This window comes from Phallusia mammillata, chromosome 8 (assembly GCF_965637545.1).
Source record: "Phallusia mammillata chromosome 8, kaPhaMamm4.hap1.1, whole genome shotgun sequence".
NCBI classification, from domain to species: Eukaryota; Metazoa; Chordata; class Ascidiacea; order Phlebobranchia; family Ascidiidae; genus Phallusia; species Phallusia mammillata.
The window spans coordinates 6,758,612-7,326,328 of NC_137259.1; the positions used below are offsets into that span (position 1 = coordinate 6,758,612).

General features: G+C 39.5%; 43 protein-coding genes, 4 long non-coding RNA genes and 1 pseudogene across 56 annotated transcripts in view; 27 read left to right on the forward strand and 21 right to left on the reverse strand.

The window, feature by feature from the left end:
* Positions 1 to 984, forward strand: part of LOC145205490 (uncharacterized) — a 3,380-nt gene extending 2,396 nt beyond the window's left edge. The window contains exon 2 of the long non-coding RNA XR_013853673.1: positions 28 to 984. This is a non-coding gene — a long non-coding RNA (uncharacterized LOC145205490). The remainder of the gene's footprint in view (positions 1 to 27) is intronic.
* A 9,001-nt stretch (positions 985 to 9,985) lies between these two features.
* On the reverse strand, positions 9,986 to 16,668 carry LOC145204685 (CCN family member 1-like). Its single transcript, XM_080077278.1, has 7 exons — positions 16,621 to 16,668; positions 15,992 to 16,211; positions 14,316 to 14,804; positions 12,527 to 12,723; positions 11,749 to 12,168; positions 11,277 to 11,398; positions 9,986 to 10,648 (listed from the first exon to the last, which is right to left on the reverse strand). Exons 1-7 carry the CDS (start codon positions 16,666 to 16,668, stop codon positions 10,468 to 10,470), a joined length of 1,677 nt encoding a protein of 558 aa, XP_079933404.1. The 3' UTR covers positions 9,986 to 10,467.
* A 5,404-nt stretch (positions 16,669 to 22,072) lies between these two features.
* LOC145204606 (uncharacterized) lies at positions 22,073 to 28,303 on the forward strand. The gene is made up of 6 exons (XM_080077196.1): positions 22,073 to 22,332; positions 23,212 to 23,408; positions 23,952 to 24,045; positions 25,199 to 25,386; positions 25,921 to 26,120; positions 26,895 to 28,303. The coding sequence occupies exons 1-6, from the start codon at positions 22,208 to 22,210 to the stop codon at positions 27,066 to 27,068; spliced, it is 978 nt and encodes a 325-aa protein (XP_079933322.1). The 5' UTR covers positions 22,073 to 22,207; the 3' UTR covers positions 27,069 to 28,303.
* Positions 28,304 to 31,456: 3,153 nt separating this feature from the next.
* LOC145204934 (uncharacterized) lies at positions 31,457 to 35,559 on the forward strand. The gene is made up of 8 exons (XM_080077549.1): positions 31,457 to 31,585; positions 31,817 to 31,900; positions 32,307 to 32,468; positions 33,006 to 33,260; positions 33,948 to 34,106; positions 34,511 to 34,600; positions 34,862 to 34,957; positions 35,182 to 35,559. Exons 1-8 carry the CDS (start codon positions 31,519 to 31,521, stop codon positions 35,220 to 35,222), a joined length of 954 nt encoding a protein of 317 aa, XP_079933675.1. The 5' UTR covers positions 31,457 to 31,518; the 3' UTR covers positions 35,223 to 35,559.
* Positions 35,560 to 35,948: 389 nt separating this feature from the next.
* Positions 35,949 to 39,564, forward strand: LOC145203798 (uncharacterized). Its single transcript, XM_080076108.1, has 6 exons — positions 35,949 to 36,235; positions 36,537 to 36,711; positions 37,009 to 37,082; positions 37,179 to 37,281; positions 37,441 to 37,629; positions 38,922 to 39,564. The coding sequence occupies exons 1-6, from the start codon at positions 36,123 to 36,125 to the stop codon at positions 39,024 to 39,026; spliced, it is 759 nt and encodes a 252-aa protein (XP_079932234.1). The 5' UTR covers positions 35,949 to 36,122; the 3' UTR covers positions 39,027 to 39,564.
* An 11-nt stretch (positions 39,565 to 39,575) lies between these two features.
* On the reverse strand, positions 39,576 to 42,968 carry LOC145203795 (hydroxysteroid 11-beta-dehydrogenase 1-like protein A). Its single transcript, XM_080076106.1, has 8 exons — positions 42,538 to 42,968; positions 42,411 to 42,468; positions 41,781 to 42,346; positions 41,566 to 41,696; positions 41,177 to 41,288; positions 40,559 to 40,744; positions 40,267 to 40,407; positions 39,576 to 39,880 (listed from the first exon to the last, which is right to left on the reverse strand). The coding sequence occupies exons 3-8, from the start codon at positions 41,884 to 41,886 to the stop codon at positions 39,669 to 39,671; spliced, it is 888 nt and encodes a 295-aa protein (XP_079932232.1). The 5' UTR covers positions 41,887 to 42,346; positions 42,411 to 42,468; positions 42,538 to 42,968; the 3' UTR covers positions 39,576 to 39,668.
* A 964-nt stretch (positions 42,969 to 43,932) lies between these two features.
* On the forward strand, positions 43,933 to 44,997 carry LOC145203800 (uncharacterized). Its single transcript, XR_013853397.1, has 3 exons — positions 43,933 to 44,360; positions 44,569 to 44,616; positions 44,692 to 44,997. It is a non-coding gene; the product is annotated as an uncharacterized LOC145203800 (long non-coding RNA).
* A 1,136-nt stretch (positions 44,998 to 46,133) lies between these two features.
* Positions 46,134 to 48,988, reverse strand: LOC145205068 (uncharacterized). Its single transcript, XM_080077711.1, has one exon. It carries the CDS (start codon positions 48,982 to 48,984, stop codon positions 47,167 to 47,169), a length of 1,818 nt encoding a protein of 605 aa, XP_079933837.1. The 5' UTR covers positions 48,985 to 48,988; the 3' UTR covers positions 46,134 to 47,166.
* Positions 48,989 to 49,938: 950 nt separating this feature from the next.
* On the reverse strand, positions 49,939 to 51,470 carry LOC145205069 (uncharacterized). The gene has a single exon (XM_080077712.1). It carries the CDS (start codon positions 50,982 to 50,984, stop codon positions 49,941 to 49,943), a length of 1,044 nt encoding a protein of 347 aa, XP_079933838.1. The 5' UTR covers positions 50,985 to 51,470; the 3' UTR covers positions 49,939 to 49,940.
* A 663-nt stretch (positions 51,471 to 52,133) lies between these two features.
* LOC145203794 (11-beta-hydroxysteroid dehydrogenase 1-like) lies at positions 52,134 to 55,156 on the reverse strand. The gene is made up of 6 exons (XM_080076105.1): positions 54,842 to 55,156; positions 54,638 to 54,768; positions 54,354 to 54,465; positions 53,367 to 53,555; positions 53,042 to 53,182; positions 52,134 to 52,679 (listed from the first exon to the last, which is right to left on the reverse strand). The coding sequence occupies exons 1-6, from the start codon at positions 54,933 to 54,935 to the stop codon at positions 52,456 to 52,458; spliced, it is 891 nt and encodes a 296-aa protein (XP_079932231.1). The 5' UTR covers positions 54,936 to 55,156; the 3' UTR covers positions 52,134 to 52,455.
* Positions 55,157 to 56,167: 1,011 nt separating this feature from the next.
* On the reverse strand, positions 56,168 to 58,615 carry LOC145203796 (11-beta-hydroxysteroid dehydrogenase 1-like). The gene is made up of 6 exons (XM_080076107.1): positions 58,446 to 58,615; positions 58,249 to 58,379; positions 57,859 to 57,970; positions 57,287 to 57,475; positions 56,976 to 57,116; positions 56,168 to 56,779 (listed from the first exon to the last, which is right to left on the reverse strand). Exons 1-6 carry the CDS (start codon positions 58,537 to 58,539, stop codon positions 56,565 to 56,567), a joined length of 882 nt encoding a protein of 293 aa, XP_079932233.1. The 5' UTR covers positions 58,540 to 58,615; the 3' UTR covers positions 56,168 to 56,564.
* Positions 58,616 to 60,204: 1,589 nt separating this feature from the next.
* Positions 60,205 to 69,770, reverse strand: LOC145203793 (armadillo repeat-containing protein 8-like). The gene is made up of 14 exons (XM_080076104.1): positions 69,519 to 69,770; positions 69,228 to 69,376; positions 68,887 to 69,051; positions 68,633 to 68,801; positions 68,186 to 68,342; positions 67,734 to 67,888; positions 66,923 to 67,129; positions 63,977 to 64,132; positions 63,652 to 63,753; positions 63,126 to 63,365; positions 62,149 to 62,283; positions 61,330 to 61,593; positions 60,480 to 60,628; positions 60,205 to 60,397 (listed from the first exon to the last, which is right to left on the reverse strand). The coding sequence occupies exons 1-14, from the start codon at positions 69,576 to 69,578 to the stop codon at positions 60,352 to 60,354; spliced, it is 2,154 nt and encodes a 717-aa protein (XP_079932230.1). The 5' UTR covers positions 69,579 to 69,770; the 3' UTR covers positions 60,205 to 60,351.
* A 915-nt stretch (positions 69,771 to 70,685) lies between these two features.
* Positions 70,686 to 71,943, forward strand: LOC145203799 (ORM1-like protein 2). The gene has a single exon (XM_080076109.1). It carries the CDS (start codon positions 70,733 to 70,735, stop codon positions 71,192 to 71,194), a length of 462 nt encoding a protein of 153 aa, XP_079932235.1. The 5' UTR covers positions 70,686 to 70,732; the 3' UTR covers positions 71,195 to 71,943.
* A 3,508-nt stretch (positions 71,944 to 75,451) lies between these two features.
* LOC145204389 (adipocyte plasma membrane-associated protein-like) lies at positions 75,452 to 87,846 on the reverse strand. The gene is made up of 6 exons (XM_080076905.1): positions 87,470 to 87,846; positions 86,897 to 87,096; positions 86,203 to 86,430; positions 85,599 to 85,796; positions 84,618 to 84,765; positions 75,452 to 76,079 (listed from the first exon to the last, which is right to left on the reverse strand). Exons 1-6 carry the CDS (start codon positions 87,736 to 87,738, stop codon positions 75,896 to 75,898), a joined length of 1,227 nt encoding a protein of 408 aa, XP_079933031.1. The 5' UTR covers positions 87,739 to 87,846; the 3' UTR covers positions 75,452 to 75,895.
* LOC145204533 (uncharacterized) lies at positions 77,128 to 83,698 on the reverse strand. The gene has a single exon (XM_080077122.1). It carries the CDS (start codon positions 82,867 to 82,869, stop codon positions 77,128 to 77,130), a length of 5,742 nt encoding a protein of 1,913 aa, XP_079933248.1. The 5' UTR covers positions 82,870 to 83,698.
* Positions 87,847 to 89,654: 1,808 nt separating the features above from the next.
* LOC145204686 (organic solute transporter subunit alpha-like) lies at positions 89,655 to 93,159 on the forward strand. The gene is made up of 8 exons (XM_080077279.1): positions 89,655 to 89,712; positions 89,802 to 89,968; positions 90,862 to 91,091; positions 91,676 to 91,787; positions 92,251 to 92,353; positions 92,447 to 92,599; positions 92,669 to 92,735; positions 92,898 to 93,159. The coding sequence occupies exons 1-8, from the start codon at positions 89,655 to 89,657 to the stop codon at positions 93,157 to 93,159; spliced, it is 1,152 nt and encodes a 383-aa protein (XP_079933405.1).
* Positions 93,160 to 93,485: 326 nt separating this feature from the next.
* LOC145204687 (uncharacterized) lies at positions 93,486 to 97,348 on the forward strand. Its single transcript, XM_080077280.1, has 8 exons — positions 93,486 to 93,618; positions 93,884 to 94,006; positions 94,820 to 94,992; positions 95,061 to 95,193; positions 95,973 to 96,110; positions 96,406 to 96,489; positions 96,566 to 96,731; positions 97,161 to 97,348. The coding sequence occupies exons 1-8, from the start codon at positions 93,562 to 93,564 to the stop codon at positions 97,346 to 97,348; spliced, it is 1,062 nt and encodes a 353-aa protein (XP_079933406.1). The 5' UTR covers positions 93,486 to 93,561.
* Positions 97,349 to 100,776: 3,428 nt separating this feature from the next.
* On the reverse strand, positions 100,777 to 103,975 carry LOC145204477 (uncharacterized). The gene is made up of 2 exons (XM_080077045.1): positions 102,513 to 103,975; positions 100,777 to 101,938 (listed from the first exon to the last, which is right to left on the reverse strand). Exons 1-2 carry the CDS (start codon positions 102,628 to 102,630, stop codon positions 101,475 to 101,477), a joined length of 582 nt encoding a protein of 193 aa, XP_079933171.1. The 5' UTR covers positions 102,631 to 103,975; the 3' UTR covers positions 100,777 to 101,474.
* Positions 103,976 to 104,109: 134 nt separating this feature from the next.
* LOC145204476 (plakophilin-4-like) lies at positions 104,110 to 116,244 on the reverse strand. Its single transcript, XM_080077044.1, has 18 exons — positions 116,162 to 116,244; positions 115,956 to 116,100; positions 115,504 to 115,616; positions 114,970 to 115,085; positions 113,988 to 114,647; positions 113,280 to 113,384; positions 112,471 to 112,615; positions 111,932 to 111,998; positions 111,640 to 111,765; positions 111,180 to 111,333; positions 110,459 to 110,693; positions 109,851 to 109,968; positions 108,771 to 108,950; positions 107,847 to 108,037; positions 107,396 to 107,529; positions 107,038 to 107,275; positions 106,247 to 106,451; positions 104,110 to 105,627 (listed from the first exon to the last, which is right to left on the reverse strand). The coding sequence occupies exons 2-18, from the start codon at positions 116,034 to 116,036 to the stop codon at positions 105,418 to 105,420; spliced, it is 3,078 nt and encodes a 1,025-aa protein (XP_079933170.1). The 5' UTR covers positions 116,037 to 116,100; positions 116,162 to 116,244; the 3' UTR covers positions 104,110 to 105,417.
* Positions 116,245 to 117,593: 1,349 nt separating this feature from the next.
* LOC145204085 (kelch-like protein 24) lies at positions 117,594 to 139,797 on the reverse strand. The gene is made up of 11 exons (XM_080076510.1): positions 139,100 to 139,797; positions 138,304 to 138,485; positions 137,027 to 137,185; positions 136,603 to 136,733; positions 134,973 to 135,124; positions 133,609 to 133,868; positions 131,238 to 131,380; positions 131,039 to 131,165; positions 129,485 to 129,593; positions 118,662 to 118,787; positions 117,594 to 118,278 (listed from the first exon to the last, which is right to left on the reverse strand). Exons 1-11 carry the CDS (start codon positions 139,356 to 139,358, stop codon positions 118,064 to 118,066), a joined length of 1,863 nt encoding a protein of 620 aa, XP_079932636.1. The 5' UTR covers positions 139,359 to 139,797; the 3' UTR covers positions 117,594 to 118,063.
* On the reverse strand, positions 123,611 to 128,061 carry LOC145204086 (uncharacterized). The gene is made up of 3 exons (XR_013853449.1): positions 127,497 to 128,061; positions 127,368 to 127,425; positions 123,611 to 127,297 (listed from the first exon to the last, which is right to left on the reverse strand). It is a non-coding gene; the product is annotated as an uncharacterized LOC145204086 (long non-coding RNA).
* LOC145204087 (uncharacterized) lies at positions 131,377 to 134,371 on the forward strand. The gene is made up of 2 exons (XR_013853450.1): positions 131,377 to 132,023; positions 132,303 to 134,371. It is a non-coding gene; the product is annotated as an uncharacterized LOC145204087 (long non-coding RNA).
* Positions 139,798 to 143,251: 3,454 nt separating the features above from the next.
* Positions 143,252 to 158,294, reverse strand: LOC145204335 (protocadherin beta-16-like). Of its 3 annotated transcripts, none has more exons than XM_080076841.1 (19): positions 158,083 to 158,294; positions 151,812 to 151,944; positions 151,417 to 151,643; positions 151,052 to 151,229; positions 150,637 to 150,750; positions 150,122 to 150,255; positions 149,347 to 149,558; positions 148,835 to 148,980; positions 148,287 to 148,590; positions 147,598 to 147,772; positions 147,128 to 147,268; positions 146,703 to 146,873; positions 146,291 to 146,461; positions 145,673 to 145,894; positions 145,210 to 145,379; positions 144,970 to 145,075; positions 144,758 to 144,860; positions 144,450 to 144,620; positions 143,252 to 144,201 (listed from the first exon to the last, which is right to left on the reverse strand). In XM_080076841.1, the coding sequence occupies exons 2-19, from the start codon at positions 151,927 to 151,929 to the stop codon at positions 143,531 to 143,533; spliced, it is 3,534 nt and encodes a 1,177-aa protein (XP_079932967.1). In that variant the 5' UTR covers positions 151,930 to 151,944; positions 158,083 to 158,294; the 3' UTR covers positions 143,252 to 143,530. The 3 variants fall into 3 exon arrangements, with proteins under 3 accessions (XP_079932967.1, XP_079932966.1, XP_079932968.1); XM_080076840.1 differs by lacking the exon at positions 158,083 to 158,294 and adding an exon at positions 155,949 to 156,094; XM_080076842.1 differs by lacking the exon at positions 158,083 to 158,294 and adding an exon at positions 154,073 to 154,743.
* A 9,666-nt stretch (positions 158,295 to 167,960) lies between these two features.
* Positions 167,961 to 171,087, reverse strand: LOC145205301 (adipocyte plasma membrane-associated protein-like). The gene is made up of 5 exons (XM_080077988.1): positions 170,674 to 171,087; positions 170,380 to 170,552; positions 169,741 to 169,965; positions 169,116 to 169,461; positions 167,961 to 168,675 (listed from the first exon to the last, which is right to left on the reverse strand). The coding sequence occupies exons 1-5, from the start codon at positions 170,937 to 170,939 to the stop codon at positions 168,393 to 168,395; spliced, it is 1,293 nt and encodes a 430-aa protein (XP_079934114.1). The 5' UTR covers positions 170,940 to 171,087; the 3' UTR covers positions 167,961 to 168,392.
* A 517-nt stretch (positions 171,088 to 171,604) lies between these two features.
* On the reverse strand, positions 171,605 to 173,216 carry LOC145205302 (NTF2-related export protein-like). The gene is made up of 3 exons (XM_080077989.1): positions 172,911 to 173,216; positions 172,136 to 172,225; positions 171,605 to 172,052 (listed from the first exon to the last, which is right to left on the reverse strand). Exons 1-3 carry the CDS (start codon positions 173,001 to 173,003, stop codon positions 171,837 to 171,839), a joined length of 399 nt encoding a protein of 132 aa, XP_079934115.1. The 5' UTR covers positions 173,004 to 173,216; the 3' UTR covers positions 171,605 to 171,836.
* Positions 173,217 to 173,969: 753 nt separating this feature from the next.
* On the reverse strand, positions 173,970 to 180,464 carry LOC145205364 (uncharacterized). Its single transcript, XM_080078063.1, has 7 exons — positions 180,329 to 180,464; positions 180,135 to 180,245; positions 179,129 to 179,275; positions 178,726 to 178,863; positions 177,931 to 178,185; positions 175,693 to 175,871; positions 173,970 to 174,427 (listed from the first exon to the last, which is right to left on the reverse strand). The coding sequence occupies exons 1-7, from the start codon at positions 180,407 to 180,409 to the stop codon at positions 174,319 to 174,321; spliced, it is 1,020 nt and encodes a 339-aa protein (XP_079934189.1). The 5' UTR covers positions 180,410 to 180,464; the 3' UTR covers positions 173,970 to 174,318.
* Positions 180,465 to 181,975: 1,511 nt separating this feature from the next.
* On the reverse strand, positions 181,976 to 257,403 carry LOC145205196 (low-density lipoprotein receptor-related protein 1-like). 2 transcript variants are annotated; one of them, XM_080077857.1, is made up of 86 exons: positions 256,776 to 257,403; positions 256,221 to 256,355; positions 256,033 to 256,152; positions 254,921 to 255,058; positions 254,481 to 254,624; positions 254,000 to 254,184; positions 253,126 to 253,327; positions 252,657 to 252,828; positions 251,595 to 251,755; positions 251,068 to 251,160; positions 250,653 to 250,799; positions 250,271 to 250,408; positions 249,519 to 249,669; positions 249,043 to 249,145; positions 248,363 to 248,577; positions 247,261 to 247,367; positions 245,743 to 245,861; positions 242,689 to 242,916; positions 242,041 to 242,203; positions 241,348 to 241,488; positions 240,476 to 240,604; positions 240,038 to 240,154; positions 239,762 to 239,854; positions 239,305 to 239,463; positions 237,567 to 237,715; positions 235,945 to 236,038; positions 235,613 to 235,741; positions 234,794 to 234,980; positions 233,743 to 233,915; positions 232,362 to 232,578; positions 231,643 to 231,810; positions 230,733 to 231,001; positions 230,010 to 230,197; positions 229,300 to 229,489; positions 227,857 to 227,989; positions 227,291 to 227,447; positions 226,710 to 226,899; positions 226,068 to 226,203; positions 225,617 to 225,744; positions 225,205 to 225,333; positions 224,504 to 224,624; positions 224,102 to 224,189; positions 223,492 to 223,701; positions 222,819 to 222,967; positions 221,976 to 222,124; positions 221,468 to 221,563; positions 221,233 to 221,330; positions 220,659 to 220,809; positions 219,970 to 220,156; positions 208,804 to 209,014; positions 208,225 to 208,411; positions 207,094 to 207,204; positions 206,450 to 206,615; positions 205,577 to 205,698; positions 204,267 to 204,374; positions 203,894 to 204,010; positions 203,300 to 203,416; positions 202,218 to 202,340; positions 201,579 to 201,737; positions 201,035 to 201,173; positions 200,597 to 200,702; positions 200,129 to 200,256; positions 199,476 to 199,762; positions 199,036 to 199,141; positions 195,932 to 196,029; positions 195,579 to 195,698; positions 194,845 to 195,063; positions 194,414 to 194,568; positions 193,807 to 193,906; positions 193,482 to 193,613; positions 192,868 to 192,993; positions 191,668 to 191,822; positions 191,154 to 191,262; positions 190,683 to 190,793; positions 190,339 to 190,489; positions 190,179 to 190,273; positions 189,495 to 189,651; positions 188,891 to 189,009; positions 188,296 to 188,490; positions 187,458 to 187,699; positions 187,194 to 187,357; positions 186,382 to 186,472; positions 185,679 to 185,895; positions 184,551 to 185,415; positions 184,138 to 184,345; positions 181,976 to 183,258 (listed from the first exon to the last, which is right to left on the reverse strand). In XM_080077857.1, exons 1-86 carry the CDS (start codon positions 256,951 to 256,953, stop codon positions 183,067 to 183,069), a joined length of 13,632 nt encoding a protein of 4,543 aa, XP_079933983.1. In that variant the 5' UTR covers positions 256,954 to 257,403; the 3' UTR covers positions 181,976 to 183,066. The 2 variants fall into 2 exon arrangements, with proteins under 2 accessions (XP_079933983.1, XP_079933982.1); XM_080077856.1 differs by having other exon boundaries at positions 227,857 to 227,995.
* LOC145205198 (uncharacterized) lies at positions 211,300 to 219,642 on the forward strand. Its single transcript, XM_080077858.1, has 11 exons — positions 211,300 to 211,437; positions 211,959 to 212,042; positions 212,934 to 213,421; positions 215,408 to 215,656; positions 216,022 to 216,153; positions 216,494 to 216,618; positions 217,083 to 217,292; positions 217,370 to 217,885; positions 217,969 to 218,186; positions 218,737 to 218,923; positions 219,205 to 219,642. Exons 1-11 carry the CDS (start codon positions 211,348 to 211,350, stop codon positions 219,291 to 219,293), a joined length of 2,388 nt encoding a protein of 795 aa, XP_079933984.1. The 5' UTR covers positions 211,300 to 211,347; the 3' UTR covers positions 219,294 to 219,642.
* A 76-nt stretch (positions 257,404 to 257,479) lies between the features above and the next one.
* On the forward strand, positions 257,480 to 262,523 carry LOC145205199 (microfibril-associated glycoprotein 4-like). Its single transcript, XM_080077859.1, has 7 exons — positions 257,480 to 260,028; positions 260,114 to 260,197; positions 260,294 to 260,430; positions 260,854 to 260,950; positions 261,353 to 261,449; positions 261,515 to 261,582; positions 261,790 to 262,523. Exons 1-7 carry the CDS (start codon positions 259,917 to 259,919, stop codon positions 262,038 to 262,040), a joined length of 846 nt encoding a protein of 281 aa, XP_079933985.1. The 5' UTR covers positions 257,480 to 259,916; the 3' UTR covers positions 262,041 to 262,523.
* Positions 262,524 to 263,671: 1,148 nt separating this feature from the next.
* On the reverse strand, positions 263,672 to 265,682 carry LOC145204689 (1-phosphatidylinositol 4,5-bisphosphate phosphodiesterase delta-4-like). The gene is made up of 4 exons (XM_080077281.1): positions 265,480 to 265,682; positions 265,077 to 265,169; positions 264,312 to 264,467; positions 263,672 to 263,886 (listed from the first exon to the last, which is right to left on the reverse strand). Exons 1-4 carry the CDS (start codon positions 265,631 to 265,633, stop codon positions 263,672 to 263,674), a joined length of 618 nt encoding a protein of 205 aa, XP_079933407.1. The 5' UTR covers positions 265,634 to 265,682.
* Positions 265,683 to 266,816: 1,134 nt separating this feature from the next.
* Positions 266,817 to 269,321, forward strand: LOC145204690 (microfibril-associated glycoprotein 4-like). The gene is made up of 8 exons (XM_080077282.1): positions 266,817 to 266,905; positions 266,981 to 266,991; positions 267,297 to 267,380; positions 267,481 to 267,617; positions 267,728 to 267,824; positions 268,212 to 268,308; positions 268,374 to 268,441; positions 268,666 to 269,321. Exons 1-8 carry the CDS (start codon positions 266,817 to 266,819, stop codon positions 268,914 to 268,916), a joined length of 834 nt encoding a protein of 277 aa, XP_079933408.1. The 3' UTR covers positions 268,917 to 269,321.
* A 1,631-nt stretch (positions 269,322 to 270,952) lies between these two features.
* LOC145204691 (microfibril-associated glycoprotein 4-like) lies at positions 270,953 to 272,662 on the forward strand. The gene is made up of 6 exons (XM_080077283.1): positions 270,953 to 271,034; positions 271,092 to 271,175; positions 271,373 to 271,483; positions 271,750 to 271,846; positions 271,911 to 271,978; positions 272,409 to 272,662. Exons 1-6 carry the CDS (start codon positions 270,953 to 270,955, stop codon positions 272,660 to 272,662), a joined length of 696 nt encoding a protein of 231 aa, XP_079933409.1.
* Positions 272,663 to 273,328: 666 nt separating this feature from the next.
* On the reverse strand, positions 273,329 to 275,910 carry LOC145204692 (1-phosphatidylinositol 4,5-bisphosphate phosphodiesterase delta-4-like). Its single transcript, XM_080077285.1, has 6 exons — positions 275,703 to 275,910; positions 275,300 to 275,392; positions 274,548 to 274,703; positions 273,942 to 274,122; positions 273,855 to 273,897; positions 273,329 to 273,391 (listed from the first exon to the last, which is right to left on the reverse strand). Exons 1-6 carry the CDS (start codon positions 275,854 to 275,856, stop codon positions 273,329 to 273,331), a joined length of 690 nt encoding a protein of 229 aa, XP_079933411.1. The 5' UTR covers positions 275,857 to 275,910.
* Positions 275,911 to 277,039: 1,129 nt separating this feature from the next.
* LOC145204693 (microfibril-associated glycoprotein 4-like) lies at positions 277,040 to 279,142 on the forward strand. The gene is made up of 8 exons (XM_080077286.1): positions 277,040 to 277,128; positions 277,204 to 277,214; positions 277,520 to 277,603; positions 277,705 to 277,841; positions 277,954 to 278,050; positions 278,438 to 278,534; positions 278,600 to 278,667; positions 278,892 to 279,142. The coding sequence occupies exons 1-8, from the start codon at positions 277,040 to 277,042 to the stop codon at positions 279,140 to 279,142; spliced, it is 834 nt and encodes a 277-aa protein (XP_079933412.1).
* Positions 279,143 to 281,177: 2,035 nt separating this feature from the next.
* LOC145204694 (microfibril-associated glycoprotein 4-like) lies at positions 281,178 to 283,063 on the forward strand. Its single transcript, XM_080077287.1, has 7 exons — positions 281,178 to 281,259; positions 281,317 to 281,400; positions 281,501 to 281,631; positions 281,791 to 281,887; positions 282,154 to 282,250; positions 282,315 to 282,382; positions 282,813 to 283,063. The coding sequence occupies exons 1-7, from the start codon at positions 281,178 to 281,180 to the stop codon at positions 283,061 to 283,063; spliced, it is 810 nt and encodes a 269-aa protein (XP_079933413.1).
* A 1,344-nt stretch (positions 283,064 to 284,407) lies between these two features.
* Positions 284,408 to 317,419, reverse strand: LOC145204919 (1-phosphatidylinositol 4,5-bisphosphate phosphodiesterase delta-4-like). 2 transcript variants are annotated; one of them, XM_080077531.1, is made up of 17 exons: positions 316,915 to 317,419; positions 315,697 to 315,876; positions 314,481 to 314,709; positions 313,941 to 314,073; positions 313,614 to 313,766; positions 312,757 to 312,921; positions 312,112 to 312,224; positions 310,474 to 310,699; positions 308,171 to 308,273; positions 307,735 to 307,823; positions 306,473 to 306,661; positions 305,837 to 305,979; positions 298,042 to 298,175; positions 296,666 to 296,851; positions 296,252 to 296,344; positions 295,574 to 295,729; positions 284,408 to 284,541 (listed from the first exon to the last, which is right to left on the reverse strand). In XM_080077531.1, the coding sequence occupies exons 1-17, from the start codon at positions 317,165 to 317,167 to the stop codon at positions 284,423 to 284,425; spliced, it is 2,664 nt and encodes an 887-aa protein (XP_079933657.1). In that variant the 5' UTR covers positions 317,168 to 317,419; the 3' UTR covers positions 284,408 to 284,422. The 2 variants fall into 2 exon arrangements, with proteins under 2 accessions (XP_079933657.1, XP_079933656.1); XM_080077530.1 differs by lacking the exon at positions 284,408 to 284,541 and adding an exon at positions 293,659 to 295,127 and having other exon boundaries at positions 316,915 to 317,417.
* Positions 289,767 to 292,918, forward strand: LOC145204534 (microfibril-associated glycoprotein 4-like). The gene is made up of 8 exons (XM_080077123.1): positions 289,767 to 289,844; positions 289,910 to 289,970; positions 290,209 to 290,292; positions 290,392 to 290,528; positions 290,773 to 290,869; positions 292,115 to 292,211; positions 292,277 to 292,344; positions 292,668 to 292,918. The coding sequence occupies exons 1-8, from the start codon at positions 289,767 to 289,769 to the stop codon at positions 292,916 to 292,918; spliced, it is 873 nt and encodes a 290-aa protein (XP_079933249.1).
* On the forward strand, positions 299,577 to 301,367 carry LOC145204923 (microfibril-associated glycoprotein 4-like). Its single transcript, XM_080077537.1, has 5 exons — positions 299,577 to 299,632; positions 300,137 to 300,233; positions 300,291 to 300,387; positions 300,452 to 300,519; positions 300,877 to 301,367. Exons 2-5 carry the CDS (start codon positions 300,152 to 300,154, stop codon positions 301,128 to 301,130), a joined length of 501 nt encoding a protein of 166 aa, XP_079933663.1. The 5' UTR covers positions 299,577 to 299,632; positions 300,137 to 300,151; the 3' UTR covers positions 301,131 to 301,367.
* LOC145204922 (microfibril-associated glycoprotein 4-like) lies at positions 301,430 to 305,564 on the forward strand. The gene is made up of 7 exons (XM_080077536.1): positions 301,430 to 301,728; positions 302,373 to 302,498; positions 303,841 to 303,986; positions 304,374 to 304,470; positions 304,532 to 304,628; positions 304,695 to 304,762; positions 305,126 to 305,564. Exons 1-7 carry the CDS (start codon positions 301,539 to 301,541, stop codon positions 305,368 to 305,370), a joined length of 969 nt encoding a protein of 322 aa, XP_079933662.1. The 5' UTR covers positions 301,430 to 301,538; the 3' UTR covers positions 305,371 to 305,564.
* A 3,411-nt stretch (positions 317,420 to 320,830) lies between the features above and the next one.
* On the forward strand, positions 320,831 to 333,149 carry LOC145205041 (cyclin-dependent kinase-like 1). Of its 2 annotated transcripts, none has more exons than XM_080077678.1 (9): positions 320,831 to 321,073; positions 321,197 to 321,318; positions 321,478 to 321,550; positions 321,624 to 321,714; positions 321,931 to 322,131; positions 322,416 to 322,498; positions 324,375 to 324,431; positions 325,183 to 325,386; positions 331,124 to 333,149. In XM_080077678.1, exons 1-9 carry the CDS (start codon positions 320,906 to 320,908, stop codon positions 331,256 to 331,258), a joined length of 1,134 nt encoding a protein of 377 aa, XP_079933804.1. In that variant the 5' UTR covers positions 320,831 to 320,905; the 3' UTR covers positions 331,259 to 333,149. The 2 variants fall into 2 exon arrangements, with proteins under 2 accessions (XP_079933804.1, XP_079933805.1); XM_080077679.1 differs by having other exon boundaries at positions 325,183 to 325,347.
* A 3,261-nt stretch (positions 333,150 to 336,410) lies between these two features.
* LOC145204921 (uncharacterized) lies at positions 336,411 to 338,436 on the forward strand. The gene is made up of 6 exons (XM_080077535.1): positions 336,411 to 337,018; positions 337,117 to 337,181; positions 337,247 to 337,350; positions 337,428 to 337,625; positions 337,712 to 337,781; positions 337,856 to 338,436. Exons 1-6 carry the CDS (start codon positions 336,472 to 336,474, stop codon positions 338,006 to 338,008), a joined length of 1,137 nt encoding a protein of 378 aa, XP_079933661.1. The 5' UTR covers positions 336,411 to 336,471; the 3' UTR covers positions 338,009 to 338,436.
* A 79-nt stretch (positions 338,437 to 338,515) lies between these two features.
* Positions 338,516 to 348,674, forward strand: LOC145204917 (GPI ethanolamine phosphate transferase 2, catalytic subunit-like). Of its 2 annotated transcripts, none has more exons than XM_080077528.1 (14): positions 338,516 to 338,866; positions 339,270 to 339,402; positions 339,954 to 340,150; positions 340,336 to 340,548; positions 341,430 to 341,621; positions 342,248 to 342,372; positions 342,680 to 342,791; positions 342,856 to 342,986; positions 343,360 to 343,531; positions 344,755 to 345,343; positions 345,630 to 345,846; positions 346,164 to 346,602; positions 347,062 to 347,239; positions 347,696 to 348,674. In XM_080077528.1, the coding sequence occupies exons 1-14, from the start codon at positions 338,768 to 338,770 to the stop codon at positions 347,926 to 347,928; spliced, it is 3,030 nt and encodes a 1,009-aa protein (XP_079933654.1). In that variant the 5' UTR covers positions 338,516 to 338,767; the 3' UTR covers positions 347,929 to 348,674. The 2 variants fall into 2 exon arrangements, with proteins under 2 accessions (XP_079933654.1, XP_079933655.1); XM_080077529.1 differs by lacking the exon at positions 338,516 to 338,866 and adding an exon at positions 338,923 to 338,984.
* Positions 348,675 to 350,412: 1,738 nt separating this feature from the next.
* LOC145204920 (adhesion G-protein coupled receptor G6-like) lies at positions 350,413 to 358,811 on the forward strand. 2 transcript variants are annotated; one of them, XM_080077534.1, is made up of 16 exons: positions 350,413 to 350,491; positions 350,612 to 350,724; positions 350,908 to 351,009; positions 351,874 to 352,093; positions 352,481 to 352,653; positions 352,956 to 353,045; positions 353,571 to 353,708; positions 353,897 to 354,045; positions 354,564 to 354,772; positions 355,130 to 355,268; positions 355,643 to 355,752; positions 355,950 to 356,101; positions 356,578 to 356,748; positions 357,179 to 357,421; positions 357,665 to 357,701; positions 357,778 to 358,811. In XM_080077534.1, the coding sequence occupies exons 2-15, from the start codon at positions 350,668 to 350,670 to the stop codon at positions 357,686 to 357,688; spliced, it is 1,977 nt and encodes a 658-aa protein (XP_079933660.1). In that variant the 5' UTR covers positions 350,413 to 350,491; positions 350,612 to 350,667; the 3' UTR covers positions 357,689 to 357,701; positions 357,778 to 358,811. The 2 variants fall into 2 exon arrangements, with proteins under 2 accessions (XP_079933660.1, XP_079933658.1); XM_080077532.1 differs by having other exon boundaries at positions 357,179 to 357,416.
* A 2,160-nt stretch (positions 358,812 to 360,971) lies between these two features.
* LOC145204695 (uncharacterized) lies at positions 360,972 to 398,439 on the forward strand. Its single transcript, XM_080077288.1, has 53 exons — positions 360,972 to 361,165; positions 362,574 to 362,633; positions 363,118 to 363,232; positions 364,031 to 364,112; positions 364,415 to 364,528; positions 365,043 to 365,237; positions 367,697 to 367,896; positions 368,281 to 368,370; positions 368,791 to 369,066; positions 369,715 to 369,845; positions 370,133 to 370,251; positions 370,590 to 370,760; positions 371,059 to 371,181; positions 371,296 to 371,391; positions 371,749 to 371,874; positions 372,068 to 372,178; positions 372,540 to 372,634; positions 373,007 to 373,151; positions 373,226 to 373,336; positions 373,731 to 373,861; positions 374,315 to 374,447; positions 374,515 to 374,604; positions 374,997 to 375,124; positions 375,690 to 375,861; positions 378,650 to 378,772; positions 379,276 to 379,530; positions 379,947 to 380,150; positions 380,657 to 380,806; positions 381,477 to 381,596; positions 381,848 to 382,033; positions 382,512 to 382,669; positions 383,106 to 383,262; positions 383,364 to 383,486; positions 384,039 to 384,230; positions 384,680 to 384,863; positions 385,095 to 385,264; positions 385,906 to 386,064; positions 386,350 to 386,562; positions 387,360 to 387,578; positions 387,896 to 388,045; positions 388,830 to 388,958; positions 389,297 to 389,488; positions 389,549 to 389,616; positions 390,094 to 390,321; positions 390,642 to 390,889; positions 393,025 to 393,192; positions 393,521 to 393,822; positions 395,281 to 395,366; positions 395,436 to 395,854; positions 396,153 to 396,716; positions 396,871 to 396,956; positions 397,453 to 397,650; positions 398,320 to 398,439. The coding sequence occupies exons 1-53, from the start codon at positions 361,039 to 361,041 to the stop codon at positions 398,437 to 398,439; spliced, it is 8,712 nt and encodes a 2,903-aa protein (XP_079933414.1). The 5' UTR covers positions 360,972 to 361,038.
* A 1,534-nt stretch (positions 398,440 to 399,973) lies between these two features.
* Positions 399,974 to 540,042, forward strand: LOC145204195 (titin-like). Of its 2 annotated transcripts, XM_080076657.1 has the most exons (195): positions 399,974 to 400,330; positions 400,820 to 401,020; positions 401,424 to 401,548; positions 401,909 to 402,071; positions 402,202 to 402,356; positions 402,740 to 402,883; positions 402,951 to 403,091; positions 403,473 to 403,967; positions 404,856 to 404,933; positions 405,133 to 405,262; positions 405,347 to 405,501; positions 405,699 to 405,799; positions 405,873 to 406,264; positions 406,576 to 406,689; positions 406,951 to 407,080; positions 407,442 to 407,624; positions 408,042 to 408,154; positions 412,330 to 412,494; positions 412,917 to 413,085; positions 413,341 to 413,578; positions 414,017 to 414,166; positions 414,647 to 414,758; positions 415,148 to 415,302; positions 415,623 to 415,813; positions 416,220 to 416,485; positions 416,815 to 416,978; positions 417,967 to 418,270; positions 418,535 to 418,843; positions 419,085 to 419,215; positions 419,336 to 419,471; positions 419,620 to 419,761; positions 419,973 to 420,097; positions 420,392 to 420,783; positions 420,913 to 421,048; positions 421,259 to 421,525; positions 421,729 to 421,995; positions 422,534 to 422,676; positions 423,107 to 423,358; positions 423,751 to 423,886; positions 424,332 to 424,607; positions 424,978 to 425,125; positions 426,159 to 426,283; positions 426,364 to 426,504; positions 427,059 to 427,202; positions 427,553 to 427,678; positions 428,005 to 428,193; positions 429,066 to 429,214; positions 429,333 to 429,468; positions 446,600 to 446,656; positions 446,943 to 446,966; positions 447,127 to 447,292; positions 447,363 to 447,528; positions 447,650 to 448,703; positions 454,968 to 455,035; positions 455,159 to 455,307; positions 455,537 to 455,613; positions 456,136 to 456,254; positions 456,855 to 457,020; positions 457,397 to 457,516; positions 457,636 to 457,816; positions 457,951 to 458,052; positions 458,123 to 458,285; positions 458,369 to 458,550; positions 458,618 to 458,787; positions 459,525 to 459,815; positions 460,954 to 461,084; positions 461,153 to 461,285; positions 461,355 to 461,500; positions 461,617 to 461,833; positions 461,930 to 461,947; positions 462,119 to 462,256; positions 462,326 to 462,552; positions 462,632 to 462,754; positions 462,814 to 462,977; positions 463,048 to 463,205; positions 463,271 to 463,512; positions 463,589 to 463,712; positions 463,786 to 463,953; positions 464,017 to 464,283; positions 464,344 to 464,491; positions 464,561 to 464,756; positions 464,844 to 465,033; positions 465,109 to 465,381; positions 465,443 to 465,556; positions 465,626 to 465,778; positions 465,854 to 466,123; positions 466,183 to 466,382; positions 466,466 to 466,623; positions 466,705 to 466,886; positions 466,966 to 467,229; positions 467,297 to 467,504; positions 467,594 to 467,750; positions 467,822 to 467,996; positions 468,066 to 468,454; positions 468,526 to 468,657; positions 468,722 to 468,976; positions 469,413 to 469,637; positions 469,857 to 470,081; positions 470,145 to 470,313; positions 470,396 to 470,580; positions 470,649 to 470,763; positions 470,851 to 471,159; positions 471,260 to 471,571; positions 471,652 to 471,945; positions 472,117 to 472,268; positions 472,342 to 472,594; positions 472,660 to 472,863; positions 472,953 to 473,152; positions 473,219 to 473,333; positions 473,413 to 473,615; positions 473,686 to 473,990; positions 474,066 to 474,180; positions 474,247 to 474,452; positions 474,561 to 474,798; positions 474,868 to 475,191; positions 475,266 to 475,380; positions 475,502 to 475,804; positions 475,872 to 476,014; positions 476,087 to 476,216; positions 476,287 to 476,407; positions 476,483 to 480,258; positions 480,327 to 480,433; positions 480,508 to 481,114; positions 481,176 to 481,317; positions 481,380 to 481,531; positions 481,602 to 481,740; positions 481,805 to 481,941; positions 482,009 to 482,237; positions 482,313 to 493,314; positions 493,390 to 493,494; positions 493,559 to 493,781; positions 493,849 to 494,010; positions 494,080 to 494,286; positions 494,362 to 494,658; positions 494,729 to 494,907; positions 494,981 to 495,098; positions 495,171 to 495,278; positions 495,354 to 495,533; positions 495,606 to 495,760; positions 495,861 to 496,005; positions 496,088 to 496,238; positions 496,352 to 496,503; positions 497,424 to 497,646; positions 497,798 to 498,055; positions 498,123 to 498,393; positions 498,482 to 498,783; positions 498,911 to 499,122; positions 499,200 to 499,585; positions 499,664 to 499,865; positions 499,986 to 500,083; positions 500,164 to 500,374; positions 500,443 to 500,563; positions 500,642 to 500,811; positions 500,892 to 501,253; positions 501,331 to 501,593; positions 501,703 to 501,884; positions 501,952 to 502,189; positions 502,258 to 502,381; positions 502,457 to 502,611; positions 502,696 to 502,960; positions 503,032 to 503,430; positions 503,497 to 503,698; positions 503,780 to 504,012; positions 504,082 to 504,387; positions 504,452 to 504,634; positions 504,711 to 504,921; positions 505,001 to 505,276; positions 505,358 to 505,649; positions 505,720 to 506,020; positions 506,093 to 506,266; positions 506,375 to 523,702; positions 523,791 to 524,055; positions 524,135 to 524,422; positions 524,526 to 524,713; positions 524,799 to 524,910; positions 524,980 to 525,174; positions 525,263 to 532,759; positions 532,880 to 533,123; positions 533,239 to 533,616; positions 533,734 to 533,922; positions 534,011 to 534,390; positions 534,499 to 534,631; positions 534,698 to 534,898; positions 534,978 to 535,451; positions 535,563 to 535,764; positions 535,845 to 536,119; positions 536,227 to 536,562; positions 536,664 to 536,825; positions 536,938 to 537,215; positions 537,324 to 537,528; positions 537,600 to 537,838; positions 537,954 to 538,341; positions 538,419 to 538,744; positions 538,826 to 538,958; positions 539,042 to 540,042. In XM_080076657.1, the coding sequence occupies exons 1-195, from the start codon at positions 400,174 to 400,176 to the stop codon at positions 539,199 to 539,201; spliced, it is 78,366 nt and encodes a 26,121-aa protein (XP_079932783.1). In that variant the 5' UTR covers positions 399,974 to 400,173; the 3' UTR covers positions 539,202 to 540,042. The 2 variants fall into 2 exon arrangements, with proteins under 2 accessions (XP_079932783.1, XP_079932784.1); XM_080076658.1 differs by lacking the exons at positions 429,066 to 429,214; positions 429,333 to 429,468; positions 446,943 to 446,966; ... (1 more) ...; positions 447,363 to 447,528; positions 447,650 to 448,703.
* LOC145204197 (uncharacterized) lies at positions 452,757 to 454,966 on the forward strand. The gene has a single exon (XM_080076661.1). It carries the CDS (start codon positions 453,023 to 453,025, stop codon positions 454,658 to 454,660), a length of 1,638 nt encoding a protein of 545 aa, XP_079932787.1. The 5' UTR covers positions 452,757 to 453,022; the 3' UTR covers positions 454,661 to 454,966.
* A 5,051-nt stretch (positions 540,043 to 545,093) lies between the features above and the next one.
* Positions 545,094 to 546,899, forward strand: LOC145204696 (aromatic amino acid aminotransferase DDB_G0287711-like; annotated as a pseudogene). Its single transcript, XR_013853520.1, has 4 exons — positions 545,094 to 545,232; positions 545,391 to 545,591; positions 545,877 to 545,956; positions 546,775 to 546,899. The product of XR_013853520.1 is annotated as an aromatic amino acid aminotransferase DDB_G0287711-like (transcript).
* LOC145204196 (titin-like) overlaps positions 546,899 to 567,717 on the forward strand; it is a 34,270-nt gene continuing 13,451 nt past the window's right edge. The window contains exons 1-12 of the mRNA XM_080076659.1: positions 546,899 to 546,997; positions 547,065 to 547,335; positions 547,449 to 547,750; positions 547,880 to 548,166; positions 550,043 to 550,163; positions 550,248 to 565,434; positions 565,523 to 565,787; positions 565,867 to 566,154; positions 566,258 to 566,445; positions 566,531 to 566,642; positions 566,712 to 566,906; positions 566,995 to 567,717. The exon at positions 566,995 to 567,717 is cut by the window's right edge and continues 6,774 nt beyond it. Coding sequence (XP_079932785.1) covers positions 547,117 to 547,335; positions 547,449 to 547,750; positions 547,880 to 548,166; positions 550,043 to 550,163; positions 550,248 to 565,434; positions 565,523 to 565,787; positions 565,867 to 566,154; positions 566,258 to 566,445; positions 566,531 to 566,642; positions 566,712 to 566,906; positions 566,995 to 567,717 — 17,887 coding nt within the window. The 5' untranslated portion in view covers positions 546,899 to 546,997; positions 547,065 to 547,116. The remainder of the gene's footprint in view (positions 546,998 to 547,064; positions 547,336 to 547,448; positions 547,751 to 547,879; positions 548,167 to 550,042; positions 550,164 to 550,247; positions 565,435 to 565,522; positions 565,788 to 565,866; positions 566,155 to 566,257; positions 566,446 to 566,530; positions 566,643 to 566,711; positions 566,907 to 566,994) is intronic.

Consider the following 567,717-nt stretch of genomic DNA (forward strand, 5'->3'; position numbering starts at 1 on the left):
AAAACTTAACTCAACTTGTGTTTGCAGAGGAATGACAACCAAGACCTGTGAACAGGTCGAAACAATGACAAAATACGTCGACACCAATCTAGCGCATGACAAGAGCAAATACTTCAGAATTCGACATGAGGATTTTGCACTGGACACAGTTGCTTGGACTCAAAAAATCTACGATTTTGTTGGACTACAGATGACAACACAAATACAAAACTGGACTATTTCGGCAACTTCAGCAAAGAACCTAAAAAACCTGTCCAATAAAAACAAATTTGGTACCAAAAGGAACTCAGCAGAGGTTGTAGTAAGTTGGCGGAAGCAACTATTGTTCGAACAAATCGAAGTTGTACAGGATAATTGTCAATATTACATGATGAGCTCTAACTACAGAGCATTCGACGACGAAGCCACTGTCCGAAACCTTGACGAGCCGAGTTTTTAATGTGAGAAGCTTACAGCATGTGTATTATATTAACTGGTTCAAAGCCAGTGATTGGCAACTTTATTCTCCATGTTCCTTAAAGTAAAATAAACAAATTAATTGATGACCATGAAGGCTTTCATGTTTGTTCGCCTTAAATACTGTAAGAAATGTTCGTAAAATTTACTGACAAAAGCCGTTTGTTTTTCTGTCAATACCGTAGACAATATTTACCAATTTTGCTGTAAATTTGCCTTTTTTCACGGGGTTCGAACCCAGAACATTCCCGGGGACGAATCCCGATCAGGGTTTTTATCTCTATATATTGCGCTGATCAATAGCATTGCAGTACGCCAACACGTGATGTTAATGTGGTGCATGCTACTGCCTGCTGTTGCCAAAAGACAAGAGACTGTTGTTTGTTGTCCAGCACAGCTAGTCATGCGATTAATTTTAGGTTTTGCTTTCTGTGCGATAAAACCTAAAATCGAAACAAGATCATCGTGTTTAGAAACCAGTGCGATTATTGGCGCCAAATAAAACATATTTGCAGACAGCTGTTAAAATGTTTTGTATTGCACTTTTCCAAGTCTTAGTATTGTAAGTTAAATGGAAACGAAATTTATTTGCGTTGAGCACATGTGAAAGGGAATTTAATGCTATCAATGAAATCAAGCATGAAAAAGAACATATGCAAAAGAGGCAGTGATGGCACCGGTTCAGCCGCACCGGTTCTATAGAACCGTCTTACGAAATTTTATGAGATCAGCGAACCGGTTAGCATTACTGGTTACTATCAATGAACGTTTTGTAACAGAACCGGCTGAAAAATATGACTGTTGTAAAAGGACAGACTGACAAAAAATTTGAATTCAACCACTGAAAGGGTTATGAAGTTAAGTGTCCGGATGTCCAATGTGAGTTTTCATACACTGTTGTGTCATATTTTTTTATCTCATTCAAGTCGCTGTCACACTTCTAGTCTCAGTTCCAGTTTGAATAATTTAACTCACAGGTTTGAAGAATGTGCAAAGACAACGTTTTAAGTGTTCCACGGCAAGTTGCTGAGGTAAACGCACAAATATCTATGCCATTTCCTTTTGAAACTGCTCTGAGACAACAAGCTCTTTTATTGAGAACTGTATAAACGAAGTTTATTCTAGTCCTGCTGTCAGGAGGGAAGTTGTCAAATTAACTGTTAAATAATTATTTTTTTTTAAATTTTGAACATACGAAACGACCTGGAAGAAAAAACCTCGAAGTTGTTGCTTTTATCAAAAGGTATTCAAAATCATTTGAGGATAGCATTGACGGGGATAGAATTGGAAATGGAATCGATGATGTGCCAGTGCCACCAATCAGTTGGTATATAAAGTAGAAAACGAAACAAGGAAGGATAGGAAGTGGATGAAAGAATTTAAACTTGCAAAAGTAAAGCCTTAAGATGTATCCCACAAAAAAGGATCTAAAATTAGTTTTTTACCAGCACTTGCATGCAGAATAAAAGTAAAGTCAAGGAGTATATGAATAATGAGCGCCAAGAGGATATTTCAAAGAAAACTTTGGTGTCAATCAAAATGACCATTTTTGTTTGAGGAAGATGTCATATACTCAGACTACAGTCTAAAGATTGTCAACCTATCAGATTGTAAAAACAAATTAATTGAAGTCCTAAATGAGAGATCTACAAGAATATACAAGTAAACACACAACCCAAATGTATTGTATTGCTTTAAAACCCATTGAAATAACTCGTGTTATGTTCTACTTTTTTCAGAATTTTGAAACATCAGGCTACTGTACATTTTATTAAGTTGTGTCTTTGTAGGGCAGGGCCGAATCCGGCCCGCGAGGTCACTCCATCTGATTTTCATCTAAGATTCACAAGTATGGAAATTGTTAAAGATATACAGATAAACAGCAGCTCCCTACGACATTAAGACACTAGTAGTAAGCATGGTACTCACACTTCAACAACTTGGTTGTTAAATCGCTGTAAGATGAATTGCGACACTAATGTTACTGGAGTAAAGTCTGGTCCTAACCAAGCCCGTTTTAATAAACCTTTAGAGTACAGTGGTTCCCAACCTTTTTTGGTGTCAGGGCCGAATTTCAAATTTCAGAGTACGTTTGGAGCCGCACGAATATACTCATTAAGTATAACAAAAATTATAAAGCATGAAAGCACGTACCAACGAATAGCAACACTAACAAGAAAAAACACACAAATCAATTTAATGTCCAACTTGGCATTGGCTTTGAGCTTTAAGAAGTGTGTCAAAGCGAGGCGTAATTGCAGAGGATGCAGTACGCAGTAGCTGCTTGAGGTGGTCATCGGTCAATCGATTGCGATATTGATTTTTGATTATGACCATTTTGCTGAAAAGTGCTTCACACACATAAGTTGATCCAAATAGAGAGGTGTTTTTCTGGGCATTGGTTATCAAGTTGGGATACTTTCCCTCTGGAACTTGACTCCAAAATTCAAGTAAGTCTTCACTTTTAAATAATTGCTTGAGCTCGATATCTGACTGCATGTCTAGCAACTCCAATTGAAAATTGTCAGGGGCAGTGGCCACATTAATTGCAATAGGATTTGAATTAAGAGATTCCAACTTCCTTTTCCTTGATTCTCCTTGGTAGCAATCATATTCTGAAGAATGAGTTTTGTAGTGCCTCTCAATGTTAAAAGATTTTACGCTACTTATCACCACAGGACAAAGAAGGCAATGGGCTTTGTTGTCTACCTCAATTTGAAAATACTTTGCTTCCCAATCACTTTGAAAAACACGATTTTCCTGCTGAAGTGTACGTGCTTTCTTTGAAGGCTGTTCTGACATAATTTAAAGCTTGAATATACCTAAAACTTAAGTAAATGACTGATTATCCTACTGCAGTTTTATAGCGGTTGTAACTACTTTAGATCAAGTTCAATAAAAAGTTCACAAAAATAGAGTAAAATCGAGAAGAACTGGACAGCTGCTGCTGGGTTTTGCCTTAACTATAGCTGCTGCTCGTTCAAATGGAAAGTTATGACACATTGCTTTGAAACAACAGTGACGTAACAATAGCAGTCTATTCACAACTTTCCTCTCATCTTAATTATAAACTCCAGACTCCAAGCCAAGCAAGGGTAATTTTTGAATATGATTTTTATTTTTTTGTTATAAATAGATTTTTTTAAATATTTTTGTGGGATTTTCAAACGTCAATGAGAGCCGCAAGAAGGCTAGCTGGGAGCCGCATGCGGCTCTAGGAGCCGCGGTTGGGAATCACTGCTTTAGACCAAACCCGGCCCGAAAAGCGCTACTCGATATCGAGTTGAAAAATTTACAACTCAGTGTTGAAAAATTAATGAAAAAAAAATCGAAACAAAATTTGAAACAAAAACTTCGTTTTCATTTTTTTCGTTTTGGATCGTGCTATAGGACATTTCATGTTGAAGAAATGCTAATGAAACGTTATAATGCAAAAAGCGGGCAGCTTGAAAACATGTGTCTACATATTTCCACGTTCAATGCGAGCAATTCGGCAACTTTATTCGCTATGTTCTTAAAAGTAAAATACAAAAATTAATCGACAGTCATGAAGGCTTTCGTTGGCCACCTTTAAATAATTCTATGACAGGTGTAATTGTGTATGAAACCAATGTTTTGCGTTGTTTTGATTTTTCAATGTAATTAAATTACCACGTTTAACGTCAAAGCGAAATGAACTGTACTTTTGTGGCAACAATGTCGCAAAACCATCCGAAAATTGTTGATCAGACATTATTGGAAGCAAAAACAGAATACTGCCACCTTTAAAGGTTTGATTAAAAAGTGAGCAGAAAACCATAAATAGACGAAAGGCATAGGTCTATACTCTATAGCAGGGCTACTCAAATGGCGGACCGCGGTGCATATCCGGACCTTTGAGGCGTTGAATGTGGACCTCGACAGTTTTTTGATGACGGCAACATATTATAGAATATAGACCATCATTTGTGCGTTAATTACCTAAACATTGCTATGTAGAGACAGTTTTTAACTGGGGTCCGCATATAGCGATTGATCTGCGAGGAGTCTTGCCAAAATCTTATGTGATTTCAGATTGTCCAACCGTTACGAAAAAATGGTCGATTATTCAACTTTACAATTAAAAGTGTCCGGACCTATGGTAATTTTTACCTTTTCTATCTGGACCTTTGACAAAACTAATTGAGTAGCACTTTGCTCTAGCGATACATTTAATACGACAAAAAGGTTACAAAACGTCGAAAGCGAAGATCAAAAAGCCTATTGCGTCACCAAGCGGCAAAAACCAAACACTAATCCAACCGGACGAAGCCGCCAATCACCAGACTAATAGTGTAACAATATTTCTCAAAACATTAGCCAAAGTACCTGTTTTTATACAATACTGTACGGTGCCTGCTACATATATATCAGGCGTCGGAAACCCACAACTAAATGTGCTCCTTAAAATTTAAAAACAATAAATTAAGAGTCTAAAGAATTTGATTGTTATTTTGTTCACGAGCAGTGGTTTACTGACGAAATTATGAATATATATTTATTACCTAATTTGTTAAAAAAATGCAAACCAAGATTTGTGTGATAGCCAGATGCAGTAAACAAAACAACCACTTTAGGCTCGCGGGCCATAGGTTCCCGAACCACGATATAGGCTATACATAGGCTACATGAAACTGACCGGGTCTCGTACAGATTAATGCCTCAACTTCGAACCGTTTGAAACAAAAAATATATCGACAGTAGGCTATGACATGAATAGCAATTGCAACAAAATACCAAACCGTATAGTTTTAAACTTGGTCGCTATATACGATATATTACACGTTGCTGCCAAAGAATTGCAAGTCGGGTCACGTTTGGGGTATTTTTTTTATGAAAACAGACCTGACTTTAAACTCGACCTGACTTCACTTTGTGCGGCAATTTCTTTAACTTTTAGGTTTCGTTTTGGGAGAGATTGGGTTTGGGCTCCACTTTATGGTATCGCAAAATCATTAAATATGTTAAGCTAGTCATTGTTTGCCAACATTGCCAAAAATGTCAAAGTGCAGATTCAAATGCAGAAATGTTATCAAGAGAAACAAAATTCAGCTATGCCTAACCTGAAAGGCGCATCTCAAAAGTGAAAAAATGGCGTACTGTCTGCGAGATTGAAGTTTAACTGAAAAAGTGACAATTTTATACCTCGTGCGAAACATGTTCGTTGGAGCGAACACTTTGTGCAATATTTGTAAGTTTGACGCAGTAAATCGACGTGAGGGCGCAAAAAATCCAGTATTAAAACCTCGTAAACATTACATTGCACAGATTTACAATGTTTTGGTAACAACCTAAATTACTGACCATCATCAACAGCCCCTTCTCTTCTCAAGCAGTGGATATCCACCACGGCCAAAAAATGAATTGATAGGCTAAGACCTTAACAAAAGGTTTGACTTTGTTGTCCACGCTGTTTAATAAGTGTCATCTAACGTGTTTTAATAAAGTGGACTCCACTTCAAGATAGGGAGGCTGTTGATGGGTTATGTTTGCTGTAATGAAGTAGTGTCAGTTTTATCGTAAAAAGTCGTGAAGAACCATTCCAAAAGAATCCAAACTTTCTTTCAATAACTTTTAAAGATTTGGCTGGACTCGGAACCCATAATGACTTGAGACTCAAACCCCTTTTGACTTGTTACCCAACCCAGCTGATCATAAAAATCCTTGTCAATATCTGTCTATAGTGGGGTGAAAGGGGCTTTTGCACGCTTTGAGACAGTATTACCGCGTGGATTCAGTCCTTCAAAAACAGAGTTTTGCGGAAGTACTTTTCAAACCAAATAATTTTTTTATTAGATGCTGAATTGAAACCCAGTTTCTATAGTTTGTCATGAACTTGCTCAACCACGTGCAAACAATGCCTGCAATATGTGCTCCAGAATAATACACTCGTCCACAAAGGACATTTTGATCAAAGGCCGAAATGATTACACGAACATGTTAACACACTTTTCACGTATCTGACGTTCGTCATCGAGGGACAAATCAAGAGTTATCAGATAAAAAATATCATTGTACCTGTCAAAAGAACAAAATGGAAAAATCGTTGTTTGCATTGTTTGATTCTACAATAAAGTTTTGTTCAACGTTTCTTTTTTGTGTTGCCGAAAACACTAATGACCCCGGCAAGATAATAGATAACATCGCATTGTGACGCACGAATGGATCGTTTGTTTGTTGGTGGATAGGACTTTGCATTTGTTGCCTAACACGTTGCTCACGTGGTAATTGCCACAAGAATTTCTTCCTGCCTAACGTAATAAATGTAACTCCTCTGTTAGATTTGGAACACAAAATGACAACTTATTCAAAGAACTGCCACCAAACCAGTTTGAGATAACTTTGTGATTGCATTGTGTGGAAAACTTGCAGAATTGGATGGTATAGGTTGTTTTCAGTTGGTATCCTTCAGAGAGGGAAAACTTACTATTTCCAATTGACAGAGGTAATTACAGTATTACAAAGTGCAGCAACATTTACATTTATGTTAACCTAATAGTTTATGTATTTATATATTGTGTACCACTGTTACCTTGGCGTGGTGAACATATTTACCATGCCATGTAATTAACACATCCATAATATTGTGGTTTTCAGTTCTCAAAATGACCAAACTTTCCAAAATACATTCCATGTGCGTAAAAGCAGATGACTGTTTTCTCTAGGTGTAAGTTCACAGAAGCATTGCATAACAATGAGGGATTGCAAACATAACACTGAATATCCACCATTTTAACTTTCAAGCATCAGTACAAAGAAAATTGTGTATATGCCATCTTGTGCTCAATTCAATGAGGTCCTGAAAACAAAGTTTAATGGTAAAAAATGTTCAATTACTGCAACACAAATAACTCACCTTTTGTGCGGCATTGTTATTGTGTACAATGACTATGTAAAAAATGCTACATTTTTATTAAAATTTGGAAACTACACTTAAGTATATATTTTGGCAATCTTATTCATTGATGTACCTACTTCACTTCTGTATTTTTATATATGCAGTAGTTGATACAGTTGAAGTGTGAAAAACTTTTGTTTAACATTTTCAATTGGTTTTATTTTAAAAACAAACAAATTTGCTGACCAAAATTCTGAAATAAATTTATAGCTAACAGCTCAAATTTAACGTGTGAAACTGATGACTAAGCAGCGAAATCTGATAGTTCCTATCACTTTTTACTCGGATTCCCGAAGAGTTGAAATACAGTCCACCTGGGCAAAATCTCATTTTTATTCAAAAAAATCCCTCCAGTCGTGTCGTAAACTTTTACCACACACACAGAAGTCATTTTGAGTTTTTAGATATCACGTAAAAGTAATAACATGTTTAATACCTTGTGCCAGCTCAGTTTCAACTACTTGGAACCGAAACCTTATTCTTTTTGAATTACACAAACTACATTTTCCATAACTTTAAACGTAGAGATTTGCAAGCTTAGGCAAAGTTATTTTGAGATCTCGATTGTTTACAATTTTATACCGTTTTGGGGGTTGTAGGAAAATGTTATCTTGCTGGACACTAAAATTGCACCCTTTTCAGGAGTCTTCAATTTAAACCTCTTTACCTTGACAAGACCATTAATTACGATACCAGCCGTCGAAAACAGGTAATACCATGCAATTGTGAGCGATCGCCTGGCGATAAACCGTCGAGGATTAACATCCCGAGTAAGTAATAATCCCTCTGACGCGTGAAAACAATATCTTTCCGCGAACTCCCAATGACATCATGAAGAATAGGAGTCTAGAAATGATGTAAGTAAATCACTAATGGAACCGAATTTCAGGCTTTTAGCTATTATGACTTTAATATTTATTTAAAAGAGTCAACGGAAAGAATGTGTGACTGTTTAAACAACCTGTCTAGACTGTGTTAGTTCTGTCATAAACAAACCTTTTAGACTTTTTACTCATATGTCTGAAATGTATTACAGATCAAGTTTAAGGGTTTTGACGAGTGTAACTTGGTCTATTGTGTAGGTAACCTTTTCACTATTATCATCATTTAACATCAACGTAAACCGGCGAATAGCTTCCGTTGATATTATCGCTTTGTTTATGTTATGATGTTTAAAGGGTGTCGACATTGACTTATGCCTCGTCTTCGAAAGGCGCCGGACACTTGGTTTACACCAAGATACAGCGAATCACAGTAAACACAAGGGCTCATCTAATTCAACCTGCTGTCGGCCGTGCAATTACATCATTGTTTTTGCGAAGACAGACCACAAACACATGATGGATTGAGTGAATTGCGTATGTCTCCAGGGCCGTATGACTCGCGGCTCTGTTTCATTTCGGACTGCATTGTCTCAACGGTGTGCGATAATCACGGTTTGATGCAATACAACCGGCACATTGTTCGCCTCCATCTGATCAGGTCACGCCAATTAAAGTAGTTGTCTATCATCGCCCGGCGAAAATAGCAGTGACGACCGAACACTGTTGCTCCTAGGTTACATAGGAACCTTATCGTCAACCCGGAAAGCCGGTGCGGGTGGTAATTGCGCTAATTGACTTTGTGTAATTTTCGCTATCGTTACTTGAACTTTGTTATGCACGGAACTATAGCGTGCCGTCCTGACTTGATTAGATCAAACCAGCAGGCCATCTTTGACGCTTTTGACAAGGCGTAATCATCACGTTTGATCAGGTGATGTGGCTCACGTCAGAGCTTTTGTGGCAGCGTGCTGCATGACAATCAATGTGAAGAGGCCGCGGTTAACGGATTGGCATTTGTTCTGTTGTAAGGATATCAAAAGCGGTTGCAACGGAGAAATTGAAAGGTTTGCTTCACTTTCCAAAGAGTATCGAAATGGTTAGCGGAATTGCTAAGTGGCTAATTGTTTTCTACCACAAATATCGATTGGTCCTTAATTCGGAACCAACTCCAATACTCCCACTTAGGCCTACTTAACGCATACCAAAGTTTAATGACACAGGAAAACATATTTTATATTGATTGTGAACAAACCTATGGACTATTGCAGTAAATGAGCTGCTGCTGTGAGTAATACCGCATGAACAATGATTGTTCTTCCAACAGGCTATTGTAAATGCTTCGTAATGTCACCCCTATAACTTCTCTTGTGCGTTTGTACATTTTTAAAGATTTGAGTCAGTTTTTGCCAGAAGTGTTTGTTTTTGGAATGCTGTTGAGATTCGTTAAATGGCCAGTAGGAATTTGAGGCTAGATCATGCGGTTTCGAGCTAATGGAAGAAATGTAACCACCATGACGTTTTCAATTGCTGTTACACAACTTTCGGCTAAAAATGCAGGCACATGGACATGTTGTTATATGTCATCAAATACCACACTACAAAACGTTACATCGCCGAACATTACAACCTATTGTGACTAAATTAAGTGGTCAAGCAATTAGACCGCATTGGCCCGCGCCCACGAAACGGGATGGCCCGCGACGGCAATAACGGCGCCACTTCAGGAATGACCACAATTTCTGAGGGCGCGTTGTTGACAACTGTTACGTAACCACCACGCGTACAGGTATACAAAATGCGTTCATATATTGGCGCGCGAAACTGTACACAGTAAACAAATCGTAGGGGGAATAATAAATAAGAAAGGCACACGCGGTAGAAAATAACAAAAACAAACTGAAAAACAGATGCGGTTGGGCAGATACAGCTGCAACTGCAAAAAGCGTATTAAAAAAACACGTTGGCCGCAAATACTTGAAGCATCATTTGAAGAGTTTTCTTCCTTCGCAGGCCAAACGAACGAACGCGAACGAACGAACAAACGAACGAGGTATTGCGTTGTAGCACCGATGGTTTGGGCTGCGAAGGATATTTTTCAACCTCCATACAACTACTCTGTGTCCGCTTGGGAAACGAAGCGAAACCAGCGCAGTGAACTTATTAGGGCATTTGTCGCAACGATAAAAAATAAACAAAACAAAACACTTGTAGAAAAGTCAACCTTCCTCGAGGAATGTATGGCACAGTGAAGCTTGGGAGCTTTAAACTTGCTCAACTATCAACTGGCATATTCCGGTAGCTTAAGCGGTTCTTGGCTGGAAGCTGATTGGCCGAGAGACAGTTTCTGTGGCAACGACAGTTGGATATCATCATGAGATTCTTGTTAAACCGGGCGCCACTCGGACAAACAAATCTGACGTTGGCTGTGCGTGTATGTCTCGGCGTGCAGCACCTGGTAATGGAAAATGCAAGTGATTGAATGTCAATGCCACAAGATGTGGTGTGAACGCGTGCCAGTGCCTGTCAGGTTGATGTCTATGCGAAGAACCATAGGAATGTGAAATTGCTGCACGACTTGTCGGAAAGTATGTCTAGCGACATGTTCTAGATTGGCAGAAATGCATTGAATTCTCATAGACAAACAAATTGCAAGTGACATAAACGAGTGTTTTGTACGCGTCGATTGTATATTAGGCCGAGTCTTTCGGTTCATTTAGGATTTGGTAATAGTTCAGCCCTTGGTTGTATTTGTGTTTTAATAGAACAAACTTAAAATGGGCCTGACTTTACAATAAATCACACTTGTGTTACAACTTAACTTCCGTGTTCACAACTATAGGTCTAATTTGGCCTCATTATTTTACACAACATGGACGAAGCAGCCAAAATAATTTACTTTTAACGTTTCAGCACAACTGAACGTTATTGTTATCTTTTACATTTTTGCGGAGTGTTAATTGATGGTTACATCATCGTAAGTTAAAAGGTTCGTAGTATAATGTTTTCAAGTTCGCTTCTGGAGTAATGTACAAGGTTTAGCTCCAATATCTTCAATGCTGATAATGATTTCAAATGCTTACCTATCCTGGTCCAAACACAGCCCGCAGTATTTTAACCGAAGCCGTCGAACGCTTTGGCATCCGGCATAGTCCACATGCACTCGCTTAGGAGACCGGCGAAATTTGCTGCACCTGCGGCCGTGCTGTGAAAAGAACACCGGGCGATGAAATATTAGACACTAGAGGGGTTATAATTACAGTTTTTTTTTACTTTTGTAAATTGCGTATGAATGTGTACATGATTGATTTAACTTTAAGACTGTTTATCTTATACAGAGAGCATATACGAAGATTTGACTACATATTTATCACATCAAAACACAATTGTGTTGACAAGCCGGCCATGAAAATCGAAATTATTTAAGTAGGCTAATTGTATTTTTACGAATAATTAGCAGAATATATTAGCGTTTGCGACCACCATATATAACCAACAACGAAAACGATGAGTCACATAGTTTGGGATATTAACACAAATTGATCAAATTTTTACCTTTGGTTTAAAAAGTTGATTCTGGTCGCATGGACGAACAATGCAAAGTCGAATCTCTCGTTTCAAGCGGCATTCTGCGTTCAAATTTGCCACGCGAGTCGAAATTCCGAGTCCGCAAGTCTTTGAGCAGGCGCTCCACAGGGACATACGTGTTGTGCAGTGGGGTCGGCTTCTATGTTGGTGTACGGAAGTTGCTACATCGACTTTGGTCACTGTCGAAGCCAGGCAAGCAATGTTGAGTAAACAAGCCAAGGGAAAAACTCCACTTAAGGTTAGATAGACTTTCATCTTGTTTGAATTAACAGTACAGCTTTTATGCTTAGTCCTACACGTGGGACGCTTGTTCAACAAAGTTTTTCTGAAGGCGCAAAAAAACACGTATAAGTTGAAGAACAATAATACAGCTGATACACTGAATCTCTAAATTTATTGTTTGTCTGCAATAATGCCTCTAACCCTGAGGTCTGACCTTTTTGTCCGATTTAAGAATCCTTGCTTGAAAATAATACTGCCCAATGCCGACTTATGAACTTAAACAATGATTTTTTTGATTTACGTAAAGTTCGGTGTCACGAGTCTTCACCTGAACGTCATAACATTTTCCTATTTCGGGTCGTTCTTGGCCAATTAATACCAGCATCAGCCAAATTCATCGCTACCCAATGCGCTCAATTAACTGGCACCGCAAACCATCCGCGAAATGCTATATTTAGGTCAGTAAATAATATTTTCCTGCAATACGCCGCGTGCGGATGTATTTCGTCGCCAAAGGAGCTACCTCTGAACGCCGCAACCTGACAATCGACCTGCTGCTTGGATGAGTCGCAAGTGCCTCTCTATTACTCTGCTGCATACACAGGTCAAATCGCGAAGTGTCAGCAAATTGAATACGCGCTGACCGCAGATCTTGCATTCCGGATACTGGCAATTGGCTCCAGCATACACCATACATGCTCAGTACTTGTCTTGGCGGCGCTGACAAGCGTTGAAGGATCACCCATCGTGTCACATGCATTTATAAGGCGCTGACCAACGCACGCGCTAAGCCCACAAAGCCTGAGGTGGCCCACTTCAGCGAACATCGGCGTATGACGTCAGGCGATAGTGGCGATGGCATATGGCAACCTTGCGCTTTAAAAGAGTTCCTAAATACTCCCGGACGCATCCTGAGTCATGAACTAAGGGCATCGGGAATGACAATACGCCACTTATGGCGGCCCTGAATCACTAGCCCCTTTGCTCTTCTGGCGCTGACGTTATTTCCGTTAATTTCTGTTCAACACTCGGCGTTTATCGTGATCGAAATCTTCGCCATTACGACATTAATCTCCTCTCGTAATCACAAGCGCATGTTCGCGCGACGTCAAGTGCCGAAACGCGGTCACACAACCACTGCAACGCTCCGAAAATCTCTTCTGCTTTATCAAGAGTACCGAAAGCATATTGTCCACGCGCAAGACCGCCTCAAGACTTTTTGCACAAAGAAATCGCGTCGTAAAATTCGCAACGTCGCCCGTTAGCTAGGCAATTTGAAGACAGGTTTATGTGTTGCCGCGGCGCGCACCGTTTTAAGACGTATCAGCTGTATTAACGGCATGCCAAGAGCGGTTATAAATACGCCCGGCAAAAGGGTTTTCGCGACCCCGCCATGATTCGGACCTTCGAGCGCCACTCACAGGAATGACGTATCTGAGATGTTTCACGGCGCAACGTTTATACAACTGCGGCAATTGAATGGTATGAAATTGACTAGTGCCCAATTTTCCAATTCAATCGGTTTTACAGCGTTTCGAGTGCTCTGGAATGCGCGCTGAGTCGCGTGGGCGCTATGCTACCTTGATTGTTATTTTTACCCGAAATTCCAACGAATTCGCGGTTGGTCTTGTAGAAATATTTTTATGGGCCGGGGTGCTTTCGAGCACTTGGAAAACAACAGTGTATATACGGTATACGGAAGTTTATCTAGACCATTTTTTTTTCATATCAATAACTATTTTACGGGTACCCTTGAAATTGACATTAAAATGAAGAAGCTGCCAGAGCTTGTAAAACTATTGCTAAACACCCCAATGTGTTACTATTATATGAACACAAATCTGTACAGTAGGTTTACCCTTTCGTTGTAACAACGGTCGCAACACAAACCACGCAATTTTTAAGATTCTAAAATATTTACATTTTCAGAGTTCTATAGCGACTGAAATTGAAACAGTACAAAGCGAAGAATTACGCAATACGCTTCGATTTCGACACTGGCTAAAAATAGCGCCAACACATACCTCACCTTTGAATCTTTTAACGTTACAGACAAACTCGTTTCCCTAAGAAAACATATTTTAAGCGATTCTATCTGTTAGATGAATCAACGCCGGTAGATAATGTCAACATACATGAAGAGATAAGAATGACAAAGTGTAAACTAATGGAATTGTTCTCCTTAGCTGTTTTAGAAGGAAATGTCATTGCTGGCAATATACTCTTAAAATATCACTTTGGCACGGTCTATGACTGTACTGGTGACTGTATGTATAAACTACGATATATTTAACCTGTTAAAGCTTACATACCTGGAATTAGATTGGTTTGGGACCAAGCATCATCAGGGAGATCCGGCTCATTGATATACGCCAACTGATAATCAATCAGTTCATCACCATCCCAATCCTCATCGCCGTCATAAAAGTCCACATCTCTAGCGACGTTAGTGGCCAATGGATCCGCATCAGGAAGAAACCCAAGGCCCTCGGTAAGATCACTCACATTGACCGCAACATGATCATTATCAACAAAATCGGTCCAGAAAGTCTGATCGGCGGGAAGTACTCGGTCACCTGATTCAGTGCTGCACACCCATTGGTCGCAGCACTCACCCGGAACGGACTGAAGACGAGCATTGGTACAAACCTCAGCTCTTGGAGCCTGAACTTCGTGTGGACATTGCGGAACACAGCCAATGTCGCCGTCCAGACACCAACATCTCATTCGACAAGAAGGTTCGAACATTGCGCCACTTGGTCTTCGCTCTCCGTCGTGCCAGCAAGGTTCTCCGCTTTGTGCTGCATCAAATGAAGAAAAGAATGTTAACTGGTTATGGGCATGATAAAACTGGAAATCATTTGAAGTGTTTAAAAGTTGTCAACACCTTCACACCAAATTCCGAATTTAATGTCCGCAAATCAAAAATTATGTTTTTTTTTAATTCTAAATCAAAGCAATACTTTTCCCCTAGAAAGCACGTTTACTGTGACCATACAGCGTTGACGCTGGTATATAATAAAAGTACCCACTTACATATTTTACAAACATATGTTATAGTGTGGTCTTTAGTGGTAAACCGATTTTCCAACAATACGCATTATATTTTTAGCTTTTGATCAATATAGCAATAAAACTGAGCAATACAGAAATATATAGTGTTGTCGCTGTGTGTTTATTTTTTTGTTGATCTGCAACTTTTTTGGCACAAGGATTTAGATAAGCTGTTGTTATCTTTCAATATCCCGCAAAATATAACGTTTTAGTATCAATCAAACTTTATGGTTTGCCCATACAGCTGGCATCAATATTATGAGCTTTACAATTTTATGCATCTGCGAAACGCCATCCGATAAACGTTGTCAACTAAGGATATTGAAAGGAAGTATGGTATTGAATCGCGAGACAATATCCGAATTTATTTTACGAGTTGGTGGAAATGAAATTACCTACCATATCTTCGCACGCGAATATGCTTTAATGTAAAAGAAGTGCTCCTAAGTTTGTTTGTTTTATTACAGAAACGTTTTTAGACAGTTTTTTGATGAAACGAAATAAATATTTGGGTGTTAACTGTGCGTATCTGGCGATTACTTAAATGTAATATTAATTTTCTCAGTTTTGGGCGGCTTACTATTTTTAACAAGGAAAGTTTAAAACACGTTGCGCAAAATGTTTCTTCAAATCTACAAATAGGAACAAAAAAGAGATCAATTTTTAACCACAAGTTACATTTTTAATTAGTTTAGCAATGTAATGCTCTAAAATGAAGTGACAACAGCACAATTTACAATTATTTTAGTAACCTCCATTTAATCTGCTTTTAAAAAGGCAGGGAAATGTATTTTTTAAACTATTTTTTTAACTTCATATTTACAACTTTCTTGCAATGATTTATCTTAAGATTTTGTGACGCCGCAGACACATGATATAGACCCCAGCATGAGCCATCGACTTTAAGGGAAATATAGCCAGAAACTATACTTACCAGTGCATATGCCACCACCGTGGTTCGCGCCACCGTTCGAATAATCGCAGAAGAGGCCACGATGTGGATCACAAACTTCCTGAAAGTAGTTGCAAGTCTCGCCTGCCTGACGAGCACAGACACGGCAGCAATTGCAACCGTCCACCACACGACTGACTCCTATAGGACAAGTGGAAGGCTCCCCGCTACAATCACATTCAGCAGGGCATCCTGCAATTGTCTGCTTAAACAATAATACGATTTTTAATTTTTGTAATATCGCGAGGTGTTGGGTTTTGGTTAAACTGTTTATTGTAATACATACGTTGCATGTAATTTTTAATCAGATAAAGTTTGCCACGTTGTGTTGCAAAGTCTTTTTTGGAAGAAATTTTCGATTCATAGCGTCGATTCATTAAACATATCGAACATTTTAAGATTTCAAATGTTTGACACTTTAAATTTATCATTTACTTTTTAACTTTGTTGTCGTTTTAGGTGCCCAAAAATATATTAAGCGAAAAAACAAATGATTTGATTTTTTGCCGTTGTTTATTTTAGTACAATGCCAAAACGGTTGATTCTATTCAATCAAAACGACTGAAAATACATACAAAGTAACGCATAACATTTTATCAATAAATTCTTACCTCACGAAACATGAGAACAAGAAACAAAACAGTCAAGAAACTTCTCATATTTTTGTTTTATGTTAGCTCAAAAATTAAGATCAAAATCTAATCATTAAAAAAAATAATTAGCAAAAAAATCCTTTCCATAATATTTGATACCGAATTTTTTTTTTACCTCGCCTTAACAGTCCACCTTAACTTTTCATACTCTGATCCCAATGGGTCCAAATTTGGGGCTTTTATAGCTATCGGGCTTGGACAAGCAACAATAGGGGTCTGTTCTATATGGAAAATAATTGCAGTGTCATTTTTTTGGGAGCGAGGTCCCAGGACCCGTTGACGGCACCCAATGTGACTTTAACCCCATTACTAGGGGTACTGACGTCATTGGCCCGATGTTTTGAGTTAGTTTGGGTTAAAGAAAATGTGTTTTTGTACACGTAGAAAGTTAAAATGTTAATTACGTACCAGGCATCGTATTCAAGTGAAACGCTTGTTTGTTGTGTAATCCTTAAATTTATTTTAAAAGGGAGCATTTAATTGATGTTAAAAACAACCAGAAACGTTATTTGAAAAATAATATGTTGTTTTGCAACTATTTGGAATTCAAAACACAAAGTAACAGAAAGGGCAAGAAAAAACGCCCAATAAACGAATTCCCAATGAGCATGTTATGTTTTGTGTGAAAATTCTAGTGTCTTGTAAAAACAAAAACACATAAAATTGAGTTTAGTCGTAAGGCAATATCGTTGTGAAAGTGATGCTGCGTCCAAAAATAGAACCTGTTTATTTTTGGCGCAATTCGACGTAAACCGCTTACGGCAAATTGTTATTCGCTACCTCCCAAACCGGAGGTGGTGTTTACTCGCCTTTCATCAGCCGAAAATTGCTTCTAATTGCCCCACCTCAAGCAATTGTCTTGCACAGACCAAGACCGACCTCACGCATGCACAAAGCGGCGAATTAAACACGTCTTTTTGACCACTGAAGACAACTCAAGGGCTCCCGCGTGAAAGTGGCAACAATGAAACGCTTAGTATTGGGCCTAGGCGTAATGGCGTCTAAGCAAAAGGGATCACTTGACACTAAATCCACAGTGCAACGGCTTTGGACTGGGTCACTCCGTTTCGTTATGGCGGTTACTACAGAGCGAGTGAGGACGATGGCTGTTGACAGCATGGGAACCGGTTCGGATTACGGCTCGCGCGGTCAGTTACGTCATTTGTTTGTAATAAGCAGATTGATGACGTAATGGAGGTGCAAACGACCAGTTTTTCAAGACTTGTGATGAAAACAAGGATTTGGAGTTAATTTATCGCGTTTGATAATAATCGCTGATATGAAAAAGATTATATATTAACGTAAGCCCATTTAGGTACGGAGCTTTGTGGGATTAAATTGCTTCGTCACGCTATAAGGCCAGTGCGATCGTAAGGATGATTGATGAACGTTGTAATAAATCGAGAAACAAATGAAAATTAATCGTTATTAGAATGTGAAATAATAAGCGATGATGTATTGATGTGTATTGCGGACGTCTGTGTATGTAATCCTGAAACTAAAGACCATTACTTATCCAGTAGATATGTAACAAACACAAAGAAACGGCTGATACCAATTGTATTAGCCACAGTGCTGACTTTGTACTAAAGAGCTTCAATTTATCCTTAGGTGTGGCCGCTTGCTACAAATGAGAGGATTATTGTCAAGCATTGTCCACGCTCCTTAAACAGAAAACAAAACCAGCAATCAGGGGAACAACGTCAACAGCCCAAAATAACGCACTACTTAGCACGGCGACGCCGAAATCGTGTAACAAGCGCTGTGACGACATTAAACTATTCAAAACATTCGTGGCCTGATCCTAAGTTTCGCGTCTGGCCGTCTCCTATGAGACAAAACGAGCCTTCATGCAGACCTGTACGCCAATTGAACTTTTGACATTAGCCACTTGCGAACAAGGATTAACAATCATAACAAAGGTCTTGCGAGTCGGTAGCACTCTCTAGTATGAGTGATAGTCTGGCTATGATTGATGGCAAATGCTGGAAATAAACTGCGTGTTATTTTGGGTCCCAAGAACTGGCCGAATTCTGACGGCTTGTTTACCGGAACCAAGATGTGTTTCGTTATGGGAATTTACGTTAATTGGACAATTAGCTGTGAGAAGTCGTAGTTTGGGAACAACTCTGCGCCAAATATACGCTTTAATTTGTGTTGGAGAAAGTTAATGTAAACTGTTGCTCAATTATAATTCGATAAATTAGTCACTAACGCAAAAAAGTCACAAGACAGCAGAACAGATGAGTAACCAAAAAGAAGAGCATACCACTGTATATGTAATATGACCCTTTACACATGAAAACTTTTGTAATTTGTTGATAGCATATATCAAGCCACAATAAATTGGACAAACAACTCTGTTTTGAAAATATTTACATTTTTATAAAGTAACGCAATGACCATTACAAACAACGCAAGATGTGTCGAAGGCCCTGAAAGTAGTAAATTAATTTTGTGTCTCTAGAAAAAGGATTCAATCCAAAGTAGAATGCCAAAGTACAAATTCAACAAGTTTAACAAACATTGTGGCATTAACTAAGCAATATTTTTAGTCGAAAAAAAACGTGTATATGATTTGAGTTGCACAGTTTCAATTCGATAGTTGGTAGTATTGCGTTTTCAGTTTAATAAATGCAAAAAAAACAAAAATATGGTAAACCAACAAATGTGTTTTAAACAATAAATTTTATTAAAGTACCAAATTCCAACATTCAAATTTGGGATATGAAAAGCAATAAACAAATTAATCCATAGCATAAGTTACAAACCACCTTTTGCCCAAAAATGTAGCAGAGAGACAACTAAAGATGCTTATTTTCAAACTGCAGTTGTCAACGATCTAGCATTATTAGCAATATTCGACACTTTATAAAGTTTGTTTGGGACACAAGCCACGCAAGTCAGAACGAATCCTTCTAATTGTCCTGCGCACGGCGCACATGCTTTATGTGGTGGTTTGTGGTTATTTTCAGCAACAAACGTGTTCCATGGAATCAGGCGAAATCGCATTTCACCTTTGTGTTTTGCGTGCAACATTTACGATAGCTGGAAAAGATTAAATGCGCCTGAAAGTGCAATGGGCAAGTGTACCGCAAGGCAGGTGCAAATGGTCGTCTTGGCCTTGCACCTTAGCCCTTATAATTACATGCGGACCTGTGATCCTGTAAAGGAAATCCCTAATCACTGAGGCAAATGAATAGGTCTATTGTTCGGTGGTGTTAGAAAATGTTGCTAACGTCCTCAAAACTTTTGCCGGCTGTCAAAGCCGACAGTTTTAAGATAAAAGGGGCGATAAGGCATAAAGTGTTAAAGAAGCGAAGTCCTAACTGCATTAGGTGGTCGTTTAACCCCTGATTTAACCTCGTGTGATTAAAGAAGCCAAGCAAGACTGTTATGTGCATATTAAATTATTAGGTTGCAAATTTATTATTTTGCAACTTTTGACACTACATAAGTAGGTGTATCAGTAACTTGTTTTATGCTAAACAAAACGACAAGTTCAACATAAGTTTTGCAATATTCGAAATGTTTTTGTTACATGAATCGCTAAAACGCAATTTAAAATTTTAATTTTTAGGCAATAAACTATTACCAAAGAGTTAAAATAAAATGATTATCGGATTTGTAATTCATTCAAGGCAACGGCAGAAACATCGGCACAACGGCAACGTAATATATTTGGCCGAAATGTTTCGATCAACCGAAACTTCGGTGCATCACTAGTAGTTATTTGCCGTCTTTGAAAAAAAACTTATTTGCCCGTCTTGAAATAAATGGTTTGTGACCTTAAAACAGGATCTGTCAAAAATGTTTCAAAACGATCAGAACTTGCCAAAACGCTGCCCAATTGGCCTTACTTAATGATGTCGTTGAAATTAGATTCGTCAATATTGTCAAGAAAAACCCTAAAAAACCCTATTTAACCCTAAATATCAATGTAATGACGAGGCTTATTTTAATAAAATATTGTGAAAGTTGTTTCTTTACAGGGTTCGAACCCAGGACACCGCCGGGGACGAATCCCGATCAGGGTTTTTCAAGTCTGTAAATGCGGGTCAGGCGCGTCGGACCATTCGGCCAAGTTCCTGCCAAAAAATATTGCGAAAGTCAAAAACGAGCAACTTTGAAATACCCACAGCGCCACTTCGTGGTGATTATTGTCATCACTTTACGAACACTATAAATGTGGCGCAGTTGAAAACGGGCAGCGTACAACAATGAACGTTTTCCCTGTTTTTTAAGTATTTTTTTTCACAACGAGTTTTCGATTTGTTATTTACAATGTCATTCCAAGTTATTCTTCCAAAGTATGTTTGTAGGAATAGCATCAGCATTTGGACAAACATTGGTTTCCTTTTTTGTTAAATTTGTCCGTGTGAAACAAACCTCATCATATTTCACATCAGTTTTTGGAAATCAAAATAATGGAAAACACTTTATGTATAAACCAAGAAGATGCTTTGAAAATAACGTTAGGATTTTTTGGGGAATCAACCTACGTTTTCTTTATTATTCATAGCATGTAAATTCGTTGAAATTCGTCGATGACCCTACTTCATGACATCACTCCCAACGAGCTAATTTTAGATTGGTGACGCTATAATTTACGAGCAAGAAACTCCAGTTCGCACAAAGGCAAAGTTTTTCATTCAAATATTTGGCAAATCAACTAAACAATTCGGACTCAAATAATTTACATTTGATATTTCGTACGTATAGAACTCAAAGTAAAAGTTTTGCATTTGCAAATAGCTCCTAATACCAATGCAAAGGTCCATAAGCATTTACGTCTAAACATTTTTGTCTGTGTCCTGTGTCAATAATACACTTTTATTTCGAAATGCATTTGAGTGGTGAAAAAAGTTACGGCTGTATGTTAAAGTTGCCAAGAATGCCAGCAGAGCTCATCTCGAACACTTCTAAACTATTGGTATGGTGTGTGGTCAAATTTTCAATCGAGATGGTGTGTAGCCAATTTTTGTTCCGATGTCTAATCGCACTAGTATTGACAGCAAATAAAACACCAAATATAATGTTTAAAACACATAACGTCATTTGTAGGCAATGTTGACCTAACATTTTATCTTTAAATTTTCAAATATTTTTTTCGAATTTATCACCTTTGACAAATAATTTCTGTCATTTTAATACTTACGGTAAAACCAATTCTATTTTCGTTTGCTGAAAAGGCCCATAATAAGATCGCAACATTTTTTTGTTTGGCATCGATCGGTTTACATAAAGGCTTATTTGATTGTGAGCCTGTCAAAAGGCCCCTATATTAAATCATTAATTGAGCGACGTGATGTTTCCTGAAGTGCCAAACTGTTGACTCGCGAAGGGAATGGAAGAACGCACGCAGGCCGTGCCGAGTGCCTGTATCTAATTACTTCGTGATGACACACAACTTACTAAAACTGCAAAAAAACGTTTTTCCAGCTGTGTGTAATACGTGCAGTTAATCATAAGTGCTTACAAGGAAGGATAAGACGCTAAATTGTGTAAAGTTATTATTTAGCGTAATTTGTAGTGTGTGAAAGATATGGATTCTAAACATGTGAATGAAATGGACTTGCCAAGGCATCAAGCGTTTATTGCATTTGAGTTTATATTCACTGTGGCTGGGATGTATATGTTGATCGCCGTCTTAGTTGTTAATTGCAGAAAGTAAGTTGTATTCTGTGCAAAAACAAACGTCTTTGTACCTCTACCAGCCATCTATGCTACAAAATGCGCCAACTGGACATATTATACGTTTATCTGATTTATAGTTTCTATAAATTTGGAACATTTGCGAAGTGATTTTATGAATAGTAAACATATATGCCAAAAAATCGTTTATATATCCGTGTTTTGTATTCTTTACACAATTTTCGAATGTGGTAAAATACAAACTTAAAGTTAGAGGATACAGTACGGTTATGCTAGTGGCAAATCGCAGGAAGGAAGTTGTACAAATACTTGTGTAAAATTTACAGGGTGACCAGAACGTGTCGGGCGTTATATTAAATGTAAGGTATTATGAAAACGCCAAGACACATTTACTGTTTCTTAGTGTGTAAAACAATCGCTTTGTAAAAGTTTGTAAAAAAAAAAGTTTTAGACAAGTTGTACTATTTGTTTGCTTATGATTACTAAACATTTCCGTGTGCTGTAATACCCTTCCACATAGAGTAAAACTGTCCGTACTTAAGAGTGTATAATCTAGTTGATCTGTGATATTAATTTGTTCTTCGCTTGAACCAGCGTTTCACATAGCCCTAAGTGTACTAAAGGTTACGCATTAATGAAGGTTCACAATTTTGCCTGAATTTCATTTCGCACCTTTGTAGACCCAAATCTTATATTTTGATTCACAACGTTTCGTGATATGCTGACACAGTTTATTGTACAACGTACTTTTTTGTTTTGTTTAGTGTACTTGGTCCTCATTTGCACCTCAACAACCTACTTTGAAACTCAATATTCATGCTAAATATCATTGCTTATTTACAAATCAATTACAATTTTGCATTGCTTGATAAAGGCCTTCATTAATTGTTTCAGATACGCTTGTTCTCGTGCTTATGTTTCCAAGAGATTGTGGAAGACCCGATTTCTTCTCGACGGCTTTTTCGTGTTCTACATCGTGACAGCAAATAGCAAGTTCCTTCTCAACCTTATTACATTGCTCTCTCCACCCCCGACATCTGTAAGCAGTTGCGCAAAGGTCGGAAAAGCGTTCCAGTTTCTTCACGCCGTGGGTAAGTTTAATCGAAATTTGTTGATTGATGTTTATGAGTGTTAGGCAATGTTAAACTGCTGTTGAGAAGTTTGTATTGAGTTAAACTGTTATCAACGACTACGTAAGGTTCTCTAAGAAGGGATTTGACATATAGCCAAAGACGGCGCCGGCAGAAAATTTGGCAAAAGGGGTACATTTTTACACATACATAATTACATGGATAGATTACAATATCATGTAATTATGTTCACAAAGGCATGTTTTATAAAATAAAACACCCATAAAACTCCACAAAGTAACTTTTTTATTCATTAGGTTTTTCGACAAAATATGTTAACTTAAAGGTACATTACAAGTCCAAGAGGGGGGCAAGGCCCTTTCTTGCCCCTACGTGCTGGCGCCCATGGGTTAGTGGTTGCCTTATCTTTACCACTACGAAACGAAATATCCGTAGGTCAGATATCCGTATTAATTAGTAACCCTAATGGATTGAACAATACAGTGTTTTTGCCAATTGATGTAGCCCATGTGTGTGTTTCAACCTGTCTTACAAACTTCACAGGCGCTGGATCTCTTTATATATTCCTGTGGTTGCGACAAAACACACTGTACCGGAATCCATTTCTCAAGCGGCTGGCGACGCCATGTTTGATTGGGTAATCTTTATTTATATGTTTAGATTCCAGCTGTTCAAACAAAAACACAACTAAAATATAGTTGAAAGACCCTAAGTGTATCTAAATAACATTCAGTTTGCAAAATTGGCAAGCTTGACCGAATATTGGTTGCGTGTGTGTAAGGTTGGTCTGGAGGTGATAGGACGAGCGGTTACTTCGGTTTACACATGACGCTTAGCACGCATCTGAAAAGCCACGTACGTAATAAGTTTCTTGTGCCGAACGTGCGTAAGACAAGGTTTGCACAACACCAAAGGCGTAGGTGTTAACCTCCTGTAGACAAATCACAATTCAAAGCCTTTAAAAGTTACCAGACCTAAAAGTGTTGATTTTGAACTTAGGTTAATGGAAAGACAACGCTTGAAGTGCGTTACAAATTTTACAGTACAACTTCATTTCCGTTTTGTTATCAATGGTTGTAACAACTAAAAAACGTGCAATATTTAACAAAACTAAAATTCGTGGCAAATAATAATTGTTGTCCCACTACCGTGATATGTAACAATATTCATAATTGCCTAGTGTACACTCCAATAAGCGTTATTGGTGCAAGCAGTCATGTGAAATATAGTTTGTTCATTGTCCCATAGCAATAATTTTTTTCACATCAGCAGTAGTAAAAAGGTTAAGACGGGCACGACGCGTTGCTCATAAAACCAGGAAGCACCTTAACTTCCGTTCAAAGTCTACGTTCTAGACTCTATAGAGTAGTCGAATTGACAAACATTCATTAGGGGGAAATCCGGATAAGGCCGAGACTTAAGTAAAACGCAAGCGAAAGTACAGATTTGCTTATGCGGCGAAAGCACACTTTTGCCAAGTATTGAATTAGCAGTATTATTAATTGCAGGTGCCGATGGCAACTGAAAACGAAACAGTAACTTGTAAACGAAAGTAACGGACAAGTTTCTAACGTAAAGATCCGATTTTACAAAGCTGAATCGTCCCGAAATGTATGATACAGTGATGCACAGCTGTCATTTTACCTACAATGTGTTAATTTACAAATACTATGTTAACACTGATGTAAACTTACATACTTGTGATGACACTTACTATCATGCAGTAAAAAAACATGTCAAGTTTGATACTTATTACCAGTGTAATAGCGTCAATATATTTGCCTTCACAGGGTGAGTTGGGTGCTTCTTGCCGTGATTTTGCTTATTGTCGGCGTCGGCACAGTTGCGCTGATGGTGACGTCAAACGGTATGACGTACGTAATTGGCAACGTCAGCGGTCAATGTGAAAACGCGATGGAAGACACCAAGAACACCACTGTGGTCTACGCAGGCTACTCGGCCGTTATGCTGACGCAAGGTGACTCAGCGCTTTAATAGGTTAATTTTAAAACGGATATCCTTGAAGCAACTGACGGGGAAAACGTGAAGTTGTTATAGTGGCAATAATTTTATCCCGAAACATATTAGTGCCGTCGTGTCGTTTGGGATGTAACTTAACTACATATGACGGAAGTATATTATTAAGTTCTGCACGTTTGAACTTTTAAGTCTTGTGACATAGCTTGCTTCGGCGAATTTTGGACGTTTAACAAGAAGTAGCCTTATTTGACTTCTGCCCAACGTAGTAAACAAAACAGCTTGTCACTTATGACTAAAATTTTAACAAATACATTACCAATTTTTAGCTATAGACCAATTTTATGTCATATAGATTGCCAGTATAAACAAGCTTATTTGAAGGTCACATACAACCTTTTAACACAAACATTTGGCAGTAACGGACACCAATATTATCTCCAATACCCCATAAGATCAAATTGCCCAGCGTGTCATATCTCAAGAAAATGAACCAAAGGTCAATATAATAAACACTTGCACTTCGCATTTTCAGTGTGGCTGCTTTTTATGTTCGTGTACATTCTAAAACGACACGAGAATCTCAATCAGCGAAGTTTTACCAATATTTCAAAGAAACGATGTCTCAGTGTCGTGATACGAAATTGCTGTATTGCTGCTGCTATAACGACTGTTACAGACCTTGCTGTTATTCTATGTAATGTGCTTGGACTCCGCTACAAGCTAACTCAACAGGTAAATGGTTCGTGTTTTTAATGGATAAAATAGCTATACTATAAACTTTCCTTTGCGAGGCGTAGAAACGTCGGATAATTTGTTTGTGTTTGCCGGTTAAACAAAAACGAAGGTTTATGAAATATGCCTGGCAAAAACACTATTGTTATACTTATACCAGTCTTGCTTTATCAGTCAAAAGTAGCAACATGTAATTTTGCAGACGATTTTTTATTGTTTTGAACTTTCGTTCTTCTGGGTGGCAAGTAAAAACACCTTTACCTGCACTTTACGTGCACTTCTCTTGTGCCCTTAGTTTAAACAAAAAACTGTGCCTAACCTAATGTGCTAAACTTATCAACTTAAAAAATTAACTTACAAAGGTAATGCAAAGCGGCAAATATGCAACTGCAAACCGCAATGCAGTGCATGGGATTCTTAACAAGTCCAATATCCAAATTTTGAATGTGCTCTATAGTTTATGATTTGTAAGATTCGGTAAAGCATGCAAGCAAATGCAAAGAACTAAAACGCAACAAGGTTTTCAAATTGTCACCGTGTTTTATCATTTTGGTACCTTTTTTAATTTGCACGCGTATATATTGAAAAAAAACATCGATTTTTTACGTTTATTTGCTGCATTTATTGCGATCGTGTTATTGATTTCAAAAGCGGTCAAAGTCGTTGCGACATGAATTATGAATTAAAAAAATCTTTATCTTCCGCGTTAGTTTGGATAACACCTCGTGAGCAATTCATCATGTGAATCTAAAAGAGCGCTTTATTCTATTTCAGGAAATATACGTGCTCTGGGACTTCGACTATGCAATCAACTTGGCTTGCACGCTGTTCTGTTTCCGAAACTGGAAAACACTCCTTTTTCCGTGGTTTACAAAACGATGCGATGGGGTTAGAAGGCGCGAAGTAGGGACGATTTCAAATGGGCCTTCGGCTACTGCTACAGGTTGACAATATCAAAAATGACACACAAGAAAAACATTTCGCCCTGCTGTGGTTATCCTGAGCATCATGCTAAAGGATGAAGGTGTATTTCTAAGGACTTGAAATCCATTCCAGAGGCAGGACTTTTACAAACAAAGTTTACAAACAAAGTTGTACAAAAAAAAAACTGTAACTGTGAACCCACGCACTGACAGGCATTCTTTTTGATTTTTGCTATTCTTCATCACTTTAGTTTTTTATGTCAGTCAAAATTATAACATGTACAACTGCAATTGGATACAGCACTTTCTGGCGTAATGAGTAGACGACTTGCGTCAGTGTGTAGTGTTAAAGTCTGATTAAATATTTTGTTAAGGCTCAAATCAGAATCGTATAGTTTAAAACATTAAAAGGGGTATTTTTTGTATTTGCACGTAATTTCAGGAACGCTAGCAGTTAGTACTTTGGACATTGATGTCCAGTTTGAATAATGACGCTTTTCTGCCATAAAACAAGAAAAAAACCTCATTTTTTATCACAAAAGCGTGATATTTGTTCAGGCCCATACCAGAACTGTATAGTTTCAAATGTTTTGTTTTGTGTTTTCACGAAGTTTCAGGGAAGCTTTGATTATACAACATTTAACGCTGTATTGGATGTCACTATATTCGCCAACCATGCATTTGAACTACCGTTTTCTGAAACGTGACTGTTTCTTGCTTAGGTCACCTATTTTTCTCAATGATCTGCAGCTCATAATAGCTTCAAATTTTTACTGTTCAATTTCTTCGTATTGCACTTGTAACAGCAGCAAAAAATACAATGAAATGTGTCTTCAGTGACACAGAGCTTGAAAATCGGTGGGAAGTGCAAACAAATTTTTCTAGAGATTGCAACTTAACCGCTACGATAAGTCCAACGTCAAGTGTTTCCAGCAGTAATGTGTCATCACGTGCTTCGGTCTTCTGTGACCCCTGTCAATTAAGGTGTAAAACGCTTGTAATGTCGTTCATCCATTTATTAGGAAATTTCTGATGTGTTTTGTAAAGTTGTTTGTATTTTTCGCAATACTGAACTGTCTTTTTTCTCAACTGTGTTTTAAACTAAAGAGGACGTTATTAGGAAATACACGAAAGGCAACTGCTTTAAAGGTATCGAAGCGTTACAATCAAGGAAGCATCAAATGGGAAATTCCTCGTTTCGGTCTGCTGCATCTTAATCACGTGACGTGTTTCCGCAACCTGCCCAGTAAACAGCTTAATTACCAGGTGCTAAATAAACTTCAATGAAATCATGACATCAATACTTGGTGATAGTGTCAGTGTGATTTTGTGGCTATTATTTCTATCAACCTGCAAAAAGTCACATAACTAGCTGTTTCAAGCAAGTGTGTTTGATTGCCAGCATCGTTATTGCCAAAGGGTTCACTGTAATACAGTGGTTTTCAACTGGTAGTACATGGTCCACTAGTGGTCCATAATGGCTTTTGGGTGGTCTACAAGTCAAGTCAAGTCAAGTCAAAATTTTATTTGCATTGTCACTAAATCAATTGTCATTGATGAACATTTTAGTAAACACAGCAAGGACACCGAAAAAAACCGTTGGTTATCGAGTCAAGTGTCCCGTTATTTGAATGATGCTTGAAGTATTGTGGGTTTTGTTCTGCCGTAGGATCGCAACCGACCGCACGAACCTGGCGGGGTACGTCCGGTTGCATAAGACGGTGGTTGAACCCGCGGGTTCTGCTGGCCAAATGAAACCCGCCTAAACGGAAACACCAGCTCGGTTCCTCGGAACGTTTCCTGTGATCCCGTAGGCAGACCCGGGTGTCCCGAGGACAGTTCGTTGCGATGGAAGTTGGTTCTGAAGTGTCCGTCGCTTATCTCCTCTGCTTCCTAGGTTTCGTAGGATCGATGGCGGGGATCTCCGATGTTGAACGGTGTGGAAGTGATGACTGTTCTCGTCCCAGGTGGCAGATCTGAAAAAGTCAAATCCTACGGCAGTACTTTGCCCTTTTATGTGTGACTACGTAATGTTGTTTATGCACAAAATAAACAAATATTAAAAAGCGATAACAAAAAAATAACACTGGAATAAAACTGTGGGAAAGGAAATAAAAACAAAAAATCAGAGTATGTGGAGAAGGAAAAGGAAACAAGGCTATAAATTAATTGTTTAGGGGGGGCTGGGGGCCTGGACTTCGAGATGTATTAGTTCGAGATTGATGGTATTGCATCAGTAGATGCGAACGGTATTTTTTCCTAAAGGAGGAGCGTGCGAGCGACTTTGTGACGTGTGGTATTTCTTCCCATACTTTTGGACCTCGATAGCAAATTGACCTTGAGCCAACGGCGGTGTTTGCGCGGGGATAAAAATAATTCTGACTGTCGGCCCTTCTGGTGTTGTGAGCATGGACTGACGAAATAGGTGTAAACAGGGTGTTGTATGTGGAAGGTAGTGCACCAGAATGAAACGCGTGAACCAGTTTGGCTAATTCTAGTTTGTAGATGTCTCTAATTTTCAGAAGGCGCATATGGTAGTATATGGGGGTGGCGCGACATCGGTAGGTACTCCGAGTAATAGCTCGCAAGATTTTATTGTGTTTAATGTTGAGGTTATGCAGTGATGCGGTGCAGCCACTGCCCCAAGCGGCGACGGCATATTGCAGATGGGAGTATGCAAATGAGTAATAAATAATTCGGAGAAACTTTTCTCCAAGGTAATCGCGAAGCTTATACACTATACCGCAAGCTTGAGCCAATTTTCTTTCGACATACGTTATATGGTGTTTCCAATTTAACTGATCGTCGATGTATACTCCCAGGTATTTTGTTTTCGTCGATCGCTGTACTTGTTGCGATCCCATGAATATGGAAAACTTGTCGGAAAAAGAACGCTTGCTAGGACGAAACAGTAGGTACGTTGTTTTACTGGTGTTTAGTGATAATTTGTTGTGTCGCATCCAATTGTCCACGTGTGTGAGTTCCTTGTTTACGTTTTCCTGCAGATCAGTTAAAGACTCTGATGACATGCAAAGGCACGTGTCATCCGCAAATAATTTGGTTGTGAATTGGGATGCAGTGGGGAGGTCATTAATATAAAGGGAAAACAGAAGAGGAGCCAAGGAGGAACCTTGAGGACAACCGCACGTAACGTATTGAAATTGTGATGTTACATGTGATATGCGTGTGCATTGCCTGCGGTTACGTAAGTAGCTACATAGTAATTGTAAGGGGCCTCCCCGTATTCCATACAGGTGCTCCAACTTCCACAACAAAACCTTGTGATCGACGGTGTCAAACGCTTTTGATAAGTCCAGGAAATAGCTATTGATTAATACAAGACGTTGATTAATTATGTTTGGTGATAACCTGGAATTAGTTGCGTATAGTTTTTGAAAATGTATCACGAAAAAGCTTATCTATGTTATTGGCCAATACTTGTGGGTTATTTCATACCACTTCTCCAAATTTTGTACTAAAGAAATATATTTCAAGCCAATATGCTTGTTGTGGATGCTTTCTTTATCCTCATTGGACTGGTCCACGAGACTTATTTAAACCATTGCTGTAATAGGAAGCCAACGCATGTCTTTTTGTTCAGCTTTTTCCTTTCAATGTTGATGAAAACATGAATTTAAGCGGGGTATAGAAAACAAGAAAGTATACAGAAAAGGAAAAAAAACTCTTAAACCGGTTGCGTTTTGTTGCAACGGTGATAAAACCAGTAATGAGGCAAATGCAGAGCATATCAAAACTGACAAACCTTGCATTATAACGCTGCCCGATACATCAGTGTAATGCTGCAGGGCCCAATTTCCGTTTCGTACCAATCGGCTGTTGATCACAACAAAGCTGTTGTTCCTAGAAACCATGAATTATTACTGCAAAACAACCGTACACAATAGCGTGAAAACAATTAGATCCAACTAACAATAGACCATAACAATCCTTCGTGTTCGCGAAACGGATGACAGCATTACACCTTATGTATTGAAAATGCACAAATGCTGAACACGTGTACATTGGATACCGCCTCCTACAACGATTGAATATTCTATTCTCAAGGGTACTATAGTCAGTCGCAAAGAGATATCCAAGTGTGCTTGTTTGTGCCGGGTGTTATGAGTATTCATGACGAACATTGTTAGGAGCTGTGCTATCACATTGAAGTTGCAAAAAAGTTTTTTTAACTATTGTTTGCGAGTTTATCGTGAAAAATTTATTAGTGTGGTCTGATCTTACGTTTAGAAACACTGTTCCAAGGCAAAGTTTAAAAGCGACTAAAAAGCTGCAATAGTGACACCTAGTGGTATGCTTACCGACTATCTGACTTAATTAGCGCTTGTTTTGTATTGATATGGGAAACATAACTGGTTAAATATTACATAACACGTATTGTCAACTTCAAGATTAAATACGAACCATATGAGGTTTATCTTCAAACATTTGCAATAGGTTGTATAAGAAGTTCAAAAATGTTCACAAACTTCGCACTGGGTTTTCTTTTCTTTGCTGGGATCCTACAGTACAAGCAAGCAAATGGTGAGTGCTCGAAATATTCAAATGGCTGTTTTGAACACTTGCACGTTTTAATTTCGCAATCAAATACGATGTAAAGTTTAAACCTCGCAGCACGTTTGTGACACGCAGTTTGGTTATCATTTTTAAGCCCTGTGTCTCGACCAGAAAGAGAATGTTTATTTAACATCAAATAGATTGTTGTTGAAACTAAATGCTCTGATGGTAAGTTTTTAACTATTAATTTTGTTGCAGGATGCAGTAATTGGTGTTTTGCAACTGGAAAATGTTATCCTCCACAGCCTGGTGATTGCACAGATTGTCTTAAGAATTACTGTGGTATGTGTTAATGAGATTTTATAACTTATGAAATTAATAACTTATCTTTCAAGTTAATTTTCATTTAGTCGCCAGTTTTAAACAAGGCAAAAAGACAAAAATATTATTCTCACAAATTTTGTAAGTAGTAAGACAAAAACATTATAAAATCAAACAATACACGACAAATTACAATCTATTGCTACAAAAAAACTTTATAATGAAGCCCAGCACTCTTCAAAGGGTACATAAAATATTTAAGGGAACTGCAACGGAGAAGCTACATCAAAACATTCATATTAAAACACAGATATTAGATATAACTTAACAAACTTGAATCGAGCTAAAATGTTACTTGACAAAAAGTACTATTTCTTGTCATGTATCCTTGGGGGCTATCTTTAACGAATATTTTTGTCCTAAACAGGCATGGATTTCTACACGCCATTTCAAAGCAACTTCGCAAGTCAGTGCATATTTAGAGCAATGAAACGGCCATCACAATGTAAGGCAGTGTGTGGTGGTGTAGCCACCAACAAGCTGAAAAAAAGGCGAAATAAATGCAACAACTGTATCCGTCCTTGCATTGGTAAGTCTTGTCCCTTTAAAAACTTTTTACAGCAGAATTTTTTTACTTTATGGTGACGAAACTAAGTTTTTTTGCAAACCACAGTTGATGTAAGTTTAATATAAGTTTGCACAATTAAATGTCAGGATGCGTTTACGCGTTTATCACTACACATATCGCCGCTTGTTGTTTGATGTTGCACAAATGTTTTGAGCAAAGAGCGTTGGGTTGGCTTGTTAAGTTTTTTTTCGCACTTTAATATAACGTCTAAAGCTAACGCAGCCTCTTTCTACAAATGCATAATAAAGGCTTTAAATCGAATCAAGACCGTCTTCCGCCAGTATTAGCATTATCGTTCAGCAGAACAACGGTTTAAAAATCTCGCCTGGTGGGACTGTTCCCTGGCAAATGGGCCTGCCGCTCTACCAACTGAGCTATGTCGTCTAAGTTCGAAGCCTGTTAAAAGCCAGCCTCTTATACAGAGTCGCAAATTCGAAAAATAATTAAATAAACGCCCTTCGTAGCTTTAAAGAAAAAAAAATGACTTTTTTATTGCAGAAGAGGCTCTTGAAAATCCGGACAACTACTGTCCTTCACTATATCCACCGGTTCCACCTGTACAACAAACTCAGATTCCGGGTTCACTGCCAAACCTCATTAGCCAGATGATGGAGGGTCAAGATTCACACACCAATGATACAACAGCACCAGTTCCATGCGAAGTTTGCTATGGGAACGACAGCTGCCCAACCATCCAAGAGTTGTTATCTTACCCTCAGTTTTGTCTGGAGTACGTTGCTCTGAAATGCAAAGGTAACCTGTCGTACTTTTTAATTGTATACATCAGTGGTTCTCGACTCGTTTCAGGCCATGTACCGCCATTCCTATTAAATAAATATCGTGGACCAGTCCATTGTTAAATATGGATAACAAAAGCATCCATGGATACAGCTACCATGTCGCCTTGAAATATATTCTTTAAAGAATGAACTCAATACAGAATTTAATCTAATAAAGAAATAACAAATTACAACAAATGGACAATAACTCGCATTAGCTTTTATTGTACTTACTATTCAATAAATTATATGCAACTAGGCTATTTTCAATTTAACACTAAGTATAGTTAACGGCCTATGGACCACCCAAAAAGTCGTCAAGGACCACCAATGATCCATGGACTACCAAAAAAGAGAACCACAAGTCCAAATATTCTGTTTTTGTTGTTATTTGATGACACTTTGACAATAATTTTGACTGAAATGTATTTATAAAGTCCTGATGCTTTAAACTTACAAACTTGTATTGTGGTCGGAAATTGTTAGGTTTGGGTTTGACTTGTGAACGCTAAATGGACATGTTTAAAGTTATCTATTACATTGCAAAATCTTCCAAACACAAGATTTTTGATCTCGTTTTCAAGGCTTTACCATGGTATAAGACTTTATTATCTTTTTAGTCGCAATAATAGTTCGCTTTACCAGTAAATATTTTTGACAGCTTTCAAACAGCACATCACTGGAGGAACCCATGCTAACATTAGCACCGCTCAGACTTGGGAATGCATCATAAACGCTTGGAACGATTCCTGCTCGGAATGTCCATACATCAATCCAGATCGCTTTATAAACTGTCAAGCTTGTCTTGAAACGTGCACAGGTACTTTCATTGTATTAGTAAACTTTACAAAACGGTAATATCTAGTAACACCAGACTGACATTTAGCTACTTTTGGATAAGAGGCGCAAAGAGCACCTTTACCCATTTAAACCGATATATCTCTAAAAATGCTGACGGTTAGGGCTATTTGGTTTGTGTCAAGATATTATCATTAAAAATTCTGTTAAACTAACTTAAAAACTTCCTAACCTCACCCCTCTCTGACGGATACAAAATCTGTCAAAATTTAGCTAACTGTGGGTCGGCCGTGTGTTATGGTGTTAGTAGGTCTCCCTTCTAACTGACAATATAAAGATATCTTAGTTGGTTACGTAAGACACGCAGTTAACAATATCAGTTTTGTTTTTGGCAATGCTATCTGTACAACATTTTTTATTATGCAGCTGCTTTGGATTGTGCTGTTGGGTGTGTTCTCAATCGTGGCATGTACCCGATGGTAATACCATGCGACAAATGTGCAGCGTTATGCAGAGGTTTGTTGTGCGTTATATGTTAAATCTCAATGACCAAGTGTATAAACTGTGTAACAAATATTTTAGTGAAAATATGTTGACACCAATGATGTACAGTAAAAACGAGGCCAGATTTGATAAAATTCGCATTCATCAAATTTGCAGCAATTTATTGAGGATTTTGTTACATTTTACTTTTAATCGGTTTGCCTCAAATTTTACTTGATTCTTGATTCAAATACTGTTTTGAAGTAAATCGTCTCACGTGATTTTTATATTTAGAATTAGGTACAACACCCCAGGAAGAAGTGGACTGCATGAATCAAAATTGCCCGGATTGCATTGAATGTGACGAATGCTATCTGGCTTGTGAAGCCGGTAAGTTTTCGCTTATGTGTGATAAATAAATCAGACAAACAATAGGATGCTTACGTTTAAACCGGCCCTTTTACAGTCTCTATGCTAAATTTCCGCCCAATACGTGTTCATTTATCCCGTGTTGACGACCTTTTGTCTGGGGTCTAGAATTTTACATTTCATCTGTAAAATGCGTTTGGTAACATGTCTGGCCTAACGCTGACAGCGTTAATTTTGTGTTTCAGATGGCTATGCAGAAAATCTCTGCAAATGTATATGGTATTGAGGACAAGTGAGATCAGCGCTCTTTCAGGGAACTTTACAATTACAATCTCAAAAATTCGATAATTCTCATCAGTCTGTTGAATATAATATAATTGTGTTTGGATTTTTTCATTAGATTTGTATCTTTTGTCTTGGGAGTTGACAACTGGTTCAAATGTGATTTGTCTGTTATCAGCTTTGGTGTTTGTTAAATGTTAGCTACGTCCATTGAAAGAAAACTGTTTCAAGTTATATTTTGTGCTTATCGACAAATTTGTGCACTTGCCTTGTGTTGTGTCATTTTGAAACCTGTTCTATGTAAATACTTGCTATTTGTATGCAGAACATAAAAACTCTAAAATGAAAACACAGCAATGAGTCCATTTTAGCGCAGAATAGTCCCGTGTCTTTTATTCAGTCGTCGAAGATAAATGTTTATGATATTTTGGCAAGATTTTTAACGTTTATCGTTTTAACAGGCTAACGTGTAAAGACTAACATCTAAACATTGAACACATTTTAAACGTTTTAAGAACAGCTTATAGCTTTTCAAGCTGTTTTAAATTGCATTTTGTTTAATATTTAGAATGCGTTTACGAAATTAGTTTGCGTCACACAGCTTGTTACGGCAAACATTGCAATTTTGTGAGGATGACGCAACAAAATCAATTCCCCGCGCCAAAGAAAACCTTTCCGCTTTGCTGGGTCTGTAACAATGCAAATTGCTAGTTATGAAAATCGCACCCACGACAGTATCATAACTGCGGGCCAATTTTATTTGGGTCTGCACGCAAGAAGAGGGTCAAAAGGTTCAAGCAAAATGTAAAGGAGCTGGACAACTTATCAGCTATAGTTCGCATTGTCATTAGCTGACTTATAGAACAGTAAGACTTGCTTTGAACATGTAGTAATATTTGGAGATATGCAAGATAGCACGCAGTGGTATTGGATAGGATTTGGTGTACTTCTAGTAGGTGGTTTCGTGGTTGCTGCTTTCTTTTTTGTACGAGCAATGTGCCTTTGTCGAGGAAACGAGTAAGTACAATCTGCCTCAAAAAGATTAAGTGCTAAACTACACCAAACAATTACTTTTCTTTTAAATTCCATGAATAAAGACTAGGTATAATTGCATACGTTTCAAAACCTTGATATTAATGGTGAAATTTAAACAAGATTTTAAAATTTGTGTGATAACTTCTTGTACTTTCTAAACAGTATAGTCTTCATGTGACAAAAAATTAATACATTCAAAATTCAAAGGTACTTTACTAGTAATGTCATTGTTTAATATGACGGTAATTTTTTAGTTTTAAACTATAAGACCTTTGTTGTTAAGGATTCTAAGAAATAGAAGAATTAAAGACGTGACCATTTCGCTAACAGTGAGATCCAAGGAAGATCTGGAGTCACAAATATCTACTGTGCTTACCACTCCATCGTTTAAACCAGAATTTATGTCCACACCAAATATACAAACGTCAACCACACATACAGACTTTTTTGCAACTAGGGTTAGTTTTTTTTTGCTTTTCATGTATGTTTGTTGTACAATTGGAGGAATAACAAACGTCAGCCTTCAACAACATGCGTGAATAACCAATAACAAAGTTATATGTACTGAACTCAATAAAGATAGGCTAATCTCAAAAACATAACTTATTCATTAAGTGTAGGCCCTGAGGTATTTTTTTAAAATCTACAAAGCATGCAATAATCCGTGTAACCAATTGTTTGACTGATTTCCTTCTACAGTAGCTTTATTCAACCTAAAAACGTGCCCAATTTAAAGGAGGGTTTGTAAATTACAGGAGACCGCTGATTATTTCAATTTTTCGAGCAAAGTTCACCACGGGAGAATCTCACGCACTCACAGTTTAAGCAGGTAAAAAAGGACAGAAACATTATGGCTCATGTCCTTTTATCACAAACAAAATGGAAAAAATAAAATTTTCTAAAATTGTTCTTCACATTGGTTTAGGCTGGACGATTCGCATTTGAGAAGCGTGTCTAGAATGTTATGGCAGAAGCTCACCGTTTCAACAAAGGAAGAAACAATTACAAAAACTACTTATAGAAGATCGGTGAGTAAAACCGCAACGTTTAAAATAATCAAAGTAGCAGAGTGAGTGGGTCAATTTAGGAATAATTTGAGTCGATCAGTAAAAATGGGTCCACATGAAATATTTGCAACCACTGACGCCGTTAATACATTTACATTTTTGAACTAAACACGTTGACAGAAAAGCACATTAACACGCCGTGACCACCGAGTTTACACCAGCAACCCTGGCAAGTTTTTCCCCAATCACGTTCACAGGCGGGCAAATGTCAATAGACTTGCGTGGAACAACAACTCGATGAAAGTTCAACTTTTTGCCAAGCTGGTATCGGGATATTTCACCGTTGACAGCATGGGCAGATTATGCAAGGTAAGAGAATACCATTGTGCTGATCTGACCTGCAGTCTGTTGATTTTTAACGCTTGACGAATGCCGTATAGAAACAGTTTACAATTAAAGGCTTCTAGTATTATTCCGATTTTACTAGCATAGCCGGAATACATTGCTTTGGTTTTCATTTGCGTTCGTTTCTTCTTGTTATGGTTATCTATTTAAGTCAAAGATTTGTTTTAACCAGGGAGTCGAACCGGAACTGAACCCGCGAACGCGAACCGGTTTGAGCGGTTAATTTCATTAAACCCGAACCGAACCCGAACCGCTAATTACGATTTTCTAAAAACCCGAACCGGAGTTGAACCCTATATTTTGTTTGGCGTTGGACCCGAACCGGAACTGAACCAGTAAAAAATGCAGTCTGTTTTATATTTTGCGATTTTTTTTTCAAAATAGCGCACTTAAGAATACGCGAGATAACACTTATAGGGCGTGTCAAAAATAACAGTGCACGGTCAAAAATCTTGTGGGGTTTGATAAGGCCAGGAAGATGATAGATAGAATTAAATTAAAACGAATGAAAATTTGAACCGGTTTAAAAACCGCAAACCGGTTCGGACCGGATAATTTGCCCAAACCGGAACAAAACCCGAACCCGAAAATACACATTTTTAAAAGCCTGAACCGAACCCGAACCTTTAAAAACAAAACGAAGTGAACCCGAACCGAACCTGAACCCGTATGACAAGCGGTTCGACTCCCTGGTTTTAACTAGAGATGTACCGAATATTCGGTTTGCCGAATTTATTCGGCCGAATCGGCCACTTTTGCAAAGATTCGGTTTCGGCCGAATAATTTGTTGCGATTCGGCCGAAACCGAATCTTTTACGACCGCATATTTAAAGCGTTAAACGTGTCTTTTCTGCTTAGTACCAACGAAAATCGCGCCAATCATTATCTTTTTTTACACATTATCGTTTTTACCACTGCAGACAAGTAATCAGTAATTCATTGTCGGGTTGGCAATCATGCTTGAGGCAATTTTAAACCCCACAGAACTAAAATAGGGACTAAACACAACCATTCTGCACTAATTGCCTGGTAGATAAACATATATTTTCATGTCAAACGCATAGCGTACGACTTCGCGTGACGTCATAAATGATTCGTTTGATTCGGCCGAATTTATTCGGCCAAACCACCGAATATTCGGTTTCGGCCGAATCGAAATTTTGCCGATTCGGTACATCACTAGTTTTAACTAATAGAAAAACTGAATTGACCAAAACAAAAAATCATTTTTTTGTACTTGGTACTTATTTTTACAGGTTAACGACTGGAAACACGTGAGCGACAAAGATCTGCGTTATAGAGAAAAGGCGATATTCGCACTTGCCTGTAACAACGAGATCGAGGTTAGCGACGATTCATAAAAATCAAAAGTATCAACAACGGGAATCACCTGGGTGCCCGCAACGCCTGACGTTTTTCACAAGGTTACGTTTAGGCGTTGACGAGTGTAACTAGTTGTTTGTTTTGTTGTCACCCGCAATCAAATCAGTGATAGATTATAATTTCTTGTTTGTGTTGACTCTTAATGACAAGTTGTTTTTGAACATCAATTTTGTATTTTTACAGCATGTTGCAACACTTAACATTTATGAATACAAACTTACTCTTGCATGTAGTATACTATAGACCACAGCGATAAAGGATAACCTTTAGTTCTTTTTATGAAACCGTTTTCCACTCCATACATTTTTGTCCCTGTTTTCATCGTTTTGTATCAGCACTTTTTTCACCTTTGTTTCGTGATATTTTCATGACATTACATTACTTTATTGTTTCGTATCTAGACTATCATAGTACTGGCGAAATATGCCCAATGCATACTTTGAACGTTCATATAGGTTATGATGATTTGAATTTGACGAACAATGCGGCAACTTTGTACTACGGACTAATTTTGTTTTAAAACAAAAAAAGATGTAAAATTAGTTTATTTCGACTACTAGGTATTAGAAATCACGTGCACGTGTGCTGTGACATGATTAGAAAGGGCCTAGTTTTATAACTTAATCGTCAGGCATGTTAGAGTGCTCTCGTATAACCCGATCAAAAAATTCCGGAATAATCTCCTTCATAACAGCAATGAGTGAAACTTTGCTGGGAAAGTAAATGTCTCGTTCGCGCATCATTGCACCCCTCACCAACTCTTCAGCACACTCGACTTGAGATGACGGCTTTTCTTTTACATATTTTTGCAGTTTCATTGCCGATTCCGTATCTGTGAAAGATGCGATAGGGCTAGTGGAATAAGTTTTACAATAAGTTTTGTTTTACAATAAGTTTTCGATTTCGTGGCACCATTCAAGTAATTTGAAATGTTTGCTAAGCTTTAACTTGTCTTTTTTCAGTTATGTACAACAATTTGGCTTAGAGCCTTAGACTGACTTAAATTAATGTTAATTTTTAATCCATATGATAACATCTGAGAGTCCAAATTTGAGAGTCCATGGTCTTTTCAAAACAAGATATTTGACTCGATAACCCATGGTTTTTAAGGTGTCCTTGTTGTTTCACGAAATCGTTCAAGGATAATTATGTGATGAAATGACAATGAAAACAAATTTGACTTGACAAAAATAATGAAAAAATTGATCAAATAATTACCAATAAATCCAAGATGGCAGATTGATACGGACACTTCATTAGTTTCGTTAAAAGCCAACTCTTGGCGCAAACTTTTGAAAAATCCGTTCAAAGCGAACTTGCTGGTGCAGTACGGTATGATCAGAGGGCTACCAATTTGTCCTAGAACAATCAACACGTAAGTGTATCACTGCACACAATTGTATCCCTATTTCTCGTTTCAGAACGCTTAAAATTTATCTATTTAATATTAGTTTATTGGTTTTAAATTTAAGTCTTGTTGAATACAATTATGTGTATAAAAAATGTCAACCTGCTAAAGATGACACAACTACGATTCTTCCCTTGTTTTTAATTATCGTGTCCATGGCAACCGTTGCCAGGTGAGCGTGGGTCAAGGTGTTGATCATTAAAACTCGTTCAACTTCGGCCACGTTGTAACGGTATCCTCCGTAATGTGCGGCGTTAATATGATTCAGTACTAAAATGTCGATTCCACCTCAAAATCAAAAAATAATTTCGATAACCGCAAACAAAAAAGTCAATTTAAAAATATAACAAAAAACAATCAAGAGCCTCATTTAGACGATAAAACTGAAACCAAATAACCTATTAATGTCCAGAAATCCGCCCCAAATTATCTCAGTACTTACGTTGATTTACATATTTTTTAAAGACACCTTCTTTGAAAAGCTTATGAGAGCTGTATTTACCATTGTTCTAGTAATAACCCATTTTAAAAATTTTAAACTGCTTATGTTTGGACAAGGCCAATTTTCCTGAAACGAGGTTTAGCTCACGCTAGGTCAACCATTAACGTGACTGGTACCCGGAAACGATCACACCACATGATATTGTGAATACTTGGCGGGGTGTGATGATTGCAGCTGCACATGGCACAAGTCTAATGTACGTTGTATACATTTCTAACCAAATTTTTGCATTGCAGTATCGATCACTTTGGATGCATTCTTGTAACCGCCCATAGACACAGCAACATAATATGATTCCGGCGACCCAAGTTCTTTGCATTTCTTTACAACCTAAAAAAAGCTTGGTTGGAGAAATTAAATCGCTTAGCCTGAAATAGGCGCCAAAATTCTCGTGTGATTACACCCGTAAAGGTCCAACTAGAAAATACCGAACAGGCGTTTCGTCCACCAGGTTGCATATTTAACAAATTTGTCGTTCAACTGGTCCAACTAGTCAAAAAGCAATATAACAGGCTCATGTTTATACCTAACCAGTCACGGCGTTGGCAACGTCATCAAAACAGCATGACGGGTAATTTTTACGAAAGGACGATTTTCTTTAACTTACTTTCTGCAACTTGCTTTCCGTTCGTGCTGTAACCAAAACCTTGGCTCCCATGCTGGCAAATTTGTAAGCAATCTGTTCACCAATACCAGTACTGCTTCCAGTAACAACCACTCTTAGGCCAGCAACTTCAGCTACGAAGAAATTGATATGTCTGATGTTAATTAAAACCACTCAAATTATAATTTAATTAGTTGTGTAACAAGATATGCAATTACCTGGGTCGTATTGAGGCTTCGTTCTCAAGAAAACGAAATACACAACCATTGCTACTGTTGCCACAAACGCAGCCTTAGTTTTAAATCCAGCCATGTTTGTTATCATCAAATCCTGTTCATAACAGAAACGCTTTCTAACAGCTAGAAGCTAAAGGCATTTGAGGTTTAAACTGTATGAGCATCTGGCAACATGCGTCTGGCCTGCACACAGACAGTCACAACCTGTAACTTGGCCCTCAGTTCAGTAAACTGCTTTGGAAAATCAGCACATGCAATTCGACTGGACTGTCAGAACTCAGAACAAGACAAACAGTGACTCAATTGTCTCAGCGTTGTTTGTTCACACGAAAACCCGCTATTAGCTCAATATGAGCATCTCTCATCGAACAGAACAGTATAAGCCTAAATTGTAAAGATTGTGAAAAAATGTAAGGCACGTTAGTGTAACGCTTTCCTTTGCGTGTTCCCCTTTTTCTCACGCAAGCGTCACACAATGTGGCTTAAGTAAAACGCGGACATCAAGTGAACGACAATTCGTTTTAATTGTTTGGTCAAATCCGGTTTTTCTGCGAATGAAAACGAAAACGTATCAAGCAAAAATCGCACTCGAAACACAACAAGTAAACATACCGACTGTTTGGCCACAGGGGTTTTGGTATTAAATGTTGTTTTAAAGGCCGAACGAATCCTGCACAAACAACCAAACGTTTACAGGTTTAGAACAAAATTTCACATTACAGTACAAAGCCAAACTTACCAGCAAAATGATTCACAAACGCAGCTTTATCAAACTCAGCAATTTATTTATACTTTCTAGCTGCTAAATAAAGGTATCAGAGTTTAGATTGATGGCTTCAATTCAAATTATGCCTGTCAGCAGTTCACAAACGTACACCACGAGGCAAGTTACAAATGATTGTAACATACACAGTACACAGGCAATTGACGTCACGCATTGGAACATTAATTGTCACGCATTGGAACACTAACTGTTGCGTCACAGGACAATTGTTATACGTTTGCTGGACAAAGTTTTATTCACAGCAGTTGACAAAAACGACGTAGTCACGTAACACGTTAGCGATGAGACAGAAAAAAGTGCGCGCGTTTTTCTAATGGGGCAGTTAATTAAAAAAAGTATTAAATGGCCACACGATGTCGCCACGCAACAGTTATAGTTAGGGCTACTGTTGTCTGATAAAATCGAACGTTTGAAAGAAAAATTTAAGAAATTAATCATATTGCTGATACAATGTCACAATACTATTGTGTGCCAATTTGCCTGGAAAGTAAAGGTGGCCATAAATTTCCACTTAACAGTCAACTGCATGAGAAAATGAAGGTGACTATCAAGCGTTGTGACCCTTAAACTGAAAAGTTGTGGAAACCGATAATTTATTTATTCTATCAGATGAAAGAAATACATGGCCAGCACGAGAAGTTGTTGATCAATCAATGATCGCCAAATTTAAACAGCAGTTTCCTGCTACCAGAGTTATTTTAGATGCCACAAAAATTAAAAAAACCAACCAATGTTAAAGCTCAAAATTCCACATTTTCAACATGTAAAAATACCATAAGGATTCTGGTTGGAATTTTACCAAAAGGGCTAGTGACTTTTCTAAGTAATTTTCATGGAGGATGTACAAGTGAGATGCTAGTGATAGAAGATTCTGTACTATACTAAAATGTCTCAGAGTTTTCTTAACCCGTATACAGCATTATGGCAGATAGAGGAATCAGAGTGCAATATTTGTTTACATCCTTAGATATATTTGTTAACATCCCTAACAATGCTAAAAGGAAAAAGCCATGAAAATATTTCAGTAGTAACTAAAGGATAGGCATACTGCATCAGAAAGGATCAATGTTAAGAGAGTCATAGGACTCTTAATATAAAATAATATATAGCTAAAATATACAATATATTAAAGCAATCCATGCCTCATTATGCTGCATCTGTCAAATAAACTTATTTTTGTTTGTTTTATGGGGACAAATGTTAGGTTTATGGGGACAAATGTTAGGCAATGTATTGTTAGAGATAAGTGTTACATTTTTTGTGTATGTCAGTTAGGGTATGGCAGTTCTGTCCAGCACAATGTGTGTGTGTTTTCCAAAAAGTACATGATAATGTATTCTTGTGTTATCAACTAAACATTTAGTATATAATTACTTAAACCTAATTTTTCTGCACAAATACATCTTTAAATGTATACACCATAAAGTAGCAGTACTGCTTATTAGCAATGCCCAAATGTCCTTGAATCTGAAAACTTAAAAATCTTCGAATTCATACACCACAAAGTAGCAGTACTGCTTATTAGCAATGCCCATTTGTCCCTGAATCTGAAAGTAGTATTTATGATTTTTTTAATTGAAGGCTGTCACTCACAAATTCAGATATGGGAAGTTAGCACCTTCGGTTATAATTGCAATCTTTCCCTAGATGGACATTTAATCTTAACCAAACCAGTTTTCTCTTGCTTTGCATCTGGTGTTGCAGCAAAGTATGGCTGTTGGTTGTCAATAAACAGACCTGCCGCACTCATGTGGATATTTTTTGTTTTGCTGAACAAAGTAAGTGCCCTTTTTTCATACATTTTGCCATGACATATTGCTCCTGTGGACAGTACAAACTTAGAGTTACATAGTTTTGCATATTTCTTCTTTCAGTTGCCAAAATAATATCCCTAAATTTTGGTGCTGTTATGCGAAACTTTCATTGGTTAACATTCCTTGCACTTACTTTGTTCAGTTGTGTTTCATTCAATTTTTTAATTTGTAGAAAACAAGGTTTACAAGTCACCACTATACAGTACATGTAATAAATAAAGTGAGTGATTACTTTTCAATTGTGTTGCAGGGTGGTGAAACGTTTAAAACTGATCTGTATAACTTTTCTTAACAGATAGCTCTTCTGTGATGTGAAATTTGGAAACCATAAGAGCTGTGGCTGCTAGATGTTTGCATGTAGCAACAGGTCCTCTTCCTGCTGCACACTCACATTCTGAATTTACAATTTCTCCACTGTTTTCAAGTTTTATTTTGACATTATATGAAACATTTTTTTCAGTGAAGCATGTACAATGCCACTTAAATAAAACTCAAACAAACATTTCAGACTAGGCGTCCTTTCACAATAGCCTTCACATCACTGTTGGAAATTTTGTCACATGTGGACTTGAAATGAAAATAAACTTTCACTTGTTCCTCAGTTGTGTGTGGTATTTGATCCTAGCTGATTATTTGAGTAAACTCTACTTTGTGCTACTGTAACTCAGAGCTGCTACCTACATTCTCCATCAAGCTCGCAGCACAAGTGAAGTTGTCATTCCTATCATGAGCCTGAAGTCTGTGTACAAGTAGTTATGCAGAGAAAAAACAAGAAGCTATTGCAAAAAAACATAGAAATACAACGCATCTTAAAATTAAATCCTCCTTCTTGCCAGTTGTTTTGGGACATCTTTTATTTAACTCAGATTTCCATTTAGAATAATCCATTTTTAGTTGATTTAAGTTGGCAAATAACAATGTTTAGTGGTAAAAATATGACGGAGTAGAGTTGTGTTGACGGAGTAATGCGAAATTTAGGCCTTTCAATTTGTGCCGTTATGACAACTATAACTGTTGCGTGGCGACACCATGCGGAATTTTCGACCCCTTAACTGCCCCATTGGAAGTCAACCTTTGGTCCAGCTAGTGTCACGCTTGACTGAAGTTTAGATTTGCTTTTTCCTTCACCACCTGTTCCGAGAATTGTTAAAAACTATACTAAGTAGGTTTAATGCTTTTTGCTATGTTTAATGCTTTTTGCTTTGTTATTGAACATGTAATATTACAAATAGCTGTTACAGAGTATAGCCTATTACAGAGTTAAGTCTCTTGTATGGAATGAAGGTGTTCAGTTCGCATTTGCCAATCTTGCATGGTATGAGAAAAGCTAGATTAGGCCTAAACCCTGTACGTGAAAGTAATAAAACCTCGAAAAAGGGATAATGAATACAACAAAACATCGGTTTTTAGCATGTATGCACTCCAGTTGTATCTGTTTTTACAAAATATTCCTATGATTTGGAGTATTTTATCTGCTAATGCAGGGGTGTGCAACCTTTGTTACTGTGGGGCCAAATACAATTGCTAAAATTAGATCGCGGGCCGTACCTGTGAATAACACAAGGTGATTTGACTTTTTTGCATACCAAATATGCTTAACTGTGTAGGGGCTTTATGGTCCTGATGACGTCGTACTTATTACTACGGAAGTATCTTTCGCTGTAGATGTTTATACTTTAAGTCCCTGGCTATCTGAGCTACTGCTTGTCTGGGCTTAGTCCAACAAGGAAGACGGCGTTTTAACCTTGATGTTAGTTTATTGCGTTAAGAGAGTTATACGTTCTGACCATGAGAGTTACAACACATGTGAATATATAGTGACAAAGGTGACGATGACGCAACTGTACAATTGTGCTTAAGGTGCTAAACAGCGACAACTGGCATTTAAGATCGAGTACTGAAAAGGTGACGATGACGAAATACAACGTTCATGCAATCACAGTAACTCGTATGATAATATACGCGCTTATGTATAACTTCAATACACGATACTCCACACAGGCCACCCCGCCGAAAAGTGTTTTTCCGATTTATGTCGATTTTGACATGTGTGATTCTTTGCCTTCTGCTTCTTGGTTCGTTCCAGTCGCGAGTGTCTTTTCGTTTTGATTGTTTGTTGTTCATTCTTGATGACCAGTTGTTGAACGTTGTTGATTTTGATTCGATCGTGATTCGGTGTTGTGGAGATGACATCAAATCTTTGATTTGTCCAAATGTCGTTCGATTGAGATAGGTCGACGTTCTTATGATAAAGATGACGATAAACAGTAATGTGACGTGACGTAGAATTACGTTGAGCTGCGTGGCGAGTTTGACGATGTGGTAGCCAATGACATTGATGTTGTTAGATATCCTGCATAGTCAATCTCCGATCGACTTTGCATGACATCTGTCAACATCGTCGTAGTTTTGATGATGATCGTCACAGTGTTAGTCGGCCTCGTGAACAACCTGGTAAGAATGTTTTGATTCATCGTGATGAAGAACACGGATGTTGGCGATGGAGTCTCGTTAGTTTGTTGAACTTCTTCTAGCAGATGGTTCGTTTGTGTGATCATGGGGAAGACTGAGTTGGAGAGTCGAGTATTGATTCAAAGCAATTTATCATGCATCAACTTTCAACGTTCATTTCACATGCGGCAAAATAACTTAATTTTAATTTGATCGTATGTTAATAATGAAACATTGTTTTACAAACATGCAACAAGTTAGTATATGTCAACACTGCAAACATCACAAGTAAATAGTGGAAACTCGGTGACGAATTTGGTTACTCGACGTTCCGTTGGAGATCATGGAGTTCGAAATTGTTTCCAACGTTTTCACCGACGTCCCCTATTACATTGTCATGTTTGTGTAACAGTTTGGTTTGAACTAAACCAAACACCCAAAATCCATAATGTTTCAGAGCTATGCCAGTTAACACTATTCCCCAAAAGCATGCTAAGAACAGTGCTATGGTTACCAGAAAGTTTATAAATGGCGATGTTATAGAGCTAATAACATGCAAAAACACGTTCTTTGTTGCTGCGTCAATCTTGTCCGTGATGTATCCTACGTCCGCTTCTTCTGATGGGTCAAGGTTAGATTGCATGTATTGTGACAGCTGTTCGTTGTGTAATCGAACTTCTGTCAGTGTCATTAGCATGCTGTTCATATCCTCGATTCCGCTGCTCGATTTCGGGAATTCATCCATGAAGGATTGATAGTCCGTTGTCCGATGGCTGAAGTGGATTGGCGATAGAGTTGGGACGATTTCGTGGACGTTCGAGTCCACGTGCGTCAATGTGTAGTTGTCGAATACAACGAATTCTTCTTCAATTCGGAATGACAGTACTCGTCCCGGTTGATAAGTTTCAAGAAATTTGACGTTTTGATAAACAAAACCATCGCGGTATAGTTGACCGACTATTCTTGTTCCGGTTGAGTCGATGTATTCGATTAGTGGCCTTGTAGCGAAAAGGTCACCATGGCGAAGGCTATGAAGAATTGTTCCATTGATTTCTTCGCAGGTGATTTCGGTCATTAGGTCGGATGTTGTGATTGCTGCTCGATGTCCTCCAAGTACTTGGCTAATGATTTCACCAGGATATTGACGGGACAGCAGTGAGTAGACCGTTGATAGTAGAGACTGAATTTGGCACTCTACATAGTGTATGTCGTTCGTCATGTTTGTGATGCTGGTTATCAAAGCATCGGTAGCTTCGTTCAGGATTAGACCTTGAACTCCGTCTTTCTGCGAACGTTGCATAATGTCCAGCCGATTCCTCTTTGTGTTGATAGTACAGTTTTTAGGTACAACGATAATTCCTCCGGCACAAAAAGCGTGCGGGGAGTAGCAAGATGCAACCTCCTTGGGACATTCAAAAGTGTGGTGAATGCTGAGGCCAAGATCGGGTATTTCGAGGCGTCGAGGTTGATTCACGGAATCGCCGTGATGCTGGATCATCTCGTGGGTGCCTATGGGATATGTAATGGCACAGTCGACGTTTTTAGGAACTGACCAAACGAAAGTACGAGTTCCTACACTGCAAAAACCTTGATGGACGTTGCAGCTTGACATAATCCCCAAAGCGCTACGAAGCTTTTTGTTGATGGGATCATAATAAATAGTCGACTTGGTCAGTATAGCGTTGTTGACTGACCCCACGTTGCTAGTTGGCCATTTGTATTCTATTTTTATTTGATTGTTAGTAGAATACAATGTATCGCTTTTTTGCAACAATCTGCCGATAATTGGTGTAGATAAAGTACGTTTCCATTCTTCACAAGTGCCAGGAGTAGGAGCGGGAGCGGAAATTGTATTTTTTGTGTGGAACTTTCCACCGAAGAAATAGTAATGCGACTCGTAGCTAGTGGTGTATATTTGACACATGGCAACATTTATTTTAATTTCCCCTTTGGACGGGTTGAACACGTCTACAGTACATTTGTCTTCTAAAGGGTGTTTGTAGTTCTTCTTACAAGGCATGGGTTTGGGAATGAAATATTCCCCTTTGGAAAGTGTGTCGTGGCATAGCTTGAACTTGTGTGTTGAGCTGTGCGTAGTTGTGATGGAAAGAAATAGGATTAAACTGAAATAAATCATGATGTTTAATCTCTAAATCTGAGTGGTCGTCTGACAACTCGACCGGTTCGGGTTTTGATGATTGGTGCAGGAGGAGTAGGTGCAGCGGTTGATGATTCTGGTGTTCGATCAACCTCGATATCGTGTGCTGCGGCTGTTTCGCTTCCTTCAGATTTGCCTTCAAAAATATCTGGACAAATTAAAGGATTATTTCGAGATAGGACAAAGTTCGTTTTTGAAATGAATTTTGAACTTGTACCTTTTCGATTACCATACACAACCTTTGACTTGTATGTAATGGGATCTCTAAAGACAGTTTTTAGTTGCGTTGTTGGATAACGACTTTTAGTTGTTAAACATACCTCAGGATCTAAACCATTCGGTTTATAAATTGGTCTTTTACGCTTGGGTAAAGATGGTGATTTAACAGTTTTCTTGCTAGATTGTGAAATGAGTTTCCTCCTGCGGATGTCAATTAAAAGATTGTAATGACGTAGAAAATCAGCACCAAGGATTGGTTGGCGTACAGCACAAACTAAAAATCTCCATCTGAAAGATCTGGAAAGATTAAAATTGACTGACAATCGTTTTTCACCGAACGATGTGAAGCCCTTTCCTGCGGCACCGTACAAGTAAACAGATTTTTTGTTGTAAAAACCTTTTGCAAACCATGCAGGTACGATGCTGACGTCACTTCCGCTGTCCACCAAAAAACTTAAATTGTTGTTTTTATCTTTTATGGTAAAGGTTTTTCTCTTACTTGCTGGACGACGCCCACGGTAAGTTATTGATTGGGCCCGAAGCTGTTGGTGTTCGTTCGACCACAAAATACAGTTCGGTCTGCACTTACTTGCGTTCATTCCATAGATAGAATGATAGTAGCACAACCGATGCGACGCAGGTTGATCTCTCAGTGGAGGAAATTTACTTCTAGATACTGGAACATATTTAGCTTTTCCAGCATAGTTACGATTCGGTCAAGATTCAAATGATCTATATTCCGACCGTAAGGGTGTAGAAGTAGTCTGCGGACTTACTTGAGGCTGGCCCGCATTATTTAATAATGACATGGTTTGCATCGTCTTTATGGCATCCATGTCATTGGATAGCTTTGCGAAGCGCCTTTCGAAATCATCATAACCATCGTCTGATTTGTTAATCTGGTGATGGGATGATTGCGGTTGCTCTGTAGTTCCTCGAGAAGTGGAAACAGGAGTTTGCGACTGTACAAATAAATGTGGAGAATTTAGCATCATTACAGAATCGGCAATTTCTGCTAGACTGTCTAAATCCTGATGAATACTTGCCGATAGAACAAGTCTGACCTCCTTTGGCAGTCGATCTAAAAACAGTTTTTTTAATAAGGCCACAGCCGATGGACCTAAATCGCCATAACCAGCCAATAACAACTTCATTTCGTAAAGTAGTTCGCTGGGTCTCTTATTGCAAGGTTCGCCAGCACTTAACAATTGGTTTAGGCGCATCATTTCCCTCGTCTCATAAAACTTAAGCAAATCCTGCTTTAAGTGTGAATAGGGATGATCGGAAGTTCGGTTCAGAATAAGATGACCAATCTTCGCAATCTGATCCTCTCCCAATCTTGGTATGATTGCAGCGAATTTTTCCTGCTCGCTGTAAATCTGGTTAGCTTCGAATATGGTTTCAACGGTTGCAAACCATACAGCACACCGTTCGGCCCAGAACTTAGGGATGTTCAATTTTGCAAGCAGCATACCTCTGTTAGGTGGTGGCACGGCAGTTTCGCACCCGGTTTGTTGATTTGTAGATAAATCCGGGTAAACCACCTTGATATCGGACGGTTGACTGATGGGTGAACTAGACCCACTGTCACAATCGTCTTGACGATTGTTTGTTTGAAACGGCCCAGGATGACGAGAATCCTTGGGTAATTGTCCAGTACCACTGTAAGAGGGCAGCTCAGTGCTTCTTATGATGGGAGTAGAAGTCAGTTTTGTCTTTTTGGATTTACCAAAAGGCAGAAGATTATGCATGTAGGACATACTTAAGTATAAATAATTGTAAATAGTCAACAACAAAATAATACCTCACCGTAATTGAGTATGGTCCGTCAAGATCACGTCGGGTTCGCCAATTTATGTAGGGGCTTTATGGTCCTGATGACGTCGTACTTATTACTACGGAAGTATCTTTCGCTGTAGATGTTTATACTTTAAGTCCCTGGCTATCTGAGCTACTGCTTGTCTGGGCTTAGTCCAACAAGGAAGACGGCGTTTTAACCTTGATGTTAGTTTATTGCGTTAAGAGAGTTATACGTTCTGACCATGAGAGTTACAACACATGTGAATATATAGTGACAAAGGTGACGATGACGCAACTGTACAATTGTGCTTAAGGTGCTAAACAGCGACAACTGGCATTTAAGATCGAGTACTGAAAAGGTGACGATGACGAAATACAACGTTCATGCAATCACAGTAACTCGTATGATAATATACGCGCTTATGTATAACTTCAATACACGATACTCCACAACTGCAAGCAAAATTCGCATTGATTCCAACCACATGTTGCCAGGTCGCATAAAATAGCACCGGGCGCATTAATCCATGCTCAAAAATATATAAGTTGGACTCGTTTGCAAGTACATTCGGCGTCTCTGCGGGCCGCACAATATCTTTTTTCAAGGGCCGCATTTGGCCCACCGGCCCCAGGTTGCACACCCCTGTGCTCATGCCATGGTTATGTTTCAAATGAAATGACAAAGATGTGTTCTGCGTGCAACATACCACACCGTCATAGTATACTCGGCTGCTTTGACATTGCTTTCAGCTTGATTTACTCGCATGCTACAACATACATCAATTTTAATTCAACTCAAATCTTTATTTGCAAAAAACAGGTTGGGTTTTTGGATCCAGCCTAATTTGGACTTACCGGATAATCTGGCAACATTTGCGACAAAGTTACCATTTGGTAACTTGGCTGCTTGATTTAGATTTTTTAGACAAAAAATAGGGTATGTGAAGGATTTTTGGCTACTACTTCTAGTTCAGGCCCCAAAGCTGACCCAGCTTCGACACAAACAGAAAATGTGAAGTATTTTTCCCGGCTGCAGACATTGTAGGCTACACTGTTTTGACCTATCATTTTATGCAGCTGAAAACATGCCAGTGGCCGTGCGATCTGGGCCGTGTGTACTTTTGGTCTTGTTGCAGTCCACAAATGCAATTTTTGCAGACCACAAATTGTAGGTGTACAAAAAACTAAAATCTGACTCACAAACTTACAAGACTCAGCTTCGACACAAACAAAACATGTGAAGATTTTTGTGCCGGCTGCAGACAGAGCACACTGCGTTAGTGCAGCTGGTGACAAGACATTGGCGGTACGATCTGGACCGTATGTACTTTTGGTAGGTACCTCATCTTTGCATGGGTATTGTTTTTGTTTTTATTTGGCAATTATTGCATAGTTATTAAACACAACCACAGCATGTCCATCGATGTAGTTTCACAATGAGTCAAAATTATCTGGCAAATGATACTGTTCACGAATTAGCTTTTCCACGTAATCCGGTATAATATCCTTCATGATGGATAATGGTATAATGTGATTAGGAAAGAAAATGTCACGGTCACGCATCATTGTTCCTCGTACAATTTCAGCAGCGCATTCGATTTTCGAATGTAGATCGCTGTGTATATATTTCTGCAAGTTTGTTGCCATGTCTGTGTCTGAAAAAGTTTTACAGATTTTTTGGGTTTTTCTGTTTACTTGCTTGCATTTTTCTGCCTGGATACTTTTTTTTATATTTGACTAATCATAAACACAACAAAACTGACTAAAACAAGCGTTTTGCCAGAAGATGCCACCAACTAATTTCCGCAGACAGCAAATGTCGTCAGTTTTAAGCACTTTTTAAACCTTCAATAACCTAAATTGATATGGCAAATAGCATTTTTGTGCCAGTGTTGTAATATGTGTTTATTTCTTCAGTTTCCTTTATTGCACTCAGTTAAAGTTATCTTTATTTGACAAAATTATACATCAATTTGCAATCAAGTTTCCCAGTGAATCAACACAAGTATCGTTTTACCTATAAATCCAAGATTGCAAAGAGAAATTAAGACCTCTGTTGTTTTGTTGAACATCAGCTCCTGTCGTAAACTCGTGAAAAAGCCGTTTAGTGCGAACTTGCTTGTGCTGTACTGGACTTGCAGTGGAACACCAACCATACCTGAATTAAGTAATATAAATCTAAGTTCTTAATATGTTGTTTCAGGTGTTTGAACATTGGTCACTTCATTTAGAATGACAGAGTAATCAGATTTGCTTCCAAATTTTTTAACGACTCTTATATCATGTGTCTCCTGTGCGACAAACTACGTTTGTCAATCGGTTTTATCTTAATGTCACATAACCTGCTGCCGAAGAAACTGCCACGATTCTTCCCTTGTTTTTAATCAAAGTTTTCAGGGCAACGGTTGCCATGTGAGCGTGGGTCCAGGTGTTAGTCATCAACGCTCGTTCGATTTTGGCAACGTTGTGTTGGTAACCTCCGTAAATTGATCCAGAATCAACGTGATTCAAGATAAGGACGTCGATTCCACCTTAAAACCAACCAGTACAACGTTAGATTGAAGAGTATGGTCATTTGAGCGCTAGATAAGTCATTGTAGAACTGATTATTATAACATTGGAATAAGATTTTTTGGTCAGTTTAAGCTTAACCCTATTGTTTAAATCCGTCATTACATCAAAAACATACCAATTGAAAAAAGCTTGCAGTGGCCATTAGGTACTAATACTATTCTAGTGCCGGGTACTAAAACAAAACTACATAATTATAACCGCTCAAAACCGGCATACAGGGATGTGCAATCTGCCGCCCATTGATTAAATAAAGGTCGTGCGGCTCGCAGAGGCGCTTGAATTTAAAATATACTGGCAAACGAGTCAAATTGTTACATATTTTTGAGCAGATGAATGCGCCCAGTGCTATTTTTCTGCGACCTGACAATATGCGGCTAGAATCAAAATACTTGTAGTTAGGCATACTTGGTACGGAACAAAGTATCACCTTGTGTTATACAAAGGTGCGGCCCGCCATCCTATCATAGCAACAGCATTTTGCACCACAGTAGCAAAGGTTGTACACCCCTGGTTCAAACAATCGCAAATAAAATGTAATTTAAAGTATGGAGAGGAGAATTTTCAATGCAAAATGGAGCATAGTTTTGAGAGTGGGCAACTTTTAAGTCCAAACCAAAAGGTGCAATCCCTGTTCGACTTAAAATCGAGTCCATCGTTCAACATTAGCTGGGAAACATTTGTTAATCATTAATATCAGCAGCACCAGAAACTGGTGTATAGTACTTTTCCAGAAGCACAATGCCTATAGTTCTAACCAAATTTCTCCATTGCTGTATGGATAACTTTGGATGCATTCTTGTAACTGCCCATTGACACAGCAACATAATATGACTCTGGCGAACCAAGCTCCTTGCATTTCTTTACAACCTGAAACAAATTTGAGAAATTCAAGCCTTCATACAACATGACCATTAATTTGCCAACATGTTTAATGAGCTACCGAACACTATTTGTTTGAGTTGACCAAACAATAAATACATCTTGTAGGTTGTAGCATACCAACGTGACATTATAATTTCATGTTAGGTTAATGGCTTACTTTCTGCAACTTGCTTTCCGTTCGTGCTGTAACCAAGACCTTGGCGCCCAAGCTGGCAAATTTGTAAGCAACCTCTTCACCAATACCAGTACTGCTTCCAGTAACTACAACTCTGAGACCAGCGACCTCAGCTAAGAAGCAATGTACTAATGTACTACAATGTTAAGAACAATTTACGACTTCAGTTAAGATGATTCAAATTACCTGGGTCATATTGAGGCTTTCTTCGAAAGAAACCAAAATACACCACAACTGCAATTACTGCAGCGACAGCAGCTTTCGTTTTTAACCCAGCCATACCTTACATTCTTGAATACAGCTAAAAACACACGCTTAATATAAAAATGCACTTAAAATGAATATCAGTTCAATATCAGTTCTATAACAGGATGTCACCAATTGATTGATTCAGCAGCAAAGTCTGTTCTAAAAGAGCTTGCTACATGACTTGTAGCGTCTGTAACGTGATACTGGTGCAGTGCAGCCAGCGTAGCCAACAAATCAGGGCAGCAGGCTACCGACCAGTCAAAGACGCTGGTTTGTTTGCGCCTCGAGCCACTTGTGAACAAAAAAGACAGAAGCGTGGAATAATCAAATAAAGTTTTCATGACCGTTTTGAGCAAATCTCACAGTACGATTTGGTTGCATGGATCTATTTTAACAAACTGTGCCGATTTGATGTCGATATTGTTTTAACAAACGCAAATACGTAGCCTATTACCAGTTACGTAGCAGGCTAAATATTAAGGCCGTTTCCGAAATGAGGGGTCGGCAAATCCTGGCACGCAAGGTAATTCTGTATAACACACCAAACGATTTGTGAAATAATACCAAAGTACTTTTGGTATAATTCAAACAAGTATATCTAAGGAGTATTGGTAAATTCAAACTATTACGTTGCTTGTTTATAGTTTATTTTGATGCAATAGTCTCAAAACCCACCCTGCGCGCACAAATCTTTCTGCCTTCTAAATATGATTTATATCAGCTGTTATACAAGTTGCATGTTTGCCAAACATGCACTCCAGTTGTATCTGTTTTAGAAAACCTGTGACTTTGATTTTTTTATCTGCTGATAGATTGGTTACATTTCAAATGAACTGTGTCCTGACAAGAAGTCTCCTACGTGCGTCATATCTCATCGTCATAGTATACTCGGCTGCATCGAATTTGCCGTCAACTTGACTTATTCGCATGCCACAAAAAAACGCAAAGAACAGTTCGGGTTTTTGGATCCAGTTTAAAAGGACTTAACCGATAAACCGGCAACATTTGTGACAAATTTATCCCTTGGTGACTTGGCCGCCTAATTTGTTTTTTATGTACAAATACGGTTTTTGACGAATTCCTGGCTACTATACTTTCTAGTTCGGGCCCAAAAACTGACCCAGCTTTGACACAAACAGAAAACGTGAAGTTTTTTTCTGCCTGCAAACAGTGCACAGTTTCGACCTATAAGGTTTTTTAATGCAGTTGGTGACACGGCATCGGCCGTACGACCTGGATCGTGTACATTTTTCAGTGTCCTGATTATAGCAGTCGACACTTTGTTTTTATTTGGGTAATTAAGCCATAGTCATAAAACACGATCACAACATGTCTATCGACTTGTAGTTTCACAATAAGTCACAATGCAAACGTAGTACAGCCGTATTTTCACACAAATTCATGTTAATTTATTATTTACTTAATGCATTTACAGGAAAAACAGTTATTACGTAGTGCTTACTTTATGTTCGTTTTCTTCTTGTGTTCACAATTTAAACAAAAATTCACCAAAAACAAATAGATAGGGTCAGCTTTAAAAAAAAAGCAAATTGTGGTTCCAGCTGCACCCTTTTTGTTTCAACGCTTATAACCCGTATGTCACCTGTTTTATTATACTTGGGCGCTGAAACAAATTAAATTGATTCATTGATTGTAATCATCACAATGAGCCGGGCGCATGATACTCTTCACGAATAAGTTTTTCCACGTAATCTGGTATAATGTCCTTTATGATGGACAGTTGTACAATGTTGTCAGGAAAGAAAATGTCACGGTCACGCATCATTGCGCCTCGTACAATTTCAGCAGCGCATTCAATTTTCGAATATAGATCGCTGTGTATATATTTCTGCAAGTTAGTTGCCATGTCCGTGTCTGAAAAAGATTTACAGATTCTTTTTTTTGGGGGGAGGGGTCGTTTTACGTACGTACATTTTTGTCTGTCTAGTTACATCTGTTAAAACAAGAGACTTAGTACTGTCAATAATAAAGTTTACTAATATCGCTAATTTGACAAATTCATGCATTTGCAATCAAGTTTCCCAGTAAAACTACTTAAGTATCGTTTTACCTATAAATCCAAGATTGCAAAGAGAAATTGAGACCTCTGTTGTTTTGTTGAACCTTAACTCCTGACGTAAACTCGTGAAAAAGCCATTTAGTGCGAACTTGCTTGTGCTGTACTGGACTTGCAGTGGGACACCAACCATACCTATAATAAGCAACATAAATAAAATGTTTTTGCGGTGTTTAACTTTAAACATTGGTCATTTCATTTAGAGTGACTGAATAATCTGATTTGCTTCCAAATTTCATGACGACTATGACATGCGCCTGCTTTCGGTCGTTTTGCCAAGCGGTTGTGTTGACGTGATACAAAACCTGCTGCCGAAGAAACTGCCACGATTCTTCCCTTGTTTTTGATTAAATTTTCCAGAGCAACAGTTGCCATGTGAGCGTGGGTCCAGGTGTTAGTCATCAACGCTCGTTCAATTTTGGCAACGTTGTGTTGGTAACCTCCCAAAATTGATCCAGAATCAACGTGATTCAAGATAAGGACGTCGATTCCACCTAAAACCAACCAGTGCAACCATAAATGTCTCTGTTGATCTAGTTATTTTTGAACTGCAATGCAGGCCTACTGTTGCACTGCATATTAAATAAACGCAGATTTTTGTTCGGTATGGAGGGGTTTTAAATTCAAAATCAAGCAAAGCTGTGAGCGAGATAACATTAAACCCAAACCAAAAAGTACAAGACCTGTCCTTAAACTCTTTCGTTTAACTTTCGATTTTTGTTTGCTACAACGCGCCGTATTGACTCACAAACAAGCATTAATCCATCATATAGCAGCACCGGAGACTGGTGTATAATACCTTACAAGGCTTACATCAAGTACTGTGTCTATGTAGTTAAACAATTTAGCTACTGTTACTGAAAACTGCCAAGTTTACCAAATTTTTCCATTGCCACATCGATAACTTTTGATGCATTCTTGTAACTGCCCATTGACACAGCAACATAATATGATTCTGGTGAACCAAGTTCTTTGCATTTCTTTACAACCTGAAACAAATCAGAGCGATTCAAGCTTTCAAAAAATGGCCATTTATTGCCAACAGGCTTAATGAGCTACCAAACACTGTTTGTTTGCGTTGACCAATCAATAAATACATTTTGTAGCATACCAACGTGACATAAGAATTTTAAAACTAGAGTATTGCTCATCCAGCAGTTTTATTGTAAACAATCGACGTTTCGACGTCCGAAACGAGACGCCCTCATCAGGATAATGGCATATCTTGCAAGACAAATAAGAATTCCATGTTAGGTTGCTGGCTTACATTCTGCAACTTGCTCTCTGTTCGTGCTGTAACCAAAACCTTGGCGCCCATGCTGGCAAATTTGTAAGCAACCTGTTCGCCAATACCAGTACTGCTTCCAGTCACTACAACTCTGAGACCAGCAACTTCAGCTTAGAAGAAATGTACTGTTTCAATGTAGAGAACAATTTACATAAGTAAAAGGTGATTCAAATTACCTGGGTTATATTGAGGCTTTCTTCGAAAGTAACCAAAATACACCACGACTGCAATTGCTGCAACAACAGCAGCCTTCATTTTTAATCCAGCCATACTTTACATTCTTGAACACTGTTTACAACACAAGCTTAATGCACTTAAATTTAATAACAGTTTTAAAATAGCATTCCAACAGTTAATTGATTCAGCAGCAAAGTCTGTTCTAAAAGAGTTTCTTATCCTAACCTAAGCCAATTTATCAGATACTGTGCCTCTGGTTTGGTTCCAGCTTATTATATGCCTTGTAACGTCTGTAACATGATACTGGTGCAATGCAGCCTGCGTTGCCAGTAAATAAGGCCAAAGGCTACCGACCAGTCAAACAAACTGGTTTATTTGCGCCTGGAGCCACTTGTGGACAAAAGTGACAGAAGCGTGGAATAGTTAATCAGATTAAACATGCAGTTTTGAGCGAATCTAAAGTGCCGATTTGAAGTGCCTTATTGCCCCTACGTGTCGTCGCCCATGCTGACATTTCATCACAAATCTAGTTAGGTTTGTATATAATGCAACATTGTCTTCAGCGTCTCAAATGTTGACAGTGTGCTTTCGAAATTCTCCAATATTTTTTCGCTGTAGCGTGAGAAAAGGAATGTGTACAGGTTTACTGCAAAAGGGAGCTTGAATCGTTTTTGAACTCTTTGTGCAGCTGTAACTTAACGATGGTACATTTTTGGAATTTGTGGGAGATAAGGAGAAACTGTTTAAAAGTGGCACGCAGAGCATTTGAAAATGGCACGCAACTTTTGGACATTCTGATGGTAAACATTAGGATTTGTCACGCAATTAATATTTTTCTATTGATCTTTTTGGCCTTTATTCTAAATTCAGTAAAGATGATCAGTATCAAGGTTACACAAATCCACTAATTAAATTGGTCGTTTTTAGACTCGAATTCTGGATAATTCCGGGCCTTTATGCTGTCGTATTATATTCCATGTTATGGATTCTGCGCTTTAAGCGTCATGGTATGTTATAAAAGGTTTCTGGAGTATCATAAACAAGTTTACTCGCGTTTGACAACATATTTTTTTCTACCGTTAAGACGTTTAAGACATGGTTTGGAAAAAGTAGGCCTACCAAACGTTGGCACGCGAGTATATTTAAAAACCTAGATTGGCACGGCGGTGCTTTCGAGTTGGACACCCCTGGTTTAAACTAGTGATGCACCGAAGTTTCGGTTGGCCGAAACATTTCGGCCGAATACGCTGTTTTTTGATGTTTCGGTTTCGGCCCGAACTTTTTTCGAAAATTCGGCCGAAACCGAACTTTTTGATTGCATTGAATTAATGCCTAAACTATCATTTTCGCCTATACGAAACGTAATAAATTAACTAATTGTTGTGTATATATAACGAGCCACAATGTCTACAAAATATTACAAGTTTAGTAAAACTTCCGCATAGTGAAAGTGATTTTGATTTATCATAATTCACTCCACTCGCATCCACGACACAAGGTTCACTTGGCAACATTCATATAAACGGGGATTTTAGGTTCGGCCTGATTCGGCCGAAATTATTCGGCCTCGTGGCCGAATATTCGGTTTCGGCCCGAACCTTTTTAGGCGGGTTCGGTGCATCACTAGTTTAAACTGTGTTTGTCATAGTGCTGCAGAGGTGTTTTCCAAATCAGTTGTAAACAATCACTTACCTTTTGCCAAAAGAGCGTACATAAAATGCTAAAAACAAATTTGTGTGAGAAAACTGAAATTCGAAATAGAACGCAGATTGCATTTTTTATTTTGTGAAAACAATAACGATTGAAATATATCCATCTTCTTTCCGCTTATTTAATAGAACGGCATCTTAGACATAGATATTCTGAACTAGCTCGGACAACATTTTTCCATGCACAATCGGTATGTCATAAATTGCCTTTAGCCTGGAAAAGCTGCTGGGTTAGCTTCACCCTGCAAAAGAAACTGCAAATTTAGTATTTATTCCTTAATATTATGTCAAAATAAATGTTTACACGCGAAAACTTCGCTCAACCTGTTAAACAAAGCCCCGTCTGTTGCGTCTGATAGTTTATTGAGGGCTTCCACCACCCCAAGGTCTCTCATTTTTTGTTGCCTGTCGTTTGATCCAACTTCATCAACGCGACAAAGGGAGTTAACACATGCGACGCCAGCAGTTTGTAGCTACAAAACAGATTTATGGTTATATTTTGCAAACAGTTTCCGTGCACAATACTAGAAAACACACAATAAATATACAACCAAGGACTTTTAAAAACAACAATACAAAGCAATAAGTAAACGCAGAAGGAAAACATGGGTCTCCAAAACTGCGTAAGCAAAGCCATTCAAACCAGGGTTGTAAATCAGGCCGGGCTTTTCGGGCCGGGTTCGGGCTTAGGTTTCTTCAAAAAAATGGGCCTGACTTTACACTCTGTGTCACTATTTTTTGAATAAATTTAACTAGGTAAGTAGCCAGTTGCTGGACCTGACCAAATGTCAAACAGCCCTAAAACGCCTTGTTCAAGACCAATTGTCTATTATTGTATATTGCGTGTGTTGTCTTGGTCTTTCATTGTGCTTCAATGTATAGGCTTGCCAATCAAACTTTCGGGCCCAAACGCGCTTCTCAAAAACGAACTGGGTTCGGGCAGTGCTTTGGCCTTGTGCTTTTAGGTTCGGCCTCCATTTTCAGGCCCATTTACAACTCTGACAGTTTGTTGAATGTTGAATCCAAGATAGATTACCAACAATTTATTACACATGTAGATATCCAGTCTTTGTTATCCTACGTCGCTTCGTGCAATGTTACTTATATGTACTATTCTAAACCGTTTTTATGTGCACAATCGACATACCTAAACCTCAATACATAAAACACATACCTCTGTGTCGCTGGATCCAATAAACTGAACTAATCTTCTCATTAAATTTTCATTGTCGTCCCAATACTTTCGCAAGGTGGTGGCCCCGTCTCCGCCAGCAACACAGCCGAGCACACACAACGCATAAGTGTGCACAGCTGAGGCTACATCCCGGTTTCCAAGGGAGGTGGGTGGAGTGGGGACAGGTAAAGAGGTGGATTCAATTGCAATTGCACAAGCCTGCATCACCGTATCCCCTAACGTCGACATTACTATATCTGTATGCTAAATACAAAAATTGAGTTCACGATTTTTGCAATTGAAATGTTATACTGTAGGGCAGGGCAGGGCAGGGCTCGGCAACCTTTTTAGTACTGCGGACCGTTTTTGAAACAGAAATTTCGGCCCGGTGGTTGCTGACCACTGCTGTAGGGGTCCGCAAATACTTTTTGGCGTTAACTAAATAATTAAGTTAAGAAACAACCTTTGGCAAAAACATTGCACAAAAACAAAACAACATATTGTAAGCGTCACACATATTGTTGTCATGTCTATTGAGTTCATAAGTTATGCAAAACCATATACATGACAAAAATGTGACCCAACATTTGTAGATTTGTGATTTTTCGATTTTACACAAATGGCTCTTAAATTCCTTTTGGCGCTAAAGCTTGAGTTGTGTCTAATTGATTGAGTTATAAAGTATTACACAACCTGTTTTGGAAATGAGCATTAGGAATTAAAATTCGAGTTAAAATTGATTAAGAATTAAAAACAACATTTGTATGCATATCATATCCTACAAAAAGAGTAAAGAAACAGCCGCCTATTGACACGAACCTCTTTGCTGGTAAGAACATTGTTTAAGACTCCAAGGGTTTTAGTAATGATGTCATAATCTGTACTTGTTAGCAGCGAAAACAAAAGATCGACTCCCAAAATATTCATTGCTTCCATCTTGAGTTTTAAATCTGCCTGCAAGTGAACAAGAAACGTAATCTTACATTCATAAATACATATTACATGTTGTTGTAGGAACAAAAATAGGCCTAATGTGGGCCTTTGTGTTCATGAAGACTGTCTAATACAGGGGTTCTTAACCAGGGGTACGTGTACCCCTTGGGGGTACGAAGCACCAAAGCAGGGGGTACGACATGCAGGCTAAAATTATACGCTATTTAGGCATATTTGTGAAGAATGCGTAACAAGTGACTTTGTTATATATCTAGAACGAGTTGGTTTTGTACTACTTACAATACTGTTTTAATGCATTCAACACGCAAGTTATAAATACACTGAGTTTAATTTCTATTATTACAATTTTATTTATTTTCGTCGGCCATTGTAGATAGGGGGTACGAGAAAATTTCATGAGAGCTCAAAGGGTACGGGCGCTAAAAAGGTTAAGAAACACTGGTCTAATAAATCGTAGCCCTCGTAGAGGGTGTCAGTGATTTTGGTTTTCCTGGTTCGGGCATTCGGGCGTTATGTCTTCATTAAGCTATGTTAAAGGCCCAAAGCCCAAGGCTACAAACCCCGTATTGGCTCATAGCTTTTTCCGATAGTTGTATTTACGTCGAAACGACAGGACAAAAAATACAAGTGCCAGAGGAGCTATGTTGGATTTATATAAAGCTCACTTCTATATGACTTAAATGCAAATTGTGCATAACTTTCTGGGCAAAAGCGACAGTTGGAATGTGCCGTATGCTTAAACCCATTTATCTAAATTTTGAAACCCGGACCGAAGCAGCCTATAAGTAAAAACTTAAGTAAAGTACATAAACGCTTAAAAGAGCAACAAACGGTTCGCTTACTTGGAAAGTTACGTTGAGTAAGCACCAAACTCCGTTGCGCCGCAAGTGGATGCTCTTTTCGTTCTCGCACCAAATTTTTACAGGGTAAAGTATATTACGAAACAGTAGTTTGGCCTTGGTAGGACTGAACTCAAGCAGAAGGTTACAGACAACAGAACTGGCGGCAACTTGTTCTTTCACGGCTTTTGTATCATCGAAATTTAACGGCGTCGATTCTCTGTACCAGGGAGCATGAGCAATCTGAAATATACATGTGCATGCTTGATTAATAGTTTTGGAAAGCTTAAATCTGTGCTTTTTAAGAAGGTAAATCGGATGTCCTGTATAGACTACTCAAAAACATGTAAACTACAGAAATTACGGTTAGCAACGCACTACCTAATAAACAAATTCATTGTTAACGCAATCTATTTAATCTTTTATTATATGAATAATATGCATTCTAATTTGACATACGCATGTTACCTCACCAATTTTGAGCAGATTGCTTATTTCAAACAAGATTGTTATTTTCGAGTAGACATACCATGGAAACGTGTTTGGAAACATCCAAGTCCTCAAAAATGGTCCGCAAAATTTGAACAGATCTGGATAGACTGAGAACACATTGTAGGGCTGCAATTCGTACCTGCAATGGTGTGGGTGTAGTAAATGTAGTGAAAGCGATATATGGTAAATTGTTAAAGCAACATAAAAATATAAAAGACATATATAAAGATTGCAGTATAGAGGATAGTACTTAATGAGGAAAATGTTTTGAGGGTTAAAATTTTTGACCCAAATGAGGATAATTTATACCTGGAATAAGGTATTAGCAGTGACAATGTGGCCTTTTGCAAAGAAGTACTTACATCTTGGTTTTCATTGGACATGCCATCGACCAGGTGCTGTACTAGACTTTCTGACGCAATCAGCTTACGCATATCTTCATCGTTTGACAGTAACGACGCATAAGCAAGAAATACCGCTTCCAGAAGGTCGTTTCCTCTGCCAAGTTCTTGTTTAAACTGAAAACACAGGCAACAATAAACGAACTATATTTCATTAAAAAAGTAAAGCAGTTTTATCATGAAAAGAGTGGCTTTTACTATACAAAAAATCTTTATACAATAAAACTGTTGACACAAGCAAAAACGAAGTCAAACTCTCTTAAGTAAGAGTTGCACTTTTGAAGTCACAGGTGGTTTTGTGAATATTGTGGAGTCAGAGTCAGTTTAATTCAGTAGAGTCACAATCAGAGTTGAACAATTTTAACAGTCTACACAACCTGCGTCTTAAACAAGTTAATACAACTTTCATTATGTTATACAGGAAACAAAGGCTATAGGCCAGTGGTTATTAACCTTTTTATCATGACCGAACCGCTACGATATTCTTCGGCCTTTGGTGGAATTCCAACATCCTGGATTTTAACCCATTTTATTTTGTGTGTCACAAAATGGTGACATTTTTTTAGTTTTTGAATTTTAGCTTTTGACCAAACATAGTGGCAACGGTTACTGTTTGTCATTTTGTTAAATTCTGACATGATAATACAAGCACCTTGTTTCAGGATTGCTTTAATTCCGGCAATTTATAGTGTTTATCAAAATGAAGCATTGTATTTTTAGAAACTATGCACAAACATGAAAAAGAGAGAATAAGTTTTTGCTTCCAACGAAATTTCGTTGTTTTGCTGCTTGCGAACAACGCACACAATGCTATTTGTTACGTCACAAAAATGAAAACAAAATCTTAGTGCAAACTTCCAGTGTTTTGATATTTAGCAAATAATATTTTTTAGCCACCATAGAACTCTAAAGTTTAACTAAAACGAGTATTTGAACTCTAAAAGACCTTCATCGAACCCCTGATTCAGCGTTGCCGAACCCCTGGGGGTCGATCGAACCCCGGTTAAGAACCACTTCAATAGGCTGAACAGTTGATATGCTGCTCGGAAAATTATGCGATTTCAGAGGTTTCAATTTTATACAATTTAAAGTCAGCCTTGATTGACTCAATTAAGGGTATTTTGGGGTAGCAAGGGTGTTAGGACTGTGTGTTAAACATAGAAAAGACGTGGTGTACAATTTCTCCCACTTTAATGACCAGTTTACAAATTTGGCCCTTTTTGAGGAAAAGATCCAATAAAAGTGATGGGTTTAAAAGTGAAACAAATAAGATTACAAGCTACATGTTCATGTTAAAAGCACAGAGAAGAAACAAAAAAATAATATTAAAATCAAAGTGTGCTCTCGACACGCACAAGGCCTGCAAAAACTAGAAGAGTGGCTTTCTGATATACTTCCATTTTATATATTCTATACGATATTTTCCAATTTACTATACACATCATTTGATCTACACGTATGATTGTTTTTGTTAACAAAAACGAATGGGTCCCCACACGCGCGTTTGTGCAGATTTACAGTAAACAAATGTTGCGGTGATTTTTAGATTCTCAAGGACAAATTTTTAGAAAGCATTAACCCAGCAATAAAAAATTTTGTTTGTATTCTTTTTGCACTATTATTAAGTGTATACATAACAAATTGTTTCTCATTTAACTTTGTTTCGCAAAACGAGTACCATTGACCTGTAGCAACCTCTCAGTGTGCACACGCCAAACGACTGTTTGATCTTTTGACACCGTTTTCAATAGCATGCCAGCCTTAGTGTTCAACAATACTGTTAAGCCTAATTTATACATGCCTTGAGTATTGACTCCTAAATTAATTGTCAAAAAACGCTACGATATGAAGAAAGTTGAACTGTGTTTGTAATACCGACTAGTTGACCTTAAGTAACCCGTGATCATGCGGCGGCCAACCTGACAACGGGCATTTAAAAAAACATTTATTCGGCCAAAAAGTCAAGTTAATTTTTTCATCTTTTCTTTGAAAAACAAAGTTTTTCTTGACATATACAAAACCGAAGCAAGGTTATTAGGTTTAAATCACGTCATAGGTGTAAAACCTTCGCCAAAACTAAAAATGTGAGTGATAACTTAATAAAACGACATAGCATTGCTGTGCAAAACAGCTGATTTCTAATCACTGAAACGACGTCTCGTAAAACGTCTGTCCGACGTCAAGCTGAGCCCTCCCGCTATCGTAAACCAGTGAGTTACTTTCTTGGTACTTCTGCCTACAGTGTCTTTCTTGACCAAACGAGCGTTAGACACATTTACGTTTCGGGGGCCTGTGGGTGAACCTCTGGGTCATTCGGGGTCAAACTTCTAAAGGATCAAGTTGAGATTGATAACTAACATATGTCCAAATTTGAATAAATTTAAAGTACTCCTTCTTTACCACACGAGCGATAAAAACCAGCGTTAAAAATTTTACGTTTCGGGGGCCTGTGGGTGAACCGCTGGGTCATTCGGGGTCAAACTTCTAGAGGATCAAGTTCAGATTGATAACTAACATATGTCCAAATTTAAATAAATTTGAAACACTTTTTCTTTACCAAACGAGCGTTACAAACCAGCATTAAAAAATTTACGTTTAGGGGGACTGTGGGTGAACCGCTGGGTCAAACGGGGTCAAACTTCAGGAGGATCAAATTTGGATTATTAACTAACATCTCTGTAAATTTGAATAAATTTGAAGCACTCTTTCTTGACCAAACACGTCTCACAAACCAGCGTTAGACAGAAAAAAGAAGAAAGAAAAAAAAATACGGACAAAAACAATATGTGTCCCCTTCAGGGAAGGGGACCCATAATAAGCATATGTCCAGATGAGAAACAGCAAGCAAATGTTTTTGTACAACTTTTCTAGCACAACAAAACAACAAATTCAGAAAAGTAAACTTACCCTACGCATATCATCCACATTCTGGGTGTCAGCTACAATCGGATGACGAAAATAAGCCTCCAGTTTTCGTGGCAAGTGTTCACAAACAAGTGCAAGTCTCTGCATCTGGGTCTCTGCCTCAATAAGATATGCGATTGTCTTTGCTCCCACAACACGTTCATTGATTCCACATGTGGAGGAACACATTCTCACTAGACAAGGGAGAACCTGAAACAAGTTCATGGTTAGAAATAATCCTTTCACACAAATGACGATGCACTAAAGCCAATTTAGTTGCTCAGAGAGAAATATACAGCCAAATCTAATTAATTGAATGTGGGAATTGCACATAATTGCACAGGGGTCCTCAATCCAAAGTGTAGCCATTTGTTTAGAAATCTGTCTGTTTGATCGCATAATCTGGTTAATCACATAATAAGATTTAACAGACCGGTTATGTTGAATTTGTCTGTGCAGAAATAAATATTTTAGGAAATATATAAATGCTCATTACGTAGACAAAAAAAGTTTTGTACAAAATAGCAAAAATACATCAATATTAAGGTCTTTGTTCACACAATTTAAAACAATAACACAACAAATTGACCCCAAGTAGGGTCATAAACAAAAGTCTAAAGTCATGATAGACCACAATGTTAAAACAGGTTTTCACTTCTGTGACTAAAAACAATATTTCATTAATTTTCCACATATTAGTTACAAATCAGGTATACCTTTTGTTTCAGTATTGTTAAATGCATTGGTACCAGATGTTATAATTAACATGTTTACTTGTTTAATTATTAAACCATTACAATGAACATCTCTTCACCTTTTTAGATATCACTTTGTTGTCAATGCCATTAAATGCACCACTTCTGTAAATGTATGTGAGACATCTGGCAGCATTTAGTTGCAATGACACAGGTTGACAGCGAGATAACATATTGGTCAATATTTCATGTACAGGAGTTCCACTTGTTTTGGCTGCAAAAAAATGCCAGCAATTATGACGAAACAAATGTTGGGGGTATTTAAACCATGTGTTTGCCATCAGGGTTTAATTTATTTAGGTTGATTAATATGTTCAAAATAGAAATGTTTTGTTGTTAGGTCAGTTTTAAACATAAGAGATTGATAGTATAGCAGTTTGACAGTAACATAAGCATGTGGTAGACAATTTGAAATAATAGGCAGACAGAATTTTGAGCCAAGATTTAACTCACACTCAAAATATACAGAATATCGTTATGTTTTTGCAATACAGCTAGATGTTCAACTTACTTTTTAGCAGGCAGGAACAAACTGTTGGATTCTTGTAACATAGAGCAGCAATGGCATGAACAGATTTGATTTGAACTCTACACATGTTTGACAATAGCAGAGGAACAAGATTTTCCACAACATCAAGGTCAAATAACAGATCTTGTTGTTGTCGAGTCTGTAAAAAGTTTATCTTTCAAACAAGCCTATACAGATACACCTAACTCTTGAGTTTTTACAACACATAGAATTAAGGTATATTGCGGGTTTACTTTGAGGCACTTTATATGTGATTAAACAACACTGTAAGTCTGTAATTTAGTAGTATGTGCAACGCAAATATAAGTATGTAATGGAAAAAAATGGTGTAAGCCTAGTCCAAACAGACACATGAAGCATACTTGTTGGTGGTTCGTTTTTTATGTAAACGTAGTAAAGGTATATAATCGCGACAGAAGACACAAGTACCTTGCAACAATGAGAAATTATTTCACAAGTGCATTCCTGAGTGCACAGAGACTTGTTGATGCAAGCCAGAACTCTGGCAGTCATTGAAACATCTGTGAATATCAATTCTCCAGTCTGGTCTGAAGAAGTTACTATAGTCCGAATGCACCTTAAACATGCCTCGTAAAATCTAAAACAGTGACCCAAGTTATTGTCAGTATTTGTGCTCTATATTTAGCATTATCAGACATCAGTTAGATCTAGTAACATCTTACTTTAGATCACTATGGTTTAGGCCGAAAAATAAAACGTCCAAAACTCCATAATCCAGCAAGCTTTTCACATTTGCCTCCATGCCTTTGGCCAGACTTCCAAGGATAACAGTACATTGGGTTTTAGTGTGCACATCACTTGCATCTTGTTGAATTAAATAAACCAATCTGAAAAGTGATATTTGCAATATAATGACAGGATTGTAATGCAAATTTCCTTTATTGCAACAGCGTTTCCTAAAATATTTTGAGATAACACAGTGAAACGAATCGATACAGTTAAAAAAAATCTATTTATTTAAGAAATAGAATGTTACTTGATGAATAAAAATCAAGACACAAACCTTGGAATTGCTCCGAGAACAATAAAATTAGTTTTTTGCTTGTTGTTTCCAATTACAAAGTTCTTTATCTGCTTCAATCCCTCGAGTACTTTTAAGCAATCGTCACTGTAAAGCTTTTCGATGTATGGTTGATACAATGTGGTAACTTCCTGAATAAAAAACGTTACTTACAAATTACATCATAAAAAGCCACCAATTTCTCACAGTAACGACATACTACTTTTACCCCAGCTAGCCTATTCGCAACAACAACAGGTTATCTTGCACAAAAAGTTAACCTAATTTTCTTACTGATAAAACGCCTTGCATGGACGTTATGTTTTCAGCAATTTCCACTTGATCAACCTCCATCGTTGTAGTAAAGAAATCAACCCTTTCTGATGCCGGTGCAGTTATCTCAAAAAATACACCGAAAAGACGAAATACAGAAAATTTCGGCAAATAATTTATTGACTCAATTGACGACACGCATGAAAAATCACGACACGCTTGAGTAAACTTAAACTTTGACGCGACCGACTGCCGACTGCGTAGGTAACTTTTGTTTATTAGGTACATACATACCTACCGATAAAACCTAACAATCAATATTTAACACACAAAATTTAACGATTAACACGTTAATAATTTTTACGCTACATTTACCCTGTAACATGTATCAAAAAAGAATGACAACCAAATTTTGCCAAAATAAAACACACTAATGCGCTCATGGGATATATAAAAGGTATTGCGTTATGGAAAGTAATCGCTCCTTTGTTTTCAATCCCAGTCGTTTAGTCAATGAATCATATAACGTTTTTACACAGTTTGATTGCCTTCTTAAAAAAAATATTTTGTGCAAAAGAGGAATTATTGCCGCGTTGGTGTTGTTCGCAAATTTATGCTGCGTTTATTTAAGATTTGTGATTCATGTGTTGCTTAATGCTCGCCTCTTATTTTGTCAAATAAAGGTTTTCAATTTTCATTATGTCAAAATTAGTGGTTCAAAAAAGGATTTGACATTCCTAGAAATTCCTCAGGCAGGTTAAAATAAAATAAAAATATGTTAAATGCAGCTCGATTTGTTTCAAGTTTCACTATTTTGTTTGGTTGTTGGGTTATTATTGCTTTATTTTTAACAATCTACAAAGTAAATTTGTGTTTTTGGGTAAAAATATATTAGCCTGACCTGATTTTTTTGGAACCTTTGTCACTTTATAATGCAAGGAAATGGTGACCAAACAATGAAACCTTTTATTGGGAGCAGGTCAATTAACTGGGTCATGTCATTGTCCAATAACAAGTACACAAGGCTTAAGTGCACTCTGTATAGTGGTAGTGACTGTAGCTAATGATTGTACAGTTAAGAAAAGATTTTTTAAATGCAGTCAGTGTTTAAAACTGAAAACATTACCATAAAACGTCTGTTTTATAATTTTTTTGCAGACTGGTCTATATAAAAGAATAGTGGTTTAATATTTTTTTTCTTTTGTGTATTCAGGTTTATTGGAATAAAGAAAACAATGCATGCAGGAACTGCAAACCAAGTGGCCAATCCTAACACTGTTGTGTGGAATAGCCCAGGAATATGGGCAACTTATGTAATTCTAACTGGTGTAATGCATCTTGTGCTGCTAAGTATGCCCTGGTTTTCTACATCAGTGGCCTGGACTCTTACCAATGTTGTGCATGGAATATCCATGTATCTATTTCTGCACACGATCAAAGGAACACCATTTGAAACATCAGATCAGGGCAAGTACCGCTACTCGACGCACTGGGAGCAGATGGATTCTGGCACTCAGTTTACAGCTGCTCGAAAGTTTTTCATGACAACACCAATTGTCCTGTACATCCTTGCTAGCTTCTACTCCAAGTATGAGTTCACCCACTTTGTCGTCAACACTGTCATTCTTTTACTGTCTCTTCTGCCTAAACTTCCCCAGCTCCATGGTGTAAGACTATTTGGAATTAACAAATACTAAAACTCAATTGCCCAGCAATATTGTAGTGTTCGTATGTATTTTATTGTTGACTCTTTTTTGCACTGCATAGAACAACTGGTGAGCAGTGTACCAACTAGTTGAGGTGATGTTTTTAGGTGATACATATATTTAATTAGAAGGCAGTTTCTTTGATATAGGACTGCATCAAGGTATTATAGGCCATCATTATATGTTTTATAGTATGTGTTTACCAGTTGCATATTTGTTAATTGTTGCCAGCATCTAAGTGGTTTAAAACTGAGTTGCAAGGTATCTTGAACCAAATTTTGGAATCTATTTCTTGGGTAAATTACTCTTGCCATGTTTAAATAGCTCTTATAGAAGGCCAGCATGTCATATTTGACATTTCATGTGGTCATGATCCTAAGAACTATGACTTATACTCCACCTAGATGGCTTTAAACCTGATAAAACGTTAAATTGCATTTGTCTTGTATGATATCTTAGGGAGGTCAAAACTGTTAAATCTCATTTTACACAAAATTACCTTTCCTCTTACATGTATAATCATTTATTACTGAATGCTATATGTTGTTAAAAATCTTTTCACATATCCATTCTTAAATGTAATCTTTTCATCATGTAATTTGACTATTTGCAAATACCATGTAAGCATTGAATACTTTGGAGTTTTTAGATATTGTTGTGTTGGTTCCCGTGTGGTTCACATGTAATAAAAAATTTCATTTTATGTATGATATGTTTTAATAAAGCAAATGCTGAAAATACATTCTTCTGGTGGTTAACAACTCTACAAGGCTTAGGTTTAAATTAACGTGCCAGTTTTTTTCTAATGTGTCCATTGTTGGGAAATGCATAAAGATATTGTTAATTGAATTTACAAATGCCAACCTTATTATACTAAACTTTTGCCACTAGCTTATAATTATCATCTTTAGTAATTCGAAACTTTTATGCAACCTGAATTTTTCTTAAATAATTATGGGTCCCCTTCCCTGAAGCGGACACATATTGATTTTACTCAAAATGTTTGTTTTTTTTGTTTTTTTTTCTTCTACCCAAAGTTTGTCCAACTCGTTTTTCCATCAAATCCTTGATGGATTTGGATGAAATTTACGCAGATGGTAGATGTAGTTATGTAGATGTGCATCCCACTTTGTTTTTGTTGATAACCCCAGTATTTACCCCGCTAGCCCCCTAAAATGGGTATTTTTCCCCGAAGTTTGTCCGACTCGTTTTTCCATCAAATGTTTGATGGATTTGGCTGAAATTTGCACAGATGGTAGATGTGCATCCCCCTTTGTTTTTGTTGATAACCCCAGCATTTACCCCGCTAGCCCCATAAAATGGGTATTTTCCCCTGAAGTTTGTCTGACTCGTTTTTCTATCAATTGTTTGATGGATTCGGCTTAAATTTACACAGATGGTAGATGTAGTTATGTAGATGTGCATCCCACTTTGTTTTTGTTGATAACCCCAGTATTTACCCCGCTAGCCCCCTAAAGTGTTTTTTCCCCCGAAGTTTGTCTGACTCGTTTTGCCATCAAATGCTTGATGGATGTGGCTGAAACTTATACAGATGGTAGATGTAGTTATGTAGATGTGCATCCCACCTTGTTTTTGTTGATAACCCCAGTATTTACCCTGTTAACCCCCTAAAATGGGTATTCCCCCCCCCCCGAAGTTTGTCCGACTCGTTTTTCTATCAAATGTTTGATGGATTCGGCTGAAATTTTCACAGATGGTAGATGTAGTTATGTAGATGTACATCCCACTTTGTTTTTGTTGGTAACCCCAGTGTTTACCCCGCTAGCCCCCTAAAATAGTTTTTTCCCCGAAGTTTGTCTGACTCGTTTGCCATCAAATGCTTGATGGATGTGGCTGAAACTTATACAGATGGTAGATATAGTTATACAGATGTACATCCCACTTTGATTTTGTTGATAACCCCAGTATTTACCCCGCTAGCCCCCTAAAAGGGGTGAGTTTGTAAACAATGTCAAAATTGGCTAAAATTTAGATAGCTTGTAAAGTATGCCAATTATCGTTATTGTGCCATTGCATTTCGGGGGTTGTTAACAGCCCTTTGACGTCAGAAACATTAACGGTTGTTGCTCAAAACACATCTAGTGGTTGAAATTGTTAACGTTGGCAGATTGGACTGAAATTTTGCAGTACTAGTAATTGAGTCATTGTGGTTTCCTACTTTTAAGTTTGTGTGTGTTGAACCTCCATTAGTTATCATACTAGCCCCCTAAAATGAGTGTTTTAATTTAAATAGTTTTTACTCCATATAGCATATTTAAATATGCACAGTACCATCACTGTGTTTGTCTTCACAATACCAAACTTACTCATTGTTATCCATTGAAATGGATTATCTACAACTTTGCATGTGTGGGGACCCATGAGTTTTTGCTTGCAGAAACAACCAAGGTTATAAAAGACAATGGCTAATATGGGACCCAATACAAAATAAGCATAGGAAATATATTTATGTTTTAAAATAGATCATAGTGTATGTGCAAGGGCAATATGTGCTAAGCCACCCTTCTAGTTTAAGACAGGTTTCCACCAACTTGTTGATCAAAACATCTGTTGCTTTATTTAGTGGTAATAAAATGCTTCCAAACCAGTAGGCATTAGTTCTTTAAAAATAAACAAACCGTTATCAGCCAGTTACAAATTATATTTAGGCTGCTACTGTTGATATAAAAGTCAAGCTTAATTTTGCAACAATAAGTTCATATGACACAACATTTTTAGCATGCAAGTTAAGATGAAGCAAAAAAATATGGTGTAAAAGATATTCAACAAAAACACAATAACACAGTCACTAAATTAAGTTCATGTGTGAATATCAATATTTAATTAAACTAGAAGGGTGGCTTAGCACATATTGCCCTTGCATATACACTATAACCTATTTTAGAACATAAATATATTTCCTATGCTTATTTTGTATTGGGTCCCATATTAGTCACCGTCGTTTATAACTTTAGTCGTTTCTGCAGGCAAAAACTCATGGGTCCCCACACATGCAAAGTTGAAAATAATGCAATTCAAGAGATAACCATAAGAAAGCCGGGTGTTGTAGGGTAAAACACAGTGATCGGCACTGGGCTTAAATAATAATGCTATGTAGAATACAAACTATAAAATTAGATTCACCCCAGATATTGTTTGAAGTATGTCCTATTTAACGTTTCAAAAAACTGACCCATTTTAGGGGGCTAGTAGGGTAACTAATTGGGTTCGACACACAAATTAAAAAATATATAAAAACCACAATGATTCAATCAATAGTACTGCAAAATTTCAGCCCAATCCGCCAATGTTTAAAATTTCGACCACTAGAGGTGTTTTGAGCAAGAAACGTTAATGTTTCTGACGTCATAGGGCTGTTAACAAGCCCCTAACTGCCATGGCGCAAAAACGACCACCAAGCAACCCACCAACGAGCAACATACAACTGCTTGCCCTTGTAACAACATTGCGAAAAAGAAATTATTCGTTTGTGGTGCCCAGTAACATACAAATATGTTTTACACTTTAGGGGCTTGTGGGGTAAATGTTAGGACTACAGGGTTGAAAACAACAATCGACACCTATAAATGGCATACTTTTCAAGAAATCCAAATTTCAGCCAATTCTGACACTGTTTAAAAACTCACCCATTTTAGGGGGCTAGCGGGGTAAATACTGGGGTTATCAACAAAAACAAAGTGGGATGCACATCTACATGAATATATCTACCATCTGTGAAAATTTCAGCCAAATCCATCAAACATTTGATGGAAAAACGATTCGGAAAACTTTGGGTAAAAACACCCATTTTAGGGGGCTAGCGGGGTAAATACTGGGGTTATCAACAAAAACAAGGTGGGATGCACATCTACATAACTATGTCTACCATCTGTGTAAATTTCAGCCAAATCCATCAAACATTTGATGGAAAAACGAGTTGGACAAACTTTGGGTAAAAAATACCCATTTTAGGGGGCTAGCGGGGTAAATACTGGGGTTATCAACAAAAACAAAGTGGGATGCACATCTACATAACTATATCTACCATATGTGTAAATTTCAGCCAAATCCATCAAACATTTGATGGAAAACGAGTCGGACAAACTTTGGGAAGAAAAAAAACAAACAATTCGAGTAAAATCAATATGTGTCCCCTTCAGGGAAGGGGCCCCATAATTAATTTACTAGTACGGATAAAAAATACAAGCTGATGATTATGTTTGTCTCCAGACACAAATGCTATAAAAGTGTGGGGTGCAAACTTTATTGCTGATAGGGCAAATACAATTAGCATAATTAGATTTACACAAGTTGACATTTCTTCGTACCAATCACACCATAAAGTACCAGCAGTAAAAATGATGCCTGATTGAAGTTTAAATTCTGTCACAGAAAAAAAGCACAGGGCTCAATGATCTGCACAAAAACAAAAACATTACACTGGTATAATTTAGTGCGTCACATCACATACGAAAAAACAACGTTTTGCTCATTGTAAATTTCACAGATTTTGTTCGTACAAATTTGCTATAGAATACAGATTTAGACGTAAGCACAGTGGGAGCACCTTTTTGTCCATTGTAAATTTCACGTTTTTAGTACAAGTTAGGGAAACATACTCAGATGTTCTTTAAAATATTGGTAAAATACATACATAATAGGCTGAATTTTGTGTTACTTCTAAATGCAACTTTATGGCTTATCGAGAAGACACATAAATTGGGCAATGAAAGAACCAAGTGCATATCGACCATCACTAAGTTCTTCAATGTGGGTCAAGGAAAAGGTCAGGTTACCACTCACATCATGCCAACAGTTGATAATCTCACCATCTTTGCTTATTTCAATAGCAATATTGTGAACTTGATTAAAGAATCTGTGAGATAGAAATAGTGGTTTGAAAGCGCAGAAATCAACCATATTAAGTGCATGAGTACCAAAATGGCCCAAATCTAGTGTTAAAAAATTTCTAAACCCGGAATGCACAATAAAAAAATTACTACACTTTGACTGAACACTTTGTTAAAGATCCAATTCATCCCAAGACTTACTTATCATCACCCTCAAAGCATGAACAACTCTTCTTACTAATATATACACAATGGTGGGTGTAACGACCGCTAGGTGCGCAGCCTGGCCCTGCGCCGTTCGTCACACTAGATAACCCTTTTTGTAAAACGCGCCCGTCCTACAGCCTGTCCTCCAAGACGACCCACTCTTGCATTTGCAACGAATGTTCTTTTTTGGCGATAAAAGGCAACGCTGACGAATAAACCAAGACGACAACGTCAATAGCAACGGCAACGGTTTTTCTGTAACCACAAATAACATACATAAGCCAGACGTACACATTATGACGTCATAGCGACCATCAAACAATAAGCAGTTTTAACAGTACACACAAGGTTTTAAACTAAATCTACATTAATCGGTCATATTTTACATTAGATTACTTCCAAATTACTCATAACAAGTCAAGTTACTGTTAAAATACACATTAACACAAGTTAAACACAAATCAAGCAAAAACATAAAACATACCAACTGTTGGGTAACCAGGGCTTTACTAGCACGCGGCTAGAGGTTCCACAACTGACAATTCAGCATTTTAGCTATTGCTCTTAACATTTACAGTTTCACTATAAACAAAATAGTCACAAGAAATTAGGATAAATTCACTTAAATTGACTGCAAACCTAGCAACTAACGCAGCTCACAAAAACGTGGCGTTCAAAGCACATGCTCTGTCGCGGATGAATATTTCAATACGTCACGAATAAACGAGAACTTCCAAGCGGAAATCACCCAAGCGGAACAATTAATTCTCGCTGTAACATACCCCCCGACGATGTGCGAACCCATGAGAACATCTTTACAACACACAAACAGCGAGAAAGGAAAACGTAACGAACAAACACAACACTTTAAGCCTTCATAATCAAACACAATTTCGTGATCGGTCGTTTGAACGACCCAACGTGCGTTTTAACCAAAGCACTTCGCACAAACCCGGACTTATCCGGGTACGTTTCTACGATTCTTCCGGTAAGCCATTTTCCTCGTGGTGCCGAGTTGTCGACCAACAGGACCAGATCACCAGCGTCGAGGTTCTCTTCGGGAAATTGCCATTTCTGACGCGTCTGTAGCGTCAGCAGGTACTCATTTGTCCATCGGACCCAAAACTGGTCGGCCAAGTACTGGACCTGGCGCCAGTGTCGTCGAACGTAGTTGTCTTCCTTCACAAATACTCCGGGTGGCGAGATATCATGTCGCCCAATCAAAAGCAGGTGGTTCGGTGTCAGAGGCTCTCTGTCGGCAGGATCAAGACTGATGGGAGTCAAGGGCCTCGAGTTTAGGATGAACTCGACCTCAACAAGCAGCGTACTCAGCGTCTCGTCAGAAGGCACTTGCTGTCCCAACAATACATTCAAGATCTTGCGCACCGAACGAATTAGACGTTCCCAGACGCCACCCATGTGACTGGCGGCAGGTGGGTTAAATGACCAGTCAACGCCCCACTGGCGAAGACGTTCTTCGATGTGAGTTTGATTCCATTTTTCAAGAGACTCGCGCAGTATGCGCTCAGCGCCGACGAAGTTCGTTCCATTATCACTGAAAATGCGCCTGGGCTTTCCCCGTCTTCCAATAAACCTTCGGAAAGCGTCAATAAACGAGTCAGTAGAAAGCGAGTGCGCTACTTCCAAATGCACAGCACGCACGGTCATACACGTGAAGATGCAACCGTATCGTTTGACTTCGCTTCTTCCTTGTTTCACGAGTATGGGTCCAAAGTAATCCACACCCACAGACGAAAACGGTGGCTCACCCGGAGTCGTGCGCTCAACAGGTAAGTCGGCCATCATTTGTTTCGAGACTGAAGCATTTCTTCTTCGACAGAACACACAGTTTCCAAGGATTCTTCTTACCGCTACACCACCTCGCACAATCCAATATCTCTGACGAACAATTGCCCAAGTGTGCGACATTCCGGAATGGCAAACATTAGCGTGTGTCTCGCGAATAATCAAAGTAGTAATGTGATGTGCGTTTGGGAGAATCATCGGGTGCTTAATTTCAAAGGGAATCGGTGCCCTTTCCAGGCGGCCACCCACTCGCAACACACCACCAATCAAAACAGGATTGAGTCTATGAAGAGCTTTTGATGGCAGTTTCTTCATGACTTTCTTCTTCCCGGTGCGATCTAAGTCTTCGCACTTGCACAATGCCTCTATTTCGTCAGAAAACTGTCTTCCTTGAACATATTTGACAATCGCTAGCTCAGCACTTTCAAGATCAGCGACAGTCAGTCTTTTGGATAGGTGTTGGTCCTTCTTAGAACGCAGATAGTCAACGAATCGCTGGAGCCAAGCAACTGCCTTCTTTAATTTCTTCCATGAAGAATAGCGACAAATTAAATCATCAAACAAACACTGCTCCTCTGCAACATGCACAGCCAACATTTTCTTCGGTTTCATGTTTAAATATTCCTCGGGAACATCTTTGGTATTCACGGGATTCGTAGGCCAGTGACGTTCATCGCTGCCTAAAAACGAAGGTCCGGTGAACCAACGCTTGTTTTGGAGAAAAGCCTTTACAGTACACCCACGAGATGCGTCATCAGCTGGGTTTAGTGCAGTAGGAACATGCTTCCACTGCGACGCGTCGGATCCTTCCTCAATTTTTGCCAGTCGGTTGGCGAAAAAGGTACAAAAACGCTTATTTACGTTGTAAATGGATTGCAGAACTGCAGTTGAATCGGTCCAAAACACGGATCGTCCGATATCCAAGTCAAGTTCCTGCCTTAAAACTTGGTCCATCTTGACAGCAAGAGTAGCTGCGGTCAATTCCAATCTGGGAATAGACACCATCTTCAAAGGCGCAAGACGGGCCTTTCCAGTAACAAAAGAACAATGCACATTGCCTTGTTCATCCATTGTTCGCAAGTATGCGACTGTTCCGTATCCACAGGAAGACGCATCTGCGAAATGATGCAGCTCGTGCGTCTTGACTTCAAGTCCAGTGGTCTGAAAACACCTTTTAATCTTAATTTCTGATAGACCTGGAAGCTCAGAAATCCATGCGTTCCATCTCTTTTCTATATCCGGTGGAACTTCCTGATCCCAGCCATAATTTTCTTTGCAAAGCTCCTGCAAAAGCTTTCGCGCATGTAATATTACAGGCGCAACGAAACCCAGGGGATCGAACAAGGAGCTGACCACGGAAAGTATTCCTCTCCTCGTTACAGGCTTCTTTTTGACCTTTACGTCAAATTCAAACACGTCGGAGCGAAAATTCCACAACACTCCAAGCACACGTTCCATGTGCTTTACATCAACATTTAATATAATGGACTGTACAGATCTATCTTCGGTTGGGACTGACGACAACACACGCTCGCTGTTGCTCACCCATTTTCTGAGCCGAAATCCTCCGAGCTGCAACAATTCACGCAACTCTCCAGCCAATTTGATTGCATCGTCTTCGTTCCTTACGGACTTCAAACAATCGTCCACGTAGAAGTTTTGTTTCACTGTCGAAACCGCTTCAGAACTGAATTTCTCCTTGTTATCTTCAGCAGTTTTCTGCAAACAGTACCCAGCACAGCAAGGAGACGAGGCTGCACCAAATATGTGCACCAGCATCTGGTAATCAACGGGTTCACGCGACAAATCGCCTTCAGGCCACCAAACGAATCTTAGTGCAGATGCATCGATCGGATCAACCTTTACCTGGTGAAACATCGCTTCTACATCGGCGACAAAAGCAACTGGTTCCTGGCGAAATCGGACAAGCGTCCCAAAAAGACTGTTGAGCAAATCTGGGCCTTGCAAAAGCTGGTCATTCAGCGAAATATTATGATATCTGGCGGCGCAGTCAAAGACGACCCTCACCTTTCCAGGTTTCTGCGGGTGTACAACCGGGTGATGCGGCAGGTACCAAACAGCGCCATCTTCCGGCTCCTTGTCGTCGCACTTCAAACGTCTGGCATATCCCTCGTTCAAGTACGTATCCAACGTTTGCTTGTACTTCTCATACAGCTGCGAATCAGTTTCCAATCGCCGTTTCAAGTATGACAAACGCTTCATTGCCATAGCACGATTATTTGGCAAGTTTGGAGCACCTGGTCTCCACGGCAATCGCAGTTGGTAGTGTCCGTCATGACACTTCACTGAGCTTTCCATCTGTTTCAATGCGTACCTGTCTTCTTTCGACAGTGTCGTTCCGGGTGACAACGCGGTTTGGCCAAAGTCGCTTTCCCACATGCATTTTATCTGTTGGTGCAACGTTTCGTCCTGCGAGGTTACAAAATTCACCCGTATCTGTGAACTTCTTGAACCATTACTACGACATGGACCTACAAGCGACCAACCGAGCATAGAACGCACGGCACTTGGCTCCTTTCTTCCGCCTCTTCGTTCATCATTTATCCAGAACACCTCGGGAACGTTCGCTCCAATCAGCAACATGACTTCCCCATGGGGCAAGACAGGAAACTCTAAATTTCGCAAGTGAGGCCATCGCCAAAGCGACCCTTCCGGTATTCTGTTTGGGGAGACTGGCAAACTGTCCACGCTCAAAACGTCGTTTAATCGTACGGATTGCTTCCCGTCGAGCGACGCCACCGTTAAATCGACGGCCAAACCCTCTCTTCTCTGTGACCTATCACTGACAGTGGTCAAGGAGTACGTTGTCTTTCTCCCCCCGACGTCCAGCTGCTCGATCAGTCGTTTGTCACACAAGGTTGTAGTCGATCCTTGATCCAAAAAGGCGTAAGTTTCCAGCTTTCTACCATTACTGGCCGTAACCTTTACCGGCACTATGTTAAGGTACACACTCTCTGCATGAGTGCTCATGCAAGTCCAGGTGACAGTTGCATTTGATGATGACGGTTTCTCTTCTGAGGCCTGCGTAGACGCTTCGCGTACGGGTGCAGTTGAAGAAGTCTTCCATTCTGTCCAGTGCAGAAGGTTGTGATGCTTTCCACGGCATCCGCCGATGGTGCAAGAGTTTGGTAAACTACATGTTCTTGCTATATGACCCTTTACAAAGCAATTGTCACACAGCCGAACTTGACGCAGAAACTTTCTTCGCTCTACGAAGGTTTTCCGTTTGAACACGTCGCAATTGCCAAGGTCGTGTGATTTACTGCACAAAGGACATCCCTGCTTCTGAGGACTTCTAGGTTCAGCCTTACGCTCGTTTCCCGGAGCAACCGATGTCGCATGAGTCGATGCTCTTGTCCTCGTCGTAGGAGATTTGCTGCGCCTTTTCTGCGTATCTCTGTCCTTCCGAGGACCCAACACTCGACCAAACATCGTGGTTCCAATGTACGCTTCTTTCTTAACGAATTCAACAAGGTGACAGAAACGAGGCTCTTCCCCATTCCTTTCAATTTTAGCAGCATGTCTTCTCCATTGACTTTGCAGTGCAAACGGCAATCGCTTTATTATATTCAGCATATTTTCAAAATTGTTGATGTCTGCGAAGTATCCCAGATGAGTCAGGGTCACCAGACACTCTTCTAATGCCTGTGCTAGCTCTATCAATCCGTCAGTATCATCGGATTTCAGATAAGGCCAGTGACTTAGCTTATCCACGTATGCACGTGCGATAATGATAGGACGTCCGTAACGCTCTAATAACAACTCTCGAGCCCTTCGGTAACCTTCCGGAGAGTCAAGGCCAATGCAAAAGGCAATCATTGCATGTGCTTCTTTTCGACAGTATTGGATCAGATAATTAAGCTTCACACTGTCGCTGTCTACCCGCCGACCAATATTTTCGTCAAAGCTTATCATGAAACGCGTGTACATTAGCGGATCACCATCAAAATACAATAGCTGTGGCCTGGGAAGCTCCATCCCTGCCTTTAAGACTGCAGCAACACGACACAGGTCACTCACCTCCGGCTCATGATTCAGTGCTTCCGTTTTTGGTTTAGGTTCGCAACGCGAGGAGGACGGAATGTCCGTTACCTGCGCTTCTGAACTGCTTCTGTTAATAATGCTGGAGTCTGATGCTTGCTTTTCCTCTTTTACTACTTCGGGTTTGGTCTCAGGTGAGAAGAGGACTGGTAATTCAACTTGCTTCTCTGGCTGAAATCCAGCGAAACATGATCCCGATGAAGACGTTCTTTCCCATAACTCAGCTGCCACTGTGGCAGCCTTTATTTTATGGTCAGCTTCCAGAAGTTTTAACTGATTTTCTGTTTCCATCCTTTTTTGCAGAAACTCCTTTTCCAGCAGCGCGACTTCCTTATTTACCAGCGCCTCAGTACGTCTGCAACTCGACCTCGAACTTGTATGTGAACCAATTCTACTTCTAGAACCAAAATCGCTGACAGACGGTTCCTTGCTCGAGTGTTCAGGCGGTTTGGAACGCCTTACTTCCTCTAACCATTCTTCTGTGCGCGCATCAAATTCTTGCTTGCCACTTCGCAAACTTGAGAGCGCAGCATTAATTGTCCTTCTTTCCTTTTTCTTTTTTACAAAATCCAGTCGTGTTGTATGTTTGCCAACACATTCGTCGTACAAAACATCAATGGATGAAATCTTCTCCTTTAACTGTTGCACATTCGAGGAATCAATCATAACTTCCTCTGCATCTTGATATGCCAAGTTCAGACGTTTTACCAAATTGACAAGAGTGTGTTGAGATTCAACCATCTTGATAACTTTGCTTATGCACAATTCAAAGTCCAAAGTTGAAACTCCGTTTTCGATCAGTTGAGAAGCCTTTTTCAACAGTGTCCGTAGTTGAAAAACTTTAATGTAACGACCGCTAGGTGCGCAGCCTGGCCCTGCGCCGTTCGTCACACTAGATAACCCTTTTTGTAAAACGCGCCCGTCCTACAGCCTGTCCTCCAAGACGACCCACTCTTGCATTTGCAACGAATGTTCTTTTTTGGCGATAAAAGGCAACGCTGACGAATAAACCAAGACGACAACGTCAATAGCAACGGCAACGGTTTTTCTGTAACCACAAATAACATACATAAGCCAGACGTACACATTATGACGTCATAGCGACCATCAAACAATAAGCAGTTTTAACAGTACACACAAGGTTTTAAACTAAATCTACATTAATCGGTCATATTTTACATTAGATTACTTCCAAATTACTCATAACAAGTCAAGTTACTGTTAAAATACACATTAACACAAGTTAAACACAAATCAAGCAAAAACATAAAACATACCAACTGTTGGGTAACCAGGGCTTTACTAGCACGCGGCTAGAGGTTCCACAACTGACAATTCAGCATTTTAGCTATTGCTCTTAACATTTACAGTTTCACTATAAACAAAATAGTCACAAGAAATTAGGATAAATTCACTTAAATTGACTGCAAACCTAGCAACTAACGCAGCTCACAAAAACGTGGCGTTCAAAGCACATGCTCTGTCGCGGATGAATATTTCAATACGTCACGAATAAACGAGAACTTCCAAGCGGAAATCACCCAAGCGGAACAATTAATTCTCGCTGTAACAGTGGGATTTAAATTTTTTGTCAGCCAGTTCTGTTAAAGAAAGTCCATTGACAGTAACCAGTAATGCTAACCGGTTCGCTGTTCTCATAAAATTTCATGAGATGGTTCTATAGAACCAGTGCGAACTGGTTAAACCCACCACTGAATACACTGGCCAACACAATTTTTGGTGTCTTTAATGTTAAAACTGATATTGACTAATTTTGGGGTGCTGATTTCAAAAATCATTACGGTTTTCTTCAATCAGATCAACTTTTTAAGTTATTTACAAAATCAAAATTTATGACCATATTGATTCAATGACTTTAAAATCATGCTTTTATGTGTTGGTTAAAGTTTTGTTACATTATACACATCAATTTCCTACAGTGCAGTCAGTTTTATAGCATGAATATACATTCTGTGCTTATGCTCTGTCTAAAAATGTTTGGTGCAGGCTAGCGGTAACTTTAAACTATACGTGTTTTATGGAGTGATTTTCAGACTAGCAAAGCAAGGTAGTAAAAGTAAAATTAATAGTGGCTAGGTCATCTATAAGGTGTTGCATGAATTACCTAGATGTTTTAAATTTTTTGTCAGCCAGTTCTGTTAAAGAAAGTCCATTGACAGTAACCAGTAATGCTAACCGGTTCGCTGATCTCATAAAACTTCGTGAGATGGTTTTATAGAACCGGTGCAAACTGGCTGAATCCCACCACTGAATATATATCCACATGGTACATAAAATGTATCAATTAGGGTAAATTTACCCCAGTTGATCATTTCCAAGTCAAACCACCTAGAAAATAGCACTAAATCTTAACCTAAACTTCATCAAGCTTAAAACCTAAAGTATAAGTACGATATAAATTGAACCTACCCAATATATGCAAATTACAAGAGTTTGAATAGGGACACTAATATAATATTTGCTCTTACCCGAATAGACCTCGTGGAGACACCAGACCTGTGACAATTCTTCTCAGGATAGGAAACATTGACATTATTTTAACTGTCCATGTGGGCACATTGGCTGTTGCAACTAAATATGTTTCATGTCTTGTCATTCTTATATTGTCAGGCATTGCTGAAAGAGATTATACTTTAAACACTTGATCCATAAATGATGTTTTTCAGTGTTTGGCAGTTACCTCAGCTTTTTGTGGAACAAACAAATGATTGAAACAAGTTTTAACAGAAGGTTAGTGGATGTTTATGAAAAATGTTCTGTTCTGCAATTAAATATAACTGTTTGTGAAAAAAATAAATGAAGTGAAATGTCACATTAATACAATCAGCAATAATATACTGATTAGTGTATCTAAAATTAGCTTGGACAAATGTAGTCAAATTTAAGGGGCCCTCTGTTGAGAATTAGGACAATCAGGTCATTGTGATGTATTAAATCGCAAGAATTGTAATAGGACATGGTTAAATAATGTGATCAACTTTAGAAGTGTAGTGGGTAAGTGGTTATGGCTGCATTTCTTAACTTATTTATCCTTGCTTAACCACTTAGAAATTACATGTGCCAAGCAGCCCTGCTAAACAACATACATATACTATGTTTGTTATTTCATCACAGATTTTACTAAACATAAAAAAAGGACAACAGAAACATAAAAAAAGGACAACAGAAAAAAGCATTGACAAGTCTGTGGTGGAAAAAATGTAAATCAAGCTAAAATATCAAAACCAAACTCAGTTTACAAGACAGAGATAGTTGAACTGAGTCAATTAGACTTTCCAACAGACAGTATGGTCATCGACGATCACTGTTTATGGGATTAAATGAGCAATTCCATTTTAATAAGTAACTGAAGATAACTGATTTCGTTACTTGCATAATATTTTCTGTTCTTGCTTGTTTAGTGCACAATAGTTTTTATATTTAATTTATTTTGAAACAAAAAAGCTTACCTGGCAAAGCTAACACTTTTTTGGTTTTCCATGTTTTTGTGTCAACCCACCTAAGCCTGAAACGAGTTGATTCAGCAACAATTATTGTTCTTTCATCAGGAGTCAATTGCACTCCATTGGCAAAGCATAACCCTTCTACAACTAAATCCACTTTTGTGGTCTCCATATTGTACCGAAATAGCCTCCCACTGCATTTTCCTATTCAGTAATATTTTTTTTATTTACACTTATTTATTGGGATTTGGCCATAATGCCTAACGTTTTTTTCCTGTGGATTAACAGATAATTTACAATATATATAGTATTAAGTTGCTAGAAAAGTTTTACTGGAATGCCTTGTTTTATTGAAAAAAAAAATTGTTCTGATAATTGGATAATCAAAATGTTGGAACTTACTGGTTAATCAACAAATCATTTTATTAAATTGGAATAATAAATTACAAACAATGCATAATTTATGATTCCTGTTAATGTTTTATTCCATTTAATGCAATTACGTTCAGTTCTGCTGTTATGTTACTTTTAACGATATATGTATATCATTCACGTTTTTTTTATTGCATTGTTGTCAAAACTATTACAATTAAATGGTCAACTCTCATACCTTCAAAACCTTCATATATCAATCTTGTGTATGGAAACTGAATAGTTGCATCGGTAAAGTAAACTAGAGTGCCATCTTTTGAAATCACCAAATCATCTGGAAATCCCAATGGTGGGTTGGTAGCATTCGGAGAAACAAGGACAGTCAATTGCTTTGTCTGGAGGTCAACTTTGTAGAACCCGTATATTGCATCAATAACATACAGAGTGTCATCCTGAATTCGCATACCTACATGCAGTTAAATGACTGAAAATTTTTGATCCATAATTCCTACAATACATTTTTTTAATTTAAACTTTAGGCAACATATCCGATAACAAGCACACTTTTAACAAGGCACACTGTTTTGACCCAAAATGTCTTATCAGTGCAACTGCCAGCTGATGACAGGTAAAAAGTCGTGTTGGCTGGTGTAGCCATCCAATGGCACTCCAGTTTGTTAGGAGTAACAATCCCTGCCTCACAAATTCTGTTTCAAGCCCCAACTGGGCATAAACCACTGGGAAAACACTTTTTGTGCATACAATACCAGCTTGGTTAATTGTGAAAGATGCCTTTTGCATTTAGTAATGGTATTATAATATGTATTGTTCAAAAAAGCGAAATATTCCTGCACAACTTGCAAATTTACTTGTAAAATACCGTATACCGATTATTCTAAACACTACTTAGTTCAAAAAGGAATTGAACTTACCCAATGGTCTTCCGTGTGCAATTTCTGTAGTGGCCATAGAAACCCCATGTATGACACCAGTGGCGATGGTCTCAATTCTTCCTTCACCTATAACACCATTTCGTGGTAAAATTCTCACAATCCTTCCATCACTTAGACCTGTATATAACCTCTTTTCATTGTCCTCCACAATACATTCAGGACCATTCAGACCTAATATCCTAACAAACAAAGTGATAGTATTTACTTTTCATTGGTGTTAAGAGTGGTTGTAATTACAGCTTCATAACAATTTATGTAAAAAGTAGCAATAAAAATACATTAATCCATAGCAATATGAAAAAAAGAAGCCTAACTGTTGGCCTTTTGTGAGTCACAATAACACTTACAGAAAGTCTTTTGGAAATAGAATGTAACTTTTATTTATTTACAATATTTAACAACATTTATTTACAATATTTAATTCCATGCAGCACACAATGCCTGCTTTTAAATATTGTCAGTGTCTAATGTTTGGGTTAGTTTATTGTTTTTTGGAGTAGTTTATTGTTATCAAAACGCACTTGATGACTTCAATAATAATAATATATTTACCTCTTTCCTTTTGTTAGCTTATCATTGAGACTGAATTTTCCATGAAACTCTACAAGCTCCACATCTTTTATGTCTACTGCATCAATTGGTGAACGATAATAACCAATAGCACAAATGAAAACTGTGATGCATTGGGCGAGTATTAGTAAATTCAACCATTTACTGGGTCCCGAAAATGTTGGTGGGTTTGTCTCCTTTGATCCAGTTTGTGAGTCAACTATGTCTCGGTTTCTGTAACCACCACGTTTCCGCAGCCCAGATTCAGCCATTATTGAATTAGTGTTTAGCTTGTTTCTTATAATCTCCTTTACATTAGCAAGGCACTTGGTTTCCAATCTAGTGAGTTCCCTTAAAAAACAAATTTATTCATTGCTTATAAATACAAAACAATGAACCAGTTTTCATTGTTTAAGTTAAACATGATTATTGTAATTATACACTTTTATAAAGCTAAACTAAGACAAGTAAAGTCATGTCAATGATGCAAAAATGGACGAAATATTGTTACATAAGTCGCTTGATGCCCTTAGCTTAGGCACAGTCTCGTATGCATAAAGTCTCATAAAAAATTAAATCAAAAAAGCAATTAGATCTAATGAGTATGAATAGCACAATTGATCCAACAACAACGATTTACTGGCAAATAAACTATAGCAGATGTGTCCATTTGCTGAGTAGTAAATCCATACATTGAAATTAAAAAGCAGTAAGCAGTAAGCACCATCCATGATTGTGCTACGGTGATCAGAAAAAACTGTCCCGCAAAAAGTCCGTAATTTTTAAACAAATTAACGGCATGGCTTCATAAAACCAATAAAGCAGTTATGAGCCAGTTACCACGAACTAAAGCATGAATTTCGTCATTATTTTGCAGCGTTGCATTCGGGATGTTGCGAATTAGGTAAATACCCCGTTGAAAAGCCCCCTTTTTGATACGGTAGAGCTACTAACACTGAGCTTCACCTTTGGCCCGACCTGGGAACTTCTGGTAGGTGGCACAAAAGAGCATAGGCGTTTATGGTGCTGACTCAGCAATTATTCTTACCATAAACCCAAATTGCTGTAACAGCACCATAAACGCCTATGCTCTTTTGCGCCACCTACCAGAAGTTCCCAGGTCGGGCCAAAGGTGAAGCTCAGTGTTAGTAGCTCTACCTTTTGATACAACCAATATAAAAGACCGTTTCGAAATTTAATGACATACTTCTCAAATTGAAAGTTTCAACAACCACATCAAAATCATTTTCGCTTGCCCTAATTTCTACTTTTGAATTACAAGTCGGGATCATAACGAAGAGCGATTCAAACACGCATTCTTGCATTCTTACAAGTTGTAATGAAGGTGTAGCGCGTTTTGGCTCCTATCCACCTATTGTGCCCGACACTTTTATGCGCTCCATAACGTTTCAACGTTGCGCAGCTATTTCCGGCTTGGTGATGGTTTTAGTTTAGCGCTATGTTGTCTTTCACCAAGCGAAATAAACTCAACTCAACTCTCGTACATCCACCTGAGACAAGCTGAAGTTGAGGGCGCATGATTGAATGCCAAAAATGCATGCGGCTAAAACACAGACCGATGGGCAGGAACTTGGCCGAATGGTCCGGCGCGCCTGACCCACATACAGACATAAAAAAAACCTGATCGGGATTCGTCACCGGGAGAGTCCTGGGTTCGAACCCCGTGAAGAAAAAAAAAACAGACCGATAGGCTATCTTTCTCTGGTAACCTTGATCGAATTGTTCTTTGTTCTTAGACATGTGCTGAATGGGATTTAACAGCCAGACGTATAAATCTTTGACAAAGTAAACCGTCTTTCCCAAATTTGTTTTCGCCAGATAATTAATTAAAATTTAAGTGATTTTTTTTGTTGTGACCATGATTGCCATTGAGTTTATCGTTTAGGAAATATCGAGGAAATATAAAGAATAAAATGTTGAAGTAACGTTTTATAAAATATACACCCTGAAAAACTATTGCGGTTTGCCGGGTAAACACAGCGCGAAGATAACAGACCGGGGCAACATGTTGACGGTTTCGCCAGGCAAATTATTAACTAATGACGTGATTGGTGTAACGTACAGAATATGTCACATGGATGAAAAACATAAGCTGTGTCTTGTTTCAGGTTTTAGGCGTGTCCAAACGCTCATAGTCGGAAACAAGATTTCAGATCTACTGCTGAAAATGGCTTTGAACTTTTCCTGCCCTCCCTTAGCTCCGAAGTCAAATAAATTCGCCAGTGGTAAGTTTGGAACAGTTACATATTTATTAAAGCAAGTGGCGAAACAAAGCTAAGTGTGTATTTTTATTGCCATGTGTTTATAATTTTAGATGTTTACGATGCGTGGGGGTACGGAGGTGTCGCATATCTTGCCGTCCCTCCCGCACTGACTGTGGCAATACTGGCAATTTTTTGTGAGGAGGTCTACTATATAATGACAAAAACCAACTCTAAAGACTTAAGAAATTCACTCGTATGGATTCTTAGCACATATCCAGTAAGTACGCTGTATTTTAAAACTGCAACGAAATATATTTCTCATTTTTAAAGAGAGTTGTGTTGACTGACTCTGATATAAAAGTACTGCTGCTTCGGCATTAATATTACTGAAAAAACATAGTTGGATCGTCGACATAGATTGTCTATTGCCTACTATTGAAGGAAAGATCCTGTAAAAACACTAAATGTTGAAGTTTAAGAATGTGCGCTTTGGTAAGTTTATTTCGAAGGCATTGATGACAGTTTTACATTTTGTCATGCACAAATGTTAGGCCACTGCCTTCCAATCGTTGTGTCTCCGCCTCAATCTAAAAAAAGATTGTTTTCCATAATGGGTTGCGACCTTGCAAAGGTTTCTATGAAAAAGTCTAGAATGCACATTTGTAAAAAGTATGAATATAGTATTGTGACCAGGCATATTTCATAGGGGCGTGTTTTATCTACGTTTCTGAGCCTTCTTTTTGAGTCTTTTTCACTTCTCCCTCTTGGTGTATTAAGAGCGACTGTGATAGGTAGATCAGTGGTCGGCAACCGCCGGTCCGCGGCCCGGTACCGGTCCGCGAGGGTTTCGTTACCGGGCCGTATAAATGTTTAGGTTAGATGTTACAAAACGTTTGGTCCATGTATCCCGGGGATGATAAACTAATTTAAGCGTTTTTATTGCTAAATATTTGTACTTTTTTGAAGACCGGTCCGCGATAAAATTTTAGTTTCAAAAACGGTCCGCCGTGCACAAAAGGTTGCCGACCCCTGAGGTAGAAGACGTCACTCTAATGAAAACGCTCCGTATATGACGCCGAAACGCTATATGATTTGTACATATTTTCCGGACAAACAAAGAAACACCTTGTAAAAATTATGTTTTGCAATAAACAGAATTTCGTTTTACAGGCGATTATGGTGTTGGGTACAATCGCTGTGTTCATGCCTCGTTCAGTGGTCTACTTAACTTTTCTGTACAACATGTACGTTGCATTTTCGACGTACAAGTATTACTACCTAATCATTGTATTCTGTGGTGGAACATCCTCGTATGTAGACAAAAGCCGACATAAGGAAGTCGGTCTGAACGTTATTCCATGCTGTTGCCTGTGTTGTTTGCCTTCCATACACAACTCCCCGTAAGTATAACGTGTGCTAACGAAAGAGCAGTTTTGTTTGCTTTTCGGCTGCGGATTTATTGACAAGTATAAGTTGCATATGTTTAATGTGGCAGGTCGACAACCTGTCGAACTTACCTGTTACGTATTTTTTTTGTTCAACAAGCTGTATGATAAATAGCATGTTTGCGCAGAAAGTGTTAAGTCACAGGTTTAAACAATGGAGAAAAGTTTCAAACTGTGCTAAAGTTTGAGTAAACAGTGTAACCAATGTGGTAGAGCTACAAATACAAGAGCTCATCGCACAGCCCTGATAATTTCCGGTAGATAGCGCAACGGAGCATATGCGTTTGCATTGGCAAGAATTGCTAAGTCAGCAATTTGCTGAATCAAATTTGATAGTTCTTGTGTTAGTAGTTCTACCAAACAATGAATTGTGTAGTGTTTTTCGCATAAAACATAAACAACCTTGCTAAATAATTAACGTCCGTTTTTGACAAACCGCTTTATATACATCCCTGGGTATTCAGAGACATAGTTAAAACCCCAAATATTTCACAACGCAGTATTAAACAAGTTGTAAATCTTTTGTCATATTTATACAGGCGAGTTACAGTGATAGCAAAGTGGATGATTTTTCAGAACGTTATTTTGACACCGTTTTATGGTGCACTGGCTACCCTTCTGAAATCCGACTTCTCACTTTATTCAACGACGGTAGGAACAATAATGTATTCCTCTATCAATTCGCGTATTTGCGTATTAAACCACCTTCAGTTGTTATGGATCTATTTATAACCCCACCATATAGCTGGAGAAAAATTAAGCACCCCAGTATTACGATTTTCTTTCACGATTTACACAGAAAATGTTTGAATTGGTGCAACTAATGCCAAATACCCTATTTACGACATTTCCTGACAGCAAAACGACCGTTTCCAACTATCTCAGTTACCTTGGGCCCGGGCTACTCCACTACGTAAATCCCTTTTCTTGTCAAGTTTATAGATTGATAAAACGCAATGCAACCTCTGGTTCTGTGTCCACATAGCGTACTGCTGGAAACCAATGTGCTACATAAAACAGAAACATTTATCTGTTGTTTTTCACTCTTTTTGCATTACCTGTTAGCTATTACCAGGTCAAACACATCTCTTTCAATTTTAATATATCCATACAGGGTGTGAGTCCATCTGTCTACATATCTGCTTTCAATAGCATTGCAACACTAATGTGTATGTACGGATTTAACTTAATACAGCGATTTGCCAAAACAATTGAAGGTAATCTTTTTTACGTTTTTTGTGAGGTTTATTTGACACATTTTTTTAATATAGATATTCTTTTTTAAAACTGCGATATTTTTTTCTTTTAAGGTATGGAAGAAAAACATGCAATCAAGGGAAAGACGACGTGCTTTCAGTTAATAATGATAACGACGGGCCTTCAAACTGTTTTATTTAACATCCTTGGTTCTTTAGACGTATTCCCTTGCGAGAAGCCGTTTGCTTTTAACAGTTCAAGAAAAGGTGAATTTCATTATTACAGCCATTTCAAACTAAACGGTAATTTCAAAATATATATTATGTGAATTGCAGCTTTTAACAACTATGCAGTGGTTTTGCAAACATTTTTCATCGCTTTGGGAGCACGATACTACTACAGGTACGCTAAATATTTCGAACTGTTAGCTGTGAGACAAAAATGCATTTCCGGCACTGTTCTGGTGCAGTAGGCTATCTGGAAAACGCGACAGCACTTTTTTCCAAAAGAAAAAAATCACTTGCTTTTCGCGTACTTCCAACCAAATATAATATACTCATACAGACGCAGAGTGGATATATTACGACAGCACACGTTAACAGACGACCTGTCAATCGGCTCTGGAGAATATCCAAAAACAATTGAGGAAGCAAGTCGAACCTACACCCCAGGACTGACTTACAACGGAACTGGAGAACAAGTTGGTGAAACCAACATAGCAGCTGATCAGTTGCAATCCCAAACTGTCACGTATAAAACAAGAGTCCCGCAACAGGGTTACTCAAACGACAGTTCTCAATCAGATGCTTCATGTACTTCTGCCTGAATTCGCCCGACAAAAACCTAAAGCACAGGGTTTACAGCCGTTTTTTATGAAATTTTCACATTGGTCGCAATTCTTCGTTCTTTGTAATTGTGTTGATGAATATACATTCGTACTTTACAACATTATTATGCATGCAACAAGCAATAATAATAATCAAACCGAGCAGAGGGTCCATGATATTTTATCTATTCTGAACAAGCTACGAAAAACCTGACAACTTCTTATTAAAACAATCAGTGACAGAACACGTGGTCTGTTACAAAACAATCGGCAACAACAATGAAAGAAAAAAGGCAAAACAGTTGTGCATTTACTATGGAGTGGTTTAGAAATTTCTACTGAAAGGAATAAGCTTACAAATCTAGCCTAAAGCAGTGTGCCTGTATTGCGAAACTCTGCGTGATGGCAAAACAAGTTGACCGTTCAGCTTTACTTCAACAACGTAATGGGATAATAAAGGTATTCTCATATTTAAATGCTGGAACATTTCTATTGTGAGTTCTGTTGGCTGTTAGGGACCTTGTTCCAACAAGTAGTGGTTCTGTAGTAAAACACGGTTAATTAGTTCGAGACAAAACAAAAAAATGTAGGTACTGGCAACTGACATGTTTTTTTGCAAATGTTAAAATGCCAGTGCTAACGTGCTATGCACTTAAGGTACCTGCTGCCCGCCATATTGCAGTTGTAGTAGCTGTTATTTTCACATTACTACATAACTTTGTAGGCAGTCGAAGAACTCAAATACTGCCGCCAGAAAAACTGCGAACTGCAAGGTGCTGTTGAGAAGCTACTGCAAGAAAAAGTCAACCTTCAGGCGTTAGTGCAGGAAAAGGATTCGAAGCTAGAGGTTGGGCCACTGGTTATTGTTAAAAGTCACAGAAAAGGGCTTTAACACGTTGACTGCCAACTACGAGTTATCTCATACTCGTCGTAGACTTATTCGATTGTAACGCGCTTAAAACCAGCTGGCGTCTCGAACCAACGTCGTGGATGCGTTGTGGCAACACCGAGACACCCTGCACCAGCATGTTACCTACGAGTTAACTCGTAGCATGGCACAAAATATTTCGACTTTCTGATTTCAGAAAGCCATCTAAAGCATATTTGGCTAATTTAAGCACAACATAGGAATATCCCTTGGCAGTCAACGTGTTAAACCAGGGGTTCCCAACCTCTTTTCGATCTCGTACCACTTCGACGCTTTGTACTGCCACGCGTACCACTTCTTGCAGAACAACTTATTTAATCGAATCATATTTTATTAAGAATAATAATATTGGCCTACTAAAATAACACTAAAGCAAATTTAATGATATTTTTGCTTTTGTTTACTGTCCACCAATTGGCTGAGCAATCATTTGCCGTAATCAACGCCCACTGTCCCCACAGCGTTGTACGCCTTTTCAAAGCAACTGTGCTTCTTGTTGGCAATTGACATGACCTGTAGTTTGTAGATCGTAATGATACGAAACAACAGAAATAGTTACGTAACAATAAGAAGAGGCTTGGGGAAATTTTTTTGTAAACAAAACCAGATAAACAAAATAGAAAGTTGTGAATCCAAATTTTTGTGAAAAAAAAACGAAAGCTACTCGCGTACCACTTAAAAAACCTTCGCGTACCACCGGTTGGGAACCCCTGTGTTAAACGATGCTTACAGGAAGAATATTCGCGTGTCCAAGACCTGCAAGCGCGTTTTAAAAACATGGAAGAAAGCTTAACGCCGCAAGTGGTAAACGTTAACCAAAATCAGAAACTGCAAGCGGCGCTAGATTGCTGCCAACACACAGTTGAAGGTCTCAGGAAACAGATCTTCAGTTTAGGAACAGAAAAGTGGGTTTTTAGTTTGCAAAAGAAGATTAATCTTTCAGCCACAGAATGTAATAATTTGCTTTTTACAGAGCTGCTCTAGAAAAACAGGCGAAAGATACAGACGAAAAATTATTATCGTGTAAAAGATCGTCTAAACATCTCGAGGAGCAAATTACGAACTTCGGTGAAATTACAGATAAAATCCGAAAAGACCTTATGCAAGTAAAACTTAAGGCCTTACTAACCAAGCAAAGAAAGCACGTTAACAATGTATATAGGCAAAAATAATTTTTTATGTAGCTTATGTAACGCACAAAAATTAACGCTTCAAAATTCATGCTTCTAAAAAATTTTTGATACAGCATACATGATGCCTATATATAAGCTATTGCTGCCAGGCATAATATCAAGTTTGTAGAGCTCTTCTGGCAAATGTAATTTTATTCCGACGTTTCGACGTCCTTTACAGGTCGTATTCATCAGGGTAAATAACCCAGAATGCGACTAGTACAGTGCACGATAAACAGGAAAAAAGGAAAAAAGAATGGAACGCAAGCACGTCACAGCGCAACGAAAACACCGCGCCATAACGAAAGATTAGGCCTCTAATCTTAAAGCAGGTGCCTGTAGCACGCTGAAAGCATCACGTCTGTTTTGATGTTCATTGTGTTGCCCCGTTGGTGAATATTCCATGGCTCAAGAAATATTCTTTTCCTATAGTCATGCTCCCGGGCCACAACAGACGCCGCATTGAAATCAATGCGGTGGCCTTGTGATAGCGCGTGATTGGAATAGGCCGACTTCTTCGCGTCGCTGTTGGCAACATCCCGTTGATGTAGCGCAATATAAATACATTTGCCAGAAGAGCTCTACAAACTTGACATGATGCCTATGTTTAGGCTTTAAATTTGTAAGCGTTACTAGTAATATTATCTTTAGGTGCAAATTGTATGACAAGTGGGGACTGTTAGTCCCTAAGACAAGATTCGCTATTGTTATAGACCACGGAAGTACAAGAACGACTGGAAAAGAATATTAACGAAGCCACAACGATAAATAAAAATACGATGCGCGCCCTAAAACACAAACAGTGCATCATCAGCGATTTGGAAAACGAACGCGATAAACTGAAAGATGAGGTATGTTGTTTCTTCCATTCATATTTTCAAGTTTTGTTAAAAGTGTGTTGATTTGAAATTTATTGTAACCAAAAGGAATATATTTTATGTAAGGAGGTAAATAAGAGACAAAGGTCAAAAACTTGTGACAAATCGCATTAAGATCAGACGTTTTATGTTTTTATTAAAATTACTAAACGTATAAAACCACGAAACAAGTTTTTCACTTGATTGTTTGTTCTCAAAAACCATTCTTGCCTATAGGCCCTTTTATCGAAGTGTTTTTATTATTGTGAATTGAAATTCGTCTACTAAGATATCGTCAATGAAGATAGCTTTACTCCCGGGAAACACAGCTGCTCAAGTGGACAAGAAAGAGTTCGACGAAGTTTCTCAACAAGTAAGCATTGGCATTTTGATATCAATTTTAATACTACTATATCATCCATTAACATATCTATTATTCTTGTCCCCAGTTGCACAAGGTTTTGACTGAACGCTCAGTGCTGTATAGTTTAGTCGACAGTCTGAAAGAAGAGCTACAGGAATGTAAGGCAAATTTGCATGAAGCAAATACTGCGGCCTTAAAATCAAGTGAACTTTTACTTAAAAGCGAGAAACACTACCAAGCCGAGATCGAAGGTTTGACATGACTTTTTAGTGTTTGTATAACTGAGCAACTTACATTATATGATCAGATTGCATTGACTCGTTGCAGGCTATAACACTAGGTCTACTTACGCTCTGTCGGCCTGATGTGGCAGTGGTCGCCAACGTGTAGCTCTTTCAACATATTCGTGCAGTAATGCGGTTCCAAAAATAAATATATTGTTGCATCTATATGTCGCTCCGGCAGTTTTCCACTTATTCTTAATTGGCCCCTTTAATCTTAAAGGTTGGCGACACCTGGCCTATGTAGATTGTAACTGATTTTGCCTCAAATAAAACAAAAACTAATAAAAACCACCGAAACACTGTCATCACAAACTGAAAACACAAACTACAGCCTAGTTTGTTATTCTGTTGGGCGTGTAAAAAGTATTTGTGTAACAATATAAAAATTGTTTTCAGCATTGCAACGTAAACTAGAAACCTGCTTGGTTGATTTGGAGACACTTCGGGCTGTGGAGCCACAACAAAACGTTTTGACGAACAAAGAAGATGACATAAAAGAAACCCTTCCTCCAATAAACCAGGAACATACCCAAGCTTCAGGAGACAAATTGAAGGCAGGTTTTAACAAAGCTAAGAACTTTTAAACGTAACATATTATATTCGAGTTGGATTGATCTAATATTTATGTTTTTTGACGGCCACAAAAGTCAGACACACAGAAATACAGTGAAGAAGGGTCTTAAAGATCATAACAAGGCAAAGTGAGTTTACTTGTGTTCTTGATGCTCCCGTTTTTTGGTTTAAAGGAAATGAGGTGTTTGTGATTGGATTTCTTAAGTCTGTATAACTTCTTGATTGGATTCTTCATTGTGGAATAAACAGTTAACTTTTGAAAACGTAAGTGATATAAAAGGTTTTATTTGCTCCTACACACTAAGCATAATTTTACTAGGTGGTGCCAAAGAGTTGAGTTAAACCGATTTCAGTACCTGTCAGATATAGTGGTCGTAAGTTGTACAACTAATCTCAAAATACTTACTCGTCACCTTGTAAAGCAGGGGTACACAACTTTTGGCTACGACGGCCGCATCGCAGATTCCTATGTTACCCACGACTTGTAAAGTGATATAGGTGAAAAGAACTGAACTTGCAAACGCAAAATAAATTTAACTTTGTTCCGTTTTTAAAATTCGGTTGTTTGGTACCAGCTTCCAGCAAGGCTTGGAAGCGATAGTTAAGAAAGAAGTTGTATTCAATAGGCTTGAACTTTTTATTTATTTGTCCTTTTCACGGGGTTTGGCCCCAGGACGCTCCCGGGGACGAATCCCGATCAGCGGTTTTTCATGTCTGTAAATGGGTCAGACGCGCCGGACCATTCGGCCAAGTTGAACTTTTTCGTGGCCGTGTCGTTAGGCTTTGCTGAGTTTGCATCACCTTACTGAGTCAAAGGATGTAATTTGTAGACCGCTAGCAGTTTTCGCTTCTTAAACACACAAACACATTTCGAGCAACAGTTTTTTCTTATGAACAAGAATAAGTTGTGCGCGTAACTTAATACCCTTAATCCACTTCTAGATAAAGTTGGTACGTAGTAACATCTGTATTTGAACAAATATTTGAGTTAGGCCATTATATTGCACTGGCACGAAAATAGTCTGCTGTCTGCGAAGCTTGAATGAAGGCCTTAGATACCAATCACGCCATATTTAATGATTGGCGGGCGGATAATTCGGTCTGTGTAAGTCAATTCACGTTGTGACATTGATCCAACGTAACTACGGGATGGGTCTTGCTCGTATAACTGACTGACGGGTTTGGTTTCGTAGGCAAACACAGAAACTTCGGAAGGCTTATTTGTACTCGACCTAATGGTAATATCGTGCCCTGTTCATCAGAAAACTTCAAAGCACCGAAACCCAAGCGACATTATGGGATGTGATATGAGATAAAAGCACCGTCTGTATAAAAGCGTTTATGAAAGTTCAAGTAGGGTACATGTAAAATGAGCGAACGTTTTGTGGTCAACGGGTTTTAGATATCTTTACCTTCCGTTCTAGAGTAAACTTGCTTTTTCAAAAGATTGTAATATCGATAGAGGTTTTAGCGATGGGTCGTTTTTGCTTTGGTGGACTTTTCTTGTCAAAAATAGCCACGTTTCGTTTACTCAGTGTATAAGTTGTAATATAGACTCGATGGCTTATGGTTGCACCGAATATTTTTGCTCGATCTCTCCAAATCATTTTGTATATGCATATCACGCAATAACAACTAGGCACACCATAACATAATTTAAAGCTTACTTGTTTCAAAACTTGACGAGGTGTAAAGGAGTCAAATTAAAAACTATTTGGTATGAACTATTAAAACTTTGCTGTAGAAACATGCCAAAATAACTTACAACATTAGGGCACAACCATCTAACCTTAATGTCGTTTAATTGTAATATGAATTCAATTAAGCGACTATTTTGGCCATTGTTGGCATGAAATAAAAATAGTAAAGCTAAAAACATGCGATTGCGAATTGATATTTCTAAGAGAACAGTCTGTTTTGAAGTAGGGGTACGTATATGTTATCATACACATACACTTATGCAACTTTTTAAGGAACCCTAGGTTGAAAATTGTAGTCTTATAAGGCAACGCTGTGTATGCCAAATCCTTTCTGGGCTAGCCTTACATATCGTATTACGTGATTTAGTTCTACCAAAAATTGTTACACGATTGCGTGGTTTATCTCGATTCGTCATGTGTGGTAGCTAATGAACGATATTTGTTTTGGCGAAGCTAAGGAATCCCAAAAATGATCATTTAATTTACGAGCACTATAAATTTTAAATAAAGCCTGATGAACTTTCTAGTCTATTTGGACTGAATGGTGCCTAAAGACTTTCTGTCAGACAGTAATCCTATCTTCGGGAGATTATTGGTAAATTAGTGAGCCTTTCCTGTTAAGTCAGTTTACTGGATACGAGTAGGTAATGCATGTTAACAAGCTCACTAAACCATACAAACACAGTTCTTGACTCAACGCTGTTAACCAAGGACCCTCTTGCCCTTTGTTGTAACAATTGTTTGGCCAACATCGCAAAACCCAATAAAAAGCGCCCACAATCCTGCCTGTGATAAGGGTTCTTTGTTACAACCCATTTTGGGTTTTACAGGGTTGGTTTACTTTATGGCGCTTCCCGTAATTGCCGATAACTGTTGGCATTTAGGACGCTTGTAACATAGTCGTTGGATTTATTTCTTCGGAATGTCAGCGCCTAAATGGCATCGCAAAGCATCAGATGTTTTTGAAACCAACCGCAGACAACAACGGTATCTGTCATCAAAATGGCAAACAGCTAAAATGTTGTGCTAAAACTAAAAATTGTGTATTTTTTACAATTGGGCCAAATGCCACCGCAAAGCATTAGTTGTTTTTAAAACCAACAAAATAGCAATTTGCTAGTATTTTTGTGCTGAAATGCCTTAAAGCCGTCAAAAATCCAATAAAGGAGGCTGGAAACTTAACAATAAACACATGATACAGTGAATAGCATACTGTTGTGGGCCATATAAGTTCGTTGCGGAATAAAGCTTCTAATTTGCCCTCGTTTCAGGCGCCCAGACAGAAGACATTACGACAGAAACCCATTAGTTGAGCCCAAGGGGTTGCTTTGAAAAACAGCCAAGAACCCGCACCGAGCCCAGGGCGTAATCCACCAGATAAGGCCTCTATTTTGTGGTCGCTTCGGATACCTTGAAAGCCCTAATCAGCTGTTCGGCGGAGTAGACTGCAAGTGGGCAACTAGTTTTTCTTTTTGGCATAAGTTCAGCTTTTAATTGATTTCATGCGTATTTTCTTAATCACCCGTTGTTTTATTGTTTGAGTCGAAACCGCAGGCAACGCTTTTAGAGTCAGTTTTCTTTAAAAAAAAAAAAACCATAAAAGCGTTATTATACCCAGCCAAAGGCAAGGAGCAGGTAATTGCATTTGTTGACATTTCACACAACAGCTCTGTACACAAGGCAACTTGTGCGCTCTGTTAGTTATGTTTTGCCACGGCTACGCTCGCCGACCTTCCCTGTTGATTCTGCCCGTGGCGCGTTTATTACAACAATCGTAACTGCAAACACAATAAAATGCAACCTGGCAGCAGAGTAACGCGAAAAGAGGTAAAAGAACAGTTCGCTTTTGACGGATAGGAGAGTTCTGAAATTAAAGTATGAAGAAACAGGCGGATCAAAAAGTAACAAACACATGAATTCTTGCGTTAAATTAAAAAAATACGCAATATTGTGTTGGGAACTTAGGAGAAATGTTTTTAAAACGGACTAAAAAAACAGCATAAATTACAGTAAAAACAAAGGACACAAATAGGCTGATAAAAGCAATGCTATATATAGTTACTAAAAACTAAAAACGTATGAAAACATTGAAACAAGCACATCAACAACAAAAGTACTAATCCCAAGTGCACACCACATTTACAATACAGGCAAACAACAATAAAGATTTTAACCAGTATTATGTTAAGAATTCCCTGTTTAACTCACATGGTTAGTGACTATTCCATGAAACATATCAGTACAATCTTAGTTGACACATATGCCTTCCCTTTACAAACGTGCAGTACAAAACTTTGGTGTACACACATTTTACAAGGGACCAATGCAAAAGGAAGAAACAACAATGAATCACCGTTTACAGCTTGGCAGCAGTGGTTTTAATGCCACAACCTGTTGGGTAGTGTTGACAAATGGGTTATATGGGAGATTTTACTTGTTAAGCTCTTGTGGTAACTATTGGCTGCATGTCAGCTAAAGAAAAGTTCTTATCTTCCATGACTGGGTTCATACAAAGTTTTACACACACATAAATCCAGTGCATAAAGTATATGGCAGATATGATTGCGCCAAGCATAACCACTGCAAAGTTCTGTCCCCCATTCCTGTAAACAGCCTCAAGTGGTTCATCACAAGATTTGTCTACCAAAACACTGTCATCTTCATTTGAAATACAAAGCCATACAAAATGCCTTGAATATGCCCCATAGCCAGCAGCTATAGCATAGGCAATGGAGAAAACTGCATTAAAAAGGCAGTCCAATTTCAAGAATAATTTGGAAGAATGAGTGAATAGGAGACATAAAAATGTGCCACAGGTTACAAGCCATGTAGAAAGGGTTGTGACAGTGAGGGCCAATGTCTGCTTGTGGACTTGTGGGGTGTCATTGCTTGTTGACATCACTGTGAAAAAAGAAAAAAAGTGTTTTTCTGTGCCAGTGATCCTGAGTAGTAATTAATAATTAATGAGATAAGCCCACACCCCCAAGAAAAACAAATTGTCAACAGAGAGAAGGAACTACTTCTGTAGATGGCGTATTTGAAAAACAAATAAAAGCAGTAATTCAAAAACCAAAACAATGTTATTGTGACAACATTAAACAGATTTGTAATAAATGAAATTTTGCATGATTTAAACTTGCAAATATATTTGGGAAATAAAATTTAACATGATGGTTTTGGCACATGCATGATCTGTTCAATGTATGATTAATATATAATTTCTTTATGTTCAGAAACACATGGGTCCCAGCTGATATAGTTTCTGGGTGCTAAGTTTTGAAGCTAACCAGCGAGCAAAACATCCTCTAGTGCAAAATACAAACATCAAGTACTGTCAACAACGTAATTGTGACGTCACACTGATTAGATTTACCGAAATACACTGAAACCCATTTCAACGTGTGGTTCAAATTCTGATCTAAGCCTAAATTTGTGCGGCACCAACTTAACGTTATGACTGAGGGCATAACCTTACCATCGCCAATGTAGATTAATCCCCAGCAAGCGAAGCCGATTAAAATTTCAGTGATCTTGAATAGTCCGTCGGCCGAGGTAACAAAGCGTTTCTGAAATCGCAGTGAACAAATCGCCATAGTGCAACTCTTAACAACCTTACATAGCTAGTTTTTCTCAACTGTGAATACAGGCCAGGTCAAAACTTTAGTTAAACAAAAAAGTCTCTACCAACGATTAATATAGCTGCTTATGGAGGAAATTACTTCGACTGCACTAAACTAAAGTTAAATTTTCCACATTGCTTTTGACTACTTAGGGGCCTCCCGGATTACGTAATTCAATACAACGTCAATTGTCGTCACTTGCGAACTGTTTGTGCGTTACTTGATACGATATTACTGTTCCATTGACGTCGATAGCCTTGTAACTCGTGCGATTGCATTAGTTTACGATCCACTTGAAACTTGACAACATACTGTCTGCGTCACTCTGCAAAACTGACAAGAGAAACTTTTTCGCTGCACAAGTTATGGTGTGGAATTCACTGGCATATCTCTACTGGCTTCTAGCGGTATTGAAATTTTATACATATTATGTTGCATTTTTGATACTGCTTGGGCCGACAACCTTCTAATGGAGGCACGCCTATTGACTCGCACTCGCCTTGTCAATACTGTAATCAACTTGTGTGCCAACGTTTTTGTGTACACTAAAGTAGTGCTCTTTAATCTGGGTGCACCATAGCAGTTAGGGCCTTTTATAAAAATGTTAAGTGAGAGTAATTTGAAAGGAGCAGGGCCCATGAATATCATAACTAAAATAGGTAATAACGTATAAACGTTTACTGCTGTTACTATGATGCTAAAAAGTGTTAGTGTAACTGCCCAGTAGCCTATAGCATTTTAATACAAATGAAGGCAAATCTAGTTCTGACTTGTGTTCGAATAGGGTGCAGAAAATGTCTCGCCCTGTATGATAGCGTACGTACCACGACTGCAAAACGGTTTTGTGCTACTTAAAATATTCATTTACATATGCTTTTTTTCAGCTTAACGTTTTTCAGAACTAGGCAGAGCCGTTGATGTAGATTGCGTTATAAGTGCTAAAATGAGTAAGCAAGTTTGCATACTTCAACTGTTAAGAACCGAAATCCTACTCGATAACTCATGTTTTTTTTGAAGCCTTGCTGCTTTACAAAACTGTTCAACACGGATATTCTGAAGAAGCGACAGTGCAAATAAATAAAATTTACTTGGTTCAAGACGCTACCTCTATTTAGTGTTGTTTTAACGTCGTAGCTCTAATGTCATCCTTAACTTAGTTTCATTGAACCTTTGATTTTTGCCGAAGAAAATTGTCAACATTTCTGAAAATTTTGGTCTGTATCCATAAGTAAACCAAGCGAATGTGAAGTCCGTACGTTTGCAAGACAAAACGAAGTCAAATCACCTGAAAACAAAACATTTTGTTCAGAAAGGTGCCTTTTTTATGATTTACACATAAAAATGCAACGTACCTTGCTGTAAGTGTACAATGCCACTTTTAAACCAATTCCAATTCGTAAAAAGCCTCAAAAATAACAAAGTGAAGGTCCAAAAACAGAAAAAAACAATCCATTTTTGGGTGGCGAAGTCAACCGCCACATGGTATTTATTGTTCACGCATTTGTAGTAAGAATAGAAGGCACTCGCCAAAATACAACTGTACAAATATCCAGGCACGATCGACGCGCAGAAAGGTAACGACAAGTTTGGAAAGGCACTGCACGTTTTGCAATGAGGAAAAATCCCAGCACCTCGCAATGCAATATAAAGAAGCCGCTTGCATAGACAGTTGTGCTTGTGTCTCAGCCACTTTTCAAACTGGGGCAAGTAGAAAAATAAAGATGGTTCTTTTGACGCTTCTTTAAATGTAAACACAAAAGCAAAGTGACAATAGGCTTGTGAGGACGATTTAACATGCAAGCAAGGGTTTACAAACGAGCTTCAGGCAGTCAGCCGTGCCGATAATGTGATTTCAGTAGATTTAGGATTTAAATTTTCTTCAAAAATTTCCCGCCAACAAAAAAATCGCAGAACTTAAACAAAATTTATAATTTTATGTAATATTTAAAAAGATGATTTTATTAAATACAATAAAATACTTTTTTGGTCGGGCATTAACATTTAACTCACGGTCGACTAGACAAAGCTCGCTCGTAAACCCGTTTCGGCTTGTGGTACAGGTCTAATGATTTGAACGGACGGAAAAGGCACAATGCGAATAGGGTACAAAAAAAGTACAAATGGCGTCGGATTAAAAAACAAGTTATCACAATTTTATGAAAAAAACAGGGTATTTAGAAAAGTCACTGCAAACTCTTGAAGCGCTGCGCATTTAACAAAATAAACTCTGAAGATAGCATCATATCCAATAAATAATTCTCGGCATTGGGACAGCGTAGGCGATTTGTGCTGCTTTGGCAAAAATAAAGGAAGACAAATAACAAAATATCATTTACGTTAAACAATGCAACAAAAAGATACAGGTTTTCGTGTAATTAAAAATAAGGAGTATGTGAAATATTTGATCAACGCATGATAGTCTGCACTTTGCAGCTAGTTAAAAAAATATACAAATCACTAAATGGACAATTGAATTTCATGGCGAAAAAATGATTTTCATCGTATGGTGCTCTGTACCTGTTTACACCTTTACATCAATGATATAGTAAATGGATTTCGTTCATTTAAAGCCGAGTATTGCTTTTGAATCAGGCCCAACCTACAAACGACTGTTTGAATTTAACCACCAATGATCTGAAATTTATGTACACACATTTGGTGCAGTCAGTAATGTTTATACCCTATCCTTAAGTATTACAAAAAATACCATACATTTAACTACCAAATTTTGTTGCTTTGCCAAGATAATGTACTTATTCCTTACACCCACGAATCTATAGCCCCAAGTGCGTCACCCTGTATCATAGTGACGTAATTGGAGTCGGGTTGTGGTGAATGAAAGTTTTTCGGGTGATTGCGGTACGGGGACATGGGAGCATAGGGTAAGGAAGGACGGGTGTAGATTTGCTGGTGCTTGGGTGGGGGTACTTGCATTTGCGCGTTGCTGTAAGCTGGTGACTCCGGTATTTCCTGCAAAAATGTGAAAATTTTGATTACTCATGGTAAAGGTATTTTTTTACTGTTTGGCTTCAAAAATAAGGGTTTGGGAACAAACTTACAAAAGCTTTAACGTTTTGCGCTGTGCAATGTTTACATGGTAGGTTTGTAGGAAAAGAATTTCGGTAACTGGCTGTTAGTTGCTCGACCAACTAAAAATCGTACAATGTTTAATGCGGATGCTTACAGTTTTGAAACAATCGCTGGTGTTCAAAAACGCTTAAAAACAATACGCAACTTTTTGAAACACAACCACCAAATTTTTAGTCAGTCTCTGTACCGCATTCGACCGACCTTGACAATTGTTTGTCAGAGCTTAATTCTGAGCCAAATTACATAGACATCGTTTGAGCATAAAGGTAGGCCAAACATAAACTGCCGTATCGCACTGGTACTATCGAACGTCCAATTTTTGTTGGTCAGGCCTTATGTCGTGACTGATTTATTCTTACGTCGTAACAATACAATAACGACGTCATAGTTGATCGAACTTCAGTTTGGTTGGAGAACACCTTTTTAGCACATTCCCAATCAAGCGTCCGACATGCAGTCAACAATGCCAAAGTATTGGCTTTTTTCTTAATCAACTTACCCGATAGCCATTGGAGTCGTCAGGTGACATCGGCGGACTGGCATACGGTGACACCTGACTGCCAACACTTGCCACGCTCGGAACACCTGCCAGTGCAAAGTGGTAGTGGGTCCATCCTTCCTTCTTCAAACTTGACCGCAGACTTTTGTAATCCCATAATGTGGCGAGCACGCGACCCGCGGCTTTAATTAACCGATGAGGGTATCTGAAAGGCAAAGAAAAGAATACATGGTTGAAATTCATTGATTTCATCACGACATTATGATTATCTTTTTATTAAATGAGCCAGAGTTCCGCATTTTAGATGTCAGCTCGAACATGTACAGCTGAACTACAGTTTTTATCAACGTTTTATTACTGTTTTTGCGCCAGTCTCTTTTTCGTGTTTACCGTGTTTGGTGTTATATAAATTTGGGTAGTGTGATATTACTCTGATGAAGATGCCCCAAATGAGACGTCGAAACGTCGGATGAGTGAAATGTAATTGCCAGTTGATCAAAAGAACAGTTTATGTACGTATATAGGTCAAATCCCAAACTTAACCTAACATTGCACACAACTCTTTCTGTTTAGGTACATTCACACTAAAACAAAAAAAACATTTGTTACTTTTGGGTAAACATAGAATGGTGATAAATAAAACATAAAAAACCTGGGCAAAAACCGCAAAATTTGTCACACACCTAAACAAAACGTCAAATACAAAAACATTGTATAGTTTCTAATGATAAAATCACAGTGACTAATTTATACAGACAACTCAATACAAAATGGGAAAAACAATGCTGTACCTGTAGCCTGTACTGCGGCTAATAGCAACCAACTTGGGAACAGCTCCAACGGCGTGCAGCCTCACAGCGTTCTCAGTGCTACTGTTGACCAACTCGCGCAGTGCCCCGCACACAGCGTCGATGAGAAGAACACGCTGCGACCCAATTTGCGGGAAATCGAAAGCAGTATTCCCGCTTGGAGAACTCAACTCGTCGGCGTTGGGAAGCAGGTCTACGAAGTCTTGCATTGCGTGTTTACCTGAAATTTATTTTTAATTTGTTGGTTAAACTTGTATATATCTATTTTTTTATCAATAACGTAGCAGCATTATTGCACGATTTTTAAGGATACGTTTTATTGTGTTTATTCTTTGCATACCTATCAGCTGCTTGTTTCTTATGTCCAGTGCCATATTTCGTAAGGCTGAACATATAACAGTTACAATCCGTTCATTGTCCATATGTAGGAATTCCACAAGCATAGGCAAGCCCTTCTCTTTTCGAACGGCAGTCCTACATATAAAATATTGTTGTCAAAATTCGATGTTAAACATAAGCAAAAAAATGATTCATAATTTTAAGTGTAAGACTATAATCAACGAGTTATTAATATTTCTCTAAAAAATATAGAATTGGGCCATAAATGCGTTTTTATAATTTGAAAGATTGACAAAAAGTCATTAATTTCCTGACATCAAAAACTTTGGACAGCAAAAAAAAGTCGCAGAAAGTCATAACCACACAGTGTTTGGATTTGGTAAATCTTGGGCTAAGCTAAATAGACTGGAAATTATATTTAAAATTTCGATGTCATTACATAACCAAACTACCTGATATTTGCTGACCAGACCCATTGGCCAGCTGACAAGTTTTGCATTGCACCTGACGCTGCTTCCAAGGTACCAAAGTTGCAAGTTTCCGCGAGTAAGGCAAGATATCTACGTACTACATCAGGTTGCCATAACATCTCAACTCCTTGCACGCTGATCTGGGAGCTGGTGCGAGATGTGTTGAATATAACCTAAAAAATATACAAGAAATAGTTGTAAAATAGTATTTTAGACACTGTATACCTTTAGTTAAATAAATAATCACATTGGGAAATAAAATCATTTTCGTCGTTAAAGCAACAAAAAAATTTAGCTTTTTTCATAAATAATTTCGGGCACAAACAGTTGCAAATTTATAGCTTTCAAAAATATTTAACTGTGTCGAAAGGGTATTTACAAACTGGCTTAAAAAGTGCTTTAACGGTGATTAGGTTTTTTTGTAAGGTGATTGTTTCTTAATCGATACAGTTTATTGACCAAAGTAAACTCCAATGTAGCTCAAATGGCACAGAGCAACTTCCGGAAATACTCGAGCTGTGGGTTCAACTCCCGCCGCAAGCTAGATTTTTCTATAGCCTGTGATTTGCTATGTGGGAATGCTTAGGAGAACGGCTTGTTTAGGTATAACGTTTTCAAGAGAGGTCAGGCGTACTAAGATTTATAAATTGTATGCCATGATCGCTGGTCTACATGAACGCTTCAGGGCTGATCCCAGTATACGTCTATGTTGACGTTAGCTAAGTTTTCATTTTACGTTTTTCTCATTTATATTTAGGCTATTGCTGTCAGGCATAATATCATGTATTTTCAAAATACTTTTGCCAGAAGAGCTCTATAAACTTAGGGTTTCTCATTTGTTTTGCAATATTTTTTAAAAACTATGTAACTGGCGGGGGAGAGGCCTAAATTTCAGTGCATACCAACCTCAACATCTTTGCTCTTTCGCTTTTCCTTCTTCTTGTGTCTCCTCCAGCACTCCTCATCCTTCTCACCATCCAGTTTACTTGCCTCCACATCTCTGCTGAGAGGCACATGAGCGGCCTCCACCTCCACTGCGAGACGATAGGAGAGGTTCCTCAAGATGCACATGCAGTTTTCCACACCCTGGAAACACATGCTAGTTCAGAATTGTAAACCCGAAACGAAAGTACAAGTTCAAAATCACCAACCGGATTTCATTTTGAAAAACAAGGCCTGAATTGGACCTGAAAGATAGTAAAAAAGCCGACCCAACTTACAACTCTTTACTAGTTACTGTACTCAGTTGTGACACAAGGCTGCACGAAACGAGAATGTGCAAATTCACGGTGGTGATATATTTGACTGAGTACGATGTATTTGACCATTTTTAGGTCTTTTTGTATTGGTATAAAATTCCATTTCATGTTTTTTATTGGTTTCCCTTCACCAAACCCAACATTTATATTCATGCTGGCACTTTAACGAAGTTAACGCGAACTCGATGCTGTTTTACAAACATATTTAGTCTTATGTTTTGTCAATTGGTCTATTTGACGGTAAGACACCGAGTATTCAGGCAAACCTTCCTGCCGAATTGCCTTAAATGTGGATTTATCCTTCCCTGTTATTTTTCTGATTGCATGAGCAAAAACTTTAACTATAACTATAACGAGAAACCAAATTAAACCAACTAGAAGGCTTGGTTTACTTTCAGCTTTCACCCACCGAAACTTACCAGCAGATTAGGTGATTGAATGTGTGACGGTGAGTCGTTGGAATTATGACGAAGTGAATTTCAGTGTAATTTTGTAACAGACCAAAACATGATTACAGACACCATTAATTAACCAAATCTTGCAACACTCCACGGGTCCAAACCCTGTAAGAACCCTATAGTCCAAAACTCGAGGAAGTGCTAACCATAATGCTATGTCATAAATCGCGGTCTCGAACCTCCGTTTACAAAACACATTTCCGGCTTTTCAAAGCCAATGTCGCGACAAAGCACAAATTCCCACAACATAAAAAGCACCAGAATCCCACCTTGCTATCGACGTCGCTTTTTCCGATCACGTTTTCAACGACAAGCAGCAAAGCTTCAATTAGTCCGTCGCACTCTCTCATTTTCCGTCTCACCTCGACACCGGCCGAACTGATGTTCCTACGAAGAGGTTGCGGCCAATTACACTTGTTACAAGGTTCGTCGTAAGTGCGCTAGCGGCTTAAGTAGTGGAAACAGGGCCGTAGTTTAAGTACTGCCAAGTCGGATTGGGCTTTTTCGGCGATGAAATTTGGTTAAGTGCACTCTGAGTTGCGGAAAACTGTCTATATCGTGGTTATGGGCTAGCTAGTATATGTATTTGCTGCTTTTGTTGCAAAAAATACGTTTTATAATGCACATACAAATCGCATTTAAGCAGCAAAATGTTCTAGTTTTATATTTATTCTGATCGTCTTACACGTCATAATTTATCCACGATTTTTACATTAGTTTCATAAATACATACAACTACATATTGATATTGGCAGTTATGGCGCCATAGTTATGTCAATCAATAAACAAAACAACAATTCAATACGACTATTAGGGTACAACATAAATATACAAGTTTTTCCTTTACCAATCAACCAACGACAAGCAAACAAGTTACCTCAGGCATCCAGTGGCATTGATAAACAACGACGACCAATTAGGATCAATAGTAAAATCGCTGGCAGTCAAATCAGTATAGGAATCGGGCATCTCTTCTGGGCAGTACTTGGCCATCCTATAGGGGTCAATCAGGGTCACATAATGAATAATAATGCGGCTGGCCAGTGCGGACATAGCACTGTCCGAAATTGTGTTTTTGAGTTGCTCACAGGAAGACAGGTTCCACAATACGCCTGGAGATTAAGATCTGATAGTTTGTATCTTTTAAAGAACTTTTTATTTGCACAAAGTGTTCATGTGCCCTTAGGGCTATTTTACAAAATCTGTAAGTTAGAAGTTCTGTTTTAAATGCATAGTGCTACTAGAAAATGCATTTGATTCCACCGCATACCTATTTTACAGCATTTCACAAACCTAAAACAAACATGACAATAGATTGGATGATATAGGAATTTACTTCAAACACATTAAACCCTATTCATACAATCACGTTGAATACAGATAAGTTTACCATATCTGATCTACACTAAAAACAATACAATTGTCAAGATAAAGTAGTGCACAGATTGAATATGATTACCTAGAATCTAGATCAAAATAATGAAAACATAGCAATTTCCTTTCAATATTAGTATTGTCAAAGATATGACAGCTTCATATTCAAGGGTGTTTTATGAAAAATATAAAGGTACCAAAGTGATCCGAGAATGTGACTTTACCTGTAATTAGTTCTTTCATTTCTTGGTCCTCAGTATTCCTAAGAACATGGGCGAGTGATGAAATTCCTCCACAACTACGAACAACTAATTTGGCTTCATCATTGTTGCGACCATAAACCATGTTACGTAACGCACCACATGCATTTCTTTGCACCTGTTACAAAGAGTATTTAGATTTGTTTTACTCGGTTGTTTAACTCATAACATAGAAGTAATTCAAGCTAAATTGAACTATGTAACTATACACAAAATGCAAAATAACAACTTACAAAGCTGATTGAAAATGTTTTTAGTTGGTTTTGAAACAGTAAAATACTTGTTATATGTGTTACAGGAAAAGCATTAAATTAATTGTTCTAATGGCATTACAATATTTCCGGAGTTGGGTACAATTACATCCTGAGTCAACAACAGTATTTTAATGACCTACATTTTATACACAATGTGCAAAACTACATACATCTATAACATGGTGGTGGAGAAGGTTGACCAGCAAAGGAATGACACCCTTTTTCCTTATTACTGCTTTCATGTGATCATCAGCAAAGGTGACATGTTGAATATAGGCAGCTGCATTTGAAACCACCTACACAAATATACACAGATAAAAGGTCACAAAAATGTACTGCCAACACCCAAAGAATTTGTCAAAGGTATAATTTACCAAAAAGGTTTTTATATCGACAGACCTGTAAACTGTGTAAGTGGAACAAAGAAACCCTGTATAAATGGAATGTTAGTTTTCATCCTACCTGATAATTATGGTGGCGAAGCATTTGGATAACTTCATTGATGCTTGGGTCACGTTCAAACGTAAAACTAAAACAACAAAAATTAAAGCAATGATTTGTAAAAGTGATTTAAGCAACCTTGTACATTCAATCTTAGGGGATCAGAAATATAATCTTTGCAACTTTATAAGGATTGATCCTGGCTTAAACCTTTTTTTATCAAAGGCTTTTGAGTCATACAATATGCTAATACGATTTCCTCCCATGAGTAAACAACCTTGGTGTCTTTGAACTGTTTTGACTCCCCCAGACAATACAACTTTATTGAATGGTATAAAGACAAAGAGATAACAAATAAGAGAATTAGATTAATTTCCTAAAAATAACATGGAGCAGCAAATAAAACAGGCAAACATAAAACTATGTCACATCAATTTTGTGAAAGCCTGCAACTTTTCCTAAAGTTCAGACACTAATCCAACAAGCTGTAAATCCCTGTGATTTTTCCTGAAACTTCTATTAACAAACAAATACGGACCAACCTGTAAATTATGGATTACCTGTCTGGGTTAGCTGGGTCATTGTATAGAATTCCATGCTGATGTGTGGGTGCAACTGCTCTGGGTGAAGCAGAAAGTCGATGTGACTTGTGCCGATATTCAACAGGCTCATGTGACATATCTACAGGTGTGAAGACTCTATTACCTAAGTAAAACCAATACATTGGGCATGGTATTTTCCTCAGTTTAGAACACTTTCATATTTATGATGCCATTTGCGAAAGCTAACCTAATTAACTTGTTGATTTAAAAGCATGGAACTAGCTGGTGAAAATTTATGATAAGACTTTGCCATAACCTTAAAGATATCACTGAGTTTTCAACAAAACCAAATATTTGTTATGGTTTGTTTTTCTGAAAATGTTTACAATTCAATCTTTTACACAGAAAATCGTAAAACTTTCGGCAGCATGAAATAAAAACTTCAAGACAGAAATTTTACAAAACAGCCTAAACAGATCTGTGCACATCAAAAATTTTGTCATTCCTCAAAAAACTGAAAACATATTGACAAGCATAACATACACTTTATGCCTCCTAAAGTTAAATAAGCTTCAATATTTTCACTCTAAACAACTAGCCTGTTTTGGGCACCCAATACAAACAATCAATGCCCCGACTAAGAAGTCGACTTTTCTATACAGCGAGCCAAGCATTTGCCAGTTCTTTGTACCTGTCCCAAATCAAGCCATTTAACAACTAGATACACCTTTGTATTGTAATGGTAAACATCAATTAATGCGTCTCAGGTTTCAAGAGATTTTAAAGGCTCATGGGATTAATTAGAAACAGTGCTTTAAGCCACCTACCTGGAACAGGATCTGATTTTCGAGTGCCATGAAAGCTTTTACTTCTCCCTGGATGAGACTCTGTTGAAATGCGGCGGTCTCGACTTGCCGGGCTGTGAAGGTTTTCTACAAGATAAAAAATGTGAACATAGCCAATTTCATACCATGTAGTTCCCCTAAATTCCCAGTTGTCTTATGCATTTGTTTATACCAGGGGTGGGCAACCTGCAGCCCGCGGGCCAAATGCGGCCCTTAATTAAAGTTTGTGCGGCCCGCAGAGACGCTTGGATATCAAATGTACTGGCAAACGAGTCCAACTGTTACATATTTTCCAGCAGATTTCTGCGCCCGGTGCTATTTTTCTGCGACCTGGCAATTTGTGGCTATAACCAAATGCGAATTTTACTTGTAGTTAAGCATATTTGGTATGCAACAAAGTAAAATCACCTTGTGTTGTATAAAGGTGCGGCCCGCATTCTAATCATGCTAATTGTATTTGGCCCCAGAGTGAAAAAGGTTGCACACCCCTGGTTTATACAGACCAATAAATAAACTCTTTTGTAAGTTAAATATATGAATCAGATAGAAAATTGCATCTTAGTACTCCAGTTAAAAGAGCCTGAATTTTGGACTAAAAACAACAAGTTTAAGAATGACCAATTCATTCTTTTACCATTTGTATAAACTCGGCCACATTTACTAAACAACGACACATAAATTTATACTTACTATGTGTGTAATCATGCAAGTGTGGGGCACTGTAATGCTTGGATGGAATATGATTTTGAGGTTGCTGTTTATGGTGCACAACAGGAGGGGGGTAAAACTCTGTTGGTTTTTGCAGTTGAGAATGTCTCCTTGGTGGGGCTGGAGGCTTGGGTTTCGGGGGTGGGGGTCTTGCATACTGTGGTGGTTGGTAGTTGGGCTGAGAATGTGCTTGTTGTTGGTAGGAATGAGGCTGACTGTGTATAACTTGATAAGAATTACTGCTGTGGCGGTGTGGCTGTGTTCGATTCATATTGCCTGCAGGAATTTCCTGATAAATTTGACCTGCACTTTGTGGAGCCACATATGCTGTTGGAATGTTAACATAATAAGCTGTTGGGTGGATGTCCTGGTATTGGAACTCTGGATAATTAAATCCTGATGATTGGTAGACTGGGGGAGGTGAGAAGTGTGTTGGAAAGGGAGGTTGATCAAGCACTAAAGACCTGGGTGGGCTTGCATAGTAGGGTCTTGGGTGGGCCAACACAGGTTTTTGTGGCTGTGGTTCAGCATAAGAGGCTTGTGAGTGCTGACTGTATGGTGCAATCAAAGTTTGTGATTTAGCCAAATTGTTAGGTGTGCTTCTGTGATGATGCAACTTGACTTGACCATCAGATGTTGGATCTAAAATATACATGTACATATATATACAAAAATTGCTAATTTGTAATGGCATCAAAATACTTTGTAACCTTGAGAATTAATTTATTGAAGTCACACATACTGAATGAAGAAAACAATTTTCACAAAATCACAGATTTTTGCTTGGAGGAAATTTATAACTGTCCAACCAAAAACGTTAAAACAAATCTTAGTGGTCAATTCATGAAAATTATATCTGTACATACAATGTAAATAAACATATCATGTGGACTTCAAATAGGACTCGGTTCAGGTAAACATAAAACCGTCTAAATTTAAAAGGTGAAATGGCAAGTTTTGTTACATGAATGTGGAACAGAAGCATTCGTGTAGGGCTGATGTTCTGCATGTTCCTGTTCTGGAGCTAAATCCCGTTTGCTTTCTGTATCACTTCCCTCTTTCAGTTCCTCATCACCATTTCTGCATGAAGTAGGCATAAAAAAGTTGTCCGAGGTCACATTTAAAACAATAGCACATGTTAATATATGCAATGGACCATTGTAAAACTATATAGTTGTTACGTTTAAACAGTTGCAACTTGTTTTTTAGATGTTAATGCCTGTTTCTTAAGTCATTTCTAATGATGACTCATGTTTTATTTAAAAACTACAAAATTGTTACACACAACTAGTGTCCTGCTGGCCCTGATCAAAACAAAACAAGTATGAACCAAATTTAAAACAGTTAAAAAAATAGAAATTTAGAAATAGTTTTGTTTTGCACAAAATAGTTTAATCATATCAGGGAAACTCTGCATTTTTTTATTATATATTCAACACACGGAAATCTTGGTCGTTTAAAAGTATATAACGTGTTTGGTTTATTACACAATTCTGACCTTGTACTTGGTGTTGAGTGGGCAGGTGGTTCGACCCTGTATTGCTGAAGTTGTCCGGCAACAGTCAAATGTTCCTCCTCCAATTCCCGTGTTAATCTCTCAAATTGAATTTCCTGTAACATAAGTTGCCAAGTTTAATATTTTTCGTAACGTATATACTTACAATAAACAGTTTGTTCTTATGTTGTGCTTTAAAAATACATAAATACATTCATTCAATGCTACTAGTTACTAGTAACTAGTAAATTTTACACACAGCACAGAAAGGGAGTGCAAAAAGTGTTTTAAAATTCTGAAGGTAATAGAATAATTTTAAAGTACAAAGATTTACAAATATTCTTGATGAGATTTGTCACACTGACCAAACAAGAAAGAAGTCTTCATACACCAAAGACAAATAATTGCAGACAAACAAATCACCAAATTTCAAAAAATTGGGTTGCAACTTGTACCTGTTCCTTTACTGAAGCAAGAATATACTCTGTGTCAGCCTGTCCAGTAAAAGAGTGGTTTGATGTTTTTCCAAAAGACATTCCTAATCATTATTCCACGCTTTTGTTCTGTCACAAAGCACCATGCCACACAGGTGGCCAATTACTAAAGCAAAAAGCAGTCTTAAAAGTGTAATAAATTAACTACACAAAATAAAAAGTTTTACCGTCTTCCGTCTATAAACGATAAGGAAACTAAAAAATCGTTGCAAAGCCCCTATCAGTCTGCCAAAATGAACTGTAAGTTTTTAGCTTGTACTAAAATGCCCTGGTAGTGGTAAATAAATTGACAGCATATTTTACAGGACGTCTCGCAAGATTTGTAAAGTGATCGGTGTAGTAACTCAGCTTTTTCTGTTTGGCATTGCTTGTGCTCAATCAAGCGATTCGCTGCGCATGGTTGACTTCAGTGTGTTGTTAGAAATGCGACACCCACCACAAATCGCGACACCTGTAAATGCTCTTGTTACTGTTATCCATAAGTGTGGTAGGAGATTTACTGACCTAAAACTAGCATTAGTAATATAAAACTGTACTAATTCATGTCTCAGCCGTTCTCGCATTTTTTAAATTAATAATGTCTGTTTTTTTAATAAGATTTGTACCCTATTGCCTTTTTAAAATGCAGTTCAAATTAAGGTAATTGAAATACACTCAACTCAATTGAATGCTTCAGCACTACGCCTATTTTTGTGCCCCTACACCACGCCTCCTAACTCTGCTTATTTGTATTTACTATTTGGCCAATGTTAATATTAGAGATGTACCGAATATTCGGTTTGCCGAATTTATTCGGCCGAATCGCTCATTTTTGCAAAGATTCGGTTTCGGCCGAATAATTTGTTGCGATCCGGCCGAAACCGAATCTTTTACGAACACAAATTTGAAGCGTAAAACGTGTCTTTTCTGCTTATTAAGCTCCACGCAATCTTTCAAAAGCCCAAACATAACGAAAATCGCGTCGATTTCCTTTTTAAACACATTGCCGTTTTTCCCACTGTAGTCAAAAAAATTAGTAATTCATTGGCAGGTTGCCAATCATTCTTGAGGCAATTTTAAACCTCACAAAACTTAAATGAGGACGAAACAGAACTATTCTGCACTAATTGCCTCGTAGATAAACATTTTTTCACGTCAAACACGTAGCGTACGGCTTCGCGTGACGTCATAAATGATTCGGTTGATTCGGCCGAATTTATTCGGCAAAACCGCCGAATATTCGGTTTCGGCCGAATCGAAATTTAGCCGATTCGGTACATCACTAGTTAATATATGTTCAGTCCTCCGGTTTGTAGGCAAAATTTCATTTGACGAGTAGGACCTGCGGGTACAACCAGCGGTGGGATTCAAATTTTTTGTCAGCGGGTTCTGTTACAAAAAGTGCTAACCGGTTCGCTGATCTCATAAAATTTCGTTAGACGGTTCTATAGAACCGGTGCGAACCAGCTGAATCCCACCACTGGGTACAACCACCGTAGTATGCAACCGTCTGTGCCCGCCATGGTTCGTGCGGTCGGTTGCGATCCTAGAACACAGCACCAAAGCATTGTTTAAATAACACGACATTTGACTCGTGTTTCCAAATAGATATCAGACAACTTCAAGCATTTTTTTTATTACAGGAAATACGATTTAGTACAAAAGACAGATGAAAGATATGGAAACGACTGTTCAATCTTATGACAACAAAAAGTGCTAATTGTCACGTAGCAACGTACTATTAAGATAAACAATAAGAAAAACAGAACTTCGGTAAGCCTAGCACAGGCCTATTAATTCCATGGACATCGTATAGTATTAGGCCTATTAAGTATTGGCAGGCTATATTTTTTTAACAACAGCCTCGACCACCGGCTACATGCAAACTTCACAAAACAATAAATAAAAACGTCAAAGAATACATTGAAACTGTGATGTAGAAACTGAGATAAAAATCATTGAAATATAAACAAAAGCGTGTACATTCTAAAACATACAAAACAAGATCTCTAACTTTCATCTAATTTTAAACAAAGAAGCAGTGAAAAAGGTAGACTAGAGTCGAAACAAAATCTATCACAGTCAAATCCTTAAAAGTCACCACCCATTCTTCCAAAGCTATAACCTTTAGCGGCCGAAGTTGACTGTTCAGTTGCTTGCGCGCTGCCCTGGCCAAACCGGTGGATCGTTACGCATCCGTGGTGAAAGGATGGACGGGGCATAACAGCAACCTGCTCCATACTGCCAGTAGCGACGTCGTAGCAGAAGATTGCGTCCGAAGCTTCAGGGCCTTCACCTTTTCCACCTAAAAAGTTCTTGTTTGTAGGTTTTGCAAAATTTTTATTTATTTCGTTTAGGGCGAAACAAAATATCAAAAAAATCATGGAAGGAATAACGTTATTTTGTTCTGTTTCGTTTCCTTTATGAAGCTTTGGTTTATTACATAACAAGCATTTTAAGTCCTGCATAAGCAGTGCACATACAGGACAAGTTTTTCAATCAGTTTAAAGCAGTCATCTGTAACCAAAAACGGGAATAAATGTCCTAAATGATTTTTAATACCAGGAGCTGATTTAGTACAATATAATGGTTAACTGGGTATTTTATCTTGTTGTCTTTGAGGTTCAAACTATAAAGGACTTCAAATAACCAAAAACACATAATATAGGTTTGTTTGTAAAAATATACCAGTTATGTAAAGTTTTCCTCCGCATACGGTGATGCCGCAATTCTCCAGCTTGTCACCAGTGACAGACGTAGAGGACCAGGAATTGTTGAGCGGGTCGTAAATGTGCATCATCTTTTCTGTTCCACCTATTGATGAGAATACAATAATGATTAACCGAAAAAGGATATTTTTAAACCTGAAACGGAAGCAACAATCGATAATGTATGCCATGCTGATAAAGATTTTTGATCCTATACTAAAACCTGTGTTTTGTAATTGCTACATAAACGTCTTGTACCTGTTTTTTTGTCACTGGATATGTTATTGCCCTTATCGCAATATTTTTGTGTATTGATTTTCACCGCAATGTACATAGTTAAGTCTAACGGGATTTTCAGGTACAATTTTGGGTACTTGTGCTTTTTTGAAGTCAACAGCGAAAACACAGCTATAGCGACACGCGCGCCATAATACGTTTTTTGAAATTATAATTTAAAACCAAGTCAGAAAAAATGTTGTGCTTATTTCTAACTCTAAGCTAATGTATCATATATTATATACTGTACCATGTAATACATTAAACTAATGCCCAGTCAACAATTCACAATCTAGTAACTTTAATTGAAACCCAGGGCGAACCGCTGGATTAAACAGGGTCAAAATTTGAAGGAAACACCTTTAGACTATGAATACTATCTATTTTATAATATGGAAAAAACATGTTTGAACAGCTGTTAAATTTATTTCCTGACCAAAGCGGATGTTTTGCAATATGTTTTGGTAGGAAGAAAAACGTATGAAATATTTCTACAATATGAACTTCAATCTAAATTAAAGCTTCATAAAAATATTTGCAAAAAGAAAAGAAAATAAACCTGCCTCCTAGGCAAAGAGTTCAATAAGAACCATCAGACTAAGAAGATACACATTTATTTAAAAATCTACACACAAATACAGACCGTAGTGCTGCAAAACCTGTAACTCAGCACATAGGAAACTCATACAAAACTTGCAAACGTTACACAACAAATTGTCACAAATGTCCTTCTATGACGTCACACTCCATCTACCTAATAATTGAACTCATGGTAACTTACAATTTTGCTGCATTTTTCGGTAAATAAGAATTGAAAAACGGACGTGTTTTCATATTCTCTGAAACAATGTTCAGTTTTAACCCTTATTTTCAGAAATGTGGCGCAGAAAAAGGAATTTTTATTCCGATAACCGCAAGAACGCTACAAAAAGAGAGGTAAGAATTGAAACATTGTGTTTAAGTCGGTTATGTAATATTTTTTGCACAATATTCTCTTTTTGCAGGTATTTTGACTTGGAACTCATGTCTATCTCATCGTTTAAGGTAAAAGGTTGTTTGCTGTTAACTTCAAAACCTTTACTTAAAACGGGAGAATGCGCAAAGATATCTATAGAGAAGAGACACTTTATTTTTGCATTTTATTTTCCAATCGTTTCTACTTAAGATTAATTAAGGAAAAACTTATCTTATGTATCTCCCACAAACAGGCAAAGTGCTATGAGCGTGAGATTAGCAAAAAACGAAAATTGAATTTTCCTGAGCTGCCAAGCTCTGCTGCAGGTTTGTTTGTTGTATTTAACAATTTACACAGACTTTCTTGCAAACTATTTAACGTCACATTTTGCTTTGCAGGCACCAATGGAAAAAAGTCCAAAATCTATTAAGATGAAAATCAGTTGGTAGAGCGCCAGTCCCGAAAAGACTCCTGTCGCGGGTTCGAATCCCACCGCGGGCTAGATGCTTCTAGCCTATTCTTTGCAATATGGTGGTGAATGCTAGTGACCGGTTAATTCGGTATGGCGCCTTCACTGGGCCTGGCATACTGTGACACTAAATATCAAGAGCGTTTTAGAAATAAACATCCAATTTAAATTCCCTAAAGGTTACTTTGGGTTAAAAGAAAATACTAAAGGTTACTTTTGGTTCTCACAGGTTGCTTTATAGTGGGTCGAAGTGGCTGCTGGTATTTGCAACAAACCGGAGACTCGCAGTTTATGGTTTTGCACCAAAAAGATGTCGTGCAACTTCAGACTGGAAACCCAGTGAGACCTGTGGCACCTTATATCCAGTCCACAATTCACGGTAGCGAAGTTGCAGCGTTGTGTAGAAGGATTTCGCTTGCTGGAATTCCTTCAGTACTTCAAGCAGAATATGTAGCACCGAGTGCAACGTCTATTCTAGCACAGGCTGTATCGGTGTGTGAAAATTACCAGGAATTACAAATCATTCCTGAAAAAAGTATAGTTGAAATGAAAAATTGCGCAACACAGACGGCCCCTGTGAAACCTCCAAGGCAAAAAAATAAAATCCAGCAAAGTGTACGTCCAGATATAGCATCCATACATAAAGAAAATCCAGCTCCTGTCAATGTAAGGGAAAGTGCCACGCAAACACCTCCACCAAAACCACTGCGACGTAAGATTTCGCAACAAAGATTGAAAACAACACAGGTTGTACTCATTTCCACAATCCCAACAATAAGTCAACAGGCCACACCTATTCCCAGGCCTAGAACACAGAAACCATTTCAACCGAAGCTACTGGAACATGGTGATCTTCATCAAGAAAACGAACCAGAACAAAGAGAAGATGAGTTCCAAAAACATGCTGTATCATTAAGTAAGGAAGCCATTACATCAGGGATTGCAGAAATAGCAAAAAGTCTCGAAGATAGTGACACAGAAAACTTAGATAATGCAACACAATTGGAGACCAAGAACCTAGCAAATCTCCCAGATGAACATATGACCACCTTAGCAACAGCTAAAACAAACAGGAAAACCAATCTGAAAACCAAAATTATAAAACAAACAAACGAGGAGCTGGCTACAATGACCCCACGTATTCCTGAGCAATCCAAAGAAGTTTCAGATAAAAGCAAGGCTGTATTGATGCCAAACAACAAAGAGAAACCACAAGGTTTTCAGAGTGACAAAACACTTTCGAAAATCCAAGTGGTCTACACAATGCCTGAGATGATTAAAGAGAAAGATGCAGGAAATGTAAAAAAAGAAAACCAATTCCTGAGTCAGCCCAAAACGCCCGTGAAAAATATAAAATCACCTAAACGCAAGAAACGTAGCCGTGGCTGCATTGGCTGTTGCGTGCAGTAATTGGACATTACAAGCTGCGCTGGTTGGACTAAATGCTCTGAAGCATGGCAAACACGTTATGCAGCAACATAAAACGGGGGCATTTTATGTAGAAAATGGCGAAAACCGTTTCTGCACAGTTATATTGTCGTTTAAACGGTTGATGTTTCTCGCAATTTTTATTTTCGCGCCATTTCGCTGTTTTATTTCGCCATCCTGTATGATTGTTTAAAAGTCGCCTTAGTATTATAATAAAATAGTTGTGTTAAATTTTTTTTTGTTTTGTTATGGACTAGGGTGCAAAAATAGGGAAAGCATTTGAATAAACTTGATTTGCATAATAAATCTGATATTTACACCAGGGATAGGTAAATAAATATTGGCCGATGCAAAGCAATTACAAATTTGAAAGGTCATAAAATTGGTGAATCTAGCTAAAAGTACAAAACCATTTCAAATACTTTACAATGTGCCAATAAAGCATGAAACTCCGGATTCGTGTACTTCAGAAAGTATAGCTGTTTAAAATGTTTGTCACTAAATGGGCCTATAGGTAAATCGCTATAGATTTAACAATTAAGGTCAACGATTCACAAGGACCAACTTAGGTTGAGACTGAGATCAGCCCTAAAGCGCCTGTGCAGACCACCGATCATTCTTAACTGAAACTGTAGTACCTCCCACGGTGCAGACACCGAACGGCCGTTTAATGACCTTTTGACACCATTCTTAATAGCACGCAGTTCTTAGTGTTCAACATTACCGTTTTTGGCTAATTCATACATGACCAAAGTATTGATTCTTGAATTGATTTGTCAAAAATAAAGAAGATACGTTATGACGAAAAATCCTTCTTGACTGTGTTTGTAATACCTACAAGTTGACCTTAAGCGACCCGTGGTCATGCCGCGGCCAACTGACAACGACAACATAATCTTTGTGTTGATCAACAAAGTTTTGATTGGCATATACGAAACCGAAGCACGTTTATCGAGTTTAAATCACGTCTTAGGTGTAAACCCTCGGCCAAAACTGAATATGCGCGTGATAACTTTAATAAAGCGGCATGGCATTGCAGCGCAAATGCAGCTGATTTTTAATCACCGCTGACGACTGTCTGGTAAAACATCTGTCCGGACGTCAAGCTGAGCTCTCCCGCTCTGCATTAAACCGCTTGAATCGTAAACCAGTGAGTTACTTCCTTGGGACTTTTATCTGGCCAATAGTGTACACATATTATGAGTTGTAAAGGTAACCATTTGGCCGATTAAGGCAAACTTTTAAATACTAAACGAATAACCTACTGCAAACAATTGTTTAACATTTTAGCACATTAGGGCTTGTATTTCTGGCCCAAACCAAAACCGATTATTTCGGGGCTTAAAGGATGAAAAATGGGTGAATCCAATAAAAAGTTAGAAAATTCTTTAGAATACCTTACATTGCACCAACCAAAGCATGAAACTCCTAGATTATGTAGTTTAGTCAGTACAGCCGTTTTAATTTTTTACGTTTTGGGGCCTGTGGGTGAACCTCTGGGTCATTCGGGGTCAAAATTCTGGAGGATCAAATTTGGATTAATAACTAGCATCTGTAAGAATTGAATACATTTTAAAAAAATATTTTTTGAATAAATTTGAAGCACTCTTTCTTGATCAAACGCGTTTAATAAACTAGCGTTAAACAGAAAAAAAGATTTAAAAACAATACGGATAAAAACAATATGTGTCTCCTTTAGGAACTAGAATGGTGGCTTTCTGATATACTTCCATTTTATATATTCTATGCGATATTTACCAATTTACTATACACCTCATTTGATCTACGCATATGATTGTTTTTGTAAACAAAAACTAATGGGTCCCCAAACGCGCGTTTGTGCGGATTTACGGTAAACAAATGTTGCGGTGATTTTTAAATTCTTAAGAACAAATTTTTAGAAAGCATTAACCCAACAATAAAAAATTTTGTTTGTATTTTTTTGCAATATTATTGTCGTATAATTACAAAAACAATAAAAAAGAACGAAACAAATACTTTCATTTTAATCTCTTGCTTTGACCCAGATATTGTCGTCCAAGGTCGGGTTTTAAACACATTTTTTTTTCTAGAAAGCTGTAACAGTTGTGTTACAGACACTTTAAATTAAAACGCGATTTGCTGCAAGTTTATACATAACAAATTGTTTTTCATTTAACTTTGTTTCGCGAAACGAGTACCATTGACCTGTAGTAACCTTTTAGGGTGCACACACCAAATGACTGTTTGACCTTTTGACACCGTTTTCAATAGCACGCCGTCCTTAGTGTTCAACAACACCGTTTGACCTAATTTATACATGCCTTGACTATTTGATTAAAAAAAAACAAAAAAAACGCTACGTTATGACGAAAGAAAGTTCTGAACTGTGTTAGTAATACCTACTAATTGACCTTAAGTAACCCGTGGTCATGCAGCGGCCAACCTGACAACGAGCATTTAAAAAAACATTTATCTTGCAAAAAAAGTCAAGTTTATTTTTTCATATTTAGTTTGATTAACAAAGTTTTGCTTGACATATACGAAACCGAAGCACGCCTTTTAGGTTTAAATCACGTCATATGTGTGAAACCTTTGCCAAAACTGAAAATGCGAGTGATAACTTAATAAAACGACGTAGCATTGCTGTGTAAAACAGCTGATTTCTAATCACCGAAACGACGTCTCGTAAAACGTCTGTCCGGCGTCAAGCTGAGCCCTCCCGCTCTGCCCTATTATTCGTAAACGTACTCTCTTGGGACTTCTGCCTACAGTGTCTTTCTTGACCAAACGAGCGTTAGACACATTTACGTTTCGGGGGCCTGTGGGTGTTCCGCTGGGTCATTCGGGGTCAAACTTCTGGAAAATCAAGTTCAGATTAATAACTAACATATGTCCAAATTTGAATCAATTTGAAGCACTCTTTCTTCACCAAAACAGCGTTACAAACGAGCGTTTAAAAATTTTACGTTTTGGGGGTCTGTGGGTGAACCGCTGGGTCATTCGGGGTCAAATTTCACGGAGACCAAACTCGGATTAATAACTAACATCTGTCCAAATTTGAATAAACTTGAAGCACTCTTTCTTTACCAAACGAGAGTTAAAAATTTTACGTTTCGGGGGCCTGTGGGTGAACCGCTGGGTAATTTGGGGTCAAACTTCAGGTGGACCAAGTTTGGATTAATATCTAACATATGTCCAAATTTCAATAAATTTAAAGCACTCTTTCTTGACCAAACGAGCGTTAGACAGAAAAAAGAAATACGGACAAAAACAATATGTGTCCCCTTCAGGGAAGGGGACCCATAAAAAATAAGACCCATATATAAAGACCATGGTGCTACATAAACCTGCAACTTACCCCACAGGAAACTCATAAAATAACTTACAAATGTAACACAGCAAGTTGTCACAAATGTCCTTCTATGACGTCACACTACACCTACCTAATAATTGAAATCATCGTGACTTACAATTTTGCTGCCTTTTTCGGTAAATAAGAATTGAAAAACGGACGTGTTTTCATATTCTCTGAAAAAATGTTCAGTTTTATACCCTTTTTTCAGAAATGTGGCGCAGAAAACGGAATTTTTATCCGACAAATGCCCGAACGCTACAAAAGAAGAGGTAATAAGAATCGAAAAACGTTGTGTTTAAGTTTTAAGTAAGATTTTTGTACAACATTCTTTTCGCAGGTATTTTGACTTGGAACTGATGTCTATCTCATCGTTCCAGGTAAAAGTTTGTTTGCTTTTAACTTTAAATTCTTACGAGAGCATGCCAAGATATCTCAAAGATACAATTAATTTTCACATTTTATTTTACAATCCTTTCTACTAAAGATTATTTACGGCAAAAACTTATCTTATGTATCTCCCACAAACAGGCAAAGTGCTATGAGCGTGAGATGAGCAAAAAACGAAAATTAATTTTTCCTAAACTGCAAAATTCAGGTTTGTTTGTTGTTTCTAACAATTTGCACAGACTTTATTGTAAAATAATCAACGTCACATTTTGCTTTGCAGGCACCATTGGAAAAAAATCCAAAAATATGCTAAAATACATCTTCTGCATGGAAGATAAGCACAAAAGGTAAACGAAAAGCAAAGGTTATATGGGGCAAACCTAGCATAAATTCACAATCACTAAATACCAAGAACGTTTCAAAAGTAAAGATCTAATTTAAATTCCCAAATCTAAAGGTTACTTTGGTTCTCGTAGGTTGCTTTTTAGTGGGTCAAAAAGCCTGCTGGTTTCTGCAACAACCCGGAATTCGCAGTTGATTTTGCACCAAACATATTGTGCAACTCCAAACTGAAGACCCAGTAAGACCTGTTGCATCTTATATCCAGTCCATAGCAGCGAAGTGGCAACGTTTTGTAGAAGAATTTCACTTGCTCAAAAACCACCGACAAAAGTTTTTGCAACAAAGATTACAAACAAGACAGGTTGTACTACTTTCGGCCATGTCAGCAGTAAGCCAACAGGCTACACCCGTTCCAAGGCCTAGAACACAGAAACCATTTTCAAAGAAGCCACTTGATTCTCAAAATGGTGATCTTCATCAAGACAACGATCCAAAACAATGTGAAGACGAGTTCAAAAAACATGCTGTAGAATTAAGCCAGGACACCATTACTTCAGGGATTGCAGAAGTTGCAAAAAGTCTTGAAAAAAGCAACACAGAAAACGAAGACAATGCTTAAGAATTGGAAAGCAATGTCCTATCAAAATGGCCAGATAAACAGATGATTACAGATTATAAGCTCAAGCAAGGTGGTGCAGAATTAAGCCAGGAGGCCATTACTTCAGGAATCATTGAAGTTGCAAACAGTCTTAAAGAAAACAACGACACTGCAATATAATTAAAAAGTAATGTCCTGTTGAAATGCCCAGATAAACAGACGATGAGTTCAAGAAACATGCTGTAGAATTAAGCCAGAAGGCCATCACTATAGGGATCGAGGAAGTTGCAAACAGTTTTGAAGACAGCAACACAGAAAACATATTGGAAAGCAATGTCCTATCTAAACTCTCAGATCAACAGATGATTAAAGATTATGAGTTCAAGTAGGGTGCTGTAGAATTAAGCCAGGAAGCCATTACTTTAGGGATCACAGAAGTTGCAAACAGTCTTAGAGAAAGCACCACAGAAAACAAAGATAATATATCAGAATTAGAAAATAATGTCCTTTTGAAATGAACAGATAATAAGTTCAAGCAATGTGCTGTAGGATTTTAGCCAGGAAGCCATCACTTCAGGGATCATAGAAGTTGCAAATAGTCTTAAAGAAACAACACAGAAAATGAAGGCAATGAAATAGAATTAAGAATCAAGAATCTAGCAAATTTTCCACATGAACAAATTGCCATATCTCCGGAATTCGCGCTTGGTACCGCGCTGGCGTCACACTAGAAGTCCAATTTCTGGTAACGCGTGAACTTTATGTGAGCACACGTAGTATAGTTACAGTCACGTCAATCATAAGGCTCACGTCAACACGGTTTTCTGTGAAGAAAACATACACTCAAAAATGGGAAACAGTAATTAATTTTATCCCGACGGGAATAAAGCTTACCAGAGTTTTGGACCGGGGTATCACAGATATACATAGCTTGACATCATCAGAAAGCATTCTACACATATGCAAAACGAGTATTTTAAATGTACTGCAAATTGTACAGCTTCAATGCAAAATAAAGCTCACCTTGCAAAGGCAACATTATTCCTTTTCATCAGAGTTATAAATTTAGCATTACCATCTATTAATTACAAACAAATCATATTTAGTTACTTTCGATTGCTTTATCCAAAGTTTGCAAGTTCAACTAACAAACTGCACGTGAAACAAACTAAACTCAATAGTATTGAGTCAATACTAAACGGTCAAAGCACAGCAGAGAGAAAGAAACTACAAGGGTGTTGTTACGTCATAAAGGATTCTGGCATTGTGGCGCAATCACACGACATGAGATGTGGTGTAGGTATGCACAAAGTACATATAAAACACTTTGGGTATGCATACAGTTGAGTGATTTACGATGGTGTGTTGCAATCTTCCACACCGAAGGTTTTTCTAAAAGATTAAGTCATAGCAACAGGTAAAACTGACAGGAAATCTGGAAACCAAAATTACAAAACATACAAACGAGGAGCTGCCTACAATGACCCCAAGTCACCTAGAACAATCCAAAGAAGTTTTAGGAGGAAGCAAGACTGTATTAAGTTTTAGGAGGGAGCAAGACTGTATTAAGTTTTAGGAGGGAGCAAGACTGTATTAAGTTTTAGGAGGGAGCAAGACTGTATTAAGTTTTAGGAGGGAGCAAGACGGTGATAAACAACAAAGAAAAACCACAAGGTTATCACAGTGAAAAACACTTTCTAAAATCCAAATGGTCTACACTACAGAATACCTGACATGATTGAAGAGAAAAAGGCAGATAGTGGGGAAAAAAAGAAAACCAAATCCCAAGTCAACTTAAAACGCCCGTCAAAAATACAAAATCACCTAAACGCAAGAAACAAAGACGTGGCTGCTTTGGCTGCTGCGTGCAGTAATTGGACGTTACAAGATGCTTTGGTGGGACTAAATATTCTCAAGCATGGCAACCATGTTATGCAGTAACAGCATACAAGATTATTTTAAGTACAAAAAGGGCGAAAACCTTATCTGCACAGTTATATTGTCGTTGAATTGTTGCTGTTTATCGCAATTTTATTCTTAAACCTGTATGATATTTTATTCCGCCATTTTCGTATGATTGTTTAACACAGTGGTCGGCAACCGCCGGTCCGCGGCCCTGTACCGGTCCGCGAGGAGTTCGTTACCGGGCCGTATAATTTTTCTTGTTAAATGCTATAAAACATTTTGCCTACGTATCCCAGCCATGATAAACTAATTTAGACGTTTTTATAGCTATATATTTGTAGTTTTTTAAGACCGGTCCGCGAAAAAATTTTAGTTTCAAAACCGGTCCGCAGTGCAAAAAAGGTTGCCGACCCCTTAAACTTTAACACATTACTACTATAATAAAAATATTTTTGTTACTATTTATTTCTTTGATATGGATACGGTTCAGAAAGATATTTAACTCTACTATTATGAATATAGCTGTTTAATTCACAATGTAAATGTTTGAATGAGTTTAAACAGATTTTTTACAACAGCACTCACAGCAGTTCCTTCTAAGTTCTAACTAGAGATGTACCGAATATTCGGTTTGCCGAATTTATTCGGCCGAATCGGCCACTTTTGCAAAGATTCGGTTTCGGCCGAATAATTTGTTGCGATTCGGCCGAAACCGAATCTTTTACGAACACACATTTAAAGCGTTAAGCGTGTCTCTTCTCCTTTGTACCAACGAAAATCCCGTAAATAATTGTATTTTTTGACACATTATCGTTTTTCCCACTGCAGACAACTAATCAGTAATTCATTGTTGGGCTGCAAATTATGCTTAAGGCTATGTTAAACCCCACAGAACCAAAATGAGGACGAAACACAACCATTCTGCACTAATTGCCTGATAGATAAACTTATGTTTTTATGTCAAAAGCGTAGCCTACCACTTCGCGTGACGTCATAAATGATTCGGTTGATTCGGCCGAATTTATTCGGCAAAACCGCCGAATATTCGGTTTCGGCCGAATCGAAATTTAGCCGATTCGGTACATCACTAGTTCTAACCCACTTACCTAGCACAAATATCTTGCCACTGTGTGTCGCTGTTGAGACACAATGGTGAGGAGAAGGAAGGGCCGCTTTCATGGTCCACTGATTCGTGTCAGGGTTGTAGCACTGAACCTAAAATATAGTAACGCTGTTTTATCAATTTATCTCAAACTTATTGGTCTCGATTTACAATTATTAAATATATTTTGCGAAACACCGTACCATCCACTAACACAATACGGTGCCCAATAAAATCATTTTGCAACGGAAGTGTAATGGTTAGAATGCATTTTCGGAACAATATTATCAAAATAAGATTTGAAGTCTTGTCTACCCGATTATTCCCTAAACATAATGTAAAAAAGTCGCAATCTGTTAAGTAGAAACGAAATGTGAAACCCTTTAATTGAATATTGCGGGTGTGTCCTGTGGGGTAAGTGAGTAGTTGGAAAAGTAAATGATTGGATAAACAACATTTATAGACGCAGTAAACCACCTGAAACTCTATTGGTCTAAGCGATCTCGTTTGAAACACAGAAGCGATGTTGCAATTTGATCACATCAAACACAATCCTTTGACCACACCAAACTCGAAACAGCTAACCAACGTTACTATGCCAAAGCCGGCCTAATTAAACGGGGCCAATGACATTTCAGTGGTCCAACGTCGTCTGTTTACTCCATCGCGGACTGACAGATCACAAAACCAGAACTAGAGCAGTCGTCAATTCCCCGCCGTATTGCAAGCAACCTTTCAATACGTACGAGAGACTTACGATCGAAACGAGATAACGAATACGTCACATGAAGCAGCTGCCATCCGGAGTGACTGTTAAATGGTGTGCGTGTTTATTGAAATTCGGGTTTGATGTTAAAATAGGCTGCATATAGGAAACAATAGGCTATATGGGGCAACTCAAGAAATTCTCATACATTATTTATACATAAAGGTATTGATACTGGCGGTTTGTCGTCACTTTTATACCCGTTTATGACAGCTGCTGTTTCCCACGTTTAATACAATTTGACACGGCGTCCGTTTTGCTATTAATCACACTCAGCCTCCATGGCATTTTTAGATGTAAGGTTTTAGTTCTTATCAATTTCAGAATAAATTTGGTGCAGCTTATATATTTTGGGGGGACCGGCTAATTCGGTATTATGAATTTACGTTCTTTTTAACTGCTGTATTCTGTGAAAACATTTCCAAATAAACTCAAACCAGCCTGCCCAACGTTTTGAAATACACTATTAAAATAGTGTCGGGCCTTTCAGGACAGATTTGGGCTGGTTTCGAGGTTTAGTTTGTGTACAACGCTTGATTCAGGTTGTAAAGATATATTTTTGACCTAATTTTATCTTAGTAAATCTAACTTCAAGGCCAAATTAGGGCTTCATTTGCAGAAAATCATGTTTATAGGCCTGGTTTGGGTTTTGTATTTTCGGGTTCGTGTTCATTTTGGGCCTGCCAACACCTTTACACTCATGTGTTCGGAAACATGCATGAACTTAAGCCTCAAGTAGGATGCTGACATACTACATTAGACGTTTTGTGAAATCAAAAGTCTAACCCTTACCTTGTTGAAAACACTCGGGTCCTCTCCTCCCCCACCGATGACGTAAAGCTTCCCGTTACACGTTGCAAGGGCACACGAACTCACAGCCATCAACATCGGTGGAATCTCCAACCAGGAATTGCAGAAACTACATAAAAATCACGTTTTTCTGGAGCCTGTATACTGGTTGTTGATATAGTACTACAGTAATTTAACATACCTGTCGTAGCGTTCAACGCTCTTAAGCTTGTTTTTTCCATCGTAACCTCCAACACTGTACACGTGACCACCCAAGGTCACCATTCGGTGTCGCCATCTGCCTTTGCACATGGGAGCGATTTTCACCCAGTTGTCGAGATGAGACTGTAATGCATTATGATAAGTTAAGCGTTAACTCATATTGTATAATGTAAGTGGTGATGACAAATTGACATTTGGTATTGAGAAATCATTACCATGAACCAAATACTATTAATATTGAGATGTACAAAAGTTCATATATGCGCGTTTTTTCCATTTAATTTTGAGCGTGATAAAACCAAGTTTTGTAATAAAGAAATGAAAAATGTTTTTTTTTGCATTTAATGTATTGGCGCATTGCACTCGTTGAGCATCAAGATCTTTCAGTGTACCAAATGTTGGTGACGCTTTTTTGGTAACCGATTGTTTGTTAAGACTTAACAACCCAATGTGCAGCAGAAAAGACAACACTAACAAATTGCCAAATAATTTTTTGCCTAGACTTAATACGATTATCTACTCCGGAATAAACTGCATCTATTAACCCTTTGAGGGTTACTGGTACATATATGTACCACAACTTTGAAGCCTGGTAGAAAATTAATTTGTTGTTCGATCGATATAATTTTCACACAACCTCTCAATTTGGGTTTAATGTTTATATTTCTATGATTTTTTTGCACTTGCCACCTTCAGATCAGCTGTTTTTGTGCCTTAAAGTAGTCCGTTTTCGTCATTCTCAAGGGCATAGTTGTTTCACTTACTGGTAAGTATACAAAAACATAAAAACAAGTGACTGATAACGTTTTTTATTGTTTATGTGTTGGTTATCAATAATTACTAGTTTTAAAAAATAAAACCCAAGTAAAAATGTAAAATTTTTGGACATACATGTTATGGTACATATATGTACCACCGTCCATTTGGGGAAAAAAGTCAAAATTTTCGGTTTTGTTGAAAAATGCTTTTGTTTGTTTTTTAAGTCCAATTAGAACTACAAAACAGCACATTTAAGGTTTTTAGTATTTTTTATTTGTATTTTAAGACATTTCAGAACAAAAGTGACTGGAACAAAAAGTTAGTTTTTCCACTGACATATAGCATTGTGGAGGAAATTTTGTTTGCTGATGTTAGTGACACTGAAGGTGACCTTGGTTTAGATGCAGAAGATGTTAAGGTTCTACTAAAAGATTCTAAATTGTTGCTGCCAGTTCAATGCTTGATTGTACGGTAGCAAAAAAGCAAAGTCCTAGTGATTAGAAGAGATCTGTAGCAAGTTGAACTTCAACAACAATGAAAATATGAAACCGAGAAATGATCCAATGTATGATAGGGCTTTTAAAATTAGGCCAGTACTACAGCATTTTAATTCATCTTTTCTATCAGTCCTATTTTCTTCCGTTGATGAACATGTGATCAAATTTCAAGGGCCACAATTCTAGTATTTGCAAGAAAAGATCTAGCAAAGTCAATACAATTGAAAAAATCAACAATAGACAAAGGTGTAAGCTTTGCACATGTCAAAAGATTCAGAACAGAACCAACAACAAGTATGTCCAGTGTGACACATATTTTTGTTGTACAAAGGATAGGAAATGCTTCAAACTTTATCATGAAAAATAAGTTTCTGTGCTTGATTTTGTTGTATTTTAAATTTTTGTGACCTGTTACCATTTGCTATCTATGATTTCTTCGTACAAAACTAGCATTTCCTTTTCATCTCTATATTTTTGTGAAGCTAAGTTTACTGAACTGAAATCCTACACAGGTAATGACAACAACTATTGTTGAAATACCTGCACCATTATTCTACATTTACAAGTTTTCTGGCATTTTTGTATGCTGTTGACTAGGTTTTGTTTGTTGTTTTGTATTTACTAATTAAATACATGGAATACAAGTATTTTTAGTAAACAGAGTTTACTTACAGTGATCCTTGAATACAGTTTTTACTATAAAAATGGATTTGCACCAAAATTGAAAAAAAAAATTTTTTCAAAAAAAATTCCCCCAAATGGTTGCTGGTACATATATGTACCATGCTCTAAAATAAACAAACTAAGAAATTACAAAATTTTTTTTGGGGGAATACTTTTTTTGACCCATTTTAACTAAGATTTGTTGACTAAATTAAAAAAAGCAGTGCACAAAAAAGTGTGTCCCTCAAAGGGTTAATACAGCGACTATATAACCAGGATCGCAACATCTGTACTTGGGTATGCAAGGATTTTAAACGAAATATGTAAAGTATAGGGATATTGATTTTTAAAAAATCGCAGATAAAATGATAACTGATTGATAATTTCAAAAGGGTGTTAATAAGAAAACATTCAAAAACACCATTTTCCAACCTGATACAGCCAGACATCTCTTGAGTGAATCCTTCCACCGCTGACAATAATGCTGTTCCGGAATGAAGCCACTGCGTATTCGGACTTGGTAAAGGCCGGAAGCTTGGCCAGTGAACCCCAGTGACCCGTGACGGGGTCAAATGCTTCAACCTGTGGCATGTTGTATCCTCCAACTCGGTCGTAGCCACCCACTATCACCACTGCTGCGCTGCAACCCGTTGAACGCCGAGGTCTGGTGCGAGCGCTGTTGATTTCGTTGCCTAAAAGAAACAAACGACAGAAACTTCGATATTTTATACATAGATATTTTGCAACAGGCAACATGGTATTGATTTTTGAGGTATGTGAAGTTGTAAGTGGGGTCTGAGTTTTTGGTCGGGTTCGAGTTTTGGTATAAGTCAGTGGTTCTCAAAGTATGGGTCGCGACCCAAACATGGGTCGCGCAGGGTCAAAAAATGGGTCGCGCTATGGTGGTTCAATTCTGTCCAAACGGACTATTACTGCATTAAGTAAACACAAACGAATTTACTTAATGTTGTAGTAGTAAAGTCCCCTCACTCGACCACGTTGCACAGTGAAATGAACTAATCATTGCAACATACTAACAATAGCGTTCTGATTTTTGCTGTTACGCACATGGCGATTGTTACGTCATAGAACGGGAAATAAAAGTTAATCATGCAAAACTGAACGCGGAGATGTACCAGTTAGCGTTTGAGGATGAGTAAGTATTCGTACACAGAAACATTTTTAGATTTGGGGTTCACTTCTATCAATGATCATGGTGCTGCAAAGCCACAATATGTGTTGTGTTATGTAGTATTGTCGAATCGAACTCGTTAAACCTGCAGCCATTTTGAAATGGGCAGACTCATATGCGGCGACAAAGTGGCCTCGAAATTGTTACATTTTTTGATGTTTGAGGCTTGGGTCGTGAGATGTTCATAAAACTCAGATTTGGGTCGCGGTCCAAAAAGTTTGAGAACCACTGGTATAAGTGATAGGCCCACTAATAGCTATACGCACTTGGACACATTTGAGTCGTACTTTCACCTTAGTAAATGTAATTTTGTGGCTTAGTTTCACACAAAAACTTCAAGTCGGGTTTCGGGCATTTTCTTTGGGATTCGGGTAAAAGTTTCAGGACCACAAAAACTTCAAGTCGGGTTTCGGGCATTTTCTTTGGGATTCGGGTAAAAGTTTCAGGACCGCTTACGACTCTGTTTTAAACTTTACAATTTATGTTAGCGTTTACAAGTTATGTTAACAAAATACATTCACGGTCGCTAATAATTTGAAAAGGCAACGTTAAGCATTTTAAAACAAAGAGATTGAAAACGTCAAATTTATAACCAAAGAATTACCTAGAATGTGGTATTTTCTTGTTTCTTGCAGGATAGCCTGACACGCTGGGTTGGTAGAAACTTGCTCGTCACATTCAACAACGTTGACGAAGTAACTCGGGTGGATAAGAGGAACGCGAACGTACGACAACAATTCCGCAAAATCTTCTGACCTGTCAAAAGCACATACAGATATTCTTTGCGTAAGATGACACTTATTGGAGGTTTTATACGAACGCGAACAAAACCTCCATGTGATTTGTGAAATCTAAAAGTGAAGAAGCTATATTGCGAAGGGACACTAAAAAAGTGCTGACCATATCTGAAAAGTCACCGTTTCAAAAGTGCATACTTTCTACAACTTGGGATTTCTGCAACAAGGTTATGACGTCGTGCAATCACCATTGTGACGTAGTACCTCGTCATCAACAGTATTGTCAAAAACAACCAGTCGGAACCATATAATAAACAACTTTGATTAAAGTCACCTATCCCAACTAAAATACAGACTTCAAACAATCAACAACAAGTATCAACCTGTACGGACATCTACCGTAAACAACAGATGATCGCGTCGTAATAGTTCAAATATTGACAGGATTGTGGCATAAAAATATGACGTCATTTCGTGGTATTATTAGGAGAACGGTTTACTTCACTTGTAAACTGGAATTTACGCCATGGGCCATGTGCTGTAGATTCGTCATAAATGTAACAAAAAAAACTCCTTTCTGTTTTATGTGATAATGGCTTCTGTGAATCAACTGGTGCAAATCAAACATGAGTCGAGATTAAAATTTACTCTTTGTTCACACAGTGTTTTTCAAGCCGCCTGCGGACCGAAATAAAAGCGTAAGCACATTTCATACGTTTTCAATACGGTTTTTTTTCATTAATTTGGTGAATGGCTTTGTTAAAGCAATAGACCGAGATCTTTAAAAGTTAAGAAAAATCTAGCACTTAATTACGTAAATACCTAATTTGTCGATTTCCAGTCAGTTTGGTTGTAAAGCAAGCTTTTATTGCTGACTTTAGTCGTTTAACAAATCCGTCCAACAAAAATTACACCCATCGAGGTTGTTTAAATAGTTGCTGTTTTGAATGAAGAAGCATAAATTTTACCATACAATTTCAAGAAACGCTGAAATGCTGAACACTTATGGTTTATTTAAACCTATTGCGTCAAAAATCAGAAAAAAAATGTGACAGATAGCATCAACAGGCGCGTCTTTTTCAAAATCAAAACGAGCTTTTCCACCAATTCGCCCCCGAGCTATGCAACCTTAGCGTAATGTCGAATTCCATGCTTGACTGATTCATCTTATGTTGACTAATATGGAAAATCATACGCTTCAGACTGATTATTACCTTCATTAACAATCAATAATGCCTTTCCTTCAATAAGCATCCCATTAAAACGTGATTTTTTTCAAAAGATTTGTTTTTTGTTTATTTAGTTTTTGTATTACCATTTCGTAGAAAGGATTGGCTAAACGTTTTTTTGTTTCTTTTTTGTTACTCGCTATTTTCAAACGAATAAAACTTTCGCAAATTTGAAACAATTATAGTTTTTGTGGAAAGAAAATCTGTAATCGACAAACCAAATATAACACGTTTTTCTTCAGACAAAACTTTTCACTAAGAATTTTACCTCACAACTGGATCATGCGCTACCCATCTCTTCACAGCTTCGTAGACAATCTCCTCACGTGACACGTTGATGTCGTCATCGCTGATGTAATCAATGACGCGCGTCTTGGGCAATTCCAAAAACTCTTCATGCTAAAAACGTTTTTCCGTGAACTATAAATTGTTTTTCTTGTCAAAATCTTAATTGGTCTAACTCTAAATTAAATCGTAAGCGCATCACATTTGCTTTTATATTTCATACCCGCAAAACGTTAAGCGATAATGTTAACAGAAACGTGGAGAACTAAACGGCTTTTGCGGAAAATGTTTAAAACACAACACCCATTAAAAGCGTAATTTTCTTTATCTATTTGATTCGGAGTTAAAAGAGGTTTGAAAAAATACTTTAGAAACAAACAACGAGATGGCAAAGAGGGTTTTCGTACCACCACGACGTCTGCAAACTTGTCCATGATGAGTTCAGATGCTTTCTTGAAAAGTTCGGATAAAGCGTGAGCTTCAGCGAATTCCCGCATACCAATGCAGTTGCATGGATCAAGCTGGGCTTCAAGAAACTTCGTACAAGCTTCACCAAGCGAAGTTATCTGGACATGAAAATGTTACACAATCATTATTTGTTGTTCTCAGTACAGTCGAGTAATATATTTGACTTTCCGTACATTTCTAACGTCACTAAAACCAACAAACAAATCAAAAGCGGGAAACCTATGTGGCTAAAATAACAGCCAACCCCAATACCTACACCTGTGCGTCCATACAAAACCTATATTTACATACATAGTAAAGGAATTTTTGTCAATGGCTATAGGTTGGGCAATGATCAGTTGTAGCGGTTTCCTTTGTTATGAATCGATATTTCACCGGGTTGTCAAGGGTTTGTAGTACATGTCTCAAATTCGGGGCCTATAAATCGTGACAGGATATTGTGGTTCTAAATACAACAAAAGCAACGCGCTTATACGTTAAAAATACTACAGTTCAAAAATTCAAAAATGTTTTTAGAAAAGCATTTAAATCCCAAGGAGCTTTCATTCAAAAATCATCTAGTTCATTAAAATGATTAAATAGACATTTTTTTAGTTTTGTAAACTTTGCGAAATGGACCAATTCGCCAGTTATAGTAGTCAAGCGTTACAATACCGCAAAAAGTTTGACACTTGTGCAACATTTCCATTTCCGAACTTCGGAACAGGTTTAGTTATGTGAGTAATAATGAACCACGTTATTACATGTGGAAACGAACGATTAAGTAACGCAGTAAGCCCAGTTGGAATGTTGTGAAGTCGTTTAATAACAAGGTTCTCATAACAAGGTATTTTGACCCGAGGCTATATGCAACCGGAACTGGCGATGTGCCTAACGATTCGGTAACTTTATGTTTATAGGCTGTTCGTTTCTGCGGTCATAGGTAACACAGTGTTGCAGGGAATACGTTTAAACCAATCGAAAAGTCCAATTCGCTACAGCGACCCCTAAAAGTCAGGTCGTGCCAAAACAAAAACGTAACAATTGTTGGTGACAAAATAGTCAACACCAACCACTAAAACCAGTTCACGTAACTTTTTTCACAAGACTAACAAATAATTTATTTATAAGTAGGTTACATAGCAAGCTAACCAAATACGAAATAAGAATATATTTTTTAAATGGTAATCTAAAAAAATCCTATTCAAACGTTACACAAGGAAGCAAAGTTAGTTACCTGAAAAAGATTGGAAGCTTCCAGAAGCAACTGTACGTTATCAGCTGTAATGGAGGCACGTGATGTGTAGAGATAATCCAGCAACAAATCCATCACGTCAGCTTGCATCCCGTTTATTTGAACCAACATCTCGCGTGATTCTTTGTGATCGTTGCAGAACATAGCGCGAAAATATCTGCTACCTAAAACAAAACATAGCTTGTACAACTATTCCAAACATTTGACACGTTAATGCAGAATTGCCAGTACCAACGCTGAAATGGCGAGGTCTTCAAAAAATGTGAAATTGTTTGTATTGACGTGTTCTAAACGTGGATACTGAACAAAATGGGCATTTTGTTTCGCTTATTTATCAGTGACTAGTTTCTATAAATTTTGTACCATGGCACGCAGCTTTTATTGCATGACGGTAAATATATTATGTTCATTCGTTGAAATACGAAGAACTGTTCACGGTAAAGTTGTTGAAACTTAATGACATTTATGATATCTTATGTCGACGGATATAATTTCATTTCCCAAATGAAAAGAAAACTTTCATTGCAACGTTTCAAACAACTAGTCCATGTCGGAAAACAATATTCGCTGGCACGTTAATAACTTTTAAACCAGAAGGCGTTCCCAAGCTTTGAACCACTAGCTGTATGATGTCATGCGTAAGTATTAAAGCTGAAAAGGTAATCCGAATGCGTCTACAATTAACATTCATGCTGGGCCAAACCTTACACACTAAAAACCGCAACTGACCACAAACTACCACATTTGTGCGCACGACCAACTTCAAACTCATACATACCTGCAACCAACACTGCTCTGTGACATGGAAATTCGCGGTTGGCTGCCGAAAGTATGACGTCGGTGAATAAACCGCTTTGTCTGAGCTGGTTAAATGTGGTTAGGACCTGACCAGCATGTTTGGTGTTTTCAAATTCATACACCTCACATGTATCAGCACTAAACACATCAGAATCTTGATCGCCGTCCATGGCTGGCTTCTTGACCACGGGCGGATTGACACTCATTTGAGAACTTGCCCTTCTTAGGCGCAGAGGCATAACATTTAAAGTCAACCGTTGTACGGCAAATCGAATCTAATACCACTGCCAGTAATCAGTACAAAACATGTAATTACCCAATTAGCCTTTTTCTTAACCCACGAGCACTTGGTTATAACTGCTGCCAGAGAAATATCTCCCTGAAATTATTACGAGGCACAAGACAGCTGATGTTGTTTTGCTTTGCCACGTGACTTCTTTGTCGTCGCGCACACGCTTCTTTGTGACGTCACTGTCTATCGCTACGCTTGAACGCTCAGTTAACGCAGCAGTTTATAACTTGTCGACGACTGTGGTAAAATGGTTTGCGCGACGTTTGCTAAACTGTGTTCGTTTATTGGTGCAAATAAATCATTGATTTGTCATTTATTAGTGCGAGTAGACAAAACACTGTGGCTTGAGCAGTAAAGTTTTTAGGAATTAAGTTCAACAGGTTTGTCACACAACAAATTTAACAAGACCAACTAGGTAAACCTAAATGTATTTCGTAACTGCCTTTGTGAGGTCAACCATACTATGTCAAAAACAGGTATAAATTATAGCTGAAACGTTATACCTTTAACCTTGTGAAAAACTAAGTGCTTTGTAAAAGGTGTTTAAATGGTACAAAAAGGCTTCTTAAACTTTGATAAACGACATCTTCGGGTCAACGATAAATAATTTAAACCAGCCGCTACTGGAGAAAAGAAGCCAACAGTTACGTCTTGTTTAAGTTTCGCCTAATTTGAATGTAAGAGCCTGTTTAAACTGGACTTGCCTTGTGTTTATTTCACGCTTACCAAATGCTATTCCCAGTCATTCAAGCGTACAGTAGTTGATACACACACATTAAATATTTAGATCGAAATTTGGTGCGAATGTTTACGACTGGAAAGAGGCACCTTGTAATAAGCTCAACAAAACTTCCTTTTAACTTTGGACTAGTAAATGTTGATACATAAGCGTTACAAGCCTGAGAACTGAACCTTTGTTAACAAATAGATAAATAACAAAATCAATAGTATTCTAAAATCTAAGGAACTAACTTTCAAAGAATAGCTTATTCAAACTTTAGATTTCCAATCTCTCAGAAATTAAAATTGGCTGCCTGGCTAGTCCTGTGTATTTCGTATAAGTTACACTAGTCGAGTCTAATAAACAGTACTGGCGTCTTTGCCTGCTGCGGTAATGGATAACGCAGTGACTGCGAACTATTTCTATCCAGGCGCGAATGTGTGAATGTCTGCGTTGGTGTCACGTGACGATAGAGCGACGTTCGCCCCAGGCGCAAGACGTTTAACCGCAATTCCACAAACTGGTTCGTGAGTTTGGAAATAAACGTGTTTTTGGACGGTAATTCATGAATATGTTGATATTTGGTTAAAAGAAGAAGTATTTAAACTCCAAAACGCAGTTGTTACCTTAGGTTCAAAAAAGTTTTGAAGTGTCAGAAACAAATTTGCTTCCCAGAAAAACTGCTTTGGCGCAGTACATACTGACGATCACTGTTTGACATTTTAAACTCGAAATCAATGGACTTTAATATAAAATTAGTCAGTTATAGACAAAGAAAATATATATTTTGCTTGTTCGATATTATTAACGTCGGATGATTGCAAATCACAAATTGACATATAAATCTACAAAGTATCAAGTATACTATACCTGCTACCAAATAAGATATCATAATTTTTTTTTTTAATTCATTTGATGGGTAGCATCATCTAGCGGCTATATGATCAAACGGTAAAAAAATATTGCTCAAGGTAGATCTACAGTGCTGTGTAGACAAAAACATACATACTTTGCGAATAAGGTAGGCAAAAACCTGGCCAATGGTCTAGGGGTCCGCAAAGCGTTTTCAGGGGGTCCGCGACAACTTCCTAATTTTGCAGACAACGATATTAATAAAGCGCTATTTAAAAAAATATGTCTCAGCGTTTTAAAATAGCATGAAACTTGTTTAAAATCGTTCTTCATAGGCGACAAACCAAAATGCATTGTGATATTTTAGCCCCATTGTGATGCAACAGAGGTAAATTTTCAGTGGCAAACAACGTCACATCACAATGTAATGGCTCTTTATTATTGAGTTCCGATGTCGCAGTGCAGTCAAAGTGATTGAAATTTTGGTCCTGGACCAAACGTGGTTGGTATATTCTGCACCTTTTTGGGTTGCTTGTTAATAAAAAAGGACAAAAAATACCAAAACCTCCATGGGGGTCCGCGATTAGCTTGACAGTACCAAAAGGGGTCCGCATCAAAGGCAAAAAGGTTGAGAACCACTGCTTTAATATATGCTTACGAAATTAGCTCGCTTACAGGAAGTCAAATAGTCAAACGGTTTGATTCAACTGGATTGCCAAATCACGTTTGGACTTGTAATATTTCCTGTTGCAGTTAAACGTGTACATTTGATCGAGCTGTGTGCTTTGTATTGTGCTGTGACTGGGTGTTGCTATTGTGCAGAAATTGTATGAGACTTAATCGCAAATACACAGTTGTAGGCTACATGTGATTTAACGCCATGTACCCAGAATTTATAAATCGCGCCGCTGATGTAATTTCTCACTGCAGTTTTACCCCAATTGCTTGCTTTACAGTAATAATGCAATTGTTTGCCAATAAAGCTTAAGTGAAGGTTGTAATTTCTACGTGTTTTTTTCTTAACATTCTTTTTGAATAAACATGCTGTTGCATAAGACAATAAACAAACTGAGGTGCAAAACCCTTGTCTATCGAGACTCACGACATTAATTGAACATCAAAAACAAAATTTGGAAATTGAAGATGAAAATACAGGTAGCCTTTATCTACCGCAAGTATAATCGCCTGTCTGGCCTCCACTGTTTTTTCGACAGAAACCTGTACAAAGACTTGTGCGCTATATTATTCAGTCTTGTGGACTATTTTGAACAGAAACATTGCCATGCAAATAGGTTCATTCCTTGACCATCGAGGTTATATTACTCTAACGCAGAGGCGGGCAACATACGGCCCGGGATTTTGAGCGGCCCGCAGACAGTTTCTGGTCTTACATGATATAACGTGGCCCGCGGCCACAGTCTGCCGAATCCCCCACTACTTGCTTACTACGTCAAATTATAGTTGTAACCAGTGTTTTTTTAAGGTGTTTTGGGGGACCGAAACGGTCCCCCAAATTTCTCCAGCGGTTTCCCAAAATTTGCCAGTAGCCTAATAAATAATTCGTTTAAGCAAATATGGCTATTTTTTGGTATTTAAATGAAACACTTGCGGTCTCTTAAAACTACTTAGCGGTCACCCAAACCAAACCTTAAAAAAAACCTGGTTGTAACAAACAGTAACGCTCCCCAGTAACAAAAGAACTTTCCCGCCGTTGTTACCATTGCACCATACATCCATTGTTACGACATAACTGCCAACCTTGTGTGTGGCCTGCTTTCACGGCTTCCTTTGTTTCCACACGTGTAGCCTTACTAGCCTAGTTAGTGTTTCACCAGTATCTAAGTCTGTGGTGTATGCATTAAATTTGCTTTGGTGAATAATTTTATGTGGTCAAAAATCCGTTTTAAATCACTGGAGAAATACGCGATTAATGTATCGATTCACGAATCCGGCCCGCCAAGTACTTCATTTTTCCATATCAGGCCCGCCGACTGGACAAGTTGCCCGCCCCTGCTCTAACGTATAGCTTCAATCAACTGATAATTCGAGATCTAGACGAGAATGATCTTTGTCACGATCTATAGACTAGTTTATTGACATAAGTACTGTGTTCTTGGCATATTATGGCGACCTTTCACTACACCTTTGTCCCCACAAATTTAGTTATTTCTGCTTTAGTTTAAGCTTTTATTAATAAAATATCAAACTTTTTAGTAGCTCATATTCGTCTGCCTTTATGACTTGTTGACTGAATTTAACAAACAGAATATTGTAGTTATTTTTTATTTAGTAGGGGAAAAATAAAAATACAAAAATGATCAAAACACAAAAACGACAGCATGATTTCAGAAGACATTTAGGGGGGCGTTAAAAAAATCATCACACATGATTGTAGTCAGATTTCAGCATAAAAAGCAAAAAGAGGTTGTCAGCCAATAAACGGTACAAGTCGCCATTGGATGGCAAATGATGTAAAAATGTTGAAGAAAAGCAAGAGTTTGGAACTCATTTGGGTTAAAAGCGTCATTTAGAAAAACGTGACCCTTTTATGTATCAATCAACTGGTCAATGTCGTCGATAATTTGCTGTGTCTCCTGCATGGTGACCTGACCGTACTGCGTAGGGGTCATTGACCTTGTATGGAGGTCATCGGCACGAGATGAACCCTGAGCGACGGCGAGAAAACGTCGGTGCAAGAGTTCACCGTGAAGCGATGCAGTAGAACGTCTTTTTGTGATGTCACTTTTCGCAGAAGGACTAGTGCAACGATTTAAAGGCGCATATGTGGGATAATATTCAGGTTGTTGCTGCTGCTGTGTCTGTGCTACTGTATTGTGTCCGTCGTGGAAAAGGTCTGAGGCTGAATGCTGGCGTTCGACGTAGCTCTGCGTGGGTACATAGGATGCTGCACTCTCGTATGTGTGTCCATGCGGGAGCGAGCGCGAATCCATGCGATGCTGGTAAGGCATGGTGTAGCTATGAGCGTACATTGAGTCGCTGTAATAAGGATTGCTTGAATAACTTGGTTCAGTCAGATAGCTTTCTTCAATTTGTTCGTCCGTCTGGTTTGAGAGAACTGAATGCAGGGGCTGGGTTTCTCGGATTGTCTCTAAGCCGCATGGAGTCATTGGACTGCTACTGATGATTTGCTGATAGGCGTATGAAGGGGTGTTTGCGCGCCTTGGGTCAACGTAATCACCACTGGTGGCTGGTGCGTCTGTTGGGATTAATCACAGAAATTGTAACCACATGTTTTTTTATATACAACTTGTGAATTAAGGATCGCTACCTGCTACATATGTCATTTTCACCAGCTAGACATTGCGTATTGCTGAGATCAATGTTAATGCGTATGCATACAATTGAGATTAATTCAATGCTAGTCCGCACACCACTAACTGCAGTGAGTGCTTAAAGATGCGTTGATATCTGTAATTTATATACGATATATTTCGATTAACTTACCGTAAACTGGAAGCCAGCATTTATCACTATGGCCGATATCCAAGCAGCTCTGTGTGCAATGAGGTCCGAGGTTGCTGCTGTCGTTCATTTCCATAATAGCAACGTCGCAAGGTTCGTTATGGTAGTGAACTACGACCGGTTTTGGATGTTGCTCAACAGCTTGCATTGATTCTGAAATCAATAAGAAATTTAGCAAATAGGCACAAAAAGATCATTGCACATTTTTTCCAGTAACACAAAATTTGGAAGCTACTATTTTGTTGACAAAGGCGCAGATGCTTATTATGAGAATAACTTTTAAATTTTACCTTTGTCCTCATAACTGCCTGTGTCGTGGTCACTGTCCCCTCTGCCGCTGTCTCCATCGACCTGTTGCGCCACCTGGTGTAAGCTGTCTGATCTCAAGTTGGGCTAAAGGAAATAAAAAATATATATATATGTATCGAAACAGCAGTTTTTGGTTATCAATACATTTGCTTTGAAAATTTGTAAACATTTGCAAATTTGTTTTGGTGTTTACCTTTGAGAAACTTGTCATTTTTCTTTCGATAGTGCGTTGACTTACGTTGGATGAGCTGTGTGATATCTGACATTTCACCAATGGGTCTTTCACGTCGCTATACAACCTAAAATACAAAATTTTTGTTAAACACCATATCTTGCAATTGTTTCAAAAATTTAAAACAACAATTTGACAAAAAATATTTGAATACGTTATCTGGTCGTTTTTGGTCGAATAGTGAAATTTGTTTCAACTTGCCTTTTGTCTCCGTTTTGACTCCACCCCACACTGTTTAAGTTAGAATCGCGCGATGACATCATCTTGGCTGTTGACGCAACGCCTACGTCATTAGTGAGCGTGCCCTGACTGGCGCTTAACTTCCAGCCTTTACGGGTTTCTGCACTTCGGCAATTGTAAGTCCGTATTTCCTAAACATAAAACACCATTTAGTTTCTAAATTTGCAGTTTTCATAAAATAAACCCTAAAACATTCATTTAGTAGTGCAGCGCACACATTAAATCGCACAAAACACGATTTCATGTAAATCAGATTTTAAGCATTTGTTCAATACTTAACTTTCAAAAAAAAGTATTTTTAATTCGGCCTTTACAAAATACATTTTTTGGTCCAATAAACTGTTTTGTAAACTTTGTTGTCGTTCACTGAAATTTCTTTTTAAAAAAACTCCAACAAGACAGCTGGGTTATTTCCCAAACTTACTTTGTTTTCCCGTTTACATCTCACTGCCACACCGGTGAGGACAATAATGAGAAGAACAGTGGCTGCAGCGAGTGATGCAATCAGCACAACCGATAGATCTCCAGTGGCCACATCTTCATTCAGTCGCTTTTGCATGGAGATGATTTGGTGCAATGGAAGATCAGTTACCTTGACGTTGAGAATTGTGAACCCAGCTGAAGGAGGGACGCCGGAGTCTTGCGCCTGTGATAAAGTTCATAGGTCAGTAAAGTTACAGTCGGTAGTGGGCGATAAAGAGGATGTGGAAAATGCAAGGAAATGTTCGGTTACCTAAAAGGTGTTGTCAGTACAGCTGGCGACAAAGTTTATTTGTCATGTACTGGCTCTGTGCTTTTATATTTGTTAATTTGATTTTTGGTAAATTCAGATTATAGTTTTACCGAAAAATGCATTTTGCAGTTTTTTATGTACGTTTTAATGTTTTATTTGAAGCCTATTTTGGCCCTTTGCAGCTGGAGCAACTATTATATAAGATTTCAGGACTTCACTAGCAAAGTTATGCTCAGCACAAAAAGGTCTGTATTGAAAAGGTCTTATCATTTTTTGTTTCGTTTTTAATCTGTAATTATGATTCTTTACCTTAAGAGTGATGTAGTGATCACCAAGCATAGTATCCAGATGTGGGTTGCTAAAATTGAGACGCAATGCACCCGTTTTTGGATCAACAATGAATTTTCCTCCAGCTCTCGTCTTTTTACCATTCTCCAATGAAATCGAGTAACGAATTTTTTCTCCATCTCTATCCATTGCCTAAAAGCAAAACAAAAGACGATTAATGCAAATAAAAAAGTACCGTAACTAGTTACTTCGTCTTATTAAAACCGGGATTTGAATTCATTAAGGTTTATTACTGTTCTTTAGTGAATTGAAAGATAATTGCAACTTTAGCCGCTTTTTTTTCAAACCAATGCAAGATTAGCAAGAATTTCATGTTTACAGTGTTTTAAAATCAGCTGTTTTTCTCGATAAACAGCTTTGACCAAAAACTTACCTCCAGTGTAGTGATGATTTCTTCGCTTTTTATGGTCGCGTACACTGACGAATTCGATACAGAGGGATTGGTGAAAATCGGCTTGTTGTCATTCACGTTGATGACGTCAACACGCAAGTTGGTCCGCGTCGATTGTGGGGGATTCCCCATGTCCCTGGCCGTCACCACAAGCTGTAGCCATGGCAACAGGTTTAGATTTTTGTTTGAAAATTCGCTTTTGAAGCTTAGTTTATATTTTGTGTTGTAAAGTGAAAAAGTAACAGTATATCAAAGGTAGTAAAACTTTAAGTGGAACATTATAGGCAAAGTGACAAACAAATGCATCATAAAAATGGAGTTAGCTTGAGAAACGACTTTTTTGCATTACCAGAAACTTTTGACAACAAAATTTATTCAACCGTTTATGAATTCTTTTTTCATTTTACCTCCCACTTTTTCTTGGTTTCGTAATCAAGTTTTCCAGCAAGTTTGAGCGTGCCTGATTGCTCGTCGATGTTAAAACATCCTTTACCACCTTCCAGTCGATAGCGGATAACTCCATATGACGATGGAACGATGACATTGTCCTATAAAACAGTAAATGCACTGTCAGAAATGCTACGTCCAAAAAGCTTTGAAACATTAAATCATTCTTTCAGAAACAAACATATTTGTGATGGGGCTAAAATACGTTTTAGTTTGAATAGCCCATTGATTCCTTTGGATATTGCTTATAACGCATAATCACATCTCAAACAGTTGCCTTACAACTAAACCACTCCTCGACCAAGCTGCAAACAAACCACACACAAGGAAACACACGCTGAAACCCAAGCCGTGCTAATGACGTGTTTACCGTTGTGCAAATGCCCGAATCGTTGAAACCCAGGAAAGTCGAGTTCCTTCTTAACCTTACCTTAACTAGTCGATACGCTGGTTGATACAGGGCGTCACGGTCCGTCGCGGTTACCACAGCAACCGAAGTACCGATCTCGGTGCTTTCGGAGAGACGCAGAGGTGCCACGTGATCAAAGACAGGCGAGTTGTCGTTTTCGTCGAGAAGAAAGATGGTGAGGTTTTGAAACGAGCACCTTGATAAAGTAAAATAGTGTTAAATTGGATATTAATTTTGATTCTAAAAATAAAGTGATTTAAATCTAGTGGGAAACAAGACGTTTTTTTCGGATTTTGGCAAAATCGAGAGAAAAATAGTTTCTCTGTAAAAAGTTCATATTTTCCGTTTTAATATTTCATTCTTCTTTAAAATTGTTTCTTATTCCCCCTTTTTTCTTGTTCAAATACTTGATTTTAATTTCATTCTTCTTTTAAATTGTTTCTTTTTCCCCCTTTTTTTTCTTGTTCAAATACTTGATTTTACTAAAATTAGTTTTATTTGTTTCGCTTTAAACTTGAAAGTTCTTGTTTTCTGTACCATTCCTATTTCAAGATGTTTCTTGTGTCCCTTATTTCATTACCTTCCTTTTTCAAAACTTCGTTCTCTAAAATTTGTTTCCTATTTTGCCTTTTAAAAATATATTTTCAATACTTGGTTCCCCTTGAAACTTCCCCATAAAAATACTTCCGTTTTAAAACCTCGACCCTCACCTGCTAATAGTTCCGCGATCGCATGAACGAACATCAACCACAAATCCAGGGATACTTTCTCGATCCAGCTGTCGTAGGGTGCTGATAAATCCATCCTCCAGCTCAAAAAATCCTTCCACGGCCGCTCCCAAAATCGGGGTGACGTCATCGCTGTTTGTGACGTCACCAGCGTTACGCGTACTTGGGTATTCGAGGGTTCGGGTGGTAATGGTGGTTACGACTTGGCCGTTCATGCCGCTGTCTCCGTCAGTAGCGGTTATTTGAGCCACGATTATACCAGTGTCCTCGGTTTCTTTTAAATATGCTGCAAGTAAAATTTAATTTAGAATATGTTTTGTGTATTTTTGCAGTTACAAAGAAAAACTCGTATAGTTGGTGCAATATTGTTCATTTTAATGACTGTTCAAAACTATTAAATCAAAATATTAAACATATTTTGTATTTTGAGGCAAGTTTGATAATAGAAATATCCATTATTCTTAACCTTACAGCTTATCTTGTTTTAACATTTTATTGTTGTTTTCAATACACACTCTACTGACACCTACCGGTATTATCCTTTGAAGCCCCAATGATCATGGTTTGAATCACTGGTGAATTATCGTTGACATCAACAACACGAATCTCCAAAAACTTGTTGCCCACTTTCGAGTTGTCGCCGCCCTGGTCACGTGCCCCGATTATGATTCGAATTCTACGAGACAAGAAGCATTGTTACGTCACAAAATGCTGAAATCATCATTTACAAAAAAATTCAAAAAAAAACAGAAAAAGTCTTATGTCTTCATTTTGTGTCAAACGAATTTCTTTTTCTTTGACAAAATGACACATTTCTTTGACAAAATGATTATCAAATATTGATAGACCTACGTTCGTAATGACATTATCACTTAGTTGGTCTTGTCTTGACTATCACTAAATATATTCACGGTTTGAGAAATAAATCGCACGTTTGTTCAAAATTTATTTTAACAATTCTACAAAACTTCTTTACATGCCGAAAACACAATGACGTCACACAAATCTATGTTACGTCATGCACTCAATGATGCAAACTTACTTGTCGTGTTTAGCGTAATTTAGGTGGCGATTTAGGTACACCCGTCCGGTTTCTGGGTCAACTCTTACAAGTTTCCGTGCTTCCAGAGAGTTGCCGCGTTTTGGGATAAAATATCGAACTTGTCCGAATTCGTTGCTGTCCCGGTCATGCGCCTCAACCGTTGTGATAATCTCTCCGACAGGAAGATTTTCTCGTAAGTCAACAGTAACAACCTGAACATAGTTAAGTTTGTGTTTTAGTTTTTACGGCAAAGGCTTTGACGCGAATTGTGTAAAGTTCAGTTTGTTGACCGACAAGACTTTTAACGGCTAAAACACTAAACATATGGATCTGTTTATAAATTTATGACGAATTTAACAAAAAGCGACATCCCAAATAGATGCAAAAAGCGACATGTTTATTAAACGTTTTGGCAAATGCTTATGCCATCATCTGTGATACAAATTAAGTTTTTGTACAAACTATATTAGTCTTTGTGTTGGCACATTTAAGTTTTAAAGTACCGATTTACACCGTATTTTATAACTTAAAAAAGAGCCTAACTTAAAAGAGAAAATTCGACAAACAAAAAACCCAAATCGCTACACCTCGCGTAACACAATTATGCTTGGGACACTCTGTCGAAAATCTCTCACAATTATCGCAAGATTTATCGCTGAGCCTCAAAACAAACCACAAGTTTCGATTTTTAGCTCACGGCCAATATGAATTATGCAACAAAGAGGTTCACCGCAGTTTGGTTCGCCCTGGTCTACAATCAGCAACGTGGTCTTACCGGAGTATTGAAAACAGGGGCATTGTCGTTGGCATCGATAATGTTAACTCGCAGTAAAGCACTGGTAGATTTAATAGGTGTTCCGTCGTCTGTAGCCCGAATAGTCAGTTCTTCAGTATCAGAGCGTTCATGATCTGAAAAATTGAGATAATGTAATTTTGCGTTTTTTTCGAAATCAATTTAATTTTTATTCGCTGGGTTTTTGACTTAACAAACTGTAAACCGGTGGTTCCCAACGTTTATCGACGAATTCCTCATTTAACAATACAAAACATTCTCATTTCTCTCCAATACACTACATAGTAAATGCTAAACCATACAAAGATCATTTAAAATCGGGTCTTTTATCAACTTCACTGGTTATATTCCCAGAGCTAAAGTGTCTATTAACAAACCACAAGTACAAATTAAAGTCAATTCCTCCCTTAGAAGTAATTCCTCCCCCGGTTGGTAACCACAGTGGTAAACTATGCATGGTGAACGTAGAAAGGTAAAATATGGTGTTATGAGCTTACCTAGTTCATCAGCAACCACTAATTCAAGTCTACGAGCTCCAGTATCGTCTTCGTACTCATTTAGACCAAAGAACGTATTTCGCTGCATCTTGTAAGTGACTCTAGCGTTTTGTCCTACATACACAAAAAATACAACACAAATTATTTTCAAAACCTATACATACGAAAAAGTTTTTTTAAGGTTAAAAATATTTCTTGTTGTCGGCAATAAAATCTTAACTGAAAATAACGAATCAGTAAATATTCCTATAGTTAAACTTCAATAAACAAAATACATTCACTCGGCTAAGATACAAAAAGAGGTATCATATTGGGCTTCAAAAAAGAAAAAAATACATTCACGAGGCTAAGATACAAAAAGAGGTATCGTATTGGGCTTCAAAAAGAAAAAAAAGTGTAAAGTCGATTGACATACCGATATCCCGATCTGTAGCCATGAACTGATCGAGGGGAATTCGTTTGTTCAGATGAGCCGATTCGCTTACATTCACAACGATCGGATCGACTGGAAATACCGGCGGGTTGTCGTTTTTGTCAGCCACGTCCAACTCGATGTTGATAATTTGCAAGTCGCTTTCGGGTTGACGCACAACCTAGTGACCATAGAAATCGTTTAAAATTTGTAAAAATAGAAATCATAAATCAAAAGCAAATAACTTTTTGAAAAAAACATACGATTTTGTATATTTAAATGGGAAAACTAAATAAAAATTCCAAAAATACACCAAAAAAAGCCTTTAAGATCATGAAACTGATATTATATTGGGACGGCTTTCTCACCTTGACAACTATAACACAGTCTTGTGTAGAATCAACTCCACAGTCCTCTTCTCTGTCAACTGGTGTGTTCACGGAAAGAACCCCAGTCATTCTGTTCAGTCTCACCCATATTGTTTTACTATCGAGAACTTCAGATCCAGATTTCATTTCTTGGTGTTTAAGCTCGAAATAAACCCTGGACTGTACATCTTGTGGTAGATTTTTCTTGAGGTTGTAGATTTCTGCACCTACGCAACAAATGATGGGTTAGTGACTTCATAAGGGCAATTTTTGGAATTTGTACAATTTTTATCTATAAATAACAATTGCTCAAAAAAAACATATTAGTATTTATTTTTGAGGCGAAGTTTGTTACACATGTTTTAAGAAGATTTATTTTGACGTTTCAAAATTACCTCTGCTTTCTTCTTCCAAATAGGTCAGTCTTAATGACGTCACAGACACGGCGTCACAGAACGCGACAAATGTGACAATGGACAAGAGAAATAATGACGCAAAAGCATCGCGCGTCATGATTACGGCAATCAGCTGAAACAACAAAAAATCAAATGATTAGACATTACCCAATTGACAAAAACGACTTTGTATTACTCGGCAAAGGCAATTGCCCCTACTTAACCTTATTGCCCTTATTTTCGCTATTAACTATAGTAGATGTTGAAACGGTGAATCGTAATCGCAAAATGGATCAAATGATTCGCTCTGACAGAATATGTCGAACTCACAGGTCATGATCTGACCACGCCCTTTGTGATTTTGTCGTTTTCCATGCATAACTAAAATGAATGAAGGGAAAATCGATTTGCTATAACAAACAGTTGCAAAGCGCGCAGAAGCGGAAAGGCCAGTAATTTGATCTGAAGTCTTGCTTGATTTTAGCGACATACGATACTGCCTTATTACTCGCTATGTTGTCGTAAATCAAATTGGACTCGGTGCCCGGGTTTTGGTAGAAAATGTCGCAATGCTGTGTGGGTTGACGCAAGGGATTTAGGTAATTTTAAACCTCAGTCCCTAAGACTTAAAAATGTTCATAAGGGTACATGGACTAAAATATGCATGTTTGCTTTCATCAAGATGGCCTTTTATGAACTTTTAATAAGGTGTAGTTAGATGATGTATTTTCATTGGAACACAATAGTACGGCACGTGGACAAACAAAAGTCAACAATTATTTCAACAGCACTTCGCTCTTGAAAAGCGCTAGGTCATGCAGCCTGGTTATACACCGCAACACGCTCATTGTAAAACAGATAAAAGGCGACCCTGAAGCCAATACCATGCCGACATTTTGTTCTAGACATACTCACAAGAGACGTTTGACAAAACTTGACAAGCACGAAAGCCGAGTAATTTTTAACTAATTTTTCGCTTGACTACATGTGGGCTCAAAGTTGAGTTTTTTTCTGGTCTGAGTTTTGTGCTTGAGCTAGACATGGCTGTGTGTAGCGCATGGAACTCTCTGTGCTATTGTGTTGTTCAACTACGGTGGCGTTATTAGCATTGTATTGTCACGCGTGATGTCTTATGACCCGCATGAAGGAATTCGAGCAAATGGCTGAAAATATAAACAGCTTCGTGCGATGGGTCCGGAGTAATTCACTTCACTTGAGGGGTGAAGTTTATAAAGGTGAATCTTTTCGGTCAAGGTTACTTGAAAACAAAGATAAATAGCGAGCCCAAAATTGCTTAATTTTGTAAACAAATTCTCAAGAACGTCTACAATTTGATAGCTTGCTAAGTTTACATCATTTACTCAAGCAATGGGTACTGTATTTCCAACCATTTTTCAATTTCAACACAACCTTATTAGCCGGCGTTTTGTTATATTTTAGCCAAGCGATAAATCAGTGTTGTCTAAATGCACCAAGGCGGGAGCTTTGATCAATAGATGTCTTAGGAAGATTAACCAACCGCCATAGGCTACAGTTGATCAAGATCACAAGCCTACCCCTTCAAGTCAAATTTCATCACATATCGACACAGATAATGCAGAAAATCGACGCCCATCGTAGCTTATACCACATCCATGTCCTATTTTTAATAACACTTAAAAAATTCTTTAATCATCACATATTTCGACGGGTCGACCTTAAATCTCGCCTTTTACTTCATAACACCGCTGTCAATTCGCGGATTAAATCTTAGATGAAAGTCTCAGGTCCGACTGTACGTGTGAGGATTCAATCGGTGGCAAGTCAATCGGCACCCCACTGGCCAGCCAGCTGGTTTAGTGTGAAGGCCGGGTCTTTACAACAGATGTGAGGTTCAATTTCGCCCGCTGTTTTACTCTGACACCAGTAGAGAGACCACTTGACAAATTTAGCCACGTTGTAAGTAAGGGTCAATACACAAGGCGACTTGGTAATTAATTAAGCCGGCGACTTGGCTTATTTCGACAAATTATCAAGGGAGACCTTTAATCCATATTGATCGAAACAAGCTGAATTAAGTGCATAGACGACACATTGTAATGCTGATTGGACGAACAATTACTACCAGCAAAATATGTCTTAAATTGCCTTAAATTGTTTTCGCAAGTTGTTTTTGGACTGAACCAAGGAATAGAGAATATTTGACAGTGACAAACGATCTACTGTTTAACTTTCCGCTTGATGTCGTATTTACGGTCAGTGCACTCGGTCAACCGACTTACCGACAAATCAACTCAAATCTATGGAGAAACCCGATCACCTCCTTGTCACGGTTGTGCATGCTGAATATTGTTAAAAATCAGAGAAAGTCGCTCATGCCTATCTAAAAGCTGAGTCATCGTAAACGTCGAACCGCAAAATAACAGCTCAATCTTGAAGGCTGATTTATAGAAAAAATGATTGCACTAAAATAACTGAAAAATGATTGCACTAAAATAAGCACAATTTGGCTTTTATCTAGTGATTTGACATGATAACACAAGAAACTGTCTGGCCACAACACTTGTATCAGATATTACCCGTTAAGAACCACGAATCCCAAAAGACAAAGGGGTCGCTTTCGGATGCTGAAATCAATGAAAGGCCGGAAAGAGCATTTATCTGCATAAAAACCAGCACAGTGCCGTAAAATTACATTAACCCGAATAAGTCAGTACTATTGTGTGACCCCAATATCTGTGCAGTGGTGCAGCAAAAGATCACAGGCCTTTAATCGGATCTGCCGACAGACAGGCAGGTTCCTGGCCGACATAAAGGCCCCGCATATGCCCCTTGAGGCCAAGGGCCACTACATTCCCGTAGTAAATTTGTGCCAAATCCCTATCTTAAAACCTGTTTAGAGTGTACACGCCCAGTAATGAAACACAGTCCACAAAATTTGGTAATTGGACTAATTTTATGCTTTCCCTTTTTTTGTTTGAATCCAATAAGTTCGTTTCAACTTTTTTCAAAAAAGCATTATAATTTCTGATCTATGCTTAAATATATCATATACATTTGCAAGGTAAAAATCTATCATAAACGTCTATCTGAACAAAAATCGCTGCCTCAAGCCAACTCCCATACTATAGCAAAGTCTAAATGTAAAAAAAATCTTGACCACATGCAAACAGTCGTTAGTCACAAAAAAATTCAACGTCTCCAAACGGCTTCTAGTTTGTTTTTCGAAGAGATTAAACATCGAGAAGACGCTCGCTCTAATCTAGGCGCCGTTGTGGGCACCCGAACACCTGGATGAACTTGTACACGAGCCGGGAGCATCTACAACCTAATTACATGGTATTAGCAAAGCGATCATGGAGCCACACACATGTGCGATCCTCTTATCTAAACAGCCTTATGTTATGTCTGTTGCGCTGACCTCGAAAAGAGATTCCAGCAGACGCCGAAGTAATTTTTCAGCAGGAATTTGTCCACTGGAATTAATCGCCTTACGTTTAGAATGTTTGTGAATTTGATTACTAAAGTTGTGTTGTTATAAACGATATATGATACGTTGACAGAATGGAGTAACCGTCCTTTCACTTTTAAAACATTTAAAAAAAGGAATATCCAGATAATTTAATCACATGGGCTATCGACTTTAGGCGAAATTTAGTTAGGAAGCCTTACACCGAAATTTGGCATACAGATGGCATAATAACGACCTGTCCTTTGACGCTAATTGGGTAAGGCCACAAAACTCGCATGGGGCTTGACACTTCAGGCGCTTAAATTTAATAGATTCGGAAAAAATTGCCCTCTTGGGGATGGAGACCGCCCCCTGTCAGACCACAGCGGGAAATTTGCCACAAATTTCGCGCCTAGGAAAATCCAATCCTAGTTCTAGTGACGTACAGTTTAAACGAAGTACTTAAACTGTTCACAAGCCAATGTACAGAAGAAATATACTTTTTCTTTTAGTTTAAGTAGAAAATTTAAACAAAACAATAAGGAAAGTTTATAAAATTTGCCTGGCAATAACACTATACTCATTGCTCCTAAAAAAATGCAAAAATGTTTGCCAAATGAGAGCTTCATAAAAACTCGAACTCCTAAAATATTAAACTATCGTAAATTGCTACATATTCTTTATGAAAACTCACATACCAAACTTACATTCACAAAGTTTTGAATACACACTGCTGACATGCGATTCCTACCAGTTGAACTAACTTACAATTACTAACACCTGTCGTACACTAACTTAACTACTTAAGTAACTTTAACTGCTGCTGACAGGAAAACTGCTCCACTTAGCTTAAACAACCGACGTGAATGACGTACTAATCAAATTGAAATCATCATTCGGTCCATTACACTGCTCCCAATTCGCAGGTCTAGACGAATTGCTTTAATTGACGGTAAAAAATTAGCAACAGCGGGAAGCCTGTTGTACTGCACAGCATGTAGTCCATTGTTTCACTGCGTCACTGCATTGTATTCTGTCGTAATAGAGCGTGAAAGACTTGGCGCGCAGATCGGTCATGAAAATTTCACGGCATGTTAGCAAAAGTGATACAGTTGGTGTTTCACATGACACGACATGTGCGTTCCATGACGAACGACCCAAATCCACTGAAATACACAAGCGCATAATCCAACTGCACCTCTGGCTATTAAATTCGGAAAGGCATTAACCAAATCCAATTCAAATTGCACCATAACATATTTATTCATTGACTCGCCCAGAAACTCACCAAAACTTGAAGACAATGCAAAATTTAAAAACATCACTCTTATTGTGCATATTTCAATAATCGCGTCTTTGCGACACTGGCTTTAAGCTACTGTGAACAGAAGTTTGAAATTGGTCACAAAAAGCAGAATTCATCAAAGATACCCGGCGAATTGTGTCAAGGGTACTTAGGGTACATCTTGATTTGCTTGTACCTAAAGCTGACCACACGTAAAGTGCCGCAAATCGATATGAAGATGTTCCCGCAAATCGTAGAGCACCAACAAATTAACAACTGAACAAAGCACTAGGTATGAGCAACCTAAAACAACGAGAACTTACACAAACTCTCACCAAGGCTCTCAACAACCATTGTTTATCGACAGCTGTGATTAACAAAATACGAAGTGACACTATATGTCTGCTTCAACTGGAGTTTCAAGAGATAAGTATCTACGTCAAACCAGCAAGCACAAGGTAACAACCACTGTTGAGTTGTTTTGGTAATCAGTTAAACAAACAGTAATTTTCAATTGGACTGGCCAAGTCATGCGGTGTTTAAATAACATGTTATTGCGTCATAACAGCGCGCGTGCCAGCAAGGTTTTAAGTCAGTAATTGGTCAAAACTGCTTTTGATTCATACACTATCACTGAACTGTCGATAATCACTGGCTTTCGCAAATAACTTAGGAACTTTTCAACGTAACTGATTAGGAGAAAAAGGCAAAAGCTACGCGAGCGAAAGGGGAATTGTAAATAAAACTTTCAATGGAAAGGTAATTACTTAATTGGACCATTCAAGCTTTGGCGCGAAAGGAACATATTCATTTTACGGTTCGCCATGTCGTATAGGCTTACTTCGGTGAAATTTGCCAGCTTAATTTTACAATGCGCTAGCAACGGCCAACTGTGGGAAAACACAGCTAACAACAATTTAACTTGCCAAATCATAGGACAGGCTATCGAACGAGGTGTCAGATCAACACTTAATGGCGATTTGCACTTAAACAAAGTGCTCATTAAATTTCGTGGCCTATTTAGTAATACATGTAACCTAATTGCACCAGTGCCAACTGTACTGTACAATTGTCCTACAATTTGGAGTATTTCCCTTTACATTGAGACTAACTTTCCACAGGGATTACACCAAACTTAACTTATACTGAAGTCTGGGGAATGTATGTCAACGAGAGTCGGCCATCTTGTATCGACAACGCCTAATACTTGTCAAAACAGTTTACCACGGCCCGGATTAAAAAGGAGGCTTCTATAGTGCTTCAAAAACACGATAACGGACTTGCTTTGATGTGGCTAATATAAAAACCTCTTAAAGCTAGCAGTTTTGTTATGCAAAACTAAACCTGTGACTCGCTTTAAATTCCAACACATACCCTAAATCGCAATGAACAGGATACATTACGTAGCGATATACCGGACAAGAGTAGAGTCATATAAGTCCAGTTGGCTTGACCCTAATGACCGATACAGACTGTAGTAAGCGACAGCTGTTTTAGGCTAACCGACATCTGGCTTGAATGCTATCCGCACAGAGAGTTATGTTGAAAGTTCTCACCTTAAATTGAGTTCCGATTCTTTTCACAGTTCGCCTTTAAATTCTTCGCTATGACGTATTGACGGCTTCAAATCCCCGATCAATATGTTTCCTTCAAGCCTTTACGATATTTCCGCACCGGGAAATATTCAGTTCACAAATCCAGAATCATAAGTAATTGAGTTTTACAGCTTATAACACGCCTGCTGACAAGAATTATCATTTACTTTTAAATACAGTGGGAAAATAATCCGTACGATTAAGAACCGTGTCGTATAAACAAGCTTTTCGTTACTGACGCATTTCCGTAAATATTTATGGTTACAAAACGAACGCCGGCCGCCAAGCGACCAATTAAGCGATCGTCCTGGATTTCGCTAAACGTAATCATCACAACTTGGCTCAAGCCCGGGAAAACATTGCCGCGAATCCGGGCGTTAGGTTTAGATAAGGCCCGAGCCGTAAACCAACAAAAGCTGTGGCCACAATGTGCTACCTACACGCCATAAAACGTTACCTGCGCCACACCTAAATGCCTGTACCAACAATTATGTCAATGAACTGAAGATTCTAACGGACTGTTTATTTTCCAGAATTTATATTGCGCTGTTGATTTTTACACCTCGAGATAATGGATTAACCGTTTTGCCGACATTTATTTAAAATTACGCAATGTCTGTATATTTGTTCTCTACTGATATTTCTGCATTTCGCGTTTTCTTAATCTAAAAATACTTCTTGCTGATTTGCCTTCGCTTGCAACGCAATTTTCGGGTTCTGCTTTACAAAAGCTTTCATAATCCATTGATCACTTGACTCGCTGGTGCAGCAAATAAATGTGAACATAACACTAAACTGGACAGAAAGCCACGCGCCGAATGTTTCGCAGAAATTCGAAATGCCGTCAAAGCCCCTTCAAACGTAATGCACGCGCCTGGAAAATGCCGGGTACGCTAATCCGGATACAAAAAGCCCTCGGACGATACTAATTGCAGCGTTTGACTCCAGTCTTCTATAATTCAGCAAGGTCTGCAGACTGAACGATATGTAATTTTTCAAGAACTGCTGCTCGTAGTCGGCGAACAAAGCTAGCACTTCGGAAGTATTTAGTCGAACATGCAGCTGTAATAAGCACACACTTTGCCGAATGCAACAAAACAGCAAATTAGTCTGGTTGGTAATATTTTCCGGCGACAGGAAAAAACACCCCCTATGGATGGTTTTTGGTTACCGCCCCTTGCATTTAGCAAGCGACAATGCGCAATTTACAAGTCCCAAGAGAACAGTTTCTACAAAATTCTTGCACGCTTTTGTTTAACTCTAGTTCTTTGAAAGACCTGTTTTCCTGAAGTTATTCTTTACACCTTAAAATATACACTTAAGTTGTAAATGCTAAGCTGTACCATACACAGACTCTCAACAACCAATATCAGGAATATACGCTAAAGCTCCTACCACTACTACTTTCTGCTGTAAATAAACGGCTGTTGATATGGAACGGCTAACACGCTGCCCAGCAAAAAAAGTCTGCGTCTGGTTCAGGGCGTCTTTCGCGCATTCATGACGCTTCCGTGCCTTTTCCACGATGTGCTCCGCCGCGGTTTCGGCTCTATGTGTGTCTGGATGTCACGTGAGCATCTCGCCTTGTTGCTTGCATTCGCAAAGACCGGATAAGGCATTTGCTAAGGCGATTGCATATACTTTTACTATTGCTTACGTTCTATTGCTTGGAACCTGATTATAAGGTCAGACACATTATTGATCGAATTGCCGTTCCATGGATACGTTTTGATTGTTATTTTACACATAACATTCATTAAAATATTTTCTGTCTTGCACTCTAGTCTACATTACACTACAATAAGTACACAAATGCTTTGCAGACATTACACAGTTAGCCAGTTGTTTTTCGTACTTGGCTACATTTACTGAACGACCAACCTTTTAAACAATCAGATCTACTACAAATCTATCGATTGAGAGGCGTTTTTAATTTCGACATGTTTGTCTCAGAATATTTTACGGTTTTATAATATTATTTTTTTCATAAAGCGTTTTTTTCTCATAAAACTAAAAAAGTGCCCATATTACATAGGTACATGCTCTACTACGTTTTACATTTTAAAACTAACAAGCATAAACAACTTCATATACTTGCAGCAATTCTTGACAATTTGACTATGTTTTGGTACAACGTCTATTGCATTTCCCTGGCTATATTGTAAATACACTATAGTACCGCATTGAAACTTGCGAACTTGCAAAACAGTTTCCAACTTCAACTCTACGATATATAGTAAGCAAAACATATCAAATACCTTTCACGTACATCATATCATTCTTACTGAAACATTACATCCGTACATGCTTATGTAACGCAAGTCTCTCTCAACAGGCCTTTAACCCTTGCATATATGAAATCAAACTCAACTGTTCACAATTACCAACGGGCACTTAGTTTATAGCAGAGCCTGAACGGAAACGACACTTTCTGCAACAAAGCTTACACCGCCAACCACAAAGACCGTCAGTTTACCGGCCTAATCCTGACCACTGCAATCAGCAAACACGCAGCGGCCAAGTTAAAAGAGACCGATTAACACCTTCACTAATTAGAAGCAACCCCTTCTGCATCTGTTCTTTGGCGCCCGCGCTTTATCGACTGTTAGTTACTTTTGGGCCGGGGATCCAAGTTTGTTTACATGCGTGTGCTGTATGTTTGTACATGTGTGTTGCTACGTACAACTTGTGGATTAATCACAGCGGACATTAACTCAAAAATATGCAACACAACTTAACAGCGCTTTAAATATTTTTTGTACCTTAATGTGTATGTGATTTGCCCCAATAAAGAACATTTTAGGTTAATAAAGTGTACATCTTAAAATACACTTTTCAAAACCTTCGCATGAATAACTAGGTCGTCCAAAAAATATTTACATAAGTTCTAAATAAAACCCTGCAACGCACCACTACACTACAAAAAAAGCCCAAAGTAAACCGTTTATTACCCATGACTCAATATGGACAATGAATTTCCCCCATAGAAAACCGATCAAATTTTCTACGAAAGTTTTACTGCGTCCGCGAAATTCCAAATTATGTTGCAGACTTGTTTTCAGAATTCCCCGATATTGTTTTTCTAATAGCAGCGTTAGGCGTTAACGAACCGCGTTTGACGGGAAATTGATCGTCAAAAATCGGCGGCAACAGGAAACAGGCTGTCGAGGTGCCGTTTCAATTTCGCCTCTTTGAAACATGAGAATATCCCATTTGCATTATGGTGGCGAAACCTAGGCATGGCAAAACATGCAAATGTGATGGGGTTTGACAAGTTGGTAATTTTTCTCCTGGATGCATTTGGTCGCGTAAATTCGCAAGTACTTAAAGCGCACAGCAAGTAATAACTAATAACAGGATATATATTATTTCCAGAAGTTTAGAAATGTTTTTTTCTCGCTACATAACGTTAGGCATAGATGTATTAGATTGTCTATACAAGTGTCAAGCAATGTATACATTGATTTTAAACAATTTTTCACTTGACCAACTAATGTCCATATATTAGCACGCAGGTATTAGTTAGATATTAAAGACCAACCAAGTTTCCAAACCCCAAAGGCCCCCTATGGCAAAATACCCGATTTAGAAAATCCAAAAGTTTTTTTTTTTTTCATCTGTTTTACATGAATACAAGAATAAATAAAACGGTTAAGGTACTACAGTTTTAAACCGCATGCTAAAAGGTTAGGAATTATAAGCCAATGTATATGGATCTAATCTATTTAAACCCTAAGCCCCCCTGTAGCTGAAATCGCAATGACTTCAAAACCTTGTGCATCGTAAAAAGATTATGCAGGGCAAAATCGGATGGAATCCAATTAGCAAAGGCAAGCCACGAATGCCGCTTGTCAAATGAAATAAAAAATTCATGATTGTAATTAATTACAAGGCACGCCACTTTACTGTGGGTCGATGATAAATCCATGTTTATGATTTTTGGCCCAAGACGTAACCAGCTTTGACCTATTTCTACCCATTGCGACATAAACAACTTTTTCGAATGGTTATTGTTAAATTTTTTATTTGCATGGTATGCTTTTTTTGTCTACAGCCTTGTAAGTGCGATTGTGCCCTATTAGCTAACACTTTAGAAATAGATATAACTTTAAAATATCGAAATCGGAGTAATGGAGTATATAACAGGTGCTCAAGAAAGAAGAAGCATTTTTGGTTACAACAAAATAAATGCGAGCGCAAATTTCTTTCTGAAATGTTTATCAAAATTTACTACGTCTCGCTGTTCGACAAGGCTTGTAATCCAGAAACCATGGTTGTACAGTCCTTTTTTGGCTTAACCTTAAAGTATAGCAAATTTTGTCACACCATTTTTGAAAAATTTTAAATTTTGAAATTTTATGACCAATATTGGATCACACAAAATGAGGCCCGATTCATGACTGAATTCTATTTGTTTATATGTGTATTACAAATCTTGGAAAAACAACGTTGATATATTGCACAAAAGTTTTGAATCACGACAACAAACACATTGACTTAGGTACAGCAGGCAAGTCACTACAGATCCAGGTGTCGCCATCAAAATAAAAAGTCGCCAATTTCGCTTTAATAATTACCTTATTTTCTGCAGCATGGAAGCGTAACGGACACAAACGCGAAACTAGTTATTACAACATTGTTGTCGCCACGCCGGAATAATCTTAGCTATTGATGTTGAGGAACTTTTATACAACATAATTACCTTATTGTGCATATAAGTGTGTGTGATTTATATGGGCCCTTGGAATGATTGTGTTTGATATTTGGTGATTTCGGTTGTTGAGCATTTGTTGATTGTGTTATTGTAGCGTAAATTTTGTTTCACGTTACAGAATTGTAAGCGGGCCCTAAACCTGCATGGGCCTGAACCCAAGAGTACAAACCCAAAATACGTCATGAACCTGTGTTTACAGAAGCCTACCCGAATTAGGGCAAAATTTTGGTGGAATAACTGTGTGTGAAATCAGGTCCGAATCAAGCCCGTTATATTTGAACTTAGCCTGTCCCCAAACCCAACCCAAATCCCCGAACCCACTTACTCTGTTACACAACCCGAAGTTCATCAACAACTATTGTTTTTTTTGTGGGAAGGCGGAGACACGATATAAATAATTATTTGTTGCAAAACCAAATGGGCGGTCAGTTAGTAACTGGGACACAAAAACGTTAAAGTATCCGAGGTGTAGCTTTATAAATAAATGTTGCGTTTTTCTTTAAACATTACCTTACGAACCAACAAGCTATGCTGGTGAAAATAACAAACACAATGCTAGATAACAAACATGAATATTATAACAAAAATTTAACAAAGAGCTGTTGCAATAATGTGGTTAGCTAAAAATCCCCCCAATAAGTGTGAAAATTTAATCAGTCCGTTTTAATATCCCTCTTGCATTAAATCGAGGTTATTTTATTTTCGCCAAACGGTTCGGAGAGGGCCAACAAGTCTCGATTGCGCGCTGGCAAATAATTATCGGGTAATTTGTAGCGCTAGCTGGCTAAAATCGAACCTAACTTTGTTATTGTGGCAGACTCCACCCCAGTGCAACAAGTTTTCGCTATAGGGTCAACACATTTTGAAGATGAGAGGCCGAATTTGAGTGTCATTGCTACTGCTTGCGGCTATCCAATCGATTGGGCTATTAGCCAATGAGAGCGACAGCCATCTTCGTATTGATTGGTCGAAGAGTTGATGACGTTGTGGGCACGTGATCGCTTTGAAGATATCAATTTCATGCGTCAAATTTTTTCAAGAGGTGATGCGAACTGATTTTCTGTAAATCGATGTAACGTATGCTTTGATCTGCTGGTGCATAAAAAACCCGGTCTAAGAAAGTGTTTTTAAACTAATGACTAGAATCACCGTGGAAGTGATTTTATGACAGTGTTACACTTCATTCCAATTGTTAAATACCCTTTGCACTGATGAAAAACAGCAATTGTTAAAACGTTTAAATTATTTGAAAGTATTCATTTTATGTACAAGGGACCTTACAAGATATGTTTTTGCATTTTACTTAAGTCCATGCGTAGTTTTGGTAACAATTTTCAAAACTTTGGTGAATCTTCCTTGATTGACAAGGTGAGCAATTAAAGTGCCAAAAAGAGGGGACTTGAATGATGGAGTAAAAGTTAAAACCCCAAAGCCCGGCAAGGGATTACTTGCAAAAACAGCGTTATCTGAAAACCAAAGAGGCACAACTCAATGCTTTGGGCTCCTTAACATAACACTTTCTAAACCGGGAAATTCGTTGCTACTATCGCACAAATTAGTTGAGTAAACAAATTGAAAGTTTTAACAAATGAAATAAAGTGAAGAGACTTTGATTGGTGTGTTGTGTAGGTACACTGCGGCCGTTGGTGCCGGTACGCCGGAATTGCCCAGATTCCGTGGGAAACACGAATTACCGCAACTAATTATCGTAAATCGTTGCCTCAAACTTATGTTTCCGATTAGGCTCGCTAAGAGCTGTGGGCGTCACCTTTCCCTAGTCGCCCATTCAGCCTTCGATGTACTAGGCGGGGCAACAAAGGCGCAAAGAAAGTGCAAAACATGGCAACAACCCATTCAAACAGAATAGCACTGGTTTCAGGTTGCTGCTGTTCGAGTGGGCCGCTCGTGTTTTTAGTCTCAAGCCATTGTCCTGCGCTGCGGCAATGTTTTGTCGCAGTCACCCAGCACAGAAGGAGTTTACACCAAACTCGTGTAGTCGAGTTTGATACAAACAGAGTCATTTTACGTGTAATTCACGCAGCGTAGTCTACTCTACCTCACTGCATCTGCGTTTCTTTGCCCGCTGGGTTATGGGTATAAACAAAAACTGTGTAGTTGCTTCTACGCTCCGTTGGAAACGTTTGATTGCGCCACAAACCATTTGCTTTGTTCTTTTGACGGTATTGCTATAATCAACAAACTAGTGAAAGGACTGTAGCGTTCGTTAGTCGAGGTAAGGTTTATTTTTCGTCTAGATGTCATGTATTAGACATCACCAACTGCTAACTCGCACTTTTGTTTAACTGCTGTGGCTTTTGTAAGCTACCAAATTAAGTTTTTTCTCCCACGCCAAGTAAAAATATAAAGCAGACCCGCTTAATATGCGACACGTTTTTTTTGTGAACTTTGCCAATATTTCTTGACAAATGCGTCGGCATAGCTTTAGAATTTTGTAATGACCATTTTAAAACACTATTTTCAAAACACAGTATGAAAGCCAAAATGTGATGAAGTTAAACGAAAAATAAAGTAACAACTACAAAACCTGTGTTGTAAACATCAATAGCCAAAATTCCAACATACTAAAATATATAAACTTCCTTACATAAAGGCAGTCATATTTTAGTATATACATACGTCAGTACTACGCAGATAGTTTGCGTAATATTGATTTTTAATTAATTTAGACCCACTAACCATGTCCAAATACCGAAAAGGACTTTTCCAAAATTCTTTCCTCTTAAGGTTGTCTTCTACTCAAACACCCAAAATAGGCATTTATCTATAGCTCAACAAAAAATGGGTAAATTATAGCTTCTAAGGTTTATATTTTGCTTTGGATTTAGCTTGGGCAGATTTTGTAACAACTGCACTGTCCTTATGAAATATTAAAGCAACGATTTTTGCGTACAAGAAATAAATGTCAGTGCACATGGAGGGACAAAATCGGCAAGGCATGTAACTTTAATGTCACAGAATTTGAATCGGGTTCGATCCCTCGTGGCGTCATATCGGAAAATTTAACATTAGGCAAATGCTGATCTGATACATTGGATTTATAAGCTCGTTTTGTAACGTGCATTATGCATGATGAATATTCTTCAAGACTGAAAACCTGAACCTGGGTTTTCGAAATCTACGGATGCCTAAATTATGCGCATATTGTCGTAAAAACTATTATAATGTGAGTTATCCATGTTTCTTATCAGCACTTATTTGTGTCATCTAATCATTAATGCAAGGGTCGGTAACCCCTGGCGAAGTAGTTTTTCTTGGCACGCCAAACGATTTACGTGTTTATATTATACTATTGATTTAAATACAAGATTGCCTTTTTCAGTTTTTGATTATGCAATACTCTTAAAATTCAACCAAAATGCACCCAAACCCCGCTTTTTCCTTACTTTTGAGATCAGCTGGCACAAGCGAATATGGTGGCACGGTAGGTCATTAACACATAAAAATAACAAGTGAATAAGCACGGGACGCTTAAAAGGTTGCCGATCCCGATCTAATGTTATCATTATTGACCCCTGATCTAATGTTATTATAAATGTTATCAGATAAATTTAGTTGTCTTAATTCCACCCAAAAAATGAAGCTAACGAAAAGTATAGGTCGCGTAAGAATTCCACAAGTTTTGCAATTTGCAAATGTAATATGGTTTGTTGTATTTCGAATGTTTTGGATTTTTTCAGTTTTTCATGTCTTTAAGCAGTTTAAAGCAGGCATAAAGATTTGGTTTGGATAAAGGCATGGATCATTTTCTTAGCAATCAGATCATAGGGTCTTTATACACATGATATAAAACACAAATGGACCTACAGTACTATTTTCTCATTTAAGAAATCGAACAGTTACATTAAACTAGTAACAAATTGACACCTAAGTCACTACCTACGTTTAAACACCGGAAAAAAACACTACAATCTTTGGACAAAATAGAGACAGCTTCACCGCGTTTCGCATGAACGAGCACGGTCGCGCCAGGTAACCGTGCGTTACGCCTGATTGCGCAAAAACAGAAGTGTCAGGTTGCTTGTCGGAAAGAGAGAGGGAGTCAAGATTAATGTTCACGGTGCTTGATTGTGCAACGTTTAGCGAGGAAAAATATCTTGATGAATCGTGGCGGGTTTGAGTTTGTACAGGTTAGCTTGTTTTTCAAGAGGGGACTTGTTTTTTGTTGAAAATGCTGCCAACTGTAGAACACTTGACATTTCCGCAAAACCCAGACACGCGATAAGTTTGGCAAGTTGGTAGTTCCAAATTTCGAGTGTTTAAAAAGCGTAATCAAGACGAATTTTTTTTAATTCACATTTTAGGGAGCGTTTTTCGTTTGTTTCAATGCGCTTTTCCTTTGTGAAAATAATAATTTAAAATGTCAGACAAATATTTAAAACAAGGAGATACGCTTCTAACAACTTACCCGATTAAATAGTTTCAAACGAGTTAAATTTTTTTTAAAAGGCATATTTACGTTGTGTACTCACATACTCAATAAGTTTATTTTTTTGTATTTTTACAGTTTTAGGAGTCTTTGGTGATTCGAGATTGTTACCGTCTTTCTTCAAACAAAACAACAATGAAAATATTTCAAATGACTGACGACTGTTTCAATTGACCCGATGGCAGTGTTTTGCTTTGGAGGTTTAGGTCACTGTACATGCCCAGGGTAAACAGCCCTTCCACGAGCAAACATTGTTTCGTAATCTTTGCTCCCTGGGCCCTATAACCCTGCACACCGTAAGAGCTTTTGGCATTCCGTGGATGCGACCAGTGGCATAGCGTGACAGGATTCTGTCAAGCAAGAACATACCACAAACTCCACGGAGTCCTGACGAGCGTTTTTGGTAACCGGACACAGTTTAAGAGAAACGGAATCTTGGTTCAAAATCTAGTTTTGTCAAGAGAAAGCTATTTCTCTTCTTTGCAATAATTGAAAGTCTGTACGTTTGAAGTATTTTTGCAACTAGAAATCGTGGGAGGTGGGACTGATGACTTAGGTTCTCCATTAGGGTATCCTACTTCAGTAGAATAAGAGAAAAAATCCCTACCTATTTTACAACAAGTTTTTGTCATGTCGAAACAACTTATAAATTTGACCCAAATAAGAAAACAATGCATGTAAAAAACGGCGTTTAACTTTTACTGACAGCAACATCTATAAACACCAGAGCACCAAACCACACACATGCAAGATGTTGCCATGAACACCAAAGATTTTGTCGGATGGATCAAACATCACTGTGTCACTTACGACACCTTGTGGGCGACAATGATATGTAAGAAAGACTGTCCAGAAAAGCAAGTAAAATTGGAGTTGCGGACATCGTCAATACCAAACCATTAATTTTTTAAATGTGCAATCCTGGTGTAGGCGTTTCGGGACATATAGGACATTGAAACGTTACTTTAGAACAAAAATCTGCTGGAAGAGCAACAATTGTAAAGAAGCAATGCGTCTGTTCCGTTGTGAATTTGTTGACAACAACCATTACTGAACACAAAACCACCTTTGAAACTAAGAAATTAAAAAAAACAAGTTTCCCAAAGGTCTCTAAAGGTCCAATTTGCCCTCAAACTGACTTGGATCAAAATCGAACCCGCCCGAAGGAGGTGGTGGGGCTTGATGTTTTTGGCCGCCTTCAGAGTCAGGACGCATTTCGCCCAATCGACCTAGGTACTCGGAATTGTCGTTTCCCAAGTACAAAAGACCATCAGTTCCCTCTGCCACATCTGTGATCCAGTCGTGTGTCTGTCCAGTAGGATCTTGTAAAGATTCAACTGCTGTTGCGTTCTGATGGATTTCGACAACGGTGGCGCGATACTCAAAGGCTAAACTGTTTACAAAGTGTAAAATATGGTTTAACACAGATATGTACAATGAAATATCAATTCAACAGTCGTACAGTGTTTATTTGGAGTCAATTTTATATTCAGAAAAAAATAATTTATTCACAAATATCTAAAGATAGTGACATACGTTCAGAGTCAGTTTGACTTTTTAACATAAAAATCTTAATTTTATCTGATTTAAAAAGCATTTTTAGTTTCAAATAGCACCAACTGCCGTTGTCTTTGGAATCGGAGAAGTTTATAACTTACTTCTGTTTTAAAAAAATGACTGACACTGGTTGTTTTGCCCCTATTGACTATTTTTTGACAAGCGTATTTCATTAATGAGTACAGTTTCGATGGCCACAACCCTGAAGCACAGGGTGATTCTTGTAGTCTGTTATAACATTTTCATAAAGCATGAATTTTACCAAGGCAAACCCACCTTCTAAGCATGGATTCAGGAAGCAAAGTACCAAGCAGCTTTCTAAGCCAAGGACGTGGAATCACATATTCCCAAAAACTGTCTTTCACAGCATGCACAGCGAGCCAAACAGTTCGGCGGCGATTTGAGACCAAACGTCCGGGGAGCCCGGGATAGTATTCATGGGATATGATTTCTGTGTTGTTGATTTGCATGACACTCACGCGCCCCCTACCGGCTTCCGAAATCAGCAGTTCGTCGCCGAGAGTGGTGACTTCGACCGACGTCGGGGTGCAAAGGCCTTCTTTGATTACACTTGATGTGTTTTGAACTAGATTGTAAGCTATAATACGACCCGTGCATTTTCCTGTCACAAAAAACAAGTTAATCGATTGTGACTTAAAAAAAACAAAGATAAATTTTGCTTAAGCAAGCAATAAAACGCAATAGATCCGTGGTTATTGCGGAGTTGTGAACAGGCATGAAAAACGAGTTTGAGTTAATGTTGTTTATACTTCCGTTTAAACGCGTAGAATATAAATACATATGTCAACTCAATACGATTATTTTTCGACATGAACATATAGCTCACAATCCAAACACGGCATATTTTTTCCATGTTTTGTCGAAAAGTAACGCAATTTACCTTCCAACAGTTGTTTAACTAAGGTTCCAGCTCCATACTTTAGGTTGCTATCCACAAGGTAAATAATACCCTTTTGAGAAAGAACGGCGTCAGATAAAGCTCTTATCGGGGGTGTGACGACATCTAGCGGTACTAGGACAGCTGATTTCTTTTCACGTGGGTCGATCGAGTGTAATCCCAGTTTGGGGTCAGAGACAAAAAGCAGTCCCATGCTGCATCGCATTGCTAAATACATCGGTACAGTTTATTAACGTATCATTGCTATAGTTATAAGCATTTTTCTGTGTGGCAAAAAAACTTTTTTTAGTATAGTTGTTGATAACATCAAAATTGATTCACAAAAAGAAACTGACAAAATTTGTACATAAACAAAAATGGTAACTTTTTCAGCCTATAATTTGTTTAAGACCAAGCTAGTTGTGTAATAGTGTCTGAAAACATTATTTCAAGCCTTTGTAAGTTCATGAAAAAAAAAAGATTTAATAAAATAAAAATATGTTTGTATTTATTTTTTTTTTTTTTTATTTTTTCTTTTTTTTTTTCTTCACGGGGTTCGAACCCAGGAACCTCCCGGGGACGAATCCCGATCAGGTTTTTTATGTCTGTATATGGGTCAGGCGCGCCAGGCCCTTGAACCACCTGTCGGATTTGCAGATACGTGTAATAAATATTCAATTTCTCCAGCCCCTGGTTGACCATATTCGTCCTTTTTTAAAACAGATATTTTTCCACTTGCTTCGGCTACATACACCAGGGGTTGGTAATTATCGTAGCATACTGCTTGTGGGTATTTCAGTTTTCCAGCCTGACTTCTGAAACAAAATTTCAAAGCAATTGTATAATAGGCTACGTCCATGCCTACACACAATTAATGTCAAAATTACAGAATGTCCTATGTTGTTATTGGCCTACTAACACTTAACTATACTGAACCTTCTTGCATTGTGTAATATGTCGTTGATAGCAAATGCCCCACTCCATTCAACACTCTTGTTCCTATATTCTTCTATTGGAACAGGGTCCATTGAAGACATCGAGAGTGTCAACGTAAAGATAAGAGACAAAATCCCGGCCACAAATATGACTGGTGGCAAAATATATCTTGGGTTCAAAATCCAGAATACTCGTTTGACATTCTTGCGAATTATGGAATACCAAGAGCGTTTCTTTGGCTTTTGGCCGTACAAACGTTTGCCCATGATAGAATAAAAGATTTAACTGTGATGCTTCTAAGAACTGAAAAACAACTGACAGCACGAAATAAGTGTGTGTTTTTTGTAACTTTCTTCAATAGTTGTGAAAAATTTCCTTAGGGCCTGCGAGATGGTTTTAACTGTTCTACCTAAACAGTAAAAATATCCTTTGCTTAAATCTTGTAAGAAAACTGCTGTATGTAGCACAAATTTCAAACTACTTTGTCACATAAATTAGGTATTTTAAGCTTTGACCCTGTTGCATACATCACATTGCATAACATTTTCTATGACATGCCACGACTAGGCTACTGTATCGAAAATCATTTCACACACGTGCCGGTGTCGGCAAAGACTACAAATCAGGCTGTTGTTTTGATAAGCAAACAGCTATTACGTGGAGGGTACAAATCCTTGACAGGGTTGAAAGAAATGACTCCAGTTTGTGCAAACTTTTTAAAACGGAGGTACATCAGATGTTAAAGAATGCAAAAAAGATTTTATGTGGTAAGGTGTTTTTTTACTCATAATATCTGTCAATCAACGTTTTTTTCGCAATAACGTTGCCGACAACTATGATTGCTAGCATGAATTCTTTATAACAGTGAAAAATCTCAGTTGATTAAATGTTTCAAGTTTGGGTTTAATTTGTTACCTTTTTGTTTTTTAAAAAAAAAATCAATATTTTAAATGGGGAAATCCCATATCTATGAAGTGCACTTTTTCACAACTGTGTTTCCCATTTAGAAATTTATGGGTTTTCAAAAATCATCACAAGCAATATCCAATACAAGTAAAGCACCATTACATTTGTGGTGCTATTGCCACATCTTCTCTACTCCAACAACAACATTAGTTGATCTTTTTATAAAATGCCATTCAATCCTTTTTTGATTGAACACATCAAGGAACTCTGAGCCGAAGATTGTCACTGACAATTTTCCATGTTCCATCAACATTTGTGAGGGTAAAGTTTTGTGTAAACGCTTTCAACGGATGTCCATCATATTTCACAGTACCACCAGCTGCCACCATAATAGTTTCTTTACCACTAGTAAACTGTGAGAGAACTGGCTGGGAATCAAACCAGTCTGTATGGTGAAAACATCCAGGCAGATCCTGTGTACATAAAAACATTAATTATTGGGTAAGTCTGTGCAAATCAAAAACATAACATTTTTTGGGATTGATGTTTTTAAAACCTGAAGATATTTTTGGATGTTGGCGTTGCCATCTACTCCATTTCCTTCCCAAACCAGTTTAGCTGAGTCATGATACATTTTACCAATTTTCTACAAGAAGAAAAATTGGTTATAGACTCGGTAAACAACCGTGATATACCTTTTGTATACTGTTATAATGTCAACAACTTGGTACAACCAGCTAACCTACATAGATTGAAGTTTTTTTAATATTTTATCAGTGAAATGTTATGTGAAATCTTTATGAATTTAATCTGAAACAAAGGACATTAGTTAATCATGACATTACAAGAATCAAATGTAAACTCAATTTATTACAGGATTCAATTTTTTCGTTGGTCACAATTCCAAGTGGGTTTACCTTAAGTCATTACATGAGCACTACTAAAGTTGTTTAGCATAATCAATTGCACTTAGTTTGGCAAATTTGTCAGCAGACCTTACACACGCATTCGATGACAGACTTCTGAGTTGGTAAATTCACATTATTGTCCATAAGAAGTGATTCCAATAATTTAACAACAAAGCCTTGGCCCTAACTTTAGTCACAAAAATCAATCACTTTGATATAACTTAGACAAGAGGGGTAAATGGCTTAGAACAACTTGTGTATGGATGTATAACACAATTAATTACATTTACAGAAACAAAAACCCAAAAATGATTACAAAGAATGCCTCTTTAATTAACGTTAGTACATTGTGATTGTTGTTAACAACTCAATATAATAGGCAAAGCAAAAACAGCCAAACTACAAAGTACAAGTTAAACTTACATGTCGACTTTTGTCATAGGTTTCATAAAATAGATTGCAAAATTTGGTTCCTGCTTCCACAGCTTGTTCAATCTGCAACTTTGTTTCGCCCATCACGGCTTTCAGAGTTCAGGCTTTAATTTCTTAAGTCTTAATCCAGTTGTTAACAAACAAACTTGCAAAGATTACAATTACAGCTGAGCCACTTTTAAGTTCAAACTTCGATGCGTTGGCGCGTTTACAAGTTGTTTGGTTCGTCAGTGGTTAAACATCTTTACAACCGCTTACCAGAAAAGTTATTCCGCACGTAAAAAAGTGCAGACCTTGCACGTGCCGTATTTTATACTTTTTGCGTTTAATTTGTGAAGCTTTTACGTAATAAGTGCAGTGTCTTAGCCAAAACAAAAGTTTAGGAGGGGTGCTACATTTATTTGCCAGTAACTGTTGAGTTCTCTTGATGTACGCCTTTCTAGTGTTTAACTGCTAGAACTTGTGTTTCAAGTTGCAACCCATTGCGTAGTGTGACGTAACAATAACTGCCAGTTTGGTGTGATAACGCAAATTATGCAACATGGCTTAGTTCTGTTCGTTGCTATCGTGTTGATGATTATTATTGGTGAGTCACTTTGTATAATTAACAACTCCTAAATGTGAATTATAAAAATTTCATTGCGATGACCTAATATGTCATTTCGCTTTGCAGTAGTTGCCCTGCACGTGTGGTCGAGTTTAGTCAAATCGCATTTGTTTACGTATTGTTCTTGTACGGTGACCTTTAAAATATCAAGGCAATGGACCAGAAATGACCTTATTCACATTTTAAATGGAGAGGGTGTGGCCCGTTTGACGACCCTGCTACGTAATCGACTGTTTGATTGTGAATGTTTTTACTAGCGACGAAATTGATAATGTTAGCTACACTTGCTATGTACAATGCTTAAAACATAATGTTTATCTTATTTTTGTCTTACAAGCAAGAAAAAAAAACGTACGAGAAAGAGTCTGCTAAACGCCTTTCCCTTACAAGTTTTACTGATAAGGTTGTTATCGCAACCGTGAGAAATAAATATAAATCACACATATACATTTTTATGTATTAAACGAAGCATTTGTGCAGCGGAACATTCGTTAGCTTCATGCAAGAAGCGTTTGAAGAAAATAAAGCGTTGGCCCGAGAGCATAAAAAATGTGCATGAAAGTAAACTGAAATGAGTGTTGCAACGTATGATGTGGTTTGCAGAAAAATGTACAGTGTTAATCTTATAATCGTAGCTCTTCCATTACACAAGAAAAAGTACTGCATGTGTTTGCAAAATATTAAGACCTGTTTTTTGAAGAATGGCATGTCTGTTTTACGGACAACCATTATAAAATATCCTGTTGCAGTTTTTACAAAACATTGCTTGGTCTACCAGCCGTACAAGAAGTGTTAAATTCTCAAACGCCAATAACGGCACGGCATATACAATTGACATTGAATGTGGTCGCAGTTACGGTAGAAGTACGGATAGTTGTTGCTTCTCAAGGGAATGCATACCCTAAAACAGAAGTGTGTTATAAATGACAGCTATCATATCGGTTTGTCATTGTAGCCTACAACAACAATTTGTGATAAAAAAATATACGTTAAAGCATATCTCTAAAACTGAGTCCCAGTTAATACTTTTTTGGGTTTGTGTAACCTAATCTAGGCTACCCCCAATGACCATCATACAATATCACTATTATTACATTTTGTGCACTACGTTACATTTTAAGTATCTAAACAATTCGATTTTTGCATTTCTTGTCTTAGCTATAGTTTGGAAGGGTACTTTTGTCCTATTCTCTTGAGAATTGAAATCCAGTTTAAATAACTACATTCAAATCTATGTTCTTTTACTGGTAAAAATTGTGGTGCAAGGGAGAAAACAAATTGGTCTAAAGATAGAGCACTTTACCCAGGCGACTAACTGTCTGACTTGGCAAGACGCAAGTCAGTCACCTTATAACCTGTTGGTAGCATCCAGGGTTGCGTAACTGGTTGAAATTATCCGAACACTAAATTACGTGTCGCTAACAATCTTGAACTTAGATTAAAACACCTTTTGTACAAATTCGTTAAGTGTCATGGTCCGTTCATTACAAAAAAATATGACGCATTTTGTCGATCTTTGTGTCCAATGTACGTTTTTGTCATCAGGGTGTGTTGCTACATTGGGCGTATCACACAATTTGTGGAATGTGAAACGCCTAACACGACTAAAATGTGAAAAGGCATGTTTTTGCATTGAACAAACATTAAATTGTGAATAAAATTATAATACAACAATTGTAAAAGTCAAAAAGGGAAATTTCAAAATGGTTATAGTGGCTATACATAATTGTCTACGTGCAAGGTCTAGTTATCATTGAACTAGGCGCCGTTATCATACTGCTGGGTATTTTCATGCAATCCGTGACAACATAGGTTAGTGGTTCTCAACTCGCTTTTGTCCATTGACCACCAGTTCAAGAATGTCGTGGACCAGTCTATTGGCCAGAAAGGTTAAATATAGCATCCAAAACAGGCATATTGGCTTGAAATATATTTCTTCCGTACAAAATTTCGAGAAGTGATATCAAACACTTGACAGCTATAACAATAAATATCCAATAACTTGCATTACCTATTTTCGTACTGAATATTCAATAATGTACATGCAACTATTTTCAGTTGATTACCAAATATAATAACATCCTGTGGACCACCCAAAAAAGCCATCATGGACAACCAGTTAAGAACCACTGACATAGGCCATTAAATGTAAAAACAAGAACTTACTTGGTGCAAGCCAAATAAGATTGCTCACACTCGTTGCAACAGCCCCGCCCATGGTCGGATATTGCCCATTCTCGACTGTCTTGTTCAGAGTCAATGGGAGAAGGATTCTCCTCCTCCTCTTCTTCTCCCCCCTCTTCCTCTTCTTCTTCTTCTTCCTCCTCAAGGTCTGCTTGACGTCTCTGTGGTCAAGTATAAGTTGACATGTAAACATTGTTTTAAGGCACTATTATAGGGCTGGCTTGACTAGTAAGTAATATGCACTTGCTACTAGGCAGGGTTGACATACCGTCCTTATTTCTAAGAATTGTCCTTGTTTTTGGCCGGAGTTCTTATTTTGTCTTGTTTTAACAATTACAAGGAACAAACTTAGTGAAATAACAGTCAAATCCTTGCTACATGGAAAGTAGGCCTGAAACGTCGTAACCTAGGCCTGAAATGCCGTGACATGAACAAAACTTTGTCTACGGACAAGGAGATGCTGGAACAGATATTTTTCTTGTATAAATGCAAAGATTTGTTTCAAAATGTTTGTTTAGTTTTGTATGAAAATTTAATTTTTCGGTTGTCCTTATTTTGGCGTTTATGTCGATGACAACCCTGCTTATAGGGCATGAAGAAAAAGCGACCACAACAAAAACTTCTTTGACCGAATTGTCAGCAATGTCTTAGTTTTAAAGTCGATTTTTTTCTGTTGAAACTGGGTCTTCTTCTTCTCTGGGATGGTAAATAATGCTATAAATACATCCATATGTTAAGTTTTTGGATAAAGAACCGCTGGTTTAATGGAAAGACTTTTCACGTTGTTTACAAAGGCTGCTATAGGTTGGAATCCAAAATAAGCACTACCATACTATACTATAGCGTTGTGTATATAAGTGTCTTACGTTTAGCGCAGCGGTTCCCAACTTTTTGTTGCCGTGACCCCTTCATTACATTCATAACATTTGCCAAGTTGCGGTGACCCCAAGGATAAAATTAGTAGGGTATAGGCTACAATAAAGCTATAAATATTAAAGACCCACCCCTGCGGCAGTTACTATAGTTGATATAATAATGAACAAACGATGGAGGGATTGTATGGGCACTTTTCTTTTGTATTCTATACACTTTTCTTTGGTAATCTATTGTTAAATTTATTGTAGACCATAATTCTTAATGTTACTGCGTTTTTTCTCAAAAATGAAGTGGTCCATCCATGCCCTAAAACGAGTTGGGAGCCGCTACCGTAGGCGACCCCAGGCAAATTGTCAAGCGACCCCAGTTGGGGTTGGGAACCGCTGGTTTAGCGGCTAGACTTTGTCCTAGATTTCTCCCCAATTTAGTCGATTCGAACAGCACTGAATTAGCTTCACGAGTGATTTGGTACTGCATGTTTAATTCGATCTTCATATTGCATGTAGACACGAATATTTTAAACTGTCGGGATGTCTGTTTATATGTCGATAATCCTTTTGGAATTATTTCTACGAATCTATTGAATTGCTGCTGTACTTCGGTATTTTATTATTTAACCGGCAAACCTGTATACTTGACGTTGGTTAATCGTTAACCAACTTTTACATTATGTAGTCACAACCCTAGCTCTAAATCGAGAAGGGTTGTACAGTTTGATTTAACATTGCGAATATTGTACTGTTTATTGACTCTTTACATATATGTCTGGAATACACTTGTTGCGTATCGCATCCACCAAACTGTCAGGACTGGTTGCTTGGTTAGTAGTGACAGTGACTTGCCGTTTCGGTAAAATATTTAGCGGCTAAACGGCGTTCTGATAACGGAAAGGTGTCATAAGTATCGGCCCAATCATAAATCTCTAATCTTCGCATTTTCTAGATAATCTTTGCAGTACTTTGTCTCAGCGATGTTTTGTATTATGTTTCACAGCTATGACGGTATTAACAAACAACGTACTGTTCCGGTAAGAAAATTAAAATCGCTCAGATTGGTACGGCCAGTTTGTGACAATGTTTAGCACAGTTTTCATAAGCCGTTTTTACAAACAAAAATATATTAAGGAACACTACACTGACTTGAAAAGTATTTTGATCGAAAACATAACAGCTTGTGTTTTGAAGTAACACGTCGTATTAGTGACGTTTCAACGTCTGTTGAAGACGTGATGCAAAGCCTTTTTCGCTGTCGTTACCAGAATAAGGTCACAACAACACTACAATTGCAATGCTGTTCAACATGTCCGACTCTAAACGATTCGTAAAGTAACATATATTTCCGTACCTTACGATCGGGGTATTCATCTTTGGTTTCATCATAATCCACGTCAATAACCTCTTCAATGAAATCGTTTTCGTCTTCATTCATGTCACCATACTCTGGTCCAGGAACAAAATCCATCTTCCACGGGGTGAGCTGGTAGATTGCTAAACCTTCACATTTCACCCTGATTGGTGCCGGAAGTGACGAAGGACTCACGGGCAGTTTACGGTTCTCTTCCCAAATGACGTCATCCATCACAACTGGCATATTTGCTAGCTGTGAGAGGAAACTTGTCAAGATTCAATGGAAATGTTTCTAAAACACTTGGCTGGTAGAAGTTCAAACCAATGTTTTCTCACTTAGAAACAAACTTTAGCAAAACGTAACTGTATGTTTCACAGTTTTAATAAGGATGCATTAATCCTAATGGACGTAAAAAAGCGAAATATGCAATATGTTTAAACGTTAATATATGGGTTTCTTTATCTGATGTTTTGTTTGTCCTACCTGGTAAAAATGCACGTGCCATTATCGGTGATATAAAAATGTCGGCTTTTTTGGCAATGTGGGCAAATAAACTCTCCTCGACAACTTTTGAACACATATTTGAACCAACAAATATTTAGCTCTTCCAGAAGTCTTTATAAAAGACTTAGTCTTTATTCCAGACTGCTGGAAGAGCTAAAACTTTGTTGATACATTATGCCTGGCAGCAACAGTTTATTCACAAATTTGAACATTTAGTTTTAGAAAAATGATGTAGGCCTATCGAGGTTTCAAGACTAAAACTTCGCACCATTGCAAAATTTGACTTACGTTGGTTTCATTCATAATTCTGTCCATGATTTCTTGTCGCGGAAAGACTGGAGGGGCGGAATAGCCGTACATCCTGTCATCACGAATTAAGCAATGTACTCCATCATCTTCACCAACGATAACAGCGGTTACTTCGTTCTGTGGAATAACAACTTTGTCAAAGATCAAAAATTTGCATAAAACGATCAATGATTTTAATTCAAAACCGTGCGTTGTATTGAACTTTGAAAGATTTTTTAAATTGTCCGGTAAAACTAAGAAAACGGCAAAACTTCAGCAGTTCGTCGGAAAATACTCACAGCAAACCGTCAGGTTTAAAAAAAACAGACGAAGATTTTGCGATTTTACTTATAGTGACAGTTTTGTGTTTACTCGATTATGGCGGGTGGCGATATATTCGTACCATTCCGTCGCTAATGGAGTCAACAAATAGACTTGGTGAAATGGTTCCACATCGCCTAAGTACAGTGTGTGCTGCGCGGTTAAACTCGATGGTTCCAGTTGATCTTTGGCCGTTGACTATCATGTGATATTCGTATTTGTTTTTCTCCTAAAAATATTTTTGGTAACCATGAAGCAAGATAAAGTTTACAAAAACACAGCAAATACTGACAAGGGAAATTGCTTTGCTACCTGAAACCTGAACAAGCGTCAAAAATGAGAATGTGAGGGTTTTTCTTTAGAAAGAAGTTGAATAAGTAAGGCCAGGGTTTTAACACGGATTCGGACAGATTGGGGTTTCAGGTCAAGCAATACGAGTCGACCGTTGTCTGACTTTAGAATAAGCCAGTTTTGTGTCCCAATTTCATCTTGATCAGTCTGACTTTCGGGCCTGATTAGGGATTCAGTTAAATAACTTTTCGGGTTCGGACCGGCAAATCTGTATCGCTTTAAGTCAGTGGTTCCCAAACTTTTTCACATTTTTTTCAAAACGGACCGCCATTATTTCGAGTGCTCGCGGTCCTTAAGCTTAAATGTGTATTTCATAAAAACAAAAGTTGATTGCAGGATTTTAGCTAGTTATGCAAAATTGCGCAAAAAAATCATCCAAAAACAGCTTGTGACATCACAGACAAGACAAAAAGCATTACGATTGTGCGTGAACAATTGCATTTTTGATAGTTGTCATGCAATAAAGGCTATTGTTTGGCAATGGAGACAGTCGATTCTAAATTTTAATTTAAACTTATTTAGTGGCACAAATGAGAATTATAGAATTACTTCAACCGCTTCGCGGTCCCCCCAAAATTGCCTCACGGACCCCTAAAGGACCGCGGACCCCAGTTTGGGAACCGCTGCTTTAAGTTAAGGCTAGACTGCATACACATGTAAAGGTTTGCGTTAAAGATACTCCAGTTTTACGAATTTCATATTTGCATACAATGGAAGTATTTTAAGGTTTAACTTACCACTGCATGAACGTGCAAGAAGAAGAACGCCAAAAATCCAGTCAGAAATAAAACCAAAAATGTGCTTAACAGCAGAAGACATGCCCTTCTTTGTTGTACCTTATTTGCAACCTAAAACAGAACCAGTGTTATGCCAATATTTACTTTACGAACCAACATACATACCTAGGTTAATAGTGTATGATTTGCCTTACCTTTTTGGGAGGTGATGCGAGTAAAACCTCTGTAGAACCATTTTCCTTCACCCACAAATCAACTTTGTTGCTTGCAACCATTTTAAATAGTAATTGTTAACCTAAAATCGAGGTTAAGCAAAATACTAGAAACAAAAATACGCTACTAAAATAATACACAATTTAAATAGTTAGATCCTACTAGTGCACTAATGCACACAGCAGACGTCTGCAAAGCGTGCACAACCTTGCTAAGGACAAAAACACCGCGAGTAATCAAGTTATTTCGCTCTATCGACCGGTGTTTTCGCAGATAGGCTATGTGACATCAAACCAACAGCACTTTCGCTCAAACACGGTCTTTTTGTATGTACAAGCTAAATTAAAGTCCTTTCTACTTACAGCCAATTCAAGTAATGTGTTTAATCAAGTCAAGAAAACAAATAGTTTTCTTTCGGCGCAGTGCGTGGTAATTTCCCAGCAGGGCTGTAAACTCGTACAGTCACGTTTGTTACTGGATGGGGCTGGCGTTGAAAAATGTCAGCTGTAAGACATGATCCAGAAGCTGTCTTTATCAGCATTGTTAAGATTCATGACCTAACATAGTTTTTAAAGCAAATTTTTGTTATCCTTTTATTCCTATAATACTATAGCAACAAAGGGATCGATTGGTATTATTGAATATGCAAAGAGAAAACAGAATTTGCAGTTGTGTTCGTGTAAAAGTGCTATTACTGCGAATTTTACGCTTATTTCTCTCTCCTTTGTTGTCAAATAAACGTTTCTAGAACTTCTTTGTTCTAAATTACAAAAAATAGAACAACAAAGTCTATATTTTTTCAGCAATACTCTTCACAAACAAACTTCAATCCTGTTAAAACTGTGTCTAAGCTGTTACCTGTTCCACTGTAAAGCAAACAAAACTAAGAGCTGTCAAGTTAGCAGTTCATTGTGCTAGGTATCGAAGAAAGGAACCTGATATACTTTCTGTCTTGCTCTCAACAATGGCTCTCTCCCTTTGCTTTAAACCACCTCACCGATACACCCTCTTGCTTGCTTCACTTCGCAGCATACAAGCAACGTCAAGGTTCAATGATCGTAACCATTAAGAAGTCGTTGACGCAGAAACTGTTGAAAGGCCGTGTCTGTTTCGGACGGCGAGGAAATTGTCTTTTTAACGTCGGTTGTCATTTTTGCAAAAGTTTCGGGCAACACCCTTTGCAACAAACTTTGTTTTTTGAGCTAGTGTCTGTATGTTTTATTGATATAGGCCTACCTTTAAGAGCTAAAACATCTTTGTTGGTATTTCACGGGTTAGCATCAAGGGCTGAAACACCAGACCAGTAAGTTGCCATGTTTGACTTTAGAAATAAGGACTATCTATTTGTCGGTAAACATCACAACAGTATACCATTAGACCCACTAATTTTTACGCTTTAATTCCATACAAACCACATTCTTTGAACGCATTTGCCGTTTATCTAAAAAAGAAGCTGTTCTATTACATTATGGCCCTATTTCAAGTGTAATAAAATTAAAAGGATTTGAAAGGGTTATTTGTACTACAGTATCGCCTACTCAGCGACGTGGTTTCGTGTTTTCTAATACTCTCACTCGTACCTACGTTTATATGTGGATCAACTGGGCTGAATAGACGTGAGAATAACATTGCCAGACAACACCGTGTATGGCTGTCGTGTAACGCCGTAATAAAATAACAAAAACTACGTAAAATGGTCATAGAAAAAATACTGGCACATTATTGTTCGACGTGTGCGCTACGGACCTTTGGGCAACAGCGAAAAAAATAGGTTTTCTTTTAACAAATCATTAATAGCGGAACAGATATGGCACATTTGAGTATAGAAAACAGGTAACACGATCGAATAACGTAGGGTGTACACAAACTCGAACCAAAAGGCAAGTGAAAAAATATTTTCTGTACAAGTTTATAAAACATATTATTTATCCGATAAAGCAATCACATACTAAAAGCAATTATTTAACTTTACTGCAAGATAACCATGTATATATCTGCTTTTTACTGTAATAAACTATATGCATAACCATGTACAAAAGTATGAATACTGTAAGTGTATCTTATAGTGCAAGAATATAATTTTGCTTTTTCATCATAAACAAGTCCGCATGTGAACAAAAATACAAATATATAGGCAAAACATGCTGTAGACCATATTTCAAAAGGCTTGTAGGCTACCAAGCACAAGAAAGACACAAGATCATAATAAATGCATTGTCATGCAAAAAGACATGTCCCTGCACAAAACGCTTCACAATTTTTAGTGAGTATCAAAAACAAATTGTAAAAATTCCTGCACTAAACTAGTACTTGGAAATAGGTTTCTTCGCCTACATGGCGTATCAAAAATAACTCATACTGCGATTTTTCTACTTGAAAGTGCAATTATGCCGATTTTACAAACCGTTGCAAACCAAAAAACCCTTAAAGAGCGAAAATAGTGAGTATGGTGCAGAATTGGCTTAGCATTTTTTTTACACAAGTGCAATTTAGTAAAAGGCTTTTACGCCTGTACCAAAAACACCTATATTTTTAAAAATGTTGGTAGAGTACCATGTAAACAATGGGCAGCGCTAAAGAAATGCGTATCTTTGAAAACCTGTGTTTGGCAATAAAGAGTAAACTTGTACAAAGGGAGCTAAGAAATATTGCATAAAAATAACATAATACTGACGAGGCTTAAAAGGCAGCCGAAAAGAATCGATATTTAGGCCCAACATCACAAACTTGGCACTTCGTATGGTGTTTCGTCGTTCGACGTCAAAGGCTCGTCGTCAGGGGTAACCCCTTCGGGCGGTTCCGTCATGGGATCGTCGGTGAGCAGGAGCGCGTGTTCGGATGAGCGCTCTGTAGTTCCACTTTCAAAGTAAATTCGGTCGTATCCTAAAGTCACGCGGTCTCCGTTCGCCGTCTACATAAATTTAAAAATATGAAAGCAGTAGCTTTAAATTTTGTGATGAGTTTTAAAAAGTTCGGTGGCGCATGTTTTGATTTAATTTTGGATAGAACCTTTTGAAAACTCGGGTAAAACCGAAATGTAGTAATGTATGAAATTTAGGCCTAAAACTATACAACAGACTAATTTATCTACATGTAGTTAACTGATAAACGTCGTGTTTTTAGCAAACTAGGCCCAAATTATGGTATTTGTCTTGAAAAGTAAAAAGCGAATTTACTTAATGGAGGAAACGTATTCATACTGGGATCAGCCCTGAAGCGTCGATGCAGACCAGCGATCACGGCATACATATCAATAAATCGTAGTACGCCAGGCCTACAAGTGCAGCATACAAGGCAGGCAAACGGTGCTTGTGATTCGACTTTCGGCGGTTTCTCCACTGAGCCTGTGTAGTTGGTATAGAGCGCGAGTCCCGGAAAGACTCCAGTCGTGGGTTCGAATCCCACCGCAGGCTAGATTTTTCTAGTCTATGCCTTGCCATATGAGATTGCTTGGGAGACCAGCTGATTCGGTACAACGCCTTTATAGGCCTGGCGTACTACGATTTACTTAATAGAAGCATGCACGTAAGAACTGTAGTTGTGCCCAGCAAAATACTAGAACGATTTGTCTAGGATAGGTCAGATTTTGTCCAAATGATTCTTTTAAATCACAAAAAAGGGCTAAAGAAGCAAAAAAGAAACAACCCTTTAGTAAAAGCGACCTAAATAGGATGTCAAAACGACGGTATACGCAAATACCATTGCCACAAGGGTTACATCATACCTGGCATAAAGTACAGTCTGCTTTAATTTGGGGTATTGACCACAAAGTTTAGGATCATCGTCATACCTGGTCGTCGTCACTGGCTTCGATTTCAGTGACAACTTCGTCTTCATAACCGTTGTCGAGATGTAAAAGTCCATTTGAATCGCTTGTTGCATCCCCATTGTTCAGTTTAGTGGATTCGCCGCTTAGGCTTGTTACCTCGCTGGCATTCAACTCACTGTATCTCATGTTTTCGACTTCGTTCCGAGAGGGCGACATGAAGTGACGGAATCTATAAAGTAGCAAAAAGACGCATTTTATCTATGTGTACCAGTGTAACTTCGATAAAGAGCGCAAATTTTTCAAAATTGTAAAAAAAACGTTCATGTACATTGTATGTTGGATAACATAAAATGTGGATCAACTCCAAACGCTTAGACACCGTTAACCGTTCAGTATTCGCTTTTAAACAATAAAGTATCTTTGACTATACTTACCCCAAACCTTTGGTCTTCTTTCTGTAGACGAACCACAAGACCACTCCGACGATCAAAATGAACAGCACCGTTACTATGACGACGGGCGCAACTGGAGACGCTCCAGCAGCTTCGCCTGTCACGTGACAAGTCTTGCCGCTCGGACAGCCGCATTTGCCAGCAACGCAAGTTTCACCGTCTGTGCACGTCACTCCCACGCATGCGCAGTGGAGCATTTTCGCACGCCCTGATGACGTCACTTGCGGGCAGCGGCACGAGTAGGACTCACCGTCGTTCAGACACAACGTGGTCAGGTTCGAGTTGCAGCGAGTACATCTACCCGATTTTTTGCTAAGTTGCATAGCAATAGAGGTTTGTGGGACTCCGTCGGCTATAGCAATGGCGGGCGGATTCCCTAAACCGTAATCAACCCATTCTAGGCGTGAGAGTTGCGCGAATGGGGCAACCCGCTTCGGGCCGCTGTTAAAAAGAAACGGGACAGTTTGGTGGGATTTGCTCAGTCGTTGGGTGGCGCTCGAGGGTAGCGTGTGCGCCAGTTTGTGGATACGCAGTACACGGAAAGTCAGCGAAGTTGTGGCAAATATGTAGTCCCCGAAGAGAGCAATGGTTTTCGGCCAGATGTGGATATCAAACTGCCGAACAAGAACCTGACCAGTGCCGTCAAAGTCCGAACTCCAGATTGACCTGGATTTGCTATCGACCCAGTATATCCTGGAGGCAGGTTCATCCACAACTACACTATTGGGCCATTGCATGTTTTTAGATCGTATAGTGATGTGGTTGGCACCACGTTGCCCGTTCGTTGGGAGACGGAGAATTGAAGGTTTGATGACGTCAGTACCTCCGTCAGCGACGAACATGAATCCTGTGGTCAGAAATAATCAAGTCAGTTGCTTACACGTACTTAAAAAGTTAGCATACAAACTTTCTGCAATCTTATAAAAATATCGACTAAAGAACGTTAAAGGGTTATGGTATATTCAAAGAATCAGATTAAGTGAAAAACTTTCCTTTAAAAGCATGAGTATTTTACTTTACACAAAATAATGTCATTTTATTACTAGGACTAATCTTACCACATTATTACATTTGAAAAAGGTGGACAGCAAAGTTATAGCCGTAACCAACCTGTTTGTATGCTTAGCGCGACATCTAAGGGCCAGTTAATCATCGAGTTTTCACTGTTGTATATCGCAAAGTGTTCGAGCGGTCGTTTGGAAGTCTGACTTTTTTGTATGGGCATGATATGTACAGACCGCGTCCCAAGATCGCTCCAATATAGATTTGAACCAACCCAGTCGAAGTCAAGACCGCTGGGCCGATGTTTGGCTGGCAAGCGAAGAAGCTAAAAGAAAATGATTTAATAACGAAATGCAGTTAATAAAAGCATAAAGCTAATAAATAATAGCAGGCAGTGTACATGGCTATAGCAGAGTTGTAAGTCGGGCAGAGCTTTTCGGGCCCGGTTCAGGTTCGGGTCGCGTTCGGGCTTAGGTTTTTCTTGATTTGGGTCTGACTTTACACTCTGTGTCAGTATTTTTGACTAGCTAAGTAATCAGTTTCTGGACCAGGACTAATATCAAACAGCCCCCAAACGCCTTGTTCAAGACAAATTGTCAATTGTGTTTGTTGTCTTGTCTTTTTTGAGGCTTCAGTGTATATGCCTGTCATTTTTTTGTGCTTGTACTTTCGGGTTCTGGCCGGGTTCGAGCTCGAATTTCAGACCCGTTTACCACTCAGGGCTATACTAGTCAATACGGCCCATGTCTTGTCACCAGGTGCACTGATGAAACGCAATTTCGTTGTTTAAATGCAAACGATCAACACAAACCAGTGTAGGGTGTTTTCCATTCCACGAGTAAATACCGCGGTGTTTTGAGTCGATCCAATATATTGTGTCGTCCACAACAGACGGAGTCATCCTGCACACAAGACTTAAATGTTAGGTAGCATTTGATACAAATGTTAAACCTAATATTTCCTAATAAATTTGAGGAAATAATTTACCACAATTTGTACCCACTGTTTTATCTACGATAAGATGCCACGAGCAGCGGTGCCTACGATTCTGATGTTGACAAGAGGGTATAGCTTGTCGGTTTATAGAGCGCGCTATACACCATAGTTAAAGATCGAATTTGTTTCGACGTTGGTATGTGAGAAAGGCTAAGGTTTGCCTACGCCGGAGCAGCAGTCTTGCTCCTCGTAGCAAGTAACACCATTATTTATGCTTGACACAAATCTAGTTAATGGCAAGTAAATTTTACAAAAGTGTAAATTACGAGGCGGGATCAAATAAATTATCTCAAGGGTGTGAACTGTGAACCGATGAAAAATACAGTGCCCCGTGTCGAAAGGTTTCTGTAATTTTTCTTTTCTATTGCAAAAACAAAATTTTGATCATTTAAGTCTAGTAGCGTATCACCCTTTAGCACTGACCATCACCATGATATGTTTCGTGCTTAACAAAAACGAACATTTGAAGCTTTTTACTTGTGTTTGCCCAAACTTTATTTAAGACAACTTTGTAATTAAGACCTAAAATTTTTCAGCGACACTCTAAATTCTAGTTCCCAATGAACAGAGATTTATTACTAAGCACAATTTGTCTGACAATAGAAGAATGCTGAATGCAAAACTTACCTGGTAACTTCGATACCGGATGAGTTGAACTGAACGACAGACTGTCGAGTGACCTTTACCGCCTCCAGTGGTGCAAAAATATGGATTGATGTTGGAACACCAGATGTCGTAATGAGTCGCGCTGTTTGTTGTGGTGACCGCGACATTCGACAAAATGTATGGTACTATAATTATAACAAGTTTAATACGAAATAAAGCAATTATGTCCTACATATGCTTTATGCTCTATGCGTTAAATTTCAAACAGTATATATTTGCACTTACGTAATTGGTCCAGCCGTCGTCACATGAGCAGTGGAAAGAGCCAATCACGTTAGTGCATTTCTGCGAGCAGGGGTGAAGGGTTTTGCATTCATCAATATCGCGACAATGAAGGTCGCTATCGAGTTCAAATCCCTCCTTACATTTGCAAATGGATCTGTACCGCCCTCCGCTGGCCACACGAGGCAACATAGAGCATTCTCCTTTGATCTTGTGGGTACAGTTATGCTCTGCAGTGCATTCACCTGTAGAAAAAAATTAAATGAAAATTTTATATGTAAGGGCAGGGGTGTCCAACTCAAACAACTTTTAGAGGACCCAAAACAAAATTTTAAGTAAGTCGAGTGCCGCACTTTTGAAACATTTGTGACAGTGTAACATGACAACATAAAATTGCATGATTAAAAACAGATATGCAGTGTAGCAGAAGGAAAAAAACAACAACTGTGCTTTATTGCTTTGTGTGAAAACGATGGCATACAAAGACGCAACAAGTACAATGGCTGGTTCTAAAGATGGGCTATTTCGATCATCCAATTAAAACGTTGCATATACCACTAATAGAGAATGATTGTGTCATGTAAATTTAATGGTCTGATAGGGTATTGTGCCTAAGTAAAACACACAAATTCTAAAAGTGACTTAGCGGGCCGCACAAAAACTCATGGAGGGCCGCGTGTTTGACACCCCTGTATTAGTGCCATGACTTCAGTTTACGTAAGTAAGAATAGTTGCGTCATAATTATGTGACGTCATATTACCTTAAGTATTCTTATGAGAGAACCAAACAGTCGCAATGTCTTCATGAAGTAGCAAAATGTTTGTGAGAAGAATTGCTTACCAGTTAAACAGAACAGTTCGTCTCGTCCATCGGGGCAAGTCTGTACACCGTCACATAGCGTGGTGAGACTGGCACACGTCCCATCCCCACACATATATCCTTCTGTGATGTCTCGGGCGCCGTCAGTCTGTTTCACCACCATCGAGTTGGTCTGTTTGCGCCATAAAACGCAGGTTGAACCGTCTGATGAATGACCTGAATAAGAACAGACGGTGTAAATAAAATTCACAACTAGCATGCAGTGGGACAAGGTTTTTGCTGTGGGACTAGATAGTCAGGCATTATTGTGCGGCTTTTAACAAAAAAAGTGTTTGGGTGCAGTTGTTCCCCGGTTCCAGTATGCTCCCAACTATAAACTTTGATTAGTTTTTCAATGGCAGTATATGACTCTTAAACCATTCCCTCATTTGCCCATGACAAACACAATAGTATTTTGTCCCAATATAGTTCACCAAGTGGTAATACTGTAGTGTAGAAGTGTATGACACCTGTATTATATTTAGCTAATATAACGTATTGTTTCTTTGCGTCAAGGTGTCTATCTAACACTGAGGTAACATGTGGGGTAGTAGGGTGCCAAGTAGTTCTGTTTTACCTAAATCGGGTTGGGTTCCTTTGCAGTTTGGTTGGTTTTCATCCGACGAATCACCCAAGCAATCGTTATTTCCATCACATATTTTCGTCAGCGGCAAACATACGTTGAAGGTTGGGCATCTAAATACGAAAAACAGGTTGTCAAAGTTTTAACAAAAATATTTTTAGGTTTGCAAGGCAAGAAATGACAAAATCGAAAATTGCAGGGTTGGTGCAGTCGATGCAATACTCGAATACTTGATATCGATCTAGAATTGTTACAAAATGTTTAAGCCTGAGCAATCTGGAAAAAATGGTGAAATGTATAATCTGATAAAGATTGCCTAACGTTAAGCAACCGTTTTTAAAACTCAATTTGTGAACTAAATTCCACATTCGAAGCGAAAAAGAAAATATATTTTGCTTTAACTGTGCCCAAAGAAAAACATTGTTGATTTGAATAAAACAACAAAAGCATGTCGAATAATCTAGTGTTGTGTTAAATAGGTGTTATGTGATGATACAACGAGTACAAAACAGGCAATTTTAGTGTATGGCCACAATATAGTCCTGGAGACAGACGTTAAATTTAAAAGGTACATTTTGCAGATTTTTAGATATTGTACCGGAAAGGTCGATCGGCCAGACAAACGAATTGGTTGCAGACTGGACCTTCGTCACTTCCGTCCGGGCAGTCAAAATGTCCGTCACATTTCCATAGCAACGGTATACATGTGTTGTCCTCACACCTAAACATGTGCGACGGACACTGGAATATGGAAGCTGCAAGAAATGAAGTTCATCAAATCAATGTTCTTCATTTTCAAAATGCTCCGGGGTAGTACTTAATGTTTTTAAGTGTTTCAACATAATGCAGTTAGTAACAATAAATCAAACATGTGTATATTTTAATCTAAAGTAGCTGAATGTTTTTTTCTGTGGAAAAAGCATCCTCAAAATCTGGTTCAAATAGAACCTTAAAAATTAGCATTACTAGGGTACACAATTTGCGTTGTATGAAAATCAAGTTTCAATATAGCGATTATTGCATCACCAAAAAAACTTGTTCTCTTTCCAAATGGAACACTGGTGAAACAAAGGTTCGATTGATGCCGTTAGAAGCCTTAACTTCGAACTTACTGTACAATTTCTGTCTCATTTTTTAATCATGAGATTCTATTCAAATAAGACACAGATGATGCTGTTAAAGCAAACAATATATATCTCTTAAAAACAAATGATTAAGGACAAATGATTTAAACTTTTTTATGAACTTAGGTTAGTTTTTATTCATCGTTTGTTCAACTTACAAACTTTGCATTCTGTTTCGTCCGATCCATCCATGCAGTTTATTATTCCATCACATCTGTTTTCCAGGGGAATGCAAAGGTGGTGATCTTTGCATCTAAGACAAAAAAACATTACAATATTCTTGCAAATGCATGACCAAAAATATTGATAAATTCTTACGCAAATTCTGCAGCACTGCATCTTGTTGCTGTGCAGTTGGCTTCATCACTTTTATCATCACAATCGGGCGTTCCGTCACAGCGAAATTCAGACAAGATGCACTTGGACTTGTCGGTGCAGAGAAAATGGTTGTCCTGACATTCTTTTTGTGCTGTTAAAAACGAAAAAAATCTTCAACACATTGGCAACTTTGAAACAACAGCGGGAATAAAGTCTAAGGTAGGCTCTCAAAAAACGAAAAAAATCTTTAATACATTGGCAACTTGAAACAACACCGGGAATAAAGTCTAAGGTGGGCTCTCAAACAACAACAAAACAAAAAACAGTTGAAACCAGTCACTTACGACAGTCTGTTTCATCGCTGTTGTCTCCACAATCGTTATCAAAGTCGCATCGCCACTTCTTTGACACACACTGACCGTTATTGCATAGAAATTCGGTGCAGGCTGGGGTCGCTAAAAATGACATTTTTAAGCATTTCTCCAACATATTAACTAATAATTCGCGGATTTAGTTTGTAATTTAAATATTATTGTAAAACTCTGCTAAGATAATTTCAAGCAAGGATGCTTTTTACCTGTTTTTTTATGAAACATTCTAAATATTTATCTAATCACAAGCAAGAATATTTCTTTTTTACATTCTATTGTCTGCGGGAGATTCCTTAAGTAACAAAAGTGTTTCAACTACTCTGCTATAATAATTTAAAGAAAAAATTAACTTCTATGGGTAGATTACAAAATCACAGCAAAATTGAGAGAAATTGAGATACAGGAATAAATTGCAAGTAGGGTCTTGGGATTTTTATAACTTACAACAAATATCGGGGCCTTCGTCACTTCCATCGTTACAATCCATTTCCCCGTCACACTTCCATGCTTTCAGTATACACGAGTTGTGATTGACACAAGCAAACTCATCCTCCTATTGGAAACAAAGTTGTACTTTTTAAACCAAGAAGAGGAAATTGTTTCAGGTTGCAGTGTTTCGAAAAATGTTTCAAATAAACAAACAAACACAAGTCGATGCAGTGCTTCACAAAACGTTTCGTCGGTAAAAAAGGTAAATGGTTTAAAATAGACGGTTTAATGTAGTTAATATACACAAGAAAATAATCAGAAAAAGGGGAAATTTTTAGAATGTTTTCTGTCAATTTCAAAAAAACCCTCAGCGACACTGATTCAAACTTTTTATTGGTATACTAGAACTTATTCAGTGGCAATAAGAGCAGTTAATGTAAGGTCTTTGGTCTGATTTTTACGTGTTTTAAACTTTGCAGTGTTTCCAGAAAACATTTTTTGCAAATAATCCACAAATCCAGAATTATACCTTGCAGGTTTTCGGAGGACATTTCTTTTCATCATCACCGTTCACACATTCCTCAGCACCGTCGCATACCCAGCTATTTGGAATACAATCAGGAGACAAATCACCTTCCTGGTCCGAGTCACATGTGTAATGGTCGGCTGGACACGTCACTGGTCCTGTAAAACGTAAAGAAAGTTGGAATTGAAAAGGTACATGCTATGCTGTTCCATATATACATGTTTTGTATTCTTAACTATAGATACATCAGAAATTTCGGCACATGTGATCCATAAAAACAAATCAAATCAACTATATAGAGCTTTTCTGGCAATTGCATGTATATACCGACGTTTCGACGTCCTATACAGGTCGCCTTCGTCAGGGTAAATAACGCTGAATGCATGTAGTATACAGTGCACGATGAACAAAGAAAAAGGATAAAACGCAAGCAGGACACGGAAACGCCGGTACAAAAGTGCAGTTGCCAGGAGAGTTCTTGGTTGATATTATGCCTAGCAGCAACAGCTTACATAAGTAAAGAAATGGCGGAATAGTGTAAACCAAAAATATAATTTTGATACGATACCATTACGTCTTCCAATCAGTTAGATTTAAAGTACAATATTTAAGTGTCTGAAACCTTGCTTGATCGCCTTAGCAAGACAATCCTTTTAAAATTGCGTTTTGGTATTACATATTTGAAATATGACGGTACTTATTATTAGTATGACAGTGATTTCACTGTTGTCTACACCAGTTTACGCAACATACGATAAGTTGCCTGCTTTACCAATGCTTTTATAGGGAGACAATGTAATCAACAGGGAACTGCTAAGTCTCGTACTGTACGCTATGTTTCAATATTTAAATTTTTGTCAAAGATCGCTTATTAATTATCTTACAAGAAGTCCTCATCGTTCATACTGATTATGTTGTGACTCATGATAATATGTGTATTTAAGCTATATTTTACAGTTTTGATATATCAAAAAGTTCAAAAAGCAATGCTAAACGTAAAAAAAATTATTTACATGTTAAAGACAAGCAAAAATGTATGGTTCAGTACACAAAATCAATTCACCGTTGTTTTTGCTTGTCCAGTCAGATTATTTACAAAATTAGTTCCTACTATACATGAGCATCGAGGCAGCATGCTTTACATTACGTACACAAACTTAGTAAGCACTGATGACATTTTCCGCTTTAAAATATTTTGCCTACCGCAGTTTTCTTCATCCTCGTGGTTCGCGCACTGCACAGACCCGTCACATACAAACAGATCAGGAATACAGATCGGAGGGGAGGAATGTGAGCATTTAAACTGGTTCCGCAAGCAAACGTGCTTATCTGAAGAAATTACAACCCTTTTTAACACAACACCTAGATGGTAAGTTCCAATGTACATGCTGAAGGTACACAGTACACAAATACCGTTCTAAATACCAATATATTGTGTATCATTGACAGTACCCAACGTTATGGTTGGGAGAAATAAGACCGAACACTTAAATAAGGACCAAACGTAACTGAAACATGCATCGAGACCAAACGTACCAAACATTAGATTGTACCTGTAGGGCTTACAGAGTTTAAGTAGCGACTAGAAGTAAAAAAACATTTAAGTAGAACTGAATATTTCACGTATTTAGCTGCAAAAGAAACAAAATCCTAGCATAGCTGTAGTTCAGGTATTTAGTAGAATGTTTTCAATAAATTTCCTGTAAAGACGCAGCTTAAAAGGTACCTAATTTTAGAAAAAGTACGTAATGCCAGACCACAGAAAGTCTTTTCAGATACAAACAGAACAGCTACGATTTCATGTAAGTTAAACTCACCACAATTGATTTCATCTGAGCCATCTTTGCATTCGCGAATTCCATCACACAGCCCCGTCGGATTAATACAATCATGCATCGCTTCAGTTGAGTTGTGGCACTGAAACTGTCCGGGTGTACAGAAGAATTCAGCTGCACGAAAATGACTGAATTGGTGCCTTATGGATACTGTGTGTAGTAACGTATATATATGTATATTCACGGGTCACCGGAGACCCAGCGATGGAAACAAGTCGCATATAATAACAGAATGTAAATTTTAATAGGGCTTAGGTCATCCACCGTTTTGAAAAATTACGTTTTGTTTTACAAACAGTCCACTTACTGCAATTCAGACTTGGAAGTTCATCCGAGTTGTCTGCGCAATCGTTGACACCGTCACACTTCCACCAGAAGGGAATACATTTGTCCGTAGCGCACATAAACTACAAAGCATAATTACAAGTCCAACGTTACAACGGCATACGGGGTGTCGTTGACAAAGCTGGGCATATTTGGATTGGAACAGTAAGCCAAGCCCGTTATAGTGGCTGTCCCCAACTAAAGCAGTTTCCAAGCGACATGGAATAAGCTATAGAAAAAGAAGACTCCGGTGGGATTCGAACCCACGTCAGGCGCCTACATGGGCTGGAGTACTCCTGCTTATTTTGTAACAGTCAGTAAAGCAAAACATAATCACAAATAACAACCATTGTTTACAAAAACTAAGCGATCAAATTATAGAAATGGATAAGAAAGGTTGTAAAAATGTTATTTTTTAACTTTTCCCAGCCACACTGAACTTTGCTTTTCACAAATATGCCCGAACAGCTTGTATTTTGATACCCTATTTCGAACCTCCAACTACACCTAGAAGGTACAAGTAATCCTTGTTTTGGAACCCTGCCTTAACCAAAACAGAATCTTATGTGGAGTACAAACATTTTTCTTACCTCGCTGAATGAACAATTGCTGATACAGGAATACTTGTCGGCTCCCAGGTAAAAGTTGTTTGGACATTCGCATCGATGTCCACCTCTTGGTGCAATCAGACACAAATCATGACATCCGCTGTCTCCACCACATGGTTTAATACGATGGGAAACATCTTAGAAATAGGAATTAAAATGTTATCGCATTTGTTTATAAGTTTGTTCCAAACGTCACATAAATATGCACAAACCCAATTTGAAGACTTTTTTCAACTTTTGCACGTAAAAGTTTTTCAATGTTACGTCATATGTACATAATGACGTCAATAATAAAACGGTAACATTTTTTTCGCAAAACCGGTAACATTTTTTCGGATCTTCGCACCGCATATATTTGATATCGTCACGTCACTACGTTTTATGACATCGCACTTTGTGACGTCATTGCTTACCCCAGGCAGGTTGACGTAGAGGGTGTATCACTTTAAGGTCAGTTATCTTGTAGGGAATGTTGGTGAGGACAATAGGTGGTTTGGAGAGGGAGGTGCGATTAAATTTGTCAGTTGACACCACTGTGGCGTTATGAGGATCGTACCAGTAAACCAGGTCTTCGAACACGGCGATGGCGCCGAACATGGAAGCAAATTGAGATGACACAGCTGATTCCACCACTGTAAGATGATAGTTTTATAGGTTTAAACGGTTTAGGCTACTTCTTTTGAAAAATTTTGCACTCCCATGTATAAATGCAGAAAAAATGCAGAAAGTAGAAAAAAAATGTCATGAGCGTTTTTGTCAAAAAATGACACGACTTTTAGGGCTTTCAAATTGGTTAAGAATATTTAACCGGGGTTTTCAAAATAACTGCGTATCACAAAATGGTTTATTCAATAGGCGTCTAAAACACAAGCTATTATAGAATGTAGCTGGCTACGTGAATATCACCAAATTGTATCTATTTTGTCACGATTTTTAAACATGAATTATATAATGACCATAATTTGTTAGTTTACCGCAATAAAATGTGGGGACATACTCTTTTGAAAAGTACATGCTACTTTTAAAAAGTTTCCTCTCAATCCAAAAACACTTAATTAGAACTTTAAGGTTTAAATAGTGGACCTTTTGAATTTGACACTGTTTGTCGCTTTAATTAAGAGGTCGTTTGGTAAAAAAAAACTAGTACCTATTTTGGGATGAGCACCATCTAAATTGCAAAAAGCGATAAAGCCTTTCTTTGTGTCTGACCAGAAGAGTTTCGCCGATGGATAATCAATAGTTAATGATCCAGGGTATGCGAATGCTCCTGCAAAACAATGAACGCGATCTGTTAATTTTACAAAAAAAACATCGCTTAAACCTGTTCTAAAATTTAATTTTATTCAATTGGAACCTTGGATCCGAAACCGTAGCCAATCAGATATCAGGAAAAAATACACATGTGTTTTGTACAGACGAATCCGGTTAATCGCATACCAATTGGGCAAGTTTTTAAGCAATTAACCGGATTATATGCTAATAAAGTAAACAAAAACTTACTGAAAATGGTTTTATCGATGACAATTGATCTGTTGCTGCCGTCCATACCAGCTCTCCCAATATACGGTTTCTCACCGACATCGCTCCAATACATATATCTGAAATATAAGATACCGTTAGTACGTTTACGGCAAAGTCTAAAGCTGGTTTTTGACAAGCAAAAAATATATGTTTAGTGCCGGTACCAAAAAGGCCCTATGCTTGCTTTAAGTACCAGAAAATGGCCCCACAAACAATATTATCTATTCAGCCGGGGCTACCGTAAATAAAAACATCTGAAAAACAATCCGATTTATCTAACATTAAATAACCTAGTGTCAAACAGTTTTTTTTTGCAAAAAGTTGTTGAATCTTCACGTTAGTATTTACTATACTTCCAAACGTTGTCGACTAAAACAAGGACAATCTTTGAAAGAAGAGCGCTATGACGGGCCTGATCATAACTGTATTTTTTAGGACACTACCCTTTAGAACAGGGGTGTTAAACTCGTGGGGTTCGGGGGCCACATTGCAGTTTGTAAATTATGCCGAGGGCCGCATGTCATTATGGGTCCCCTTCCCTGAAGGGGACACATATTGTTTTTGTCTATATTTTTTTTTCTTTTTTCTTTTTTCTTTTTTCCTTTTTTCTTTTTTCTTTTTTTTTTCTTCATATTTACACACATTATAGATATTGGTCTAAAGATGGTCCATGTGAATTTTGACCCCATTTGATCCCTCAGTTCACCCACAGCCCCCCAAAACGTGAATTTTTTAACGCAGATTTGTTCCCACGTTTTGGTCAAGAAAGAATGGTTCAAACTTTTTCATATTTACACACATTATAGATATTGGTCTAAAGATGGTCCATGTGAATTTTGACCCCGTTTGATCCCTCAGTTCACCCACAGCCCCCCAAAACGTGAATTTTTTAACGCAGATTTGTTCCCACGTTTTGGTCAAGAAAGAATGGTTCAAACTTTTTCAAATTTACACTTATTATAGATATTGGTCAAAAGATGGTCCATGTGAATTTTGACCCCGTTTGACCCCTTGGTTCACCCACAGCCCCCCAAAACGTGAAATTTTTAAAACGGCTATACTTGCTAAAGCAGATGTTTCTGGAGTTACATACGTTTTGATTGGTTCATTGCAGCGTATTTTAAACTATTTTGTAACTTGAAGTTGTATATATCCATTTTCACCCCTTTACCCCCAAATATTTGTTTGTTTGTTCACATGTTATTGAGGCCAGAAATACAAGACTTAATCTGCTGAAATTTTTAACAGCTGTGGATCGGGTGCTCCTTGTTGGCTGGTAAAAATTTCAGTGCAATCGGCTCAGTAATAGTAAATATATGGTTTTACATGCTGTCTTCTGTCATATTTGTGCTCGCTCAGTGCACAGCTGACGCAATGGGAGTGATTAACGATAGTGGCACATGGAAAAAAATGCCTCTGCTTCACGCATGAACGCAGTCGTTACGTGACCATTTTCTCAGTCAGATAAAAGTCTCAACTCTCAAGGGAGTAATTCACTTGTTTACGATTAAGGCGGGTGAATGTAGCGGAAGTGCTCAGCTTGACGTCCGGACCGACGTTTTATGAGGCAGTCGTGTCGGTGATTAGAAATCAGCTGTTTTTGCGCAGCTATGCTATGTCGTTTTATTAAGTTGTCAAGCACATTTTAAGTTTTGGATCATTGTGTTTAAAAACTGACCTTGAACGACAATATCAAGGTCAAAGCATGAGAATAAATTAAAAGTATTTTTCCTGTTCCTATTTACTGTTTTTTTGTAATTATATGACAATAATGATGCAAAAACAATACGGACAAAACTTTTTGGGTTAAGGCTAAAGTTGGTTAAGCTTGTCCTTAAGAATCTAAAAATAACCAGGATGTTTGTTTACCATAAATCCGCACAAACGCGCGTGTGGGGACCCATTCGTTTTTGCTTGCAAAAACAATCATATGTGTAGATCAAATGATGTGTATAGTAAATTGGTAAATATCTAACAGTGATTGTGCCCTATTTCTACTGTTACCAAATCGCATATGCATATGCGTGGGGACCCATTAGATTATGCTTGCAGAAACAATTAGGTTATAAAGTGCCAGGAAAAAGATAGGGACCCAATGAAATGTAGGTGCCAAATATATATCCATTATGAATATAGTAAATGGAATATGTGATACATCATTAAATATGATGTAGTATATATAACCCGGCAATATATAGGAAAACCACTATTCTAGTTTTTAATATAGTTTTATACTCTTAAACAACCTTTTCGCTACGACAGCCGCATTACAGATCCTTATTTCAACAACAGTCGCCAATTACCTGCTGGGTTTTGTTATAAAATTACAGATGTAAATAAATAGGTTTTTATCGTATGTATTAGTGATGCACCGAAGTTTCGGTTGGCCGAAACATTTCGGCCGAATCCGCTGTTTTCCGATGTTTCGGTTTCGGCCCGAACTTTTTTGAAAATTCGGCCGAAACCGAACTTTTTTATTGCATGGAATTGAGGCCTTAAATTTTATTTACGCTCATACGAAACATAATAAATTAACTATTTGTTGTATCTATAAAACACTAGCCACGTTGTCTGCAAAATATTATATGTTTAGCAAAGCTTACGCATTGTAAAAGTGATTTTAGTTTGTCAAAATTGAGTTCACTCGCATCAACAACACAAGGTTCTGTTGAAAACATCCAAAGAAACGGGGATTTTAGGTTCGGCCTGATTCGGCCGAAATTATTCGGCCTCATGGCCGAATATTCGGTTTCGGCCCGAACTTTTTTAGGCGGGTTCGGTGCATCACTAGTATGTATACCATCTATTGACGTCCTAAAAGTCAAGATAATTTTCCAACCTGATGTACAGATAGAGCTGCACAGTGTGAAGATCAGTTTTAATTGTTTATTACGTCATAATTTGTATTATGACGCTTTTGGTACCTGTTTTTTCGCATTATTTGCACACAATAGGCATACAAAAAGTTTGACGCATATGACTGCTAACTTAACGCTTTGAGAAACGGTTTAATTACTATTGTTTCATGGGCCGCGAATTTGACACCCCTGGTTTAGAACTTTATGATGAAAGATTTGAATTACCCGTTTTCTGGGTCAAGTGCAATCGCTTTGGGAAGATCCAAGCCTTTTGAAATCAGAGTTTTCTGAAAAAGTCCGTTGGACTTGGCCACCTCAATCTTTGCAGTTCCTGAAAAAAAGTCAGATGTTAGTAGATACATATTGCGTAAAAATCAATTTTAAATGTTTGCCTATTGAAGACGGTATTGCAAGACACAGGCTACAAAAATCTAGCCTGCGATGGGATTCAAACCAACGTTTGTGAAATTAAATTTTTTTGTTGCGTTTAAGGCAAAAATAAACTTAGGGTTATTACAGACCAGTATTACAGACCTATTAGTTATTCGGGATTTCCAATTAAAAAGAGAGTATCGTAAATCCGAGTTGTTTTAATACCAAAGAAACTATTTTGTTTAAATGCAAATCGGGACAAAAGAAAGAAAATAAGAATTAACAAAACTTACCCATATCGGTCCAGTATATGTTATCCGCATACCAATCAAATGCAATTCCTTGTACATTTCTTATGGTGACATTTACAACAGTGTCGCTATGTGACATAATGTCATTGGCCAGCGTCAGATAAGGTTGGTTTAAATCTGCCCGCTTAATGACGCTGTGACCTCGTACAACATCTGACCAGTAGAGGCGCTGTTTGAAAAAGTCCACATCAAAGGCAACGGGGTCAAATAGATGCAAATTCCGGCTGGAATTGTGGGTTGTTTCTAGATCAACTCGGCCTATAAACTTCCTAAAAAAACAAGAATAAAGGATTTTGTTTAATTTCTCGCGTATAATTGTGAAAACAAGACTAAATTAAGAAAAAAAATCATTTTTTTAGATTAAAGCTTAGTCTATATTTTATGTAATCGTTTTTAAAGAAATAAAAAAACTTAAGTTTAGGGGTTCGGTGACAAAATGCATGCGTGCATAGAATACCGCAGAAAATCCGTTACGTGGTATTTTTTACCAAAAGCGATTCAAACCATTCTATTTACCATAGAAAAGTTTTAACCAAAGATCACTTAGTTCCATTTTTTGCCTTCGAAAAGTTGATGTTTCGTTTTACTTAAAAAGTTGTTACACACTGATTTAGTGCCCAATAGCGTTTACGTACCCATTTGAAAACATGATCTCTCCAAGTCCTGATCGCCTGCCAGCTTTGCAATGGGTTGAGTCGTGAGGATCTTTGAAGTAGCCTTTCGCACAGGAGCAAATGAACGCCCCAGCGATGTTTGTACAAACCTTAACAACAGACACACGATATAGTTATAAAAACATAGCCAGACTATATTTTAGTTATTAGGGTGGTTATTTTCGGTGCAGTCGTTTTTAACTAAGAGCTCCTGTAACGGTTGTCACGTATTAGTTAAGATGAACATAAATTTATTACTGGGATCAGCCGTGAAGCGTCCATGCAAACCAGCGACCGCGACACACTCATATAAGTTATAAATTATATTACTCCAGGTCTATTGAAGGCGTGATACCGAAGCAACCAATTACCAAGCAATGTTTTAATTGCCTTATAAAAAGAATCAATAAATAATAAGCATAATTGTAGAAGACACATAGTGAGCTTTACCTGTGAACATGGAGGGTTGGATGCCGGGTCCGTGCACTCATCTAAATCAGTACAATGCGACTCGTCATCAGAAAGTTTGTATCCTTTTCTGCACGCACACTCATATCTACATGCAAAAAAAGATAGTAGAAAACTGAATTGTGTTTTTTTTGCTTCACAGCACCAAAGTGTTATACAGTAAAAATTCGACTAAACCGGATTAATCAGGATCATCGCCTAATTCGAAGTACAAATGATTTGCAATGTGGTAAGGCTTTAACTAATCAACATCGGTTAATCCGGATCTTCGCCTAATACGGACAAGTTTTTTGTTCCAAACGGGTCCGCATTAACCGAGGTTTACTGCACTATTAAAATATATTTCCGAATAAGTTCAATATACAAGACGGCTAAGACTACAAAAACACGTGTTGTTAAGCTAGCAGAACGTTTGCATACCTGTAGACCTTTTCAATACAGATTTGCTCACACACACTTTGGTCTTTACAGTCATCCTTGTTACAACCTCGTTCATCGATGCCGTTCGGACAATCAGGTTTGTCATTGCAGGTCACGTTAAGAGGAAGGCACAGGCCAGCTGAAAATAGGTATAGTTGTCATACACAAACGCACATATGTAACAAGTTTATAGAGCTCTTCCGGCAAATGTATTTTTATTCCGACGTTTCGACGTCCTATACAGGCGAGGTGGCCTTCATCAGGGTTAATAAAAATGAATGCGCGTAGTACAGTGCACGATTTAAACGTCGAAATAAAAATACAATGGCCAGAGCTCTATAAACGTGATATTATACCTGACAGTAATAGCTTATATATATATGTGCACATATGTTAGTCTAGCCAGCTACAGTCTTGGAGTATTAGGTTACTGTCGATACTGGTCATCTTATGGCAGATTACATAAAAACTATAAATAGTTTTTTTTAAAGGTTCTTTCAAATGTAAAGGGAGCAAAAATACAAAGAATTTGTTTTCGAAGAACCTTGGCATTGAATTTGACTTTTTCGGTCGCATGTCGTGGACGAACAGTTGCGCTCATCGGATCCATCAGCGCAATCGCGGTCACCATCACAATGCCATTTGAACGGGACGCATTTACCGTCGGTGCATTTGAACTCTGTAGCATTGCATGGGGGGTATTCTAATGACAATCAAAAAGGCATTATTAAGCCGCTTTAACCAAAATTTACATGCCTCAGCGAATTTTTGCAGTTTTCATGTCTTGAAAAACGTTTAAACAGCACTAAAAGAAATTACCCACAAATTTAAGACTACGTCAAGTTACAATAATATCCACGCAAGCTACGGAAAAATATTAAAACTTCATCACCACAAAGCATAATTTATTCCGTGTGGTGCGAAAAAACTAAATTTGAATTTAATTTGAAACATAAAAGTTATTAATACAGAAGAACCCGGTTAATCGCATAACAAATTGTTCAAGCTTATTTATACACGATTTTCTTAACAGATGATAGGTGACCAATTAACGATCCCTTGTGCATTTAAACGGGTAGTGAGATTAACCGGTATGCAACTAACCGGATTCGTATGTAAATACAAAAAAAATGGCTGACATCTTGCGTGATCACAAAAGTTACACAAAACGTTTTTATTTTACCGCAATTCATTTCGTCGCTTCCGTCATCACAGTCATCATCTCTATCGCATTTCCATTCCATGTTGATGCATTTTCCTGACGTCTCGCAACGGAACAATCCCCCCAAACAAGTTCCAGCGTCATCTTAAAAAGAAAAACCATTCATTTCTGGTTGTGCCATATATAAGTAAAATTTTCAAATCTGATACATCAGTGTTCATCAAAGTGGGCAATTTCAATCAACCCATTAAGTTTTTATCTTTACCAACGTTTAAACGCGTGCAAAGTTTAACTATCTTGAGGAATATGTATCTTCAAACTACCAGTGTAGGTAATATAGATTAACATCGACAACATTCGATATGGTTTTCAAACTTGATAAACTTATGATTTTAAATCAGACCTAACCATCGCTTTGTTTTTGGACGCAAACATATTTTTGGTACATATTTTTTTGTACACCAGTCCCTTTTTTCTTAAACATTCTGTTTGCGAAGGGGTTTGAAAACCATTGTGTTAAAAATTGGTTCATTTTGTTCAATAATCACCCAATTACCCCATATTACATATCCCTCATTATTTTCGTTAAGAGAGTTTAAACCAGGGGTTCCCAACCTTTTTACGATCTCGTACCACTTGAACGCTCTCCACTGCCACGCGTACCACCCTAGAGCACTAATGTGCTCTATGGTACCATTTCTTGCAGAACAACTAATTTGTTCGAATCATATTTCATTCAACGCTACAAAATAGTAGATGATATCTATCAAGAGCAATCATTTGACATAATTAACGCCAACCGTACCACAGCGTTGTACGGCTTTTCATAGCAACTATGCTGTTTGTTGACAATTGACATGACCTGTATTTTGAAGATCGTAATGATACGAAACAACAGAAATAGTTACGTAATTATGACAATAGGCCTGGGGAATGTTTTTTGTGAACAAAACCAGATAAACAAAATATAAGGTTGTTAATCCAGGTTTATGTGAACAAAACGGAAGCTACTCGCGTACCACCGGAAAAACCTTCGCGTACCACTAGTGGTATACGCGTACCACAGGTTGGGAATCCCTGGTTTAAACCTATTGAGACCATACCGCAAGATCTTTCATCTGATCCGTCCACACAATCATTCTGACCATCACAACTCCATCTTAGAGGAATGCAATGATCGTTCGCTGCACATGACATGAATCCAACCCTACACCGTCCGTCTGCAACCATTGAAGACAGACTTACTGGTAAATTTAGAGCATACGTATAAATCGTCAAAAGTACAAAACAAAAGTATTATTTTACTGAAATTCGGCGAGGCAGGAGCGCCAATTTTTGAATTCTAGATAAGCCATTTACTTAGAAAATCACAAAAAAACATGGCACAATTGCAGTCACAACAGTAAAAGTGGTTCCATAAAGTTCTAAAACCAAAATATAGAGTAGCCTAAGTACAAGTATAACATAGTTTATTGGTTTTAAGTGGATGCCAAGAAATTATTTTCAGTATCTGGCCGCCTACAATCGTCCAAAAAGAGCTACGGTCAGTTAGCGGCCGATGCTGTGCTAAGGAAATTCAATTTCAGTGCATAGTAGGGTAAAACACTGAATAGTAGTAGGATAGTTGTATGTAGCTTTACTAATTTACATTGCTGAACAAAAATATATTTCCAACTAAGATCCAAGCATGGTTTTACCGCAATCGGCTTCGTCGCTCCCATCTGCACAGTCAATGTCGTAATCACATTTGTACGATGATAGAATGCATATTCCATCACTCAAACATTGGAAGCTGTTGTCAGGACAAGTGGCGTCTAAAATAATTTAAATTATAAATTGTTGAATTTTCGAATTAAGAGGCTCTTTGAGATGTGAACAATGTCAAATGTCATAAATGTTTGCCGATTTGTCAGTTACTAAGGTATTAGCTTTAAGAAGGTTTTCTGTTACTTTCTTCTGATAAGTATGCGTACAGTTTATTTCTTGGCGTTGGTTCAAGAAATTGGTCAAAATTGCACATAAACCAGCAAATGGTAACAACTTAAAATATCATGGTGTGCGTGGACTTACTGCATCGCTCATCCGATCCGTCGCCGCAGTCATCTTCTCCGTCGCACTTCCATGACGTGGGAATGCAATGACCGTTGCCACAAGCATACATTCCAGCCAAACATGTTGCTGAACACAAAAATGGTAAATTGAAACAAAAAATTACCATTTATAATATTAATATGAGCTACATTATCGCTTTTTGGGCGGTAAAAACAAATATGTTTGATATAGTTTGTTGTATTTGCCAACTGCGTAACATGTAGGGATGGGCCGAGCCGTGCCAGAACCTGAATACACTGTACCGAGCATTAGGGATGGGCCGAGCCGAGCCAGAACCCGAGTACTCGGTACCGAGCATCGCTGTTTTTCATGCTCGGTGCTCGGCCGAGCAGTTGCACAAACTGACCCGAGCGTTGAATTTGCATATCCATACCCTGCTAACATACGTGACTTGTTCTCTAAAGGGTATCCAAGAAAAAAAACGAATGATTTTTCAAATGTATTAGATGGTGGAAAAACGCGTTCTTTATAGGCATGTACAGCTCAATAAAACACCGCCGGTGACGTAAGAGACCTTGTATAGCTAAAACGTAGAAAGGGTGGTTTTCGTAACGTCATAATGCACCGAGCGTGCTCGGCCGGGCACCGAGCATTAAAGTGAGATGCTCGGTGCTCGACCAAACAGAACATTTGCAGTTTTGGCACATCCCTACCGAGCATTGCAGGTTTTGATGCTCGGTGCGCGGCGGAGCAGTTGCACAAACTAAACCAAACATTAAATTGGCATATTCATGCCCTGCTAACATACGAAACTAGTGTATGAAAGGGTATGTCCAAGATCAAAACTGACTGTTTTTAAATGAGTCAAATGGCGAAAAAAATACGTACTTCTTGGTCCTGAACAGTTTAAAGGGACCTTCGGAAGCTACAAAACTAGCGTGAAATTGGGAATATTTGTGACATTACAATGCACAGAGCATTGAAACGTGAGATGCTCGGTGTTAGACAAAACAGAACATTTGCAGTTTTAGCCCATCTCTATCAATCAATTCGCCATTTTTTTAAATGTTTGTAATTTTGTCTTAAATTAAACTTATAATCTGAAGTACAGACCGATCAGGTTAATTACATAAGCATGTTGCCAAATGTTTATGCAATTGACCAGGTATGCGATTAACTGGACGATTTCCTTAACAAATAACAACGGTTGGGATTTACGTTCCGTATGCAATTAAACAGATGTTGCATTTAACCGGACTTTTCTGCACAGATAAAGTGGTACAGTTTTCATTTGTGTCTAAAAACGGTATGTTGGTCACGCCACTCACTTTTCGGACTTGGGCAATCCACATCCTTGCTCTCATCCGATCCGTCGCCACAGTCATCAATTTCATTGCAGACAAGTTTATTGAGAATACATCGACCGTTTCCACACATCCAGTAGTTATCTCTGTAAACGACACAAACCTGAAGTTTTTGGTGGTACATCAAAAAGTACAAAAAGCTATTAAACAAAATACATAAAAGCAAAACACGCGCCTACAAAACTATAGTGGTGAATACAATTCAACTCATCACAGGTACAGTGGCGCAGAATGAAGGCAACCATTTCGTTGACACCTGTGTATATATTATGACTTAACAATGCGTAAGGTTTTAATGCATCGCGCCATGCACCTTTGAACAAAAGTAACCGGTGGTTGTTGCTTAGTAGCTTGGTTTAAGATTTTTTTATATTTTGGGAAGCCTCATTAAACATTCCTGCGGGTCTTGGTGTGCCAAAAGAAAATTTTAAATACATTTTCAAGAGTAAGGTTGGTATACGCGCCCTAACTAGTTTTCGACATATAATAGTTTACATTTACACATGCCCTTGTCTTAAAATTCAGCCTTAAAAGCACAAAACACTCTGCTTTCTCTTTATTATATACCTGCTGGCACGAACCGCCATTAATTAAAAAAAGTTGGCATGCGAGGTCATTAACACATGGAAATAACAAACAAATTGGCACGCGTCGCCTAAAAGGGTGCCCACCCCTGGTTTACACAGTTTAGTTTTTCTTTACCTAAAGGCCCAAAATGACACAGTCAACCGAAACAGCAGTTTAATGCCCTTGAAACTTTTAAGCATTAACAAATAAGTTTGAAACTGTTTTGTATTCTTTCGAGCTTAATGCTTTGATAAAAAACATTTTTCGCACCTGCAACTTCGGCGTTCACAGTAAAGTGGATCTTCGTCGGCGCTGTCATCGCAATGGTGGGTTCCGTCACAAGTTAACGAGTATGGGATACACTCCTGTTTATCGCCACCAGTGGGCGCCGTAACACTGCAGTTGAAACCGTTCTTACCACAGCTCAGCTCCTCTCCTGTAAATTAATGGGCAAATTTTAGATCAGATGATTTTTTGAAACCAAAGACAAAATTGTGATGTGATTCAAATTAAGCAAGTTTTATTGTGGGTTCCAACATATAGTTGTAATAAGTAAAATCGTTGTTATTACGTGGACAACTAAAAATGTCTGTTAAAGGGTAATCATACGCCAGGCCTTGTGAAGGTGTTATAACAAATTTAAAAATGCTACCTACTAAACAAAAACCAATATCATGCTTTTATTTTACATTTAGAGATGCGATAAAAAGTTCCACATTTAAAACAAAATATTACCGTGCGAATGTGCTTGGAAAATTAAATACTATCCAGGAAAAGAAAAAAAACGTTTTTGTGTTGTAAATTTTTGACAATACGTGGGTTCTATTGGAAAAAGTTTCATACAGTTATCGTACAATGTACGCCCCTGGTAAGATTACAGTTACTAATAAAAAATCAAGAAAATGACAAGGTACCTTGACATAAATGAGCGACTTCTCCATTGGGACATAGACATGAAGCCTTTCCGTCGTCCAATACAACGCATTGATGTTTACATCGGAAATTATCACACGGGTTTGGGACACCTGTGAAGCAACGGAAGTCAGCTTAACTACATGTTAGTGTGGTTAATATTCTTTAATACTCCATACTAACTGGTAGGGATGTGCCAAAACTGCAAATGTTCTGTTTGGTCGAGCACCGAGCATCTCACTTTAATGCTCGGTGCTCGGCCGAGCACGCTCGGTGCATTATGACGTCACAAAAAATCCCCTTTCTACGTTTTAGCTCTACAAGGTCTCTTACGTCACCGGCGGTGTTTTATTAACCTGTACATGCCCATAAAATACGCGTTTTCCCAACATCTAGTGCATTTGAAAAATCTTTCGTTTTTGTTCATAGACACCATTTATAACACTAGTTACATATGTTAGCAGGGCGTGAATATGCAAATTTAACGCTCGGGTCAGTTTGTGCAACTGCTCGGCCGAGCACCGAGCATTAAAAACAGCGATGCTCGGTACCGAGTACTCGGGTTCTGGCTCGGCTCGGCCCATCCCTACTAACTGGTAAGGTGGCTTTTACATAAATTTCTATTTTATATTTTTTATATCTTTTTTTACTGATTTACTATACACACTATTTGACCATCATAATTGTTTTGCAAGCAAAGACGCCCCACACACGTATTTATGCGAATTTGTGACGGTAAAATAGGTGTGACTAATTATTTTTAGATTCTTAAGGACAAATTAGTAGAATGCACCAACCCAACCTAAAAAGGTTTTGCCCATGTTTTTTTTAAATCGCTATTTTGTCATATTCTCTCAAAAGTAGTAAAAAACGGGTAAAAATCCCAATTCTCTAAAAAAATATTCTCTAGCTATGACCTCGATATTGCTGTTCAAGGGCAGTTATGATCAGTAAAAATTCTCCTAGAAAACCCAGGCAGTATTACGGAGACTGACAAATTAAAAAGGTATCCATAATAAACGTTTTTTTTTTATCTAATAATACAATACAGTAAATGCCGCCTTTAAAAACTTCGACAGCCTTAAACCTACAACAACCTAAAGTTGCTGCATTGCATTTAGCAGAGTTCTTACACGAATCGTTGTATACGGCGAGAACACCCAGTAAGTTGATATAAGTCAGATTCCGCATCACTTCCACCTCTTCTCCCGTCCACTTGATGGCGCGCATGACTTTTTCCCGCTGCCAGTCGCTCCAATACAGGTGCTTCCCCAAAACCGCGATCGAAAAGGCGTGCTCCAAACCACGTGAAAGTATTATCTGTGATTTATGAATGAATATGCAAAGACAATTCATGCTTAAACAAAACGCACATTTATTGAAACCTATTCAAAATTGCCTTGTGCTCGGAAAATGGTGAATGAGGTATTAAAGTGGGAAAAAAGTACAAATTAAATACAATAGTTTAATACCTGTTTAGCACCTTTTTTATCAATCTTTTACGTGACTCAAGTGGATTTAAATGGGTATAACTGATGTGGCCCTTATTGTCACTGATGGTGGCATGAGCATTCGCCGAAACGTTTGAATAATAAAGCATGTCGGTTTTTACGTCTATTTGGGCCATTGTTTCCATCATGAAACCTATTTGTTTATGTCAACTCTTTGTTTTAGCTACACAATTTACGTTTTTTCAAACTACGGAAAGGCACCTTTCTATTTCGTCCGTTAAAGTCGCAACTTTCAATCTTATCCAAAGTAGCATCAGCCCAGTAGAGTTGTCGGACCACAATGTCGATTGTAAGCGCATTTGGAGTGCTGATTCGAGTCACAATAATAGCTTGTGGGTCGCCACCATCTAAATGTGCCCTCCAAAGACCTGGTGATTTCTTGTTCCAGTTCGTCCAAAACACGTAGTTCTGCCTTCAAAAGATTTATAATGAAGTTAGGTTGGGCTTCAAAACAACCACGAGACGAATTGAGCTTTTTCACAAAGATTCGGCTTCGGGCAAAAAATCGGTTTTGGTCAAATAATTTGTTGCGATTCGAATCTTTTACGAATACAAATTTAGAGCCTAAAGCGTGACTTTTCTGCCTAATAAGGTACCACACAATCTTTAAAACCATGCCAAAACAAAACATGTGTCAACCGTTATGATTTTGAAAACATTATCGTTTTCTCATTACAGACAAAAAGTCAGTAATTCATTGGCATCCTGGCAACCATGGCCCAAGGCAACCGTAAAACCCACAGAACGAAAATGATAATCGAACACAACTATCCTGTTGTGCAACACGTTTTGCCCCGTAGAAAAAACTTATGTTTTCATGTCAAACGCGTACCGTACATCTTCGCGCGTGACGTCATAAATAATTCGGTTGATTCGGTCGAATTTATTTAGAAAAATTGTAATTTTCTGGTTTCTAACATTTGGTAAAATCAATAGAAAATGGTATTTAAGATGAATTTAAGACAATCATATAATTATTATTTATCGCATTTTCTCCCAAAATTCATTAAGCTCCGTGTGTCGCAACAATCGATTATATTCCGACAACACGACTAAAGTATTTTAAACACGTAACCAATGCTAAATCATAGGCGATACACGGCTGTTGTTTGTGATCGGCCACTCAAGAGGTAAAAGTAACAATACGATGTTCGCGTGTCTCCCCTCACCACTAACTTTCAACTGGTGACTCAAGTGGAAAGTAAACACAGAGAAGACAACAAGTGTAGTGACTGACCGCCCATGGTGGCAAAATGAATGTTTAAGTGAAAATAGAATAAGAAACAAAAATTAGAAGGTAGGAAGTTGTCCGAAGTAAAGAATTGTTAACGTAAAGGACTGTGGTTCCCAACCGGAAAGGAATTCCTCCCAGGGAAAGAATTTTAAAACTTGAAGGGGGGGAATTTGGTTTAATTTTTACATGTGGCTAGTAAATATACCCTTAAGCTTAGGAAATATGACATGTGAAGTTGAAAAAAGACTCAATTTCAAATGATCTTTGTATGGTTTAGCATCTACTATTAGTACTATGTAGTATATTAGGGACGGATGGAAAGGTTTCGAATTGTTAAGGGAGGAAATCGTCGAAAAAAAATTGAAAACCACTGCTTTAACGTATACATATTTTTTTTGTCATGACTGATCTAGAATAGATCTGGCAATTTTGTTTGTAGTAAAGCTAATCTTCAAATCCGTATCGTCTGTACGTTAGTTTGTTACAAATAGTTTGCAAATGACAGTTGTTTTCATGTTAAGGTGTACAAACTCTGTTAATTTTAACATCTATTTGGATTAATCATAGCACCCCAGGCCTATTAAAGGCGTCATACCGAATCAGCCGGTTACCAAGCATTCACCATATTTTCTAGCCTACGCCTTGTCATATGTTGAATGCTTGGTGACCGGCTGATTCGGTACAACGCCTTTGATAAGCCTGGCGTACTAGGATTTCTATGAGTGTGCCGTAATAGCTGGTCTGCATCGACGCTTCAGGGCTGATCCCAGCTATTCATATGTGTCTTAACTATTTAGATTAAGATACTAACTCATCAAACCCATGAAATCGTATAAGACCCAACATTTAGTCGAGTCGACAAGTTGGAATTTCCAGGCTAAAGCATTTTTGAAACAACGACTCCCTATAACCCAGCGTTCATGAAATCAGACAAACATTTTTAATGTGTTTATAGTATTGTTGTGAACATACGAAAGGCGATCTCAGGTTACTCGCACCGCTATAGAGAAGTATGTATTGAATGTACGCTCCATTTGTAACTAGAGAGCCCAGTGTCAAAAAGTCGCCCCAATCCAAGACGGCATAGCTCCAAGACGATATTACTTAATTGAAGACTGTATACTGTACCTTTATGTCAAACGCTCAGTAATTAACGCCCTATGAGTGAAATGAATGTTTACGAATGTTGTCTAGGATTTGAAGTCACGTACAAAGGAGTGTGGTAAACAACTGTAAAGATACTATACGTTCTGAATGTATTTAGGCTGTATAATGCTGGAAAAGTCAATTATAAAGCTAGAGAAGATTGTTGTTAAAATATATATAAGTGAAGTCGGTCAATGCGTCCGAAAAAGGCATTTTTTACAGACCGTTTGGCTTTCAAATATAGAAAGGAATATATACCACGACGTATAATGTGGTATTTTTAGGAAATCGGTTGCTGAAGCAATTGTAAAAATTAGCTGCAATTAAACATATTGGGAAGTTTTGGATTGTAGCAAAACAACAAGATGTCGATGACAAAGAAACAGCTTGAAGAGGAGGAACATGCGAAAATGATGATGAGAGCAATCACAGAAAATAATGTCCAGAAAATTGAGGTAAATGTGCGGTAGATGTGGTTTTCAAATTTTCTGTAGCAAACCATTGGAAGCAATCTTCAAACTAATTGCGCACCAATTTCACCACCTATTCTACGATGTGTATAACAGTAAACTGAAAATAAGATCATTGGAACAGGAACTTTTAACATCCTTTTGCGCAACGTGGTCTGACGTTTTCAACGCAGTTTAGAACCACAACTTATTTCACAAACAAAAGCAATATGAAATATGTTTCTTCTTTAGCCCAGTTGTAAACGGGCCAGAACCAATTACAAGCTGAAAACGCCACCGAAACACGAATTTAATTAAAACAAAGCCCTATTTACACATTTAAATTGGTAAAATTGAGGCTTTTGGAAAATGATCTGTTTTACTCTTACAACGGCCCATCTTAGAACTTTGCTTCAGCAAAGACCTATTTAATCTCACGAAAATCTTTTTCCCTTTGTGAAACAAGAAAACTTATCAGTTATTACCAACAAAAAAATCACATATTATCAAGTGAAACTACTTTGCAGGAAGCATTGGAAAGCACAAAGAAACACGGACAAGGCTTCGTCCTTACAAGTCAATTCTCACATAAACGGGGTAATTCACCAAAGGTCAGTCGAGCTTGTGTATAAAATACATGTATTGGTCTAGTCCGAACTTAAAAACTAACATTTTTGTTCTGGCATACTAAACTGCAATGTGCGATACCCAATGTTACAATTGTTTGTGTAATTATCAGGCAGAAGTGGCAAAAACGTGATACTCTTTTCTAAGTCGTAAAATAAAGCTTTCTGGGCTATTGAACATAGTGAGATCACGGGTTAAGCAAACAATACGACGTAATCCGTAAGGTATACGAGCGTGTCGGGCTTTGGTAGCTGGGAGTGTTGACAGAGCGCATTACAATAACTCGCTACACAAAGTCTCACAAACCCTGAACAAACAGACGTCGTCGACAGTTGCCATAACAATGGCCGGGCAAGTTCGTCTTTTAGGAAAAGTTACCAGCCTTAGCTGCAATGGTGTAAAAGCCTCTAAAATAAGTTTTTTGGGTTTGGTTTGGGCAGACCGTGTTTTGTACTAAGAAGATAGTTAATAACTTGCTTACTAGAGACCTAAATATACGTAACATGTGTTGTACAGCTGTAGTTATCGTGAGGTGTAGTTGAACATTCACAAGCAGTGCACAGCAGTCGGGTCAGTGTGTTAACATGCGTATTTAGTCCAGTCAAATGCAGTCAAGGACATAATATCTCAAAACCTTGAGACTTTATGGGTCCAAAACAGTGTGCACTGTCTGCAGCTTATCATGGTAAAAAGTTTTCCCAAAACGGCTAGAAATGTAATGTTCTGAAGAAAGTGCAAAATATATTGGAAAGGAGGTTGTGTGAAGGACTACTTTTTATATATGCACGTTATTGCTATTTAAGTGATATTCTTATACCTTTTACATACCAGTGCAGCAAGGTCATTACGATCGGTGAACATACGTTAAATTGCAGACGCCTAAGAGGTCCACCACTCCTCATATGCCCATGGTGATTGGTTCACCAATCGGATCACCACCACCATCTCGAAAATCCACACCATCCCCATCCAGAGGACACCGAAGGAAAAAGTCACGTGACAAGAAAGTAAAGTCCGCATACCTGACCGAGGTCAAACGAAGGTCAAATAAAGTGGACATGGCGATCCAGAGCGACGAGCTGGATCCTGACCGGATGTTCCCAAGTCCTCCTCCTGTCACTCCCGAAATGAGATCAGAGTCCGGAGACAAGGAAGACCCCGTGAAGAGGGATGAGGAGTTAGCAGAGATGATCAAAGAGGAAAAAGATCTTAAAATAGGAAAAGAGGACTTCGTTGCGCGTACAGATGTAGCAAGTAATGGAGATGTAAAGAAGAAAGAAGAAGATGAGATTCCTCCTTCTGTCATCCAGGAGGAGCCGGAAATGGTAGAGAGGAAGACAAGAAAGAATCAAAGAAGGATAAGGTAACATTTGTAAAGGATTTTCAACAGTTGGCATCAGTGGAATAAGGCCTTTACGTTTTAAAACTTTGTAGTAACGATATGTTTTTGCCGTATTTCTTTGGTATGTATAGTACCGCCATGTTACAACTTTATTTGGAAATCATGTTTTAAAGAATTATACTAGAAGGGTGGCTTTCTGATATACTTCCATTTTATATATTCTATACGATATTTACCAATTTACTATACACATCATTTGATCCACACATATGATTGTTTTTGTAAACAAAAACTAATGGGTCCCCACACGCGTGTTTGTGCGGATTTACGGTAAACAAATGTTGCGGTGACTTTTAGATTTTTAAAAACAAATTTTTAGAAAGCATTAACCCAACAATAAAAAAATTGTTCGTATTCTTTTTGCACTATTATTGTCATATAATTACAAAAACATTAAAAAAGAACGAAACAAATACTTTAATTTAATCTCTTGCTTTGACCCAGATATTGTCGTACCATTGACCTTCAGTAACCTCTCAGGGTGCACACGCCAAACGACTGTTTGACCTATTGACACCGTTTTCAATAGACGCCGTCCTTACTGTTCAACAAAACCGTTTAACCTAATTTATACATGCCTTGAGTGTTGATTCCTAAATTTATAGCAAAAAAACACTACATTATGATGAAAGAAAGTTCTGAACTGTGTTAGTAATACCTACTAGTTGTCCTTAAGTAACCCATGGTCATGCGGCGGCCAACCTGACAACGAGCATTTAAAAAAAAACATTTATCTTGCAAAAATGTCAAGTTTGATTTTTCAACTTTATTTTGATTAACAAGTTTTGCTTGACATATACGAAACCGAAGCACGCTTATTAGGTTTAAATCACGTCATAGGTGTGAAACCTTCGCCAAAACTGAAAATGTGAGTGACAACTTAATAAAACGAAATAGCATTGCTGTGCAAAACAGCTGATTTCTAATCACCGAAACGACGTCTCGTAAAACGTCTGTCCGACGTCAAGCTGAGCCCTCCTGCTATCGTAAACCAGTGAGTTACTCTCTTGGGACTTCTGCCTACAGTGTCTTTCTTGACCAAACGAGCGTTAGACACATTTACGTTTCGGGGGCCCGTGGGTAAACCGCTGGGTAATTCGGGGTCAAACTTCTGGAGGATCAAGTTTGGATTAATAACTAACATATGTCCAAATTTCAATAAATTTGAAGCACTCTTTCTTTACCAAACCAGCATTACAAACCAGCGTTAAAAATTTTACGTTTTCGGGGCCTGTGGGTGAACCGCTGGGTCATTCAGGGTCAAACTTCAGGAGGATCAAATTTTGGTTAATAACTAACATCTGACAAAATTTAAACAAATTTGAAGCACTCTTTCTTGACCAAACGCATATAACAAACCATGTTTTAAAAATTTTGCATTTTGGGGGCCTGTGGGTGAACCACTGGGTAATTCGGGGTCAAACTTCAGGAGGATCAAATTTAGATTAATAACTAACATCTGTCCAAATTTGAATAAATTTGAAGCACTCTTTCTTGACCAAATGCGTTTAACAAACCAGCGTTAGACAGAAAAAAGAAAAAAAAAATACAGACAAAAACAATATGTGTCCCCTTCAGGGAAGGGGACCCATAATAACAGCAACCCCATGACCAACTACAGGAAAATGAGTGATAGTTTCAAAACAATATTATTTACAATTTGTAAGCTCACACCATTAAAAATTAAACAATATGAAACGACCATAGCCGATATAAAAATACTTTAACCACGATAGAAAGCGACAACTTCAATTATTATGACAACTTACACAAACCGTAAAAAAGACACTGTAACCACAAAACTGATTTTTGGTCCACAGTAGGCTAAAAAACACTTTACTGTTATACAGTTTTCTTTCAAACACTTGGGAGAGCGACTTGATCCTGTATAATGACTCGATATGCCTGACGATATACTGTAAGTGTAACATTTGCCCTTAATTTCAGCTCAGCAAAATTTGCCCGTCTCGGACTAAGCAAGCGTCCAGCGCAGTTTAAAATCGTTCCTCGGCCCCAGTTGTGGCAGCAAAAGATGGACCCAGCAAACCCCGAACCCCTACCTTCGAACGTGTACGTAACCCGGGTACCCAAAGTGGGGGGCGAGGTGAAGTCTCCGTTTTACGCCCAGGTGGATATTCCAGAGGGGGCGCTGCGAGGTGACGTAATTATGAAGTTCGAGACCCAAGATTATAATTAGTAAGTGAAAGTGTTAGGTGTAAACTGTAAAAAACAGTAGATCCTACTTTTAGCAAAGTTCAAATTTGAACCTGCAGGTTTCTAAAAGTAAACGTTGCGTTTCTTTAGGAGAAAATCTGTACTAACTACATGGAGTGAAAATGTTGCAATAAGTATTTTTTGTTCGTTTTGAATAATAGACTAACAATGTCACTGAGGAAATATGTATTTCCAAGTCTGTACATTGACTTGATTCCAAATTACACAAACGGTTTTTCATAACAAGTAAATATTAGCACGTGTCTAATCGATGGTCTTAGCCCCTATATAAACAGTAAAACAGGAGTTGGAAGATACGGACATTTTAACCTGAGTATTGTTTCTAGTACAAAGCTGGGATTAAAGGATAGCGACAAACTGTGCAGTTACATCATCGATGTCAATCTCACGCCCCTGACTTATTCACTACATAAAGAGGCTACAGTCAAAATGCGAATACTGGACGAATGCATTAACAAGTAACATTGTATTGAATTTAAATGCATAACGTTCGTATTACACTTTTTATCCAAGTCTGATCGATTTCTTAACAAACAAGGGTTCTTTGTGAAATAGAGATCAACATACAGCACAACAACACATTTTAGAAACTTGTGTCATTATAGTGAAAAATTTAATTTTTCACGTTTTGGTGGCCTGTGGATGAACCGCTGGGTTATCCGGGGTCAAACTTTCGGAGGATCAACTATGGATAACTAACTAACTAACTAAAATGGGAAAAGGGGCCCATAATTAATTAAACCTAACTTAGAATCAGTTTGACATAATTTCACTGATAAAAGTGATGTTAATGTGTAGACAAGAAGATGTGGTCATCATTTCGTCACGACACTTCGCATGGCAACGCGCTCCAACAAAAATCGAAACACGACAAGTGAATGGGGATAAGCACTACTATGCAGTTACCACCACACAAGTGCTAGGTAAGGTTTCTTGAAAATGTGTAAACACATCGCATATAAGCTAAAAGTCGCGATTTCCTCGCTACAAAGTATTGAAAACTTTCAAGGAAATCTTGTGATTGAAAGTGTTAATTTTGTTTGGATTGATTTAAGCGACTTAATTGTACAAATTCGACAGGAAACACGATTTAGGTGTATATTTCCTTGGAGACAGACTGACATTGAATAAATTTTCGGCCACTTTTACACCATTGAACTATATTTTATTACTCGTTGGTGCCAGTTTGTAGCCGCATAAGCTTGTTATCGGTGTTTATGATGTGTGTTAATGCCCTTTTTCGGTTTACAAGAAATTTGTCTTTTAAGGTATGCCTTTATCCTGATGAAGGCGTCCATTATTCATGATAAAGCTGCTGGAAGAGCAATACTCGTTTATAACATTGAAACGATTTATTCAAAACCTAAAAATGTTTATATTTCTTCAGGAAAATTCGCAGTGATCACGTCACAAAAGGCCGACCGCTTTGTGATGACGTCAGCAGGCGGTCTCTTCGCTTCGACTATCCTGTCTGACGTCACGATCAAGATGGAAGAGGGGGCCGTGAGGAAGATCGCTCATATGATTGAGATGAAACCCATGAAAGTTAGAGATGAAGCCGTGACCAAAACAAGTCACGAAGCTCGATCAGTTGAAGGTAAAGGGTTAAATTTCAAAACCGTTTTATTCAAATTTAATTTAACCAACACCAAGTGTTTATTTTCTGTGATTTAGGGGTGTCGGGGTCTCTAGTGGCATGTAGTCCCTTCATTGACATTACAAAAGAAGTAATGGGAAAGTCGGGGTCTTTAGTAGACGGAGTCCAAATCCCAGCACTGGTCAAACTTGCAGTACCTATTACCGCTGTTGTCAAGCAACCAGGAACCAATCAGCAAGCAGATACCCGGATGTGGGCTGAACCAACCATCAAGGTTATGTCAAGATGCCCAGTGACAGTCAAAGGATCAGGGCAAAGCAACGAAACTTTACCGGGAATTTGGACCGATATCACCGCGGAACAAAACAATTTAGTAGATCCTGTGGGAGTTCAAGATGGCGATCCCGTGGTTATCAAAGCCAGGTTGCCAGGGCAGTTTATAATTCTAGTTTTCGATGCAGCTGTCCAACATTCGGGATCGGGTTCCTCAAGTTTGGAATTAGGACAAGTCTGTGATCTTTTACTACAGAACAATCGCACGTTTGATACAGTGGTGATGGTACACCAGAAGGTCAAGCAGCCACAAGTAATAAGTAAGTTACAACTTTTAGTGCTCAAAAAAGTTTTTTCTATTGTGAGGTTAAATAAGGTAAACTCTATTCCTATTGGCTGACAGGTGTCCACGTGGTCCCGGAGGAGGCTGCGCAGCGCATCTGCGCACAAATGGAACAAAACGCTGAGTGGCGAGCAAGTGACGTCACATACCGTAGTGACGTCATACGCCTGGAGGAGCGTGACAAGGTGGAGATGAAATTTCGAGAAGGATTTCGCCCGACTGTAAACCAACTGCCACAGGAGTTGCAGTTCAACAGCAGAAGGTGGCAGGGTTACCAGGTAAAGTGCCACTGGAAGTTGCCAACGGCAGCGCAGTAGCTATTATGCTGACAGTGACAGATGTCACACGCCAAATTCCGGACTAGACATTGGAAAGATTGATGCGTGCAAAAAAGAAATGAAAAAAAGTTTTTAAACAAACATCAAGAACTTAACAGCCCGATTAAACACATTCGTCACTCCATTTACATCCAAACCGTTAACACTCTTGCAAAAAAGTACTGAAACAACAAACTGCTTCCAAATCACTGCAAGTTAGGTCTTCTGTTGACTTAATTTAAATCAAAGTCGGTGGTTTAAGCTTTCTTGGTAGCTCGTGTACGTCAAAGAGTATAGGTCCCTATAATTCGCACTCTCAGACAAAAACTGCCGGAACACATGCAGAGGCGTTGTACAAAAGTCGAATTTATAGACACTGGGATAGGCTGCTGTACACATGTTAACCTAATGCAGGGGACAACCAGACCGACCTAACGAGACATATTACCACACACAAAGTAAACAAGTCCATATGACCTGGAGTTGGAATTAAATGTTACCGATTTTTCAGTTTGAACTGGAAGCGACGGAGGAATCGTTTTCCAACGCTGACACCACAATCAGTGGTGCGATCGAGTTCGCTGTGAAAAGCAACGACGATGACGAACAAGTGACGTCACACACCTGTTACGTCAGAATGCCACACGACAACGCAACCCCCTACAAACCCACAGTGATCGAGAAACCAATGCCAAAAGGTAAAAGGCAAAGTTGATGGTGTTTTCATAACCAATGTTTTGGATAATATAAGTGCAATTTCAATTCTGTGCAACTGCAAACAATTCGTAATTTGACAATAAGTTTGCGAACACTGGTATTGCCAGAAAAAATGGTGTTTTTTGCTGTGTTTGTATCTTAAAATACACGGTAAACAATTTTGGTACCAAAAAATCTGTTAGGAAATCCAATCAACAAAGACAACAATGAGTACCATACCGAATAACCTTATCTATTGGCTAATATACATTTCTCTGCACAGTGACTGTGTTCCGAGAATACAAACTGAAATGGATGAAAAGTCTTTCGGATGCCGAGAAGGAAAAATACAAAGCGATAAATTCTCCCTGAACTGAACACAAGAGTGAAACAAAATGGGAAATCACAACTATTATTTACTGCACAATTTTCCCACCGCTTTTAAGCACAAACCAATGCACGATAATGTATGCATTTTAGAACATATATACGGTTGATTAATGAAGCTACACTGTATTATTTTATTTTTTATTTCATTTACACTGTATTATTTCAAATTCTTGGGTTATATATAGATATATAGCGTACCTAGAATATTGTGTTTTTTTTCTCCGTTTTTGTGTATTACGAAAAAACTCGCATTTTTACGGTACGATTAAGTCTATTTTTTTTAATATTTTGTTTTGTCGCATTTTGAAGAAAATAAATGTTGTTTACACTCTTTAAACTGATCATGTTTAAATAAGAAACTGATGATGTAGTTAAGGCAAAATAAATATAGCCTAAAATCTTAAGGACGAAGGACTTTTTCATGAACTTAAATCATAAGACATAAGGTTCATTATAGTCTTTATCCACCAAGCAACGAGCTATGTGATTCCATTTTTAAAGTACAAGTATTGTTTAAAATGTCAACTCATTTAACCCCCAAAATTATAAACCAAACTCACAAATAGCCCAAAAAGTAAAGTTTAGCATGTAAACCTATTTAAGGCTAGTTATTTTAATTAACATTATTATGCAAAAATACAAGCAATTTTAGACTTACTGGCTACATTCGTAGATGACTAGAGCCCTTAAGCTGTCATCCTCCGACTGTTTCATAACGATAATGTTTGGGGCTGTGGCGTTCGGGTGAGATAAAAACATCCTCACTACAGTCTTGTCGGTATAACTTGTCCAGAATAAAGCGTCGTAACCTCGGTGGTATGTCAAGCCCTCCACAGTACCTACGTCTAAATAAAAGCAGGTTTTAGAAAGAAACAGTTGTAATCTAGTGGAAAGAAAACATTTTGCCAGTCGATAGAGCAACTATGTACTGTTATGTACTTTGTTTATTTTAAAGGCAAAAAAATCAATACATAAACATACGATACGGAGTGACTTACACAATTGTTAAATCAATATTTAATTTGTTTTTAGATACTTAACGGCAACGCATTTGATTTTTCAGTTCTGCGTTACGAATAACTTTTAATTCCAGAAAAAATGCGTTTTAAGTTGGGTGCAGAGTAATCGTGTAACTATTAGGCCAAGGATCAAACTTTTCGAATCCCGCGTGCCAATTTACTTGTAATGACAAATTAGTTGTGGTTTTGCTTGTGCTTGTGTGTAATGTAGTTGATTTCAGCTGATTTAAATAAACCTAAAAAGCTTTTTCGCAGCCTTGACTAACGTGCTATAGGTTGCAGAGGTGACCCCAGACTCCGTCATTTCTGACCTAAAACAAACACGTACCTTTCGCGACAGGCTTTCGGTTCGGTGTTGACCTTCCTCTTTCCTTCATATTGATTGAATAGATATTTCCCTTCACCATGTCACTGTAGAAAATCCGCTTGCCTCCGTAGTCCATCGCCATGGCAACCACCGACTGCATCACTTTAGGATTCTGTGGTGACAATTGATCATTTATATTTACGACATACGGTGACCGGACTAAAAATAAGCAATGTCGGCGTCAAACTGTGAACAATTTGTGTTCCATTGTCGCAATTTTGGTGAGTGTTATGTGTCTGCTGGAACATATTATGGCGATTGTCGCAATTTTGGGAAGTCTGTGTTACTGGAAAACGCACTTGGACAAGAAAAACACAAAAAGGTGGGATTAGAACCAACAACCTCGAAAGACCTTCAAACACGTGGGTTGCTGCGTCATTCCTGAAAGTTGGCGGAAGTAAAACAGATTATGACGTCAATAACAGTCCCATTGAGGCAAAAAAATTATTACGCTAGTTTGTGCTAGTAACTGACAAGGTTAAATGTTTGTGATGTGTTTCAGCACCCTTTTAAGAGTATCCCATAATTGTGTTACCTCGATTAGCGGGAAGGGCTCGTTGAGGTTGGTTGGATCATAAACATCGATACTTCGAATCACAGTGCGGAATGAATACAAGATATAACGGTCATATGCTGAAAAACAAAGTAATGCATTAGTTTTGTATACTGTTCTAAAAATACAGCTTTACAGGTAAACTAAAAAAATGTACTAAATCGTCCCAAATCCCCAAAACGGGTGAAACTAGATGCAAAAAAGTAATTGTATTTACCTTGGCATGTCATGTTGTCATCGCTTAACCTCCCATACGCGCATGCGCACTTTCGATTTTCGTCTCCCAGGTAGAAACACAATTGTTCACAACCGCCTGCAAGACGACGAATGTGTTAACAATATGGCACAATCAAAAGCTCTTCAAAACGGTTATGATCAGATGCCAAAGGTTCAAATGTATTAAATCATCAATTTATTTATCCTTATGAATTCAAATAAATATTTTCGCCTAATGCCAAAAGTTTCAATATTTTAACGAAAAAAATATCAAGTCAGTGATCGGTTAATCCGAATCTTCGCCTAACCCAGACATTTTTTGGTTCAAACGGATCCAGAACCAAGATTTACTGTCTCAAAGATACATAGAATCGTAGCATCAGTTATAAAATGTGCACGAGAGTAAAAAATACAGAAGAACATTGACCCAAAGTCGTAGCCCACCACCTTCAACAACCCAGAAAACAGTTATAAACCGTACAAAGCCGGTTGAAAAAAAATTTACTGACCGTTGTTAATGCCACAAACATTGGTGCCTCTTTGACGGTCAGGGCTGTAGGCGACAATATCCTTGAGATGATTTGAGAGTCTCCGTCTAAGAAGCTGTCCTGTGCTGCCAACTATGTCATAACTGCTGATCGAACCATCCAAGTACTGACTGCAATTAACACACATTTTAAGTTAGTGAGTATTAGAAATACACTCCAAGACTAAAAAACTTAAAAGGACAGAAAAATATTTGAGAACTGAATAGTAGTTAGTACAGAAAATACATGAATAGGAGAACAAACGTTGGTGACCTTAACTTTTAGTAGCTGCGTACGTGTTAAATAGTGAATGAAGAGTTTTAGTTTGAAAATATGAAGAGTTTAATTGGCTACATGTTTACCTTGAGTAAACTGCTTGATTTGGATAGCATTGATATAACGTGACAAACCTTTTTTAGATAGTTAAGGTGAACATACATACGTAGTGGGATGAGACCTGAACACGCACTGGGATTCATGTAGACCAGCGATACGGCATACTCATTATAAATCATAGTATGCCAGGCTCATCATACCGTATCAACCCGGTCTCCTAAGCATCCACGTCCGTATGGCAAGGGGTAGGCTAGAAAAATCTAATCTGCGGTGAAATTCAAACCCACGAAAGGAGTCTGTCCGGGACGAGCTTGACTCGGTATAATGGGCCTGTGGGACTATGGTTTCTTTAGATAAGCAAGGACCAGAAAAAAACGAGTAAAACTGAGTCAACCTAGCTAGATTTAAGTGAATAATGATAAAATCCATTTAGTTGGAAAAGCAAGTAAACAGAATGACGGAAATTGTATGTTACATTAAACTACAAACCTGTCTGTCCAATACAAAATTCCGTTTAAGTACGTAAGACCGTATGCTCTGCGCTGTGTGGTTGTTACGACAGTCTTAATGTTATTTCCATTCAAATCCGATGACTGGATCAGGTCAGTTTTAGCGTCACACCAGAACACCTTGTCGTGCTGTGGAATCACAAAATACAACAATTAGGTCATTTTTTCATGTGGTTTGTACATAGACACCTAAGATATGGGAATAAGACCTGTAAAGTTAATAAAGTGCCCAAATGCAACCTTTGTGTGGTTAAGCATCTACTTTGTGTGGTTAAGCATGCAACCTTTGTGTGGTTAAGCATCTTTGTGTGGTTAAGCATAGTAGGTTCTACTATGTAGTATATTAGGGAGAAATGAAAATGTTTTGAATTATTAAGGGACGATTTTGTCGAAAAAAGTTGAGAGCTACTGGTCTAAGGCAGGGGTGTGCAACCTGCGGCCCGCGGGCAAAATGCGACCGATTACTTAAAGGTAGTGCGGCCCGCTTGTATTTCAAATATACTGAAAAATGAATTGTATTTGGCTCATGGTAATTGTATAGTGGTAATTGTATGTATTGGGCCTCGCAGTGACAAAGGTTGCACACCACAGGTCTAAGGTATTGATTACAGCCGTATCCCAACTCTATATCTTACCAGAATACATTAAATCACCTCATAATCGATGGTTAGTCCGTTGGGCCATCCAAGACCGGTAACGACTTGTGTAGATTGTGAACCATCGAGTCGCATTCTGATCACACTAGCTTCACTCCCCCAGTCAGTAGCAAATAACAAACCCCTGGTTGGATGAACCGCAATCGCACGGACCTTTTCACCACCTTTGTATATTGTGTAAGGAAAACTGCCATTCAATCTGATCACCTAAAAAACAAAGTTGTGTGGGATTAGTCTTTCATATAGGAATGGAATTAAATAAAATAGCGTTGCTCGATTTGGGAAATTTGTTTATATCGCTATTTTGTTCCCGAACAAATATGTTCATTTCGTTCCGGTCTGAATTTTTTTTTCTAAATTGGTTAAAAATGTTTGTTTTTTGCTGTTTAACAAAATTTCCCTTTGAAAAGTTATATCTTGTTGAATTTATCACACAGGCAAAAACAAGTACACCAATTCTACTAACAATATTTTTCGGTCCAACAAAATTTCCCTTTGTAACATTAATATCATGTTAAATTTGGCAAAAAAACAGTCATATTAAGATCTGTTTTGGTTTTTGATGGAAAAGTGAAATAATTAAAGCGTAATAATTATGAAAAGTTACCTTGATCAGGTCCATTCCTGGATCTGTCCAGTAAACATTCTTAGCTATCCAATCCACAGCTACGCCTTCAAATCGCTCGCCTGTTTGTCTAAGAAATAAACGGAAACATAAATAGAGATTATCCTTACACACACCTATAGCTTGTTTACTATTCAGGCACTGCAGTCCTAAATTTTGTGCGATTTTCCAACTAACATTAAATTTCATAGCATAATGCACTACATTCATCAAAACGTTGAAGAAAAAAACATTTTAATTTCAAATGAATTACATTGCAATGTAAAAATATATGATGGACTTTTCGACAAACTGTGGTTGTAAAAAATAATTCAGAAACCAAAAAATGAAACTGTACTGTTTACATGCGATTTTTAACAATTCGTAACTTCACTGCACTCTCACCTTCCGTCCGTATCTTTATGGTCCACGTATGGGGAGTAAACAATCCACTGTGACTTGGCATCACGTGATGCAGCCTTGATTAGACTCGCAGCAGTATCAATCCACACGATTGTGTTGTTGCCTATAATGAAATACACAAGTTATCACTCCTACAGGCTCATAATGCTCACTATTGTAGATCAAGTGTCGATAAACGTCATACCGCGTTTAATTGTAATTGGAGGAAACTGTCACGTGACGAGAATGCAAACATTCAAAGGGGTTTCAAGCTACAGATAAGTGACACTAAACAGACAGTAATTCCTTTGGTACTGACGGTAATTTTCTTTTTAATTCCTTTGGTACTGAATTTTTGCCAATAAAAAGACGATTGGCGCTTTGGTGAATTTAACTTAGTTTGTCCCAGCGATATACAAACAAAAAACTTGCTACAACGTTGTAATCTAAATAAATCTACGTATATGTGCAAAATAAAGGTACATGTTTCTCTTTTTCAATTGTTTGCTCACGACGTTAATGTTTAACCCCTTTCTTTGATCTCACTAACTACCCGTGGATCATTGCTAACCATGCTAAACAAGCTGAAATGAAACATGAATCTCGTAATGAGAATTAAGAAAATCAGCATTTGATTTTTAAACTTCAACCGCGAAGAAAAAAATTAGCGTTTTAAAAAATAAATTATATGAAAAACAACTTACGGGCATAGAAATCCACTCCAGTAGGCAGCAATTGAGTGGTGATAGGAACAAGCGTCTCGGTTTGACCGCCATGTATATCCACCCCCGTCAATACATGAGAGTTTGTGTATAGAAGAAAATCCTGAATCGCTGTAACAACAATGTTTATTCAAATTAATGGTCTTTCGCCGAAAAAAGACAATATTAGGTACAAGGAAACTATAACACATTCTTTCCTTCCGAAATCTTTCAAGAGGTATTTTTTAGGTATTTAAAGGGAGTTTTTGACAAAATGGTTAATAGAGTTAAATAAACCAATGTTTTTTTGTATTACACAGATGATCATGTAAAGTAGGTGTTGTACCTTCTGGGACTTTCCCGGATAATTGCATGATTTAATTAAGTTTGATATTTTAGTCGAAGTAAAATGTACCTTCGCACGCTGTTGCATTGGACTTTACCGGCTGAAAACCGACGGAACATTTGCATATGACGTCACGGTTGTTGCTAGGAGACGGAAGGCATATCTGTTCACAGCCGCCATTGTTGTTGCGACAAGGTCTACATAGAAAAAAATTGCATCTTAGACATGGAAAAACAACAAGAACCGATTTTGGGGAAATATATTACGCTGCACACCAGAACAACGGATAATAGATAAACCAATAGTTCTTAACCAGTGGATAATTACGTATTAAAAATAAAAACAATAAAAAATAAAAGATAATTAAAAAAATCGTTTTGCAGGGCGTATTATCCGTTTTATTTCAGTGACGTCAACCTTTTGTGACGTCATTATTTTTTTGGGGATATATATAATTCATCTGGTTGTTTTCAGGGATAACAATTATAAGAAAGGTTAAAATCCACTGGGATCAACTTACAGATTGGCCACCAAAGCAGGAGTAAGAATTTGTGCAGATGAATCGAACATCGCGATATCTCGTAATTCGCGTACTTGGCCACGTGCCAACTTTCGCGTCCACTTTGACCCCTTCCGCAACAGTTCGTAAATTGCGTCTGCGCAAATGAATAGAGACGGGTTTCATGATATAGTATGTTTCGTGTTACAATAGAGGTGCATAGTCTGCAATCCAAGTATTAGAAATCGGATACAAACGGGATATCAGCTACTTTATTTGATATTTTTTTTTGGAATTTTGATTTAAATCTAAATCTAAGATTCTGGGAATTAAGTTCGTTTAGAAAAAATATAAGTTAACAAGTTTTAAAAATTCATAAAATTCAGTAAATTGTTTCTCGTGTAAAAAAACCTAGGAAAGATTCTTAAATGCATATTAGTTAACAAATGAGATTATTGGATTGTACTTGATTAAGTTGGTTTCTAATTTCATTCAAATCCATCAAACATTTGATGGAAAAACGAGTCGGACAAACTTTGGAAAGAAAAAAAAAGAAAAAAAATTGACTAAAATCAAGATGTGTCCCCTTCAGGGAAGAGGACCCATAATTAACTAGGATTTCTTCCACTTTCAACTATAAAATGATTACAACACCAAACTCACTTGTTGTGGGGTCGTACAACCACATGTAATGTGCCTGAATAGACAGTTTGGTGCCTTGCACTTCTAAATCATCATGGCACCAATATTGTTTACAACTGCCAGGGTAGATTCGATTGAGGTTGTTATTTATGGTTGCATACAAACTACCGTTGCAAAACTTCAAATCGTTCACCTTGTTTGATGCAATGATCTGTCAAAGCAATAAACTGGAATTGGTTATCTTGTGTTCATAAGCAGTAACTGTGATTGAAGACAGAGGGTGACAATTTCTCTTGCTAAGAGACCGGTCTAATCAAGGTATTATTTTGCGGTCTTGGTTTCACAAGTCATGATAATAATCAAAGTTATTTTTAAAAAAAGGCATTCGCGCAGTATTTACAGCAGTGTAGTGCTGCTAAAAAAAGTTAACAGTATAGCTTACAAAACAATACTGCGAGACGAGGTTACCAATCTTGATTAGGCCTGCCATACTATATGAAGAACTGTTAAATATAACTCAATTCCCAGTTTCATAAGTATATATCGAAGTTTCGTTAAGCATTGTAATGTCTTGTTAAGGTTTTGTACTGGCAAAAACTTACCCTTTGCAAACCCGAACCATCCATGGCTATCTTGTGAATTCCGTCGTCAGCCGCAAAATAAAGAATTCCGTTGGAAAGGTCAGAGGTCAAAGCTCGAGGTCGCCGAAGAGCCGACCATGCGGAACCGGTCGTTCGGTTATCTAATCGAACTTTGTACCTGTAAAGGCAGTTTAAAAGTAAACTGAAACCCTTAAACGAAAGCGTTTTTTTGCGAATTAACAGCAAATACCGTTGTTAATACTGTACAATAAACTACTTTGAAAGGCCAGTGTTGTCATTTGTGTTAACTTTTCTCCAATTAAATTTAATTGTCTTGTGTTTGGTTATGCATGACTGATTTTAACTGATTTTGTTTGTTCATGTAGCAACTTGGTGGCCTCTCACAGTTTGTTTAGTAATTTAGTTTCTTCGTTGTTAGGTTGATTTATGTGATTTGCGTATGTGAAACACTTTGTATATGTTTATTAATAACTTGTTTTTATTATTCTATTTGAATAAGGTAATAATAAGTTTTTAATTTTTATAACGAAGTATCAAAAATGCATAGATGAATAAAAACTACGTACCTTCCATCTAGTGACGTAACACTCAGCTTTCCACGGTTCACTGATCTTCCGTTATGCATGACTGCGTCATAGGAAGTCCAGAAAATGAGGTCCCGCATCCAGTCAACGACCAATCCAACCACGTTTGGTGATTCTAAATCTGCAAGAATCTCAGTAAGCGGTAAAAAATTTCGACATGCGTTTACATTTCCTTCGTTTCAGCTAAGATAAATTTAATACTGGTATCAGCCTTGACGCGTCTATATGCAGACTAGCGATCACGGCACACTCATATATAAATCACACTACGTCAGGCCTATTAAATGCGCTATACCGCATCAGCCGGTCGCCATGCATGTTCACATTTTCCTTCGTTTATACCAGGGGTGTCCAACACGTGGCACGCGTGCCAAAAGTGGCACGCAGAGCATTTGAAAATGGCACGCGAGCTTTTGCACATTCATATGGTAAACATTAGGATTTGTTACGCAATTAAATTTGCTTCTATTGATTCCTCTTGGCCTTTAGTCTGACTTTGGTAAAGATGATCATTAGTAAAGTTATACAACCCACTGATTAAATTGCATTTTTAAAAGCAATTCACGTTTCAATATTAAAACGTGAGGTTACGTGCCATGCTTATGTTGCAATAAAATGCCCGTTTATTTCGAAAAAATTGTAATTGTTGCGTTTCAATCGATGTCAGTTCAATTAATTACGTGACTAAAACGCATTTGTGGTTAGTTGGAAATACGTTTTAAAACCGACGTAACTCGAACAAAGATGCGATTTCGACGTTACACAAAGTACTCTACGTCAGTGCCCCTGCAAACTATTCGTATCTTATGTCGCATAAACAGAATAAAAGGTTTCTGGAGTATCATAAACAAGTTTACTTGCACTTGACGACACGTTTTTTTTCTAACCATTTAATATGGTTCTACATATTGGCCAAATATTCGGATTGAGCCCGTACCGTTAAGACGTTTTAGACATGGTTTGGAAAAAGTACCAAACGTTGGCACGCGAGTACATTTTAAAACAAAAATTGGCACGGCGATGTAATCGAGTTGGACACCCCTGGTTTATACCCTTTTTTCAGCAAGAACAATCAAAAGATCCAGCGTACGTTAAACCCGTTATCACAGGTTGGTGATAAACAAACCACCTGCAGATGTTAAGTACGTTGCTGGCCAATTTACCCACATATAAATCTAGTGACTTAGAAATTATTACCCAAAACCAATGCTTTCAGCAGTATGACTTTAACAGATATAGGTGTAGCAAGTACCTCAAACGTTTGTTAAAAATTGTTCATGTGTGTTTGTTTAACTAATGTCGCATAAATTGTAATGTAAAAAATGGTGTTGTGAAATGCAAAACTATAGGGGACGTAGAAAATGCTATGAGGTTCTGTAAATAAGTGAAAACTTACTAAAAATCCAATATAAAGGAAATATGTACCGGTTTCGATAACAGTTTCAACGCTTGAACCATCCACATTCGCACGTTTGATTTCCCTTAAAACCGAATCGCTCCAATAAATCTCGTCACGTGATGCGTGGACAGCCAATCGCGTGACGTTTTTGACTAGCGGTGTCGATAGAGCGTATGTTGCACTGTAGTTGAGGTTTTCTACACGAACTCCGCGAATCTGGAAAAGGAAAAATCAGTGCAATTTAACACACACATTTCGCGCAAAAGTATTTTTACAGGGCTCGGGTACGAATTTAGTATGTTTGGAGTTTTTGTTTGTATTTGCGCCAGTTTGCGCTAATGAAGGAGGCTGGAGAACAAACAAACAAATTGGGGTTGCTAGAATGAATTTAGCCGGTTAAAACAGAATACAGCTAAAACATACATCGGGGGGTTTAAAATATTTGCGAACAAATCCTAAGATTGATCCACCTAAAATGGTTTTAGAGAAAACAAATTACATGGTCAAGTATAAGTCTCTTTCTTAACGTCTGGTGTTGCTTTAGGCAAAAAAACCTAAAACAAAAGAATCCCTTTCTCAAGGATAAAAAATCACAAAATGAAAACACCACTCTAATTTGAGGCTGGGTAAAGAAATATACTAACTTTTTCAAATGTTAAGCGACCGAAACACAAAAAAGCTCTGTTGGGACTCTTACGAACTTATGGCTTTCTTTCTGTAACTGAGTATAACTTACCTCATCATGGCGTGCATAAACCAGGAAGGCGTCAATGTGTTCGCACGAGCGCCCGTCAGCGGCCAGTTTGAGCATATGAGGACACAAACATTTGTAACTCAACTCTGGTGGAGATTGGGTTTGAATACGAAGCGGAGAAATAACACACAATCCTTCGCAAGCATGGTTGGCACATGGGTTTTCAAGTGCTGGAACGTGTATGTACGGAATTTTAGTCAAAGAAAGTATAGTTCGAAATTGCGCTTTTACAAACAGGTACCAAGTATTGTAAATCTACGGTGCTCGGTGCCGAACATTCGGGTATTGGATCAGCACCAATACCCTTTGTAATTTCGTATTGCAAGTGGCTCGGCACAGTTTAAAATGGTTTGGTGCCTTTTTATTCTGGTGTGTATTATTCAAAAAATAGTCGTTTGCATTTAAATGAATGGGGCAAAATTTATGGATTAAACATTCATAGTTAAATTACAACTTCGGTTTCTGAAAACTTACTCTTAAAAGTCGACTGTTTAGTCATTAAACATTTTCATTGATATAAAATAGTATAGAAAATATATTTTTTTGATCCAAACATTTATTGCCAAAGTGATAAAAAAAGTAATTGAAAATCTGCAAAGATGTTATAAAACAAAGTTACGAACGTAAGTAAATAATGAAAACGCAAATTTTAGTAATTATGCAACTCTATACCACAGTTTTCTTTCATCAAACTGTCCTACCCACCTTCAGTTGAACTTGCAGTCTTAGTCAGAGGCTGTCTGCTTTCGTGGTAAACCTTGATATCGAATGGCTGACTGAGAGATAATTCTAGAACTGAGGAATTACGATTCGGCCATTTGTGGGCGCTCGCAATCACTGTCGTGCCCCAGTCGGTCCATATAAGGTTGTGAGCAAACACTGTGATCGCGTAGGGATGCGTCAGCCAATCAATTTGCCACACAACGGTCACGTGATCTGACATGTCGTACCGTGATGAGTAGATGACGTCAGATCTGTAATGGAACGATATGGAAATGTACGACCCAGAATAACAATTATAATGCTTTAACTTTCAGTCCTCTCGTTTATTTTTATTGTATACATTGATAAACATCACATTTTTGTGAACGGAAAAGAGGTTTAGTTGCAAGTTGCAATTTATAATTTAACCCAGTGGTTCCCAAGAATTCCCAAACGAGAAATCCTCAGAAGAGAGGAATTTTAAAACTCAAGGGGGGAATTTACTTTAATTTTTAAATTTGGTTTGTAAATCGACACTTAAGCTCTGGGAATATGGTTTGTAAAGTTGGTAAAAGACCCAAAATTTTAATAGACCTTTGTATAGTTTAGTTTAGCATCTACTATGTAGTATATTAGGGAGGAATAAAAATGTTTTGAATTGCCAAGAGAGAAATTCGTCGAAAATAGTTGGGAACCACTGATCTAACCAATTGAAGCAGAAACGAGCTTTTAAATGGAGTAATTTTAATATAATTTGATTATTAATCTCTAAGTGTTTTAATGCTTTGGAAAAAAATGTATTTGGTAAACACCACAATGTTGTTGGTCTAGGAAACCAGTGCCATTTTTACAAACAAACTATCAAAACCCAATAAACCACGAAGGTGACCGCCTAACAAGCAATACAACTCACTTGGCATCGGCCCAGTATATTCTGTTCTGCAGATAATCGATGGTGAGAGCGTTTGGCCATCCACCTCCATTCCTCAGTGCGTCCCATATCACCTCACGTTCTTCACCAGCTGTAGTTGATCGCTCAATACGAGGATTCTCTTCTTCCCAGTCAGTCCAGAATATTAAGCTAAAGGCATTAAGATAGTGGAAGCTGAGATAACCACATATTTACGTATTACTGGGATCAGCTCTGAAGCGTCCGTGCAGACTGTCGATCACGGCACACCCATACATAAATCAGTGTACCCTAGGCGTGGGTTAGAATCCCACGGCAGGATAGATTTTGCTATAACGGCAATGGTTTTAAACCTTTTTTGCCTTCATATCCCTTAAGCTTTTATAAAACTCTTTAAATTGACGGAAGTAATAAAATTCTGACTTATCACAAATAAGTCCATTATTTTGACACCTTATCTCCTATCCCCTTTTTGGTGCTTCCTGCCCTTAAGGGATACATGTACCTCAGGTTAGAAAATCCTGCATCAAGATCAAACAAGCAACATAAAATTTGAAGAAACTAAAAGAGGGCTAATACAAACTCAAACAAATATCGTTAAAAATTGCATTATGATGACTAGGTTTTTAAAACTATTAAATGTCTGAGATACGTAGCGAAAATCATCCAACACTTTATTGTAATCCGAAAATTCTAAAGAAGATGAAAAACAAACAATTTACCCATATCGCGGGTCCACGGCCAGAGCTCTGGGGTTGGAAAGACCACCAGCCACCACTACACAGCGATGTTGACCATCCAACTGGACCACTTCAATCTGGTCTAAGGTTGAATCAGCGAAGTAGATTCGGTCTGCCAACCAGTCCACCGCTATACCCTCGGGTGTACCAAGACCACCAGATATCACAACTGTAGAGTTGCTGCTTTGCAAGCTGTGATCTGAAGATAGAAGGGAGTTTTATGTATAATTGTGGAAATTTAGCATAGACGGTTTGCTTATAAATACATATCATTGTGTAAATTGCTGAAATTTTTTACTTTCAAAACCAAGCATATAATTTTCTTTGATAAAAATTAAATAAACGAACATGCAATATATAGGAAAAATCAATTCAACGTTTTAAAATTATATTTTAATTAAATCATTCAATTGGTCGCCTAACCTTCTTTAATCTTCACTAAACCTTCTTTCTCAACTCGTTAATCTGCCGCTTTTCCTCAATCTGTTTTCAAACTGCTAAATTAAAATTGAGTTGGCAATTTACTGTCTAGCTTTTAACTCAAACACACCAATAGTTATCTATCTGACACACAAAACTTCCTAATCCACATCAATCAATAAATATTTCAAAACTTTGCAACCTCTTCTGAGAAGTTGATTCTTTATGGACTAAACTTCCACTTAACTCAGTAGCTTTCTCCTCACATCATACAGATTTGCTTAAAACACAAGTGACAATGAACGCTAAATTAAGGAATTATGGAAAGTTGCATAAACATTGTTTTGTTATTTTGAGACACTATACACTTATGTTTATAAATTTAATGCGGATTTTTACGGCCAAATAAATACTGGCATGAGCGTTTGTCGAAACTTCCAAACAAGAAAGCATGTCGTTTTTTACGTCTATTTGGTCCTTCATTTTTCTTATTACATTTGTTTTATAAAAACCAAACAAAAGCCTCCAACAAAGATTGGGACAAGGGTTTTTAATAACAACAATAACAAACAGAACCTGAATCTCTTCTTCCTTTTGGCTTTTAGGTAATTTAAAGTAAAAGCTACAAAGGTTAGTCGAAGACGGTTCCCAATTGAGTACCACATCAGGTGCCAATCAAACCTTATTTTATTTTAATTATTTTATTTCTACTGTTAGAATAAATTATGTGTACCCCATAAGTAGTTTGCCAAGGTGTTGCACACCTTAACCATATGTTAGTGTTCAGTACTTGGGACTGTTCGGCTGTTTACTTTAACTGTTTGCTTTATACTGTATATGTTGATTAATTATCTACTTAAATTCTATTTAAATAAGAAAAGACTGAACTTGCGTTGTGAATAACTGTTTTTGTGATCCAAGAGGAATACTGTTTAACACCTACCGTGTGTGTTATAGGTGAGGTCGATGCTGGTGATAGTGTCGTCCGCCACATCTGTGTAAAACAGTTTGCGTTTGCGATAATGAAAGTCGAGAGCTCCTGAAATCCACTTCATGTCGTTCACCAAATGTTCTGATTTCAATCGCGATGATTCCAAAGTAAGATTAAGTGGAAAGCTAGATAAAGAAAGTGTAATATTATTTAGTGTATTTTTTAAGGTGGGCCTGTTGCAATGCTAGATTTTGTACGCCTTAAGCGGGTTTCCCAAAATACATGTACCTTAGCCAGTAGTTCCCAACCGTAGAGGATTTTTTTTTAAATTGAGGGGAGGAATATACTTTAATTTTTAGAAATAGACAACTTAGCTCTGGGAATATAAGCTGTAATGTTGATAAAACACCCAAATTAAAATGACCTTTGTATGGTTTAGCACAGAGGTGGGGAGCCTGCGGCACTAGGTGTTAGAATACAATTTAGGATGTTGACAATACACGCTGCACCAGGCACAAAAAAAAACTAGACAGAAACGTATTTTTTTACCTTTATTCCACATTACTATTTGATTGGTTCTAGGGCAGCTGTTTTCAAACTAGAGCCAAGTGGTTGCGTACTGGTACACAAAGCGATTTCCGTAGGTCTGCCAAGAGACCAAGGTTCTACAATCTTACTTGTGTTGTAAAAGAACAATTGTTTGCGCATAATCGAATGTTTGAACACACTGTCCTTGGCCTTGCAAATAGTCTGTGCGGCCTAAACGAGTGTCGATAAACCGTTTGGCGGCCTTCACAAACAAAAAGGTTCCCCACCTCTGGTTTAGCATCTACTACGCAGTTTAATGATAAAGATTGGAATTTGGAAACCACTGTACTAAGTTATTGCGTTAAAAAAATGAACGGATTTTAAAAATAAATTTAACAACCGCAAAAATAGGTGGTGCCATTTTTACCATTTACGAGAACACCAAACAATATTCTGTCCTAAGGCTTTAGGAACATATTGGTATAAGCACCCGACATTGGCCACAAAAAGTTTGGTATTCACACTAATGACTTACTATCTTAATGCATGCAGGTTGGAAAATATAACAAATGGAGGTGGTTCCGGTCGATCGAACACACATTCCCACGCTGTGACGTCATAGGGGTTGAGGTGCCAGTCAGGGTAACATGAACATTCGTATGTGGAACGATGTTGGTGACATATCTGACTACACTGACCCTGTTTCGTACAGAACGGTATATCTGAAACATAAGACACACAATTGCTAAAATTTGAGAAGAATGGTTTTAAGTGTAAGATACGTGTCAAATTTGTTTTTTGGTAAAATTAGCATTGTAAGTTCATGCTCTGAAAAAGGAATGTTTAAAAATTGCAACAAAATGCCATTTTCAGCCAGACAATATGGTTTGTTACTTCAAAGGGGTTGTTGTACTAAAAGTACGAAGCAAGATCAGAAAAATTAACAGTAAAAATTTTAAAAATAATAATACTTTGTGGTCTGTAGTGTCTGTTTGTTACACATAACGGACGTGAGAGCACCAATGCATACTTATTTTTTCACTGTTTGCACTAAAGCAGTGGTTCCCAACCAGGGGGGGAATTTTGTAATTTCTAGGGGGAACTTGTGTCACAATATTAATTTCTTACTGGTTGTCTGTGCTACGTGTTATTGCTGCATTTGCCATATATGAGCAAACTAAATTTGTAGGGGGAATTAGATTTGAATATCGACCAAAAGAATGCACAGGACAAAAAAAGTTGGGAACCACTGTACTAAAGTATAATTTTAACAAGTATACGCCTACATGTGTCGAAACAATTTACAGCTAGTGTTAAATTGTTTGATGGTTAATAAATATTTGGGGGTTCTTACATCTGCACGTCTTGTGGTCACTATTCAGTTCCATTCCTTTCGGACATTGACAAATATAACCGTCGTTCAATGTGAAGTTTTCGTAACATGTGTGACTACAACCTGCGTTCACGCAAGTTCCTTCCACAGCTGGCAAGTAGAAACAAAAAGTTAAATACAGTCTAAAAACAAAATCGCAAAACAGAAGCGCAAATATTGTGTAAAACAAAGCAATACACATTCTTTTGTTTTTTTGTTTTTTAAATAGCAGAAAAAAGAAAAACAAGAAACACAAAAAGACAAAAAAACTAAGCAGTAAATGTAGGATAGAGACATTTTAGATGTTTGCTCACCACAATAATTTTCGTCGCTGTTATCCAAGCAGTCCTCGACGCCGTCACAACGGTTCACGCAGTCGTAAAGATATGATTTCGTTAGGCACCGAACCTGCGCGAACGTTAATCAAATGATCATTAAACCTGTAGTTTACCATTTACCTAATTTTCTAAAATTTTCTGGGCCATACGCCTCCTATATTAACCTTAAAAGATGTACCACGTCACTAAGTAACATTACATTTCAATGGTCTTACGCTACGAATGTAATAAAAACAACTTAACATTGATCTGTTTTCGAGTGTAGTATAACATGGCACATAAAAAGCGGAAAGGCCCTTATAGTTACACGGTTATATAGTACTTTTCTTAATAATGAAATCTCCTTTCAATTAAAGCAACTGCGACTTTTAGGGTCATTAAATCATTAAAAACTTTGTTTGTAAAAACAAAAGGCCAAATTTGGATGTTTGTGAAAACAAAAGGCCAAATTTGACGGGCGCCACAACCAATATTTAAGCGATGGTCCTTGAGTTCCGGCAGTTCGGTGACTGCAATCGGTCTGTTTTTACCACGTGTTGTTATTTTCGTTTTGCGTCCTTATCTTATTCTCGCCTTTTTTGTGGTTTTATCAGCGCCATGCCTGCCGGTCTGCATTTGCAGTCATGTAAGGCAGAGAAGAGGTTTCTTGTGATTTGTCTGGGCGTGTGTGCATTTTGTATTTTTTGGTTTTATTTATGGGTTTTATCCCGTTTTTATATTGTTTTCAGACACTGATGATACTTATAAAAGCGAAATGCATTTGTTTTCGTGAAACAAATAATATACAGCGACCGATTTAGTGGTTTTACGCTGAATTTTCTCGGTTATATAGTTAACACAGTAAACCTTAAAAAATGCTTAAAATGGATTCGGTTAATCCAGATCTTCGCCTAAAATTGGGATAAAACTCGAGGTGCAAATGATTTACAATGTGGTAAGGCTTAAACTAATCAACATTGGTTAATCAAGATCTTCGCCTAACCCAGTGGTTCTCAACCTTTTTTCTTTCGTGGCCCAGTAAATTTTTGTAAAAGAAAAAAACAACTATAAAATAGGTTCAGAAAAAAAGCAGAACATAATTCAAACAGATTATAAGTTTAAAATAACTTAATGCAAAAAAATCATAAAATAGCACTTTCCCTTCTTTAATCAAGCACTTTTAGTTATGACCAAGTAATTGGACAATGGATATGGCTTTATTGTAATCCCAAAGTATTTTATTACATCATAAACATAAAGTGTTGCAGAAAAAGTAATTTTATGCCGTAAATAGTGAAATTCAAATTAATTTACATCCATTCTCAATTTCTCCCCAAGCCATTATTTTTGTAAAACTGAATGTAGCGACACAAATGAATGTAAATTCTTAAAAACAGCTTTTTAATTGATTGGTCTGTGGCCCAATCAAAATGCTTCCATGGCCCACTGGTTGAGAACCGCTGGCCTAACCAGCACAATGTTTTTGGTCCAAACGGGTCCGGATTAACTGAGGTTCGCTGTATTTTAAAATTGCTTTATAAACTCACACTGGACCGCGGGCAGAACCTATCATCACAATAACCCCGAAAAATGGAAAGTATTTTAAGGTATATAGATACCTGTTTTACGGAGTCGTTTACAGTACAAGAGCAGTTGGTTTCATCCCATGCATCAGGGCATTCTGCTTCGCCATCGCATTTCCACATTGACAGTAAACTGCACGGACCGGTTGTGCCACATCGTAACATGTTTTGCGGACATGTGATATCTGAGAAATGAAAAAGTAAGTAAATCAAATCCGTTAAAATATACATTTCAAATCTTTTGAAATAAATGGTGTACACCAGGCGTTAGTGCGTATATCTAGGCCAGGGGTCGCCAACCCGCGGCTCCGGAGGCGCATGCGGCTCTTTGGTCCCTCTAATGCGGCTCAGGTTTTGAAATTACCAAATGTTTGAAACATTTCATTTCAAAATCTGTGACGATTATGCCGGAACAAAAGTCGAAAATATAGCGTAACCGCTTCTAGTAATTAGCCACAGCCGCGCTTATCATGAAACTAAAAGAAGTAAACTGGCGGAGCGCAAGTTGTTAAATACTGTTTTGGTTTGCAGTGTGTGTGTCCGCGCAACAATGCCTGTTTGAAATTGTTATGAAACAAACGTGTTAAACAAAGAAATAAATATTAGCGTCTGAAAAAAACAGAACATTTAACGACACATGGGAGATTAATTTGCATTTATTGCTGATAAGGCTGGTTTACCAATGTGCCCAATAATATGCAATTCGAAACAAGCTAACAACAAAAAGTTTAATGTCGTAAAAAACGTTTATGAAGTCATTTCATATTTCATTACGACTTTGTGGCTCCTAGTGTTTTATTTACTATGTGAAACTGGTTCGAATGGCTCTTTGAGTGGTAAAGGTTGGCGACCCCTGATCTAGGCCATACGTCAGAATTTGGGTCCTTCCAGGGATTGTTTTTTAATTCTCAGGAAAAGGACAACCAAGCAAAAACAAGTTTTTGTGTCTAACTTTGTAAAAAATAGTCAACGTTTCAGTTGAAAATAAAATTGGTCGTTTTGTGCATGAGACGTTTTCGGAAAACTGTATATGCGTTTTAGTCGAGAACGTCGAACAGACTCTAAACCAGTGGTTCCTAACCTAATTCGATCGAACCCCAGGGGTTCGGCAACGCTGAATCAGGGGTTCGACGAAGGTCTTTTAAAGTACAAATTCTCGGCAAACGTTGTAATCAGACTATAGGGGTATATAGTCGCTAAAAATAGCAATTTTTATTTGCTAGATGGCAAAGTTCGGAAGGTTGTAACTAGGTTCTATTTGACGTAACAAAGAACACTGTGCGCATTATTCGTAAGCAGCAAAACAACGAATCCTCGTTGGCAGCAAAATCGTACGGTTAAAAGCACAAAATGAAGTAGAAACCAAGGATATAACTTGTTGGGGTTCGACCAAAGGCTAAAGAATATCATAGGGACTCGGTCGTGATAAAAAGGTTAAGAACCACTGCGCTAAACAATGACAGCCAAGTATGTAGAACAACACGTCAGGTAACAATTAGGTATAGACCGAGCCGAGCCAGAACCCGAGTACTCGGTACCGAGCACCTCTGTTTTGGATGCTCGGTGCTCGGCCGAGCAGTTGCACAAACTGATCCGAGCATTAAGTTTGCATATTTATGTCCTGAAAACAAAACTATTGTTCGAAAGGTGCTCGACCAAACAGAACATTGGTAGTTTTGGCACACCCCTAGTCACAATAGACTTAATATCAACGCTTTGAGACTGATATTTTAAATCTTATCAGTCGGGTATGATTAAACCTCACGGCACTTACTTCCACAGCCAGCCTCGTCGCTTCCATCCGGACAATCATTATCACCGTCACAGCGCCACCCGGGCATTATACAAGTGGTAGATCCGTTGCCACAAGCCGTCTCATGTGGAAAGGTGCAAGAATCAACAGGAGTGCATCCCGACTCGTCCGAATTGTCACCTAGATGTGAAAGTTGTAAAGTCATTTGTTCTTTTATTGCAACCAGATCAATTTTGTTCACCCCATTTTTGAACAACTTAAACTACCAACAATTATGTCACAGAAGGATTATGTAATATGCCTCTAAAAAAGATAAATTACTCCTCTTTGGCCATTCTTTCAAGTGTATTTATGCCATTTGCAGTTCATTTTATTGAATTTGTACGGGGTTTACAAAAGAGTATTAATCAGGAAAAAAATTTAAACAGAAAATAAGGACCAGGCAAATAGAAGATGTTTTAGAAAAGCGTTTACGCACCACAGTCATCTTCTCCGTCACATTTCCATTCCAATGAAACGCATCTGCCATTGTCGCATGTAAAGTACACCGCACTAACACATGATGTGTATGCTGGAACAAAAATTACACCGTTGAGACGACGTGCAATGTGAATATGTTAAAAGCGTAGCGACTTCAAGTGACTTTCGGCAAAACTGCAGTATATTCGGTTTTGGTCCGAACTTAAATTAGCGGATTCGGTGCAACACTAACTAAAAGGCAAAAACAAACATGATTTTAGCCCAGACTACTTACAGCAGTCTCCCATTTCGTCTGAACCATCGTGACAATCGTTGTCCGAATCGCATCTCCAAATATCCGGAATACACAGACCACTGTTGCACAAGAAATGACCCGCCATACAAGTTTTACCTGAAAAGTGTTATGACGCCAACTCGTAAAAGAATATAACTTCAGAAAAACACATGACGTAGCAATATACACGATATTATTTTCATATGTTTGCACTTTTAATCTTCAACACAGTGATTCTCGACTTGATTCAGGCGTTTAACCACCAGCCAAATTCAAAGAAAATCTAAGGCATTTTGATTTTTGAGCAAAGATAAAGTAAGTATACACAACAAACATTTTTGCTTGAAACATTTTTCATAAAAATAGAATTTTAAAAAATATACAATAATTGAAAGTAATATATATAATAATTTGAATAACAGAGCTTGGATTACTTACTCGCACAGATGTCTGTATTTTCGTCCTCACCATCACTGCAATCTTTCTCTCCATCACAAACCCAACGTGGCGAGATACAAAGACCGGTTGAATGACATTTAAAATGCCCTTCCGGACAACTCTTGTTCGCTGTGTAAGATTTTATACGAGTAATTTAATATAAATGGGATTTGTAGCCAAAACTAAATGCATAACTGGTTTAAATGGAATTGATTTGTTAATCTGTGTAGCTTAACTATTTAAGGCACACTAACTTAACTACACTTTTTTGTCTGGGCACAGAAAATGCTAATTTGCCATAATCGTAATTTTGGGCGAGTGCTTTTCGTTACAGATATAACAGATTCAAAAATTAAGTTCTGGACGTATTTTGTACACTTGCATTCTGCAATTTAGCCCTATCAGGGTCGGCAACCCCTGACACGCGTGCTAAGGTTGGCACTCGAGGTGATTTTTCATGAGACGCTTAGCGATTTACGTGTTTATATTGCAGTATTAGTTTAAACTGTTTTGGTTGGGTTATCATTTATTAGTCCTAAAATCCAGACCACAGGCACCTATTGATATCAACCGGCATAAACCACTATTACTCGGATTTGGCGTGCTAAGTCATTACCACATGAAAATAACATGTAAATTTGCACGCATCACTTAAAAGGTTGCACACCCCTGGACCTAAAACACGAGATGATTTTTGCAGTCTTCGGAAACGTGTATGTCGTGGCACAATTAGAAACCATTCACGGCGCTATTGTGGTTTAAAAACAATAAATTTTTACACAACAGAAAACTTATAACCTATACTGCTTTTAAAAATTGCTTAAACGCCAACTAATTCTTAACTGGTCAGCTTGTCACATGAGCCGACTTACCACATCTGTCAAATGACTCGTCACTTCCATCACTACAATCGGGGTCACCATCACACACCCACTTTTGTGATATACACAGACCGTTGCTACATTCGAAGCTGTCGCCTCTACACGGTGAAGGTGCGGTGTAGTTCAACTTGTCTGATAAAGCAATTTAACAATGAAAATTAAAAATTCAGACGCAAACCTCTAAAATTATCAGCCAGAAATACAGTATAAGTCGTAGGCTTGATTTCTGAAATGCGAAAATGAAGTAGAATAGGCAGTTGCGGCCGAACAACAGTGTAACTTTGTTTAAGTTAAAACGTATGTTGACAACCGATTTGGACATTTAATTTGTACAGACTAATTTTGGACTTAAGTTTGTCGTTCATTTTCTTTTTAATTAATTATTTTGAAATAGTGCTTCGTAATATAATGCTTCTGCGATTCTGTATTTCCAGACTATTTTCTTCCGCTTGTTATGATGCAAATGTCGTCAAGATAATATGTGGAAAAAGTCATTGGTTTTAAGCGGTTGTTTTTCTTTACATTATTAGTATGTCATCACATAACAGATAAAACACATACAAATAATCCTACGCTTCCACTTTGACCTAAACCCTAAAAAAACGCCCACCCCTGCCGTATAGTAAACCCATTGCAGCCTTACTTATGTACAAACCACATTGATGCCTTTTGTAAACACCCTACCTCTGCATGTGTGGTTGTCGGCTGTAAGTTCTCTGCTATCTGGACACAAGCATCTGTAATTCGGTGCTTCAGGGATAGGAACACAAATGTCACTGCAACTGCGAGTACGTGATTCGGAACATTGATTGCTGCCTGTTAACTTGGCTGGATCAAAGAGAACAATCTAGAAACAAATGTAAATTTTGAAGCAGCTACTTAGAACAAAAATATGAGCAAAACTACTCCATCGAACAAAAGTTATTCTAAAACTCCGAGCCAATATATGATAAGCTGCAGACAGTGCACACTGTTTCGACCTATATAAATTGATTCTTTGTTTCCAAAAACAATTACATGGGCATTGTAAACCAGTTCTTCTGCCGCTAAAGCCCAGTTGTGGCATCGAACAGGTTGGTGAGGCATGGCTTTTCAGCTTGCTGCTCCCAACAAACTGAAGTGCCGTAAGGGGCTACATGAGCTCATACAGCCGTAACCGGCTTCACTAATGAGACCTTATAAGTAGTAACAGTGTGCATTGTCTGCAGCTTAAAAGTTATTTTACCTAAAAATTTCACACGATTTAGTTGTTCCCCACGCCTTTTTTAACGATTTTCGGTTGTTTACTAAATTGTAATCACTTTTAAATACATAACACAAAAACCAACCGACCTCCAGCATTGGTGGGTTGTCCTGGGCAACCAACGTCATCGCACTGTTTGGCACGTGACCGTCACTTGAGGTAAGAGCCAAGTCGAGGTTAAGACGATAAATTTGAGCAGCTCTGTATTCAGACCAGTACAGATATCGCGTATTGTTTTCCACATCATTATACAGCACCACTGAGACAGGGTGACTAAGGGCATTGTGGTGGCCATCAAAATTCCCCGTAAGAATGACCTGCAAGAAAAAAATGGTTTTAATAGACTTTTGTGGTAAAGACGACCGCAATTCAGATGCTGTGAATCACTTTTCTGACAAAGCTATCTAATTGTTAAAATTTGAACCAAACATTGTTAAATTTATTTTTTTTACATACACTGACAATGGCCATACAAGTGAAAAACAAAAAAAATGTCCAATTGGCCAAAATAAAAGAAAGTCATAACGTTAGGGGTCATGTAAGAAAAAAACACACATTTTAATTCGAAAATAGTAAAATGGTAGTAATGTTTGGTGGAACAGCCGAAATTCGAGCCTGAAGCCCGAACCCGAATCGGTTTTGAAAACCCCGTTTTGACCCATAAGTTTGATTGACAGGCCTATAATAAAAAATACATACACAATGGACAAAACGATGGTTAAAACAAAAAAGTTAAGGAGAGCAACCAGGTACTTAGCTAGGTAATTTATATTTAAAAAAATTACAGACATAGAATGTGAAGTCAGGCACGAGTCAAGTCCGTTGGTAAAAAATTCCTAAGGCCAAACACGGCCCGATCTACAACTCTATAATGATAATGAAGCGCTAAAAAGATGTTTTACGCAGCAAATAACAAAACAACATAAGCTAACTAGACGTGGTGCACCTATTTTTTATATCAGGTCCTTCACTCGTGACTTTTGAGCACTCGTTGTGACTTAACTTACACCCATGAATGTATTAGTTTGCACTTGCAGTTAGGAATTTAACAATCAAAGTACACGACATACAAGATTCATCAGTGACAAAAATGCTTCAAGTTGGCCATACCTCGGGTCGAGTTGCGACGCTAAAACGACATGACGTGCAACCTATAGGTCACTTGATAACAATGGTGGGATTGTGATGCAAAAAGGCGGGTGGTTATGTTAAGTGCGGTCGAGCATGCAATGTCAAGATGTCTTTCCTGACTTAAACACTGCTACTGTGTATAACGTACGGTTGTTTTGCAACAAATGGCTGATGAATTACTTTACACCACGGAAAAGTACTGCCTATGACAAAAGGAACGAATTTACTCAACCAGTAGTATTCACTTTAAGAGGCGTGTGAAACTTTGTCAAAAAGCGTTATTCAAAGTTTGCTAAAAAAAGGCAGTGGGAGGTCTATGCAACTGCCCTAACATAATTTTTAAGGATTTATCTCTTTGAACATCAGTAGGGCTACCATACCTAGGGTGTTTGGAAAACAATTGCCCTTTCTTGATAAAACATAACTTGAGGACAGTAAAAAATGCACTTATGTCCTGTTTACGTTCATTGATTTGTTTCAATCATAAGGCATTTTAAAACCGCTGAAATGTAGCAAACTATTTCCGTGAAATACGTTAAATATATCGTAAAAGTATCAATCTTTCACAGTAACACGGCCTCTCGTATGTGATGAAAATATGATAGGCCTATTATTCACTATTCAGCATTCTTAAGAAAATGACATTTCGAAGTAAAGCTTGCTTGAATGTGTCACTGAAACGTCACGCTTAAATTGTTACGTCCTTAATGCATTTACGTCATACGAACCCACAATTCTAACCCCACTTGACCAAACAGGCACTTAAATCGAATCATTTCATCCACGCAACTTTACAGTGGTTCCCGACCGGGGAGGAATTTAAAAGCTTGAGGTGAGGAATTTACTAATTTTTACATGTGGTTTGTAAATAGACACTATAGCTCTGGGAATATAACCTGTAACGTTGATAATAGACCGATTTTAGATAAACTTTGTATGGTTTAGCATCTACTAGGTCAGGGGTGGCCAACCGGTCAAAGCCTAAGAGCCATATTTTTTATTGTGTTACCACAAAGAGCCACAATATACACATAAGCACATATGTTTAATGGTTCGTCACTACGTCACACACAGCAACCTGTGCTTAGCCAGATTTATTCTAAATGTCGCACACCAACAAAATAATGACACAATTTGACTTGTACAGACCACGGGCCAGTCATTTTCGATAATCAATGGTTTGCACTGTTTCGCACACAAAACTCTCATTTCAACGAATCCAACAAACAAAACATACGAATTAAAAAAAAAACATTTTTCACTGCCAGTTTGAAGGCTAACTCGACAAAATTGTTTACTCAAAAGATTTTCCCTGCTGCAAAACTTTGCGGTATTTTCATCTAACGCGCATGCGCCCCAAACTTAGGTGCCGATTTTAGCTAAAATGCAAAGTGGCGAAACTAAATTCATTGCGACGTCACTAATGCATTCACCACCAACACTCGCTCAATTCAAAGCCAAGACAAACTGCCCATAAACTATAACGTTCGTCATAACCCGAAAAACAACGGATTGAAGCATTATTTACTTTGGAACACATTTGTTGTAAATATTGCTTTTGCTTGGTATCTCATTCGCATTGTACATAACAATGAGCAAACATTCATTGTTCAACAATTGAATATATGCCATCATAATCAAGTCATTTGCCACATAAGGTTGCAGTTTTAAGGCAAGCTTTGAGGCCATACCGATGGTAAGTTTGTTCAAAAGCAAAATTGTTAAAGCTTTACTTTAAATTTAACAATTTTTGTACCAGATCGCGACATACTAACCAAAATATACACAGTGCCCCCAAACTTCGACAACGACGTAAGAGCCGCATAAAACCAGGGGAAGAGCCGCATGCGGCTCGCGAGCCGCGGGTTGGCCACCCCTGTACTAGGTAGTCAATCGGGGAGGAATGAAAATGTTTTGAATTTTTAAATGAGTAATTCGTCAATAAAGGTTGGGAACCATTGGGTTAACGTTAACCACATAAAAACTGCATGAACTTTAGCTAATTCACGTACCTTTCTGTTTTTACCGTCCAAACCAATACACTCAATTCGGTCGTAGTAAGCTTCTACCCAGTACAAAAGTCGCCGTTCCAAATCCAAAGCAAGACCGTTCGGCCACAAGATGTTTTCGCCTGCAAAGTGATAAACTTGCATTAGCGTTTGACCGCTGAAAAACAATTTCCTAATACGATGTCTTACATAGAGTCTAATGGATTTGGAGTGACGTGCCCTTGAAAGTCTTGTATGTGCGAACGCTTGGCTTAATTACCGGTTTGTTGTGGTGAAATTGTTTACTGGTGTTGTCAATACGGTGTATGTTTTGAAAGGAGTGTATATGATGTTTGGTACAGATTTCTACGTCGGACCGGGCTTTTCGGATCGGGTTCGGGCTTGAGCATAATAGAAACAGGCTTGGCATCATTTTTACCGCAATTTACCACTTTGCGGGCCTGATTAATATTTCGTTTTTTTTCCTAAAACTGGTTCGGGCCGGGTTTAGGACTTAACTTTAAATTTCGAGCCCAGATTTCAGGCCTGCTTAATACCGCAGATTGGTGGCAAGACGCCATAGTAAACGTGTTTCGCATTTTTTTTTATTCGAACCGTGGTGTATTACGGCACAGTGCTTCAGATTAATTTTGAAAAATTTTAGTGACACAGAAATAGGGCCAAGGCCCAAGTGTAATGAAACCATTAATAAATCAGAGATTCTATAATAGAAAGAGGCGTGGCAAATAAATCTTGTCTTTGCTCTTTACACCACAAGCCTGCCGAGCCTATATATCATTGGTTAAGAACAACGCGACGATTGCCTTGTTAGTAAATGGGAGTAAACAAAGTAGTTCGTCTGATCTCGATATCGTGGCGCCTGATACAATGTTGTGGTGTGCGAGAATTTGAGGTTATCCAATGAGAGCAAAGGCCAAATGTGTTTGCGCTGGGATACAATTTGTATTTAATTCAGGAACGAACGCTTTATATCCGTGGTTTGGGCAACTTTTAGATTTTTTTCACTTTTTATCACTCGAAGTTTATTTTGATTAGGTTCTAAAATGTAGATTCAAAAGTTAAAAAAAGGAATCTTAGTGATTTTTACCAATTGAGCAACCCAGCTATCCAAGTTTGGACCTACATTATTTTCTGTCATAGCCAATTTGTAAAACAAAAACGTCGGTTTTGCTTAAAAAATTTAAGTTGAATTTAAACGAAGTTTTGAAGTAACGCACTGCGTTCAGAAACATGTCTCAATATGACGGCCCCAATATGGCAAAAACAGTCAACTGATTGTAGTAACACGCAATGCTCTATTAAGATACTTTTGAAGCGTATTGTTAGAAAACAAGTATTACAAAAAGCATTTATATTGTCATCCAAATGTTACAAAACCGTTCTCAACAGAAGTAATGTAATACAAATCAAGCCAAACATTGCAAATAATTATCGTAGTAAAGAGTTCGTTGTGTACGTTTTTGTATTGTTACATGTAAAAAGGCCTCTATAGAGGCGATTTTAGTGATTGCTTTAGCTTACTTGATACTAATGTTGATCTGTGGCTCCCATCCATCCATGCCATCTCAATACTACCATGATAACCTGGGTGTGAACGAGCCATTTGCCACTGAGTCCAGTACATCATTCTGCAAGTGGAAAATATTTAAAGGTGGACAGGAAAATTTATTCCATGTATGTAAAATGAAGTTGGAGTTTAAAAAGTCAACTGCGACGCAACTTTAAAATACACGTTTCACAAATACAAATTAAAACATGGGACGTTGTAAGAATCTAAAATTTTAACATTGACATCCCTTCAATTACCACACATTTCGAAAACGTAACATATCAAGTAAATTGTTTCCTGGGTTTGTTTATGAAGATGAGATTTAGGCATACAAATCTGTCACATATATGAAACGGTAGCCAGAACAATTGGTTGGATTGAATATCCCACCAGCTTTTACAAACTTTCCCTAGATAAATTGTTTACTAATTTCTTCTATTTGTATGAACATTTGTAATCATATCAAAAAAAGTGTAGCTCTTCCAGCAGGTTCCAGCAGACGTTTTGATATCCCATACGATACATCAGGGTAATGACAAAAATTGAAAAACGCATATGTGTTATTTGTAATCATAGTAACATATCAGAGACTCTACCAACATGTGTTAAAAGCTGTTATATAAGCTATTGCTGCCAGGCATAATTTCAGGTTTATAGAGCTCTTCTGGCAAATGTATTTTTATTCCGACGTTTCGACGTCCTATACAGGTCGCCTTCATGAGGGTAAATAACACTGAATGCGACTAGTACAGTGCACGATAAACAAAGGAAAAAAGAATGAAACGCAAGTACTACTCGCATTCAGTGTTATTTACCCTCATGAAGGCGACCTGTACAGGACGTCGAAACGTCGGAATAAAAATACATTAGCTAGAATAACTCTATAAACCTGATAATAAAGCTGATTATAACAATTAAATGTAGCGTTTTCACCTATAAAAGCTGTAAACATGTTATATCACCTTTAGACGTCCGTTTTAATGCTAACAATCTATGTCAACCCTACTGCACAATGTACGTTAACAACACACATCACACACGACATGTTACTTTTATCCGATACAGGTAACGTACCCTTCAATCGGGTCTAGAGCGATTGCTCTTGGATGGGACAGGTTACCACGAACTAGCACCTTTCGCATGTAATTATCATCCGATGCGACCAACGTTGCTCTTGGAAGCCTCGCCAAATTGACTGTCTCGTAGCCATCGTCAGTCCAATACACGTTGAAGCTAATCCAGTCTACAGCCAAGCCCTCCACGTCGTGGAAAGTGGAATTTATAAGAACCTTGCATGGAAGAAATCTTGTTTAGAAATGAATTCGTAAATGTTTACAGTGTGTTGCTGGTGCTGGTCCCAAGTCGTAAAGGCGATTTTGGTTGAAATGAGTTTGTTTGGTTTGGTAAAAGCAAATCGAGTAAGAATTTCCCACTGAATGCTCACAAAAAAAAGTTTTTGTGTTCACGTGGTCTAGTTAGTAAATTAGTTTAATAACTTTTGATGATGGGGTATTTGGAGTTTAAATTTACAAAATTTTAAGTGCAGGTTTTGACAAAAAAGTAAATTTTATTCGATCCCAATACGGATATCAATGTTATATCAAGCAGTAAAAAATTTGTAAAAAAATTGGAAATATATAACCTCAAAAAATAGACAATTAAAAAATAAAATTTAAAAGGGTTTTGTTTTAAAAAAAAAAGTAGAAAAAACCATATTTTAAACAAATATATTGCAAAGAAAAATGCCGCAACACCTCAGTAGTGGCTTCAACTCCGATTTCGGGCAGCAATCTTCTGCGAGACATCTCATATGTTGAAATATCCGAGTAAACAACCCAATCCAGTCCATCTTCGTCTCTAAGCAACAGATGTAAGCCAATCACAAAACAGTTCGCTTTGGAGGTAACAACCGCGTTGCGAATATGCAAACATAAACGCCAATTAATTATGCAAACGAAAAAGATTCAGTCAAAAAAATTAGGGGGCGTGTTTTGGTTTTAGGGTCGTCAAAAGCGAATGACGTATTACCTAAGTTCAAAGTCAAATTTTAAAATAAAAAAAAAATATATTTCTGATTTTTTTTTTTTAAATTACATTTGTGTTAAGCATCAGAAACATGGGAAAAACTGATAGGTAAGGTTTAGTTCCTTGCAAAAAGACGTGCATACGTTTTTTAAAACAAAAAAAACGACCAAAAATGCTTGAAATTAACAAAAAAATAAGAACGAACTTGTAGTAGTCCATTGCCCGCGGAATTTGCAAATTCTCAATGGGCACCATGGGAGAAAAGTTGTTGTCGCGATCGGCAAACAGGGAAACCCCCCGAATCTCGCCGGGGTTCGATTTTCCAAACAAAAGAAAACGCTGGTCGCCAGTGGGTCCTGCAAACATAACAGTTGCCAAACCGCCTTTTTAAAAAGTATATGAATTGTCTCCATTAACATGATGACAGCCGTGCTTGTTATACATAACAAGAGTTCACAGACAATTTTTCGGTTGCCTTTTGGACTTTAGTACGCTCTAGGGCAGTGGTTCCCAACTGGGGAGGAATTTTAACACTTGAGAGTAGGAATTTACTTTATTTTTTAACAAGTGGTTTGTAAATAGACACTTAAGCTCTGGGAAAATGACCTGTGAAGTTAATAAAAGACCCAATTTTCAAAAATCTTTGTATGATTTAGCATCTACCAGGTAGTATATTAGGGAGGAATGAAAATGTTTTGGATTGTTGAGGGAGGAATTCATCGAAAAGGTTGGGAACTACTGCTCAGGGGGCTTTCCACTTACACAAGATTTTAGCAGCATGATAGAATGAGTAATCATTTATTCGATGAATGTACAGCTAGGCAAATCTGTACAAGCTTTTATAACCTGTTAGTTTCCATACAATAAAAAAATAAGAAATGGTCCTTAGAACCAAGTGTAGGACTATCACCAAATTTAAAGAGACATAATATTGGTTATGTTGGGTGACATATTTACTTTTGCATGTAACACCATCTTGGTTTAATGTGTAGCCCGCTTGACATCTGCAAGTCCCAAATGTGGCAGAAGATTCAGAAGAAGAACGAAGTAGGCAGATTTGTTCACATGACTTCAATGTACAACCATTTGTTGGTTCTTTCAAATAAAAAAAAACATAGTTTAAGTTGAATATATATATATATATATGTTGTAGTCACATACATTATAAAACAATTATTACACATAAATACAATAGTGTACAATAGTCATTTATTTTAACTAGATGCATGAAGAAGAAAAGTAATAGTTTAACCACACTTGTTGGGATTAAAAAAAATCTGCTTTATCCCAAAAATGGAAGTCTTTTTACTCTTAATATTAGAATTAATTTAATAGACACCTTTTGCTTTAACTTTAGAACTATGGACCAAAGCCATTGCAGAAGGATATTTTGTTCCGCCAACAAACTTTGTAATATTTTTATGTGGAGGCCAAGCATCAACTTTCACTATGCTTTTCTTCTGTATGTCACTCACATACAAAGTACCTGAAAAATACCAAAAAATTATTTGATCAAACAATTTGTTACTAAATCGTAAAAACAAAAAATAATAAAAATTAAAAAAAACTTTTATTCTTTTAATTTTTGCTATTAAGTTTGTTACATTTTTGGTGTTTTTATTATTTTTTTAACTTTTTATTATTTTCTTGTTATTAATTTGGATTACAAAGCCAAAGTAGTTTAGGCCCCTATCAGCTAGACAGCACATTGATGAAGAATGTAAACTAGAATGATTGGGTGTTGGTAAACCTACCATTAAAATACGTAAGATCATTAAATGAATGTTTTGATGACTTGATTATATATGTCCGATGTTTTCCATTATAATCCACAGATTCCAAACTGTCTGCAAAAATAAACAATCATCTAAAATATTTTGTTAATGAAAAACTGTATTAAAATGGGAATAATTAAATTAAAAAAGTATGTAGTTTGAAAATGGTGCAAACCAGACAAAAACTGTTTTAATGTGAGGTCAGAATTAGTTTAAAAAATAACCTAGAAGGTTTGCATATACACTGTGAGGTAAATGTTGGAGCTATCAAGTCAAATGAACAAACTACACAACTACATGACTATATCTAACATCTGTGAAAATTTTATACAAATACTTCAAACATTTCATTCAAAAATGGGTGGACAAACTTTTTTTAGTAAAGAAAAAAAATCGAATAAAATCAAAAGGTATCACCTCAATAAAAACATTACACCAACATACATTTAAAACATAAATAAAGTTTTCAAATACAGTGTACAGTAAAAATTATAATCAGGCCTTACCACTATGAGTGTCAACAAAGTAAACTCGTTTTCCATGAATATCAACGGTCACAGTATGTGGTAGAACAATGCTCCGATCGACAATAGCAATCCGTTTACTGCCATCCATGTTGGCCTTTTCAAGTCTTGGTGAACTTCCAGAGTCAGTGTAAAACATCAGTCTACAGTTCACATTACAACAAAACATGTTTTTCTTCATTGCTTCTCACTAACAGACAACTACTTGACTACACAGTTTGACAAAACATGGACACAGTTTGACAAAACACAAAATTGACAAACATTTTTATAACTTGCATTTGAAATTATCTTTCAGGTTGTATGCAAGGTTACTGTAGTTGACAAGACTTTAATCAGTAATTATTTGAAAGTTGTGAAAACTTTTATGCTCCGGCAATACATTATTGTGCCACATACATTTTAATTCACATACATTTTAATCTTTGCCGCATTCCTAGGCTGTTGAACATTTAACAGTAATTTTTGCAAAGTATTGCTGTACTAGTTATGATGAACATATATTCATATTGGGATCAGCCCTGAAGCGCTCATGCAGACCAGCGATCATGGCAAGCTCATAAGTAAATCATAGTATCGAGTCAATCCGGTCTCCTAAACATCAATGGTCTAAGTGGCGATCCCCTACTTCGAAGCTGACTTGTGCAGCATACGAGAGAGGAGTGGATGTGATTTAACTTTCCGGCTCACCACTGAGCCTGCGTAGCCCAGATGGTAAAGCGTGAGTCCATGAAAGACTCTTGTTGTGGGTACTAGTCTCACCCCAGGCTAGATTTTTTCCTTGGTAGACCGGCTTGATGTGGTATAAAGTGTTCGATGGGGCTGGCATGCTATGATATATTACTGTACTAATGATACTTATAACAATGTTTTTATGAGTTTTAGTTTTTTCTGTGTACCATGGACTGATAATTATTTAATACTTGTTAAGATTTGAAGATTTTCTGTATATAAGTGGCAGCACTGTCCAAAAACCTCTGAATGGTATGTGAGTTAAAAATGTTGAAATGTTTAAAGAAGAAGAATGACAATGTTTACATTTACCCTGAAGATGGGTCCAAGGCAAGTCCTTGAAGATGTGATGTAGTGTTTAGTTGTAGGATTGTCACACAAACAGGGTTACTTGCAAAAACGTTGCACACAAAAATACGATTGTCCTTGTTATCAACAAAGTAGACATTTCGTGTCAGCCAGTCCATCCTGAATTTATTGACATCTGCAATAAAGATAGTGAAAAGCAATCAGAATTTTTCAACTTTGCAAAAAAAATGGACAGCAAATAAATTTAGTTTTGTAAAATTACTGACCATAAAAAAGTTTAAAACCATAAATAGGAAAAAACAATATATATTGATAGAATATTAGTATGATGTAAGCATCAGTCAACAAACATATATCAAGAGTGTCTGGTGTCAGAAAGTAAAGGACATAATATGTTGTTTTTTCTAATGGCTGAAACATCATGAAAAATTAAACGGCATAACCCAAACCTTAAAAGAGTAAACCAACTTACGATGAACACTATATGGTAAATGAATTTCCTGAGTTTGGTTTAGGTTTGTCATATTGGCACAGGTAAATTGACTGAGATTTGGATCAGAATGAGCAGCAATCCAGCAAGCCACCTTCTCATGTTGATCGTAATCTAATGAGTGGATTTTTATTCCAAGACCAGCTGAGTACACTTTCTTCTGCCGACCTTTCAAGCTGACATTCTATGACACAAATATAATTAAACTCTGTTTTTGAAGTAAGCTTAGTAATGAAATGACTTTAAAAATAATCAAATTCCAAAAAATGTTATCACAGTTACAAAATTTAACGGAATTAAAATAAATAAAAAACAACATCAAAAGTTTAATGATGAAAATAGCGGCTTAAATATACTTAAAAATTGACATGGTTCTTTGTTTAAATGTTTCGGCAAATGCTCAAGCCATCATCAGTGATATTAAAGGTATTTTTTGAACAAACAGATATCAACATAAAGCATAAATCAAATTCCACGATAAATGTATTTTTCAATTTTGCAGTAAAAAGAAGTGGTTTTAGTTGTAAACCTTTGATTTGATAAGCTTCCTAATTTATTAATAGTGTGTTTGGACCCATTTAAAAAAGGGCAAATAACTGCCAAAAGATTGGACGACACAAATTAAATATTAGAACATGTGCTTTTTCTTAATAGTATTTCCATTTTTTCCCTCTCTTTTCAACACAACTTTCACCATGCCTTAGGGATAATTAGCCCAAATACAGAAATTTAACAGATAATAATTATACATATGTATGTACATAACAAATATAAAAAGCAAGTAAAAAAGTAAGAAATGGTGACTTTTGAGCATATCAGCATAGCCAAAGATACACATAAAAATGAAAAAACAAACCAGAATATGACCATTGCTTGAGATCAGCATGTAAGGTTTGATGGAATCACTTGGAAGCAAACATAAGTTCGGGTTGTTTGGATTTCTGACGAACCCAATTTCACAGGAACAAATAACATCCCAACCAGTACCAGCACTTTGGCATATTTGCTCACATGGATTAATCAGAGTACATGGTGGTGCAACTAAAACATAAACAGATCAGTGTAACCATGAAAAACAAAGCTGGCATACTACTATGACTAATTGTTAACATTTATAAATTTAGGTATTTTATAACATTAAAACAATTCCTCAATTTAAAACTTTTCCATAAAGCGAGACAATTATGATTTTATAAAACACTAACATTTTAAGTCAGATTACACAACTTACAATTTTGTTTTGAAACTGTTTAAAAGTTAGTTAAACTTTTCATATGTAAATTAGCAGTTCTGATTTACTTCTGTACAGACAAAATACACAAAGTGGAATCACATACCTATACAGGTTCTTTTATCAGTCTCATTGATCATTGTTCCATTAGCACAATAACATGTGGCGTTCCCAGTTGGCAGTATTGTGCAGCTGTATTCACAATCAAGTTGGGCACATTTTGACTGTAGAAGACTGCCAGCTATGAATGCTGTTAACAAAGTGGACAAAATTATACATTAGAAACTTAAAATGGTACAAACCTGCCAAAGTAGAGATAAACAGTTGTTTTGGGCTAGAAATAAAGAAAAGGCACACCTAGAATTATGAATTAAGGACTGACAAATTGTTTAAAATCAGAAATTCAATGCATTTGCACTTAAACACAATGCACATTCCAAAGCTAATGACATGATTTATAAAGAGGCCATAGCAAAACCACAAAATAAATTCCAAACATTTTTCAAGTGGCCTTATTAAAGGCACAGGCGTGACCGGCAAACACACCTGCACATTGTTCACCCTCGTCGGAGCCATCAGCTGGGCAGTCCACCACTCCATCACACAGCTTATTATAAGGCACACAAACTTCTGGTTGGTTGAGACATGGAGCGCCATAGTATTTGCACATTGGGTCAATGTCACCTGGGATAGTGAAAAGCAGATTGTTGAGACAGGAAACCAATACAAGTTGTTGGTAACCTCAAAATTTTTTAGGAATAAAACAACCACTTGGCATAAAAAGTTATAGTCCTGGGTTAAAAACATGAAATAAATCAAAGTTCTGTATGGCCCAAAATTTTGCTTAACACTTTTTACATGAAAATGAGTAGTATCAAAACATGGCATGGATGAAGCAAACTCGCTTTGGTTTAATTAAATTTTGTAACATTTATACAGACATTGAAAGTCCCCATGTTTACCCACAGCATTTGTAAACAAACATATGACACACAAAAAAAGCTTTTTCGCCAATTTATCATAGTTGTACAGCCACAACAATATTTAGTTTCAAATGTTACAGAATACTTTTGATCTTTCAAAAACTTAGGTACTTGTAAATGCTGAGTTAAAAAATGGTATTGCAATTGCAGAAATTCGTGTTGCAGTACAGGAAGAGTGATCGTTTCATCGTTTCCACATTATAAGGAAATGATACAAACACAATTACTTCCTAATGCCGCAACTGTTGCTTTTAAGAGGATTAAACTGTGTTGAAAACATACAGTGACATTTTAAGCCCTGCTGGGTCTGTTTGTGGGCAAGAATAACTCATCGCAACAATTCTAAATTAAATTTTTGTTTTGTTGTGGCACAAAAATAGAATATTGTTTGTTGTTAGTAGAGTAAAATAACTGTAGATAATAAAAGCAAAAATATAATTACAGGTTTTGCATTGATGTTTAAAGAGAGGAAATTTATGTCTTTCATAAATTATATCATAAAGTTATACACATCTTTCAAAGCACCACTGATCAGGGGTAACCATATTTGTAACTGAAGTAAGGGTAAACAATATTGATAGTTTTAGTAAGTGTTTTAACAAAACTATTTGCATGGAGTTTCACTTCAATTTGGTAATGATTGATGTGAGATTTGCATTTAGCACATGCACTTACAAAGTGGACTTTCATCATAACCATTTTTGCAGTCAACATCTCCATCACACATCCACCCAGGAGCAATGCATTCACCATAATCACCACATCTTTGATGATTGTCTTTGCATGTGCTTGATGCTAAAAGGCAACAAATAAATCAGTCGCATTCTATGTTTAAACATATCAAATGCGAATACATAACATACGACATCCTTGTTCATCACTGCCATCATCACAATCAGTTTCTCCATCGCATCTCCACTCCATCAAAACACACTTTTTAATTCCATAATGGCAAGTAAACATTGACATAGAGCAGTTTGACTTGGTCGGAATGGTCTCTGAAAGATAAATAATTATGCATACAACAGACATCCAATACAAATTGCAACAAGTTTTTAGCAAAAAGGAACAAGAAATTATAGTCTTTTAAAACAGTAAAAATGTACATGCTTGTAAGTGCCTAACATTTGAATCATGGTATAGCACAAAGTATTGCTCTGGAGAGTAAAAAGATACAAGTATATAAAAGTGAAACTTTACATGTGTATAACTCATTGTTTCAATATGTAAAATGACATTTTACAGTTCAAATCGGGTGTTTAACACAAAAAACTTACAATATAGATGATACTTTATTACATAAATTATAGTGATAAAAAGCACAACAGTTGACTACAAATTCCCCCTTAAACATTCACACAATGTGACAAATTATGAAACAAACTGGATCAACAAAGACCTAAAACTTATGTACGCACCTGTGGCAATGGCTGGAAAATATTGCGACCCAACAGATGGAATGCTTTGCCATAAAACAAAAACAGCACAGAGAGTGAAAATATCCCACATTGTGCTATGTTTGCTGATTCGGAATTGTCTTGACCTTGTAGTTTTGTACATGGTAAATGATACGCATTGTCCTTCTTTCGAAAACATCAGGTTCACCACGTTGTTGTGGAATTACAAAGTTCTTTTGAACTAGCTACTCCGCTGATGCAAAAATATCTTTCTTGCCGTCAATAGTCCCACCTTATATATTCCACCATATCCAAAAATATTAACAACAACGACACACTGTATAGTAAGAAAAACAGAAAATTACCCAAAATGTCAACACATAGTCAGTAGTCAGTAGTCACATACATTACTTACACATCAAATGCAAATAGAGTCTAGACATGCAAGTTCAAGATTTATGAAAAGTGGAACTTGGTTTAAAAAGGTGTATCAAGTTTAAAAAACGTTGTACATTTTAAACGTATACGCACAATTAGCAAATGAGAAATAATACAAACAAACATCAATAAAAATCCTAAACTCTTTCATATTCATGCAGCGGAATTCCAAAGCACATACACCCTACTTCTGTTGCTTTCATGCTTTCTTATGCTGTATCATATTGAAAGATAGACGGACAAACTAATCCCGTATTTTTGTTGTTGCTTTTCGTTTTCGCACATTCGTGAGTCACTCCTGTACCACAGTGATCTCATCCAACCGTGACGTAATCGTTACCCAACCGTGACGTTAATCCCCATAATTTTATTTAGGACCCGAAAACTTGCAAATTGCTACGACAATTTATGATGTAAATTGTGCAGATCCTGGGAGAACATGCTAGAAATTTTGATGGCAAACGCTATGCGATGTTGTTACATTGGGTTATGCGTAAAGTCTTCGCAGATTAAACCGAAACCACCGTCCTTAAAAGAGTCCAGGAATCATAGAGCACTAATACTTGCTGGAATTAGTGCTCTATGCTGGAATCGTCACACAAGTGTAGAAACTTCGGTTCGTTTCTTTTCTTCCCTTTGAGAGCGACACGCTGACATAAGCGAAAATGGACTAAAATACAACTGAATAGAATGGGTAGAGTTTCCTAACAAGTGTGACCAAGTCATTGGGATAATGGCGTTTCACCAGTGGTTCTTAACCGGGGTTCGATCGAACCCCAGGGGTTCGACAACGCCGAATCAGGGGTTCGACGAAGGTCTTTTTGAAGTACAATACAAATACTCGTTTTTGTCAAACTTTAGGGTCTATAGTCGCTCAAAACGGCAATTTGTATTCGCTCAATCTCAAAACACTGGAAAATTAAACTTAGGCAGGGATGTTTTAAACTGCTCTAAACAGTTTTTGTGGTACTGAAAAGAGTATTACCAGCCTGATAACCATATGTGCCTCTTGTGTGCCAACAATGCGAACAAAACAGGTACCACAAGCATCACAATATAGATTATGACATCATAAACACTTAAGACTGATTTCCTCGTTGTGCAGCTCATCAATCTATAGATGCACCGAGCTAGAAATTAATCTGGGCTTTTTGGGCACTATTAGATGGTAAATACATGATATAAACCAAGTATTTTAAAACAAAAATAAGCAGGTAAATGGCGGCCGTTGGTGAAATAAGAATCTGCGATGCGGCCGTCCCAGCATAATGGTTATGAACCCTTATGAACGCACTCAGGTTTTATTTTATTTTTGTCGTAACAAAGAGCATTGTTCGCGTTGTTCGTAAGCAGAAAAACAACGAAATCTTGTTGGCAGCAAAAACTTATTACTTCATCTTTTTCATGTTTGTGTACAGATGGTAAAAAGACAATGCTTCATTTTGGTAAAAACTAAAAACTGCCGGAATTAAAGCAATCATGAAACAAGTTGCTTGTATTAAGTTATGATGTCAGAATTTAACAAAATGACAAACATTAAATGTTGTCACTACGTTTGAACAAAAACTAATTATGACCCACCAACCAAAATAGGTTAAAAACCTAGGATGTAACTTTGGGGTTCGACCAAAGGCTGAAGAATATCGTAGGGGTTCGGCCGTTATAAAAAGGTTAAGAACCACTGCGTTACACTGTACGAATTAAGCTTTTGCTATTCAGTCTTGTGCAATTCTTGCACTACTTGATTGTCCAGTCACAGTACAGCATTGCGAAGAATACAACCAGAGCACATAAACATCACGGACTAAAATGAATGTTGCAAAGTTCACAGCAGGATTTGGCAATTGAATTACCCTGTTGCACCACCGGACTTCCTCGTGAGCTTCAAGAGCTGCCAAGTTAAACGAGCTGTATGATTTGGTAAACAGCCGCTGCTAAATTTGCACAGTTAACATATCCGTTAAATATACTGGCTATTCAGTTTTTTTCAAAATATACCCAATTCATAATGACTCAATTCAACTTCAATGCATATATTTTTCCACTAGGCCCCATATTGAAGACCATTGACTTGCTGGTTGTTCTAAACTAAATCTAGTGCAGTGGTTCTTAACTTTTTTTCTTGTTGCATCCCTTTCAAATCACCGACCAATTTTCGCACCCCCTAAATTACACTCCACAGAATGTGCAAGAATTACCTATTCAAGAAGCGACGTAAACACAGGAGTAAAGTATGGAATTCGACGGTGGTTTGTTTCACAAATTTTAGTTAAGCTGAAACAAGGGTGGATGAAAAAATATCATATTAAGGCGCGACACTTTGATTCCGGGAAATAAACTAGGGGTAGGCGACTGTTAAATTCACGACCAATGCAAGCTGTGGGCATGGTTTCTTAACAACTGTGTTCTCGTAGACGTAGAGTATACTTTTGCAAGAATTATTGCAATTTTGGACAAGCAAGAATGTCTCATCGCATTCTCATTGGGAATTCTTGCGACTGCCGAAAAACTCAGGAAGTGTGGTCATAGGGTTTGCAACCTTCAAAATTTAATTTCGTTTTTAATTAATAAGCTCGTGATATTTTTACAAAAACAAGTATCTCATTGCACGTTTGAAGCCCACCCTCAGGTATAAAAGAATTGTTGACTGGCGTTTGAGTATTAGCACACAAAAACTTTGTATGTGGATTAATTTGGCTTCCTGAAGTAATCTGGGTATAAAATATGAAGACAACATTATGTATTTGTTCGACTGTATGTTTATTGCTGGTCCTGATTCCTGTGAATGGTCAAGTCAACTTGGAAATGTGTAAAATCAGCTTGCACTGTGACAAAGGTAAGCACCGTTGGCGTATACGGTAACATAAAACGCTACATCTCCTTCTGTTAACTCCAGCTAAACACCAAATTTGCGTTCAAAGGTGACTACCCTGGCACTGGTTATCCAGGAGTATCGCTGCAGGAAGTTATAGAACAATTGAATTTGAGACTTGCCAATATCGAAGGTACGTTGGGCGCTCTAGAAATTTGTAATTTTTTTTTGCAAATGCTACAAATGTTCGAACAATTTTGACACTTTTTGGGACTGCACTGTATTTTAGGGTTGGTAAAGCCAAAAACATGCGATGATATCTCAAGACGAAACCCGACAGGCACTAGTGGGGTTTACACAATTTATCCATTTGGTGAAGCGTTGGAGGTATTCTGTGATCTGACGACTGACGGTGGTGGGTGGCTGGTAAGTAGTGAACTGTTTCCACAATGGAAATAACATAATCATAAACATTACTGCCAAGGTAGTGGTGTATATAGAATACATCGTGTAGACGTTTCGACAATCTCTGTTGTCATCATCAGTACATGTTTTGATGTTTGAAACATGTACTGATGATGACAACAGAGATTGTCGAAACGTCTACACGATGTATTCTATATACACCACTACCTTGGCAGTAATGTTTATGATTAAACTACTTTTCAAGTCCGTGCATAGTGTTCCTAAGGAAATTACATAATAATAAGAATTTTGAAGTCGTTTAAAATAATTTGTCTATTGTTTTATATCACATTTAAATCAAAAAAAAGTTTGAGTATTACTAAAAAAACGATTTGATTACAAAAAAAGTTAAAGTTGGATCATTTTTGAGCACGATTTTCACAGGTATTTCAAAAACGAATGGACGGTTCAGTAAACTTTACAAGAGGGTGGGAAGATTATGTTAATGGATTTGGTTCAATGGATGGGGAGTTTTGGTTGGGTATGTACTTAAGAATGACCAAAACGACTTACAGAGATAACCAGTGATGGGATTCATCTGTTCGCACCTGTTCTATAGAACCGTCCTACGAAATTTTATGAGATCAGCGAACCGGTTAGCATTACTGGTTACTTTCAATGGAAATATGACTTTTTGTAACAGAACCGGCTGAAAAATATGACTTTTGTGATAGAACCGGCTGACAAAAAAGTTAAATCCCACCACTTGTGATAACCCTTTATGATCTTTTTCTTTATGATGCATACAAACTAATAAAATCGGCGTTTGGTCTTCAGTTTTAGTATTTATGAAATAGTCAAGACATCATTTTGAGACGTCCTCGCCAAAACGGACCTACCGTTTTTTCCATGTATTAAACACCATGTACTAAATCTGTTTTAGGTCTTGAAAACATTCATAGAATCACAAGTTCAGGCAGTTATGAAATGAGGGTTGACATGGAAGACTTTGATGGAGCGAAGAAATACGTTGTATACTCGTGAGATTTGGTGTAATTTTGGGGTTAAAGGGCAATGTAATACCCATACAATTTTTGGTTCCTAGATCATTTGCTGTGGGACCCGGAATTGGCTACAGCTTGACTATCGCCAAACCACCTACTGGAGACGCAGGTATAAACATAACATTTGTATAGAGACAAAAAAATCCCTATTTCAGAGGCACTACATGTCGTAAACAGTTTGAGCAGAAAAAAATTGGTAAGCATTTGCATAAACTTGCAAATACAACTTTAACAGGCAACATTTGTATATCTATAATCTCGATCAATGATAAAGTTTTAGTTTTTACTGCTTAAATTAACTACTTGTTTTAAACAGGAGACGGCATGGAACCGACCGGTACTAAATTTACCACTTTTGACAAAGATCAAGACATACATAGCACAAACTGTGCTGTAAAATTTGGTGGTGGTGGATGGTTTAGATCGTGCCATTATGGCAATCCCAACGGTATATATCATGGTGGGCCTCATACTTCATATGCTGACGGGGTCAACTGGCAGCCATTTCGTGGATACAAGTATTCACTTAAGATCATGGAAATGAAAATCCGAAAGAAAACTGCTTAGTTTTCATTACATACGACCACCACTCCCATCTGTCTCTATAAGGTCATTGCATCATACATTATGTTTTGTGTTAAACTTTAAATCAGGGGTTCCCAACCAGGGACGAATTTTAAAACTTGCGGGGGGGGGGGGAATTATGTGGTTTCTCTTTAGCTCTGGGAATATAGCCCGTAAAGTTATTGTCTTATGTAGTCTATTGGGAAGAAATGCAAACGTTTTGAATTGTTAAGCGGGAAATTCGTCGATAAAAGTTGGGAAACACTGCTATAAGGCATCAGTTGATTTCTCACTAAAACTGCTTTGATAGTTCCATATTTGTATTTGCAAGCGGTTTGTGATTCATTAATCATGTACTAATTGCTGCGGTCCTTGGTATCAAAAGTGGAAAAGTGGCAGTATGAAATATTACTTATAGTGTGCACCTATAACCCTTGACATTGTTATGTTTACTCATACCGCAATAAATCACATTCATACATGTAAGTGCACTTGTTTTTGCGTTTCATCGCTGAAGTCATTGATACACTTGTTTGTACATGTCTCTGCTGAAGATTATTTAAACGTTTTGTGAATCGTGGTTCAATCCATTATTTTTTTACTTGTAAAAAATGTGAATGTAGTTTTAACCAACATTTACTGCTTAAACACAATTAAAGTCTGCAAATCCAGCATATTTAGCATTTGTTTTTTTCGATTTTGTTAACAAAACTCAACACAACTAAGAAACAAATCTTTAATAAAACAAGCTGCAGTTTCGTACTTTAATCGCCTCAATAACCTTTTTTTGAATATCGGTAAAAACACGGAATAATTTTTGTCGTACCAAAGAAAACCAAATATACAAATTTGGAAATACAATTAAAATGCGGAATTTGTATTAAGCAAGTTTTGAAAAGAAGGAGTACGCGTAAAAACTTTCAACAAAATTTGTCAAGAAAGAATTAATTATAAATGTTGCAAAAACAAGAGAGCAACTCAATCATGTACGTCTACTCAATGTACATTTTAGGCTCTTCTTTATAGGTGGCTTTGATACTAAGTTCTTTTTTAGCCTGTACAGGTAAATTAAAAAAAAGAAAAAAAAAGTTAGTCGCAACAAAATCAGTTGATGAAGAATTGGATTGGCAATGAGACACAATATCGAAGGGTCGCTGTCACAGTTTTTTACCATTAAAATTTGGTAAGCAACGACAAAAAGGCACAAGCTCTTCGGGTGTAAAGGAATAGGTAGGCAAAATTTAAAACTTTAAACCAGCGGTTCTCAGGCCTATTTTTGTTGACTAGGGCAGCATATTTGTAAAACCAGGAAGGTCAGCAATTCCAAAAGAATGTCCAAGACACGAGTTTTGCCAAAATCCAGGGTTATTCAGTTGGGTCAATTAAGTTGCGTTTCATGCTCTGACTTGAATTATCGATATAGCAGAAAGCTTATACTCGCGTGTCACCTTAACAGTTCCGGAGTACCACTAGTGGTACGCGTATACCATAGAGAGAATCACTGCTGTAAATAATGGAAAACAAGCAAAGTATTTCAAATTTGGCAAATTGTTTGCATATATAGCTCACTATCACTCTGATAGCACCCTCAGCTTCAAAATTGGACGCATTTCTAGAAACAAATCCAATTTTGTTCATAAAACTGAAACTTGATACTCTAAAGGTAACTTTCTTGCCCCGTTTGTTTGTTCCGTGGTAAAGTTTTCATTAAGTTGTATCCCATGAGCGGACTTTAATCGTCCTTGGTTGGCGTGTCTCTTTGTAGCTGGTTCAACTTGGACGAAGACAAAAAGTGAAGAACCGTGTAACTTCGTGCCGTCACGCTTCAGCAGAGGCACGTGACGGTAGCCTACGACATGAATTGACGTATTACTTACGATTCGTAATACATAAACACTTCGTTCATGTCCATAAATTGATTTTGAATCCATGTTCAGACATAAAAATAATAGACGAAGTGCTTCGAAGCATCCTTATCAGAATCAGTCAACTAATAGGCACACTAAATGTCACTTATTTAGACATGAGGCAAAGAGCTGCATTTGCTTACAAACAAACGTAAAATATTTTTGCCCATACCAAATTTTAACGCTTTTTACCGTTTGTTCTCGATGTGGTATATATTTACAAAAGCGTTTTAGGCATTTGTGACACAAAATTAACAAGAAATACTTGCTATAAAACAAGCACAATATAAAATCTTCATTTAGCAACTTTACATAGACCCCAATTTACTTTGGATTGGAAACTTTGGAAGCATTTCAAGCAACTAACCTTGGGCAACACTGGAAAACGGCAAAGTATGTTGTCCGATCTTGTCGGGCGCTTTATCCCGATCTCGAACCACAAAACGCAACATCGCCAACTCGGGTTTGTTGATGAAGAAAATGAATTTTTCGTCCCAGTTTGGGTCGCAACCCGTCGTAGAATCTAATCAAACATGAGTTTTTTTGCCTTATTAATAGAAACATGAAGGAATACAAAAAATTTACATAAGAGGGTAAACTTACATAAGAGGGTAAATCAAAATCAAAACCTGCCAGAGAGAGTGTGCATATAAATGCATGGTATTGTAGACGTATATCTGACCTCTTATTGCTGTTATTCATCATCAGGCAAAGCTTGGCACAATAACATGCAAAAGTAACATTCTAAGGTATCGAAGCAACGTGCAAGCGGGCCTGGAAATCAAGCCGATTTCAAAAAAGCTCGATCAGACGCGAACGGTGGTGAAAATGTAAGTTCCTTTTATTTTTGTTCAACTTTCACTTTTAGTTTAACCTATCGGGATTCCATTGGGCTGGAGCAATGCCGCTCAAGTTTCTGGCACAGAGAAACACAAGCGACCCAGATAGGATTAGAACCCACAACCTTGTGAACACATTTTATTTGGCTTGATCTTTGTGTAAGTGTAAACGAATGTCGAAAATACGTAACTGTGTCATTTACTATTAGTACGTTACATGAAAAATTTGAGTGCAAGCCAATGATACACGCGTACCTTCTGGTTTTATGGTGTGTGCAAATAATTGTACTTACTGTTCGACTTCGCAGGATTGGTCACCCTTTGTGTGACGTCTTGTTGGTCCCCTGACACACTCACCTCAACAAACGTACGGAGATTATCCAATCCTGCAACAATTAACGCATCACTTCTATACTGATTTTAGCAATAAACCGTCTTATTGTGCCGAATGGCAATGAAATTTCTTAAAACACATAACCAGTCAAAACATGTCAGACGTATCGCAATTAGGTGTGCCAATTCAGACCATAGAACGAAATTGGCTTGACAAATTTTGTGTTGCAAAGTCAAAAGTATTTTACATAATTTTTAGGTTTGAGGGGAAAAAATGGCAACAAGCAAAGGTGACGGAGAAATGACATAACAACCTTGCCGCATCGGTTTACAAAATAACAACAGCCTTACACAAAACCTTACCTAAATTTTGACCACAAATAATGTGCAGATTCAACAGCTTGGCGCATGACAATTCTTCTCCATCGTCGTCGCAGGACGAGAGCCTCTGGTCACGTGGTTTCAATACGTAACCGCAGTTTCCGTTCTGTCGAAATTTCCCTGTGCCAATTTCCATTTCGTCTGGTAGTTTAGGGCGACTACCAAAAATATGCGGGTAAACGGGTTTGATTTCAACACTGCGACAGTTCATCTGGGAGATTAATTAAAGTTTTGGCGGTAGAATGACGTGACTAATGTCTGGGATTTCAATTAACTTTAATGCAAGTGCCTTTGCATAATGGGCAAGCGCATTTACATATTAAGAGGCTTGGCAAGCAGGAGTTAAAGTTTGGTGTACTGTATAATTTAAGTAATGTTTTGCTCGTGTTGGAACAATACACCAATATGAATGCTCGTAAAATTATATACAAGTACCGTTTTTGTTGGATTGTAAGAGCGGCCTATAAGGTTTTTTTTTGCCGTACAGTTTGTGGTGCTCACAATCGAGGTTGGCTTATAATTTCATACCGAGATTATTTCCACAACCCTGCCTATTGATTCATTTCAGGTTCGAAATTCACATCTGTTAAATATACTGGCTATTCTTTTGCTGTTAAAATTCAAACCATAACGATGTAACTTCTTATTGAAATGCTTTTTTTCACCAAGCGTAATAAAATCACCTAAATACATATTTTAGAAGCGACCTAAAACAAAGTAGTAATTACCGTGGACTCCGCCAGTCGTTTGTGTAGTGCAGCGGTTCTCAAACTGGGGTCCGCGGTCCTTTAGGGGTTCGTGAGGCAATTTTGGGGGGACCGCGAAAAGGTTGAAGTACTTCTATAATCTTATTTGATGTCAGTTTGTGCCACTGAATCAGTTTAAATCAAAGTAGAATTGAGATTCGACTCTCTCCATTGCTAAACGATAGCCTTTATTGCACGCAACTAACAAAAATGCAATTGTTCGCGCACAATCGTAATGTTTTTGTCTTGTCTGTGATGTCAGATGCTGTCTTTGGATCATTGTCATGCGTAATTTTGCATAACTAGCTAAAATCCTGCAATCAACTCGTTTTTTCTAAAATACATGTTCAGGCAGACCGCGAGCCCTCGAAATAATGGCAAAGGGACCGTTCCAAAAAAATAATAAAAAGTTTGAGAACCACTGGTGTAGATGTATAGGCTGCATAAATTTTAGTTTATTTCAGCTTAAACAACCGTAAACAAGAAAAATATATCAAATCAGGGCTCTATTAGTCCAATGAGCAGCGACAGCTTTGATCTCAGGGAGTAAATTCGGTGGTGGTTAAATTCAGGATGAACGCACACTGTGGAAAGGAAGAGGAATTGTCTCATTGCATTCTCGTTTGGAATTCTTACGACTGCCAACAAACTGAGGAAGTGAGGTAATGGGGTTCGAAACCTTCAAAAGTTAATTCCTCTAATTAAGTGCACTTTCTCATCTCATTGCACGTTCGCAGACGATCCTTTGGTATAAAAGTGTTGTTGACTGTCGTTTGAGTATTGACAATAAAAAATCTTTGTGAGTGGATTAATTTAGCTTCCTGAAGTAATCTGGTAATACAAGATGAAGACAACATTATGTATTTGTTCCATTGTATGTTTATTGCTGGTCCTGCTTCCTGTGAATGGTCAAGTGAACTTGGAAATGTGTAAAATCAGCTTACACTGCGACAAAGGTAAAGCGCCGTTGACGTGGTGGCCACTACGTTTATGAATCTATTCATTTTTGTTTTGTTATCTCCAGCTAAACACTACATTAATTTGCGTTTAAAGGTGACAACACTGGTTCTGATTATCCGGGAGAATCGTTGCAGGAAGTTATAGAACAACTGAACTTAAGACTTGCCAATATCGAAGGTACGTTGGGCGTACTAGAAATTTTAATTCTCTTTTTTTTTGTAAATGCTACAACTGTTCAAACAATTTTGACACTTTTTGGAACTGCATTGTATTTTAGGGTTAGTAAAGCCAAAAACATGCGGCGATATCTTTAGACGAAATCTGACTGGCACTAGTGGGGTTTACACAATTTATCCATTTGGTGAAGCGTTGGAGGTATTCTGTGATTTGACCACTGACGGTGGTGGATGGCTGGTAAGTAGTGAACTGTTAAGTCAAAAAATATTTGAGTGATTAGTAAACAAATGGTGACTTTTTGTAAAAAAAAACTAAAGGTAAGATAATTTTGAGCATGATTTTCACAGGTATTCCAAAAACGAATGGACGGTTCAGTGAACTTCACACGAGGGTGGGATGATTATGTTAATGGATTTGGCACAATGGATGGGGAGTTTTGGCTGGGTATGTATAACTTAAGAATGACCAAATCGACTTACAGTGATAACCAGTGGTTGGATTCATCCGGTTCGCACCGGTTCTATAGAACCGTCTCACGAAATTTTATGAGATCAGGAAACCGGTTAGCATTACTGGTTACTTTCAATGGAAATATGACTTTTTGTAACAGACCCGGCTAAAAAATATGACTTTTGTGATAGAACCGGCTGACAAAAATATTGAATCCCACCAATGGTGATAACCCTTTATGATCTTTTCTTATGCATACAAACTAATAAAATCGGCGTTTGGTCTTCAGTTTAGGTATTTATGGAATAGTCAAGACAACATTTTGAGACAACCTCGCCAAATATACCGTTTTTTTAACATCATGTACTAAATCTGTTTTAGGTCTTGAAAACATTCATAGAATCACAAGTTCAGGCAGTTATGAAATGAGGGTAGACATGGAAGACTTTGGCGGAGTGAAAAAATATGCTGTTTACTCGTAAGTATTGGTGTTATGTTGGGGTTAAAGGGCAATGTAATACCCATACAATTTTTTGTTCCTAGATCATTTGCTGTTGGACCCGGAATTGGCTACAGCTTGACTATCGCCAAACCACCTACTGGAGACGCAGGTTTAAAACTGACAATTATATAAATCCGAAAAAAATCCCTTTTCGGGTATTTTCTGTGAGAAACACTAAACAGTTTGCATTTTGCGTCATCAAATTCGTGAGATTTTGTACATAACTTGCAATTGGCACTGTTTAAAATATTTTATATCTGATGACAAAGAGGTCTTTGTATATGATACGTTTATCTAGTTTTTACTTAATATTTTTTTACATGTTTCAAACAGGAGACGGCATGGAACCATCAGGAACAAGTTTCACCACTTATGACAAAGATCAAGACTCATGGGAATCAAACTGTGCCGTGAGTTATCGTGGTGGTGGATGGTTCGGAATTTGTCACGTAGGAAATCCCAACGGAGTATATCTTAGTGGATCACATAGTTCTTTTGCTGACGGAGTTAACTGGAAACCATTTCGTGGATACCATTATTCTTTAAAGGTCATGGAAATGAAAATCCGAAAGAAAACTGTTTAGTTTTCATTACATACGACCACCACTCCCATCAGTCTCTATAAGGACATTGTATAATACATTATGTTTTGTGTTAAACTTTAAATCGGGGGTTCCCAACCAGGCACGAATTTTAAATTTTGTGCGGGGGAATTAATTTTTTTAATTTGTACGTGTAGGTTTACTTGTTGATGTTGATAAAGGACTTAATTTTAAATGATTTCTGTATGGTTTAGCATCTAATCGCAGTCTAGTGGGGAGAAATAAAGATATTTTGATTTGTTAAGCAGGGAATTCGTCGATAAAGGTTGGGAACCACAGCCTTAAATTAACAATTGATTTTTCACTAACACAACTCTTGTTTCATATTTGTAAGCGTTTTCTGCGTTTCATCAATAATGTACTAATTCCTGTGGTCCTTGGTCAAAACGTGGCAGTGTGAAATGGTATAACTTTCTACTTGCATTGTCATGTTTATTGATACCGTAATAAATCACATTCATACACTTGTTTGTGTTATATCATTTCTGAACATGTTTTAAACGCTTTGTAAGTCATTCTTCAATTCAGGCGAGCTTCAAAGTCGGCTTTTTGACTTTTTTTGTAAACTTTTGGGGCTGTAAGAAGGCGGTTTAATTTTTAGTGTACCAGAGAAAAACATATATAAAAACCAAGGAAATACAATTGAAATGTGGAGTTTGTATAAAGTTGGTTTTAAAGTGAATCACAACGCGTAAAAACATTCAAATACGTCCATTGTTGTACGCATCTGTCCGCTCGGTAAATAACCGCTTCCAGCAGGTGTTTCGAGCAGTTCTTCTTTCGGTGGATTTGCCTGCTTAAAAGTCTGTACCATGCGCTTAAAATGTCACCCCAGTAGCGAAATCGTTCCCGCACAACAATAAGTTTTGGATCAAACTGGTCTGTCATAAAACCTACGATTTTCTTGACCTGCTAAGTTAGCCAACAACTTATACCCCGTGTTAGTTTTGTTCGTTAAAAACACTTGGGCTTTGCGGTCATCGGAAACAGCATGTGCCTTTCAAAGTGTGCAAAATCTCGACCAATAGTCTTCCCTTCATGGTTTGATCAAAGGCGTGAAAATTGGACGTGGCTGTGCTGGGGCTGGGCGGAGCTTTCAGATGTTGTCGAATGCTTCAAGAAATTCATCAAAGTTTCCATTTGGACATGATGACGGCGATCTTGAAGTTCCATCTGTTTTTGCATAACCTCTAAAAAGTCTCCATTGTTGAAGATTTTATATGGCTGGATCCCATCCTCGTCGCCAATTGTTGTATTATTCAAGTTGTTGTATTAATGAAGACAAGTAAAATAGAAGGAATCAACCGAACATGGGCAGAATTTATAGGCAACCAGAAGACATTAACATTCTACGAAAACTACGCCAGATTGGGGTTTACTATGCTTGAGGAGTTTGATTAAAATGTTAGGAATGTCACTGCGCCACACAATGCTCGAAATGAACTACTAATTATAACACAATGTTGAAAATTACAACGCAACAATAAAAATCCGTAACAACGGCTACACACCCGTTAAATATACTGGCTATTATTTTGCTGTATTTTTGCTGATTGAAATGTTTTTTAACCTAGCGAAACAAATCGCTAAAATACCTATTAAAGAAGGAACCGAAAACCTATAGTAGTAATTAACGTGGATTTCGCCAGTCGTTTGTGTAGGGGCTGCATAAATTTTAGTTGATTTAAGCTAGGAAAATGTATCAAATCAGGGCTTTATTAGTCCAATTAGCAGCTGTGGCAGGAAGACAAATTGTCTCATTGCACGCTCATAGGAAATTCTTACTCCTGTCAAAAAATAAGAAAGTAAGGTCATGGAGTTCGAAGAATTTAAAATGTAATTATCTTTGATTAAGTGCACGTTCTCATCTCATTGCACGTTCACAGTCTATCCTTTGGTATAAAAGAGTTGTTGACTGTCATATAAATATCAACACTAAAAAGCTTTGTGAGTGGATGAAGCTTCCTGAAGTAAACTGGTAATAGAAGATGAAGACAACATTATGTATTTGTTCCACTATGTGTTTATTGCTGCTCCGGATTCCTGTGAATGGCCAAGTCAACTTGGAAATGTGCAAAATAAGCTTGCACTATGACAAAGGTGAAGCGCCGTTGGCGTTCTGTTAACTCCAGCTAAACACTAAATTTATGTTTAAAGGTGACAACTTTGGTGTTGGTTATCCAGAAGGATCGCTGCAGGAAGTTATAAAACAACTGCACTTGAGACTTGCCAGTATCGAAGGTTGGTGCCCTATAAATTTTTGATTCCCCTTTTTCAAATGCTACAAAATGTTCCAAGTAGTGAACTGTTTCTACAATCAAAATCACATAATAATAATAATTTTAAAAGCCGTTTGAAATAATTTGTCTATCGTTTTTTAACACAATTAGGTCAAAAAATGATTTGAGTGATTACTAAAAACAATTTTGTTAAAAAAGTATGGTTTTCACAGGTATTTCAAAAACGAATGGACGGTTCAGTAAACTTCACACGAGGGTGGGAGGATTACGTTAATGGATTTGGTTCAATGAATGGGGAGTTTTGGTTGGGTATGTTCAACTTAATATTATATCTTTTGTCTTGCCAAACAAAGGTTACAATACTGGATGTTACAATAAGACACGATGATTAACTGTGATGTATATTGGTAAAACACAGAACCTTCGATAATATTTTCCTAAACATCAAACTAATAAGACCGCTGTCTGGAGTTTAGTTTGAGCATTTCAAAATACAAAGTTAAATTTTAAGACATAATTTTACCATTAGATGGGCTCAATAACCGATTTAGCACCGTACACTAATTCTACTTTAGGACTTGAAAACATTCATAAAATCATAAGTTCAGGCAGTTTTGAAATGAGGGTAGACATGGAAGACTTTGATGGAGTGAAAAAATACGCTGTTTACTCGTAAGGTTGGGTGTAATGTTGGGGTTAAAGGTCAATATACTAACCATAAGATTTTGGTTCCTAGATCATTTGCTGTTGGGCCAGGAATTGGCTACAGCTTGACTATCGCTAAACCACCTACTGGAGACGCAGGTATAAACATTAGATTTGTACATAACCTTTCGTTGCGTTGTGACGTGCTTGCGTTCCATCTTTTCTTCCCTTTGTTATCGTGTACTGTACTTGTCGCATTCAATGTTATTTACCTTGATGAAGACGACCTGTATGGGACGTCGAAACGTCGAAATAAAATTACGTTTGCCAGTAGAGCTCTACAAACTTGATTACATTTGTATAAAGAAGAAAAAAATCCCTATTTCAGAGGCACTATGTCGTAAACAGTTTGAGCTAAAAAAATTCAATTTGTAAGCATTTGCGCAAACTTGCAATTGCCTCTTTATTAGGCAACGATTATAATCGATTATATAAACGATTAGAAATAATTGTTTGTTTATCTATAATCTCGTTGATAAGAAAATGTTGGATTTTTTAATACTTGAATTATCGACTTTTTTTTAAACAGGAGACGGTATGGAACCGACCGGTACAAAATTCACCACTTTTGACAAAGATCAAGACTCATATAGCACAAACTGTGCCGTGGAATTTGGGGGTGGTGGTGGATGGTTTGGAGCGTGCCATTATGGCAATCCCAACGGTATATATCATGGTGGGCGCCAAACTTCTTATGCTGATGGGGTCAACTGGCAGCCATTTCGTGGATACCATTATTCTCTAAAGACCATGGAAATGAAAATCAGAAAGACAACCGCTTAGTTTTCAATACATGCTGCCATACAGTCTTTGAGGTCGTTGTATAATAAAGCACGAATTGATTTTCACTAACAGTTTCATATTTGTATTTCTAAGCGGTTTGTGCTTTAATGTGAGATACCATGTCGTAATTGCTGTGGTCCTTGAAATCAAAGGTATAAAAGTGGCAAAATGAAATAGTATGATACATTAGTTTCAATGCGCACTTATAACCCTTGACATTGTTATGTTTACTTATACTGCAATAAATCACATTCATACACTTGTTTGTGCATGCCTTTGCTGAAGATGATTTAAACGTTTTGTGAATCGCGCTTCAATTCATGTATTTTTGACTCATAAAAAATATGAATGTAGCTTCTTCAGCATTTGCTGTTTTCAATTATGTTAACAAACCTCAAAACAACTAATAAACAAATCATCAAAAAAACAAGCAGTTTCACTTATTCGCCTCAATAACCTTTTTAATGGGCGGTTAAAACGCGGTATAATTTTTGTCGTACCAAAGAAAACCAAATATACAAATTTGGAAATACATTTGAAATGTGGAATTTGTATTAAGCAAGTTTTGAAAAGAAGGACTACACGTAAAAACTTTCAACAAAATTTGTCAAGAAAGAATTAATTATAAATGTTGCAAAAACAAAGCAGCAACTTAATCATGTACGTCTACTCAATGTACATTTTAGGCTCTTCTTTATAGGTGGCTTTGATACTAAATTCTTTTTCAGCCTGTACAGGTAAATTAAAAAAAAAAAAGTTAGTCGCAACAAAATCAGTTGATGAAGAATTGGATTGGCAATGAGACGGTAAGCAACGACAAAAAGGCACAAGCTCTTCGGGTGTAAAGGAATAGGTAGGCAAAATTAAAAACTTTAAACCAGCGGTTCTCAGGCCTATTTTTCTTGACTAGGGCAGCATATTTGTAAAACCAGGAAGGTCAGCAATTCCAAAAGAATGTCCAAGACACGAGTTTTGCCAAAATCCAGGGTTATTCAGTCGGGTCAGTTAAGTTGCGTTTCATGCTCTGACTTGAATTATCGATATAGCAGAAAGCTTATACTCGCGTGTCACCTTAACAGTTCCGGAGTACCACTAGTGGTACGCGTATACCATGGAGAGAATCACTGCTGTAAATAATGGAAAACAAGCAAAGTATTTCAAATTTGGCAAATTGTTTGCATATATAGCTCACTATCACTCTGATAGCACCCTCAGCTTCAAAATTGGACGCATTTCTAGAAACAAATCCAATTTTGTTTATAAAACTGAAACTTGATACTGTCTTGCCCCGTCTGTTTGTTCCGTGGTAAAGTTTTCATTAAGTTGTATCCCATGAGCGGACTTTAATCGTCCTTGGTTGGCGTGTCTCTTTGTAGCTGGTTCAACGTGGACGAAGACAAAAAGTGAAGAACCGTGTAACTTCGTCCCGTCACGCTTCAGCAGAGGTACGTGACTGTAGCCTACGACATGAATTGACGTATTACTTACGATTCGTAATACATAAACACTTCGTTCATGTCCATAAATTGATTTTGAATCCATGTTCAGACATAAAAATAATAGACGAAGTGCTTCGAAGCATCCTTATTAAAATCAGTCAACAAATAGGCACACTAAATGTCACTTATTTAGACATGAGGCAAAGAGCTGCATTTGCTTACAAACAAACGTAAAATATTTTTGCCCATACCAAATTTTAATGCTTTTTACCGTTTGTTCTCGATGTGGTATATATTTACAAAAGCGTTTTAGGCATTTGTAACACAGAATTAAGAAGAAATACTTGCTACAAAACAAGCACAATATAAAATCTTCATTTAGCAACTTTTCATGGACCCCAATTTACTTCGGATTGGAAACTTTGGAAGCATTTCAAGCAACTAACCTTGGGCAACACTGGAAAACGGCAAAGTATGTTGTCCGATCTTGTCGGGCGCTTTATCCCGATCTCGAACCACAAAACGCAACATCGCCAACTCGGGTTTGTTGATGAAGAAAATGAATTTTTCGTCCCAGTTTGGGTCGCAACCCGTCGTAGAATCTAATCAAACATGAGTTTTTTTGCCTTATTAATAGAAACATGAAGGAATACAAAAAATTTACATAAGAGGGTAAACTTGATCAAAATCAAAACCTACCAGAGAGAGTGTGCATATAAATGCATGGTATTGTAGACGTATATCTGACCTCTTATTGCTGTTATTCATCATCAGGCAAAGCTTGGCACAATAACATGCAAAAGTAACATTCTAAGGTATCGAAGCAACGTGCAAGCGGGCCTGGAAATCAAGCCGATTTCAAAAAAGCTCGATCAGACGCGAACGGTGGTGAAAATGTAAGTTCCTTTTATTTTTGTTCAACTTTCACTTTTAGTTTAACCTATCGGGATTCCATTGGGCTGGAGCAATGCCGCTCAAGTTTCTGGCACAGAGAAACACAAGCGACCCAGATAGGATTAGAACCCACAACCTTGTGAACACATTTTATTTGGCTTGATCTTTGTGTAAGTGTAAACGAATGTCGAAAATACGTAACTGTGTCATTTACTATTAGTACGTTACATGAAAAATTTGAGTGCAAGCCAATGATACACGCGTACCTTCTGGTTTTATGGTGTGTGCAAATAATTGTACTTACTGTTCGACTTGGCAGGATTGGTCACCCTTTGTGTGACGTCTTGTTGGTCACCTGACACACTCACCTCAACAAACGTACGGAGATTATCCAATCCTGCAACAATTAACGCATCACTTCTATACTGATTTTAGCAATAAACCGTCTTATTGTGCCGAATGGCAATGAAATTTCTTAAAACACATAACCAGTCAAAACATGTCAGACGTATCGCAATTAGGTGTGCCAATTCAGACCATAGAACGAAATTGGCTTGACAAATTTTGTGTTGCAAAGTCAAAAGTATTTTACATAATTTTTAGGTTTGAGGGAAAAAAATGGCAACAAGCAAAGGTGACGGAGAAATGACATAACAACCTTGCCGCATCGGTTTACAAAATAACAACAGCCTTACACAAAACCTTACCTAAATTTTGACCACAAATAATGTGCAGATTCAACAGCTTGGCGCATGACAATTCTTCTCCATCGTCGTCGCAGGACGAGAGCCTCTGGTCACGTGGTTTCAATACGTAACCGCAGTTTCCGTTCTGTCGAAATTTCCCTGTGCCAATTTCCATTTCGTCTGGTAGTTTAGGGCGACTGCCAAAAATATGCGGGTAAACGGGTTTGATTTCAACAACGCAAAAGTTCATCTGGGAGATTAATTAAAGTTTTGGCGGTAGAATGACGTGACTAATGTCTGGGATTTCAATTAACTTTAATGCAAGTGCCTTTGCATAATGGGCAAGCGCATTTACATATTAAGAGGCTTGGCAAGCAGGAGTTAAAGTTTGGTGTACTGTATAATTTAAGTAATGTTTTGCTCGTGTTGGAACAATACACCAATATGAATGCTCGTAAAATTATATACAAGTACCGTTTTTGTTGGATTGTAAGAGCGGCCTATAAGGTTTTTTTTTGCCGTACAGTTTGTGGTGCTCACAATCGAGGTTGGCTTATAATTTCATACCGAGATTATTTCCACAACCCTGCCTATTGATTCATTTCAGGTTCGAAATTCACATCTGTTAAATATACTGGCTATTCTTTTGCTGTTAAAATTCAAACCATAACGATGTAACTTCTTATTGAAATGCTTTTTTTCACCAAGCGTAATAAAATCACCTAAATACATATTTTAGAAGCGACCTAAAACAAAGTAGTAATTACCGTGGACTCCGCCAGTCGTTTGTGTAGTGCAGCGGTTCTCTAACTGGGGTCCGCGGTCCTTTAGGGGTTCGTGAGGCAATTTTGGGGGGACCGCGAAAAGGTTGAAGTACTTCTATAATCTTATTTGATGTCAGTTTGTGCCACTGAATCAGTTTAAATCAAAGTAGAATTGAGATTCGACTCTCTCCATTGCTAAACGATAGCCTTTATTGCACGCAACTAACAAAAATGCAATTGTTCGCGCACAATCGTAATGTTTTTGTCTTGTCTGTGATGTCAGATGCTGTCTTTGGATCATTGTCATGCGTAATTTTGCATAACTAGCTAAAATCCTGCAATCAACTCGTTTTTTCTAAAATACATGTTCAGGCAGACCGCGAGCCCTCGAAATAATGGCAAAGGGACCGTTCCAAAAAAATAATAAAAAGTTTGAGAACCACTGGTGTAGATGTATAGGCTGCATAAATTTTAGTTTATTTCAGCTTAAACAACCGTAAACAAGAAAAATATATCAAATCAGGGCTCTATTAGTCCAATGAGCAGCGACAGCTTTGATCTCAGGGAGTAAATTCGGTGGTGGTTAAATTCAGGATGAACGCACACTGTGGAAAGGAAGAGGAATTGTCTCATTGCATTCTCGTTTGGAATTCTTACGACTGCCAACAAACTGAGGAAGTGAGGTAATGGGGTTCGAAACCTTCAAAATTTAATTCCTCTAATTAAGTGCACTTTCTCATCTCATTGCACGTTCGCAGTCGATCCTTTGGTATAAAAGTGTTGTTGACTGTCGTTTGAGTATTGACAATAAAAAATCTTTGTGAGTGGATTAATTTAGCTTCCTGAAGTAATCTGGTAATACAAGATGAAGACAACATTATGTATTTGTTCCATTGTATGTTTATTGCTGGTCCTGCTTCCTGTGAATGGTCAAGTGAACTTGGAAATGTGTAAAATCAGCTTACACTGCGACAAAGGTAAAGCGCCGTTGACGTGGTGGCCACTACGTTTATGAATCTATTCATTTTTGTTTTGTTATCTCCAGCTAAACACTACATTAATTTGCGTTTAAAGGTGACAACACTGGTTCTGATTATCCGGGAGAATCGTTGCAGGAAGTTATAGAACAACTGAACTTAAGACTTGCCAATATCGAAGGTACGTTGGGCGTACTAGAAATTTTAATTCTCTTTTTTTTTTGTAAATGCTACAACTGTTCAAACAATTTTGACACTTTTTGGAACTGCATTGTATTTTAGGGTTAGTAAAGCCAAAAACATGCGGCGATATCTTTAGACGAAATCTGACTGGCACTAGTGGGGTTTACACAATTTATCCATTTGGTGAAGCGTTGGAGGTATTCTGTGATTTGACCACTGACGGTGGTGGATGGCTGGTAAGTAGTGAACTGTTAAGTCAAAAAATATTTGAGTGATTACTAAACAAATGGTGACTTTTTGTAAAAAAAAAAACTAAAGGTAAGATAATTTTGAGCATGATTTTCACAGGTATTCCAAAAACGAATGGACGGTTCAGTGAACTTCACACGAGGGTGGGATGATTATGTTAATGGATTTGGCACAATGGATGGGGAGTTTTGGCTGGGTATGTATAACTTAAGAATGACCAAATCGACTTACAGTGATAACCAGTGGTTGGATTCATCCGGTTCGCACCGGTTCTATAGAACCGTCTCACGAAATTTTATGAGATCAGGAAACCGGTTAGCATTACTGGTTACTTTCAATGGAAATATGACTTTTTGTAACAGACCCGGCTAAAAAATATGACTTTTGTGATAGAACCGGCTGACAAAAATATTGAATCCCACCAATGGTGATAACCCTTTATGATCTTTTCTTATGCATACAAACTAATGAAATCGGCGTTTGGTCTTCAGTTTAGGTATTTATGGAATAGTCAAGACAACATTTTGAGACAACCTCGCCAAATATACCGTTTTTTTAACATCATGTACTAAATCTGTTTTAGGTCTTGAAAACATTCATAGAATCACAAGTTCAGGCAGTTATGAAATGAGGGTAGACATGGAAGACTTTGGCGGAGTGAAAAAATATGCTGTTTACTCGTAAGTATTGGTGTTATGTTGGGGTTAAAGGGCAATGTAATACCCATAAAAATTTTTGTTCCTAGATCATTTGCTGTTGGACCCGGAATTGGCTACAGCTTGACTATCGCCAAACCACCTACTGGAGACGCAGGTTTAAAACTGACAATTATATAAATCCGAAAAAAATCCCTTTTCGGGTATTTTCTGTGAGAAACACTAAACAGTTTGCATTTTGCGTCATCAAATTCGTGAGATTTTGTACATAACTTGCAATTGGCACTGTTTAAAATATTTTATATCTGATGACAAAGAGGTCTTTGTATATGATACGTTTATCTAGTTTTTACTTAATATTTTTTTACATGTTTCAAACAGGAGACGGCATGGAACCATCAGGAACAAGTTTCACCACTTATGACAAAGATCAAGACTCATGGGAATCAAATTGTGCCGTGAGTTATCGTGGTGGTGGATGGTTCGGAATTTGTCACGTAGGAAATCCCAACGGAGTATATCTTAGTGGATCACATAGTTCTTTTGCTGACGGAGTTAACTGGAAACCATTTCGTGGATACCATTATTCTTTAAAGGTCATGGAAATGAAAATCCGAAAGAAAACTGTTTAGTTTTCATTACATACGACCACCACTCCCATCAGTCTCTATAAGGACATTGTATAATACATTATGTTTTGTGTTAAACTTTAAATCGGGGGTTCCCAACCAGGCACGAATTTTAAATTTTGTGCGGGGGAATTAATTTTTTTAATTTGTACGTGTAGGTTTACTTGTTGATGTTGATAAAGGACTTAATTTTAAATGATTTCTGTATGGTTTAGCATCTAATCGCAGTCTAGTGGGGAGAAATAAAGATATTTTGATTTGTTAAGCAGGGAATTCGTCGATAAAGGTTGGGAACCACAGCCTTAAATTAACAATTGATTTTTCACTAACACAACTCTTGTTTCATATTTGTAAGCGTTTTCTGCGTTTCATCAATAATGTACTAATTCCTGTGGTCCTTGGTCAAAACGTGGCAGTGTGAAATGGTATAACTTTCTACTTGCATTGTCATGTTTATTGATACCGTAATAAATCACATTCATACACTTGTTTGTGTTATATCATTTCTGAACATGTTTTAAACGCTTTGTAAGTCATTCTTCAATTCAGGCGAGCTTCAAAGTCGGCTTTTTGACTTTTTTTGTAAACTTTTGGGGCTGTAAGAAGGCGGTTTAATTTTTAGTGTACCAGAGAAAAACATATATAAAAACCAAGGAAATACAATTGAAATGTGGAGTTTGTATAAAGTTGGTTTTAAAGTGAATCACAACGCGTAAAAACATTCAAATACGTCCATTGTTGTACGCATCTGTCCGCTCGGTAAATAACCGCTTCCAGCAGGTGTTTCGAGCAGTTCTTCTTTCGGTGGATTTGCCTGCTTAAAAGTCTGTACCATGCGCTTAAAATGTCACCCCAGTAGCGAAATCCTTCCCGCACAACAATAAGTTTTGGATCAAACTGGTCTGTCATAAAACCTACGATTTTCTTGACCTGCTAAGTTAGCCAACAACTTATACCCCGTGTTAGTTTTGTTCGTTAAAAACACTTGGGCTTTGCGGTCATCGGAAACAGCATGTGCCTTTCAAAGTGTGCAAAATCTCGACCAATAGTCTTCCCTTCATGGTTTGATCAAAGGCGTGAAAATTGGACGTGGCTGTGCTGGGGCTGGGCGGAGCTTTCAGATGTTGTCGAATGCTTCAAGAAATTCATCAAAGTTTCCATTTGGACATGATGACGGCGATCTTGAAGTTCCATCTGTTTTTGCATAACCTCTAAAAAGTCTCCATTGTTGAAGATTTTATATGGCTGGATCCCATCCTCGTCGCCAATTGTTGTATTATTCAAGTTGTTGTATTAATGAAGACAAGTAAAATAAAAGGAATCAACCGAACATGGGCAGAATTTATAGGCAACCAGAAGACATTAACATTCTACGAAAACTACGCCAGATTGGGGTTTACTATGCTTGAGGAGTTTGATTAAAATGTTAGGAATGTTACTGCGCCACACAATGCTCGAAATGAACTACTAATTATAACACAATGTTGAAAATTACAACGCAACAATAAAAATCCGTAACAACGGCTACACACCCGTTAAATATACTGGCTATTATTTTGCTGTATTTTTGCTGATTGAAATGTTTTTAACCTAGCGAAACAAATCGCTAAAATACCTATTAAAGAAGGAACCGAAAACCTATAGTAGTAATTAACGTGGATTTCGCCAGTCGTTTGTGTAGGGGCTGCATAAATTTTAGTTGATTTAAGCTAGGAAAATGTATCAAATCAGGGCTTTATTAGTCCAATTAGCAGCTGTGGCAGGAAGACAGATTGTCTCATTGCACGCTCATAGGAAATTCTTACTCCTGTCAAAAAATAAGAAAGTAAGGTCATGGAGTTCGAAGAATTTAAAATGTAATTATCTTTGATTAAGTGCACGTTCTCATCTCATTGCACGTTCACAGTCTATCCTTTGGTATAAAAGAGTTGTTGACTGTCATATAAATATCAACACTAAAAAGCTTTGTGAGTGGATGAAGCTTCCTGAAGTAAACTGGTAATACAAGATGAAGACAACATTATGTATTTGTTCCACTATGTGTTTATTGCTGCTCCGGATTCCTGTGAATGGCCAAGTCAACTTGGAAATGTGCAAAATAAGCTTGCACTATGACAAAGGTGAAGCGCCGTTGGCGTTCTGTTAACTCCAGCTAAACACTAAATTTATGTTTAAAGGTGACAACTTTGGTGTTGGTTATCCAGAAGGATCGCTGCAGGAAGTTATAAAACAACTGCACTTGAGACTTGCCAGTATCGAAGGTTGGTGCCCTATAAATTTTTGATTCCCCTTTTTCAAATGCTACAAAATGTTCCAATAATTTTGACACTTTTTGGGACTGCACTGTATTTTTGGGGTTAGTTAAGCCAAAAACATGCAGTGATATCTCAAGACGAAACCCGACAGGCACTAGTGGGGTTTACACAATTTATCCATTTGGTGAAGCGTTGGAGGTATTTTGTGACCTAAAGACTGACGGTGGTGGATGGCTGGTAAGTAGTGAACTGTTTCTACAATCAAAATCACATAATAATAATAATTTTAAAAGCCGTTTGAAATAATTTGTCTATCGTTTTTTAACACAATTAGGTCAAAAAATGATTTGAGTGATTACTAAAAACAATTTTATTAAAAAAGTATGGTTTTCACAGGTATTTCAAAAACGAATGGACGGTTCAGTAAACTTCACACGAGGGTGGGAGGATTACGTTAATGGATTTGGTTCAATGAATGGGGAGTTTTGGTTGGGTATGTTCAACTTAATATTATATCTTTTGTCTTGCCAAACAAAGGTTACAATACTGGATGTTACAATAAGACACGATGATTAACTGTGATGTATATTGGTAAAACACAGAACCTTCGATAATATTTTCCTAAACATCAAACTAATAAGACCGCTGTCTGGAGTTTAGTTTGAGCATTTCAAAATACAAAGTTAAATTTTAAGACATAATTTTACCATTAGATGGGCTCAATAACCGATTTAGCACCGTACACTAATTCTACTTTAGGACTTGAAAACATTCATAAAATCACAAGTTCAGGCAGTTTTGAAATGAGGGTAGACATGGAAGACTTTGATGGAGTGAAAAAATACGCTGTTTACTCGTAAGGTTGGGTGTAATGTTGGGGTTAAAGGACAATATACTAACCATAAGATTTTGGTTCCTAGATCATTTGCTGTTGGGCCAGGAATTGGCTACAGCTTGACTATCGCTAAACCACCTACTGGAGACGCAGGTATAAACATTAGATTTGTACATAACCTTTCGTTGCGTTGTGACGTGCTTGCGTTCCATCTTTTCTTCCCTTTGTTATCGTGTACTGTACTTGTCGCATTCAATGTTATTTACCTTGATGAAGACGACCTGTATGGGACGTCGAAACGTCGAAATAAAATTACATTTGCCAGTAGAGCTCTACAAACTTGATTACATTTGTATAAAGAAGAAAAAAATCCCTATTTCAGAGGCACTATGTCGTAAACAGTTTGAGCTAAAAAAAATTCAATTTGTAAGCATTTGCGCAAACTTGCAATTGCCTCTTTATTAGGCAACGATTATAATCGATTATATAAACGATTAGAAATAATTGTTTGTTTATCTATAATCTCGTTGATAAGAAAATGTTGGATTTTTTAATACTTGAATTATCGACTTTTTTTAAACAGGAGACGGTATGGAACCGACCAGTACAAAATTCACCACTTTTGACAAAGATCAAGACTCATATAGCACAAACTGTGCCGTGGAATTTGGGGGTGGTGGGTGGTTTAGATCGTGCCACCATGCCAATCCCAACGGTATATATCATGGTGGGCCCCATAGTTCTTATGCTGATGGGGTCAACTGGCAGCCATTTCGTGGATACCATTATTCTCTAAAGACCATGGAAATGAAAATCAGAAAGACAACCGCTTAGTTTTCAATACATGCTGCCATACAGTCTTTGAGGTCGTTGTATAATAAAGCACGAATTGATTTTCACTAACAGTTTCATATTTGTATTTCTAAGCGGTTTGTGCTTTAATGTGAGATACCATGTCGTAATTGCTGTGGTCCTTGAAATCAAAGGTATAAAAGTGGCAAAATGAAATAGTATGATACATTAGTTTCAATGCGCACTTATAACCCTTGACATTGTTATGTTTACTTATACTGCAATAAATCACATTCATACACTTGTTTGTGCATGCCTTTGCTGAAGATGATTTAAACGTTTTGTGAATCGCGCTTCAATTCATGTATTTTTGACTCATAACAAATATGAATGTAGCTTCTTCAGCATTTGCTGTTTTCAATTATGTTAACAAACCTCAAAACAACTAATAAACAAATCATCAAAAAAACAAGCAGTTTCACTTGTTCGCCTCAATAACCTTTTTAATGGGCGGTTAAAACGCGGTATAATTTTTGTCGTACCAAAGAAAACCAAACATACAAATTTGGAAATACATTTGAAATGTGGAATTTGTATTAAGCAAGTTTTGAAAAGAAGGACTACGCGTAAAAACTTTCAACAAAATTTGTCAAGAAAGAATTAATTATAAATGTTGCAAAAACAAAGCAGCAACTTAATCATGTACGTCTACTCAATGTACATTTTAGGCTCTTCTTTATAGGTGGCTTTGATACTAAATTCTTTTTCAGCCTGTACAGGTAAATTAAAAAAAAGAAAAAAAGTTAGTCGCAACAAAATCAGTTGATGAAGAATTGGATTGGCAATGAGACGGTAAGCAACGACAAAAAGGCACAAGCTCTTCGGGTGTAAAGGAATAGGTAGGCAAAATTAAAAACTTTAAACCAGCGGTTCTCAGGCCTATTTTTGTTGACTAGGGCAGCATATTTGTAAAACCAGGAAGGTCAGCAATTCCAAAAGAATGTCCAAGACACGAGTTTTGCCAAAATCCAGGGTTATTCAGTCGGGTCAGTTAAGTTGCGTTTCATGCTCTGACTTGAATTATCGATATAGCAGAAAGCTTATACTCGCGTGTCACCTTAACAGTTCCGGAGTACCACTAGTGGTACGCGTATACCATAGGGAGAATCACTGCAGTAAATAATGGAAAACAAGCAAAGTATTTCAAATTTGGCAAATTGTTTGCATATATAACTCACTATCACTCTGATAGCACCCTCAGCTTCAAAATTGGACGCATTTCTAGAAACAAATCCAATTTTGTTCATAAAACTGAAACTTGATACTCTAAAGGCAACTTTCTTACCCCGTTTGTTTGTTCCGTGGTAAGGATTTCATTAAGTTGTATCCCATGAGCGGACTTTAATCGTCCTTATGGTTGGCGTGTCTCTTTGTAGCTGGTTCAACGTGGACGAAGACAAAAAGTGAAGAACCGTGTAACTTCGTCCCGTCACGCTTCAGCAGAGGCACGTGACGGTAGCCTACGACATGAATTGACGTATTACTTACGATTCGTAATACATAAACACTTCGTTCATGTCCATAAATTGTTTTTGAATCCATGTTCAGACATAAAAATAATTGACGAAGTGCTTCGAAGCATCTTTATCAGAATCAGTCAACAAATAGGCACATTAAATGTCACTTATTTAGACATGAGGCAAAGAGCTGCATGGGCTTACAAACAAACGTAAAATATTTTTGCCCATACCGAATCTGAACGCTTTTTACCGTTTGTTCTCGATGTGGTATATATTTACTACAGCGTATTAGGCATTTGTGACACAAAATTAACAAGAAATACTTGCTATAAAACAAGCACAATATAAAATCTTCATTTAGCAACTTTACATAGACCCCAATTTACTTTGGATTGGAAACTTTGGAAGCATTTCAAGCAACTAACCTTGGGCAACACCGGAAAACGGCAAAGTATGTTGTCCAATCTTGTCGGGCGCTTTATCCCCGATCACGAACCACAAATCGCAACATCGCCAACTCGGGTTTGTTGATGAAGAAAATGAATTTTTCGTCCCAGTTTGGGTCGGAACCCGTCGTAGAATCTAATCAAATCATAAATTTTGATTTGTTTTTGCCTTATTAATAGAAACATGAAGGAATACAAAAAATTTACATAAGAGGATAAACTTGATCAAAATCAAAACCTGCCAGAGAGAGTGTGCATATAAATGCATGGTATTGTAGACGTATATCTGACCTCTTATTGCTGTTATTCATCATCAGGCAAAGCTTGGCACAATAACATGCAAAAGTAACATTCTAAGGTATCGAAGCAACGTGCAAGCGGGCCTGGAAATCGAGCCGATTTAAAATAAGCCCGATCAGACAACAGGGCTTACGGCAAAAATTTGCACAATGTGCGCCAAAATATGCAGGTCGAAATGTGCGCACATTTTTTGAAAATGTGCAGGTGCCAAAATGTGCAGGTCAAAATGTGCAGGTGCCAAAATGTGCAGGTCAAAATGTGCAGGTGCCAAAATTTTTCCCTTTCACACTAAAAAAGTCTTTCTGTCCCTTTCACATAAACAATTTTTTGTTTCAATTACATAATTATTACATACCTTTCCCTGCATTTTTATTTTAAATAGTGTTCTGTGCAAATCAATAAACTTATATAACTTAGGTATGTTATTTTTCTTGTTAAATGCAGTGAAGTTTTTTAACTAAACAGAATATGACCCTTGAGGGCAAAAAAATGAAAATACAATGTGGTTTAAAACAAATGCAGTGGTAAAAAAGTGATGCCTACATAAATGGTGAAAACTTATACTTTTGCATTGCACATCATTTTTTCGTGACAACTCAGTATTATCCTTTTCTAAACCTGTTTTGTTACCATTGTACATATTTTTTACCAAAAATATAATGCAGAATGCCCACAGCGGTCTCAAAAAAATGATTTTCCCTATCCTACTTTTCTTTCCGGCTGTTTCAGTCTCTTCGTCTTTCTATTGTTCACATCAGTTTTAGTTTATTGATTTAATCGCACATGAAACATACACCTTCTTCATTTGTAATGACAATCGTCTAGTTTCTGTATATTAGTCAGGAAACAATTACAAATTTTGCAAAAACATCTACTGATATTTTGGTGTATTATGATATTCCTACAGTAGGTCTTTCTAGCTATCTGGTGCACACTATAGCAAGTCAGAAGCAATAACATGAATGTTTTAGCAAACTTAAAATTAGGGTGTAGCGGTTGCGACATAATTTGTGCAAACTTTGCAATATTTGTTTACCAAAATAGCTCGGTTTTGACTCGCTAGCTCAAAGGCTGCGAGGAAGTTAAAATGTATAGCAACCAAATCCCACTGTATTGACAAATCATGTTCGGACTTTGTAATATTTCCTGTCGCAGTTAATTAGGATGCAGATGCAACTTTGTGATCTGGTGTTTATGTGCTTTAGCCGTATGTTTTGTCTCGTGCTGTGATTGGACACTGCTTTGCGTGGGAATTTGTGCAAGAGCCAATCGCAAGAGCACATGTGTACGATTTAACGCCTTTATCCGGAGTATATATAAAACCGCACTCGTTCATTTCGCTCTCTTGTCTCTTTTCTATCCCTTTCCCTTCTCCTGCAATAAACAAACGAACCGAAGTGCAAGACACGTGTGTGGAGTTTCCAGGACTCCGGTCCTGACAAGCTCAGGAGCTTGGGAGGTTAAGGACGGTGGTATACCTCTTTAATTTGTAGTGACGCGGTTGTAACCTTGAGACTCATCAGCGAACATTTGTAGTGACTCGGTTTATAGCTTGTACCGAAACAACTTATTGATCACTACAAGGGCATCACATCAAGTATTTGTGTGGGTTTCAAAACTAACCTAATTAAATACCTATATACCAAGTTTTGTGATGTAAATGAGCCTCAAACAAATAAAAAATGTCAAACATTAGGAAGATTGCTGTGCAACTGTGTGGTTGTCCTTTTCTTTTTGAAGGTTTTCATTTGAGTTTCTTCCAAAGACACAAAGTCCTTTTGTCAATTGTGCAGTAGAACCCCAAGGATGGAAAACTTTCTAATGATTCATTTGTTTTCATTGAATAAAAATCACTGGACAGCTGGGTCTTTGACTTGGTTTTGAGTTTAATCAACTTTTTGCAGTTGCAGTAACTCTAATAAAGGATAAGTGAGACCTCCAGACTTTTGCTCCACTAAAGAAATCAGCTTGCCCTGTGGTTGCATGGTTGACAACATGCTGACAATTTTGCTTACTTCTGTAAACTTTTTTTGCCTTGAAAAAACATATCCTCATAAATACTCTGTTGTGTCTAACTCTTTGTTACTATCATAATAGCAAATCGACTTGTTTTTCTGCACCAGTTTCCTTGGTGGTTATGATGTCTAGCAATTGTTTTGGTGCCTTGAATTTTTCTTCAAATAAACTTAATTTTTGCTTCACAAAATTTACCCTTTGTTGACAGTTTAAAATGAGTAACTTGGAAAAAAACCAATCTTCGTTCAAGCTTGACCTTTCGTCTGTCCAGAGTTCCTGGTCTGGGCCGAAGTCGTTGAACATCATTTCATCAAACATACAGCCAGTTAGGAAAGTTCTATTTTTACCAGACTTCAATTCAATTAGTAATAACTGTATGCACCCTTTAATAAGTTAGGTAAAATCACTTTAATGCGTTTAAAAAAGTACTAAAAAGATAAGACGTACATTAAATACTCTCCAACAGCACAATAACAACCACACATAGTAGATGCATAAAACCGACCACACAAGCCCAGCTTTGTCGTTTGCTTGCTCTTAAAGCCCCCCAACTCAATGCAAGCATCCTACAAGCGTACAGCGTTAATTAAGCCGGACGGAAACAATAGCTTGACTGCCATATGAGCATACTATATTTAAAATCATTGAGAAAGTTTAATTATAAAATCTATAGAAGCTGGGCAGGCTACAGGCTAACAGGCGTTAATTTGAAAACAATAAAGTCAAACCATTTGAAGTGACGATCATGTACATATCTAGTCTGAAAAACAGTGTTTCTTACATCCTGAATGTTGGATTATTTCATGCTTTGCCATATCAACAAAAACAATATGCATTTTTACAAGTTTCTTATAAATCCGATTTTAATTTATATGTTATAACTAAATTTTTTGGCACAATTTATAACCACAACACTAATAAAACATTCATGTAAGCGCCTTAACACTGTACATATGTTGACATTAAATATCAACACTTCATTTGAGCGATTGCACATTTTGACCTGCACATTTTAGCATCTGCACATTTTAACCTGCACATTTTAGCACCTGCACATTTTGATCTGCACATTTCGGTACCTGCACATTTTCAAAAAATGTGCGCACATTTTCAAAAAATGTGCGCACATTTTGACTTGCACATTTTGGCACCCGCACATTTTCAAAAAATGTGCGCACATTTTGACCTGCACATTTTCGAGCACATTGTGCAAAAAACGCTCGCAATCCCAAACGCGTTAGGACAGATTGTGGGACAGAAAACGGAATAGTGGCCCAATCTTATTTTCGTCAAACGATGCGGGCGCATATTTACGGCACTTCAACTTACAATCAAAGAATTGATGGTTGATGGTCTTACCTGCGGCGAATCTCTACAACCTGATGGATAAATTTCTTTAAAGACTTGGTGCCACAAAATAAATTCAACGTTGGAAATCAAATTGAGGCCAAAGCCCTGTGGTTTTGCTTTCGCAGAATTATTCAAAAAGAACTGGATAATATTTCAAATTCATGCAACACAGACTACATAAGAAAGTCACGTCATCATCGCAAAATCACAGATATTTCAAATCTGCCATGCATGAAAATTTATAGAGAACACATGTTCATAAGCATGGGGTGCGGGGTGCATGCAACGGTTTATGTGTTCTGACTTTGGTGCGTGCCATATGGTTTTTGTGTCCTGACATCGGTGCGTGCCATGAGTAATGTGTTCTGACTTTGGGGCGTGTCATTGTTTATGTGTTTTGACTTAGGGGTATGCCACAGTATTTGTGTTTTGACTTTGGGGTGTGTAATGGTTTTTGTGTTCTGACTGCTGTGCGAGCCATGGTTTTTGTGTTCTGACTTTGGGGTGAGTGTCATGGTTTTTGTGTTCTGACTTCGGTGCATGCCATGTGTAATGTGTTGACTTTGGAAAGACGCAAGTTTTGCGTGTGTCACGAGTTTTGTGTTTTGCACTTCTGGACCGCCGTAGATTTTATATGGCTGGATCCCATCCTCGTCGCCAATTTTTGTATTCTCCAAGTTGTTGTATTAATGAACACAAGTAAAATAGAATGAATCAACTGAACATTAATAGGAAACACGAAGCCATTAACATTCTACAGAACACAGGGCTCGAAATGAGCTAGTAATTATAACACAATGTTGGAAAATACGACGCAACAATCGAAATCCTTAACAACAGCAACACAACCGTTAAATATACTGGCTATTCTTTTGCTGTTAAAAACTGAAATCATAACGAAGTAACTTCTGATTGAAATGCTTTTTTTCATCAAGCGAAATAAAATCATCGAATTACCTTCGCCAGTCGTTTGTGTAGGGGCTGCATAAATTTTAGTTGATTTAAGCTAAAACAGTCGTGAATAAAAAAAGATATTAAATCATGGCCCTATTAGTCCAATCAGCAGCGACACTTTGAACTCGAGGAGTAAATTGAGCGGCAGTTAAATTCACAATGAATGCATGTTGTGGGCAGCAATGTCTCAACGCACTCTCACAGGAAATTCTTAACGACTGTCAAGAAACGAAGGAAGTGAGTTCATAGGATTCGAAAGCTTTAAAATTTAATTTCCTTTAATTCAGTACATGTTTTTTTAGGAAAACAAGTATCTCATTCCACGTTCACAATCAATCCTTTGGTATAAAAGAGTTGATGACTGTCATATAAATTACAACTAAAAAGCTTTATGAGTGGATGAAGCTTCCTGAAGTGGGTATAAAAGATGAAGACAACATTATGTATTTGTTCCACTGTATGTTTATTGCTGATCCTGATTCCTGTGAATGGTCAAGTCAACCTGGAAATGTGCAAAATTAGCTTGCACTGTGACAAAGGTATAAAATCTATTCATTTTTGTTTTGTTATCACCAGCTTAACACTACATTTGCGTTCTAAGGTGACAACCTTGGTACTGGTTATCCAGGAGGATCGCTGCAGGAAGTTATAGAACAACTGAACTCGAGACTTGCCAATATCGAAGGTACGGTGGGCGCCCCAGAAATTTTTAATTCTCTTTTTTTGCAAACGCTACAAATGTTTGAACATATTTGACATGTTTTTGGACTGCACTGTATTTCAGGTTTAGTTAAGCCAAAAACATGCGATGATATCTCTAGACGAAACCCGACAGGCACTAGTGGGGTTTACACCATATATCCATTTGGTGAAGCGTTGGAGGTATTCTGCGACCTGGCTACTGACGGTGGTGGATGGTTGGTAAGTAGTGAATCTTCAATTGAAAATGGCACAATAATGCTATAAGCCACTTAAAGTTGTTTTGTCGTTTACTGTTGCTGTTAAAATAAACATCTTTGAGAACAACCATTTTTTACTGCAGTTCGTTTGCCAAAAATACGCGCGTTTAACTCAAATTTTATTCAAAAAAAGATTTAAGTGGTTATTTAAGAATGATTTCATTAAAAAACCAAAAATAAGATAATTTTAAACATGATTTTCACAGGTATTCCAAAAAAGAATGGACGGCTCAGTAAACTTCACACGAGGGTGGGAAGATTATGTTAATGGATTTGGTTCAATGGATGGGGAGTTTTGGTTGGGTATGTTTAACTTAACATTAAATCCAGTGGTGGCATTCAATTTTTTTGTCAGACGGTTCTATTACAAAAGTCATATTTTTCAGTCGGTTCCATTACGCAAAGTCCATCGAAAGTCACCAGTAATGCTAACTGATTCGCTAAACCAGGGCTTCCCAAACTGGGGGTCGCGACCCCGGAAGGGGTCGCTTAACAAACTTGAGGGGTCGCAGAGAGCTGTACCAATTTTGCAGAAAGTACTCTTGCGTAGAGTACGGGGGTGAGGGGATGCCGCACAGCCCCGGCCTTGACCTTTGTATAACGTCACAATGGCATGTTTGTTCAAATTACGTCGGTTTTAAAACGTTTCCAGCTTAGCGCTAACGCACTTGTAGTCAGGCCATTGATCGAACAGAGGTCGGTTGAAACGCAACAATTGCAATTGTTTTGAAATACACAAGCATTTTAATGCAGCATAAACATGACGTATGGTGTTATTTAGCGCAATAACTTTCTCTAATAAAAAATAGGCAATAAATCTACGATTTATAAGCAGTGTTTAATATCCGTTTGCAAAACACTGCAACGGCCTGAACTTTGTCCAGGTGACCTCAGTTTAGGCGTTAACAATACATGATTTGAAACATGAATTGCTTTTACTTTTATTTTCCGCCCTAACAAATTACTTAAAACATAAATCGTTGTTAAAATTGCCAAATCGGCAAATTGTCCTTTACGAACGTGCGTATGTTCTCGACGCACAGCAAACGTCCAAACCACAAGAAATTGTGACAAGTGCCTATTTGCAAAACAATGTGACAGAAACTAAAGACAAAGCACGTAAAAGTTATCGGTGTTGGAACGTGTAAAGTAGTAGACTCCGAGTGCCGGTAGGTTGTTTTTAGTTTTCGCTCAAATTTAGCGTTTCAAAAAATACAACAAACTAATCGTTTGCACTGTTTATCATATTATCCGTAAAGGGTCGCGGAAAATTTAATGAGATTAAAAGGGGTCGCGAACAAAAAAGTTTGGGAAGCCCTGCGCTAAACTGATAAAAAAAATTGTGAGACGGTTCAAGAGAACCGGTGGGAACCGGCTTAATCCCACCACTGATTAAATCTTTTGTCTTGCCAAAAAGAAGGTTACAATACTGGTGACACAATAAGTAACTGTGATGTCATTTAACACAAAACCTTAAATTTTAAGACATCATTTTACCATTATATGGCTCAATAACCGATTTAGTACCATACACTAATTCTGCTTTAGGACTTGAAAACATTCATAGAATCACAAGTTCAGGCAGTTATGAAATGAGGGTTGACATGGAAGACTTTGATGGGGCGAAGAAATATGCTGTTTACTCGTAAGGTTTGGTGTAATGTTGGGGCTAAAGGGCAATGTACTAACCATACAATTTTGGGTTCCTAGATCATTTGCTGTTGGTCCAGGAACTGGTTACAGTTTGACTATCGCCAAACCACCTACAGGAGATGCAGGTTAAAAACTTATTTAAAAACAAACCAAAAAAAAACTTTTCGGGGACATTACATTTTGCATTTTACTTCATTAAATTCGTGAGATTTCGTACTTAACTTGCAATTAGCACTCCTTTTCAATATTTTATATCTGATCTCGATGATAAAGTGGTCTTTGTTAAAAAGTGGTGAACAGTTTATGCTGAAAATATTTAAACTTGTAAGCATTTGCATAAACTTGCAATTGCCACTTTATTAGGCAACGATTATTTGTTTATCTATAATCTCGTTGATAAGGAAGTTTTTCATTTTTAATGCTTGAATTATCTACTTGTTTTTAACAGGAGACGGCATGGAACCGACTGGCACTAAATTCACCACTTTTGACAAAGATCAAGACTCATATGGCACAAACTGTGCTGTGAAATTTGGGGGTGGTGGGTGGTTTGGAGCATGCCATTATGGAAATCCCAACGGTATATATCATGGTGGGCCCCATAGTTCTTATGCTGATGGGGTTAACTGGGCGCCATTTCGTGGGTACAGGTATTCTCTAAAGACCATGGAAATGAAAATCAGAAAGAAAGCCGCTTAGTTTTGATACCTACGGCCACCACCCCCATTAGTCTCTTAGGACAATGTATTGTGTATCATGTTTTGTGTCAAACTCTAAATCAGTGGTTCCCGACCGGGGAGGATTTTTAAAACTTGTGGGATGCAATTTTCTTTCATTTGTACAGGTGGTTTGGAAATAGGCACAACTCTGGGAATATATCTTGTGAAGTTAATGAAAGACCCAATTTTCCCAATGATTTTCGTACGGTTTAGCCTCTATACTATGTAGTCTATTGGGGAGAAATGCAAGTGTTTTGAATTGTTAAGTGGGGAATTTGTCGATAAAGTTTGGAAACCACTGATCTAAAGCATCTTTCTTACTAGAAATATTCAGTTTCATATTTGTATTTGTAAGCGTTCTGTGGTTCATTAATCATGTATTAATTGCTGTGGTCCTTGGAATCAAAGCTAAAAAAGTGGCAGTATGAAATAGTATGATACATTAGTAATAATGTGCACTTATATCCTTGACATTGCTATGTTTACTCCTACCCCAATAAATCACATTCATACACTTGTTTGTGCATGCCATCGCGGAAGATGTTTTGAACGTTTTGTGAACACGCTCTAATTTAGGCGAGTTCACGCATTTTGGACGAAAAATTGTAGATGCAGATTTAACTAACTTTTTTGCCCTAACACAATTACAGTCTGCAAATCAAGCTTTCGATTATGTCAACAAGGTTCAACGCAACACACAAACAAATCATAAAAAAAACAAGCAGTTTCACGTACTTTATTTGCCCCAATAACTTTTTTTAGTGGACGGTAAACAAGGCAATATAATTTTTGTCGTACCAAAAAAACCAAATATACAAATTTGGAAATACATTTGAATGCGGAATTTGTATTAAGCAAGTTTTGAAGACACGGACTACACGTAAAAACATTTAACAAAATTTGTCAAGATAAAACGAATTAATTATAAAGGTTGCAAGATCCAAGCAGTAACTCAATCATGAACGTCTACTCAATGTACATTTTAGTCTCTTCTATAGGTCGCTTTGATAGTAAATTCTTTTTCAGCCTGTACAGGTAAATTAAAATAAAGATAAAAAAGTTAGTCGCAACAAAATCAGTTGATGGAGTATTGGATTCGCAATGAGACACAATATCGAAAAAGGTCGCCGTCACAGTTTTTTACCATTAAAATTTGGTAAGCAACGACAAAAAGGCACAAGCTCTTTGGGTGTAAAGCAATAGGTCGGCAAAATTAAAAACTTTATACCATCGGTTCTCAAGCTTATACTGGTCGCATACCACCTGACGACTTTTTCTGTCGTAAAGGGTAAAACAAGAGATAGGCTTTTTTTCTTGTCTAGGACAGCATATTTCTAAAACAAGCAAGGTCAGTAAATTCAAAAACAATTTCAAGAGTTTTGTCCAAAACCAACTCTTGTCAGTTTAATTAAGTTGCATTTCATGATCTGACTTGAGTTATAGCAGAAAGCTACTCGCGTAGCACCATAACAGTTCCGGAGTACCGGTTCCAGTGGCCACTAGTGCAGTGATTCTCAAACTGTGGTACATCGTACCATTAGTAGTACGCCGAAACATTTTAGGTGGTGCGCGAGTAGCTTTCTGTAATACCCAATTTAAGTCCGATCTAAAATTGCAACTCAGCTGACCCAACTGATCAGCCCTGGTTTGGGCGAAACTCGTGTCTTGTACTGTCTGTTAAAATTATTAAATATGCCAATCATGGCGAGAAAATGGGCCTATTTCTTGGTCTATCCATTAGGATAGATGGTACGCAGCGATAGAGAAAGTTGTCAGGTGGCACGGGGTCCGTATAAGATTGAGAACCACTGCACGCGTCTCATGGCTGAGAACCACTGCTTTAAACCATGGAAAACAGGCAAGTATTGTATTTTAAATTTGGCAAATTGTTTTGCATATATAGCTCACTATCACTCTGATAGCAGCATAACCTTAACAATTGGACGCTTTTTGTAGCAATAAATTCAACTTTGTTCATAAAACTGAAAGTTGGTACTCTAAAGGCAACTTTCTTGCCCCGTCTGTTTGTTCCGTTGTAAAGTTTTCATTAAGCTTGGTCCCATGAGCGGACTTTAATCGTCCTTGGTTGGCGTGTCTCTTTGTGGCTGGTTCGACGTGAACGAAGACAAAAAGCGAAGAACCATGCAACTTCGTGCCGTCACGCTTGAGCAGAGGCACGTGACGGTAGCCTAAGTCATCAATTGCCAGTGTTTTCAATTCGTAATACACAAACACTTCGTATGTGTCAATAAATTTTTTGAAACTTTATTTAGACATAGATTAATGAAACAACAGTGCCTCCGAATCAGAATCAATCAACAAATAGTTACACTAAATATCACTTATAAATTTTTTATTATATTTAGACATAAAGGCAAGAACTGCTTTGCTTAGAAAGTAACCTAAAATATTGTTGACAATGCCCAATCTTAACGCTATATACCTTTTGCTATCAACATGGAATGTACTACAGGGTTTCAGCATGTAAAGCCCATAACATTTTGGGTTAAACACACAATTAATAAGAAATTCTTTAATTCGAAGTTCTGCCATAAAACAAGAGTAACATGAGATCTCAAAAAACACACATCACCTTGGATTAAACCCAAGAGCAGAAGCATTTTCAAAAACTAACCTTGGGCAACACTCGAAAACGGCAAAGTATGTTGTCCAATCTTGTCTGGAGCCTTATCCCGATCTCGAACCACAAAACGCAACATCGCCAACTCAGGCTTGTTGATGAAGAAAATGAATTTTTCGTCCCAGTTTGGGTCGCAACCCGTCGTAGAATCTAATCAAATCATGGTTTTTTTGCCTTATTAATAGAAACATGAAGGAATACAAAAAATGTACATAAGAGTGTACATAATGTACATAACCTTGTTTAAAAGCAAAAACTGTCGGAGAGCGTGTGTATATAAATGCATGGTATTACAGATGTATATGTTGGTGAAAATGTAATTTAATTTTGTTGAATCTTTTTTGTTCAACATCTTCGACCTAGGCACTCGGTGACTTCAATTTTAGTTTAACCTATCGGGTTTCAGCACTAGTTAGTGCAATGTCGCTCTAGTTTCTTGCTCAAAACACAAAAAGCGACCGAAATAGGATAAGAACACATAACCTTGTAAACACGTTTTATTTGGCTCTTCCTGTACTGTAAGTGGAAAAGAATGTCGAAAATACGCAACTGTGCTGCTGTTAAGTTCTACAAGTACATTAAAACAAAACTTGAAAGTAAGCCAATGATGCAAGTGTACCGTCTTTACTGATGGTGTGTGCAAATAGTTGGTTTCTACACAGAGTAACATACCGTTCGACTTTGCAGTATTTGTCACCCTTTGTGTGACGTCCTGTTGGTCACCTGACACACTGACCTCAACAAACGTACCCGCATTATTCAATCCTGAAACAATTAACGCATCATTTCTATACTGATTTTAGCAATGAATCGTCTTATTGTGCTGTATGGCAATGAAATGTTTCGAAATACACAAGCAGTCAAAACATGTCAAGCGTATAGCAATTATGTGTGGCATTTTAGACCATAGCACGGTATTGGCTTGGAAATTTAGCATTGCAAACTTAAAAGCATTTCACATAATTTTCAGTTTTAAGAAGAAAAAATAAGAAACCAATCTAACGGCACTGATGTATGATGTATCAAACAACCTTGCCGAATAGGTTAACAATATAACAACAGCACAAAAAAAACCTAAAACCTTACCCAAATTTTGACCACAAATAATGTGCAGATTCAACAGCTTGGCGCATGACAATTCTTCTCCATCTTCGCCACAGGAGGAGAGCCTCTGGTCACGTGGTTTCAATACGTAACCGCAGTTTCCGTTCTGCCGAAACTTCCCAGTGCAAATTTCCATTTCGTCACATTTCGTCTGGTAGTTTAGGGCGACTGCCAAAAAAATGCGGGTAAACAGTTTCGATCGCAACACTGCGAAAAGTTCATCTGGGAGATTAATTAAAGTGATGGCGGTAGAATGACATGACTAATGTCTGGTATTTTAATTAACCAAGCGCCTATGCGTAATGTACAAATGCTTTTCCAGACCAATGCAAAAGAATACTTGGCAAGCAGATTGTGAATCAAGTTTGGTGTACTCTATAATTAAATTAATGGTTTGCTCGTGCTAAAACGATATACCAGTACCGTATTTGTTCGATTGCTGCCAGCAGTTTATTTACCCTATAGCAGGGGTTCCCAACTGGGGGTACCCCCAAGGGGTACGAGATTGAACATCAAGGGGTACAAAGATCCTTGGGTCACAAAGCAGCTTTTCAAACAGATTTCACAGTACAGTTTATTTTGGAATTGTAAATGATATTCTGCTTATGCCATTACGGTCTTTGCTTTAAAAAAAATTATCCACAAATAATCGTTGTTATTTAGTAAAAAGCCTCATTGCCTCATAACAATGCTTTTTAACTTAGTGCCAGCAATGAGCAACAAAGCACAAAGTTAGGAAGAAAATGCACAGATAAAGGAGGTGTTCGATTGAGCTATAAAAGCAATTTAATTTAGCAATATATATATATATCTGAAAAATTCCATTAGAATTTTTTGGGGGGTACGAAGAATACTCTGGCCTGACAAAGGGGTACGAGCAGCAAAAAAGGTTGGGAACCCCTGCCCTATAGGGTGGCTTACAATTTCATTTTCCAGCGATATTAGTTCTACACCCTTGGTTTTTATTTCATTGCAGGTTCAAAATTCTTTTGCATGTAGATTTATACGTCAACATAGGTTCTACTGGTTACAGTCATTTACTTGACTTACAAACATGGACAAAAAGTTTTACTCAGTGGTGGGATTTAGCCGGTTCGCACCGGTTCTATAGAACCGTCTTACGAAATTATATGAGATTACTGTAAAAGCGATAAATAAAATAAAATCACAGATAACCCAATTTTGGTCCGTTTTTAAACACGAAAACGCAATTCATTGTAATGTATTTTAAATGTAATTTGTGTATTTAGGATTAACATAACTTCAAAACAGCCCTAAAGCGTCTTAACGCCTTCAATATGCTTGGCGTATACGCCGAGGTATACCACAATAACGTATGGGTAATGGTAGAAACATACCGATTTGAAAACCTGCGTTCCACATTGGTTGCGGATCGTAATTGCTGGAATCAGTTCGAATGCCAGCCGGGTAGGTCCTGCTCAAATGATACTTGTGATATTCGATCGCTTCGTTCAAGTTCGTTTTGACTAATCTGTAATTAAAAAAAAAAACGATATCAAAATGAGAAAATAGTAAAAACATGCTTCTAAATGCCTTTTTTGAATAAGTAACATTTTTGTAAACTCTTTATTCATCATCGCTACCGCTGAGATAAGTTTAAAATGATAGCGATCGTTAAATGACATTTGATGTTTGTTTCATGTAATTTCAATTGCATTTCAATACACCTAATTGTACGAGACTACCATATTTTAAACTAATTGTGTTTTTTACTGGATATCCAGGTTGGGGTTGCATTATTAAACTAATGTTGCATCTTTTATATTTTGCATCATACTGCTTATGTTTTGCTTTGTCAAGTGAAAACATTTGGAAATAAAAATGAAACTGTTGCTTTTGGCAGTAGACGCAAAATAACTGGAAATTTAATTGCGATACTGTCGATTAACAAACAACCGCCTAATTACATAATTAGGCGTGAAAGCAATACTATCTTTTGCCTCGTGAACTGGTTTAACTCACTGCATATTTGCGGCAATGTGAAGAGTGTTTTTAGCTGGAGGTGACAGACTTGAAAAAGATGAATAATTTTGTTATTGTGTGCATTGCAATTGTTTTGCAAGTATTTTTAACACCTTCATGTGCAACTTTGGTCAACCTGGAAACATGTAAATTAAGTTGTGAATCAGGTAATTTTAGTTAATTAATTTTTAAGCTAAGAAATGCGTTTCAGGATTGTACTATACAGTCCACTTAGAGTGAAATTACATTCAACTTTTAATGTTGACTGTTGTCAAACGGTTTGTTAACGAAACTCGCAAAAGGTTATTATAGTTAAACCAGTAGTTCTAATCTCAAGAAAAATGCTAAAAAGGTGAAATAATTAGGACCCTAAAATTGAGATTTAAGTCATAACAGTCTCAAAATGGGAATTTTAAGGTTAAAACAATCAACCCATCGTAGTTTTTGTGCCAATATAATATAAGCAGCAGTCGTTAAAACGCTTGCAAAAGATAGCCTACACATTAACGAGTCTATTGGTCTGTTACGTTTTTAAATAGGTGCTTATTTTAAGTCCGTAACACTACTGTTTATAATACAGATTCAAGCAGTCCAACCACCGTTCCAAGCGGATGTTCCGAAGCTACTAGACTGCAACAGACTGTCGACAGACTTTCCGAAAGATTAAATCAACTTGAAAGTACGAACGGCTGTCTGTTGTGTTTTTACCGATAGCAGACAAGATAAAAACTGCTCACAAAAAGTCAGGAGTCAACTTCCTGCTGTCTGCTGAATTAGGTTAGATATACTATTAAAATAGGCTCAAATTTCCATATTTTAGATCCAAACATACCAAGATCTTGCGCTGATGTAACTCCAAAAATTTCTACTAGCAAATCAGGAGTTTTTACCATTTACCCGTTCAAAATCAAATGCGAGCCCTTGGAAGTCTTATGCGATCATCATACACACGGTGGTGGATGGTTGGTAAGTTTTTGATAGTGCCATTTTGGCCATGGTACATCTATATGCATGCATATGAATTGAGTTGAAAAAGCGGTTTAGTGCAGAAAAAGCATGTGTTTATGCCCAGACACACCGGGGCTGTAAGGTTGACCGATCAGGCTAAGATTTAAACGACCAACAAGGAACCCACTACAAACAATTGCTTAAAATTGTTGGTCTGGTAAAGCTTATAACCAAGTTTGAAGCACCCTTTCTTGACCAAACGCATGGAACAAACCAGTTTCAGACAGAAATAAGTACGGACAAAAACAGTATGTGTTCCGTTTAGGAAGGGAGCGTTGTTATAACTAGCGAGCGTTGCTTTCAGGTACAAACTGCTGTGTTCACTTGACGTTCTAAAATTGAACAAGTGTATGACGTTATAATAACCAGATTACGCTTAGAAAGGCATCGAGTATTATCTTGTGAGGTGATTGGCTATTATAACAGATTCAGCTTTGGTACATTTTTACATATTTGTTGCAGGTGTTTCAGAAAAGAATGGACGGCTCAGAAAATTTTACCCGTGGATGGGACGATTATGCCAGAGGTTTTGGTTCTTTGACTGGAGAATTTTGGCTTGGTAAATGGCATAAGGCTTTTTTTAAATAGAGATCTGTATATGCTTTTTGGTTTTCAGGCCTTGAGAAGATTCACAGAATCACTACTGACGGAAAATACGAATTAAGAGTTGACATGGAAGATTTCGAGGGAACTAAGAAATACGCCCATTATTCGTACGACTTATTAAGTTTTATATGTGTTTGCAATGTATTCAAAATTGTATGTCTTTATACTTAGAAACTTTTCTGTCGGTCATGCAAGGGGTTACAGTCTCAATATTACAAAACCACCCTCGGGAAATGCAGGTAACGTTTTTGCAATATGTTTAAAAACTGTTTAAAACAGAACCGTAAGCGAGACTCAATTTTGGACCTTACCCCCAAGTACAAGCCCAATTTCCAACTTGCTTTTTATGTTTTTCTCACTCGCCTGCAGTACTAAAAACGAATGGTTGTACAATAACACAAAAAGCTGCAGACAGTGGTCTCGTCAGTGCAGCTGGTGGCAAGATGAAGCCACCTAATGGCACTCCAGTTTGTTGGAAGTAACAGGTTGAGAAGCCATCCCAACAACCTGGAGTGGTGTAATGTGACTACATTAGTTTAAACGGCCAATCTCTTGTTCGCAGCTGCACTGATAAAATCTATGCTTTCTTCTAACAGGCGATGGTATGCAGCCAACAGGAACAAAGTTTAGCACCTATGATATGGATCAAGACAACAATCCAGGCTACGACTGCGCCACATCATTCAAGGGCGGTGGCTGGTTTTCCAACTGTCACACAGGCCACCCAAATGGTTTTTATCTCGGTGGCCCGCATCTCTCATATGCCGACGGGGTAAATTGGCTGTCCTTTCGCGGCTGGTACTATTCACTGAAAAGCATACAAATGAAAATCCGCAAAATTGTTGACTGATCAAATGTTTTGCTGCTGCAAAAATTTTAATGTAAATACCACATTTGCATAACTCGTGTATGTGTTCGTTTTGTGTAAGTGTAAACTATATGCGCATTTGGCTGTCATTCTATAACAGATTTGTCACTTTATTTAACAATAAACAAATTCTTTGCTGATGTAGAAATGTTTCTTATAATGCCCTGAACAAGATTTCAGAAATCCTTTTGAAGGACAAATCACATAATTTTGTTTTCATGACAAACTTCTGGCTCAACTTTCATGCATTATTAACGCATAAATGACATATCACGCATAATGATCACGCAAAAGTTGCAGACGTTTTCTAGTTATTATTATGACATTTTTGACTCAAAGTGTTACTGACAGCCTACCAAATCAAAACACTGGTAAATTGTGTAAAATACTATGATGACATCCACGATGAATTTCGTTCTTGTTTTCATCTTACCGGTGATGTTTCATGCAAAAGGGCAGATCAGTTTAGAATCTTGCAAAGTTAGCTTGCATTGCGACCAGGGCCAAGGCGTTTTTTCAGCCCCATCATCTAGCAATAGTCCATATGCAAGAGGTCCGACAGGAAAGCAAGGACCGAAAGGTATGATTTTTGTAGTGTTTACTGTAAATTCCATAAAATCCAAGGCAAATAATCACCGTATAACCACGTAATACGTCAATATTACAAAACATCATAGTAGTTTGAAGGTCCTTGTTGTTGTTTGTTTCATTTCTTCCACGTTGGGCAATGCTAAATTTTTCTCACAGCATATTCGTTCGCTGTCGAGCCACTTTCATTGAGTTCGTTGAACAATTTTTTGTTTTATTTTTTTAGACAGGGAATTTTAGTTTACAATCCATACGGTTGTAAAAATCACTTGAATAGCTTGCGACATCTTGTAGTTTGTTTGATACCTGTCGTATCAAAGACGTCTCTATTTTCCAAGATTGTTTTTTAAACGGTGCGTTCGTGCTTTTTAAATTTGATTATTTTGCCAAGGGTCGTCCAAGACTAAAAGGATGAATGGTCACATTACGGTTTGGTAATTACTTGGCGGTCTGCAAAACTCTTTTGTATCATTTGGAATTGCCTTTCTAGTCAATTTTATGCTTTGAGACCCTAATATTATCAACACAACGCACATCTGCTAGCCCTCAGTCACAACTGTTTTAAAATACCTGCAAAAAAGCCGCGATATCTAGTAACTAGTTTAGCAAGCCCTGATTTGAACAACATTTTTCAAGGTGCCAGAGGAATTGCTGGAAGCAAGGGAGAAAAAGGAGATGCTGGCGACAATTGCGATTGTGATGCAACAACGACATTACAACACATTATTGATCAACTTACCAGGAGATTGTCAGCAATCGAAGGTAAAATTTTAATTTATTTTTTTAATAAACCTATTCAGTGTTTTTTTAAGGTGTTTTGGGGGACCGCTTCAAATTTCTCCAGCGGTTTCCCAAAATTTGCCAGTAGCCTAATAAATAATTCGTTTAAGCAAATATGGCTATTTTTTGGTATTTAAATGAAACACTTGCGGTCTCTTAAAACTACTTAGCGGTCACCCAAACCAAACCTTAAAAAAACCCTGAGCCTATTGATTGTCAACTTGCGTTCTGAAATGTTGGAGTCATTATTTGTACTTATATCTTTTTAATGTTGGAATTCTGTGTTTGTTTTAATGTTGAAAATGACTGACTTGGTTGCTTAACCGCGGTTTATAATAGTTTGCAGTAGAACATTTTACAAGTTAATATATATATATATATATATGCGCCACGACATTAATAATATTGCAACGAGTTGCAAGCTGAGATGGGTATAGTTTGGCAAATTTGCTAAAGTTACAAGATATTAATTTGCATAACTTCCATAATATCAAAACATGTTTAAAACAATTGAAGTAGAATTCTGTCTAATTTCAAACTGTACTTTTAACGGAAATAAAGGGCGGATGCAAAAATGACTTGGTCGCTTATTACTTTTTTTAAACTGCTAATTATAGTACGGTTTGTACTAACATTAGTTGAATATACAGTGCACACTGTTTGACACATAAGGTCTCATCAGTGTAGCTCAGGGGCTCTTAAACTTTTTCTTTATTTTTCAAAAACTGTCCCTTTGCTATTATATCGCTCCTTTTGTGTAAAATTGCGCATAACAATAATTCAAAGATAGTTTGTGACATCACAGACAAGACAAATAAACAACAACATTACGATTGTGCGCGAACAATTGCATCTTTGTTAGTTGTCATGTAATAAAGGCTATTGTTTAGCAATGGAGACAATCGGTCTTTAATTCAACTTTGATTTATACATACTCAGTGGCACTGACGCCGAATGAGATTACAGAAGTACTTTTTGCGTTCCCCGCAAAAATGCTTTACGAACCCCTAAAAGACCGCGGACCGCAGTTTGAGAAACGCTGACTGTAGCTGGTGACATAGGTCGTAAAGGCTGGTGTGTATGACCTGATGTTTCGGAACGGTGTTAACTGTCGGCAGCAAAACTACCATGATGTCGACATATTGCTTTTTATTATTATCACTTACAGAGATGTTCTCTCATATTCTGTTTAATTATATGCTAAACCCTGAACAATACTGTACGTCATTAGTCACGAAAATATTCCGGTTAATTGCATGAAATCTTGGCGAAGATCGCATGCTTTAACTAAAGTTGTCTTGTAGCAATCTTTTTCAAATTAAAGATGCTTTTACATCAACCTCGTGTGCTGACATGATGGATCAGGACGAAAACACAACTGGAGGCGTTTTTACAATTTATCCTTTTGTCGGAAAACTCGAAAGTTTCACGGTCTTCTGCGACCTACAAACTGACGGAGGTGGATGGCTGGTAAGTAGGCAGTTGAATTGTTACATAAAAAGGTGTGTTTGGTTGTGAGTTTTGAAAAACTGTTTTAATAAGGCTTATATTAATTGAATCATTGGTTTGCAAAGGACCAAGTTACGGTTAGGTTCAGGTTGGGCTTGATTTCAATGGATTTGGATGTGAAACCAGGCTTGATTCGACCCTAACTTCAGACCAGGCCGTATTTAGTCAAATTTCAGCCCCACTTAGCCTACAACTCTGAATGTTTAAAGTTAGACTAGTAATTTCTCAAGCAATTGACTTTAAAATCACGCACAACTCTTGTTAAAAATTGGGTAGAATTTTATCTTAATGGTTCTATTCGAATAAGGTGTCGTGTTAATTTTTCGTTTGTTTGTTTTTCTTTTAAAGGTTTTTCAAAAGAGAATAGATGGTTCTGTAAACTTTACCCGGGGTTGGGACGATTACGTGAATGGCTTCGGGCCATTAGATGGAGAATTTTGGCTTGGTGGGTGTTTAATCATAATGACATCTCTAGCATCCAATCTTTGTAACCAAAATGCTTCTAGGTCTTGAAAAGATTCATAGAATTACAAGCAATGGGAATTACGAAATGAGAGTCGACATGGAAGATTTTGAGGGAACAAAGAAATATGCTTTGTACTCGTAAGAGAATGTAATGCTGTTGTTATTGAAATAGTACATTTTAGTAATACTTTTTGGGTTATATAGGAGCTTTGCAGTGAGTGCTGGACCAGCTTACAGTATTACAATCGCCAAACCACCAACCGGTGATGCAGGTAACTTTTCAAAACCATGTTTAGATTATTTGTTTTTGTTTTGAATTAGACTAGAACAGTGGTTCTCAAATTTTATTAGTTAGTAGCCCCCTTGTTTAAAGTAACCCACAAAATGAAAAGCCCCATATTTAATGTTGTAGAATTTTGCTAATCGTGGAAAAAATCGAGAACAAACGCCTTGGTCTTTGCCTAGTGAATTTGCATTTACAAATACACTAAACCTTTGTCCTGCCCCGTTCGGACCAAACAAAGTTGTCCAAATTAGGCGAAGATCTGGGTTAAAGGAGGTTTACTGTATGTCAAAGATTGTTGTGATAAACATTTTTATTCTCCTTAACTCACGCTGTGAATACAACTGTAAAGGAGACGGCATGAATCCCACGGGGACCAAGTTTTCGACCGCGGACAAAGACCAGGATACTTATGCTGCGGGTAGCTGTGCGGAATCATATGGTGCTGGATGGTTTGCCAAGTGCCACAGAGGAAACCCTAATGGTATATATTATGGTGGACAGCACGACTCGTATGCTGATGGTGTTAACTGGCAACATTTTCGTGGATACCACTACTCTCTAAAGACCATGGAAATGAAGATTCGTCCAAAATGATCAATTCCCCGTTTAGAAATGGATAATTGGTTCGAAAGCACATTAAATTTGTTCAAAGTGCTGCCTTTTATATATTCATTATTATTATTATTATTGTTACTGCCTTGCCTTAAGTATATTTGTGTAAGTACGATTCCACATATAGCTACAGAAGCTGGCAAGAAGAATGTGTTGTTTCAACTTATTAATAAACGTACGAAAATTAAAAAGAACTAAGTCTAAACTAAAGTAAAAGCACTACTGGCATTTGGCATTGCTATTTGGTAATTGCTTTGTAAAATTAACATAAAAACAGATTGGGTGTGTATTGGTGTGTAGCAGCAAAAACTTTTATGACAATTTCAACGGATTTTGAACCAAGAACTCTCGCCAGTAAATTAAATCCTACTGTTTTTTTATGCCTGAAAATGGGTCAGGCGCCTGGGACCACTTGGCCAAAGTTTGGCCTAAAACTAACACGACTTACTTGAAAGCTTTTGTTTCGGAAAATGACGACATCTGGCGGAAGTTTTTTGGTTTGTTGGGGTCGATATCGAAGGATTTAAACTTGACACTTTTGCAGTAAACCACCAGATCCGATAGGGACTTCGATAAATTGTGTTTTACTTTCTGTAGATAAAAATGATAAATTTTATGTCCATGAACAATATGCTTGTGCGATAGTTATACAAGATAAGCAAAATATAGTTTTTTCCCAACATTTTAGACGCGATTGCTTCTGATTTGTTGAAATATTCGGACCAGAGTTGTAAGTGGGACCAGGCCTTCTGATCTAGTTTGGGTCCAAGATTTAATTAAACGGGCCTAATTACACATTCGGCTAGTTTGTGTTGTAATATCACTTTGATAAACCAAATTTTATTAGATGTTTAGCAAAGCTTATGCAATGTAAAAGTGATTTTAGTTTGTCAAAATTGAGTTCACTCGCATCAACAATACATGGTTCAGTTGAAAACATCCAAAGAAACGGGGATTTTAGGTTTGGCCTGATTCGGCCGAAATTATTCGGCCTCATGGCCGAATATTCGGTTTCGGCCCGAACTTTTTTAGGCGGGATCGGTGCATCACTACAACACATAGCACCGTATATTAAATAACCAACCTCCGAACTTTTTCGTGACGAACCATTTGTAGATGAGGAGGAATAACCTGCGGATGACCGACTGCTATTTGTACGGAAGTGTCGTGAAAAGAAGTGATCACTTTTTATGCGTGAGATACTTCGTGTTTCGGGAAAAGACCTATTCGTTGCTAAGCGACCTTTCTGAGCGCCTTCGTCCTCGGTCTGAAACTGAATGAAACATTTTGTGTCGTAATTTCAGGTCACAATCGGGTAATTAACCTGCACATAACCGGTAGAACTATTAACACCATACCTCACGACAACGGTAGAGTTACTAACATAAGAACTCAAAAATGCAGTTAAAAAAAAACGGTTAGGGTTATTAGTCCGAGGTTTTATAATAATAACAATAAAATCAACCTAAAAATTCAGTGTTTATGTGAAATTTAGTCCTTAAACCTATCCCAGTCTAACTGTTTATTTAAACAATTGCGCTCTTTACGCCATCTATCGGTATTTAGCAAACTTTTCTACTGTGAGCTTATATGTTAGTAGTTCTACCAACATCGGCATTTAGCTAAATTTCGATAGGTGACACAATTTCGGAGCTGAATTTTTAAAGCAACTGAAGAGGGGTAAGTTATTTAGGGAAGCATATTTTAGAAAATTTGACTTTATTAACAAAGTTTTAAAGTTAGCTTTACTGATTATTTAATAATAATACAAAAAACTTGAAAACGCGAGAAAAGAAAACAAGAAAAACGCCTGTATTAGTTTATCATCTCCGGGATAAATGGACAAAATGATTTAAAGCTTTTTTTAAAACTATACGGCCCGGCAACGAACTTCTCACGGACCGGCACTGGGCCGCGGACCGGCGGTTGCAGACCACTGCATTAATTGGGCATTAGAACCTAATAGCCTTTATCGCCAGCATTTTTGAAGATATACCGTGTTAAATAGGCTTCGTGTTCTATGCGCCACTTCGAAATTGAGCTAAATGTGTGGCAGCCGTGCGGTATGGGGTTAGCACATTTTCCCACATAACAGGTCAAATCGTAAATTTTCGAAATAAACAACCATGCGACAATAAGTTCAAAGTAAGCTCGACGTTTCGGATTGCAAGATCGTTTCTGAGAGTATGCAAACTGCTTTTTAATCCTTAGATCTTCATACAGGCCTACCAGTCAATTCAGTTCATTCGTTAAATTTGCTATAGGGGCCCAATTTGGACTATTTTTATATATACTTCTTCCTTTTTATATATATATACTTCTATAATTAAATATACTTCTTCCTACCTCATATTTCGTTTCATCGGGTTCGTCGTCATTGCTGACGTCACCGCTTTCTGTGACGTTGTCAATTGTCAACGATGGTAACTTTTTGGCTGCAAAAATGAAAAAGCTATAATTAAAGTTTTGTACAAATGCATAACTTTGTGAAACTCAAGCCTTTTGTTTATAAGGGAGCAGGGAGCAAAATCAAAACGTAGGTTGGTTGAATTGAGATGCAGAACTGGACTATGACAACTGTAAAACGTCAACACAAGGCTGGTTTTAAACTAATTTGCCGATCTGCTTTTAAACCCCGTTGTTACGTTGCTACAACCATTTGCTTTACGTAAAAGTAATCAGAAAATGTGACAATAAATCTCAGAGACAAGAATTATCTTTTGTCCGGGAACAATACAAAGTACCACGATGTGACTAACAAGGTCAACACAATGGTAATTACCTTTCAGGAGAATTTTCCCTCTTAGTGCTGACGGCGACGGGAGTTTGACCTCTTGTTGTTCGGGGTTGACTGTCGCCACAAGGAGCTCGCTACCCAGGATTTGCTGTAAATCACACAAATAAATTTGTTTGACAAGTAACCTGAAGACAGTGTACACTGAAACGACCTATGAGGTCACATCAGGGTAGTTCAGTGGTTCTCAAACTTTGTAATTTTTTGTCGTATCTGTTTCTTTGCAATTTTGTCCAGCACTCGCGTTTCAGGCTAAATATAATTGTGATACTACAAAGAAACTAGAATATTAATATGCATAAGCGATACAAAACCTGTAGTTAACAACTAAATGTTTATTGATTTCTTGCCAACGTACTTTCACAATAACATGAATACTGAATTTACTTTAGTTTCGCAAGATTACTTTATGAGGGAATGTTTTAAGGGCAATTTGTTGCATCACAAATCAGACTAAAACAAGAATGAAATTGTGTGCGAACAATCGCCTCTTTTTGTAGGTTGAAAATAAAGTAAAGGACCACTTCTTGTTACAGAAGACTCGTTTATCTGTCTAATTTTTGCTTATACATTCGCAAGATCTGATACTACATAAGACCGTAGAAATACTTCAAATGCCTTCAAGCTTGTAGCAGTCCCTCTGAAATCGCGTGGCGGAGCCGTAAGGGACCACGGAACCCAGTTTGAGAACCGCTGGGGTAGACCGTATTAAAATTGTTTTAAATTCGTTAAATTGTGTTTTGAATTCACGGCTGGTATAGTGATATAACACATAAGGATTAAACTCTGTTGATTCAGTCCAGTTGGCTGATCACATATTAAAGAAAACTGGTCACATATTGAAGAATTGTAAACAATACACACCAATACGTGGAAGGCACCGTACGCAGAACAGGGTATAAAAACATGCTTAAGCAAATACTAAACACATGACATGATAAGGGTTCTTCATACTAAATGTAACTACACAGTTACGTATTTCAAACGTCTGTTGCAGTGGTATGGATATGTTCATTTATAGTGAGCTTTAGTAGGCTATATGTTCTTCTGCGTGAAAGTGTTAGATTAAGCAGAAATATACATACAATTAAAACAATGACTTTTTTAAATGTTTAAAACATTAAACATTTTTGTACACAAATAGCCAAAAAATTCCGCAAATAACCACAGAACAATATAATTCGTATTGATATACCCAAACATAAATCTATCAATTGGCCCAACTGCCACAGCAAAGCATTTAATATTTAACGGCTATACGCAGAGTCCACTAGTCTTTAACCAATTAAACACGAATATTAAATTTACCACGGCAGCTACAACGGTCATTATAATCTTTGTAAGCGTACTATATATGTCTTGTTAACAATTTTACACCGATTTAATTAGGATTGTGTGTCTGCGCATAACATTACCACGAAGTCTCATTTGTGAACCGTAGGAGCGACAAACAATAAAGTTGAAAGAAATCCTGTGCAAACAGGGAGCAGCGACGCAGAGGAAATGCCAGTAAATGGCCTACTCGTCGAAAGCCCAAGTCAGCTTTAAAATCGATTTATCATACAAGCTGCTGCCATCCACTTAACTTAACAGCAAAGCGTTTTGGCCCTACGAATTAACCAAAATGTGGTCTTTGGTTTCTTTTTCCTTTTCACGTAAAAACTAAGACCACTTGATTACAAGTAAAAATGGATTCATTTCACCTAGACATATTACACTTTCGACCCCAATAAATAAAAATGGTTTAAGATTGAGGCTTTTGTTACGAGAAAGTTAAAGTGTCAGGCAAAAAATCAGGCAAAAAAGATGACGTAGGTCATTGATTTTCACCTGGTGGTTCATGATGACTTTTTGGGTGGTGCACAGGACGTCAATTATATTTGGTGTTAAATTGAAAATAAGCTAATTGCATAAAATATATTGAGTAGTCAGTACGACAAAAGCTTATCCAAGTCATTGGCCATTTGTTGTTGCCTGTTATCTCTCCTTAAACCTAAATTCTGTATTGAATGAATACATTTCAAGCCAACATACATGTTGTGGATGCATTCTTTATCATTTTTTAACAATGGACCGGTCTACGATATTTATTTTATTTGAACTGGTGGTCCATGGCCTGAAACGGGTTGAGAACCACTGGTCTAGGTGATAATAAAAAACAGTGTCAAAAACACATTGCCTGTTGCACCTACCTACAAGTGTCTCTTTTGCAGCATGGTACAAAACAAGTCAGGACAAAGTCTACCACCAAACGAGCAAACAGAGCCATTTCACACCACAACCAAACTTACCTTAAGATAGGCAGCCATCTTGTCTTGTTGGGAGACACTGCAGTGATTTTCGATGCTCAAGATCAGCGGAAAAACGGTGGTTTCGAAGGCGTACTTGCCAATTACTTCAATTGCGTCTTTAAACTTGATTCTCGAAGTGAATGTGTATCCGTGATAAATGATAGGTTCACCGTCGGAACCATCCCAACAATCCAATTCCACGCATCTACATCCCTTTAGTAGAGCGCTGTTCAGAGTAAGAAAAGTTAGATTTGAAAAACGTGCATATTAATGCAAAACACAGCTTATGTCATGTTTAAATGACTTTACAAGCGATTGGTTTCAGAAATTAGCTACATACTTGGTTGCTATCAATCTACAGCAAAAATGAGGAAAAACAACTGAGGAAACAAACGAAAAATGATTTTTCTGTCAAAAATGTAAGGAACAAATTTGCGGGGAAAACTATTTGTATTATGCTCAATTATAAACTGTTTTAAACTTGCATTAAGTTTATCAAACTAAGATAAGGTAAGGATACCATGACAAAAAAGAACATTTATAATAATAAGGACGATCTCATTTTTTGTAATACGTCGTCTATTCAAAAGTAACAACTTTTGTAAAGAAATTGAATGGCAGTCCTATAGCGATTTGGTAAAACCATTTTAGTAGTATTTTTTAACTTACATTTTTTGCTCTACTCACACCATTTAATTAATCAAACTTTCGTTGGTGTTTCGTATGGAAACCTAAAACTTTTGTTTTTTAGAACCTATACACAAAAGTGCCTGGGTGACAAATATTGCCAATGGAAGTGTGTGTGTGTCAACCCTTCAATAAATTTGCACAGCTCTTACTAAGACCTCCAGCCGCAAATTTATCACGCCACACGTCTAGGCATTAAAACCGGACTTGTTTGTATATCGGCGCTACAAGGTGAAGTCGACCTACACGTCGATCGCGCTATTTTTTTCCATCACACGATTTTTTTATGTGACATCTTATTTTAGGAACACTGTACATGTATAATAACAAATATACAGGCCCAAATAAACGTAAAAAGCGACATGTTTTATTATCCAAATGTTTCGGCAAATGATTATGTAATCACCAGTGTTATGAGAGGCCACATCAGGTACAACCGTTTAAAACAACTTAAGTCACATAAAAGATTGACAACAAAAGGTTTAAAACAAGCTTTTTACGTCTATTTGGGCCATTATATTCGTCTGTGTATAATATTTCAAACTATATAAGAGGTTAAAAAGTAGTTTAGTATGAAACGTAACTACCAGAGAGCTTGTGTGTGTACATGTATGTATATGCTACATCTTAGTGCAGACGTTTCAACAATCGCTTTTGTCATCAACAGAGCGACTGTTGAAACGTCTTCACTATTCAGATGTAGCCTATTCGAAATACACATACATGCCTTGCTGCAATTATGTTTTTGATGAAATCTTATTAATTCTGACCGACTTTATATAGGTTAAGTTTGTTAAATTGCACAAGTCCGCTTTATGCAATTAATAAACGTGTGCATTCAGACAAATATTAATGATTTTTAGGTATCAAACCGTTTGACTCAAATAGATTATAGTATTAATTGCCATACGAACCACTAGGATATAATTACTACAAAAAACTGATACTTACTTCATGTATGCATCGGTGCTACTTCGCTCTGTCAGTTGGTCTCCAGTTAGGTAAGTGTTGTGTGATGACGCAATGTAGTAATGTGATAAAGGTTGCTTCATGTCTTGGTACACCTAGAAGAGCAAGAAACATTTCAACTAATTATTTTGCAACGAAAAGGTCCGATGCTATCCATATACAGCAACAATTAAATGGTAAATTTTAATTAACTGTTATTATATATTCACACTACGAAATCTAGCGTTTTTACCTTTTGTAAAACGGGTAATAATAGCATCTGATATGACAAAAATGTTTCTTTGTTGGTGCAGCAGCGCTAGACCGCTAAACCTTTTCTCGTCCATATTGCTTTTTAACCAGATTATGAGCGATAATCTTTACGCTGATATTGCATTGCCTTGTGATGAGAAAATTATTGCAATCGGGCCAAACATTTAAGCCCGAACTGGGGTCTAAAAGCTTAGTTGACTGAGTGCACCATTTTAGGCCTACAGAAAGGGAAATCATGTCCATATTTGGCCCGTTAAAAAATGACCCCAGCCAGGACCTGACCCTAAAACTCGGCCCGACTTGCTACTCTGATATTCCAAGTAACATGACCAATCAAGACCTGAATGGAACTTTCAAGGGTTATATTTTTTATACCTCGTCGTGTCGCCAGTTAAAGATTTCGGAGAAACGTGATGAAAGGTAAAGGCTGAATCCAGGCAAGGTAAGATGAAGATTTTCTCGGGCTGTGTCGTTGGATTCAAAATCCTCGATAATTTTAATGCAGTCTTTCTCAGTGATCTGGGCATCACATTGGGTTTTCTGCAAATCAACATAAAATTGTAAAACAAAAATTACGCTTGTTTTGCACTTTTTTATTAATCTTTTATGTGACTCAAGCGGCTATAGATGGGCTAATGTGGCCCCTCAAATCACTGATGATGACGTGAGCATTTGCCGAAAGGTTTGAATAATAAAAGCTTGTCGCTTTTTATGTCTATTTGGTCCGTTATTTTCCTCATTTAAAATTGCCTAGCTATAGAAAACTTCGACTTTATAGCTGTTCTATTAGGCTTGTACATGCAAGATACATAGAAAACTAACATTTTGTGATAAATTTTTAATCATTACATTACCACACATTTTGCCACCGATTGTAAGTTACATCAGGGGTCGGCAACCTTTTTTTACATTGCGAACCGTTTTTGAAAGTGAAATTTTATCGCGGACCGGTTACAAAATATCGCGGACCGGTTACAAAAATTTAAGCGTTTTATTATATATATATATTACGTAATAAAACGCTTAAATTAGTTTATCATCCCCGGGATACATGGGCTAAATGTTTTATAGCATTTAACCTAAAAGATTATACGGCCCGGTAACGAACTCGTCGTGGAACGGTACCGGGCCGCGGACCGGCGGTTGCCGACCACTGAGTTACATGATTGTAGAAAAAGAATTTATTTTAACAAAAAGGAACAGAATTAAAATGGAACATTTAACGAAATTACCTGAATAAACTTATACAGCTCCCGTACAGTGATACCGATTTGATCGGCTGATATTTCATTAAAAATCTGCACTACTTCTTTTCTACACGTCGCAGTTTTGTAAAAGTCGAAAAAACGAGTGAAATCGCAAGTTCCCAATTCCGATGCATGTTTCTGTTAAAAAATACTTTTGACCAAAATACACCCTTGAAAACATGAATTTTTTTGTAACTGAATAAAATTTGTTAAGGTAAAATAAATTCAGTAAAATTTTATGTGGATAACAATAAATAAAAAATTGTGTTGAGTTTTTCTAACCAATGCGTTTTTTGTTTCATACTAATTTACCTGAAATAACGTTTCTATCATGTCAAAAGAGTAGGGTGCGGTCCCGTTGCGACAAAGAGTCCTACGTACGTCATGCAACGTCACGTGACCGTCATTGTCATGGTCCAGCGAGCCAAATCTTTCCCAGATGGTCGTGAAAAAAATGAGTTAAGGAAATGACTCCAAGTTATATATTAAGCTGAAAGAGATGTACATTGCATTGTACTGCTATTATAAAACAAGTAATGTGTGATTATGAGTTGATACAAAATTGCAATAAAGGTAGTTAAAATACATTACGAAAGTAACAATCGAATAGTTTTTAAATCAGAATCTACATCTACACACAAGAAATTCTCAAAAACAGTCTGGTGGGATTTTGGGATAAAACTGCATCAGAATATCTACTCCATAACTATGCTATCATTAATACACAAAGGAACTCATAATCAGCCAATATAGAAAAGATCTCTTAATCATGTTTCCTGTGAACAAATATTATTGCTTTTAAAAGCAAGGACTTTTTGTATATGGTTACCAATAAAAAAACGCCAAGGATATAGTTCGTGCTGAAGGCGAGGCTGTAAAGCAAGTATCTGTCGTCTCAGGTAGTTTAGACCGGTCACCCACATCTTTGCTGAATCCTCACTGGAAGCAAGAAAGTTGAGGGGAAGACGAGAGGAGCTGTCGAAGACGATAGAGATGCTGTCCGTCTTCCTAAATTTCCTTGAGATTTCATCTTTGCTTTCTAATCGTCCAAAGCGGATTGCTCGAATGTGGCGAAGGTCGACTGAAGAGCAAAAATATTTGTCTGGGTATTTTTATACATAGTTAATAGTTGGCAACAGAGTTATAAGTTGGCCCGGGCCTTTTGGTGGTCGGGTTATGGAGGTGGTTGATTCTGGCCCGATTTTATACCATCTTTTTGCTGTCTTTTCACCTATTTTCGGGCCTGATTCGGACAGTAATAGTCTTTAGCAAGTTTGGTTTTCAAGCTTGCTGTTTTCCGTTCCCCCAGCAGTTTTACATGCTACGGGAATGAGTTGCAAAAATAATAAAATGTCTTATTGCCAAGTTTATTTTAGCAATAACCTTTAAAAACATATTTTACCTTTGTACATTCGTTAGCAAACTACCTGTATTTCTACGTTTAAACCAAGATCTTTCAGTCGAAACGTCTCAACAAAAGCATAGCGATATTTACGTGCATTACGCCATTATATTTCTCATTAAATGTTTCGAAACAAAGAGTTTTCTGGTCAAAATTCAGCTAAAATACATTAAGAGCCAACGGTCTAACAATCCAACTCAAACCTATAGCACAGGTCACTCGTTAAATATGTTTTTACTTGACCAAGTGGGTGATGAATAGGGGCGGGCGATTAATGTAGCTACCGAGGTCGTTTGCAAGTGACAATGCTAAATATTTGCTCTGCTACGCCTTCTTACCCTGAAAGCTTTCCTTCGACAAGTCTATTGTATATTCCTGGCAATGCGCAAATAATAGCTTGTTTGAACATTTGAATGAGTCTGAAGCGAATGGGGCGCTTTATCGCAATGCACAACTTTTTTAACATTACTTTTTTTAAGATTGCTAGAATTCTGCAGACTTTGGCTTGAGGTAGGCTATGGTATCCGTATAGCAATCTTAAAATGTACAACACCATTGCAATGCCTTCTGATTCAATTTTTACACCTAATTTGTGCTTTTATCATTCACAGACTATATTTTGCCTTGTTTTTTACATATATAATATTGCTTATTTGTAAAAATTACCTGTTTTTTCTTTGTTGCCTGGTAACTGAAAGCCACATGTGCAACTAATTGAAGCATATCTGAAGTATAGCAGGCTGTCGTCGATTTTGCACAATTTGGGTTCAACGCGTCCAGTCCAACGCCTCCTTTTAATTTTGCAAAGCACTTCGCCTTGCTGCAATTTGCTGAGGGCTTCGTGAACTGAAAAAAAAAACTTTTGAAAAGATCAGACCAAAAACGTACAACTTCAAGTTTATAAGTAAGGCGATACCTAAATTCATTCACACAGGCCTTACATAGAGAAAATATTGTGTTTGAGCGTTAATATCACTTGCTGAAAGGCCGCATTTGCAATCACCAAGCCGGAATTAGCTGCGCAACGTTGAAACGTTTTGGAGCGCAATGTAGTGAATGGCCCACAATTGGTGGAATAACATTCGATAGCAATAACTAGTAATAATGATGTACAGTTTTACAAAACAACACCTATTGTACAATATTAGCCCAGCTACCCAACAATACCGCCATTTCCTAAGTGCACGACAGCAATTAACTTTTGGTAGGGTAATTTTAAAACGAAACTCCTTCACGCAATTTTGCCCAGTTACTTCTTACCAAATAAATCATATTCGTTGCTTTCTTGTACTTCCTTGTCTACTTCACATTTCAGTGGTACAGTGTATGCAGTGATTTTGTTAGTGCGCTTATAAGGCCTTTTGGTTCATGCTACCAGTAGTTTAATTAAGAACTTTGAAAGTTTATTTCAATCATTGTTAGGAGTGCGTGGTGATCTTTAATGACATTTACAGCGTTAGTTCAAATTTGACATGTTTTCATAATTGTAAGACGGTCATCTCGAACCAGGCATTACAAGCCCCCTCTATAACTAGCACGTTGGCAAACAAAAGGAATCACAATTCACACACGAAACAGTCTCCGACATGTTTACACATGCGTCTGGCAACGACGTGAATTTCCCAGCGGCTGGTAACATTTACATGTTGATGAGCATTTAACATTTAGAATGGTGATTCATTGATTACAGTTGTTGCCACCCTCAAACTTTACAAACTATACTGAAAAGAATGACTTTGGAAATGTCAACCTTTATTTTCAATTCGTACTTTAAAAGTGGCTGTGCCTTAACATATCCTGAACTTTTGTTTTGCTATTGGATATTACTGAATGTGCAAAACCAGAAATGGTGTCCATCACCACAAAACCGACTTTGGTACATACCTGAAGATTTGGTGCAGTGTGTAAGTGCTTCCTGAATTCTGGTTGGAAAACGGGGCAGGTTTGAATGACTGCGACTGCCTCGTCGCTTCAGAAGTCGATTAGCTGATTTACTCGCAGTATTTAGCCCAGGATGCCTTTCCACAGGCAAACTCAAAGGCACCGTACTGTTCTTACGTCCATAAGTTCTGTGGTCAAGCTTTCGTTCAGCAGTCTGACAGCTAAACTCGTAAGACGATTTAGACTTTCCAGCCATAAAAACTTACTACTCTTGGCTAATTTTTTTTACTTTGTTTATTGCGTTTGAATACTTTTGCAAACACCACCGATACTACTGGCAATTTACCCACACTGGACCTACAAGTCACGATAGAACAGCTATGAAACTTCACCGCACTTGTTTGCTAAAGGAAAAAGGCCGCGTGTACCTGATAGTTACGTCACAGATAGGCGATTACACCACGTGATTTTGATTGTGTGAAGTTTTAGAGACTATTTGCTTCACTACAACACATTTGCTCTGCTGGCAGTACATGTGAACGCATTTGCCCTGGTGATGATACTTTGAAATCGCTTCCAGCAAACTGTAAACCTGTTCAGTTTATTGTCACGCGGTATAAATGATTTAACAACCCTTTCGGGCGTCATAATAACACGTTTAAATATGCTCGCCCCAAATAAGCTCGCGTTTTGACTTTCCTCCACAGCACGAATATTAATAGTTACGGTTATTTAACGCATTTCCTCATGTTCAATGGTTTCAGAATATTGTGCGCGTATATTTGTTTAAAGATCTACTTTACTTCTTTAATTACACCAGGGTTCTTCAAGGGGGCGATTTTGTCCAATGAGAAGTCAATTGAATACGCAAAATTACTGAGCAATCTTACAACCAGCCTTTATTAGTCTCGCAAACAAACACCAGGCACATCAGTTTACTGAAGCTTTTGCCTTGCCTAGTGAATATAATTGCCCAACTCTGGTCACGAAAAAAGAACTTTTGTTAAAAAATAATAATAATCACAATAATAATTTGACAAGGACCTCCGAAATGGACGATATCGAAAAAAAGGTTGAAGGCCGCTGCTTTATAGCCTACCATGATTGTCAAAATGAGGTTTAATTAATGGCAAGGCGTTGCGAAGATAGGTAAGTAAAATGTTGTCAATCACACTCAAATCACATCAAACGTACTAATTATAATGCATTGAATTGTTTTACGTTTTAGCGATGTGTGACTTTTTAGAATTTTCGGTATAGGTACAATTACAAATAACGTGTTTTTCAAGAATTATTATAGTCGATTGTTTTGGCAAAACGGATTATTAAATACAGCATACCTGATTTATCTCAACGGTATCAATTGGTACATCAATAGCGTCAAAAAGGGTTTAAAACACATTTAAGTGCATATTTGCTGTTGCATCCCGACCAACGTAATATCAAAGCTTGGCCGTTAGGTGGGGCTAATGAACCTACGCAGTTATTTAGTAACACACTTAAATATTTTCATTTGGCTGCACTGTCTTGGGCGCCGAACTTATATAAACACATAAAAAGCGACCTAGGTTCGAATACCGAGAAAAAGTCTAAGTCGTATTTACACCCATCGCATGCTGTTTACTGCCATTGAACAAATACCTCCACTTAAAGTGTAAATGTAGCCTACCTTATAAGCCAGTGGTTCTCAAAGTATGGGTCGCGACCCAAACATGGGTCGCATAGGGTAAAAAAATGGGTCGCGCACACAATAGCCTTCCCGTTCCCACTATACTGTTTCGCACATGGCGATTGTAACGTCATAGCACGGAAAATAATAGGATAAGTTAATCTTGCGTTAACTGAACTTGGCCATGTGACAGTTAGCGTTAGAGTATGAGTAAGTATTCGTACAAGGAAATAAAATACATTTTTTGTTGTTTGAGGCTTGGGTCGTGAGGTGTTTATAAAACTCAGATTTGGGTCGCGGTCAAAAAAGTTTGAGAACCACTGTTATAAGCAGTTGTGGGATTCAAATATTTTGTCAGTCGGTTCTATCAAAAAAGTCATATTTTTCAGCCGGTTCTGTTACAAAATGTCCGTTGGCAGTAACCAGTAATGCTAACCGGTTCGCGGATCTCAATAAAATTTATTAAGACGGTTCTATAGAACCGGCGCAAACCGGCCGAATCCCACCACGGCTTATAAGTTATAACTTACTGTTAAATGTGGTTTTCATCTTAATTTGTTTGATTTTATATCTTTTGCTTTTTGAAGTGGTCCTTGCCGGTTTAGATAGACATTTATTACCTAACAGCTAAGCCTTCAGAAAAGGTAAGTAGCTTGTTGGAAAACGAAACAAAAGAGAGAAAAAAGTGATTTTAAGGACGTCAGCAGTTATCTAGAATAGACATAAGAATCTTTCGCACTTAGAAGTTATGAGCACAAACATAGGCATTCTGGCAAATACACAATTGCATCTTGCATCAAACCTTATAGTCGCTAAAACCACATTTAAAATAATTCTGGGATGTTGGTAAAGATACCATAGATTGTAATTTAGAATGAAGAAATTTGAAGAATATTTTTTCTCTCGTTAGACCTAACTTAACAATCCACGATTGTGCTTAAAGCCGTCGATGGAAACATTAATATGGCGTTATTGGTCTTCAAACCAAAATCACGAAACTTAGCGCACAGTACCGAGCCAAAAACAGCTAAATAGAATTCCTGCCGCGCTTTTACAGCAGCTTTTTTCTTAAGAAGTCATAGCGAGTTTGTTTACAGGTAGCATCGTAAATCGGTTCAGTTACAACTGTCCTTGATTAGGTAATCAATGTTTGGGAAAAATCTTTAACAGCATCTGTTTTCCCGCTCGACTCGGCGTACCTTCTCCGATTTCAGGTAAATATATCCCCATGAGACAATCTTTTTTCCACATAGATGGCGCCATTCGCTCGGAAACAATTCGTTGCCAAGCAACCGCTCAATGATCACTTGATGTTGAAAAAGAAGGCAGTACCTTCAACACGGATCGCCAACAAAACTTTCACAGACTTTGCTGCAAGGCAGCAGCCGAAATATTTGTACAGAATATTGTAATCAATTTTTTGGGTTAATTTAAGTGCTAATTATATGCAATGAACTATTTACCAGACTGCTTGTTCAAATAACACAGTTTTAGTGGTAAACTAACTTGCTGCAAATCAGTAAGGTTTTGTTTGCACTAGGCATACGCGACTATTTGTTTTAGCAATTTCTCCTTTTACCATTGATTAATCAAAATTTACATTGGTTTACTTAGAACAGTCAGTATAGAGCATTCGTTTGTTAAGCTACAGGTCTTTTTTGCATTGAAAGTCAAATATTGCTTTAATATTGCAGTCAAATATTGATCAGAGGGGTATTCAGTCAAACTTGTTTGTCTGGTAGAGTGGGAAAGTTCATTAGAGTTTTATTTTAAACAAAGGGTGTAAAACATGCGTTCGAAGTTCACACAAATAAAAACTGAGACATATGATAGCCACCTCCATGTTGACAACAAAGCCACCGCCCGCCTGTCACCAGTCTGCTTCAATTGTGTGCAAAAAGACAATAGATGCCTTTTTCATGGTCCATCTCTGGGCTTATTAGAATTGTTTTCTGTCAAAGAGGACTGTTGGTAGCAATCAGGGCAAAAGAATGTAAAGAGATGATGCTTTGATGTGGAATATTGTTTCACTGACTGTACAGTTGAGTTGATATGCACCATAAAGACTAATATCCACATGTTGACGTTATCAGTGCTTCGAATAATCAGAAGCTGTCCAAAGTAATGCATGGCATAAACATTTATTGGTTTGCAGCTAAACAATTTTCTCATCTGGTGCAAAAATGTTATGACTGAAGAAAATTTTCTAGCTGTGCAGTAAAACAAAATTATCAGAATACAAATCAACTAAGTCTATTTTCAATATTCACAGAGTATTGTTGAAACATATTTTTTGTAAAGTTAGTTGTGCTTGCATTTGAAATCATGGAAAAATATGAGAAAATCAGCAAGATTGGTGAAGGCTCATATGGAATAGTGTTTAAATGTAGAAATCGGGACACGGGGCAAATCGTGGCAATAAAAAAGTTTGTGGAATCAGAAGATGACCCATTGATCAAGAAAATTGCTTTGAGGGAAATTCGTATGTTAAAGGTATGTTGCAATGTAATAGTTATGTCCCAATTTATATGTACTGAATAACTTATATTTCTTTAATAAATTTGTATGTGGATTTGGATACGAAATCTGAAACTAAATTGTGTCAAATATTTTCAGCAACTCAAACACAACAACCTTGTCAACCTTATTGAAGTCTTCAGAAGAAAACGAAAACTACATCTTGTTTTTGAATATTGTGACCACACCGTTTTGAACGAATTGGACAAGAATGTCCATGGGTTTGACCAAAACTTTCTCCAAAATTACACATTCATTTCATGAAATAATGTTTTCTATGCATGCTCATGCACATGTGTTTTAGATAAATGGATTTAACTATTAACAAAGTGCAATAGCAAGATAAGAATGTTTTTTAAATATATAATTAATGTGTACAGAGTCCCTGAACAGCAAGTGAAAAGGATAGTTTGGCAAGTCCTTCAAGCTGTCAACTTTTGCCATCAACACAATGTATGTATAACTGCTGTTTAATGAACTTTCACCAATTGTATTGACATAAATGCATGTGTGCAATGATTTTCAGTGTATTCATCGCGATGTTAAACCCGAAAATATTTTAATCACAAAGCAAGGAGTTATTAAGCTTTGCGACTTTGGGTTCGCACGAATATTAAGTAAGTTGCTGTTTTTAGAATTCTTTGTTGATAAATGTTTCAATGTTAAAAAGTCATTTATACTAAGATACAATTGGACTATATATATTTTTTTTTCAATGACCTGGCTGTTGTGTTTTTATTTTGTGTTTAAAAAAATAGTATACATTTGCTACTATTACATAAGAGATATGTACAAATCTTCACAATTTAATCACCTAAACATAAAATTTTCAGCTGGACCTGGCGATGACTATACTGATTATGTTGCCACCCGCTGGTACAGGGCACCCGAACTATTAGTGGGAGACACACAGTATGGTCCACCAGTTGATGTTTGGGCTGTTGGTTGTGTCTTTGCAGAACTCCTTTGTGGTCAAGCCCTTTGGCCAGGAAAATCTGACGTTGATCAGTTGTATTTAATTCAAAGAACTTTAGGTTGGTTTTTGTGATGTTTTATACATTTTCTGTTAAAATTATACCACAAAATCATGGAACATCTGTAACTAACAAATGAATATGTATTGGATAAAAATGTGCCCAACAAAAATGAAAAGCATTTCTTTGTGAGAAAAATATGTCAAAAGTCCTATAGGTTTATAGAGGAACTAAACTAAACTGATACAATTAATGTTCAAAGAGAAAGGTTACTAGTAGTTCATATCGAAGAAAATATTTGCTTCGAAAATAGTGACTCAAAGCTGACAAAGATATGTTTTCAGGTGATCTCATTCCACGTCATAAACAAATATTTAGCACCAATCAGTTTTTTCATGGTCTTACAATTCCTGAACCGGACACAAGAGTAAGTTGAAAATATTTACTAAAATTGTAAAATGTGTTGTTATGAGAAATTCATCTTATGGTGCAATATTGATTTAAGCTGAGTTAAGTAAAATGTCAAAAAAAAACATAGCAACACAATTGCACTAAAAAATTTTTATCAAGTCAGAAATAGCTTTGCAATGCTGGAACTTTGTTATTTGAATGTTATTGTAGCAGTTACTAGGCAATTATGTACTTAACTTTGAACATTAGCTTTATAATAGACTTTGTAAAATTGACTGATTTAATTGTAGTATCTTCCTAGTAAAACACAACCAACTTACACACATTTAAACTTATTTGTTTGGCTAAAGAGAAAAAATTGATTAGAATTTCCAATGAAAGAGTCTGCAAATTGTGTGTCTTACGTTTACACTTAAACTTATTATATTTAACTTAATGTAGACAACCAAAATTGATAAAAATCCCTTACTTTGTAATTTTTCATTGTTTTGTTAGTTTTATCTTTAAGAATCGTCGCACAGACGTTTAAATTCACCAAAATCAAATGTGCTTTAATTGCGTGTTTCCACGGGTTACGGAATTTACCAAAACAAACGGCAACCGCTGGTTTCCAAGCGCAAAGCAAACAGCTTTTGATCATAAAATCACAAACTGACCCATTGGTTGGTTCGCAATCGAACTGTCCAGGGCAAGAAGTCGGCTCCTATCAATTCTGCCCATCGTTCTTTTTTGTTGCCCCGGCGCTGGTAAACAAAAAGCTTGAATGTCCATAGGAGGGCCACTTACAGCCGACTCAATGGGCAGCTACGCTTAACCATTGAGGTATAAAGCTATTTAGAAGATATGCCATTTGGCGTTATGCTAATCCTATGTATTATATACAGGCATTGATCGTTTTGTTGTAAAAAATGCTACTAAACCTTCATGTGCGCCAAGGCTAAAACGTGAACATTAAAAGTGGTAATTTTGTGAAATACGGGGCAATGAGCTGGAATGATGACCGGTTATTTTGTTTAGCTGCGCGTAATTGATAAACTTGTTTTGCACGCGAGCAAGCAAACTGTCCGAAACGACCATTTTTTGGGTGGTCACAGTGAAAAAGCAACGCGTTAGGTATAAAAAATGTACATCACATAATGTGTATGTTTAAAATTGGATGTTTGTGCGCAACTTCGATGCCCTTGTGAAATAAATGTTTCTTCCAATTGTTAAAAAATATGGAAATAATATTTTTGTTTAAAATATTTTTAGTGCAAAAGCCCAAAACAGTCTTTATCGTGTCACAGTGGTGTCTTGCAAACCATTTTGTTTAAAATAAACATCATGATTTCCAATTTTAACACTAAAAATTCTAAAAATCATTTTAACGTTTGTCGATAGGTAAAAAAATGTAAATTTTACCGATTCTCAAAAAAACCTTTCCATCAAGTATTGGCATTCGAAATGTACTTCAAGCACGTTATATTGTAACTTGTAAATTCAAACGCTGCAAATTCCAAACGTTTATAGCAGCCTTAGGGTGTCCGTTTTACAATGGAGCCATTGTTTCGCAACGATTTCTTTGACCAAGTGAAATACACTCGAGTGAAACCCACACTTAAACTATAAAACGAAACTATATTCCCTAAAATGGTTTTACGACCAGCCAAAGTAAATACAAACTTGTGGAATTCCCTGACAGCCTGACTTATGCCCTTTGTTTTTCAATCCATTCGCCAACCGGCGTTTTTATGTGCAATCAATAATATCACCTTTGCCGCCATTAAAAAGGTCTGACTCAAACTGAGACCACGTAGCATTGGGGACACTTCGCAAATATTTGATTTTTTTCCTATGCACGATTTTGGTTTGTCTTGTAGCGGTCGATAAACTTGTTTTGCCTTGTTGCGTAGGAACCTCTGGAAAAACGTTATCCCAATACCAACGCCCAAGCTCTGCATTTTATGAAGGTAAGCTATTGTACATTGTAAAGGCTATTTGGTGTGCATGAGTCATTCATTTTTGCCACAGAATCCTAATACAGAAAACGCCAAATAAAGAGTTTTATTAGGATTGGGTTAGTTAAGAAAGTTACCAACTGTTTTTATTTAGTTGATTTTTATCAGCAAATTTACTTAATAACATATTTGGCGATCATAATTAAAATACAAATAACATTTCTAAAACATACAATCTTATTATAACACTCTCCCCTAAACAATTAAATGCTACGAAAGGTTTCCTCAGTTTTAATTATATATAATACGACCGTGGGCTTAACACGAAAAAATCTACTTAAACAGATCGTACAAAACAATAAAAAAAATTTCAAGACAAATCCACATTCTTTTGCGAGTGTTAGTTGAACTCGCAAGGATTACTACAGCACAAATGTGCACCAATTTGTGCCAAGGTTCTAGCTTTAAAAGACATCTGTCAAACCCATCAATAGACTTTTTAAACAAGAATTACTTGTACAGTAAACCTCGGTTGAAACGAATTCGGTGCATCCGGATCTTCGTATAATTCGGACAAAACTTGAGGTAGAAATGATTTGAAAAAAGGCTTGAACTAACCGACATCGGTTAATCTTCGTCTAATCCGCACAATTTTTGGGTCCAAAGGAGTTCGGATTAACCGAGGTTTACTGTATATATTATGTTTAAATTGAAAACACCACAGGCAAAAGAAATGGTCAACAAAAACATGATACATTACCAGGCGTGCCTTCACATGGACCCTAGCGCCCGTTCCACTTGCGAGGAGCTTCTAGAACATTCCTACTTTGACTCCTTCCGGGAGGAAATCAAGGAGCAGCAGCAACCTCAACAGATGCACCATCACCACCACCATCGACACCGAAGACGAGCTAGAAGGAACCAAGTGGTAACCAATCCGGCACACAAACACTTTAACCATTTTCCTGTGAGTGATATGCAGTGCTGTTTGGTAGAACTAATGTTAACATTTTTGTAAATGGTAACAACATACGTATGGTATTGATAAGGCAGGTTATTTATTTAGGTTACTTTAATCAACCCTAAAGATAGGCACACAAAGTACGGTTTTAAATATTCGGTGCCAAAAAGATGCAAGCCAGTATTTGCATGTAAAACACCATTTTGCCCCTTCGCGCGCCCCCTTTTTTACGGTGTGCGGCACCAAGTGCATGCCTTCTATTGGTTTTCTATCATCTGACGATGACAAAAGAAACAGTCGAAACGTTGTGATGTTTTACACGCAAATACTGGTCTTTTTCTTTTTGCTTATGCCTAAAGAGCTGTTTAGGTAAAACTTTGACACTATTTTTTTGATCGGGAACATACCTTTCTAAATATATCCGTTTTTCAGACATTTTTTTGTCAGTTTTACACAAAAACGATTAATTTAAATGTTTAATTTATAGGTTCGGTTTTTGTATAGGCATATGACCGAAATAACCAATATTTAATTTTGATCCCAAACACAATGCTTTGCCACATGCGCCTTTCATCTCGTCTTAATCAGCAGCTTCTATTTGCACAAATCAAAATGCTGTCCCCCTATATTTAGAAACGAGCAAACACCTACATATGTTGATTCTATAGAAATCCAGACCAAGTCGCCTTTATTCAACCACTAGTCGTAACACATATTGCGCAGATAGCATATGTTGCGTAAATTTAAAGGCGTGACAAGACATAAAGGTACAGGCATGTTTACTAGTAACTATTGCTGTTTGTACCATATGCGGTTTTCTCGGTTAAAAGGCCGTATGTTATTTATCTGGCAAACAAGCCAGGCACGCATTGTGATTTATAACTGACAACGCATTTTGTGATCAAACAATGGACATGGTTACGCGACAATAGAACTGGAAGTGTATTACAAGACCCTGTTGTTTCTGTTACAGCCAATAGTAAGGTACGTTTTATCAACTCTAGGTGTGCTGCTATGGTTTAACAAGAATGGCGTGGGTTTCGGTTTGGATATAACTAAGTTTGTTGTGTTACTCGTTGCTAACAATGCCTTAGTGTGGCAAAAACTTACCTAAATAACCTTTTTGGTTTACAAGACTTCCAACATTGTTTGATGTGCCAATTGTTTTGTTGACCTGATTTTGTTGTTGTCCAGCCTAGTGGTGGTCATTACTGGTCAGTTGGGGGCAACCAAACTACACAATAAGCTGGTTTAGTGACACAAAAACTAAAAAGTTTGTTATAAACTCCAAACTGCATGTTTGGATTATCAGTAAATCTTCTAAAACCTGTTTCATCTTTAGCATTAGGACTTACATGCAACAAAGAAATGTTAGCATTAAACTTACATTGCGTCCCGCCGTGAATATTACTAAAGTATGTTCCTTGTTAAATGCTTTTTGTACTGCAAATCCGGAACAAATGCCACAAAACGCGTCGTGACAAATGTCTTATATTTGTTGACATTTTGTTGACATTTGTTGACAAATGGTCTCCCACCGTTTTCCAATCGCTGTGTAGAATAGCTACCATTTTACAGTCGTTTTTATTTTTGGCACAGCTTATAAACTTGAGATAATGAAGTTTGTATAAAAATGTGCCTAAAACTGGGCAAGTTTTCTTTTCAAATGTTATTCATTGTGCTTTCGGGGTCAAGACCAACAACGCGTCGGAAGTTATGTTGAGAATAACTTTTCCCATATCGCTCTAAAGTAGAATGTCAAAAACTGTTTATAAAGCGTCCGGGTCAGGGTTATTGTGTTCAATAGCAAGCCTTTATCCTTGCCAAATCAACATGCCCAAAAAGTTTCGAGATTTAGCACCGAGAAAAATCCATTGTGTTGAAAATTCGTCACGTCTGAAAACAAAAGCTTTGCCGGGCCCAGCCTTTGTTGGGGTCATTGTCATGGCATTAGCCCAACGTCAGGCTATTGCACCTATACACAAGGGTAATTTATCTTGCAAGGCCATTTTTGCACTGTGCCAGCTTCTATATTTGCGGTTTGAAAGTCGGTACGCATTTTCCACTTTCAAGGCCTTTATAGCGTGTGTGCACTGCCGTGCCACATCAAACGGACGCCTTGAGCAAATTTTCACCACTCGGCGCCCAATATGCACTGAGATTGCACTAAGGGCTCTGCGGCCTCCGAACGGACGCCAGCGAATCGCTAAGGACGATCAGTGTTTCAAGGGCCTCTCCTAAACCACTTGCTTGCGCCCCTATCAATACGAGGCCTTCGCTGCGATTTTAGCCAGTTCTCACTCTATTCTGTTTAGAGGCGTCGTTTTGGGCTCTGGGTGTCTGTGTGCCTCTCCTCCTGTTGTTTTGTCGCTGTGGAGTACCGAAACGATCGTGTCATATCGCCCATATTTCATTTTCTAATAATGCTCGATTGCTATGGGCAACGGCGTCCCGGCTTGACGATTACGGAATGTTAATGCCTGAAGCATGTTTTCCCCTTATGTTGCTATAGCAACCACGTTTGTGTTGATAATTAGCTTCATACTTTGGGTTTTCGCTGTTATATATCGTTTGCTCCCTATAATTTGAGTGCGATGCCATAAGCAAGTTATACGGTTTTGAGCGCACAAAAGTCTTGCTTGGATTTAGTTAAAACTGTTAGTGGAAATATAAATGTTTTTTACGACGATTTTTTTGAAGTCATTGGGTTTAATTCAAGCATCTTGAACTAAAGATTGTCAGCCATCCATTTTTCGCCGAAATAACATGTCATTTTTTTTCTTTTTTTTACAAATGTCACCACAAAAATTTGCACTTTTGTTTTGACAACGACGGAAATTGTAACCTATTCGTATGAATTGATAGTACAATCATAAAAAGACTAAAAGTGTTTTATACTTATAGAACCTACCCCTTTGTGTAGAAAAACTTTCAGTCAAGGGAAAAATACGTTTCTCTTAGCATGTATTTTTCGGCTTACGCGCACAATATATCCTTTCGACTTATTACACACTATATCAACCGCCAAAGTCACTGGCGGGTCAGAGCTGTGTTATCATATGCGAGGTTCTTTGTTGGCCCCAGAACGAAACGACCTATTGTGTATATTAAATTGGAAAGTCGTTCCTTTATGTGACTCAATGTCAAAAGCGGACACATATTATCGATATTGATGTGGGTCTGTCCGTTTTAATGTCTCTCTAAGCACGCTGTGGTCGCGCGCGCACGTTCAGCGAACCACATTGTATTAGTTAGAGCGATAATACATACTGTGGTAACACGGCCATGTCAAGCTTAAATGGTTGATACGATACACCATGGCCATGAACGATATAATGTTTCGGGACAAAAGACTTTTGTTGGTCCACCAATGTTTAAACTGCCCCATGGAAGAAGTTTTGCTGTAATATTATCACAAAGTTGTGGAAATAACAACTATATTATAATACCTAAGTCAACGACGCCTTTAAATCTCCAAAGTGTGACCAGATAGCCAACAAACGCAATTATGTTAAATGATAATTTTGCATTTAAATGATAATTTAGCATCTTTTTATATATAGGCACGTGGAAATGTGATTTCAACAGCAAAAAAGGGTCACTCTGTTTAAAAATGCATTGAATTCCTTTCGACTTGCGGATAAAAGTATATTCAGTAAATAATATCCTAACTAATGTAAATAAACCGAAACTTAATGAATGGATATTTAAATTATTATTTTGGTGATTTCTAAACGTTGGCTTTCAATGAGTAATTATGACTCTTTGTTGCCCAAGAACACCGTTTTGATTTTGTCATCACTACTTCACCTATTAGGTCAGTCCCTTGCAGACACTGTGGAAAGATTTGTGTCGCCATAAAAGCAATGACTAACAGCTTTGGGCATACCCAGGCTTTAGGAGTTTTTTAATTAAGTCGTCCATCATATACACATATATAGAAACCACAAGATTCCTGGGTGTCGGGCATTATAGAAATATGGTGAGGTGTATAAAAGGTTGAGGTAACTGGATACACGGGCTGAAATCGGATAGTGTTTTCGTATTCAGGGACTGCGGCTACCGTGAGTAAACTGTCGACGAAGGTTAGAGTGCGGCTAGCGCGTTTGCTTTGAACCTGAAGATCAATTACTTTCCCGTCCAGAACAGCTGGTCTTATGCTGTTGTTTTGTTTGCCGGAAGTTAGCACTGATTTGACACATTCAGGGACAAGCACCAGATTTTTCGGAGAGTGTTGTTACAGTAAACCTAGGTTAAACCGGTTTTGTTTAATCCGTTTCTTCGTCTTTTTCGGACGAAACTATAGGTACAAATGATCTGTAATGTGGCAAGGTTTGAACTAATCGGCATTGTTTAATCCGGATCTTCGCTCAGTCCACAGTTTTTTGGTCCGAACAGGTCCGGATTAGTACCTGAGTTTTACTTGAACTTGTAGGCAGGTCCGAACGAAAAACCTTAATTTTATCAAGCATTTTTGTAAAAACATTACAAAGCTTAAATTTTCCACCAAATTTTTTTCCCATATAACAACCAAAAAATGTGTAAAAAATTACATAACGTTTTGTTTCACAAACCATCACCACGCTTGGCGTTCAAAAACGACCAGCCGTTGCTAGCATACTCCATGTACACAGTTGTTACAGTTTCCGGGGAAAACGCCCACCTTAGAAATACGAAATTCCTATCTTCTGACCAGCACTCCCGCTACTGTGTCCTGTTGCCAATGTTGACTTAATAACCGCCCTGAGCAGCTCGGAGTCCATAAAAGACTTTATTGTCCACGGCCGATATACAGCATCATGACAATGTATCGCAACTTGGAAGAAATTTTGCCCCACTGATCGAAACCTAGATCACTGCCATAATACCGTTTAGCGCAGTCGTTATTGCCGTTTTTTTGTCAATCATACCCGTAAAGCTTTTTAAAAATTGACTTTAACCATAAAATTCTAGGCAAAATTGACGGCTTTTGCATATTGAGTGGTGTTTATGTATATGTAATTCACTTAATTAAATAGTTAAACCATACTAAATTTTTTGTTTATCTCATACACCCTGCTTTGGTGCTTTGTACCCCTGGTTTAACGTGTTTTGTTGTATTGCCGTAACCAAGAAATGGTTTAATATGCTACCTTCTTAATGAGCGTGCTCTTTGGTAAATTTTAAAAGTGCTCTTTGGAAAAAAATGTCCAATAAAACAACATAGCAAGACTGTAGGAACGGATTGGTATGAGAAATGGATTTAATCTTTGAGACGTGTTTGCATTTGTTCACAAATGCCGTGTTTAACTTGTCCAACATTCTAGTATCAGGCAATGTTTTCCACTGTTTACTAGCTACTGATATGATTGCACTTGTTATGTCATTTGAACCTGTTTGACTGCCTGTTTGAAAAAGGCATTTTAACAGTTTTATCGGTGTATAAAATTGTGTTTCATTGCCTTGGTGTTATTACACGTCTCTCGTGTTTAGGTTTGTGGTTTGTTTGTTATTACAGCTGGTCAATGTAAAATACCTTAAAAAGTAGTGGTATTTTACATGTGTGCTGTAAATGGTCAATTTGTGTACATAAAAATATTCCAAAGTAGACTGTTTCATAAAGCGTTCTCTCAATTTTGTAAAAAGTACCAAGCGCAACGAATTTAACGTTGTTTTTAGTTTTATCGTGAGCCAACTAAATACACATGGTAATTTCAATGCTACTTCATTAGTCTATCTTCTCAATTCAATGCATTTTTTCTAGAACCTTCTCCCAATGCTTACCAGCAATCCAATTTCAAACTCATCATCACCTGCTCCGGACCACAAAGGACATTCCAAGGACGGTATCGGCCCACATCTTCGTCACAAATTTCCCCACAGACTACCAAACATTTGAATTCTCATTTCTTCATCTTTGGACTCCATGGCGCCACTACGCGGACGCTTTTTCGAACTCATATTTTTCCCTTTTTTAAGGTAGTTGTACGCTCTCGTTGCGCACATTCCAGATACCTCTGCCGCTTATGTTTCCAGGTGTGTAGAGTAGAAACTTTAGATGACTTGGCGTTCTATTGCGTAACATCATCTGAAACGGTCTGTTTGGGGCCATTACGAAAACAATATGGGACAACACAATTTTTACTTACCGTATTTATTCGGTTATAAGGTCTTTTACCCTACAGTTTGTGTTGCTTACAATCGAGTACAGTAAGCTACAAAATGGCTGTTAAAAGGATTTTCAAAATTTGTGAAATTAGGTGGTGCGCCATTTAAAACAGTTTCTTTCATCAAACATTACAAATTAGGTTGGCATCATTTCCTTACTCTACTAATTTACTTATACATGCTAACTGTAGCGGCATCTGCTTACATTCGACACATAACCATTCGCCGGTGAGGGGATCACCGACGTCGGGCTACGTCAGTCGCTGTGACGTAGTCTGCAAACCGCTCGTCAGCGCTCCAGTATGCAAAAATTCTGACGTTCTTTTGTCCGTCGCCAATCCTTACACTCACATCGATCCAAGACTGATGGCGTTGCGACCCCTTGTGGTCGTGTTGTACCTCAGAAACGAGTAGGGAGTAGACACTCTTGGTGCTGGGTCGAGTAGCGGTGTAGAGCATTAAAAACTGCACCAGATATAAAGTATGTATTTTATTCTACTGGTTCAAAGGCGTTTGTTAACGAATTCTGTACAGTAAACAGTTATGGCACAAGCAAGTTTCAGACTTTTCATACAGTTGCTTTTTGTGAACTTTGGCATTGGCAATCCACCCTAAGCGTTCACTTTTTTTCGCACTTTACTTCCTGGGTGTGTTTAACTTGTACGACTGCCCTGTGCCCACCACGTACACCTGTGCTGTATTTGTTTTTATTTCGACCATTGTCGGGTTTTATCTATTCGTTTGCGTATTTTCATTTTGCGCTATGGCACAAAATTTGTACAGCAAGTGGCCAAGTCCGTATGACATGTAGCAAGCACAACCTTTTTCGTTGTTGGGTGAATACAGAAAATGTAAGTGGCACTACGTTGTATGTATGATTAACTATTTCTTGTGGGCTTTTAATGTTCAATTTCATTCACTTTTCACCCTTGACTTCACTGTCTCGCTGCTATGTGACATAATTTCACCTGATATATCTTTCCTTTGGTGAACCAGTAACGTCTTGCCACGTTCACCTTGCAACTTAAAATCTACAGTAATGTGCTAACCGGATTTTCGCGTGTCGATTTATGTAGCCGCCTTTACTTGCTTTGCTCTTTCAGCTTAGTCGCTTAGTTTTCCGTATTTCGTGGCTGTACATAATAGTAGTAACGTATACTGTTGTGTTGTCTTCACAGTTCCTATATTCACACATTGTCACGAAAATCTCGGCATTATACATTTTTTCATACCTTGAGCCTTTTATCACAACCCAGAGAGCATTTTATATTAACTGATTTTAAAACATTTAAAGGTGTTTAATGGAATCTTAGAGCAAAATTAATGGACAGTTCAAGATATAACTTGCATAACTTATAGTTAATTGTGTATATTTCACTCTACCCACTCTGCTGTCATTTCTTTGTAAATTTGTCTCATGTTTAGCATCATATTGACAATCAGTGATTTTACACCGAGCATAAATCCCTCTGTTATTTGTCGTGCTGATATCATATCACTCTTTATGGACGAAAAGAGTCGTCCTCAGGCTTCAATCAATGCCTGGATTGTGTGAACTTCAACCAGGCGCTCTGTCGTTATTTGGTTGCACCTCTTTCACTAATACACAATATATTGGTTGATTGTCTTAGTAAGTACTGAAGTCAATATCGTGAGATTTGGGATAAAGTTACGAACGTATTGTATAATTTTGCCGCCAAGATTGCGTTGAAAACAAAATACCATCCCTTTTTTTCCGAATAAAATTGCGCAGATCGGGTCAGTTGGAACGCTTACAAACATGGTCCCACAACCAAGACCATGTCATATGCGTTATGTGTTTGTCCACTATATCAAGAGCACTAGGTATACATGGTATAGAATGCCATGACAGTAGTTGCCACTTACCACACTAGAGTTGTGAGCGGGCTTGAATTGGGTCCCAGTCCGACAGTACATGTCCGAAACTTGGCCTAAACGCGATTTGTGTCGAAAAAAACAAAAAAAAACAGCCTAAATTAGCTCTTAAAGTGGGAGAAAATGTGCCAGAACTGATGCGGATTGTAAAGTCAGGCCTGAATATATCCCGTTTTATTAAAACGTAAACTCAATGCTGGCCCGTACGTCACCTGGAAAGCCAGACCAGACTGACTCCGTTTCACAGCCAAAAGCAGATGTTGAATACGAATTGACCAATTGTCAATTCAGTACAGTCCGACAAAGTGGGGTTAAAAACAATATACGCTGCAATCACCGTTGCTATAAACGCTGTTGTAGGCCTACTCTTAAACCGTTGAACAAATGATGTAAAGTTTTCTTTACAGCGTGTTTTGCGACAAATGACGAATAATAGAGATCCTAAAAAGTTGAGCAGTCACGCATGACTAAACAACGTTCATAACTTTCTGCTGGGTTGGGCCAAAGTCTATCTATCAAACACAAGTTGTCGCACGAGAATTCATGGAGCGTGAAATGGGGCGACTTTGCACGCTTTTAACAACGCAAAGGATAGGGTTTTTGGTGTTTTTTTCAATAAACTGCCTTAACGACTAAATATTTTTTATTTCTAAATTGTCTTGCTAACAAAAAATTTTTTGCGTGACGTAAAAATGACGTCATTGGTTGCTAGGCAACGCGCATTGTTTGCAGGAAAGCAGTTTTATTGGCACTAGTTTGTCAAAAAATGTTTTTCTGCATCGTTTTCTAGCAAATTTGTGAAAGTAATCTTTATGATAAGTAATTGTGATAATAAAATGTAGTAAATATAAATGGTCCTGGCCGTTTTTAGTAATAAAAAATGTTGACTGTACAGATATTTGAAAAACTTAGAAATATTAAGTGTTAACTGAAGCAGTTTGTTTATCAAAGATATACTTTTTAAAGTCTTTATTTGGGTTATACTTATTTTTTTGCTGCTGGAAAAAGTGCAAGCCTACAGAAATTTGCAATACATTTAAAAGTTCTATGATAAGATGAACTAAGTGTGTATATATAAACTTGCAGCTTAAAATAAAATTATACCAATATAATGAAGAAACTGGTGGATGGATGGGCTTTTAAATGAACAAGCCATTCATTTCAAAGTATCTTTACTGAAGAAGAATTATCTAGTGTCCCATCACACCAAACCAATGTAAGAAGTTGCTGTTTGGCATGGCTCCTGGCTTGCAATACCAACAACAGGCATATAGACTCAGAAAATGGAAAACATAAATGCCAATGTTTTATTTTGCAACAACTTTGAATAAAACAGACACAATTAATGACATAAAATAGTAATGCATAACAAGATGGAAAGGCAAATAACATTCATTGATTTAAATGTAATTTTGTGACATTTAGTAGGCTGACACAGGATCTATTGGACTTCATGTAACTACTGTGTTTGAGTTTATGAAGCTTCAAAAAAACATGTCATACTGTGCTGTGTGTCTCTTAAGTTTTGACTTTTTTGATTTTATTGAATCACCAATATTGAAAATTGCTAATAATTCTTGCATGTTATTTTATGCCCTTAATGAATTTTTTTGGATTTTTTTGTGATATCCTCACACAACATGTATTGTAGGAAGTATCAGCTGAAACTGAAATAAATGAAAAAAGTACCACTTTGGATGCAAAATTTCCCACGATACTTTTTATGTTGTACAGGTGAATAGATTTAAGAAGATTTAACAATTTTGTTGATATTGGTTGTTTCATGCATCAATGTTAGTTGTATTTGTTTATATTGCATTTTTTCTTGTGGTTGTGTTGCATATGACAGTACACATATTCAACATGGTATATAGTCCTTAATTGATGCAATAAATATTTTTATCACTAAAAGTGTCAAATATCTTTCAAAAAAATTAAAAACAGAGGGAAAGATTGTACAACACCTTTAAAGGTACTGCCAAAAGCTTTCAAAATTCAGTATATGCTAAAAGCGTCAAAATCCAGTAAATGAACGATGACGTCACTATTACGTCATGACTTTTCTGACCTTGGAGGAACATAGTCGAACTATTTATTCCAATTTTAGATGAATATACATCACAACTTTTGTATCTTTCGGGACTTAAGTAGGCTACATGTATATCTACTGGAAAATTTAACCGCTAAAACCTGATTTAAACTCTATTTCATGTTCATCAGTTCCATTTAAACATTATAAGTTGAGCGTAGTTATATTTTTATTCAAAATTTTGCAGAAATTGCAAAATCAAACACCGCAAAAGTATCCGAATTAATCATTTTATAAATCGGCCCCATAAGGCGCAATGCAAAATTCGCGCTAATTTCGCCCCATTTTCATCCCCACAACTTGTGTTTTCTATGGCGTGCGACAACTTGTGTTTTCTATGGATTTTGGGTTGGGCAATATTTTGTGCACAAGAAACACAAATTTTAAGACGAATTTCTGTTATCTTAACGGCTCGAAAGTGTTGTTTTAATAGCAACTTTGCACCATCATCTTTTTTTGTTTAAATTTTGATAAGTTAAATTTCCTAAATCAACACGTTTTATTTCCGAGGTAAAATGTTCTTTTAACAAATTTGTTGTCAAAAAACGTCATGTTGTTGTTGTAATGCCTTGCATGCAATGCACAAACATTTCCTGCATGTGATGTATTGTGTTGTTGTTTTGCGTTTAATGGTAAATGGCATACACCAGTCACTTTGTACGACTTGTCAACATGTTTAGTGTAGGGTTATATATTAAAAGTCACATTACCAAATAGAATTTTATAAAAATAACAATTTCAGTTACTTGATTGAAAATAAAATTGTTTTGCAATGAAACAAAATTTGTTTTGCATAGAACTGTGACCTGTAACTAAGAAATATGATAGAAAAACTTTGTTTAGTACACAATAATGTAAGGTGTGTAATTAATATTCACAGTGTTTTGCTTGTAAATTATGCATCTCTTGTATCTAAACACAGCTATATCTTTGTAGGAATGTGAACCTTTTGAATAAGTATGGCACTGGGCTATGCACGCATTAGGCAGGCCTTTACCACCCTTCCTCTCAACTACTTGCACATGAATGCTCATTATCAAACCATCAGAAAGCAAGGCAATACCAAACTGCAAGTCTTCTACCAACAACAAATCAGTTTACTCTACCACAGTGCATCTAAATGGGTTCAACCTGACACTACTGATGATGTGATTGAAGCACTACCTAACGTTCAATGTATGTCTTGTATGAACCCTAGGAAACAAGAGTTTATTCCTTTTAAATCAAATACCATCCTCAAAACATTATCTGGACTTAATCAAGAGACAGCTTTTTTGAATAAAGAAACATCAGAAACTTTTATTCCAATTTTGAAAGCTTTTGGAACAGAGATGACACAAACTTTACCAGAAAATGATCCTGTTCAAACATTTTTATCTACATTCAACAAAAAATTAACAATCGAAAGTTGTGTACTCATGCAAAAAGAACTAAATTTTGGTTCAAGCCATATGCATAACATTCATGTAAGCAGGATTAACAGTGCCACACCTCAAACACAGAGCGGTAAGTATTGGACACCTAACCTTGTTGTCTTCAATACTTTTTTATGTAAAAACAAAAATTCGGTTAACATCTTTGTGCACAGTACATTTATTTTCTAGACAAACAGCCAGCTGATGATCCTTTACAAAAGTTTCATGTTTTGCGTGAAAAGTTACAAAACGAGGTAAAATAAATAAAATAGTTATGGTTGTCTGTGTTTGATGTTAACAATTTTTTTAATTATTTTAGATTCCTATGTTTTTGAGCAATAGTAATCAATGGCACGACTTTGATGATTACACGAGTGACATTCAGTTGTATGTCACACTTAAAAAATCTTCATTTAAATGCAAGTAAGTCTTGAACCTCATAATTTTTTTACCTGTTCAATGTATTGCTAAAACATAAAATTATTGAACTGGATTGTCAGAGGGTTATGGAGGTATAAGAGGATTTTGTCAAGTTTTCGCCGCATGTGTTCATGGTATTTGTGTCACGCCAATTTGGAACTTTTGAGCATTTCTGAAAATGAAGAGCAGAAGACATTGGAAGCGCGATGGAGGGTTGTAGGGTGGTCACCTTTGTCAATGCTCAGCACTTTTGTATTAAAAATGCCCACAAATCCCAAGTAGGCAATTTTTGGATAAATTTGTCATGTTATTATTAAACAGTCATGTTTAATTTTAAATTTCTTAATTATTATTTCTATTGAAGATATTACGATTATGTATCTACATTACATGTCAATGATGATGGACAGATTTTTAGACATGATGTTACAAAGGTGATTCATTTAAACTTAATTTTAGTTTGTTAAAAATTGTGCTTAATATGCTAAAATGACGTTTCAAATTGAAGTTACGGCGTGTTCAAGATGGTCTAACGATCCGGTCTAAATTGGAAGTTTTAAAATCTGGAGGAATGAGAGCTGCTGCACTTGTAAACCGACTAACACCACACCTCACCAAATCAAATAAGGATTTTATCAAATCAAAACAATGTCCCTTGTAGTCTTAGTGTTACTTTTTATGATCATAAACTAAACTAACCCACATGATAAAGACCTATATTTGATTGTTTCAAATAGTTTTCAGTATCCTCTGTTTTGAAATCGCTTTTCTCACGCGTGGTTGGTTTAAATTAGCACATGGTTAGCTTGCGTGTAGATTTTATCGAAATAGTGATGATTATAAGTTTCACATGTGAAAGGCTTGTAAGAATTTTGCACTTTTTTGCTTGTAAGTGCTTTTTTGTGGTTAGATTGTACAATCTATATTTTTGTTTCAAGTTAAAAAGCAGATTAAAATCAATGAAACTTTAAATGTGGAAATAACGTTTCTAGTATTATTTGCTGCCCCGTCCAGATGCTAATCAATCTTGCAATGACCATACTTTTCGTTTTTGCTTGAAATATAATTGTTTTGCGCAATCTCACCTAAGATAGAAAATGTTGGTGTCTTTGGGAGTTTCTAAAATGTGCAATCAAACGGAACAAATATGTATTTAAACCAAGTACAAAACAAAATCTTTATTCACCTTTTTGCTGCCAAAACACAACAATATTTTGTTTGGTAAAGAAAAGGTAAAAACAATTAAATTTTGGGGAGGATAAAACGCTCCATTATATAGCCGGGGAATAACCTTTTATCGGCGCTGTTTCAAAAAATTATTGCGTGTCCATAAACTTTTGCAAATTAAGGCAAATATTTCTGCTTTGTTTGAGAGGGTGGTAGTTAAAAACATCGAAAATCAGAAGTAGTTAACTTGAGGATGGAAGGTCGAAACGGTGGGCGAAAATTTCATCAGTCCAAGATCGCAATTATTTTCGCATACCTGATTAGTTTTGTGGGCTTGCTGATCTTTGCCAAGGTAAGTTATTAACTTTGAATTATTGCTTGCAAAACAGCCGGATCATTTGTTAAATGAAATCAAATTGATTGATTGGTGTACATTCTTTTTCTTGTTAGCTGTGACGTAAGACATACCGGTAAGCATCAGCAAAAACATTTGTGTGACAAAAACACCTAATGCAAGTTATGACAATAAAAGTAAGCAAGTCATGTTTTGTTTACTGATGGTAATGTGAAAATGGAACAAAAATGTGTTGTGGTGCTCCCTAAACTAACAGTCCCAAGTCCCAACAGGCAGAATCCAGTCTCCTGATCTTGACAATGGATACTGTTAAAAGGCCAGCAAAACAAATATATGCCCACATTTCATACAGTCAAGGCTTACCAGGGTCTCGTATTGTTTAAATTTGTTATCTCTTCAGGGCTTTTTTCCAATGAAAGCAGCTAGAAGGGGAAAGTCTAGCTTGGAAAATGTTCCATCTCCACCGTTAAACCAGGATCTTCTGATACAGCTTATTAAAGATGATTTTGTCACACAGAAGCATCTAGTAAAAGGTTTGTAATATGCCATATTTTTTGAACTTTTGAATTGAACAAATTTAAAAACAGCTTTGGTAAGACTTTTGAATGAAAAAGTCCAAAAATCTTCTATCTAACATGCTGTTTATTGAGTTGAGTTGAGTTCATTTCGCTTGGTGAGAGAACACATAGCGACACAATTGCACTGAACAATCACCAAGCCGGAAATAGCTGCGCAACGTTAGAACGTTATAGGGTGCAAAAAAGTGGAGGGCACAATTGGTTGATCATGATTATTCATGCTGCAGCACACCGTATTATAAAGCGTTGTGTGGCAGGAGCACACCAGATAGTGAGTTTGGCGCACCTCAGTATAACACGACTGGGGGGAACGTTGGTGGGACCAGTCAAGGGGGCCCTAGAAATTAACCACCCATGTTAGGGAAGAGGGTGGGGTTCGACAGGAAAAGAAGCCCTGCCGGATAGTTTAAAGCGCCGGAAGGAAGGGCACACACACACACATAGGGAATAAAACTCTTATGTTAACTATATGTTCAAGAAAAACTTAACAACAACTTTCGTTTTAGAAAAGCAAGTAGTTCGAATTGCCAAACCATATACAAAGCTGGTGCTACTGGTCATAGATGCAATGAGAATTGATTTCATCCAATCACCAACATACAACAAGCACATGCCTTTCCTGAATTCACTTTTGGAACAAAATGTTGGACAGATTTACACTTCTAAGGCAAAAGCACCAACTGTTACAATGCCAAGAATTAAGGTATAGGGACCATGGTTTGTCGCAACTTATAACAAAAAAGGCAACATTATATTTTGCTGCTTTCTTCATATATACCGCTCATGACTAGTTTCTTATTTTGTTTAGTTTGCGTATAAATGACCATTTTAATGTTAATACTTTGCTTTTTTCATATGCAATATATCAAAAATAAAAATGAAATGCAGGCAATGACAACTGGAAGCATTCCTGGATATATTGATGTGATTTTGAACATGGACCAATCTCTCGAACTCAAAGAAGATAACATTGTACAAGGCCTAGAAAGTGAAGGAAAGAAAATTGTCTTCTTTGGTGACGATACATGGATGAGACTGTTCCCTAAATCCTTCGTAAGAACTGATGGAACCACATCATTTTTTGTCACTGATTACACTGAGGTAGTTTATTGTTTTTGTAAATTAGACTGTGGGTTAATATAACTGGTTCTAAGTGAGGGTTACAGTGTTAGTTGAAGCCCCAACTCACACCTTTGGATTAAACATGATACCAACTCCAACTTCTAGTTTTTTGTGCCTGGAATTTCAGTAATTCTAGGAGTCTGAACTTAACTCTTAAGGTTCTCATTCCAGTTTAAAGCAGTGCCACATCTTTTTTGCATTCATCTAAACTTAAGTAAACACTGTTTCATGTCTAAATACACTTATACAGTTTAGTACTTGTAGTGTCCGAACCAAAAAACATAAATCATTGGATAATAGTTAAGATGAACATAAAATCGATCATGGCACACTCATATTAAAATCATACTATGTCATGCCTATTGAAGGCATTATGCCAAATCAGCAGGTCGCCAACATTTCTACATGGCAAGGTGTGGGCTAGCAAAATCATTGGTTAGTATGTTGAATTCAAATGCATAATTAGGAACACTATGCACGGACTTGAAAAGTAGTTTAATCATAAACATTACTGCCAAGGTAGTGGTGTATATAGAATACATCGTGTAGACGTTTCGACAATCTCTGTTGTCATCAACAACAACAGAGTTTATATACCGTGTTCCACAGCTTGATTGAAAACATGTACTGATGATGACAACAGAGATTGTCGAAACGTCTACACGATGTATTCTATATACACCACTACCTTGGCAGTAATGTTTATGATTAAATGCATAATTGTTTCAAAAAATTCGATTATTTGTAAGTGCAAAGCATAGACTTGGGTTATATTTTATTCTGTACGAAACTTTTCTTTTAACTTTTTAGTATAATCATTATTCAACCTTCAGTAATGTGGCATAAAACTTTATGTTTAGGTTGACAACAATGTGACAAGACACTTAGATGAGGAACTTTACACCAAAAATGACTGGGATGTTATGATTCTGCATTACCTTGGTCTTGACCATATTGGACACATTGCTGGCCCAACATCACCACTGGTTGGACCCAAGTTGACGGAAATGGATGATGCTATCAAAAAAGTCTACACTGCTTTGCAAAACAAGGTATTTTACATAATGTTTCTATTCATGTACCAGCTTCCCATCCTCTTTGCGAGCACCACAAACAGAAAGTTTTGCCAGTCGTTTATACACTGAAAGTAACCTTCTGAAGTTGTTGCTTATTTTTTCCCTGGATGTTCCTGTCTGTGGATTGTTCAGGTGTAATATAAGCACACATTGTAGGGCAGGTTTGCAAGCTTGCATCATGCAATGATGATTAGCTACAAGGCTTGCCTACAGCTATTCCAATTAATCTAACACATTTTCAACATAAAAACTTTAATGTTTTTCGATATTACAAAATAAGTGTGTTAGACTAAAACAAAATGTTGTATTGACTTTAGACTTTGTTTTAACCAATCAATCTGCAGCAAATTTGTAAAGTTTAAACAACGTTCGAGAATTTTTTTATTGTTTCAAACTTTCCTGATTAATGCTTATTTAACAAAAAATGCTTGCATTTTACAGTCTAATTTTTTTACTTTTTGGTTTTACAGTCCAAATTGTCAAGCCATATTTTGACATTATGCCAATAGCACTATCAATTCATAGTTATATGTTTCCATATCCTTTCACATGTAACAATAGGATGCTACTGCAGCACTTTTATGTTGTTCACTCTTTAACAGAAAGACTCACTCATGATTATCACTAGTGACCATGGAATGAGTGCAAGGGGCAGTCACGGTGGAACAACAGATCCTGAAGTCGATACTCCTCTGGTTTTTCTCAATCCCTCGCTGAAAAACTTCCAGTAAGTTTTCTTAGGAAATACTCATGTTTTCTCATGTTACACTGTTGTTAACGGGATTGAAGGGTTTTATGTAGGTCTAGTGTAAGCCAAAAAGCACAACTTGCAAAAGAATTCAATTGCTTCTGCTAAAAATATAAGTAGTGATCACAGTTGTTTTAACGTTGCAGTACACATGTTTCACACCAGAAAGCAATCAAAACACTTTTTGGTCTAAATTGTGCAAAACTGTTGTGGGACCACATAATGCACCAGTTTTAATTGAATCCTTTTGTCCATCCTATGTATGCAATGGTTTTGCTCTTTTTAGAACCAACCCAAAACATGTGGAGCAAATTGATCTAGCCCCAACTCTTTCCTTATTGTTTGGGATTCCCATTCCACAAGGTTCAATGGGAAAAGTGATTCCAAATATGCTGACTGTAAGTTTTTGCTTTCACTTTTGTGTAAGTTCAAAAAATAGAGTGAAGACTGTTGTTGTTTTAGGCAATGAACCAATCATCCACATTGCATGCATTGCAATACAACTGTCACCAACTACTCAATCATTTGTCACAAGCAGGAAGATTGGTAAACAACTTTATTGAGGCCAAAAATGATCCACTTCATCTATACAGGTTGGTGCACAAATGTAAAGTCTCGCAGTTTAAAGCAGGATTAGGCTTGGTTTGTCTATTATTCTTTCCCTGTTCATCTGAAAATTATGATAATTACATACTACCGTAGTTGATAACTGACAAATTAACATGTGCAGTCAGATACTTACTATGTACAAAAATACAAACAAATTTCACAAGATTTTTTCATGGGGCAAAAATCACTCTAATTTGGTGTGACTTTTTTGTCAAAAGAATTTAAGTTTTGAGAATTTCTTTGATGTTAAATATGTTCTGCACTTCCAAAACATGAACAACATATTTAATATCATACGTATTTTATCAGATTTTTTGTTAAAAGATGTTTTAAACTTTATGCCGTTGTTTAATACAGAAATGGAGTTCAGTTTCATGGAAAATTTTTGGAGGGGAATAAAAACGATTCCTACACAGCAGCATATGACAACTATGTCAAATGTCACACTATGGCATCTGACTCTCTGACATCAAATATTGCATCATACAACTACCCTGAGATGGCATCAGGAATTGTAGTGCTGTGTGCTGTAAGTGTTTTCTGTTTACTGGTTGTTAATTGTAAAATATCACAAGTTAATGCTTATTGTTAAAGTATGTAGCTGAAAAAAAACTATACATTTACTGTATACTTGATTATGGGTCCCCTTTCCTGAAGGGGACACATATTGATTTTGCTCAAATTGTTTTGTTTTTTTTTCTTTTGTTTTTTCTTTCATTTTTTTTTCTCCCCAAAGTTTGTCTGACTCGTTTTTCCATCAAATGTTTGATGGATTTGGATGAAATTTACACAGATGGTAGATGTAGTTATGGAGATGTGCATCCCACTTTGTTTTTGTTGATAACCCCAGTATTTACCCCGCTAGCCCCCTAAAATGGGTATTTTCCCCCCGAAGTTTGTCCGACTCGTTTTTCCATCAAATGTTTGATGGATTTGGCTGTAATTTACACAAATGGTAGATGTAGTTATGTAGATGTGCATCCCACTTTGTTTTTGTTGATAACCCCAGTATTTACCCCGCTCGCCCCCTAAAATGGGTGTTTTTACCCCGAAGTTTGTCCGACTCGTTTTACCATCAAATGTTTGATGGATTCAGCTAAAATTTTGCAGTACTATTGATTAAGTCATTGTGGTTTTTATATATTTTTTAGTTTGTGTGTCAAACCCAATTAGTTGCCCTACTAGCCCCCTAAAATGGGTCAGTTTTTTAAAACGTTAAATAGGACATACTTCAAACAATATCTGGGGTGAATCTAATTTTATAGCTTGTATTCTACATAGTATTATTATTTAAGCCCAGTGCCGATCACTGTGTTTTACCTTACAACACCCGACTTTCTCATGGTTATCTCTTGAATTGCATTATTTTCAACTTTACGTGTGTGGGGACCCATGAGTTTTTGCCTGCAGAAACGACTAAAGTTATAAAAGACGATGGCTAATATGGGACCCAATACAAAATAAGCATAGGAAATATATTTATGTTTTAAAATAGGTTATAGTGTATATGCAAGGGCAGTATGTGCTAAGCCACCCTTCTAGTTTGACTTTCTTTGGGTTCACCGCTGTGCCTGCATAGCTCAGTAGGTAGAGCACAAGTCCTGGACAGACTCCTAATGAGGGTTTGAATCCCACCGCAGGCTAGATTTTTCCACATAGAAATGCTTGGAGATGGGCCTGGCATACTTTTATTTTTTGTGTACAGGACAATAGTTTAAAAACAAATCAGCAAACATTTTTTTTACTTTGTAGGGATTTTGTTTGGTTCTTTACTTGTGGGTGGAAGGCCTTCTTCAGTCAAAGCGATCCACCATCACTCTGCCTCAATCAAAGAGCTTTAGCAGGGCTGTAATTGCACTCACAGTAGGAACGATTGTCCATGTTGCAACCCTACCAAGCAGCAGCTTTGTGGAAGAAGAACACCAAATTTGGCATTTCTTGACAGCCTCCCTGGCAATGTCCTTGTTTGTGGCTATGCTTCGAGCCACTGCTGAGGCTGCATCTGTTGATAAGGCCACTGACAAATCTGTTAGCCTCTACGATGCCCATGTACATGTCTCCTCACAACTTAGACTGCGTAAAGGTCACCAGACCTGGCAAGTAGTGTACAATGACACCAAACCACAAGAAACTGTGGATAATGGCACCATTCCTCTTATTGAGGAGGAGAAAATTGAGGTTGCAGAGGAAAATGAGGATGAAACTCACATTAAAGATCATCCCATTGTGACTTACAAGCATTGGAAAGTTCTATTTATCGCATTTGGTTTTGTGTTTTTTCATCGTGTGTTAAGAGCTTGGAACCAGACTGGAATACAGTATGCTGATCAACCTGATCTTGGTAAGTATCATTTGTTTGCACAGTTTATTCAAACAAAAAAGTTACTTACATAGCTATATCCATCATTGTCTAACTTTAAAGCTTGCTATAGTTTTCCCAAGCGTTTATTACGCATTTAGTCAAAATCACTAAAAGTCTGGACAAATATTTATGGTTTTAGGAGGTGAATTGACACAAATAGCATTTTTACAGCCATTGTGTGAATTGAATTTAAACACTATTTTTAGGCTTCCCACTCTAAAATAAATTTACCTTTTAAAACCATAATCATTTTAATGTATCAAAGGTGACTGGTTGAATCTTCCGCAACACAAAATCATTCTTTCATTTGCATCTGCTGCCAGTTTGCTCTGCATTCTCTTCAGTTCGGAAATGATTTGTAATACAAGAGACATTGTGAGGACAGCAGTTTGTGCAGCTGGACTCACTACAGTCTACTTATATCGACATGCAACTGATACTGTTGCATTTTTCACTGTGTATGGCTCGCACAACCAATCTATGTAAGTTACATTTTTTAGCTTCCAATACTGTAGGTGTACTGTATTGGGGAGAGAGTAGGGGTTTCTATAAAGTTTCCATAAACTCTGAAATCTATAATGGTTAAAAAGAGAGAAAAGGCTTAAAAGCAAAAATAAACATTTTTTATGCTGATGAATTTCAATTACCAATTTTTGGTCAAACCAACAACACCACAGAATAGGCAACTGCTGGTAAAACCAAAGTCGCTGGTACAAAATAATGTTTGTATTAACTATGCTGCAGCGCCTTGTTGTAAGTTTAAAATAATCTAATTTAGTCACTTGTTTTTTCATCACAGCGGACTTTCTGAAGCGAGGCTTGTCTACGGCCTCTGTGCATTTCTACTCTTCAAAGCCTTGCTGCATAGAATCTCTGAGCACTGTTGTCACCGTGTCCAACCCAAGAAAGGACATATGTGTTCAGCACCTTCACTTTACTGCTCACCTACACCAGTTAGCCGTCAACAAGCCCTGGACTGCATGCAAACTATAGTTGTCCTGTTGGCTGCCTTGTTACTGAGGCCACACAATCACTGTGCTTTGGCGTTTAACTTGATTTTGTATTGGTCGCTTTTTCGCGTACTCTGGCCTGTGGTGGTCGAAGGCAATTTGAAACTGATGGATTTAAGTTTGCTGGAACTGCGGAGTTTAAAGCACAGCGGGTTCGTTTCAACTTCTGAAGCTGTTGTTAGGATCACTTTGGCTTGTTGGTTCGGTCAGATGGCCTATTTTACAATGGTATGTAGGAATATACACAGAAGTTTATTATAAAATATTGAGTTATTCGTCCCTAAAATTTTGAATATATTTCGCCGTAACAGCATCATCACTATTTTATTTTGATAGAATTCAAGTTTTACAAAGCATTTTTTAGTCTGTTGAAACTGAAACTTAGGAAATAGGTTGTCATGATTATATTTTTGTGATTAATTGTTGTTTGCAACTCAAAGTGAATACTGTTTTGGATTACTGTAGACCAAATCGAACTAAAAAAATATACAGGTTTCTAATTATCTCATTTAAGGTAGGTTTTTAATTACGGTTAGATTTTTTTCGGGTGTTAAACATACTTGATTTGGTACCCTTGTGCAAAACTAGTTCTTAAGCCCATATTAGACGATGCTTTTAGGTAGGTAAAAACTTAAATCGCAATTAATTGTACTTGAATTTACAGCAGCATGTTCAATTTGTTTTCAGGGAAACTCGAATAGTTTCGCAACTGTTGACTTATCAGCTGGTTTCGTGGGTCTGTCCGGTTCGGAAGGAGTCCTTAATTCCTCACTCACAGTGCTACTTGGCTCCTTTACGACGTATATTGGTCCGATACTGTGGACTACGTTCTGCGTGTGTGATCTGATCAAATTATGCTTGCAAGGTAAAACAGCGGTTTTTATTGTAAAGTGACGTAGTTTTATCGTGGAGTGGCGTAATCTTTATTGTGAAGTGACGTAGTATTTATTGCGAAGGGTGTAGTATTTAAAAAGTGAAAATGTTATAGCAAATAGGAAACGGCCTGAGCTACGGGGTGTTGACCGACGAATCTTTCTTTACTAGTCAAATATCTAAAAAGAGCGGCAAAACGATCAGCGTCAGTGTAATCTCAAAACAAAAAGAATAATTTGCATATTTTAAAGGCATCGTCAATTTCTGTTAAGGTATACTTGTTTGCCCACATCCGCCAATAATGTCTGTCTTTAAATATAAAAATGACTGTTAAAAGGCAAATAGGTCATTTTTAATTGTTGCTAACGTTAAACACGATCCTTCTTTTTCTCTCCCTTTTAAATTACTTTGTGTATAAAACTCGTTTAAAAAATGTCTTTTATTTCAGCAACCGACGTCACAGAAACACCTCTCACTCGACCTCAATCTTCAACAGCCAATCTCGTAGCGTGCACTTTTATAACCTTGAGGTTACTTCAGGTCATAGTGTATGTTATGGTGGCAACAGGTCATAGATACCACCTATTTGTATGGAGCGTATTTTCACCAAAACTGCTCTACGAACTAGTAAACACGTGGGTTCACGGTTGGCTACTCGCACTGACGCTGTTGCTATGGTGACAACGTCATCACAGTCACAACGTCATCATAGTCACAACGTCATCATAGTCACAACGTCATCGCAGTGACACTTTTTATATCTTTGCGGTTTTATATTTACGATATACCCAAGTATGCTTTCCTAGTGTCTGTATTGTAATTTCAAGCAGGTGAACTTGGCTGTTCTTAAAGTCGCTATATTGTTGCAATGCAATCTGATTTGTTTCATAGTAGTGTGTGTGCCGTAACGAACCACATTTAAACTATCAAAACAACAGGTTCAGTAATGGATTAAAACCATCAACAACTGACAGTAGGGCTTGCCTTTTTCAAATATAAAACAGTAAAAACAATTGAAATCCTTGTTTAAAGCAGAATCGGTCGCTATGTTTGAATTGTGATTCCTACTTGCATTTGTATCTAAACCTTATTGTGGTGCTTATTTGGAAAAATATGGCACTTCAAACAGTTACCTTCATCTCATAACAGAATATGTGCAAAGTCGAACAGTAATGCCTTAATGTAGGTAACTTCATAACTTTCAGCTTTAGCATGTTACTGTGTGGCGTATATTTACTTTGCAATACAATGTGTATTTTTGTTGCCGATTTTGTACTATAAATCCAATTTATTGTAAACATTATTGGGGAATCGTTCCTTAAAACACATTTTACATTTAAAAAATGTTATTCATACAATATTGTTGGACCTGTGTTACTAAAATTTGTTTTGCCAAAATATTTGGAATATGATATCATACCAAAGTTCTGATTTATCACTTTCGCTGACTGCAAAAAACTTGTGTCTAAAAGCTTAAAATAGGTAGTTACAAATTATTTGACAGAGTATTGCGGTTTTTAGAAGTGACAAACTTTTGACCTTTTTTACTTTGCACTTTATGGCGTCAAATGACGTGCTTGGTTCGTCTGAAAATGGACAATCGTATGGCACCAATTCTGCTGACGCAAGCTTGGCTGCGAAAAAACCGAAAGGCGAAAATGTCAATTGCAGCGCTTTCAGAAAGTAGGGAGAAAATGCGTTTTGAGCAAGCACCCTTACAAAAGTGCCAAACCTAAATTCCAAACACTTTGTAACACTAAGTCGTATTACTTTTGGTGGTGACTTTTTAAAAATTACCAAGAAACTTTAGTTGTGTTGTTGTGCGCTTGATAAAAGAAAACATAGCGACACAAATGCGCTACAACAATTTAAAAGTCAGAACTTGAAACCTATGCTGCGTTAAAAAAGTGGAAGGCCACAATTGATGGATAATGGCAAAACGTGTGCCAGCAACACCTAATTTTGCCAAACAATGGCCTGCAGAGGCGTATTTTTTCGATTGTTACCTTCAGAATGGTGTCAAAACACTTCAAAAGGCAGTTAAATGGTTGATTGGCTGATTAACACTTTTTCTATTCCTGGATTCTTGAACGGTCTCTTTTGGTGGAACAAGGAAAACTCGTTTAACCCCCAATCGCGTAGCCTTTATGTCGTCAACAAACTCGCCAACAATTGCGACAAATTGCCCTGTCACCCTCTCACCATTGAGAAAACCGTTCTCCATTACTGCCATATACAACAAACAAACAAAGAGCTTTACAAGGTTTACATCATCTCGCCAATGCATCACAATTTCCTCCGCGCATGAATCGGCCATGTTGGTGTCGTGAACCTTAGGCCGGACGTATTTTTAGGCGGAGCTTGTTGGAATTCGTGGAACTCTGGCGACCGTCCGTTGATTCATTCTTGATGTTTATAAGTTTTCTGCAGAGTCGATCCGTAATCACTTAGTTTGAAATCAATTCGCGATGGATTTCAGAGCAGTTTTTCGTGTGGGATTGGCTGTGTTTTGCTTGCCCGTTATCTGTAAGTATGTGGTATTATTTCATTTCATGTAGCCTACGTATTTTTATGTTGCCAAAAAATATCTAAAACTTATTACTTAAGCGTTGTTGTACTGTTAGAACTTTTTTGAGTTAAATATTATTCTTTTGAATTTTTGTAAGCCTTTAAGTTATTAGATTCATTAACTTTACTATTACGGCTCTAAATTTTGTTGGTGTGTGTGTTCAGTATTTTGTTTAAGAGTTGATGTGTAATAGGTGAATCTCCAATATTTCTCACTGCCTAAACTTTGTGTATTTTATTTTATTTTTTTCTAAGCCCAATTTGTATGGAATTGTATGGCCCACGAAAAGTTCTGTCGAATATTACTCATACTTTTAATAAATTCATTTTGTGAAGTAAAGTTAGGTTGTAAATGAGAAGTTTATGAAAAAACGTTCCCTACGTTTTTAGTGTGTTATCGTCACTGCCCTGAACTGGCAGTTGGAGGCGGGCCAGGACTGATTCTAGAATTTCCATTTACCGAAGTCGGCGAAATTTCCTATTCACTTCAAATCTGTAAAGAAACAAGTAAGCCAACATTGCGAACGTTCTTGTTTTGTACACCTATCCCTTTAAACGCTTTAAAGACTAGGAATTCTAAAAAAACTGAACTACCTGATAATTGTTAATATCGTCCAAAAATTTTAACCACAATCGCAACAAACCTACTAAAACAAAAACAACCAGTAAAGGCTATGTAAGAGTATTGTAGTGATTATATCAAGAGGATGTGAAGATTATATCATAGAATTTTATGATTGATTTGTGAGTTTTAAATATTCAACCCTAAAAGCTTTATAATTTTTTGTGTGTACAGGAGTACCGATTGCATCTGCAAAATGTGTCGAGGTCAACGGTTTGATCTACTTTGACATGCCGGGAGGAAACAGAACAGACTGCAACGGAGAAATTATTGAAGAACATTACGACGTAACGACAATATCCTTGTTTTTAAATTTTTAACTACTGAACATGCACAACTGTACAAATACTCACCACTTCTTTAAAATTCCTACCTATTTGAATTAATACATGAGTCGATATACTTATAGTTCTTTACACAATTTTATATCATCCCTCTTAGCTTTTCACAAGCATCAAATTTCACTGTAGGGTCACGTGCATTATTGGACGAAACCTCACGAAGCAGATTCCCATGCTCATGCAGAAGTTGACGTCGACAAACTGTTTTCATCTCTTGAGACTTTGTCCACGGTATGTTTATTACGGGTTTATTTGTGTTTGAACATATAACACAAGGACTTGTGCGGGATTGCTTTTACCCAGTGATATCTGATGGGTTGACCTTAAATGAAATGACCATCTTCCTGAGATAAAATCAAGTACGAAATGATTCAATAAACGCAACCGGCAGGTTCACGGCGGACTCATTGTGAGCATAACGCATTCAGGCGTTGGCTGCACACCGAGGATAAAAATAAAACAAACACAAACTTTAAAGCAGGCGGTTAGAGAACGTCTACAACAGCGGTTCCCAAACTGGGGTCCGCGGTGCTTCAGGGGTCCGTGGGGCAATTTTTGGGGGACCGCGAAGTGGTTGAAGTATTTGTATAATCTTTCAGTTTGTGCCACTAAATAAGTTTAAATCGAAGTAGAATTGAGAATCGACTGTCTCCATTGCTAAACAATGGCCTTTATTGAATGACAACTATCAAAAATGCAATTGTTCTCGCACAATCGTAATGTTTTGTCCTGTTTGTGATGTCATATGCTGTCTTTGGATGATTGTTATGCGTAATTTTGCATAATTAGCTAAAATCCTGCCATCAACTTTAGTTTTTATGAAATACACATTTAGGCTTAAGGACCGCGAGCCCTAGAAATAATGGCAAAGGGACCGTTTTGAAAAAAATATGAAAAAGTTTGGGAACCACTGGTCTACAAACTAATTTGTTGAGACATTGAAAAGTTTTTCGGTAAAACTCTTATGCTGACATTAAAGTTTTTCTAGGCTGGCTTGGACCTTGTGTGGGCATGAGTTTGAATAAATCGGTTTTGATTATGTCGTAACGTCAACATTTATCAGCTGTAAAACACAAAATTATTTTCGCATTACAGGCTTCAATAACTCAAGCAAGGGCTATGATTGGAAACATCTGCAAAATGTTGGAATCAGATTTTGAACTGAAGCGATATGACGAGTCTCATCAAAGAAAGAGAGTCGTTAAGGCGATGGACACACTAGTGGACATTGTGGACCTCGGCAATACTGGACAACTGACCATCAACGAGCACATCATCACGTTTCAAGTTCATGACGTTGACCTTGATACTAATGGTAAGCTATTTATGCTATAATTGGGTTGCTACCAGTATAATTTAAACCCAAACTAAAATGGCTTATTTAAAATTTGAGGTACAAAAGACTTATTAACTTGCTCGTGCATTTTAGGTTCGATAAATTAGTTTAGTAATATTAGTTTCTTTGCACGATTTTCCGTATGTGTATTTTCTGTTTTTGTTGTAGCTACTTTACATGTTGTACACGATGGTACATATTTTTTTGCATCCATTTCTGCTAAATTGGTTATTCGGCAGACCTAATTAGGTTTAAATTAGTTAGTTAAATTCCTTATCCGGGCATTAAAAAAAATGTTTTACCCCGAAATATAAGTCACTCTAATACGCGTAAAAATATGTTTTATGCGTTTGGTTTATTTTGCAGATAGTCATGTAGGATTTGAACCACCAGCAAACACTTCAGAAGTGTTGTTTGATATTCCGTTGAACTCAATCAGATCTGTTAGCGCTCATACCAACCAGTCTACAGCACGCGTCGGCTTTGTTCTCTACAAAAACGCCGACTTGTTTTCTTCGTCAAACTTCACAACGAATCAGGTAACTAACTGCAAATTACGTAAAGCAGCTAATATTTTATACACGCTTTAATCAGCTTGTGTATATCACACAGCAAATTGCTTAGATTTTGTCCAAATAAATGTCATCATCAAATCAAATAGAATTACAGCTGTACAACGACATATTGTAACTGGAGTGGTCTACATTGAGCACCTACTGGTCATGACGATATATGTACTAGCTCCCATCCTTTACTGCATATTAAAAATGTATAATTTAGGCGCTTGCTTGAAACTAATATCACAGAATATATGTGGGCCAATAGGCTGTGTTATTTGCAGGTGATTGCAGCCACTATTCGAGGTAACGAAGCGAATTCGACTCTTGCGGAACCAGTCTCATTTTCCTTCAGCTCTATTTCCAACGCAACAGTAAGCATAGCAAATGACAAACTTGAACAAAGTAGCAAATGTTGCCTTTCTCATTGCAAGTAAAGCAAAATACTGCGACGATGGTCATTATAATTAGTGACTGCAGTAAGTAACGTGGTGGAGCTACTCACATAAGAACTCACAACAGACAAAGTTTGCTCAATATACCGATATGCGGCGTAAAGAGCACAGTTATTTACAGTGGGATTGTGATGGGGTTAGGACCTTAGTTTATATGTTGGTTTTATTGCTATTTTTATTATATTTCCTCTCCAAAAACCGAATAGCCCTAACCGTAAGCATTTTTACACAATTTGCTTTTAAATATTTGCAAACGCTCTTTGAGCCCCCTATCTGTATTTAACCAAACTTTGTCTGTTTTTTATTGAGTTATTACGTTAGTAGCTCTACCAAGTAACATAGCACTTCCTGCAAACTAGAATGATATGTTTTATTTTCACAAAAATAAATATTTAAGTTGACATGCTTGAACACTGGAATATCTGATAAAACTGGTGTAAACAGGTAAAAAAGGCATTGACCTGCGGGTTTTGGGATTTCAACACTGACAACTGGTCGACCAAGGGATGCAGATTGATTCAAGTCACAAATCAAGCACCAAAATGCGAATGCGATCATTTGACAAATTTCGCAATACTTGTGGTATGTGACATATTTTAACTAGCTGTTTAATTGCAAAATATTCTTTTTATTGTTTTGTTCAAAAAAGTGAAATATTTAAATATTAAAATCAGTGTTGTTTTTGCCTATAGGTTGCTGTGGTAAGTTAAACACAATTTACGCACGTTTTGTATCGTGCATGAAATCTATCAAATTTCATTTTGTTGCAGGATATAAACAGACATGATACAGTAGAGAATGCAGGATCGCATGATCACGCCAATTCCCCGACTGCTGTGGTGGATTATATTGGTGATGTTGGATGTGTCTTATCTATCATCGGTCTAACTCTCACTGTTATAATTCACGTCTCATTCAAGTGAGTGAAATCATACGGGACGTTTACAGTTTTCTACACGCCTTTGAACTTTATATTCGATCAGTTAGTTTGGATTAAGACGTTTGTTCTAATTCATTAGATTTGGACTTCATTATTAAGAGCGTGTTGATTTTATTGTCCGATTTTTTTTTCGAAAGTTAAATTTGCGAAAAATGAGCATATTGTGTGTTGATAAGCTTTGTTTAATTGTTTTGTAGATAAAACATACTCCAAAACCGAAGTTTAGGTACTTAATATAAGTTAATCATTTTGTATTCTTTTGTAGCGTCCTAAACGCTATTTTGTGTGACGTTATAAACTACATTACATTGCATTTTATCTCCTTGTAAAACAGTGACTCCCCAAACTGGCGCCAGTAAGTGACTTGTTGCAAATATCCAAACTTTCAGCGGGTGGCCGAAAGAAAAGAAAACGATTCAAAAACACTGATTAAACGTTTTGTACTCAAAAACGTACAAATACAGAAGCGGGTTTCTGAAATCCGTTGCATTTTTAAGGTCTTTGCGCCGACGGAGACCACAGATCATTCTCACCCACTTGAGTGTATCGCTGCTCTTCGCCTACACGATCTTCTTCTTTGGTATCTCAGCCACGAAACACTACGTAGTGTGCGCTCTCGTCACTGTAATGCTTCATTACTTCTGGCTTGCCTCCTGGTGCTGGATGGCGGTAGAGGGCTACACCATGTACACATTACTTGTTAAAGGTAAACTTAACACCCTTGCTGACCACAAACCAAGTTTTAAGCAAGCTTTATTTAATCTTATAGACAATTGACAGTGGCGACCTTTGACAATGATCAAAATTTTGGATTTGCTACCAGATATCGTTTATCATATTTTAAGAACTATTTAAAAAATGACATGTTACTGGACAACAATATTATCTGATATCGTTTTTTTGACATCTTTTTACTTTTTTCGTGTTTTTTCAAAGTTAGATTTCAGTGACAGATTTTTTATTGCATTGCCAATCTTTATGAAGCGTTGTATTAAAGTTGTATGCTATATTACTAAATACCAAGTATTTAAAACTAAGTTTTTGTTGTTGCAATTCTCTACAGTGTTAATTGGTGGAGGCGATAATCGATACATCCTCAAGTCTTGTCTCTTTGCATACGGACTTCCATTTGCCATTGTATCAGCGTCCGCTGGTTACACCCTCTTCTATAAAGACGTTGAAACGTGGGAAAATTCGCACAAGTAAGGGTTTTATTCACATCAGCTATATCCAATAAGCCAAGTACATTTCGTATTTTTTTCGTGAGCGGGTTTGGTCCTAAAAACTTTTTTCCAAGGTCGAAATTAAGTTTTTTCGTTTTTGTAAAATGTGAAGTCGAAGAAGTGTCAAGAGTGCAGGAATTTGCATTTAGTTTTTGTAACGATTTTATTACAATAGCATGGAGGCATTATAATGATAAGTTACCTGCAGGCAATGTACACTGTTCCGATACGTGAGGTAAATTATGTAGTGTAGCAATGGCACTATATCATTAGAAAAACCTTGCGGGGAAAAATAATAAACTTTGATTTATTTCTAACTGCTGTAAAGGTAATATAACGTTTGTGTTATTTAGAACCGAAATTCACAAAATTCTTGCCGAAAACAGTCAACAATTGGCCAAACAGCATTATGTCCTGACCGGCGAGGCACCGATGCCAAACGACACAACTACTACAGAGAAAAGTGAGTTTGTTTTTAGATTCATCGTATGTTCAAAGGTATTCTAAACTAATTATCAACATTTCGTAAAGAAGTACAGTGTAGTATTGTATTGAAAGAGAAGAATTGTAGAATACTTTGTTGTTGTTTTTTCTATGTTGTACATTTCAACAGGGGGCATTGTTTTTAGATCCATCGAACAAACATGTGTTGTTTTACAGATTGGGAATCGAGTTATGTTGGTAACACCGTATGTTGGCCTCATGGATTCCCCTTGTATTTCGGCTTCTTGTTGCCAGTTGGTCTTATTATGCTGTTTAACGTGGGGACCTTTGCTCTTATTCTCAACTCCGTCACTAAAGGTCGACGCAAGGTACTGTATTCATTGTTGTGAAATTAAACAGTCATATTTTTCTTTTTTTTACCGCCTGTTAACCTCTACGTTGGTCTTTCCAATCCTGTCGCAGTTACTGGACACCAACCAAAAACAATAGTATGATCAGTATCTTAACATCCAAAATGGTTCATGAATAATGTTAATCCAAAAAAATTGGCCTTCGTCATTCCTTACGCCTTTTTCTATTAACAGTTTAAAACCACGCAAGCTAGTAAAACTAAATTAAAGCAAGTTAACAAGGTGAATGATGTAAAATATGTACAGCAAATGACGTTATGTTTCAATATGGCGCAACCAATCTGTACAAAGAAAAAAAAACAGTGAATAACTTTATAACCTAATAGGCTGTAACACATTGCACAGGTTCAGCTTGCTACATAGGTACCAGTCTTTAATCCGATCACTAAGGTACTTAAACATCAACTTACCAAAAAATTACACCACTTGCTTAGGTCCAATCAACTGCTAAAAAGCAGACCTTGATGCAGCAACTGAGCAATTTGATAACGATGAGCGTCCTGCTTGGTCTTTCTTGGTGTTTCGGATTTCTTGCCATGATCAGTTCAAACCCATTGTACCTTGACGTCATGCACAGCATCCATACTATACTCACATCGATCCAGGTAAAGTGTTAGGCATTGAGTAGGCTTTTTCGACGTTGCAATCAAGTTGGATTTGTTCATGTTTATTTCTGAAATTACATAACCTAGTATGCACAATATTGGGCAGACAACCGTGTTTTTATTTGACTTTTTACTCTTAACTGTAAACCAAACAGTCTTTGCTTTTCCATCTGCTAAGTGCCTTTTTACTGACGGTTTTAGGCTCTAGCATGCTGGTGTTCTATCATTATCTCCATTTATCTTTAGTTTTACTCCATGCTTTTTGCAGTGATGCCAATTTTAGGCCAAACTTATTCTGAAGTTTTACATAGACTGATTTTGAAAAGTGTTTCCATATTTAATAAGCCAAAATTGCTGCGAGCGTAAAATTCAAATATCCAAATAAAAATATTATCCAGACAAAAACACACGCATTAACTTATGTTCATAGGGTTTTGTTGTTTTCGTCTTGTTCTGTGTACGACACACCGTTGTGCGAAAGACATGGACCAAACCGATACTTGAATGTCTGCCTTTTGTGAATGAACCCAAAACTGAAGCAAGCAACCTTTCTCGTAACTATCCATGTTTAAGCGAAGATAAGCATCACCATCACAGACATTCGGGAAATCGCTATGGCAGCGGAAAGGAAAGGAATTCAGTCATCAGTCAGCCTGGGTCCAGCTCAGGTAAGGCATGTGACATTTCAAATTTAAATAAATGCAGAAATAGGCTTTAATTCAAGAAAAAACGTTATTTTTAGTTATTTTTATCATATTTTTAGTTACGTATTTCGCTTTAACAGCATGATACGAAACAATCCTAAATCTTTTGTCGTATTTTGTGTTATTTTTCATTCACCAAAAGGACTAAGAGTTATCAATTTTAAATAACATGTGTTGTATCAACTAAAAATACGTTATTTCAATGTTTTTAGGTTCTTCGAAAAGAAAAAGTTTGACCAAAGATACCAGGTAAAAATCAGCAATTTTGTTGAACACCAACACCACTTAATAGTGTTTGTGGTACAAAAAGGAAATTATGTTTCAGATGCAACTAGACGGAAAGGATTATCCTTCTTAAAATCTGGTCTGCAAATCAAACATTTTTCTGGGGCCTTGAAGAGATTATTGGATTTTGTGATTAGAATCTGAGGGTATTAATTGTTGTTGGAGACACGTTGTCTGCACATTTTTAGCCAGTCCTATGTAGTGGTTCTTAAGCGTACAATATTTTAAACGTGCTATGTTGAGTTTTAAATCGACCTGGGCTATTTATGTCCATATTTGATCTGGGTGTGGGTTAAGACTGGTTCAAGTTTAAAAAATCTAAAAAATTTACTTGCACCATAATTTCATTCCTTTTACGCGAATGTACGCGAGTTTGAGTAACAATACGTTGTGCAAATTTTCATGTACAGTTTGCAAATTTTCATGTGTTTTTGTTTTGGTTAAACGCCCGCCAAATTTTTATTTCGGTTAGAAACTTGAGCTTAAATATTAGACTTTTTATTTTAATTAGGGTAAAAAAATTGAGGTACAGTGCGGTATTAGACTTGTATCTTCTCCTCCTTACAACTTTGCTGCTTTTGTGTTTACATAGCTTTTACCAGCTTAAGTACTATTAGAAAACAGTGCAGTGCTTCCATTTATCGGTTATAGTTAAGCTTTTTTAAAAAGTGCGTTTTGAAAAGCAAAAAAGCTCCGGTTAATTGAATTTGTATATTAAACCATGCATTTAGCTTGTCTTAAATTAAATGGATAAAATAATTATTTTTACTAACCCACCTCATGAAACATAAGGCGACCGCTTTATTAAAAAATTGGAATCAGATAATACAGTAAGCAGAGTAACAGTTTGCTGTCGGACGATTTTGCAGTATTATGGAACGCATTGTTTTACTGAACTTACGATTGTTGCACGGTGATATTTTTTGTGTCTTTTTCTATTGTTGCACGAAGTAAAATTAAACCAGAAAAATGTAATCTGTGGAGTTGACTGTTTTTTATCTGCGGTGTACAAAAAACTGCAGTAGATTCGGGTTTTTCGTTGTTTCTTTGGTTTAATAAATGTATTCTGACGTTTTTGTCACTGTTTTAAGTATCAGGTTATATTTAGCTGGTTTGAAACATATTTTATTGTTTTATACTTCATATGTGTATAAATGTTGGTTTTATATGTAATATATTTTAGCCTACATGGCCGATAAAATTTGGATTTGTTCATTGTCGATTAAATTTACCACTAGACGACGCAAAAGAGCAATTGATATCATACCGACCATTTTTGGCGCACAACAGAAACAGAGTCAAGTTACCAATCGCGCGCCGAGCGAGGCTGAGTGCGCTCGAGTTGCTCTCGAAACAGCGCACTGCCAGTAAAACCTTGCTGGGAATGCGAGAGAGCCTTGTTGTGCGTGGTGGACCTTCAATAGCAAAGGAGGGACAATTGCTGAAAGTTCTGATAGAGGTAGTGTAATTGTTTAGCTCACAAAAGCTCGGATTGTATTTGTCTGGTAACGGTTTACGTGTGTAAATGTGTGAAGGCAAACAGGTAGTACATAAAGCATTTAGCACGCATTTAATAAGGTATATGCCATAATCATAAGTACATAGCGTAGTTACAGCTACCTTTAGTTTATCAAAGTGGGCTACTCGAAAAGCAATATATTTAGCTAGTAACCTACCTGCTGCGTATATTGTATGTTTAGGTGTGCACAAAAGAAATGGACTGTACTATCTACAATAACTTGAAAATCCAGCCTTTTTGCATTGGTAATGCGCTGCGCTACCAATACTTTTGACTCTTAACTTCACAGTCAGTAAAGATTAAGTTTACCAAAACCATTGATGGCTTATTGTTTTGTTATTGTAGTGTCAGTTTATATACTACGCTTAATTTAAAACGCTGCAATCTCTTAACATATAGGAGGCCTGAATTTGGAGTAATATCGTTAGTGAAGAAAAGCTCTATTGTATATTATAGGAACACAGCAATTTTTTGAAAAACAACGTTTCGGTTTTACTGGTGTTGTTGTTTTGACACGAAACCCTAATATTGAAAGGCATGTCATTAGCAACACGATTTTAATGCAATGTCGTTGATGCAAATACCTAATCTGCTGCTTGATGGCCATTAATCGCTCGAAGCGAGAGGCGCCTACCATTAAAGGATTCAATTGATTGTTGTTGTGAATTAACAGACAATTGACCCATTGTTTTGTCGAAATGGCTTGTAAATTTGGTTTTATGAATCTTATTGTGACAAAAATTCGACGAGAAAAACAAACATGAAATGCTTTATAGTTAATACTTTGCGTATAGTAGCCAGCGTTGCTTCGTTTTTTTGAAAGGGTTTTTAGCCGATTTAGACCTTCATATGGACGCACACATATTCAGCTGTTGGTATATTGAACAAAACAGCATGTGATATGGTATAAAATGAAAGTAGGTAAACGGACCTATCTTGTGTACATAATCGAACGAAACAGTCGCTACAAATACGAAGTAAGTATTATCATACAAAAACCTACTAACGAAGAGTTTATAATTTTATCTGCTGTAATTTTTGAACGTTTGAACCACGTTCTTTTCCCTCTGTGTTGAAATGCTGCTTTTAACTTCACCCCTAAAGATTAGTTTATGTTTGCCTGATGTAAAATCGCAACAAGTTTTGTGGTTTAATCTTGAAAATATGTGTTCACATAGGCGCCGAGTTTTGCAAAAATGCAAGGTGGCGGACTTAAAGTATGACGTCTTTTTATGTAACGTCACTAATGCGTGCAACCACATAAGCCCAACAAACTTCCAACAGATTGCAACGTTTGTCAAAATCATAAAAAAACACTTTGCTGTGTAACGTTTATCATTGGTTTAGCAGCGTTAAAAAATGTCTTATCACGTTGTTGTTGCTTTTTATCACCTAAAATACCCATTTATTACAAAACAATCAAATTGTACACAATAATGGCCAAACATTCACTTGCAAACAATTGTGTGTTAGGCGTTATGAACAAGGCACTAATCAAAACAGGTTGCAGTTTTTTGTTTCTTTTTTGCCAGCACGTTTGTTTAAAAGCAAAATTGTTCCCAAATTTCTTCAGATTTTACGATGTTTCGACCACTACAAACAAATCTAAATATCCACCGTGGCCGCCACCGTGCTTTACAAACCCAAGGTGGCGGCGCCCACTCGGCGTCTATGTGTGTTCACCTAACCAATTAGGTTGTACATTGTAGATTTTCTTTCTTTACCCTTAAAAATTTAAATTTATATTTGGCCATCATGTGAAAAAACTTCAAAACCGTCAAAATGTCGACTACTGACAAGTTATGGTATAGCGTACAGCCCCGAGAAGGTGGAAGAGCACCAAGTTGTGATTATCTTACTCCTATACCGGCTGAAAAGCGACGCGAAAATCAGGCTGGGAACAAAATTGGTGAGTTGTTTGATAAAATTGATTTTTGACGCCCGCAGCAGTGTGTTATGACGATGTGTGGAATTAGGGTAAACGTTTTGATCTAAATCGAAAGCTTGAAGTTATGAAAGTGTGTTAGTTTTTATAATATGTTCTACGCAGTGGTGGGATTCAGCCGGTTCGCACCGGTTCTATAGAATAGCATCACTGGGTACTGTCAAATGACTTTTTGTAACAGAACTCGACTGAAAAATATGACTTTTGTGGTAGAACCGGCTGACAAAAAAATGAATCCCACTACTGGTTCTACGTATGGTAACTAAATTAATGTTTACCCAACACAAAACACTTTTTACCAACATATCTGGTTTATGTACATATATTTGTCATTACCCGTTTATGATGACATAAATGGCTTGAAAACAGTAAAAAAACATTTGTGTCTTGAAAGACTCTTGATTAATATATCAAAAATGGATTTTTATTGTACAGAATTAATTTAGTGGAGTCTTTGCAATGCATTACTGACTGCAAAAATAAGCCTGTTGCTCTTGACTATCAAGTGTTGCAGAGTTTACGCTGCTTCTTGCATAAACCGTGACTGATAAATTTACCAGTCAAGTGCAATGTGAATAACAGCAACAGTTTCACGCTTGAGTAGCAATGACCATGAAGCGTCCACAAGATTCTCGAACAAAACCCTTCAACGACGCAAAAACCATGTTGGAGGCCTAATCCAACAGTTAAATACATCAATTCCCAACTTTCAACAGCTTGTAACTGTTTCCTTAAACAAACACTTGACAAAAAATGTGACCAAAGTGCTTAATTCCAAATGGCTGTAATTTACAACACTTGTAGTCTAGCAAATTAGATGGCAGGGCTATTTAGTTCCAGCGTTTGGGTTTTAAGCTAGAGCTAAGTTTGGGCTCGATCGTAGTTAGTGAGTGGCTTGTCGATGGTGCTTCAAAGGAGTCAAGCGAACGCGGGACAAACGACTGCAAATGGAAAACAAAAGCCAGTTGCGCCACCGATTAGCTTTGAACTAAGGTGGTTTGGCGCGCAACTGTATTGTAGTGTTACACCCACGTCGTTTCATGCACGCAGTTTTTCTCCAACCATATTTTTGCCTCAGCGACTACTAAATACATGTAATAGTGAAGAACGGTTGTAGTATGAATACTTTAGGAGTCAATTGTTATTTACATGTGTAGCAAATCAAAATAATGCACAAAATCGTTTTTTAGGGCTTTCCTTGCACTTTTTGAACCCGTGTTATCGAGTACTTAAAAAAAACAAGTGTGTTGGTAAAGCTGATATGATATTACTATTAAAAGTTGGATATTTCATTGCGCAGTAAAAGTGATTGCTGTTTAAATAAAAAATCAACAACAAACTATAAATTAACACCAATTGTGTATTTTTCCAGGTGCTGTTGAAGCCAAGGACATAAAAGAGATTCTGTGTCGCAAAATTGCCTTTCTTTCTGGTATGTAGCAGCAAAACTCTGAGTTCTCACAAAGACACTACGGTTTTTCACTTGTATTGCTAAAAACTTCAGAGAATGTCGTTTGATCATGTCATATCGTCGATTTGGTGTAGGGCCTAAACTTTGGGCTGTTTTCCTTACAATTCTAGGATCTGGAAGTTAATGTTTATATATTTGCAAATACACAGAACGTTGAGCTTTTATTTGTCAACCTCTGCCACGGGCAGTCAACGGTCTGCCTTTTTGACAAGGTTAAGACAATGGCACCTTCTGTAGCCATTGTGTACAGAAACCGAAATAATCGTTCAACAAACAAAACGTTTGTATTGATTTAAAAGACCAGGCATCTCTTTTATATGAAAGCTCATGCCGTGTCGAGGTAACAGCGATTAAGAATCTGAGCACAATAGCAAGGTCCTTTTGTGTCTAAACGTATTTGTGAATGACGAATTCTTTGTTGTGACTGTGATTGTGGTTTAACCAGGTGGAAAGGACAGACGAGGGGGTCACATAGTAACGATTCCAAACATTACCGAGCGTTACCCTTACACCGAGCACGCAATCAGCACCACTTTACGATACCTATCTTCAATACTCAGGTATGTCATAGTACAGTGGGTATTAAACATTTGGACGCGACATAAATGTTATAAGTAACAAATGCAGACTTGTTATGCATCGCGATCTTCATTGCAATGTCCGAAGCCTATTTACAGACTTGGTTGGGGTCATAGTGATACCTTAGAATTTCGAAATTACATTTCCCCGCATTACATTTAAGTACGCGTGGGGAGGGTGCCTTCGAATACTACAGGTGCGCTAGGTGCGCTTGGTACCCCGCTTGGTAACCTTTTTTCGTGCAACGTAACTTAAAAATAGTGCAGGTAACTCTCTTTAGTGCGATTAAACTCGTAACAGTTACGACGTCACTCGAAAATACTGCAGCTGTCCTGTGTTTTTTTTTGCGACAAATTGTAAATACTATATTTACAATTTAAATAGTTGCTTTAAAAGAAGCCGATACACTGATCATAATGTAATGTCAGTTTTAAACGCTAATACATTTTTTTACTGTTTCGACAAGCGCTGTGGTTTTGTTTTCATTTATAATGCAATTACTTGTATATGTTTAACTTGCGTTAGATTTGTTGTGAAAAAAGTTAACTATCTCTAAACACGGACTTTGATTTCGTCTTAGAATGGGCCCTATATTAAATAGTTTTATTTTGTCAACACATCAATACATCTTATCTTGCCCATCTCTCGTTATGCAGTTCGTAGATGAAACCTAGCTGAATAATTCTTTTAGACTTAGGATACGAGAAGTATTATGCTGTTGTTCGTTCGATATAAATACTTTTCCTTTGCAACACAATTACACAATTTGCAATTTTCAGTGACCAACGCCGTTTTACTGTTCTGCTTGATGTCAGAGGGTCAACCTGGAACGCTGCCAAACCGCTAGTCAGGATCTTACAGGTATTTGCCTGTGTGCGGTGTGATAGTTTTAGGAAGTTTTACATTTATGGACAGAGTATCAAAGTTGTAAACGGGCCTGAAATTAGGACCCGAAGCAGGCCTGAACCCAAAGGCAAACCCGAACCTGGTCCGATCTACGTCCCAACCCGAATTAAATTGATAAAACTGCACTACAAATGAGGCCTGTGTGTAGTTAGGTCCGAATCAAAACCTTGTTATTCAAACTCAGGCCCGAACCCGGCTTGAAAAGCCAGGCTTTACAGAGTATAATCTTGTTATTTGCATGAACATTATGTTTTCAGTATTGTCTGCGAGATAAGGTCGGACTGGTGTGCATTGTGAAGCCCTCTGAGTTCTGGGAGAAGCAGAGGGCCAATTTTAAGTTCAAGAAATTTAAAGAACGTCTTGGATTTGAGGTAACGCAGTAAACACAATAACTGAGCAAAATGTAAAATTTCCATTTTGCCATTGAAGTTTAAATTATGTATTTCTTTCAAAAATATGTCAGTACATACAATTTGCTTTTTGTTTTTTTTAAAAAAAAAACCGTTTTGGTCGGAAAGGCAAAGCCAAAAAATCTTGGTAGTTTAATTTTGTGCGTTAAACAAATAAATAAATTAATGCTTTACAGCTTGTTAGTTAAATTGTGACACTGTAATATGAATCGCAGTACGCCAGGCTTATTGAAGGCGTTATAACTAAAATCAAGCCTGCGGTGGGAATCGAACCTACAACAGGAATGAGTCTCGAACAACACATTCCATGGGCCTGGCGTACTGTGATTTCTATTTGTGTGTGCTATGATAGCGGGTCTGCATAGACGCTTCAGGGCTGATCCCAATAATCAATTTATGATCATCTAATACTGTAACATATTACAAACTAAATTCGCTTTTACAATTTTAAACACATTTTGTCGACTACTTTCAGACGATACTGGTTTCAGTGGAAAAACTCTCTCGCTACATTAATCCGGGTCAGTTGACGTCTGAGTTCGGTGGAACTCTTTGTTACGACCATCACCAGTGGATCCGGAACAGAATTAATTTCGAGAAATACGTTACAGAGGCTGAGGAGAAACTTGACTTTATTCAAACTGTTGGAAGTGTGGCAAAACAAGATCCGGTAAATTTGAAAACATCCAATTTGAACCACTTTGCAGGCCATGAAAGTATATTTTGCGCAGGAATTTTAGATTTTACACTAAATTCCATAACATTAAAGTACTGCGTGTGTTTCGATTTCCCTTTGACTAGTCATTGAAATACCGTATGCATACGGTACCGTATCCACCATGGTGGTATCAGCTGCATTTCAAACGTATTGACTATCAATAAATATAGTGTTGTTGCCAATATATTTATTAATATTTTATAAACTTTCCTTTTTGTTTAACCGGCAAATATAAACAAATCATCCGACGTTTGAACGTCTCATACGGGGCTTCTTTATTAGGGAAATGTCAGTCGTTCTTATAACACGATGTTTTGGTATGAGACGTCAAAATGTCGGATGAATAAAATGCAAAAGTTTATGTAATAAATATCAATGGACGTAAGTTAAACTTGTTAACTAATCAGTCAAACCTAAAATACAGTTTGGAAATCTTAGTGGTATATGTAGGGGAAAGTAGGGCAAAGCGGGACACGAGGCAAAGAGAGACAAGGGATTATTTTCGCAGATATTGTCGTTAGCGCCCCCTAAACATTTTTATGCAAAGTCGGCCATCTTGTCCAGCAGTTGATGGAAAAGTTTGAAGAACTGGTTTACATTCGTTCAGTTATGAAAGAAATACTCCTTTAGCTTAATTCACTATAAGAAAAGGTTTCAGAAATCATCTAAGTTAGCCTACGCGTGCATAAAAGTTGAACTTGGCTATGTTCCATCAGATACACTAGAACATGGTGATCAAACATTGAAAAAGTTGTTTTGCTAAACTCTTGTTTAGTTTTTCAAATATGGTAATTTCGGAGGCTGTACGTTGGGGGCAAATCGGGACAGAGAGATGGGGGCAAAGCGGGACATTGTCCTAGCCTGAGCTTCAGTCTAGCCTGAGCTTAACATTTAGCCTAGCCTCAGCCTAACATTCAGTCTAGCCTGAGCTTAACGTTCAGCCTAGCCTGAGCTTAACTTAGGTGCCTTAACTAGTTTGTTCATAGGCATAGGTTACTCAGTACCATACTGGTATTTACCTTAGAGTACATACAGCTGAGTAAGGATAGCTCGGTTTGTCAAAGTTACACTATCATGGTTAGAAATTATAAACGTAAAACTGCAATTGCTCAGTACTCGAAGCAAGACTTAGAGCAAGCTTTGGATGACATCGGTTCCAAAAAAATATCTTTTAGAAAAGCTGCTGAAACATACAAGAGTTTTTGCCTCATGCTAAACTCTCCTGCCGTAAAAGAAAAGCCAAAAGATCAAAAATTTTAACATCATCACCATTTAAGAACAGTTTAGTGGCAGCTGGAAGCAAACCAAAACCAAAAAAAAAAAAAAAATCCAAAGTCCAAGAATCCAACAAAGACCAGCCAAAAGAAACTGTATGCGAAAAAAGTTTATAGGTGCATTTCTTGCCTTGAATTGTACCAGCAACCACTGACTGAGGACTGGATTGAATGTAGTGTGTGCAAATACTGGTGCCATGATAAATGTTTTAGTTACAGTGGCAAAGGAAAATTTGTGTGGAATTTTTGTTAAAATGCTCCTTGAAAAGTTAGAAGTTATGTTTTACCTGTCTTAAAATCACTGTTCTGTTCTACCGGTACCGGTATATATTTTTTCTGATTTTAGTTGTCAAATAAAACTTCATTCCAATTTATTTCTGTAGTGAGAAAATGTTTTGATATGTTTAGAGACCTTGTTTTGTGCCAGCTGTTTAATATAAATCTCAGTTTTCGATGCATTGTATCAAAAAGACTAATTTCTGGGCAAGTAGACATGTTGTCTTGTAATTAGTCAAATGCCACCAGTTTAAGCTTAAGAAGCGTGTTGAATAAAAATAGAAATCTAAAGCTTCAGTACAAGTAAAATGTGACAAAATGGGAAAGGTGACAATGTCCCTAATTGCCCCGACTGTGGGGTAAAGAGGGACAAAAAACAAAAAAATGAAATTTGAAATAATTTCTTTTCCGGTCAAAACTTAAAAGCCATTTTTCGTCTATGACTTTATTAATGTAAAATCAACCAGTTAAAATAAAAAAACTAAAAAAATGTTATGAAATAAGTTAATTATGGTCGTTTATCTGTTAACGTCCCTCATTGCCCTGCTTTCCCCTACAACTTTCCTATTCTACCTGTGTTTTTTTTAATCTGATTTTTACTGCACAAAGCTTTGCTGTTTTCGTTTTGTATTTTGCCAACTAGGAATACTAATCCCTGATAAAGGCAACCTGTATATAGGACGCCAAAACGTTGGTATAAAATACAAAAAAAGAGCTCTATAAATTTGATATTATGCCTAGCAGCAACAGCTTATTCATAGGAATACTAATACTCGTTAAAAAAAGTCTTATATGAGGGGTGCATAGACTCTTTGCAAACCGTCAGACATGCCTAAATCCTAACATACGTTTTTGCCTCAGAACGACAAATCGCTTTCAAGCTTTGACTACAGCGACAGTGGTCACGCTACAGGCCAGACTCACACAAGCAGCTCCTCTAATACGCCATCTAGAGGCAGGATAACAGTGAAACCGCAACCACAAGTGCCTTCCCCTAAACCCCGGATTCACAGCACAAGTCGAAGTGGAGAATACGTGTATCACATTCCAAAAGAAGAAGGGTAAGAACTGGTTGAGTATGTTGTAAATTGGTGGATATTTTTCTTACTTTAGGGCTTCTCGCGACTTGAGCATTATTTGTGTTTCAAAGTTTGCGTTCAAATATCCTATACTTTGCACGTGACATTGGAAACTTTATTTGAACTAAAACGCGTATTTTCGGCGTCGGCCACCTTTTGAACACCAAGTCCAAATGATGTATAGTGACATGTGGCAGCAAAGAGCAGACATATGGCTGGGGTTTGAAGACTGATACATCGAAACAAACTATAAACAAGCAATTTGAATCAAATTACACCATAAACTATTTGAATACGAGTTTTTGATTCTCCTGACGTACCAACTTTACACTGTATAGTAGTGTTAAATGTGGTACAATGTTTTAGAGCGACACCCGTCCCTGCTCCAAGGACTTCAAAATCTTCTCCTGGCCGATACGAAAGCCCTGTTCCTCCACCCCGTCGTCGCCGAAGCAGGTACGGATTTAGAATTGTAGAAAACCGGTGTGACATACCTGGTGAAGTATGGAAAACTAAATATTTAAAAACACCATATGATATATGTTTAAAAATATTTTTTTGATTAAATCAAACCTCAATTTGGCATTTAAAGCCCTATAAAAATGTGGTTTGTGCGGTGACAATATAGCTTAGTAACTATTTAAGATGAGGTCCTAGGCATGTTGCAGTGATTTTAAGGTTTTAACTCCTGAAAATGCTGCATAACTTTAAATGCTTTGCAGAAGATTTGGTACGAAACAAAAATTTTAACATAAAAAAAATTAATTGTTTAAAAAATGAAATCTTTTCCAACTGTTGCTGATCCAATTTGTCCGCAAACACTAATCAGCAAAATGCACAACCCAAACCAAAATAGCACAACGCATTTTTTCCCAGGAGTTTGCCGCCGGAGAGGGAGAGAAGGGAAAGAGAGAAAGAAAGAGAAAAGAGGCGCTCCTCCCGGCCAAAGACGCAGTACGAAGTGGGACCAGCTCCAAACTGCCACCTTTACGCTGTTCCTGGCAACTCATCAGATAGCGACGAAGACCTGACAGATGAAAAACTGGCAAGGTCTAGATCAGATGCTGTTAATGTAAAGAACAGTCGAAACGGGCCGAGATATTTGCGAAAAAGAAGGGAGAGAGAAGAAAATGATTACATTGACAATGATGGGTAAGTTAGTTCAAGTCAAGTTCCTGTCGTATTTATTGCTTATATATTTGTTCTATATAAGATAGGTAAATGATTTTACAATAGAAGCTAACATTTCCAAACTTGTGATATATAGTATGAGTGGTGGAAATGGTTTTATGGTAACGGAAAAAAGAATTATGTCCGGAATCAATTTACTAGAATTTATAGCTTAAGGTTTATAAAAATGGTCTTCAATCTTTTTGTCAAGTGTTTGATAAATGGGTGCTCACTTGCTCAGGCAAAGACTAGAAACTTACCGGGATTAAAACCAATAACCTTGCGAGTTTAAATCAGTCTGATTTGGTTATGGTAATCATTTGAAATTCTCTTTAATGGCACCTCTGGGTTGAGTTGAGTTAATTTACCTCGGTAAAAAACACTTAGCGTCACAATAGCTCTAAAACATTCATCAAGCCGATAGTAGCTGCGCAACGTTGAAACGTTATGGTGCGCAAAAAGGGGCACAGTTGCTGGATCATGACTAAACGCGCCGCTGCTACGCCGTATCATAAAGCGTTATGTGACTGGGACCAACTATTTACCAAAAAGTAAGGTTGGCACACCTTTCAGTTTTAGTGTTGATTTTTTGTTTTTAAACTCAATGTGTTTTATGCATGTTTTATACAGAAAACCGTTGCCCTCCTGCAGAAGTGTCCCGAATCTTTGTAAGGATGATCCACAAACCTCAACAACAGACAGCGCTAAGCGGCAACTACGAAATGCTTTGGCGAATTTTCCAAACACAACTTTAAAACAAGGTAAACTTACACAATGTTAAATTTCGCTTTATTAGCCTACCAAAAATTGCAGGTAGCGTTTTTCAAAGTCAGCGGCTCAGTTACTGAGTACAAGCATCGGATAAGTTGCTGTTGGGTGTAAAAAATATAACTTTTCTTCTGCAGATAAGCACTGTATGTTTTTTCTTTGCACGTATAGGTTTCAAAGGTCAATCTGATTCACACTTTATATTTCGCATAACCCTAATTTAGTTGTGATTAAAGAGTAGAAGTAATACGTCGTATAACTTATATGAATTACCTTGCAGGTGAAAGATTGCTGGAGCAGTTGAAGAGAGTTCATAGTGAGACTGGGTTTCATAGCAGTCCTTCGCAGCCAATATCAGACGAAGGAATGATGATGATGGATACTATCAATCAACTACAGGTATTTGTAAACGTCTTACATTGTAACTCTCCTGCGTAGTAAAACTGGTATGTAAATTATTTGCTGGTCTACAGTATAATAAACGTGTCGTCTGGGCTGTTTGTAAAATTAGGTCGGTTTGGTCATAAATTGATCACCAAAAATGTCATTTTTTTGGATAAAATATCGTTTTGAAAATAATGCTGAAATTGGTAGTGGGTGTAAAAAGGTTAAGAAATCCTGATCTAACTTGTTATTGCTAGTCAAAAAAGCAAAAAAATAATATGTTTCTGTTTTTTTCTCTCAATAAAACACATTGCTGAGTATAAGTGAGGTTAGTGAAACGACTGCGATTTTAGAAAATCCTTCACAAACTGGAAGAAACTTCTCCCCAACCAGCTAATAACCAAGGGAGGTCACAGAAACGGTTACGAAGGAAAACTGTTACTGGTATTCCAGAGTTGGACCAAACGCCAGGAAAGAGTGAAGAACTTTTTACACCACGTCGTATCAAGGAAAACCTTCAAGTTGTAAGTTTCTTAGCAAATTACTAATGGTTGTAATTTTGTTTTATTTATGCCTTAAAACAGTTGTATGGTCGGTTGAAGGCCTTTTCGTGACGTCATAGTTTGCAATCTCATTTTTTTAAATGGGGTAAATAAAATTTATCAGATCCCAATTAGCGGTAGCAATCATACAAACGGTAATAAATAATCTTAATAGCCGCTGTTCTGTGCGAACTGTAACTATTCTTTATCAACCATGCCAAACGGGATGCTTTTGTGCCGCATGCTTGAAGAAACCTGAAACTTTGATAACAAACTTTAGGTTCACGACTGGGTTCGAGGTCCAGGTGACGGTCATCTCCAGCAACAAATCGCCTTTGGAAATTCCCTTAGATCGGTTCAAGGCTTGGTAAAGAGACACAGCGAAATACTGAAGAAATGCACGGTGGGCTATCTTGTCGCGAATACTTGGCTTAACCACTTGGCTCAAAATGGATAAAGTGTATTTATTGGATACAAGATGTTGTGAACGGTCGTCAGTGTATCATTTATGTTACAGGAGCCATTTACAATTCTCATGGAAATTAAGAGAATGTTCCAGAAGATTGTCAACCGAAACGGAGTTAACTTAATAAATGATGAATATCTACCGCAGGTATAAAGATCTCTCTACAGTCATACCGAATTATTGCTGTGCAATAAGCTGATTACGCTAATTTCTAACCCCAAGTTTATAATACCGACAAGCTTGCTCCACTAAACTAGAAAACTGTTGAAAAAAACTTGCAAGCTGACTGTACCTAAAATCAATGGTTCTTAACCTTTTTTCGTTGCCCTCGTGAACAATCAAATGAATAACTATTCCCCCTTTTTATGGAAAAAAGCTAGAAATTACGAACTATATTTAAAAAAAACTAAAATTGTGAAAAATGTCATTTTTTGGGTAATTACCCACCGGTTAAGACCGACTGTTTTGTAAAAATAATTCTTAATGAATTTCTTTTACGTTTAGTGGGTTGTGGATTTGCATCGCAATATGCGGGCAGTTGAAGCCCAGTGCATAGGTTTCCAAGATCGACTGCGAAAACGAGGGGAAATTCTACATACATCCTATATCTATCACAAGTCCTCAGAACAAGTAACTAAACAGTGCAAACAATTAATGCAAAAAGTAAAAAAACGAATACCAATACACTACTTAAGAAATATTTATCTAAAACTCATTTAAAACAACATTCTTCAAGGTTACTTTTACCCACATAAGTGAAACATTATGTCTAAACGAACTACTTTAAGTTCTGTCGGTTTTACATCCAGTACTTTGTGTTTAGATTTCAGCGGAACTTGACAAACACTTGGAGATATGTAAAGTGGAGGCAAGTCTTTTAGACCCACTTGAAGCTGTACAAAGCAAACTTGACGATCTGCACCATCAACACGGAGTAGGTTAAATATAACATTCATCATTTTCCCATGTGCTTGCTTGTGTGTAATTCCAGTGCTGGAAAACATTAGAAAGTCACCTAATTTAGGACAGACGGTTTACCGCTGAGCCTGCGTAGCCAGCTGCTAGAGCGCGAGTCCCGTAAAGACTCCTGTCTTGGATTCAAATCCCACTACAGGCTAATTTTTTTGCCTACGACTTGTCAAATGGGAATGCTTGGTTACCGGCTGATTCGGTATGACGTCTTTAATGGGCCTGGTGTACTGTGATTTATGTATGAGTGTGCCGTGATTACTGGTCTTATAGTATTTGTGTTCATCTTTGCTAATTTAGTAGCTATTTCTCTTCTTTTTTTGAAGAAAATTCGTCAACTTCACGAAACTGTTGTCAAAACCGCCACTTCGTTTCTTCATAAACTGGCGAAACACTCCCAGGAGCTACAGCATGATTGCGGGTTTGTTTGAATAAATGTTTCATAGCAAACTGGCTAATGATCTTAAAGTAACTAAATTGTCTAATTTTATCTTCTATGTCAACCTATTGGTTAGTTTTAAACTTAAACCCTAACAAGTTTTTTAAAGATTTTCGAGACGTCTTAATAACCTTAATGGACAAACATATCTTCCACCCTATACTGCTTTCATTGATTTATATTTTTTCATTGGTATTTCGGTTACAAACTGGCATAAACATACAACTCGTAAACAAATGTACTCAATTTTCTCTATTTGCTCATGTGGTCAAATCAAACCAGTGCCAACGGTTTATGTTGTCTTTGTGTAAAGCAGCAAATTAACTTGCTTATCTGTATCCTGTTTTGTTACAGTATCAATAAGTACGTGGTGCAAGTGCGCCACACCGTGGCCAACATCCAGGACCGTGTGAGGCGTTGTGAGGATTTTACAGAGTCGAGCAAAGTACGCCTTGAGCACGTGTTACAACTGCAAACTGCACAAAGAGACGTGAGACAAGTAAGTAATTTTTTATTATGCATTATATGAAATTTGTAGATTGTGATTGTGACTGTGATCGGTTGGTTTCGCAGGCTGTGGAGTGGCTTTGTGACGTTAGAAACACGATACAACAAACACACAGGGCACTTGGCAAATCAGCCAAAGAAGTGGAGTTTCTGATCAGCCAGCACGCTAATATAAAAGTAGGTTGATCGTTACTATAATTTTGTGGCACAATACGTGTGGGTTGAACTAAACTCGAATCAGCAGCTCCTGATTCAGCAGTATTGTTACGATGATAGTTGTACGGGATATTTTTAAACGTTGGTTATTGGTTAATATAGCATATCACGTTTAACGACCCTGTACATTTACCGTTAGAAATTTATACATTTACTAGCATTAGTGGCTATACCAGAGTTGTGAGTAAAAAAACGCTGTTTCGGGCTGGGTTTTTGGCTAGTTTTGGCCGGGTTTTGGCCCCAATTTTGGCCCCGCTTACAACTCTGAACTATACTTGTAATTAGAAAAGACACATGTCGTGTGCTTACTTGAGAAGTATCTTCAATTGATATTGGACTCTACATTGATTATTAGGCAAGCGCCAAGTTGGCATACGACAATGGCAACAAACATCTTTCAGCGATGTCTGTTCTGCGACGCTACCTCGAGTTGTCACCACCATTCGGCGCCCCTGCGTCACCCAAATTAAAACGGTCGAAAAGCAGGTAAAAAGAAATTGCATGCAGTTCATTTATTTTATAGACATTTGCCATTGCAGCGTTTTCATATTTCGTTTCTTAACATTGTAAACATTTAGATGTTTTACGAGATAAACAACCCATATTTCTAGATTAAGTGTGTACAACTTTTTTGCTAATAACGGCAAACATTTGGCGATCTGCGTGAACTGTTTACGACGTTACCATATATTTCTCTATACTGTTGTTGCCTGCTTTTATGCATTATTTGCACGCAATCAGTGTACAAAAAAATGACATGTATTGGTAATGGCCATGTAATATGTATGGCTTCTGCCCCCTTTTAGCTCACTAAATCCTTTCAGATTAGTTTTAGACTCGCAAAGAGTTCTAATTATATTACGGCTTTCATTGCATATATTTTAATACACAAGTTCACAGCCGCATAAATTTGTCGAAACTGCATAATTGTTCTTGCAGTGGACAGTTGATATCGTCAAAGGGGAAACTTCTTCCGACACTAGAGGACGCTTGGGAGGCTTTCAACCTGGCATGGCATGAAAGACGAAGTCGACTTTCGGTTGCTCGCCTCTTTCACGAGAATGTAGAACAGGTGACAACAGAAACCGGTATAACTGTTTGCACAGCAGACCGTTTGATACTTACTGGTTGTATTTTAGTTGTTTAAACGTGGATCCCAGTTGGAAGTAGATTTAGATGATGCTTATCCCACGTCTGCTCAAGTTCCCCAAGACCAAATCACAAAACAAGTACGTTGAAAAAGGAATATAGCAAACATATTTTAACAGAAACAGTGTGAAAGTATCATAGTGTCACATCAAGTGTCATAGACATTAATAGTGTGATGTCTTGCGCCATGTTGTCTTTCCCACAAACAGCCGTCGATTTACCTGAAACTTAATTTTTAGGAAGAAAAATTTAGGAGGTATCTTTATTAGATGAGCTAAGCTGACCAAACTTAATACACGCACATAAAGCACATTAACAGCATTTCTGATTCCATGTTGTTTGATTATAAGAAAATGAACATTTTTTTCAGTTCTTTTAATAAAATTATCACAGACGTCGTTAACTCTCTGCATTATGTTATGTTAAAAACGATTACCTTAAAAAATTAGTAATTTGATTGGTGTATATGCAGCCTCGGTTTGCGCCCCTGCGTGAAGCTCAGTACGCCTTCACTGACGATGTTGCTGACGTGATGAGGTTGGGTTGTAATCTTTTGCAAGTTATGGATTCTGACCAGACCGACGGATCTTCATATCGCGCGTAAGTTCATTGTAACAGATAGAAAAATTTATTAACATAAGTGACGGAAACTACATCTATAGGGGAGTTTTTCGAACGTTTAAATTTTATGATTTGCGGTTAAAAAAATAATAATAATAACATGCGGAATTCAAGTGTTAAAGAAACTTTGGGGTATATTTTGTATTCGAAATCCACTAAAGGGCCAACTAAAATATGATTCCATTTTTAGCTGAAGTGAAGTCGATTAAAACACAGGCACTAAAACCGTATCGTGAATAAATACAAATAGGAACAATTTTGCAATTGAAGTTACCTGATAAAATGAACACGTTGTATGTTTAATTGTAATCTTATTCGTAGTTCAGCTACTTTGTTAACTCAATCTCATGTATAGTCCACTTAAAATAAAGTTAAATTTGTTGTCAACTAGAGTGAAAACATGAATTTCTTTCCGTCATCCTTGTTTTTCGTTTGGTGGTGACTAAAAATTAAAAAAATTCTCCACCGACTAATAACTTGAGCACTGCACATTTAGCTTTTGTTCCAAATTCAAATGTAAAAAACAATTTGTTACCTGATTTAGGCAAGACGGAAGTCAACAAACTTTGCAGATGATTCAGTCAAAAATGCAAGAGCTCGATCATCTCAAGACCTCGGTGAGAACTAAGTGGTGTCGGTTAAAGGGAGACCAGCTCTCCGATGTCAACATTCACAGAAGAGATTATTTTCCCAGTTGGGTGGAAGGCGTTAATGAGGTGAAATATTGTGCATGCATTTTAGGTGAAACTTGTATATCAGTGTCATGTAGATTTTGTATAATTGTTTTTTTTTCCTGAAATTGTTCCAAAACAAATTTGTTTCCAAAAATGGCCAGATATCTAAGTCTGTATTTTTCCACAAAAAGTGTCGGAAAGAATTTAATGGGTTCATAGCAAAGTATGGGCTTTTACTCTCTGCCGTGTGCAAAAGAAAGCACTACCATTTCGGTTTAAAATAAATGACAAATAGTTTTTCCGTTGGAAATTTAAGATATCAAACCAATTTCCTAAATATCAGTACACAAGAGCTACAGACCACAGTTTACGTGCACTCTGTGCTGGTCAAGTGTTAATAGCATAGCAAGGCATTTGTGAAACGAATTCCAGACATTTCAAAGTGCCACTCCACTCTGCTCACGCCCTAATGAGGGCGACCAAGCGCAACCGCGCAGTCCAAGAAAACACTAACGTTACATTACGCAAACGCCAGAGCTGCCCATTACGAATAAATTTCACTGGACGCAGTGTGGTTAAGTGTGGTTTATAATAGATTTGATTGCTAAGATGCACGTTGTCAGATCGCTAGGGAAGTAATACTAAACGTCTTTGCCTTGGAAGGTATATCTATTTCAGATTGTGTATGTTTGGTTAAGTTGAGGAAAAAGGGCGTTTTAAGAAGTATACTGCTAAAATGTTGTTGATAACAAGTACAGTTGTTTAGAAAATTTTATCTGACGGAATGTTTTACTGATTTCATTACACTTGTACCTCAGTTATTCATTAGTTTTTTAATTTGTATTGTAGTGTATAATGTTTCGAGATCAAAAGGCAGAAATTCAGTGTGGCCAAGTATGGTTTTCTGATATTGGTTTTCGTTTGTTGATTTGATTGTCAAGTTTTACGTGGTTAAACCGCTCGGAAAGTAATATTGAATTTGTTGGCCCTAAAATGTAGACATATTTCAGATTATGTGTGTTGGGTTATGTTGTGCAAAATAGGCGCTTAAGAAGATTAGGTAATACTGATATATAGTTGATAAACTGCACAGTTATAGCCAAAAATTGATTTGACAGATCTTTTAAAAAAGATTAAAAAATAGGCTTGCAACCTAGGTTGTCATTAATTTTTAAATTTGTATTTTACTGTCCAATGTTTCGCGTTAAAAAAAGTTAAAAATAAAAAACAATTAAGAAGTTTACAACAAAAAAAGGTGAACTTAAATCCAAAGCTACGTGCCAAAATATTATTCGTAAAAGGAAAATTTTAAATCTTGTTTGTGTAGCATGGTATAGTCTTAACGGTTATGTATTTACGCTTTGGCATTTCAATCATCACTGTCCACGTGGTTATAATGGAAAGCCTCTGTTGATTTGCCAAATGTGTCCCTTGGGAGTTTCACCACATAATGCCTTAACTTCCGTAAGTAACATTTTGACCTCACACCCGCGTAACAGCCTGGAACGTGACGAGCAGAGCGTACAAGAAGGAAAGCTTAACTAACTTGAAAGCAGAAACGATAGCATCATGGTCCTCATATAAAAAGGAATCAGACTAAATAAAGTTGTAACAGAAAAGTACGCGTATGTTTTTTTTTCATAAGTTTTTCACGAAACTGCAATATTGCAGAATTTAGGAGATGATAGTTACTGTTTAAGTTTGCTGTGAGAAAACAAATCCTAATAAACCATAGAGTCTGCATGATAAGTAAGCTACAGACAGTGCACACCGTTTCGACATACAAGGCCTCATCAGTGCAGCTGATGTCAAGACCATATTGCGGCACTCCAGTTTTTAACAGGCTGAAAAGCCATGACTCACAAAGTCTGTTCGTTCGCACAAACATCTTTTAAAAAACTACTACTTTTCTGTATATGTATTTAATTTTCTATATTGCTTTAACATAGGTAAAGAAAGTGAGATAAGGTATTTAAAGGCAATGGTATGTTGACAATGTCTATGTGAAATGTCTGATAAAGAATTTGCTGAACGTGGTAGCCATTCTCCAAATCAACTCGACCAAACTCAACAGCCGCGTGAATCGTTTTACGACAACGTTAATCTGACCGAATCAACACTTGCAAATGTGAAATATCGCCCAACCCGTTCAACTGTACACAGAAATCGTAAACGGGTAGCAGGTGGTACTAACTTTGAACTTCAAGAAGCTGTGACAATGGAAATACAAAGCGATGTCCATGAAAGCGTTGAAACTCCTGACTCTGTAGATGGTTGTAAACGGGTAAAATTCGAGTCAACGGACTATCCTAAGCCTAAATGTCACGAATTCAGGGACAGAAAGCCTACAGAAACAGATACAGCTGTTATGGACGCTGAAGAGGGAATTAGATTAATGTGTCCATTGACAATTTCGCTCGATAACGACCCAAGCGTGAGTGAAAGTGGCGACTGGTCATACGAGGGTGATGTGGTTGGTCATATTTGTGTCCAGTCAAACGCTGGCCAGATTGGCGTGGACGTTATCAGTGTAAGTGGCTGCGCCTGTTAACGGGATTCGGATTGCATCATGATGTGTTTATAGAGTGACATTTATTTTGAAAACGTAGCTGTAACTTGCAATGATTAAAACCTGTTGACGCCTTTGTTAAGTTGTCTTCCAACTAAAGTTGCTTGACCTTGTGTTTTGTAATTCATAAACTGCATTTATAGAAAATTCCATGTTGGCAACAATTCCAATACAAACTATTCTTCAAATCAATGCTGCAATAAAGAATTAGTAGCATGATGGCAGATGTATTTGTTTATAATTTCTTTGTTGTGTTTACAGTCAACGGATTGGATTCGTATGAAGCTGGTTCAGTGTACACCGAACGCTTTCGACATCGGCAGGAACTTGAAAGAGGCCAAGAAACTACAAGTTCAACACGAAGAACTTCTGCAAAAAATGAAGGTTTAAGAAATATTTTTAATTGTATAAATGTTAAATTCACAACACGCTTAAAGATAGTTTAGCACAGTAAATCTCCCTTGGCAATTGGTTTCTTTTGTTAAATTCTTTATTCTATATATGGTTGATTTCAATCGTTGCACAATTATTAACGTGTACTGGTTAAATTAATCTGAACAAAATCCTGAAATGCATGCAGGATAAGTCCCTACACGGCCAGCAAAGAAGTGTGTATGCCTAAACCTATCATAATTGGCTACATACGAATAGCCCAAACCCGAAAGTACGAGCACAAAACCCAGCCCGTAACCGATTTATAAAAAAACAAACCCGAAAGTCGGTGAAATTGCGGCACAAATGACCGAGTGTGTATAGTCAGTCTCGAATCAAGCTCGTTTTATTGAAATTTTGAACCCGAACACTGACCTAGAATCCCGGCTTACAACTCTAGTTTAACAAACTGATAAATATGACGACCTTACAAGCACTTTGTGTTCGCTGTACAGGAAAAGGAAGATGTGGTTCTAGCTCTTCTCGAAAAAGAACAGCAATCGGAAACGATGAACGACAGCTCCACAGTGAAGTTCACATCTCAGTCTTCAGTTACTTACAGCAGTGAACCAGGTTCGTCCAATGAGCGGAAGATGCACAAAGCGATGAGCAAATCTCTATGTGACTTGTGGCGGGACTTGAACGGTCTGCTAGCACGGAGACACACCCTGCTTGGAAAGTCTGTTAATTTCTATGATGCCGCTACGAAGGTGGGAAATGAATTTTGTAAATTACTACTGCATGCACGAAATAGAAATACTTTACGAGTATATAGAAGTATAAACGAATAGTTTTGGAATCTTGGTATTCGATTAAACCAGGTTTTTAGATTGCGATAGTTCAGGCCGCGTTAAAATATATGAAGTCTAAAGATCAACCTAGATGTTTTCTAAGAAAGTCAAGTTTCTGTTACTGAATTTCGTATTGTGATTGGACAAAAGTTCAGTAGCTCCATATAAGTATTATCCGCTCTGTCTTCAAACAATAAATTCAATTCAATATTTTTCGCGATTACTATGAAACATTGTTTCTTTAACTATTTTACCTCAAGAAGAAACGGTTTTGCTGATTTAAGTTGCATATGTCTGTGTACTGAAATCCGTCTGCAATTTTCACATATCCTTAGTTCTCCAATCAATTAACATGCATGGAGCAATACCTAAAGTGGGAGGAGCTGCCTGCTGATCGCGCGAGCGCCGAAAGTTTGCTTGTGACGTTACAGGACATGCATGACTGCATGCTCGATGCGTCAAAAGTCTGCACTAATTCAGGGAGAGATTTGATGACGATGCTTAAAGCTTTGAAAGCAAATCATCCCGAAAGACACAAGGTAAATGTGTTTGAAGTGCAAATAATTTTACCACCATGTTTATGAAAGTGTATCAATTTTTCATCATGTTTACTAATGTGGGTAAAAAGTCCTTCTCAAACTTGTTAATGAGCCACGGATATGAACTGATTAAAACCTTTCATGACTTTTCTATCATTAAAACGAAGAAAAGTACTTGCGACCAGGGAGTCGTATTGTTTGTCATATATGTTCGGTTCGGTTCGGTACAGGTTTTGCGAAAAATACGTTTTCGCTTATGATTTCAATTCTGGCAAATCACGCTCTCCCAAACAGTTTGGGTTTTGTTCCGGTTCTGGAAATTTATCCGGTCCAAACCTTGTTTGCGTTCTGCGTTAGCTCTACATATTCGAAAAGACCTAAATACCGAACAAACAACAACAAAAAATTAGCGTGGTCCTTTACAGCAAAATGCTCTTGTTTTCCCATGTTTTAATAAAAATTACCAACCCTCAAATCAGACATTCTTAACCACACTTTTGTTTCAGTTGAGTTTTGGAAGCGCCTGTGCTGCTATTGAATGTACTCTCGAATCGTTGGTGGAAAGGAGAAACCAGATCGAATACAGATACGACAAGAGAATACTTGAACTTGAACACGCGCTAAAAATCAGGGAATGGGAATGTGAGGTTGATCAGGTGGGTTTGCTTTGAATATCTTACGCTACCTGAACGCAAATAGGCATTTGCTTGTCCAGATTTTAGCCTCGAAGTTATTGATATCGCGGCAGACTTTTACACATACTTCTGCATGCAGGCCATTTCGGGTAGAGCTAGTGTAATTAACCTCTAAGTTAAAACAAGACAAAATGAATTTAGGGAAGTCTAAAATATGTTTAAGTTGGGCGTTACTTTATATTTTTACTTTAATGTCCGTTTGTGTACCACGTTTTACCAAAATAATATAAGCCCAGTGGTGGGATTTAGCCGATTCGCACCGGTTCTATACAACCGCCTCACGAAATTTTGTGAGATCAGCGGATCGGTTAGCATTACTGGTTACTTTCAATGGATTTTTGCATCTTATCTGATGCACTGATTTTTGAGATCCGGCTAAAAAATATGACTTTTGTGATAGAATCGGCTGACAAAACAGTTGAATCCCACCACTGTATAAGCCCCCAATTTCATATGACTGTTTTTTATGTTTATACTTACACTAAATTTTGACGTGAAGAATATTTATTGTACTTACCTACCAAATTACAGTGCTACTAATGCGAACAGTGGTCTGTTCTCTTGTGGTAAATACGTATAGTTTTACTTTGGACAAATCTTAAAACCACGACTCTGAACCTTTTGCTATTAGATTGTTGATTGGTTCGACCACACAAGGGAAGTTGCCTTGGAAGATTCGGAACTTGGCAGCGGGAAAGCTCGTACAGAAGCCATTCTATGTCACCTCGAACAAGTTAAAGAAAGAGCGCAGGTACGACTCTTGCAGAAAATGTGCCTTTAAATGATCTTTTGTAGTAACATTGGTCATAGCTTTTTCATCTTCTAAATTATTGTTGTTGTTTTCACGGTTTAGCCTTAGTTTTAAACCGGCTTGGAGGTTCGGTAGGAGGCTGAGCCGGTCAAAGCTAGTTTGAAACTGGATTATTCCGGAAAAAAGCTTGTTTTTCTTCTGTTTTTTGAGCCACAAAAACTTCTGAGTACAACTTTATTTATTTTCAATAGGATAAATTAGAGGAAGCAAAGAAGTTAGTGGGTCACGGGAAAGAAGAATTAAAGGCGTTCGGAGCGGACCTCGTTTCGTCCAAATCTACGCTACTTGATGAGCTTGGAGAAAGTTTCATGGAAACACTAGACTACCGCAGAGACGAACTCACATCGGTTGTGGCTTTTTACAAGCTTACTGCAGAGGTATAAACTTGTAAAAGCTTAAAATCAATAAATGATAAGCTGTAGACAGTGAACACTGTTTCGACCTATAATGTCGCATCAGTGCAGCTGGAGACAGGCCGTATTGGCTAAAGTGTAGTCATTCAACACAACTCCAGTTTGTTGGAAGTAACAGGCTAAATGCCATGCCTGACCTATTCTGTTCGATGCCACAACTGGGTTTAAACCACAGGTGAACTGGCTCCTAATAGCTACACTAACCAATACGGATTATCTAGCTAGCTGCACTGGTGAGAACTTATAGGTCGAAATAGTACACACTGTATGCGGGTATAAACTTATTTGGTACAATATCTTTACCTGGATAAGGGCTACCTGATTTTTTTGTCCTGCGAAACGTCTATACAAAAAATCCAGATTAAAAAACGCCTGTTATGCTCGTTTGGACTCAAACGTACTAGACCAATAAATTGTACTGAATTGTTGGAAATGCATTCAGGCTGAATATTCTTTGGAAGAAATCAAGAAAAAGTTGATGCTAGGCAAATTCTCACTTCAGCGTGACGAAGCGGATGAACAGTACAAGAGATTTACATCGAGTATTGTGGCTGCATGCGAACCTGCTTTGCAAAAGGCAGATTATATCATCAGTCCCAGGTACACTGTTATAAACAATGTATAAATTCAGGGTGGTTTAAGATTAATGGCATCGAGGGCCACTTTAAGGATATGTATAAGGTAACTTCAGGTAATTTTAAAATCGGTTGAGACCAAAATCTTTTTCTCATACTTTGAAAAATTTAAGCAGTTTATTTTTTTGCTGTAAGTTAAACGCCTATTTTGGTGTATTCTGTTTGTTTCTAATTCTGACGAAAAAAGTAAACCGTTGCTTGTAAAGAGTTGTGACTATTGCAATCCATTTATACACTGCCGTTATAAAATTGCATTCTAAAGGTATTTGCGAGCCGCATAAAATGTGCAAGAGCTTGAACCACAATATTGATTATTGCAAACCCTTACCGAATGAGATACCAAATGGTTTTTCTAACATGGATACTAATGAATGGAATAAAAGTTTTGTTTATGCTTAAAGAGATGATGACGGAATGGAAGGTGTGGAAGGCTTGCTTCACGCCAGGGATAGGATATTAAGGTCACGTGATGATCTCCTCGGAATCATCAACCGTCATAGAAATGACGCAAACCGAATCGAAGAAATGATGAAAATCTTCTTTCAGAATTGTGACCAAGTAAGTTTGGTTTTATGAATGAACCTGTCTGGCTTAAACTTGCACAAAATGGTTTTGAAACGTTATGAAGACTATTTACACTCTTTGGTGTTTTTATATAGTTAAAGAACTGGACATGCGAAGTTGCGGAAGGAATGCTCTCCACCAATGGAGTAATGGGAAATAATGTTCAAACTGCCTCACAGTTCCTTGTGTGGCATAAACTCCTTGCCCAAGACGTACAGGTAATCTACATGTAAAATTATTTTACAACTATCTGGCATTAGCTTTTCTTTATGTCAGTGCAAGGCACTGTTAAAAAATATATACAGAAATGCTTGCATAGTTTCAAACTTACATACAATTGTCAAGTATTTTCCAGTTATTTTCGGCTGATGTTGATAAAAACTGTAAATGTTGTGCAGTGGACGATTAGGGACTGAGGTATAGGCATTTGGCCCCCACCACTAGAGGGGGGCGAGTCGCCCTATTGCCCTATTGAGTGTTTTCGCTCTATCAACGGCAGTTATGTGTGCATACATATGTGCAGAAATGGTCCCTTTGTAAGCTTCAGCCAAGGTACTTGTACAATCTAATCCCCCCTTGCTGTGCCTAAATGCGACAGCCATTATTGAAACCGAAAGAAATGTTGTTATTGTTTAATCTCCCGTTATAAGTCGTAACAACTTATCTTATAGTACTGTTTATTACATTTGGTTAGATAATAAATGGAAACCAAGCTATTTACATATAAATTACTGTGCAACTGCAATGATTTATTTTGATATTATGTTCAGGGCAAATCTGAGGATCTAGAAACCCTCGTAAAAACAGCGAACGAATTGCTTGATGTTGGAGTGAGCAAACCGGCCGAGGTTCGTGATCGGGCAAACGAAATTAAGGAGACCTGGTCAAGTTTGAATTGCAAAGTTTCACAGCGAATTAAGCTCGCTAACAATTTTGTGGAATTCCTAAATTCAGCTGACAAGGTAAAGGTCTTTAAATTAATTCGAAAACGGCTGTAAAACATTTATACTTCCAAAAAGTTTAGTGGCTAATTGTTTTTTATATTTAGTAATCATTTTGTAGTACAATACGCAATTATCGAATTTAAACATTCGTATTTTTTGATATAAAACATTTAAACGTTTTAAACTATTTGAGCTATTGGCCTATTGGCCTTTTGACATCGTCGAGCGAAGTAACTGTTTATGTTGGTTTTATATACCCGATCAGAAGTCAATTTTAAAGCGTCAGATCATTTTTGCAATTTACAAACAACAGCCATAAATCTTTTCACATAAACTGATAAGAAATTAATAATTTATCACCCCACAAAAGATGTTAGACCTAATTTATGGACCATTGAACCACTAACCCGAAATCGGATTTTTTTGTCTTGGGAAACGCATTTTGGAAACACTATTTTACCGTTTAGGCGTACGAAGAAATGGAGGTGGTCCGGGGAAAAGTTTGGGAAAGGAAGCAATGTAAAATCGTGGACGTTGCGCCACAGGTTTTGAAAGAATGCGAAAACTTAGTGAAATCTGTCCAGGATTCATGCTCAGCTCTGAACGACCAAGGATATTCAACAAATGCCCAGCTAAAGGAAGGTATCTCAGGTAACAACTTATTCATTATATTTTTACATATTTAGTATAATATCAAATACAGAAAACCTAGCTTAGTCCGCACCCGTTTTGACCCAAAAATGTCCATATCAGGCGAAGACCTGGATTAACCGATATACCAGAAAAGTAAATCTTTCTTCAGTAGTTTAGCATTTATGGGCTTAAACCTTGAACAGGTGGTATGTATTTAGCTCTTATGAAACAGCAGTGTTTCCCTTTCAGGCGACTCGTTTGATATAACGGGTGCAGTGGAAAAAGTTTCCGAAACACTGCGCAACGTTCATCGGAAGAAAAGCGAGCTGATGGACGTGTGGTTGTCATGGAGGTATAAATCTGGAGTGAGTATCGAAACTGATGTCCAGTGGAAGCAAACTGAAAAGACAATCAACAGAGTAAGTGCTTGTTTCCATTCTGTTTTATTTGTTTGCAAATTAATCAAGTTACCGAGTTTTTGTGCTAGAGACGAGACGAGGTAAAACTTTAAAACTTTTACCAAAATACAATTTAAATATGTGTCTAAACGTAATGCCAATACAACTCTATTAGCTTTTAAACACCAATTTTTTTAAGTCAACTTATTAAACAATTGGAAAAAAGTAATGGTTATACTTGCTTATGCCGCTTATGAGATGGTTAAACTTGCTAGAGACGAGACGAGGCAAAATTTAAAGTGTTACCAAAACACACTTCAAGTTTGTGTCCAAACGTAATGTCAAGACAATTCTATTATCTTTTAAACACCAAAAATGACTTTTTTGGAGTCAACTTATTAAATAACTGAAAAAAGAATTAAACCTCCCCAAATTTGATAACTGTGGCTTGAAAGCAACATCACATTTCTTTACATTTGTGCATCTGTAGCATTTCCCCATACTGTCGCAATTTAAGTAAGATCTTTTGTCGTATTTGATTTTATTTCTTTACTCAATTGTATAGGACAGTGGACACATATATAGACGTTTCAAACTTCAAAATTCTGCCCAACACTTTAAAATTTTACCCATTTTAAAATACATGTGGATTATTTTTTTAGCTAATGGCTTCGCTGGAAAATCTCGAGCAATCGGTTTTCATAAACGAAATGGTTTTGCTCGGAGAAGACGTGGAGTCAAATCAGGAGTTGTTGGAATCTCTCAAAGATAGACAAACTCTGCTTCAATCCATTCACGGAGAAATAGAGAAAACTGTGGCGGTAAAGTTAAAACAATGTGTAATTTTTTTAGTACTATATAACTTTATTAACTTATTCAAAAACATTTTGAGCGCTTATAGGGAAAAAAGTATTTGCTACATATTATGGATTTTTTTAATAATGTTGTTATTTATAACTAATTACCAAAAAATCCTGGGCACTTTTAGGGAGAAGTAATTAAGTAACTTACTACATTTTCGTATGATGGAGACTCGGTAGTGTTTTTAATTTAATTTTAGTGTTTTATCAATTTATTATTAATTAAGTTCATTTTTTACTTTGCAGCATTGTGAGATGATTGGTCTGCGAATTTCACAATTCACTTGCATTGATAAATCTCCTGAGAAAGGATTTGGAGAAGAAGATATGGAAGAGCAAGATCCGATCAGAAGAAGGATCACGGCTCTTCTCACTAGATATCAAATGCTTAACACCAGAATGAAACATTATAAAACAGCTCTCACCGCAGCAGGGTGTTGCCACGAAATGATTGTACAGGTAAAAAAATGCATTTTTACATGATAGAGCAACGATTATGAATCAGTTAAAGTACGCCAAGCTTATCAAAGGCGCTATGCCGAGTCAAGCAGGTCTCCAAAGCATTCCTATGTCGCATAGCATTAGATAGACAACCTAGCCTGCGGTGGGATTCGAACTCACGGCGGGAGCCTTTCCAGGGCTCCACCTATTGAGCTACACAGGCTATCGCTGGTCTGTTTTCACTCTTCAGGGCTGATCCCAGTTATGAATGTATGTTCATCTTAGTGAACATGAATAAGATTTAAATTGGTTGAATTTTTAATGCGAACCTGTAAACGCAATCATAAAAGACAATTGGACAAAAAAACTTCCATACAGTATTAATGTTTTGTTTATCAGGCTAGTTCAGGGGTCGGCAACCTTTTTTCTACTGCGGACCGTTTTTAAAACTGAAATTTTTATCGCGGACCGGCCTTCAAAAAACTACAAATATTTAGCATTAAAAACGCATAAATTAGTTTATCATTCCCGGGATACATGGGCAAAATGTTTTAAAGCTTTTAACCTGAAAAATTATATGTACCGGTAACAAACTCATCGCGGACCGGCGGTAGCCGACCACTGGGCTAGTTGACAAACAATTCAAAAATTTACAGTAGGTCATTTGATCAATAAAAGAGAATTATTATGAAATTAATAAATGTAGATAAATAACAAGCTTTGTATCCTTTATTCTAAGTTTATTTTATTCTAATGATTTGTTTCATAGGTAGACCGAAAGTGCCCTTTACCGATAGTATGTTATGACTTTGCAGCTTCGTGAGGCCATTCAAGAATCTGAGAAAGAATTGATGAGTAAAGATTCTTTGCGTGACGTGGCAGATATGCCGAGCAGTCCCAAGAAGGAAAGCTTCGTCATGGTTTTATTGCGCAGCCACAGTCGGCTCAAGTCACAAGTCGATGAGCTCATGAATGCAGTGACGTCACGCAATTACGAAGTTCACCAAATCATAAACAGATATGAGTTAGGCCAAGTAAGTTTATGCAAAAATAATCACATAAATCTATGATTTTTTTATTAATTTATCGATTTAAAAAATATTGAAAAAACATTAAGCCATTCGTCCTTAAGAGATTTTATTTTAATAAAATACGGATAGAAATATATCTCGAAAAAAGAAGTGACAATAGACATAAGGTTCATTATAGTCTTCGTCCACCAAGCAATGAGCTTTGTGATTCTATTTTAAAGTTTGAATTAAAAGTATTGGAAGTTTGTTATATTTTTTTGTTTACAACAATTTGTAGATACAGAATATTTTAAACGTGTGCTTCAATCATTTTCTTGAAGCCTCAGTTAAGTCAGGGGCAAAAAACGTTGGATGATATCACGATGGAGGTGTCGGTTTTCTACTCGCACTGGAAACAACTCTGGCACAACTACCAGGATATGTTGGAAGCGCAGCAGATCAGTGCCTGGTTTACTCAAGGATATAAAACGGTAGGAAGTGCTAGCCGGTTAACAAACGGTCTCCACTCAATCAAGTGAAGCCAAGTGTGCAAATTTGAATATAGAAAAGCTAATTTAGGATGCAATTCATTTATAACAGGGGTTCCCAACCTGTGGTACGCGTACCACTAGTGGTACGCGAAGGGTTTTCAGGTGGTACGCGAGTAGCTTCCGTTTTGTTCACAAAAACCTCAATTTGCAACTTTATATTTTGTTTGTCTGGTTTTGTTTACAAAAAAACAGTCCCCAGGCCTATTGTCATTGTTACGTAACTATTCCTGTTGTTTCGTATCATTACGATCTTCAAAATACAGGTCATGTCAATTCTCAACAAAAAGCATAGTTGCTACTTGCTATGAAAAGCCGAACAACGCTGCGGCACAGTGGGCGTTAATTATGTCAAATGATTGCTCTTGATAGATATATCTACTGATTTGGTGCTTAAGATAGCGTTGAATGAAATATGATTCAAACAAATTAGTTGTTCTGCAAGAAGTGGTACCATAGAGCACATTAGTGCTCTATGGTGGTACGCGTGGCAGTGCAGAGCGTCCAGGTGGTACGGGATCGTCAAAAGGTTGGGAACCCCTGATTTATAAGAACAGAACATTGCCCCATTGTTACATTAAATTTCACATTATACGTTTATCACGAGAAACGAAAGCTTTTAGTCAAGGACCATAACAATATATTTTTGGTAGTTATTATATATTTCCATAGTATGTGAAGTGCAAAAAGTAGCAAATTCGAAATAAGAACGTTTCTCTTCTAACAGCACCGAAGAGCAATTCAAAACTTCGTGCGTCGTCTTGAAGAGCTCGACAATCATCTCTCCTCATGTAAAGTGAAAAGCAGAGCTGTGATGCTACATGAAGAAGCCGAACAATTGCTCCACGATATCAACGTAAGTATTGTAGCGTACATATATAATCCATTGAGTATACTTGATTTGCATTGCAAAACAATAACTAGTTAAGTGAGTAATATTTATTTCACAATGGTTGCAAAAACATATTGACATTACAAACAAGCTTTTTGTAATACAAGTTTCCAGAAGTAATGTCCTACAAAACTAGGTGAAAAATATGTTTTCAAAATTCGGGTGCTTCCACAAGTTTTAGCAAAAAAATTAGGTGGTGTATTTAGCACATGATATAGGTCGATTTTTCGCTTTTTAACAGACATACACACTGGTTGTTGTTTTAAGGTTCTTAAAATATATCATGCGGATCTACTTTTCAGAACTCAAAACAGGATTGGGATGAATTTATTTCTTCTTCGAAAGAACGTCTCAAAAAGGATAATCCACGATTTGCTAAGACTAAAACAGAGATTGAAGAGATCGAAAGGGACATAACACAAACTTCTGGAAGAGCAAGAAAAACTATCGGGTCGGCTAAAACCATGACAAAATTTTATTCCCTCACTGAAGAGGTATACATTTGGATTTTGTTTTTGGTGTTTGTTGCAATTTGAAAATATTTATTTTCGTAGTGTGAAGCATGGAATAATGATTTGAAGAGAATGATTAAAAGTATAAAGGATAAATCTTCATCTATTCGGTAAGTTCGAATTTTTATTTCAATTTCAATCTTACCTTTTGTATTATGCCCAGTGATGGAATCAAACAGATTTTGTGAGGAATCACTTTTAAGCATGTGACTCCAAACAAACAGTAGTGACATATTGTTACCTTACTCTATCTCAGTGGTTCCCAATCGTTTTTGACGAATTCCTCTCTCACCATTAAAAAAATCACTCCTATATAATATACTACGTATAGTAGGCCTACTACGTAACCATACAAAGATCATTTTAAAATGATTAATTGTTTTATCAACTTCACAGGTTAAATTCGCGGAGCTTCAGTGTATGTGTATATTAACAAATGTAAAAATTAAAGAAAATTCCTCTTTTCAAGTTTAAACACTCCTTCGGAGCAATTCCTCCCCGTTTGGAACCACTGCTCTAGCCTATGCGGTGACCTCCACTAATAAGACCCCTTTGTTGAGTATACACCATCTTCTATTAAAAAACAGAACGTCGGATGAGGTGAACGACCTTGTTAATCTCTTTGGAAAGAAAGTTCTCGAACGTCTGGAGGAGCAAACTGACAGGACTCAGAAGTTTGCTTCCATTATCGTGGAAGCGGAGGAGAGGGACGAAGAGAATAAAAAGGGCACAGGGGAACAAATAAGAGCGCATCCGTTTAGGAAGATGATGAAGAAGAAACAAAGTGATATATTGGATTCCGTCAAAAACTTGAGGTTTGGCGCTGATCACATCTGTTAATATTCCTGTATGGTTGCACACGTGAAAAGGTCTGGCAGTCATTAGGCATCAAAACCAATTAGTATACCGAACCATGTGGCGCTACCGCTGACTATAAATTCTGACTGGGAAAACTTCCGACGAACAACGGTTTACTGTATTAAATTTCTCTATTTCGAAAAGTGGATTTGTTTGCAAAACAAAGCTCGTATTAGGCCCTCTAATTTGCAGCACAAATAATGATGACTTAGAACTCTGGTTTGTGTGCAGCAAATTCTGTGCTTTATTAATTTGTCAAATCCAATCTTTCACCCAGGTCTGAAGTAGACAATCTTCATAGTCTGCTTGAAGGAGTAAAGAACAATGTTCGCCGACCAGAGGCAGACTCTTCTTTACCCGAAGAGCCAGTAAGAAAGATAGAGCCTTACGACTTATCGGTCTTACTTGATGAAAACCTTCAGGCCTCATCGCCACAAGACAAAGACACTTCCGCTGAAGTTCATGAGCAACCTGTTAACGATCTCCCGCCACCCCCTGATTCCAGGACACTAGATATGCTGAAAGGTATGTAAGGTTGACACACTACGATACTGGCATGTAATGAAAAACAGAACTTGGTCTAGACTAGGGTTGCCATACGTCAGGATTTTCCCTGACATGTCAGGGAATTAAGTGTTTAAATCTGCGTCAGGGAGAAATGTTAAAATGTACTCAAAAGTCAGGAATTTAAGAAAAAAAATATAGATATACCATGAAATTAATGTTCCAACGAAGTTTCTAGTAGTTAGCTACAACCGCGTGTATACCATGAAACTTAAAGAGGTAAACTGGCGACGGGCAGGTTAACGTACAAGGTTACTGTTTCGTTTTGCAGTGTGTATGCACGCGTAACAATACCTGTTTGTTATTAGCAGAGATGTACCGAATATTCGGTTCTGCCGTTTAATTTATTCGGCCGAATCGGTCATTTTTGCAAAGATTCAGTTTCGGCCGATTAATTTGTTGCGATTCGGCCGAAACCGAATCTTTTACGAACACAAATTTAAAGCGTTAAACGTGTCTTTTCTGCTTATTAAGGTATCACGCAATCTTTCAAAAGCCAAAACCTAACGAAAATCGCGTCAATTTGTATCTTTTTCAACACATTATCGTTTTTCCCACTGTAGTCAATTTTTTTTAATTGATTGACAGTTTGCCAATCATGCTTGAGGCAATTTTAAACCCCACAGAACTGAAATAAGGACGAAACACAACTATCCTGCACTAATTGCCTGGTAGATAAACATTTTTTCATGTCAAACGCGTAGCGTACGACTTCGCATGACGCCATAAATGATTCGGTTGATTCGGCCGAATTTATTCGTCAAAACCGCCGAATATTCGGTTGCGGCCGAATCGAAATTTAGCCGATTCGGTACATCACTAGTTATTAGTTGACTGACAACACGCGTTAAATACACAAATAAAAAATTCATTTGCTTTAACTGTGTACCTAATATGCAAGAAACTAACTAACAACGAAAAGTCGAATGTCTTGTGACATAAAAACATTTTTTCAATGGCATTTTATTTTAAATTTAAAAAGGTCGTTTGTGACTCCCATTGTTTTTTTTAGTTCTGTGTGAAATCCGAATGGTTTTAGAGTGGTACAGGTTGGCGACCCCTGATATATGTGCTTATTGTTTCAAGGATAGTAAGAGTAGTGAGCTTAGCCTAATAAACTTAACTAAACAGAAGCCTACGCACAAAGTTAATTGACAAGGATCAGAGTATCGTATCTAACGTTTTCTCGTGTCGCCGTCCATGTGACTTCCGAATATTCTAAATTTATTCCGGAATAGAAGTGTTTGGATCGCAAAAATGGTTAACGCAGCGGTTCTTAAACTGCGGGGGTCCGCGGTCCTTTAGGGCATTTTGCTGGGACCGCGAAAAGGTGGAAGTAATCCTATATTCTTATTTGGCCTCAGTTTGTGCAACTAAATAAGTTTAAATCAAAGTGAAAGTGAGAATCGACCGTTTCCATTGCTAAACAATAGGCTTTATTGCATGACAACTAACAAAAATGCAAAAATTTTGCATAACTAGCTAAAATCCTGCAATCAACTTTTGTTTTTCTGACATACACATTCAGACTTAAAAGTTTGCGAAAAACTGGGTTAACGCAACCGAGATAAATTTTGTCAGGGATTGTGTATCATAAAATATGGCAACCCTAGTCTAAAACTACTAAAATGTCGAATCACTTTAAGTCTGCGTACTGTAGGTCTAAGTCAAGTCTGTGTACTGTAATTATTTCCGTGTTTAATATAAAGTGGAGTCTTTCGCAGTGTCTCGAGTCAATTTCAAATTAGTACATTAGTACACAAAATTGATTAAAACTCGACCACTTAAACCGATTAAGTAAAAAATCTTTGAAAATACCCGGATTTCACGAAAATGGGTTGTTAGAAAACAGTAATTTGCTTCGTGAGATTTCTCCGATATTTTGATAATGTGTGCCATTTATTCTAACAAAAAGGGGTGTGTTTCGTACACACATGTTAAAATCAAAATCTTTCTTTGGGATTGCAGCAGTTTGCTCTTTTAATGGACGTTAAATAGAATAAATTTGAATGCGCAAACTAGCTAATAAAAATTTTTGTTGTATATATGAGAGATTTATGTACTACGATCTATTGACCAACTGGCTTCTCACGTAGTTCCAGAAACTCGCGAAAAACCCAAACCTGATTACCAGTGCAGTCCAACTCCGAAAACCGATACGAGTTCATCGTCGATGTCCTTGTCGTCAGCATCAGAAGAGTATTTCCTCGAGTCAAACTACTCTGACAGTGACATTGCTGCTGGAAACGAGCGAGTCCTAACGGGTAAAAAACAGGCGCTTTGTAGTTATTACCCCAAAAAGTCTTTCCCTAACTGCAACCGTTTATTTTCAACTGTAACATAATTTTGCTAATTAAAACAATGAGAGTGGATGTAAACAAGTCGTTTTTTTTCTAATTAACTTTGCTATCAACTAAAAGTTATATATTTTAAGCTATCAATGCATTTTGAGTAGCAGAAACAACTATGATTTAAACCTCCAAGCAAAATTATGCATGAGCAAACTGTACTGTATGGTAATCAATTTTTTAAAAAAAGTTTTATCAATAATTACACAGTGTACGGTATTAAAAAAAATCTAAATAATTCCAGCACGTAAAGCTGATGCGCCGACAATCACAGACGACGATCAAAACACGCCACCATCTTCTGCAAAATCCACATCACACGACCGGACGCCTTCAACATCATCATTCACAACCAACAGCAGGGGTCAGACGCCTCCACCTAAACCGGCCCGCCAAGGTCGATCGGCCCGGCAGCGACGGCGAAGGTTTTGGGAAAAGGAGTTGGACCAGTATGCGGCATCGTGGATTGCTGACCGTGAGCGCCCCAAGCCTAAAGCAGTTGGTTCTGAGGGGGCGTCCACAGGTTCAACTGACGAAAGCGAAAAGGTATATTACCGGTTTGCCTGAAGAGGCTAATCGTCCACCGCGTGTTCCAGCACTGTATCTACTAACTTCACGTGACATTGACATCACCAAAGTGTGTGAAGCCACTTATTAACGACAATAATCTATTGCATTATTGACACCATTGACTCTTGCCGTTGCCTTTCACACTCTATCGTTCCAGTCGGTGATATTTTATAGTATTTTTTACGGTGGCAGGTTTTGTAGGGTGATAAATTGCCAAATGTTTGTTCAAGATTAACGTAGAATATCATCTAGCATAATATACCCAACAAAACGTGTTGGTAACTGTAATCTGTACAGTGGCGTGCTTATCATACAGTTACATTGCAAACATTTCTACCCCAGAAACTGAAGGTTGCCTAAAGTTCAACCCTATCCTGATAACACATAACTAGTTTGCCAAATGTTTTGATATTTTTTGCCCCTTTTCAGCAATTCAGTGTTTGGCGATTAGACCAAGGTTTTCTTAATTCTATTGAAGCGAATTTTTTGTCGATATTTCGTCAGTTTTCGTTTTTCACTAACTCATGCATGAATCACAACAAACTAAATCGCATTTGTTTGAACACACTTTACGACTGTTTTGCGTTATCTTGCCACGAAAGCCACGAGTTTTGGATTGCTCTCCCATTTTTTTCACTGCTTTTACGAGTATGCTTTCACTGTGCAAAATAATACCCGGTTGTGTTTTTTTGTTACTTCATCTATTTATATTGTTCACCATTAAATCATTTTCACCATACAACATTTGTAGCGTAGTATTAACGTGGAGGGTTTAGAAAAAATATGAGAATAAGCAGACGGGCTGTAGCTGATAGGACATAGACTCAGCTAGAATGAAGTTCTGTAGCAGATGAAACGACGTTTCATCTGATTGTTAACAAATAGTTGTGAGGTTTATGTAAGAGGTGAATAGAAAAATGTTTTAGAATTTAAGCAAATTTAAACACTTAGTGAGGTACGTTTAACTGTTTGCAAGGAACTATAAGTTGTTACCGTAAAATGAAAAAACTGTGTTTTCCGTCGATGTTTAGAAGTTTTTGGAAGAACTAACCAGGGGTCGTCAACCTTTACCGCTCTTCGGAGCCGTTCGGACTAAAACAACGCTGGGAACCACAAAGCCGTTTTGAAATTTGAAATGAAATGCCACTGCAAAAACGTTTTTGTCTCACGACTTTCGACATTTAGTTGTTAGTTAGTTACTTGCATATAAGGTACACTTGACAAATCAGTCTTGTCACATAGCATTAATAATCGTCACGGAATGTGCTATCAAAACATTTGGTAATTTCAAAGACTGAGCCGCTTTAGACTTAGAGGGATCAAAGAGGCCCATGCGGCTCCGAAGCCGCGGGTTGGCGACCCCCCTGATCTAAACAAATAATGAAAAACATCAGAAAATAGCTAATGAGCCACTAAATTTAAATGAATTTTCAGATGTCGCGCAACATTCCTGTGACAAAGGCGCCACAATCGAGTTTACAACATCCAATAAACCAAAGTACAAATTCTGCATTTCATCGGTAAGTTTACAGCACACGGGACACCCCATCATTGTAAAGTTATTTTGAACATGAATTTATGTGTTGTAGATTTCAAAACAAGCAACAAAAAGATTCTCCAAGTATAAACAAGGTGTCTGAATCAAAAAGTTTGATTTGTCCATCGCCTTGCGACACCGATGGACTTCTGGAAGCCGACGCATTGACTGGAATCATACCGGACCTAAACGACCCGGATAAATTGGAATATACTGTCCCGGATCAATTGCATAAAGCTCAATCAGAAAAGTTGGAGTCTGCAGGTGCCAGTTTTTACCAAAATGACTCCAAAGGGGGTGTTCACAAACGCCCCAAAACCACTGGCAACATTGGATGGGAAAGCTACGGAACAGAAACATTCACAGTCAAGCAGGATGTGAACGTGGAACAATATCGTTTAGTAAAAACTGGAACAGTTAGAAACAGGCAGATGCAGGTCAATCTTGAGAATGTGATGGACTCAACTAAAGGTAGAACCTTAGTTTGCGTGCTGTTTTTTTTATATCACATAGCTTGTTTGTATCACATAGTCCATGACGTAACGATCAATTCAGGACTTATAATTACTTGACTATTTTGCAACAATGGGAATAAGAATGCAGTGTTTGTTTTGCGTTTATGAAGGATAAGTAGGATTGAGACAAAGTTTATTTTAAATGACTAAGTTGTAAAATGTAATGACGTCAAATAATTTGCCCTTATGTGATTGTTTTCAGCAAATCAGTTTGCCCTAAAAGTAAATTTAATAATCTTGAATTTTTTTTTCAGCAAACAATCATCAGTCCCTAGCTGCTGTGCAACTTCTGCAAGCTAACACCCCCAGTTTGTTAAAAACTAACAAGAGTTTGCAACTTACCTCCCCACGACCACTCAACAAGGCTATCCAAGTCACCGTGAAGCCACGAAATTCAACAATTAAGTCCAAGTCGCCGCAGAAATCTTACACACAGAAGTCTATACTACACAAATCTCACTGTATTGCAAAGTCACCCAAATCTCGTTCAATTTCTTTCAAACATTTTACACCAATTCACAAACCACAGACCAGCATATCAAGTACGGAGAGCGATCGCACTGACAGAATCCTGCATCCAAGAACAGCATCATTGCTATCAACAGCCTCATCGGCTTGGGATACGGATTGTCTAGTAGCGGCAGACGCTGTCACCTGCCAAGTTCCATTGGTCCTGGCAAAACAAGCACGTGGGCAGTTGGTCGACGAAAGCGATTTAACCGATGACTTGTTAGCGAAAAACCCTAGCGATGGATGTTTTCGATTAAGCAGCGATTCTTCACTGCCTGGTGTTTCTGGAAAACTGGGTCCCAAGAAATGTAAGTATGTGTAGTTTATATTGCATATAAGGGTATGTGGGGTTGATAGGTTAAAAAATTATCTACTGCAAATTTTAGTCTTCTCTTGTTCATGTTTGCTGGCTTAAATTTGTTTTTTGCAATTTGTTAAAATATTTATCTTGTCTTTTTTCAGTTGTAGTTCATGTCAAAGGCAACAAACGATCGCTGCAGAAAAGTACAACATCGCCAAACAAAACACCCCAAAGAACGAAAGTAAAGGTAAACAAATCTAAAACAGAGTAATGTACCAGGACAGTTTTTATATACAGCACTAAGTTATCTATCGTCTTTCGCCTATAACTTGCTATAATATGTCACATTATAAACTTTGTGCTGGTTATCCTTATGATGTGTATAACCATCCAATGCTTAATCATTCACTACATGTACCAAGTGGCTTTAAAGGTGGAAAAGGCGTTAATTTTCGTTTTTCGTGACTTTATCAAAATATTGTATTTTGGGTTTCCAGCGGAACCTGCATGTTTAATTACAACCAGCTATAAGCCGGACAGGTTATGTGATGGTTGCGATCCTACGACATAAAAACCCAGCACGCTTAAGCAAAACTCAAATAACAGGACGCTTGATAACCTATGTTTCTTCAGTGTTCTTGCTGTTGAACGAAACCGTTTAACATGGAAAAAATTTTGAAATGACAAACTTTTACTTTTTTACAACTTAGGCTACTAGCAATACAGTATTAAATTGTTCGCAGGTGAAGGGAGATGTTGCAAAGGGTGTAATGAGATCTCCACGCAAACGGTTTAAGAATGTTCTCTCTTATCGACGAACGCCGGTGTTAAAGAAATGCACAATGCGGATGGAAACAAATCACCATGGTGACGGAGAAATAAACATTTTAGACGGACGCCCTGGAAGAGTAGGGACGGATAGTGAAACGGACACACTAACGGTATACTTTAATACTTGATATATTTTGGGTAACATTTTACTAGTTTCGAAAATATTTCTCATAACGGTAATTTAAAAAAAAACTTTAAGCCCCTCAAAACGTCTTTACAAGTGAGTTTCAAACACATTTTGTTAAACGGGTTGAAATGGTCGTGTGTCTTTTTTGTTCATTTATGTCTCTCACGGGGTTTTGACCCAGGACGCTCCCAGCCGAGTATGAACCCCTATCGAGTTTTTACGTTTATTGTCCCAGCGCATCACTTCATTTGTCTAATTTACATGGTTCTTATATTTACAGTCAAAATTGTGTTGCCAGGGGTTCAAATGGTTTACAAAGACCCACCATAGCAGATATTACAAAACAAAAATAAAAATGTTTTATTTTAATGTATTTCATCAAAATTTATTAAAGTTGTTACCACAATAGTACATGTAGTCGTACCGGGCTTTTGGGGTAAGTTCGGTTTCGGGTTTACTGGATTCTGACTTGAATTTCAATTAAACGGACTTGATTTGGGTCTGAATCTACACTCGACATTATTTGTTTCAGCTACTTTCGAGCTTAGTTGTAAAAAAATCGGGGTTTTGGTTCCAATTTCCATAACTCCTTTTGTGGGGCACAGTGATAATGCTCCAAATCTGAAGTTTTCACACAAACCCCTTTGTTTAGATGCTTTCGTCAACTGACACGTGCAGCACAGTGGTGAATGTCAAGAAATCACCTCCATCGCCTTCTGTTAAATCGAGTTTGAAGATCAAGTTGTCTCCACGGGAATCTCTGCAGAGGTAAAATTGTACTGTAAAATAACAAAGTCGATTCACCTTCACGCACTTTTTCATTGTCCGCTAGAGTCGCCATTGCACACACGTGCACAAAGTCATCTGTCAATTCATGACTTTAGTCTAACTACCCTTTCAAGTACTTGTCCTGTTCATTTTTGTACTCAGCGAAAAACATAAGCTTCCGGATATTAACATCGAACATTTCAAAGCATATTGCGAATACGGAATGGTAAAAAATCGAAATAACGTTGTTTTTTAAGTCTGGAAAGATCTGGTATTTTTGGATTCTCATCGATATTTGGAAGAGTTTCGTATTTAGGCGCTGGTAGTAGACATAAAATTTTTGGCGCTGGTAGTAAACGTGCAATGTATATGCAGGAAAATACATTTAATTTGACAAATTGTATTAATACAGTACTCCATAATCGTAAGTGTCTCTATAACGGCACAGTATTTGTTAACGTAACAAATAATATTTGTCAAAGAATACAGTCTTGTGTCAATTAAGGTTTAAACTGAATGCCGTCAGTTTCGAATCAAACACTGAATAAATTTAAGCCCAAAGTTTAAAATTTTGCTATTCAACGGGCAAGGTGACACTTTGGCGGCAAGATCTAATGACAGTTGTCACAATCTTGACAGCGTGGTCTAACCGCAGACGACAAGTCTTACCGTTTGCGATTCGTGTGACAATAAGCAGACGGGTCTGAGCTGACGGGCTAATTGACTTTCATCCCACCCCTACTCTTTACTACGTGTGTGCGTGCGTTTCTCGCGCCTACAAAGACAACCAAGGACTGCTAAGTGACACAATGTATCCGGGTTTCTTATGCAGTTGTTTCTTGTGCGTGCGCGGCACAGCCGTCGACTGGTGATGGCCTAAAAATAACACCGCGCGACCGCCTGTCTGTATGCAAACTTGCCTTTTTCTTGTGTTTCAAGGCCGGTATATATTCACAGCCCTTGCGTCCCAAGAGACAAGAACCGTCAGGGCTTTCTAGTCATAAGAGTTTTACTGTTTAAGGTTAGGTTATCAAGGCGTGTTTGGTAGGGTTAAAGGTTTTAGGTTTTTTGTGATTAGGTAGGGGTTAAGTTTTTATTGTTAGGGCCAGGAGGGGTAGCGAAAAACGTCGTTTTGTTGGAGGTGAGCGCAAAAATCACGGACACTTCATTTCACGGGAATGTCACATGATTTGGTTGCTTATCACGATGCACGTTACTCATGTTGATTTTTAGTCACAAAGTTTTAAATGTTAGAAGCTGATATCAACCATTGGCTGCAAACGCATGTTATACACACGATATTTATGTTGAACCTTAAGAGTCTTTTGTAACTAAAATATTGATAAATATATTGCGTTTTAAGTTGATAAAGAGTAAGGAAAAATATTAAGATAGAGAACGAATAAAAAAACGCAGTTTTAGTTTTAACGAAAAAATATTTCAAACAATTTTAACCATGCGAAAAAATAATCAAGAGTCTTATCTAAGTGATAGTTACAACAACTAACCCATTATTGCTTGCTTCATACAAGCTTTACTAACCGTTTTTTATTCGCTATTTGCAGGTTAATTTTGTAGTTTAATTTCACTCCATTTTCACACACTTTTACACATCACACCATATACATACACACGCACATATAATCTTTTAGTAACATCCCTAAAAAATTAGTGCTTTCACCACCATTCGCTTTTCGCCATATTTCCTTTGTTCACGTGTAAGCAACCGAGCAACGTGATGGCCGAAAACCAACGCTTTTTCAGTTCCTCCACCGAGATGAGTAGCCATGGCAACGTGGCCGAGATGCCGCTGGAGCCTCCCCGCTTCATCCAGCCTCTCCAAAGCGTCGTTGCTGTCGAAGGAGGGTCGGTTTGCTTTGAGGCAATTTTAACCGGTAAGGGAATTTTATTTTTGTTTTTTTTCCAACCGCCTTTTACGTCCCGTGTATTTCGCTTATTGTTCCACTAAAAAGAAATCTGTTAATTAAAAACCAATACCAATCCAGATGCGCAAAAAGTTTGTAAATAGTGTTGCTGGTGTTTTTATTTTAAATGAAGAACAACAATTAAACATCCAATGATACTGTTATCTAATTATTATTATAAATCCAAAAACATATTTTGTAAATATTATTTTCATTTTTTCTCATAATTTTAACAGATATTTTCTACTTATTTTTAAAATTTATATATTTTTAGTTTCATCTTTATTTGGTTAACTTTTAAAGTCGGTTGGGTGTACAAAATAAATACTAGAAAAGTGCTTAAATATGCACCTGAAAATGTTAACGGCCGTTTCGTCATTGCAAATGTTACATAACAGTTAGCCAAATATGGGTATCCCCATACATGTGGCATATAAAATAAAATGCAATTTCGTACAGGCTTCCCGAGACCCGAGGTACGTTGGTACCACGGAAACGATGACGTCACCAAGTCCGTCAACTACGAAATCTCTTACGGAGTCGATGGAAGAACGAGTCTTCACATCCCAGAAGTGTTTGATGAGGACGCAGGGCAGTTTGTGTGCAAGGCGTTTAGTGACCTTGGTCAAGCGTCCAGCACCGCTGAGTTGGTAGTACAAAGTAAGTCTGATTGATAATTGTCACTGCAAAGCATCGTTGCTCATATATTTTTCACAATCTTGAGGTAAATAAGCGCCCTAATAGTTATTTGTTATACGTATAATTATTATACGTTTACTTATATATACAAGGCACATAACAACAAACACGAAACAGATCCAAAATTGTTTTTGTTTTTTTCCTAAATCCATTTTTTGTGAAGAACTTTTTTAACATACAGCGATTTGCTGGGTTGTTTAAATTAACACGCCATTTCCTAATTGGAAATTCACTTTTTAACATTGTGTCCAAACTCATCTATACTCAAGTGCCAATGATCAATTGTATCCTATAAAGGTGTTAATAACACCGATATAATTATCATGTATTTAATTGTTAATAACCTTTTGTATCTTCCTTACAGCTACCACGGTGCCACCAGACTTCATACTGCGACTTGCGAACATCACAGTGGCACAAGGAACACCCGTGTGTTTCCAAGTACGAGCATCTGGCATTCCCACTCCACGTGTAAAGTGGTATAGAGAGGTGAGATGAACAACAGATTTTGTTCACACTCAGTCAAATTCAGTTTGCTTCTGTATGTTGCCTTTACCCCTATTCTATACCACAGGGACAGGATTAAACTGCAGCAAGACTGCCTATTTCGCCAAACCTACATAACGATTTAACACCAATCCATACATTAAATTTGCTTTGTATGCCCTTAACAAAAAAAACACTTAAATTTTCTATTTTTTAACCCTCAACTGCCAGCGAAAAACGGTTCTAAATTTTCAATTGCCCTTTTCCCCGTAAACTATCTCTGTTTTACCAAGTTTCATCCCAACTTCAAAACTAGTAAGAAAACAACATAATACACATTTCAACTTCTTTATCGTTTTGCAGGGAGCCGAAATCCGCAATTCAGGCGACTTTCAGATTCGTTGCGAGGGCGATCTGTACAGTCTTACTATTGTGGAAGCTTGCGAGGAAGACACCGGTCGTTTCACAGTCACTGCATCAAACCAGGGTGGAAAGGCGACCTCCACAGCCGTTCTTACTGTCTCCGGTAAGTGGGAGACGCTGTGATTGGTCGAGAACCGTCACGTGACTTTACTAATTGTAAAACAATGCAACAACGTCGTCACAAGCTCGTAAAGAAATTTTAGGCTTTTATAAATGGGTTTTTACATGTGTAGGAGACGAGTCAGTAACGATCGGTCGTATGGATATGGAAAACCAAACTGGATTAGACCAACGTCAAATGCTAATGACGTCACGATCAGAATTGGACGAAATGTCGGCTGTGAAGCGGGCGCATGAATACGAGATGCAAAGGACGTCAGTAGCACAGGTATATACCACACATGGTGTATTACGTCATAGTTGATGGAGCAACACTTTTACATCTTTGAAGTCATTTGTTCATTAGTTGTTTATGAAAAACTTTTCTAATCGACGTTTTAAATGTGACGTCATAAAATCAACACTTAAAAAGACGTTTTTGAAAAACGTAAATTAAATAAATGTTGATGACATAACGATGACGTCATTTTATAACTGTTTTAAATTTTAGTTGGATAAAAAACAGTTAGATAAAAAACAATTTTAGCTCTTCTGTATGGCGACGTATATTTATTTCTTTTTTCAAATTTAGTTTTTTCAAGATTTAAAATTAAAAACAACAACATTTGTATGCTCACGATGACGTCATTTTAAAACTGTTTCGATTTTTAGGAACAGAGAACCGGAAGCGTCAAATCATCGGAAATGTCAAAAAGCCAGACAATGAAAACCGCACAAAAGCAGACGAAAGTGAAGGCGGGAATTCGACGACAAAGTCCTTCACCAATCAGAAGTGTCAGAATGAGTCCACCTGTCGTAAGTTGAAAATCTACAACTTAACCATTTGGCAACAGGCAAGTATAACCACGGTGTAACATTGCAGCTTCGAAGAAGCAAATCACCAAGAGACAAATCAGCGTCTCCAATGCGTAAAGTCCACAGTGTACAAGCTCCTTCACCTACACGCAAACAACAACCGGCAACTCCTACCACTCCGGTTCCTGCACCATGGAATATTGAAGACGTAAGATTAATACCGCGTACAAAACCGACATAACAATGCTATTTGATTCTCCAAAACAGCGGTCCTTCAATTTTTTCAATCACCAAGTTGAATCCGCCCCTCTGTTATTTTTATGATGGTGTTTTGTGCCGTACATTAACAATAATGTTTTTTATTCGATTGAAACTACTGACCTTTCTGATTACACAATCAGATTTATAAACTTACATATTTGAGTAAAACTTCAAACCACATTTTAGGTAGAATTTCCCTCTGCATGTACATAATTTCTCAGTTACGAACCAGTGCTCTAAAAAAACATGTAATGCTTATGTTTACAAACCAAGGCCATTGAAAGTTGTAAACATACTTAAATGCGTTTTTTTGTATCTTTTCAAACAGAGCCAACGCCGAATGATGGCGAGCGCTAACAAGAAAGAAACAGTCACCTTGGAAGCTGGACAAATGCAAGAGGTAACAACTCACGAATCCTTCCACAATACTGAACAGTCCTACTCAGAAGCACAAAGCTTTGAGTGCAAAACAGAAACCATTAGCACCTACGAAAGCTCTGAGCAAATCAAATCAAGCGAAAACCTAGCGAGACAGGTGCAGGAATCATATGTTGAGAGCAACAGCCAAAACGTCAGATGCGTCAGCGAAAAGCTGTCTGCTAAGTCATCATCCATTAACCAATCAGCATCTGCCGTTTCATTTGCGTCATCTACATCATCATCATCACTTGAGAAGCCCCCGGCACCGAAAAAGCCGTTTGTGGCCCCAGTTCGGCCAGTGGAGCCCCTGAATCTTCGTCAACCAGATGAGACAAGAGCAATTGCTGGCGTCCGACGTGTTAACCCGCCATCTTCACAAACTAAGTTTATTTCACATCAGCAGGTTTGTGCATCTCATGCATGTATTTTTTCTCAAAAGGTTAATTAACTTTGGTTAAAAAGCTGGGTAATGGTTGTTGTAATGGTGGTTCTTTGGCATAAAAATATATTTTATTTTCCCTTACAGTCAATAGCACAACTTTCTTTTTATATTTCACCATCGTTTAACATTATGTAGCAATAACACCCAATAATCATAAGTACGAATTATAAACACCCAATTGCACTAAAAGCTACACTTTAAGGCATGAAACCTTAACAACGTAATAAACTATATGAAAAGGACACAATCTAATGAACCACAAAATTCCTATGTCCCGTTTCATGATCGTTCACAGTCGCGCCGCCTTATCAAGTCTATCGCTTCGTCAGGGCTTATCGAGCACCTATGGGAGTTATTTCAGGACTAATCGTCATGCAGTGGTATGAACCGGCGCTCTGGGCAGCTGTTGCGTTCATTCATTTACCGAATGGCAAAGCTGGGATCGCAGACTGATATAAGCGTGCTGTGCGACATTAGAGTGATGACGTTTGTTTACAGCCACTGTGATAGTTATACTTAAAGATTGGCATTTATTAGAAATATAGGACCCAATCAAAAGGCTATGTTTAATTCGTATGAACAAATAAATACACCTAAATTCTCTACAGTGTCGTCTAAAGTCACCCCGTTACAAATTAACCCACCCTTTTCTTTGTTTAAATTGAACTATAGCACACTTTTTGCAGCAAAATAAGACATTTTTGTACAAAACCGTTGACCTGATTGGAAATTTTATACATCCACTTGCTTTTTCTTGGGTGGGCTTCTATTGAAAATATTCATTTACTTCATTTCAAGATTTTTTCATTTTTGCTTGTCACGTGATCACATTGCATGTTACGTCACCAGGTCACAAGCACCGCTGTCACTTCGCATGACGCTGAACAGACTTTAGAAACAGTAGCACAAACCACTGAAACTGAAGAGGTACATACTGAGTGATTGGTTAGACACTTGTATAGGTGCTAAGCTCAAATGCGCTCAACGCGTCATAATCACTTTAATTGATTTTTAAGCCATTCAAAAGTTTTTATTGGTAATTGATAAAATAAAGCAGTTCAGTTATGCGGTAATTTTAAATTTTCACTCAAAATGCGAGTTAGTACGATGACTGATTTTTTCCCAGGGTGTTGCCACCTACCCTCCATTCATAAAAACCGGAATGCAGGACATGGAAGTAACAGACGGCGAAATGACTATATTGCAATGCGAAGTGATGGGAAATCCCGTTCCACATGTAGCTTGGTACAGAGAAGGTAAAAATAACAAACGACATACAACCAGTTACTCGACATAAACATTCCTATTACGTTTTTTAACCATTTCTGTTTGTCGTATAGGATCGGTGATCGAGAGTTCTCACGATTTTGAAATCACATACAATGGACAAGTGTCGTGCTTGCTCATCCGTGAAGCATTTGCTGATGACGCAGGTCGCTTTACATGTTCCGCCACCAATGAACAAGGAACCACTTCGTGCTCTTGCTTTCTGAAAGTAAGACATTTCTACCATTGCACTTAGTTTATGAGCTTCTATGTGTTAAATTGTAACAAAACCATTTTCCCTAACGTTACCCATAGACAATATCTTTAAACCTTTCCTCTTGGTTTTGTGAATAGCTTGCCTCTGTTAACGTTAAAACTACGTACATAAAAAAGTTGCCGACTTTATCTATGCTCTTTTTCAATTAGGTAAAGCCAGTTGAACAAACTCCCAAAGCTGGCAAACTGGAAAGGAACTTATCTGCATCTGAAACTGAATTGTCAATGACCGATTACGATGGATTTGAAAGGTAGCAACTGTTTTTCTTTCTACACCATTGAACGCTTTCAACTCATAACACGTTTATATTTTCTATTTAACAGTACCGAAGCTGAACTTGATTTCGTCTCCGGTGTATCAGAAGCTGAATTAACAGATACTGAGTTAACTAAGCCCGCCCAGCACGCTATGGACGGCCAAGACCTTTCCTACGCCGGGGCGACTATGCTTTCCCCCGTAGCTGAAGAGACATCGACACCATCCGGCAAATCACCAGAAAAACGCGCACCGCAAGAGGGAGCTACGGCGTACGCCAACGGTCAGCCACCGCGATTTGTTAAGACGCCGGCTAGTATGATGAAGATGGAAGAAGGGTCAGCGGTCAGACTTGAGTGCGTGATCGCTGGCGTTCCCTCTCCACAGGTCACTTGGGCCAAAAATGGCGCCTTGCTGCAAACCAGCCATCGCTTCAAAGTTATCGAAGATACAGAAAGACGTAAGAAAATACAATTTGTTATTCTGTATTGTCGGTAGAAGGCTTTAGGCGTATCGAAGCGTCCTTATTAGTCTGTTTGTTTGTTAAATTTGGGCCAGGTCAAAGAAATTGGATTGTCCAAAAAAAGTTCAAAAAATACCCCCACTTAAATTGTCCTTATACCATAAGAAACGAATTGAACACGAACGGGCTTATGTATTTTTTGAATTCAATACGCATACAAAAAGGTTGTACAATAATCAAAAACAGGTGTTGGGGGTTATAGGAATTTTTGCACTTACTTTTATTGAGCCTTGATCTATTTATTACAGACTTATACTGCCTGATGATCACTATGGTTTTCCCTGAAGACGTCGGCGAATATACGATCACCGCAACTAACCAGTTTGGTTTCATTAGTGGATCTGTCATGCTTGTATCTGAAGGTGAGTCATTTCCCAATTGAAAGCAAGCAAATTAGTTTTATAGTTTCAAGAAATCGATAACGTAAGCAGTAAATTTACTTGAGTGTCCGATGTATTTACAATTTTGTTACCCGCTTTTGAGATGAGGTGATAAAGATTACTATTCATATTTGCCAAGTATTGGTTTCTATTTTTTTTGTCATTTCTCTTTAAAATGTAAACTGTGATGTGATATAATGTCTTGCTTTGTTCCGAATGTATAACTTGTCTTGCTTGTTACAGAACATTACCAGCGCTTCCAGGAGCAGGACGCTATCGACCGACAGTCGGCCGATGAAGACCGACAATCTACCGGAACACCAACGGCACAAGCTTACTTGCCACCGCGAGGAAGAGGGACATCTGCTTCAAGGTGTCTAATAGGAATGTGAAAAAAATATTAGAATTGCGCATCTTTTGACATAAATATCTTAAGAATAGATACTTGGTTAATAACTAATATTAAACTTTTGACACGAATTATTTTAGAATAGTTTTAACAACTTATCCTCCTGTGTAAAGTACAAAACGGTTTCGATTTTAGCCATTCTAAATTGGCAGAATAAAGTAATTACATATTCTGAAATTCCATTTTGAAAAACTTAAAAAATAAATTAAACGGCATGAATTAACCTAACAAATTATGCAGCAAAAACTATATAAATTATCTCATACCTTTTTTATAATACCCTTCAATGTAAAGTGTAGCTTTTTAAATCAAACTTTCAACTCAGGGGGCGTGGCGACCGCAGACGCGGTATGACGTCACCGGGCGGTAAATCCCCCGGAGATTTGCGCAAGACCAGTTCAAGTCCATCGAAACGACTTCGCGAAATTTCGACATCCCCGATTCGTGGCGCTTCCCCATCCAAGCGTCTGGACGAGCTCGACCAACTAGACATCGAGAAATACTTCAAGTATGTAATGTGGTGTAAAATAGAAATGTCTGGAGGTATTCTTTTGTATGGTTTATATGAAGGTTTATAGCTTTGTCTTAAATGTACAATATTACGGAATTTCAAATTAAGGTGTTTTTAAGTTATGCAATTTTACACATTACTGGTATATATAGTTGGTGTAAAATATCGGTTACAAGACATGTTATAAGACACTTCAAATTTAAGCACTTATTCAACTATTTAATTATCTACTAAAGCCATTTTGATCTAACATTCACGAAAATGTCTATGTACCTATAAAACTTTTTAGTAATTTAAACCGGGTTGCTTGATTATTAATTTTGTTCCTGGGAACTTTTAATTTGTTAAACAAGGTCACAAAAAACATACGTGGCTTTAACAATGTAATGTATACATACATATATTTTATTTCAGGCCAAAGTTCTTGAAGAAACCAGAAAACTGCGAGTGCAACGAAGGCCAAGCGACTCGCATTGACTGCAAAGTGACTGGAAGGCCTTTCCCTGATGTGACTTTCTACAAAAACGGTAGGTCGCATGCAACACAGCGCCCAGCCATCAGGGTTTTTGTCATAAAATGGCAACATAAGGCCCAATCCTGTTATGTATTTCCAATGTCGAACCATTTACAAGTAGTACCCAAAGGCGTTCAAAATCTTTAAACGAAAGGAAAGGCTCTATCCCTTAAACCGGTCAAATGTAGTTCGATTGCCTTTACTATACCCACAGCGTCTCCTTATGACTTTTTACCCGCCAGCCGGGTCATGGCATTTTGGTGCCCGCGTTGACTTTCGTCGACATACACCAAAACAACAACACCCCAACACACACATCAAACACAGGTGATATTTTTACACCGCCCGTACCTTGTTGGTCCTCAGAATGTCTTTTTAGGGTCATAGAACCTCAGTACACGATCGCTGGCACCGCCTTAATAGGTAGTGTCATATTTTCCGGTTCCTTTGTTTCTCGAGCTTATGATAGCGCCAGCGTGACAATGTACGATTTGCTATGCCGCTTGTACTACACACATTGCCAAGCATTGTAAGCTATTTGGGCCCCGGTACGCGTGTAAAATACCTGTCGTAGGCGTTTTTCGACACCAAACTTAGGTTTCCTGATGTGGGTTTTGTGGTAAGGCGAGGTGTTAGTTCCTGGGTGCAATAATTAGTGGCCGTACGATATCTTCTGAAAAAATTTTTTTTTTAATGTCAAATAGGATTTACAACTACAGCTCTCACATTTCAAAAACCTTACAGCCACCGCAAGTATAATAAAACCAGTTTAATTTTACCCTATATACCCGCACGACTTTTCTATCCGTCAGTGCAAAACATCTGACAAGTGCCAACAGCTGACAAACGTGGTTTAAGCCAAAAGACCCTCATGGTCGGTGTTGCGATCTTATGTGCCCTTGCCGGTGCAGGGTTCCCATAACTTTTCCCTGCTTTGCGGCCTTCCTAGAGAAGCACGCACCCATCATAACGAGAAGTTTGCGGTTATATCAAGCATCGCGAAAGAAATGCGGCTTATGTTTCGAGCGTTTGAATCTCGGCTTTCACTTGCCGCGTGTTCTTTTGTCTCACGGTCGCATTGTTTGCGAACCTCTCGTCGAGATATGCGATTGTAGTTGCCAAGCGTCCCGAGGTCAGATCCCTCTGCCATAAGCGCTGATGTTTTAGTTTTGATTCCACCAGTGTCAAAATAATACGAGAGTTTAGTCGTAAGAAAGGTAATAAATATATTCAGCCCGTCATATCAAGTGTACAGAGTATCAGCGTAAGAGGAACGTAATAACAGGTTGTATAGGCTGGTGGTATTGTTTGCGGGTCAGCGCTTGACAATGGCACACCGTTCTGTGCTCGTATCGTCCAGCAAAACATGACAACAACAGGCCGCATATGCTATTGTCTTTTTACGCGACCGCCAAAGAAGGCCTTACGCGCGCTCAGGCTCAATTGCCACTTGATTGGGGATAATTTTGCGACGGATTTAAGGCCCCGAAGTGCCAACAAAACAGTTGTGAATACACCGGGCCCAAAGGGTGAAATATTATATCTGTTTGGAAGATAATTGTGGCGTTAATAGGATGTCCGTTGAAAGTGAGACGGAATCACAATCAAGTAAGTGGAAATAATTGTATTGATTATTTGGGACTAACAACAATGTCGAATAAGACTATTCCTGCGTAAAACTGGGTCATAAAAGTTGTTAATGCTGCTTCAGTGGCAAACGACAACATGCGCACAGTTTGTAAACTTTTATGCGGTCTACATCATGACTGTAAAACTTTACAACCTAATAATGTACGCCCCAATAAAATTTTGCCACTGTTTGTACAGCAGCATATTGTATGCACAAATTTATCGCTTTTTGCAGTAAAATACCGCATTAGTGGCACAAATCATTTAAACTGCTATAACAAAGAATGTACATAGCATTTACTACATGTTAAGGTTTTTTTTGAACATATACGTACGTTGGCGATAGCCTTTACCAAACTTACATAATACTCGCTAAGTATCAAATTTAGAGTACATGGCTGGGCGCCGAATGTAACGTTTGTTCACAAGAAGAAGCGTAAAATGAAACACATTATGCTGCTGTCAAGGGCACAAAACCCATTAGTGTGTAATGTGTAACTAGTGGTCATTATCCCCTTATCTTTTGCTTGTTCAAAAACGATAATCAATAAGCCCACATTATAATGCGACACAAAATCAGCGTAGTTGTCATCCAGCAGCCATAAGTCATCGTTCGTAATCAGCAAAGCAAGAAAATAAAGCAATCCCGCTGTTAGTTGGCCCGAATTGCAACGCAATCAAACAACAATGCGCTTTATTCCTGTTGCGTCTTTTGAACTTGTTTAAAAACTCGGCGCCATTATTACACTAATAGCCAAAACGACAATGCCCCAAACCTTGCGAGTGGCCCTTCATCTTCTGTGAGGGCGCCGAGCGTTTTTGCCCGCACTCGCTATGTTTCGAGTGCCATAACTCGACATTGTTTTTCGAACAGACCCGTGAATCGTCTTTGGGAGTGCGCGTTTTGGGTGAAAGTAGTTTTACAGCTTGTTGTGCGGTAGCTTGTTACAACACATGCCAGTGCTTGTCAGTTTGAGGCTTTGGGTTCGATTGTGATTAACACAAGCGCTGATGTGTTTACAATAACAAAGTCTTGTAAGCAACGAAGTTTAAGGGCAAAAAAGTGATACAATTAGAAAGCACAGTTCCGCTTTACACGATTTGCGGTTCTAGAGCAGTATCTAAGACGGTACTTAACTATCGAGCACTGCGAAAGGATAGGTGTTTTAGTTTGCAAATTGCACACTGGGTGTACAATATAACTTTCTCGATACAGAAACAGTTTTCAGGCAGTTGTAGTCAAGCCAAAAATCGGGTTCCGAATGGTTTTACAGTGTTTGTTGTTCAGCAGCGGCCCAAGCATCCTTCGGATTACCAGTGTAGTTACCAACTGCCTTGTAAACCAGGTTAATACTATGTTTGTTACCAGTCACAGCTTGTTACCCTACACACACGAGGCGCCCATAACAAGTATGATTTAAGGCCGGGCAAGTCCAGACCCAACATAGTGTTACACTGAAGGGCCTCCATGCAGGCTTCCGAGTCAGAAGGCAATAAATCCCGCGTTTGTGTACACTGAAGTAGCGATATGTCGCGGAGCCACCAGCCCGAGGTCGCGGTCGAACACCAAAAGCTGACCAGCGTCAATTTACGTCGGGGAATTCCCGAAATCGTGAGTGGTCCGCCGTCGCCAAAGCACTTACGCTCGCACGGGCCTATGAGAAGAAAGCCCGGTGCAAAATTTGGAAGCTTTATGAACGAGATACTACATGCAACTAAAAATGATAGAGATATCCCATGCTGGTCACTGGAAAGCGATTCTAAAGCTGTATTGCCGCCTATACCGTTTAAAGAAGTACATGAAGACCAAGTAACAAGCACTGATTCCGATTCTGGGTATAGAAGATCATTTTCAAGCGATGATCGTGTACCGACAGCCCCTGAAACACCGTCAACCTTTTCGGGTCCGCTTGACCACCCGATAAAGATTGATTTGATTCAACGTGCGACAGAAAGAATCACTACAATGAATCCAACATTGATTAGAGACCGTTTAAGTCAGAACCCAGTATTGAAAACTAGTCTTGGTATCGGAACGTGCCTAAAGACCACAGTTAGTCCTGAACCTGTTCTACCCAAACCCACACAGGCTCCTGTTCATTTAACTGGCATAAACAGCCTTGGTGACCTTCGAAACTACATGAAAGATAAGCGTTTACATAAGAACAAACTCCCTATGACAACACACAAAGAGGCCACAAATAAGCCTTTACCCAAGTCCAATGGCATTTCTCACACAACAGTTCCAAATGACAATGAATCCCAAAGCATTGCCTCTGCACCTTGGTTAAAGGCCGATGTACATATTTACGTGTGTGTGTACTCCAAAGGCAAGTTACTTTAAGTGTTTGTTTGTCTAACACTTGAGGGGCTTTTGAAGGCACTGAGTGCTAGTTGTACTGGGATGTATCGTAACAGCTGTATTTGATGCTGTGCTTTCCCTATACCGATGTATTGGTCATTGAATTTATATGCATTTGCAACCGCAGTGTAAAACTGTATGCCTTACCATTACCACGCCTGGCAACTTAGTTTTAAGCCTACAAACTATTTTTCCAGGTTCCCAAGTATACGAGGATTTCAGCCATCGTATTGTGGTAAAGGAAGACGGCGTTCGTTCTCTCATCATTTCACCAGCACGACCTGAAGACAGCGGAGAATACACGGTGATAGCGAAGAGCGCCGCTGGAAAGGCCATCAGCACAATGTCTCTTACCGTCATCCGTAAGCAAATCCTTTTCTGTTGTAAAGCCAACCCTAAATTTACCATTATTTCCCTGTTATGTGTCAAAACATTGGTTGATCACTCAAACTAAATTTCATGGTTTAGGGATTAATGTAGTGTTGGTCAATTCTAAAACTTACAGAAACAAACAAAATAGTATTAAATTGTTACTTTTCGTTCCCGGAGATGTAAATTTTCTCTCAAGAACCACTTATAGTTTAGTTCTTATATTCCATTTATGACAGCCCTAAATATTGTAGCGTGTTTAATATGTTTTCACCCCAAGACAATTTAAGCTGCCTTGAAAAAAAAACACGTTTGTATTTTGGCCCAGTAATTCCAAAACATACACTTTATCCCACGGTAAACTTATTTCACTGAAGTTTACAATTACATAACCAAACAACTACAATTTCAACAGCACAAGAAGGTTTGGAACGACCCCGAATTCTCGAAAAACCACAGAGTGTATCGGTGAAGGAGGGTGACATGGTCCGTCTCGAGGTGTTTGCTGTTGGGCGTCCAACACCTGATATTGTATGGCTGAAAGACAATGTCCTACTGATCCCCGACAAACACCCTGACATGAGGTAACATACACAGTGATGCCTTGTACTGTTACGACTGCCTACATTTCCACCACTTGCTTTAGGCTTAGATCCGCACCATATAGGCTATGCCAGGTTGTCATAGTTACTTAATACTTCTTAGTATGTATAGTTATAAAATTAGTATCAGTTTCAAATTTAATCTCACAAAAGTTAGATTTGTAAGAAAAATCCATCAATTTCAGTAAAAAATAAATAAAAACATTTTTTAAATTTATTCACATTGTGACGTCACAGGATCGAAGGCGTTGACGGTCACGGCCTGCTGACCATTGAGCAAGCTAGCAAAGGACTTCATGATGCCTGGTATACTGCAACTGCCGTTAACAAAACCGGCAGAGACTTGACAAGATGTAAAGTAAATGTGGAAAGACTGGACAGTGCACCTGAACAAGAAAAACGCTTGTACATCCCTAAAGCAGCGAAGAAAAGACTGCCAGTGGAGCCTTCACCTGAACGCGTTGACCTGAGAAAGGTTTGTATAAAACGTTGTATATCAACCGTGAGTCCCTGAAAACAATTTTGTGAGTCCACCACACGACATGCAGAAATATTTTGTAAACCATTACTGATACATTTTAAACGTTTTCATTTACTGCGAATGGATAATCTGGGGCAAAAATAAGACGCGACCTACAAAAGGTTGGGGAAAACTGTTTGAAAAACGGTTAAAACAAACTTAAGATTTGAAGCAAACAGTGCAGTTAAGGGGTTCAAATTCTGGACTTATCATGTCATTAACAAAAAGTATCATGTCATTAACAACCAATACACCTTATGAAAATACAAGTTTATTGGTTTGAACAGTTTGCATCAAAGTCTAAACCCTAAATACATGTAATATTATACAATAGACGACAATCCGTTTTCTGGTGCATTTGCGGAATTAGGGTAACAAGGACTTTGTTTTTAGTTGGAAAACTTTGACGAGAGTGACTTGTACGACTCCAGCAAAATGCAGAAACCACGCATTAAGAAGAAGTTGGTCTCAGTGAAGCAAAAGATCTTGGGAGCTGCACACTTCGAATGTCATATTGTTCCAATCGGCGACCCAACGATGAAGGTACATATCTGTTTAATGTTGTCAACTAATTTTACATATTGTCGATTCTAGTGGGCAAGACAAATTTGTTTTAGACATTTTTCGACAATGTTTGTGATTTTTCTCTGTCCATACGGCACGTACGTTATCTTTATCTCAAGTAAGATTTACTCTCGTGTATTTTCTGCACAAATACGTTTGTTTAAAAAGATCATTACCTGAAAATAATAGTGGTTTTACGCTACGAACTTACAATTAGATAAAATCAAATCCAATTCCATACAATCATCACAGCGGTCTCTCACAATCAAGATCCTTCGTTAAAAATTCCTTACCAAAACAAAACTGCTTATAAAACGGTTCAAAATTGCTTCCACCAATGGAGCATCAGTCAGACACTATGCTAGGGAGTCCCAAGGACAGTTAATTTGGGCGTCAAAATAAACTTGCTGGGCCAGCTCCAGCCTGTCATGTAAAGAGTGTCACTTTGAACAATCGCAGGTGGAGTGGCTTCTAGATGGAAAACCGCTCGAGTACGCCAACCGGATTATGACAACATTTGAGTTCGGTTATGCTGCCCTCGATATCAGCGCCGTCTACCCACGAGATACGGGTAAGTTCAATATTGGATAACATGAAGTGTTTTAACTCGCGTTTATTATAAATTATGGGGTTAAATAGCCTGTTTAGTTTCCCAAAATCTATGTTAGGTCAAAATACGGTTACAAATACGGATAAAATGCGCTGTTTTGTTACTCAAAATAAAACAGAAACAGTTAAGTATTGTTTTGTAGACAGATAAGCATAATACCATCCATATATTTATTAAAAAGCATGCCTATCACCACATAAATGTATAAATTTGCATCCGTTTTCTATATTACACAGCTGCAGTAAATAGAACATATCCATTGACAATTCTGAATGATCAAATCATTTTGAATAAAAATTCCTGAGTTATAAGCAACTGTGGTGCTAAAAATTTCCATTTTCGTGCAACAGGTGTGGTGAGCTGCAGATGTACCAACTCGCACGGTCAGGTCCAAAGCTCGTGTACTCTCATCGTGAAAGAGGAAAAGGGTCTTGTCGTAGGAACCCAACTTCCTGATACTGGAAAACTTGAGAAGATAAACACTACAGAAAAACACAGACAAGCGGTAGGATACCTACCATAAAAATCATAATTCTGTACAACCATGAAGCTTATAGCAATAAAATATTTCAACTTAAATTTACCCCCATGAGACTACTGCGTTAAAGAAACCCAGAAAAACTTAATTTAACTTCCAAATATACCAAGGGGTAAACGTGGAAAAATAGGTTTCGAAACGTCAATTTTATGATAAAACTGCTGGAAGAGCAATATTCGTTTATACATTATGCAATAGCTTATTTATAAGTTTGGACTATTTACAATAAACAATAATTTGAACAGTTCGATTTCCAAAAATATGAAATTTTATGTGATATTTTTCAGCTTTCACTTGCTCACGATCACCCTGAAGTTGACGACACTGAAGTTAGATCGGCTCCTAAAATCGTCCTGGCTCCTGACGCACTTCGAGTCCAGGAAGGTGAACCTGCCAGGTTCCGTGCACGCGTCCTCGGTTCTCCACTACCTAAGGTCACATGGTATCTGAACGAAACTTCAATCCGACCAAGCAAACGGCAAGTCTTCAATTTCTTTGTATCAATACGAAAAAGTTCTAGACAACTAAAATATTGATATGAATCTTTGCGAAGGCAAAAATGTATGCGTGTCGTTTTTAGCGAGAAAGGCGAATATCATTTTACGGTCACATTCAATCGTTCTATATAAATGGGGAGCTAATAAAAGAATATCAAAAAAGTAAAAATAAAATCAACGACAGATATTTGTATTTTACTGTGTTAAAACGGCCATTTTTAAGTATCAAAGGCGTTTTATATCAAGATGAGAACAAATTAATAGAAATTAAATTACAATTCCATCTTTGACTATGTATGATTAAGCAGAAAAGCAAGTACTATTATTATTTTGCAATAAAAACAGGAATGTCAAAGCTATTCAATAACAACTTTGTATTTTTCGCAGATTCCGTATCTGGTCCGATGGAATTCATTACTTCGAGATTGCCACAGTTCGCGGGTACGACCACGGTACAGTGCGGATGGAGGCTGAAAACATTGAAGGCAAAACCGAAATCACAGTAGCCATCGAGGTTTGCCAGGCTGAGGACATGCGCTCTGTTTTGCACAAGGCTCAAATACCTAAGGGCAAAACCGATGTGAAGACTTCTCTCGACACCAACACCCTAAAGCAATACCGCATCAATAGAAATGTTGAAGAACAAGTCCGAGGTATGTGATTTCTATAGTTCGCTGCAACGTTTTTGAAACAAAACCTAAAACAAAAAATTGCAGCAAAAAGATTTTGTGAGGTATAGCTTTTCAGCCTTTTTCTCCTAACGAACTGAAGTACCATAAAGTGGCCACATTAGCTCGTACGGTCAATGCCACCAGCTGCTGCACTGATGAGACCTTACGGGTTAAAACAGTGTGTACTGTCTGCAAAAACGTTCAAAAAACTTCTCCCGTAGTTTCAAACGATTTTTATATTGCGAGGAATTCAAAGGTATCGATTAGAATTGTGACAAAATCTTTTAAATGGATTTTCTGTTTTGTTGCAGAGGAGAAAGGCAAACAGATGATCACTCTTCGTGAGGTGGAAAAGCCAATCGCCGGAATCAAGAAATTGAATAAGGTTGAACGACACGAAGAACTGCAGTCGAAATTTTCCGAACTCTCGGAAGAAGAGCGAATGCTTAATAAGCTCGAGGCGGACAAGAAAAAGGTTCCATTAGTTCCAATAACATAGATAAAATGGCTAGAATGGACTATAGCCTCCCGCGACGTATATGTAAAGCAGTTTTATTTTATCAAACTCGTTTTTTGTTTATAATTTTCCTAACGTTATATCAATGCGTGAGTAATTATTGTGTATAGGCTAATTGGTTAAACAAATCTTGTCCATGTATTTTTTTTAATTTTCCCCGAACGTGTGTCAAATTTCTCCATTACGACAAAGTACACAATTATTTTTACTCTAAACAACGTCCACAACTCAACAACGTTTCGTAGAGTTCGAAACGCGATCGTCAGTACGAGTCCTTCATTCGTAAAACAAAAGACGAACTTTCTCATTGGGAGAAACCACCTGAGCCCGAATCACCTAAACTTCCCTTCTTAAGGCGACCCCGAGAGTCTCTACCGGCCCCGTTTATAATAGACCAGGTTTTGAAACCACGCAAATCACCCTGTCCACAACATCATGTACACGGCATGTCTGATCACACTGTCAAAGCATGGCGCACTCATTTTTTAAGGTTTTTCAAATTAGCTTTGCTGCACTACAGATATTAAGGGAACAACGTAATCTCTTTGTTATGAGAGCTTGTGTGACATTATTGGCAAGAGGTCTTTATATTTTAGTTACTTTTTTTGTTTACTGTTTGAAATTTTTCCAAAAGTAAAAATGAATTTCAAACAATTCAGTTTCACAGTTAAGTAAATGGAAAAGCAAGAATGTTTGCTTACAATAACATAACAAAAATAAGTGATAGAATTGTGCGCAATAATAAGGTTTATTATTTAGCTAGATTTTCATGGCCCATGTATGTGCACTTCAGTCACGTATATTTCGTGCATGTACACACAAAGAGTCAGAAATACAGCATAATAAATGAGACTCCACACCCCACTTACCACTGCATGATCAACACATCCACTCATATGAATACCACTTATCAACTATTCACAATATTAACGTTATTCAACAACAGGTTGACCTTCCGGCTGACACCGAAGCCCCTGTGGTGATAGAACGAGTTCACAATCTGACTGTTCAGCGGGGATCGGACGCATCTTTCCGGGTGCGATTTCACGCCAAACCCGAGCCCGAAATCAGCTGGTACAGGAACGAGATCAGACTTGAGGAATCTGACCGAGTCAGCTGGTTTTATCCTGAAGACAAAGTGTGTGAACTAATCATTCGCAACACAACGACTGATGATTCGGGATCTATCTCTGTGCGAATTAGCAACATTGCCGGACAAGCTGGTAGTCAAGGATTCCTTCTAGTACAAGGTAAGAAACAAACTTACACACGTTAAGGGCATTACTCCTTGCCTTTTTGGGTAAACATTTACATTGACGTTAAAAAGGCAGGCCTTTAAAGAATAAACGTTGGCGCTTTTTCCAAGCCTTCGGTTTTAAAGTTGTTTTTCCGAATTCTTCTGTTATAATTTTCTTTACATTTCGGGCATTAATTCTACTCTAAAACCTACTACATCTTTTATCTCATTTTCTTCTTTTTCTTCAACTCCTTATATTTCTCATCAACACTCGCAGAAACCAAAGAGGCTTTGTGCTTCACCGAAGAACTCCACGACATCACAGCACACGAGAACGACAAATCAGCTATTTTCGAGTGTTCACTTTCTGACCCGAAGTCCCAAGTGCAGTGGTACTTCCGCAGTGAGTCTGGCGCCACCGAGCGCGCGTTGCACGACGGCGAAAAATACCAAACACAGTCAGACGGTTCTGGTCGTTTCTTGCGTGTCAGCTCAATTGCGCTATCTGATTCTGGAAGCTTCTCTTGTGTCGTAATGACAGAACAAGGCGAAGAGATGCGCTCAACAGCTCAACTATCTGTTGAAGGTATAAAACGCAATTAAGTCTTTCCTGAATGAAAAAACATACGTGGTAATGCTTGGGAGACCGGCTTAATTTGGTATAACACCTTCAAAAGGCCTGGCGTACCATGATTCACTTATGACAAACCTCTCAGAGTTCTCTTTTATTCTGTTATCTTTTTCATCCTAAATCGTTGCGATGGTCTTCGTTTCTGATCAACTTAACAGTTTTATCAAATTTCTAATTTATTTTTTTGCGCTTTCAGCTGTGCCAAAGAAAATCCTGTCCGGTTTGAAAGATGAAACTGCCCGAGAGGGAACACCTTGCTATTTTACGGTCGTTGTTTCACATCAAGACGTGTCAGGGGTATGGCTCAAAGACGGGCACGAAATCGAGGTAACTATCTGTCGTTTTAATTTTAAAACAACCTCTTGTAAATTGCCCACAACCCTTCTAATGGCATTAATGGGGCGCAACTTTGAAATTTTTTTCACTAAAATGCGTTTCCATTTGCAGACAAGCGCCAAGTTTTCAATGGGAGAAGCCGCCAACAAAAGAACTTTGACAGTTACCGACGTGAGGAAGGGAGATGAAGGAGTTTATGAATACGTGTTTAGCGGATCAACCACCAAAGCTCGCTTAAACGTTGAAGGTACGCCTCAATGTATATTGTAAAACTAAAAAATACAACTTTTTGATCGCCATTAAATGTATGCTCTCAAATATTGTTTAATTTGCAATTAGTGTCTACGATTGCTCCACTTATCGTTTCAAATATTTTAATGTCTTATTCTTTTCAGCAATGACTGTTGAAATTTTGAAGCAACCAAAAGATCAAGTTGTGTTCGCTGGTGACGTAGCGACCTTTGAGGTCAAGGTGTCACGTGACAACGCTTCCGGTACTTGGACTCACAACGGTTCGCCCGTAGCAAGCTCCAAAAGGTGGGTGACCTAAAATGAACTTTTGTAATGTGCCGAACTTTAGCCAGTTACTTTGTTCAAACGATTTCCTTAAACTGTCTCGTTAAGTAACCCACGGCAAATGTTGCGACATAAAACGTTTCTAAAGGTTTCAAAATAGGTTTTACGTAAGCTTGAACGCAACTTGTATGCTATAACGCTTATTTTAAAATCTGCACTTTTGTGATTTTAGAATCATCGCGACGTCAGACCGCAACAAACACATTCTGATTATCGAAAGTGCAAGTCACGAAGACTCAGGAACTTACACTTTCAGTGTCGGAGGAAGTGAAGCCACTGCCAACCTACAAGTCAAAGGTAAACTAACTGAACGTTGCGAGTCCCGTTAATTGCATACTGGTCAATCGCATAGCTCGTTTAATTGCATCTGAATTGTGAAGCGATAAGCTATCCTTTGTTAAGAAAATAATCTGCTTAATCACATGGTTCGGTTAACCACATAAATAAGTTTGGCAAAATGGCTATGCGATTAACTGGATTTGTCTGTGTTTAATAGTTTGTCCTCTTATTTTGAACAAATGTTTATAAATTGGTTACCTCATTTAAATTCCATCAAGGCTTGATAATCATATCCCTTATTTCTTTCAAAAGTGGTCAACATTGCCGATGGTGTCAAAAACGTGAACACCGTCGAGTCCAACGACGCTACTTTCGAGTGCAAAGTCAACCAGGCTAACTACAGCAACGGCAAATGGCTGCACAACGGACAGGAGATCAAATCGGACGGTAAACGCACAATCCAAGTCGACGGCAAAGTACAACGCCTTGTGGTTCATCAAGCCACTAGTGACGACAAAGGATCGTACTGTTACGTCACTGGCAGTGACGAAACCACTGAGGCCTCGTTGGAAGTCGCGAGTGTGGAAATCGCTGAGGCGTTACGCGACGTCAGTGAAGCGGAAACAGCGGCTGTTGAGTTGACCGTGACACTATCTCGCGGTGGTGTTAAAGGTGTATGGTTCAAAAACGGACAACGTTTAAAGGTACGAGTTTAATCTACAATTTAATGTTAAAATAAAAGCGTGTTTTGATTATATTAAAATGTAAAGCAAAAACTTTTGATATTTTGTGCTATTTACCTATGATTTACCATTATTATCTCTTGGTCACAGGAATCAGCAAACTGCTCTTTGTCGACTGATGGCGCTAGACACATTGTCTCCATACGATCTCTATCTGTTGAAGATCAGGGAACGTATGAATTCAGAGCCGGTAGCAAATCCTGCAGTGCCCAGATCTCCGTTCAAGGTGGGTTGTATGTGTTTAACCCCCTGTGTCTGTCCTGGCGGCGCCTTTGGCCACATATGATTGCAAAATCTCAAATCTAATGCTCAATACTTTAAAATTCGGTTGTAGTTATGAAAGGTGACATGTAGGATTATATTTAAAAAGCTGGTATGGTAGCAACAGAACACCAACACTGTTTTCCCTCCAATAACCTTTCAACTTTATTCTCAGGTGCTCAAATCACCAAGCCTCTCGTCGACCAATCGGTTTTGGAAACCGAAACAGCGGTCCTAGAATGCGAGGTTGCCCATGAAGGGGTACAAGGAAAATGGCTTAAAAACGGAAAAGCAATCGAAGCCGCTTACACACAAAAATACGAAAGCTCGGCGGAAGGTCGCATCCACAAGTTGGTCATCAGCAACGTGAGCAAACAAGAAGCTGCCACGTATGCTTTCAAGTTCGGAAGCGCCTCGACTACTGCTAAATTGGAAGTCAAAGGTGAATATGTTGTCCTTTCTGTTAATTTTTAAAATCTGATTTCTAGCAAAAACACCTTTTCACTTGTTAATTTATCTGGCATTGCACTTGAAACGTTTGTACTTTACAGCTGCATGTTCATATTTACTTGATAAGGGTATTCACATACAGACACTAAAGTGCCATAATATTTCATCATGACTAATTTTCTATTCTTTTTCCAGCTGTCAAGTTCGCCAAGGGCCTTCGCAACATGACCGTCGCCGAAGGTTCCGACGCCATATTCAGCGTTGAGATCGCCAACGATGACGTCACGGGCGTCATGTGGCAGCGCAACGGCGTCACCTTGCGGTCGGACGATGTCAAATATCAGATCGAGGCCCAGGGCAATGTACACACCCTTATAGTGCTGGAGATCAGCAAAAACGACGAGGCGGTTTACAGTTGCCTTGCCGGTTCGGCTAAAACCAGCTCACGGCTTTATATCGAAGGTGAATGGGCTGATAATGCGTGAATGCTGTTGTTGTTTTTTGGTGTTTTGAATGCTCTATATTGACTTGTTGCTGCCCGCACCCGGCGTGTTTTATTTTTTGCAAATAAACACCCGCGAGAGATTAACACTTGCACACTGTTTTTGTTGTTGGTTTGGCGATGAAATGCGCTTTAACTAACCCTTGTAGAGTGAGATGACTGTAGCTTTGCACACTAACACCTAACTAACCGCAGTTGCACTGTATGTAGTTTTGGGATTTTGCATTGCTCCGAATTGATCTAAAATGTCGTACACTTGTATGCACGACCTAATATTGCACGTTCAAAACGATAGCTCTTTCAAACACCTGAACATTTAACCAAAAGTTAAAATAGTACTGTAAAATACACCACTAATTCAGCATAATGTGACTAAAATGAACTGTTTAGATTGATGAAAACTTATATTTTTGTACTATACCACACGCTGTACATAAATGCACATGTAGTTTTGTTAAAAGCACACAACCACAACGGGTCTTTATTTTTTGTACCCAGTTGTGGAAATCATTCGCAAACTGACCGAGGTTCGTGCGATGGAAAGACGAACGGTCGAACTCACGTCTGAAGTCAATAACGACAACGCAAAGGGGGTTTGGTTGAAGGACGGTGTGCCACTGCAGGAAGACGAACGAGTACAGGTTAATAACAAAGGCCAGGCAGATCGAAAAAAAAAACTTTTTTATAGTTGTTAGGGACAATGTCTGTGGAAAAACAGGATGAAATTTTTGCTAGGAATGTTTTTTAGGTCGATCAAAAATTTTTGCTAGTAGAATCTTGCAAGTTTAAACACGACTTTAAAATGCCTACTTAATCACATATTTAAGCTATTTTAACTACAAACGTAAAGGGTGCTGTAGCAAAAAGCATATCCTGGTATTACAAAACATAGCTTCAGGAAATAATTTACGAAAATAGTATGTAGATATTACTTTAGCTAGCTATTTCTTTGAGATGCTGAATGTTATCTCCAAATATTTGAAAAATAAAAAAAGCAAACCACGCAAAAAGTAAAAACAAAAACATTCACAAAGAAACAAATCAGTTCAATTAACATTTACAAACTACTAGATCATTCAACAAAACCGACTTCACAAGCTGGTAATAAACAATGCTCGTCCCACTGACACCGGGTCATACCAGTTCAAAGCCGGACGGTCGACCTCAACCACTAAGGTTACAGTTGAGGAGGTACACGTGACTTCACGCATGAGTGACACGGTGGTCAAGGAGACGCAAACCGCCACATTTGAGTGTGTTGTATCTCACGATGATGTACCAGCTTCTCTATGTAACTGGTTCAGAAATGGAGAACCACTACAGGTATTATAACGAACTCAGCCATGAATTTAATCAAAGGCAACTGTTTCCTAGCATCCCTTTTCGCAAAAAAACAATTTTGGGGCCAATAAATTTAAGTTGAAGTCACCGAAGTTTCTGTGTTAAAATTTTGATTTCCTGATGTTCTAAAAAGTGACATCTGTATTATCTTTTTAAGTGATTTTTAAACGCACTGTTTAGTAAAAAAACAACAACTTTCAGTTAAAACGCTAAAAACGTTACTTACTCAACTTTAGATGTGTCAAATTTGTTTAAATGAGCGCCAAGCCCTAATACATCTTTATAAAGTCTATACACTTCGCATCGTCGATTGAATTTTTGACTAGAAAATGTTTAAACGGCATTTCATCATGCAGTTACAAATTGCTTTGCAGTCGGGTGAGAACGTTACACTAAGTGTAGATGGACGAGTTCATCGCCTAACTGTTCGATCGTGTTCATCTGATGACACTGCCGAATATTCGTTCGTAGCTGGAAAGGATAAATGTACAGCACGACTTGACGTTCAAGGTATGTGCTTGTGCACTTCGAGCAAAAAAGTTGTATTGAGTACACTATACCTCATATTGTACACTTATTGCTTATAAATACATCGATTTAAAACCAATTAGCCTACTAAAAATTTCGGTTTTGTTTAAGTAACTAAATGCGAATTAAAATGCTAAATTTTCTTGTTGTTAATTATACAAACGGCTACACAAATACCTACAATCCACTGTTTGATAATAGCTATGCCGTAACGTTTGGAGTATGATATGACTGATATTTTTTTTTGTTCAATGCAAATTTTTCAGTTCGTAAGTTTTGTTGCAGATAAAAAAAAGCATTTCTAAACTTATTAGTTATTTATTAAATAAACGGTGATCGTCAAAGAACATTTTGCCTGTTGAAGGGTCCGAATTTCATACACTCTCATTTTTAAACTTAACAACATTTTCGTATTACCACCTTTCAGTCGTTGCCATTGTGAAATCACTGCCCAAAACAGTACAAGCAACTTCAAGTGAGGCAGTTGTCTTGGAATGTGCTCTGGACTCGACCAACATAAATACATACTGGACCAAGGATGGCCAAAGAATTGACTCGAGCCGAGAACATTCTGTGAAGTACGAGTCGAAAATCCACGAAACTGTTCACTCACTTAAGGTTAAGGACCTTACTGCTGAGGATGCCGGACTTTACACATTTGTGGCTGGAAGTCAAAAATCATCCACTACGCTATACGTTGAAGGTTTGTAACACAGATTTTATCATTTAAATGCACAGTATATGCATTGGAAAGAAACTTTAAGTGGCGCATTGAAGTATAGCCTATATGCTCGACTATAGTGGCTTTATTCATCATAAAAAAAAAACAATGTTTTACAGTGGTAAATAGCCACTTCTCAGAGGACTGTGATTTTATATCTACGCTGTGCTGTTTGTTGTTATTAACACACTGTAACCGACAGTAAAAGTGATTAATTTTAGTGACGTGTTAGCTTGTGGGCAGCGATGTACGTACATTCGTAATGAGAAAAGTTTCAAATAGCAGCATTTATGAAAACACCCGGTTTGTTGTTTTCTAGTATTTTATAAGACTTTTCGATTGTGCTTTGCAGTTGTGACTGTGGACATCACTAAATCGGTGAAGAATGTTGAGGTTGTTGAAAACAAACGAGCAACTCTTGAGTTTCAAGTCAACAAGCCAAACGTAAAAGCACAGTGGTTCAAAAACGGAATTCAACTGGACATGAAGCTCACCAAACGGTAATTTACCACACAATAACCCCCGACACATTAGTAAGACTAAACTTGACGAACAAGGGATTTGTAACACTATTTGAACCTATATATATATGGTAATGATGAAAATAACGGTCCAAATAGACGTAAAGAAAATTGCGATTTTTAACTTCAATATTGGAACTTTCTACTTTCCTCTAACGTGTTCTACTTTCCTCTAACGCGAATCCAATCTGAGAAAGAATCCCAGCCTTTTGGGGTGTGTTTGATCTAAACGTTCACTAACAACCAGCGTACTTACGTCCGTTAAAATTTACCCAAAAAATCAAAGTTGTAGACCAAATGTTATCTCTGTCCGGCTGTGGTGTCCAAATTTTGTCGATAACAAAAAGACAACTTTCCGTCGCACACTGCTAGTGACTCTGTAAGAAGAGTAATCCTCATGTTTGTCGAGTCTCCTCTACGCAAATACGCGGCGTGAGTGATTGCGCCGACCAATAACATACTGTCAACACATGTTACGCGCTCTGCTCAAAGCTCGGCGGGAATCAGCAAACAACCGACCTGTCGCGGCGGCTTGGGGAAACTTTTATGATTCAATTGTGGTAGTAGAAGGTCTTGTCTTATTTGACTGCTTACAGCTTGTTTGGTATCCCGCATAGCAGTAACTTAAAGGGACAGGATTTAAGGTATTTTTCCGATGCAACGATGTAGTTTTGACTATTATCTGTTCTGTGTAAGGTTTTACCAGCAGTAACAAGGCTATTGATACTAAGGTATTCAATTTCACGGCACAAGGCAACTAACTAGTTTACTTTTAACGGCTGATGTAATATAAGTTTGTTATTACTGCTCAACCTTTCCAGATTTTGTTAAATATTGGTGCAATAGCTTTCCAGGTTTTTGTTAAACATAGCATGGTGCATTGCAAATTATGTATTCCTGGCAGTTGACTTCATAAGTGGACTGGTGTTATTGTAGTTCACGTTTGTGGAATAAAATATTTGGACTTTTCCATTTTTTGCACTGCATTATAAGATTTTTAACTTGAAACCAGATTGAAGTATGAAGTGGACGATTTAACCCACCGCCTTGTCGTTGATGACGTAAGATTTGATGACGCAGGCGAATACACTTTCCAAACCGGCAAGCAACGCGCCACCACTTATCTCTACGTACAACGTAAGTTATACAAAATAAACGTATATTAGCAGCTCAATATTTAATACAATGAAAACTTAACGACCAAATTCCTGTTTTAGCACCAGAAGCACCTAAGTTCGTGCAAGAGTTGCGTAACTGCATTGTCATTGCTGGCGAGGCAGCCAAGTTTACAGTTCGTTGCTCTGGACGACCTATACCTGTGATAACTTGGTACAAGGAAGGTGTATCTATTGCTCCCAGTAAGTCGTTGTACATTTTATATTTCATACAACTTTATGTTGTTTGTCAGTCCAGTTGGTCCACAGTCAATTTTAAAACCAAGACTTTTGTGAAAAAAATTACTTAGAATACATCAATCTAACCGCTTTTGTTTTATAGTTTGGTTATTCATAACCCGGTTTTTGCTTATTTTCATTGCTCCTGTTAGTTTAGAGGCATTTGTCAATGCAAACGACCCAAATAAAATCGTTTGCTGTTTGTTTGTAAGACCTGAATTTATTGTTCCAATGCACAGTAAGGAATAAAGAGAAAGCGACTGTGGAACAAAAATACGACGTGTAGTAGAACTGGTAAAAGTCGTATATTACTCTCCTAACAGTCACATTTAGCGTAAGTGGTGGCGCTTATCATCCAATACCACGTAATAGCGGTGGCACAGTCGTAAAACAAAGTTTGCGCTCCTCAATTAGATAACTGTAAATATACGGCTTGTCCGGACATGCGAAATGTGTCAACAACATCACCAAGATACAACACGGTCATTGTTTAACTCTGCGTTTTGATACTCCACTAGGCTTCAAGTACAAGCTTTTGCATGACGAAGATCAATACACGCTAGTCGTGGTGGAAGCCGAACCTTCTGATTCTGGCGAATACGTTTGTGAGGCTAAGAACGAAGTGGGAACGTTCCGAACCAGCGCTACTCTTCAAGTTGACAGTAAGATAAATCACAATTTCTAATAAACCAGAAATCCATCCTGTTATTCATAGTTAAAAGCTTCATAATAGGAACACTGTTTTCTATACCTTTTGATATTGCAATACAAGCCATGAAAGATCGGGTACAATTTATTTGAGGGTTTAAAGTGGGCGACACTTAACAGAAGTATAGGTATGAAAGCAATGCATGTTTACCCATTTAAAACAAGTTCCTGTTGAAAAAGATTGCAAGCTAGTCTGAAAACTACTTTTAACTTCCTATAAGAGCAAACCTTATCGTACTAAATCTGTCTCTGAACAAAGGCTGTAAAATCGGCAAATATTGATTGCGGTGAAATTTCTACATAGGCAAAGAGCAAATGAAAGTTCCTGACACACCAGATGTTGTTTCACCAACCATCGTGGAACCAATGCAAGACTTTATCACCAGAGAAGGACAGAGTGCAAGATTTCAATGCAAGATCGGCGGCACAAGTAAGCTAAAATAAATTTGTAAAGTTGCTACTCGTGAGCTTTTGATCTTGAAAATGTTTACTGGATTATGATAAGTTCTCTTGAAATGTATCACTTACAACAGCGTTTTTTTTTAGTTTGAACCAAACTGTATAAAAATTTTAAAACACTGAAACTATTTTTTATTTTATTAAGCTTATTCAATTTAATTATGTTCGATTAGTGCGATTTAAATAATGAGTTTTCAAGTATTTAAAACCACTCTCTATCTTTTTTGAAAACATATGTTCAGCTTCAATCTTCGTTTAAAACAGACTTAATTTAATCCACGATCTTCGTTTGTACAGATCCTAAAGTGACTTGGTCTCGCGATGGCAAACGCATCAAACCTTCCCGCTACTTCAAAATCTCCGAGTACAACGGAATTTATCAACTCGAAGTGACTGAGGCTTACCCAGAGGACGAAGGGTCTTACGCTGTCACAGCCAGCAACTCACAGGGCCAAGTGACGTGCAGCGCCACCTTGCGTCTTGACAGTGAGTCGCGTAACGCTAATGACGTCACCATAGCACCTAGGCCTAGTCTCAATAACGTCACAGTAACATCTACAACCATTGATCACGTGTCGTATCAAGGACAGGCATCAAGGCATATTTCTGTAATGCTGCCTCGATTTAGTCCTGTTAACTCAATAAGATTGTGCAAGAAGATAAGTCTTGTTTCCAAAAGGGGTTGATATTAAAATCCTGCTTCTTTATAATCCTGTTGCATGCTTTTGTGTTGTCATATAACTGTCACGTTAACGTATTCGCGGCTTAGCTGGTAAATACCAAAATACTTTTACGAAACGTAATTGGAAGGTAAACAAACAAGCAAGCTAACACACATAATGTATTTAACAATAAAATCGGCGCGAGTCTTGTAACGCGTATCACCAAACTTTATGCGTCATCTTTATTCTTTATTTTCTTTTCTCAAACTCACCCGTGTTCATGCAAGTGTTTTGTAGAATTTAGCCAGCAAAAGTGATAAAGGCACCTTAGGCACCAAACAGGTCTTTTAGTAGTGATTATGACGAGAAAAAGGTTTAATATAGCAAAGTTTGAATTCGAACTGAATGTAGTTTTGTAGCTTACAGTTTTTGTTATTCTAAGTTACATCGCTTAAGGTTATGTGTAAAATTAGATTCAGTAATAGGTAGTTGTACAAATGAAGTACAGTAGTAGGTATCTGCATCAAGAAAACGCCAGGAATGCTTCATTCATTTTTTTCACTTCATCTTTTACCTCTGTTGCTCTTACTTCATCTTCACTTTCCACTTGGGGTAAGACCTTTTCTTTCATTTCATTTCGTTTTTTTTGTGATGTAGTAGTTAAACGATTTAACAACTTTTATATTTTGGTCACAGTTGACCCGCCTCGAGTCATTGAACCGTTACAGCCTGCCTACGTCATCGAAGGCAGTGCGGTAAAAATGGATTGTACGATCGACGGTGATCAGTTGGAAGTTCGTTGGTATAAAGGAGATAGAGATATCACCGATGACCCGAGATTTAAGGTTTGTTATTGTAGCAAACCGTAGCTTCCAATGCAACGAAAATGATTTTCATAAATTGTGTAACAGTAATATTTGATAGTGAAGATTAAAATCTGATTATCTACTATTTTATTTGCAGTGGAAATTGGAACCGAACTCCGGGCACTGTTGGCTTGTTATCCCACAATGTGTACCCAAAGACAGTGGAGAAATTCGTTGTCATGCCTCAAACTTCGCTGGTGAAGCGGTTTGCAGCACAGATCTCAGAGTTAGAGGTGAGAATAGAGAATTTTTTTTGCAGCACGTGATTTGCAATTGATAAATCATATTACATCGCATGATAAACCGCTTACTTAAGGTGTTACATATTGCTTTGCGATTTTGTATGAGAATGATATAATTTGTTGCGCAGTCTGAAACACACAGTTACATGTCACAAAATGTGTCTTATTTACACCAGAAAAAGGTTAGTTTTAAACAAATACACATGTTGCAGGACAAACATTTGGAAACTAATCTCACCTGAAGTACAATAAACCCAATACAAATGTCCATAACCCCTTAAATGACATTTATTTCGCGCACACAAATTTCTCTGTAATATCATAATCCGAATTCAAATCTACGAAATGAAATTGGTTTGTGCACGATTCAAGCGTACACTGCTTAACCGACATTTTTCCGCGAAAAGTGTGTGTTTCACCTGTCAAGCATGTTGTGATAAGACCGACATTAAGGCATTGCAATACTGAAACTGCTGTGCATGAACATTGGACAAGCTTGCCAACCACAAGTTGCATGAAAGGGGACACTTTTCACAAAGCAAGGTATGTTATGAGATAAGCTCTTCAGGCAACTCTGGTTAAACCCTAACACAAAAAATAACTAAAATAAATTGAATCTCGACAATAAATTGAATTAAGTTACAGTTTGTATGCATGGTTTTATTTGGTACCTGCGTTTATTTGTGGTTTAGCAAATATTCCTGTACATTCGTAAAACTGAAATACATTTGTTTACAATTGCTATATCTAGATTCTAGACCAACAAAACAATGACTTTGTTTGTCGCAGAAACATCGGAATTGGACGACAGTGGCAAACAATATCTAAGCCACATTGAAATGCAACTTGTCAGAAATCCTACCAATTATGAAATAAGTTTGCCCGTGGACGATGTTACCACTGAGTTCTCTCCAATGGTAGCAGAGCCATTGCAAAGTACAAACGCAGTAACAGGCAAGGAAGCGAGATTTCAAGCGCGTCTGGCCTCACTGCCGCAGCCTGAAATAGCTTGGTACAAAGATGGAAAGCAGATCAAACAAGTGGGACCTAGACTGACGTCCAAATACCGGTTTTACTTTCAAACCCAGGCACATAGCCACACTCGTGGATTGATAATTTCGCCAGTTGAGCCAAGCGACGCTGGTGTTTACGAACTAAGAGCATGGAACAAACTAGGCAAAGTGGCTTGCAGTGCTATGTTGACTGTTAAAGGTAATGGTTTTATCGACGAGCCTGTTAAAGGTTTAAACTCTCAAATGTTTTGCCAATATCTGATATACCTTAGCGTTAAACATCACAGATTCGTTGTAATTACTTTAAAACATAGTAAATCATTTGTAAGATTTCTATTAGGCAACATTAACTGTTACCCCATATTTTACATGTCTATTTGTTGTTATCTGTTTTATTAACATAACGATATTTTTATTTTCTCGTTGCACCTTTCGCTGTTTTCATTTTATCTTTCACACATTGCATTGCCATTTTCCTGTTTACCCGCCTTTTTGGTACTTCACAAAAAAACATTTTTCATTGCGACTCATTTATGTGTCCTAGCAGTTATGGCAGCGAGTCAAACCCAAACTACCGAACCATTTAACACAATACGCAAACCTAAACCTGCCCCTACTCGGCACATAAGCCACGTAACGACCAGATTAACCAAACCTTCTCCACCAGTCACCCCTACAGACATGTCACCCAGTCATACAGGTGAAGTCAAAAGCATCCCAGAGTCGCCAAAACCAATGCGCGGCCTTTCGATTCGTTTTATTCCGATGGTGACCACCAAACAGGATTCAATGCGCTCTTCTATTCGATCATCCACTGCACCGACAAAGAAGAGAGTCTCGTTCTCCGCGGAGCACGATCTTGTTCTCATCTCACCGACCTCGCCTCCGCTTACTCCCTTTAGCGACGATGATGATGCATTTGAAGAAGATGAAGATTACGAAGAGGAAGAGGCCGGGACTCCTACAATAGAGAGCCAGTTGCTATTGCAGAGGCAGCGAAATGTACTCTGGGATCAGGAAGACGAGCGCCATACGCGAGGACTGACCACATTGAAAATGAAAGTAAGGGATGCTCGCGAGTCGCCCGATCTGGTTGACGTTGTTCTAAGGCGTGAAGATCTTCATCCTGCAAAGCCAAATGAAGACGCACTAAAGGTGGAGGAAATACCAACTCAGAAAACTTACTCGCGTGGAGTACATATTGACTTAAAGCGACAAGAACCGCAACCAGCTCAAGACAAGCAAACTGTGACTGAACGGAGAGACGTGTCTCGTGCCGAAATTAACGTATCCGACAGGCGACCCTACCCTAAGGTTACCGCCGTGATGACTAAGCCAAAAACATTTGAAATGCACGAAACTGAAAAGCAATCCACGGGTTCGCAAATCACTGGTCCCGGTACTGCTTCTACCGAAACACAGACTCAAGTTAAAACGAGGCCTACCTCTATGCAAACACGGCCAGACGTCGAGGCAAAGCAAACGTCTACCGATAGTGGGGTTGTAGCGAAAACACAGACGCCTTACCGTCGCACATCGGCATCTGAAACACAAACCCAGATGAAAACTTATCAAGGAACGCAAACTGAGGTTGCGACTTCGAAAGACTCAAAGTCAATGCAAACGGAATTTTCAACAGAAAAGGTTTTGCAAACTGCTACAGATGCCCGCAAAGCACCTGCAACTACCTCAGTTCAACAGAACTTAATACAAAAGCCGACAGGCGAGAGGAAATCTGCACACGCAGAAATCCGCTTAGGCGAACAGCGAGCATTTTCAACAGTCACTGCAACAGTTGTGTCGAAGTCAAAGCCTTCTGGTATGACGACCCAGCTTTCTGACACTGCTGAAATTCAAACCCAAACACGGACGGATGTAAAAACAGAATCGACCCAAGCTACACCAGCTGTGCGGACCATGGAAGTATCAACCCAGCGAAGGGAAGTTTCATCCACGTCCCAAACTCCTTCCCGACAAAGTTCGACGATGGAAACGCAAACGCAAGAAAAAGTGTATAAGTTGACACAAACTGATATGAAACCTGCTTCCAGTGCAAAAATGATGCAGACCGACTTCACAGCAAGCAAACAGTCACAAGCTACTTCTAAACGAAGAGCTGGACATGAAATTGATACCCAAACGGACAAACCAAAATCAGATCAAAAGACAAACGTACACAAAGCTGAAGTTATTAAACCAGAAATCCCGGAAACGGTTAAGGCACCTGCAAAGCAAGGTATGAAACATTTAGAAATACATGCTGTCCATAAGCCTGGAATTAAAATTACACAAGTTGCTACTAGTTCTGAGCCGGAGCATTTGGCCAGAACCAAGCGTATAATGAGTATCATAGATGCAACTGGGATCCAATCTCAACCAGAGACCAAACCAGGATCAGTACAAGCGACACCAGACATGGGCAGCAGGGAAACTACAACAGAAGATACTGGTGTAGAGGCGAGAACTCAAACACCAAAGCATCGCACTTCTGTGACTGAAACGCAAACTACTATGCAAACTTATGGCCAAACACAAACTGATGTTGGGCCAAAGACTGAAGCTAAACTGCTTCAAACCGAATTTATGTCGACCAAAGTATCCCAGACCACAGCCGAGAGGCCGAAAGGTCGCGAGATTGATACGCAAACTCAGTTCGTGCTGACTAAAGCCACAATAACTGATGCTGAACCAAAGAAAACTAATATCGCTATGGTAAAGATCCTTGAAACGCCGGAGGTGCCAACTTTTATTTCCTTTGTCGACAAAAAACAGCCAACAGAAGTCTCTCGAAAAGCTACAGGCACACAACCAATAAAACCTGAAGCTAAAAGCAGTGAAACTCAGACCCAACTTGACAAGACGGCCAGTGCTACCCAGGCTACACCGACCATTGATACAAAGGAAACATACACTGATACACAAAGCGTGGAAGCACGAACACAAACACCAGCAAAAGGGGCAACGTCCATGGAAACGCAAACGTATGAGAAAACTTATCAGACGACTCAAACAGATGCACCGTCCAGAAGAGATGCCAAACTTACCCAAACGCAGTTTACTGCTACAAAGGTATCACAGACTTTAGAGAAAGCGAAAACCGGGCGCGAAATAGATACACAGACCAGTTTTGGTGAGAACAAGGCTTCTGTATTTGCGGAAAAACCTTCTACACAAAAACGGCAACCGGAACAAAAATTTAAATCGCCCGAAAAGAAATTGCAGACTGTCAAAGTTGTTGAGGTCACATCGACTGAACTTCCAAAATTTGTGACTGTTTCGGGTGAAACAGCAAAGAAACAAGACAAAGGTCCTGAAGAAACCCGGGCGTTGACACATACTATGGAAGCTGCAGAAACCCAAACTCAAAAACAGGCGCTGCTAAGTGCGCAGATGATGCAAGAGGAATTGAAACAACAGAAACAGACATCTGGACCGGAAAAGGTTTCTCAAATTCAAGTTACTGAGGTTACCAAAAAGAAGTCTTTCCGAAAAGACGGTAGCAAGACTTTTGCTCTCCAGGAAACAATTGCTACACAAAAGGTGTGGAATCCAATTACACGAGAGTTTCAGGAGGTATCGGTCGAACAGAGCGAAATTTCTAAAGCCCCACAAGGTGTCCATCCAACTGAAAATAAAGTTTCACGAAAGTCTCAGGAACGCAAAGAGGAACTGCAGCCTGATTCTGGTGCCATTCAGCCGATCGAAGTAGTTCGTGATGTGCCTTACAGAGCCGAGAACCTTGAAGTTGCCCATAAGCAACATTCTGTCAGCGTAAAGTCCGATGATCGGACGATAAAAGTTACGGAAACGATAACGGATACTACGAAACGTGTGTGGAACCCTAAAACGCGACGCTTTGACGAAATTCGTACCATAGAGGTATTGAAAGATGACTCCAAAATCAACGAACCGCAATTGGAAAATATTAGTCAGAAGACGAAAATTGAAGAAAAACAAGTGACACCATCTGACCGCAAAGATGAAACAATTGTCACTGAAAAAATGCCTCCGGTAGTATTGCCGGCCAAACAACTCGAGATTCAAAAGACTAAACTTGCTTCAGACGAACAAATTGATACGGACCACACCAAAAAAGCTGTTACGGAAAAGAAAGAAGTTAAGAAGACCAAACGGGTTTGGAATGCTCGAACTCGGAGGTTTGACGAAGTTGTGATTGAAGAATCAACACACGTTGTGACCGAACCTGAAGTTGTTGTCAAGAAAAAAGCTCCCAAGAAAGATGAAACTAAGGCTCCAACGATCACCACCGAACCTGTTATTGAAGCTCACAAACGCGTTTCGGAGTCAGACGAAAAGGAAAAGAAAACTACCCAGAAGCTGAAGGATATTTCTAAACTGCCTCAGCTTACAAAGGCCCTAGAAGAAGAAATTACACTTCAACCTAAGAAAGACACTCCAAAAACAGCAACACAAACAACGATTAAAGCTGTAACTGAAGATGTTGTAAAGCCAAGATCACGAGACGAAACTCCAGTTGCGGATGACAAACCTGTACAACCCATTGCGGACACACCAAAGGTTTTAATTAAAACCGATTTGCAGAAAGAACCGGTATCAATGCCTACTAAACCTGATAGCGATCAAAAACGTGTTATCAAGGAAGTGGTTGTAGCAAAAGGAAAATCAACTGAAGTGCAGAAAAAGAACAAGACGAAAATGCCGGAATTGACACAAGCACTTGCCAAGGAAATAGAAACTACGAAAGCTGTTCAAAGCAAGACTACCAAAGAAAAATCGAAGGTAGTTGAAGATGCGATTCTGCCACAATCATACAAAACAGTTGTGGAACCACAGGAGGTTCGATTAAACGTGGAACCAAAACCAGAAGTCCATGAACCTAAAACAAAGTCAGAAGCCAAGAAACCTGGAGCAAAACTAGAAGTCAAGACACCCGAGACAAAACCCGAAGCAAAGAAACCAAAAACAAAACCAGAAGTCCAGAAGACTGAAAGAAAACCAGAAGCCACGAAACCTAAATCAAAACCAGAAGCTATCATTGAAGATGTTATAAAACCAAAAGAACAACCAAAGCAAGTCAAAAAACCAGATCTTGCAAAATTGCCCACACTTACCAAAGCTCTTGAAACAGAAATTGTAACCCCAGCGGTAACAAAATCAACCAAACATGCGAAAGAGTTACAAAAGAAGGTTGTACAAGAAGAGGAAGTTCAGGCAAGTAAACGTCAAACATCGACTGAGTCCACAGGGGAGCAGGTGTCTGATGTATCTTTGATACAACAGTCCAAGGTCGACAAAACCAGAGTTTTCTCAGAACATGATGAGACCTTCTCTGAGCAATCGACTGTAGAGAAGAAAGAAGTGAAGAAAACAAAACGAATTTGGAACGCACGAACTCGTCGGTTTGACGAAGTAACAATTGAAGAAACAAAGCAAATCACAGCCGAACCAAAGGTTGTTATGAAGAAAAATATAAAGAAAGATCAAACTAAGACTAAAGACATCTCATCGACTGTTGAAGAATCTGTCATCCAACCCAAGAAACATATCCCTGATTCACAACAAGCTAAAGATGTCCCGGCTAAAAAGCGAGACTTGTCTAAATTGCCCGATCTTTCAAAGGCACTTGAGCAAGAAATTACCACGGTGTCAAAAAGCAAAAGTCAAAAGCCGGACTTGGGTATAATCGAAGAGGTTGTACAACCTAAAACTCGCAAAGATCTCGAAGTTTCAGAGAAAATGCCAAGCATGGAATTGGAGCAGAAAACACCCACTGTTCCAGATGTAGAAAAGGTCGTTAAGTCGAAATCGCATGATGTCAAAGACAAACCAGGGGTTGAAAATAAGAAACCACTGCTGGAGACAAAGTTGCAGGCCAAAGCTCCAGAACCAAAACCTGATGTGGTGGTTGAAGAGGTTGTTACACCAAAAGGAAAAACAGTAAAGGCGATTAAAACGGATGAAGCAAAAATGCCGGAACCTACTAAAGCTCTTGCTGCGGAAATAAAACCTATGAAATCCGTTACCAAATCTAAAACTAAGGTTGTTGCTAAGACCAAGGTTGCTGAGCAAGAGATCAAACCAACATCCACGAAAACAGTTGTGGAAATACGGGACACTGAAGTGACGAACCAAACGGAAACTAAATTCAAAGCTAAAGCGGAAACCAAGAAACCTACGACGGCTGTTGAAGACGAAATCAAACCTAAAATGCAGGTTAAACGCGGAAAGCAACCAGATACAACCAAGCTACCCGACCTTGCCAAAGCCTTAGAAACACAGATGAAAATTGTGCCAAAATCCAAACCAGTAACAAAAGTTGAGAAAAAAGTGGTACAAGAGGAGGTGATACAGTCTAAACAGAGACTTGTGGCTGAATCGGATAAGGACATCGAACCTATACCAACATCGGCTGTGGAAAGTGTGCAAGAAGTTACACATCCGACGAAGGTTGATACGACCAGAGTAACAGTTGAACAGACTGATGTAACATCATCCGAAAAGACTGCAACGGTAATTAGTATTCAACAAATTACTGAAGTCTCAAAGAAAACTAGAAGAGTCTGGAACCCCAAAACTCGACAGTTTGACGAGATTGTTATTGAAGAGGCAAAGGAGCTGGTGAAAAAGCCCCAAGAGCCGACGAAAAAGACTTTAACCAAGAAAAAATCTAAGGAATTGGTACAACAAACTGCTACTGAAACAGTTGAAGTAGAATCGTCTGTAAAATCATCTTTCTATGTCCAAAAAGAAATAAGTGAGACCACAAAACCCAAAGTTGAAAAGAAAGCTCCAACACCAACGGTGACACAGAAAGAACAACCGACTGATGACAAAAAACCGGTTGTACAAACACAAGACGAAGTTAAAGACACAAAACAAAAAGAAAAGACACCTGCAAAAGAAACCGCGCAAACTGAAGTAACTCAAGAGACGAGAAATACTAAGCTGGTATGGAATCCCAAAACTCGAAAGTTAGACGAAGTGGTTACAGAGGAATCTATTCGAAAAACGAAACAGCCAACAATAGAAACTCACGAACAACCAAAGCCTCAAGGCGAAGAAGTCAAACGAAAAACTGACGTCTCAGAAGAAATTCCTGCAGTCGACAAGCCAACTGTAACTGATACGTTGGTTTCCTCGACACCTGGTGAAACTAAAGTAAAATTGACAAAAGAGGTTTCAGAAAGTTTTGAAACCACTACGATAGTAGATGGTGTTGTAAAAACGGAGGGTGCTGAAAAGAAAACGAAAATGGTTTGGAACCCCAAAACACGGCAATTTGATGTAAGCACCGTTGAAACTACGCTTGAAGAAACACCGATGGTTTCTCCAAAGAAAAAAGTCTCTGAAGTATCCAAGCACGCTGAGGTCGTGACTTTGAAACCCATGCAATCTTCCAAGGAGCTTCGAGAAGTTTCCATTGACCAAAAGCTACAAGAAAGAAGGGAAAGCGTAAAGGACGCCACGCTGTTTGCACAGAAGTTACCTCGGGAGTTGCAAAAGTCAGTTAAAATGACTGAAATAACGGAAACTAAGAAAACGAAAAGGACATGGAATCCGAAAACTAAAAAATTCGACGAAATCGTAATTGAAGAATCTACTCATACCACAAAGCAACCGGCTGATAAACGCCAGCCTGCTTTATTGAAAACTGAAGACTCTAAAACGCCACCGGCCCAACCACTAGCCCCCGAAATTGGAGCGCAACCAGCTATCAAACAAACTACGAAACAGTCAGTTATAGACAAACCTGAAGAACAGGTTCAACCGTCTCATTTGCAAACAGACGGTGTTGTCGAGGATACTGTTGCAATGACCGGGCATACGGCAAAAGCAGCCAAAAAGGATAAGACGAAAATGCCGGAACTTACCAAAGCACTTGCTGCTGAAATGCAACCAACAAAGAGTGTTGCTACACCGAAAACATCCAAGAAAAAGGCTAAAGCGGTCGACGAGGATGTTATTAAACCTGAAAGGCAAAAGATAACTGTTGAACCACAAGATTTGTCATCGCTCGACAAACCAATGCAGCAAACTTTAACAGTGGTGGATGAATCTAAAAAATCTAAAACCACAACGCGAAAGTCGAAAATGGTTCGGAAATTTGATGAAATCGAAACCGAAATTGAGATAAAGCTAGAAGTTTCTCCATTGGACAAAGATACAAAGGAGAAACCGAAAGCTGTTACCGAAGTTTCTATCCAAGAAATCAAGATGACTTCCAGCAAAGACCAGCAGGATGTCACTGATGGTATCAAACCTCTAGAACTGGAAGTTTCGCCAGTTTTGCCACTGACGAAAGTCGAAGCAAAAGAGCCTAAAAAAACTGTAAAATCAAAAACAACTTTTCAACAAGAGACAAATGAATCATTTGAAACGACGAGCGTGGTTGATGGTGTTACAAAGACTGAGTCGACTGAAAAGAAAGCGAAAATGGTTTGGAATCCAAAAACTCGCAAATTCGATGAGATGGTGTCCGAAACGAAAATTTCCTCAAAGGTGCCGAGTAAGAAAAAGATACCGATGGAAGAACCTACTCAAATCTCAGGACAACCTACTGTTTCTAAAGCTTCTGTAACTAGAGAACAACCAGTTCCAGAAAAACCTAAAGAAACACCGGGAAAGAATGTCGAAGTTCAGACACAAGAAAAAGGAAAAGCTCTTTTGCACACAGATGGTGTTGTTGAAGAAGTTGTTGAAATAACCGGGCAAACACTTAAAGCACCCAAAAAGGATACGGCTAAAATACCGGAACTCTCCAAAGCACTTGCTGCAGAAATGCAACCAACACAGGCTCTTGCTAAACCAAAAACACCAAAGAAAAAAGGCAAGGCGGTGACTGAGGATGAAATTAAACCTGAAACACAAATAAATACCAGTGAACTACAAGCTCTTTCCTCGCTCGATAAACAACCTCAACCAATTGAAACAGTTGTGGCTGAATCTAAAAAGTCTGAAACTACAACGCGAAAGTCGAAAATGGTTTGGAACCCCACAACTCGGAAATTTGATGAAATCGAAACCGAAATTGAGACAAAGCAAGAAGTGCTCCCAGTGGAGAAAACCAAGAAAGAGAAACCAAAAGCTGCTGATGTGATACCCGTTGATAATACTGAACATCAAAAAGCTATAACCGAAGTTTCAATCCAAGAAACCGACATTACGGTCAGCGAAAAGCAGCAGCAAGTTGCTGACGTTATTAAACCTCTTAAACAGGAAGTTTTACCAGCTTTGCCACAGACGAAAATCAAATTTAAGGTTCCCGAAAAATCTGTTGAGTCAAAAACAACCATTCAACAGGAGACAAAGGAAACATTTGAAACGACGAGCGTTGTTGATGGTGTTACAAAGACTGAGTCGATTGAAATGAAAGCGAAAATGGTATGGAATCCAAAAACTCGCAAATTCGAGGAGGTGGTGTCAGAAACGAAAGTTACTTCAAAGGTTCCGAGCAAGGAAAAGGTCGTGATGGAAGAACCTACTCACCCCACTACACAACCGACAGTTAAACCTCAGCAGGCTTCTTTGAAATCCGAAAAGGCTGAAACGCCGACGACTCAGTCTAAAATTTCCGGTACCGCAGACCAGTCAACTGTGAAGAAAACTACAGAAGAACCAGTTCCAGAAAAAACGAAAACAATGCCGGAAAAGAAGATCAAAGTTCCACCACAAGATAAGGTTAAAGCTACACATTTGCACACAGACGGTGTTGTCGAGGAGGTTGTTAAAATGACGGGACAAACGGTTAAAGTACCACAAAAGGATCAGACTAAAATGCCGGAACTCTCCAAAGCACTTGCTGCAGAAATGCAACTAACAAAGGCTCTTGCTAAACCAAAAACACCCAAGAAAAAAGCCAAAGCGGTTACTGAGGATGAAATTAAACCTGAAACACAACTAAAGACTGTTGAACCACCAGATTTTTCATCACTCGACAAACCACCTCAACCTCCGACACCAGCATTGCCACCAACGCAATTAGAAGTAAAGAAACCTGAAAAAAATGTAAAGTCAAAAACTACTTTTCAACAAGAGACAAAGGAAACATTTGAAACGACCAGCGTTGTTGATGGCGTTACAAAGACTGAGTCGATTGAAAAGAAAGCGAAAATGGTTTGGAATCCAAAAACTCGCAAATTCGATGAGGTGGTGTCCGAAACGAAAATTTCCTCTAAGGTGCCGAGCAAGGAAAAGGTCGTGATGGAAGAACCTACTCACCCCACTACACAACCGACAGTTAAACCTCAGCAGGGTTCTCTGAAATCCGAAGAAACTGAAACATCGGTTAAGTCTAAAGCTCCTGTTACTGAAGAACAGGAAACTGTGCAACAAACTAGAGAACCACAAGTTCCAGAAAAATCTAAAGCCATGCCGGAAAAGAAGATTGAAGTTCAAGGACAAGAAAAGGTTAAAGCTGCTCCTTTGCTTACAGACGGGGTTGCTGAGGAGATTATTGAAATGGCCGGGCAAACAGTGAAAGCACCCAAGCAGGACAAAACCAAAATGCCGGAACTCTCCAAAGCACTTGCTGCCGAAATGCAACTAACAAAGGCTCTTGCTAAACCAAAAACACCAAAGAAAAAAGCCAAAGCGGTGACTGGGGATGAAATTAAACCTGAAACAGAACTGAGGACTGTTGAACCACAAGATCTTTCATCACTCGACAAACCAGCTCAACCTCCTATACCAGCTTTGCCACCAACGCAATTAGAAGTAAAGAAACCTGAAAAAAATGTAAAGTCAAAAACAACTTTTCAACAAGAGACAAAGGAAACACTGGAAACGACGAGCGTTATTGATGGCGTTACAAAGACTGAGTCGATTGAAAAGAAAGCGAAAATGATCTGGAATCCAAAAACTCGCAAATTCGATGAGGTGGTGTCCGAGACGAAAATTTCCTCCAAGGTGCCGAGCAAGGATAAGGTCGTGATGGAAGAACCTACTCACCCCACTACACAACCGACAGTAAAACCTCAACAGGCTTCTCTAAAATCCGAAGAAGCTGAAACATCGGTTAAGTCTAAAGCTCCTGTTACTGAAGAACAGGCAACTGTGCAACAAACTAGAGAACCACAAGTTCCAGAAAAATCTAAAGCCATGCCGGAAAAGAAGATTGAAGTTCAACCACAAGACAAAATTAAAGCTGCTCCTTTACATACAGACGGGGTTGCTGAGCACATTATTGAAATAACCGGGCAAACAGTGAAAGCACCCAAACAGGACAAAACTAAAATGCCAGAACTCACCAAAGCACCTGCTGCAGAAATGCAACCAACAAAGACTGTTGCTAAACCAAAAACGCCAAAGAAAAAAGTCAAAGCAGTGACTGAGGATGAAATTAAACCTGAAACGCAATTAAAGATCGTTGAACCACAAGATCTTTCAGCGTTAGAGAAACAACCTCAACCTCCTACACCAGCTTTGTCACCAACACAATTAGAAGTAAAGAAACCTAAAAAAACTGTAAAGTCAAAAACAATTTTTCAACAAGAGACCGAGGAAACATTTGAAACGACGAGCGTTGTTGATGGTGTTACAAAGACTGAGACGATTGAAAAGAAAGCGAAAATGGTATGGAATCCAAAAACTCGCAAATTCGATGAGGTGGTGTCAGAAACGAAAGTTACTTCAAAGACACCAAGTAAGGAAAAGGTCGTGATGGAAGAACCTACTCACCCCACTACACAACCGACAGTTAAACCTCAGCAGGGTTCTCTGAAATCCTTAGAAGCTGAAACATCAATTAAATCTAAAGCTCATGTTACTGAAGAACAGGCAACTGTGCAACAAACTAGAGAACCACAAGTTCCAGAAAAATCAAAGGCAATGCCGGGAAAGAAGATCGAAGTTCAAGGACAAGAAAAGGTTAAAGCTGCTCCTTTGCATACAGACGGGTTTGCTGAGGAGATTATTAAAATAACCGGGCAAACAGTGAAAGCACCCAAACAGGACAAAACCAAAATGCCGGAACTCACCAAAGCACTTGCTGCAGAAATGCAACCAACAAAAGCTGTTGCTAAACCAAAATCACCGAAGAAAAAAGCCAAAGCGGTGACTGAGGATGAAATTAAACCTGAAACACAACTAAAGACTGTTGAACCACAAGATCTTTCATCACTCGATGAACCACCTCAACCACTTGAAACAATTGTGACTGAATCTAAAAAATCTGAAACCACAACGCGAAAGTCGAAAATGGTTTGGAACCCCAAAACTCGGAAGTTTGATGAAATCGAAACCGAAATTGAGACAAAGCAAGAAGTGCTTCCAATGGAGAAAGCCAAGAAAGAGAAACCTAAAGATGCTGACGTGATAACCGGTCATGATGCTGAACGTCAAACAGTTGAGACCGACGTTTCCACCCAGAAAACCGAGATGACCCCTGTCAAAAAGCATCATGATCTTGTTGATGTTGATAAACCTACAAAACTGAAAGTTCCGACCGATTCAATAGAGGCGCAAGTCGCAGTAAAGTCCCCTGAAAAATCTGGTGAAACAAAAACAACCATTCAACGTACGACGAAGGAAACCATTGAAACTACCAGCGTTGTTGATGGTATTATGAAATCTGAGTCGACTGAAAAGAAAGCGAAAATGGTTTGGAATCCTAAAACTCGCCAGTTCGATGAGGTGGTGTCAGAAACGAAAGTTACTTCAAAGACACCAAGTAAGGAAAAGGAGAAAACTCATCCGTTGGAATACAAATACGCTAAAGTTATTCCACTTGAAAATGTCGAAGAACCGAAAAACATTCCAGAAGTTTCTATGGAGCAACAGCTCCGCGAACGAAGGGAGAGTGTAAAGGATTCATCACTGCTGACAACCAAACCAAGACGTGAATTTAAAACAACCACTAAAGTGACTGAGATCAGAGAAACGAAGAAAACCAAAAGGGTTTGGAATCCAAAAACTGGCAAATTTGACGAAATCATTATCGAAGAAACGTCTGAAGTGTCTGAACAACCCCTCGTTGAGGCAGCCAAAGTTACTCCTGAGAAAGAATTAAAAGATATGTCTGACGACAGGAAATCAAAAAAGACATCTTCCAAACCTGACATAACGTTTGACGAACAAACAACCCAAAGTATTGAAACCACTACCACTACCGTTGCTGATAGGGACGAAGAAATGAAAGACATTCGATCTGTCTCTGAGCCGATCGTGACCTTCATGGATGATGAAAAAGCAGATAAACCAAAAAGCAAAACTGCACTCGAAACTAAAGGAACAGATATCGCTGTTTCTAGGCCATCTACAAAGTCAAATGTAACGTTTAAACAAGAAACTGCTGAGAATGTAATAACAACGACGGTAGTTGACGGTGTTGTGAAATCTAAAGAAACAGAAACAACAGCAAAAATGGTCTGGAATCCTAAAACTCGTCAATTTGATGAAACCGTTTCCAAAACTGAGGTCACTTTAAAACCAAAGGAAAAACTACCAAAATCGGAATCCAAACACGCCAAAGTTGTTCCTGTAGATAAATTGAAATCAACGAAAAAAATTACTGATATTCCGATTGATCAGAAGCTAAGTGAAAGACGAGAGGGTATCAAAGACGCAAATCTAATTGAAACGAAACCAGGAAGAAAAGTCGATAAACAACCTAGTAAGCTTGCTATGAAAACCACACCTGTTAATGTTGAGGAGAAAAAGCAAACAACATTTGTAGCTGAAACCAGTAAAGTTATGGAAGATACCTCGGTGACTAAGACTTCAACTGAAACGAAGACAAAACTTGACGAAAAGATAACCAAAATGCCCAGTTCTGATGTGACAAAGCCAAAAGTTTCAATGCAGTCTGAAACTATTGAAACAACGAGCGTTGCTACAGTGATAGATGGTGTTTCGAAAACTCAGGAATCAGCATCGAAAACAAAACTGGTGTGGAATTCCAAAACACGAAAGTTCGATGAGACTGTTGTCAAAGAAGAAAAGGAGTCAAAGTCACAAGTTTCACATACAAAGTCATTGGAACCTGAACCCCAGAAACTTAAGCCAGGATTTTTGGATGAAACGACAAAACCTGCTCAATCTGCCAAGGCAAAGATTTCGGAGGAAGAAATTGCATTAACACAACGAGCATTGACCCAAGATTCTGAACCAATTTTTGTCAAACAAAAACCTACCGAGCGAAAAGGTGACAAACCATTCAAACCCTCCGAAGAAAAACCAACACTCGAAGAACCAAGCAAAGACAAGACTAGGTCTTCGAGTAAAGTGGCAAAGCCTGAAACATCAAAACCACAAACACTGGTCACTGAAACGCAACACACTAAAAGCAAGTTTGTATGGAATCCGAAAACCCGAAAATTCGATGAAGTCGTCCTGGAAGAGTCAACAGACCACGTTACTACTCGACTTGATAAAACTCCGTTAAAATCGGAAACCGAGCTTTTGGAACCACTGTTCGATTCTAAAGTGCAACAAATGCCAAAACTGGATGATACTGAACTTCAACAAAAGACATCTAAAACGAAGGCAAAACCAGATATTGCAGAGAAAAAAGGAAAAGAATTTTCCAAACCACAAACTTTACCAGAGCCTGTGGACGTACGAGTTGAATCAGTTCGTAATGTTCCGATTACAGTGGAAAGGGTAGCAAAAGACGAAAGCACTAGCTTTTCGTTTGGACGCTCCAGCGAGACCACTCGAGTAACTGAGTCTTACGGCGACGGAGTACAGAAAGTACAAACTAGCAAGACAAGCAAACGAGTCTGGAACTCACAAACTGGTAAATTCGACGAGGTGGAGAGCGAGACAAGGTTTGAGAGTTCTGGTTCCCACAAACAACAGGATGAGCGATCACAGGCTTTTAAAATTACCATGGAAGAAGACGAGGCGTATAAAATTCGTTCTAAAAGCTCAAAGGCACCTCTTAAGATTGTTACCCAGCCACCACTATTCATAACATACATTCAGAATCAGGAGGTTGATGAAGGATCACCTGCAGTGTTTGGGTGCAAGATAAGCGGTGATCCTCAACCTACCCTTGAGTGGTTTGTTGACGGAGTACAGATTGAGCCACCTTGTGAGGGATTCACCTTAATTTCCGATGACGATTCGAATGTGTATAACTTGGTCATAGAAAATCCGACCTACACGAAACACAACAAAGTGATTGTTCGATGTAGAATTGTCAACAAACTCGGTTCAGCTGAGTGCAGCGCCCGTTTAAACATCAAAAAGAGTGAGTTTAGACATGACATTTGATCATCATTAATCTTAAAGGTTATCCCACTAAAATGTAAAAAAATAATACTGCTATTAGATTACATTTTAATACCGTTGTAGTGTTGAAACTAAATCTAAATTTTGCATTTGATAGAAAAGGGCAAAGAAAAGAAGCAAAAGCCCAAAGAGGAACCCATTAAGGAAATCGCCCCTAAAATTGTTAAAAAACTCAAAGATCAAAAAGTTACACTAAAAACTTCGGCTCGTCTCGAATGTCAAATCAGTGGCAAACCTACTCCACGAGTAACTTGGCTGCTTAATGGAAGTCCGATCCGTGATCGCAGCATTAGAATTGACATCTCAAGAAGTAGTGAAACTGGCAAAGTCCCCATTGTCGTGGCCAGCTTGAGCGTTCACCGGGTGAACAAACAACACACTGGTGTATACGAGTGCCAAGCTGTCAATGCCAAAGGCTCGGTTACGACTAGTGCCACATTACAGGCAGTGGAGAAGGACACGCGATCTGTGACAGGTGCCAGTCACCGAATGCCTCTGTCACATGGCATGTCATACCATTGACACATGATAAAAACATGTCAACAATATGGTTTGCGGGAGTCGAAAACTTTTACCACATTATGCACCATAAAATGTCCAAAACATATTCATTTTTGTGCTTGTAATAGCCAAATCCCAAATAGATCATTTATACAGACTATTTGGAGTATAATATACATTCAATGAGTTTTTAGGCTTTTGCGGCCCAGCGAAAACAAAATGCAAACCATTATTGTGACAAGGTATAAAAGAAAGTTGTAAACAACAAAATTCACGACATACTGGATAAACACCCAAATGTTTAACGGCATGTAAACCCATTACAACATGTCATTTTCATTTTCAGGCTGTACACAGTCAAAGTGGCATCATCTTAACAGCTATTTCTGTTTCAGGGCTTTTCGAGCAGCCATCACCGGAATCTGAACCGGAGGATATGCAACGACAAGAAGGTACGTGGCATTTTTCATCTCAAACACATCTACGATCGTTGTACGTCATTTAAATTGCACGTAGGCACGTTTTGTTTGAAAGTAAGGCAAGGCTACCCCATCATACTGACCTAAAGCCGACGTTCAACAAAATTTGCCTACGTGCAATCATCGTTTACGCGTCGGAACGTCTTTTCACCTTATCGCGTTTCACTTTCATTTCACTCTTCTTTCGTGCGTTGTTTCTTGCTGCGTCCAAATCTTGCGGAACTTTCTCAAACTCTTTGGTTACACAAAAAATTGCCAGAAGGACTTGCATGGCTTTTACCTGGTAAGTGGGGTATCCTTTCCTTTCTTTAACCTCAGTTTCCAACTGCTGTCTCTAAACTAGGCTAAACTTTGTTTATATTAGCATTCACTGTTTTACTTTACAATGCAATACCAAAAACCAGGCCTTGGCTGCATAGAACAACTTTACGTGACTTGAACAGGTTTTATGCGGGACGAATGCGATGCCAATAATCGTTTGCACGTTCGAAGCTCAATGACTGGCAAAGAGTTCACAATTCAGCGCTCTGAAGTCAGTCGCTTGGTTGGTAATTACATCACTCAATCCGATATCGACCCTTCCCTAAACGATACTCCGATATTGTCGAGGTAAAATACACTTAAATACAGAAATAACTTATCTGATGGTCCACCACAATTAAACGGTTTCTTTTTGCAGAACAAAACAAATCAAAGAGTTGGATGATGATTTAATTCGTCCGTCTTTCATACAAAAGCCAAAAATCCAATCAGTCCTTTCTGAAGCCCATGCTCGATTTGATTGTCTGTTTGTTGCCTCGCCTCGCCCTAGCGTCGTCTGGCTACATTCGGATGCCGAAATCAAGGTATCTATTTCCTCCCCTGAATTTTTCGACCTTGTAATTACATGTATTTCATGTCAATGATATTAGACCTTGTTAATGTCAAGTAGTTATCCCATCAAATAAAGCTGTGCTTTTTCTTCAGGCAAACAGCGCAAAATACAAGACCACGCTCGAGAGGGACATGTTTTCCTACCAAGCATTCCTCGAGATCCAGAGCTGCCAATCTAATGATGCGGGAACTTACAAAGTGGTCGTACGCAATCGGGAGGGAGAAGCAACAGCATCTGTGCCGTTGGTTGTCACAGAGCGCAGTAACGTTGAATTACCACATACCGATACAACTTCCAGTCACAGAAAATCGGAAATGAAACTGAACCTTGATTCAATGACACACCTTGATTCTGGTAACGAGGGTCTGTTACCAAGGACTAACGGCGCCACGCCAAGACAGCCATATTCACCAAGAAAGTATTACGAACGTCGGGCGAGAGGTGGTCGTACTAGCAGTCTTTCAGAGCCCAGCAGGACTTCCAGTAGCACTCCCTGTGGGCGTACGCACTCGCTAAGCCGGTCGAGTGAGATGGAACAGTCGATGTCCTCGATCTCAACCTTATCGTCGCTTTCTGGCGGCAGTCCACCACAGGATAAGCTCTCAATGTTACAAAGCGACCAAGAAGCGTCAGACCAAGGCGATATTGAGAGCCCAATCACCCACAGTAGCAGGCAGAGCTGCATTAAAACTCAAATATCAAACGAAGGTTTATCAGTGGCATTATTTCGGCGAGACGACACCGATACGTCGGGAATCGAAACACTGCATTCGTCTCGGACTTCAGTAAAGCGCGATCACAGTGTTTCACCTTTGAAAAACTCTAACCGCGGCGTCCCACCTGTGGTTATATCTGAACTGCCAGAAAACGTTTCGGTAAACACTGGAGACGCAATTAGCCTGACTTGTAGTGTTTCCGGTCGACCTCGCCCCAAAGTCTTATGGATGCGTGATGCCGAAGATGTTCGTAACGCGGCCCACTACAGCTTTGAAGAGGCATTGCGCTCTACAGAGGACAAACTAACCTATGACTTTATGCTGTCACTGGTTGACGCACAACGAGAACACAGTGGAACTTACACACTGTCAGCTTTCAACCTGTATGGCGATGTTACCAGTCACACTCTGCTGTCGGTAGTTGATCACAGTAAGTTATATGGCTGTATTTGAGTGGTTTTGTGCAAAATGTTTGTGTTATGTACACTGTTGGTACCCGCTTGCTATTTATCATAGAATAAGGTAAAAACTCTCGAACATAAATCCGCATACAATAGACTTGCAAAGTATGGGATTTTTTATTTTAAAATGCATGGACTAAGCACCAACAGTTTATACACACTAAAACAAATCTAGTGTTTTTCTTGCCGTCACATGTGAGGCAATCGATACAAAAAGCGAATTTAAGGACAAAAACAATTGAAGCGACTGTAAATGGGCCAAAACGTTGTTTGTGATTGTTTAAACAAAGTGTTCGCTTGCCAACCCTATTAAACTGCATGTTGACCGAACAAAACTACAGTGTTGGCATGAAAACTCACGATATCAAGACATCATCACTGTTTGTCAGCATGCTGTTGTGTTTCACATCTTGTGCAAAGGTACGTATGTGTCTGCATGGATTTTATATCTATTGGTCAATCTCTAAGCTTAAGTGTTAAAATATTCATAACCTTAAATTCCAATAACGGCGCCTCGCTACATATAAATAAGTAATGACTCAAAAAATAAGAAGTGTCCTTGGTTAAATCATATTCGTAGCAATTGTATTAGTTAACGCCTTGTAGGGATTTGCGTTCTGCGGATTGCATTGGTTTTAATGCTTTATTTATGATCTAAGGCGAGGAAATGCATACAAAATGAGGATAATTGACATGTTAAGTCTAATATTTTGCTATATTTTCAGTGAGCAAAGAGGAGCCCAATTGCAATGCTTCGAATAACGATGAATACCTAGAACGTGGCTGTGAAACTCTCGAAGACCAATCAGAATCCGACCAAAATTGCGTGATTGACAGTGACATACTTGTGACGGAAGATGAAACAAATGCACAGCTTTATTCGAACAACGAATTAGAATTCGAGATGGGCAATGGAATTCGCAAAATTCTTCGAAGTAGCGAATGTACAAAGATCGATGCTGAAGAGACTCTGAATTTGTCAATCACAGAGTTAACAAACGAAACGCTGGAATTTCGAGATGATAACAAACCAGAAACGGAACTATTCATTTTGTCCGACGATGAAAAGCTAGAATGCGACAAGATTGCACAAAATTTGCAAGAAACTGGCGATGTTTACATACAAACTCGTATTGAAACGAATTCACCAGTAAACTGTTCAGCTCGTTGCGAGGAATCAGGCCTCGATGGCAACACAACCTTCCAACATGAGCCAAAAGGCGAAATATGCAAAGCATCACGATTTACTGTTACCAAAGTTGAAAATCATATACCAAACAATCTAGAAGATTCGGTTCCAACATCAACCAACAATAAGGAAACTGAATATCTTTCTGACTCAAGTGAAATCGAACCACCTCAAGAACTGGTTACACCAATTGAAGACACGAACATCATTATAACGGAAGAGCAAACAGAAAAACCCACAAAAAGCATTGGTTATCTTGGTAGGATTCCGACCATAGAAGTTGAGCCTGTAGAAGATGAGTCGAATATTTCAGAGGATTTAGCAGAAAGTAGCGACAATGAAACTATTTCTGATCAATCGCCGCTTCCCTACTTTACACAAGAACTCAAGAACGTTACGGTGTTGGAAGGCAGTAATGTCGAGTTGCAATGCACAACAGCCTTCGACGATTTAAAGATAACGTGGTACAAAAACGCCGAGCAAATTATCAACGGTCGCGACGGCTATTTCGTCGAATCCAAAGACGGACATCATCGTCTCACCATACTTGACGCAAGGTAATAAGACACTGTAAATTGATACAAAAAGTTATATCTAGATAAAAGTAAAATAACTGAACAGAAAAAACAAATCATTGTGAAGCCAAAATTAATAGCGTACTTGCTTTTCATGTTCTATTGCAATTTATTTTTTTGCTTAATATGTTTTTTGTATTGCAGATGGTCTGAAGACGAAGGTATATTTACATGCCAAGCCGAAACGAGCACTGATGTGATTTGTACCACCTCTGAAGTGTATGTGGAAATGACAAAAGAAAAACTGTACAAAATCTTGGACTTCCAACAGCCAACATCGACTGTAACGGATGAAAACACCTCTCTTGATTCAACTCCTGAATTACCCCAGGAGCAGACAAATGAAAACTTGGACGACTCGATCTATCACAGCGCAGAAGAGAGTTTGGATCATTTTGAGAACAGTGAAGACTTTATGGAGCGACATGAGCTCTCTCCCATCCTGGAAGAAGAGGAAGAATGCATATCACGCGCCTCTTCGTCCGTCAGATTATCCACCGAGCAAATCTCGACATCTGCTCAGAACCCTTCTATAATATTCCGTAGATCATCATACGATTCTCTTGCATCCTTCGAAGCTCACGAGAAACTTGTTGCTTCCTTGCCTGCGGATGCTTTGAGAATTGAAAGCGATAAACCAAACGAGACCAATACTTGTCCCAGTGATGATTCAGATGAAGAATACCTAGAAGGTGCTTGCCCATCACGTGCATCTAGCGCTTGTAGGCCTCTTGCTTTCACCCCAGACGATATGGCGACTCGTTGTCGCGATTTTAGCGATAACGAAGGCGGATCTCGGCCGGGTTCGGTTAACAGTCGACGTAGCCTTTGGCGCAAAGGCAGCAAAAGTGACAGTTTTGACTTGGCCCGATGTCTTGAAATGGACGAGGAATCTGATGCCACTATGACAGATAACAACTACATGAGCTGCGATGACGACGAATTGTTGTTCACTCTGGACTGTCACAGTGATGACAATATGCCACCTGTTCCTGAAAACTCCTCACCGGTCGATGATACCTTACCAGCCGAAATTGATAACTTCCCATCTACTAACAACGAAGAGCCTGTGTGTGAAACACCAGCTTGCAGTTACCAAGATACTGTAGAGCACATTGTAGAAACAACACCAGTAAGGACCCTTTCAATGGATGTACTTCAACCCTACACTGCAACTATTGTAAAAAATGAGCCACTAGTTGAAGAAGAAAGTAACGAACGAGATGAACTGGCCGATGAGTTTCTCGGCTACCGATATGAAAGATCACGAGCAGACTCAGTATTTGATCTAAAGTCACTGCATGAACGTGTTAAGGGCTTGGATGTGACAGAAAGTCGTAGATCAAGCGAGGGATTTGAATCAAACGAGTCCTCGGAGCCTTGTGAGGATCTTTGCGTGGATGTAAATGGAAATTTAAAGATTGTTCCAGCAATAGAGGTCAGAGAAGCGCCGGACAGTGGTGAAGAACTTATAATCCCTAGTCCGGAATCTTTGCGTTCATTTCCGCGCCGTGATATTAAATCTCCAGTCGGGAAAAGGGGTTTGACACTCGATGACGTCATCAGGATTAGTGCCCCTGCCTTTGACGCGGTGTCGAGCATCGCCGATGACTTCTATTCATGCGTGTCGTCTACTGCAACAACGCCCACTTGCGGGTTTCGCACAGACGAATGTCCTTCAGAAACTGGATATCAAACGCCCCCTGAAAAAGCCAATAGACCCACTGAACTAAAGTACTTTGAAACAGGGTCAGAAGACAAGGAAACAGAGTACGAGGACTGCTCTACTCCTGTCAACTCGCCTGGTCACTCTGAACAGACAACAGCCACTGCTTCGGGATTCGAAACCCCGCCGAAATTCTACTACGTTATTCCTCCAAAGTTTCTCGGCAAAAAGTCCATTCAAATTACGGTCATGCGAGGCGGCTGTGCAATAATTGCGTGTTCAGTAATCTCACATCCCGAAGCCAAGGTAGCTTGGTACAAAGATGGACGTCTTATGGATATATACAACCGGGTATCTCAGCACATTTACAATGAGCCACCCAAGGAATGGTCAGACAACTTTGGAAACCAAGGAAATTGGAGACCAGATTGGCTATGCCAGCTTGAAGACAGAGATATTGGATGTCCACAACAATTAGACGTCCACTACGTCCTAAAGATCCAGCATTTGGTGCCGCGGGATGGCGGGTTGTACATTTGTAAAGCATGGAACTCCGCTGGGGTTGCTACAAGAATTATAAGACTTAGTGTTGAATAATTAAAAAAAGCATTAATTGATATGTTTTGTCTTAAACAAACAATAAATAGTGTGTTTTAGTTTGCGGTGTTTCTACTTTCATTGTGTAAATGTGTTTTATCTTAAATACTATTGAGACATATATTATAAGATTAAAAACCTGCATGAAAATTTATTTGCATGATTTTTAGTTAGAAATTTATGCAGCGTGAAGTATGATCGAGCTACCTTCTATTTATATTTCTGGCCTCAGCAGGTGTCAGCTCGTATAGCGAGTTTACGATGGCGACAGCTCAGGAAATCTCACGACGAACCACATTTACCGATGGCGACCAGTCCAATGTTCTATTCAGCCAAGCCGCAATGTCTATGAAACAGCGCAAACCGCGTAGCAAGCCAATTTTTCGGCAACCTCTTCGAGATGTGACCGTCCATGTTAGCGAAACTGCAGCTTTCCACGCCGAGATCACTGGTTGGCCGACGCCGTTGGTCACGTGGCTACACAACGGTCACGTGATCAAGGGCGACGAAAACTACCGCTACTTGAAGCGAGGAGACAGCCACTCTATGGTAGTTCCAACAGCTGAAATTAACGATCAAGGGGTGATCGGTTGCCAGGCAACAAACGTTCTGGGCGAAACAACAAGCACCGCCCGTTTGACTGTGTTAGATGCCAACTATTCGGATACGTCCTATTCCGATTTACCCTCTGTTCCCTTCGATGATTCAACTATCAATGTTACCGTGTTGGACAGTCTGGAACGCTCAAGGGATAATAGTGGGAGCAAACTAAACGCAACTGGAATAAGCAACTTCTCTGATTTTGAATCAACAGCGTCGTCTCGCCATGTTACGTTTGCCAGCGAACACACAACAGCAATGGAGCTTTCCCAAACATTTGGAACCTCAATGTCTGAATTAGCAGGAAATGAAACAACAGAACAAGATTTATCAAATGTTTCAACAACAGCCTTGCCATCGAGCCGTGATTCATCAATGGAAGTGATAAAGAAGCCGCCAAAGAAGACCAAACGCCGTGTAAAGATTGAACGTCGGAGTTTCGGATCAATGACTGAGCAAGATGGTGTACAGCAGCATCTAAGCTGGACTGACGAAGTACGGAAGCTAATCCGAGAAGAGATGGAGATGCGAGAGGAGCTGAAACAAGAAAAGGAAATCCGAACCCGAATTGAGGAAGCCGAAACTGTTGTTCTTACACAAACCTCCCCACGATTTATGAAAACTATAAGCGATTGTGAAGTGAAAGCGGGAGAAACGGCGCATTTTGTTTACATTCTAGCGGCAAACTCTAATGCCAAAGTCACTTGGTTGCGCAACGGAGTGACGATTTCACTTGATCGTAAAAATTCTGATACAGCGACTGACGGGAATGTTGGAATTATTTTTGATGATGATGCAGGCTGTTTAGTCATCAGTGAAAGCTCCTCGAATTACAGTGGAGTCTACTCTTGTGTGGCTTCGAATGATCAGGGCAGCACCAAGTGTAGTGCAAGACTGATTGTTCACGGCGCAAAAGAACAACGCACACGAGATGTGGAAACATTTATTGACACTGAAAATTACTCGCAAACGCCAACTTCAAACTTAGTCGACCGTGAATCGCAAACTCAAGAGTCTCGGCTTCTTCCTGTGGAAGACCAGAAGATTCAAGAAGCTTTTAAACAGCTGGAAGACGCCGAGAAGTCGCAAAACGTGTCTGAGGTTATTATCCAGCAGTCGGTATATGACGATGCCAACCGAGAACCGATTGCCACAAACGAGCGGCGGAAACGCAAGAAAAAGAAGCGACGTGACTTGGCTGGACCGAGCATTGGACGATTGGACGACTTCGAGACTGGTGAAGGTTTGCTGATTGCACAGCACGCGTGCTTGGGCACACAGCACCACCACGCAATGTAGAGGATACATGCACTGCACGAGACAGGCCAATTAGACAGTATTAAACAAAACTTTAAAGCATCAGACAGGATTAGGCACGCGTCTAGCACTGCACGATACAGCACCCGGCACTCGTTTGTATTATTGCTTGCCACTGCGACGGGCAAACACTTAAGTGATACAGGATTATGTCGACACTGCTTTAGAAAAATGATTGCTTGTGATCACCCGCGGTTTGTTCATACCTCGCACATTGTATTTCGTTTTCACTGTTATAATGACTTTAATATTTTCTGGATATCTGGTAACTTTTTATGTTCTATTGCAGAGGAAAAGATCCAGCCTCCCGCGTTTACCGAAAAACTTGCCGTGAACAGGGCTCAACCCGGCGACAAGGTACAAAAATCCAAAGTGCTGGTACTAACTCTTAACATACTAAACTAAACCGTGTGCAAGTCTTATTATTTCGGCTATTTTTTGAAATGTTTTAAATTAACCCATTGCAAACAATATACTAAGGTCAAGCTCTCGTGCGCTGTCAGCGGATCTACGCCGATCCAGATCACATGGACTCGTGACGGGTCAGTCATCGATGGCGAGAATGCCCGATACACCATTGGGAAAAATGAAAACCAACCTTGTGTTGAAATCAACGACGTGGCTTTCAGGTTTTGCAAAATTACCAAGTGTGCAACTAAAACAAACATCTACTCATTTGGATGAATGTATTCCCATGTTAAAGGGCATATTTTGTCGCTTTAGAGAAAATTTAACTGAAATGTGGATTTGAAACGTTCACATGTTTCTTCGCTATTCTTGGCAAAGTTAACATTGGGACAAAGCTGCTTTCTAACACAACAATAATTCTAACTGAAATACAATTCTGTTTGATTGCAGTGACGCTGGGGAATACACAGTGACAGCTCAGAATATCGCTGGAACCGCATCGTGCACAGCGCCTCTGGTGGTTGAAGGTCGGTGAAGCATTTGTTTTTGCTTCACGAGTTTTGTGAAAAACTGAAGTGTCATTGCCACATGTGAAATGCATGCGGCCACTGGGCCACAAACATTCCATTCACTGCGAAATAGCATGCGCCTATACGTTTTCTGATGCGGGTTGTAAAAGGTGTTTTCCAATGTGCTTTTTCACACACTGTTAACTGCATACACTGTGTAATAACGGCTTGTTGCACCCCATACAATAAAGTTTTATGTTTTCTAATACATGTTCGAACTGTTTAGCGTCTTGCACTGTGTTGTTTGCAAACTCTATCACATATATCCATACATTATATATTATTTCTACTTTGCGTAAATACACAGTGTTCAAACGCATGTGAGTTTGGGTTTGTTGCTTTCGCCTTACGAACGCGGTGCTTGTAATGCCTTCCACTATTGAAATGAGCTTTTATCTTTTTCATTTACTTTTTTCTCCCTTCTCTCTTATTTCTTTACCCTTTCTTTATGCTTCTCTCTTTTTACTCTCTTGCCACTAGGCGTCGCACCTTCGTTCGTACAGCGTCCCGAAGGTGGGATAAGAGAAGGCGGTCAGGGCTTTTTGCTTACTGCAGTGATTGATGGAAACCCAGAGCCTGATGTGTACTGGAATCACAATGTAAGTTTTGCATAGGGCAGTCGCATAATTCGAAGCCAAGGTCTAAATTACATTACACAAAGGCAACCTATCAGCTGTTGGTCAAAACATAAGTTTCTTAACGTTTTTCCGTACGTGGCTACAGAAAACATTGGTACACATCCCTATTTTTAAATTTCCACTATGTAGCCCAATGAAAAACCCCGACGTTACTCACTAGTTAAGGAATATTGTTTTAAACCAATAAATTGTCTGTTTCTTTAGTTCTGCTTAGTTTAGACCATTTAAACCTAAAAGGCTGACTTGAAAGTACCATACAAACCCGAGATTCTGAGTTTTATATCCTTATGGTTTGCCATTAATTTCGTAACGTATCGATATCCCCCCATAACTTGAATATAACAAGCATGTGCCGTTATGCAATATCACACCCGGCACATTACGCCGTAACCCGATGGTGAGAATTGCGTAACAAGCAACATTTGCATCAATAATACTTGTCATCGCCAGCGGAGGTGTTGACGATCCCGCAACTCATGTCTCATGACCTAGATCTCGAAAAACTTACACCTCTGTTTGGCTATATAACCGTCTCACCGCCGTCTTACTTCATTCATTCAGGGGCAGCCTTTGGTAGAGGACGACCGTCGAACTATTGTTCATGAGGAGAAGGGCCAGTTTGGCTTGGAGATTCTTGGCTTGACTATGGCTGATACTGGGGAATATGAGTGTGTGGCTGAAAACGAGGCAGGGGAAGCGAGATGCAAAGTTTCAATTGACGTTGAAGGTACAGCAGAGGCAAACGTCAACGCTTGGTCATGTTGCGGCAACGTATAGATTGGGATAGAGTTCGATAAAAAGTACTAGGAAAGAGGGCTCAAACGGCTAGTAAAGAGGGCTCAAACGACGCAATGTAACTGATTTTAATTTGCCTAAGTCTGATTCAAGTCTGTGTTTACATGGAAGTTTAGATGTGTATCCTGTGTAACGCTTACATTTTTTTCTTAAGAACAGATAGAAGGTTTAGGGTTTACATAGTAGTGAAGGAATAGTTAGACCAATTGTCTCTTAGTTAACTATAGTGAGTTAGTGATAACTTTAAAAATAGCTAGCATAAGCGCCAGTTGGTAAGTATTTATTGATTTGTATAAAAACAACGACAGAAGCTTCCCTTGTTGACGTTTTGCGGCAAACTGCGACGATGGATTCACAGACATCCAGTGACATGACCATGACACCAGCACGGTTCGTCACAGAGCCAAAAAGCGAAACAGCGGCAACAGGTAAGATTTCACAAACTGCTGAAACAAATCATTCAATAGTCCGCGAAGTGTATTAAATGCTAGTTAACGACAAAAAATGTTCAATGTGCTCTTATACTAATAAGTTACAAAATTTTAAGGTGACACAGTCGTTTTCACGGCTGTGGTTGCCGGCGAGCCGGGGCCAACTGTTCAATGGAACAAAGGAAAATGGAGACAAATCAAAAGCTACGGACGATTCAAGATTGACCATGACCAGGCAACACGCACACATACCCTCACTATATCAGTATTGGACAACCCCGATACCGGGATGTACAGGTATAAATGCTTGTCATTTAACTGAAAATAACGTTTTCCTGATGCTATAAACTGTAAAGTCTAGCCCAAGACGGAATTTAGTAATTGCTAAGCTTTTTGTCTACCACATGATAAGTAAAACGGTGTTTGTTTAGGTGCATTGCCAGAAACAAAGCTGGAGAAGCGTCCGTGCAATTTGATTTAAACGTCTCCGAAAATTTGGTTACGGAAAAACTGGACAAGACAGAGCTGAAAAAGTAAGTCACGTTTCCACAACTAACAACAATACCAATAATCTCAGTTTAACTAAGTGTTTTTGGGCATTAGGGCTCCCGTTAAGGAAAAGGAAGAATCGGATTTGGAAACGATAGCTGAGCTATTGAAGGAGGTTGATCCCAAGGAGTATGAAAAATATGCCAGACATTACGGTATCACCGACTACAGACAACTTCTTACCCATTTAGAGGAAATGCAGGCCAAGGAAGAACCGGTACGCATTTTTATGTCTAGTAAACTCGCTTGTTTGCACTTATTTAGCTATATATGTATTTCAACATTGTGTTGTTATTACAGAAATCGGTTGAGGACGAAGCCGCCGAGGTCAGAGATTTATACAAACTAATGACCAGAAGCTTGTCCATCTCCGAACCAGTCAAGGTGCTCAAAGACCTTTCAGACGTCAGTGCACCAATGGGTGACGACGCGAAATTCGTTACAGAGCTTATCATTAACGTACCAGGCATTGAAATTAACTGGTAAGTGACTATTGACTTGCAATATAAAGGCCAAAGCTCTGGTATAACTAGTGCATATGCGGTGTAGGTATAAGGGCAATGAAAGAATCCTCGACTGCAGCAAATACGAAGTCCTCCACGAGGGCACCATGTACATGATGGTCGTCAAAAACATGACAGAAGAAGATGTCGGTGATTACCGAGTTGTAGCTGGCCCACACTCCTCCACAGCCACGTTAACGTTGGCATCACCCACAGGTAAACTTTGGCTAGATGTGTGATAAATGAATATAGCTGTATACTAGTTGGTATGGCAAATGAGTGTGTACGTATATCCACGTTCAATTTTGGCATTCAGAACTTCCTGTTAACCAAAAACAAAAGCCGTTTGCTGATAAATTGGCTGAAACTGTTACTGATGCTCCCGTGGAGAAAACAAGAGAAAAACCCATAACGGTAAATCAAACAACAAAAGTAGAGAAATCCGAAGACACGGAAACAGTGTCCATGCAAAAGTACGAGGAAAAGACTTCTAAGAAGGACACTAAACTAGACGAAAACCGCGTAATGTTTGACGTGTTAGCGAAAGACAAAGAGAGCAGATTAAAGGCGGATATTAAATTAACTGAGAAACGTGTAGATGAATCTACCTCTAAGAAGAATGTGAAGGCCGCAGCTAAACCCGTGGAAAGCCTCAAAGCCGACGATACCCAGCTTAAATCGGTTGCAATCCCGAAACCCGAAAGTAAAGAGATGTATCAAGTTCAAGAAGCACCCAAAGTTCAACAGCAGCTACCTAAAAGTGACAAATGCGTTAAAACTGATGTACCTTTAACAGAGACAGATTCTACTTCATTTCCTGAAACCGAAAAATCTAAGAAGCCCACGCGTGAGTTAATCACGGCACCCACCATTTCATGTTTCCCAAATCGCTCCTCACTTCATCAACTTTTTTTTTAAATCTACCTTTATTTACTAATATTTTGTTTTTGTAGTTGCGTTCAAAAAGCACTTGGAGAAGCAAAGAGTAAAAGAAGGTCTCCAAGCCACATTCGAATGCACTGTGAACATCGCTGAAGCCAACGTTACTTGGTTCAAGGGCGATACCAAACTGCGCAAGTCGCGCAAATATGACATTTCCTCCAAGTCCCTGGACAGGGGCATGGAACACACGCTCGTGGTGAAGGATATGCGACCTGATGATGAGTGCACTATCACCGCTAAAGCTGCACATACCGAATACGGCAATGACACCACATCGGCAAGACTTGAATTTTCCCCTGAAGGTCAGTATTTGTTGTTTTCTTTGGGATCAATTCGCGAGCATTTTGATACAAAATTTTATACGACCCAAGGATTTACAAAAATATTAACTTTTGTGCTTTTTCTCTCTTCCCTTCATAATCATGATCATTGTACCTGCATATCTTACAAACCCCCCTTTCCCTTGTCATGCATTCTACGGTTTCTATTCCCACAAAATACACAAAACAGTATTCGTAAAGCCGCTAACTGACCGCAAAATATGCGAAGGTGAGGCGGTAACGCTCGAATGCGAGTTAATCAAACCCAACGAAGAAGTAGTTTGGCTCAAAGATGAAAAGCAAATATACCCGGGTGGTAAATACACAATGGGTCGCAAGGGTTCGCTGTTGAGTCTCACAATTCACGATCCAATCAAAATGGACGAGGCAGTGTACTCGTGTGCGCTCAAGCGTAACTTGCAGCGTCGCGCATCATCGAATCTCGAAATTGACGCAAGTACGACATTTTTAAATCTCAAATATTCTGCTTTTAAATAACTTTAATAGCCTTACTCTCCCTGCCTAAGTCATCATACATCATTACCTTGTAACCTTACAGCTGTAGTGTTTACAAAACCTCTGGACGAGGTAATCACTGTGTCGGAGGGCAAGAGTCTTACGCTGACATGCAGTGTGTCACGCGAACGCGCCCGCGTTCAGTGGCTCCGCAATGATGTCAAACTCAAACCCGGACCCCGATACAAAACCTCCATATCTGGTGCCACTCGGCGTCTAACTATAAATGACGTCACTCGCGAGGTTGACGATGGTTCGAAGTTTTCCTGTCGAATTTTGGATAACGAAGATGTGACGGAGTCGGTCACAGTGATCTCAGTGCCAGCGATAAGTACGCATATCACTATCACCGAACCGCTCTGCACCAAAGCTGGTTTTCACATCGCGACTGGTTTCTGCATTTCACTCACGTCTGGGCTTTAGTAAACCGGCAATTCATCTTGCGTTGATCATTTTTTTTGACCCACATGTCACACTGATTGATTTTCTACAGTACACAACTATTTTGTACTGTCCTATGATCACTGAGCACGATTACCTTGTTGCATGCTTCTCACGAACGGCAAATACAACCTAGCATTAACTAAATTCTCTGTTTTTCCAGGCGACGATATATTAAAGGAAATGAAAGACCAAACGGTCGTAGAAGGCAAAAAGGCAACATTTGAATGTCTTATCAGCCGCGAAGACGGCAAAGTCACCTGGTACGCAGGAGAAAAACAAATAAACCCACAGGTACGTTACCTAACTCAAATATAGCTTAATAACAAACATGAAATAAAACAATCGTTACATCAAAACAGGATAAGAAATACAAGACCCTGTCGATGAAAAGCCTAAGGAGGCTTATAGTGGTGGACTGTACTATGGATGACAAAGTCGCCTACACATGTTGTTTCGGCGACAAAAAATCAACAGCAAACCTTGAAGTTACTCGTAAGTCAAGGACTCATTACTTACATGTGTATGACTTTACAGTTTGGTTATAACATTTCTGCCTTTAAGCTGCTATGAAAGAGGAGGAAGCAAGTGTATTGCAAAAGAAAATTCGCCACATCGAGGTCGAGCCTGAGCCCGAGCCTGAAAAAGTGGAACTGAAACCTATTCCCGGACTGAAATTTACAAAACCCTTAGAGGACCAAACCCCAAAGGTAAAAAATTCTTCTATCTCATTATACGACAAAAATACTTTGCTTATTATGATTAAAATGTATAGCCAGTTTTTTGTACTTATTCAAATAAAATCTAACATTCAATTCAATTGTAGGAGGGCAGTACTGTCGCTCTTGAGTGCGAGCTCTCCCATCCAAATGTACCTGTAATGTGGTACAAGGGGAACGAGAAAATATACAAGAGCAAAGAATATCAAATATCGACTGAGAAACAATCGCATGTACTTCAACTATCTGATGTGTCAAGCAAAGATTTTGCGCAATACCAATGCCAAGCCATTCCAAACCCTGATGTGATCACCGCATGTAGAGGTAAGTTTGATGACATTAAGTTATTCATGTATCCCTTTAAAATATTTTGCATATCCCTTTAATGTATATATATATATATTTTTTTTCATTTTACAGTGAAACCAGCTGAAGCAGGTATGTATTTGAAGTTAAATATATAATAAACTATTTGTACGGTAAGATTTTATTCAACAATGTCCCAACCACTTCATATACATTTAACATGATCATTTTGTTCTGTAATTTGTTTGCATGCTAAATCATATCACCCATATGTCATTACACCTCATCCCATTGTGGCCACAGCGTCGACAAAATTCCTAAAAACCCTGAGTGACAACCACTCAAGCGAGCACGATCACGTGGTTCTTGAGTGTGAGGTCGACAAGCCAGACGCAAAGGTCAACTGGACTTTCAACGGCAAGATAGTGACTACAACACCAGGTATGCAACCAGCATCTGTTTAAAAATGGTATTGTAAGTGGCAAGTATAAAACCTTGTTGTCATTTAAGGAAAATACACCGTAGAGACCAAGGGTCGCAAACGCCAGCTTTGCATCGAAAACCTTGCCATTGAAGACGAGGGCAAATATGCATGTCAGTCGGCGGACGCTATGACTATGACGGAAGCTAATGTCACAGTTGAAGAAAAGGAAATCAAACTGTTGAAAAAGGCCCGTGACGTGAACGTGTGTGAAGGAGAACAAGCACTCGTGGACATGGAAATATCTGACGAGCGGGTAAGAAATTAAGCCAACCATATATGCTTTTCCGTGTATGATTAGACTGGAAATGTAAATTTTGGATTTATTTTGGTAGGTTCATTGCCAATGGTTGATCAACGGGCAAACTGTTGAGGCAAGTGAAAACATCCACATTGTCGAGGATGGAAGGAAAAGATCAATCTGTATCAAGAAGGTCAACTCATCGCATCGTGGCGAGGTAAAACATTAAAAAATTGATTAAAAGTAACTATTTAACTAACCTCAATTTTCATATAGCTCACAATGGTGGCCGGTCGTCTGCGCACAGGCGTTCATGTCATGGTTATGGATCTTCCAGTGTCATTCACAACACCTCTTAAAGATCAGATTGCCCAGGAACGCGGCAATGCGCTCTTCACATGTGAAGTGAGCCGCCCAGATGCCGACGTTAAATGGATTCGGTATGTCTGCTTTACTTAATCATCTTGGTTATTGATATTTTCCGTGTTTAACAAACCGTTGATGTACTAGGGACAGACGAACTGTGATCCAGAACAGCGATAAATATGAAGTGTCCGCCGAAGGCATGGTGCGCACTCTAGTGCTGCGTGATGTTAGCTATGATGATGAAGTTACTTTCACATGTGATGCAGAGGACAGCAAATCGACTGCTAAGCTTACAGTCACAGGTAAGAAAGTAATCCTCTTAGATTTTATTAAAGTAGTCAAATTGCACAACAAGCAATGTTTTTAGCCCGTTTGGTCGAGTTTGTTAAACCGCTGGAAGACCAAGAAATTCCAGAGGGTGAAAATGCTACCTTCGCCTGCGAGCTTAACTTTGACGATGTGGCAGTGACATGGTTTAAGAAGGGCGTGAAACTGCAAAAGGGTCGTGGTGTGCAGATTGAAGTTAACGGAGCTTGTCATAAGATCACGTTTGACGAATGTACACAAGAGGATATGGGAACCATCTCGATGTCAGCTGAAAACTTACAGGTATTAACTGCCGTCCTGACTGTATTCGATGCAATAAGTATGAAGCTGTACAATAAAACTTACTGAACACTTTTAGGCTGAAGCTGAACTCAAGATTATTACAACTGAACTGGCGATCGTAAAAGGACTTGAAGATCAGGCAGTGATTGAAGGCGATTCAGTCACACTTGAAGTCCAGCTAAACAAATCTAACGTCGCTGGTAATTATATGTCTTAACCAAGCAACTAACATTTAGGCACACAAAATAGCCCTTTAAACTTCCTTTGTTTTAGGTTCATGGTACCGTAATGGTGTCCGTCTTGCCCGAACTGATTTGATTGTCATTCGCGCCGAGGGCGACAAGCACAGTGTGACCGCCAAAAACCTGACAGTAGGTGACGCTGCTGAGTTTTCCTTCACTGCTGACGGATGTCAATCATCAGCTAATATCGTCATCAAAGGTATATTTCTCAGTATAAAATGATATTTAGGGTTGCTGTTTTTCTGAACGGGTTTTCTTTCAGAACGCCCAGTCATGTTTACCAAGAAGCTTCAGCCAGTTAGCATCACTGAGATGGATGTGGTTGAGCTCTCCTGCGAGGTAAGCCGCGCTCAAGGTGAGGTTACATGGTGGAAAGGCGACGAGCAATTGGTCGAAAGCGAGAGAATCGAGTTTGTCAAGGAATCATGCTGGCGACGACTGGTCATCCTTAAGGCTCTGTACAGTGACGAGGCTGAGTATACTTGCAAATGCGAGGCTGATGAAACTACGGTGCCCTTGACCGTCGGAGGTAGTACACTTGGTTAAACGTCAAGCCTTCTTCAAGTAACACTTGAAATTTATTTCTCAGGTCGAAACATCAAGATTCGCCGTGACCTTCGTGATGTTGAGACAACTGAAGGTCAATCAGTGACGTTTGAATGCGAGATTTCTCATGATGACGTCAAGTCACGTTGGTACATTAACGAGCAAATAGTCAAAGAAGATGACAACACCATGTAAGAATAAGTCTATTATAATTCCATGTGCATATTCATGGGAATATAAACATCTAACATTGTTTTCAGCATCGAGGTTGTTGGCCGTAAGCACAGACTCACAGTCAATAAGGTTACAAGCCAGCACAGTGGCAGCGTGAAGTTCGTTGCTTCCAAGGCAAGCACCGATGCCACTCTGACTGTTATGGAACCATTGGTTGAGTTTGCTACCCAGATCCAAGACCTGATCATTGAAGAGAAGGCTCAAGCCATCTTCGAGTGCGAGGTACGATTTCATCTCTTTTCGTCATCCTGCAGATTTTGTACCTGTAAGCTTACTGATGAATAATAAAACAACTGACCTTTTCTACAGGTATCTCGACCAAATGCTGAAGTGCGTTGGTACAAGGGTCGTGCTATCATCCGAGACTCTGAAAAGTACGAGATCCTTGCCGATGGCTGCAAGCGCACTCTTATTATCAAACAGTGCACTTTCGACGATGAGAAGAAATACACATGCGACGCAGAGGATGCAAGAACCAGCGCCAAGCTTACAGTACAAGGTAAGATCTTAAGCACCACTATAGGAATTATGAAACACTTTTTTCAACTGTTCTAAACACTACCTGTCGTTTCAGCTCGTGCAATTAAGTTCTTGCGTCCCTTGGAGGAAAAGACTCACGTAGTCGAACGTGAAGAAGTAACTTTTGAGATTGAATTGTCCCATCGCGACGTCGAAGTAATCTGGTACAAAAACGGTGCGAAAATGGCCAGGACCAAAAACATCGATTTGACCAGTGAGGGCACGGTCCACAAGATGATCATTCACCGCGCCAGTATGGACGATTATGGTGTTGAGATTGTTGCTCAAGCTGAAGAGGAGTCTTCGATGACCACGTTCTTCGTGGAAGGTGAGCTAAAGCTAGATTTGTTTGAGTTGAATGATATACTAAATCACATTGTTATGAATAGAAATCGAAGTAAAGATCACAAATGAACTTGAAGATCTTACTGTAATTGAGAAGGAAGAAGCTGTACTTACGGTTTCCACCAACTATGACTGTGTACCTCACGTGTGGTATAAAGGTAAACTGCGCTGCTTTAACGCATTGTTACTAGGTTGCAATCGAAATATTACACATGTTATGCCTTTAGACGACGTGAAACTTGTCAAAAGTCACGACATTGAAATGACTGACGAAGGAACACTACACACGCTTAAGCTATCGAATTGCACATTGGAGGACAGCTCTCAGATTAAGTTTGTTTCAAAATCCGCAGAAAGCACAGCTCAGCTGACGGTTATTGGTAAGAATTGTATACATTTCAACGTTAATCAATCAACAACAGCCAACAATGTATTTATTGCGTTTATCCTTGCAGAACCTCCCGTGGAATTCCCTAAGCAGCTTGAAAGCGATTTGACGTGCGAAGAAATGGACCGAGTCGTCCTAGAGTGTCACGTGAGCCGCGCCAACGCACAGGTCACGTGGCTCAAGGATGACAAGGAAATTGAATCAGACGAAAAACACGTGATCGAGACTGAGGGAATCGTACGTCGCCTGGTGTTTACCGATGTTGCTGTTGACGACTCTGCAACATGGACATGCGACGGTGTAGACGCAAAAACTTCATGTCAACTTATTGCCAAAGGTACAATAAACGCTTTATTGCATCTAACTGGAATTTATACGCTTTTCTCTATCGTTTAGAATTGGATATTAAGTTCACGAAGAATTTGAAGACAGCGTCCATCCGAGAGGGCAAGGATGCGCAACTCGACTGTGACATCACCACAGGCAAACCAGTTGCTGTAGAGTGGTGTCACTTCGGCAAACCGGTGGTAGAGTCGGAGCGTGTAGTCATAAACAGAGATGGCAAGAAACTCCAGCTGGTCGTCAAAAACCTTACGGTATGTCAAATGAACAGAACACAAAACAATTACAGATAAAATTCAAACCCAGCACAGTACAATACTATATATTTTGCTTGCAGGTTCGTGACGACGGCCATTATAGTTGCCGAGTACGTGACGCTAAAACTGAAGCAAAGCTCACGGTTACTCAGGAGCCAAACAAGATCGTCGGTCAACTGACAAACCTCGAAGCAGTCGAGGAACAGCCTTCAGCGACATTTACATGCATTCTTGCAAGGTAGTACAAATTGTTCTCACATGTTTATGTTAGACATTTTCCAATTACCAGCTCGAATACTAATTTGTGATACTTCTGCAGAGAGATCGGCAATGTTAAATGGATGAAGGACAACAAAGCAGTCGAAATATCCGACAAGTACGAATACGTCAGCGTTGGTACTGAAAGATCTCTCATCGTAAAAGACATCTGCAAAGCTGACAAAGGAAAATACACTTGCACCATTGGTGACTCGAAGTCTACAGCTCAGATGACTGTTAAAGGTACACATCTCAAATATACCGCAAATCACATTGAAAACAGCAAAACATTTTCGATAAATTTAAATAAATTTATCAACAGACGGAGTTAAGTTCCTTAAACGTCTCACCGACGCCAAAACCTACGAAAAGGAAGAAATCACCTTGACTTGCGAAATATCTGACCCTGAGATACCCGTGCAATGGTACAAAGACAACCTACCGGTGATCGTCAGTGAGAAAGTGGTCATTACGCACGACAAAAAGGTCCATACGCTTACTTTGCCGTGGACCAGCTTCACTGATGCCGGCCAGTACAAATTGGTTGCAGGATTTGCAAAGTCGATTGCGGCTCTTACCATTGAAGGTAATGCACCATGCAATATCAGCAAATATCAATTGACCGGAAATAGTAAAATCAATTTTCTTTGCAGATGCACCACTCGAGTTCTTGGAGAAGATCGAGAACCAAGCTGTCGGACACTTGGGACAAGCTGTGTTTACTTGCAAAATTTCACCACGTGACCAAAAGGTCGCATGGTATTTAGGCGAACAAGAGCTTACAGCATCAGACCGTTTCGTTATTGAAATCGACGACAAAATCCGAAAACTTACTATTAACGACTGCACAGTTGACGACAGGTAACTTACACAAACACAAAAAGTCCTACAGTTAAATTTGCTAAAAAACACACCAAAGAAATGCAACTAAAATATAAACACTTTTATAGACTTACTGTAAAATGTGCTTTCGCTGACCAAACGACCACCGCAACTTTGGATGTTGACGATCCACCAGCATGGTTTGTCACTGACCTGAAAGCAGTAGAATGCACTGAGCGTGATGATGTCACCATGGAATGTGAACTGTCAAGACCCAATGTGGATGTAAGTTAACTCGTCTTATAGTATCCGAATTTAAGCACATCAAACACATAACCTTGTTTTAACGATTTTAGGTCGAGTGGTTATGTAACGGGGCTCTAGTTCAAGAAAGTAATCGTTTGAAGTTTATTGCTGACGGAGTTTTCCGTCGCATGGAAATGGCGGTTGCTCAAATGAATGAGGCTGGTGATTACACCGTTCGTGTTTGCAATGAAGAAACTGCAACCACAGCTCATTTGATAGTCAATGGTAGGTTTTCGTAACCACAAACTAAAACTATTAGTGCGAGGTTTTCACTGTGTACCTTTTTTATCTTAGAAATTCCTCCTGGTATTTTAACCGAGCCCGAAGACGTCCATTGTGTCGCTACCGATGATGTGGAATTCGAATGCGTCATCAGCAAAGCGCGATACAACGTGACTTGGTTTTTCAATGAAGCCGAGGTCACCGCTGCGTTTGTAAAGGAAAATAAGAACAGAATAACCTTCACATCATCGGAAGATGGTCTTACTCGCACTTTATTAGTAAAAGATAGCTGTATGGACGACAACTGCGAAGTGTACGCAGTGTGTGAAGATGCTGTCAAATCAAGGGTTGCAGAATTTAAGGTTGTGCCAATAATCTTTGAAATCCCACCAGTTGATGCGGTTGTTTGTGCCAACGAAACAGCTACATTTGTTGGTATTACAAACAAGCAAGGAGTCAAGGTAACTGTGTTTTTTTATGTAAACTATGCAAATTAAAAACAAGTCAAATAAAACTTACATTTGCATTGTAGGTATCTTGGCTGCGTGATGGCAAACCGATTGAAGGTGACTATGGCACATCAATGCACAGCGAAGGATTTGAGTACTACCTCAAAATTAACGACTGCAGCTTGCGGGATGATCACAGCATTATTACAGCCAAGGTATATCTATCAAATTAGGCTTAAAGAAAACATCACAACCATAACTAACCTGTATCCTATTTAGGTTGCTGATTTCGTTGCTACCGCACGTTTGTTGGTGGGCCCACCACCAGCACGTTTCGTTCATGACAAATTGGACGATGTTACTGCTGAGGAAGGCTCCCGGGCTTGCATTAACGTCGATCTAACCCAGCTTGGTGGAAAAGTACAGTGGTTTGCGGAAGGTGAACCGGTCATTCCAGATGCAAAACTACAGACAGTCGCTACTGGTTTGGTCCGAACTTTGGTGGTAGTTGACTGCAAACGCGGCAAAGACGAGGTAAAAAAACTGTAACCATATTTTTGTGAACGTACTAAATATCAAAATTCTTAATGCACATAAACGCCACTGTGAAGTCATCAAACATTTCAGCCCAATAAAGCGAGAGGAGTGTATGTGCGCGCGCGCGCTTTCCACCCTTTTCTCCCTTTTCTTTCTTTATTTGTCTCGCGCAATGCGCTGCTATAAAACACCAGTTTTGGGCGGTTTTATGCTCTCGCTTCGTCAGCTTGTACACGAGTTGTCTGGTTCAAGCGCTAGCCTGGAAGGTTCGAATCTCACAGCGGCATCGTTATGATGACAAAATTGTGAAGCATGAATTCCAGTGAACGTTCAGGTTTTCTGAACTTAGCTGTTTCATTGATTAGAAAAATTTGCGCATCACTAATCTGAAGCGACTGCCGCAATTTTTAAACTTTACGCAATTTACTCGCAGCGCACATACGCGTGCCGTCTTGCCGGCGAGGAACTGAAGGCGCGATTGATCGTGACTGAGGCGCCTTTGCGCTTTGACAAAAAGCTTTGGGACAGAGATTGTGAACCAGCCAAGACATGCACTCTGGAATGCTTACTAAACAAGCCATTTGCAAACGTTGTCTGGACTGTTGATGCAAATGTCATCAAGACCGACCGACGACATGCTATTAAAGTGTCTGACCAGGTAAACTTTTGACTGTCATTTAACCTACGGATGGTTCAGTTTTGTAATAAGTTAGTAGCAGTAAAATACAACCAAATGATTATCCATTTAAAGTTAGCAGTTACGCATGTAGCTAATTTGTTTCATTTCTTACCAAACAAGAACATATTTGGGAACTGGTTTTACAATGTTTTCTTTTGTTTTGAACTTTTGAGCAGCAATTTTGGACTTATTTTGCAGGGCAAAAAGCACACCTTGGAAATCGCCGAGTTTTCAGAGGCTGACCGTGGTCGTTATGCAGCTCAATGCGATGGTACAGACGTCCAAACGGCTGCTATCATCGATGTGGCCGTGGCTGCAAGTTTGGACTGTGAACAGGACGAAATCCTATTGAAAGCCGATACGCCCGGCGAAGTTGCTGTTGGATTTAAAGGAATGCCAAAGCCCGAAATCACATGGTTTAAGGTACATTAACATCTTACAAAAATGTTTTCAGGATTGTGTAGTAAACGTTCACATTGGTTGTAGGAGAAGGAAGACTCCTTGGTCCGTGTATCATCGGAGAGCTTTGTAATTACAACAGAGACTACAAAGCTTCGTCTGCGCAAGCCTACAGTATCTGACGCTGGCAGATACAAGGTCATGGCCAAGAACAAATACGGAGAGGATAGCTGCTTCGTGACCATTGTTGTGATCGGTAAGTGTTGCAATAAACTGTATACATGTACTGTACATTGTTTGGTGGTGGTAACATGTACTAATGCTGTGTTGTCACATAGATCGACCTGAGGCACCACTAAATCTCACTGTTACCGAGGTTACGGCCAACAGTGCCACATTGCAGTGGGAAGAGCCCGAACAGGACGGTGGTTCGCCAATTGTGAGCTTCCTCGTCGAGAAACGCGACGTCAAACGCAAGATGTGGCAGACCGTCTGCGAATCAGCAGAAGAAACGGAGATTAAGGTAAACAGCATCTCAAGCACATACAGTTTCGGTATTGTTGGTTGGTTTCTATAATCAGTTGTGTTCAGGTTGAGAAACTGACAACCGGATCTTCATACCTCTTCCGTGTGTCTTGCGAGAACAAGGTTGGCCTTTCCAAACCAGCTGAAATTACCAACCCGATTTTGGCTAAATCGCAATTTGGTAAGCACATGAGATTTTGCACTAACAGAGTTGATATCGTTACTGAATATTCATTCTATTATTTACAAACATTTTTTTCGTTTTTAGAACTCCCAGAAGCGCCCCAGAGCGTGACACTTACCGACGTACGTCGCGAATACGTCACTCTGACATGGAAGGCGCCATCATTTGACGGCGGCTCTCCGATTTCGCTTTACGTTGTCGAACTGCGGGATAAACTTCATACAACATGGTCGCGTTGTGCCATTGTGGAAGGTGACCAGCTCCAGGCGTCTGTCTGTGAACCAGAAGTTACTCCTGCTAAAGAGTACTGCTTCCGGGTTGCGGCTGAAAACGCAGCAGGCGTGGGAAAAGCAAGCGCTCCCACTGCTTTGACCAAACTGCAAGACCCATTAGGTGAGACTTAGAACAACTTCACCTAATGATCATGATGTTTGTATAATACTATTGAAAATTAATAGGTTGAACTGTTTTAACGTACTTTATTTTGTTGCAGAAACTCCATCTAAACCACTTAACTTGCGTTACGACAACGTGACCAAAAATTCGATCGAGCTTACATGGGACTCGCCCATGTCGGATGGGGGAACTTCGATCACCGACTACGTGGTCAACTTCACCGACAAAGCTGACGAAAGCGGCCTGTGGTTGGAGGCAGGCAAAATGGAAGCCCAAGACAAGCTGGCTTATACTGTAACCTGCGTCGGGGAAGGACATGAATATGCCTACCGTGTTAAGGCTGTCAACAAAGTTGGGGAGGGTAAACCATCGGATGCCACACCATTCGTGCTCTCAAAGGACGAAACCAGTAAGTGTTAGCATTATATTTTACCATTCTTGAGCCTTCAACAAAGAATGCCGTACATTGTAACTACTCTTTAATTGCAGGAGTCCCATCCTTTGACCTCCCACACAGCCAACGGGAGATCACCGTTGTGGAGCCAGAGCCAATTCGAATCAGTGTTCCAATTAGTGGTCTGCCAGCTCCCTCTGTCACGTGGGTTCGCGTCACTGATGGCGAAATCCTCTGCCAAGAGGATCGCTTCAAAATTGACAATGGAGCGACTTATGCAAACTTGACCGTATCGCCAAGCAGCCGGGAATCAGACCAAGGGTTGTTCAAGCTTGTTTTGCAGAATGATCAAGGCAAAACCGAATGCGATATTAATGTCCTTGTCGTGGGTATGTACAGCTTCTCAGCATACAAAAATGTAAAACGAAAGCTTACAAATTGACTGTTTTTGTTTCCCAGATGTTTGCACGTTTTCATGCATTCATGTCATTTTATATCACCCTTTCACCCCACGTGTTAGATTTCAGATTTAACGCTTGCTTTGTGTTTACAACTTTCAGGCAAGCCAGGAGCTATTCGCAATCCAAAGATTGCTGAAGTTACCAGCGTCAGTTGCTACTTGTCCTGGGATGCCCCTGAAGATGATGGCGGTGCTGAAATAACCACCTACGTTGTTGAGCGCAACGAAGAGGGCCGAAAAGCTTGGACGAAGGTGCGTCTTGTTTGGGCAGCCTTTTTGCCAAAAGTTATATGCGCCAAACTCTAAACATGCATTTATGTTATAGATGCCGGGGTCATGCGATGCGGCAGAATGCAGCGTGGCTGACATGAAAAAGGGAAAGACATACAGATACAGAATCTGTGCTCAAAACCGTTACGGCAAGGGACCATACGTTGACCTTGCTGAGCCAGTGCTCGCATTGGACCCACCGACCGTCCCAGACGCGCCTCGCAATCTTAACTACTCCAACGTGAAAAAGGATTCAGTATGCTTGAGTTGGAGTATGCCCAAGTTTGACGGTGGCGAGCCAATAACTGGTAAGCTAGGTTGCTTGTTTTTAAGTGCATATCGAGTTTTGTTACAAACCTTATTTATTTTGTAGGTTATATTATCGAGAAACGGCCAGAGGGTGAGGAACATGCTCGCTTTGTCGCTGACAACTTGAGACCACACCTTGAGCTCCGTTACACTGTTCGCCAGTTGCCAACTGACACTAAATGGTGTTTCCGGGTGAAAGCTGTCAACCTTCTCGGGCCCGGCGAATCCTGCGAACCGACTGAGCCGATTCTGATTCAATCTGATGAAGGTAACTGACAACGCACTTCAATGCAAAAAACAACATTGTTATTCATGGCAATATCGATGACCATATCATTTAAATACCACATTTTACAGCTGCACCAACTGTTGAACTCGATCAAACTGTCCTTGATGGTGTTTCGGTCAAGGCTGGTGCAATGATTGAAATTCCAGCAAAGGTCGCTGGTCGCCCGTTCCCATCCGCTAGATGGAGCTGCAACGACGTTGTTTTGTTCCCTGACCAGCGCGTCACTGTTGATCTGGTTGACGGTGTCTCGACCCTGCGAGTGCTGATGGTAAATGTTCTAAAAAACGGCCTTAATATAACCTTAGTTACATAAAAAATAATAATTTGTATTTAGGCAAAACGTGAGGATTCTGGCGATTACACAGTATTCGCTCAGAACCAACACGGAAAGGCATCCACCAACTGCATGGTTGAAGTTATGGATAAACCAGGAAAGCCGGCATCAGTTGGTAAGATTTCAACACGATGATTTTTTCTACCATCTGTATGCATTAGCCTTATACGCTCATGTTCATCTTTTCTGCATAGACATCGAAGACATCACCAAGAACTCGTGTACAGTGGTTTGGACTCCACCCTTGGATAACGGCGGTACCGCTATAACACGTTACACTGTTGAGCGACGTGAGACAACCCGACACGTTTGGACCAAGCTTAGCGGCTCGGTTAAACCCGATGCCATGCGCTTCGAAGTCACTAAAATGATTGAGGGAAAGGAATACGAATTCCAGGTAACATACCTTGTTCTTTTCTTTCATTGAATTCCTTTTTGGATCTTGCTTAAAATATTACATTTTTCAGGTGACCGCTGAAAACCAAATCGGCGTTGGTGAGCCTCAGACCAGCACTGCCATCATTGCCAAATATCCCTACGGACCACCGCAGGCCCCAGGCGCGCCCGAGTGTAGCAACGTTACCCGTGACGCAATGACTGTGACGTGGCGTGAACCTTTGGCCGATGGCGGCGGCGCGGTTACTGGATACTATTTAGAAATGAACGTAAATGGAAGCCATAACTGGATGCGTGTATCCAAGAAGCCATTGGACGCTGATGTTCTTTCTTACCGGGCAAATGGGCTTGCTAAAGACAAGGTGTACGCTTTCAGGTAAAGAAAATGACTTAGATTTTTCTACGCTCACCAAAATAGAATGCAAAAGTCTAATATGATTTTATTTTAAAGGGTTTCTGCTGAGAACTTGGCAGGTTGCGGCCCTGCTAGTGAATCAAGCGACGGTACACTCGCAAAGGATCCAGTAAAGCCACCAAGCAAGCCTGGAAAGCCCAATGTCATGGAGGTATGTAAATTAAATTGTAAGTTTCCAAACAGCGCAGCATATATCTAACATACCGTTTCCATTAAGATTACCAAATGCACGTGCCGTTTGAGATGGCGTGCACCAGAGAACGACGGTGGAAGCCCAGTGGCGAACTACATTATCCAGTTGCGCAAACGTGAAGCTGGTGCTGAAACTTGGGAGGAAGATTACGTTCCATGGGAGATGAACGTCCCAGATGTTGAACACGTGGTCGTTGATCTAGTCCCCAACAAATTTGAATACATGTTCAGGTCTGTATATCGACCAAAAAAGCTGATCTTTGTATTTAAGAGCTTCAACCCAAACACCGCGTATTATCTTATATGCTTGCATAACCGATACGTTACTTGTTTCAACAGGGTTGTGGCTGTAAACCCAGCTGGACAATCTGAGCCCGGCGACGATTCCGAGACTGTGATTTGCAAACCGGTTGTGAAGCCACCAAGTGCTCCACGTGACCTTAAGTCGGCTGGAACAACCAAGGGAAGCATCACCCTGCAGTGGGTACGTCCAGATGACGACGGCGGTTGCAAGATCAACGGATACGTGTTGGAGAAACGTGAGCTTCGCCGTCAAACATGGCAGCCAGTTTCCAAGGTAGTATAACATTTCGATTTGATTTAAAAACTATAATGTTACTAAAGTTTAACAAAACCATATTCGCAGGAGGTCGAAACTGAGACGTTCACTGTTGATGAGCTTAAAGAAGGTGGCTCCTACGAGTTTAGGGTAGCTGCCTTCAGTGAAGTAGGCCTCAGTGGATGGAGTCAGTCGGAACCAATTGCAGCTGTGAGCATGTTCAATGCTCCCGATGCACCACGTGGTGTCAAGATCGAAGAGATTAGTCGGTACCACGTTAAGCTTACTTGGCGCGAACCGGTCTTCGATGGCGGCGCTGCTGTTACTGGTTATGTGGTAGAGAAACGTGAAAAGCTTGGACAGAGGTGGACAAGCGTTGGAAATGCTGATGCTGAAGCACGTAGCTTGAATGTAAGATATTACCACAAATTTGTGTAAAATGTAGACGTGATGAATTTATACGCTTTTGGTTTTTCTATTTACAGATTACAGCTGTCAAAGAAAACACCGAATGTCAATTCCGCGTAAGCGCTGAAAACGAGGCCGGCGTTGGAAAGGCGAGCGAACCAACAGACATGGTTACAATCAACGATCCAAAACGTAAGGACGACAGCAACATTCATCTTAGCCTGATTCTAAACAAATATAAGCCTGATTATTAACAGCCACCATTAATGTTTAACCACACTAGTCAGATTCTAAACAAACATTGCTATTGCAGGTCCACCAACCGAGCCTCTCAACCTGGTGCCAGTCACAACAACACCAACTTCAGTGACATTGGCTTGGACTTTGCCGGCTTTGAACGGTGGCACTGATATTACTGGTTACTACGTTGAGAGATGTCTTGATGGTAGCGAAGAGTGGGTTCGATGCAACGCAGCCCCGTTTACTGTTCTCCAAGGACAGGTTACCGGTCTTCGAGAAGAACGAGCTTACATCTTCCGTGCTTTTGCTATCAATGTTGCTGGTATTAGCGAGCCAAGCGCCGTCACTGAGTCAATTATTGCCAAGGAACCGGACTGTAAGTTTCCTTCGTGGGCAGATGGTAAAGTTGGACGTTTTGTACAACAACGATTTTATTTTTGCAGCACCACCAACCATGCAAATGATCAAAGACGAAGTGATATTGGTATCCGGCGAAAAACTAAGACTCCGTGTACCAGTCACCGGCTCTCCAAAGCCTACAGTTACATGGACACGAGATGACGAACCTGTGAAGGACTACGTTAAGGTAATTTTTAGCAATAAATCCTTGCAATCTTATTGTTAAAAATATGTTATATAACCTTAACTTGTTTTTCAGTCATCGCTTGAGGACAATTTCGCCACCATGTTCATACCAGCAACTAGTCGAGAAGACAGCGGGCGTTACACCTTGACTTTGAGCAACAAGCTAGAGACGATCACTGGCTGGTGCCTTGTCCGTGTGCTTGGTGAATATTATTGCGTTTGACTGTTGCATAACCATAATGGAAATACTACAACTACGAATTTGCGTTACAGACCGTCCTGGCCCACCAATCGACTTCAACGCTACTGACATAACTCGCTCTACTTGCACGTTGACCTGGATTGAACCCCAGGACGACGGCGGTGCTGAGATCATGTTCTACTCTGTAGACAGGTAAGTTGGCAACAACAAAATGTAGCCTTAGTACTTTTTTACATTTTGTAAATCAAATGCAACGTATTCTTACAGGCGTGAGGCTGGACGTAGAACTTGGACACCAGTTGTTGCTGAAGTGCGCAAAAACGCATGGAAGGTTACTGACTTGATCCACAGGAACGAGTACAACTTCCGCGTGGTCGCACATAACAAAGTAGGAGCTGGAAAACCGGCCGAGCTTCCAAAAGAGATCATGGCTGTTGATCCTTTATCGCCTCCTGGAGCTCCAGAAGAGCTTACATGGAACGATGTAAAGGCCAAGTCCATCATTCTCTCTTGGAAACGTCCTGCGTCCAACGGAGGCTGTGTCATCACAAGTTACATCGTCGAGATGAAGGAGAAAGATACTGAGCACTGGAACGTAGTCATTCGGGACCACGAGTCGACATCAGTTACAGTTCTTGGGCAAACCGAAGGCAAGGAATACTTGTACCGTGTCGCTGCAGTCAATCGCATTGGAATTGGCGCGCGAGCTGAGACAACCCAAGCAATTGCAGCCAGAGATCCTCTTGCTCCCCCTTGCATTCAAGTAGAGGAAAACGTGAGAAGAGGAGTTGAAGTAAGAGCCGGAAAGCCACTGATCATCGAGGCCACTTACACAGGCGTTCCTCACCCAACTATTACTTGGATCCAACAGGACAATGTCAGCAAAGAAATCAAAGAAAACGTTGAAAGGAACCTCGCCCTCCGAAACGACGGTGCCACTGCCACATTCAGTGTACTTAAGGCTCAACGATCCGACAAAGGAAATTACCAGATTACTGCAGAAAACGACCAAGGCAAAGATACTTGCACTGTGATAGTCAACGTACTCGATGTGCCAGCGCCTTGCAAAGGACCATGGTCTTTCGACGATGGAACCAACGAGGCTATCACTTTGCGATGGAAGATTCCAGAAGACGATGGCGGTTCTGATATTATTAACTACGTGCTTGAGTTTAAGGAATCAAACAAAAAGGTGTGGACTACCATATCTACTACAGTGCAGTCTACAAAATACCGTGTCTCAAAACTTGTCGAAGGCAAAGAGTACGTTTTCCGCGTTGCAGCTGAAAACAAGATGGGACGAAGTGATTGGTTAGAAACCGCACCGTACATTGCGAAACTGCCATTTGACCCACCAGCAGCGCCAGAGAAGCCTGAGTTTGTTGACGTAACAAGAAAGTATATGACTTTGCGTTGGAACGAGCCCCAGGACGGCGGCAGCTCCATCACTGGATACTGGATCGATAGGAAAGACTCTTCGTCCACTCGTTGGTCACGTGTTAACCGCGATCCAATCAGGACCCTTGAATACCAAGTTAGCAACGGGCTTACTGAAGGTACCACCTACCAGTTCCGCGTATGCGCTGAGAACGAGGCTGGCCCTGGAAAGTTTAGCCCGCCGAGTGACTACAAAGTGTGCGAGGACCCAGTAACCGCACCATCGTCGCCACGCAAACCTCACGTCGAAGATACGACAAACAGCTCGATTGCGCTTGTTTGGGACAGACCAGAAGGAGATGGCGGTGACTCTAAGTTGAAGTACATTGTCGAACAGAGGCTCTCCGATGGCTCGTGGAGTCGTTGCAATGATAAAGATCTTGATGTGACTTTCTTCACAGTCGAGAACCTTCTTGAAGGACAGATGTACTCGTTCCAAATAAAGGCTTTCAATCGCGGTGGCGAGAGCGCACCCACTAAGGTTCCAGAAGCTGCAGCAAGAGAGATGATTGATTTGCCTCACATCGAGCTCGACTCATCCATTATTGACGGCATCACAGTCAACGCCGGCAAGAAGTTTGTTCTTCCTGCTAAAGTTACTGGACGTCCTTATCCTGAAGTATCTTGGACGAAGCAAGGCGACGAGGTGTCTGACCGTGTCGTGGTTACCAAATCTGAAGATGGGTCTGTTGCTACTGTGAAACAGTGTCAGCGTTCTGATTGGGGTGAATACAAGATTACAGCAAAGAACTCCAGCGGAACGAAGAGCGCAACTTGTCTTGTGGTTGTTCATGATGTACCAGGAGCTATTAAAGACCTAAAGCACGGCGCTGTGAGTAGAAACTCAATCACTTTGAAATGGCATGCACCCGAAGACAACGGCGGCCTTCCTGTAAAGAAATACTATCTCGAGAAGAGGGATATGTCAATGAGAGCGTGGCTCAGTGTCGGAAGCACTGACAAGTTCACCATTGACGTGACCAACGTATTGGAAGGTACCACATATGCATTCCGTGTATGCGCCGAGAACGACATGGGCAAAGGTCCGTTTACTGAGTCCCTGCCGGTTCTGTGTCAAGAACCACTTGTGGTGCCTGGAAGGCCTGAAAACCTTCGTGTCGAGGAACGCAAGGACACCAAGATCAGTCTTCGTTGGTCTCCTCCGCGTGTCGATGGTGGAAGCAAGATCACTGGCTTTGTGGTCGAGCGTCAAATGGAAGGCGAGCAGGAATGGGTACCATGCAACCGTCGCCTTATCACCGAAAACAAATTTACCGTAGAGGAACTAGAAACTGGAAAGAAGTACATCCTCCGAGTCCGTGCTGTCAACAGTGTAGGTGAAGGTCAACCCGCCCTTACCGGCCTAATGGAAGCCAAAGAACCAGATGCAGCCCCAATGACCAGCCTTAGTGTTGGTGTGAAGGGAATGCTTCAGGTTCGAGCTGGCGAAACCATCTATCTCCCAGCTACAATCACTGGTGTCCCAGCGCCAGAGATTGTCTGGCTTAAGGGCGAAAGCACCACTGTTGTGGAAACAGAAGCACTGAAGTTTGTTGTTGAGGACAAACAGCACTCGATTTACATTGAGAAGTGCGCACGGTCGGATGACGGACATTACTCAGTAACCGCAACTAATTCACTTGGAAGCAAGACAGCACGCTGCACTGTCGTGGTACAAGACGTCCCATCCGTACCACTTAACTTCAAGCCATCAAAAGTAACAGCCGAAAGCTTGTTGCTAACGTGGGAGACAATGCAAGACAACGGCGGCGCTGATTTGATGAACTACGTTCTAGAGAAGCGCGAGGGCAAGAAAAAGGTGTGGACTCCAGTTAGTTCTACAATCATTGACACCAAGTTCCGCATTACCAAGCTGACATCTGGTATGGAGTATCAGTTTAGAGTGGCCGGAGAAAACAAACTTGGCGTTGGTGTTTTCGCTGAAACTGAAGTTATCTTGGCTAAGGACCCTTATGATCTCCCTGGTCCACCATTCAAACCAACCACATCCGAAGTCAACAAAACAAGCATGCTTGTTACATGGCAGCCACCTCGCGATGACGGTGGTGCGGAGATCGAAGGCTACTGGATGGAGATGCGTGAAAGTTCATCCAACAGATGGAAGAAGCTTAGCAGATCCCCAATAACCAAGCCACCTCTGGTCAATTGCAGTCACAGAGCTCTTCAGCTGCAAGAAGGTCTCGAGTACCGCTTCCGAGCTTGCGCAATTAACAAAGCTGGCAACGGTCCCTTCAGCGAGGAATCAGATCCAGTGATTGCTGCAGATCCGATCTTCCCTCCTGGTCAACCGGTGACGCCAACAGTCGATGACATCACCGCCAAGTCGGTGACGTTGGGCTGGAAGGCTCCAGAGAACGTGGGCGGCAGCGAAGTAACCGGTTACATCGTTGAGTACCAAGACGAAATCACTTGCGAATGGAAGAAGCATGTAGTCGACGACAAGGAGATTCTTGATACCACAAGCGTTGAGATTCCTGACCTGAAAACTGGTCTGAGATATCGTTTCCGCGTCTCTGCTGTCAACAAGGCTGGAGTCAGCGAACCTTCCATGCAAACCGACTTGGTTGAAGTCAAGGATCAAATCCGTAAGTATTTGTTTAGGAATTGTCAAGAACATGGCCATCAAGCTGTAATTTTGCTATCTTGTTTATAGATGCTCCTGAAATTACCTTGGAGGTCGGTCTTCAAAATTACCTTGAAGTCCGAGCTGGATCATCGATCAAACTGTTCGCTAGTGTCAAGGCTCGTCCAGCACCCGAGGTAAGTAGCAATACATTCAACTTGAAAGGTTTTACTTGCTTTATTGTAAACTGACATTAACATGCACATTACAGACTACATGGGAGAAAGACGATAAGCAGCCGTTACCCGAAACTGCGGTAGTAAAAACCACTGAAACATCAACCGAAGTTTCCATTCCCAAGTGTGGACGTGACGACAGTGGTCGATACATTGTGGTGTCAAAGAACGTCGGCGGTACACGTACGGCGTCCTGCAAAGTCTTGGTCAAAGACACACCCGGGGCACCGGAAGACCTTACAGTTTCCAATGTCACTAAACGCGGCGCGAAACTCTCGTGGAAAATACCAAGCAACAATGGCGGATCCAAAATTCAAACCTACATCATTGAGAAGCGCAGGGGCGATGGCCGTGGTTGGGTTAAGGTCGAGTCGTCGGTTTCAGCCACTCAATTCAATGTTTTAGATCTCCTAGAAGGCTTCGAGTACTTCTTCCGAGTTTGCGCAGTGAATGCAATCGGCCAGGGTGTCCACGCTGAGACCACAGAACCGATCTTGGCTCGCGATCCAGTGTCAATTCCCGAGCCACCTTCACATACGCGAGTTGCTGGTGTTACTGGTAAAAGCGTTACTCTCAAGTGGAACGCTCCACAGTCGATGGGCAACTTGCCATTGAAGACTTACATCGTCGAACAACTTAAACGTGAGATTCAATTCATTCCCTGTTTTTTTTCATATTGCTAATAATGTTACTCTATGTACAGGTGAAGATGTTGCCACGAAGTCGGATATGGAACCAGTACTAGACCGACAAACACAAGGCGCCCTTGACGTAAGCAAGCGTCCACCAAAGGTGCAACGTCAATCTTCACGTCGCGACTCTAAACTTGGTGAAACATGGATTAGGTACGTACCCAAACATGCATTTGTAGGATGTTTTATTTGACCTTAAATACTTTTGCTTTCAGTTGCAATTCTGACAAGTTGACTGAAACGACATTCACTGTTACGGGCTTGGACTCGTCGGAAAAGCATTCTTTCCGCGTCCTGGCTGAAAACGAGGTTGGAGTAAGTAGGCCGTCGAACATTGCAGGACCGGTTGTATGCAAAGACGACCTGGGTAAGTTTCTCAACCGCTATAAAAGAACTATATACATCACCTATTAAAACTTAATTTAATTGTTGCGCAGTTTATCCAACCATCGAAACGGTCGAGTTCAAAGAACTTGAAGAAGGCGTCGTTGTTGATCTGTTCGCCAAGTTCAACGGCAAACCACAACCTGAAATTACTTGGAAGTTGCTAGAAGATGACATCAAACCATCAGAAAGGTAAGTTTTTTTAATCTTTCTCATGCGCAAATTTGTTTCATACAATGTACTTTCTAATATATAGAATTGCCATCGAAACTACTGAGACCACCACCAACTTGGTGATCCAGAAATCGGTGCGCAAGGACACTGGGGTTTATCAGGTTATTGCCAAGAACGCCGCTGGACAATGCACAAAGAATATCAAAGTCAACATTCTTGGTAAGGCGTTTCTACCTTTATTCATGTTTCGTATGACATGATGTATTTATTATGTTTTTCTTTTCAGGCAAGCCATCAGCACCGCAGCTGCCGCTTTCATACAGCTCAGTGACAGCCAGTGACATTACTGTATCATGGAACCCACCAGAGGATGATGGTGGCAGCCGTATCACTTGCTACACAGTTGAGCGCCGCGAGGAGGACCGCGATTACTGGCATTCTGTAGCTGATGCTAAGGACCTTAGCGCAACCACAACTGGATTAAAGAAGGGCAAATCGTACCTGTTCCGCGTCAAGTAAGTTCTGTTGCAAATTCTTTTTTGTTAAAACTATTTTTTTGGTTAATACTAACCATATTATATATATATTAGGGCCGTAAACAAATACGGATCCAGCTCATGGACAGAGTCCGAGGCCGCTTGCGAAGCCAAAAACGCTTACGAGTGCGCCGACGCTCCTGGCCAGCCAAGTTTGTCCGGCGTAACACGTGATGCCATGACGGTGATGTGGAATGCGCCTGAAAACGACGGCGGTGCGATCATCTCGAACTACATCTTGGAAAAGAGAACAAGATCCAAGAAGAAGTGGAGCAAAGCCACCTCGGATGAAATCGGAGGCACCCAGTACCGAGTACGCGGGCTTAGAGAGGGACAGGAATATATGTTCCGCGTTGCAGCTGTCAATGCTGCAGGCCAAGGAGAATTCTCTGTTCCAAGCGAGCCAGTGTTGGCAAGCGCACCAATCTCTGCGCCAGGAGCACCTTTCCCAAGCGTGAAGGACACCACCAACTCCGCCATCACACTGACCTGGATTGCCCCAGACAGCGACGGCGGCTCAAAGATTAAAGGTTACGTGGTCGAGCAAAGAGAAGACGACTGTGAGGATTGGAAGAAGGCTTCAAGTCATGAACTACGTTCACTTGAATTTGTTGTTCCCAACCTTACCAAAGGCAAGAAATACTGGCTTCGCGTAACCGCTGTCAACGCTGCTGGACCGGGTACACCGGGTTGCTTGACAGAAGCAATTGAGGTCCAAGAAAAACTGGAGGTACCTGAGATCAATCTTGATGCTTCCATCAAGGACAAGATTGTCGTGCGAGCTGGTAATTTGATCAAGGTTCCTGTGTATATCAAAGGAAGACCAGCGCCAGAGATTACATGGACCAAGGACGGTCAAGATTTGCCCGAAGAGGCGAAAATTGATGAAACTTCTATTGGACAGATCTTGGTTATTCGCAATTGCCAGCGCGAGCACTCAGGCAAATACACACTTCTTGTGAAGAACGAGGCCGGCGAAAAGCAGTTAGATGTTGAAATCACTGTTCAAGACGTGCCAGGTATCTGCGGAGGACCTATTGAACCAGAAAACGTCACTAGAGACACAATAGGATTCTCCTGGAGCCCACCAGAAGATGACGGCGGCTGCGCTATTACCAACTACGTCTTGGAGAAACGAGAGTCCTCCAGAAGATCTTGGACTCGGGTATCTATGACAGTTACTCGTACATCTGCTGTTGTTCAAGGCCTGATTGAGGGCGAATCCTATATGTTCCGTGTAGCGGCTGAAAATCTTCTTGGAGTTGGCCCAGCGATTGAAACATCGGTACCAATGAACGCTAGAGATCCGGTTTCAGAGCCAAGCAGACCAGAAGACTTGCGTGTTACAGACGTTACGAAGAGCACAGTCAGTTTGCAATGGAAGGCACCCAAGTCTGATGGTGGTATGCCCATTACTGAGTACACCATTGAGAAGCGATTGGTTGGACAAGAACGTCACTTGCCAGCTACTGACAAGATGATTCGCGACACCAAGGTTGTTTTGGATGGCTTCAACGAAGGCGACAACTATGAATTTAGAGTTTACGCGAAGAACGAGCGTGGCATTAGCCTTCCATCGTTCCCAACTAAACCTGTGGTCTGCCGTGACACCATCGAGCCACCTTCACTGAAGTTAGAAGCTCGTGACAAGATGACAGCGCGCGTTGGTGAGCCTTTCCGTGTTCTAGCCAAGATATCCGGACGTCCAGCACCTACGGTTACTTGGGAACGAGATGGAGCCCCGATTGCCACCGACGAACGATTCCAGATCAAAACCAACGGTGCAACATCAGCCATTGAAGTGTACAAGGGCATGCGTGCCGACAGTGGCCTTTACAAGGTTACTGTACAGAACGATGGCGGCCAACGCGACGCAAAAGTAATCATTGCAGTTGTTGACAAACCAACACCGCCCAGAGAGCTTACCGTATCTGAGGTCACCAAAGAACATGTCAGCTTGACTTGGTGTCCTCCTCAAGACAACGGTGGCTCTGACATTACGAATTACGTGATTGAGAAACGCGACATCTCAAGAATGATGTGGTCTACAGTCAACTCTACCACCAACAAGACTGAGTTCAGAATCGGAAAACTAACTGAAGATTCTGAATACGTTTTCCGCGTGATGGCTGAAAACGCACAAGGCTGCTCGGAACCAACTGAGACGCAAGGCGTTGTCGTGAAGGACAGATACCGCGTTCCGGATGCCCCTGATGCTCTCACTGTAAAAGAGGTGCGAAAGGACTCGGCCAGTTTATCCTGGAGCAAGCCTTATGATGGTGGAAAGGCTATCTTTAACTACGTTGTTGAGAAGCGCGAGACCAAGAGTGAAAGATGGATGCGAGTCACCAAAGAACTTATTAACGAGACAAGGTACACTGTAACCGGCTTGTACGAAAACAACGAGTACGAATTCCGCGTCGCTGCTGAAAACAGCATCGGAGTGGGAGCCAAGTGCTTGCCATCGAAACAGATCACCGCCGAGAATCCGATCTCGCAACCAGGGTCTGTGGTTAACCCTCATGTTACTGGCATTTCTAAGAACACGGTTACTGCCGCCTGGCAAAAGCCACGCCACGACGGTGGATCTCCCATCATCGGGTACATTGTTGAAACCCAGAAGGCCGGCAGTGAAGCTTGGAAGATTTGGTGCACTCAAGAGACACAGAAGGACACTTCATACACCATCCCAGATTTGGTTGAGAATTACGAGTACCGCGTCCGTGTGACTGCTGTCAACAAAGCAGGTCTCAGCGAACCAGCCATGATTAAAGGTACCGTCGTGGTCAAGGAGAAGCAAGAGGCTCCGGAGATCGAGCTTCAAGCCAGCATGGTCCGTGAACAGATTATTAAGTCTGGAACTCCACTGAGACTAGCGGCCATTGTCCGTGGAAAACCATTCCCGACTATCACTTGGTGCTTAAACGATCAAGCAATTGCAGCCGACTCCGACCGCCACAAGGTTGAAGTCAAGAGCGGATTGGTTTCTTTGAATATCGAAGCTTCTGTTCGTTCCGATAGCGGACGGTACTCACTTACCGTGGAAAATGGAGCTGGCAAGAAGACAGCTTCAGTTGTCGCGAATGTTTTGGACACACCTAGTGCTCCACAACACGTCAGAATCAGCGAAATTCGATCAGATTCCTGCTACTTGAAATGGAAAGCGCCTTCTGACAATGGTGGTGCCGTGATTTCAAGCTACAAGGTCGAACGGTACAACGTAGAATCAAAGGTTTGGAAGCCGGTCGCTATGGCTGCTAAGAAAACCAGTTTGACTGTGAAGTACCTTTCTGAGGGACATCATTACATGTTCCGCGTAGCAGCAGAGAACCAGTTCGGTGCTGGCCCTTTCACTGATTCTGAAACGATTTTGGCACGGGACCCCATTCACACTCCAGGGCCACCAAAGAACTTAGAAGTCACGGACATTGACAGAAACGCGCTCACTGTTGGCTGGAACAAGCCTGATCGCGATGGTGGGGCACCAGTCAGTGGATACATCGTTGACTACATCGAGCTTGGTCCTGAAAAGGAGCTCGACGAAAGACAGAAGGCTGGTTTGGAGATCGATGTTTCCGACAAGGAGTGGGTCGAATTTACCACTGTGAAGAACACAAACTGCACAGTTACCGATCTCAAGGAAGAGTTCCTCTACAAGCTTCGCGTTCGCGCTGTGAACGAAGCTGGCGAAAGTCGACCTGATCAGACCATGCCTGTCGCTCCGAGACAGAAACTTGTGCCACCAACAATTGAAATTGATGTGAAGACTCTTGAGGGACTGACAGTCCGCGCTGGTAGCACTCTTCGCATCCCTGCTAAGATCCGTGGCGTTCCAGCACCAACCGCCCAATGGAGCACTGCTGACGGCAACGTTATTGTTTCCGATGAGCGTGTTGTTGCCAGCGGTGATGTTCAATCTACGCTCTTGACAATCAAAGATGCACGAAGGACCGACACACAGGAGTACGGTTTGACTGTTAAGAACGACGCCGGTACAAAATCTGCTGGAGTCTACGTAACAGTACTCGACAAACCAGGAGTGCCAATTGGTCCAATGAACATTCTTGAGATGACTCCAGAGTACGCTGTAATTCAATGGATCCCACCAAAAGACGACGGTGGCTCGCCTATCACTAACTACGTTGTCGAGAAGAAGGACACGTCCAAGCAGACTTGGGGCGTGGTGAGCTCCAAGGGTACTCGTACCAAATGTAAGGTGCCACGCCTTATACAAGGCAAGGAATATCTTTTCCGGGTGCGCGCCGAGAACAAACACGGCATCAGCGATGCTCTTGAATCAAAACCAGAGGTCGCCAAGCACACTTTCGACGTTCCAGAGGCTCCAGGTATGCCACGAGTTTGTGAGATGACAGAAACAAGCTGCTCTCTTCACTGGGAAGCGCCAAAGAGCGACGGCGGCAGTCCTATCACAGGGTTCATTGTCGAACGCCTGGAAAAGGAATCTGGCAAGTGGACGAAGATCACACACGACCCGTTGTTAGGCTTTACAATGCGAGCTAAAGGATTGTTTGAAGGAAAGGAATATTCCTTCCGTGTTATGGCTGAGAACTATGCTGGCATGAGCAAACCTTCTGAGCAATCACCATTCGTGAAAGCAATGAGGCCAATGACTGCACCGGGTGCACCTATTAATCCCAAGGTGTCAGACCACGACCGCTCTTCTGCAATCTTGACTTGGAATAAACCACTTAAAGATGGCGGCTCTGAGATCATCGGCTACTTCGTTGAATGTATTCAAGTCGACTTAAAGAACGCCGATACATCGGAAGAATCTTGGGCTCGCATCAATAAGGAACCGATTGACAAGTGCACATTCCGTGCCCCTGGACTCAAGGAAAACAGCAAATACCGATTCCGAGTCTTGGCAATCAACGAGGTGGACGAAGGTGAAGCAAGAGAGGTACCCGACCCAACGATTATTAAGGACATCATTGAAGAGCCACAGATTGACTTGGATGCCTACATGATGAGCAAGGTTATGTTCAGAGTAGGACAAACTGTCAAGCTTAGCGCAAGAGTGCGTGGTCGCCCAGAACCAGAAATCGAATGGCTGAAGGACGGGGCAGCAATCACTAGCGACCGATCAAACATCAACCGAACAGCCATCGGAACTGATTTGACGGTGAAAGAGTCAGAGAGGTCTGACAGCGGCTCTTACATGCTGAAAGCCAAAAACGTAGCCGGTGAAAAGTTCGTAAAGATTGCTGTCAACGTTTTGGACAAACCCGAAGCTTGCCGCAATCTGAAAATCAGCTACATCACAAAGAAATCGTGTGTTGTCACATGGGATCAACCGGAAGATGACGGCGGTACCGACATTGTCAACTACATTTTGGAGATTAAGGAGCCGACGTTGCCAGGATTTTCCTCTTTGGGCTGGACTATAGTCAGCTCAGAGGGAACAAAGAAAATGGTCAAAACGTCTATCGTTGAAAACCACGAATATTTCTTCCGTGTCTCTGCTGAAAACAAATGCGGTGTTGGTCCTGCTGTTGAGCTTGAGCAACCCATATTGGCTGCTGACCCATTCCAAGTTTCGCAAGCGCCCAAAGATCTCAAGGTTGCCACCACTGGCATTGACTTTGTTGCTTTAGAATGGGTAAAACCTGATTGGAACGGAGGAAGTCCTATTACCGGATACCAGATTGTCATCATGAAGCGTGGCACCAAAGAATGGAAGGACTTTAACACAGAGAGTACAGACTGCAAATACACAGTTACTGAACTTGAGGAAGGCGCTCAATACAGATTCGGAATTATGGCCTGCAACAAAGCTGGCAAAAGCCAAGTTTGCGTTACATCTGACTATGTTACAGTTTGCGAAGACGTTCTGACTCCGAAAGTTGAGATCACGACGGCCATGACAAAGGGTGAGATCCTTGTCCGTGCCACAACTGATATCGTGATTAACGCAACAATGAGTGGAAGACCAACTCCTGAGGTGACTTGGAAGCTTGGCGATGTCGATCTTTACAAAGTTGCCAGGTCCAGCATCAAAACAACTGAAGATGGAACCAGGATTACCATATCTAACGCAACTCGCGCAGATTGTGGCCAGTACGAGTTAACTGCTGTTAACAAGGCTGGTAGCACCAGTGTCACAGCTAAAGTGAACGTACTTGACAAACCAGGACAATGCGTTGGACCGATTAAGATCCTTTCATTGAACAAGGACCGATGCACAGTTGCTTGGGAGCCTCCAGCAGACAATGGAGGTTGTGAGATCTCCAACTACATGCTGGAGAAATGTGAAACAAGCCGAATGGTTTGGTCAGTCGTTACTGGCTCAGTAACAGCCTGCACATACCCAGTTCCGCGACTGCTCGAAGGTAACGAATACATCTTCAGAGTGAAAGCAGAAAACAAATTGGGCACCGGCCCCGGGCTAGAATCATCTCCTGTCGTTGCCAAGAGTCCGTACAGCAAACCTGGCCCACCCTTGTCGCCCCAGATTACTAAAGTGGGCAAGGACTGTGCTATGGTAACTTGGAAGGTTCCAGAATCCGATGGAGGTCGTGAAATCAGCGGCTACTACGTTGAGAAGCGTGAAAAAAAGGGTGTGCGATGGTCGCCATGTAACATGAAGGCAACATCCGACAAACGTTTGAATGCCATTGGTCTATCCAACGGGTATGACTACCAATTCAGGGTGCTTGCAGAAAACGAGATTGGAATCGGCGAAGCAAGCGAACCGACAAAGATGGTCACAATCAAAGAGCCAATCGAGGTACCAGGACCACCATCAAATCCAAAAGTCATTGATACGAGCAAAAACTCAGTCACTTTGCAATGGGGTGCTCCAGCCTACGACGGTGGATCGAGGATCATCGGTTATGTTGTTGAGTCGAGTGTTGAGGGTTTGGAGGACTGGAGGAAATGCAACGTTGGCGTTAGCACTCCTCGCAAGACCGAGTTTGTCGTGACTGGCTTGCGACCTGAACAGACATACGTGTTCCGTGTTGCAGCATTGAACGAGGTTGGACAAGGCAAGCATGAAGATGTTTGTGGCGCAGTCCAGCCGAAAGAGATCCTTGAAGAGCCTGATATCATTTTGGACGCTGACATGAGAAAGAACCTCGAAATCAAAGCTGGATCAACTCTGCATTTGTTAGCCAATATAACAGGAAGACCAACTCCATCCGCAAAGTGGTCTAAACAAGGTGCTACTTTGTCCAGGCGGGCAGATGTTGACATAACCGATTTGAAGACAAAGGTTACTATTCCCGATGCCACCAGGGATGACGCCGGCAAATACAGTCTTACTGTCACTAACCCCAAGGGTTCGAAGACCGTTAACATAAACGTGAAAGTAATGGACTCACCAGGCCCGGTTGGAAACATTCTAGTCAAGGATGTGACAATTGGGTCCGCGCAGGTTTCATGGTCACCACCAGACGTTGATGGCGGATCTGAAATCATCAACTATATTGTTGAGAAGAAAGAGGCTGACAAAAAGACCTGGTCTGTGTCCACCACTGAATGCGCTAAGACCGCGTTCCGTGTAACCAAGTTGATCGAGGGCAAAGACTATTACTTCAGAATCAAGGCTGAAAACAAGTACGGAGTTGGTGTGCCAGCAGAATCTTCAAAACCTGTAAGGGCAAGACACCCGATCTCCGAGCCCGGTCCAGTCAACAAGCTGAAAGTAACCGACATCACCAAGTCATCAGTTACACTGACATGGAAAAAGCCGGACCACACCGGCGGAAGTCGCATCACTGGTTATATTATCTCATATCAGGGTGAAGGCTCAACCAACTGGGTTGAATACAGAACTGTAACTGATACAACAGTTACAGTTGTAAATCTCGCCACCAAGAAGTATCAGTTCCAAGTCAAGGCATGCAATGAGGAGCTCGAAGGCCCTGAAAGAGAAACGGATGTTGTAGACGTAAAAGAACCAGCAGAGTCCCCGAAAATTACTCTACCCAAAGAGGTCAAGACCCGAGCAGGAACCAAACTGTTTGTTGAGGCATCAGTGACTGGCAAACCACATGCAATTACTTACTGGATGCGCAAGGAATCCGAGCTTGCCGAAAGTGAGAAGATTCTCATACAGAAGACTCCCTCGGGTGTGACCTTAACGCTTCCCAAATCGGAACGTGCTGACTCAGGCGAATACACTCTCCGTGCCGAGAACCAACATGGCAAGAAACAAGCAACAGTCAAGGTTGAGATCTTGGACAAGCCTACGCAGCCTGTTGGACCCGTTGAGTTCAAGGATCTTAATGTGGACACAGTTACACTAGTATGGAGTCCACCTGAAGACGATGGCGGCTGCCCAATCACCAACTATATCGTTGAGCAGTCAGAAGCTGGTCATCCCGGATTCAAGACAATCAGCAGTACGGTAACCAGAACCACTCTGCGCGTCGGCAAATTGACCAAGGATTGCGAGTACGTCTTCCGCATTAAGGCTGAGAACAAGTGCGGTATTAGCGATGTTTTGTCTTCTGCTCTGGTGAAGACAAAGTATCCATTCGATCCACCAAGTGAACCACGTAACTTGACCGTTGTCAAAATCGGAAAGGAGTCAGTGACCCTTTCTTGGGAAGTGCCGGAGTCGGATGGAGGAAATCCAGTCCGTGGCTATAATCTTGAGAAGAAGGAGATTAACAGCTTGTTGTGGACTCCAATGAACAAGCACTTGGTTAAGAGACGGGAAATCGTCGACAACACTTTACTTGAGGGTATTGAATACCAGTTCAGGGCACAGGCATCAAACACTGCTGGCACAAGTCCGTTCTGCAAACCGACCGAACCTGCTTTGGCTCGCGATCCATGCGATGCCCCTGGCAAACCCGAAGTGGTAGATGTTACTGACCGTACAGTTGAACTTGGATGGGCTACGCCACGAAGCGACGGAGGCTCCAAAATTGTTGGGTACATTATCGAAAAGCAGAAACTGCCCGGCGACAAATGGGTACGCCACTTTACCACCCGTGGTCCCGAAGCAAATGCAATCCTTGAAAACTTGGAGGAAGGTGAAAGATACCTCTTCCGAGTGTTGGCAAAAACCGCTGTGGTTACTTCAAAGCCTTCGGATGCCACAGAAGCGGTCCTGGTGAGACAAGCCATTGTTTCACCAGGTGTGGTGCTTAATGCAGCATGCAAAGACTTGTTGGAGGTACGCGCAGGACAGGACATTATGATCGAAGCGGCGATCGTCGGCAAACCAAAGCCCACCGTCGTTTGGTCCAAGGGTACAGAACAGATCAAGAGCACAAGCGATGGTGCTATTGTTGCTGAAACTGTACTTAACAAATCTACATTGATCATCCGTTCATGCAAGCGATCAGATGCTGGTAGTTACGTCATTACTCTTGAGAACTCCAGCGGCACTACATCTGCAACCGCCAAGGTTCGAGTTTTGGATGTCCCAGGTGTCCCTCAAGGCCCTGCCAAGTTCTCCAACGTCCTTGCCGATCGCTTGAAACTCTCCTGGAGCGCTCCATTGGAAGATGGCGGCGCACCCATTACCAACTACGTCATTGAACGTCGGGAGACGTCACGACCCACGTGGGCAATGGTCAGCGGTAGCACTCAGCCAACTGAACTTAGTGTTAGCAAACTGATCCAAAACCACGAATACGAGTTCCGCATATCTGCAGAAAACAAATACGGCATTGGCCTGCCACTTGTCACAGATCCTGTTGTGGCAAAGAATCCATACACCGTACCTGATGCCCCTGAACCGCCAGTGATAACCAACCCACACAAGGATGGCATGACCGTCTCCTGGAAGTCGCCTTCTGAAGACGGTGGCAAACCGATCAGTGGTTACTACTTGGAAAAGCGGGAAACCAAAGCTGTTCAGTGGTCAAAGGTGAACAGACGCCCGGTGTCAGATCGTTCTATCAAGGTCACTGGTCTTTGCGAGAGCGTCGAATACGAATTCCGTGTCGCAGCTGAGAACGTTGCTGGTGTTGGTACTCCAAGTGTGCCATCACAGCCAGCCACTGCTGCGGATCCAAAGTATCCTCCCGGCCCACCAGCTTTCCCTAAATGTGTTGACACTACACGAAGCAGCGTAGATCTGATTTGGGGTAAACCTGCTTACGATGGAGACAGTCCAATCACCGGCTACATCATCGAGATGGCAAATCCAGAAAGTCCAGACAAATACGAACGTGTTGCTACAACACACATCACAAAGCACACTGTAACAGCATTGGGTGAAGGAAGAGAATACAAATTCTGCGTCAAGGCTACCAACGCTATTGGAGATTCCGAAGCAAGCGAGGTGCAAGGCACAGTCATTCCCAAGGATATCCTTGAGCCACCGACCATTGACCTCGATGCAATGCTCACTAAAGCTTTGGTGATCAGAGCAGGCAACAATATCCGCCTTTATTGTACGTTGAAGGGAAGACCTGCTCCACGTGTCAGCTGGTCAAAGCTTGATGGCGAACTGTCGATCAACCGAGTTGAAATTAAGAACTCAGATTGGGACAGTTTGCTACAAGTGCCCAACTGTAACCGCGACGACTCCGGTAAATACATGATCACACTTGAAAACACCAGCGGCGTAAAATCAGCTACAGTGAGTGTGCGAGTACAAGACTCTCCGGGAGCACCAGGACCCATAGTCTTCAAGGAGGTTACTCTTGAGACTGCTGCTTTGGGTTGGGAAGCGCCATTAAATGACGGTGGATCCGCAGTTACCAACTACATTGTTGAAAAACGCGAGTCCACCAGAAAGGCTTGGGCTACTGTGACAACTCAATGCTCAAGGTGCTCTTGGACAGTAAACAAGCTAGAAGCTGGCAAGAGCTACTTCTTCCGCGTTATGGCTGAGAACGAGTTTGGAATTGGCGTCCCGTACGAAACTCCAGAACCAGTAAAGGCCACACAAGAGCCCGGACCCGTCCAACGTCTTGAAGTTTCTGGTACCACCAAGAATACCGCAACGCTTTGCTGGCATAAACCAACTCATGATGGTGGCAGTCGCCTTAGTGGCTACGTTGTAGAAATGGCTCCAAAGGATACTGATGACTACGAGGAGATTGCCGAAGTCAAGGTCCTCAGCTACAAGGTGAGTTTCATACATGTTTACGACAAAATTATATTCATTATGATTCTGACAAGTAACATGATAATAATACCACAGATTACCGGCCTTAAAGAAGGCAAGGACTACACAGTCCGCGTTTGTGCCAAGAACGAGGCTGGAGTCGGACAACCAAGAGAGAGAAACCTTACCGCCAAGGATCAGGTATGTCTTGTACAGCCATATTTGGATTGCGAATTTTGTTATCTAACAACACTGTTTCCCCCAGACTGTGGATCCAAGCTTTGACTTGAGTGAACTTCCGACATTAACGTTCCAAGCTCGTGAAGGTACTCCAGGCAAACTAAAGATCCCAGTACAGGGTGTTCCTCGTCCGGAGGTTAAGTGGAGCAAAGATGAGGAGGATCTTAAATTGGACACTCGTGTCACTGTTGAAGAGACTCCAATCTCTCAGATTCTTATCATTAAGGAGGTCCGCCGTGAGGATGCTGGTATGATTATCTTTAGATAATTAAGAACTTACATGAAAGATTGTGAAACTAATTGTGCTGCTTTTAGGAAAATACACGCTTACTGCAACAAATGTTGCTGGCAAAAAGGTAGCCAACATTAAGGTGTTGGTTGTGGGTAAACCAGGACCTGCTTGCGGTCCTTTGGACATAACAGACTTGACTTCTGAGAGCGCCACGCTTACCTGGAAGGCACCAAAGAACAATGGAGGTATGCATTTAGGCAGAATCTAATCCCTTACTACGTTAAACTATTATAACACTTGGATTAAATCACCAGGTTCCGACATTACAAACTATATTGTGGAGAAGCGGGACGCCAAGGCAGGCACATGGGCACTGGTGACATCATCAATCGCCCGGCCTACGTGCAGAGCCAGCGGTTTAATCGGCGGCAACGAATACACATTCAGGGTGATGGCCGAAAACCGATTCGGAGTCAGCTCGCCACTGCTTTCTGAGACAGTTGTAGCGAAATATCCTTTCAGTAAGTCCCGCTCCAAACTTGTCATAGTTACTACAGTAATAGGTGTATGTAAAAACTTCCAAACTGTTTTTATAGATGTTCCCTATGCACCGGCCGCTCCAGAGGTGATCAGCTGCAAACGGGATTCAATGATGGTTGAGTGGAAGCCACCACGCAAAGACGGTGGTTCACCTGTTACCGGCTACATCGTCGAGATCAAGGAACGCAACTCTATTCTGTGGAAGTCGCTTGGCAAGAGCCATTCGACAGACTACCGAGCAACCGGCTTGAATGAAGGCTTAGAGTACCAGATCCGCGTCTACGCCATCAACCAAGCTGGACAGTCTGAGGCTTCCGAACCGTCCACCGCCCGGCTAGCCTTGGATCCAGTTGGTAAGTATAACCTATAGCTATAGTACGGCCAATGCAAGAATCAATAGTAAAAAATTGTGTTATTTTGCAGAACCACCATCGCGACCAATCGTGTACGACTCGACGAACGAGAGCATCTCGATCCGTTGGGAGGCGCCGAAGTTCGACGGCGGACATCGTATTGTCGGCTATGACGTTGAAAGGCGAAACCTGCCGGCGAAGAACTGGATCAAATGCAACGTCGGAAAAATCAGTTCTACAGATTACACAGTACATTATAGCTCACCAATTAAGATGTGTTAAAGCCGTTGACCAGGAGTTATAACATCTTCTGTGCTTGTAGGTCACTGGTTTGATGCCAGGCAGTCGTTACGATTTCCAAGTGCGGGCCAAGAACACAGCAGGATCAATTTCTGAGCCATCAGAAAATACTGGACCAATCGTTTGCAAGGAGGATTACGGTCAGTATCAGTTTTCAAACACCAATTTTCTCCGATATAACGGTTTAATATAACTGATGCTACTAATTACAGAACCAGCCGATGTATCCTTGGACGTGGCTCTTCTTGAGGGTCTGATCGTTCGTGCTGGAGAGGATGTGCAACTTCACGCCGTAACTGATGGAAAACCAGTTCCCAAAGGTAAATAGTAACGCATTACATGTTAAATGTGGATTTTCAACAACTCGTGATACATAACCACCTACTTGTTTCCAGTTACTTGGTCACACAAGGACAAAGAGTTGCGGGAGACTGACAGCATTAAGATTGAACGCACCATCGCACAGGCGACTCTTACAATAAAGGATATCAAGTTGGCCAGTAGTGGCGAGTACACCGTTACTGCAGCAAACCACTACGGATCTAAATCGGCGACTTGCAAAGTCCAAGTCCTTGGTAAATGCATCAACACATGTAGTTTGTTTAAAGTTTTAAAAACATATTCCAATCTGACTGTTGTGCGTACAGACAAACCAGGCCAAGTGACAGGGCCTGTGAAGATTGTCGGCATGACAGCAAGCAAATGCAAATTGACTTGGTCTCCACCAGCCCAAAATGGAGGCAGCACCATCACAAACTACGTTGTTGAGAAACGCGAGACCAGTCGCCTGTTGTGGACCTCGGTAAGTGGCTCAAAAGATTAACTTATCTCCTCAGATAAGCATTGCTATATTTCTCTACGTCTTGGCCTTGGTTGAAAACATGCTTCGTCATTTGTGATAGGTTGGCGACGCGGGAATGCATTGTGATATCAACTGCACAAAACTGGTCGCGGGTAACCAGTACGTCTTCCGAGTATCGGCACAAAACAAATATGGAGTCGGGCCACCGTTGGAGTCAGCAGCAGCAGTGTGCAAGAATCCGTTCGGTAAGTCTGCTTTCAAAACATTGTTTGTTTCTTGTGCCTCAAGAGATTTTGCTAAATTGTTTAATGTGATTTCGTAATGCAGACGCACCAGGAAAACCAGGAAAGCCACAAGCCACCAAGTCAACAAAGAACACCATTACTATTACCTGGGATAGACCAGAGTCGGATGGTGGAAATGAAATCATCGGATACCACTTGGAACGGCATCACAAAAAGGGACTCAAATGGATTCGGTGGGTTTTACAAAAGTTAGCAAAAGTGTAAATGAATCGAAATTAAATATTGCGCACTTTTGGTCACATCATTGTTGGTCACAACATCTAATCGCAAGAATATGTTTTTTCAGCTGCAACCAGGAACCCATCCGCGAGAACAGACATCGTGTGTGTGGCCTAACCGAAGGCTACGAATACGAGTTCCGCGTCTCAGCAGAGAACAAGGGTGGAATTGGGCCAACAAGCGATGAATCTGGCTTCTTCGCGGCGCGAGATCCAATCTGTAAGTTTTAACTGATCACAGCCGATCACTGAGCCTTCTATACAGGCCCTGTGTTATTGCGGTGTAGCGGTGTGAAGTGTTTTAGCTGATGGGAAGGTTATACCCACGAGAGTAACGCGTTGGAAGACGTATTTAGCCCAGCACGCGCAGATTCAATCACTTAGCGACGTGACAGTTCGAAGTGCAGAGGCTGTGCTACGCCAGAATTGGCGGGCGCATATTGTGAGACTTATTCCCTGCACGGAGGCATGAGCAGTTGTGTAAGTTACAGCGCAGAGCAACAGAGAGTCGTGAACATACAAAATGTAAAGACGGTTAAAACCTTAGCGCATGATGTGATCGAAAAGCACAAGGATATAGAATCGCGCCGACAAAGATGGAATCAAGTATTGGAAGAATCGGAATTATCGTTAGAGCGACTGGAAGCTGATGTTTTACAGCAAGCCCTGCTGGGAAAAAAGCACGGTGCGCGTTTGTTTAGCCGAAACTTTGCATCAAACTTGGAAGGGAATAGGGTGTCTGAGAAGCGCGAAGTTGTCTCTCGCAAGTCAAGATCGTTGAGTAGGATAGAGATCCATCATCAAACGGAAGAAGATCACATAAAGCAGAGAAGTTTTTCTACTGATCGAAGGTCGAGATCTTTGAAGAGAGAAAATCTCCAATACGATGGACAACAGACTAGTATAACCGATGTAACAATTGAAGACAGTAGACGATTAGCAGATGACAAAAGTTTCAAAAAAGACTTTAAAGACCTCAAACGGTCAATCGTAAGCCTCGATGAAGACATTGAGCGTATTAACGATGAGATTAAACTGCGCAATGATACATTCGGCACAATCTCGTTGAAACGAAAGTCTAGAAGTATGGCTGCGTTTCAAATAGTAGTTTGTGGGTTTAATCCCAACTTTTTTGTTAAGACGTTCCGGGTGCGCCAGGATGCCCAACAGTTACAGACACAACCAAGACTTCAATCAGTCTTGTCTGGTCGAAACCCACACACGATGGTGGGGCTCCGGTCACCGGATTTGTGGTCGAAATGGCCAAGGCCGAGTCTGATGATTTTGAAGTGGTTAGCGGCCTGAAACCAATTGTCATTGCAGAATACGTGGTCACGAATTTGTTGCCTGATCTCAAATACAAGTAAGGGTTTATGACAATAAACAATAACATACAAAACGGTTTCTGAAACACAAAGTTAATTATTTTGCACGGTCCAAACAGCTTTGTAAAGACCAGAAATCTAATGTAACAGAGATCATCGGTTATGTAACACTGGTAATTGCTTTTCCAGGTTCCGAGTTCGCGCTGTCAACTATGCCGGTCAATCTGATGCCAGCAAAGAAAGCGAAGCAACCAGTCCGGTTGAAATTATTGAACCTCCGACATACGAGCTTGATGCAGATATGAAACAGAGTCTTACTGTGCGTGCAGGTGGTTCAATTCGCCTCTTTGTAACTGTAAAGGGCCGGCCTACACCAACTGCTACTTGGACTAAGGAAGGCGGTTTGCCAGAGGCAAGAACAGTTATTGATACGACCAGCTCATACAGGTAATGCATAAGAAGTAACATGCATTAGGCAGAAAGAGTAGAATCGTAACTTTGAATTTGTTCTTAGCCTCTTGGTTGTAAACAACTGTAACCGACACGACGCTGGTAAATACGAGTTGATGATTGAGAACAGCGCGGGATCAAAGATGGTCGCGGTTAACGTCAAGGTTTTGGACTCTCCCGGCCCTGTGCAGAACCTTGAAGTAAAGGATGTTACTAAGAGCACAGCTTTCTTGATGTGGGACACACCAAAGACTGATGGAGGGGCTGTGATTTCCAATTACATTGTTGAAAAACGACTGTCTACACGAAAGGCCTGGTCCACTGTTTCAACAGAGGTAAACAATAGTATGAAATGAAAGCTCTTGTGGTAGGAAAAGCTAATAACATTTAGGTCACTATGTAAAATATGATTTGACTTTGTAGGTACACCGTGAGTCTCACAAAGTGACAGGCCTTGCTGAGGGTGAACAATATTTCTTCCGCGTTCTGGCTGAAAACAAATACGGCATTGGCGAACCGGCCGAGACCCGCGAGGTTGCTAGAGCTGCAGAAATTCCTGGAGCCCCCAAGTCTTTGGATGTAACAGGTTTTAGCAAGACATCGGCTTCCCTTGTCTGGACCAAACCCGAATCAGATGGCGGAAGTCCGGTTATTGCTTATTTGGTTGAAATGCAAAGACTGGGAATGGATGCATGGGTAACCAAGGCAACTACACCATCATTAAAGTGAGTGTTTTTTCATGGTACTAGTATAATACTAAGATGTGTTGCCTAATCAAAAACAAGCGTACAAATTAAGGTATTACATCATGCTGATTGCCGACACTAACTTAACATCTGTTCGTTGCTGCAGGGCAACCATCAACGACTTGAACGAGGGAGCCGAGTATCACTTCAGGGTGCGAGCTAAGAACGCCATGGGACCCGGTGAACCTAGGCAGACGCTGCACTCTGTCACAGCCAAGGATGATGTCACCCGACCTGGGGTCGATTTGCGCGAACTCTATATGGGTACTGTGACTGCAAAGGCCGGCGCCAACTTGAAGATCAAGCTACCTTTACTTGGTAAGCATTTTTTGCGTAGCAATTACTCCTATAGTTACCGAATAGCGTGTAACAGTATTTTTCTTTGCAACTCGCAGGCAAACCCCTACCGACAGCGCAATGGCGTTCCAATGACGAAAACGTGCGTGAAACACAACGGGTTAACACTGAAACCTGCGACGGGTTCACCACACTTAACATTCGGGATTGCCAAAGAGGTGACGCTGGTATATACGAGATTGTAGTTAAGAACCCAGCTGGAAGCAAGACCTCAGAAATCAAGTTAACGGTCTTCGATGTACCAAGTTTACCCCGTGGACCGATTGAGTTCACCAACGTTACCGCCGATTCGCTAACCATGACTTGGCTTACGCCAGAACAAGATGGCGGCGCTCAGATCAACAATTACATTGTCATGAAACGTGAAAAAGAGGTTGACACATGGACTGAGGTGGCAGCGTCAGTTGCTAGAACCACGCTGAAGGTGAATATGCCGAACATTTCTGCAACTAATGAGATTTGAACCTGTAAAACTTCACTGACATAATGTTGTGTTCTTAAGGTTGGACGTCTTGCAAGGGATCAGGAATATCTTTTCCGAGTGTATGCCGAAAACCGCTTCGGACGTTCAGCACCTCTTGACTCCAAACCGATTTTGGTAAAATTCCCATTCAGTCGACCTGGTGTTCCTGGCCAGCCCGAAGTGGTTAACTGCACTAGGGACAGCGTGGCACTCAGATGGGATGCACCTGCATCTAACGGAGGTACACAAGATTAAGATAAAATTAATAAATTTGATATTTTATTATACACTGATGTATTCGATTGGGTTATACTTAAAATGCAATATTGTATTTTGACTGAATGTTTGTCTTGGTACTCAGGCGATGCAATCTTTGCATATCACGTTGAGAAAAAGGACCGAAACGCAATTTTGTGGACACCAGCTACAAGGGCACCCGCCAAAGACACTTCACTTAAGGTACGCCTACTACAAAAGCAATTCAACAAACTTTATAGACCGAACAACTATACGATACTTAACAGAAAGCTTTATTACAGATTTCAAGCTTGACTGAAAACCTGGAATACCAGTTCCGCGTTTGCGCTGAAAACTTGGCCGGCGTTGGTAAATTCAGCCGGGCATCTGATGGTGTAGTGTGCAGAGACAACGTTGATCGACCCGGACGTCCAGAGGTTGTCGAGGTCAGCCGTACAGGCGCCAGTCTCATCTGGACAAAGCCAGAGTACGACGGTGGTGCCAAGATCACTGGTAAGTCAAATTGAACTTAAGTAGTTTTAGTTATCACAACTTTAACTGACATGACTTGATGTGTAAAGGTTATACCATTGAACGACGTGAACTGCCTACTGGCCGTTGGCTCAAGTGCAATTTTAGCAACGTGATTGACACCAAGTTTGATGTCACCGGTCTTACAGAAGGCAGCGACTACATCTTCAGGTAAGCATTCCATCGTATTGAAAACTGACAAATAAGTTTCACTAAGAATAGTTTACCAAAACGCAATTTCGTTTACAGAATCTTCGCTAAGAATGCTAGCGGAAGCGTTTCTGAAGAATCAGAATCATCTCAGTCAGTTACTTGCCGCGACGAAGTAAGACCACCACGAGTTGAGTTTGACGCCAAACTGAGAGACACGCTCGTTGTAAAAGCAGGCGACAGCGTAAAACTCCAAGCTCGTATATCAGGTACGTTACAATATCCAAAATTGTACTGTTTGCTTGGATATATTTTGCAGTATTTTACGTGTTAACTTGTCCTTTTACAGGAAAACCACTGCCTTCCATCCAGTGGCAAAAGGACGGCGAAACACTGGAGGAAAGCAACCTGCTTAGTGTGGTGAACAGCGACAACGAGTCCTTGGTTCATATTAGGGATTCAACGCGCACCGATTCCGGCCAGTACACGATCAATCTGAAGAACGGCGCTGGTACAAGAAGTCTTACTGTCAGCGTCAAAGTGCTCGACCGTCCTGGACCACCAGCAAACGTCAATGTCAAAGATGTTACATCAAGCCGTGCGAAGCTATCGTGGTCAGCACCACGTGACGATGGTGGATCTACCATTACAAGTTACGTGGTCGAAAAACGCGAAACCAGCCGCCTGGCCTGGACATTGGTGTCCAACGAGGTTAGCACACATTCCTTTGTACAATACAGAGTTTCAACCATCCACAGCACATGGGCTAATACCACATTGCGCTTTAGGTTGAAGGCACATCTTTGCGTGTGAACAATCTTCTTGAGCACAACGAGTACATCTTCCGCGTAATGGGAGTGAACAAGTACGGTCAGGGCGAGGCCGGCGAGTCGCAACCCGTGAAGGCCGAGAATCCGTTCGTCCTACCAGGTAAACCTTCGCAACCCGAGATTAGCAATGCAACTCGGGATTCGTGCGTCGTGACCTGGATGCGACCAAACAACGACGGAGGCGCCGAGATAACCAACTACATCTTGGAAAAACGCGACAAGTAAGTTTTGCTTCTTAACACCTAACCTTTATCGTGTGAAGATATTTGACATAAACTATTCAAGTATTATTTGACATGTGTTAACTGATGGTGTTTTTGTACCTAACAGGAAAGGAACAAGGTGGGTAAGGGCCACACGCAAGAACATCAGCGAATGTCGATTCCGAGTGACTGGACTGAATGAAGGCATCGAAGTCGAGTTCCGAGTTGCCGCTGAGAACGCAGCCGGAACTGGCGAGCCTTCAGAAGGATCACCTTATGTTAGGATCGAGGATCCAATCTATCCTCCAGGTAAATAATCCACAACATTACAACTTTGTTTTTGCATTACAATGTGTAAAACAACAAATGTTTTCAGGCCCACCATCCAACGTCAAGACTAATGAGACCACACGCAAGAGCGCCACAGTTGCTTGGACTAAGCCCATGTACGACGGAGGAAGTGATGTTACCGGTTACGTCGTTCAGTACGCTGAGGCAAAGGGCGACGACGAGATACAAGAGGAAGACTGGATTAAGTCCCCAATGCCAGTTCGTTACATGCTTAACGAGTTTACTGTTGGGGATCTGATTGAAAACAAAGAATACAAACTCAGGTAAGTCTTGTTTAATGTGGTTAATAGGAGTTAAACAACTGTGGCATAAACGGTTTACGAACATGCAGAGTTGGTGCGGTGAACAACGCTGGGGTTGGAGAGTTTGCTTACGTGGCTGGTAAGGTCGTAGCAAAAGACTTGTTACTCTCACCAGACATGGAGATTGACGTCAGTCTGCGTCAAGCTCTCAAGGTAAGTGATTGTTTAATCAGCGGAGATACGCAGGTCGACTTATGCGGCAACATCACGTTTTCATGTTATTTGCAGATAAAAGCTGGAAATTCAATTCGTCTCTTCTCCACTTACCGAGGAAGCCCGACGCCGATGGTGACATGGCGCAAGGACGAAGGAAAACTTCCGGATGCAAGCCATGTTGACACGACCGATTCCACAACGTTGATGCTTGTTGAAGATGCAACCAGGTACAACTTAAACACCTCTGATTGTTTTACCATCTTGTTTTCTACGAGAGTAAGTATATGTATTAACACCATTAACCATTACAGGAACCACAGCGGAAAGTACTCTCTGACTTTGGAAAACAGCGCCGGGTCCAAGACAGTTACAGTTAACGTTGTGGTACTGGATAGCCCGTCTGCACCACAGCAACTCGTAACCAAGGATATTACTCGCGAATCAGTCACCTTGTCTTGGCAAGCACCAGAAAATGATGGCGGCAGTGTGGTGAACCATTACATTGTCGAAAAGAAGGAAACCACCAAGAAGGCGTGGTCAACTGTCACTATGACCTGTGTCAGGACATCGTTCAAGGTTTGTATTGCCTTGCTGTGATATTCAAAAATTGTACAGTTTCTTTCACCAACATGTCCTTTAATGTTTAGGTGCTTAATCTGAACGAGGGAATGAGTTACTATTTCCGCGTGATGGCCGAGAACGAGTACGGCATTGGTGCAGCTTGCGAAACACCTGGTGCGATCAAGGCGTCAGAGGTACCAAGTGCTCCTGGCCGACTTGAAGTGACACAAACCACCGCCAACAGCGTCTCGTTGGCTTGGGGTAAGCCCGAAGCTGACGGTGGCAGCAAAGTCATTGGCTATCTTATCGAGTACAGAGAAGCAGCCGCTGAGCAATGGAAACAAGCTGCTCAGGTGAAGGTCATGTCAGGCACTGTGACCCGACTCACCGAGGGTAAAGATTATTGCTTCCGGGTTAAGGCTTTGAATGAGAACGGTCTTGGCGATGCTCGCGAGCTTTTGCAATCTGTCACTGCTAAGGACGAGGTAAGTTATGTTTTACCAACATGGCATTTAACTTTTATGTGGTCTAAACATGACAATGATTTGAAGGTGGAACCAGCAGCTATTGATTTCGGAGGTCTCTCCTCTTTGGTATTTTACGCCAAGAAGGGCAGCGACCTGAAGGCAAAGGTGATGCTCAGCGGCAAACCCACGCCTCAGGCCGTGTGGAGACGAAACGGTGACGAACTGAAGCAGACCAGTCGTGTCAATGTTGAAGCTCTTGAAAATTTCACTTTGCTGACTATTAAAGGTAGATGCCTGTTTCAAACCCTGTATATATCAACCTAACCATATAATAGACATGATAAAAATAACATACTCTGTATTGCAGACTGCATTGTTGAAGACGCCGGCGAGTACCAGCTTACAGCTTCCAACCTTCTGCACAAGGAATCAGCCCCTGTGCAGATCGTGGTGTACGACAAGCCTGGTGCACCCAAGGGGCCAGTTCGGTTTGATAAGGTGACGGCCGACTCCATCACTCTATCATGGGATCAACCCACCTTTACTGGAGGATGTCAAATTTCAAACTACATTGTCGAAAAGCGTGAAGCCACAAGCACTGTAAGATTCGTAGTTGAAATCGTAACAAATGTGTTTGATCAGTACATAAACAAACGTGTTTCTTTTTAGGTTTGGACAATCGTGTCAGCTGCTTGCGCACGAGCAACAGTCAAAGCTACCAAACTGAACAACGGAACCGAATACCTGTTCCGAATCAAGGCTGAGAACCGGTTTGGTGTCGGCCCGGTTCTGACTTCAGATCCGGTTACGGCACAACACCCGTACAAGGCTCCAGGCGCCCCAAGTCAGCCACACATCGCTCGCGTTACAAAGGACAGCGTCACACTGCGTTGGTCCGAGCCTGTTAACGACGGTGGTTCCGCTATTACGGGATACCAGATGGAGCACAAGGACAGAAACTCAATCTTGTGGCAGGTTGGTCAGGTTTAATAAAAAAGTATTAGCATTTGTTGCAGTGTTTAACATCTGTACCCTACAGAAAACCAACAAGATCACAATTAGCGACACCGAGTACAGAGCAAGCGGACTCGACCAAGGACTCGAGTACGAGTTCCGAATTTATGCGCAAAACGCAGTGGGTACGAGTAAGCCGAGTCGCACCACTGACCTTGTGTTGTGCCGCGACCCCATTGAGGCACCAGGAAAACCAGAGGCACTTCAGGTAAGCATTCCACCATCGATTATGTAAAGAAGCGGTACATCTTGACCATAATCATTATAACGATGATGTATCATAGGTTGGAAGTCGTTACGTTACCATCGAATGGGAGAAATCGTCATACGACGGCGGTAGTAAACTTATCGGATACAACGTTGAGAAGCGTGAGCTTCCCGATGGTCGATGGTTGAAGGCAAACTACGGAAATGTGTCGGAAACTCATTTCAAGATTGACGGACTAACTGAGAACGTAAAATACGAGTTCCGCGTATTTGGCAAGAATGCCATCGGTAAGTTCTCATTGATTTATCTCTGTGCTCTTATTATGCGATTTTTATTCCAATACAACAACGTCTCTATTTTGTCCAGGATCCGTATCTGAGCCTTCAGAGCCATCATCGCCTGTGTTATGCCGTGATGAGCTGGAACCACCAAGCCTTGAGTACGACCAATCATTGCGAGACACGCAGATCGTCAAGGCTGGCGACACAGCCAAGTTCACCATTCGCATATATGGAAAACCACCACCATCTGTGCGTTGGTGCCGTGAAGGACGCGACATCGAGGTCTCGCCTCGCATCAAGGTCGAACACGCCACGACCTACACTTCTCTGACAATCGCTGACACAACTAGACGTGATACAGGTAATGTTTAATTTGGTGCTCAAATACCCCTGCCTTGAACTTCACGGGCTTGTACGTAACAAAATATTTACTTGATTTCAGGACAATACACATTGAGCTTGGCCAATGATGCCGGCGAACGCACAATGGCAATCCACCTGAAGGTTCTGGACATTCCAGGCCCTGTACGTCATTTAGCGGTTGAAGATATAACTTCAAGCAAGTGCACAGTAGCGTGGGACGCACCTAGCGAAGACGGTGGCAGTCAGATCACCAACTACGTGGTTGAGAAACGCGAGACAAGCCGCATTACTTGGACGCAGATCGCTTCAGATTTGCAGACGCGCTACATTAAGATCGGACACTTGGTGAAAGATCATGAGTATATCTTCAGGTAAGAACACGCCAACGTGCACACAATTATTTTCGGACAGCATTTTAATCAACTTGGTATCAAATTACAGAGTGCGTGCCGAAAACAAGTTTGGTCTTGGAGACATCACTGAAACAACACCTGTGGTGACTAAAAACCCATTCAAGGTGCCCGGACCACCAGGCAAACCCGAGTTCACGAATGTGCACAGCAAGGGCTTGATTCTTACCTGGCCACGTCCGGAGAACGATGGTGGATCTGAGGTCTGCAACTATGTTGTCGAAAAAAGAGAAAAGCTTGGTTCAAAGTGGTTCCGCGTCACTTCAAGGCAGATTGAGGAGTGCCGACTCAAAATCAGTGGCCTACAAGAAGGACAGGAGTATGAGTTCCAGGTACGTTTCAATACAGCTACAAAGTGCACTACCGTTTAGAGTGTTTTAAACTAAAACGCTTCTTTTCTTCAGGTTATGGCTCAAAACGCTGAAGGCATCGGTCTGCCTGGACCTTCATCTGATTCCGTGCTTATCAGAGATCCAATCTATGCCCCAGGAGTTCCACGGGTTCCAAAGGTTACTGACACTAGCCGAAGCTCAATTAGCCTTGTGTGGTCATCACCAACTTTCGATGGTGGCAGCTCGGTAAGAATTTACGCAGCATAGTAACCTCTCTCAATGGCTTTATTGGTATTATTATGTAGCAATTCACATTATCAGCAGTGCAATTACCATTGGTAATTTTTTTTTCAGATTTCGGGATATGGCGTTGAAGTCCTTCCTGAAGATTCGGACACCGACGACTGGGTGCTTTGTACTCCCAACATTGGTGTAGCCGCCACTCAGTACACTATCGGTGGCCTGCAGGCTGAAAAAGCTTACAGGATCCGTGTACGAGCAATGAACGCGGCGGGAATTGGCGAACCAGCTCAATTACCATCGGTTATTCAACCTAAGGACGTTCTAATCGCACCAGAGATTGAAGTCGACGCAGATGTTGGCCAATTTGTAAGCGTACGCGCTGGTGGCACCATCCGATTGTTCAGCATCATTCATGGTCGTCCAACACCTACTGCTAAATGGACCAAGGAGAACGGACAGATCAACGATATGGCTCAGATTGAAACAACTAATGTCTCCACCTTGTTGCTTATCAACAATTGCACGCGTGATGATGCCGGGCGGTACACTCTTGCAGTGGAAAACTCATCGGGAACCAAGACCGTTTCCATTACTGTGAAGGTGCTGGATACACCAGGACCGGTAAAAGCACTTAAGGTGACCGAAGTTACTCGTGATCATGTTAGCTTGAACTGGGAGGCCCCAGAACAAGATGGCGGTGCAGTTGTGACAAACTACATAATCGAGAAGCGAGAGACCACGCGCAAGGCTTACCAGGCTGTGGGCAGCACACCACACAGAACCAGCTTTAAAGTCACCGGTTTGAACGAAGGAGACACATACTTTTTCCGAGTTCTTGCCGAAAACGAGTACGGCGTTGGCGTGCCTTGCGAAACAAATAAGGCAACCAAGGTTTCAGAAGCACCAAGCTTGCCTGAGAAGGTAGATGTAACCGACGTGACGGACACAACAGTTACCCTGACTTGGGCTAAACCAGAACATGACGGTGGAAGCCCAGTGACCAATTATGTGGTTGAACAAACCCAAAAGGGTGGCTTTGAATCATGGACTGTATCTGGATCAACCAAGAACACACGGCTTGTCGTCGGAAAATTGACCACAGGAAAGGATTACGTTTTCCGTGTGCGTGCACAAAACGACGTCGGCATTTCAGACGGACGAGAAACGAACACAATAAACGTGCGTGAGGTTCTCATTGCACCGAATATCGATACGAGCAAGTACTTCAACAACACAGTGGCTGAGAAGGTTGGCAACAACGTCAAGGTCGTTGTTCCATTTAGCGGCAAGCCAGCACCTACTGCATACTTCCTGCGTGATGGAGAAGAGCTCAAACAAACCAGTCGCGTCAATTCTGACACATCTGACAGCGTTGCTAAGCTGAACATCGGAGAGCTTTCGCGTAAAGATGCCGGTGATTACGAACTCGTGGTGAAGAACTCTGTTGGCACGAAGCAAGTCAAGATGCACATTGTGGTAATGGAGAAGCCATCAGCACCGTCTGGGCCAATGGAGGTTCGCGACGTGACCGCTGAAAGTGTCACAGTTGCTTGGGGAGCGCCTGAAGAAGATGGCGGCACTCCTGTTACACACTACACTCTGGAGAAGCTTGATAGCAGTATTGGATGGGTTGAGGTGTCCGGATTCGTGGTTCGCACTACACAAAAAGTAACTAGGCTTGTAACAGGCCAAGAGTACATCTTTAGAGTGCGCGCCGCCAATAAGTTTGGTCTCAGCGAACCTTTGGATTCACAACCAGTTTTGGCGCGTCATCCATTCAACAAACCAGGCCCTCCGGGAGCACCACAGATTGATCAGATCGCAGGCGAGTTTGTTGTTCTTAACTGGCAGGAGCCGGCCAACGACGGCGGTTCACCGATCCTCGGATACCACGTCGAACGCAAGGACAGAAACTCAATTCTGTGGACAAAGGCCAACAGCTACTCTGTACGGGACACCACCTTCAAATGCGGCAACCTTTCTCCAGGACTGAGCTACGAATTCAGGATAACTGCTGAGAACTTAGCTGGACTCGGCAAGACCAGCAAATCGTCGGAATCTGTCATTACACGCGATCCAATTGAGCCGCCTCGCGACGTGCATGCCACTAAGATCAATCGTACTGCAGTGACCGTATCTTGGCGCAGACCCGAGTACGACGGTGGAAGCCGCATAACAGGTTACATTGTCGAAAAGCTCGACTTGCCTAACGGTCGATGGATGAAGTGCAATTTCAACAAGATTATTGACACGTCGTTCGAATCCGATGGCTTGATTGAAGGCTCAGTATACGAGTTCCGCGTCTTGGCGCAAAACGCAGCTGGCAGCATCAGCAAACCATCTGATTCCACAGGACCAGTCACCGCCAAGGATGAGCTGGAACCAGCAAGTGTGGACGTAGACGCCCAATACAGGGATGTTGTGTTGGTAAAAGCCGGAGACACGCTGACTCTTCGAACCTACATCAGCGGCAAACCTGTTCCTACTATTTCTTGGGAAAAGGACGGAGTCGAATTTGAGTCCAGCGCCAAACGAGCAATCCGTACCACTGACGAAACATCCAATGTAACAGTAAAGGATTGTTCTCGTATGGACAGCGGCACATACACAATCAAAGTCCGAAATGCCGGTGGTGAGAGGTCAATTGGAATCAATGTTCGTGTTCTTGACACACCTGGACCTTGCGAAGGCCTAAAGATCAACGGAGTAACTGCCGAAAAATGCAACCTTTCTTGGCAGGCTCCAACGCTAAATGGTGGGGCTAAGGTCGCCAGCTATTCCATCGAAAAGAGGGAAACTTCCCGCTTGGCGTGGACTGTCGTAACATCGGCCACCGAGCACACTCAGCACAAGGTGACTGGTTTGATCCGGGGAAATGAGTACGTGTTCCGCATTCGCGCAGAAAACAAGCTTGGACTTGGTGAACCAGTTGAGTCTACACCAGTTTCCGCAGTCGATCCATATGTGCCACCTGAACCACCTCAAAATGTCAAGGTTTCCAATATCATGAAATCCAGTTGTACCTTGACTTGGGATCGGCCAGAGTCTGATGGAGGTGCCGAAATCTCTGGGTACATCATAGAGCGACGTGAAAAGAACTCGTCAAGATGGCTTCGCGTCAACCGAAGACTTGTTTCGGATTGCAGACTTCGAGTAAGCGACTTGAAAGATGGGTCCGAGCAAGAGTTCCGTGTTTACGCTGAAAATCGTGCTGGAACTGGTCAGCCAAGTATCACAAGTGGATTCTTTGCTATCAGTGATCCTATCTACCCACCAGAACAAGTCGGTATTCCTCGTGTTATCGACAGCACCAGGTCCTCAATTACACTGAAGTGGACAAGACCGATGTACGATGGAGGCGCCGACATTAGCGGCTACTCAGTTGAATTCGCCGAAGTTTCGGAGAAATCTGACGACGAGGACGAAAGCCAGCTTGCCGAGCTTACATGGGTAAAGGCGGTTGATAAATCAAATCTCCGCACAACCAGCTACACCACCACTGGCCTGTCAGCGGAAAAACACTACCGATTCCGCGTATGTGCCCACAATAGCTGTGGTGTATCTGAGCCTTCCTTTGTTCCGGCTAAGGTTACTCCGCTTGAGCGACAAGAACCTCCCACATTTGGTCCAGACGCTGAGTTGAGAAGAACTCTCACAGTCCGTGCGGGAGGCTCTGTCCGTCTTGCTGTTCCAATTGCAGGTCGACCGGCACCAAGTGTCGCTTGGTCAAGACCGAATAATGGACTCAAGGAACGCGCAATCATTGACACAAGTGATTCCATGACCACTTTGATCTTGGAGGACGTAACCCGAGACGACACCGCAAAATATACCCTGACTTTGGAGAACCAGAGCGGTTCAGTTAATGCCTCGGTGATGGTAAAGGTCCTTGACAGTCCTGGAGCTCCAGGTGACTTTGCAGTCACTGCAATGTCGAAGAACACTGTATCGGTCGCATGGAAAGCACCCGAAAACGACGGTGGAAGCAATGTGACAAACTACATTCTTGAAAGACGTGAGGCAAGCAAGAAGTCCTGGTCGACGGTTGAGACCGCCTGCACCAGAAATTCGTACAAGTTTTCCAAGCTTAATGAAGGATTCTTGTACTACTTCCGCGTCATGGCTGAGAACGAATACGGCGTCGGAGCTCCAACTCAAACTGACAAGCCACTGCGAGCATCAGAAGAGCCAGGAGCACCAAGATCTATCCACTGCAGTGACATCACTAACGAGAGCGTGACTTTGCAGTGGACCAAACCTGATTACGATGGTGGTAGCGAGATTTTGGACTATACCATTGAACAGCAATTGAAGGGATTTGATCAATGGAGCAAAGTGAAGACGGTTAAAGCTTCCGTACATTCTTTCACCATTAAATCGCTCAATGAAAATCAGCTCTATACCTTCCGCATATCCGCAAGAAATGATTCTGGTATTGGTCAACCTACTGAACTTCCAGGACATGTGCTGGTTGTTACCCAAACTGCTCCACCTGATGCGGACCTCGCTGGACTCAGTCAAAAGGTTGTCGAAGGCAAGGCTGGTACACATATCCAGGCTTCAATTGTGATCAAGGGCAAACCATTCCCAAGCACCGAATGGAAATACGCTGGCGAAGAGCTAAAGATGACAAGCAGGATCAACTACCAAACTGAAGGAAACGTTGCAACGCTGTCGATCAAAGATGCCGAGCTTAAAGACGCAGGTCTGTACGAACTCGTTCTTGAAAACAGCGTTGGTAGCAAGACTGTGCCTGTTTCTGTCCGGGTATTGGACAAGCCTGGACCTCCAAAGGGACCTGTTGTCTTCTCCAACGTCACTTCTGATTCCATGGTGATTTCTTGGAGTCAACCAGAAGCCGACGGTGGAGCTGCAGTCAACAACTACGTTGTCGACATGAGAGAAACATCCGGCGATGCTACTGAATGGCGAATGATTTCAGGATCGACCGCTCGTACCACCCTAAAAGTAACCAGGTTGTCAACTGGCATGGATTACGCGTTTAGGATCCGAGCTGAGAATAGATTTGGAGTCGGAAAGACTTTGGAATCACAAGCTGTAACTGCCCAGTTTCCATTTAAGGTCCCAGGACCTCCAGGTGCACCAGAAGTGGTTGCAACATCACGCGAAACTATGTCCATTAAGTGGACGGCGCCGACAAACGACGGCGGTTCAAAGATTCTTGGATACCACGTTGAAAAGAAAGACAGAAACTCGATACTATGGACCAAGTGCAGCAAGACCTTGTTGTCTAGTACTGAATACAAGGTAACCAACTTGCACGAAGGTCTCGAGTACGAATTCAGGGTGTACGCCGAGAACGCTGCCGGTCTTGGAAAAGTGAGCAAGGCATCTGAACACGCAGTCGCACGTGATGCAGTAGACCCGCCCAGGGAGGTTGAGGTTGTCGGTGTTACCCGCTCTTCTGTTCACATCCAATGGAAGAAACCTGAGTACGACGGTGGAGCAAGAATCACTGGATACATCATCGAGAGACTTGAGCTGCCGCATGGTCGCTGGCTAAAATGCAACTTCTGTAACGTTTCCGCAACCAACTTTAATGTGGAAGGACTAACTGAAGGCTTGAGCTATGAGTTCCGAGTATTCGCCAAAAACGCTGCGGGTGCCATCAGTGCCGCTGCTGACATCATATCACCAGTCCTAGTGAAGGATGAGATGTTGCCGCCGACCATTGACATGGACTCACGTTACTGCGAGGCAGTGGTTTTGAGAGCCGGCAAAACGGTGAAACTGGAAGCTGGCATCAGAGGCAAGCCAACACCTACCATGGTCTGGAAGAAAGATAACGAGGAGCTTAAGTCTTCATCACACATGGCTATCAAAAACACTGACGTTTCATCTTGCCTTGAAATTGTGGACGCAAGCAGGGACGACACAGCAACTTACACGCTTACAGTGCAGAACTTCGCTGGATCGCGGTCACTTGCTATTCAAGTCAAGGTTCTTGATAAGCCTGGGGCACCAACAGGACCTTTGAAGGTGTCAGGTATTACTGCCGACAAGTGCACACTGCATTGGGAGTCGCCAAAACGCGACGGTGGAGCACCAGTTACCAACTACGTTGTTGAAAAACGCGAGACCAGCCATCTTGCCTGGGTGCTTGTGAACCCAAGTGTGGAAGGCACGACTTGCAAGGTCAGCAAATTGCTGGCAGACAACGAATACGTGTTCCGCGTCCGTGCAGAAAACAAGTATGGAGTCGGTGACATCCTTGAATCAGAAGAGATCACCGCACGAAATCCATTCAAAGCTCCAAATGCCCCGGCCACGATTGAGATCACATCAGTCACGAAAAACACTGTAATGTTAACTTGGTCGCGCCCGAAATCTGATGGAGGTTCAGAAATATCAGGATACATCATTGAGAAGAAGCAACGCACTGGAATGCGATGGATCCGTGCAAACCGACAAACCGTAATGGACCTGAGATATAAGGTCTGCGATCTGAACGAAAACCAAGAGTACGAGTTCCGCGTTTGTGCTGAAAACTCCGCTGGAAATAGCCCTTGGAGCGATGTCACTCCATTTGTGCTTATCGAAGATCCAAAATATTCTCCTGAAGCTCCGCTATCGTTCCGAGTTGATGACACCACAAAGTCATCGGTTAGTCTTTCGTGGATGCCACCCACTTTTGACGGAGGAAGCGACGTAATGGGTTACGTCATCGAGATGAGCAAAATGAAGAAGCGCAGGACTGTTTCCCAATCTTCGACTTCAACTATTGCCACCACCATAACTATGACAACCGTTGATGGCGTAGAAGAGCAGTCTGTTCTTGATGAGGAGCAAAGAGACATAAGACGCGAGTGGGTAAAGGTTTCAGGAAAGAACCTTATTCGGGATACAGACTATCTTGTCACCGGCCTCCGCGATAGCGCAGAGTACTTGTTCCGTGTCGCTGCTGTCAGCAAGGTCGGCACAGGAACTTGGTCTATGTTGAGAATGCCAGTGATCTGTGTTGATCGTTTGGAAATGCCAGAGCTCATCATTGACGAAACTGTGCACCGCAACGTCACCATCAAGGCAGGCGCGATGTTGCGACTTAACCTCGGGTTCCGTGGCAGACCAACACCAACAATTATTTGGTCAAAGGCCGACATGCTTGCCGATGCTCTTAAACAACGAGTCAACATTGACACAACGCCATACAACACCTCGCTTGTGATCAATGAGGCTGATCGTTACGACGCTGGCAAGTACATGGTGACGGTTGAGAACTGCGAGGGCTCAAAGGACTTTTCCTACAACGTGAAAGTTATGGATACACCAGGACCTGTGTTGGATCTTGTCGTCAGTGATGTTACTCGTGATTCAGCGACACTCAAATGGACCACGCCTGAAAACGAAGGCAGCGCTGTTATCACAAACTATGTGGTTCAAAAACGCGAGGCATCCAGAAAAGCCTGGACTACTGTTTCGAGCGAGTGCACACGCACCTCGATGAAGATCACTCCTTTGAATGAAGGAGACTCGTACATGTTCCGTGTAATGGCGGAAAATGCCAACGGTTTGGGTGTACCATGCGAATCTCAAGAATCTGTGAAGATCTCAATGAAACCTTCTTGTCCTGGAAAGGTACAAGTCGTTGATGTGACCCAGTCAACTGTCAGTTTGGCCTGGGGTAAACCAGAACACAACGGTGGAAGCGAGATTACAGGTTACGTGATTGAGATGGTTTTGAACGGATTCGAAAACTGGCAGCAATGTTCCACAGTTAACGCAATGTCAGCCACTGTAAAAGGCCTAGAGGAAGGTCGTCAATACATGTTCCGCGTCAAAGCAAAGAACGACAAAGGCCTGAGCGAAGCTTCAACACTTGGAGCTCCAGTGACTGCTATGGAAATTGTCGAAGCTCCTGAATTGTCCTTACGTGACTTACCTGTTGGTGGTATTCACGGTAAAGCCGGTACAACCATCAAGTTTACAGTTCCGATCAGCGGCAAGCCAAAGCCTGAGGTTACCTGGAAGAAGGATGGCGAAACTCTGAAACAGACAACTCGTGTATCAACCGTAAACTCAGCACTGGACACAACCATCACCATGAAAACTTGCAAGCTTGAAGATTCCGGTCGTTATGAAATCATTGCAACCAACGCATCGGGAACAAAAACTGGAACTGTCGTTGTCAACGTTCTTGACAAGCCAGGAAAGGTTGGAGACTTATTGGCTGACGCAGTAACTGAGAACTCAGTCAGCCTAGTGTGGCAACCACCTTCTGAGGATGGGGGATGTCAGATCAGCAACTACGTTGTACAAATGCGCGACGTGGAGTCTGAAACGTGGGTTGAATGTGCAGCTACTGCTGTGAGACCGAGAATAAAAGTTACAAAGCTGGTATTGGGCAAGGAATATCAATTCCGGGTTGCCGCTGAAAACCGCTTCGGTTGTGGAGGTTTCGTTACATCCGAGAAGGTCACAGTCAAGTTTCCGTTTAACAAACCTGGCCCTCCTGGAATTCCGAAGGTCAGCGTCGTTGGTTCAGATCATGTAGTTTTGCATTGGCACGAACCCGTCCATGATGGAGGTAGTCCTGTTATCGCTTATCACGTGGAAATGAAGGATAGAAACAGCATTCTCTGGCGCAAGGTCAATCGATCTGACATTCACGATTGTGCATTTAAGGTTACTGGATTACAACCAGGCCTTACTTATGAATTCCGGGCTTACGCCGAAAATGCTGCTGGATGCGGAAAGCCAAGCCAAGCATGCGACCCAATCGTGGCACGTGATCAGATTTCACCTCCCTGTATGGTCGATCCAGTCGGGGTTACACGTACATCAGTGGATTTGGTATGGCGCAAGCCAGAAAACGATGGCGGCGCTAAAATCACTGGCTACGTGGTTGAGCGACGTGACGTGCCCAACGGCAGATGGATGAAATGCAACTTCAGCAATTTGGACGAGTGTAGATACACGGTCACAAGCCTTGTTGAAGACACAACATACGAGTTCCAGGTCATCGCCAAAAATGCCGCGGGATCTGTGTCCCAGCCGAGTGAGCCAAGTGAGCGTGTAACCTGCAAAGACGCGTTCACACCTCCACGATTGGACTTAGATCCAAAGTTGCGAGATACCATCATTGTAAAGGCTGGCGAGTCAACCACGATCTCAGCTGCTATCTTCGGAAAACCACAACCAACGGTCACATGGTCTCGCAATGGCAGAGAACTAGAACATTCACCAAAGACTGACATAGCATTGAACGAACATTCGACCGCTCTTACTCTCAAGGATGCGAATCGAGATGACAGCGGAGAATACGTTCTACACTTGAAGAACAGTGCAGGTTCAAGGTCAATCTCTGTAAACGTAAAGGTTCTTGACCGTCCAGGCCAACCCATCGGCCCGCTTGGGGTTACTGAAGTTACGTCCGAGAGATGTCGCTTGACCTGGAGACCGCCAACGAACAACGGCAGCGCACCAATCACGAACTACGTTGTTGAGAAGCGTGAAACATCTCGACTTACATGGACTCTTGTGGCAGCGGATGTTGAAGGAGTAACCATCAAGGTCAACCGCCTTCTTAAAGGCAATGAGTACTTGTTCCGCGTTATGGCTGTGAACAAATACGGTGTTGGCGTGCCTTTGGAGTCGGTGCCAGTAGTGGCTAAAGATCCATTCAGCTGCCCCGGAGCTCCAGGTCAGCCGCAGATCTCTACAGTTATGCGCAACTCAGTTGTCGTAACATGGACAAGACCTACATCAGATGGAGGAAGTGAAATTACCGGATACCACATCGAACGTAAAGAAAGAAATTCACTTCGCTGGACCCGCGCTGTTCGCCGAGCTGTCAGCAGCTTGCACCACAAGGTCACTGGTCTCAACGAGGGCTACGAATACGAATTTCGTGTTTCGGCTGAGAACGCTGCTGGCATCGGACCCTTGTCCGATATTAGTGCACCAGTGCTTTGCAAAGAGCCAGTATACCCGCCTGGACCAGTTGGAATTCCCAAAGTGGTTGACACAACACGCAGAAGCATCTCATTGGCCTGGACTCCGCCTTCATTTGATGGTGGCGCTGACGTCAGCGGTTATCAGATTGATGTGTGCCCGAAAGAAGCTGAGGTAGAAGACTGGGTAAAGTGTACTCCACCGACAGGTGTCAAATCCACTGAGTACACTGTCACCGATCTGCAAGCCAATAAGGAATACAAGTTTAGAGTTGCCGCCATAAACGTGGTTGGTTGTGGCGAGGCTGTCCAGCTGCCAGTTGCAGTTGAGACTAGCGATAGACTTGAAGCACCTGAGATTTCACCCGACGGCGATTTGAGAAAGAATCTCACCGTTAAGGCTGGAAACTCCATTCGTCTTCATGTTCCAATTCGTGGGCGTCCGGTACCGACAGTTCGCTGGAGCAAGGAAGGATCGGCCAATATTGCTGAACGTGTTCAGATTGATTCATCAGAAGCTGGTACCACTTTGCTTGTACAAGAATGCAACCGAGAGGACTCTGGCAAATATACCTTGACCCTTGACAACAGCTCCGGTTCGGTATCGGCAAGTTGCTCAGTTAAGGTACTTGACACACCAGGACCTTGCCAGAATCTTGGCGTCAAGGACGTCAGCAAAGATTACGCTACGGTCACATGGAATCCACCAACCAATGATGGCGGTTCTCACGTGACCAACTACATCGTCGAGAAGAAAGAACGGGGCCGCAAAGCCTGGTCTACCATTACCACTGGCTGCCAGCGTACCCATTTAAAAACAAACCTTGCCGAGGGACAAAGCTACCTGTTCCGCGTTATTGCAGAAAACGAGAATGGCATCGGTGAACCTGCTGAAACTACCAAGCCCGTGAAAGCAACAGAAGTACCTGGATTGCCCGAGGCACTCGAAGTGGTCGATGTTACACGATCATCTGTTGCACTCAAGTGGGCTAAACCAGAAGAAGATGGCGGATCAAAGATTCTTGGTTACACCGTCGAATCGCTCGAAAAGGACCAGAACAAATGGGTTAAGCGCGCCACTGTAAAAGAACCACTGGCTACTATCAACAACCTCAAAGAGGGACAGGAATACGCCTTCCGTGTTGTGGCTCTTAACGAAGCTGGTGCTTCTGATCCTCGCGAATGCGTTTCACTCGTGATGGTACGCGACACCTTTGTATCTCCGTCACTGGATCTTACTCAGCTTCCTCACGGCGTTGCTCACGTAAAGGTCGGCGATAATCTTGACATTAGAGTGCCTTACAGTGGCAAGCCTGTACCACATATCAAATGGATGAAGGACGGCGCAAAAGTAAAGATCACCAAACGCATGGATGTCGAGAGCGACAATGTTGGAATGGCATGCCTTAAAATACAGGCTGTTACACCTGAAGACGCCGGAGAGTTTGAGCTGGTCGCTGAAAACCAAGGAGGAAAGCGGTGTGCCAAGATCAAAGTTGTTGCACTTGATAAACCAGGAGCAGTGGAAGACTTACAGACTGCCGATGTCACTGAATCATCTGTAGTTCTCTCTTGGAAACAACCTATTTCAGACGGAGGCTCTTCTATCAGTTGCTATGTTGTGGATATGCGCACTGCCGAAGAGGCTGAGTGGCGTGTGGTGTCATCAGCCATCGTACGTACCACGTTTAAATGCACCAAACTCACGCTTGGCAAAGAGTATACCTTCCGAGTTCGTACAATGAATCGATTCGGACTGGGACCAGCGATGTTTACAGATCCAGTTCTTATACAGTTACCATACAAAGTTCCTGGACCACCAGGCACTTGTACAGTTAGCTATGCATCCAAGGAAGCCATGGTGGTCAACTGGCAAGAACCGGTCCAAGACGGCGGCAGCGTTGTCGTAGGTTATCACTTGGAGGTTAAGGATCGCAACAGCATTCTGTGGAAGAAGGCAAACCGTGCAATCATAAGAAGCACACACTTCCGCGTGATTGGCCTTCAAGAAGGACTTGAATACGAGTACAGAGTGTCAGCTGAAAATGCAGCAGGCATTGGCAAACCAAGTCGCCCATCACAAGGAGCTTTCGCCCGCGACCCAGTGGATATTCCACGTGAGGTTGAGGTAGCAGATATCACTCGCTCGACATGCTTGGTGCGCTGGAAGAAGCCTGAGTACGATGGAGGACAGAAAATTGTTGGATACATGGTGGAACGACGCGATCTGCCAGCAGGGCGTTGGACTCGGGCTAGCTTTAACATCATTCCAGACAACGAGTTTTTGGTAACTGGTCTGAACGGTGGGGCAGACTACGAGTTCCGTGTTTTGGCCAAGAACGCAGCAGGAATCTTTAGCGAGGCATCTGCCAGCACAGGGGCTGTGAAATGCGAGGATGACTTCCGTCCTCCAAGGATTGCCCTGGATGCACATCTCCTTGATGAAGTCAAGGTCTCTGCTGGATCCACCATCCGTCTTCACGTTGGAATCTCTGGCAAGCCGGATCCGATTGTCGTTTGGTCTCTAAATGGCCAAGATATCCGAGAGGATTTCAGACGCGTATTCGACAACACATTCGACCACAGCAGCATCATTATCAAAGACTGTGCCCGAAACGATTCTGGCAATTACACTGTAATGGCAAAGAACGCTTGTGGTGAGAAATCAGCTCAGATCAAGGTTATGGTACTGGACAAGCCTGGACCACCAACGGGACCAATCCACTTCTCAAGGATCACAGATGCTCGCATAACTTGTTCTTGGGAAGCACCGCAACAAGATGGCGGCGCCAAGATTACGCATTACGTCCTGTCCAAGCGTGAAACATCCCGCCTAGCTTGGTCGATTGTAACCGAAGCCGAGGAGCTGTCAACTCACACAGTACAGAGACTTATCAAGGGCAATGAATACCAATTCCGCGTACAAGCTGTAAACAAGTTTGGAGTGGGTGACCCTCTTGATTCGGAACCAGTCGTTGCCAAGAACAGCTTTGTTGAACCTAGCGCACCTGGTGTACCAGATGTAAGCAACGTCTGTCGCGACAGTTGTACAGTGATGTGGAAGCGACCTGAAAGCGATGGTGGAGCCGATATTGACCAATACGTGCTGGAGAGGCGAGAACGCAAGAGCTCCCGATGGATCAAGTGCAGCAAGAAGCCAATTCGCGACTTGCGCTTGAAGGTCACCAACCTTACCGAAGGAAACGAGTATGAATTCAGAGTTGCTGCAGAAAACGCTGCCGGCATTGGAGCTTACAGCCCTCTATCTCTTCCAACCATAATGCGCGATCCAATTGACGTTCCAGGACCGCCCAGCAGTCCAAAGGTTCGTGATACAACGAAATCGTCGATTCTTCTTGCTTGGACCCGACCACCATATGACGGCGGAAGCCCTGTGATTGGGTACTTGCTTGAGATGAAAATCGGCGAGAAAGAACAAATTGAAGAACAGGAAGACGAGGCTGCATCCGTTGCCGCCGATGAGAAAGGTTGGACAGTTGTGCAGCCAAATATCTTGCACACAAAATACGAGGTAGAAAAACTCAACAACGACACCGCTTATCGTTTCCGGGTTTCTGCAATCAACAAGGGAGGAGTTGGCGAGCCGGCTGAGATCTCAGAAGCAGTTAAACCAATTGACAAGCTTGAATCGCCCGATTACGACCTTGAGCCTTTGTTGCGTAAAACTCTTGTCGTCAAAGCTGGAACTACTATTAACGTCAGTATACCAGTGAAAGGAAGACCGACGCCGAGCGTGAAGTGGACCAAGGACAACACGAACATTACTACGAATCCACGCGTACATGTCGATAACGTCGATGGAAAGACCATTGTCGTGATTCAAGACTGCAACCGGGATGATACTGGAAAATATGCATTGTCACTTGAGAATGCAAGCGGCGTTGCTAATACCTTTATCAGTGTTCGGGTCCTTGATACTCCAGGGGCACCATTTGCGATCAAAATCAAAAAGGTGACGCAACAGTATGCGATTATTACTTGGGATGCTCCAGTCGTTGATGGTGGATCTGACGTTTTCAACTATTGCGTTGATAAACGTGAGACTACCCACCGCGCATGGTCGTCAGTGACTCGCCAATGCACCAAGCTGTCTTACAAGATCGAAGGTCTGAACAAGGGAAGTAGTTATTTCTTCCGCGTGATGGCTGAAAACGAAAGGGGAGTTGGTGTTCCTGTTGAATCCGAAGCTGTTGTTGCAACCGAAGTGCCAGCACCAATCAATGATTTACGCATTGAAGACATGACAAATAGTTCGATCTCATTGGCTTGGGGAAAACCAGACGCTGATGGCGGAACACCAATCACAGCTTACCACATCGGTTACTTGATTAAGGGTGCCGAGGAATGGCAAACCATGAAGACCAGACACACCAAAGCCACTGTTGATGATTTGAAGAAGGACAGCAAGTACGAGTTACGGGTTGCAGCTGAAAATGAAGCTGGCCTTGGTGAATGGAGCGCCGTTGGTCCAGTAGCTGTACGTGAGCAGTTAATTCCACCTGAAGCAGATTTCAGTTCGATTCCAGGACGTACCATTAACATGCGCGAGGGCGGCAACCTAAGACTTGACATTCCGTTTTATGGCAAACCGATCCCATCCGTGAAATGGAGCAAAGAGCGTATTCCATTGAAGCAGAGTGATCACGTTGCTTATGAGCGATCCAAGGACGTCGCAATGTTGGTGATGAAGAATGTAAAGAAGACTGACGCTGGTCAATACTTCTTGCATCTTGAAAGCGCCGGCGGTCGCAAGGATAATTCCTTTACTCTCAACGTCTACGGAAATCCTGGTCCAATTAAGGGCCTGATTGAGTTCCCAGAGATCAGCGCTGAGAGTATTGTTCTTAAATGGTGTCCTCCAGAAGACAACGGAGGCTCAGAGATCACAAACTACATCATCGAGAAGAGGGAAACATCCAGCGATGTTTGGTCTTCTGTCAACGCCAACTGCAGCAGGACCACAGTCAAGGCCACAAAACTGCATCCAAATACAGAGTACGTATTCCGCGTTGCCGCTGAGAACAAGTACGGCATGGGAGAGTTCTCTGAATCAATGGATGTTGTCGCCAAGTATCCATTCCGCGTTCCAACTGCTCCAGGACAGCCAGAAGTTGTTGAGATGACTGCAGACTCCATGAACATCATGTGGAAGGAATGCCACTCTGATGGCGGCTCTGAAATTCTTGGTTATCACATTGAACGCAAGGAGCGCAATGCTATCCTTTGGACCAAGCTTAACCAATCAGCTATTAAGAACCGAGAATACAAAGCGAACGGGCTTACTGAAGGCTTGGAGTACCAATTCCGCGTTTATGCTGAGAATCAAGCTGGTATAAGCGGCCCAAGTGACGCAAGCAAACCAGAACGTGCCCACAATGTGGTTAGCCCACCATCATGCCCTGATTGGACCGACATCACACGTGACACTGTGACGTTGATCTGGCAGCCACCGAAGTCTGACGGCGGAAGCAAAATCATCGGTTACAACATTGAGAAGCGGTCGGGTGAAGACGGTCGATGGTTGAAGTGCAACTACACAAATGTTCAGGAGTGCGAGTTCACAGCAACGGCGTTAAACATGGGCGAAAAATACCAGTTCCGCGTATTTGCGCGTAACGCCACCGGTACAGTCAGCAAACCGTCGATACCAAGCGCCGAGATCGTTTGCAGAGATGACTTCCAGCCGCCAAACATTCAACTTGAAGCTGATCTTTATGATGGAGTCAACATACGCGCTGGCGCTACACTGAGGCTAAAGGCCATGGTAACGGGCAAACCAGCACCACGCATTACATGGACTCTCAACGACAAGGAGGTTGTTGCCAATGCACAGGTTGACATTAACAACCAGAAAAACACCAGTCAAGTTACAGTTAAGGATACGACCAGGCTAAACAGCGGAACATACGTGATTTCAGCGAGAAATCCATGCGCTACCAAGACCATGGACATCAAAGTAGTGGTTTTTGACAAACCGGGACCACCCGAAGGACCAATCAAATTTACATCACTGACACAAGATAAGGTTACTCTTTGGTGGGGAAGCCCGAAGGAAACCGGAGGCGCTTTGATTGACAACTACGTTATCGAGAAGCGCGAGACCACAAGACTAAACTGGTCATTGGTTACTGCAAGCTGTGGCTCCAACAATTTGACTGTCAACCGGTTGATCAAAAACCACGAGTACCAGTTCCGCGTTTCTGCGCAGAACAAGTACGGAGTAGGTGCCCCATTGCTGTCAGATGCCGTTGTTGCCAAGGTCTCATACACCGTACCTTCACCGCCTGGACAACCTCAATACTCGAGCTCAAGTGTTGATTCCATTACAGTCGCTTTCACAAGACCAGTTAGCGATGGCGGTAACGAGATTATCGGATACAACGTTGAACGACGGGAAAAGAAGAGCATGCGTTGGGTGCGCGTCAACAAGAGGCCTGTCACCGAACTTCGATGCAAAGCTACAGGACTTACTGAAGGCGGGGAATACGAATTCCGCGTTATGGCTGAAAATGCAGCTGGCTTAAGCAAGCCAAGTGAAACATCTTCTTTGATCGTATGCCGTGAACCGATTAGCCCACCAGCAGCTCCAGGCATCGCTCGAATCACTGACACTACACGCAGTACAGTGGCTTTGACGTGGACGCCACCAAATTACGACGGGGGCAGTCATGTTACCGGGTATGTTGTTGAGGCAAAGAAGTACATTGCTGACGAGGAGCAGACTGATGGTAATGAGTGGATCAGAATGAACCCCGAAACAATCAGATCATGCGAATACGTGTTACCTAACCTAGAACCAGGCGCCGAGTACAACCTTCGTGTTCGGGCAATGAACGCTGGAGGACTTGGAGACCCAACAACAGTTTCGGGCAAGGTTATGGCTACGGACAAGCTTGAGGCTCCTGATTTCCAGATCGATGCTGATTTCAAGTCTCACTACGTCGTCCGAGCTGGAGCCGCTCTCCGGTTGTTTGTTCTTTACCACGGAAGACCTACTCCTAATGTGAGTTGGTCTAAACCTGATGTGGAACTTCAAGACCGCGCTGAGATACAGACGACCGGATACAGTACTTTGTTGTTGATCAACTCCACAACCAGAGATGATTCAGGCAAATATACACTTACCCTGGAGAACAGCACTGGCGAAAAGAAACTGCACATGACTGTAAAGGTATTGGATACACCTGGAGAGGTTGGGGCCATTAAATGCAAGGAAGTCACACGCAACAGCGTTACACTTGCTTGGGACTCACCTCTTATTGACGGCGGAGCGATGGTCAAGAACTACATCGTAGAAAAGAGAGAAGTGTCACGACGCAGCTGGCAGACCGTGGCCACTAAGTGTTCACGAACATCGTTCAAGGTTACCAAGCTGCAGGAAGGCACGACTTACCTGTTCAGGATTCTACCGGAAAATGAATACGGAGTCGGAGAGCCGCGTGAGACCGAAACACCGATCACCGTCACAGAAGTGCCAGGAATCCCAGAGCGTGTTGATATTGCTGAGGTTAGTATTCAATGCCCTTAACTTAAATCAAAATAGATTTAAGCTGAGTGTTTCGCTATGATATAAAACATATTGCTTTTTATCACAGGTTACAAAAAACACCGTTTCATTGTCCTGGCGTAAACCAGAGTACGATGGTGGAAGCAGGATCAATTCCTACATCATCGAGCTTTCGGAGAAGGGATCCAACAAGTTTTCGGAATGCGGAAGGGTTAAGGGAACTGTTTTCCGCCACACAGTCACCAACTTGCACGAGGGTGCTGAGTACGAATTCCGCGTGGGGGCAAGGAACGAAGCTGGAATTGGTGAAGCAAGAGATGCTTTCTCTTCTGTGATCACGAAGGACGAACAAGGTAAATATCTGCACTGCGCACAACTGAACGATGTAAATTTCTTCCGTTACATAGCAATAACACCTATATTTTGTCTTAGTGCTTCCTGAAGCTGACTTGAAAGGAATCTACCACAGGACAGTGACCGTAAAAGCTGGTGCTGCAATCGACGTTAGCGTTCCAATTGTAGGAAAACCGGCACCAACTGTTAGCTGGAAGGCTTCTGGTCGGGCACTTAAGAAGGGAGGGCGCGTGTGTATGGTAACTAAGGATGACACAACATCACTGACTATTAAAGACTCAAAGAAAACAGATGCAGGAGAATACGTGCTTAGCCTAGAGAACTCGGTCGGAGAGAAGAGCTACAAACTCAGTGTGGTTGTACTTGGTAAGTCTAAATTTAAACAAGGCTATTTACTGAGAAGTTGATTAAATCAAAACCACATTGCCTATTGGTTTCCACATAGTAATTGATGTTGTTATTTCCTCAGACATTCCCGGAGCGCCAACCGGTCCGATTAACTTTACGGAGGTTACTGCTGACAGCATTACGATTTCGTGGGCTCCCCCACAGGATACTGGAGGAAGCGAAATTACCAACTACGCTGTGGATTACCGAGAGTTTGGACGTGCAACCTGGTCCAACGTGACCTCGTGTACAACAAGAACATTTATAAAGGTTCGTGCTCGGATTAGCTTACGATTTTACAAATCTTTAATAACACAATATAAGCATATTAATTACCGCTATGAACTATATGCAGGTGGGAAAGCTTCAACGCAATACTGAGTATCAGTTCCGCGTCATAGCCGAAAGCAAGTACGGCATTGGTGAACCTTTAGTTTCCGAAATTTGCAGAGCAGACTACCAATACAGTAAGAAGCGTTCTGTCCTTAATTATTATGCCCATTCCGTCCTAATAAACTGTAAACAATTATCTTCAGCCGTACCAAGGCAACCTGGAACGCCTGGAATCACAGCGGTGACACGTGACACAGTGGCAATCAGCTGGAACGAGCCGACACACGACGGAGGTAGCGCAGTGACCGGGTACTACGTTGAAAAGAAGGAAAAGAACTCAATTCTATGGCAGAGAGACAGTGATAAGCCAACGCCCAACAGATCATACACATGCAAAGGTAAGGCTCCGCAGTTCGAATTGTACGATATAGTGATTAAAACGTATGTAAACCATAGACCAAAAACTAATCGTATTTATGTCAACAGGATTGCTTGAAGGCTTGGAATACCAATTCCGAATTGTGGCTGAAAACGAGGCTGGCCTTAGTAAACCTGGTGAGGCAAGCCGCCCTGTCGAAGTAATCAGTGCAGTCAGTGCACCGTACGATGTGGTCATCGACGACATCTCTCGTCACTCGGTCGTTTTGCGCTGGAAGAAGCCGCTCGCCGATGGAGGCAGCAAGATCGCGTACTATAACATCGAAAGACGCCATGTACCCGAAGGCAGATGGCTTAAATGCAATTTCACCAACGTCACCGAATGTGTGTTTGAGGTCACTGGACTTACACCAAATGATTCATACGAATTCCGTGTGACTGCTCGCAATGCGATTGGTACCGTTGGGCAACCATCGGATGTTCTTGGGCCGATTGTGTGCAAGCCCAAGTATAAACCACCATCGATTGACATGGACAGCAAATTCATGTCGGATGTTGTCCAGATTCGCGCTGGCAATACACTGCGACTCGATGCTGAAATATCAGGAAAACCACAACCGAACGTGTTTTGGTCCAAGGGAGAAACCGATCTTGAAGATACTGATCACATGACCATCGTGACCTCACCAACGTCCACTGCACTGATCATAAAGGACGTGACTCGTGATGATAGCGCCCGCTACGCCCTATTGTTGCGTAATGAATGCGGTGAGAAGAGGACGACCATCAACGTTAAGGTCCTTGACAAACCAGGACAGCCTAAAGGTCCAGTAGTGTTTAGCCGCGTCAGTGCTGAGAAATGCAATTTGTCGTGGGAAAGACCAGTTGAAGACGGAGGTGCTGATATCACCCATTACGTGGTGGAAAAGCGTGAAACTTCTAGGATCAGCTGGATTGCTGTCAACGAAAACCTCGAACATACATCATGTACTGTGCCCAACTTAGTACCCAACAACGAGTACATCTTCCGCATTTCAGCAGTGAACAAGTACGGAAAAGGCTCACCTCTCGAGTCGGAGCCATTGGTAGCGAAGAACCAGTTCATTGCACCACAGGCACCAGGACAACCAGAGATCGCAGCTACAACCAAAGACTCTGTAACCATTACATGGACCAGACCAACTTGTGACGGTGGAGCAAGCATCAAAAACTACGTGATTGAAAAACGTGACAAGCAAGGCCAGAGATGGATTCGCTGCAACAAACAGCAAGAAGTTACTGACCTTCGTTTCAAAGCTACCGGACTCCGCCACAAGGCTAAGATCGAGTTCAGAGTTGCGGCTGAAAATGCTGCTGGTCTTGGCGGCTTCAGTGAACCCAGTTCATACGCATGTGTCCAAGACCCAGTCTTTGCGCCGGCCGCTCCAAGTCATCTGCGAGTCGTGGATTCAACACGAAACAGCGTTAGCCTGGCATGGAACTCACCGCTATACGATGGTGGCAGCTCTGTCGATGGTTACATTGTGGAATGTACTGAGTCTATCGCCGACAAAGAGGACAATTGGATGAAGATGCACAAATCAAATCACATTCAGAACACAGAGTTTACCGTTACCGGCCTCAGAAATGGGCATGAGTACAAGTTCCGAGTCTACGCTGTTAACGTTAACGGTGTTAGTGAAGAAGCAGCAACTCTGAAGGAAGCAGTTGCCGCTAAAGATATAATCGAAGAACCTGAACTTGAAATCGACGATGCTTTCCGCAAAACTGTGAGTGTACACGCCGGTAAGCCCTTGCGCTTATACGTGCTCGTTAAGGGACGCCCAGCACCGACTGTCGCATGGTCGAAGGCTCCATACGGTGAGGACTTAAGCGCCAAGGCGTTCATCGAGACTCACGAGGCCGCAAGCCGCTTGGAAATCGAAAAGACCGATCGGTACGATGCTGGTAAATACACAATCTCGCTTGAGAACCAAAGCGGAAAGAAGGAGGCAACAATCAATGTGAGGATATACGATACACCAGGAAAGCCTGGACCCATCAATATTCGCGAAGTGACCAGAAGCTCAATCTCTTTCGGCTGGGAAGCGCCTGAGATCGATGGTGGAAGCGCCATTCGCAACTATGTTGTAGAGAAACGTGAAGCTACTCGTCGAACATGGAGTACTGTTACAACCAAGTGCTCGAAGATGGGTTACAAGATTCCTGACCTCGTTGAGGGAGTAAGCTACTTTTTCCGAGTTCTAGCCGAAAATGAGTACGGAATCGGTGAAGGACGTGAAACCGAAACGGCGATTAAGATCTCCGAGCAACCTTCACCACCAGCTGTGGTCGAAGCCACTGATGTCACAGCTAGCACTGTCACATTGGCGTGGGAGCGACCAGAACAAGATGGCGGATCTCGAATTGAAGGATACGTCGTCGAGATGATGGAAAAGGGCACAGACAAGTGGCTGAAGGTCGGAAACACCAAAGACCAAAGCTTCACCGTAAAGGGATTGAAAACTGGCTTGGATTACTACTTCAGAGTTAAAGCCAAGAATGATAGCGGACTTGGTGAGGCACGCGAAATGCTTTCATCGGTTACTGTGAAAGAACAACTCGTTGCCCCTGAGGTCGACATGACAAGCTTACCACAGAAGACTCTTAACGTGAAGGCGGGATCTCCAATTGTACTTAAACTGCCAATTGTCGGCCGACCTGCGCCAACAGTTGCATGGACCAAGGACAATAACGAAATTAAAGAAGATCTAAAAAGGACCACTATTAAGTCCACCGACTCCAATGCTTCGTTGGAGATCCGTGAATCAACTGTTGAGGATCGTGGCGACTACCGTCTTACGCTGACCAACTCCTCAGGCACTTGCACTCAGCTCATTCGAGTTGTGGTCCTTGATGTGCCACTGGCTCCGCAAGGACCGGCTGAGGTTTCGGACATCACGGCAACTTCTGTAGTGCTGCATTGGAAACCACCCCAGTACGATGGCGGTGCGACGCTTAGCAACTACGTAGTTGAAAAGCGAGAAAGCCACAGGCCAAACTGGGTGACTGTCAGCTCCACCGTTACCAGAACAACCATTAAGATTACTCGTCTCAATGAGGATACTGAGTATATGTTCCGTGTAATGGCACAGAATCGTTTTGGAGTCGGCAAAGCTTTGACATCTGAAGAGATCGTTGTAAAGAGTCAGTTTGGTCTTCCAGGAGCACCAGGAACGCCACAGATTACTTCATGCAGCAAGGACAGCATGACAGTCATTTGGATGGAACAAGTAAATGATGGCGGTGCCGAGATCACTGGCTACATTGTTGAAAGGAAAGAACCGAAGTCTTCACGTTGGATCAGAGCCACCAGAACGCCAGTGACCCAAACAAGATTTGTCAGCAGCGGTCTCATCGAGGGTGTTGAGTACGTGCACAGAGTCATCGCTATAAACGCAAAGGGGGAAGGAAAACCAAGCAAAGACACGGAACCAAGGACATGTCAAGAACCAGTTGTACCACCGGGTGCACCAAGAAATCCTCGCATTGTTGACGTGACGAAGGCAACATTGTCCGTCGCATGGGAAAAACCAGAGTTCGAAGGAGGTTCCAAGATACTTGGATACTACATCGAGATGCGAAAGGATGACACCTGGTGGGAGAAATGCAACACCACACCGATTCGTATCACCGAGTACACTTTGAAGGGTCTCCCAGAAGGCGGCGAGTACTACCTTCGCGTTCTAGCATTGAATGCAGGAGGAACAGGACAGGCTTCTGAAATCCAGAAGCCGGTTGTTATCCGAGACATGAGCGGACCTCCAGAGGTGCTGGATACGTTTGTTGATCACGTAGTAGCACGCACCGGTGGTGTTGTGCGTCTCTTGGTGCCGTTTAAGTGCCGCCCGTCACCACATGTCGAGTGGAAAAAGATTAGCGGTACTGAAGCGGACTTGAACATCCGTGCCATGACTGCAATTCAAGCTGAATCTGCTGAGCTTGTCATGAAGGGCGTTGACCGTCGAGATGCAGGCGAATACCGAGCTTTGCTTACAAACAAACTTGGCGAGAAGGAAGTTACAATCCACCTTCAAGTAATCGGCAAGCCCGACGCACCAGAGGGCCCAATGCAGTTTGGCGAGATTGAAGCGACATCAGTGAAACTTGTGTGGAAGCCGGTGCTCGATAACGGAGGCAGCGAAGTGACCAACTACGCTGTAGAAAGACGCGAAGTCAGCAAGACCGCTTGGTTTACCGTCGATTCCAAAATCAGAGCAACACACTGCACGGTTAAAGGTCTAACTGAAGGCCGTGAATACTACTTCAAAGTTTACGCCGAGAACGCATTCGGGCTTGGAGAGCCTTTACAGAACCCCGATCCCGTTGTACCCAAGAACCCACTATTTGCACCGCAGCCACCACAGATTGTTGAACTCAATGAGGTTCGCAAAGATCGCGTATTTTTGTCTTGGCCACGAACCCGCGACGACGGTGGTTCACGCGTCACTGGATACTTTGTCGAGCGCCGCGAAGCTGGATCGGAAAGATGGGTTCGAGTTAACAAGGTACTCACCAAAAATCTTTCCTTCGTGGTGCAGGGATTGGTCGAAGACGCGGAGTACCAGTTCCGCGTTGTCGCTCTCAACGATGTCGGAGAAGGCGAGCCTTCAGAACCAACTGAGATCGTCGCTTGTAAAGATCCCTTCGATAAGCCTTCATCACCAGAAGACGTAGAGGTTCATCATATTACAAAGGATTCCATCACTCTTGCCTGGAGCAAACCAGAATTTGATGGAGGCAAGGGCATTCAGGGTTATATTATCGAGCACCGCGAATATGGAATGACTTTGTGGAAGCAGAGTCACGAAGATATGATCCGCGATCGCATTTACCAGATTGGAGGTTTGGACCAAGGCGCTGAGTACGAGTTTAGACTCTACTCTGTCAACGAGCAAGGACGTTCGCGCCCAAGAGCTTTGGAAGCGCCTGTGGCGACAAAGAAGGCGGCAGGAGAGAAGCCTGAGATTCTTAAGCCTCTTGACACTACCACCGCGGTTCGTGATACAACCGGAGTCCTAACTTGTCAGGTTTCAGGACGACCTCTTCCGGATATCTCATGGATTCGATTCGGCAAAGAGCTTCAGAGCGGCAGAAAATACAAGATGTCTTCTGAGGGCCAGGTCAACTCGCTTCATATTCAAAATGTCACAGACGAAGACGAAGGCGGGTACCACATGGTTGCCAAAAACAACGTTGGAACACTGGATGTTGAAGGCACTTTGGTTGTCGAGGGCGTTCCTATTCTTGATGACAGCAACATGCGTTTCAAGGATAGGGTTACAGCTAAGCACGGCCAGACCTTGCGTATCCATGTTCCATACAAGGGCAGACCAATTGCACAGGCAATTTGGACTAAAGAGGGTCGCCGTTTTGAGAAGAGCGAACGACATGAAATTGAAACAACTGACAACTACACTCACTTGCTTGTTAAGTCTGCTGATAGAAACAAGGACACCGGCAAGTACATGGTGAAGCTGAACAACGCTCACGGCCACAACACCTATCCCATTGAAGTCGAGATCCAAGATGTTCCATCTAAAGTACAAGATATCCAGGTGTCCAATGTTACTTTGAACAGCATGGTACTGACATGGAAGGAGCCACTTGACAATGGCGGTGCTCCAGTGTCAAACTACATCATTGAAAAACGTGACATTGAAGACGATGAAAATAGGTGGACTTTGGTGACATCGAACACAGCTCAGACATCATACAAGGTTGGCAGGTTGATTGAGAAACACGCGTACTACTTCCGAATCTCAGCTGAAAACTGCTTCGGTGTCTCACAAGCACAGGAGTCTGACTGTCCGACGGCAGCTAAACCACCACACGATGTGCCACAGAAACCGAGTCAGCCCGTAGCAACAGGAGTGTCCAAGGAAGGCTGTATGCTCAACTGGAAGCAGCCCAAGACCGATGGTGGCAGTAGGATTTCAAACTACGTCGTGCAACGTCGCGACAACCGTCGCCCGAGATGGATGAAGATTAACAGCGAAACGTTGACTCAATCTGTTTATCAAGTGACAGGACTAGTGGAAGGAATTACCTACGAATTCCGCGTCATCGCAGAAAACTCCGCCGGGGCATCGGAACCATCGGATGTATCCGAACAGGTTGTGCCAAAAGACGACATCCGAGTCACTAAGCCAAAGTTTGTTGAAAGCCTTCGAGACTTAGTGCTTAAACCGAACCAGAACGCAACATTTAGTTGCAAGATTTCAGGACAACCAAAGCCTATTGTGAAGTGGTACAAGGGAGGGCGCGAGATTTCGGGCTGCCCGAAATATCAGATGCATGAAGGCAAGGGCAACCATTACTCATTGGTTATTTCTGATGTTACTGCTGCTGATGAGTTACCATACACCGTGAGGGCTACCAACCATGGCGGCTCAATCTCAGCTACAGTGCAGTTGGATGTTCAGCTTCCAGCGCAAGTTAACTTGCCGAAGTACATGATGTCAGAGGCAACAGTTTGCAAGGTGCACGAAGTCGTAAGCATCAAGGTGCCCATTCAAGGAAAACCTATGCCAGATGTTACTTGGACAAAGGCTGGAAAGGTTGTGAGCCAAGACGCTCACAGGCAATTCATCACAACACCGTCCTTTACATCAATGACCATCACCAACGCAGACCGCCGTGATTCTGGATTCTACAACATCACTGTAAAGAACCGATTTGGCACACATCAAGCCACAGTAGAACTTCTGGTCGGCGATGTTCCATCGCGGCCAGAGGCATTGAAGGTTTCTGGCGTGACTCGCGATTCGGTCGATTTGTCGTGGAAGGAGCCTTCCGATGATGGCGGCAAGCCGGTCTTGAAATATATCATCGAGAAGAGCACTGTGTCAAGCGATAGATGGATGAAGGTTTCATCTTCAAGCACCTGTCACTACACCGTATGTAACCTTTCAGGCAAGACCAGCTACGAATTCCGAGTATTGGCTGAAAACGAGTACGGCCAAAGCAAACCTTCACAAGCGTGTGATCCAATCACCACCAAGGAGGATCGCATGATGGCAGGCAACTACGATGACATGGTCGACGCCACTGAGAAGTTCGTACCCGGTTTGGCTGAGGTCTACAAATCCAACGTGCTCGACAAATATCAGATCATGGAAGAACTCGGTCGTGGTACCTTTGGAGTTGTGCATAGAGCCAAGGAGATCCTCACTGGCAAAATATGGGCAGTGAAGATTTGTCGCTTCTCGGACGAGTCGGACAAGGCTCCAGTGCTACGTGAAGCTGAGATTATGAGGAAACTACAGCATCCACGAGTCCTGCAACTTCACGAAGTCTTCAATGTAAAGGGCGAAACATCTTTGGTTGTTCAGTTTGTGTCAGGAGGCGATCTGCTTGAGAGGGTCACTGGTCCTATGTTCGATCTCACTGAAAACATGTGTGTATACTTGCTGAAGCAAGTGTGCGAAGCCCTTGCCTTTGTGCACTCGCAAAAAATCGCTCATCTGGATATTAAGCCGGAGAACATCCTCTTTATGACACGTAGAAGCAAAAAGATCAAGCTCATCGACTTTGGTGTTTCACGTCAGCTCAAAACTGGCGAAGGTGCGAATGATATAAATTACTAATGTGTTAAAATATTGTTTAATGTAACAAAGGCGTTATGTGCATACAACAGCTTTTCGTATTTACAACCAAAAATATACACTATTTATCTCTTATTAGGACTAAGAATCGCATTCGGAACACCTGAGTTCTGCGCCCCAGAAGTTGTTCAAAACGACACGGTCGGATGCTCAACCGATATGTGGTCTCTTGGTGTTATCACTTACTTATTGCTCACTGGAGTGTCACCGTTCCATGGTGAAAACGACAGCGATACGTTAAAGAACGTAGCCGAGGCCGATTGGACTTTTGACCGAGAGGAGTTCGGCTTGGTGTCTGATGATGCCCTGGACTTTATTGACAGGTGAGTAATTTAGCTATACCCTGATACTGGTTGAATTTTTATCCTGTTGAATGCTAATTGCAACATGCCTTAATTTACATGCCAGCTTCTTCATAATTTGCTCTTTGTACTTTAGGTTGCTAGTCAAGGAGAAGAAGGAGAGAATGACAGCTGACGACGCTTTGCAACATCCATGGATGCGCACTTTGCATCCCGAGGTCGATGAGGATCTGATGGAGCGAAGATCGGTAATCATTCAAACCACACAACATCGCAAGTTTTACCAAACCATTAAGAAGCAGGATGTGTCTACGGTTATCGTGTCTCTTGGTCGCTACGCTTCTGGTGGAGCCATGCGCTCCCTCAAGGGAAAATCTGTGGCCAAGGTCAAGGTTGAGCCTGTGGACATGACACCTCATCTCATGCCAATGCATCATGTCTTTGTGAAAGAGAGTGATGACGCGAAGATCATTTGCCGTATCAAGGACGCTGACGACAATGAGACTGTAACTTGGTAAGCATTTATTTCCTCAAGAGATATACTAAACTTACAATGTAAAACCCTTTAAATATTTTCTTGATTATCTTTTAAAATTATCCGTTAATAAATGCCGTTCTTTGTGCTCTTTAGGTACAAGGACAATATCAAGCTTGACGACGAAGACAAGTATGAATTCGGTTACGATCAACATACGGGCGCAGCATCACTTTATGTGAAGGGTGTAGTGAGATCGGACGACGGAAGCTACAAGTGCCGAGTCGAAAATGCGTTTGGTGTCAACTCGCAAACTTGCGAACTTTGCGTGGAACTTAAGAACAGGTCGGTTGGACACCTATACAAAAAATTGCAACAAATTGCAGTTGTAGCTATATATAAATACAATACATAACCTTGGTTATTGTCACAGAGAATGGACTCGAACCCGCCGCAGCATCTACTTGAACAAGCACAAGAAGAGAGGCAAGCGCAGTGGAGCAGAAGACATCTCCAGGATCATCAAGTCGCCTCCAGAGTTTACTCTACCACTCTACAACAGAAGCGTGTACGTTGGAGATCCAGCCATCTTCACAATAACAGTCACTGTTCATCCGACGCCTGAAATCACATGGTTCCACAACGGACAGAAGGTCAAGGCCACGGATGATTCAAACTACAGTGTAACGAAGGAGAAGGGACTCTACACACTACAGATTAGGGACTGTCAGGCGGAAGACAACGGCGATGTCACTGTGACTGCCAGAAACGCCTATGGTGAAGATGAATGCAAGGCTACTCTGACAGTGCAACGTACGTAGCAATAGATATAAATTCTGATATTTAGGCAGTACTTGAAAATCTAATATATTGCTGCAATAAAATATATTCAAGTTTTTAACAATTGGTTTTCTACTGCAGCAAAACCGGTCAAAGAGGACTTGAGCGTTCGTCCAATGTTCCGAAGGTTGCTTGCAAACCAAGAGGTAGAGGAAGGTGATAATGCGCGATTTGATATTCGCGTTACCGGATTCCCCAAACCTGTTGTTGAATGGTACGTACAATCCACTAGCACTGTTACCTTTCTAAGGCAGGAGTTTAACGTGTCTTTTAACATCAGGGAGAAGGACGGCAAGCCGATTCGATCAGACCACCATCACGATATTGAGTGGGAAGATAAACATTCATGCTACTTGCTGATTCGGGACACATTCCAACAGGACAGCGGCCAGTACAAGGTTACTGCTAAGAACTCAGCCGGCACAGCCAGTTGCCAAGCAACACTACAAGTTCAGCCGTTAGCGTACAGGAAACGCAAGAAGTAAGTGTACAAAAGAAATTGCGTCAAACTTTGTTTCCACCCCTATTAGAAATTGCTAACCCGCAATTTTCTCTTCAAGACCACAACAAGACGCAGATCTATTCGCACGCGAAAAGGCTTACAAGATGGCAGACAAGCTTTCAATGCTTCAAGGCGACGCCGTTGATGTAAGGATGAACGCATCAGCGAAAGAGGCTCTTCTGAGCGCCTCTACTCAGAGCTCGTTTTTCCGACAACCGGTTACAGACGACGAGGCCAAGCAGGAGAAGGAAGAGCGGAGAAGAGCCAAAGAGCGAGATCTTAACCTCAGGATGCCCTACGACGTCCCGGAACCAATCCAACGTTCGGAGAAGTCCCTTAAAGAAGATACGACTCTTAAGAGCTTCGTGCCTTTGAGTGACTTCAAGTGGTACAAGAAAGTCCAGCAATCGAATGAGGCTTACGTTCCGACCGATATCTCACGCGATGAAAGGCGAAGTCGTCGATTGAAGAGACAGTTTGTGCCAGACGTGGCCTACATTGTCCCCGACAAACGCTACGGATCAACTACAAGGTACGGTTCACTACATCATAAATCCAAATATTATTGTAATCGAAAAAGCCAAGATATGTTTTGCTTGTAATATTTTACACAGTGGAAATATGAAAGTCATTTTGTTCACAGACGTGACATGCAAATGCGCACAATCGATGACGTACTTGGTGATGGCATGATGCAGCAGCGTGACAGGAGCTTGTCACCTGATGAAGACGAGATCGTACTTCAAAGGAAAGAACGCTCCCGCATTCCCAAACGCATGAGTCCAATTCCTTTCAAGCAACCTAAATGGCAGCAGTACTACAAACCAATGGCTGATGACGACGAGGTAAGATACCTTAACCGAGTCCGTTACGATATACATTTAACTGAATTTACATTTTATTTAATATCATATTTTTCAAACAGGTTTTGCGCCCTGTGCGAGATTACCTTGAAAATGCATCTGCCAAGGAGTATGTACAGGAAATGGAATCAAGAGGCATCGAAGAGCGTGCCGATGGGTTAAAAAGTTACGCTGATCTGCTCAGGGAACAAAGAGAGTCGTCTTTGGAAACTGGACAGGTGCAGGAGAAGTACGAGTACCGACCAGTAAAAGTGCCAAAGAAGGCTGATGCTTCACCGTCATATGTGTCGCTTCGGGGACGCCACGATCAGGCTTTGATGTCAAAGAAGTACTCAACGTAAGATTTGTTCCTTTAAACTAAAATCATTTTGAACAAAATTAATACATATAGTTGATGCTTTGTACTGATGGGACTTGTTCTTACCCAAACTTTATTTGTTTTAGAACTGAAGAAACTTACACCAAGCCGGAATCTGACGATGAACTCTTGCGGCCGATCTCGCTCGATGCTTGGAAGTACGAGCAAGTAAAACATGATGAGGCTTCTACATCCCGGGCAGTCAAACCCCGGCGTCCGTTATCACCGTCCTCTTCTTCTGAGAGCGATGGCGAAAAGGAATACAGGAGGAAGAAGCAAGAGCGCGAGAGACGACGTCAGGAGGATTACTCCATGGAGATGGAAGAGTATGAAAGCCTTCAGCAGTCCTCCAGACAGAAGAAGTCGCGCAGGAAGAGGGTTGATGAAGAACCGGAATATATGCAGAAGCTCAGAAGGAGAAGGTGCTTAAAAATGAACAGTTTGCAACATAATAACCCCTTAATTGTCGTTTGTATTTTAATGATGAGAGTATTCAATGTTTAGTAATTTGTATTTGTTGTAGATCTTTCGAATATGAAGAGCTGATGCGACCTATTACGGAGGTTGTTCTCCAGAAGAGGAGACGACGACCTGTGTCTTCATCTTCATCATCATCAGACAGCAGCAGTGACGACGAAGAATACCGCAGACAACAACGTCAACTGAGAAAATCACGCAAATCCAGGTAACACAAACTTCCAACCCGACCCCAAACTCACAACATTCCACCACATACATTTGCCCGCAATATTACACATATATTTGCCCGCAATATTAACCTATATGTTTATCTTTAGACGCCATTACGACGAATACGAAGAAGACCTTTCCTCCGGTATCGAGTTTACAAGCTCCAAGTTGAAGCGTGAAACGAGTTACGGAGGAGTAAGCAGAAATGCAGCGGACTATGCACCAACTTTCCAGCTACGTATGAGATCACACGTGGTCCCGGAAGGCATGAGCACGAAGCTGAGCGCATATGTCCGCGGTCGACCAGAACCCAAGATCACTTGGTACAGAAATGGAACCGAGCTGACACCAGGTGGCAGCAAATACTACATCAGTAACATCGGAGGTAAGAATTCAGCTTCTACAGTTTGAGAAATTCTATGTTGTGAAGTTCAGGGTAGACTATATTGGTTGCCTGTAGCTACTGGTAACACGGAATATGTGACTTTTGCAGGTGTGACATCACTTGAGATCGTGCGTTGTCACGAAGGAGACAGTGGAACCTACCGTTGCTCTGCAAGAAACTCGAGAGGCGAAGTGTCGGATTATGCTACTCTTGAGGTCACTGGATCTGAATTTGAGTCAAGCGCATCCAAGCGAGGCGTTGACCAATTCCACATGACTATGGAAAGAGTCGACGCAAGAACTGCTCTGTCAAGGTAAATAACCACACCTGTTGAAATTACCACTTGCAGTTGACTAGATTTTTAACCTTTTCCTATTGTTTTAGGGCCGAGACAACTACAGAAAGGGACTTTTACTCGCGGGCGTCAATCCAATCAGAGGTACAACCTGCTTCCAGAACATCCACTTACAGTGAATACGGTGCAGACAGCCGAATGGGAGGTGTCACACCATCATCTATGACTGGTGCACCGTACTTCGTCATTCAACCGAAAAGCCAATATGTGATGGAGGGAGACAACGTAATGTTTACAACACAATGCGATGGCAAACCTTCACCAAAAGGTTAGTTAAGTTTATATTGTGTTTGTATTTTGAAACTTACGAGTATAACGAACTTTGTCAAATTGGCATTTGGCACTGAAAAAAAACATGTTTTAATCTTGATCTGTTTTGGCAGTGACTTGGTACCACGACGACCGCCAGATTCGTGAAAGTGAGAAATACACGCTGGGCGCTTCAAGAGGCAAGCGAACATTCGAAATCCGAAATGCAAACGTCGCCGACATCGGTCAATACAAATGTGTGGCCGAGTCCAGCAAAGGATCAGCGGTGTCTGACTTTACTCTTGACGTCACTGCCCGTCGTCGCCCAGTATCGTCGGCAGCATCGGCATACGAGCGAACAACGCCACCGATTAAGCTTGGTCGACAGGCAAGAGGTCCAGTGATCGTTGGACAACTCCATGTTGAGCTGCGATTGGATGGTACTGTTCATCTCGAATGCAGCGTTTCCAATTCTGATGACGTAACTCGTGTGAGTTGGCGAAAAGACGGAACGCCTGTGAGGTAAGATATACACCAAGCACTAAGTTATAATTACCACTACGATATAGAGTTTTCTAAATGAATAATTTATCTGTTAGAACATCAAGTGAAAGAATCAGAGAAGCCAATTTCGGTTGCTCTTACTCTCTCATCATCCACGAGCTGCGCGAGGAAGACGCCGGCTTATACGAATGCGAGTTTACTGCTTCCAACGGAGCCATCTCCACTACCATTTGCACCATGTCGCGAGACTCTTGTGCAAGCATGCGCAAAAAGGTCTCAAAATTGGCTGGAGCTAGTGGACGCTCAAGCGCTTCTCCAATGAGCGGTTTGATGCAACACATGGAAAAATCAATGCAGCAAACGTCACAGATTACATCGTTTTCATCGGAAAGTCGAGGATCTTCTGTAACATCAGCAAGAGGTAAATAAATAACACAATAACACTGTTAATTTTGTGTTAGCACATGAAGCCGTGATTTTAACGTTCTCTTTTATTTTGCAGCAGCCCCGACCAAGATCGAAGCTCTTCCTGGATCAGTGACCGTCAGCAACGGGAAGGTACTTACACTGACCACTGCATTGTCCGGGCAAGGGCCTTGCGTTGCTGTGTGGTTTCATAACGGAATGACACTCAGGTAAATATTGGGCAGTGTAAATTTTGTGCCATAGCGTAAAATCAATCGTTGCAGTATTCTAAACAAACTTGTATTTGTTACAGCGATGGAGACGATAGCGGCCGGATTCGACTTGAAAGCACGGATTCGTCAACTACACTAACAATTCTCGGCGCAAAGGCTTCGGACGCTGGAAAATACAGACTCGAAGTGGCCAGCCCAAAAGGATCAGACTCAGCCACTACCAACGTTACTGTGGCCTAAACCGGACTTAGCTGTTTTTTTTTGTACATACTGTAAATATTATGTTGTGAATTGTTTGGGGCAATGTCCTTTGCTTTAAGCAAATATGTATAGCGGATTGTCTTTACTAAACCACGTTCACCGATGGTGCCTACTTGCAAATCACTGCTATAGACGGATAAAAACGTCGAAACTTGTACAAAGAAACAATGCTTTTCAAACCTTTACTTGACTGTGACATTTTATGACATGGAAATGTACTCTTGTCTATGATGCTGCCTTGCAAAGGCAACTATTTATGCTGACCTGTCACAATATGACATAGAACAATTAGTGCCTTGGCACATTGGTACGAAAGCTAGCTTACGAAAATGACAAACCAATAAGCGTTAATATCATCCCCTTGTCAGTCATCAAGGCCATGAGGTTAACGTTGTATTGGTGAATGCTGGTTGGTCAAAAAAAGCGCTTACCTTCAAATGTTATTAATTTATTGGGCTATTATACTGTTCATTTATTGATTTCACTTACATCTCAAAGTCATTCAACTGATTTTCCTACATTGTGTTTTCTGGCGATGTTCCTTCTTGCCAAATCCCCTTTATCGGCTGTTTCCGTTTAACGTGAGTTGACCGCCCGGTGGCGCCCCTGTCACATGATGTCTGTGTGACGTCATTATCCTCGCCATTTGTGACGTCATCCACACGTAATGACACTTGTTGGCCGGTTCTCGCCGCCGTTGTTTTTGTTTTATTTAGTATTTACAGCGCATGCCCCCAAAATTAATATTACACGTGAACGTGCATGTTATCACTTTGTTTGGACAAGTTTGGAAATTTTAATAAACATCACTTGCAATCAATTACTTGTGTTTATAAAACATTCATTCAAAAAAAGTTATTTCAAGGAAATGAATCAAATAATCTAAATATAGGCAAACCAGTCGATAGTTATTGCAAAGGCTGTATGAACCAAAATTTCTTAAACTCACCAAGGTTCCAGTTTCAAACTGGAATTTTCCGGCGAAAACTTACATAAAAAACAAAATCATAACAGAAAGGCTATAGCCTCAGGGTTATTTCAAAAATCGGTTAAAAATTTCGGTTTCCGAATCCGGTTTAAACCGTTGAGGAGGCAGAAACCGACTGAAGCCAGCTTGAAACTGGAGTATTTCGAAGAAAACACATTTAAAATCGGATTTGTTCATCCACAAAAGTCGAATAAACGGAAAGGCTATAGCCTACGATTTTTTTTCAAAATTTTGGTCAAAATTTTGGTTCTACTTAGCCTCCTACCAACCCCCCAAACCGGTTAAACCAAAATCGAAAAACCAAATTTTTGACCCGATTTTCGAAAAAAGGCTACAGCCTTTCCGTTTTTTCAATTTTTTTTCTAATCACTTTTGCTCATCTCAGACCTAATCACTTGGAAAATTGTATTGCCTTCGTGCGGCGGTGCATACATCTTTAACAACAAAAGATGGTGTGGTAAACTATGCAAGAAAATGTCAGTACCTTGCTTTAAACAAGATTTAAAAACATGGGATGTGCAAAAAGCTAAACATATAACAATAAACGCAGTTAATGCAGGTGGCAATTGGACTTCGCCTGTTTAAGCTTATTTAATCGAATTGCTGTTATGAGATATTCGCCCAACGTTGGAAAGAATTTATTTCTGCAGTAGATTTTGTATTTATGTTAAACTTCATATGTTTGGCTCCATGTTGCAAGTCTGAAAGCGTGTAATCAGTGTGTAACACCATGTTTGCTTTCGAATGATCTTAAAAGTTTACTTAGTAACCCGAAAATATTGAGTTGGATCCACAAAATCCACGCTAAATTTCATAACCCACCAATTCTGAACGACGGGAACCCAGACAAGCAAATTTCAACGGTCGTTGGTGGCAGCAAAGAGTATCTGTCGCATCTAACCGTAAACTTCGAAAACCTCGTCTGCTTTATACTGTGCCAACCGGTCCCAACCCAACAGGTGTCACCACCAGTATTGAACGAAAGAAAGAAATTTATAGGGTAATTTGCTTCTGACTTTGTTATGTTTAGCAAATACCACCGCTATATGTTTACCGACGACCCAGATTTTTTAACAGCCAGTATGGTACCAGTAGTGTTAAAAATGATTTGCTTTGATGTGCATTTTTACATTGATAAGCCCAAAGCTTTTGTATTTTTGGGAGCATAATGTTGGATTTAATCTCACATTTAAGAGAGATTATACAAAACAAACGTTAAAACCAGGGGCGGCTCGTGCTAGGGTGCTGCGGAGCTGCAGCACCCCCTAGATATTTTCACCTAGTATTCCTACCCCAACAATACAGATAACGTTCATGATACTTATTTTGTCATTCCTTAGTATAATTTTTATAAGTATAATTTCCGCCTTGATCAGCATTTTAAAAAAAATTATGGCATTAATATGTTATCTATGGTGGAACTGCAGCTCCAGTTTCATGACGTTTTGCACTTGTGCGCATGCGCAGTTGGAAAAGCTACATGCCGAGCGAAATAGGCGACAGGGGGCTGCGGCTCGCGCAGCTCCACCAATCACGCAGCGTGTGAACCGGCCGCTGTAGTTGTGTTGTCTGTTCCGGGTCTATATTGTGCTCCAAAACCAAACCCGTTTGCTATATTCTTAAGTGCGACAGTGAGTACAGTTAAACAATTTTTTTGCCTTTTTTAAATTTATTTGTTTGAAGGTTACTCGTGAATTTTTAAGATGACTTTAAGTGGGCTTCAGTTTTTGCAGTTATCATTGAATTAGGAAGTGTATCTACCACCTTAAAAAAGGTCATCTAACACTTTGAAAAGTCACGATTAACCTTTACAATAAAAACCTGAATAAAAAGTTAAGAAAACTGGGATAAAACATCTTCTATTCCAAATATGTCATGCAGGAATAAGCAACCACAAGAACTACTCACACTGTAAAGTTAAATGCCTCACTGAAATTCACGCAATATGAAATGCAGAACAAACAATTGCACAAGCAACAGGAATTTTGAAATACCTTAGTGATGACAACACAAGCAACAGGAATTTTGAAATACCTTAGTGATGACAATTTCAAGTTTTGGTTTCTTAACACACCATGTGGACAGTATTTGCAACCAAGTGCAATCATGTGTATTGATATAATGGACATGTTATGTTTCTTTAAACAGTAGCTGCTAAATTGCTACACAGGAAATGTTTCTTAAGAATGAACATTCTACAGGGGAGATATTAGTGACCACCAAACATATCCTGTTGTTAGAAAAGTTACTGAAACTTTTAAAGGAAAAGCCAGTTAGCCAGCAATTTCCATGAGTCTCTCCAAGGCAAAACGGTTCTTGAAAAGGATGTCAACACTGAAAAGGATGCAAACTTTTCTGAGGAACACCATTATTTCCAAAAAGACTTGCACTTGCAGTGATAGGTAGCACTAAATAGAAAAAAAACGGTTTCTTGGTTGTCATTTGGAAATCAAGGAAGAAGCTATCAATTATTTTGCTTAAACTATAGCTTTATGATTCATTTTGGTTGTAAAATAGAAGCACAAGGTTTAATAATATGTTTAAAATTTAAGTGAGAGTGTTGTAATTTTCAAAGCTTGCAGAGTTTTGTACTTCAAAAATTGAATTATAAGCTATTTGCCACCAAATAAAGCATCAAGTTTAGCAGTTAAGAAACTTACAAACAATTAATAGTTGTACACAAAAAATAAGAAAAGATGTTAAATAAACAAGTTCTGACACAAATGTAATGTGGTTGTTGAATTTGTCAGTTATGATAGAAATAAAAAGCTTTATGGCTATTTTTTTTTGTGTGACAATTATAATCTGTGTCGTGTAATGGAATATGTTGAAAATGCTGACTGTGGCTATAAGGTACTTAAATGATACATGACCATATTAATGACTGAATAGCAAGTGTGTTAGTTAGTAGTCATTGTTATAACCAGTTTTACTTAAATGTTGTCCAATTGAAATACTTCGACCTTTTTCGACTCATTTATTAATAATTTTGTTCGACATACTGTTGTTGTGTTTTACCGTATTTACAACCGCTTTGTTTCGAGTCTGTGTCACGTGTGTTTTTGTGCCACATTATTACTGCATGTTATTGAGTTTGGCCTGTCGCTGTGCAAGTAAACAAAATTCCCCAATGATACCGTCTGCTGTTTACACCCGTGTACATTAATGCGTAAAAACCATTACGTCACAATGGAGTTGCTAATTAAGATTTGTATTACTTGGTTTTCTACACAAAACAATGACTAGAAAACTAGAAATGTGGCTTTTCTATATATTGCCAACTTATCCAATAAAGGCAAAAATTGGAGCAGCACCCCCAGAATTTTTAGGCACGAGCCGCCACTGGTTAAAACCGTTTTATCCGCCGATGGTAGGCTACGTTGATGACCAAAAATCTCTTTAACAAACAACATTGCCATTTTACGCGAAACTTGTTCAATTCAGGGAGTTGAACCGCTTGTCATATGGGTTCAGGTTCGGTTAGGATTCACTTGGTTTTGCTTTTAAGGGTTCGGGTTTGGTTCAGGTTTTTAAAAATGTATATTTTCGGGTTCGGGTTTTGTTCCGGTTTGGCAAATTATCCGGTCCGAACTGGTTTGCGGTTTTCAAACCGGTTCAAATTTTCATTCGTTTCAATTTAATTCTACCTATCATCTTCCAGGCCTTATCAAATCCCAAAAGATTTTTGACCATGTACTGTTATTTATCTCGCGAAAATCACAAAATATAAAACAGACTGCATTTTTTACTGGTTCGGTTCCGGTTCGGGTCCAACGCCAAACAAAATATAGGGTTCAACTCCGGTTAGGGTTTTTAGAAATCGTAATTAGCGGTTCGGGTTCGGTTCGGGTTCGGTTCGGGTTTAATGAAATTAACCGCTCAAACCGGTTCGCGGGTTCGGGTTCAGTTCCGGTTCGACTCTCTGGTTCAATTAGTTCTTGATTTTGTTACAGACATTTTTCACTGTAATACTTTTATGTGGTCACGCATGAGTGATACTAATTAAACCTCACCGAAAACGAAAACCGCGCACTTTAACACAGACAGAACAAGAGTCGCCAGAGCTTGCAGATTTTGTTAGTCAATTTTAAATGAGTTATTTCTTTGTAATACTGGAACAGTTCCTATAAAATAAGTTCCAAGTTATGCTCAGCTTTTCTACTAACTACTAACTGCGGTTCACAATTTTAGATTGCACAAGAACATGATTTGTTGATAATTGAAGATGACCCTTACTTTTATCTTCAATATTCCGAGGTAATACACTGTAGACTTACTACAGATTATGACACTGCTTTCTCAAAGTTTTGAAATTGCCATCTGTGAACTGCCAATACTTAAGAATATTGATTTAATTGACAATGTGCTTTGCTTTTTTCGATTTTGTGATACCTTGTAAATGCATGAAGTAATGAACATTTACTTAAATATGTTTGTATTGTTTTTAAATCCACAGGACTTTGTTCTGATCTGAGTTATCAATCTCTTGACACAGATGGCAGAGTAATTCGGCTGGATTCCATGACAAAATAGTTTGGCTGAGGTATTTAAAAAAACTGTTAACTGAGTTTCAAAATGCACAATTGGTTTGCAACAACCTATTTGCAATAAAATTGTCTAGTTGAAAATTTTATGTTTATAGTGAACATGACACACAACAATAAAGATGTAGGCTACTACTAGTGTTGGCCGTTCCATTTATGATATTAATTGCATAGGTATTAAAGGTGGACACTTGAAGTTGAAGAGTCAGTCTAACATATTTTGGTAACCTTTTGTATGTTTAAGGGTACAACCACAAAAAAATCTGCTATGTGGCGTTACATTATATGTGCTTAAGTTGATGTTAAATTTAAAAAAAACAAGCAAATCAAACAAAAGTCATGTTGTTTAATCCACAGTTTGCAATTATGACACAGTTTGATCATTGGGGCTTGGATGGTTTTCACCAACACATTAACTACCTTTTTTACCAGAAACTAAGAGATCGTACTGAAAAAATAATGGATGAGTTGCTGACCGGTAAGTGTTTTAACCTTGTTAAGGTTACTATAGCTTTTTTGAATTCACAATAAGCCTGCCTTAAGCATCACTTACTTTGTAATTAGTCCAAACTTTGTTCCTACATGATGCAAATTATAGTTTTCTAGCTAATGTGTATGCTGTAACTTCTCTCACAGATTTAATTGAATGGAAATCTCCTGAAGCTGTTTCATGTACTTGGGCGAAAAAAACAACCAGGATTCTCTTATTTTGCCAACACAGAATTTTGTGAAAAACATGATGTGTTTGTTGTACCTGGGGTTGACTTTTCATGTGACTTAAATACTGCAACAGCATATTTTCGAATTTGTTTTACATACACCAATCAACAAGAAGAGGTGAGAAAATATTATGTGTAACAACAAATTCTGTTTGCAAAGTCAGTCTAGAATGTTTCACCTGTGATATCATCAAATCATTTCAAAACTTTTACCAATTTTTATGTTCAAATATCAAATATTAGTTCATGAAATTTGTTTCTAAAACCATAAGACTATTTGTGTTTTAGTAAACATTTTTACACCTGGGTAACCTAAACCTTTGCTATATAACTGTTGTACTTTTGACTTTTATTCATTTTCATGGTTTTATGAGAAAACTGGTTGAAACATTTTCTTTTTTAGGCGATCAAGCGTCTGTGAAACCTGGTTGTGGACATAAATGCAAGACAATGATGATCAATTGTCCTCATTCACCAATAATTGTAACAACTACTTTATACTATACTTTATTACAATTGTTTCGATTTTTAAAATTCTTTAATATATTTGCAAAGTCAATACTCGTAATTGAAACTTAAAGCTTGAATCACCTAGTCGGTTGCATGGTGGATGAAGACTAATGAGCCTTGTAGCAATGGATGTAAGTTCAGAAAAAACACTTGGTCGTTCACCCTTTCGTTTTAAAGATATATATATATATTTCGCTATTACAGCATCGGTCAGTATCTACGAACAAGCAGTATGTTTTTGAACATTCTATTTAACCGATTTCATTAGTAAATATAAGCATTATTCGTGCGCGAAAAAATGCCTTTTGTTAGTTGTAGTGGAGTAAAACAGAATTACTTCTGTTTTTAAGAAGAAACTCTTGACGATCCCGAAGAATTTTAAAAAGAAGCCCTTGACGATCCCGAAAAATTTTCTTCGAGGAAAGAGTATCAGAAAGCACGCATTAGGGCATGTTTATTGATAGTATACCGGAAACGGAAAACAAAAATTGTAACCTAAAAAAAATTGTAGCCTTTCCTTTTTTTAGGTTAGGGGGCGTCAAAAAAATCCGGTTTTAGATGTGTATTCGCCTAAACATTCCAGTTTCAAACTGGTTTTAGCCGGTTTCTGCAGCCTACCGAACCTACAAGCCGGTTTAAACCGAAATTGGGAGCCATAAATTTGAACCCGATTTTCGAAAAAAACGAAGGCCATAGTCTTACTCTTTTCTTCGGTTTTTGTGGCTCAAAAAATTTGGGACAAATAACCGGTTATATAATCGCTTATGTAACACCGTTAATTGCTTTTCCAGATTCCAAGTTGGCGCTGTCAACGATGCCGGTCAATCTGATACAAGCAATAAAGCGAAACAACCAGCACTGTTGAAATAAAACCTCCAACATACGAGGTAAGAGCTGGACGCAGACATAAAGCAGAGTCACTGTAAAAAGTCGACCTACGCCAAGTGCTAATTGGACTAAGGAAGGCGATTTGCAAGAGGATAGAACAGTTATCGATACGACCAGCTCATTCGGGTAAGGCATAAGAAGAAACATGGACTAAGTATAAAGGGTAGAGTTGTAGCCTTGACTTTCTTCTTAGCCTCTTGGTTGTAAACAACTGTAACCGACACGGCGCTGGCAAATACGAGTTGATGATTGACAACAGCGCGGGATCAAAGATGGTCGCGGTAAACGACAAGGCTTCGGCCTATCCTGGCCCTGTGCAGAACCTTGAAGTAAAGGATGTTACCAAGAGCACAGCTTTCTTGATGTGGAACACACCAAAGACTGATGGAGGGGCTGTGATTTCCAATTACATTGTTGAAAAACGACTGTCTACACAAACGGCCTGGTCCACTGTTTCAACAGAGGTAAACAATAATACAAAATCAAAGCTATCGTTATCGTAGCAAAAGCTAATAACACTTTATTAACTGATGTTAACTTTGATTTGACTGTGTAAACTTATTGTGTAACTTCCTAGGTACACCATGAGTCTCACAAAGTGACAGGTCTTGCTGAGGGTGAACAATATTTCTTCCGCGTTCTGGCTAAAAACAAATACGGCATTGGCGAACCGACCGAGACCTGCGAGGTTGCTAGAGCTGCAGAAATTCCTGGAGCCCCCAAGTCTTTGGATGTAACAGGTTTTAACAAGACATCGGCTTCCCTTGTCTGGACTAAACCCGAATCAGATGGCGGAAGCCCAATTATTGCTTATTTGGTTGAGATGCAAATAGAGGGTATGGATGCATGGGTAACCACGGCAACTACATTAGCATTAAAGTAAGTTTTTTTTTCTGGTACTGATACAATGTTAAGATGTGTGTGTTGCCTAATCAAAAACAAGCGTACAAATTAATGTTACATTATACCGATTACCGACACTTACTTAACATCTGTTCGTTGCTGCAGGGCAACCATCAACGACTTATACGAGGGAGCGAAGTATCACTTCAGGGTGCGAGCTAAGAACGTCATGGGACCCGGTGAACCTATAAATACAGTGACCGCCAAGGATGACGTCACCGGACCTGGGGCCGATCTGCGCGAACTCTGTATGGGGAGGCAAGCTTCTGATGGTGTAATGCGCAGAGACAATGTTGACCGGCCTGGGCGTCCAGAGGCTGTCGAGGTCTGGCGTACAGGCGTCAGTTTGGTCTGGACAAAGCCGGAATGTGACGGTGGGGCCAAAGTCAATGGTAAGTCGACTAAACTTTGGTTAGTTTTCCCTGCAGGGTGCACTAATCGTTTTTGTCCGAATTTCCTTTTTTCTGTCTAACGCTGGCTTGTTATACGCGTTTGGTCAAGAAAGTGTGCTTCAATTTATTCAAATTAACACACATGTTAGTTATTGATCTAAATTTGATCCACCTAAAGTTTGGCCCGAATAACCCAGCGGTTCACCCACGGGCCCCCCAAACGCAATTTTTTGGAAACAGGTTTACTGACTAAAGTACATCATCTAGGACAGGGGTCGGCAACCTTTTTTGCACTGCGGACCGGTTTTTAAACTGAAATTTTATCGCGGACCGGTCTTCAAAAAACTACAAATATATAGCTATAAAAACGCTTAAATTAGTTTATCATGCCCAGGATACATGGGCAAAATATTTTATAGCATTTAACCTGAAAAATTATACGGCCCGGTAACGAACTCCTCGCGGACCGGTACCGGGCCGCGGACCGGCGGTTGCCCACCACTGATCTAGGAGTTATATGTTTTTGTGGTTGGTGCAATGTAAGGCATTTTAAAGAATTTTGTCACTTTTAATAGGATTCACTCTTTTTCACCCCTTAAACCTCAAAATATTCGTTTTTGTCTAACGCTGGTTTGTTATAGGCGTTTGGTGAAGAAAGAGGGCTTCAAATTTGTTGAAATTTACGCAGATGTTAATTAATTATCCCTAGTTGATCCTCTCAAAGTCTGACCCCGAACGACCCAGCTGTTTACCCACAGGTTCCCAAAACGTCAAAAATTTTATAATTTTATAATTGTTTTATACCTTTACAGTCCATAATATGTATACACTGTCAGTCAGATAGAAGTCCCAAAGGAGTAATTCACTAGTTTACGATTAAGAAAGCAGAGCGGGAGGGCTCAGCTTAGCGCCCGGACAGACGTTTTACGATTTTTTTTCAGTTTAGGCGAAGGTTTTAAACCTAAGACGTAATTAAAACTCGATAAACGTGCTTCGGTTTCGTATATGTCAGGCAAAACGTTGTTGATCAACGTACAGGTGAAAACATAAACTTGACTTTTTCGATAGCCACGATAAATGGTCTTTAAATACTTGTTGTCAGCTTGACCGCCGCATGACCGCAGGTCACTAAAGGTCAACTTATAAGTATTACAAACACAGTTAAGAACGATTTTTCGTCATAACGTAGCTTCATTGTTTTTGACAAATCAACTCAAAAATTAATACTTAAGTCATGTATAAATTGGGCAAAACGGTATTGTTAAACACTATGGACTGCGTACAATTTAAAACGATGTCAAAAGGTCATAAAACGGTTGTTCGGCGTCTGTACCGTGAAAGGTTACTACAGGCCAATGGTATTTGATTTGCAAAACAAAGTTAAGTCAGAAACAATTTGTTATGTATGCTTTTGTAGCAAACGGCTTCTTAATTTGTAGTGTATTTTAAACAACTAAGGCTCTCTAGAAAAGTTTGTGTTTGAAAACCTTGGACGACAATATCAAGGTCAAACAAGAGATTAAATTAAAATTATTTTTCCGTTCTTTTTTACGTTTTTTTTTGTAATTTTATGACAATAATTATGCAAAAAGAATACGTACAAAACTTTTTTAAAGTAGGGTCAATGCTTTCTAATAATTTGCCGTTAGGAATCTAAAAATAACCAGAACATTTGTTTATTGTAAACCAACACAAACACGCTTGTGGGGACCCATTCGTTTTTGTTTGCAAAAACAATCATATGTGTAGATCAAATGATGTAAATAGTAACTTGGTAAATAGGATAGAGAATATATAAAATAGAAGTATATTAGAAAGGCAATATTCTAGTGTTTGTTATGTCTTAATTTTTACTGACATGACTAAACGTGTTTAGGTTACACCATTGAACGGCGTGAACTGCCTGCTGGCTGTTGGCTCAAGTGCAATTTCGGCAACGTGATTGACACCAAGTTTGATGTAACCGGTCTTACAGAAGGCGGCGACTACATCTTTAGGTAAGCATTCCATTATATTGAAAACTGACACACCAGTTTCACAAGGTATAGTTTAAAGTTTACTGAACACAATTTCGTTTTCAGAATCTTTGCTAAGAATGCTAACGGAAGCGTTTCTGACGAATCAGAGCCATCTGAGGCAGTTACTTGCCGTGCAGATGGCAGCATCAGCAAACCATCTGATTCCACAGGTCCAGTTACGGCCACGGATGAGCTTGAGCCAGCAAGCGTGGACGTAGGCGCCGAATACAGGGATATTGTGTTGGTTAAAACCGGAGACGCGCTGACTCTTCTTGCGTACATCAGCGGCAAACCTGTTCCTACTGTTTCTTGGGAAAAGGACGGAGTCGAATTCGAGTCCAGCGCCAAACGAGCAATCCGTACCACTGAAGAAACATCCAATGTAACAGTAAACGATTGTTCTCTTTTAGACAGCGGCACATACACAATCAAAGTTCGAAATGCCGGTGGTGACAGGTCAATTGGAATCAATGTTCGTGTTCTTGACACACCTAGCGGGGGCCTGAAGATCAGCGGAGTAACTCCTGAAAAATGCATTCTTTCATGGCAGGCGCCAACGCTCAATGGCGGGGCCCAGGTCACCAGCTATTTCATCGAGAAGCGAGAAACTTCCCGCTTGGCGTGGACTGTCGTAACATCGTCCACCGAGCACACTCAGCACAAGGTGACTGGTTTGATTCAGGGCAATGAGTACGTGTTCCGCATTCGCGCCAGAAACAAGTTTGGATTGGGCGAACCAGTTGAGTCTACACCAGTTTCCGCAGTTGATCCGCATGTGCCACCCGAACCACCTCAAAATGTCATGGTTTCCAATATCATGAAATCCAGTTGTTCTTTAACTTGGGATCGACCTGAGTCTGATGGAGGTGCTGAAATCTCTGGTTACATTATCGAACGACGTGAAAAGAACTCGTCAAGATGGCTTCGCGTCAACCGAAGACTTGTTTCGGATTGCAGACTTCGAGTAAGCGACTTGAAAGATGGGTCCGAGCAAGAGTTCCGTGTTTACGCTGAAAATCGTGCTGGAACTGGTCAGCCAAGTATCACAAGTGGATTCTTTGCTATCAGTGATCCTATCTACCCACCAGAACAAGTCGGTATTCCTCGTGTTATCGACAGCACCAGGTCCTCAATTACACTGAAGTGGACAAGACCGATGTACGATGGAGGCGCCGACATTAGCGGCTACTCAGTTGAATTCGCCGAAGTTTCGGAGAAATCTGACGACGAGGACGAAAGCCAGCTTGCCGAGCTTACATGGGTAAAGGCGGTTGATAAATCAAATCTCCGCACAACCAGCTACACCACCACTGGCCTGTCAGCGGAAAAACACTACCGATTCCGCGTATGTGCCCACAATAGCTGTGGTGTATCTGAGCCTTCCTTTGTTCCGGCTAAGGTTACTCCGCTTGAGCGACAAGAACCTCCCACATTTGGTCCAGACGCTGAGTTGAGAAGAACTCTCACAGTCCGTGCGGGAGGCTCTGTCCGTCTTGCTGTTCCAATTGCAGGTCGACCGGCACCAAGTGTCGCTTGGTCAAGACCGAATAATGGACTCAAGGAACGCGCAATCATTGACACAAGTGATTCCATGACCACTTTGATCTTGGAGGACGTAACCCGAGACGACACCGCAAAATATACCCTGACTTTGGAGAACCAGAGCGGTTCAGTTAATGCCTCGGTGATGGTAAAGGTCCTTGACAGTCCTGGAGCTCCAGGTGACTTTGCAGTCACTGCAATGTCGAAGAACACTGTATCGGTCGCATGGAAAGCACCCGAAAACGACGGTGGAAGCAATGTGACAAACTACATTCTTGAAAGACGTGAGGCAAGCAAGAAGTCCTGGTCGACGGTTGAGACTGCCTGCACCAGAAATTCGTACAAGTTTTCCAAGCTTAATGAAGGATTATTGTACTACTTCCGCGTCATGGCTGAGAACGAATACGGCGTCGGAGCTCCAACTCAAACTGACAAGCCACTGCGAGCATCAGAAGAGCCAGGAGCACCAAGATCTATCCACTGCAGTGACATCACTAACGAGAGCGTGACTTTGCAGTGGACCAAGCCTAATTACGATGGTGGTAGCGAGATTTTGGACTATACCATTGAACAGCAATTGAAGGGATTTGATCAATGGAGCAAAGTGAAGACGGTTAAAGCTTCCGTACATTCTTTCACCATTAAATCGCTCAATGAAAATCAGCTTTATACCTTCCGCATATCCGCAAGAAATGATTCTGGTATTGGTCAACCTACTGAACTTCCAGGACATTTGCTGGTTGTTACCCAAACTGCTCCACCTGATGCGGACCTCGCTGGACTCAGTCAAAAGGTTGTCGAAGGCAAGGCTGGTACACATATCCAGGCTTCAATTGTGATCAAGGGCAAACCATTCCCAAGCACCGAATGGAAATACGCTGGCGAAGAGCTAAAGATGACGAGCAGGATCAACTACCAAACTGAAGGAAACGTTGCAACGCTGTCGATCAAAGATGCCGAGCTTAAAGACACAGGTCTGTACGAACTCGTTCTTGAAAACAGCGTTGATAGCAAGACTGTGCCTGTTTCTGTCCGGGTATTGGACAAGCCTGGACCTCCAAAGGGACCTGTTGTCTTCTCCAACGTCACTTCTGATTCCATGGTGATTTCTTGGAGTCAACCAGAAGCCGACGGTGGAGCTGCAGTTAACAACTACGTTGTCGACATGAGAGAAACATCCGGCGATGCTACTGAATGGCGAATGATTTCAGGATCGACCGCTCGTACCACTCTGAAGGTAACCAGGTTGTCAGCTGGCATGGATTACGCGTTTAGGATCCGAGCTGAGAATAGATTTGGAGTCGGAAAGGCTTTGCAATCACAAGCTGTAACTGCCCAGTTTCCATTTAAGGTCCCAGGACCTCCAGGTTCACCAGAAGTGGTTGCAACATCACGCGAAACTATGTCCATTAAGTGGACGGCGCCGACAAACGATGGAGGTTCAAAGATTCTTGGATACCACGTTGTAAAGAAAGACAGAAACTCGATACTATGGGCCAAGTGCAGCAAGACCTTGTTGTCTAGTACTAAATACAAGGTAACCAACTTGCACGAAGGTCTCGAGTACGAATTCAGGGTGTACGCCGAGAACGCTGCCGGTCTTGGAAAAATGAGCAAGGCATCTGAACACGCAGTCGCACGTGATGCAGTAGACCCGCCCAGGGAGGTTGAGGTTGTCGGTGTTACCCGCTCTTCTGTTCACATCCAATGGAAGAAACCTGAGTACGACGGTGGAGCAAGAATCACTGGATACATCATCGAGAGACTTGAGCTGCCGCATGGTCGCTGGCTAAAATGCAACTTCAGTAACGTTTCCGCAACCAACTTTAATGTGGAAGGACTAACTGAAGGCTTGAGCTATGAGTTCCGAGTATTCGCCAAAAACGCTGCGGGTGCCATCAGTGCCGCTGCTGACATCATATCACCAGTCCTAGTGAAGGATGAGATGTTGCCGCCAACCATTGACATGGATTCACGTTACTGCGAGGTAGTGGTTGTGAGAGCCGGCAAAACGGTGAAACTGGAAGCTGGCATCAGAGGCAAGCCAACACCTACCATGGTCTGGAAGAAAGATAACGAGGAGCTTAAGTCTTCATCACACATGGCTATCAAAAACACTGACGTTTCATCTTGCCTTGAAATTGTGGACGCAAGCAGGGACGACACAGCAACTTACACGCTTACAGTACAGAACTTCGCTGGATCGCGGTCACTTGCTATTCAAGTCAAAGTTCTTTATAACCCTGGGGCACCAACAGGACCTTTGAAGGTGTCAGGTATTACTGCCGACAAGTGCACACTGCATTGGGAGTCGCCAAAACGCGACGGTGGAGCACCAGTTACCAACTACGTTGTTGAAAAACGCGAGACCAGCCATCTTGCCTGGGTGCTTGTGAACCCAAGTGTGGAAGGCACGACTTGCAAGGTCAGCAAATTGCTGGCAGACAACGAATACGTGTTCCGCGTCCGTGCAGAAAACAAGTATGGAGTCGGTGACATCCTTGAATCAGAAGAGATCACCGCACGAAATCCATTCAAAGCTCCAAATGCCCCGGCCACGATTGAGATCACATCAGTCACGAAAAACACTGTAATGTTAACTTGGTCGCGCCCGAAATCTGATGGAGGTTCAGAAATATCAGGATACATCATTGAGAAGAAGCAACGCACTGGAATGCGATGGATCCGTGCAAACCGACAAACCGTAATGGACCTGAGATATAAGGTCTGCGATCTGAACGAAAACCAAGAGTACGAGTTCCGCGTTTGTGCTGAAAACTCCGCTGGAAATAGCCCTTGGAGCGATGTCACTCCATTTGTGCTTATCGAAGATCCAAAATATTCTCCTGAAGCTCCGCTATCGTTCCGAGTTGATGACACCACAAAGTCATCGGTTAGTCTTTCGTGGATGCCACCCACTTTTGACGGAGGAAGCGACGTAATGGGTTACGTCATCGAGATGAGCAAAATGAAGAAGCGCAGGACTGTTTCCCAATCTTCGACTTCAACTATTGCCACCACCATAACTATGACAACCGTTGATGGCGTAGAAGAGCAGTCTGTTCTTGATGAGGAGCAAAGAGACATAAGACGCGAGTGGGTAAAGGTTTCAGGAAAGAACCTTATTCGGGATACAGACTATCTTGTCACCGGCCTCCGCGATAGCGCAGAGTACTTGTTCCGTGTCGCTGCTGTCAGCAAGGTCGGCACAGGAACTTGGTCTATGTTGAGAATGCCAGTGATCTGTGTTGATCGTTTGGAAATGCCAGAGCTCATCATTGACGAAACTGTGCACCGCAACGTCACCATCAAGGCAGGCGCGATGTTGCGACTTAACCTCGGGTTCCGTGGCAGACCAACACCAACAATTATTTGGTCAAAGGCCGACATGCTTGCCGATGCTCTTAAACAACGAGTCAACATTGACACAACGCCATACAACACCTCGCTTGTGATCAATGAGGCTGATCGTTACGACGCTGGCAAGTACATGGTGACGGTTGAGAACTGCGAGGGCTCAAAGGACTTTTCCTACAACGTGAAAGTTATGGATACACCAGGACCTGTGTTGGATCTTGTCGTCAGTGATGTTACTCGTGATTCAGCGACACTCAAATGGACCACGCCTGAAAACGAAGGCAGCGCTGTTATCACAAACTATGTGGTTCAAAAACGCGAGGCATCCAGAAAAGCCTGGACTACTGTTTCGAGCGAGTGCACACGCACCTCGATGAAGATCACTCCTTTGAATGAAGGAGACTCGTACATGTTCCGTGTAATGGCGGAAAATGCCAACGGTTTGGGTGTACCATGCGAATCTCAAGAATCTGTGAAGATCTCAATGAAACCTTCTTGTCCTGGAAAGGTACAAGTCGTTGATGTGACCCAGTCAACTGTCAGTTTGGCCTGGGGTAAACCAGAACACAACGGTGGAAGCGAGATTACAGGTTACGTGATTGAGATGGTTTTGAACGGATTCGAAAACTGGCAGCAATGTTCCACAGTTAACGCAATGTCAGCCACTGTAAAAGGCCTAGAGGAAGGTCGTCAATACATGTTCCGCGTCAAAGCAAAGAACGACAAAGGCCTGAGCGAAGCTTCAACACTTGGAGCTCCAGTGACTGCTATGGAAATTGTCGAAGCTCCTGAATTGTCCTTACGTGACTTACCTGTTGGTGGTATTCACGGTAAAGCCGGTACAACCATCAAGTTTACAGTTCCGATCAGCGGCAAGCCAAAGCCTGAGGTTACCTGGAAGAAGGATGGCGAAACTCTGAAACAGACAACTCGTGTATCAACCGTAAACTCAGCACTGGACACAACCATCACCATGAAAACTTGCAAGCTTGAAGATTCCGGTCGTTATGAAATCATTGCAACCAACGCATCGGGAACAAAAACTGGAACTGTCGTTGTCAACGTTCTTGACAAGCCAGGAAAGGTTGGAGACTTATTGGCTGACGCAGTAACTGAGAACTCAGTCAGCCTAGTGTGGCAACCACCTTCTGAGGATGGGGGATGTCAGATCAGCAACTACGTTGTACAAATGCGCGACGTGGAGTCTGAAACGTGGGTTGAATGTGCAGCTACTGCTGTGAGACCGAGAATAAAAGTTACAAAGCTGGTATTGGGCAAGGAATATCAATTCCGGGTTGCCGCTGAAAACCGCTTCGGTTGTGGAGGTTTCGTTACATCCGAGAAGGTCACAGTCAAGTTTCCGTTTAACAAACCTGGCCCTCCTGGAATTCCGAAGGTCAGCGTCGTTGGTTCAGATCATGTAGTTTTGCATTGGCACGAACCCGTCCATGATGGAGGTAGTCCTGTTATCGCTTATCACGTGGAAATGAAGGATAGAAACAGCATTCTCTGGCGCAAGGTCAATCGATCTGACATTCACGATTGTGCATTTAAGGTTACTGGATTACAACCAGGCCTTACTTATGAATTCCGGGCTTACGCCGAAAATGCTGCTGGATGCGGAAAGCCAAGCCAAGCATGCGACCCAATCGTGGCACGTGATCAGATTTCACCTCCCTGTATGGTCGATCCAGTCGGGGTTACACGTACATCAGTGGATTTGGTATGGCGCAAGCCAGAAAACGATGGCGGCGCTAAAATCACTGGCTACGTGGTTGAGCGACGTGACGTGCCCAACGGCAGATGGATGAAATGCAACTTCAGCAATTTGGACGAGTGTAGATACACGGTCACAAGCCTTGTTGAAGACACAACATACGAGTTCCAGGTCATCGCCAAAAATGCCGCGGGATCTGTGTCCCAGCCGAGTGAGCCAAGTGAGCGTGTAACCTGCAAAGACGCGTTCACACCTCCACGATTGGACTTAGATCCAAAGTTGCGAGATACCATCATTGTAAAGGCTGGCGAGTCAACCACGATCTCAGCTGCTATCTTCGGAAAACCACAACCAACGGTCACATGGTCTCGCAATGGCAGAGAACTAGAACATTCACCAAAGACTGATATAGCATTGAACGAACATTCGACCGCTCTTACTCTCAAGGATGCGAATCGAGATGACAGCGGAGAATACGTTCTACACTTGAAGAACAGTGCAGGTTCAAGGTCAATCTCTGTAAACGTAAAGGTTCTTGACCGTCCAGGCCAACCCATCGGCCCGCTTGGGGTTACTGAAGTTACGTCCGAGAGATGTCGCTTGACCTGGAGACCGCCAACGAACAACGGCAGCGCACCAATCACGAACTACGTTGTTGAGAAGCGTGAAACATCTCGACTTACATGGACTCTTGTGGCAGCGGATGTTGAAGGAGTAACCATCAAGGTCAACCGCCTTCTTAAAGGCAATGAGTACTTGTTCCGCGTTATGGCTGTGAACAAATACGGTGTTGGCGTGCCTTTGGAGTCGGTGCCAGTAGTGGCTAAAGATCCATTCAGCTGCCCCGGAGCTCCAGGTCAGCCGCAGATCTCTACAGTTATGCGCAACTCAGTTGTCGTAACATGGACAAGACCTACATCAGATGGAGGAAGTGAAATTACCGGATACCACATCGAACGTAAAGAAAGAAATTCACTTCGCTGGACCCGCGCTGTTCGCCGAGCTGTCAGCAGCTTGCACCACAAGGTCACTGGTCTCAACGAGGGCTACGAATACGAATTTCGTGTTTCGGCTGAGAACGCTGCTGGCATCGGACCCTTGTCCGATATTAGTGCACCAGTGCTTTGCAAAGAGCCAGTATACCCGCCTGGACCAGTTGGAATTCCCAAAGTGGTTGACACAACACGCAGAAGCATCTCATTGGCCTGGACTCCGCCTTCATTTGATGGTGGCGCTGACGTCAGCGGTTATCAGATTGATGTGTGCCCGAAAGAAGCTGAGGTAGAAGACTGGGTAAAGTGTACTCCACCGACAGGTGTCAAATCCACTGAGTACACTGTCACCGATCTGCAAGCCAATAAGGAATACAAGTTTAGAGTTGCCGCCATAAACGTGGTTGGTTGTGGCGAGGCTGTCCAGCTGCCAGTTGCAGTTGAGACTAGCGATAGACTTGAAGCACCTGAGATTTCACCCGACGGCGATTTGAGAAAGAATCTCACCGTTAAGGCTGGAAACTCCATTCGTCTTCATGTTCCAATTCGTGGGCGTCCGGTACCGACAGTTCGCTGGAGCAAGGAAGGATCGGCCAATATTGCTGAACGTGTTCAGATTGATTCATCAGAAGCTGGTACCACTTTGCTTGTACAAGAATGCAACCGAGAGGACTCTGGCAAATATACCTTGACCCTTGACAACAGCTCCGGTTCGGTATCGGCAAGTTGCTCAGTTAAGGTACTTGACACACCAGGACCTTGCCAGAATCTTGGCGTCAAGGACGTCAGCAAAGATTACGCTACGGTCACATGGAATCCACCAACCAATGATGGCGGTTCTCACGTGACCAACTACATCGTCGAGAAGAAAGAACGGGGCCGCAAAGCCTGGTCTACCATTACCACTGGCTGCCAGCGTACCCATTTAAAAACAAACCTTGCCGAGGGACAAAGCTACCTGTTCCGCGTTATTGCAGAAAACGAGAATGGCATCGGTGAACCTGCTGAAACTACCAAGCCCGTGAAAGCAACAGAAGTACCTGGATTGCCCGAGGCACTCGAAGTGGTCGATGTTACACGATCATCTGTTGCACTCAAGTGGGCTAAACCAGAAGAAGATGGCGGATCAAAGATTCTTGGTTACACCGTCGAATCGCTCGAAAAGGACCAGAACAAATGGGTTAAGCGCGCCACTGTAAAAGAACCACTGGCTACTATCAACAACCTCAAAGAGGGACAGGAATACGCCTTCCGTGTTGTGGCTCTTAACGAAGCTGGTGCTTCTGATCCTCGCGAATGCGTTTCACTCGTGATGGTACGCGACACCTTTGTATCTCCGTCACTGGATCTTACTCAGCTTCCTCACGGCGTTGCTCACGTAAAGGTCGGCGATAATCTTGACATTAGAGTGCCTTACAGTGGCAAGCCTGTACCACATATCAAATGGATGAAGGACGGCGCAAAAGTAAAGATCACCAAACGCATGGATGTCGAGAGCGACAATGTTGGAATGGCATGCCTTAAAATACAGGCTGTTACACCTGAAGACGCCGGAGAGTTTGAGCTGGTCGCTGAAAACCAAGGAGGAAAGCGGTGTGCCAAGATCAAAGTTGTTGCACTTGATAAACCAGGAGCAGTGGAAGACTTACAGACTGCCGATGTCACTGAATCATCTGTAGTTCTCTCTTGGAAACAACCTATTTCAGACGGAGGCTCTTCTATCAGTTGCTATGTTGTGGATATGCGCACTGCCGAAGAGGCTGAGTGGCGTGTGGTGTCATCAGCCATCGTACGTACCACGTTTAAATGCACCAAACTCACGCTTGGCAAAGAGTATACCTTCCGAGTTCGTACAATGAATCGATTCGGACTGGGACCAGCGATGTTTACAGATCCAGTTCTTATACAGTTACCATACAAAGTTCCTGGACCACCAGGCACTTGTACAGTTAGCTATGCATCCAAGGAAGCCATGGTGGTCAACTGGCAAGAACCGGTCCAAGACGGCGGCAGCGTTGTCGTAGGTTATCACTTGGAGGTTAAGGATCGCAACAGCATTCTGTGGAAGAAGGCAAACCGTGCAATCATAAGAAGCACACACTTCCGCGTGATTGGCCTTCAAGAAGGACTTGAATACGAGTACAGAGTGTCAGCTGAAAATGCAGCAGGCATTGGCAAACCAAGTCGCCCATCACAAGGAGCTTTCGCCCGCGACCCAGTGGATATTCCACGTGAGGTTGAGGTAGCAGATATCACTCGCTCGACATGCTTGGTGCGCTGGAAGAAGCCTGAGTACGATGGAGGACAGAAAATTGTTGGATACATGGTGGAACGACGCGATCTGCCAGCAGGGCGTTGGACTCGGGCTAGCTTTAACATCATTCCAGACAACGAGTTTTTGGTAACTGGTCTGAACGGTGGGGCAGACTACGAGTTCCGTGTTTTGGCCAAGAACGCAGCAGGAATCTTTAGCGAGGCATCTGCCAGCACAGGGGCTGTGAAATGCGAGGATGACTTCCGTCCTCCAAGGATTGCCCTGGATGCACATCTCCTTGATGAAGTCAAGGTCTCTGCTGGATCCACCATCCGTCTTCACGTTGGAATCTCTGGCAAGCCGGATCCGATTGTCGTTTGGTCTCTAAATGGCCAAGATATCCGAGAGGATTTCAGACGCGTATTCGACAACACATTCGACCACAGCAGCATCATTATCAAAGACTGTGCCCGAAACGATTCTGGCAATTACACTGTAATGGCAAAGAACGCTTGTGGTGAGAAATCAGCTCAGATCAAGGTTATGGTACTGGACAAGCCTGGACCACCAACGGGACCAATCCACTTCTCAAGGATCACAGATGCTCGCATAACTTGTTCTTGGGAAGCACCGCAACAAGATGGCGGCGCCAAGATTACGCATTACGTCCTGTCCAAGCGTGAAACATCCCGCCTAGCTTGGTCGATTGTAACCGAAGCCGAGGAGCTGTCAACTCACACAGTACAGAGACTTATCAAGGGCAATGAATACCAATTCCGCGTACAAGCTGTAAACAAGTTTGGAGTGGGTGACCCTCTTGATTCGGAACCAGTCGTTGCCAAGAACAGCTTTGTTGAACCTAGCGCACCTGGTGTACCAGATGTAAGCAACGTCTGTCGCGACAGTTGTACAGTGATGTGGAAGCGACCTGAAAGCGATGGTGGAGCCGATATTGACCAATACGTGCTGGAGAGGCGAGAACGCAAGAGCTCCCGATGGATCAAGTGCAGCAAGAAGCCAATTCGCGACTTGCGCTTGAAGGTCACCAACCTTACCGAAGGAAACGAGTATGAATTCAGAGTTGCTGCAGAAAACGCTGCCGGCATTGGAGCTTACAGCCCTCTATCTCTTCCAACCATAATGCGCGATCCAATTGACGTTCCAGGACCGCCCAGCAGTCCAAAGGTTCGTGATACAACGAAATCGTCGATTCTTCTTGCTTGGACCCGACCACCATATGACGGCGGAAGCCCTGTGATTGGGTACTTGCTTGAGATGAAAATCGGCGAGAAAGAACAAATTGAAGAACAGGAAGACGAGGCTGCATCCGTTGCCGCCGATGAGGAAGGTTGGACAGTTGTGCAGCCAAATATCTTGCACACAAAATACGAGGTAGAAAAACTCAACAACGACACCGCTTATCGTTTCCGGGTTTCTGCAATCAACAAGGGAGGAGTTGGCGAGCCGGCTGAGATCTCAGAAGCAGTTAAACCAATTGACAAGCTTGAATCGCCCGATTACGACCTTGAGCCTTTGTTGCGTAAAACTCTTGTCGTCAAAGCTGGAACTACTATTAACGTCAGTATACCAGTGAAAGGAAGACCGACGCCGAGCGTGAAGTGGACCAAGGACAACACGAACATTACTACGAATCCACGCGTACATGTCGATAACGTCGATGGAAAGACCATTGTCGTGATTCAAGACTGCAACCGGGATGATACTGGAAAATATGCATTGTCACTTGAGAATGCAAGCGGCGTTGCTAATACCTTTATCAGTGTTCGGGTCCTTGATACTCCAGGGGCACCATTTGCGATCAAAATCAAAAAGGTGACGCAACAGTATGCGATTATTACTTGGGATGCTCCAGTCGTTGATGGTGGATCTGACGTTTTCAACTATTGCGTTGATAAACGTGAGACTACCCACCGCGCATGGTCGTCAGTGACTCGCCAATGCACCAAGCTGTCTTACAAGATCGAAGGTCTGAACAAGGGAAGTAGTTATTTCTTCCGCGTGATGGCTGAAAACGAAAGGGGAGTTGGTGTTCCTGTTGAATCCGAAGCTGTTGTTGCAACCGAAGTGCCAGCACCAATCAATGATTTACGCATTGAAGACATGACAAATAGTTCGATCTCATTGGCTTGGGGAAAACCAGACGCTGATGGCGGAACACCAATCACAGCTTACCACATCGGTTACTTGATTAAGGGTGCCGAGGAATGGCAAACCATGAAGACCAGACACACCAAAGCCACTGTTGATGATTTGAAGAAGGACAGCAAGTACGAGTTACGGGTTGCAGCTGAAAATGAAGCTGGCCTTGGTGAATGGAGCGCCGTTGGTCCAGTAGCTGTACGTGAGCAGTTAATTCCACCTGAAGCAGATTTCAGTTCGATTCCAGGACGTACCATTAACATGCGCGAGGGCGGCAACCTAAGACTTGACATTCCGTTTTATGGCAAACCGATCCCATCCGTGAAATGGAGCAAAGAGCGTATTCCATTGAAGCAGAGTGATCACGTTGCTTATGAGCGATCCAAGGACGTCGCAATGTTGGTGATGAAGAATGTAAAGAAGACTGACGCTGGTCAATACTTCTTGCATCTTGAAAGCGCCGGCGGTCGCAAGGATAATTCCTTTACTCTCAACGTCTACGGAAATCCTGGTCCAATTAAGGGCCTGATTGAGTTCCCAGAGATCAGCGCTGAGAGTATTGTTCTTAAATGGTGTCCTCCAGAAGACAACGGAGGCTCAGAGATCACAAACTACATCATCGAGAAGAGGGAAACATCCAGCGATGTTTGGTCTTCTGTCAACGCCAACTGCAGCAGGACCACAGTCAAGGCCACAAAACTGCATCCAAATACAGAGTACGTATTCCGCGTTGCCGCTGAGAACAAGTACGGCATGGGAGAGTTCTCTGAATCAATGGATGTTGTCGCCAAGTATCCATTCCGCGTTCCAACTGCTCCAGGACAGCCAGAAGTTGTTGAGATGACTGCAGACTCCATGAACATCATGTGGAAGGAATGCCACTCTGATGGCGGCTCTGAAATTCTTGGTTATCACATTGAACGCAAGGAGCGCAATGCTATCCTTTGGACCAAGCTTAACCAATCAGCTATTAAGAACCGAGAATACAAAGCGAACGGGCTTACTGAAGGCTTGGAGTACCAATTCCGCGTTTATGCTGAGAATCAAGCTGGTATAAGCGGCCCAAGTGACGCAAGCAAACCAGAACGTGCCCACAATGTGGTTAGCCCACCATCATGCCCTGATTGGACCGACATCACACGTGACACTGTGACGTTGATCTGGCAGCCACCGAAGTCTGACGGCGGAAGCAAAATCATCGGTTACAACATTGAGAAGCGGTCGGGTGAAGACGGTCGATGGTTGAAGTGCAACTACACAAATGTTCAGGAGTGCGAGTTCACAGCAACGGCGTTAAACATGGGCGAAAAATACCAGTTCCGCGTATTTGCGCGTAACGCCACCGGTACAGTCAGCAAACCGTCGATACCAAGCGCCGAGATCGTTTGCAGAGATGACTTCCAGCCGCCAAACATTCAACTTGAAGCTGATCTTTATGATGGAGTCAACATACGCGCTGGCGCTACACTGAGGCTAAAGGCCATGGTAACGGGCAAACCAGCACCACGCATTACATGGACTTTCAACGACAAGGAGGTTGTTGCCAATGCACAGGTTGACATTAACAACCAGAAAAACACCAGTCAAGTTACAGTTAAGGATACGACCAGGCTAAACAGCGGAACATACGTGATTTCAGCGAGAAATCCATGCGCTACCAAGACCATGGACATCAAAGTAGTGGTTTTTGACAAACCGGGACCACCCGAAGGACCAATCAAATTTACATCACTGACACAAGATAAGGTTACTCTTTGGTGGGGAAGCCCGAAGGAAACCGGAGGCGCTTTGATTGACAACTACGTTATCGAGAAGCGCGAGACCACAAGACTAAACTGGTCATTGGTTACTGCAAGCTGTGGCTCCAACAATTTGACTGTCAACCGGTTGATCAAAAACCACGAGTACCAGTTCCGCGTTTCTGCGCAGAACAAGTACGGAGTAGGTGCCCCATTGCTGTCAGATGCCGTTGTTGCCAAGGTCTCATACACCGTACCTTCACCGCCTGGACAACCTCAATACTCGAGCTCAAGTGTTGATTCCATTACAGTCGCTTTCACAAGACCAGTTAGCGATGGCGGTAACGAGATTATCGGATACAACGTTGAACGACGGGAAAAGAAGAGCATGCGTTGGGTGCGCGTCAACAAGAGGCCTGTCACCGAACTTCGATGCAAAGCTACAGGACTTACTGAAGGCGGGGAATACGAATTCCGCGTTATGGCTGAAAATGCAGCTGGCTTAAGCAAGCCAAGTGAAACATCTTCTTTGATCGTATGCCGTGAACCGATTAGCCCACCAGCAGCTCCAGGCATCGCTCGAATCACTGACACTACACGCAGTACAGTGGCTTTGACGTGGACGCCACCAAATTACGACGGGGGCAGTCATGTTACCGGGTATGTTGTTGAGGCAAAGAAGTACATTGCTGACGAGGAGCAGACTGATGGTAATGAGTGGATCAGAATGAACCCCGAAACAATCAGATCATGCGAATACGTGTTACCTAACCTAGAACCAGGCGCCGAGTACAACCTTCGTGTTCGGGCAATGAACGCTGGAGGACTTGGAGACCCAACAACAGTTTCGGGCAAGGTTATGGCTACGGACAAGCTTGAGGCTCCTGATTTCCAGATCGATGCTGATTTCAAGTCTCACTACGTCGTCCGAGCTGGAGCCGCTCTCCGGTTGTTTGTTCTTTACCACGGAAGACCTACTCCTAATGTGAGTTGGTCTAAACCTGATGTGGAACTTCAAGACCGCGCTGAGATACAGACGACCGGATACAGTACTTTGTTGTTGATCAACTCCACAACCAGAGATGATTCAGGCAAATATACACTTACCCTGGAGAACAGCACTGGCGAAAAGAAACTGCACATGACTGTAAAGGTATTGGATACACCTGGAGAGGTTGGGGCCATTAAATGCAAGGAAGTCACACGCAACAGCGTTACACTTGCTTGGGACTCACCTCTCATTGACGGCGGAGCGATGGTCAAGAACTACATCGTAGAAAAGAGAGAAGTGTCACGACGCAGCTGGCAGACCGTGGCCACTAAGTGTTCACGAACATCGTTCAAGGTTACCAAGCTGCAGGAAGGCACGACTTACCTGTTCAGGATTCTACCGGAAAATGAATACGGAGTCGGAGAGCCGCGTGAGACCGAAACACCGATCACCGTCACAGAAGTGCCAGGAATCCCAGAGCGTGTTGATATTGCTGAGGTTAGTATTCAATGCCCTTAACTTAAATCAAAATAGATTTAAGCTGAGTGTTTCGCTATGATATAAAACATATTGCTTTTTATCACAGGTTACAAAAAACACCGTTTCATTGTCCTGGCGTAAACCAGAGTACGATGGTGGAAGCAGGATCAATTCCTACATCATCGAGCTTTCGGAGAAGGGATCCAACAAGTTTTCGGAATGCGGAAGGGTTAAGGGAACTGTTTTCCGCCACACAGTCACCAACTTGCACGAGGGTGCTGAGTACGAATTCCGCGTGGGGGCAAGGAACGAAGCTGGAATTGGTGAAGCAAGAGATGCTTTCTCTTCTGTGATCACGAAGGACGAACAAGGTAAATATCTGCACTGCGCACAACTGAACGATGTAAATTTCTTCCGTTACATAGCAATAACACCTATATTTTGTCTTAGTGCTTCCTGAAGCTGACTTGAAAGGAATCTACCACAGGACAGTGACCGTAAAAGCTGGTGCTGCAATCGACGTTAGCGTTCCAATTGTAGGAAAACCGGCACCAACTGTTAGCTGGAAGGCTTCTGGTCGGGCACTTAAGAAGGGAGGGCGCGTGTGTATGGTAACTAAGGATGACACAACATCACTGACTATTAAAGACTCAAAGAAAACAGATGCAGGAGAATACGTGCTTAGCCTAGAGAACTCGGTCGGAGAGAAGAGCTACAAACTCAGTGTGGTTGTACTTGGTAAGTCTAAATTTAAACAAGGCTATTTACTGAGAAGTTGATTAAATCAAAACCACATTGCCTATTGGTTTCCACATAGTAATTGATGTTGTTATTTCCTCAGACATTCCCGGAGCGCCAACCGGTCCGATTAACTTTACGGAGGTTACTGCTGACAGCATTACGATTTCGTGGGCTCCCCCACAGGATACTGGAGGAAGCGAAATTACCAACTACGCTGTGGATTACCGAGAGTTTGGACGTGCAACCTGGTCCAACGTGACTTCGTGTACAACAAGAACATTTATAAAGGTTCGTGCTCGGATTAGCTTACGATTTTACAAATCTTTAATAACACAATATAAGCATATTAATTACCGCTATGAACTATATGCAGGTGGGAAAGCTTCAACGCAATACTGAGTATCAGTTCCGCGTCATAGCCGAAAGCAAGTACGGCATTGGTGAACCTTTAGTTTCCGAAATTTGCAGAGCAGACTACCAATACAGTAAGAAGCGTTCTGTCCTTAATTATTATGCCCATTCCGTCCTAATAAACTGTAAACAATTATCTTCAGCCGTACCAAGGCAACCTGGAACGCCTGGAATCACAGCGGTGACACGTGACACAGTGGCAATCAGCTGGAACGAGCCGACACACGACGGAGGTAGCGCAGTGACCGGGTACTACGTTGAAAAGAAGGAAAAGAACTCAATTCTATGGCAGAGAGACAGTGATAAGCCAACGCCCAACAGATCATACACATGCAAAGGTAAGGCTCCGCAGTTCGAATTGTACGATATAGTGATTAAAACGTATGTAAACTATAGACCAAAAACTAATCGTATTTATGTCAACAGGATTGCTTGAAGGCTTGGAATACCAATTCCGAATTGTGGCTGAAAACGAGGCTGGCCTTAGTAAACCTGGTGAGGCAAGCCGCCCTGTCGAAGTAATCAGTGCAGTCAGTGCACCGTACGATGTGGTCATCGACGACATCTCTCGTCACTCGGTCGTTTTGCGCTGGAAGAAGCCGCTCGCCGATGGAGGCAGCAAGATCGCGTACTATAACATCGAAAGACGCCATGTACCCGAAGGCAGATGGCTTAAATGCAATTTCACCAACGTCACCGAATGTGTGTTTGAGGTCACTGGACTTACACCAAATGATTCATACGAATTCCGTGTGACTGCTCGCAATGCGATTGGTACCGTTGGGCAACCATCGGATGTTCTTGGGCCGATTGTGTGCAAGCCCAAGTATAAACCACCATCGATTGACATGGACAGCAAATTCATGTCGGATGTTGTCCAGATTCGCGCTGGCAATACACTGCGACTCGATGCTGAAATATCAGGAAAACCACAACCGAACGTGTTTTGGTCCAAGGGAGAAACCGATCTTGAAGATACTGATCACATGACCATCGTGACCTCACCAACGTCCACTGCACTGATCATAAAGGACGTGACTCGTGATGATAGCGCCCGCTACGCCCTATTGTTGCGTAATGAATGCGGTGAGAAGAGGACGACCATCAACGTTAAGGTCCTTGACAAACCAGGACAGCCTAAAGGTCCAG

Excerpts from the sequence above, each read along its gene's own strand:
- LOC145204685 (XM_080077278.1), bottom strand. The coding sequence starts at position 16,668 with ATGAGAAGTTTCTTGACTGTTTTGTTTCTTGTTCTCATGTTTCGTGAG. Across the intron at positions 14,805-15,991 it reads CGGTGGTGGCATATGCACTG|CACAAAGCGGAGAACCTTGC; the intron begins GTAAGTATAGTT and ends CATTTGATGCAG. Across the intron at positions 12,169-12,526 it reads TCAGGTTGCGGCGTTCAGAG|AGATTCAGTGTATCAGCTGT; the intron begins GTAGCTCCTTTG and ends CAATAAATTTAG.
- LOC145204606 (XM_080077196.1), top strand. The coding sequence starts at position 22,208 with ATGGATTCTAAACATGTGAATGAAATGGACTTGCCAAGGCATCAAGCG. Across the intron at positions 22,333-23,211 it reads TTAGTTGTTAATTGCAGAAA|ATACGCTTGTTCTCGTGCTT; the intron begins GTAAGTTGTATT and ends TAATTGTTTCAG. Across the intron at positions 24,046-25,198 it reads GCGACGCCATGTTTGATTGG|GGTGAGTTGGGTGCTTCTTG; the intron begins GTAATCTTTATT and ends TTGCCTTCACAG.
- LOC145204934 (XM_080077549.1), top strand. The coding sequence starts at position 31,519 with ATGTTCACAAACTTCGCACTGGGTTTTCTTTTCTTTGCTGGGATCCTA. Across the intron at positions 31,586-31,816 it reads ACAGTACAAGCAAGCAAATG|GATGCAGTAATTGGTGTTTT; the intron begins GTGAGTGCTCGA and ends ATTTTGTTGCAG. Across the intron at positions 34,601-34,861 it reads ATGTGCAGCGTTATGCAGAG|AATTAGGTACAACACCCCAG; the intron begins GTTTGTTGTGCG and ends TTTTATATTTAG.
- LOC145203798 (XM_080076108.1), top strand. The coding sequence starts at position 36,123 with ATGCAAGATAGCACGCAGTGGTATTGGATAGGATTTGGTGTACTTCTA. Across the intron at positions 36,712-37,008 it reads CAGACTTTTTTGCAACTAGG|GAGACCGCTGATTATTTCAA; the intron begins GTTAGTTTTTTT and ends TGTAAATTACAG. Across the intron at positions 37,083-37,178 it reads CGCACTCACAGTTTAAGCAG|GCTGGACGATTCGCATTTGA; the intron begins GTAAAAAAGGAC and ends ACATTGGTTTAG.
- LOC145203795 (XM_080076106.1), bottom strand. The coding sequence starts at position 41,886 with ATGATAACAAACATGGCTGGATTTAAAACTAAGGCTGCGTTTGTGGCA. Across the intron at positions 41,697-41,780 it reads GAAGCCTCAATACGACCCAG|CTGAAGTTGCTGGCCTAAGA; the intron begins GTAATTGCATAT and ends ATTTCTTCGTAG. Across the intron at positions 40,745-41,176 it reads TACTGCAATGCAAAAATTTG|GTGGAATCGACATTTTAGTA; the intron begins GTTAGAAATGTA and ends TTTGATTTTGAG.
- LOC145205068 (XM_080077711.1), bottom strand. The coding sequence starts at position 48,984 with ATGATTTATTTCAGTTTAATCCTATTTCTTTCCATCACAACTACGCAC.
- LOC145205069 (XM_080077712.1), bottom strand. The coding sequence starts at position 50,984 with ATGTCCTACATGCATAATCTTCTGCCTTTTGGTAAATCCAAAAAGACA.
- LOC145203794 (XM_080076105.1), bottom strand. The coding sequence starts at position 54,935 with ATGGCTGGGTTAAAAACGAAAGCTGCTGTCGCTGCAGTAATTGCAGTT. Across the intron at positions 53,556-54,353 it reads TACAGCAATGGAGAAATTTG|GTGGAATCGACGTCCTTATC; the intron begins GTTAGAACTATA and ends GTTGGTTTTAAG. Across the intron at positions 52,680-53,041 it reads TTGCAATCTTGGATTTATAG|ACACAGACATGGCAACAAAC; the intron begins GTAAAACGATAC and ends AAACTTTTTCAG.
- LOC145203796 (XM_080076107.1), bottom strand. The coding sequence starts at position 58,539 with ATGGCTGGATTAAAAATGAAGGCTGCTGTTGTTGCAGCAATTGCAGTC. Across the intron at positions 57,117-57,286 it reads GGCAGTTTCTTCGGCAGCAG|GTATGGTTGGTGTCCCACTG; the intron begins GTTTTGTATCAC and ends TGCTTATTATAG. Across the intron at positions 56,780-56,975 it reads TTGCAATCTTGGATTTATAG|ACACGGACATGGCAACTAAC; the intron begins GTAAAACGATAC and ends AATCTTTTTCAG.
- LOC145203793 (XM_080076104.1), bottom strand. The coding sequence starts at position 69,578 with ATGGAGGTTGATCAAGTGGAAATTGCTGAAAACATAACGTCCATGCAA. Across the intron at positions 69,052-69,227 it reads GTTCTCGGAGCAATTCCAAG|ATTGGTTTATTTAATTCAAC; the intron begins GTTTGTGTCTTG and ends ATCACTTTTCAG. Across the intron at positions 67,130-67,733 it reads ACAAAGTGATATCTAAAAAG|GTTCTCCCTTGTCTAGTGAG; the intron begins GTGAAGAGATGT and ends AACTTGTTTCAG.
- LOC145203799 (XM_080076109.1), top strand. The coding sequence starts at position 70,733 with ATGCATGCAGGAACTGCAAACCAAGTGGCCAATCCTAACACTGTTGTG.
- LOC145204533 (XM_080077122.1), bottom strand. The coding sequence starts at position 82,869 with ATGGTTGAATCTCAACACACTCTTGTCAATTTGGTAAAACGTCTGAAC.
- LOC145204389 (XM_080076905.1), bottom strand. The coding sequence starts at position 87,738 with ATGGCTGAATCTGGGCTGCGGAAACGTGGTGGTTACAGAAACCGAGAC. Across the intron at positions 87,097-87,469 it reads AAGCTAACAAAAGGAAAGAG|GATATTAGGTCTGAATGGTC; the intron begins GTAAATATATTA and ends TTTGTTTGTTAG. Across the intron at positions 84,766-85,598 it reads AAAAGTGTTAGCTTTGCCAG|CAATGCCTGACAATATAAGA; the intron begins GTAAGCTTTTTT and ends AATCTCTTTCAG.
- LOC145204686 (XM_080077279.1), top strand. The coding sequence starts at position 89,655 with ATGGCTTTGAACTTTTCCTGCCCTCCCTTAGCTCCGAAGTCAAATAAA. Across the intron at positions 89,969-90,861 it reads GGATTCTTAGCACATATCCA|GCGATTATGGTGTTGGGTAC; the intron begins GTAAGTACGCTG and ends TTCGTTTTACAG. Across the intron at positions 92,600-92,668 it reads TTTTAACAGTTCAAGAAAAG|CTTTTAACAACTATGCAGTG; the intron begins GTGAATTTCATT and ends TGTGAATTGCAG.
- LOC145204687 (XM_080077280.1), top strand. The coding sequence starts at position 93,562 with ATGGCAAAACAAGTTGACCGTTCAGCTTTACTTCAACAACGTAATGGG. Across the intron at positions 94,007-94,819 it reads AAAAGGATTCGAAGCTAGAG|GAAGAATATTCGCGTGTCCA; the intron begins GTTGGGCCACTG and ends CGATGCTTACAG. Across the intron at positions 94,993-95,060 it reads TTCAGTTTAGGAACAGAAAA|AGCTGCTCTAGAAAAACAGG; the intron begins GTGGGTTTTTAG and ends TGCTTTTTACAG.
- LOC145204477 (XM_080077045.1), bottom strand. The coding sequence starts at position 102,630 with ATGGCGATTTGTTCACTGCGATTTCAGAAACGCTTTGTTACCTCGGCC. Across the intron at positions 101,939-102,512 it reads ATTAATCTACATTGGCGATG|TGATGTCAACAAGCAATGAC; the intron begins GTAAGGTTATGC and ends CTTTTTTCACAG.
- LOC145204476 (XM_080077044.1), bottom strand. The coding sequence starts at position 116,036 with ATGTCTTTTGGAAAAACATCAAACCACTCTTTTACTGGACAGGCTGAC. Across the intron at positions 111,334-111,639 it reads TCCACCACCATGTTATAGAT|GTGCAAAGAAATGCATGTGG; the intron begins GTATGTAGTTTT and ends TCTTTGTAACAG. Across the intron at positions 107,530-107,846 it reads GTCTGGTCAGCAAATATCAG|GACTGCCGTTCGAAAAGAGA; the intron begins GTAGTTTGGTTA and ends TTTTATATGTAG.
- LOC145204085 (XM_080076510.1), bottom strand. The coding sequence starts at position 139,358 with ATGCCTCTGCGCCTAAGAAGGGCAAGTTCTCAAATGAGTGTCAATCCG. Across the intron at positions 137,186-138,303 it reads AAGCTTCCAATCTTTTTCAG|ATAACTTCGCTTGGTGAAGC; the intron begins GTAACTAACTTT and ends TTTCATGTCCAG. Across the intron at positions 129,594-131,038 it reads ACCCGAGTGTTTTCAACAAG|GTTCAGTGCTACAACCCTGA; the intron begins GTAAGGGTTAGA and ends ACTATATTTTAG.
- LOC145204335 (XM_080076840.1), bottom strand. The coding sequence starts at position 155,981 with ATGTCAGCAGTGTGTATTCAAAACTTTGTGAAT. Across the intron at positions 151,945-155,948 it reads GTATTCAAAACTTTGTGAAT|CTGATTGCCGTAATCATGAC; the intron begins GTAAGTTTGGTA and ends TTGTTGTTTCAG. Across the intron at positions 149,559-150,121 it reads CCCCTGTTTTCAATACTCCG|GTTGTTACTGTTGACTTACG; the intron begins GTAAGACCACGT and ends AACTATGTTCAG.
- LOC145205301 (XM_080077988.1), bottom strand. The coding sequence starts at position 170,939 with ATGGGCAAACGTTTGTACGGCCAAAAGCCAAAGAAACGCTCTTGGTAT. Across the intron at positions 169,966-170,379 it reads CGTATCTGCAAATCCGACAG|CAATGCGATGCAGCATGGGA; the intron begins GTGGTTCAAGGG and ends CGATGTATTTAG. Across the intron at positions 168,676-169,115 it reads CCTGAATCCATGCTTAGAAG|TTTAGCCTTTGAGTATCGCG; the intron begins GTGGGTTTGCCT and ends CTTTGTAAACAG.
- LOC145205302 (XM_080077989.1), bottom strand. The coding sequence starts at position 173,003 with ATGGGCGAAACAAAGTTGCAGATTGAACAAGCTGTGGAAGCAGGAACC. Across the intron at positions 172,226-172,910 it reads CCTATGACAAAAGTCGACAT|AAAATTGGTAAAATGTATCA; the intron begins GTAAGTTTAACT and ends TTCTTCTTGTAG. Across the intron at positions 172,053-172,135 it reads ACATCCAAAAATATCTTCAG|GATCTGCCTGGATGTTTTCA; the intron begins GTTTTAAAAACA and ends TTATGTACACAG.
- LOC145205364 (XM_080078063.1), bottom strand. The coding sequence starts at position 180,409 with ATGGTTGCAAGCAACAAAGTTGATTTGTGGGTGAAGGAAAATGGTTCT. Across the intron at positions 178,864-179,128 it reads ACTCCATTAGCGACGGAATG|AACGAAGTAACCGCTGTTAT; the intron begins GTACGAATATAT and ends GTTATTCCACAG. Across the intron at positions 175,872-177,930 it reads ATGAATACCCCGATCGTAAG|AGACGTCAAGCAGACCTTGA; the intron begins GTACGGAAATAT and ends ACTTGACCACAG.
- LOC145205198 (XM_080077858.1), top strand. The coding sequence starts at position 211,348 with ATGTCGATGACAAAGAAACAGCTTGAAGAGGAGGAACATGCGAAAATG. Across the intron at positions 211,438-211,958 it reads ATAATGTCCAGAAAATTGAG|GAAGCATTGGAAAGCACAAA; the intron begins GTAAATGTGCGG and ends ACTACTTTGCAG. Across the intron at positions 217,886-217,968 it reads CAAGCAGCCACAAGTAATAA|GTGTCCACGTGGTCCCGGAG; the intron begins GTAAGTTACAAC and ends ATTGGCTGACAG.
- LOC145205196 (XM_080077856.1), bottom strand. The coding sequence starts at position 256,953 with ATGTTTTCGAAAGAAGGACAATGCGTATCATTTACCATGTACAAAACT. Across the intron at positions 239,855-240,037 it reads AGACGAAATGGGAGACTGCT|CATACACATCATGTGTTAGT; the intron begins GTAAGTAGTCTG and ends TTTTTGTTCCAG. Across the intron at positions 189,010-189,494 it reads CTGGCCGATCGACCTTTCCG|ATGCCCAACCTTCAACGTAT; the intron begins GTACAATATCTA and ends TTTCGTATTTAG.
- LOC145205199 (XM_080077859.1), top strand. The coding sequence starts at position 259,917 with ATGAAGACAACATTATGTATTTGTTCGACTGTATGTTTATTGCTGGTC. Across the intron at positions 260,029-260,113 it reads CAGCTTGCACTGTGACAAAG|GTGACTACCCTGGCACTGGT; the intron begins GTAAGCACCGTT and ends TTGCGTTCAAAG. Across the intron at positions 260,198-260,293 it reads GAGACTTGCCAATATCGAAG|GGTTGGTAAAGCCAAAAACA; the intron begins GTACGTTGGGCG and ends ACTGTATTTTAG.
- LOC145204689 (XM_080077281.1), bottom strand. The coding sequence starts at position 265,633 with ATGGAAATTGGCACAGGGAAATTTCGACAGAACGGAAACTGCGGTTAC. Across the intron at positions 265,170-265,479 it reads TATTTGTGGTCAAAATTTAG|GATTGGATAATCTCCGTACG; the intron begins GTAAGGTTTTGT and ends TAATTGTTGCAG. Across the intron at positions 263,887-264,311 it reads GTTTTCCAGTGTTGCCCAAG|GCTACCGTCACGTGCCTCTG; the intron begins GTTAGTTGCTTG and ends TTCATGTCGTAG.
- LOC145204690 (XM_080077282.1), top strand. The coding sequence starts at position 266,817 with ATGAACGCACACTGTGGAAAGGAAGAGGAATTGTCTCATTGCATTCTC. Across the intron at positions 267,381-267,480 it reads AAGACTTGCCAATATCGAAG|GGTTAGTAAAGCCAAAAACA; the intron begins GTACGTTGGGCG and ends ATTGTATTTTAG. Across the intron at positions 268,309-268,373 it reads AAAAAATATGCTGTTTACTC|ATCATTTGCTGTTGGACCCG; the intron begins GTAAGTATTGGT and ends TTTTGTTCCTAG.
- LOC145204691 (XM_080077283.1), top strand. The coding sequence starts at position 270,953 with ATGTGTTTATTGCTGCTCCGGATTCCTGTGAATGGCCAAGTCAACTTG. Across the intron at positions 271,484-271,749 it reads GAATGGGGAGTTTTGGTTGG|GACTTGAAAACATTCATAAA; the intron begins GTATGTTCAACT and ends ATTCTACTTTAG. Across the intron at positions 271,847-271,910 it reads AAAAAATACGCTGTTTACTC|ATCATTTGCTGTTGGGCCAG; the intron begins GTAAGGTTGGGT and ends TTTGGTTCCTAG.
- LOC145204692 (XM_080077285.1), bottom strand. The coding sequence starts at position 275,856 with ATGGAAATTGGCACAGGGAAATTTCGACAGAACGGAAACTGCGGTTAC. Across the intron at positions 275,393-275,702 it reads TATTTGTGGTCAAAATTTAG|GATTGGATAATCTCCGTACG; the intron begins GTAAGGTTTTGT and ends TAATTGTTGCAG. Across the intron at positions 273,898-273,941 it reads CAAACAGACGGGGCAAGACA|AAATGCGTCCAATTTTGAAG; the intron begins GTATCAAGTTTC and ends ATTTGTTTCTAG.
- LOC145204693 (XM_080077286.1), top strand. The coding sequence starts at position 277,040 with ATGAACGCACACTGTGGAAAGGAAGAGGAATTGTCTCATTGCATTCTC. Across the intron at positions 277,604-277,704 it reads AAGACTTGCCAATATCGAAG|GGTTAGTAAAGCCAAAAACA; the intron begins GTACGTTGGGCG and ends ATTGTATTTTAG. Across the intron at positions 278,051-278,437 it reads GGATGGGGAGTTTTGGCTGG|GTCTTGAAAACATTCATAGA; the intron begins GTATGTATAACT and ends AATCTGTTTTAG.
- LOC145204694 (XM_080077287.1), top strand. The coding sequence starts at position 281,178 with ATGTGTTTATTGCTGCTCCGGATTCCTGTGAATGGCCAAGTCAACTTG. Across the intron at positions 281,888-282,153 it reads GAATGGGGAGTTTTGGTTGG|GACTTGAAAACATTCATAAA; the intron begins GTATGTTCAACT and ends ATTCTACTTTAG. Across the intron at positions 282,383-282,812 it reads ACCACCTACTGGAGACGCAG|GAGACGGTATGGAACCGACC; the intron begins GTATAAACATTA and ends TTTTTTAAACAG.
- LOC145204534 (XM_080077123.1), top strand. The coding sequence starts at position 289,767 with ATGAATGCATGTTGTGGGCAGCAATGTCTCAACGCACTCTCACAGGAA. Across the intron at positions 292,212-292,276 it reads AAGAAATATGCTGTTTACTC|ATCATTTGCTGTTGGTCCAG; the intron begins GTAAGGTTTGGT and ends TTGGGTTCCTAG. Across the intron at positions 292,345-292,667 it reads ACCACCTACAGGAGATGCAG|GAGACGGCATGGAACCGACT; the intron begins GTTAAAAACTTA and ends TGTTTTTAACAG.
- LOC145204923 (XM_080077537.1), top strand. The coding sequence starts at position 300,152 with ATGGACGGCTCAGAAAATTTTACCCGTGGATGGGACGATTATGCCAGA. Across the intron at positions 300,234-300,290 it reads GACTGGAGAATTTTGGCTTG|GCCTTGAGAAGATTCACAGA; the intron begins GTAAATGGCATA and ends TTTGGTTTTCAG. Across the intron at positions 300,520-300,876 it reads ACCACCCTCGGGAAATGCAG|GCGATGGTATGCAGCCAACA; the intron begins GTAACGTTTTTG and ends TTCTTCTAACAG.
- LOC145204922 (XM_080077536.1), top strand. The coding sequence starts at position 301,539 with ATGATGACATCCACGATGAATTTCGTTCTTGTTTTCATCTTACCGGTG. Across the intron at positions 301,729-302,372 it reads AGGAAAGCAAGGACCGAAAG|GTGCCAGAGGAATTGCTGGA; the intron begins GTATGATTTTTG and ends ACATTTTTCAAG. Across the intron at positions 302,499-303,840 it reads GAGATTGTCAGCAATCGAAG|ATGCTTTTACATCAACCTCG; the intron begins GTAAAATTTTAA and ends TTCAAATTAAAG.
- LOC145204919 (XM_080077530.1), bottom strand. The coding sequence starts at position 317,167 with ATGGCTGGAAAGTCTAAATCGTCTTACGAGTTTAGCTGTCAGACTGCT. Across the intron at positions 305,980-306,472 it reads CGTCACGAAAAAGTTCGGAG|AAAGTAAAACACAATTTATC; the intron begins GTTGGTTATTTA and ends TTTTATCTACAG. Across the intron at positions 298,176-305,836 it reads TCCGAAACAAAAGCTTTCAA|ATTAGTCAAAACGAACTTGA; the intron begins GTAAGTCGTGTT and ends TTTTAATTACAG.
- LOC145205041 (XM_080077678.1), top strand. The coding sequence starts at position 320,906 with ATGGAAAAATATGAGAAAATCAGCAAGATTGGTGAAGGCTCATATGGA. Across the intron at positions 322,132-322,415 it reads TTTAATTCAAAGAACTTTAG|GTGATCTCATTCCACGTCAT; the intron begins GTTGGTTTTTGT and ends ATATGTTTTCAG. Across the intron at positions 324,432-325,182 it reads AAGCTCTGCATTTTATGAAG|GCGTGCCTTCACATGGACCC; the intron begins GTAAGCTATTGT and ends ATACATTACCAG.
- LOC145204921 (XM_080077535.1), top strand. The coding sequence starts at position 336,472 with ATGGCACTGGGCTATGCACGCATTAGGCAGGCCTTTACCACCCTTCCT. Across the intron at positions 337,019-337,116 it reads CACACCTCAAACACAGAGCG|ACAAACAGCCAGCTGATGAT; the intron begins GTAAGTATTGGA and ends TTTATTTTCTAG. Across the intron at positions 337,182-337,246 it reads GTGAAAAGTTACAAAACGAG|ATTCCTATGTTTTTGAGCAA; the intron begins GTAAAATAAATA and ends TAATTATTTTAG.
- LOC145204917 (XM_080077528.1), top strand. The coding sequence starts at position 338,768 with ATGGAAGGTCGAAACGGTGGGCGAAAATTTCATCAGTCCAAGATCGCA. Across the intron at positions 341,622-342,247 it reads ACACTGCTTTGCAAAACAAG|AAAGACTCACTCATGATTAT; the intron begins GTATTTTACATA and ends ACTCTTTAACAG. Across the intron at positions 345,847-346,163 it reads GGCTCGCACAACCAATCTAT|CGGACTTTCTGAAGCGAGGC; the intron begins GTAAGTTACATT and ends TTTTCATCACAG.
- LOC145204920 (XM_080077532.1), top strand. The coding sequence starts at position 350,668 with ATGCCGGGAGGAAACAGAACAGACTGCAACGGAGAAATTATTGAAGAA. Across the intron at positions 353,046-353,570 it reads GCTCTATTTCCAACGCAACA|GTAAAAAAGGCATTGACCTG; the intron begins GTAAGCATAGCA and ends TGGTGTAAACAG. Across the intron at positions 355,753-355,949 it reads CACAACTACTACAGAGAAAA|ATTGGGAATCGAGTTATGTT; the intron begins GTGAGTTTGTTT and ends GTTGTTTTACAG.
- LOC145204695 (XM_080077288.1), top strand. The coding sequence starts at position 361,039 with ATGTCGACTACTGACAAGTTATGGTATAGCGTACAGCCCCGAGAAGGT. Across the intron at positions 386,065-386,349 it reads AAATAGAGAAAACTGTGGCG|CATTGTGAGATGATTGGTCT; the intron begins GTAAAGTTAAAA and ends TTTACTTTGCAG. Across the intron at positions 390,322-390,641 it reads GATTCCGTCAAAAACTTGAG|GTCTGAAGTAGACAATCTTC; the intron begins GTTTGGCGCTGA and ends TCTTTCACCCAG.
- LOC145204195 (XM_080076657.1), top strand. The coding sequence starts at position 400,174 with ATGGCCGAAAACCAACGCTTTTTCAGTTCCTCCACCGAGATGAGTAGC. Across the intron at positions 467,230-467,296 it reads TGCGGCTCTTACCATTGAAG|ATGCACCACTCGAGTTCTTG; the intron begins GTAATGCACCAT and ends TTTTCTTTGCAG. Across the intron at positions 470,764-470,850 it reads TTTGGCTAAATCGCAATTTG|AACTCCCAGAAGCGCCCCAG; the intron begins GTAAGCACATGA and ends TTTCGTTTTTAG.
- LOC145204197 (XM_080076661.1), top strand. The coding sequence starts at position 453,023 with ATGGCGACAGCTCAGGAAATCTCACGACGAACCACATTTACCGATGGC.